Source organism: Syngnathus typhle, linkage group LG18 (assembly GCF_033458585.1).
Source record: "Syngnathus typhle isolate RoL2023-S1 ecotype Sweden linkage group LG18, RoL_Styp_1.0, whole genome shotgun sequence".
In the NCBI taxonomy this organism is placed as follows: Eukaryota; Metazoa; Chordata; class Actinopteri; order Syngnathiformes; family Syngnathidae; genus Syngnathus; species Syngnathus typhle.
Window position 1 is genome coordinate 6612691 of NC_083755.1, and position 538874 is coordinate 7151564.

Below are 538874 nucleotides of genomic sequence, written 5' to 3' on the forward strand. Positions count from 1 at the left end.
GCCACTTTGGCTAAATTGTCCAGCTCTCAACTTGAATAAATCGCACGAGCTCGTTTCACAGACTTGACACGACGTCTACGTAACCGTAATACCAACACCTGCCACACGAGGGCCTTCATCTTCTCCAACAGCCGATTGCTAATCACGCCGCCGATTTTTGCCAAAGCAGCGACACTGGGGTCATGTTGTTTTTACTAATTTATCCCAAATAGTTGGCGCCTCCTCCAACTGGCCCGTACCGCCAGAGCATCTGTTCGGAGATTCGGGGAGGACGCTCGTCGACATTGGCGCGGTGGAGTCAGCGGACATCCTACGTGACAGAATCAACAACTGGTCCAGTGCTGCCGACGCAACGCGGCTGCTGAGTTATCAAACCCGTTTGGTGGCATATTGGACGGCTCAATGCAATCTCTCCTCTTCTAAAAGTTTTCCCCATCTCTGGTTATTTGGCACTCTCTTCCGTTTTTCCACGCCGCTAAACTCTTTAGCCCATCGCGTGTAATCGGAGACGGCCATTATTGCACTCGCCTGTGCGTCCCGCAGATCGTTCCTGATGCAATTTTGCACTCTCCGTGTTTCCCAAGCGTTTGGCTTAATAATAAAAGCGTCCATCCTGCCTGTTTTTGTTGTTGTCGTTGTTTTTTTTCTTGACTTCCATTTCATTTGAGCCAGGAAAATGCATCTGTCGCCCATCAGCGTGATTCATGGACGCCGCCAAGGCGGAGCAGCTGTTGGCCTTTGCGACGGGGGCCGTCTATGAAATGTCATGCATGTGGCAAACCTTGTAATCACTTTGCGCCATTAGAATGGAAATTGATCTTTTTTTTTGGGGGGTCACAAATGCATTTCAAATAAGTGCCGATTCGCTTAGCGACCTACAACCGGCAAAACGTGATACGTCAATATCGTTCGGGCATAAAGTTGACTGAGTGAAAGTTTCCTGAAAACTAGCAAAGCGGTACATGTGGGGGTGAAACGTGATCTCCCGAGACTTCCAGTGACAAACTTGTGGAAGTCAACTTTGCAGGGGGGGAAAACAAAAAACAAAAAAAACATACTTCTCACTTCTGCGCGAAACTTTGAGGTTATGTAACGAACCGTGCGTTGTGTAAGCGTGAGAGGAGAAAAGGGACGAAAAATATTTGTTTTTTTCCCCATCAAATGAAACGTCTCCGAGGCGTCAGCGGAGAAGCGTCCCGAGCGATGATAAACTTATCCTCTAATGAGCTGCTGTGACTTTCAAGGTTTATCGCTGTCACGATCAAAACAAATATGAGGTGCCTCGTGGCCGCCAGACGAGATTGCGAAAAGACTTGGTGACAATGAGCCACATGCTGCTTTACCCAGACTTTATTTTTACCCAATCAAGCTGTAATGGCCGTTTTCCATTCAGATCAATGGAAGCTTAAGTCATAATTATTTGTCAAACTGACTTCCTGCCAAGCTCATTGATGCTCTCCCCATTTCCCCAAGAAAACTTTTACTGGAACTTCCCTCGCACTCCAACCTGTGGACGAATGTCCATGTGGATTTCGGCTGCATTGGAAGCGACGGACGGGGAGAAGCATCGTCGACCGCTAGTTAATTAGCCCGCCGTCCGTGTGGCCGGCAAACGGCGAGATAAGATTCCCGCTGCGACGTGTGGGATTCCGTTATCTGGCTTCCAGGTGTTCCAGCACCAGGAATCTCAGCAGCAGACTCTAACTAAAGTAGCAATAAGCTCTTAAAAGCAATTTACACAAAGTGGACCAACACGCGACACTTTGTGGATTATTTCAGTGATGCGATTTATTCCGCGCTCGTTGGGGGGGAAAATAGAATCGAGTTGGTGAACCGATTTCCATCGCTTGGGTATTATGAAAGGGCTGCAATTGTTTTTGAGGAATGGAACTCTCCGTAGTCCTGAATGACAAACGATCAGAAGCCCGGATGGCTCGTTCGTCACTGTCGGCAGAGGCCTGTTAGCCGCCCGTCCCTGCAGTCCGCCGAGCATTTCGGCTAACCTAATCACTTCCTACTCGATGGGGATCGTTTTGTACACAATAAGATTCAAATAAAGTAGTGAAATAGAAGTATTGGGAGTTTTCAAAACGACAAGGAGTTTAAACCACTGGAAGTTTCCCAGTAGAGGAGACGATCTATAATGAGCTCCCCACCATCCAAATATTTTGCATTTTACTCCACCATAATGGCATTGAACCATCGCGGGTGACAAACATGGCGCCAATATTTGGCCAAATAATCTCCCTCATCGCCTCTCTGCCCGGCCGCCTCTCTACCTGAGCGCTAATAGCATCGAGTGCTCCTTATCTACAGTGCAAGTGTCGACACGCGTCTGCCGCGAGACGAGTGGAGAGTTCTGTGTGCTTGAGTGCATCCGTGCTCGGCCTCCTCCACCACCTTAAAGGCCGCTGTTACGTGTGTGTGTGTGTGTGTGTGAGTATAGAATGGCAAAAGCATAAAAGAGAGAAGGAAAAAGCAGAATTAAATCTTGAACCGAACCTAAGCCACAGCTTGTGCTGGCCGAGCTACAAATTGGTCCCACCGCCAAACGCCATTTGTTATTTGTTCCCGTTACCCGCCGTATGCTCGCTTCCTGCCAAAACGCACATCACGAGCCACGAGTCGGTCGGCCGCCGCTCGCCGGAGTTACACTAGATGTTTTCTGCTCTGAGATATCGCCAAGAAGTTTTACTGGGTGAGTCGCGGGAGATGAAAGACGGGACGGCGGCAGGAGGCGCTCCGGGGATGCAGATAGAAGCCAAACACGGGGGAGTGGATTCCGGATGTTTGCGTGCGGCGCGTTATCGTCTTCCATCGCACTTCCTTCACTCCCAAGCTCCAATTCCAAGGTTGTGACATTGCCACGCGGCGCTCTGGCTCATCCGCGCGGCCATTAGTCACAGCTGCTTCCTCTCGCCATCTGGCCGAGTGATGCTGGCGAGTCGACACCACCCCACAACGGCGCAGACTCGCACAAACGCAACCTGCCCGCTAGACAATTTAGACATTAATGATAAACATTGAGGCAAGAACTCAAAGGAACTGTCAACACTTCTCCGCTGCTCGTTTCCAACAATGGGAATCGTGGCCAGGCGACGGCGCACATGACACATTAAGGACGGGAATAACACAGAATGTCATTTTTATCCATTTGTGGAAGGATAGCCTCGTTTTAAACGGGGATGCTCTCGGAGCAAGCTGCCAATCAAGACTCCATTTTCAACTCTTAGAAAGTTAGATGTTAATCTATATGATGAATCTACGGAGAAACGATACCTCATTTTTACTTGTTTAGTATTTCTGAAATTTCCTCGTGTTCAGTGGTTTTGCTCACAAATTGTTTCCAAATGTTTTCGTCTTTCTATTTATGATTTGTCTCTTAAATGTCAGATTTTGTTATTTAGCATTCTTTATTTTTTATTCTTTTTATTCTCATGTGTTTTCCTTGTTTTTTTCAGCTTACATGTTTTTGTTTTTTTCCCCAAAAGTTTTGCATTGTATTTTTTGCTGATTGTCTTGTATTTACTATTTTACATATTTACATTTTTTGAGATTGTCATCTTTATATTTAGGTTTTTTTTTTTACTAAAAGCTTTCTGTTGATCTTTTGTATAACATTCATTTATTTATTTATTTATTTATTTATTTATCTATTTATCTATTTATCTATTTATCTATTTATCTATTTATCTATTTATCTATTTATCTATTTATTTATTTATATGAAGTGATCTAATTTTCCTTAAGAATGTGCGATTCAACTTCTAATGGATTCTTTTCTGCACGTTTGGATGAAAGGTCCGATCCCCAATAACATTTTATTTGATCACCTGTTACCGACGCAGCGATAAAGCACTAACCATTCCCAAAACAGTGCCTAAACGTCCTTCACAATAGCAAAAGTACTTTCCTTGAATGCAAATCAAGACGACTAATCGAATGCGCTGCTCCTTCTGCACACGCTAATAAAGCTTTTTAATTAGCGCTTGCTTCAAGCGGCTGCTTAACACACTCCCTTTTTACGCCTCACTTTAGCATCAGATAATAAATCCGGTTTTCTTTTACCGCCGACACTCTATTGGAGGAGTCGGATTGTTGAATAATTGGGGGCCCGACTGTACTTTAGGGCCCCAAAAAGATCTCATCAACACAGAACACCCTCCTCCCGTCCTTCCCGTCTCCGGAAGAAAAACGTAATTGTGTGATTGACAGGCGGCGGGCGGCACACTTAGATTTGTCATCTCCATCCGTCAGTCTTCATTCGCTCGAGCTCATTCGCTCGGCCGCACCGCCTCGTCGTATCATTACTGCCGCAGTGCAGGGCCTGACACCTTTTAATATCCTGGTGGAGTTCGGAAAGGTGGCGGAGGAGGAGGACGGGGTTGGGTTCGAGGTGAGGGACGGGGAGGGGGCTGCCCATGGAGAAAATTCATTAGTCAGACCCCTGAGCCGGCCCTGCACATTCCATCTCGCCGCTTGTGAAATAAGAGCCTCGGCCCGGTGTGCACATCTACTGTGACCCCATTATGCCACCTCATACACAAGCCGGAGCCTTTCTAAAGACAAATAAAATCACATTACTGTAGCGCACACACACATTTACACGGCACCTTTACCGGCACCGGATGAGATTCCAGAGCTGCATTTGTTCGACTCGAGTGAGTTCACAGGCCAGACCCGCGTGTGCTTTAAATGACAGGGGGCCCCCCGCTTGTAGCGTGTTAGTGCACAAGCGGAAGCACCCGCAGCATCAGGACCACGCGTGACGGAATGCCGAGGGTGCGCTTTAAATTTAAATCCAGAGCGTGACCGGCTTAAGTTTAATTGGGCTCTCGGGGCGCAAATGAGCACGCCGGCGTGAATTCTGACTTGAGAGAGGAATTGTTGACAAGAAGACTAAATCAACAGGTGGTCATTTTTTTATCGATCAGTTGACGTGGAATCAAACAGCTTCTTTTTTTTATTTTTTTATATCTTCTGCTTTCTTTTCATCGTGTGACTCAGAGGGCTTTGGGATGACCTGTTATTTTTCTCAGTTTCAATTGCCTACAGGAGCTCGGTCACAGATTGAATAAATTGTTCCTGTTTTTCTCTCTTTTTTGGGGGGGGGGGGGGGGGGTTTGATGGTAATGCGGAGGCAGCGACACCCGAGCAACCGCGCGTGTTTAGCGCGTCCTCACAGGAATACTAAGCAGCACTTTGGAGCTCTCCGGGCTTAATCTATGAAGCTGTCACGGGCCTGGGGAGGGAACTGCAAAGTGGCCCAAAAGAGGAACGCTTTATTTATGTAACCTTTACACCCACCCACTGCACACACACACACACTGCACCTGTCTGCAACATCATGCGCTACATTGACACCTGTGAGGAGGAAGAGGAAGAAGAAGCGAGGGCATTGGCAGAGATTGTTTTCCCAAGCACTTTTAAGATGCGCCGCAGAAATTTGCGAGTCAATGTGATGTCCTCTACAATGAAATGATCTATATGCATCCGCACTGCATCGCCAATGTCACTCCAAATCCTATCAGCCGCTCGACGGCCTCGAGGGGTTTATGATCGCGCCCCGGGTGCGCGGTCCACGTCGGCAATGCAAATTACTGTGCTCTTATATTCATTCCGGTGACGACAACAGACGTCTGTTTCCTGGCAACCGCTGCAACAACACGTTAAGGGTCTTTTTGCGGTACAAAAAAATCTGTAAAAAAATAAAATTCATTATTAATAATTTAACGTCTTGTCTTGAGTTCTGTACTACCCGTCGGTTGTACCTGAAAAAGTGTCCTTTAGGTGTACGGAAAAAGCGACGACACGACAAATATTGCAGATAAACAGCACTCTTGGCATCCCATAATTATCACGAGCGGTGACGGGAGAGATGCCCTCGGTATAACCCAAATTCAATCCCGCATATTTTCCAATCAACTTCCTCCTTTAAAGATGTGACGAGATTTCACGTCGCGCAATTTTGGGAGATGGGAGATTGTCGCCGGCGGAAGGTGCGGCGGCCCGCCGGGCAATTTCGAGGGCGGTAATTGAAACCGGCGTACGGGCGAGGGAGATGACGTTAATCCTAAAACTGACTCAGGCTAAAAGGCCACATTGTGTTTTATGTGACAGGCATTTTAATCAGGGTGAAAATATACATTAGCATAATTATTGAAGTCAGCAACATCAAATTTTAGCCCGCTATCAAAGTGCCACTTGCAACGCTGCACATTTATCATTCTGCTGTTTTTATTTATTTTTTTAAAAGAAAAAAAGCATTTTTCATATCTGATCGCCACAAACCTCCGTAACATATCTCAAGATGAGTCAATTCAAATTGCTGAAGGCATAGACTATCTCGTCTTGCCTTCATTTAAGCAACGTGCTTTGGAAAGTGTTTGATAGTTTAGCCCTCAGGCTCCATTCAAAGTGCGGGATTTTGATTGGGGGCTTCGGTCAGCTCGCTTTACGCGGACTTTCGATAGTTTGTATACGACAGTTTGGAAAGATAGCCGCTGGACAGAGCTTAACAATTTAAGAGAGTGAGGAGAGACGAATATTATTTTAAATTTGCTTATTAAAGAACTATGTTGAGCAGTTATTTAACCATAAAAGATCTCCTGGGAATTTTCAGCCGACTTTTTGTTAAGTTCACTGAAAAGAAATCCAATTAACTAAATCACTTGCCTGTGAAGCATTTGAGCTTTGGCACCATTAAAGACGATTAACATACTTTATTTACTTTGGTTGCATCCTTATTGTGTCAACTCTGACGAGACAAAAATGGCAGCCAAACTACGTTTACTTTTATTTTTCTTCCACAAGCTAGTTAAGCTTATGGTAGCTACCTACATGGAAACAGCTTGGAATGAATAAGCCTGAAAACAAAATACAGGGGGGGGAAAAAAGAATTAAGATGGCAAAAATGAGAATATTTCTATTTTTTTATCATCTTCAGAGCAAGTGACAGGAAGTGTGAGCGCATGAGTCATCTTGCCGCCGCTGCCGTAACGAGAGCGCCTGTGATTTGTCACGCTGTGATATTTGCGCAAAGTCTTTCACTTCAGGTCGACTCTCGGAACACGGCTCGTCTAATTTCCCCCTCTGACTGCTTCTATCTCCCTCGCCGGCTGAACGCTGGAAGTCTTAAAGGGTCTCTCGTGAACGGAAGACCAAATTTAATAGTTGGTTGTTTTTAGGCCGTGAAAAAAAATTATTTTAATGTAAGCAACAACTGGCTCGAATAGTCAACCCCTTCGCCATTAAATCAAGGTTGCGCAATACAGATGTACACAAATTTTTGTGCTTTGATTAGAGTGTTTAAAGAAATGGGAGCAAATGTCGTCCAATCCTGAAATGACCTTTAGTCAGCGTCATTGGCGTTCGCTAGCTTCGATTAGACATGCTGGGCGTCTTAATGGAGAGCAGCTAGGTAAAGCCCCGCGCTTGCGGCGAGCGTCGTCCCGAGTGCTCGGCAGGTGTTCAGTTGCGCTACGGTGGCATGTAAAACAGACGACGGGTCGTTTACAGGGAATGGGACATTAGGCGTCACAGTCTGTTTAGTGGAGTGATTCGTGTGCTGCGTCGGCGGGACTTTGCTAAGCGAAAACGTCTGCGACGGCCTCGAGGCAATCGGTAGCAATCTGGTCCAGGGCACTTTAGAACCACTGTCGGAATTTTATTTTTTTTAAAACGGAGCCAAGGCTGAGAGAACATACTGTGTCCCGACGAGCTTCTCTAGACGATAATTTAATTGGTTTTTACATTTAGAATTCGAACCAAATGAGGGTAGCATATACAGGCTGAACGGAAGGGGTCAAAGTAGTGACCCTTGAGGAACGCCACAAGAACCTTTCAGTGTTCAACCTCATATCATTTCATATGTTTGAGTTTTATACGAAACATTTTAAATAATGACTTTTGGAGAAATACATTCATGTCATGTCTCCAGCTTGATTAGCATGCTAACTATTCCCCCTCGCTATCCATACATTCAACAGGTGTCCAAAACACTGGAACAATGCCGCATGTGTAATTAGCTTCTCCGCTTCTGTCCCCGTCGTTGATTTACACGGTGAGCCCTTTAATTATGCAATTCATCACACACACGCACACCCCCTTACTCGACGTGAAAAACGCCGCTAAATGCTTGCTAATTAAAGCGCGTCCAAAGGTTTGCCGCGGTAACTCAGCCTGGTAAATCGCGCCGTTGCGGCCTCTGCCCGTGTATGTACTTATTTCCCCGCCCACGTACGCCATCAATTCTGCTTTAATCCTCGACCCGACACGATGAAGGCTCGCCCTCTTCTGTGGCAGGTGCTTGGGATTAATCTTAATGCATTTTGTTTGCCGCCGCGGCACGCTAATAGGGAGAATTCGAGCGGCGCTAACAAATCGGCATAATTGACGAGCGGGTAAAGTTTGCAGGTGATAGAAAGTAACGGATGCGCAGGCTAGTCGTGTTGCGCGAGAGCGCCTCGTTAACATCGGCGCTGTACGGAAAAAGGTCATTGCTGATTTGTCGCGCCTCCACATTTGAATTTCTCCGACTGAGTTCTGAAAGACTCTCGGGAGTCGTCCTTTGCCTTGGTTTTGTATCGAGTCGCTCCCTGGAGGAAAACGAACGGTCGCGTGTTGCCAGTCGGTCTTAGCGAATTCATTTTGGAGCATTTTTGTAATTCGTGAGTGATTCTCCTTTTGTTTGTTTTTCATTAAAGTCAATCGAATCAAGTGTCGAGGGACTGTTTTTCCTCCAACTAAGCAAACGGCCTCGGATGTTTGCCCACCCCATCTTTTCGAACGCATTATTTTGAATGAGTGTCTGCAATATCGTACGTACATCATTTCCTGATTCGGTCCGCAGCAGGAGCGAAGCTGACATTGAGAGGCAGGAAACGTGTTGGCGAATGAAATTGCCGTCTTTGTTTTCTGCGGCGCGGACCGTTTGGTTATGTATGAGGCGAGGCTGAATGTTTTGTTTAATGTAGGTGCGAGGTCTCGGCTCTCGACGTGAAAAGCTGTAGAAAATGTCAATTGAGGAAAACAGCAGCCGGCGGCGCTTTCTTGCCAAAGTGGATATTCATTTGCGGCTAATTCCCTCGTTGTAATTGTGCCGTTCATATCTCAAGGCAACTCATCAGCGAATTGATTTGCGGCGACTTGCAAAATATTTGGCATCGGTCGGAGAACTGGGGGCTTTTTAAATGTCACCTTCTCTATATTCCGGGGATGCCGAGGCGTTTTAAATGGCAGCGCATTAATGATCCGCGATTAAATTCCGGGCTATCAAACGGCGGCTGCTGCAATTACACTCGTGCTGTTGTGTGGCCTTCGTCGGCGCGAAAAGACGACCGCGCCGCCGTCTGATTTTTCTCCCGAGACGATAGCTTGCCATTTTGCCAGCGAGCTCCCTCGCCGCTACAAAGACTCCCATTGTGTGTGTCATCGCTTGCGATACTGCCGTCATTGTGACCAAATTAAAAATCTTATCCTACCGAGTGACCCGCGACTATCTGGGGAGGCGAGATAGCGGCGACAATGACACCGCTTGCGGCTTTTGATTGGCGCTGGAAACAGATTAATTCTGCCGCAAATGAACTGCTAATTCTTCTCTTATCTTTGAGTCTGATTCGCCGGGCTCTGACAAGCGTCGGCGTACGATCAGACGTGTTCCGGATGCCCGGGTTTCATTTTGGAAACGATGTCGGTTTCTGCGCTAACATTGACGCTAATGTACTTTTGGATGGTTATCAATCAAGCGTCACTCGACGCCAAGTTCAAGGAGTACTGAATATTGATCATGTTGACTTCCGACCCCTGGTCACGATCACTACATCGGGGACGCGCTTTCTTTCCCCAGCCGAGTCCACCGAATGATTCAAGTGACCTTTGGAAAAAGGTCGGCAGCCTCAGGCAGAGGGCGGAGGACGACTCCCCGGTGAGATATTTAGGAGGCGGCCTCGGGGTAGACCTAAGATTGACGATCCCGGGGAGCTCTGCTATGCTTTGCTATCTTGGTGATTGACGTTTAGACTAACCGATAATATTTCATTGTCTTCTGAAAATAGGTATTAGCGTTAGAGATACAAGCTAGCATGAGGTGTTAGCTTAATATCACGGGACTACTCGGGTTCGGACTTTGACGGAAAGGGTTAAAGGTGACTTTTTGATTGTTCTCATCTGCGGTTTGTGTGGACGACGTTGCCGAAGAAAATGACCCGGCATGGGGTCTGGGACACTGATGCTTCTATAAATAGCGTGACGCCAGGCAAGGTGAGACGTTGCGGCAGGCCGGCGGCGGCGGGATTGACGGGGGCATTTAACTTGGCTTGGCAGCTCCTTTAGCCTCTCTCGCACCTCCATTAATAAGGCAAACTTATTATTCGCTCAGAGTCCCGTTTCATATTGAGATAATGTGTCACATCGGGTTTCTTAAGAAGTCATTTTTCATGAGCGATAAGACGTCTTGAAAGGGTCGCTCGGGTGCTCCGGGAGCAAGGGTCAACGAGACGCTGTCGGGGCTGGCAAGGGGACTGGACAAATGAGCCTGCTAATGATGACTGACGTTTACTTTAAAGGAGAAAGAGGGAACGCTCGCTAGCAATTATCCTTAACGTCAATGCGAATTAACGCACGCTTGTAAGAGACGTTAGCAACTCCATTTGAAACATCCACGTTGGTCTTCAAGTACCTGGAACTCTTACCAGAGGACAAATCCCCTACGTGTTTTGAAATTGAGATTTTCATATGTAAGACTCCGCAGATTGCCTGTTTTGCTTTGAAGCAGCCATTTTGAAGGTATAAAGTTAAAAGTAGTTAACCAGGTTGGCTCCAACAGGAATAGCCTTGCATTGCATTATTGACGGCTAATTAAACAAATGATTGTACATCGCAATCCTTGACATTCCTTGTTGATGCGGCGACCAGACAGACTCACAATACGATGAACAAGTCGATGCAATAGAAGGCCTTTACTAAATATTGTAAACAAATCTTTATACTAAACAAGGTCCATTAAGCTAATGACCTACTTCCAACCTTGAACGTATTGTAGAAATACATTTTTACGTGCTCACACGGGAAACAAATCGGAAGTCATAATGGCGAAGGGCAAGCCTCTGAATGAATGAAAAAAATGAATTCATGTTTTGACTCTTTATGATTTCCTCGACAAGGATATGCCCAAGAAAATAACGAGATTGAAACATCTCATTGGTTGTTGTAATTGTTAGGCGGATATTATCGAGTTGTGTGTCTTTTCTTCACGCCGTCGCATAGCAAAGAGGGAAACGGACGATCGTTTGTCACGATCACATTTGCAGGTAATGCGCATGCATTTATGCATCGCGTATGACAACGTGCAAAGAGGTCATCGCTCAGCCACTCGACAGTAATGATTGGCTTTCGCGCCGTTGAATCAATCAATCGCCACATAGATGCGCTCTGGCTCTTTAATTCCGAATGAGCGGCTTGGTTTGCTAGCCAGGTCAGATGGCGGGTAATTAGTGGTGGATAATAATAGCGATTAGCTTATTTCTACACTTGTAATGCAAAGAGGACAGAAAGGAGAGATGTCAAATAACAGCGATGACTTTGAGTGCGTCCGGAAAACAAAGCGTCTCGTCGCATTTATTATGTACAGATACAAAAGCGTGCATGCAAGCTAACGCCAGCGCTACCAATTTAAAGGCAGCGGAAACGTCGGCAGATGTGGCGGCCTTGTAAAAAATTCAACGAGGCTCCGAGGGCGGAGTGCGAGCGGCGAGGAATCTCGAGCAGTAATGAATCCCTGAAGGTATCAAAACGTGATTGAAAAACACATGGCGCCGAGCAAATTGTCTTGGAAACGATGGAGTGTGTCACCGCGGCCAGAAAAAGATTTTTAATAATTCACACGCTTGACCTTTGTTGTAGCTTGCACGAGAGCACTTTCAGCTTAAACTCACTTACCGCAGCAAAACTAAGTTAAGGTGCTAAGTTGGTTAGCTAGCTAGCTTACTAACTTACAATTTTACATCAGGATTCTAAAGTGCACACACACGCCGATTGGTATATGTAATTATGGTGATAATTATCAGCTTTTTTGTGCGTCACTGGAATAAACGTCACCTTTGACATCAACTTCAAGCACGTCCTTGACAAATTGGATAGTCTGCAGACTCCGTCATAACAACAAACTTGACTTCTTTTAGTTATTTATTTTCTTTCCATGCGTTATAATGTCAAGGCCAATGTTAATATGTATCCCTGAAAGACCTTGGCGCTGGAACGGCCGTTAATAAGACATCCACTTCGCTCACAGCACATGAAGTGCTGCATCTCAACTAAAAGCAGATCAATATGTCAAGGATCCGACGTCAGGGCCGCCGACGCGCATCCACGGCCAATTTTCATAGTTTGAGAAACTGTTTAATGCTCTCTTAAGTTTTTCATTTCATAAGATTGGGTAAATCTCGTCAAGTGACCACCAGCAAAAACAAAAAAAAATAATTCTTCACCTGGGATTAAAGGCTAGCTTCATTTTGCTTTGTTGCCGCGTCAATGCGGACGGCATTTAATAGCGGCGAGGCGCATCAAATCAAAATGCGGGTCGCTAATGAAATATACATACGCTCCTATTCAACACCTGTGCCTCCCGGGCGCGTCTCGCATAAAAAAAAATCAAAAAAAAAATTCATATTCACCTCTGCAGATTAGCAGAGGTCAGTGGACGGCAAGAATGGAAATCAGCTCTTAAAAATTCACACTGTTTATTCCTGATGTGATTTCGCCGCTATCACACGAGAATGCATATATGATAAGATCGACTGGTTTTATTTTTCTCGTCTTGCCCCTCCGCAAAAAAAGCAGAAAAAAAAAAAAATTTCAAATCTCAGCGCGACCTTTACGCTTTAATAAATCCCTCTTGGCTTTGGCGATTAATTATGCAGCTGTCTGATGATCCAAGTTTCGACGCCAGCTGAGAGTTTGGAAAGAAGTTCCTTTTTCGGTTGGAGAAAACGGGTCACGCGGGTGTGCGTTTTGTTGTTGTCAGTTGGAGCTGGGTAATTAGACCATGTGGACTCGCTCGGAGACAATGGGATTTCTTTGGTTTCACAAAAGCAACACTGACTCGGATTCCGTTTATTTTTTTTTCTCAGTGCAGATGATGTAAGAAAGGACATATCGCCTTTTTTACTGTTTATTGCTGCCGTTTGACGGCAGCGTGAACATTTGAGTAAGTCCAGATTTGCCGGTTAATTTATCTTATCCCGAATCTGTCATTTGGTCTTTTAGCTTGTCTTTTTTTAATTGGATTTGTTAGTTACACGAAACCCACACTGGCTGTGATTTTTTTTTTTCTTTCCTTTTAGGAATTGCCTTTCCATTTCTTTACATGGAAAATACGATGAGACCAATTTTGGGATTTTGAAAGCAAACAAGCCAATCGTGTATTTTGCGCATGACATTCCCTTGCCTGGTTTATGGCGTCTTTTCCACGCCGTCACTGTTGACACACGTGCGACGGCTCACTTCAGCTGTAGACGAGCGTGATACAGATATCTGCGGCGGACCCCGTTGCACACATCCTGTGAGTTTGTCATTCCGCACATACACACACACACCATCTTGGGTTTGATAAGCTATGTGATCTGTTCACCATCAGGCCTGTCATCTTAATTTGGGGCTGTGCACATCGCAAAAATGCCCGCGGCCCCCGTCACGGAGTACAATAAAGACTGCAGCATCTTCTTTCGAGGTGGAAAATAGATGTGACTCCGACCATGAGACTACCTTCCCCGCCTTCAAAATGGAGCAAAGTTCTTCCGTGAAGCCCTGGCAACACTGCTTTGATCTCACTTTTGCGAATGCTAATTTGATCAAGTTGGCCCTGGTGAAATATATCCCTTTTAGTCGGGCCTCCCAGCCCCGGGGGTGCACAAGGCCGCCAAGCCTCTTATTGAAATTGCCATCTTATCCGACGCAATATCGAGAAGACATCACTTCACCAAAGCGCCGGTAATAAGTCTCGGTCAAGTGAGGTGCTTTCATACGTCAGCCCCCACGGCGTGCAATTGAGTCCTTTTTCTATTACTCGGATATTTGGGAGATAAAAATGGCGTCTGGCGGACGCCGCGGGGGGAACAACTGCCAGGGAATCGTCTGGAGCGCTAACGCGCGGCGGCGTGCCTCATGCGAATATCTATGCTTTTTATTCTCATGGAGAAATTAGTCTCAGCGGGGCATCGGTATCCGCGCAAAGAGGAAACGAGTTGTCCTGCCGATGGAACGATTTCAAGGACGGCTGGGGGACAGAGCGGCGCTGTAGCCTAGCTTACGAGCGCCTGTATCGGAATAGTCCAAAATTCTGTGACTTGAGTTCATCTGGCCTGACTCCTCCGATTGCCTCCCAGTAAGCGCTCTGCGGGGATTCCTCAGATTGATCTACTGGATCACAATGGCGCCACAGAGAAGGACTCCCCTATCTCGCTCGCCCACTCTATGATCTCTTCCACACTCCAGCAGCACCACGGTGCCTCCACAGTGGGCCGGGTTAATGCCGCCTGAGGATCACGAGCCGTTTCGCCACCGCGCCGTAGCGACTATTTCAATTCTACCATCTCACTGTCTCTAATCCGATTGGACCTTGGAAATATGTGCGGTCACGGGCAAGGCAAAGCAGCGCCGCTCCGGGGCGAGTATCTTGAGAAAAGCTGCCTTACCTGTAAATACGAGCTTTAGTCGACTTACAAAGTGGTGATCGTTTAGAAGTTGAGCTCGGTTGAAAATAAGAGCGCTAGCGGCTCGGGGATTTAGCGTTTGTGCTCCAAACAGTTCTAGCATCAAACATGATCGATCGGGTTGAGCTTGCCTTTAAAAGCGGCCGCTGAGCTGATCGTCGGATTTGAAATGCGCCACCCAGGGACGGATATTGACAAAAATTGTCCCCCCACCAAAACAATTAAAATTCAACTAGCGACTTAGCGCGCGGAGCACGCAACACGCGTGTGTATCTTTCCTTTGTCGCCGCTAATGCAATTACAGGCACGGCGTTAATGGGAGTGAAGATAGCGAGCGCCGACGTGCAATAAGAAGAGGAGATAATGAATACTATGTGGGATTCAGACGATAAGGCGGTGGCCGTTCTAATTGTCGTGAGAGTTTTGTCATTGCGGCTTTCGATAACGTCACTGCTGAATACGTGCAAGAAATCTCGGGGCGTTTTTGGAATAGAATTCAAAGACGGCGGAGTGAGCTGCTTGGACTCCACCTTCAAAGTCCAGAGCGAGCCAGTGAGAAGGATGTGGAATATCAAAAGTCAAAGTTATGAATTACTAATTGGCCCAGATGAGACCCTTAGAAGAAATAAATAAAGGAGACAGAGAGAAGAAGCTCAGCCTCGGGGCTTTGAGAGATTTCTGAAACACAACGCTGCCAATTGCCCTGTGAGTTCAAGCAATTAGCTTTAAGCTAACCACTAACACTTGGGGATGAGTTTACTGTCGAGCTGCACTAAATTCATCATCATCTTGTATTTGATCTTTTTAACTTGTCTTGGCTTTATTCGCCCCCCCTGTGCTTCTAACTACCGAGAAGTCCCGCCTCCGGTGTGTTTATTACAAACATGTCGCGAAATATGGCATAACAGCGGCGTGACCGCGCGAAAGATTCCGTTGCGCCACGACGGCGTTGCACGTTTTGGCGGGCGGCCTCATATTGTCAAACAGCGGGAGGCAATTTCCAAAGATAATGGAGCTCGGAGTGAAAGATGGAAGCAAATAAGGCGTGAATGGAAATAGATTAGAACAGAAGCAGAGATGCTGGTCAATGTAGAGTACGAATACACATTAGAGAAATCACATCAACGCAATAAGCGTCACGGCTCAAAGATTTTTTTTTTCTTCCCCGCCTTGCGCTCTTGTGTTATGATTCCGTTGAACTTACGAGTTTGTCGTTACGTTCCCTGCCAGGTGATACAAATGAAATCTTGGGGAATTATAGTGATTTAGGAGGAGGGGATTTTTTGGGGGCGCACAAGCAATTTGATATAATTCCTTCCTGAGTCATTTCTTTCGCCTCTCCTGGACGCTAACTGGGTTTCTGATGACTGCTTGGTGAATTACCTGCCAGAATCATTCGGCTAATGGCTTTTTAATCACCTTCCGAGCCTGCACGTTCAACCACGACAACACCGTGTAACCAAAACTTCCCCTTTGAGCATCGCTGATCATTGCGTAGCATTCTGTTAGCATAGCTTGACTGTAACAGTTTCCCTCCATGTGTTGTTAAACTTTGCAGATCTTTTTTTTTTTCTATTTGTAGAATGGCATACATATTTAGGAGCAAGGTCAATTTTTTTTAAATGACTCGTGGGTTCATTTCGATGTTTGTCGCCCGATGCATTCTCGCCGCGGTTTTTCAAATTTGAAGACTACGACCTTGGCAGCAAACTAACAAAGGACAGCGCGCTGTCACTTGAATTTGTATGGAATGAAGGATGTCACACGGATGAAGGCTACCGGGCCCTTCGCTGCATTTCGGACCACCGTTTGCCCCACGGGGGTGTTCCATAATTCATGGAGAAGCCATGCACCTGTCACAGCAGCTCTGAGGAGAGACTTAGATCGGGTGGGACAGCGCTCGGTTGAGGGGCAATTATAATGCCCGTCCGACATCCCAGGCTACTTCAGCCTCTCGACTCTTTAGTCGCATCTCGCTGGGGGGGGGGGGGGGGGGGGGTCACGGCAATTGACACCATACAAAACGTCCATTTTGCCATGTCAGTGACAAAAGTAGGTCAGGTTTTCCCCACGCTAAAACGGCATATCCTTACGCTATGCTAACTAATTAGCTACAGTAAAAGTAAATTGTTACAGTACTCAAATCGATTTTTAGGTACTATTTGTACGTGAAAAAAGGGGGCTCAAATTTTCCGCAGCTTTTTCACACTTGGTATGTCCAAGCAGTTTCGATATGTCGCTGTTTTCGTTTCACTTGGATCCTTAACCCCCCTCCCCCCTTTAATACCCGCGTACCTTCAAGCTTCTCTTGGTCGCTGGTAATTAGGCAACGATGAAAAAAGATGTTAATATGAATTCTTAGGGCAACGGGTGATATCACAGAGAGAGATAAGTTCTCTAAGTACCCTGATTAAGTGCCAACGTGGCTGCGGGGCCCATTGGAGAAATGAGACGGAGAATCTATTTTCAACCTCGCTTATGGAGTTTATCGTTTTATTTCCCTCTTCTCGTCACGCCTTAAGTTTGTATGGAAAACATGCTGACTGCGATCTTGCCAGCTCGCCAAAAATCAGACGCTTGTTTGCTTTGTGCTCTTCAATGCGGGGTGCTTCAAATATTGACAAAATGAGAGGAAATCACAAGTAAGCTTCATTTCCCTTGACGGGCACATATGAGTGTTTGTTTACTTTTTATCCAAATGGAGTATTAGGACTCACTGGCCGTACATTTTGATCTGCATTAACAAAATTGGAAGCAAAATGTCTGCTGAAGAATATCAAGTGAACTTCGTGATTGGTGTCCCCGTGCGGGGGAAGTAACGGTCATAATTATTTTTTTTCATGTTTGGCTGCAGCAGGCTGACTCATTTACTCAGCAAATGTTTGTTCAAAAATAACACTCAAAACAGGCATGGCTTCCAAAATTCCCAAAATGAAGCCACAGCTCCCCCAAATGATTTCTACAAGGACTTTTTTCCATTTTAAGTTTCTATACAGACTATAGCATGTCTGTTCTGAAAAATTGAATTGAACTTCACACATGATGTCTAAAATTATCTCATTTGCATTTTTTAGCTAAGTTCCTGATTATTTTCATTTTTTATGACATCAAAACGTTAACACTTTTGCCTCATTTGAGCTGGGGAAAAAAAATGCATTTCAATACTGCCCTCTCGTGTCAAGAGGCATAATTGCAACCTTTTAGAAAACACACCAGGGTATCTTTGAGACTTTCAAAGATGCTCTGTGGTAGAACCAGCATGTGGCTAATGGGCAAGGCCTGGAAAATCAGGGTGTGCCTGGTTTAATTTTATTTGTATATGTATTTATTCAGTTTTTATTTCTGCTGTCCTGACATTGTATATTGAAATAACTTGACAAACTGACTAAAATTAAATACAGCTCTTTTGTTAGACAAAAAATACTGACTTACCATTACAGAAGTCTTTTCGGTTTGTGTTCAAGACTTTGATGATGTCATCATCATAATCATCATCAGAGCTGTCAATCATTTCTCAAGCATCAAATTATTGATGCATCTGTTCTGCATGGATTATCGCAGGTGGCAATGGCTCCTGTTTGTCGCAGAGAAAAGTCTCTCGACGCTGCGAGAGGTCAAAGGTTCGTGTTATAATGAGCCTCAACAGAGACTGTTGATATTTGGTAAAATGGCTGGTCAAGTGTTTACATCGATGTGGGAAAGTTGGCACGGTTCGTTGTCCTTCTGATGTGCTGAGTCAGCTCAGTATATTCAGCATCAGTTATCTCAATGTCATATGAGACAGATGCATCGTTATTTTTTCATCAATTCTTCAGTCTGTCAAGAACTTTTCAGTCATCATCTGAATCATTCTGGAAGGTCATCTTGGGTCGCTTTAAGCATTTTTATGCAATCTGTTATACGGGGTGAAGGCTCTTTGTGGCAAAATTACAATTTTCAAATAATTAGCAACCAACCAACTCTCATTTTTGACAGTTCTTTGTCCTCATCTGTAAGTATTGCAATATATTGTACTTGCAGCTTTTACCTTACAATGCAAGACGGATGCTGAAGCCTCAAGTAGCTCCTACTGGATCAGGTGGCCTCAGCAATGTGGCATTTCCTTCAGACGGGATTTGATTTCCGGTGAATATTTTGACACAAAATTGAAAAAAGTTACCGTCTTCAGTCTCAAAGTGGCCTCACAGTGGGATTTCAAGCTCGGCACACAGCATAGCGACGTCCAGGACAACCTTAAAGGGCACCTTTGGTCAACCTGTGTAACGCAGGCACTAATTTAGTATAAAGTAAATGTGCAATATCAAAAAAGAAAATAACACAACACCTCTTAGGGACAAGAGATGTATAGCCTGAAACGTTGACTTTTGACAGGCACTTTTGCTGCCTGGGGAAGAAATATGGTGCCCCGGATATGACGTCACAAAGTTGATTTTGGGGTGCCCCAATTAGGACTATATACTACCCTTTATAAGAAATCAATTATGTTGAAATTTAAGGGTAATGTGAGTAATTATTATTATTCCGTCGAAAGTATTTTCGTAAATCGTGTAAATCCGTTGAGAAAATTATTTTTTTTATATATGGGGGGGAGCGGCCGGCTAGCTGGCCGGGCAACGTTAGCCTCGGCTACTCTCGAGGGCATTCCCCCGCCCGCCGCGACAGTTTTTAATAAACTTCAGGGATTTGATGAAGCCATATTCGTAGAATATATATTTTCTTTAATATGGCTAATGACCCCTTAAAGTGTTTCCGGTGACCAGAATGACCGCGGTTTACAAACCTTTGACAGAACCCGGGAATCTTGTCAGTGACCAACGGCTGCAGCTGTACTCGAATTTTCTGTATGTAGTTTTGCAAAAAAAAAAAAAAGAAGAAAAAAAAAAGGGAGCTCATATACAATTGTTTTGCCATTGCTTAACGCCAGCTGCGACACTACCATTACTACCGCCTAATTTGAGTATCGCGAGACAAATCAGAAGCGAGATTACCGTTTTGTTTGTTTTTGTTTTGGTGTCGTAGGCTCCACCCCTTATCGAGATCATTTACATTTCCATTTTTCCAAAAAAATTTAACATTTTTTAGTATGCTTTTCTACTGAAGAGGATTAAGGCCAGTGAAGAAGAAAAAAGGGAGGTGACAGGATTTTTACTTTTTTTCTCAGAAATTGACGAAAAGGATTCTGATTTAAAAATGAGAATTCTCACTTTAAAGTCAGAATTCTGGGGAAAGAAAGTCAGAACTCTGACTTGAAGTGAGAATTCCAACTTTCTGACTTTAGAGTTCTGACTTTATTCTCAGAATTCTGACTTTAAAGTGGGAATCCTCACTTTAAAGTCAGAATTCTGAGAATAATTTTGATTTTAAAGTCAGAAAGTGGGAATCCTCGAGAATACACAGACAAACAGGGATTACTAAAGCAATGGCAATGGAGACTAAATGGGGTTTTTGCTCATGTCTATGCACAACTCCCAATATTTGTGTTGTGGAAATGTAAATTGAATATTTTTCAATTAGATAACATTGCTACAATAATATTAATTGCAGCTATTATAAGTGAAAAGGGAAAACAACTTTGTATTTATCGCCATTACCTTCATAAAGTATTTTTGACCCTCTGCGCTCGCCTTACTACGCTATTAAAACTGCGCTATACCGGAAGTACCGCCTCTTTTTCATCTTCTCTTTGCTAATACGGGTGAGAGCAACGTTCTAACTCAAACATCCATTTACAATCTTCATCCATCCCTTTATACCAAAACACACGACATCCCCACGCTTATATCGTATAAAAACACCTTTTCTTAGCTACATTTTGACCCATCCATTTCTTCCATAAATCGTTTGTGTGCTATGTTGTAGCCGATTGTCTGACTCCGTGTCCTTTCTGTTCTTCCCCCAGCGTGCAGTCCGCTGACACGGCGCCATGGTAAGGAACCCAAAATGTCATTTTTAAACTAGTATCAGCTAAGAGTGTGGTGCATGAACGGGTATGTCATTTCGGTTTTAGGCAAGACTTTCAGCGTTTTGTCCAGCGGCAATAAACCGAAGCTAACACTCAAGCTAAGCCTTGGCGAGTTGTGTGTTGTATGACGTCATGTTAACGCGACAGCACAGGCTGGTCATAACCTGCAAAACATTGTTACTTTCCTATTAGCTCTCACATTTTAAAAATCAACGATAGTTATGTTTCTATAAAATAAAATGTTCTAAATTACTGCCATCAATCTAATCAGGAGCAAGGTGTCCAAACATCTCAGGCTGCTGTGTGCCCGTGATGCATTTTCATACTTGCCAGAGTAATAACGGACCAAGTGCTGACTTTCGGACTATCACAGAAAGCTCAGTTCCACCGGTCCACTGACATCCATAACATTATGTTCTGTGGGAAATCAAATGTCACAGATGTCCCCTTAATCCAATGTATTTTAATTGCAGCCTCGCAAGATTGAAGAAATCAAAGATTTCCTGCTCACAGCCAGGAGGAAGGATGCTAAGTGTATGTAGAGAACACAATGTTTAGAAGCCACAATCACAGGTGCTGCTTCTTTAAAGCCTGTTTGAGATTATAAACCTTTTTGTGTGTGCCCACAGCCGTAAAGATCAAGAAGAACAAAGACAATGTCAAGTTCAAGGTGCGCTGCAGCAGATATCTGTACACGCTGGTCATCACTGACAAGGAGAAGGCCGAGAAGCTCAAGCAGTCACTTCCTCCCGGTTAGTGTTAATGAGCACAAAATGACTTTGTTCCATCTCATTGGTTGAGCTCACCTTTTTTTTTTAATCTTTGCAGGTCTGGCTGTCAAGGAGCTGAAGTAAATTTGTTATGTACAGAAAATTGTAATAAACATTGGAAAACTCAAGATATTTATGTGGTTTTGTTTATTCTGTCTGTGCTGATGTTATTTTATGTTGGTGTAATAAAATAGAATTATTAGTTTCACACTGAGGTGATTTGCAGTCGGCAACTATACTGGATACAGAAAAAATTAAATTGGCCTGCAAGAGAATATATTTGTATTTCCACTTCTATGGTGCTAAATATAAAACCACGAGTTCAGAAAGTGAATTAATTTGTAAATCAACGCCTCGCGGGAATGTTTTTAAATTGACTGTCATGTCCTCTTTTGTCCGCCGGAGGGCACCAAAGAAGCAAGCCATACTGCCTTTTTTGAACGGTGACAATTTTCGTAGTTGGCCGCTAGACGGCAGCAAAGTAACACATTTCTTACAATTTACCCAAATGAAGCACCTCGTCTGTAGTCTGTGAAACTCCCCTATCGCGTCACGTGTTTCGCCTCAAAGCGTGTTACAATGCGCGCTCCTGCTGGTTGGTGGACGCGCATCGTGGATCCAAACACGAGATACAAAAGCTCATCGCTGCTCGTTATTTCCGAACAAGTGTGGGATTCAGCCGAATCAGAACATTCTCCTGTGTGTTTTGGACTCCCGTGGAGGAGAAGTGCGTGTCTTCACCACCACCACGCACAAAGCATGTTTACATCCCCGCCTTTGTCTCACCCGAGACAAGACTGACAAGGCGCTTTGAACTTTTTGGCGTGCTGCTTTATTATATTGCATCGCTCAGGGATGTCTTCTGCACGCGTGGATTACATCGCGCCGTGGTGGACTTACTGGCTGCACAATTTCCCGCACGTCAACCTGAGGTTGCAGCCCGTGGACAACAGCTTCAAGCCCGACGATCAGAACTACCAGCAGGTCAGTGCCGGGGTACCAGTAGAATATCCACACACCGGACACTACATTAGGTACACCTGTGCACGTACTAACGCTATTTTTTCCCCAGTTCAAAATATAATCATGTGATTTCCAACTTGCCATAAATTTAACATGTTCAATGCCTGAATGTAAACTACTGGTTTGAAATATGATCGTTACTCTCTGTAAAGAATCATATTTTGAGGGTATAAACATGAACAAAAACTCACCAAACTCTAATTTGAAACCTTATCCCAATAAACACAAAACAAGCTGGTGTCCCTAATATTGTGTCTCGACTGGTATAATGCACATTGTATTGTATAATAGACAAGGCAGTGCGCCATGTGACGTTATTGTTTTTTGTTTTACTTAATAAGAGCCCTCAATTCAATTTAAGAGCAGAGGATCACATGACTGCAGGGTTGCCTACCCATTGGTGCTAAAGTTGCTGGTCTACAAAAAGAAGTGTTAGGTGGACAGGTTGGAAGTCATTTGACTTCCCATTCAGTCAAGTTCCCAAAAATATTTTATTTACTTTTTTATTAATGCAGCTTAGCTCACAGCTAACGAGCAAGGCATGATCCCACTACTACAGTGATCCCTCGCTCCTTTGCGTTTCGTTTATCGCGGCTTCACTACATCGCAAATTGTTTTTGCCCGAATTAAGTCCATAAAATGTTGTGGTTTCTGATGTGATTTTAATTTGTTTTGGCAAGCAACACTTTGAAGTCACAATTGAATACACTTTTTAAATTCTTGATGCCTTGTGATTCCGGTTGGAAGGCCCTCGAGGAATAGGAACTAGGAATAAAATTGAAAATGACATTTAATTGTAAACTTTATTTGAAGGCCAACCACGAGCCTTAGCATCTTTGTCTGTGGTGGCTACGAGGAGCAAAACAACACACAGCCCTTCGACCTCCTGAGGCAAAAACGTCCACTCCATTGATGGGGGCTGGGTTGTATCTTTGCCTGTTCTTTTGTTATCGAATCCCCCCCCCCCCCCCCCCCCAAGGTCACAGTGTGTGGGTCGCGGGAGATTTGTCAACGTTCCTAGAAAGAATCTCCTTCCAAAAAATCTAAATTGTTAACAAATTGTGAGTGGCGCATTGAAGCTAACATTTCCTTCCTTTCCACTTCCTTCCTCCCCCTACTCGAGCACGCTTGCTCCACCGGGACTTAATGGCATCCCGGCCGAGCGCACTGTGCCGGAAAAAAAAGACCCTCGTACCGTCCCTCCTCCCCCGAGGCATCGAGCGGAGCGTCGCAGAGGATGACGAGAGCTGCGACTGATGATTGGAGGAAGGGCAGGGCCAGTTTTCCTTGTAATGATGGCAGTTAGAGTGCATTTGTAGGGGGAGCTTTACATCTCTTGATGATGTCATACTGCACGTTAAGAGACAAACTTACAAATGACTAAAATGTGAGCAGATTTTACCATCTAGCACTTTACTGATGGCTACTACTGCCGAGGAAAGCAATGTTTTTCCTGCCATAGTATCGGTGGCTGGTATCAGGGGTCTCCACGAGTACCCGATATTGCATGACATTTTTAGGACAGCCAGCTCCCCACTTTTATAATTAGGTGAAATTGAATTTCTGGACTTTCCCGTGACTAAAAAAAATAGCAGAGGGGAATTCCGCAGCCGTGCTTTTTCTATGACCCGCTCGCCACCCGTTTAGCTCCTGTCATAAAGAGGGAATGTCACTGTCCATACTTGCTGCTCTTCTCGTCACAGATTTAGCACTGGTCTTATTCCACTTGCAGGCGACTAGCAGATGGCGTGCTTATGTATTGATGATCGATTTCACTAGCTAGCTGATTAAAGGTGTGATACTAAAATACGTATGGTGTTGTGAAAGTTAACGGAAGGTCAGAATGCTTGCGAAGTAAGTGCTGCATGCAGGATGGCGTCTGGTCCGTGTAGGTCTCTGCACTCTGCTTGCACATCCTTTCCTGCTACATAATTTACAAGCCATTACAAGCTGGAGAAAAGAACCGTTGCTAACATCAACGACTTGGGAATTGTCCTGCGAAAATAGTTTTTTTTTTTTCTTATTCTCCCGAACAACAACAAAGAGGATGTCAACTATTCTTTTGACAGCTGAGATCAGCTCCAAAAAGAGTTCCATCCCTTCCATCCCATCACATTCCGTTCTTTCTCCGCATCCCCTTGGCTGCGGGGAATCACAAGACGGCCATTGAAGCGGGCCCGTCACATGCTGCTCCATTTAAATAGACATTTCTGGTTCCCCTTTTCACTCGGCGAGCTGCGCGTTACCATGGCGATGCACTCAGTGTTTAACCCAAAGTTCTCCTTCCACACTAAATGCTTTTTTTTAACCATCTTACATTCTCGTTGGGCTGCCCTCGTGTTTGTTTTATGGGTCTATGTGACCCGTTGCATGTTTGCGTTGGGCAAAGAGAAGCGGCGGTTAGACAGGCTAAAGTCCAGATGTCAAGGCGAGAGACTCATTTTAAAACTAAAAATAAAATTGAGATTTGATTATTTCCATTGAGGTGCGTGCTGTCATATTTGTTTAACGGGTCAATGTGACCCTCTGCGTTGTTATGCAAATTGCAAATGCATTTTAATACATATATATTTATATATTCTCCGCCTCACAGTTAGGAGGGTGCGGGTTCGATTCCACCTTCCCTGTGTGGAGTTTGCATGTTCTCCCCGTGCCCGTGTGAGTTTTCTCCGGGGACTCCGATTTCCTCCCACATCCCAAAAACATGCTGGTTAGGCCGATGGAGGACTCTAAGTTGTTCGTCTCTGTGCGCCTTGCGGATAGACTGGCAACCAGTTCAGGGTTTCCCCCGATGACTGCTGGGATAGCCTCCAGCACGCCCATGACCCCCGTGGGGACAAGAAATCGGATGCATGGATATTTATATATTCGGCACAAGGTTTTTATGGGTCAATTAGACCCACAATATAACACAAAGGGCGTTTAATTCCCTCTCATTTGCAAGACTGATTTATGTTGAAAGTCGACGGGGTCGACACCATAGCCGTGAAATGAGACAGATGGAGCAGAAACGAGCTTCCGCGGTTCCATCTTCTGCTCTCAAATCTCCTTGTCTTTTCTTTCTCACTTTCGGGCCGGCGTAATCCAGCGGATTCTCGCAATTTGGGGGTTTTAATCCCGCTCGGCTCGTATACAGGATGCATGACACTCACCACGGGAACATATGGCTCGGCAAGCAAATAATGTTAGACGCACGAGAAAGGAAATGGAAGAAGGGCGGGGTGGGGGGGGGTGCTCAACCCATCTGCTCGCATTGGACGATCTATTTTCGTCCCGTCTTTCACAGAAGGTGGGACGAAGAGGAAGAGGAGGGTGTGGACGGGGGGATTTGTAGGAAGAGCAGAGCTGCTGAAGAGCAGCGACTGCTCGCCAGCTGGAGGCGAAGATGCTGGCAGGGAAGATGAGAGCCCCCCCGAGTAAGCACTTGGCCTTGTTTCTGGGAGCCCCCTCAGATGTGGAGATGATCACGGCTGGCTGTCTTCCTCACTGATCATTACTGTGACTCACACAAAGAAATCCCGATGGATCTTTTACTGCCGCTGTATTCTTCCAACAAAGTCAAAAAAAAAAAAACCCACCCTTGATGACTTAATTAAAAAAACTGAATGATGAACCAGGTTGGGTTTTTGGTCTCGTTCAGTCTCTGCTGTTTCTTGGCTGCGTGGCGGCGACGGCGCTGGGCGTCAACCTGCTGTGTTTGGCCGTCTACCTGAGCTGCCTGTGCTGCCGCCGCAAGGATGACGACGGCGGCGACGAGGATACCAAGAAGCCGACATCGTGCTGCGTCACCTGGTCGGCCGTTGCCGCGGGCCTCCTCACTTGGTACTTGATTCTACATCCTACTCTGCAAATACTTTCTTTCCGCGCTTCTCTCTGGCCCCTCTGGGTCATCGCAATAAACAGCCCGCGTCTCCTCGGTCTGATTAAAACTGCGTTGAAACATACTGGACGCTTCATTAGGTACACCTCCGCAATCAACAATGGCAGCTGTGAGCTCACACCGGAGAATGAAAATCTGTTTTGTTTTCACACAAAAGATGAGCGGCTCCATCGCACCGCTCGTTCTTTCTCGCTCTCTCTCTTTTGTCCAAAGTAGCTAATTGAAAGTTGTGCGGCGGAGGCCCGGCTTGAAATCATGTGACGGTCATGTTGTTTGGTTCGTGCTTGGCGTTCTCAATTTCGTCGTTTACCGCCGCCCTTCTCCGTTTCTCTGTGACCTTTAAAGATGTAAAAGCAGTTTTTAAAAAATGAACGGTAATAAAAAATGCTAGCAAAATCTCTATCTTTAAAAGCAATTTTAGTATTGACACATGAAGTCGATGCACAATTTGTCTTCACGGGCCACGTAGAATGACGCGGGGGGCCGTAGCTGGCCCCCGGGCCTTGTGTTTGACACATATGTTTTAAAGAGGCTCTTTATTTTGTGTCCAACTTGTAAATAAAACCAGGACAGCGCAGTAGCAGTTACGCGACTCGTCAGTTGGGCTGCCAGTTTGGGTCAAAACTTAAATATTTCATAAAGCCTCCCGAGTCGATTCGTGTTAGCCTGTACCGGGTTTTTCCCGAAACTCTTTCTCTGCATTGTCATCCCTCGGCGTGACAGTTGTGCACTGTCTGTGATGTTCTTTCTCTTTGGCTTAGACTCCGGCTAGGAAAGCACACACGAGGCAAAAAAAGTGGCGGATTAAAAAAAAATCTTGAATAATGGCTTTTGCCTGGAGTTAAGCCTGAGCATTTTTAGGAGGTGCATAAAAGCAGATGAACAAAAGGGGAAGCAATTCTTTATGACTTTCATTCTCGACTCCAAAAATATTCGCAAGTGCAAAAGTATTTGTACATAGGTACAAATATAGTCATAATTAAAGGCAATAACAGAACTAAAACCAGATCATTGTGTTTCTCTCGCAGCGTGGCCGTGGGCGTGGGTTTCTACGGCAACAGCGAAACCAACGACGGCATCTACCAGCTGACGTACTCGCTGTACAACGCCAACAACACGCTGGGCGGCGTGGACAACTTGGTAGGTGCAGCGTAGCGCTCAAGTGTTAGCGGTAGCTATTTTTCTCTAAATGAGAACTTGAAAGAACCAAAACCCACCGACCCCCCCTTTTCCTTTTTTTTCATCAATGGAGCAAAAGCACAAAACAGCTTGTGTGAACTTCACCCGCCGCATAATTGGATGTGACGTTCTTTATTTGGGAATCCCATGCTCGGTGCTTCCCTGAAGGGACGGCATCGCACGCACGCGGTCCATAGACTGTTAAGAAGTTCTTCCCGAGCGAGACAAAGAGCCCAGTGTGCCGCGGTTCCCCCCAGGAAACAAGAGGGGGACCGAGGCCGGACTTCTTTGTAGACCTGCTATGAAGGAGGCAAGACCTTGATTGGCCACAGTCTAGAAGATATGCTGATGATGTGTTGATGAAGTAAAAGTGGGAGGGGAGCATCCTTGGAAAATTAGAAAAAAAATCAGCCCAGTTTCATCGATTGACTTGACGTTTCGACTTTCTTTATCTTCTTTGTTTGTTTACGGCTTCTAGAGATAAAAATCACTCGCCCTAAATTGCTTTGCGCCCGGACCCGACACGCTGACAATTATTCAGATGAAATCCACTGGGAAACTTGGATCCATCTGCGAGAATAGGGTTGTTGCTCTCCCTGTTTGTCAAACACCTTTGTAATGATTTGCAATCGGACCGGCAACTATGACTGATTTGTGTGCTTCGTTTCTTTTCGGGGCGGCGGAGCTATTATGGACCAGGCCAGTATAAATATAAATATAAATACAAAAGAATTATATTTATATTTACGTTTAAGCATGTGCTTCACACTTTCACCACAAGAGGGCGACAACGCAATTCAAAACATCAGCCCACGATTATGTTTGCCCCCCAGCATGGCTCTTAATCAAGTGAGCGCTGAGAAGAACGACCATTTGTGTTCATTTATATTTACATATATATTTTTTATAATTACACGATGAGAATAGCAAGAAATACCTCACACAACAATACGAGCGGCCTTTCCATTAGGCGCTCTGAAGGGGAGCGTTAAGTGGCCTTTTTAATTATCGCGTCTTGCCGTTTCCTCGTAAACAAGCGCTCCCTCCGAGCAAAGTCAGGCGTAATAATTAAAGTCCGGAAAGCGCTTGGGTCGAGTAAATTTGGTAATTTGCCGTCCTCCTTGAAAGGGTCATTGGCCGCCGGCACACACCGGTAAACATCATATCAATCTAACCGCTGCTACATGTGTTTGGTGAAGCAGCATGTGGCTCCAGGCGTGGACCATCCATCTTATCGTGGTTTTTTTTTTTACGTCGTGAGCTGCAGGTGAGCACCACCATGAGCAACATGAAGAGCGGGCTACAACAGCACCTGGCCCGGCTGGACGAGATCTTCGCCACGCGCGGCGACTACGTGCAGACGCTGCAGTTCATGCAGCAGATGGCCGACAACGTCATCAAGCAGCTGGTGGGCCTGCCGGATTGGACCCAGGCCGACATGGACCTGGCGTCCGTGGCCAAACTGTCAGCCAGCGTTGAGTACTACAGGTGGCTGGCCTACCTGCTGCTCCTCATCCTTGACCTCATCATCTGCCTGCTAGCTTGTCTGGGACTCGCCAAGCAGTCTCGCTGGCTGCTCACCACGTGAGTCCAACACTAGCCTAGAACTCGGATGGGCGAGTACCAGTATTGGGTACTTCTAAAAACCGCCGATACTACTTTTGTTGTTTATAGTCTCCATCACTGTAGACAGAGGCAGCTAGCTTACACTCTTCACTTAGCCTCTAGTTAGCAGCGTGCGTAGCCGAGTCGCCGATGCGCAGCGCTCGCTTCCTTTGGGGAGAGAGTTCACAAGGGCGTGAAATCCACCAGAACGTCCGTCCGTCCGTCCATCCAGCCACGCATCCCCCTGTCGCCCTCAATCGCTCAGCTACGCACGGCCTACTAACCACAACGCAAACCGGCGCCACCCCACGTTTATCTCCAAGCCCCTTCGTCAAGGGATGACCTCGATGGACTTGGGCTTCCTGTTTTAATGGCTCTTTCACTTACAATGAGCTCATCGTTTGTCCTTGACGTGCAGAGAACAGCTATATATGTGTTTGAATGTCCCATCAGGATGATGCTGTCCGGGGTGCTGACGTTGATACTCAGCTGGGCCTCGCTCGGAGCCGAATTGGCCGCCGCCGTGGTGAGTTTGCCCCGCATGCCATCTGTTTAAATTTTATTTTTTATTTTTTTTAAAAAATGCAAACGGTTTGACTGCTACTGTTAACTGGTGCCTGCGGGCAAATGCGGGATCCACGCGTAACCACGGAAACGAGGCGCAAGGTCTCGTCAGTTGTAGCGTGCACGTTTGGCGCAGCCGGCCACGTCGCCATGGGAGCGTGCTTATCTAGTCGACGCGCTAATTATCGCTTTGCATTCTAGGCATGTCGCATCGTAAGTAAATGTCAATCTGAATACATTTTTGAAAACATGCAAAGTTGAATAGAGAAGTCAGGCTTTCAGTTTTGAGCGCATTTGACATTATTTTTAGGGCACCAGCGACTTTTGCGTGGCGCCCGACAAGTTCATCATGAGTCAAATCAAAGGCGTCGTCGGCACAGGTACGGATAAAAATAACGGCGAGACACAACCTCAACTCGATAATGCTGACTCGTCATTTTGTTGCAGAAATCGTTCATTACTACATTTACTGCAACCAGACGCTGACCAACCCTTACCAGCAGGTACGCATCATCATCGTTCATATATGATTATTATTTTTAAACAAATACTCTGTCTCGTTTGCAGCCTCTGACACTTTTCCAGAGATCTCTGACCACCATGCAGATCCAGATCCAGGGTTTACTGCAGTTTGCCGTGCCGCTCTTCCCCACAGCGGAGGTAACACACACACACAGAGGAACACACACGCGTGCACATTTGGCATCAGCAGTGATGTTTTCCACCGCAGAGAGACCTCGTGGGCATCCAGCGTGTTCTCAACTCGTCCGAGGCCAGCCTGCACCAGCTGACAGCGTTGTTGGACTGCAGGGGGCTCAACAAGGTGCAACCATGCGAAAAACAAGGAGAGAGGGTAGCGCGGCAAACGTAACGGCACGATGTGTTTGCAGGACTACCTAGACGCCATGGTGGGCGTGTGTTATGATGGCGTGGAGGGCGTGCTCTACCTCGGCCTCTTCTCCGTGCTGACGGCTTGTGCCTTCACCATCATGCTCTGCGCCATCCCCAGAGCGTGGAGACAGATTGCAAATAGGTCAGCGTGATGTCCAAAGGTCAACGAGGTCAACATAGCAATAACGGCTGTAGAAATAATCCGCCCCCGTCGCCCTCAGCGAGCAGGACTACGACGACATGGACGAGGAGGACCCCTTCAACCCGCGGCGTAACCGAATGGGCTCGCAGAACCGGAACCACACCACCGTGCACAGCTTCTGCAGCTATAGCAGCAGCATGGGCAGCCAGAACAGCCTGCAGCCCCCTGCCCCCCCGCTGTCCGGAACCCCCATGGGCGACTACATGTGAGCACGTCCAAAGCGTTGATGATGTTGATGTTCTTTGACTCGGTGTTTTCCCCCCTCAGGAACCAAACGGCTCTGTTCGGTGGGAATCCTCGCTTTGAGAACGTTCCTCTGATTGGACGAGGCTCGCCGCCACCCTCGGTAAGTCGGGTTGCAGATGGAGCGGAGGGGAAGTAACGTGGTTAAAATTTCATGGCAAGGTGAACATCGTTTAGCGCCAAACTATCCTGGGAGACGACCGCAATGTTTTTTTTTTACTCAAACAGATATAGCAACATCGGTTCCGTTTTCGTATCCAGTCACGAAAAAAAAAGTAAACATTCTTTTAATCTATCTCTTCGCAATCTGCTCTCTCTTCGCCATGCATTTTGCTTTGCGTCTCCAAACGATGCTTCTTTGTGCTTGTTGCTTTTTGGCTAACAGCTTCTTTTGCTTCTTTTTTTTTTTTTTTTTTTTTCTGCTTGTTCGTCCGTCATTTCTCTTCTTCTTCATTTTTTTCAATCAACTTTTGAAGATATACTCTCAGCCATGTAGAGTCAGAGTAAGTCTTGTTTACATTCTACTCTTTCATCCCTTTCCCAATACCTTCCTTCTCCCGCCCCCCCCCCTTGCATGGCCACCAGGGGTCGCTGTACTATGCATGACGATCACACTTATTGCTATTTTGTTATTATATGAATAATATAATTTCTAGAATGATTAATTTAAGTGGTTTGTCTATGCATTATGATTGATCGTGGCTTGACCTTCTATCGTGAGGCGCACTACATGCTTTGCAATACAAATGTCGCCGCCTGGTGGACGAATATACGAACGTGAAGCGCAAATTGGAATTATTATCAAATAATTGTGTTTATTTGTATTATCTTCAGCAGGTTCATCAAAGACAAGCTTATTTTTTAAGCTTTCACGACTAATAATAATATGTTTTAATTTTTTTTTAAAGTTCAGTTTGTACTTATATATTATAGCAAGTATAGCCACTCATGATGTCATTTTGTGTCCTGGTAGTATTCCCCCAGCATGAGGGCCACCTATCTGTCCATGACCGAGGAGCAACGTCGGCATTTTGGCAACGACTTCCAAATGTGAAGTTGTAGACTTTTTCTTCAGGGAAGTGCCACCTTTGTGTTGTGAGCATGAAACTAAGGTGGGAACACAATTCATGGACGTTGAAACGTGAGGAAAGACACAAATGTGCACATTTTTGTCACCCCCACCCCCCCCCCAAAAAAATAAAAGGCCAATCATGAACGGAAGAGCTCCACATTTTTAATAACAAGCAAGGTGCATAAAAAAAAAGTCACATTTTGACATGCTTTTTCTTCTCAGTTGTTAGAATATGTGTCTTTTAATTCTCTACACTCATCATGTGTGCAACCTGCCGGACGCGACGTGTAGACGCTTGTAAATGATTTGTACAACTTATTTTTTTAATGATTATCCTTGTGCCATTTTTAAATATCATTTGATTTGTTTTTACTACTCACTGAAGGGCCATTAATGTCTATTTTTTCTTTGCATATCAACTAACTGCCCTTTTGTATGACATCAGAAGCTGTTGTGCTGCTGCTTCTAACCACCACGTTCAGGTAAACGGCTTCTTGTAAGCTTTGGCTAATAAGAATTAACATGAGTAATAATAATAATTAATGCAGTTTTGTTTCAGCATGTCACACTGTGTTCAGGCACGATGCCTAATTCTGTGTGGGGCCAAAAAGATTTTGAGTCCATTTGTGTGTTAAATAAATATGTTTTTAGATACTGTGTGTGTGTGCGCGCGTGTGTGTGTGTGCATGTACTCAAATGTCAGTTTGCCTTCTCAAAATTCTTAATAATTAAAGGCATAATAAACCCGCAAAAATGCTGCAATATGTCTGCCACTAGGTGTCACTGTTGCTTATAATGTCCATGTCTCCAATGGCGACGTGCGCCTTCACCGAGACGCGCTCACGTGCATGCGCACGCACAGTCAGTAGTCAACACCAGTCAAGCAAAAGCAGGCAGGAGGCGAAGGTGAGCTCAACACCTGATGCCGGGTCAACCAGCGGAGAGTCCATTGGCCGATCATTGGTTGCAGCAGAGGGGCCAGCGCGGGACGGACGCAAAGGAAGAAAGCTGAGTTCAAGCCAAAAGGAGGTCCGGGTGGGGCGCTGCAGGTGGAGGAGGAGGAGGGGGGTTGCATGGTGGTCGGGAATCGGGAGTGATGCACTCGAAGCTGGGCTGTGAGTGACGCGAAGTGAGCATGAAGGACACCGGAGAGTCGAAGGAGCACCAACTCACGGTGAGTGCCCAACTTCATTAAGTTGATTTGTTTTGCCCTAAATCACAAGTATTACCAACTATTGTAAGATGATTTTTAAGCATTTTATAACAAATGAATTATAAACAATACAATTAAATTGAGAAAAATGATTAGGGAAATAATAACTAAAAATGAAACATCTGATCTGGACCTTCTGTTCATTTTAAGAAATTAATATGACGCAAAAATGTGATCAGTCTTGAGCTAATCAGAATACAACCGAATGTATTCATTTCATAATTTTGTCACATAGTGTACAAGATTTTATATACTTTCCTACATAGCCTTACAAAAATACAACAATAAAAATACTGCACTTTGCTTAAATACCAAAAATGCCTGTTGTCCCGGCACTTAAAAACGCACCCAAAAACCACAACGCAAATAATTTGGAGCATGATTAATGGTAGGCGCAGCGGGCCGTGGCACCGCTGTGAATTATTGAAGCGCTTGTGTTAGCCGTAACTGAGCCTCTCTTGTCCCAACACACTTTCTACTGACCACAAGTGGAATGACGCCACATACGTATACAAACACACCGTGAATAAATAAATAGCCGTTTAATTCTAACTAACGTCAATCTAGCTCACATTATTGATTATTTGTGTGTGTTTAGGTGGCCTTGAGGATTCGGCCGCTCAGCGATGGCGAGCAGGAGGAGACTGCCACCATCGTGGCGCACAAGCTCGATGAACAGGTGAGAGCATTGAGTTTTGATCGATTGTGTGTGTGTGTGGAGGTCAGGAGGGTTTCTGCATGACGAAGGAGGAGTGGAGGTCATCTTACGTCAGGGCGCAAGGATAAGATGTCAGCCAAGACCTCAAATGTCACATTTGGTGACAAGTGAAAAATCATGTCTTTAAAGTCTTTAAAGCAAAATGGCCGACTTCCTGTGACTTTTTGGTTATGGCTTTTTCAGACTTTTTTGTGGGTCAATTTATAAAAAAAACAATGCAGTTCCTGAGTTGTCTCTTTCTAGAACTCAGGCGATGTCACAATTGGTGCCGAGTGAAAAATCATGAGTCTTTAAAGCAAAATGGCCGACTTCCTGTGACTTTTTGGTTATAGCTTTTTAAGACTTTTTTTGTGGGTCGACTTGTAAAAAAAAAAGAAAAATGCAGTTCCTGAGTTTTCTGCTACACTGTCATCACACAAGACCGGGATGCTGCTGAAGCTGGCGTGTTGTGAATTTCACACTATCCCCTGGTGGCCCTCGTTCAGGGTGCGAGCGTGATGACTGCAGATGATGTGGCGGCAGTGCTAATAAGCATCGTGACTGGCACGAGTAGCGTAATGGCGCTGGCCGGGCATGGCAACAGTTGACATGGTGATATCATCATCAGGGGCGTTTCCATACCACCTAGGGGCTTTCGGCAAAAAAACAAATTTGCTAGAAGCGGGCCGATTGGTAAGATTCCTAAACTGATGTAAATCAGCTGTCCCTCGGCGCCCCCTTCAGTTTAGGCCCTGAAGCTTTTGTGGAGTCTTGGATAACATCATCATCTTGTGGCCTGGAGAGCACTTCCAAAAAGGGATAATCTCACCTCCTTCCAGGATCAGGCCTGTTTGCTTGTCTACATCCTGGATTGTAATTCAATTAGAGTCAGGCCCCCGGACAACATAAGCACCATGACATCATCATCTGTACCATCAACAAAAACAACGACACGGGGGGATAAGAGAGCCCCCCCCCCGTTGGTGCTGACTCGGCTCTCGTGTGCATATTCGCTTACGCCCTCATTAAAACCGCAAGATTTGCTTCTACAAGAAGAGGCTACTTATGATAGTAAGTGGTGCGGATTAGGGGAATCCGTCGGTGGGCTTGGTATGAATGTAGAGGGGAGGGTCACAACAACAACATTCGAGATCTATTGTGAAATGACTAAAATTGCAACGTTCAGTCGTGAAGCTCTTCTTCGTCTCTGGTGGGATTATACTGCCACCAAGTGGCCGATGTGTGCCCACAAGAAGGAGGAGCACAACGTGTAGTGAATTGATGCCAAAAAAAGGCAATGGCGCGGGAAGTTTACCCATCGTTTACGATCACGAGGCGGCTCAAGGTTGTGGACTTCGGACTAAATAAAACCCGACACCTCAGGTTTGTTTACAAAGTCCACGATGACCATATGGCGTGCAGGTAGCGCTCAGACAGATTAGGGTGGGGTGTGTGAAGGGGGGTGGGGGTCGCCACTAGATCTTGCCGTCTTGGCAGAGAGCACAACAATGAGATGAGCTGATTGGAACGTCTTGCGGCTCAGGTTAATTAAGCTTCCTTGCCAGCTGCTCTCACCAAATCGACGCTGGCTGAGCAACAGTTGAGCTCGTGAAGATGTAGTAGTCGCAAGGATTTATGAATGCGGTCCTACAAAATGTATTTGCGGTGTTGAAACGTGCACAATTGTATGTTTGCGATGACAAACCACATGCTGCTTCACCAAAGACGAGATGAACTGATCACATATGTGTTTGTAATGTTTTGGAAAGCTTGTCAAACTGGTCTTCAGGCTTTGACACAGGCACGGTGGGGGGAGGCTTTATGGCCCGGGCCTTGTCGCCATGGAGACGGCCAGACAAGGTCAGGGCCATTGTTTGTGGGGGGGTTTCTTCTCCCTGTCTCTCTGCATGCCTCCTCACGTGAGAAAAATAGGGAGATGATGGTATTATTATTTCTTATTGTTATTTTTTATTTGCATCATTTTTGCATTTTTTATCAATTATTTTTATTTATGTTACTTGTTATTGTTATTTATTACACTTTTTTTTATTTACCCCCTCTCCCAATACTGCTGATTTGATCTTTCATTCTATTTCTTGTATTCTCATATTTTTTTTAAATAACAAGAAAGAGGAAGATGATGATGCTGTTATTATTTATTAGTTATTTTATATTTGCGTCATTTTTGCATTTATTATCAATTATTTTTAGTTATGTTACTTGTTTTTGTTATTCATTACATTTATATATTTTTGTATAGTTTTTTATTTACCCCCTCTCCCAATACTGCTCATTTGATCTTTTATTCTATTTCTTGTATGATCATATTCTTTTTTAAAATAACAAAATTTGCTTGGAATGGAACAGCCATTATGGCTGATGATCCGTCATTATCTTTTCAAAGTGCGAAGTTCATCTTGGTGGATAATGGACACTCTCAACAACTTGACTCTTGGTGACCTAGTTAAAAAAATTCCCATTAATGGTGAGAAAAGAAAACTTGTTCTGGCTTTTTTTCATTTTTTTATTAAATGAGATGATGTGGTTGCACAAGTGTGCACACCCTCTCATGACAGAATGGATTGAAAACCTCGCCCGCAAGTTTCAAGAGTATTTGATATGGTTCAACCAGCGAGAGTGGGAGGGTGAACGAGGGGGGAGCCGAGTGGGACCCTGAAGGGGGCTCAGGAGTGTAGTGGCACTCTCATCAAACACAAACTTCGGCCCTCATCGTGACGGATGAGGAGCATGGCAATTATCACGATGAGTTCTTGCTCTTTTATGAAAAAAATTCACAATGTCACCTTGGTCTCGTCGTGATCCATGAGCCGTGCGTAGTGTGTGCCAAGGCAGACAGACTTCTTGTATAACAGCGGCCAGACGACACTTCACCTGTAAGAAGATCCAGGCTGGCATTGGCGGGGGCACACCGAGGGCAGCTGGCAGATAAGCGCTAACTTTCCGACGCTTTGGTTGCATTTCGGAAAAAGGTCGAATGTCGTGCTTTCTCCCTTTTGTTTTTGCAAATAAGCGCGGATTATCTTTATAAATAAAAAAAAAGCTTCTCCTAATCATCTTATGGGTATCGCTGGAGTTCTAACACGATTGTCTTGAAATTCCATTTTTACCTTTCACAGAAAACACGCCGTCTCCACGGTGACAAATGGACGTGGCGTCCAGATGGATACGCGTGCGCAGAACCATACAAAAGCGCTTGTCTTAATCTTGCCGGCACACGCTGGAAAAAGCCGACGACCCCGTGACCTCGGAGGCCTGTGTCATAAAGAGGACACACAAATGAGAGCAATCAATTTGATGACGTCCAGTGATTTTGTGCGTGCGTGAAAGAGCGTTATATTGATTGTTGACGTAAGGGTTCTTACCAAATAGCTGGTGTTAGGTGGGCGGAGCCTCTGCAGCTTCTGTAACTCAATAAACGGCAGATGGGAGGAGACGTGTTATCACCCCGACACCCCACTCGTCCACACAAGGAGCCTGGGAGTTAAATTTGGAAGCATTGCATCATCACTCCTCTTGGTGTGTGCGTGTGTGTGTGTGTGTGTGTGTGTGTGTGTGTGTGTGTGTGTGCGTGTGTGTGCGTGACCAAAACAACCGCGTTACGTCCTCTTGTAAAGCAAAACGGTCTATAGGAGCCATGCCTGAAGTCAGCCATTTTGTTTAAAATCATTTTGGGATCTATTGCAAGTAAACCCACACAAAAAAAAAAAGAATAGGTCCAAAATATGTTTTTTTTAATTGTTATTATATTAATATATATGAATATAAGTATCATATATTGTTTTATTAATACATTTATTAAAATTTGTTTTAGCCACCCATTTCATTTCTCAAGTCAGCCATTTTGTTTAGAAGCATTTTGTTGTCCGTTGCGAGTCAAGTTTAAAAATGTGCGGCTCGTTTTATTTCTCCATTTACTCCTCAAATTAGATGGTAATCCTGATGGACCCCATGGAGGATCCCGATGATGTCCTGCGGGCCAACCGTTCCAGGGAAAAGACATACGTTTTCGATGTTGCTTTTGATTACTCGACCAGTCAAGTGAGTCCAAAAAATAACCAAAAAGAAAAGTTTTTGCTGCATTGGAACATTTGCTCTTCGTGCAGGAGGAGGTGTACCGCGCCACCACTAAGGGTCTGATCGAGGGCCTCATTTCAGGCTACAACGCCACCGTGTTCGCCTACGGACCCACAGGTTAGTGCTACTGTGCAAGAAAGAGGATGGATTCTTGGATAGAAAAATATGATTTCATCCAGTACCATCCAAAACTTTTTTTGCGGGTGTTGTCCAGGTTGCGGGAAAACGTACACAATGCTGGGTACCGACAAGGAGCCCGGCATCTACGTCCGAACCCTCAACGACCTCTTCCGGGCCATTGAGGAAACCAGCGACGACATGATGTACAGCGTCTCCATGTCTTATCTGGAGGTGGGATTAATGTCACTTTTAATCCACACAAATTGATAAAGCGGCACGTCCCAATACTTTTGTTAGGGTTAGGCTGTGTGTCATTTTTCCACGAACAGATGATTACTCCCATCCAGCGGAGTCTTCTCGGCATCTGACGTTTCTTTTTTTTGTGCGGCTGTCATTAGGCGCCCGTTATTGAAGCTGCCGTGCGGCAAAGTGGGTTATTAAAAAAAAAAAAATAAAACTCGGCTGGCGGATGATTCTAGATCTGCTGTTTCTAGGCAGTAAAGAGCTTGAAAGCTTTTTTACAGCCTCCACACATAAATGCAGATAATAATATGTATCTATAGTCACACCATTTTCATATAAGAGTTGGAAAAAAAAAAGAAAAATATGAACTACATATGATTGTAGATCTACAACGAGATGATAAGAGACCTGCTCAACCCATCTTCAGGCTTCCTGGACCTCAGAGAGGATTCCAAAGGCGAGATTCAGGTGGCGGGCATCACCGAAGTGTCCACCATTAACGCTCAGGAGGTCGTTCCTGTTCTTTTCAATAGCCACACTGCACAATTTGTGCAATTTCACAAGTGTGTGTGTGTTTGTGTCACAGATTATGGAGCTCCTGATGAAGGGGAATAAGCAGCGTACGCAGGAGCCCACGGCGGCCAACCAGACGTCGTCGCGCTCTCACGCCGTGCTGCAGGTGGCCGTCAAGCAGCAGAGTCGCTCCCGGGACGTTCTGCAGGAGGTCCGCTTTGCTCGACTCTTCATGATCGACCTGGCCGGCTCTGAGCGAGCAGCGCAGGTGTGTGGATGGTGTATGTGCGTGTGTTTGTTATTGTTTTTTTTCCTGCGCTGACTCACATCCGCCTGTCAATCAGACCCAGAATCGAGGTCAGAGGTTAAAAGAGGGCGCCCACATCAACCGCTCCCTCTTGGCGTTGGGCAACTGCATCAACGCGCTGAGCGACAAGAACGGCAACAAGTACGTCAACTATCGAGACAGCAAGCTGACCAGACTGCTTAAGGTATTGATTATGATGGATCAATGGTGGAGGCATCTTGGAGGGATGGGGGGTGGGCTTCTGTTGATTGATGATGTCTTTGATTGACAGGACTCGTTGGGGGGCAATAGCCGAACCGTCATGATTGCCCACATCAGTCCCGCCTCGGTAGCTTTTGAGGAGTCCCGCAACACGCTGACATATGCTGACCGAGCCAAAAGTATTCGCACGCGGGTGAGTTGACAAAATGGAAATATAGTATTTAAAATTTTAGCATTAGCGCCCTCTATTGGTCTGCTTTGAAAAACAAGTTGATTGCACTGCTGTAAATGAAATGAAATGAAATGAAATAAAATTCAATTCAATTCAATTCAATTCAATTCAAATCTTATGGTTTTGTGTGCCCCAGGTGAAGAAGAACCTGATCAATGTGTCCTACCACATTGCTCAGTACACCAACATCATCTCGGATCTTCGTTGCGAGATCGAGAGACTCAAAAAGAAGATGGCCGACCAGGCGAGCCGCCAGCTCACCTCCGAGAGGACCGACATCCGTAACGTGCAAGGTGAAGCTGCTCAATCTCCTCTTATCAGAAAACAAGTTTGGATTTAATGTTCCAGTTATCGTCGTCTCACAGCCGAGGTCCAGGCCCACGCCTGCCAGAAGAGTCGGGCAGAAATGGACCAGCTGAGGGAGCGGCTCCTGGAGGCCTTCCGCCAGCAGATGGATATCCGCAGAAACCTAATGGAGCTGGAGACCAGCAACACGGAGATCCAGATGGACACCTCTAAGCAGCTGCTCACCATTGCAGAGTAAGATTTTCCTGAACTAAAAAAAAACGCTACAGAGAATTCCTGTCATGTCTTGTCTTCAGCTGGGAGCATGAACGCAGCAGGCGACGACGGAAGTGGAGAGCGGAAAAGCGAAAGGAAAGCGTCAGCAAGGACGACAGCGAGAAGGAGTCCGACTCACCGGAGTCTCCGCCGGATGTCACTGAGACAGAGGAGGTGGCCATAGCCAAAGAGAACCTGGTGGCCCTCATGACGGAGCAGAAGAAGCTCCACAAACAAAAGGTCTTCAAAACTTGTTTTTTCTTGCATTCAAATCAATTATTTATTTATTTTGTGGCTTTTTGTTTTTTTTGTCGAAAGGCGCAACTGGAGCGCCGCTTCCTGGAGCTCCGCGACCAGGCCCGGCAACTGGAAGAACTGCTACCCCGGCGGGTGAGCTCGGACGAGCAGCGCGAGGTGCTTGGCCTCCTGTGCAAGGTCCACGAGCTGGAGATCGAGAACGCCGAGTTACAATCGCACGCTCTGCTGAAGGACAATGTGATCCGGCAGAAGAATTTCGTGGTCCGTCGCTTTGAGATGCACCGGCACCTTTGCGACGAGCTCATCCAACAGCAGCGGCAGTTCATTGACGGTTAGTACCAACCGCTATCTCGACTGGTTGAGGTCTACTGACTGACCCGCGTTGTCTCTCTAGAGCACAGTCTGCTATTGCCGCCCCACCTACAGGAGCTCTATGATATGTATGCCAGAGAACGAGATGAGAGGAAACTGGACCGTGCTGCGGCTCTTGAGAACGTCACCACGAGCCACACCGTTAAGGTACATCCAAAAACTGAAGGTCCTGACGCAAGAGTCACTATAATAATTTGAAGGATACCCCACGTCTCCAGGGGGGCTCCCTACCCAAGATCGGCCTGGCTCCTCAGGCTCGTGACACCGTTCAAGACGTGGACTCAGACCAGGATTGCGTACACCCCGACGAAAGACACGTCAAACTTCGTCGCCACACGTTGCCCCCCATTCTGCCTGAAACTGAACAGTGAGGACTTGTCGACAATGGTAACAACAAGTTATCGGGATTTTGACCTTTTTTTTCTTTTCTGGTGTCAGGGACAGCGAGAGAGTTTTCAAAAACATCGCTCACGCACGACACATGAAAATATCCGCCGTGATGACCCCTCCTCCCATACACATCAACGGGAAGGGCAACAGAGAGGTGAGTGAGAGGCGATGGGGAACAAATCTGTTGTTGTTGTTTGAACCCGACGACGCCATCTGTCCGCGCAGTTGCAGCCGCTGGTGCCGGTCAGCTCGCTGAGCTACTCTCACCTCAGCCACAGCGTTAGCAGCCAGCTGGATTCATCTCCGGAGAGCAGCGAGGCGGGTGTTGACGCCCCGCTTTCACGAAATGGTAAGTCATCTGTTGCCAGGTGAAGTTTCAAAAACAATCCCAGCAAACCTTTCTGGTTCCTTTTAAAAGAGAGGCAGCAGATCCTCAAAGGTGTCCAGAACATTTCGGTGAAGGCGGCACGGCGGCGCTGCAAAGCTCGCGAGGTGGAGGCCTTGCGCTTGCCGCCCGCCCCCTCCCCCATGGAGCGCGCCACGCAGAAGAGCAGCCTCTTTGGCGGCGACACGGCCCCCAGGGGTCTGCCGGTGCGGCGTGGCAGACAGCCCAGCCCTGAGCTCCGGCACGCCACCTCCGACGACAACCTCTCCAGCAGCACCGGCGAGGGGCCCGGCCTCCAGGCCACCTGGACACGGCACCACAAGCTCACCGGCAAAAACCAAACACCGCGAGACTCCGACTTTGAGGCGCGCCGTAAGAAGAGGCGCTCACGCTCTTTTGAGGTCACTGGACAAGCAGTGAGTGACTGCAGCACAAACATACAAATATAAATATATGACCATAAACATGATCCTTTTCTCACATTCAGGTGCCTCAATCCAAAACAAACACAGCTGCAAGATTCCGCCCCTTGGACAGCACGTCAGATGCTCACCTCCACGTCAGTGGTCAGTCACAGGTTCCCGTGCTCCGCCCCCAGTTCAGAGTCCCGCCTCTTGCCAAAGTCAGGGTACCAAATGGGAGCCAGCAAGCAGGTACGTCTACGGTGACCATGACGTTAAAAGAGTTTTTTAAGAACGTCCTTCCTGTGCAGGCCCAAATTCGGAGATCGCCGCAGTCCAGACAAATAACCTGAAGCGCATCCCCTTTCTGCGGCAACCCCAGCCGCCCCTCTACATCACCACCACCACCACCGCAATAGGGAGCCAGCAGCGACCACGCCGACACTGAGCGTTATTTTCACTAGAACAATGCGAGATGCACAAACCAGGAAGTCTGGATGGTGACAGAGAGAACGCATCATCCTGCCTACAGACACCAAAGATCATTACGTGTCCATTTTGTGTCTTGTTGTCTTCATGTGTTCAAAAAAGAAAAAGATTGCTATGTGCAAGTTTTTGCAAAGTGGGCTCTCTGGGAGAGGCGTTAATTACTATTCGATTGTGCTGCCTCAGTTATTGTGTTTTCGTTTTCATTTATTTATTCATTTTATTTTCATTCTTTAACAGTTGCCTTGCTGGTTTTATTTCATTTCCATTTTCTGTGCTTTCTTTTGTACATTTTTTAATGACTACCAAAATAAATTGGGGAGGAAAAAAACATTTAACATTCTACTTTGTTTTATTCTTCTTTATTTAGCCTTAAGTGACAAAAGAGAAAATGTGTGACATTATAAAACAAATACTGGGTGCTGCTCGCAAAATAAGGATATGATCTTCTAATAATAATAATCTATTTGGAAAAAAATCAGCTGGTGATTGTTGTTTTTTAAATATCTTCATAATAAAAAGATGTTATCTTTTCATATTCCAGGTACGTACTCCTAAAAATGTTTTTCACACACGCACACAATGGATATTCATTATGTTCACATTTTTCTATGACTGTGTAGGTAATTCTCTTTTTCAAAGAAGTTAGAAAGTTCAAAATAAAGACATTGACATTAAATCATTTTTGTGTGGTCCAAGATATAATATCTAATATCATAGAAGTGAATTACTCGCTGCCAAAATGGCATTAAAAACTCATTGGGTCATATGCATCTAAAGGTTAATTAGACATTATTTTATTATAATTATTTATATATAAAAATGTATATATAATTATTTTCTATTGTTTATATTTCTTTGAGCCAATCACAAGCCACTTTGTAAATGACTGACGTGTCATTCAGCCAATGAGCGTCCGGATTAAGCGTATCCGGGAGTGGAGCAAGTCGAGCTGATTTGCAACCCGCCGACGAGGCAGCAAAGAAGAAAGCAAAATGTCGCTTGACTCGACCAGGACCGTTCTAGGATCAGTGGGTTCTTAAGCGAGAAAGTCGGTGAGTGGAACTACCGTCACTGACTGGTAGAGCGATGGTGCACGTCCCGTTTTTCAGACGTTCACGTTCAGAACCACCAAACGCTGATCAGGAGAGATTCTGTCCGTACCATAGTACCAAACAAAACAACGCGCCGGTGGCAGCCATTTTGAAATGTTTCGAAAGTGGAAATGATAAAAAGCCAGGTTTCTGTTATTCTCCTGACATCATTCACTTTTAAAGGGATGACGTGTGGCCATGTACACACATGCATGAGAGAAAGTGTGAAATAAAGTACGTTTGAGCAGCAGTAATACGATCTTGTAACATTTGCAGGACAATTACCTGCAGAAAGTTCAGAGGGCATATCAGTTTCTGCTGTTAATACTGTTTCCCGATGATGTCATGCACAACCATGGTGGAGGTCGATGTTTTGTTTTGCAAAAGAACTTCTGTTGAATGTGTGATCACCCGGGGTTGTATAATGTTTACAATATGCACTTTACCTTCCAGGAAGCATCGCTCATACCCAAATTGACGATGAACCTCCTCCAAATATAACAACAAAGTAAACAGTTAAACTGCAAGCTACTTACTACCTGATCCACCAATTCAGTGACAAGATGGAGCAATCTACAAGGGTGGTGGGCCTGGATGCTCAGGGCAACATGCTTTTCACCATGGTGAAGCCAGTCATGGGAATATTTCAAGTGTCCTCAGACCAAATGATGACCCAGGGGGGGATGGGTCTGCAGAGTTTACCTGAAAATACGCTGGTCCTGCCTCCTCCACAAGATCAGGTCCCATTGGAGACCACCCAGGTGGAGATGCATGCCATCCAGCCTCATCTCCAGACTCAGATGCAGGTGTCTGACACATTACAGACTGAGGAAGCCATCCACAGTCAGCCACAGAACTCCAGTACCACTTCAGAGTTCTCCACACAGATGCCCTTTGCGGAGGTGTCATCACTCCTGGATCCCAACATGAAAGGATCCAAGGCTAGTAAGTGGCTCCTCAGAAAATTTTCCGATTAAAATGACCCCTTACTCACGGTCCTCTGATTTCAGGGAAACATCTCATCTCCTACGATGAGATCAAGCGCCGTCTCCAGGCTCCGGAGAAGATGTCCCTGCGCTCGTTGGCCGCCTACACGCGAGTGAGCCGAGGTCCAGCTAGCAAGAAGAAGCTGCTGGAGTCCCTGAGCGTCCTTGGCCTCACACCTAGCTCGACGACCTCTGTTTCCTCATCCTTCTCCAAACTCACAGAAGGTGAAAAGATAAGCTAGATGAAATTAGTTTGGTCCATGACGTGGAGGAAACGCGCCTTGTTTGTGACTCAATGTGTATTTGTCGTCAGGTGACACCGGAGCATTGTGCGACGACATGAAGGACTTCTCCCACGACTACATTGACTACGGCAACATGGCCAAACAGCTCGTCCCTGAAACAAACACAGTCCAACACTGGTCCAAAATCATCGAGACCAAGTAATTATTTGCAGGCGCTGATATTTTGAAACGGAATAGGAAAGTAGCAGAAGTATCTTGTCTCCATGCAGGAATCACCTGGAGGACATGCGCAAGTGTTTCAAGGACCCGGTCAACAGCGGCGCCTTCGACAGCGCGACGCACGGCCTCGGTCTGGGAATGCTGGACGTTGCCCTGGACATGATCATCACGGCAATCAAACATCAGATCCTGTCCCTCTCCGGTGCCGCCGCCGCCGCCGAGCCTCCGGAGTCTGCCGCGCCGACTCACCGCATCCGCCGGCGACAACGCCGGTGTCACAAGGCGAGCCTCGCCGTCAAGGAGCAAGGGAAGGTCATCTCAAAAAGCAAAGGACGAAGCAGAGGAAAGAAGAAGGTCCAGCAGGAAAATATAGCAGAGGTGGAGCCCTGCAAGATGGAAGGCATGCAAGGCAACGTGCTAACTTTGGTGTCTGTGGGCTATGAGACTGTTTCCACCGGTCTTGGTGGCTCCACATCGGCTTGACATGTCATCGTGTTTACATTTATCAGATTGTGCTCAGGAAGGACCAAAAAGATTCAAAGAATATCTGTAGTATTTGTATTTACTGTATGTTCAAATCCAGGTGTCTCTCTGGTTATTAAGAATTGGTAGCAAACCATAAAATATTCTTGTAATATATATTTTTTTAAATTCATTTGCATGACATGTTTCCTCTCACGTTGCCCGGAAGCGTCCAAAGCTACATGGGGAGGTTTTAGGCCTGTCGAAATACCAGCAGCCAAGCTGCTAATACCTCAACTATACACGCACGTCGTGCACAGATGGTAAAAGAGGAGCTTTGAGTGGGGCGGGGATTTGCATTAAAGCCAACAGGACTGAGCGAGCCTTCGTGGAACGCCAAACGCTTTTCAACCTTGACCAGGGCTGGAAACGTTAAGAGGGAGATTGTTGGAATAACAAAAGGCCACGATGGGACATTCCACCATGCCGCTCACATTTACATACCAGTGTGCCAACAGGGATCAACACAAAAGCGCTCGTCTACAACCCTCCACGCCAAACGGTGAGTGTGGTCCTTAATGTTTGACACAATTTGTCTCTCAGTGGGCAAATGAATAGATGGAGGACTCCAAAGAGGTCATCATTTCTCAACCAAGCCCCTTTTTTCCTCCCCTGCCACAGAGAACCTGAACAACGCATTGGGTGCCATCAGGGTGCTGGGTTTCGAGCGGATCGAAGCTGAGCTGAAGCCTCACTTGCGCACAGTGCTGGTGAACATCCAGGAGAGGAGTGAGTCTTGACACAAATGTTTGAATTTAAAAGATCCCTTCAGCCAAGTTCATTCAGCAACGTTAGCAACAATCAAAAAGATTTAACACGGTGACGTTATCGGTCCAGACAAAGGCGCCGCCGAGCAAGTTGTGATCAGCGGGATTCTTCCGGTTTTGGCGCTGTTGCTGAGGGAAAGAGGGCCCCTGGCGCTGCTAACCGCGCAACTGCTAGCTGAACTTGCCAAGGAATGTAAGTGTCTATTCACGAGACTAGCACCATAATGACCAATTTATCCAGTAAATGTATTATTTTAACAACAAACTCCGCATAGAGTGAATTGCATCCATGCTTGCGACAATAAAATATACATGACATTTTCTTTATGTCAAGCGGTGATACGGAAAGGTTTTGGAGATGCCGGTCTGGTTACGGCTCTGCTGTCTGTGCTGACCAATCCGGACCAGGATCTGCTGAGGCATGCGGTCCAGGCCATCACTCGCATGTCTTTTGACAGCTGTGAGTATGGAAAGTAAAGAGTACATTGAGAGGATAAATAAAAAAAAAATAGTCAGCAAAATTTTTATTCTGTATCTCATCAGGTAAGCATCAGAAACTGTTACTGAGCAAAGGGGCGGTACCTCGTCTGGTCGCTGTCCTCCTGCGATTCCCCGGCAACGAGGCCTTAGAGGAGGTATGCCTCCGGGCCCTGTGCAACCTCAGCGGCATGAGCATAGCAGAGGAGGCCAGTGTTGTGTGGGAGAGAAGCACACCAGCCCAGCCACAGGAATGCATCTTTCGTGGCGTGGCACCACCACACAAGTGCGGCTTCGTGACCTCGGTGACCGTGGTGCGTGTGTGTCAATGGGCGCCGGGGCAGTACGCCATCGGCGTGGAGCTGGTGCAACGTTGTTCCGCCTCCTTCTTGAACGTTCACAAAAACAAGAAGCCCACTCGATGGCTCCCTTTCTTCATCTTCGGGAGATGTTCCAAAATGGCAAACAGGAACAGTCTGAGACGGTCCAGTCTGAAGACACTAGTCTTCCACACCTTCCTCTAGATTTGAACTTTGAGGTATTTTTTTTGCTCAGATTGGGTTGATGCGGAAACAAAATGGACTTTTACAACAGTTTACAATCATGTAAAGGCAGCTTATACTAAGTAGTAGCCCACATTGTTTTTATAGGTTTCAAAAAATTAAGAATCCCTTTATTATACGAATAGTTCTTTTTTTTTTTTTAAAGTGCATGTGTCAAAGGTAGGAAATGTGGATTATTTTATTCAGAAAATCTTCATATCAGAAAAGCCTTAAGATTTATGGATGGAATGAAAGAAGAGGATTCACAGGATAGGGGGAGATGGAAACTGTGGCCGAAAGGAAAAGAAGAAGAAGAATATAACTGTACATAAACTACAATAATAATTTGAAGAACCAAATATGTAAGAACTGAGTGTCATCCTAGCTGTAGGCTCAGAGATTTTCTAAGACAAGTTTATATTTTACAAATTTGTTGTAGAATTAGAATTTATTAAGGTGCATGTCACGATTCTTAGTTAAATGTAGTTATTTTATTGCGAAAAGTCGAATCAAGACAATTTCACATGCAGTGCAATATTTAACCCGAGGAGGGCGCCAAAACAACGTTTTTTGCCCAAAAGGCATTATATCGTCTTTCCTGGTGATGCGCTAAAGTCGGATGAAAACAGTCAAATGCTGTCAAGGAAAGAGGAAGGCAGTCAACTTTGTTTGCTTTTCTGCCGTTTCCTCCTCGTCATGTCCCAGTTCGACCATTACTGCTTTTGGCTAGACTTGCAGTCAGTCAGCATCATGATGCAAGCGGACTCTTTTTTCACAAATCTATTGATGTAACAACGTATTCTTAAAGTCTTTTATTGAATAAAAAAAAAAAAAATCGAATACAATAATATGGCAAATTTGCTTCATGTGAACCCAAAGCAAAAAAAGGAAAAAACAAGGTTGCAAGTGATTCACTGTAGTCTTCAAATCAAAACATTATACATTGTCCTAACTTGTGAGGAACTGAAAGCTCAGATGTATGCCCAGGGCTCCGGGTGTCTCATAACATCGCATGCCAGCAGAACACAGTCGACCTTTGGCCTTGGGCTATCTGGCCTGAATTAGTACAGGGGGTGGTGCTAATCTGGAACATGATCCTGTTGAGGATGAAAGCCGCTCAGCTGTCGTTCATATTTTTTGGGGTTGTTTACTTTATTTTTGGCCCCTGGCACAGTTGTACGAGGCCTCCCATTGTTTGCTCAGATCAAGTGTGAACTTGAAACTTGAAGCCATGAACACTTTACTTAAGGGGACATATGGACAAACAGTGGATCAATCAAAAATGTGATTCATTCTGGAAAATATTCTCAAATGTATTAATGTTTGTGTAGTTAGTCGATATAAGCGTCATCGTGCACTCACAGTAGTTTACAAGCAGATTTGTCACATCCAACATGGCGTTTACACTGACGTAGGGACATAACGGGTCAATGCGGAGCCTTCCGCTTGAGCCAAACCAACCAATCACAGACTAGAGCGAGGCAGATGGGCGGAACCTTAGCGGCTGAACTCTGACCGCGGCGCGGGGGCGATTAGAGATGACGTCAGGCCGCTAAACAGCGCGGTGTTGTCAGCTGTGCTGGGGAAAAACGACGGAAAAGAAACAGTCTTGTGTGTTCTTGGCTCTAAACGTTTTCAAACACTTCGCTCTGGTCACCGAAAAGATGCAAGCGGTCGTTCCGTAAACCAGAGCCTCGCCGAAACCGACGCCGGGATAACGGAACCTGCTCAGGTTGGGGTCGGAGCCATTTTTGTCTGCGTTGTGAAAAGCTAAGGAGCCGTGTAGCCATTTTAGCTAGCTGCCGACAAGTTAAGCTCTATTGTTTACTTTTTAGTTGTATATGATACTTGAGTATCATTTTGTCAACCACCTTAAACGCTGCCTTCTGCTTGGCTAATTACTAGTTTGGGTTTAGGGACACGCCCACCACAATAGTCATAATAGTCATAACTACAAAGGATGGTGTATAAATAACCCACTCGGACACTATTTGTTTAGTATATTTTTGAAATGTTGAGTCATATGTTTTAGATGAGTGCTCAGCATGACCGCCTTGAAGTTCTGATGTTCTCAGCTCTTGGCCTTTGGTGTTTTGTACATTTGACTGAAGAGTAGTTTCAGTTCCGGCACTTTTCCCTGTAGGTGGCAGCAGGTGACGGCACCATGAACGTGGGTACGGCACACAGCGAGGTGAACCCCAACACGCGCGTGATGAACAGCCGCGGCATGTGGCTGTCGTACATCCTGGGCATCGGCCTGTTGCACGTCATCCTGCTCAGCATCCCTTTCGCCAGCGTGCCCGTGGTGTGGACCCTCACCAATCTGATTCACAACCTGGTAGGCCTACCTTGTTTTTCTTCAACACCAAACATTTCATACATGTTCCCAGGCAGCAAATACCCAATGTTTTTGTGAAAAACTGCAGTGCATGTACCTACTCCTGCACACCGTCAAAGGGACGCCCTTCGAGACCCCCGACCAGGGCAAGGCCCGCCTGCTCACGCACTGGGAGCAGATGGACTACGGCGTGCAGTTCACCGCCTCGCGCAAGTTCCTCACCATCACCCCCATCGTCCTGTAAGCGGAAAAAAAATAATCTTTACATCTTCTTTATGTCACCACTCATGTTTTCATATAGCACAGCAATGTGGAGTTCAATTTTTCTGATTAAAATACACATTATGATAATACTGGTGCCCAGCCCAAACAGTGTTGGCTGCAACACTTTTATACAATTTCCAACTCACACATGCACCAGTAAATGTGTCTCAAATTTTAGGGACAAAATGACCATTTACATCTGTCTGTCTTATACTGCCCCCAGGTGGCCAAGGGCGGACAGCAGCGCAATGGCCAGTCTGTTGATGCAAACTGTGATCACATCTTTTTCATTCCCTTCCATGACATCATCACTCCATGTTTTTGTAACTTTAAATATCATAGTGTTATATTATCTGACAATGACACCTCCGAGTTCCGTACGCCCGGTCACTAGATAATTGATTGGTCTTTGCTGTTGTGTTTGGCGCAGGTACATCCTCACCAGCTTTTACACCAAATACGACCGCGTGCACTTTGTGGTCAACACGGTGTCGCTGCTCACCGTGCTCATTCCCAAGCTGCCGCAACTGCACGGCGTCCGCCTCTTCGGGATCAATAAGTACTGATCGGGTTGGGGCCACAGAAGAGACGCCTCCACAGTGGACAACGCGTGGCTATGTTTTTTGACTTTAAGACTGAAAAGCGTTCAGATGGGATTAGATGCTAGTTAGTGTTCGGGGGGGGGGGTTCCACGTCTCAGCATGATCAGTGTGTGGGTCCGCAGCCACGGCCGCTTTTGTAGCATTTCATGTTGATACTTCATATTTATTATTCTTGTTCTTGTTTATTCCGGCGTATCCGCTGTCGCCATTTAAAGGGCTGAAATGGTTTGATTTTAAGGGAAGTTGTTAACTAGTTGTCTTGTGATCTTGTATATATAAACAAATATATATATCTACAGTATTTTTCAAACTCACTCTTGTCGAGTGTCGTATTTGTGCTCATGGGGGTCACGGATGACTCGTGGTAAGAGGTGGAGCACACCCGCGACTGGTCGCCAGCTAATCAGGTACAATTTTGAGCAATTCCGATGTTTGAATTTGCAGAAGCTTCTTGATTTGTTTTAATCCATGAATTCTAATTTAGGGATTAAATGCGGATCACATCCTGGACAGGTCCCCATCCAGATTTGTCCTCGTGCACTGTTTTCAGGTAATCCTTCTCATGACAATTGCTTCCTGTTGTGGTAATGTATGATAACAGCAAAATAATATTGAACACTGTGGAAAAAAATATGAGACTTCCCAGGATGTCATACAAACTACGTATGGGGCGTTCGGGGGGGGGGGGGGGGCACCAGAGAGCAGCAAATATTAGTATGTGGCCATCTTTACTACCAGGCAGACGTCAAGGTTCTAATCTTTTCAGTCATTGAGTTTCTTATTATAATGTTTTTTTTTTTCTTCCCTCTCGCATTTCACAAAGAAAAGCGCACTAATGTGCAAACATCCCGTTCGTTACGCTTTTACATGATTCATAGTCAATTGTAACGCCTCCTTTCCATGTTTTTGTAACCATGGCAACCAAACAGCGATGTGACTGAATGTAAATATTGTCTGTGTGTGCACCCTTGTAGTCAACACTGAAGATTAAAAAAAACAAAACAGGGATCTTCATTTGTGGCCAAGTAATGATGCGGAAAATCATTTAAAAATTAAGATGACATTATTTTAACAGTCAAAACCGAAACAAATCAAGGCACCTTTGAATCAGACCTCGTAAATGTCAAAAAGCTTTTCAATCTGACTTGGCGCCGCTTCCATCTATCCAAAGGCAACGCATCCATCTCGGGAGAAAAGAAAATCCTGCTGACATTTTTGGCTCGAGGGCACCCACAGACAAAAAAAACCGACCTTTTCAACAGCTCGGTGCATTCCACGGAGCAGAAAGAACTTCCAGGAAGGTTTTGTTCATTTTCATGATGAAACGTCGTGGATTAAACTCGTGTTGCTGGATGGAATGCAACAAATGATCGATAGGCAACAAATTAATTTTTCCTTTTTTACTTTCACGTATTATCCTCTCCCTGGCCTCCTCTTAATGGATCATGTCGTCGTTTGAATTATTCATTGACGACGACATGTCAATGATGTAAGCCAACGTGCACGGGTCATAAATAATCAGTGTGCCGAGGATTCCCAGGACACCAAACCTGACCTGACCCCCCCCCCCCCCCCCCCCCCCCCCGAAGGCTCGCCGGGAGTTCCGCTAACACCCCAGGCTAAATTTAGCTCCTCCCTGATTTTGATGCCTCAATGGGGATGAATCCTCTCCCCTCGTACTTCCTTGACACCAATTACGAGATAGGCCTCTGGCTCGCCTGACCTTTGACGAAGGTCACGTGTCCTCAAAAGTTCCATCCACAAGCTGACGCTCTCGGTCTCTCCCAAATGGATCGATGTGACAAGATGGAGCGTCAGCGGTCCCGGCGGGCCTCGCCTCAGCACTTTGCCCGAGGGCGAGGAGTCACTCCGATGAGCTCCTTATCGATCAGTGCGAGAGGAAGCTATTTGGTCGGCCGAAGAAGGAAAAAAAATAGATGCAGGAAAACCGCAGGTTGCCAACTCGGACGCAACGCAAAGTCACGCTCCGAGAGAACCGTGTTGAGGAACATGTTTCTAAAAATAGGCGGCGCCTTTCATCAGATTTTGCATGGAGGCTCAAGAAGAGGCAGGAGACTCTTTGATGGGGTTTGCATTTTTTAACACCGTCGCAGCATGCAGAATGCATGCCAAAGCTTTTAGCATGCTGCTGTTTAAATTTACTTTTATGTCACCGAGGCAGCAGGCTGCATACATAAAGTATGTGGGCATAAGTATTAGGACACCGCTCTGAATCAAAAGTCAACCCAAAGAGGCCGAGTCAATAAGGCAGGAAGAAAAAATTTAGCAAGGCAGAGGAATGTAAACTGAGGATGATTAACACTGACAACAACACATTTGGAACTTTTTTTTTTCTTCTTCTCATTGATGTTGTGCCCAGCTATCAAAACAGTCACATTTAATTTAGACTTCCGGCGGTTGACATTCTCGACACAAAGTGGTCACCAAACGCGATCATTCGCGCGTCTCCCGGCAATTCACATCTCAAATCTTCTAATCTGTCGGGCTGCAACGGAAATGTCAGCTTTTGTGTTTTCTTGCGTTTGGAGAGGAGATTGGCTCAAGTTTCTTCCGACTGACTTGGAGACTTTGATAAAGCTTACTGCCTCATATCTCTTCCAGCAACCGGACAACCTTTATCACTCTTTACCTTTAAATGAATGTTCAGGGAACATTAAAGTTGATATTTTTCCCCCGCCTCCAGATAGCCTCTGTAGGAGAAAAAAAAAAACTGTAGCACAGACTTGGCTGATCAAACCTAGTTTCAAAATTCCCTGGAGTAATTTAACTACAAAGCTAAAGCTACAAGAGTATGTCCACACGCAAAAGGCCTTTGGGAACTCCAGCGGGCATCGTTGCGGCTTTTCATTTGGCTCGGCTACAGAAAGAAATATAACTCCAGAACCAGAAGGCGTTTTTATGCAAAACCCTCCCTGGGTGTTGTGTTTAAAAAATGGCCATCTGCTGAGTAAAATCCTTGCTCTTTTTTTTTTTTACGCATTTAATGCTAAAGCCTGGACAGGCGTTATTACAAGTGCCAAATTAGTCCCTATAAATTAAAAACGTGTTCACATATCTTTATTCTCGACAGGGCAATATGTAAAAAAAAAAAAAGCCAACCTGTGGGTTAAATGGTCACTAAATTATTATAGCAGTAATTTGTTGATTAATTTCACATTTAAATATAAATGACTCATCAGAAAACGCTTCAACAAAGTTTCTCACAAGCAATTTGATTTCTCTCATTTGTAGTTAATAATTTTTTATTTTTTTGAAGATATGGATGTTTGATGTTCATCTGTTTTTTCCAGGGGAAGCTGGAGAAGTTATTGAGAAGCCAGTACAGATCGCCAGTCTCGTCATATTTGGAACGTTGTCGCTCACATTCACACAACTGACTCAACTCAGGTGAGAAAATATAAAAAATGTTGAATTTATTGTCAAACCATAAACAGTTTTACTGAAGTAGTTTACTATGAGTATAAAATTAATTTGTCATTTTACCCCTGCTTTCAACATTCTTAAAAAAACCCAGACTTGATTTAAATTTTCTTTTTAATTAAGCAAAGGCAATTTAAAAAAAAGACCAATTAAAAATCAGAATTTATTTTAAGGCCTTTGCCTAGCCGTACTTTTAATTATTCATGAAGAAACTTTATTAAATGTATTATCATGTGTGCTAAATCAAAAATGTTGCCAGAAGAGAAAAGAAATAGACAAAAATAATCCAACCCTCCGGAATAAAGCGAGTGAGTGCCAGCGCGCCTTGCCTTTCCAGCCAATCACATCAGATTTGCGCACCGACGAAGGCTCGTTACAACACGCCGCACGCTCGCAAAGTGAATTCCCTTTGAAGGGCCTTTCATGTGCTTCGCCTCGGCGATGAAAGCTGACGGAAGGCGCAGTCATACATGAGCGACGTGTCTCGCTCAAGCTTGTTAGTCCGTCCGAGCCTTTCAGTTGATCTAGGATCGCCAAGGTGCTTTGAAAATTCACACAAAGGTTTCAATTTGCCCGCGCAAAAAATGTCGTCGACTTTAAACGGCCTTTGCCGTTAGCCGCTAGCGGGCTAATGATACACACAGCAGTGTTAGTCCCACCTGCCGATAAATAATAAATGAGCCCTGCCGTGGCTCAATGAAGGCACACTTAACCCTTGGTGTCGTGTAAGCGGGCGGAGAAATGTATTCATCCAAGTGACGCGTGTAAATGTTCGCCAAAGATTTGCTCGTCGCACGGCAGCGCTTTCCCAAAGTCTGATGTAGTTTTACTTCTGATTTCTCTCTCGACGTTTGCGTGTGGGACTCGTCCAACATTCATATCGGTCTACGCTTACTCCTCATATTGGAATAAGCGCTGGGATTAGCAAAGTGTCATTAAAGCAATCGCGAAGCCGCCTCGTTGTCTGGTCGCCGTCGTGCAAAGCCATGCATCACTGTAGTCATTAGCCGCCGGCTGTAATTGATGAATAACAAGCGGCTCGACCGGCCTTAACGAGCGTGCGGATTTTAATTAAGTGCAAACCCAGCGCCCGCCTGCCCGCCCACGTTGCATTTGTCTCAATAACATCTTGGACTCACAAGTATCGTGTGTGGAGTCAACTCAATTCAAGCAGCAGTGAGCAAAGCTTCTTCCCCCCCCATTGCCGCTTGTCCGAGTCGTCCATAGCCAAAAAGAGAATTTGAGGAGAAGATTTTCCAGGATTATTTGCTCAAGTCGTCATCATTTGGAGCAACAATGGATTGTGACAGCTCGCTAATCTAGACGACTTGTTTGGGTCCGATTTGTTTATTCAAACCCCTTCCCCATCTTTTTCTGAGCTTTATCGTGTTTACCCACGCCGATGCAAAACGAGCGTAGCGCCTGCCAAAGTCCCACAATTCATCGAGCCGTCTGCGCGCTTGTTGACACGCCAAGAAATCATTTCCTGATATTTTTCTTTCTCTCCCTCCCAGAAGATTGCGGCCCAGCTCTGCGTTTCTGTGGCAACGTGTTTGTGTCTGACACAAAGACCGTTTTTTCTTTCGTCTTTTTTTTTTCTTCACTCTTAATGCATGCACATTTGCACATTTACCTGTCGTCGCCATCCCTCATTCATGGAAAGAAGAAACTTGTGATCACATTTTTCTCTATTTTCCCGTTCTTTACTAATCATCACTAAAACTCGTGTCCGAATATGGTCCAGCATTTACATATGCTAATGAGGAGCAGCTGCCACCTGCTCTCAACATGGGCGTAGGTAGAAAACTCAAACTGTCTTGCATGAATACATGGCGCGCTCAACTTTTAAGAGTCGCTGACGGAAATGAAATGAAGTATTCATGTTGGGGCTTCCAGTCACCCGCCCGCCTCTTTGGACCTCCGACCCCTCGCGCCCCTCTAATTCGTCCGCAAAAGTACTTTGACTACGCTCGTGAATAATGAACGAGCAAGGGGGACGAGGGGGTCAGGCGGGTTGCTGCAAAGCCGCTCGGCTTCTTCCCGACCGAGTTGCAGAGGCGAGCATTTTTTTTCCAAAATAATGCCCGCTTGAGCGTAAAAGTCACAATAGAAACATGGTCTTTGTCATCGGCGAAGAACCTCGTTCCAATTTTTCAACTGGCCCTTTCTTGGCAGGGAACCCCGTCACCATGGTTACGTGTTTTCGGCGTGAGGGGGGGGGTTCGGCGTGACGAGCCAGAACGCAGCCGAGCTGTTTTTGCGTGTCCGAGCACGACGACTCAAGGGAGGCGTTTCTTCCTGCCGAGCTGACCTTCTCCCGCTGTGTTCGGATCCCGCCGACGCGGCTGAGGTCCTGTCGCAAAAGTGTCGCCTTCACTCAAGACAAACGGGCGGCTTTTACACATTTATCCCAACGAGGGCCAAATTGCTCGGATCGTTGCCGAATGCGAAGGCGAGAGCCCGAGTGTTGATAATGACGCGTCGCGCTTGCCGCCATTAACCAGAGACTTCAGACTTTGCGTATCCATCAGCGGAGATTTGCAGGCCTCATCATCCCCCCCCCCCCGCCGCCTTTTCCAAAGCAGGGCAAATCAGTCCGCGGGCCCGCCGAGCAGCGCCTGTAATAAGATTGGAGACGTCTAAGTGTCTCTCCTTTTGACGAGGGGAAATGGATCTGATGGAAATGAGCCCCTAAATGCAAATGTCCTGCTGCGATGATGAGCATGGGCACAATAAGACGCCAGCGTGACAGAGACATGAGCCCTTCGCAATCAGTCTCATCGTTCTCAAAAGTCATCACCCGGGTCTTTATTCGCTCCAAGTCCGAATCGCTGGGATTTCTGCAAAGGGCAAAATTGTTGAAAAAAAAAATTCACCGTGATTCTAATTCACTTTTTTCGCTGTTACCTAGGGCTTCTGCAGCTTTGCTGAAGCCATGACGTAATATCCACCCCTGGAAAAGAATCCAAACAAGATGCCCAGATATTGTTTGCCAACAACTGGGCACGAGAATTGCAAAGACAAGCAACGCAAAGTAATCTCAGGAGGAATCGGGAATAAAATCCAAACTTTTCTGCTCAACAGGTACGTCAAAAAATGTGTCATTTATTGTGCATTCCCCCAAAACTTCTTTGTCTTAGAAGCATTCCATTATCAATCAACCAAAGCTAACGTCGTTTGGTTTGAAATGCTAAAGCTAGCTTGAAAATTGCAAGCGCTGCTATTTTGTTCAACCTGATTGTTTCGTCATCACAATGGAGTCTCACACTGCCTGAAAGTGAATGTCGTACTTTGTTCAATGATGTTATGTCGTATAAGAGCAAAAATCCTTCCACTAGATGACAAAAGATCAAATTCACCTTCTGCCGTATATACAACCGAATAATAGCTTTGTGTGAAACGAAACCTCTCGGTGTACGTATGTACTTCATATTATTAGTTTTGTCCATGTGCCTTCGACATGTTAGCTTCGACTTAATCACGGCGAGATTGGGAAGCGGCGAGATCCATTATGCAGAACCCCGGCCTCTCCGATATCAGCCATTTGTCAGATTAGCTCTGCCTCGTTTGGGACAAAAAGCCCGGGTCGCGCTGCAAACAAACTCTGAGCTAATTGGAAGCATTATCTGCGGCTGCTGCGTTCATATTCACATTTTGGGTCGTGCGGCCAGATTTCTTTTTTGTTGTTCTTTTTTGCGCAACGGCACAATGGGAGGAGGAGCGGGGGCCATGAGTGGTCAACCTTGCTGCATTTCAGGAAAAAAAATTGACAAAATGAAAAAACAAAACATCACTCAATACTTTTGAAAGCAGCTAACATGTGCCGTCGGGGTTGTGCAAGCCTTTTAGCGATTGATAAAGGGAAACATATGTCAGGATATTTAGACCGATGGGGAGAAAAAAATTCAAGATGGCCGGTCTACAAAATGCGGAGGTGTGCGAATGTAAGCGCCGTCCACACGTCCATTATTCAACGCGTGTGTGAAACGTGTTCTGTACAAAGTGCTGTAAAATGGAACATTAGAGACGCTGCACGCTTAACCTGCTTTGTATGGTGCGTTTCATTGTGCTCCGCCATGAACCCAGACCGCTTTTAAATTATACACACATTCCACAAACTATCTATTTTTAAAAGCCACCATAGAGGGGGGGCGGGGATCATCACTGAAGAGAGCACCAAGTGAACATCTGTGATTTGAAAGAGTGCAAAACCTGCCGCATGACTCAAATGAAACTTTTTGGAGGATTGTTTTTGTGCCATTTCGCTCCTATTTCTCCGTAGGATAGCAAAATTTACATAGCGTAGTTATTATCCATCTGGCCGTCCCGGCGACTCATCAGACCGTCCTCCAGGCCAGATGTCCTGTCTCCCTTCGTTCACTCCCAAAAGCTGCAAAACCCGTTTAATCCCCATTAAAGTTTTATTTTTCCGGACACTGCGTCCGATCGGGAAGCGAGAGCGAATCAGGTGGCCAATTAGCAGCGGGCTCCCCGCCGCGCATCTGCCGGGTTATCGATGCACACGCTGGGGTCACGCTGAGTGCGGGCCGGAGGCTGACGGCCCCTTACGCGGATCATTGAGGCTCGCACCCGATCTCACGGCGCACCGATGTGCGGCGACGCAGTAGATGGGAACCACTCATCCGCTTTTGAGTTTGGTCCATAAATATTTATGGCCTGCCAGAAATAGTGTCACTCGGTAGGGGGAGGAGCTCTACAAAGGCAAAACATTTCTGCGTCGACTAAAATTGCAATTAACTTTATAGTGGAGGTTTTTGGTTTTAAATTATTCTCTGGCTTTCCTGTTATAGTTTGCGTGCATTGTCATTGTGCTTTTGTGGGTTTTCCACCCACATTCCAAACATGCATCTGAGTTTAATTTAAGACCGCCTCAGCTAAGATGAAATAAACAGCCTGGAGGGCATTTTTTGGATCGAAAATTCGATCAAGTTGTTCCAATTTGTTCCGGGGGTATTGCTTGGCTTTCTTGTTTGGACGTTTGTGAAGTCAGTCTGTGTACTGTACTTTTTCTAGTTGGGACGTGAAGATCCTGTAGAGGGCGCTCGATAGTTTTAGCCGCTACACGCACATGCAGGAGGGCGGAGCCAGCCAGCGCGTACACGAACACCTCCGTGTCTTCGTGTGCCCCTCACTGGCGTTGCAGGCAAGCCAGCGAGCAAAGCGGGCGACAAGCCGGAAAAGCAGCAAAGTCCAGTGGCCCGCGTAGGAGCTCGTGTTTTTGTTTTTTTTCCCCTCCCCTCCCCTCCCCAAACCGCGTCTACGCGAGGACGCGGACCGGACAGCGCCGAGCCAGGGGAGGGCGGGCGCGCGCACGCAGCCTAACCTACACTTGGACGTGGCCGCGCCGAGTCGTGCCGTGCAGTGCAGTAGCCCCGCAAGCACCCGCGACGACTTGGCCCCCAACTCATTGTCCGCCGGAGGGAGCGGAGGTGCAGCCCACCCCCGCGTCCCCCCCGGCCTGCGTCCATGCACCACGCGGGTAAGTGGCGGCGTGCGCGTGGGTGTGCGTGAACGTGCGGCTTTGACAGATGAGCGGATCTTATCCCTCCTCCCCCGCCCCCTAATGACGCGCGTGCACATTACAGACGCTTTTTGCGCACGCACGCGCGCAGAGATCGATGCGGATCACTTTGGCGTAATGAAGCGACGATGTCCCTCGTTCGGCGTGATGAAATGCAACACTCTCATTTGGTTTCCGCGCGGGGGGGCCTGCTCCCAATCGACTCGCGTGTCACTGATCGCCACCGCGCGATAGTTCGCGCGCACTCGAGCTATCTTTGTCCGCCATGCAGCCTCCATTAGCGGCTCATCATCTGGCCACATGTTGGCCGCTTCAGTATTCCTCCGCTGAAGCAGCCATCAGGGTGGTCAGCTTCACTCCAGAGCCACACGGAGCACATCAGGAAAAACCCAGTGTGGGGCCTGCACGGCGCATGCGCCAACACCACACACCCCTTTTCGGAGCTCATCTGCATGCTCTTGAAGCGGGGAAGAAATGTTTGCATGTTGCCAGCAGACAAGCACAAGGATAAATGTTTCAGCATGTGCTGCAAATGTTCGACGAGCCAATCGTGAGCCACAAGTTAAGCGGTCTTGCATAGAGTTACGTATAAGCCCAGCGTAAATCCTTCAAACTTGTTTGTTTCTCATGTGTACGTTTAGGAACCCCGCATGACCCCAGCCCGTGTCCTCTTTCCTCCCGTCCGGGCCTCCTTCAGGGGCCCCGCCTGACCTTCTTAGTTTCCCAAGAGGCAGCACCCCAACAGGTCCTCTCACTTTCCTCTATGTGCCTTTCTTCCTGGCTTCCCCCCCTTCTTCTTTCACCACCCCTCGCCTTCCATCCCCCCCAGGTCCCCCTTGCCGCTCCAGCACCGCTCCAACGTTCCGAAACACGGAGCGCTCTCTTATATAACCTCGACTTTCCGCTTTGGTCGGCTGCGTAATGATGTCAAAGGTGTCTCGCCGAAGCTACGCGGCATGCTGGGAAAGTGGGACGCGACCTCCCGACTCCCTTCCACCTGCCAGACTCGGCGGATTACCGTACAGCCCGTTCGGAACTCGCCGAGCTCAGTCTCGGCATACGTGAGATCTCGCGTCCGTCGAATTATGCAAGATGGGTTTTTAGATTTGCTTGTCGGCATGCCCAAACGTCCGAGCGGGCTTTTTTAAAGTCAGCGTGACCTGACTTGACTGCTGCTGGTCCCAGAGGAGGCGGGCAGCCTTTTCCCACATTGTGTGTGTTTTCCTCCGCCTAATTAGATTATAGCACCCATGTGCTTGCTGGCTTTCAGGCGGCTTTATGGGATCCATTCAGTGCGGGAGAATGAGGCCAACAATGAAATGTCATCTGATCGTCACGGGTGGGCTGGCCGCATCCGGGTTAATAGATCGGCCGGGCCTGTATCGGCGTCTTTGACATCAAGTCAATTTTTCGGGGTATCTGTACTTGACTTGATTATATAAAGATATTTGAAAATTTTTTTGCGACCAACGTGGTTAAGATCTTCTGGTCTGAGGGAGGGAAGTAAGGGACCAAAGTGATTATTCTTTCACTTCCTATCCTTACCTTTCTTCTCTGCGCGTTACTTCACAATGTTAGCAAACGTTTGTTTTGATAGCGTAACAGTCCAGCTAGCTCCAAAAAAAACAGCAGACGTAAGATGTTTTTTTTTTTTTCTTCTCAGTCCGAGCACTACTTAATTTAACAAGAAGGAAACTATTTTTGGGTTTGGGGGGAATGTTTTTTGGGGGCGGCATTGCATATTTTGTACTTGAGCACATTTGTGTACTTGAATCCGGACTTGCATGACGTTTTGCATGTGAGCGAGCCAAAGCGCCCAGAGAGTATTGGCCTCTAAGTATCGGCCCTTTCATCCTCGCTAGCATATTTCATTTGCGTGCGCCCTGTCGGCAGCCGCAGCTCGATCTCGTTGATCGACCAATGTCATCGTTTGCCGCATCCGAGCTTTGCGACCGCACTTTTTTGACAATTCAACCCCGGCGGCTGTTTTTACTTAGCGACATGAAATAGTCTCGCACGTCTCGCACGAGTCCGACCACCAAAGAGTCTCAACAAGGAAGTCTTCCAATTTCCTTTGAAGCAGCAATTATAGGCTTCTTCTTTTTTAATTTTCAGCAGTCATTTGGATGTTTTTTCTTTTTTTTTTTTTAATTGCCTCCTAAATTCAATTCAAGCCTAATTTGACCCAACGTATTCGATCGTGGTGGAGAAATGAGGTCAGGTTGCAGCTCGGAGTTGCTGTGGTTGCATTCGGCGGGCCGACGGCTGATAAGCACGGCCTCACGCAGCCCGAGACAAGAGCTTATCAGTCCGAGAGTCCCGCTGGCCCCGGGCGATGCTCATTTGTTGTTTTAACTGTGGCGTTGACACGCAGATGTTTGCCGCCGCTCCTCCGCCGACACGCGAGCGGCGGCGTGGCCGAGAAGGGGCCCGTGGCGGGCGAAGCTCTCGAAGAGATGCTTACCACGGGGGAGAGGCGCTCCGGCCGGTTCCCAGGATCGTAAATTTGTCACATGTCATAAACACTGGGCGTCGTGGCCAAGCAAAGAATTCTCTTCATGTGGGCGGAGATTCAAGTGGGAATAACAATTTGAGGCTCTGCGGAGCCCCCCCGCCGCCACCGCAAAGCCCGCTCGCCCATTACGAAGCCTAACATAATGACATTTGAATTAATAGTTGTCATAAATGACCTTTTTTATGGCACTCCTTTAGCCACTCCCCCCTCGCAGAGCTCCTTTCCCCCTACTTTCAGTCGATATTTAAAATTCAGCCACTCGGGCGTGAAGGAGGCAACTTTAACGTTCAATTATCTTCTAACCGCCACAATTGAGATCCTCCACTATGAAATTGTCTGAAATGCGATTTTCCGATATGACAACAAAAAAAAAACGACACTTAATCGTTCAATCGGCTGTTGAGAGCAATGCTCTCCGATTTGTCGATTGGTCCAACCAGCAGACAGGACAGTTACAGTTTCCCTTTGTTAAATTACGTTAACAGATGCAGTCGCGCTAAAAATCCGAAACTTGCGTCCAGGGGATCCCATGACAAGCCGTAACGTGAATTTTTGATTTCCGATTTGCCTTCCTTAAACCTGCTGTTGCTTTGTCGACTGGAGATTTACTCAACAGTCAGTCCTGTTGAACAAAATGCGACGCTAACTTTCACTGGTGATTGTGAAAAGTGACTAACAAAGTCGCTTCTTTGAACGCTCGTCGCCTTTTATGGCTAAAATAATTTGTTGCCGCCGCAATTACGCGACGCCATCAAGCTAGATAAGCGAGGTAATAACGCAGATTGCTTTTTCATTCCAGTCATCCGTTAATAAGAAAAGCCAAAGCGCTTTTGCGGCGTCACGCTCCATTGTCGGCTGAAAAGGGGAATTTGTTTCACTGGAGGCGCGAAACAAGCAAATAATACAAATAAAGACGACACGCCTTGCTGCCCACCCAAGAGACGGGGAAAAAAAACAACAATAATAATCAAATCCCGATTTTGGTGCACAGAGACGCCCGGCGGCTCGCAATCATTCGTTTGCTAATCAAGCCTTCCAAAGCCTGAAATTGTACTTTGCACGTAAACACGGAGGATTTTGACAATAATTAACACTCCAGATCGTGAGCTTGCCGCCATTTTTTAATTACCACCGGGTAGCGCGGTGGACGTAACACCGCTCGTGCCGAGAGATTTGTCGATCTGTTTATTGTTGTCATAGCGCCGTCAAGGTGCTGTGCAAACTGAACGCTTAATCAAACGTGCCTTTGCTGTACTGTGGACCTTGTGTGTGTGTGTCTGTGTGTGTGTGTCTGTATGTGTAGCATGACTCATGTTTCCTCTCCACACACACCGTGAAACTTGATATCACTGTCAAGCTGCACACTTTAGTCCCCCAACTTGCTTTTCCTTTGCATTATCTGCCACGATTTTCCCCAAATACTTTTCTAGCTGCTTTAATTTCAAAGGTGTTCTTTCACAAAATGCAAATTCGAAGAGAAGGAAAGCGGGAGAATGACTCCGAAGCTCACCAACTTAATTTGCTCTCAGTTTCTTACGAAGCGAGTCAATTTCCCCGATTAAATAGAAATAGAATTAGAGGAACCCCTGCTGCTATTCGCGGAGGCCTTTCGCGCATGCTAAATTTAGCTAGCTTTTCGTAAGCGTCCCGTTTTCACGCTTGCTAATATTGAGCCGCTCGCCCAGGGGTGTCAAACTCCTTTTTTTCGCGGGCCGCATTGTCGTCATAGCTTCTTTCGGAGGGCCATTATGACTGTCAACCCAAATAAATGTATGAGCACCTCAGATTGTATACAGTAAAAGCTACAAAAGAAACTGACAAATAACTATACGAGTAAAAACCGGTTAAATATGAACAAAAAAAAGATATTATCTCCTCCCTCGCATGTACTGTACATTTAAGAATATACGCAAGCTTGTGTGATTTGTGTCTGCTGTAGGCGTGCACATTCTTTATCTGGCACAGGGAGTCGAGTTGACCAGAGTCGACCCCCCCCCCCCCCCCTCTTCCCCTTAACCTCCCCTGCTGCCATCCTGTGCGCCGCGCATTAGCTGCTCGGAATAACTTTGCCTTCCCTTATCTTACATTTGCCACATGCGTCCCTCGCCTCCCTTATTGATATAGTTTGAGTTTAGCAGGATTTTTTTTGGGGGGGGGGGGTTCTCCATTTACAAGATAGCTGCAAACATACAGGGGCTAGTTTACAAACGCTAAAGCAGTTTATAAAATAATCGGTCGCTATGTTTGGCAACTTTTTCCCGACCCTTCCAGTATTTTTTTCACCCCAAAAAAGAGATTTTTTTTATTAATTCCTGCAAGGAATTATTTTCATAGTTTGTGAAAAAGGAATGCATTGTAGGTTTGTTGCTCATCGTAGTTTGTTGCTAGCATTTTTTCCCCCCATGGTTTCAGCTCAAACTAATTTTTTTTTTTTTTTTTTTTACACAGCAGATGTTTGACATGGGATTCATTTAAGCAAATAAACAAAAAAGATGGGGGAGAGAAACTAAAACGCTCTGTTTCTGCTTGTGTTTCTGTCCCTCAAATATAATATTTGAAGTGAATTATGTTAAACGTTGCTGGAGAATGAAGTCACTCGGTGGCCGAATATGTTTCAAATGTAAGTTGGCCGAGGAAAACCGAGTCGGTCGTGACCCAAACGTACCGAAGATGTTAATAGAACTGCGAGCGCGGGTGGTGGCTCGGGTTTTTCATTGAAAAATAAACAGTTGTATTTTTTGGATGATTCGCTTGGCCTAGTCAGCAGAAAGTGGGTCAGTCACGGTTTAGATGGCAGTCGCGTCCGTGCGGGCCAGTGCAAAAAAAAAAAAAAGTGAGGCACGGCGAGAGTTGTTATGCTTGGCGAGCCCACGGAGGAAAAGCCTCGGCATGGACACGGCCCAGCTGATCAATCTCCACGCTGGCTCGCTTACAACGCCGAGCGAGCGAGTCCGCGAGCGTGACTTTTCAACTATGCAAACAAGCAGATTGCTGCAAGGCGGCAACTTGTACCCGCCGGATTATTTTTGTACTCCAACCAGATTTTCTTTCCAAGTTTGCAAGGTGAAAAGCAAATCCCGCCGCTTTGAACCCGCAACGTGTCGGGCTTCTGCACTGCTAATGAACGCGTCGATTCTTCGGGAAGGCTTGAAACCAAACGCAGATGTGTCACATGCCTAACGGCTGATTCAAGTGTGGACAAGATGAGCGCCTCGATGCCTTTCTCTTGTGTATAAAATAGAAATTGTCACGCACTGTTGCCCCCGCCGTCGACGTTTCCAGCAGCCTGGATCATGCATCTCTTGCTCACCCAGGTGGTGTGTTGCCGTTTAACTCGCCCGCCAAGTTCTGTCAACGCAAAGCGGCAAGTGCTCGGAACTTGAAACCGTTGAAGTCAAGTACTCTAGCCGCAAATTTTTTTTTTTTTCTTTTTTGGGTCGATTTCAGAATTCGCTCAAAGGCCGCTTTGTCGAGCGCTTTCACAGTCAGTAGCTGTCACACGAAATCAAATATATATTTTTTAAAAAAGCAAAAGATCCTTTCCACAGTGTAAACCTGGCAAATGAAAGGCGGACGGGATGGCGTAAAGCGTCTCGCTGGTTTTTGCCGCTTGTGGTTTTGGAGCTGCTTCAAGAGCACGGCGTGCGTGCTAGCGCTTGGCAAGGGCCCAACCACACAAAAAAAATAGTCGCAGTCTGTAGTTCAATAGATGTACGCATACTTGTGTCACAATAAAAGACTCGAGTAGAAGTAGTGATTCAACGCCGTCGTCTAAAGTCCCCGCAAAGGGGAAAATAACTGTCGAGGGGCGTCGGAAGCAACAGATCATCTTTTAACTTCATTCCGGCTCTTTGCGCTGTCAAACCTTCGCTTGTTCGGAGCCAGCCAAGCGCCGCGCAAGCTAGTCCGTCCCGCCGTGGAAGACGTTTGGGGCGCTCAATGCTTCCTTTGTGTCATTTAGAGGCCGCTCTGAGCAGATGGCCACCATGTTGCGCCCGTGACACGTCTGACGCCTGTCAGGTTGCGCGTCGCCGTGCCCGGCGTGCTCATTTTTGTTGTCATTGAGTGTCTCACTGCCGTCAACCTTATTCGGAATGTCAAAGAATCTTCCACTAATGCCTGGGATAAAGTTTAGCTCCTAGCCAACATACAAAGGCGGAGATTTATGATTTCAACATATTTCAGTTGTTATTTTCCGATTAGCCGAGCCTTTGTTGCCATCTTGTTTTGGGGGGGGGGGGACCAAAAAAACACCAATGAGTGAGTTGTGCGTGAATAATGAACAATGGGCAGTCACGTCATTTGCAATTTTTCCCATCTTCATATATGAATCCTGCCTAATTGATCAAATTTCTGTCTCAGATCTTAAAATTGATTTCAATCTAAATATGATTGACGGACGCTTTTATTTGATTTTAGTTGTTCTTAACCAGTCATCTTGAAATCGTTTTTTTTATGACCCATTAAATATGAGTTTCATGTCGCTTCTGACAAATTTCAACCAATCTTCAGCCTTGACAGATTTCTGTTCCGTGGCTCTGGTTGTTTTTTTTTGTTTTTGCCTGATATCTGATTAAAAATGTATCAAGTGGGATGTGTCATGTGCTGCTGCCCATCATCTGCTTTAAAGAGTCTCACTGCAGCCGAGTTCCAGTAAAACAGAGCTTCGCTAAATTCAATTGGTCGGCTTTGCTGTACGCTTATTGAATGTGACGTTCAGGGAATGTTTATGCGCTCGTAAAAAAATCCTTGTTGGATCCGCCTGGTGCGGCGGTTTGCATGGAACCGACATGACTTGTTTGACATTTATGTACGCTATCGTTTGACAGCTGCGGCCTGACGACCGACCGGCGTAGCTCGTGAATATGTCGGCGCCGCTCGTATACGTCTCCATCTTTGCCGAACAGATGCGAGATATGTACGGTTATTAAGATCCTCTGTGATTTCGGCGGCCAGCCTCCGCCTCAGGTCGGACACTTCATTTGGCTAACGGATTAGCCTGTTGAGCCTTTTAACGCTAAGCCGGTCTCAGGGATAATAGAGCATTGCTTTGCGTTGACGAGACAACCATGCGCCGAGAACATCCCCCCCCCCTATCATCATGGATTTTCCACATGGTAGCGTTCCCTCCCGCTGGGAGTCAGCTAACTGCCATCACTATCGCTATCTAAGACCCCCTTACGCTCGCGTCGGCTCTCGTGATCCGAAAACCTTCCTTTCGCCGAGAGCCTCCCCCTCCCTCTCGTGGGAAGCGACCCAAGTCCGTCTGTGTCGTAATTGCGGCGGAGAAGGACGGCGAGTCTTATGAATGGTGGAGAGACAGTCATGCTCCTGACTCATCAAAATTTGTGCGTAATTTCTCTCCCGGCATACTACTTAATAAAAAATGTCCTTATCTGATTTATATCATTTGGCCATTTGTCGTTTTGCCGCATCCTTTGTCAACACCGTCACGGCCGAGTATGTGGACAAGCAAGTTTTTCATGCGTGCACATTCACTGCGTGCATGATGTGGCCGTATATATTTATTTCCTACTGCCAACGCCCGGCGATATTCCCGTTAAAAAGTACATGCTGTTTCAATGATTATAGATACGCTCTACTTTTTGTGGCGGCAAATCGACGTCGGAACAGCGCAAAGCGCTCGACGGTGTTGCCGCGTGTAAACACGCTTCACTTGACTGCTAATACTCTCGGAGCAAAAAAACACGTCAGAGCGTGCTGACGAATGCAGAGCCATTAGTATAATGATGATGGCCGTGTTTAGGAGCAATGGAAAGCATCTTATGGATCCCATTTTAGACCGCAAAATGTCTGCCTTTTGGCCTTTGACCCAGACAATGTTGTTTTGCTTCCTTAGAGCCAAATAGGTTCTGATTGTCGTTCTCCGTTAGTTGGCGTGCCGTGATTCGTCCCGCTCCGTTTAGGTCCTTTCTGACCAAATCTGATGACTCGCCCGCTTGACATAAACAAGTCTGCTTGCAACTTGAAACGTCTGAGGCGAGCGAGTGTGCGCCGAGGTGCTGCGGCAGCCGCTGGCCACGCCCACAAATCCTCCTGCGTGTTTAGGCAGCGGTTAAACATTTCTCTGAATTTGCACGCTTTTATCGGAGAGTCACTGTACGTTTCAGCCTTGACCTCTGACCCCTGGCGATTTGCACGCTTGTCTTCAGGTGATCGATCGGGGAGAGCGTTGCTCAGAATAAAACAAAATGCTGACTGTGTTTATAGAGCAGCCCAAGCATAAGGCCTCCCTGCCTGCCTGCCTGCCTGCCGGCCAGGGTACGTAATCAGAAGAAGCCTGTGTTGTGCGGAACATACTGTACTCGACTCGGGCTGCTGCAGTGGAGCGGCTATAAATAGTTGGCGCTGATAATCAGGGAAAGCAAGAAGAACAGCGAGAAGAAGCAGCAAGCCCGTGAAGAAACCAAAAGTCAACAAACACTGAGGAGATGAGAGGGCAAAAGGAGATAAACTAGCAAGCTCGGCGTAGATATCGCCGCACGTCAACATGTTTGCCGTCCAGCTGGCATGACGACAAACGAGAGGCTCAAATCCAATTCGACGGCACCGCGCCAAAGCCTTGCTGTGCCGCCGGACACCTTGGGCATCTTTTTTTTTTTCACCTCCTCAAATTCACCTGCCGGCTGTCAAACTTGGCCTGGATTCGGTTCGCCTTGCACACACACACACACACGTTTGTGCAGTCCCAATGTTCCCATTTGGAATTCTACCAAGCCCCCCCGCCCGCCACACACACACTTCACCATAGCAACCGAGTATGCGTTCTTACACGCACACACACAGAGTCATTCCACATTTGCCACATTCTCTCTCTTTTCTCTCTCTGCGCATCCCACTCGCGGCTCCTCCTCTTACAGCGTTCCTCCAGGAATGTTGGCGGCTGTCCAAAAGTCCTAAATCAACTCCAGGCGGCGAGGCGGGTCGGACCGGGTCGGCCCCCCTCGCTGCATGTCGGTCGCCCCCGCGCGCCGACCCTCCCGAAAAAAACATTAACATCCTGACGTCACGCTGGATTTCTTCTCAACATCAGCACTTTGCTATTAAACACGTTCCCGCCGACTGAAACGGCCTATTCGGAATCTGCGCTATTGACACGGGGGGAGGATTTAGTGGAGCCGTTTCTCCTGCTGCTTGTCAGCTCGCCAAGGTCTCGCTTGCCATGAGTCTGTGGTTTGCTTGTGAGCGAGGAAGGAAGGAAGGGAGAACGAAAGAGAGGAAGGGAGTAGGACGAACTTGGCCCTGATCAGCTGGGAATATTTGGCTTCATGAGATCGTGGGTGACTCGCAGCTTTTGTTTACTACCGTGTCACATTTAGCCGTATTTGGCCGTCTTCAAACTTGGTCATATTTTGCTTTTCGGTTTTGTTGACTACAATCTCAATTCAAAATGGCCGCCGTAGCAAAGCGCCATCATTAGCGGCAAACGAGAGTGACCTAGCGGCGTCCTATCTGATGGGTCTCCCGCGATTTATGAGCCCGCTTTGACCTCGGTCCCGGGAGGGAAGAGATGTCACCTTCGGTTGCCTCTCGCGACTATTTATTTGATTCCCACTCCAAAGCAGACTATTAACGGAATAATCTTCCCTTTGTGCTCTGTATGGCAAGAATTGAGTCGAGTGGAAAGCAGCCAGGGTTGCGTGCAACGTTGCCAAAGACAGTGTGTTCCATCATATGTTGTCCACATTGGAAACTTTGGAGAAAAGGGGCACGAGAGCTGGTCCGAGTGCGACCTTGAAAAATTAATATTGCAACCCTGTTGGCTCATTTCCACACAGTGGCCAGAAAATCACGACTCCAGAAGTGTCCGTGTTGTTCTTGGCTCTCCGATGCTGTTTGTCGATAAGCGTTTTGATAAGAAGAGCAAATAAGTCCTTTTTATAGCCTAAACCGCGCATGGCGCTTTTCAAGGTAGAACCTGTAACGTAAAACACGTTTCAACTTCTGCTTCGTCTCTTGACGACGACTAATTGGAAACATGTCAAGGCTTCTGAGAAAAAGAGCTTCAGAGAAGGTTCTGTTCCGCGGTCGCTAATGTTTACCTCATGTCGGTAATGGCGGGCGTCGTGAGGCTAATGCCTACGGTTCCGTATGAGGCAAATAATCTCACTGGAAGGAGTCGTCATGCCGTCGGTGTTTGGAAACGCTGCTAAGCGACACGGGTATGTCATGTGAATTTGGACGCCGTCCGTCTATCCACCCGTGCCTTTTCCAAAGCGCATCGCCTCACGGGCAATCAAACAGGAGCCGGAACGTACGTGCATGGAAAATAAAGCAGAAGGCGAAATTAAATTTGATTTCCCGCGGCACGAAACGACGCTCGGCCGACGATTGACACGAGGGCGTACAGAAGAAGCGGCGGCGCTCGGAAGGAATGGAGATTCCACGCAAGAACATTTCCAGGCACGCTGGAACCAGTTCTGAAACCGGTTTTTGTTTTGCCTGCTGCAAAATGATGAATGTAGTGCCAGCACATTGCTCCCAGATGCGGTGTCACAATTTTGTCCCCATATGTGAGCACGGCGTCACCGTCACTACGTTTGGCTGATCTTTCAGTCCGCTTAGACTTGACACCATCTGACTTGAAGACTCTTTGAGTGTGATTGATAAGATTTGACATCATCACCTATGAAAAACTAAATCAAGGTTTGATTGGTCAATCCGACGACGACAAGTAGCACAACGCTAATGTAGTACGAGTGAGGCTCACTTACACTCGCGGGTGGCTTCCTCTTGAGTTTCCTCTTGAGTTTCCTGTTGCGAAGCACTTAGAAGCTTTTAGTGGCGTCCTCTCTCTTCATCCCTCGCTTTCTTAAATGAGCATATTTCAACACTCTCCATCCATTTATCTTTCTTACGTTGTCTCGCGTGTGATTCACGGCCGTTCCGCGCACCGGGAGCGGAGCTCAAAATCGCCTGTTTGTGCACAAAACGGCTTAACGGAGTCGTTTGTCATCATATCTGAATTATTTAATATGGTTGGGCGTTAGAGAGCTTTCGCTGGCCATTCTAAGCCCGGCAAACAACATTCTCGGTTCATCAGTGCGGCATTAATATTTGTCGTTCAGTGCAGAGCATGAATGACGCGACTGCCTATTGTTATTTTGTCTGTCTACATGTTGCGGCACCATTTGTGTCTTGGCCTTGTTGGTTTGCTTTACACTATATGACACCCCCCCCCCCACCCCGCCCTCGCACCAGCACTTCTTGGGCCCCTTTGTAACACCCACCCATACTCACAATGCTCTTTTCCTGGCCCGCAGGGTAGAGACGAGGCGGACTGTGCCAAGCAGGAGGCTGGAGAAAATAATTAGCCGTGCATGCAGACACACGCCTAACCTGACTGGTAGGTCGACCGACAAAGACGTCTCGCTTTAATATAAACCAATAGAAGATAAAAGACAAAACATAATTTTGATGATTATTTTTAGTTTAATGGGTGTGTGGGGGAGCAATATACTGCACAAAATGAATTAATGTTCATTCCAGCCTGTCTGGTGTTTCCTAGCATGCGTCAGCTTTAAGCTAGCGGTCACTCGTATCTTGCGCTCTCAAATTATCAGATTTTTTGGACCGCTTCAGGTGTCATTACTATCCGTGTGTGTTGCTTTGCCAGAGTTAAAAAGGCCAAAGCCGTGTAAAAGAGGGGTCACTAGGTCACCAAATAAACAAAACACAAGCATTTTGTTCTTTTGCATCCCAGACTTTGTTCTCGCCAATGTTTGCCCTGGGAGGCCGGCACAGGACTTCTAAGCTCGCGTTGGAGCGCGGCCGGGATGGCGCTGGCAGAAGGGGTAAAAAAAAAAAAAAAAAAAATCCTCCTTTGGCTCTTGATGGCTCGCCAGCTGCCATTACATAATGTCGCTCGTACACTTGTGGGAATAACGTGTGGTCAGGGTGAATCATGAATGGGGATTTTGGTGCTTTCCGCAGAACAGGGGAGCGAGCCAATTTCATGATGTCATCGTCTGTTGTTAGGAATAGAATCAAGATGCTCGGGTCCCCCTCTACTCTACCTTTCAAAAGTTTTGGGCCACACTGGTAACTTTGTGTTTTCCCCCCCAAAAAGGCACCATTTGCCTAGACGCAACTGTATGCAAACGCGCTTCGACCGCAGCCAATCGCAACTCGGAGCCGTCGGGATTGGTTTTTCCTCCGGCAAAAACGTCGCGGTCAGCTCATCTGGCCGCACATCTGGAGGGCATAATTGTGCTTTAATCCCGCTTTAAGCGACACGCCGGTAGCAGCTATCGACCGGGGAGATGTTGAGGGACTCGCTGTGCTTGATTCTTGTGGAAAAAATAAAACATGTCAATGTGGAGATTCACATTCTACAGTAGTTTTTTTTTTTTTTTTTATCTGATTAGTGTTTGGCTACTTTATTAGTTCCTTTAAATAGATGAGCCAATTCCGCTTAACATAAAAATGACTTCACAGTTAGCATGAGTGTGTGTGCGTGCCGATGTCAGCCGTGCTCCTGCAGCCCCAGGTGAGATTTACGAGGTGTTAAGAGAGCTCGCCTACGAGGGCGGGGGTCCGGGGGGTTCCGTGAGGTCGGCACTCATGAGCACGCTGCGCCCCTTCAAAGGCGCCTCAACCCCCAAAACCTTCAAGTGTGCCCCATAACCCCCCCCCCCCCCCCCCTTCCAATCGCACCTTCTAAAGTGTCCGCCCGCCTGCCTCACCATCAGCCACCATTTTGTTTACCCGCTTGGCAGCATTAAAGCCGTCTTCCACCTGAAGTCTCTCCACTCAACAAGATATTGGCCCCAGGCTCCAAAAAAAAAAGGAAACGAGTGCAAAGTCTCGGTAATTGCTCTTGGTGCGCCTCATGTTGTTGTGAAACCAGCAGAACGTTTATGAGTTGTAACAGGACGTTCTGTACTCGCATGCGGGTCCAGCGCTATGCATAACACTCTGGCACATCTGACGCTGTTCCTCAAACACAAGCTTGTTATTGTTATTCGATAAAGGAAATCAGGGTACAATAGGTGGGACTCGAAATCAACTTTATAAGTCCCATAGAAGGAAAAGATCATGTCATGGAAAACTTCTAATTGCACACGTCAACCAAAAATGACAGGGGGATGTTTGCAAAAAAAAAAAAGAAGACTCCTGCAGAGTTTCACAACAACATTCCCATGTAAGAGTCTCTACAGCAAAATATTTATTTGTTTATTTCCCCTCAGCTGCCCACTTTAGGATACTTGTTGATTTGAGTGGCGGCCAACCCGCCGGTGATCCTGCTAAAAGCTTGCTGCCGCGTTTTGAAGTCAATATTGACATTCTTGTCCCGATTTCAAATGCAAATATCTGCTAGGGCTGTCCTAAAGTACACCCGGCCGCTCCAGAGCGCGCGTCGATTTCAAGTTAGTGTTTGTAGTATTTTTAGTTTGGCGACTCGGGTGAATTGCTTTTGCCTTAACATAACAAGGAGGAAGAGTGAAGCTAGCAGTCGTTTTCTGACCTCTCTGTTTTGTTTTTTTTAAAAGCCACTAGCGACTTCAAGTCAAAAGTCAAGTCATGTGCTAGCAGACACAATCAAATGTTTGAAAAATTCCCAATATATAAGATTTCATAAATGGTGGCCATTAGCGTTTTTGCTAGTATGATGTCGCACGAAAAGGCCTTGTTAGCGACATCCGCGATGCCTCAACGGGCACAACCCCCCGCTGGGGATCTGGCCTGAGCGATATCATTCCGGCTAACAAGCAGCCGCCCCGCTGTCCGCAGCTCATTGATCACCGCCGACTCGGCGGCCATTTGCTCGCCGAGTTGGGATTGAACGTATCATGGGCCGGAAAATGCGGCGTGACTTTTGACCGTTGCAGCTGTTGATCAGCGCTCGTGGGTATTTGCAGCTGTCGAGTCCAAGGAAGCCTCCGATGGACCACTTGGATTGTCCTGTGGTATTTCCGCTTCTGCTTCCTCTGAGTTTCTTGAGGCTCCTTGAGGCGAGCACTGCTTGGGAACTTCATTGAAATCTCCGCTAATTTCTGTTAGCATATCGATGGCGTTTACCCTTATATGTTAGCATTGGGGTCAAGCGGACGCTCGCCTGCGCTTTCTCCCGTCCGTCAGCTCGTAAATGTCACGGCGGGGACGGATGAAACGCCCCGAGAGGACTTTTATCCGGCCCCGCGGGATTTCGGGACTTGCGCCGCCGGTCTGCTTTCTTTCAGCAGTACAAGTGCTGGATTGATTGATTGCGAGATAGCGAGCACAAAGTTTTATTAGAAAAGAGTCCAAATGTAATGATGTGGATTATGAGAGCCCACCCACAGCATCTGCCTGCCCGCCTGCCACTGTATTTGTTTGAAGAGTTAATTACGCGCGCGCAGACATAAGCAGTACCCCGCAAAATCGTTTATGAGGCGAGCCGCGGGGCTTCTACTTCCTGCGTTTACCGCCTCAACCCCCCCCTCACCCGTTTCCTCACTATCAACGACATTTTATCTTTTTTTCAAAACTGGCCATTCCTGCCAGGGATACACTTTGCACGACTCAGCAGAAACGACGTAAAATCGGCAAAAATGACTCACTTTTCACGGCACATGTCACGGGCCAAAAACGAAATGTCTTGTTTTCTTTCTGATCATGCATTCTTAGCAACATTGTCCATAAATAGACACAACAAAAAACAGCTTAAGGCCTTTGACTAACGTGACTAAATGTAACGTGATGGCTTTTAATGTAGGCTAATGCGCTACGCTAGCCAGCCAGCCTCTGCTTTTAGCCTTCGACCGCTCTTGAACGGCATCTTTTATTCCTTGAGCTCTTCTATAGCACAAAAGTCTGCGACGTGAATTCCGTGCGCCTTTCTTTGCTCTTTTATTGTGAAATATAACTCGTCCCCTCTTTAATCAGCCGCTAGCGTTCGCTTGTCTGATGAGGTTCTCGCTTCTTGTGTCACATCATTTCTTCTTCTTTTTCTTCTTCTTTGGCAGTTCTCGATTGCTTTTGTTGAACGCGGATGGAAGGGCCATCCAAGACTCTCGATTGTCCACGCGTGGGATTGGTTGCGTGACGTATAGATTTTTCAAAATGCAGTCTAAACTTTCATCTAAGCTCACCTAAAAAGGCCTTTTTCATTACCAAATCAATCCTGGGAAAAAAAAGAAGTCTATTCCGCTTCTCCCTCGGTTCCAATTTCCCAGCGCCGCCGCGAGCCCATTGGCCGATGCCGGCACATACCCCCGACACACCCACTCCACCCCAAAAAAAGGCTTGCTGGCACGCGTTGCGAGCTGGCCCGTGTGACTGGGCAATTAGTGGCTTGGATGTCTGTTGTGAGAGCGTCATGCCCGTCCACACACACACACACACACACATTAGACATCAGCAGCGAGCGTGCGTTGCCAGGCGCAAGCAGCCGTGTTGACATGACCTGAAAGATGAAAGGAGATCAGAGTGTCGAAATTTCTCAATTGTAGTGATCAAAATGATGGCAGTTGTCAGCATGGTTGTGTTTGGCACAGCGCTATGTGCACTGATTGGCTATGTGAGTTGACAAAAATGTCATTTGGTGGCTCAGGATGAACAAATAGAATCCAACAAAGCTGCGGCTATTCGTTATTCCACCAGTTCGGATTGCTTTCTGAGGCGCTTATTGTAACGTATTGGCGGAAAAGTATCATTCTGCTTTGTGTGCACTCCCCGTAATTCTCAAGAAAATATTCCAATTTCGCCCCAAATTTCTGTTCTTAATTTCCCTTGTCAGCAGAAATTGTGCATCCCGAGTGGCCTTTCCCGTTTGCTTCAGGAACCGCAGATGGGAAGATGCCCTGCCTCAATCCGGCCTTTGGCTTTGACTCATGGGGCGACTAACGGGATAGCCGCCACACAATACGATTAGCAAGGGTCGCGCAGGGGACGCGTGCCTGCTCGCTTTAGTAGCGGGAGGCGGGACGACTCGGGTCCTTTCTCCGCAGTTGCCTTCGGGGTGACGCTAATGTCTCCCGTCTTGATGCGGGCCCTCCACGTCTGCTCACGTTAGAGGCCCCTCCGTCTACCCCCTGAAGAAGGCACGCTGGCTGCTAGCCAGGTTCGCGATTTAGAGCTCGTGCGGCGGCACTGAAGGCCCGCAGTGCCACCGGAGTGAGTCACGGAGCTGATGATGCTAACGTGCTAATGCGTCGATTGCCCGCTTTCAGTGCATTCAATCATGGGGTTATATTACAGGTGTCAAACTCAAGGCCAGCGGGCCACATCTGACCCTTACGTCATTTTGTAACAAAGCTTGCCACATGGTTTCCATTGACGTCTGTTCAGAACTAGCAAATGGTGGGAAGTAAATTCTAGACAATTCAATGCCTTTCTGTATGTGATGCGATTCAAAAACACATATTTTCCACATACATCGATCGGCCAATGATGATCGGTCACCGATCAATCGGAATTTCCCTACAGGCGCTGTGTAGTGTGTGAAGGTGTGTGTGTGTGCTTGCATGCCTCTGCAGATTGGATGACCCAGAATGTCTTGCTCTCATGTTCTGTCTGACACACACACACACACACACACCCTGGTGTTTACCGTCTGGGAGAGGCAGCCCATATAGAAATGTGGCTATATACCTCCTCTCGCCTGTTATCTTTCTCCTCCTCCGCCAACGTCCATCTTTCTCGTTTATCTCTGCTGCCCGATTGGACAATTGTACTGGCGGCCTGCGATTGGATGAAATCCACCCTCTGTGGTTTTATGGCCTGAACTCACTTTTCACTCAACTGATAAATCTAAAAAGAAAAATCCCGCAAGGGAAGGTGGGAATTTGTAAATTATTTACGAGTTTTCTTTTGCGCTTGTCTTGAAATATGTGTTTGGATAGTATCATTGGAGCGTGGATCCTGTCGACCCGCATGCCGCCGCACTTGTCGTTAACCATTGATGCCATCCGGTGATGATTAATGACACCCGTTTGAACCTGATGATCACTGCCATGAGTAAGCACGGGCGTGTCAACCGTCTCCGATGTCACGCTCCCCGATGTCGCGCCGCCTTTGTCTCCAGGCGTCTCAAGTTGCTCAACTAGCTGTGACAAAAGCGCATGCTAAGCGTCAAGGAAGAACATTTGGATATCTTCACATGTCTGCGTCCTAAAAAAATCTGGGGTGATCCTGCACTTAAATGTGGTGTCCCTCAAGGATCAGCGATCAGTACGCTTACTTTCTGAAACTGCCAAGACTTTTTCGTTTTTTTTTCCATCAGTAGCGATGTCAGCTTGATCCTACATGAATTTGTCATGCTAATGGAAGTTTTTTTAAGCCGCTGATTTTTTTTAGCCTCGGCGTGACCCTCTGGCGAAGTCGGAACGACGAAAATGGACTGCAAGGTTGCTGTCAAAGTATGGGCCCCACAAGAGCAGCACAGATGGTGTTATGAATGCCAAGTGGTGTTCTCTCTATCCCGCTTTTGTACACGTATGCGTGCATACGTGGTGTAGAGTGCACATGTAATGCGCCGGGGTCAAAGTCGTGGATAAATATTTAGCATTCCTCGGGTCCGGCGGAACCTTGCGTGGCCTCGGAGAGCCGGCGGTGCAGCCCGCCCCCACCCTGCACTCATCCGCGCATCAGTGCCCGTGCGCCGAGTTCACGCCTGTGCACTTGACTCGACGCTTGCGCTGATCTGAGCCTAAAAGGCACCGCCAGTTTATTTATACAGCAGCGTTTGTACGCAAGGCGAATGGGCCACGCTAACCGCACAATGCTCCCGTTGAGGGCTGAAGGGGATGAATGTGGGAAGGTTAACCTCTTCCCTGAATCGTCACCCTGATCCTTCCTTCCTCTTCTTCTGCTGTTTCTTATCAGCCTTGCTCTTCGTCTCCAGTCCTGAGAAGTCCTTGATGTGTTCTGACACTAAAGGGTCTCAGGGGGCCGCCAACTTGGACATGCACGTGTAAGGCACATGTACACGTGTGTGTGCATATACAGTATGTGAGTGTGTGGCTGAGATGAAAACTAATCAGATCCAGGACCACACACATGCTCGCAAGGATCCGGCGGGGGGCACCGGGGCCCCTGGCCCTCGGGTACCCCGGCCCGAGTCTCTGCCAAGAAAATCACCTTGCAGTCCATTGCCTCCACCCTTCTGAACGCCTACACACATACACACACCTCTCCCTCCCACGCCACTTTCTCATCTTTCATAGATTTTTCTGGATACGCTCAGGGAAAAAAAAATTGCGCAGGGCCTCACGAGGCTTTCCCGTGACCCCCCCCCCCCCCCCCCCCCTTCATGTGTCATGACCATGCTGGTGTGTCCGCGGTGTGTTTGTGGTTTCTTTACAATATTTATAGCTCATTACAGAGGTGGCGGAGATGTGGTGATGAATGGAAACACTTGGAGGGGGTACCGAGAGGTGACGTTAACTGTGTGTGTGCGTGCGTACCGTCATCTTGACACGCGGATCTCCAGAGCAGTGCTCCTCAAAAAGTTTGTGTGTGTGTGGCGGTGACGCCAAGGAACATGTTAATTAGGATACAATGTTTTACAGAGGTGTACTTATTACAATTGCATCGATAAAATATAATATGTTATTTTACGCAGACACTGGTGTGGTTTGGACCATAGTTTTGAGACATGTAAAAAAAAAAAAAAAAGATTATTAATTGAGAAATGTTGCCACTTTTTCTCCTTGTCACCCCAAATTAAACGTTTGACACTTTCAGCAGCAGCCAGTGTGACTTATTACAAAGTCCCTTGACAGCCATTAGGCTTTAGAGACATGAAACTTGATCTTTGAGCTTTTAACTAGAGGGGGCCCCCTGGGGTCTGATGAGTGGTATAAATCTAGGGCCACGTGTAAAAAAAAAAAAAAATCCTTTTTGATTTCTTGTGTTTTTCAAACTCACTTGTTGCCATGAGAAATGATTAGAGGAGTTGCTAAAAATAGCCACTAAATGGCTGAGTTGGCAAGTGTATTTGTAACTCGCCCCGCTGTCCGTCCTCAACACTTCGAAAACGTCTAGAAACATCCGTTTAGAAATAAAAAATCATCCTGCCAAATGAAATCCAAAGAATCGTACGAACCTCCTCCACCGCCCCGGATTTGAAACAAAAAGCCAAGCTGTCAAGTCGTAAAGTGTCAAAGTTGCTTCTCGTAATTAGCTCGCTTGCTCGTGCTAACTTTGAAGTATTTGGAGAATGTGTGTCAGCGTGCGCAATTAAATGCTCAAGCCTACTGCGGGGAGAATGCCTTGTTTTGTTTTTTCCGTAGGCCCAATTCACCGAAAAACGTCAAGGGGAGAAGCCCCTGCGGCGTGTGGGAAAGTGAATGAAATTCCATTTGGATGCATCCCAACACACTCGCAGTGTTTCCACTTTTATTTAGTTCATTCTTTATTTCGGTCAAACGCTAGCATATGATTAATTTGCGTCACAATTAGCCTGTCACTGCGTTGTATTATAATATTAGAAACAGATGTGGTCGAAACATTTATCTTCATTAAACGTGACGCCATGTGCTCCGTGCAAATCCATAGCACACTTTCAAATGGAGATGAGCACAAAAACATCTGCGTGTTTTCAAATCTCTCTCGGTTTTGCCTTCATCCTCGGAGTTCTCCTTTCATGCCCTCACCCGCAAGGAGTTTTTATCTTCATTTCACCTCGGCACGTGTGAGCGTTCGCCTCTTCGTCCGTTATCTCGAGGCCAAACGCTTGTCTCGTTTGACCTTGCAGCGGACGAGTATGAATGGTGACTTCAGGGAATGACGTTCAAGGACTCCCTACTTGCGCTGGAAAGGAAAAGTTCCTCCAGAAATGAGCAGGGGGAGGTTTTCCACAAAAATAGACAACCATTTTTTTTTATCCAGTTGACGTAATAATAAATCTGAGTGGACAAAAAAAAAAAAAAAGGCTCCATGCATCCAAGAAAATCGCAATGACGTAACGACCAAATGAATTTCAATTTAATTGGAACAAATTTAGCTTGTAAATGGAGGTCAGTGCTACTGTCTGTTTCATTCCATTGAGAGTGACGCTAGCATGCTACTAGCTACCGTCGTAAATTATTTATGGATATCCAAAATCCATTCCATTCAAATATAGATTTTCTTTGAAAAAAATGCCCGCAATGCCATTTGCCCTCACCGCCTGCCTTTTTGTTCGCCATGACCAAACGAGAACATTAGCTCATCTATTCTGCAAGAATTTCTTTCACTCACGCAAGAACAAAGACGCCTGTCCGCCGTCCCCCCGCTCTCCCGTGGCGATAAGTGACCAATTGTTGCGGCGCAAATAAACACGAGCGCGTCGCGGCGCTTTGTGCCACGCGAGACGCTCTTCAGTATGGAGCTTCTCTCGTTATATCCAACTTATCATAATAACATATTTCAATAGCGTGTGGAGAATGAAAGAGTTTGTGTGTCATGTGACTCCTTTTGGTATGTGCCACTTGGCCGGCGGGCAGCAGTATCGTACCCTCGGTCATAATACCGTTGATTGTGATTTGGACGATGACCCCGATTGATGTCAAGTTGCGTCACACTAGTGTGTCATTAAACGAGTTGAACAAAAGGTTGGTACAAATTGAAACCGACTCAGGCGACATCTGTACACTCGTTGTCAGCATGTGGGCCGAGAGTCAGCTTCAATATACCGACGGCAGTTAAACATGGTGTTCCTCAGGGATCAATCATTGGTCCACTTATTTTTGCATACATGGGTTATGTCGTGGCGGATTTAACAAACCATTACTGACAACACACCTCATTCGTTCTAATTGGTCGATGTTTCTTGTTCTTTTTCTTCTTTGCTTCTTTCTGTTTTTTTCCCATTTTTCCTGTTTTCATGCTACTGTGCTGTTTTGCATTTAGTGAATTTACATTTTTCTTTGAATCCTGTCTGGTGACGGCCAAAATAATATTCATTACGATTAATATGAACGTGTTCTGTCGTCTTGTAGGCTGGATCGCCCTTCCCCCTCCGCGACTTTGAGGTCGACCTTCAACACTAACAACAACCTGCGAGGTCATTCATCAAGGCCCGAGGTCGTTCGTACCGCGCGCCACGAGGGGTCTGTTCCCTCAGGGGACCACCGCCACCCCCTCCCCTTTCCCCCTCCCCACCCCCTAACTTGAAACCCCAGAGCCCGGACCCTGCGATCTTCCGGCGATCGACCCGTCCCGAGTGTCGAATGACAAGCGTGCATCCGAGGGCGGGGCTTGCCTCAGTCTCTCGTGATTGGCTGCTGGATGGAATTGAGGTGAATGGAACACATGCCCAAGGAGCAAGAGCCTAACCCACTCGAGGGCGAAGAGAAACGGTGAGTTCTCCACCGGTATATCCGGTCGGACCAGTCCAAACGCAAAGAGACACATTATTATTTCGAGATTAATAAGAAACCAGACTGTGCATGATTAAATTTAAATATGAACTTTCGTACTGTAGACAAAAGGTGCCAACTACACCTTTTGAAAGGCTGCCAAGGACATTTTGTTTTTTACAATTTGATTTTGTCATTGAACAAAATGACACGTGCTTTTTAGATGTGTTGATTTGATTGAAGAGTTTGTCCTTAAGTTAGCTGACTTTATGTTTTTTAATCGGTGGAATGACTTTTAAGCAACTTTGATGAAGTGAGATCACTTCACTTGTGCACCTCTGTGTTTTCGTTCTCGTGCAAGTCGCACAAGTGTAAACAAGCTCGAGGTTTTCCTTCCCGCGAGGATGTCCTGTCACGACGCGCTAATAAGCATTGTTATGCGTCGCCTTCGCTGCGGATTGTGTGACTGATTACATCATGGCCGCTTTGTGCGCCAACGGGGCTTGAATATCCAGTCGGGCCGTGAGCGGCGTTCGCTCCAGCCGAGCGACTGTCAGCCGTGAATAAATGCGCCGTAATTAAACGGGAAAGAGGATCTGGACATGGTCCCTGGGTGAAAATCATTCTCCTCAGTGTGATGTGATAGCAATTACCTGGTCAAAGAAGCAATTTTGACCTCCGCTGCCAGTGGCCATTTTCTTTATCGACTCACTTAAAGCAATTTCGGAGTAAATATTCCGCTTTGGGAAAATGAAATGAAGACTTTGAGCAAATCGGGAGAAGATTTGTCCTTACGTGGGTATTGAAACTGTGCTGTTGCGTAACATCTGTGCCATAGAAAATGCGTACACTAATTGGTTGACAAGGGCGGCATTATACTTTGAATGTCACGCACCCCTCCCAGCATCAGTCACATGTCTCGGGTCATGATCGTGTTGATTTCTTTTACTTAGCCGGCTTTTCAAAACATCCACAAAATTGCATGATCGATCGCTCTCAGGCATTTTTTAAATAATCAAGACTCTGTTCCTCTCTTGTACTTTTCCCCCCTAATCACATAAAAGCTATAAATCTATATATGGTCTGCATATTTTGCAAATTTCCACCTATTATAGCTAGATCTGGAAAGTTCCCTCTCATCGAAGGTAGTCGCTCCTCGGGTCAGGTGGAAAAGGTCGAGCGCAAGCCAATCAGGAGCCGGCGGTGGCGGAGCTTAGTAGGAAGCTGCGCAGGGGTCCGTTTTGATGAGCAAGTTAAACTTAGACCAGACAGCGCTAAGGTTGCACGGCGGAAATAATCCGGCGCTCCACTCAGACATCTGATGGATTTGTTTATTTTGGTTTTTGGATATTTTGGACATGCACATTTTATCACCTTGCTGTGTCACCAAGTGAGAACTTCAATATTGTTCTTTCTTTTCTGCACATCTGCTGCGTGTGTGCGTGTGCGGGTTTAGCTCAGGTTACTTGGAGCAATATCACGCATCGTCCAGTGCCGTGTTGCAACTGCACCCCGTGACATTTGGTGTTTTGCAAAGCGCCGCCGTGACTCGACTTGCGACCACGACGCACATTCCGCTGGCAACGCTTTTGCTAGTGCGGGCCCGTTCATGTTAGTCTTCAACAAGAATTTGCTATGCCCCAAACAAAAACAGCGTCGTGAGTTTCAAACAGATGCTGCACAGACAAAAAAAAAGCACATGGCAAACAAAACAAACCCCCCCCCGCCGCTGTTGTCGGGTCACATGACCTTCAGTTGCTTAAGGACACTCCCGGGGTTCCAGTCGCCTTCCGTCATCGCTCCCCGGCTTGATTTTTAAGCTCATGCCATTCCAATTTGAGTGCCAAGAGGGTGGAAAACTTCACAAATCAGGTGGCCAAGTAACAGCGAATGGCTCCTTTTAATAATCTTCCATTTTTTGATGTCAACAAAAGCAGCCATGTTGAAGCAGAGACTTGTTTTAAAATGTGCCGTCCACGTGGAAGCTGAGGCTTGTTTTGAAGTGTGCCTGCCTGTTGGCTGCGGCAGCGAAGCTAAGTTCATGTTTGGCTAGCGGGCCGTGTTTATATTTCCATCGTGGCTATTTTGGGCTTAGGTGCTCTCCAAGGCTTTACGTCCTCGTAAAAACACACTTCGGGTTATCCTGCTATGTGGGGAAGTTTGGCCGTTAGATGGCGCTTTGCATATGACTCGGATTCACCTTTACTTTTTGAGTTGCCTTTTGACACTCGAGACATTCGAAATGTCTTCAGTGTCACGTTGCCGTCACTCTGGGAGTCGGCGATGAATCGAATAGTTGTTGGAAGCTTTTGCCAGTTCCGAGCGCTCGGGCATTAGTCCGATGATGCTAAATGCCAATTCAAATATCCTTAAAAGGAAAGGCAAAGTGAGACATCATTTGATGGCTTGAATCCAAGCGGCAACTTTTAAAAAAACAGTTTTGAAGCCAAACAGAAGCCATCTAGAAATGTCACGGACATTTATGGCTCGCGATAAGACGCCGTGCAAAGCGTTTCTCTCCGAGTGGCGTCAGAAACTGGGACTCTCTTTCCCCTCCACCGAGCCGCCGTTAAACGACCTCGATGTGACGGCAAGACGACGGATTCCGAGAGCCGAGCGACTCCGGGGATTGAGAATCACTTCCATCTCTGACGCATGCTGATCCTCCTCTGAGGCTTTTGTCACAAACCCTTTTTTCCCGCCGTCCTCCTCCATCTGCGCTGGCTTTGCTTCCCTGCCAGAATTTACCTCAGAATTTGACTTGGCGTCTTGTGCACGCCGGCAACCCGGAGCTCGGAATTCCCGCTACGTCCCCGCCTTGTGCTGCTAATGGGTTTATTTGTTTTGACAGTGAGGTGATTCCAAAACAAAAGAGCCGAGAAGACTCGGCTAGCTTGCTAGCTATGCAATCGTGTGCCCGCCTTGGCCACTAGAGAGCAATGTAAACAAGACGTACAAATTTATTGTCATTGATTGGTTTTCTCTCACTCACCCAGGTGGCTCAATGGCCCGAAGAGGAAGAGGAAGAACAGTCAATGTTCGGTTAAGAGTATGACGGGTGAGTAAGCTGCGTTTTTGTTTGAGTATCAAGACTCACTTAATCCTACCTGGCAAATGGCCATCTGGATGACCTTTATTGTATATAAAAAAAAAAAAAAAAACTTCCACTGTAGTCTTGGAGAGCATAATGAAGGTGCCTCAAGGCATGCAGGGAAATGTTCTAACCTTGATTTACCCCAGATGGAAGCCGCTTCATCTCTGTCAAGGATGCACTCGCTGCAAGTTTTCCGAACGCACACACTGGCGCCCTGATCTGCACCCTGTTTTTCTTTTTTTTTTTTCCCCCTGCCGCGATGATGATTATCTGAGGTCTTTGTTGACTTTACTCCCGATTCGTTCTCGTCCGCTTCTCCTCGGCTTTATTTATGATTATTATTATTTTCTCTTCCGGTGTAATTGTCTCTATTTTTGTACCTGCAACGCTTTCCCAATCCGTCGTCTCATATGTACCTCGCTTTTGCACTATGGCTTATTTGTGTTCCGCCAGGGTACATCCCCAGCTACCTGGAGAAGGATGAGCCATGCGTGGTGTGCGGCGACAAAGCCACAGGCTACCACTACCGCTGCATTACCTGCGAGGGCTGCAAGGTAGGCCCGTACGCCACAACGTCCCTCCCGGGCTGAGAATATAACACCTCGCGCTCCCCTTGCAGGGTTTCTTCCGCAGAACCATCCAGAAGAACTTGCACCCCGCCTACTCGTGCAAGTATGAAGGCTGCTGCATCATCGACAAGATCACGCGCAACCAGTGTCAGCTGTGTCGCTTCAAGAAGTGCATCGCTGTGGGCATGGCCATGGACCGTCAGTCTTCATCGTCGTCTTGTGGATTCGCGGTACCTTGACCCGTGTAAATGCGTGGTCGTCTTCTCGCAGTGGTGCTGGACGACTCCAAGAGGGTGGCCAAGCGGCGTCTGATCGAGGAAAACCGGGTGCGCCGCAAGAAGGAGGAGATGGTCAAGACGCTGCAGAACCGGCCCGAGCCCAGCGGCTCCGAGTGGGAGCTGATCCACATGGTGACCGAGGCCCACCGCCACACCAACGCTCAGGGCGCCCAGTGGAAGCAGAAGCGCAAATTCCTGGTAGGAAAGCCTTGTCACGATACTTTGGTCCACGTGTCTGTAAAAGTGGGCCGAGAGGGGGGAGGGGATTGCCGTCAGTGAATTAATCTCGCCGCTTCCCTGGAATGTGAAGCCCTCAGAGATGAGCCCGCAAGCTGTTCTTCGCTCGGCGGGATAAACAAAGGGCAAGAACAAAAAAAGAGCGAGCTGGCGTCCCATCTTGACTTCATCTCCTCCTCGCGGTCTTTCTTCACGCTGATCCTCCTGGGCTACTAATTCCTCTCACTTTTCCTCCTTTAATCGCTTCCCACTCTCCTCTCTTTCCCAAAGCGACGTTCCCGTTTGCTTATCCTCCTCGCGCAGGACTGGGCAAATTCTCCTTTGCTCGGGTGTCTCTGACATCACGCCACTTTGGCGAGCCCAATCTGACATTTCACCCACTGGGGGGACCGGCGGGAGGCGTTAGCTGGCCTTGGGTTGGCAGCTGTTGCTAGGCAACAAGAAGGAAGGAGATGTGCGTTATTCCACTTTGAAGCGTCCCGCTGACGTGGTTTGTTTACGCTTGCTCCCCCCCAGCCGGACAAAATCGGCCAGTCGCCGGTGGCGCCCACGTCGGACGGCGACAAGGTGGACCTGGAGGCCTTCAGCGAGTTCACCAAGATCATCACCCCCGCCATCACGCGAGTGGTGGACTTTGCCAAAAAACTGCACATGTTCTCCGAGGTGAGCCCTTCCCGCCCGCCCGCACGTAAACCGAATCGCCGCCACCTTGCCAACATTCTCCGTCGCCAGCTGCCCTGCGAGGACCAGATCATCCTGCTGAAGGGCTGCTGCATGGAGATCATGTCGCTGCGGGCGGCCATGCGCTACGACCCCGAGAGCGAGACGCTGACGCTGAGCGGCGAGATGGCGGTCAAGCGCGAGCAGCTCAAGAACGGCGGGCTGGGCGTGGTGTCGGACGCCATCTTCGACCTGGGCAAGAGTCTGGCGCAGTTCAACCTGGACGACAGCGAGGTGGCGCTGCTGCAGGCCGTCCTGCTCATGAGCTCAGGTTAGAGGCGCTTTGTGAATGTTGTGTTTTGGTCACACGGCAAAGCGAGTGACCGCCGCTCGCGTCTCCTCCGCTCCCGTCAGACCGCTCGGGCCTGACGTGCGTGGACAAGATCGACAAGTGCCAGGAGACCTACCTGCTGGCCTTCGAGCACTACATCAACTACCGCAAGCACAACATTCCTCACTTCTGGCCAAAGCTGCTGATGAAGGTGACCGACCTGCGCATGATCGGCGCCTGCCACGCCAGCCGCTTCCTGCACATGAAGGTGGAGTGTCCCAACGAGCTCTTCCCGCCGCTTTTCCTGGAGGTCTTTGAGGACCAGGAGGTGTGACGGAAACGTTGAGCCCCAGGGGGGAGAAAAAAAAAAAAGCTTTCTGAACTGGAAAAAGCAAGTGGAGCAAAAGAGGAAATCCAGCGGTGGCGCTGGCCCTTCTGTCTGAGCATGCTGTCTGGATTGACGCCAACACACAAACACACCACCCGCGGGAACGCCGGCCGTGGCTCCTCACAGTATTACGCTCATGGTTCTCCGTTGTGTCCTCACCGGACGCCAAGTCCTCAATTCCTCCAGTCAATCTGAGCCGTTACAGTCCATCCCAAGCGACACGGGTGCTAACCTTCTTCAGACTACTCCCTTTTTTTGTTGTTGTTGTGTGTTGATCATGGCTCCATATCGAACTTTTTGTTTTTTTTGTAATCGGACCGGCGCCTGTGACACACGCAAACACACGCGTAGCCTCACCTCAGAGTAACGTGAATGCCTCATTGGCTGCCTTGCAAGGTGGCTGTTTTTGATTTAATTTTTTTCCTTCTTCAGTTGGGGCCCTCACCTGCGGGGCCTTTACTAAGTCCTCCTCTAGACTTCCATACACATTTGCCTTTGTTTCTTTTTTTTCTTTCTTTCTTCATAAACACAAACGTTAAGCGCAGGCAAAACACGCCAAGAACATGGCGAGCATTTACCTCAGAAGTGGACTCATACCCCCACTGGTTCTGGGCACTACCTCACCTCAATATACATACACACACCTCAGTGATATCTGTTGCAAAGAAATGCCACTGAAGAAGACGAGAGGGCCCACCATCTTGCTGGAAGACGGAGACCTTAACATCGCATTTTGATTTTTTTTTCTTTTCTACAACCCCCGGAGAAAATGCGGGACCAAGAGTTGTCTCTCTGAGATTTTGAAAACGCCCAACTTGTGACTCGGACGCTGGGAAACGAACAGGAGCGCCGCCAACCCAAGTACCCCCCATCACCACAGACTCCATACCCCCCCCCACCTACCCCACTCAGGCTGTTGAGTTGTTGTTTTTGCACTACTCACAACTGGTGCAAGTAAAAAAAAAAAAAAAGAGCGGCCTCTGTGCGACGGAGGCGGCGGGCTCAGCCCAAGACTCGCAACTGTCAGTATTAGCGACCAGGTCCATCCACCGAACGAGGGTGAGGAGGGGGCGCCACGCCACCTTTTGTGGAGGTGGGAAGGAGGGACCCTGAGACAAGGCAGTTATGAGGGTCCGTTCCGACGCCCTCAATGTTGGGATTTGAAGAAAGAAAAAAAAAAAAAAACCAATGCAAGTTTGGAATTCCACAAGAAGAGGGGAGAAGATTGAGTGTGTGTGTTTGTGTCTGCGCGCAAAAATGGCAAAGTTGCTTTAGCGCAAAGGTTCTCAATCTTGTTGGGTCCAAAGGAGAAACGTTGCCCCCCCCCCCCCCCCCTCATAATCAGAATGCCAATTCAACAGAACTACCATGTCAGACAAATTAAATGGTTGCTCAAAGTGAGGGTGGTCAAATTCTGACCGAAAAAAAATACAGAATTCTGTGAATGTTGTTTTTTTTTTTTTTTTTACTTTCAAGGAAAACTGTCATAGTTTTGTCCTCAAATGTAGTAACTTATTTTTTCAAAAGGATACGCCTTAATGATTTATTGCAAATTATTTTGCGAGGTCCCGTAGTCGGTCCCTTGGGGATCCGAGGACCCCAGTTTGAGAACCACTGCTGAAGCAGGTTTGACAAAGGCAAATATAAATGTTTCTAAATCCTTCAGAGAAAGATGAGATGACTTTTCAAAGGACTGCTGAACAAAAACAGATTTATTTTTGCTTTTCCTGGTTTTCTTTTTTTTGCGGGCTGGGAGGGGAAAACTAGGAGCTATCGTCACTTTCGGACCACGCATGCAGTGTAACCGCCATCCTGTCAGTGAGTGTGAGTGTGTGTGTGTGTGTGTGTGTATGTGTATGTGCGCGTGTGTGTGCGCGCAAATGTTGTCCATCCTGTCCCCCCACTCAGAATCCCGCTTTTATCAGGAGTAACTTTCAACCAACAAAAGAGGAAAACCTTTTTATTATTATTATTGTTTTAATTGTTGGTGGGTTTTTTTTATGATGGAATATGTCTTTGGAAAAAAGCAAAAAAAAAAAAGTTGAGAAAAAAAATAACGGAACTGAAACACAATCTCGTCATACCTCACAAGTGAAAAGGAGCGTGGGAGGCGGGAATCGACCGTTTTGTGAACGCTTGGAAAACAGACAGCAGTGTGCTAACGAGAGTTGTGCGCTTTTTGTGCGTACAAGTTACAAATCCACACAGCCCCCCCCCCCCCCTCACTCTAGTGGCGTGCTTGTGCGGAGCCTGGGGGCGTCCACGGTGGTCTTGAGTTTTGTCATGGCAGAGTGTTTCTGGTATTGAATGTAGCTGATAGGAATGGAGGGGGGGTGGGCTGCACCCAAACACCTCCCCCCTCCTTCCCTCCCCACTTCCACACACCAGCAGAGAGGACAGCACAACACACACACCTGCGCTGTTGTTTGTGTGTGTTTGACAAATGTTGTCTGGTCAACACAACCAAACCGTCCAACACATGATCTGACGTCACCTGAACCCCCCCCCCCCCCCCGCCCTTCCTTGACCACCCACCCCTCACCCGTTATCATGCAGGCTTGTGTGTGTGTGTCTGTGTTTTGTCCACATGCTTCAATGTTGATTATGCAATTTCTCTCCAAAGTGAAACTCAGTTTTTGTGGTTACTCAATCTGGATGCACAACTAAATTTACTGGTTAAAAAAAACTAAAACAAATCGGCACCCAAATCCAGTTTCAATTAAATACAAAATTTGTCTATTGTGGTTGGACCCACGTTGTCCAACAAAAATGGAACCATGTATATCAAAAAATGTGTCAATTTTGTTGCCTTTTGGGTAACCACACTCCCCAAGTTGACCTTTAGCCTTTAGCTGCTAAACAGGATTTTGTTAAGTCTGCGTGTGTGTCTCAGTGTACTTGATGCTCTCATCACTCAGTGGGCGGGGCCACCAAAAAAGAGTCTTAGATATATTCCCCCACCTCTTTGAGATATATGGGAAGCTTTAAAGTTTTCAACCCAGCGACCAAGTTAATTTAAAGGAGCGCTAACGGCTAAGTAGTATTTCGCGGCACGCTACCAATCCCCAACGAAGGCACTTAACTCACAAGCACTTTGGACGAGAGTCTCGGCCAAGACAAAGAAAAAAAAACTGTGTGACGAGGCAAATGTGATTTGCGTCTTTTGGGATTTTGACTTTGAAATCAAACTTTGAAACGAGTGCAATAGCAAAGCAAATTGAGTTGAAAGAAGCACTTGAATAATTGGGACCCGCTCACCTGAGAGCAGCGAGGCCACGCCCACACACGCCCAAACAAATACACGCACACACACAAACCACTTTTGTGACTTGGGAACGAAAGCTGTTGAAGGATTCTCTCAGGTATAAGAACTTTTTTTTTTAAATAAATGATGAAACTTAGATGGATGCCAACGTTTATTCTGTTTGTCTTCATTCATCCTCATCGCTCCCTCCACCCGTCTCCTCGTGTCAAACATGGCCGCCGAGTCGATTGTTATTGTTGCGTGTGTGCCGTTCAATGTTATTTTTCCCATCCCGCTCAATTCTAGTGTGCATCTGGAAAGTGTTGACAGCACTTGACTTTTTTTTTATATTTGATGTTAGCCTTATTCCAAAATTGGCAAATTGTCTTGGCTCAAAATTGCAAAACACTTCATTCCGTTACGAAATAGGGTTTCAAATGTGTGGGAAAGGGCTGTTAATGCGTTCCTGAAGCACTTGGTTCATTTTTATGATTGATATTAATTGTCCGTTCTAATCATCAGATGATATTATTCCAATAAGTAATGAATCATTGATTCCCCCCCCCCCCCCCCCCCCCCCCCATTAATGTTACGCCAGCCTGCTTTTCTGCATGTGTGTGAGTGACATACCGGTTGTGTGACGTCAGCCCCCCCCCCCAACAACCCCCCCTCCCAACTCAAAGCCACTTTTGAGGCCCGTCTAAAGTGTGCCACACTTTGGGGGAATGTACCTAATCACGTGTCCGCCGTGATTCAAGCCAGGCGAGCGAAGTGAGTCGGTCGGTGGTGTCGATATCGAAAGCACGGGTCATATTTCATCGTCAAGATTGTTGCTGAGGAGATTAAAAACACGCAGGAGATTTAGTGATGTCTGCATGACGTCGTCAGGTGCCCAATAATAAGAACTTAGATTTATATGCCGTCTTTCAGGGGACTCAAGGACACTCAGACTGTTGAGTATATCAGCCGGAGCCAAATTTCATATCGTGGCGTAAATGACGAATTGGACCGTATAATCTTGTTTCCATCAGATTCAATCAAGCCAGACCTGATTTTTGATAATTGCTGAATTTTTGATCCCGCTGACGACGGCAAAAGCCAACAAAGAGCACTTTAAGGAGGACCTGGGAATGATCATGCCTAGGCAGCAAAGAATGTACACAAATGACGGGATGAACCGGAGATGCTTTATAAGTCCGCTTTACATATGCAAATGTTTGGAAAAAAAAAAAGATTTCACGACTGCTCAGGTTAGAAAAGACGGGCCTCCAAGAGGGTTTAAGGCCGCCCCCTCCCCTCCCTCCCCTCCTCTCGTATCTGGTTTGTGCCCCGCCTCACGACAACACCCTCACACGACTTGTCCTCGGTTGTACAAAGCCAGCAACCCAAACGAAAGGATGACAAAAAGCAAACAGACACTGTGTAGCAGGTCCGAGCCGCCTCACACGACACCAGCAAAGTCCAAACACCTGTCCAGACCTCACGTCCTCCCGCAATGTCGTCTTCTTTTCCTTCTTGTTGGCTTTCTCACGCCGTTCGCCGCGCGGGGAAAACACGTCATCGATGTTTGTGTGTTGCACTAAAGTTGTACAAAAAAAATGAATAATGTGTGTCCGCTGTTTGCATCTGAGAAAACGGCACCGTCTGCTCTACGTGAACGCTGCTGTGTCGCAACGCGCTGAATTCCTTAGTCGTAGATGTCGAAGCTCTTCTTTGGGAAGTTTTCGCTCCTTTGAAAAAAAGTCTCACAAATCACCTCGCAGATATGCTCTTCAGGTCGTCCCAAAGGCCTCAATGTGACCACGGCCTGGCCCTGCACGCACTCAGGGAGGTTACATGGAAGGTGCCAAAGACCGTGAGGTGTGTCAGGATGACCGAAATCAGATTACAAAAATAAATGGAAATAACTGAAAAGGATTCTAGGAAGATAAAAAAAACATTTCACACAGAACCCAGCAAAAGGAAGATATTGCCATGTCTACGTGAAAGTTTGTCTGCCATGTGTGCAAAAAAAAATCCATAGGAGGAATCCTTCAAATTGGCCAATCAAGTCACAAAAATAGAAGAGGAACAAAAATAATTTGATAGGCAGTGTGAAAGGGGGCCAGCGGTCCACCGGGGACCTTTCTCACCTTGACAATGTAAGACCCAGATGGCAAGGGTGCGCCGAGTCCACTATTTGTCTTTCAGGAACCGACAGAAACCTCTCTGCCACTTTGGACTTTTCTTTTATGCCCAAGCCAGTCGGGTGCCATCATGCAAAAAAAAAAGGCATTCAGGAAGGCCAAAGCACAGGAGCAAAGAAATAACAAAAACAAAATGCGCAAGAAAATGGCCGCCAATCTACTGTGATGTCTTCTCATGTAACACCCAAAAACACGCTGGACTACCACCCATCTACACCTGACCACCACACACACACACACATGGTCAGGTCAGGTGTGTGTGTGGTGGTCCGCGTGTGACAATCAGCGTGTTTGTGTGCAAAATGTCCATGTGTGTGTGTGTTTTTTTTTTAAAGCTTTTTTTTGTGGGTCAGGCTTTTGAAAGGAAGATATTTTTATGGTAATTGTCGCTGGTCTATTTTAATGATATATTTATGTAATAAATATGTGACTCAAGTGACTTCTCAGCGCCTCTCTAGTCTGTTAGGTTTTTTTGTTTTCAAAGATGCACTAATAAATTGAACCTCATACATCACGACTTTGTATATTTGTTTCTGTAGACTTAAACCCAATAGATCATTTATTGTTCCTATTAAAGAGGAGCTTCACTTATACTATCCTACTGAAAGACTCACTTGTATTTCAGAGCTCTCTCAGTGCCAGTTTGTCTTCCGAGGACAAGCGATAGAAGAAAAAGCAGTGTGTAACTTGTGAGCATGATATTGTCGAGCCAAGTGGGCCATGAGGGATATGGAGGGGGGTGCAAATGTGGGAAGGATGGGTGGGGGCTGTCGTGGGGGACATGAGCTCATTCGGCAGCTTTCTTCTCAGCCAATCCCTGTGTGGCTGCTCTGGTCGGTGCTGGCCCCGCCCTCTGCATACGCCCTTCTGTGTACCCCCCCCAACACACACACACATTTCATGCTCCCTGCTCGGTCATTGCAGGAATTTTCCACTTGGTTGAGAGGGAAGGCCGCGACCAGCTGCGCTTCCATTCTTGTTGTGTTATTATCATTGATTATCATTTGATTATCATTATTATCCCCTTTGTCTTTGCATAAGTGTTCGCAACGATGTGCTCACGTGATCGGCCAAACATCTTCAGTACTCCTCTCCCAGTTTGACTTTTTCCGCTGTCTCGACTGCGGCGTCCAATAACGCATGAGCACACCGAATACTGCTGGACCATGTGCATGTGGCACGTGAGCCCCTTATGTAATCACCGCCCCCTCCCTCTTGTCCCGGTGCACATACGTGGGCCTGCAAGCAAATCAGGTCAGGTGAGGATGACGGGGCCAGACAGCTGAAGCGCTGCCTACCCCGCCTTACGTTTGTGTACAGTAAGCCTACAAAGTGTTTTGCAATAAGTATCGGTGGCTGGTAACGCCAAGCTCTACGACTACCCGATAAAATAATGCCCGTATTGGCATGATACCGAATCCAGGCATCACCACACCCTTGATATAAACCATTGACACACACACACAGCATAACAATAAGAACGATGCCAGAACGACCTTCAGACAGCCTGCTGGGTTTTAGTAAATCACTAAGATTTAAGTGCAACCAGTTTGTGTACATAAACCAAATTGGATTCACTCCTTTGTCTGTGCATTATTCATGGGGGGGATTTTATTGATACAGAGACAACATTGTTTCCAGTACTGCTTAGTAAATAATCATAGGAGCGTCTCCTCTGGGGAAAAAAAAGTGTGTTTGTTGACAGGCTTTCAGCTATAAAGCACAACTTATGCTCAGGGTACATCAGTTCATTTCATGTACGATGTATGGTGGATGAAGGTGTGTTTGAAGAGCGTATATGTGTGACTTGGAATGAGGAATGAAAATATCTGCGCTAAAAGCTTTTTTTTTGCATCATAGCGGCAAGCTGTGACATTCTGCAGATACAGAGTGAGATCACGTCAAGGAACCAAAGATTTCACGGGCCTGGTTTCATCACAGCCAGACTTGGATTGTTTGAGTGTTTGATTGTTTCCTCCCATTTCCTCCACTGGCAACACAATGGAGGGACATAATTCAAGTTTTTACAGCCTTTGCATGACAACAAACTACTAATATGCAGCCATATTGTTTACACAGGCCTGAATGAAGAGCACTAAATTTCTCAAAATCTTTTAACTTTTTTTTAATAGATACTTTACGCACAATAGTTTTATGTTTATTTGTTTTTTTCTGGCGATTAATTGTTAATTTAAATGTTTCGCGTGGTGCAAAAAATACAATTCGTACCCATAAAAAAAAAATTCCAAGGTTCTTTGGAGATAAACATGGTGCTGTTTTGTGGGTGTAATTAGTCCGCTTGTCCACAAGACGGCGATCTTGCGCATCTCAGCACAAACCAGAAGCGGAAGTAACAGACACTTACGCTGTGACGTGCTAGCATGGATTGTTAGCTTCTATTACGTCTCAGACAGTGAACAAATCCCGATCAAGAATGGCAGACGTTGATGTCGACGAGCTTTCCCAGCTCGAATTTTTATCTTTGGTGTCCAAAGTGTGCACGGAGCTCGACAACCATCTTGGAATCAGCGACAAAGATTTAGGTTGGACCACCGCGTCGAATAATTACGCTAGCTAAAGCTAACGTAGCTCCATCTTTTGTTTACTAGTGTTGTATCATGCTGTTAAAGATATAATTTAGCCTTATTGTGTGCGACTTGCTTATGATGGTGTTTATGTTTGCTTTCTTGTATTTTAGCTGAATTCGTCATTAGCCTCGCGGAAAAAGAACCCACCTTTGACGGGTTTAAAGGTCTTCTGCTAAAAAATGGAGCTGAATTCACAGTAAGTGCGCCTCATCGAATAATCTGTTAGTGTTGACCTCATCATGGTGTTATTTTCTTGATAGGACTCTCTCATTGGCAACTTGCTCAGGCTCATTCAGACCATGAGACCCCCATCAAAGTCGTCCACAAGTAAAGGTGATTGATCATTTATTACCAGCGCTGTCTAGACATTCATTATATTGCTGTCTGAGATGACACTTATGAGGACAACCTGAAAAATGAATTTGTTTATGTCATTATAGCAGCTTCTGAAGTTCAAAAGCCATTGTCGGAGAAGGACAAGCTGAAGGAGCTTTTCCCTGCGCTTTGCAGAGCAAATGAAGCTCCACCGGTATGAGCATGACAGCAGCCGCTCAGCCACTAGAGCACTGAATGTTTTGTCTTCTTCAGAAAATCATGGACGAAGAGGACGTGAAGGTCGCGGCCGACGCCATGAAAGCACTGGAGATGTTCATGCCCAGCGTGAGCAGCACCGATTCCAAAAGCGAGCGTAGCCGCGTGGAAAAGAGCAGACGACGCAGTCGGAGCAGAAGCCGGGACCGACACAGACATCGGGACAGGGACCGCAGGAGGCGCCACCACTCACGCTCCAGGTCCAGATCTCGCTCCAGAGACCGCGATCGCCACAGAGATAGCGAACGCTCAAGACGGCGAGAGCGATCATCCCGCTGGAGCGAGCGCTCGCCAAGCCCCCGAAGAGACCAAGACCGAGACTGGAAGGACAAGCATGTGGACCGTCCGCCCCCGGAAGAACCCTCTGTGGGCGACATCTACAATGGAAAGGTCACCAGCATTATGCAGTTTGGATGCTTTGTCCAACTGGAGGGCCTCAGGTGTGTCCTGCAATAATATTTCTTGGATGAAAACGAGATTGTTAATCAAGTGTCTGTTCTCTTTCCGCAGGAAACGATGGGAAGGTTTGGTGCACATTTCTGAGCTGCGCCGAGAAGGCCGAGTGGCCAACGTGGCCGACGTGGTCAGCAAAGGGCAAAGAGTCAAGATCAAAGTCTTGTCCTTCACTGGCTCCAAGACCAGCCTCAGCATGAAAGTGAGCAATGGAACATCGCCATTCCGTCGTCCGGCAAGAAGCCGTCGGCATGTCAACATTCCTCGTCACTTTGGCCCTGTCTTTTTAGGATGTGGATCAGGAGACGGGCGAGGACCTGAACCCCAACAGGAGGAGGAACGTGGGGCCCGACGGCAGCGAGGAGGTGAACATGAGAAACCCCGACGGGCCCAGCAACCTCAACCTTGGCCCCGCTCGCGAAGTGGAGCAGGATGACACGCTGGAGAGGAAGAGGCTCACCAAGATATCGGATCCAGAAAAATGGGAGATCAAGCAGGTTGGTTGAAAGCTATGGAATGCAATAGAGCTGTAATGCCACCTAGTGGCAGAAAAAAAACTAAAAACCGTGAGCTTGTTTTTATTTTCCAGTTACAGTTACGGCTCCTAACCAAGGCTTTTTATTTCCCCAGATGATTGCCGCCAACGTTTTATCCAAGGAAGAATTCCCCGATTTCGATGACGAGACGGGGATCCTTCCCAAAGTTGACGACGAAGAAGGTAAGCAAGAGGTTGCAAACCGCCGAAGGACATAACGCTCAGCGGGTCTTGCGCGGTGCTTTCCCAGATGAAGACTTGGAAATCGAGCTGGTGGAAGAGGAGCCGCCGTTCCTGAGAGGGCACACCAAGCAGAGCATGGACATTACCCCCGTCAAGATTGTCAAGGTGCAGCCCGTCGCAACGCAGCACCGACTCGCTGTTGCACAAACGCGCTGACGTATGCTAACGTGCTTGCGCAGAATCCCGACGGCTCGCTGTCCCAGGCGGCCATGATGCAGAGCGCCCTGGCCAAAGAGCGACGGGAGCTGAAGCAAGCGGCGCGCGAAGCGGAGATGGACTCCATCCCCATGGGCCTCAACAAACACTGGGTGGACCCGCTTCCCGACAGTAAGTGCTGCCGCTCTCTTCCCGACTTGCATACGTATGTATAATATATGAGAGCTGCTTCCCGCGAGGCGCTGTGGTGGAAATATCAGGACATGAGAAGCCGAAAGCAGGGTTCAAATGAGAACTTTTTTTTTTTAATTCATCTAAAATCGATGAAGTTGTTTTATTTTACACTTCTCTTGAGAATGTTTACTTTTTGTCAATTTTAAATCGGAACAAATGCGCGTTGCCTTGCAGCCGACGGCCGGCAGATCGCGGCCAACATGCGCGGCATCGGCATGATGCCCAACGACATCCCCGAATGGAAGAAGCACGCTTTTGGCGGCAACAAGGCGTCCTACGGCAAGAAGACGCAGCTCTCCATCCTGGAGCAGAGGGAGAGTTTGCCCATCTACAAGTTGAAGGAGCAACTCGTTCAGGTTCCCTTTCGTCAGCTTCACCTTCCACCCTCGCTTTGTCCGGCTCGCCGAGCTCCCGCTTTGTCTCGCCGCAGGCCGTCCACGACAACCAGATCCTGATTGTGATCGGAGAGACCGGTTCAGGGAAGACCACGCAGATTACGCAGTACCTGGCGGAGGCGGGCTACACCACCCGGGGGAAGATCGGCTGCACGCAGCCCCGCCGTGTGGCCGCCATGTCTGTCGCCAAGAGGGTCTCCGAGGAGTACGGCTGCTGTCTCGGACAGGAGGTGCGCCTCGCAGAAGCGCCGCTTGCGCTTTTGGTCTCCTCGCTCAAATCGGTGCCGTCGCTCTCCTTAGGTGGGCTACACCATCCGCTTTGAGGACTGCACCAGCCCCGAGACTGTGATCAAGTACATGACGGACGGCATGCTGCTGAGGGAATGTCTGATCGACTCGGAGCTCGGTCAGTACGCCATCATCATGCTGGACGAAGCCCACGAGAGAACCATCCACACCGACGTCCTCTTTGGTCTGCTCAAGAAGGTTTGCGCCACTTTTTTCTGACGTCCATATTGTCATTATTACCCAGCGGGGATGTTTTGAACTTTGATTTGACTCTTTGAAAAATCCGACTTTGTGGCCAGACGGTGCAGAAGCGCACGGACATGAAGCTGATCGTGACGTCGGCCACGCTGGACGCCGTCAAATTCTCCCAATACTTCTATGAGGCGCCCATCTTCACCATCCCGGGGAGGACGTACCCGGTGGAAGTGCTCTACACCAAAGAGCCCGAGACCGACTACCTGGACGCCAGCCTCATCACCGTCATGCAGATCCACCTAACCGAACCTCCCGGTACGTAAGGCTCCATCAACTCTGCCGTCCTCCAAGCCACAACGTCAGATCCTGACCTCCTCCTCCTTCAGGTGACATCCTGGTCTTTCTGACCGGACAAGAAGAGATCGACACGGCCTGCGAGATCCTCTACGAGCGCATGAAGTCACTTGGCCCTGACGTTCCCGAACTCATCATTCTGCCCGTTTATTCCGCCCTGCCGAGCGAGATGCAGACCAGGATCTTCGATCCGGCGCCGCCTGGAAGCAGAAAAGTACGTTTAGGAACTTCAACGCACGCGTGGCTCGAGTAACCCAAAATTTGACTCGTTAGGGTACTGTTACTTGACAATAAATTACTTCAAAAAGTAAAATATAGTCATCCAAATAATTGCTTGAGCATGAAGGTCAAAATTTGAGCTCTTGTTTCCGCCAGGTCGTCATAGCCACCAACATCGCCGAGACGTCGCTGACCATCGACGGCATCTACTACGTGGTGGACCCCGGCTTCGTCAAGCAGAAAGTCTATAACTCTAAGACTGGCATCGACCAGCTGGTGGTGACGCCCATCTCACAGGTTGCTTGCCGCCGCCACCGCCGTACTTCTTTTTGTCAGCCGAGCTTGCCAATAAAATATCTTGGATATCTCGCAGGCTCAAGCGAAACAGAGAGCGGGCCGCGCCGGGAGGACGGGCCCCGGAAAGTGTTACCGCCTGTACACGGAGCGAGCCTACAGGGACGAGATGTTGACCACTAACGTGCCGGAGATCCAGAGGACCAATCTCGCTAGCACAGTGCTCTCGCTCAAGGTACACGCACGGCACACGCCGACGAGTCATGGATGTTGCGTCGATCTAACGCATTTGAGTCCTTGTCCACCAGGCCATGGGCATCAACGACCTGCTCTCCTTCGACTTCATGGACGCTCCCCCCATGGAGACGCTGATCACGGCCATGGAGCAGCTGTACACTTTGGGCGCGCTGGATGACGAGGGGCTGCTCACGCGACTGGGAAGGAGGGTGAGGATCATGGGCAGGAAGTTGCTTCTGTGATTAGATTTTTTTGGAGGTTCCTGATGTGCGCCGCCTTCCCATCCAGATGGCGGAATTTCCTCTGGAGCCCATGTTGTGCAAGATGCTGATCATGTCTGTGCACCTGGGCTGCAGCGAGGAGATGCTCACCATCGTGTCCATGTTGTCCGTGCAGAACGTTTTCTACAGGCCCAAGGTGAGACACCATCAGACCTCCTCGTTTCGTTTGTTATTTGGGCTCGTTGTGAATGTTTTTTTGCGTGTGACACAGGACAAGCAGGCCTTGGCGGACCAGAAGAAGGCCAAGTTCCATCAGCCCGAGGGCGACCATCTCACCTTGCTGGCTGTCTACAACTCGTGGAAGAACAACAAGTTCTCCAACCCTTGGTGCTACGAGAACTTTATCCAGGCTCGCTCGCTGAGGAGAGCGCAGGACATTCGCAAGCAGATGTTGGGCATCATGGACCGGTACATTGATGACATTTGATTTGAAAAAATCCATTCAACGGAATCCCGTCTCATAAGCGCTAACCGTTGCTTCACAGACACAAGTTGGATGTGGTGTCTTGCGGTAAGGCCACTGTGCGAGTCCAGAAGGCAATCTGCAGCGGTTTCTTCCGCAACACCGCCAAGAAGGACCCTCAGGAGGGCTACAGGACCCTCATAGACCCGCAAGTGGTCTACATCCACCCTTCCAGCGCTTTGTTCAACCGCCAGCCTGAATGGTAAGGGGGGGGGGGGGGTTGAATTGTTTTTTTTTTCTCCTTCAAAATATTTGTAAGATGTTTAACTGATTAAGATTGTATTATTCAGTTAAGTTCAAAATAAGAAATAAGTGGTGTAGGTTTTCTAAGTATTTTTTCCCCCCCAAGGCTAGCCCTATTTACTTGTTTTAAGATGCCTTGCCGAATAAAACTTTCATGTTCCAGCATGACAGCTTTTCCTTTCCGTCTTCAGGGTAGTCTACCACGAGCTGGTGCTGACCACCAAGGAGTACATGCGTGAGGTGACCACCATCGACCCGCGCTGGTTGGTGGAGTTTGCGCCCGCCTTCTTCAAGGTCTCCGACCCGACGCGCCTCAGCAAGCAGAAGAAGCAGCAGCGCCTGGAGCCTCTCTATAACCGTTACGAGGAGCCTAACGCTTGGAGGATCTCCAGAGCCTTCAGGAGACGCTGATAACTTTTTGTCAACGTGGTCGCTTGGCTGAGTTCACTTTTAGACTTGGCATTATTACTTGTATAAAAACAAAAAAAACATTACATTAAAAACATCTTTTTTTTTTTAATAATTCTTCTCTTTACGAAAAAATGGAAACTGTTGCAAAAATAGTGATTTTTTTTTGTGTGCATAGAAGTTTGTTATAAAGTACTTGCCCGTCAGTGTATAAAATCATTTAATTTACAGTTTTACAAAATTGATTGATTTTTGGGGGATACTCTGGACTGTAGTAATTTAGTTAATGTTTGATAAGCCATAAAATCACAAAACTCTGGAGCATATCAAAGACAACAAAAACTAACAAGTTAAACTTTCAAGTGTCCAATCAGGTAAGTATACTCTGTTATAGAGGAAAGATAAGCACAAAATTATTAATACACTGAAATTTGTTTTTTTCTGAATAACATTACGTCTGTTGTCCTACAGCTGGACGTTAGAGGGCGATGTTTAGTGCGGCCGCTTGGTTTTAGTGCAGCGCAGAAGAAGAGTCACTTCCGTAGTGACGGTAGGTGGCGGGAATTCCCCGTTAGGTGGCGGGAATGCCCCGTTAGGTGGCTAACCTCCGGACATTCCAAAAAGAAGAAGACTAGTCCCTTCCGTGTCAACACAGACTAGCACAACCAACATGGCGACGCTAGATAGTCTCAAACGTTTGGAGTATTTATCTTTGGTATCCAAAGTGTGCACCGAGTTGGAAAACCACCTTGGAATAAGCGAAAAGGATCTTGGTATACCCCAATGTCTTTTGGCTAAAAGCTATACCATTTTGTATTTATGCCAAATGTTTTGCTAACATTTTCTTGTTCAATAGCGGAATTCATTATCAGCCTCGCAGAAAGTCACCCAACATTTGGGGAGTTTAAAGCTGCCTTGACACAAAATGGAGCCAAGTTTACTGTAGGTATCCTTCAAAATGGATTATTTTATTATTTTCAATGGCAACTGACCAGTCAGTTCGTTATTGTCTTTCAGGAAACACTCACGAAAAACCTATTTAGAATTATCAAAACCATGCAAGCGAGTCAAGGTAGACATTTTCTTCGTCCTGTGTGTGGTGTTTTAAAACATGAACATTGTCTTGAATGTATTGTTTGTATCCTTCTGGCTCACAACAGCACATCAGCAAAAACCCATGAGTGAGCAAGACAAGCTGAAAGAAAAATATCCCGCTTTATGTAAACCAGATGATCCCGTGTGGAGGGTAGGCTATGGAACTTCACTTAGAAAAAATACTATTTGTGTTCTTAAATGACTTAACACTTGTAAATGGTGTGGGGGGGGAAATGTAGAAAATGTTTTTCTGACGTTGTTTACATAATTGTGACTTTCTGTCCATAAAATTACATCACGTCAGCTCAGTGAAAATGATGAGCAGATTGCTGCAGCAGCCATGAAGGAGCTGGAGATGCTCATGCCTTCCTCTGCATCTGGGTGAGTTCATTACATTAACAATGAAAACACTTTACAAAAATACAATAAAGTCTGTTTTATTCATTCAGTAGGTAACATTCATCAAGTTTATGTACCTTTAGAGAGGAGAGCAGCCGGAAACGTCATTGGTCCGGGTCGAGAGAGTGCGAAGGCGATACGACCGGCAAGCGGCAACGGAAACGACCGTCCCGCTGGAGCGACCGACCGCCGAGCCCGCCACGAGTCGCCCCAAGTGAGGAGGCGGTCCCGGAACCGAAGCCCGTCGAGCGGCCTCTGTCCGATGTTCCCGTGGTGGGCGACATCTACTGTGGCAAAGTGTCCAGTGTGATGCAGTTTGGATGCTTTGTGCAGCTGGAAGGACTTCGGTACGCCAAATGTTTGCGGAAAATATTTGAATTATCAATCAATCAATCAGCATTGACAAAAGAGTGAAGTTCTCCAATAATAGACTAAAATGCATGCAGGAGGCGCTGGGAAGGCCTGGTGCACGTGTCGGAGTTGCGCAAGGAAGGCCGAATAGCAGACGTGTCGTATGTGGTCAGCAGGGGACAAAAGGTCAAAGTCAAAGTGCTGTCCATGACCGGAACAAAGGCCAGCCTCAGCATGAAGGTCAGTCGTAGGAGGAGGAAAAGAAACAAACAAACTCGTGACAGAGCTGCGAACATCATTACAGGACGTCGATCAGGAAACCGGAGAGGACCTGAACCCCAACCGCAAGAGGAACTTTGAAACCGGTACGGGGGACAACGCCCTGAGAAATCCCGACTTTCCTGTGGAAGTTTGCGTGGTGGAGAGCGAGGAGAACCCAAGTGAGCAAAAGAGGATGGCCCGGATCACAGACCTGGAAAAGTGGGAGGTCAAACAGGTCAGCAGTTATCTAAAACAAATAAATTTGATTCCTCGGAAACATTCCCACTGGAACTGTCTTGCTTTCCTCATCCAGATGATTGCCGCCAATGTTCTCCCGAAGGAGGAGTACCCGGAGTTTGATGAGGAGACAGGAATCCTTCCCAACTTCGACGACGAGGAAGGTAAGCGTGTTGGTGGCTTTTTTATTTTGTGGTTACATGCCCATGTTGACCTCGTGACGATCATGTGACCAGATATGGACATTGAGATCGACCTGGTCGATGAGGAGCCGCCCTTCCTGCAGGGTCAGACGCGGTGGAGCAACGACAGGAGTCCCGTCAAGATCGTCAAGGTATATTATCATCATTATTATAATTATTATTACAAAGTGAAGTTTCTCTCTATGACAGAAAAAAAATGGACAGTCATATGTAGTGTCAACAGTTTACCACTAGAGGGCACTAAGTGACTGTAAGAAGGGGTTCTGGACTTGCATTGGCTTAAATAGCATATCACATTCAACAAAGATAAAAAAAATAATAATAATAATCACTCATTGGTGATTTATATTTACTTCAGATTGTTTTCTGCTTGCTAGGTCATCGGTATTCTGTGCAAACATTTTTTTTTGTTCATATTTATGGGTCTCTGGAATGGTTTAATTGGATAACCATTATTTTCTATGGAGTATTTGTTATGCACCTCATGAGCGCGTGTACCTAACAAAGTGGACAACAATGTCTATTTTCTCTCTTTTTAGAATCCCGACGGCTCGCTATCGCAGGCGGCCATGATGCAGAGCGCCCTGGCCAAAGAGCGTCGCGAGCTCAAGCAGGCGGCTCGCAACGAAGAGATGGACCGCATCCCGACCGGTCTCCACAAGAACTGGATCGACCCCATGCCGGACTGTAAGCGTTCAAAGTTTTCAGCACTGGAAGTGACAGCGATTTTGACTCACTTTCTGTTCTCCCATCGCAGACGAGGGTCGGCAGATCGCCGCCAACATGCGCGGCATCGGCGCCCTGCCCATCAACGTTCCAGAGTGGAAGCGGTACGCCTTCGGGGGGAACCAGGTGTCGTACGGCAAGAAGACGGAGCTGTCTATCCTGCAGCAGCGGGAGAGTCTTCCCATCTTTAAGCTCAAGGAGCAGCTGGTTCAGGTTCAAAGTGTCTCTTGCACAATCATTAACTCCAATCCTGCCCTGCTGATTTTTTCGCCTTCACTTTCCACAGGCTGTCCACGACAACCAGATCCTGATCGTGGTGGGCGAAACCGGCTCGGGGAAGACCACGCAGATCACGCAGTACCTGGCGGATGCGGGATACACGGCCCGGGGGAAGATCGGCTGCACGCAGCCCCGCCGCGTGGCCGCCATGTCGGTCGCCAAGAGGGTCTCCGAGGAGTACGGATGTCGGCTGGGTCAGGAGGTGAGGGAGAAGCCTCCTGACATGTGAGCAGTGTCCAGGAGGTGGCAGCAATCCATAAAACCATACTGTGATTTGGGGAGAAGTCCTCTATCTCACTTCCTGTTTTTTTTAGGTGGGCTACACAATTCGTTTCGAGGACTGCACCAGCATGGAGACCCTGATCAAGTACATGACTCACGGAATGCTGCAGCGGGAATGTCTGATCGACCCCGACATGAGCCAGTATTCCCTCATCATGTTGGATGAGGCCCACGAGAGGACCATCCACACCGACGTCCTCTTCGGACTACTCAAGAAGGTAACCTAGCATGAGATCTTGGCGGCGTGAAGGATTCGGACTTGAATGGAGAGCGCCTTCTCTCTTGCAGACTCTGCAAAAGCGCAAGGACCTGAAGCTGATCGTGTCGTCGGCCACGTTGGACGCCGTCAAGTTTTCGCAGTACTTCTTCGAGGCACCCATCTTCACCATCCCAGGGAGGACGTTCCCTGTGGAGATCCTCTACGCCAGGGAGCCCGAGACTGACTATCTGGATGCCAGTCTCATCACAGTCATGCAGATCCACCTGACCGAACCTCCCGGTATGTAAGGCTCCATCAACCATGTCCTCCAAGCCACAACATCAGATCCTGACCTCCTCCTCCTCCTTCAGGTGACGTCCTGGTCTTTCTGACTGGGCAGGAGGAGATCGACACGGCCTGCGAGATCCTCTTTGAGCGCATGAGGATGCTTGGTCCTGACGTTCCCCAGCTCATCATCCTTCCCGTTTACTCAGCACTGCCCAGCGAGATGCAGACCAGGATCTTTGACCCGGCACCACTTGGCAGCAGGAAGGTAAACACCCGTACCGTGATGTAGCGTGTGATTACTGGAAAGAGAAAAAAAATGTTTTGGTTGTGATGCCAGGTGATCATCGCCACAAACATTGCCGAGACGTCGCTGACCATCGACGGCATCTACTACGTGGTGGACCCCGGTTTTGTCAAACAGATTGTTTACAACTCCAGGTCAGGCATCGACCAGCTGGTGGTGACTCCCATTTCGCAGGTTTGAACATTAAGATCATTATGACGTTAGCCGACTTTACCGTATGCAAATAGCTAACATCATGCCAAATAGCGATACGTGAGCTTATGGACAAGATTGCGATGCAAATGATGTGTCATTCAGGCACAGGCCAAGCAGCGCTCGGGCCGAGCCGGCAGGACAGGTCCCGGCAAGTGTTACCGCCTGTACACGGAGCGAGCATACAGGGACGAGATGATGACCACCAACGTGCCGGAGATCCAGAGGACCAATCTGGCCAGCACAGTGCTCTCGCTCAAGGTACACGCACAGCACACGCTGACGAGTCATGGATGTTGCGTCGATCTAACGCATTTGAGTCCTTGTCCACCAGGCCATGGGCATCAACGACCTGCTGGCCTTCGACTTCATGGACGCTCCCCCCATGGAAACACTGATCACAGCCATGGAGCAGCTGTACGCTCTGGGTGCGCTGGACGACGAGGGGCTGCTCACGCGACTGGGAAGGAGGGTGAGGATCATGGGCAGGAAGTTGCTTCTGTGATTAGATTTTTTTGGAGGTTCCTGATGTGCGCCGCCTTCCCATCCAGATGGCGGAATTTCCTCTGGAGCCCATGTTGTGCAAGATGCTGATCATGTCCGTGCACCTGGGCTGCAGCGACGAGATGCTCACCATCGTGTCCATGTTGTCCGTGCAGAACGTCTTCTACAGGCCCAAGGTACGTGCTTAACACACGGTCTGATTAAGTGAATACGGCAGAAGATGATGAGCTGACACGCAAGCGTGCGTGACTCCCATTGGCAGGACAAGCAGATCCAGGCAGACCAGAGGAAGGCCAAGTTCTCCCAGCCGGAAGGCGACCATCTGACCCTGCTGGCCGTTTTCAACTCGTGGAAGAACAACAAGTTCTCCAACCCTTGGTGCTTTGAGAACTTCATTCAGGGCCGCTCGCTCAAAAGAGCCCAGGACATCCGCAAGCAGATGTTGAGCATCATGGACAGGTGAGTGCGGCCATCTCCTTCCAGGTCGAGGATGGAGAAAATGTTCAATGTCGGTTGCACAGACACAAGCTGGACGTGGTGTCTTGCGGCAAGTCGACCATGCGCGTGCAGAAAGCCATCTGCAGCGGTTTCTTCCGCAACGCTGCCAGGAAGGACCCTAAGGAGGGCTACCGGACCCTCATCGACCAGCAGGTGGTCTACCTCCACCCGTCCAGCACGCTCTTCAACCGCCAGCCCGAGTGGTGAGCTTTCATTGGGGTTACCGTAGGTTTCCATTTGTCATCAAACTTTCATTTTGATGTTTGGGTTTTTAGAGTCAGTTCATTTATTTATTTGGATTTTAAATGTTATTCAGTTCCAGTTTGAGTTGTTAGTGGTTGGGACTTGTGACGCCCCAGTCTGGTGAACGCTGACAGCGGTGTCGTTCCGCAGGCTGGTCTACCACGAGCTGGTGCTGACCACCAAGGAGTACATGCGTGAAGTGACCACTATCGACCCACGCTGGTTGGTGGAGTTGGCGCCCGCCTTTTTCAAGGTGTCCGACCCGACACGCCTCAGCAGGCAGAAGAAGCAGCAGCGCCTGGAGCCTCTCTATAACCGCTACGAGGAGCCTAACGCTTGGAGGATCTCCAGAGCCTTCAGGAGACGCTGACAACTTTGACGGTGACATTGGTAAAGTGTGATGATTGGTGAAGTCTGGTGCTATGTCCTTTATTTTAGGACAAGATGAATGGTCTGACACATTTTTCATACCTGTTTTTAGTAAGAGATGTAAGTCAACCTTTGTAGATTAACTTTAGCTATTATAGGTCACACTTAAAAGCAAGTCAAAATGAAAATAAGACAATGTGCTAGAAGAGAATTTTGAAATCGGCATAAAAAAACGACGAGTCACGCGCAAAGCCATTTCTGCCTATATTGTCAAGATAGCGTCAGCCATAGTAAGTTTGAATGACATGTATTTAATGTGGTGTACTAAAAAGAAATGTATAGGTATACAACGGTCTAAGTGTGTCATCAAAAATATACAATGTATATAAATATGTATATAAAGAAAACGCGTGTGCCTGTGGAGGCCAAGAAGGAGTCAGGACGTGCAGTCGTGTATAATTTGAAGTATTTATTAAGCAATCTCTTGATCCACAATCGTATTTCGAGGCCTCGGCGGTGACAGGAAGCCTCGGGAAACTCAACTCCCTCGTGAGATTAATTTAGAACAGAAACACCGTAGCTGTATATACAAGTGGCGGCGGGGGAAGGGGTGCATGGAGGCGTGTATAAAGATGCTTTGGGGGTACAGCAAGGGATTCGGGGGGGGGGGGCTCGGAGGGATGCGGCTTTAGTACATATAGGCTTTGGAGTAGGGCTGGGCGGCGTGGGCGGGGTGCTCGGTAGCGTTGTAGGGCGGCCCTCCCTCGTCCAGGTGAGACAGCGGCACCGTGTCCTCCTCGTTGACGTAGCGCTCAAACTCGGCCTTCAGGCTAGGCCGCTGATTGTCGGGGAAGGCCAGCGAGATCAGCGCCTCGGGCTCGCACACAAACTTGTACACGTAGCGCTCGCCCGCCACCTGAGAACGGCACGCACGCTTAGCCAAAAAGACCAAAATGGACCAGCTGACCCAGATATATATATTTTTTTTACCTTCTGCATGATTCCCTTCTCATAGTAGTAGCGCAGAGAGCGGCTCAGCTTGTCGTAGTTCATGGCGGGACGATTCTTTTGCATCCCCCACAGACGGGCCACCTGAGGAGCAGGTTGCTGTACATTATTACTTGGGATGGCAGACAATGCTATGTGCAGTACTTTTTTTTTTCTTCCCCAAAATGGCATGAGCACTGAATGTATTTGCGCATGATGCAAGCAGGCATCATGTTGGGCTGATCCCTGAGTGCTCTCAGCCACTAATTGCGCTCGTACATTTTTAATGCCTTGTGAAGCCATAATAGAACCGTGCAGCAGTGTTTGGACGCTCCCCAAATGGACACGCGCCCCACTCATAACGGCAACGCTAATTGGACACTTAAAACTAGATCGCACTTCACCTTTTGGTCGTGGTGTTCTTTTATTTTTTTTAATAAACCATTTGCTTTGAAAGGCTGTGAATGGATTCACTGTGTTGCTTTTCCTTAAGACTAGCCAAGTTGTAAGTCTTTGGCTAGCATGTGGTGGTTATTAATATAGTTTGTGCAGTTTGATATTTGTCCTTCATATCTTTTATGTATTCCTAGTTCAAAGCATACATATATAATGCAACTTGTTGAAATTGTGCCTAGTGAACCAAAAGTATGCAATGGATTACTTAACTTCCTTGACACAAACTAGTACTATTTTCAAATTAGCCAGGACTTTGGTGCCGTGTTGTGGAAAGTGCACAGGTACCTCTTCGGGCTCAATGAGCTTGAACTCCATCCCGCGGCCGGTCCAGGCGATGAAGTGCGCGTTGCCGGGGTCATCCAGGAGGGCCACTAAGAATTGCCACAGTTGCAGCGAGCCTCGCCGCTGGTAAGGCGTTCCTTCGCGGAACACGCCGCCGCCGCCATTGCCGCTTGTTTCCTGCTTTACCTCACCTGCAAAGGAGAGAGAACAGTCAGCCGGACATTGTCAGGGTAAATTGGACAACGTTTGCAGCTTGACTGGCTTAGCGCTCAAGAATTTATTTTCTACTTTAACAGCTCTACATAACACTGCTACTAGCAAAAAAGGAATGAGTTTGTCTCCAAATGATAAGCATATCTGGTGAGTAGGATGTATTGTGTGTGTTGTTTTTTTTTTTATTAATGTTCATGTTAGGAGGTAAAGATTGTGCACGGTTATATTGTAGTGATTCTTCCACATGTAGCTCCCACATTTGTTGCTCCACGACAGACCCCGGGAATAAAGTGGATACATCATGTCATCACTATATACATGATGTTAGTCTACAACAATCTTTATCCTCATCTTTGGTGAGTAAAGATCTCATGTTCCATATGACGTACGTTGGATGAATTTCATAATTGTGATATGATAATTAGCGGGGGTTAAAAGGTGGATTCAGTCAGGTACAATTCGAAATGCAATGGGTTTAGGTTGAAGACGTACCGAAGGATGTTGACATGCATGAAATAATATCGGTAGACGCCTCGAGGGGGGTTGATCGTACGGCGTAAACAAGCATGGAAATGCAAGACGTGACAAACGAGAAGGGGCACACGTCAGCGCCCTGAGGCGCTCCGCAGCTTCAGCTACAAGTTCTCACGCCGAAACTAAAACCGCTAAACGTCAACTCGGGTGTCTCGCGTTTCCTTCCGAGAGAAAACTCACCTTCAAACTTCTCTGGGACCACGCGGGAGTCATTCTCAAACCCGTAACCTAGGCAACAGGCACAACATGTTTTTATTACACTTTATGTTGAGAAGCAAAAACTTCACGTGGCCACAGTTGATAAACATTAACAACATCCCCTGATCTTAACAAATAATTGTCAATGTTGAACTGTTTACCTTCGGGGGCTGGCTGAGGGGTGGGATAGGCTTCGCTGTGGTGGTACATGGAAGAACATCCTGACACATCTACCGAGCAAAAGAAAGAAATGTCAAATGAGCTTGCAGACTGACAGTTTTGTATTGTAAGCAAAATCATCACCACCACGCTGCTAAACGGATAGTCAATGAAATCATTGTAGGGGTGTCTCTGTGTGAGTCTCCGGAACAAAAACAAGCAAGCAGAAGTACAAAAGGTGCAGTAGTGAGTCACGGAGGCGGAATGCAACCCTTCCGATAAGATTCCATTCAAAGCGTTCTGGGTGCAAGCCATGCCAGTGTCTTTTTTGTCTTTCAACAATTTACTAGTTTGACATTCCGATTGCCAGTGTATGTAAAAAAACGGGTTCGTGCAAGTCTAACAGTTTTTTGTAACTGTGAGCTGGTTTTCCATAGAAGAGCTGATTTGGGCCTGCAGCTTGTTGTTCAAAACGCCCTCATACCACCACCCCCTCCCTCCCCCAAACTCGCGAGAGGTTCGAGTTACTGCGGCCACGCTCATTTTTCCATTCTGAGTTGATGGGGCTGCAGCAAAAGGAAGCCACCGCTGCAACGTGAAACCCCGCGGCCTCCGCCAGGGACTCTAGTCTTTCCTCTGCCCTCCATTTTCTCAATGAAATTCCTCCACCGCATCCAGGGAGGGAGGGGGGAGTATGGCGAGGAGGGAGGGAAGGAAAAGGTGTGAATGCGCCAGAAAAGAACGTTTCTTTCCCCCCCCCTCACTTTTTTTTCCTTGTATGTCCGAGGAGGGGAGGAGGAGTCCACTAGTTCAGGGAGAAAAAGTTTGCTTCTTTACGGACATTCTGTTCCACAGCTGGCTGAGATGTGGGGGGGGGGGGACTTGCAAGTTTTACCTCACTAGGATTTATTTTACTTAGCCAATTGAACTTTGGATTGTTTTTCCCCTAAAACACTTGAGTGCAAAGAACTCAAGATGTTCATTTTTGTTTTTAAAAAAAATAAAAATCAGCCCTAACTCTCCTTGTTAGTATTTGCATGTAATTTGTTATATATGACCTCTGTAGGCTACTGTCCTTGTGTCACTGCTTCTCACCTGTGTTGTAGTCCGTGGGCTCCTGCTTGACCATCATATGTGCCGGCGGAAACCTGTGCGAGTGCGGGTGCTGGCTTGCGTGGGGCGGCATCCCGTGCCCGCGGCCATGCCCCGGCCCTGTGCCGTGCGCCCCCACGTGACCCGCCCGCTCGTAGAGGGGATCCATATATTCTTGTTTGAAGCTCTGCTGCAGGTAGGGCATGCAGGGGTCCGAGTGCTGCCGGTGGTAGCATCCGGCCGGACCGCCCCCGCTGCCGTGTCCCGCCGGGGCGGAGGGCATTCGCTGGAAGGCCTGCGATGGTGCGGGGAATTGGGGGCACATGGGGTCTCCTGAGGGGCCCTGATATCTGTAAGTGAGCAGAAACTTGAAATACACGCCAGCCCTCGAGTTTCCGGGCCAGGCCATCGTGAGCGGCTAATGGAGGCTCACCTGGCATCGTGGGGGTACGCGTTGCTGGGCAGGGGCTGCGAAGTGGCGGCCGGGTTCATGTAGCCGGCGTCGGGCCGGCCGGCCGCCGCGGGTTTGACCGAGTAATGCTGTTGCATGGGTGACATGGGGGTGCCCGGGCAAGACCGCTTGGCGCCCCCTGCACCAGCCCTTTTCTGCTCATAGGCACTGCAGAAAACAAACCGATACAATTTGATAGAATTATCAACAGAGTTTGAGCGGTCAAGGGTAATGTCTTGATGCTTACCTGGCGTAAAGGCACTGCTCCCCACTGGCGGCGAAGCCAAAGTTGGGCTTGTGGCTGCACGACTGGCTTGGGTCCGAACCCGGACTCTGTGGCTCTTTCTTGATGGTGACGGGCGGGCTGTGAAAGGCCACTGCTGTCAACGCACCGAAAAGACAAAAGACTCACAATTAGCACTAAAAGAAGTTTTCTGGAGAAAGCAGCTGAGGCGTTCAAGTATTTTGAACATCTCGCATGTAACACAGTGCTTGCGTGTCTGTGTGTGTGTGTACATAGCGAACACCAGGTCACATTCCAGGCCCCAAGTCTCTTCACTCGCTTTGAGGCTTGCAGACACAACAGTTAACTTCCTCGGTCAAACAAGTCTGCCACGAAAGCAAACGTCACACCAGCGTGCCAGCTATGCACACACAAAAGGCGATGTCGCCACGATAGGGAAGCTTCCCATTTGCGCCCTCAAACCAAGCTGTCAATCAAAAGGGAAAGTTTTAGTGGGATGAGAGGGGGGGGTGTTCCTGGTGTAACTTTCTAACGCACCCCCCGCCCTTAAAGTAAAACATCCAAAGCGAAGCTTCAAGCTGTGCCGAGGGCTGCTGTTTATTATGTGAGGGGAGGCTTTCGGCCCGAGACGTGTACAGGATGTTTTTCTGGTCACGGTAGGGTAAACAGCAGCAGCTGTGCACTTCCACGTGGGGGAGGGGTGCGTTCATTCATGTGTGTGTCTGGAATCTCTGTGGGCGTGTACCTGCGCCTGCGCGTGCGTGCGTGCGGGGTTGGCACGGAAAATTGCACCCTGCGCTTCATTCACAAAAGAAAAAAAACGGACGACCATGTGTGGCCCGAAAGTGAAAGGGCTTGATGACTTGACTTAGTTCCACTTGGAGAAGTCGCAACCCTCGGCGTGTACACAAGTCGGCTTACAATTGAGGACAGGCTGGGGTGGGGGGCGTACTTTTACATATGTAAATGTCTACTGCGGGAGAAAGGTGATGGTCATGGCTGAGTGCTTTAGGAAGTGAAGGGATCATTACATCATAGAGGGGCGGGGGGGCTCCCCATTCAACACACACACACCCTTTAACCCCAGCCGAGCCACCCGGTACACAATGGCCCTCTCAGCTGAGGCACACTAGTGGGAATATATGTCCAGTGGATTCCTATGGGATTCCTAAAACACACACGCACACACAGATGAGAGCGACTCACTCAAGATAAGCTTCCGTGAAAGACAGCGGGCCGCAGGGACATGATGGAATCACACTTTTCATTTGGACTTGTTTTGTAATAATAGATGATGATAAATTCGAGTCATAACTCTTTGACTCCCGGCAATTCCAAGAAAATACTTCGTAATGGTGAAACGTAATCTTAGCAATGTTGACTGTTAGTCGCTAAAGTTAAACTGTTCCTTCTATGGCCCACTTGTAAAAAGTGGAGACAGAACTTGCTCTGGACAGGCTTAAACGGGATGTTTATGCAAAACTTTGCCAAGTCCGCAACTCGCGGCGTCCTCGCCGGCAGTAACTCAACAGACGTCGGGCCGGGTGTCAAACCTTGCGACTTAACTCCTTCTCGGGCGTTATCCGCTTCTTTGCAAACATTTACCCCCTCCTCTCGCTCGACCAAATGCCTTCGATCAATAAAGCCACTGAAGACGATTCCAGCGTGCTGCCTTTGAAAGGTTAAAAAGGAAGCTATCGATTGACAAGAACGGCTAATGACATTTGCAGCGCAACAACCCAATCATTCAATATTTCATTGGAAGAAGTTTTTGACACCGTCAAACAGAGACAGAATTATACCACCAAAAAAGAATCCAACACACCAAATCAATTAAAATGTAATCAATCTATTTCAGCTCCCAGGCTTTGTAAATCACAGCGAGACAGTGAGGAGGAAGCGAGGCAACAAAACGCCATCCGGGCCTTCGCTCGAGCGTGCGCGAACATGTGCGCGACATATGCGCTCTTCTCGGGTCGCCGCGTAATCAAAAAGCCGCTTGCGCTCGTCCTCGTCGTCATCCCGCCGGCGAATCCATTAGTGCTTTCCAATCCCATGTATGAATTTTTAATGGTATTGACGGGAAACGGGCCACTCGCACGGACGTCGCGCCTCGTTAAATGCAAAATGACGTATTATTAGGAGAAACACCTTGATGACATTTATTTACAATTTACCAGTCAGGGTCATTTTTTTCAACCTTACGAAATCAGCATTGTCAAGAATTGGAAAAACTGAGTCCTTGATGCCGAGGGCAAAATGGTTGGCTAACAGGATGTGACAGACGGCCGTCACAGGTTGCTGTGTTTTTCTGCAAATGTCACACTTTCACTTCCTTCTGTATGATAACCGCACTTCTTGTCTGCCAGGGTGAGAACCGACTTGTCCCGGAGTGTCGCCGGCGGCCCACATCAGTCAGCATGACAGCGAGTGGTGGGAGGTAGTTACTGTACTTAAAGTTTTTTTTTTATATTGTGTGCGTCTCTTTATCATCTCTACTTTTGCAAGCTCTGATTGGACTCCGTTATAAATTCTTATTTATTTAGTAGAAAAGGAGAAGACGGTCTTGCACTAAAGACAGCCATAAACCCCGCGAGCGCCAAAGAGCCTTGTCAACATTCTGACATGTTCTCCCCGCTGTCCACTTTACGGCCAAATGTGCCGCGTCTGCGCTTCTGACAAATGGTCATCGAGCCGCTTTAAATCTGCCGCTCACGTCGTAGGACGATACATCCTCGTCCCGGGACGCTCGGCGAGAGTGACATCCCGCTATAAGCGAGGGCGGGATGTAATTAATCTGACACCATATTGACTCTTCACTCCCAATCCTCCACCTTCTCAATTTAGCTTAATGTTTAATGTCGCTATCGATATCGTCACACGTTACCGAGACGATAGCGTGAACTCCCGCTGCTTAGTTTCATAAATATCGCACTGTAGCCTTAACGTAAGCTAACTAACCAGCTGATGTTGGTTCATTATTTCATTGAGAAGACAAAGTAATCATCGGGTTTGGGCCTATCCACAAATGATGTCACAATTCTTGCTCATCCTCTTCACAACGCCCCGCCCCCTCTCAATATCACGATGGACATTTGTAAATGCTTCACGACACGTTTGACCCGCACGTGTCTTAACTGTTTTTCTTGGAGCTGATTTATCTGCACTTTATCTCCATCAAGTCATCTATCAGTTGCTCTGCTGGGCGGGTGAGGATCGATACGCAACACTCTGCTACACCCCCCCCCCCTCCTCATTTCGAACCCCCACCAGCACGCCTATGGGCTTGTGTCAGCAAGAAGTTCCCCGGATAAAAAAATCAACAGCAGGCAAATTTTCAAGAGAACATGACAAAAAAAAAAGCCGTTATGCCGTTTTAGAATAGAAAAATGGGCACAAAAACAAGCTAAGGTGTCGTAGATGAGGACTCGCTAACCTCAACTGGCTTTTCACAAGCAGCCCATTCATAAAACCGCTGCTCCGTGTGACTTTGTGCCTGCGACTTGAGAGAACTCAAGCGTGCCAGAGGGAGGCGTCGCTCCTTTCTGGCAGGCACCTGACTGTTTTTGCTGTTGCGTAGCACCGCCTATTTTTGAGAGGAAAAAAAAAACAGTGCTCCAAAATTCCTGGTTCTGAAAAGGAGCGCAAGGGGCTGCTTCCGCTGGCCTTCCTCGCCATTCACTCCGGCGGCTCCTCGCTCGCTCTTGCGTCTTCTCCCTGAAAAGAAGCGCAAGCGGCGCTCGATGGCCGCAACTTCCTACGTAATTACTGCAAGGCACAAAACCAAACAATCGTCCCATACAGCTCAGAAATCACTGGATTAGTTCACATCTTGGAACACTCAAACTCTTGTGTGTGTGTGTGTGCGCGCGCATGTACTGTATGTGTGTGTGAAGGAGCAGAGACTTGAGCACACACAGGAAGGGAGGGAGGGTTTTGGAGTATCCACTTGGAAAGAAGTAGAAGGGCTGGAAAAGGGGGGGGGTGGCTAGAGGTTTTTTTTTTATGAATGGAGAGCGAAGGAGCAAGCTGCCGAGAGGCACACTTCCTCTTACGCAGGCGGGGGGGGGGAGAAAATTTATGAATGGCTCTCATCGAGTGTAAACAAAAAAAGAAGGAGCTCTCGCCGTCTCAGTCGAATGCTGACTTGTGACCTCGGCACGCAACAATATTGACCACATGAGACTTTTTACTGCAGGAAAATATGACTGTGATTGTTTTGCCATATTTATGGACTTTGTGACAATTAGCCCCAAGTGTTATAACTGTCAAATATTTTTTCCGTATAATAATCACACCTTTGTTTGCGGCCACAGGGAAACAAGGTGCGGCGACATTTGGAACCGCTGTTAATGCGCAAGATTCGAGACACCATTGACATTTCCCCTGTTTGGTCTTGCGGAGCAGTTGAGAACTCCAAAATGGGATGGTATACACACACACACACACACGGCAGCCCGCGGATAACATGCGCTTGTTTGCTAGGTCACAGCGAGATAAATTCAACAGATGTGCAGGTATTGCGCAATTCCTCAGCGTGACATTCCGTTGTGTTAAGTGTTTTTTTTTTCCAAACCATGTCGGAGGCCACACCCGTGCAGGTAACAAGCCAGACGCAGTAAACCTGCTCGCCGGGGCGCCGTGTTGGTCCGCAGGCTTAATTATATACCCCAGCCAGACAGGATTAGAGTCTGGCTTGATGCTTTTATACGCAAATGTATGCTAGTTTCAATAACAGGTGAGTCACCTGCACAGGTGTCTCTCAATTTCAACACTGGTTGAACTTTTAACTCCTGGCAGCGTATCAAGACTGATCCCATTCGAAGCATTCAACATCGTAAGGCAACAATAGTAACAAAACCATCGGCCTTTTGTACTGACTGAAAAAAAGTTGCTTTCGGTGCCAAAATTCCAACCTGTCAAGTCGTCAAAAACACGAGGACAAAACTCTGCGTTCGCGTCGCTATAGTTTGCCGGTCAAAGTTGAAGAGTCGGAGTGACTATGAGCAGCAGGGACGCTATCTGTCAACACAAAGCGACCCTTCGCCCTTAAATGAAGCGTCCGTCAATGCACAGCTCCCCCCCCCCCTGACCCCAAAATCACGGCGGGGTCAGCCGTTAGCATCGGGTCCGCACACGATTGGCCGACCGGGTCGGAAGGGGTTAAGTAGACATGACCCCTGCGCGCCCTCGGGTTCATCTGCACTTCCTCTTGCGCTTTGTGGCCTAATGGACGGCGACAATGTTGCGGGCGGGCATCTGTCATGCGGAGATCGTGACACATGCGGCTTGTGATGGCGCCGTGTTTACACACAAAAGACGGCGGGCAGGATGTCCTCGTGACCTCCCCGTCAAAGGCTGTCACTTCTTTCAAATTCCCATCAAGCTAAAGGTGGAAGTTGGTCACATCAAATTAAAAAAAAATTATTGTCTCAAGCATTAACTTTGCGGTTTGAAGCAAATGCCCCAAAAATTTGAGGAAGTTGAGTCAAATCATCACGTTGGTAAATTACGCAAGTCGTGAGTCGTCAAATCTTGCGTCGCCACTTACCACTTGAGTTAGCTAGCTTAGTTCCATAAAGACGCAGCATCCACATGAATGGATGTTTGCAGCCCACCTGGATCCCGAGCGCCATTGTTAATCAAAGGGAAGCGCATTCAAATAGTTCGCTTTCCCTTTTTTTTACATCTTCCCGGTTTCCTGCGACGGAACCTCTAGGCTTTTCAAAAGCATGCAAATGGCGGCCGACGCGGCACAATACCGAGGCCCTTTGGTGTCATGGCTTTTGTCCACCCGAGAGATTACAGTAAACCGCAGCTCACCCCGGACGATACGTTCCAGAGCCACTTGTGACAGGGAGAAAAATCCACAATGTCGAGACACCGTATAATTTCTTCTTTTTTTCCATCATATTTATTTTAGTCACCGAGCCCCCGTTGACACCTCGGCCGGCCCACGTTTGACCCCGCCGTCCCGACAGCGGGCCAGAAACAACACGAGCATGTCTAGCGACATCAGATCATACGAGATAAACAATCAAACCTGCGGGGCTACGAAACCCGAAAACAATCTGATGGATAAAACCAGCTCCGAGAGGACAAAGAGAGTCAAAGCACTCACAGTTCTCCGAGTGGAAATCCGGAACAAACTGCTCGTCGCTGTCCGGAACCTGAGCTGGAAGTAGAAGAGAGGAAAGTAGCGTGTCAAACTTAAAAGAGGCATTGTCAGAGAAACAGACTTTTACGTGGACTTATTTCACAAAGACTTTAAATTAAAACCACGACCCAGGCTTGAAAGCTTATTTTAAAAAGCCCCCCCCCCTTAGCTCGTTGGTTCGAGAGCAGCAAACAACAGGCCCAGCGGGATGGTTGTGACCTCGGCAGCCCCCACCCCCCCCCCCCCCCCGCAGCGGCGCACTGTTGCTCTTTCCCAACCTGCATGTGCACGCGTCCAGCCAGCACAATGGTGAATGGACGGGGATCCCTAACGCCAGCCCACGGCACAATAGCGCCTGTCTGAGGCCGCTTGCACCTGGGCCGCCGCCTCTGACTGGACTCATTCACGTCCACCCGGGATGAATTTCATTCACTAATCGGCCGCTTTTGAAAAGGCCAACGGCGGCGTCACGTAAGATGTGACCCCGTGCAAAAGCACAATTCTAAACTTTCCAAATTTCAACAGAAACCGAAGAATTAAGCTCTGATTTTTTTTTTTTTATTCAGGCCCCAGTTCTAAAAACCTCTCCCTTACATTTTATCCTTCATCCAGCGCCGATGCGGACACAGTCCAGACCACCGCCACTTGCGTTAAACAAAGTCAACGCGACAGTGACAAGTGGCATCCGAGTCGATGCTTTGTCACAGCGCCTGGCACGTTTCCTCGCTCATTGAGACAGAACAGATTTCTGCAGGGAACATAAACGGCTTCTCGTGAGCACATTTGTACAGCGCCGATATTTTGTCCCTATTTTGGCTTATCAACAGTAGCGACCCAATGTCAACCCTCATGTGAGGATTGTAGAAATCGCAAGTCTAATTTCATTTCATGGAAACTGATAACCTCACTCAAGCCTGGTTTGGGGTTTCAAAATATTGACTTGTGTCGTCTCAGTCACATTAAATCCACAGTGCGAGCGCAAGACGGACAGCAGGCAGAAAAAGAGGAAATCGGATATTTAATCGAATTATTCACTTTTTCTTCGTTCTCATCGTACTTCCCTTTACTGTAGTACACGGAAAACCGGATGACACATTTTTTGCGGCGAGTTCCGACACACATCATTGATTTCTAATGTTATGTAGCATCCCGCGGCCTCCTGCGACCTAATAATTACAACATTAGTCGCTGAGTTGCTACTGTTTTGCTTTAGGGTTGCTTTGGATTGCGTTTTTTCGCGTGTATGTGCGTATCTGGTGGCGAAGAAGTGCTCCTTCTGTTGCGCCTCATGGCCACCAGGTGGCAGCATAATAGACATTGAGAAACGCAAAACGAAAAGTTTCACCACTAAATTTTCCTGTGAGTATTGTCATGTTACTCAACTTTATTTATAGATCACATTTGAAAATATCCGTTAAGGCGTATGTTGAGTTTAATTGTTAGGCCGTCTACTCGTCAAGAAAGCCATTAGACACCAGCCAAGGTTTTAGATTTAGGTGGATACTTTAAAAACACTTGCAGGAAGTTTAAGATGCAAGTCAGCACAAGAAAGAAAGTGTTTTTTTTTTTTAAATCAACACAGGCCAACAAATCTCCCCCGACCCCTCCCTCCTTGGTGGGAGTTTCTGGGTTTATAAACCCGAGGGCCAATATGACAAGACGCAACAAGCTTCCCCGCCGCTCGCCATCCGCCGCTTCCGCTTTCCTCCTCATCACGGCCAAAAGGAAGAGCCAGAAATTATTTGAAAATCCCCCACCCAGCACTTGCCTTCGTGGTGTTTACAATCGGGGCACAGTCCTGACAAGTGCAATCGCAGCAGATCAAGTCTTTAATTAATGCGACAGGAAAAAGGGAAGGCTCAAGTCGCTATTTCAAGTTAAATAACATCTTTGCTGTGCTTCCGCTGGGATGTGACCACAAAAATAAGTCCATATGTCACATGTTCGGCCAGAAAATTAACTTTATTGTACATATTGACCTTGCGTTTCTATTTTTGACAAATGTAAAACTAAATTAAGTGATTTGCTGGCCTTTTATTGTTTGTAACAAGGAAATAATCAAACATTACGAATTCCAACGTTAAAACCAAAGCGTAAAATTAACAGTGCGTTTCCCTCAGACCGTCTCGGCCACTTTTTTTTTTTTTTTTACGGCCTGACAATGACGTACCCGCGCCGCTGTGCGGCCTTTTCACATGCGGCGTCAAAAGCGACAAGTTCACTTCACACCGGCGTCCCGACACACACAAAAACAAAAGCACTGAGGCAATAAAAGTGCTACAATAGGTGGCTCGGCTTTGTAGTTGAAGGTCCTAGTTGCCGTCACACTTAAGCAGAGGAAAATAAGTCACCGCTCAAGAATTGAACATTTCTCATTCAGATTGAAAATTCATGACTCACTTGATTGTAGACAAATTTAAGTAGGCGTATGTACAGTAGAATTGAGATTTGGTTTGGGCTATATTTTTTAAAGTTGGTCTACCATTTATAGCAACAAATATTTGATCACAAAAGGTGCAGCAACACACGTAGACAGGCGATATTAGATGATAATAATATTATCTGTGAACAAGCCACATTAGAGCAGTTTACTGAGTCACTTAGAGCAATGGTGAAACTCCTGTTTGCTGTGTCTGCATGACTTGGCTTTGGCTTGACTTTTCATGATTTTTAAATGTATTTTCATTGCTTTGCTAACTCTGTGAACTACCTAAAAAATAGATAACTGTACCAAAAGAAAATCCCATACATAAGGATTTCCTGGAAGCGATGTAGTATTTGTGTTTGGTTACTCGGTGCCACATGCGACGCAAGAAAGGCCAATCAATGTATTCCCACCACGGGGCAACACGCTGCTTTTATTTGTGGGCCCAAAGTGGAATAATGACTCCATTAGCGCTCACGTCATCAGGAGCAGCAGCGCCTCATGCCGGCTCTCCATGTTTGCTGGCATGAGCGAAACATGCCAGCAGGACCACAATCAATAAGCCAAAATGGCTCCTACCTTCCATTCTCATCCGTATATTTTCTTTAATGGTGGCAGAAAAAAAAAAGGCAATGTGCATACCTTTTGTTTAGCAAAACGTATAGCCTGCCCGTCGTCCATTTTAGCATTAAAGGAGCGCGTCTGTCTGATGAAATCAGAGCAACAGAAAAGTCCCTCAATGAGCATGCAAGGGTCTCTGGTGGCCAGCCAATCATAATAAAAATAATAATCGACATACGTATGGACCATTTCCACTTTTCAATGTCGGAAACCCAGTAGAAACAAGTAACAAAGACTTATTAAACCACCATCCAAAGCGCGTACGACTAAAGAGCACAAGCAAAGTTAAATTACGGCACCAAACGACAATTAAACGGCCTAAAGGACAAATAATAAACAAGAGTGACTCCTATGAGTCTGTTCCATGCTCATTATGTGTCCTTGGCCAAAAACTGCCACTTTTTCTGTCTCAAAGAAAACGCAGACAACTCCAATCTCGTAAATGATCATTTCACAGCTTCTCGAAAACAGATGTGACGAAAATCTTACCTTCTGTCAGCCACGTCTCTTGCAGTTGGCTTAAATCCTGGAAGAGGTCTGCACAGAAGCAAGACACACACGTAAGGAAGTAAAACAATGACGTGCGTGTTCATTACTTTCAAATCAAGTGGACTTTACCTTCAGATTCTTGAGGGGGCAATTCTGTGTCCATGTATTTCCTTTTGGCGGCCATCAACAGTCTATTTGGGGGCCCATTTCCTTGAGGCTTCTGCACAGCAACGCATTTGACAGATGAATAGTCGGACACATGCAAGTCAAAATTATTTCGTTTGTAACTTTAGTGAGTCGAGAGGTGCGCGAAGTGAGCACGCGTTTTTTCTTTTTAGGGGGGGGGGGGGGGGTTAAAAAAAAAAAAAGAGGAAGAGAAGTGACCATTTGGCGCACGGCGCCAACACTATGAAATCTTTGACGAGCTGCTGTTGTAAGTTGAACAAAATTAATTAAAAATAAAATAAGGACGCGTGTAAGCTTGCGAGCCCGAACTCGTCGTCGTGCACGCGCGTAAGAGACCAACAACAACCCCGCAATCGGCTCCGAAAGTCTGCGGTCGAGAAAAAAAGAAAAAAAAAAAGAAGTGCACGCGGAAGCATACGTACGTTTGCTAAAGTGAAAGGCACTTGCTGGTCCAAGTATGCATCCATGTTACGGTCCATCCGTCAGCCGTCTGCGCTCATTTGGGCCCGAGCAGAGCGGACGGCCGCGCAGCCTGCAAAAGCCTGACGAGGGAGGGCGAGAGGGAGGAAGAAGGGTGAGGAGGAGGGAGGGTGTGGGGGTGAATGGGGGATGCATGCATAATGAGCTCCATTCACAAAAAAAAAAAATAGGGGGGGGGGCGCCGCAGGGGAAGTTATGGCGAGTGATTGCACAGCATGCTTATCTTGCCTTTTTGTGACAGTTTTAACACAATATTACTCTTAATCTTAATCCGTTTTTAAACGATCGTTGAAAAACAAATTTTACCTACTGTTTCTTTCTTTTTGTCCAAAGGAGCTTGCTGATTGGTGCATTTCCTCTTTCAGTGGCTCTGGTTTCAAGGCTTTTGTCAATGTTGCGACTTATGAATGAAGACGAAACCCCGCCCCTCAGCCATTCACAACGCTTCACGGGGAAAAAAAAAGAGGCGGGGCCAGACTCCCAGCAGCCAATCGGCGCCGCTGCAAAAGGACTGAAGGTTCGTGCAGGACTTTCCAGTTGTTTTTCATTCACCAAAAAGAGAGGAAAAAAAAATCCCATTCACAAAAAAACCTGCCTTGGCTTGTTTTTCTTCTCGCTGTTTACCTCATCGCACTCCTCCGAGAGCTGGAAAAGTGGCGCTGAATGTGACGTCAATCAGCTTGGAGCTGCGCATTTTTGTGGTTTGAAAGTCCACAAGCGCACGGCCAGGACAAAGATCTTAGCCAGTTAGCACAACTTGAGTGGAAAAACACAAAGGTGAGAGTAGTCTCTAAAGCACTTTTTACACAGAGTGACGGAAACTCATCTTTTTCAAATCAATTACATCACATCCATATGAAGGTGTGCAGACCGCTATTGACTTGTTTTGCTTGTCAAAGTTGGCTTTGACAAGAGTTCCTCTAACACATGCCATTAAAGAATTCAAGTTGTACCCCCACCCAAAAAAAAACCCCAAAAACCTTTCTAATGTGTTGCTAATAATTAATGTATGCAAACAGTTTTTCCTTTTTTTGCTTCAGTTCCATGAACATGGTGCTGTTCCTTCCTCTGTGTGCACCTTGACCACCTGGGGGCAGTATAATGAAAACATATGGACATGGTCCCAGCGCTGCAATAAACTGCAGTAATAGGAGTTGTTCTTCACACTAGATGAAAATATATGCCGGTGAGTATTTTTTCTATAATCTTTCTACATGTGTTACTTCACCATTTGTGTTCGAATATCCATCGCTTAAGGGGTTATGACGTTGCGACATTGATGTTTTAAAATCGATTCAAATCAGAAATGTGATTTTGTCAGAAAACAGAAAAGAAATATGCAAACACGCATAAACTCTCCTGAATTCATATTTCCTGTACCAAAACCTTGTCGCGTGTTCCCATTTCTAAACGTCAGCTCTTGTTTTGGCTTACGAGAAACGACACGGTAATATTTTCGAGGCGCCATCAAATATTTACACCCAAAATGAAAGCCATCACATGTGATTACAATACATGTCCGGAGGGGGAGAGAAATAACTTTGAGTCATAGCACATGTCTTGGACGCACACGTGTTCTTCATCACATCTCCCAATTGGAAACAAATGAGGTGGAGGCGATGTCGCGCGTCCGGCTAGCTCAGCAGAGACGTTAGCGCTCATTGGACGGGCGGACGGACGGGCAGACAGACGAGAGACACTTTGTACTCAGAGTGCTTATTGATTCAAGCGGGATGGATGGAGCGCCATTATGTCTGTTGATGGAGACAAATACGCCAGGAGTGAGCGACACAAGAAAAACCCAGCAGCAACCAAAAGAGCGGAACGGTGATGGCACACGCAATTCGTGAAAATTGTACAATTGTGTAATAGGCCCAAGTGTCCAAGTACAATGTATAATTTAAAAATTCCTGGAAAGGGGCGCAAAGAATCACAAAATGAATTCGTTTGATTTTTTTTCTTTTTCTTCCTCCCCCTCCAGTTTCCCCTGTGGGTCTGCTGAAAGGATCCAGTGTATTCTTTTTGCCTGTCTGTGCGAGCAGGGGCTTATTCCGACAAACTTTTGTTCTCGAAACACATCCTAGAAAAACCACAATGTGTCCAGTACGCACCGGTTAACACGTTTTTTAAGCAAACACTCTCATGCGTTCGGGGAAGGTTTGTTTAGATGACGAGCCGCGGCGACTGGGAAATAATCTGCCGTGCAAACAGCGGCCGTGTGAACGGCCGAGTGGGACCGCGCATGCCCGCTAGTGCCCGGACGCGCACAACTTTTCGCTCAAAATAACGGGCTAACCCCGAGCGCCCGTGCCGAGGCAGAGGTGAAATGGTTCAGGTGTACCTAATATTGTGTCTGTTGCCATCGCTGTTTCACAAGTCTTACATTTAATTCCCTTCGGTCATTCCCAGAGTAGCGCCGGCGTTGCCGGGACGCCTCATTTGTGTCGAGGACAAATCAGCGCTGGCACGCTATGAGCCACCTGCGGCCCGGCCTGCTCGAACCAGCACACTGGCTCGCTTGTTCCGGGGTGCGAGTCTTCTCAATCAGGTGAGCGCAAAAGCTTCGAGCTTTTACAGGCCTGCTTTGCACCCAAGAGACGAGGCCGCCGTGCAGCTGCGTCGCTCAGCTGCCAAACGCACAAAAGCACATTGAACAATTAACTTGCTTGTTGATTTTTCGGCGGGCTGGCATGTATTTGACAGTTAGTTGCGGTTTGTGTTATGATAACAACAACAGTGGAAGGCTTCGGACCCGCCCACCTCTTTCTTGTTAATTGTGCAAGTAGTCACAGTGACACATATTTACGCCCTTTAAGTGGTTGTAAAAATAAAAAAGTCACTAAAGGCAACTGTTGTCGTGGGGGACATTGTCACTTTCAACAAGAAGGAAACAGAGAGGATCTTTGTTGATGTCTGCGTGTTATGCCATGACCCCCGCTCCCTTCAGTCCCCCCCCTCCATTGTCACCCCACATGTTCTTTTAGACCTTGTTTAACGCGTCATGCTAATTTGCGTGTGGATACAGAATAAGCATGTCAATTATAGAACCGTAGTTGGTTGTCAACCCCCCATCTTTGAGGGGTCCCGTCCTCCATCCGGGAGGCACCATCAAACCGTCCACTGTGGAGGATGACAAAGATGTCATTCACAGATCCAACACAATGGCACGCCCGGATCACGAGTTGAAAACACATAAATAGTGAGTTATTTTAGCCTTTTGGGAGCTGATCCAGGCTGGGGGGTGGAGGGATGGGGGTCACACTCCTTTTTCAAAGTCTGTCCAAACAAGAGGGGGGGCTTGGACATTTAATTGGGGACTGTACTGTATCTTGGCTTGAAGGTTACAGTTGGGATCCAATTAGTTGTAAAGGAATAAAATGCAAAACACAAAAGTTTTTTTTTTTGTTTAAACAAACTTTTACATATTAAAACAACTTGATAAACTGTTTGAAATCAAGTTTGCAATGAACGAAATATTCTTGAGAATTTGCACAGTAACAAAACAATAGTGCAACATCAACAAACTAATAATTCTCTCTTTTTGCGTTTGTTTGCACAAAATGCCAACTCTGTCTTGGCAGCGTGTGTTTGCTGCCATCTAGTGGCCACAAAGGACAGCTACAGTTTAGCGGCTGTCACCACGTTGTCCGCACTGGAATTGCAACATTTTATTTTTATACGTGCCACTAGATGGGAGCAAACCTGTTTTACTCGTTAATCACTCGATTGCATTGCCATTGTAATGTCTCCCTTCTTTTTCTGCTAATTGGAGTGAGTTGACATTTCTTAGGAGTCATCAGGGTGTTGCTAAGCGGCTTCAATGCGTTTTTGTATAATGTCACCAACACACAACAAAGCCACTTTAGTAATGGGGTGCATGCAGTGATTTGCCGGGTGCCAGGCGACCCCTGCTGCATAATTAAAATAAATGGACAAAATGAATAACAGGGGAAATGAAACTCTGCTCAAGATGCATTTTATTTCTTTACTTAACCCTTTTGTTTATTAATGACTTTAAATGTCTTCATTCTGTGAAGCATGGAAATAAGGTTGCGAATATTTGACAAAATATTATATCTTTTGTGCGTTGCAGGTGTACCTAATGAAATGTCGAGAGGATGTTGCCTCGGCGTCTGCTGGGCTTTAGTGAAAGGTAAATGCACACCTTACACGTTGTAGAAAGTTAAAACCTCAACTTCCAACACCTGAAACACTAACTCGGCTCCAAGACATTGTAACCAAGACTTGAAGCCGTAATTCTAACCACTACCTAGCTCTCGGAGCCCAACTTTCAAACTCGAATCTTTGTTTGAAAGCCTCAACTGGGTTGCATCCATCTTCCTTTTCGTTCATTCATAGCAGCATCCTCAGCGTCTCGCTCTTTGCTTCCGTCACGGGAAGACAGGAAGCGCACGTGCGCGGGTTCTCACGTGCGGCCAAGTGGCAGACAGACGCTCGCGTGCTCTAAAAATAGCATCGGAGGAGGAGGAGACCACGGCGGCGCTAAATAGAAACCGCCGAGCTATTTTTAACCCGGCGTCCCTCTGCCGCAATCTCGGACGTGATTTCCCTGTTAAAAATGTGAAAAAAAAAGTCAAGGGAAATGTGTCTTCTATTTTTGTGCGCCATCCCCCGGTATGTCAACTTTGGGCTCGCTGGCGCGTGATGCTTTCTCTTCTGATGAATGAACGCGGGCATGGAACAACAAGCCAGTCCCATCACCATAACAACCCACTTCTTGCATCTCCCACATGATTACTCGCGCTCGAACGCGTTTTGGTCTTCAGTGTGCAAAAGCCAATCGAGCTTGGAAAACCTTGAGAGAAAAAAGATTGTCATAAAACGTGTGGAACTGTCTCAACATATGACTGGCAAAACTATTTTCCAAAGTTTATTTATTTTAGCAATTAGCCAACATTGCACCGATACATTGTGAAATTAATGAAACACTGTTAGTATTTTTTTTCAGCGTTTCAAATTGTCTCTGTATGCTGCTACCAGCACAGAGTTTTCTTTTGGGTTTTTTTCCTCCTCCAATTAATTTTTCTATCAAAGAAATCTTGTCCTCCACTTGCTGACCAAGAACGATGGACGACGGAGATATGAATGCAGGCTTACTGTATAAAAAAATCTCTGTTGCATTTTATGAAGTGGGCTTCAATCAGAGCAATTTTTGTCCTGAAAGCATTTGATTCCAACTATCAGCTGCAGCAAGCGAGGTCTTTTTTTTTTTTTTTTTTTTTTTGCTTCTTTAACACCTGCAACGCAATTTTCACTCTATTCCACGTCTGCCAATTTTTCTTTTCCTTGTATTGTCATTTCAGTAATTGCTTGCTTGTCAAGACAAAGTAGAAACCTTTCAATTCCTCTGCTCTGCTTGAACATCTCAGGGAAGAAGATTTGTCCATACGTCAGTCCTCCCTCAAACTCTTCTGCCCTAATCTCATGTCCTATAGTCCATCGCCCGGTTTCCCATATGCGGGCCAGCCAAAACCTCAGCAGTGGTCTGCTCTTGTTTGTCACGAAAGGCAGTATGAATGAAATGGTTACCATGCCAACACGGCCTCAACCTGCCCGTCAGGTACAATGTTTTGTTTGCAGAGCAACGTCCATCTTTCCTTACCTTGCCTTCTGCGTCTCTTATGTTTTATTGCCCCCCCCCCACCCACTTGGCTTTTCTTATTAATCCTTATCAAAGATTACATTAGCATTAGATTTGCATTTCTCCTGTCTCGCGCTTGCATTTGATTATACACCACTTTCTCCATCTCGAAATACAACAGGAATACACCGAACGTCGCTGAGGTTGGGAAGACCCGTCGAATGTTAGATGACTCAGTGGGAATGCTTAATGTCGCCACTGGAGATTCATCTTTCGAGTAGTTGGTGATTCAAACGAAGAGCTAGAGAATCCTGCTTCGAGTCCCACTGCGGACAAAGGCAAATACTGTTTTCTGCTTTCTGGCTACTGTCAAGCAAAGCGCACTAAATACCCCCCCCCCCAATTTGAAGGATGTTTGTGCATCGCAGTCACGCCGACACCTCCTCGCACGCCTGCGTTTTGTGTGCGCACGTGGCGCGTAACCCAATACATACATAAAATGGATTTCCCCTTGAGGGATTATAATCACGCTAATAACTAAATAACAAATCCTCATGCATGCCTGCACATGTGCGATGCAGTTGTCGTTGCGCGATGCAAAACATACAGCAGAATGTGACCCAAGTTCTAATGAGCTTTGAAGAAAACTTTGAATCGGCGGTAAACATGGTCCAATTTGGGTACGTCTTTGATGGACACAACAAATCATAGGTGGGATGGAAATTCACAGATAAAAAATAAAATAAAATAAAAAAATCAATAAAATACTAAAAAATAAAATATATAATATATATAATATAAATATATATATATATATCCAAAAGTCAATTATCCCCCCCCCCCCCCCCCCAACTCTTCCCCAACAAACTAAACTTGTGAATCCGCAATCATGAACCAAAGACAATGAATGCCATCTGTGTGGAGGAGGACAGCAGGTTGGCCACACTTGCGTCCAGATAGCGAAAAAGCGCGAGAAGGCTAACGAGCGTCGAGACATGTGACACGGCGATGTGAATAGCGGCGATCCGCGGCTAAAGGGATTACCACCAGTGCAGACGAATGAATTAATGAATACTAATATGGGATTGAGCCCATGCCAATAATCCACAACATAAGCTATGCATGCACGGACAGCCAATCAAAACTTCTCATTGTCACCATGTGACAATTGAGCCCACTCCAAAGTCACGTTATTTATTTACATGCAGGACTGAAAGTCGGGGCTCACTGACATCTCACCTTGCCGTTCACAAGTGTCTTTGCTTGTTTTCACGTCTCGGTGGCCTCTCATGCGGCACAAAGCTGCAGCGGGAGAGCTTGTGAAAAATATCTTTCCACGTGACCTCCACTTGCGGACGGACCCAAGACACGAGGCGGTTATATTTAGTGTCTTGTCAGCGAACGACTTTTCGTGGAAATAAACAGAACACAAGCGTCCGATTGATCTGTAATTTCTTTATCGGCCATGTCTAATGTGTGAAGTACACGATCAGTGGCTGCATCCCACGACCGACAATGGAAAGAAGGTGAAAGTAAAAATGAGATCATTCCAATAAGTCCATTTGACAGGATTGAAAAGCAAAACAATTGGGAATTGCATCACAAGATCGCGCTGCAATCGGCCAGTCTCACATCATCTTTGAGATCTTTGTGGGCATGTCCCAATCCCCCCCCGAGAGCCGGCGGTGCCGCATTAGCGGGAAGGACGCGGCAATGCTAACATTCTGTCTTGACTGTAAAAGAAAGTGACTTGGCAGTCAGCTGAGTGGCCGCTCCGGGCTCCCGCCGCCGCTACCGCTAAGTGTACTGAATTTAATTCGCTGTGTTCACATGACACCTCCTGGAAACATTCAACCCAAAAGTAGAACGTTTTCAATCTGTTCCAGCCATCAACGATAGAAACCGCAAACAATCAATGTTTTTCAATAGTTGGGTCACAAATGAACCAATTATAGGTCACAAAGGGACCCATTGTTTTGTTCCAACTTCAATATCTTTTTTTTTTTTTTTTGCTTGGGAAAACAAACCAAAATCAAATTCCAGTATGATACGTGATGTCATTTTCGCTGCCTACCAAGAATCGTTTGCGGCCTCATCGGGCAGAATTGGAAACGGACGTTAATAAAAACGGGGGGCAATTACTCGGCCGATTAATTTATTCAGCGGGGCGGCAGAGCTTAATTGCCAAGATAATGTTGTCTCCTTGCCGTTTAACTATCTCGTAGTCCACTTTGGTTTCATGTACCGATTTGCCAGTTAGCACGCAATCGGAATGATCGTCACCGACGATACAATCAAAGGCGAGGAGTTTAAGCAGAACGGGAGACTTGCTCGTATCACAAAGATTGTTCTTGTTCCTAACCGGCGTAAGGCCCGCCATGCCTGTTGTTTTCTTGTGAGGAGTATGAGCGTTTTTCCCACAGCTCGGGAATTTGATCTCCGATCCCGACCTCCCTCTCGTGGCTTTCCAGAGGCGCGTCGACGGTCAAGCTCGGCGAGTTAGGGCGCATTACAAAGAATTAGTCGGCATTTGGTGGCATTAGCTGCGTATTATTGAAGCAAATCGAACAGTCCGTGCGCTATGTAAACGGGAAAGTGGGTTAACAGATTGCAGCCTTGGTCTTTTCTTTTTCCAGTAAAAGTGTCACCATTGCATTCATCTGTTTGCATTTGTAACTTTTCTTGCGTTTTTGCAGAAATGATGAATTATTTTGTTTATTGTGGTACTTCATTTAAAGAATAACATTGTTGTTTTTCTTTTTCTCCCATTAGGTCCAATCCCATTTTTGAAAATGGCCAGCTCGGAGAACGTGGCGTTACGTAATCGGTAGAGTGGTTAACGAGGTCAAGAGGTTAAGTTGTCGTTTGTGGATGTGAATACAGATTGATGGTGGAGGTTAGATGCGATAAACGGCAGAGCGGTGATGAAGCGCATCTGGAAGACGTTCCACGCTTCCCATCTCTCTCATCCCTCCCAGGTATTTGATACCGCCCAATTTATCTTCCTGCTGCCGGCAGCTTAAATGTCATCTTGGATCTCCTGAGCGCCAACGCTTTCCTGGCCGAGGCACATTCCCATTTAAAAAAAAACGGGAAATGTGTTATTTTCTTCTTATCTAAATCCTACATTTTTTGATTGAGTTATATCTGAGTTGCAAATGATTTGATAACTACAGCCCTGGCGGGTGTGTGCGTGAGATGTTGTGTGGCGGACATCACCGCCGAGGATGAAAACTAGAAAGCAGACCTACTGACTCACTGCCGAGAAATCTGTGAATATGTGATTACATGTCGCACGGAGGAAATAGAGAGAGCACGTGAGACGCGCAACTTCACCCCTCCCCTCGACCTCACCCACTTCCCGCCCCCAACATCAGCCCACGTAAGTCGCACTTGGACTCCACTCCCGCTCGCTCACTATGAACGCGTAGCGCTCGAGTCACCCGTCGTCTCAGCTGGCACTTTTACGCGCATGCAGTGAGCGAGCGGAGGAATGGACTCCCGGCTGCCGATCGGACCCGGCATGCCCACGCCGGACCCTCCGTGGAACGTGAGCTCCATCAGTCCGCCTCACCGGCTCATGGAGCTGGTCCCGCTCTCCACAGCCGTGAGTAGAACAATCGCGCGCTGGGTGGATGAGATCAGGGGTTTTTATTCCCCATCCATGAATGAATGACGAAATTCCTCCATCCTCCCCTGCCATCATTCACAGGCATCTTGAATAGATGCGGTGACTTGTTTCTCTTCTAGCAAAGCAAAGCAGCTGTGCTGGGTGTTGGCATGTGGCAGAAGAAAAAAAAAAAAAAAGCCCCTCAGGATTTGAGTCTGTGAGGACGCGTGTTCTCTGACCCCTCAGCGCTGCACTCAGCGTAACTCGCTTTGCCGCTGTGTCACAGAAAAGCTGACAAGAGCGTGCATTCAAGCAGCAGCAGGGCGGATGTTTTGCTTTGTGACTAAAAAGAATCACCCCCCCCCCCCCGGGCCCCCCTCCCATCACCTCCTCCTCCTCACCCTGGAGGAAAGTCCTCTTCTTTTTTTTTCTTTTTTGTCAGGGAAGCTGACTGCACTACATAATAGACTCACTTGAGTGAGAGCTGTCATGAAATTTAATTAATTCAGAGACGGTATCTCAAATTTGAAGAAGAAGTCTGCAATTTAATTCATTCAGAGAAATATTTAGTTCAGCACATGTTATCTAAAATTTAAAAAATTGTCAAATGAACCAAATATTCAGAAGCTCCTGGTTCAACAGTTTTTATTCTGTTTCATGGCATTTTTGGTCCAACAACTCGAGGATTGGTCAGCTTTTGTTGTTGGGCAGGGTGAGCGGGCTTTTGCTTCTTTTCCGCTCACCCCTACCATTCCCCGGTGGGTGGAATTGAAAACATGCATGTGTGTGTGTCTCAAAGAGACAATGTTGGAGTGCGCGTGAAGGTTTGTGGACCAAGCACTGTTGGATGATTCACATCGTGCGAGCGCAAACAAATGACGTTTGGGTCGCCGCTCAAAAAGCCTCAACGTGAGTGTGAGGGGCTTGATTAATGACGTGTGACACGTAATTAACTTGTGGGGGTCACCAATTTCTCAGAGCATTGCACACCCTTTTATTCTTGAAAAAAGAAAAAGCTTCTTAAGCAAGGAGCGGGCCAGAAATAGACATTAATCAAGCAGTTCTTTGAACGCCAACTCGATGCCCCGCTTTTGATTAATTGCTGAAGCAAAGCTAACAAGTACTTGTTAGCTTTGGCTACTATATGGCTGCATAGCCGCAATCAATATCTCATTAGTAGAAATGCACATTAGACATTTACAGATTTTCTTTAAATCTCCTTTCGTCCATCCTCAAAAGTTTTTCTAAACTTCCCTAAAAACGTGTTTGACAACAAAACTGTTGAAATCATCGTGGAAGCCAAACTGCTATTATATTTCAAAGTGGCTATCTTGCAAACAAAACGGTCAAAAGAAATAGCCAATTTTACGACGTTGCCGGTGTAACCATGCTTGTGGAAATGTATCAGAGCAAAACCCAAAAAACCTGCACCCCTAAGCAGCATGAAATTCGGTAGGCACGTCTTTTGTGAGTAAACCCACCAAAAAACAACATGATTGCGCGGATGCTCTATGCTCACCTGCAGAAACACAATAGTACAAGAGCCTTGTTATTTTTCCTGTATTGGAGACGGCTCTTGTACAGGCGCTCATCTTCTCTATTGTTGCATCAGTGGCAGAACCTTTTAATTGTCATCTGTTGAGTCGCTTTCCCATCTCCATGAACAATTGCGAGTAATTAAAGCAACCCTGCTCTTCTCCCATACGAGCGACCCACCCTGCTACGGCTCGCCCCGACCAAAATTGTGTTTTATCGACAAACTTTTCCATGTCACCCAAACGCGAGGGAGGCCTACATATGTCTTTTTGCTCAAGCAGTGTCATGGTAATAGTCTTTGCCATAGCAACAAGTCAAGTCAGACAAGGCTCTCGCTATGATTACAACTTCCTTTTTGCCTTTTGTCGTTACGCTCCATATTGCATTATTGCCGCTAATGAAATTGAGCCACTGAGTGTGCATTTTTTATACGGTAGTCCATAATAGCAAAGTGGATTCTTTTTTTTTTTTGCCATTAACATGGGCCACTTGCTGGTGTTTTAGATTTTTATGTTTTTAGTATTTCTGAAAAAAAAGTGGTTCTTTTAGTTGGAACTTTATTTTATTGATTTTACGTGATTGTATTTCTCATTAATTTTGATGTGTTTTGCCATGTTTTTTTTTTTTTTTTAATCCCTGTACAGTGAAAATAATTATGAGTATTGATACGGGTTAGGGTTAGGGTTAGGGTTAGGGGTTTTTTTTGTCATTGTGTTAAGTGAAATTTTTGGAACTCCAATACGCCATTCTCGGTCTTTGCTGGTTTTCAACAAAGCTCTTTAAACATGCACAAATTGTTTTCAAACAAATTTCTGAACTCATTTTACCGAGTCTTTAACCTTGGGGAACAGTTTGTAGTTTATTAGCAAGTGATGAAAACAGTGGCCACATGCAGTTTAATGAACCTTAATGGCTCCTGTTTGTGAGCGCAATTATGTGCCACGATGAAGATGTTTATGTCACGATTAAACAGTTGGGGCAGTTTTGCTGAGCTCCCGTATGAGCACCTTTGGATTGTAATTTGGATTGATGTCGTCGTAATGTCACTTAAGTTTTGTCGTTTGGTGTTTTTGTCGCCCAGGGCGCCGCGGCTCCGAGCCACCCGTTTCCAACGGTGGACGTCCCAGACCACGCGCACTACACCATCGGGGTGGTCATCCTCGTTGTGGGCATCACGGGCATCCTGGGAAACTTTCTGGTCATTTACGCTTTCTGCAGGTACACACACACACCTCTTGAATTCCTCAAATTTGCGAACGACAAACTGACAAAGGCCCGATTTGCTGGCAGGAGCCGTACCCTGCGCACGCCGTCCAACATCTTCATCATCAACCTGGCCATCACCGACTTCTTCATGAGCATGACGCAGGCGCCCATCTTCTTTGTCAGCAGCATGTACAAGAGGTGGATCTTCGGCAAGAGAGGTAACCTCCCGATGGACGGCACTGTACATTGAGATTCACGCCTGCGTCGTTTTGCCCGCTGTTAAAATTCCATCGGAGTCTTGCGCGCTGTCATCATCACTTACGTCTAGCAACGCGGCTGCGGGACTCCTGATTCCAGTGCGTGTGTGCGTGTTGTCTCTTGGGGTTGTGTGTGGTTTGTGTTGGTGTCGCAGCGGGAGTGCAGATAGAGAGGATCCGCTGATCAAACAGAGATAGTTGGCAGCGGCGTTTTCCTTCAGGAGTTGTCGTGACCTTCATGAAGGCGAGCCATCCCCGACACCGCCTCATCAATGTAGACTGGAGAGAGAAAAAAAAGAAACAAAAGACTTTATTCAGCAAAGTAAAGGCTTGAACAGAAAGCAATGTGAGCCAAAATGAGAAAAGAAATTGGAAAAAAAAACAACAACAACCAACATGCCGGAAAATAATGTCCATACTCTCAATTTGTTTTCTTTTCCTTTTGTCCCGTTCGTTCTGAATTGGCAGCACACGACATTCCTGTTGCGACTTGAATGAATTCAAAACGGAACTTTTTCAAATCCTCTTTACCCATTGAATGAATGGAAATGCCATGAATCCGATTCAGTAAATCTGTAATGTAAATGCATCCTATCATCCATTCTGCTCAGTGTCATTGCAAGGAATGTTTTTTTACGATGAATTTTTATCTCCTATTTATGTGCCGCTGTTGCCCACTTTACCGCCACTCTCAAAATTCTCCCCACGGCGGGTGACGCAATGGCTCGTTCTGGTTTATGTTGCTCAAATGCGGATCATAAAAGTAATGTTTGTTTCTTTGAGCGGTTTGTACAGGCCGTCAAATTGGAAACTGGCCTCCCGTTTTATACTGCTGACTGTGAAGACCATTTATCTGGACCTCATGTTGGCTCGCATCTTTCTGCACACTCACCGTTTTCCAAATTCAACCCTTGTAGTCGATTTTGCCCATCAACGGGAAGTTCCGTCACGATTAAACCCAAGAAGGGGTCAATCTGAACATTTTAAGGGCTCCTTGAACTATTCATTTCCTACACTCGCATTTAAATTTGAAGCAAGCAAACTAGACAGGTGGGTGAAGTGAAATTGTCAGCCATTTGTTTTTTCCAGCGTCGAGGCAAAGTTTGCAAATGATTGTCGAGACCCAAATCCATTCAAGTTCTGTCGTCATGACAAAACTGCCTCAGGACCGAATGGCTCGTTTCTGCACCCATATGACAGTCGCGCTACCATCCGGATGCACTTTTATACGCGCCTGACGACAGATTGTGTGTGTGTTTTTGTGCGAGTCTCTCCGAGCGACTAAGTTGTGCGTGTGAGACGTCGGATCGTTTGCTCGACTAATGACGTACATTACCTGTCCCGCGTGTTTTGTGACGGTAGATCACATTTGACAGTTCTTTTTTTGTCTCGCCGTAGGCTGCGAGTTGTACGCCTTCTGCGGCGCCCTTTTCGGCATCTGCAGCATGATGACGCTGATGGTGATCGCGGTGGATCGCTACGTGGTGATCACGCGGCCGTTGGCCTCGCTGGGTTCCATGTCTCGCAGGAAAGCGCTGAGCATCGTGGCGGTGGCCTGGCTCTACTCCATGGGCTGGAGTTTGCCGCCGTTCTTCGGCTGGAGTGAGTATCGACTTCACGCGTCTGTCTGTCTGTGTGTGCGGGCGTCGCCGACGTGCTAGCCTCATTTAACGGATGTCAACACGTCAGTCAAGTGCAAAAGCTATTAGATGATATGGCGCCCTGAGGGTTTACCCGAGTTCGCACCGCTGGTGTCTCAGGTTATTACCCCCCCGGATTGCTTAACACGACAGGCTGTCCAACGCACACACCGAGTTGGTGAAAATTGTTCTTTTTGCGCCGTCCCCATTTTCTTTGGAAATGTCACGTAAACGCAAGCACAATATAATGGATGTTTATGAATGCTCGGAAATAATTCCCATAATTGCTGGCAATCATGCAGATGGCCAGGGTTTTGAGAGATGGCGAGCAGCAAAGAAGAAAAATGTCATTTGAGCAAAGGATGCTTCTGGGTCACCAAATATTCATTTAGTCACGTGTAGTGCTGTAGAAAAATTATTATGACGAATTAAGAACAACCTCTTCAAAAAAAGTTGTGATTTGAAAAGTTGTGAAAAAGTAATGATTTTTGTATAATCCTAAAAAGTTCTAACAGAAAACAAGAGGACCAAAGACAGAGCCTTAAGGAACCAAATTTGAATCTAGTCAGACTCTGTAGGTATATTTATTGTATGTACTGTACAATCCAGGCGCTTACGTCCCAGAGGGTCTCATGACGTCCTGCTCGTGGGACTACATGACGTTCACGCCGGCCGTGCGCTCCTACACCATGCTGCTCTTCACCTTTGTCTTCTTCATCCCGCTGTTTGTCATCATCTTCTGCTACTGCTGCATCTTCAGGGCCATCCGACACACCACTCGGTCAGTAAAATTCCATCTCTGATAAACGCAAGTTGCTAAAGGTCAAATGCTAAACTCCGGGCAGGGCCTTCGAGAAGATCAACTGTGAGGGCTCCAGGGAGACTGCCAAGAGGTTCCGCAAGATGAAGAGCGAGTGGAAGATGGCCAAGATCGCGCTGATCGTTATTCTGCTCTTCATCATTTCCTGGGCGCCCTACTCCTGCACTGCGCTCACCGCTTTCGCCGGGTAGGTGTGAGTGTCACGCACAACACAGCGCATCGCTGTCTTCTGATTTTTGGATACCAGCCCAAATGTGGCCCTTGAAAAAAAAACATAACCGCCCGTGACACGGAACATCTGAATCCATCTGTGTCAACACGCGTGTAATAGTTAGATTATAGCAGATTAACACTCGAGCTCAAACACTAAGCACCCAGCTGCCTCCTGGTAACATCTGTCTGACCCTCCCTCATTTTTGGGATTTTTCCTTGTAGGTACGCAGACCTGCTGACCCCGTACATGAACTCCGTCCCGGCAGTGATCGCCAAAGCGTCGGCCATCCACAATCCCATCATCTACGCAATCACGCACCCCAAGTACAGGTACGCCAGGGAAATAATTCCCTCTAACATCCAAATTTGCTGGATTTCATCATATCTGAATGTGGCAGGTCTGCGCTCAGCCGCTACGTGCCCTACATGCGCGCGCTGCTGTGCGTGCGCGTGCCCGACCGCTTCGGCAGCAGCAGCTTCCAGTCCACCCGCCGCTCCACGCTCACCAGCCAATCGGAGAGCAACCGCCACTGCAAGCGCACCCCCTCCTCGCAGTCGGACAGCGAATCAGTGAGTGTCGCTCGTGTCTCATTATGGTATGTCGTCGTCGTAGCCCCGCCCCCTCCGCCTCCGTCCCGCCTCATCGGCCGCGGCGTTTCCCCTTCAGGCCCACCTATCCGACATCGAGGATGACGGCTCCTTCCGGGCGTCTGCCAACCCTCAGGTGTCGTGTGATGTCAAACATGGGCGCCGGTCCAGCCAGAGGTTAAAGGTAAGGGCTTCGAAGTCGCAGCCAATGAATTCCCAAGATGGACGATGATCCAAGTGAAGTATGATGCAATCCCCTGTCCTGAATCCAATTGAGCACGCTGAATTGACAAAAGAGCGGCTGACTCAAGACAGAAAGGGCTTGTCATCAAGTAGGTCACATTGCTTTGCAGCACCATCACATGTTTGAACCAGGGCTGCAAGCTTTGCAGGTCAGCTCACACTTTTGTTTTCTATGCGTCAGAGTTGATTCCATTTAACTTGATTTTTATTTCTGTTTTGATTCATTTTTTGGTTGCTTATAGTTTTAATCAGCAACCTGTCAGGGCCTCACATGTTTCTTGCAATCTGGGCCATCTGCCATATGGAGCATTTCCGTCTCTTCACGTAATCATCTTAGTTCACCCAAAGCACACACACACACACACACACTCATAGAGGGGCCAGGTTCCCCGAGGCCTCCATTACACCGGGTCCAAAAACTAATCCAGGAATCTGGGAGTTTCAGACTTAATCCAAAGGTCGGATGACGCCTTTCCACCCAGCTCGCTTATTGGTCCAAGCAAGACGGCGACGGCGACATTTAATGTTTTCTGTCTGACCTTTGACTTATTTTTCTTTGGGTCTTATATTCAACCATCTGTAATATTCGAGAGCATTCCCTAATCTCTGCTCTCAGCACATTCAATTTCATGTGATAATCCCGCCTGGCAACTCCCTTTTCTGACACTTCCCTTTTTTTTTTTTAGACTTTTTTTTTGGTTCAAAGAAGAGTAACATTCTGTTTGCCTGTGCACAGAGCGTGATGGAAGCGGAGGGCATCTCCATGTCGGACCTCGGTTTCCTGCCAAAGAGTCACCTCCCTGCCAGTGTAAGCGTCAAGTCACGCACAACTTTTCTTGCAATTTAAAAACAATCAAAAGTGTGATTTGAAGTTTGGAAATGAAAAAAAAGATAGGGTGATGTTTGCATTTGTCAAGGATTCCACTTTTAATATACTAATGTGATGTCCTGTTTTTTTTTTTACATGTACTTCAAATACTTACTGTACAGTTCATTCTAATTTCTTTTCTTCTCGTCCCCTCAAAAGGCAGACCAGTCTCAATTTCCGTGACAATATGCGTCTGGCTGATGAAATCAAAATTCAAAACTCTTAACACTCAGCGTGGGGCCCCCAGCCAAACTTTGGACCCCCTGCGGCTATTTTACTTTACACCTCGAGGCGACTTTGACCTTTGCAATGAATGAAATCACAAGCTTTTGTCCCAATACGCCAATTAAAAGCACCTTTATTCCTCATGTAGAAAGGACTTGAAAAGGTTTTTTTTTTGTTTTACATAAAAGAAGATGAAGTAAACAACATTAAAAAAAAAAAAAATGTTTTCGTATTTCGGAATACTCATGGTGTCTTTTTTGTTGCTCAGCTATGCCAAGCAGCGGACGAATTTGGCCCTCGGCTCATCCACAAGCCGACGCCCGCCGTCATTGTCACCTCCATTTCCAGCCCGTCAATACTTCACAGCCCCCCTGGTTTCCATGGCAACCACAGCAAAGGCTTCAGCCCCGTCGCTAAGGCGTCGCTGGACATCGCCCGACTGGACGCACCCTTTGCGACGGCGTGAGCATCATTGGACGGGTAGACGTGTGTGATCCTTTTTTTCCATAAGCAGTATGCCAACTGTTAGCAGTGCTAATTTAAAGCGCCAGCATGCACCGGTGTTCTAAAAATGAGCCCACATCCAGCACATTTTGGATGAGTAGATGACTTAAATGTAGTTGGCGCACAAAAGGTTTTTGCACAGACCAATTACAAGTAAGTCAGCCCCAACCCATTGGGGTGATATTAGGGCTTTTACAATCTGCAAAGATTTGCTGAGATGTTTGCCTTTTTCTCCTATACGTAACAACACAAAAGAAAAATGACATTCAAACCTCCCCCACCAAAATTATAAATGTTGAACGTATTTTTAAGCAAATCCTAAAGGACAAATGTCCTGCCTGTAAATTATTTCTTTATTGTTAAATTATTGTTTATTGTTAAATAAAAAAATTCCCAAAACAAAAAATTAGTCGTAAAAACTAAATATTTGATCTGCCTCAAAAAAATCCATGTTGGTTGGACCCTATAAATAAACCAGCAATTGGGGGAAAAAAAATCCAGAGCAAGCACAGGTGCACGCAGTGTACATGTCCTGTGATTGATGTGTGAAAAATTGCATCAGCCATACATGATGATCGCTTCTGGCACAGTTGAAAGAAACAGGACTAAAAATAATCTAGTCTTTAAAAAAAAAAAAAAAGAACTGTACAAGCACAATTAATATAATTGCTCCTCTTTCCCCTTTGTGATGCCACGGAAGCACAGTGCTCTGATTTTTTGAATTCTTTACTAATTTATTACATCTAAAATAATTTTGAAAAATGCTCTCAGTCATAATGCTGACAAAAACATCCGCTTCATAAGATATTGTCACCAAGTGGGCTTTTCGCCAGTTTTAGTGACATTTATACATTTCTGAATGTTAACAATAAATCAACCAATCATTTTATGAGATGAATAACTAAAAATTACAGAAAATTATAAATACATTCAGGGAAGAAAAAAAGAAGCGAAATTAACGTGTCTGTAAATACTCACTAGGCCTGTCATCCTTTGCCCAACTCTGCACTATATGGACAAAAATATTGGGACACGGTGGCTATTGCTTCACTACATGCATTGTTTACATCAAGAGAGCTATAGTTTTGGTGTCCCCATAGTCCTTGAGGAGGGGACTGTAAATATCGTAAAGGATCACGGAAGGCTAAGCCCCATTTTGTTTATTCTTTGTACAAAGAAAATGTCTCCGATGGTAGTTTTTATTTATTTTTCTAAATAAACTGGTTGCTTCACTGTGTGAGAAGACGTGATGCTGATGTTGTCGTGTGTGAGTGCGTCTGTGTCGAGAGCGTGCCCGCCATTGAGACAAGCGACGATGATGATGACGTCGTAGAAGACACAAAGTTGCACACAGCAAACATCTGCACATGAGACACAGGTGATCTGCTTAACCTTTCCAGTCTGCCTGTGGAACTGTGGCGCCCTCTACAGGTAAGACACCATACAAAACACCTGCATTAAAAAAAATCTTGATCAAGGGATTGATAACTATTAATATTAATAATATTTGTTTAGTTCTTATTTGCCGTTAGTACATGTTGTGTGTCTCTTTAATGCTAAAGTCCCTTAAAGAGAACAAACTCCGTCATCATCCACATGGGCTGCAATAATGCAAAGTCCAATCTCGTCACCAGCGAGCCTATTGTTATGGTTATTTTTAGCCCCACAGGTGGTCACATGGCACCCACACATCATATTGATCTTTTCATCTTCTGATGCCACTGCGTGCCAAATCTTCTTAGTGCTTTATATTCATTTTCGACTTTTATTTTCTGTACTTGCGATCATGCAGATCAAAGTTAAAGCAAGCCGTCGGCGGCTTGCATAAAATGTGTTGCAGTAAGACGGCAGGTCTATATTGGCCGCATGTGCTTGGGCACCAAAGCATTCAGGAGCTTCTGGTTACAAGCCTTTTAAGGGTCCACAGGGCCCCCCCCCACGTACCCCTTGTTGCTATTCTTAGGCTTGTTGCTTGCAGCCAGCCTAAAGGCCACCGGTGCATCCACATTGTTCATATTTAAATCCATATTATAATCGCCCCCCAAAAAAGACTCAATTGTGTTGTTTTGATGGTAAAATCAATATTAGGAGGTGAGTTTGGGGTGTGGTCTGTCTCTTCTTGTGTGTATTTGTTTGTCCTGACAGCGCCTGAACACACCCCCAGCAGCCCCCCCTCCCGCAACGCCCCACCAGCATTGCGCGTCCAGGCCCTTGACGTGAGGATCAGCGGCAGAGGTCCGAAGCGGGGGGTGCTGCACACGACACCAGCAGGATAGCAGGGCCAACGAGGAGAGCCAGGACTCCCAAAAACCAGGCAAGCGAGTGCTTCCAGAAGCCGACATGAGCACGTACACGGTGACGCTGAACGGCCCGGCGCCGTGGGGCTTCCGGCTGCAGGGCGGGAAGGACTTCAACATGCCCCTCACCATCTCCAGGGTAAGAGCGCCGTGAGAAGAATACTGATGAAAACAACATAACACGGCAGGAAGATGACAACGGAGGACTGATTTGGTGCACTTTGACCCCTTGTCTGTGCTTGTGGATGTGTTCTGTCATTTTGCAATCCACAGCTCAAAATAGTCCTTTTTTTTTTTTTTTTTTTAAATCGAATCACATAATAATGATTCCAGTCGAATCAAAAATTGGAATTAATAAACCCAGTGAATCAAATAGTGACAACAACAGAATCCACTGCTATGAAATCAAACCAATTGGAATTAGGGACCATCCCAAAAGAGTTGATCGGTTGGAGAGAAAATTAGTGACGTAAGTAAATATTACACCTCAGCTCTGTTGACATTTCTATGCTGGTGCACCCCACAGTTTATGGATAGCAAATTGTGTAAGCGCATGTGGAAGACAACCAATGTTGGTCCCACATGGTTATCATTGACAACCAAAACATTTTTATAATAAATTAAAGTAAATGAAAACAAACTAAAAACGCATTTTACTAATTATAGTAAACATGTCCTTCATTTTTGTCTTTGTGGATTAATATCATACATTCGGGATTCATTTGAAATGTTTTTATTTTAGTATTGGGGAGGTCTTTGGTCCTTGGCAGGCACTTTGGTTTATTTACAGCTTCCCCTTTAAATAGCGAGGTGGGCATGGGAGGGGGGGCACTCACCTATCCCGGGTAGGCCTTTTGGCTCCTCGATAAGTGGAAAAGTTTGCATGTAAATTCCCCGAATGACGGCACGTGTATTGTTCCCTGATCCGGTCTGGTATTTCGGGTTCCCGTCTGGATGGAGATAAAAAGAGGCGCCATTGATGCAACATTGACCGGCCTAGGCGGCTCCCGTTTCAGACCCGCTTTTGCCAACTTCTAAGAAAAGAAAGCCGAGAGCGAGAGAGAATGCCTTGTTCGCATCTTGTTAGCCAACTTGAGGCCAATGACATTTTGGCAACATTTTACAACTCGACTCAATTTTATTTATAGAACGCTTCAAAACCAACCTGTAATAGTTAGAGCCACCTCAGATTGTGTTTGTCTGTAGTGCTCAAAAGTCTTCACGCAAAAAACTAAAGAAATTGAAGTATTCTAAGAAAAAAAAAAAAAAAAGTCAATATTATTGAGCTGATCATGTAAAATGTTGACGCAAGAAGGAAGTCAGATTCCGGAACGTAAACAGAAACTTCAGACGAGTGAATGACAGTGACAGGTGTGGATGCGCGCACGTGCATGTGCGCGTGCCCGTGTGTGCCTCTGCATCGGGTCACTCGTCGGCAGGCATCAACAGCTTGGCATATTTTTAACTCTTTTAACGAGTTGACTGTAAATTTAGACCTGATGCTGTATGTAGCAGTCAGGTCTTAAGGGGCCAGCAAAAAAAAAAAAAAAAGTCAATCAAAACACAAACTCAAAGCATTCTTGACTTTGGCACACTTGTTTGACAGATAATGCCCGGCAGCAAGGCGTCGGGTGGCAGCTTGGCGCAGGGTGACATCATCTCGGCCATCGACGGCGTCAGCACTGATGGCCTGACGCACTTGGAGGCCCAGAACAAGATCAAGTTGGCCACCAGCAGACTTGTGCTCAGCATGCAGAAGTAAGCAAACACACGCCTTTATTAAAAAAAATATTAATTGTAATAAATGTATTTTTGAATGATCAGGTCGAGACGTCCTGCACCCGTCCCCATAGCCACCCCCAGAATGGACTCCCCCATGCCTGTCATCCCCCACCAGAAGGTACGGACACAGTGCTGTTATTTTTATGACTCATACAAACCAGCGTTATTCGCCTTATTGTTGCGTTTTGCTGCCCTCTTGTGGTATGTTTTTGAAGTGTGGCTGCTTGAATTTTAACAATGGGGGGGGGTAATAAAAACACATTTGGCCTCATGGATTAAGTGGTTCCATCAATTTCACAAACAATTTCTCAAAAGTCTCAGAGCTTTGAGAGATGACTAAATGACTAAAACCAGTTTTATTGGTGCGAAATAAAAAATGTGTAGGCACATAACATTGTGGCTGCCTAGTTCCCCTCTGCAATTTTAGAGAATTTCAGTTGACATTGTTTGCCAGATAGCCATGACGTATACTCGGCTTTGATTCATTCATAACTGGAAATCTGTTGCGAAAGGTCATGTGATTGCGGAAGGCCATTTTTGATTGGCTTTTTTATTTGAATTGTGGCAGACGGTCAGCCACTTCTGAAAACTATTCTGCAGTGCTAAGGTATGGCAGCGTTAGTATCAGAGGGTCAGGGTTAGGAAATGGATGATGCTTGGCATTTTGGGGTTTGCCGTTGCCACGGCAACCATCAAAAGCATCTTCAAGGTTGCTCTGCATCCTGAGCCGTCTGTCTCCTAGCCTCCGCCGATAAGTCACGTGTCACGGGCATGTGCCGGCCGGACCTGACGCCGAAGCCTCGTTGGACCGCGTCAGCTGTCCGACATGCTGGCGGAATGTTCTGAGCCCGTCGCACATTATCTGCTGCGGGTGCAGATAGGGTGTCCCGGACTGTGTGTCAGATAGGTACACTCATAACATAAGTGGATCAGGTGGTACGTGTTGGTCCAGGTATTTGAAGCTCGTCCAGGCTATTTACGGTCTTCTCTGTCCGTCTCATGTGATGGACAACCCCTTGCTCTTGTCGCTCACACTCAGGGTTGCCAGAGGGGAGGTGTCATCTGCATGTGTGTGTTGGCGACAATGATGATGATGATGGTGATGGAGGTTACAGCCATTGGAGAGTTTCCTAGCAGCGTACATTGTGCCATTGTTGTGAGTACATGATGTCACCAGTGTCTCTAATTTCTCTTCCTTTGTGTGTTTGTATGATGTAGGTCATCGCCAACACACCTGCAAAGTCAGTATCCGTTCTTGCGTAACTGCGCATGAAGTGATGCTGTAAAAAGGTGACTTGCGTAACGAGTGTCTTTTTGCGCGACAGCGTGGAGTACACTCCCAGCTTCAACCCGATCGCCCTGAAAGACTCGGCCCTGTCCACCCACAAGCCCATCGAAGTGCGCGGCCCCGGCGGCAAGGCCACCATCGTGCACGCGCAGTACAACACGCCCATCAGCATGTACTCGCAGGATGCCATCATGGATGCCATCGCTGGGCAGTCGCAGGCCAAAGGTCACGAAGGGTGAGCTCGCCAAAACCACCCCATCCCACCCCTCGCCGAAGTCTTCACTATGTGTGGTTTCGCCCACTTTGCTCTTGCTCATTTCATCCATCCATCCCTCCCTCCCTCCCTCCTCATCCTCCCCGCCGCCGCCTGGTCGTGACCTCAGTGAGGAGGCGGGATCGTCCCTGGCGTGAGTACCACCCACCCTGCATCATGATAACACTTAAAAGGGGACATTTTATAATTCCGCTTTTTTGTTTTAAATCCCGCAGACGGGTTATACATTGGGGGGGCTAATCTGTCCGGCTCCATACATTGCTGCTTGCTCCTACACCTGCTTGTCTTCAAAGTGCAAATACTTATTGTGTGTGTCTGTGTGTGTGTGTGTGTGTGTGTCAGCGGGGTGCTGCCCATGAAGGACCCAGTGGTGGACTGCGCCTCGCCCGTGTATCAGGCGGTCATCAGGCCCACTGACAACTCACTGGACTTGTCCGAGTGGGCTCGCCGCGCCGCCAACCTGCAGTCCAAAAGCTTCAAGATGCTGGCGCACATCACCGGAACCGAATACAGTCAGTCGCCACTCTTTAGGCAACTGCCCTAAAAAGAATAGAACTTGATAACTTTATTGAAACCACACGATTGCATCTGTGTAGTGTAAATGCGTGTTCATGCGCCATCTTAACGAATCCTCTTGTCTGCCCAAAAAGTGCAAGATCCAGATGAGGAAGCTCTGCAGAAGTCGAGGTAAACCCAACTTTCAGTAGTGGGCGGATTACCCACAGCCCATTTCGACCCGCCGCCACCACCTGTTTTGCAAACTCGATCGCTTACTTGTGTTGCCCCTGCTCCAACATGACCTCTGGCCACATCCCACAGAGAGAAGTTTGAGTCGGAGATGCGAGGTCCTCGTTTCGCCAAGCTGAGGAAATGGCACCACGGATTGTCTGCACAAATCCTCAACATACAGAACTGAAGTCAACATGGAGGACCCGGAAAGCAAGCAAGCAAGCAAGGAAAGAAAGAAAGACAGGGACATGGAGCAACTAAAAAACACACAAGAAATCAATGAATAAGCCAACGCTGGAGAAACGTGAGATCTTGTCGCTTGTAGACCAGTAGAATGTGCAAGTGTTTATTGTGAGAGATAGACTGAATACCGCATATACTGCAAACAGTATATATAGCTTAGGTACAGTATATGTACGTGTGCGTGTCATGAGTCTGCTGCTGAGATCTGCATATTGTGTTTCCCCTGTGCTCCAGAGAAGTGTACAAAAATAACACACATACGTTCAGTCCTCATTTGCAAACGTGACGAGATGTTTGGACATGAGCACAAAGGCAGTTATGTAAAAATGCACTCAAAGCACGCTCATGTCAATGTGAATACATAAATGGTTTCCTTAAAATGACATCTCGAATATAATTTGCAATAATATTGTGGAGTGTTGTGCTTTTTATTCCCACAGAAAAAAAGGATACTGTACATTAATTGATATCGTTATCTAAGTCAAGGTCAAAATGTGTGTGTGTTTGAAACCCTAACACAAGTTTAAAACCCTACTTTGGAAGCCTAACCATAAATTGAACCCAAATTCCAACCCCACTTAACTCCATAGGTGTCACAGTGTCCCTGAGGCAAAAGGGTCACCTGGTGGTTTTTCAATGCATTACAGCACAAACGTCTTCAGCTTGTTTGACTTCCAGAAATAGGAACTGGAATGAGTGAGTAAAAGTCCAAATGACATGCATATGACATGCGTGGAGAAGATAGTTCCTAACCATTTGATGAATGAACGGAAGAAGAAAATGATGAAAGATGTCATCAAAGTTTGAATCCATCTAAGCAGAGTGAAGAATTCTTTCTCCAAATCAGGTTGAAGTTGGTTGTCAACAAGTTGATGTCAAAGAGTGTCGCGAAAGAGTGACATGATTTTATTTGGAAAGGTCAAACTGAAAAAGGTCATTAGGATTGGCAAACGTCACATCCGACATGCATTTCTCAAGTTGATCAATGCCAAACACGAGACTGCGGGTGCCCGTCAATGCGCCCAGCCGCTCGGCCATCCATCGGTGCTTCGAAATAACTTAGTTCTATGGCTCCACTTGTCCTCAGCACTGCAAACTTGTGCAGGTCCACCATGCATATGAAGTAAATGACGGGATTTTTTTTTACCTCATCTAATATGTATCAAGCATACGAGCAGGTGTTTTTGAACAGCCTAGAAAGGTAAATAACAAAAAGGAAAAGAAAAAATAGAAAAGTAAATAACAAAAAAGAAAAAAAAAACTTGCTAAAATGTTTCTGCCATTTCGCAGGGGTGGGGAGTCGAATTCTGGATCTGTGGTGTTCGAACGCAGCGATGGAGCCGCTCGCCGAACGCCACGCGCTCGGCGGTCGCCCCGCTTTCACTTCGAGTTCCGTACTTCGTTCTGAGCGGGTTGGGTAAATAAATACAAAATAGGTTTGACTCGTGAGTGAACGATTCGTTCAAAAGTACACATTTCTTTCAGGGAACGAGAGTGAAGGAATCACTTCCCAAAGTTATTTTTTCAGTTCATGTGACTTCAACCAGTAGGCGTCGATAATGCGCATTGAAGCTGGTGCCACCTCGCTGTGAAACAAAAAGAAGAAAATGAAGTAACTTCCCGTTCACGAACGAGTCATGATTTGCATTTCCAGTTCATCGCGAGAATGGATCACTGAGGGAATGAATCCTGACTTTTCAGTTGTTGTGCTTAATTTGGTCACCCTGCCCCCTATAAATTATTTTAAATAATTAACGATCACTGTCAAACTTGATCAAAGGTACAACACAAATTTGTATGAAAGTCAAACAAAATGACAGAATATATTTTTTGACAAGGCCGGTCTTTTTAACTAGTTTTTTAGCATTTTTTTATGCGTGTTTACTATATTATCCGAACTAGTGTTGTATGCATGATGTGGGAGTGTCTTTTCTGCAGGCTGCCAAAGACGCGCTTTTCAGTGATTTGAATTGAGCTTTCTCGGCTACCGTACACTTCCGCTTCGGAGAGCAGGTAGCTCTTCAGGTTGTTACCTTTTGGGCTTTCGAGTGAGTCATGTCAACTTTTTCCCAAGCTCTTATACTTGCTGTATGTATGTAAATGCGTACATGTAAACAATGACATGAAAGGAGAATCATTGTTAGTCGTTACGTCAGTGGAACTCGCTAGCTCTCGTGAAACCAGAGGTGGAGCTTTAGCTAACACGCCCACCAGCAGCACTCACTCGACTGTCAATCAATGGGTCATCGACGAAAACGTTTGTCTTCAACGTTATTTTTCTATGTTTTTCCATGTCCAACTTGAAGACTGGAGGCTCCACGTCGGCTGCTGGTCGTCTATCTGCATATCTCGAAAGGTACCTCCTCATTTTCCATGTAGCATTATGCCTCTGGTGACTAGCAAGGTGGACCTTGTCCCGTTGATTATTTGGGCCACAGTAAAAAGAAACAAAATAATTGCTCTACGGTCGTTAAAGTTACATGTCAATGTAAGAAGTATCGTTTAGAAAAATGTACTTGCATGTTAACTTAAAAAGTATATTTTTGATCATAGTTGGTACACGTGAAAAGTGAAAGTGCACCACTTTGTTCAAATCATATGACTTGAATTAAAAAAAATATATAAATATAAATCTAAAAAAACGAAAAACAGTGTATTAGTTGGTAATGTTATGTGCTTGAGGAGCTGATGTGCGATGTCATATTGTCATGACACACCAGGGAGAAGGTGAGCACATGCAAGCAGCTGACATCTCTCACAAAACCTAAGTGCCAGGTACTGCACAATATCAACAGCATCATCACACTCGTCTGGATGTGTTTTTTGATGACATTGATGCAAACCAAGTTAGTCAGAAACATATATTTAACTGATTTGGTTTGCGTCAGTGTCATGGAAAAATGTCTCCAAAAGTGAGTGGTGGTGGTACTGTGGAGTACCTGGCCCTTAGGTTTTGTCCCAGTGAGAGATTTTTTGCATGTGCTCACCTTCCCCCTAGTGCCTGCCACGAAAAGTAAGTGACATCATACCTGAGTTTATTAAGCACTTCAGCTGCTTCCATGCATTCAGGCAGGGCCTTTCCAAACTGCTTTTCTATTCAATAAATTGTTCAAGTGGAATGCGAGTCTTTGTGATTCCTGAGCAAATTTGCTCATTTGAAGTCTTTCGTGCTTGGTGGTCACTGCATTGGTAAAGTACTGTTTGAAAACCTAAGTGTCCACCCAAGTTTTCAGCCTTGAGGTGAGTGTCATTGCAACAGACACGTCTTTGCTGCTTCGCTCTGTGTGCACATGAGTCAAAGTGATGCAATTGTACAATTGCAGTCACTTTGAGTCATGTGGAGACCGAGAGAAGCAGTCAAACACTTGGCTCTGTTCAGTGTCTGAAGGCAAACACTCAACTCCAAGCTGAAAAGAGGCTTCCAAAACCTAAGTGCCACTTTGCCCGCCTCCTAACTCTGCCCAAATTCAGCCTGGCCAATCACGGCTCGGCTCAAAATTTGCATAGCCACGCCCACTTTCTGACAGCCAATCAGAATGCAGCATTTTCACATCTGTGCACATCTGACCAATCAAATTGCTTCGTTTTTAGGAAACCACGCCCACTTTAAAGCAGCCAATCACAGAATACCTCATTTGCATATCCACGCCCACTTGTCAACCAATCACAGCCTTTTATTTTACTGGCTCCACCCAGTTTGAGCTTTCAGCCAATCATGAAACAGTATTCCAATCAGGTTCCGCCCCTTTTCTCAAATTAATTCACAAAAAAATCCGTAAAAAAAAAATCCAGGAATTCTTTAGGGGGGAAATTTTTTTAAAAATATTCTTTTGGAAAGAAAATAATTTTTAGTTTTAAAGTTTAAGTTGTGATGTTTGAAAATGAAGAGTGTAAAGTTTGTATCATTTGTAATAAGCTTTATTTCTTTTGCAGAGTAAACAATCACAACAAAGTAACAAGTTGAATGGCAGTCTGCTTGTCGGCCGGTGGGACGAGTGGTCGGCCGGTGGGACGAGTGGTCGGCCGGTGGGACGAGTGGTCGGCCGGTGGGACGAGTGGTCGGCCGGTGGGACGAGTGGTCGGCCGGTGGGACGAGTGGTCGGCCGGTGGGACGAGTGGTCGGCCGGTGGGACGAGTGGTCGGCCGGTGGGACGCGTGGTCGGCCGGTGGGACGCGTGGTCGGCCGGTGGGACGCGTGGTCGGCCGGTGGGACGCGTGGTCGGCCGGTGGGACGAGTGGTCGGCCGGTGGGACGAGTGGTCGGCCGGTGGGACGAGTGGTCGAGTGGTCGGCCGGTGGGACGAGTGGTCGGCCGGTGGGACGAGTGGTACTCCATGCCTGGACCTGAGACAAAAAGAGATTGGTAGGTAAAAAGCTAAGTCAACATTTCGTGCGGAAATCTTTTGGCATGAAACATACCAGTGCGCAAGTAGAGTTGTTTATGGCACCGCGTACTGCAAGCTGCATGACCAGGAAGCCAATTTTATTCCTTGCTGCATGACTCAGGAAGTTGATTTTGTTCTTTGCTTCCTGTCAGAAAATAGGAGAAAGAAATTATGAGTAAAGATAAGTGTGCAATGAGGAGGATTTAAAGTGCCTCACTTCTCAGGTTGCCTTAGAGCTGAGTAAGTAAGAACACCAAAGTGCTGCTGGTAAGCGGCTTTACTCTTGTCCTCAGCTTCCACTACGAGTAGATGGTGCTCCACACTGGACAAAAAAAAACAAAAAAACAGTTATTCAAATTTTGAAACAGGTTTGCTAAAATGTCATTTACTTTCTTTCCCTTACCAGCGGAGGGCTCTTCAGGCAGCACAGATCCAGGTGAACGAGCTCAGAGGCTGAAGACAAACTGGCAGGACTTTCACGTTCTGGACCTGGGTTTGCCACCTCTGCCTGGAAAGAAAAAGGAACATTGACACAACAATTCCATTTAAGCTTACTGGTTTTATATTCAACTGTAGAGTGGAAGCAGCCAGTCGCTGTTTCACAGGCAGAGTTCCTGAAATGTTGTAAAAATTCTCCAGGATGGATACCTGCACACAACACAAACCAATCAAGCTGCCATTTAGTACATTTTATTTGTGTGTCAACTCTGAAGATGGAGACAACCTGGAGGTACCTCTGCATGGCTTTGGAGGGCTTTTATCTTTGGCCAGCAGGTAGCAGATGTCCCAACTGCATCCTTACTGGAAAGTGCTCTGCAGGAAGAGGGAGGCATAAAAAAAATAAAGCGGGTAAGTGCTTTTAAACAATACCAAGTTTATAATCACCTGGACAAGAGGTTGATGATGCCACAAGATTAAAACCATGTAGAGCTTCACCATGCTACAGAAACTTGGTCCTTTGGTCCCACCTGGTGGACAAAAGGAGGAAGAACATGCTGAAATGTTTGACATGTGTCAAACGTTTGGACACGTGCGTGTTTCACCAGTGATGAATGGAGAGCAGCACCGGACGTCTCTCCAACTACAGCTCGCTGGTCTGAAAGACACGGTAACGTTACAACCATTCTGCTTTTACATTTTCAGCCTAACAAGCAAATTGAGCAAGAGTAGACCTGCAAGTGTCCCATGAAGCCATGCGAGGACTGCAAGGTGGCCATTTTGGACCCTGCAGACAAAAGAAAAAGAACAAATGTTTGCTTTAGTAAATTATAAAAGATGCCTTGCTAATAATTTTTTTTTGCCATTTTGCAGTCAACCTGTTCCCTCGGTTCCAGATGCAGGCCTGCCTGGGGACAGAAATGAGAAGACAATTAGAAGCAGTCGATTGAAAGAGTTGACTTTAAAACTCACAAAGTCAGTCGGCCATGACAGGCTCGTTTTGAGGGTTTGCACCTGCAGACAGAAAGTCGAATATTAACAGAAATCCATCGAAATACCCGTTTCAGTAATTCTCTGGTGGATTCATGCAAACGCTGCTATGTCTACTTACCTTCGGCCAAACGGCGCTGTCGTCCAGACGTCGCTAAATGTTTGTGCAAAAATAGGGTTAGTCATCTTTCCACACGGTGCGTGCCTCAGTTTTCAAAATGTGCATGTACTTACCCACCGTTGCATTCTTAAATTGTTTGGTTGCACGCCAGATAAATGCGTTTTGGTGGTCGTTGGAGATGTTAACTGCTAACGCTAGCTTCTGCAAACTTTTGAGCTTGCAAGATGGAAGCACGCCCAAAGTGCAACTAGACGCTGAAAGAGAGCAAAAGCAGTTAATTTCAAAAGGTTTAACAAAAGTTGAACACCCACCTTGTCACGTTTACACGCTGTTGTACGGCCGGCGCAGCAGGTGGACCAGAGCAACGTGGCTCTCGCTGTCAGTGGTGAGTGCAAGAATGAGCGTCGCGATCTTGACGCCTTTTATACCCTTTTTGTGATGACGTCATTAGAAGAAGAAAAAAAGAAAAAAAAAAAAACCCTTCAAACAGGCGCTAATGCGAGAGAAAATTTCGGAGGCAATGGTGTTATCCCCTCGACCATTGTCCGCTGAATGTTGACTAAAGAATTTTGTGTATTGTTCCAGATCATGAAGATATCTGCAATGAAGGTTCAGAATAACCTTCAATTACAATCACTTGAACATTGAATGTAAGATCTCGAATGGCCGAGTGGTTATAGCTTTTCCCTGGAGTTTGGGAGAGGCGGGTTCGATTCTTATATATCGCTGTATTTAATTTGCAAAAGCTGCAAAGAGCAAGTCTCGAACCCGAGGCTGCTGGACACCAAACCAAGTCATGAACCATTCAGCCATTTTGGCGTTGAAATTTTCTAAGTTTTTCTATGTATTCATAGTATACGTCTCACACAATGGATAAAATTACAAAATCACCGACCATTTGCAGAACACCACCTGGTGTAATGGTTAACGCTTTTGCCTTATGTTCGGGAGAACCGAGTTCGAGTCTCACACTGCGCAAACTTTAGCTCAAAGTCAGCTTCGTGTGGGGTTCGAACCATAGTCTCCCGAACACCGGGTAAAGTTAAAAACCATTATGCCATTTTGCCAGCGAAATCCGGCACTGTTATTTGGGAAGTGTACTGAAGAATTTCAACTTGTTCAAACTGCTAAATTACCATTGCTGCAATACTCAATGGTGTAGTAGGAAAAGCCTTTGCCTTGTGCGCGGGAGAACATGATTCGAGTCTTACGCTATGCAAACTTTAGCTGAAAGACTGTTTCGTGTGGGGCTCGAACCATGATCTCCCGAACACCGGGCAAAGTTATAAACCATTCTGCCACTTTGGAGGGGAAATCCCGCTGGGTTTGTTTTGGTAGTGTATTGTACACAGAGGACGTCTGGTCAGGAAAAAAATGGAAATTGACATGTTCATTTTACGCTGGGTTACATACAAGCGAATGGGGGCACTGCCATCTCGTGGTAAGTTGGCGTCATTACATGAACCGCTGTATTAAGGACAGTCAAAAGCCCATTATTAATTAAAATGATAATGTAATTAATATTTGATGAAAATAATATATAATACTAATAATGATTACAATAAAATCTATACAGAAATTAAATATATAAATAATAAATATATATTTATAAATGGATATATATATATATACATTCACTATAATAATTATTATTATTATATATTATTATTTTCATTAAATATTACTATATTGCAATTATTTATATAATTTAATTAATATAATATATTAATGTAATTAATATATGGTATAAATTAATATGATATATTAGTTTAATTAATATATTAAATGAGCTTTTGACTCTCGTCAATAAAGCGGTTTATGTAATGACGCCAAGCTACCGCAAGACGGCAGTGCCCCCATTCACTTGTGTGTAACCCAGCGTAAAATGAACATGTCAATTTTTCTTTTCCACCTCTTGCTTCACGAGAGCAAGCGAGTTCCACTGACGTAACGACTAACAATGATTCTCCTTTCATATCATTGTTTACATGTTTTCATTTACATACATACAGCAAGTATAAAAGCTTGGAAAAAGTTGACATGACTCATTCGAAAGTCCAAAAGGTAACAACCTGAAGAACTAGCTGCTCACTGAAGCGGAAGTGTACGGTAGCCGAGAAAGCTCAATTCAAGTCACCAAAAAGCGCGCCTTTGGCAGCCTGCAGAAAAGTGATTATACGTAGAGGACGTCTGGTCAAAAGGAAAAAAAAAGGAAATTGACATGTTCATTTTACGATGGGTTACACACAAGTGAATGGGGGCACTGCCATCTTGCGGTAGCTTGGCGTCATTACATGAACCGCTTTATTAAGGATAGTCAAAAGCCCATTATTAATTAAAATGATAATATAATAATATTTGATGAAAATAATAATATATAATACTACTAATAATTACAATAAAATCTATAAAGAAATTATATATATAAATAATAAATATATATTTATATATGGATATATATATATACATTCACTTTTATATATATATATATATTTATATATAATATAATTATTATTATTATATATCATTATTTTCATTAAATATTACTATATTGCAATTATTCATATAATTTAATTAATATAATATATTAATGTAATTAATATATGGTATAAATTAATATGATATATTAATTTAATTAATATATTAAATGGGCTTTTGACTATCGTCAATAAAGCGGTTTATGTAATGACGCCAAGCTACCGCAAGATGGCAGTGCCCCCATTCACTTGTGTGTAACCCAGCGTAAAATGAACATGTCAATGTCCATTTTTTTCCTTTTGACCATTTGAATTGAGCTTTCTCGGCTACCGTACACTTCCGCTTCAGTGAGCAGCTAGTTCTTCAGGTTGTTACCTTTTGGACTTTCGAATGAGTCATGTCAACTTTTTCCAAGCTCTCAATCTGCTGTATGTATGTAAATGCAAACATTTAAACAATGATATGAAAGGAGAATCATTGTTAGTCGTTACGTCAGTGGAACTCGCTTGCTCTCGTGAAGCAAGAGGTGGAAAAGAAAAATTGACATGTTCATTTTACGCTGGGTTACACACAAGTGAATGGGGGCACTGCCGTCTTGCGGTAGCTTGGCGTCATTACATAAACCGCTTTATTGACGAGAGTCAAAAGCTCATTTAATATATTAATTAAACTAATATATCATATTAATTTATACCATATATTAATTACATTAATATATTATATTAATTAAATTATATAAATAATTGCAATATAGTAATATTTAATGAAAATAATAATATATAATAATAATAATTATTATAGTGAATGTATATATATATATATCCATATATAAATATATATTTATTATTTATATATTTAATTTCTGTATAGATTTTATTGTAATCATTATTAGTATTATATATTATTTTCATCAAATATTAATTACATTATCATTTTAATTAATAATGGGCTTTTGACTGTCCTTAATACAGCGGTTCATGTAATGACGCCAACTTACCACGAGATGGCAGTGCCCCCATTCGCTTGTATGTAACCCAGCGTAAAATGAACATGTCAATTTCCATTTTTTTCCTGACCAGACGTCCTCTGTGTACAATACACTACCAAAACAAACCCAGCGGGATTTCCCCTCCAAAGTGGCAGAATGGTTTATAACTTTGCCCGGTGTTCGGGAGATCATGGTTCGAGCCCCACACGAAACAGTCTTTCAGCTAAAGTTTGCATAGCGTAAGACTCGAATCATGTTCTCCCGCGCACAAGGCAAAGGCTTTTCCTACTACACCATTGAGTATTGCAGCAATGGTAATTTAGCAGTTTGAACAAGTTGAAATTCTTCAGTACACTTCCCAAATAACAGTGCCGGATTTCGCTGGCAAAATGGCATAATGGTTTTTAACTTTACCCGGTGTTCGGGAGACTATGGTTCGAACCCCACACGAAGCTGACTTTGAGCTAAAGTTTGCGCAGTGTGAGACTCGAACTCGGTTCTCCCGAACATAAGGCAAAAGCGTTAACCATTACACCAGGTGGTGTTCTGCAAATGGTCGGTGATTTTGTAATTTTATCCATTGTGTGAGACGTATACTATGAATACATAGAAAAACTTAGAAAATTTCAACGCCAAAATGGCTGAATGGTTCATGACTTGGTTTGGTGTCCAGCAGCCTCGGGTTCGAGACTTGCTCTTTGCAGCTTTTGCAAATTAAATACAGCGATATATAAGAATCGAACCCGCCTCTCCCAAACTCCAGGGAAAAGCTATAACCACTCGGCCATTCGAGATCTTACATTCAATGTTCAAGTGTTTGTAATTGAAGGTTATTCTGAACCTTCATTGCAGATATCTTCATGATCTGGAACAATACACAAAATTCTTTAGTCAACATTCAGCGGACAATGGTCGAGGGGATAACACCATTGCCTCCGAACTTTGCAGTGCTGGTTCGAGGCCCGAACCCTCCAGAGAATTGTCTTTGCAGTTTTTCTCTCGCATTAGCGCCTGTTTGAAGGGTTTTTTTTTTTTTCTTTTTTTCTTCTTCTAATGACGTCATCACAAAAAGGGTATAAAAGGCGTCAAGATCGCGACGCTCATTCTTGCACTCACCACTGACAGCGAGAGCCACGTTGCTCTGGTCCACCTGCTGCGCCGGCCGTACAACAGCGTGTAAACGTGACAAGGTGGGTGTTCAACTTTTGTTAAACCTTTTGAAATTAACTGCTTTTGCTCTCTTTCAGCGTCTAGTTGCACTTTGGGCGTGCTTCCATCTTGCAAGCTCAAAAGTTTGCAGAAGCTAGCGTTAGCAGTTAACATCTCCAACGACCACCAAAACGCATTTATCTGGCGTGCAACCAAACAATTTAAGAATGCAACGGTGGGTAAGTACATGCACATTTTGAAAACTGAGGCACGCACCGTGTGGAAAGATGACTAACCCTATTTTTGCACAAACATTTAGCGACGTCTGGACGACAGCGCCGTTTGGCCGAAGGTAAGTAGACATAGCAGCGTTTGCATGAATCCACCAGAGAATTACTGAAACGGGTATTTCGATGAATTTGTGTTAATATTCGACTTTCTGTCTGCAGGTGCAAACCCTCAAAACGAGCCTGTCATGGCCGACTGACTTTGTGAGTTTTAAAGTCAACTCTTTCAATCGACTGCTTCTAATTGTCTTCTCATTTCTGTCCCCAGGCAGGCCTGCATCTGGAACCGAGGGAACAGGTTGACTGCAAAATGGCAAAAAAAAATTTATTAGCAAGGCATCTTTTATAATTTACTAAAGCAAACATTTGTTTTTCTTTTGTCTGCAGGGTCCAAAATGGCCACCTTGCAGTCCTCGCATGGCTTCATGGGACACTTGCAGGTCAACTCTTGCTCAATTTGCTTGTTAGGCTGAAAATGTAGAAGCAGAATGGTTGTAACGTTACCGTGTCTTTCAGACCAGCGAGCTGTAGTTGGAGAGACGTCCGGTGCTGCTCTCCATTCATCACTGGTGAAACACGCACGTGTCCAAACGTTTGACACATGTCAAACATTTCAGCATGTTCTTCCTCCTTTTGTCCACCAGGTGGGACCAAAGGACCAAGTTTCTGTAGCATGGTGAAGATCTACATGGTTTTAATCTTGTGGCATCATCAACCTCTTGTCCAGGTGATTATAAACTTGGTATTGTTTAAAAGCACTTACCCGCTTTATTTTTTTTATGCCTCCCTCTTGCTGCAGAGCACTTTCCAGTAAGAATGCAGTTGGGACATCTGCTACCTGCTGGCCAAAGATAAAAGCCCTCCAAAGCCATGCAGAGGTACCTCCAGGTTGTCTCCATTTTCAGAGTTGACACACAAATAAAATGTACTAAATGGCAGCTTGATTGGTTTGTGTTGTGTGCAGGTATCCATCCTGGAGAATTTTTACAACATTTCAGGAACTCTGCCTGTGAAACAGCGACTGGCTGCTTCCACTCTACAGTTGAATATAAAACCAGTAAGCTTAAATGGAATTGTTGTGTCAATGTTCCTTTTTCTTTCCAGGCAGAGGTGGCAAATCCAGGTCCAGAACGTGAAAGTCCTGCCAGTTTGTCTTCAGCCTCTGAGCTCATTCACCTGGATCTGTGCTGCCTGAAGAGCCCTCCGCTGGTAAGGGAAAGAAAGTAAATGACATTTTAGCAAACCTGTTTCAAAATTTGAATAACTGTTTTTTTGTTTTTTTTTGTCCAGTGTGGAGCACCATCTACTCGTAGTGGAAGCTGAGGACAAGAGTAAAGCCGCTTACCAGCAGCACTTTGGTGTTCTTACTTACTCAGCTCTAAGGCAACCTGAGAAGTGAGGCACTTTAAATCCTCCTCATTGCACACTTATCTTTACTCATAATTTCTTTCTCCTATTTTCTGACAGGAAGCAAAGAACAAAATCAACTTCCTGAGTCATGCAGCAAGGAATAAAATTGGCTTCCTGGTCATGCAGCTTGCAGTACGCGGTGCCATAAACAACTCTACTTGCGCACTGGTATGTTTCATGCCAAAAGATTTCCGCACGAAATGTTGACTTAGCTTTTTACCTACCAATCTCTTTTTGTCTCAGGTCCAGGCATAGAGTACCACTCGTCCCACCGGCCGACCACTCGTCCCACCGGCCGACCACTCGTCCCACCGGCCGACCACTCGTCCCACCGGCCGACCACTCGTCCCACCGGCCGACCACTCGTCCCACCGGCCGACCACTCGTCCCACCGGCCGACCACTCGTCCCACCGGCCGACCACTCGTCCCACCGGCCGACCACTCGTCCCACCGGCCGACCACTCGTCCCACCGGCCGACCACTCGTCCCACCGGCCGACCACTCGTCCCACCGGCCGACCACTCGTCCCACCGGCCGACCAGCAGACTGCCATTCAACTTGTTACTTTGTTGTGATTGTTTACTCTGCAAAAGAAATAAAGCTTATTACAAATGATACAAACTTTACACTCTTCATTTTCAAACATCACAACTTAAACTTTAAAACTAAAAATTATTTTCTTTCCAAAAGAATATTTTTAAAGAAATTTCCCCCCTAAAGAATTCCTGGATTTTTTTTTTACGGATTTTTTTGTGAATTAATTTGAGAAAAGGGGCGGAACCTGATTGGAATACTGCTTCATGATTGGCTGAAAGCTCAAACTGGGTGGAGCCAGTAAAATAAAAGGCTGTGATTGGTTGACAAGTGGGCGTGGATATGCAAATGAGGTCTTCTGTGATTGGCTGCTTTAAAGTGGGCGTGGTTTCCTAAAAACGAAGCAATTTGATTGGTCAGATGTGCACAGATGTGAAAATGCTGCATTCTGATTGGCTGTCAGAAAGTGGGCGTGGCTATGCAAATTTTGAGCCGAGCCGTGATTGGCCAGGCTGAATTTGGGCAGAGTTAGGAGGCGGGCAAAGTGGCACTTAGGTTTTGGAAGCCTCTTTTCAGCTTGGAGTTGAGTGTTTGCCTTCAGACACTGAACAGAGCCAAGTGTTTGACTGCTTCTCTCGGTCTCCACATGACTCAAAGTGACTGCAATTGCATCACTTTGACTCATGTGCACACAGAGCGAAGCAGCAAAGAAGTGTCTGTTGCAATGACACTCACCTCAAGGCTGAAAACTTGGGTGGACACTTAGGTTTTCAAACAGTACTTTGCCAATGCAGTGACCACCAAGCACGAAAGACTTCAAATGAGCAAATTTGCTCAGGAATCACAAAGACTCGCATTCCACTTGAACAATTTATTGAATAGAAAAGCAGTTTGGAAAGGCCCTGCCTGAATGCATGGAAGCAGCTGAAGTGCTTAATGAACTCAGGTATGATGTCACTTACTTTTCGTGGCAGGCACTAGGGGGAAGGTGAGCACATGCAAAAAAATCTCTCACTGGGACAAAACCTAAGGGCCAGGTACTCCACAGTACCACCACCACTCACTTTTGGAGACATTTTTCCATGACACTGACGCAAACCAAATCAGTTAAATATATGTTTCTGACTAACTTGGTTTGCATCAATGTCATCGAAAACAACATTCAGACGAGTGTGATGAAGATGTTGATATTGTGCAGTACCTGGCACTTAGGTTTTGTGAGAGATGTCAGCTGCTTGCATGTGCTCACCTTCTCCCTGGTGTGTCATGACAATATGACATCGCACATCAGCTCCTCAAGCACATAACATTACCAACTAATACACTGTTTTTTGTTTTTTTAGATTTATATTTATATATTTTTTTTAATTCAAGTCATATGATTTGAACAAAGTGGTGCACTTTCACTTTTCACGTGTGCCAACTATGATCAAAAATATACTTTTTAAGTTAACATGCAAGTACATTTTTCTAAACGATACTTCTTACATTGACATGTAACTTTAACGACTGTAGAGCAATTATTTTGTTTCTTTTTACTGTGGCCCAAATAATCAACGGGGACAAGGTCCACCTTGCTAGTCACCAGAGGCATAATGCTACATGGAAAATGAGGAGGTACCTTTCGAGATATGCAGATAGACGACCAGCAGCCGACGTGGAGCCTCCAGTCTTCAAGTTGGACATGGAAAAACATCGAAAAAGAACGTTGAAGACAAACGTTTTCGTCGATGACCCATTGATTGACAGTCGAGTGAGTGCTGCTGGTGGGCGTGTTAGCTAAAGCTCCACCTCTGGTTTCACGAGAGCTAGCGAGTTCCACTGACGTAACGACTAACAATGATTCTCCTTTCATGTCATTGTTTACATGTACGCATTTACATACATACAGCAAGTATAAGAGCTTGGGAAAAAGTTGACATGACTCACTCGAAAGCCCAAAAGGTAACAACCTGAAGAGCTACCTGCTCTCCGAAGCGGAAGTGTACGGTAGCCGAGAAAGCTCAATTCAAATCACTGAAAAGCGCGTCTTTGGCAGCCTGCAGAAAAGACACTCCCACATCATGCATACAACACTAGTTCGGATGATATAGTAAACACGCATAAAAAAATGCTCAAAAACTACTAAAAAGACCGGCCTTGTCAAAAAATAATATTCTGTCATATTGTTTGACTTTCATACAAATTTGTGTTGTACCTTTGATCAAGTTTGACAGTGATCGTAAATTATTTAAAATAATTTATATGGGGCCGGTAGCAAAGGCCACTTTGCTCATTAACTTGGTAGCCAAACGGAACCGAGGGACGCCCCTTCCTGACTACTACGGTGCAGAACTGCGCCTTCCGTGCTTGCACTACCCAGGTAAGCACAATAACTTCAATTTAAATTTTTTGAGAAACACACATTCTCTGTTTAAATGATGAATTATGGCTTTCGGTTGTCATGCGATCGTGTCAAGTTAACGAGTCCCTCACGTCGATACTGCTAGATCGAACGAGTGAAATGTGTATTTCATTTGCAGTTGATATTATTCGGAGCAGTTTTGTCAAGGAGATTTCATTTGAAGGCAAGGCTCTGGTCACCGGGGCAGGAAAAGGTAAACACAATAGCAAAAAGACTGCTATTATTATTATTATTATTATTTTTTATTATTATTATTTTGCGCTATAAACTGACTGTCCGCTGTATGCACAATTGCTCCATTACGACCATGTTGCGCTTATTTATTTATTTATTTATTTATCTATTTATTTATTCACTGCTCTTATTTATTCATTGTATGTGCCTTCTTGTTTTTACTTTTTGTATTTTTTACTTGAATGCTTTGTTTGTCCGTGGGACTTTGACTTTGATTATTTTCATTAAATAATATTATAATTTTAATTAATATTGGGCTTTTGAGTCAAAAGTTTTGACTATCCTTAATAAAGCCATTCATGTAATGACGCTAACTTACCACGAGACGGCAGTGCCCCCATTCACTTGTATGTTACCCAGCGTAAAATGAACATGTCCATTTCCATTTCATCATTGCTCTTTCTTTAATGACAATATCATTTTAGTTCAGTTACAATATGGTTATTAGAACTTAAACATATGAGTATTTAATTGTACATTTAAAATATCATCACATAAGCCGAATTAAATAAATACGTACGTCGTACGATATTAAACATACAGGCTTTTGACTTAAAAACCCCAATAATAATAAAAGTACATTTCAAGCCAGCAACACTCGCTCGAACACCTCAGACCTAGGGTTCGGCTCCCCACCCCTGCGAAATGTGCTAAGCACGAACGTTTCATCACTTGTCAATTTCGCCAAGTACAACACTATTACTACTTCATTTCACATTCGGTTTATTTTGCCTAGTACGACACATTCGAAATTTCTGGTCATATAGAACTTTGTTGCAAGATGGAATACATTGTCTTGAAACATTACTATATGCTGACGGTACGCTGCACAATTGTCCAATTGTTTGATCAGCCTGACCTGGTTGTAGAGACGAGTGGAACCCCGAGCTCAAATGAGACACTCTGGACCTGAATTGGGACATTAAAACGTAGCCTTTTGTTTGTTTGTTTGTTTTCACCTGAAGACGTGACGTCACGTCCGTCAACTTAAACCGATCTTCTTCTCCTGCTTGCCGGACGGCGCTTTGCACGCTAGCGCCGTCTGGTGACCGCCATGACGGCTTTGGTGTAACCTGGAAATTGTTGTTTCAATTTTACACTACAAAAATGAAAAGTGAATTGGAAACCATGCCATCAATGCAGAATACGGTACGTCGTTTTTAGGCACCGTGCTGTCGCCTTCTGCTGGTCACTATGTGAAATGCGGGCGGTTACAATTTAGGGAACTGGTTTTCTGTTTGTAAAGATGCGTGAAGCTGTCAAGGTGGAGAAAAACATTTGGAAGACACGTTCTAACGTTCAATTATTATTCAATTATATTATTTAGCTCAATGTTACTCAATATTCGTAGCATTTTCCAATAATGTGAAGGGATAAATAATGACAGTTTATTAATAATTTAATGGTGCATTTACTTTCTGTAATTTAAACTACTAATAACATTTTAATATTTGATACTATATGTATCAATTTAACTGTGGCACTTTTGCATGCAAACTACAGATGGGGTAAAGTCAACATCGATATACTCGTGAGATAAAATCATGACACTACACTGTGTGTGTATTGAACAGGGGCCGGCAGCTGACTGAGCAGTAGGCGGGATACACCCTGAACTGGTTGCCAGCCAATCGCAGGGCACACAGACAGACAAACAACCAGTCACACTCACAAACTTAGCTACAGAAAATTACGAGTGTCCAATGAAATGTGGGAGGAAACAGGAGGCACGTGGGCACGAGGGGATGAGGTTGGGGGGGGCATGCATACGCTGCACAAGACCAGCACCTCCCAACAGTGAGGCGGACGTGCTATCCAGTGCTCTGTCTTATGCGAGAACATTAGTAAGTTTCAGCATACAAGGTCACTTAACAAAAACTTAAATTAGTAAGTAGACTAGTAGTAACTAGATTCAAGTCCATCACTTTGAGTGAGCCTTGCACGAACTACAATGAGGTATTTGACGGTTTTCACACAAGAGGTGTGTGATGTGAGCAGTCACAAACACAACATACACCACCCCTAAAAAAGTTCCGGTTGTTTGGCTTTTGGAAATGCATTTCAGGAATCCGTTTACAAAAAGTGGTTGATCCTCAACTATCATTGACAAAAAGCAGTTGATCCGATCCACTCCGGCACCACAAACCGTTCGGCTCATTGTTTGGGAAGGAAGAGTAACCTGCACACAAAGCACTGAAAAACGGAAACGTTAGATTTCGCTCACTTGAAAAGGTTCGCTTGCCCCCCCCCCCCAAGTGTCCAATTTTTTTGGGAGTGGAGTATACATTTTATGTTTCTTGATACAGGCACTGAAGAGTCGCTGGAAAAGCGGGCCACGCTATACGGATCACTTTGGTTGTTTCTCCGTGAGGAAGGTGAAGTGACGCGCGGCGTGACTCGAGAACAACATTTAGAAGATGCGAGGAAATCACGAGTCGGAGGTACGAGCGGTACGAGTGAGAGGCGACCTTAAAGGAAGGAGCCCATGTCCAAGCCCATGAAGCCGTTAGCATCCAAGTTAAACGCTGAGGTGTCGTCGTAAGCGTGATGGTTCTGGTGCAACTTCTCGTGGTGCCTCAGGTTGGACTTGTTGGAGAAGCTTCTGGCGCACAGCGCACAGGAGAAGGGCTTCTCTTTGCTGTGGATTCTCCGGTGACAGATGAGCTGCGTGGATACGCGGAAGGCCTTGCCGCACTCCAGGCACTGGTAGCGCTTGGGTTCCGTGTGAATGCGCCGGTGGTTCTTGAGGGCCATCAGGTTGGAGAATTCCTTGTGGCAAGCGCTGCAGGTGAAGGAGCCCGTCTTGTGGCTGTTCTTGTGGTTGAGGAGAGAGCCGGCGTGGCGGTAAGTGCGGCCGCAGTGCTCGCACACATGGCTCTTCTCCGCCTGGTCGCCGGCGCTTTCGGGAGAACGGGACACAGGCTCGGTCCAGCTAAGGCCGTTAGCCTCGAGTTCACCCGAGCTGCCAACGTTGGAGCGATCCTTGGAGTGAACCTCCATGTGGCTCTGCAAGTGTGCGATGAGGCAGAAGGTCTTGCCGCATTCCGGGCAGCAATGGCGCCTCATCTGGGAGTGGATCTGGAGAGCCAGGGGGTCCGGGAAGGTCTGCAGACAAAGGCCGCAGTGGTGGAGGTTTTCAGAGTGAGTTTTCTTGTGGTTGAGGAGGGAGCCGGCGTGGCGGTACGAGCGCCCGCAAAGGTCGCACCTGCGGTGGCGGCAACAGACGGATATCACGCTCACAACCTGGTGCAGGTGACATTTGCTGGCGGGCTTGCTCATTGTAATGGAACAACTCACCTGAAGCACTTGTCCTGGCTCTCTTCTGGCTGCGTCCCGTCCTCTCCACAACCCCTTCGGCAGCGGTGCCTCTTGAGTCCGGACCTTCCCCGGAAGCTCTTGCCGCACGCCGGACAGCTGAAGCGGGCGCTGGCGCGGTTGTGGACCTTCTGATGGTTGTGGAGGATGCTGGCGAGGCGGAAGGCCTTCCCGCACGTCAGACACGCATATTTCTTCTGCTGCGTGTGGATGCGAGTGTGGTTGCGCAGCGCCATGGGGTTGCTGAAGGGCTTGGCGCAGAAGGTGCAGGAGAAGTGTCCCGTCTTGTGCGTGTTCTTGTGGTTGAGGAGGCTGCCCGCGTGCCGATAGCTACGGTGGCAAATGTTGCAGGGGAACGCACGCTCTTCCTCGTGGCTCGCCGGGGAGCCGTCGCAGGCGTGGGCTGCCAATTGGTCACGGGACGGAAACGTCTCTTTACATCGTTTGCACTTTGCAGCTCGAGACCTCGAGCTCCGCCCGCCGCCCTTCTGGGAGTCGGCGCAGATGTGAGCCGATAGCTGCCATTTTCCACGGAAGCCTTTCCCGCACTTTTGGCAAGAATGCTTCCGACTGGCAAAGTGCGTGCGCAAGTGGTTCTTGACGGCCAGTTGATTGGTGTAAGCTTTGTTGCAGATAGAGCAATAATAGTGGCCTGTCTTGTGGGACTTTTTGTGGTTGACCAGACTGCCGGCGTGGCGATATGTGCGCCCGCACTGCTCGCATGCAAAGGGTCGCCTGTCGCCCGTGCGCTCCGATGTGTCCGCGGCGGCCGCTCGCGTCGTTCGTTCCGGCGCTTCACGGGCAGCCTCGGCCTCAGAATTGTTCATCTGCATCAGGGCCTGGATCTGGTTGTTCAGCTCTTTGATCTTGGCTCGGTTCTCCTTGTGCCTCCGGAGGTGGATCAAAAGCTGCTTCTGGATTTTGAAGGCTTTGCCGCACTCGTCGCAAGTATGCCTGCGGGGGGGGGGGAAGATGAAATTAGACTCGTTTACATCTCAAAGTAAAACAAACACATTTGGTGAGCACACTGAGTATGGAACAAGCGCTGCACAATAGAACATAACTTAAACCTTGTCATAAATGATAAAAGCCCACTAAGACCACACGAACGTTAAGGTGGAGTGTCTGAGTTGCACGTGTACTTTACCGCTTAATGTCAAAGTGGGACCTCTGGTGGTTCTTAAGAGCCAACAGGTTGTAAAAGCGTTTCTGACACACGCTGCACTTGAACACTCCTGTTTTGTGAGACTTCTTGTGGTTGAGGAGGGAACCCGAGTGTCTGTACGAGCGGCCGCACTGATCGCATCTGTACTGACGGTCCTCAAATTGGTCTCTGACGTGGCGCCGGGCTTGGTGCTGCAAGTTCTTTGCTTTTACTTCCACTTCCTCGCCGCTTTCTGCCGCTGCCGATTCCTCTTCTTTCTTCTCCGCCGCGCAGTTGTGGCTTTCCAGATGATGGTCGTCGGCGCAGAAGGTTCCACAGCGACCGCAGATGACGCTTTGCGTCTCCTCCTCGCACGCTTGGCCCTCACTCGCGCCGACGCCGTCTTCGCCTCGGTGCTTGACGTGCTCGAGCTGATGGGCGAGCAAGTCCTGCCGGCTGGCGAAACTTTCGCCGCAGGAACTGCAGATCATCATCTCCTCCGGTTCCTCGTCTCTGGCCTCCTCCTGGGAGGATAAGGACGAGGGTCCCGAGCTGGCGGTGGCGCACCGGGACCGCGTGTGACCTCGGAGATGGCTCCTGAGGGCCTGCATGCTGCTGTAGCTGTTTCCGCAAATGGAACACTGAAAAAGGTCGCCATCGTCTTCTTCGGCCATGCCGCTCAGCTGCTCGCCGCTCAGATTTTCTTTGAAGCTCTGCTCAAAGTAACTCTGATGAGCGCTCTCGTTCAGTCCTTGAAACTGCGCGACGGTGCCCTCAAAGTTCCCGTCGGCGTTGTGGCCCCCGCTCGAGTGCTGCTGTTGAAGCAGGGGGCACGAGTGCGCCATGATCCCGGCGATGTCCGCAAAAGAGTCCCCGCAGTCGGCGCACATGTGCCTCTGTGTGGAAAGCTCGGCGTGAGGTGGCCGCACGCTCGCATCTGGAGCAGAGTCCTGACGATCGAGGTACGTGCCGAGTCCAAGATGAGGATCGTTGTTGTCCTCCGCATCCTGTGTTGAGAAGAAAAGCCCCTGGTCGCTGACTGGAGAAAATTGTTCAGAAGCGAGCCAGTCCCCCGCTCCGTTGGGGTTGAATGAGGATTTGTGACCCTTGTGTAGGCGGAGGTGACTCTTGAGCGCGGCCAGGTGAGGGTACTTCTTCCTGCAAACGGAGCACTGGTAAATCCCCACCTGATGTGAGCGCTTGTGGTTGATAAGGCTTCCGGAGTGGCGGTAGCTCTTGCCGCAGATCTGACACCTGAAGGGACGCTCGTCGGAATCGGCCGCGGAAGCGTCGTCCCTCCCGGACGCATTCGGAAGCGGATTGAGAATTCCGGGGTCCACGGGCGGGGGTTGTCCCTGAGAGCAGTCGGAAGACGGTGTTTGATTACTGTTTGAATACATGTGACCGCGCGGCTGATCAAAACCTTGACAATTATCGACCGATGGCAAGGGAGCGAGATCGTTAGGAGCTGCGTAAAAGCTGGATTGAGGCGAGGTAATGTTGTTGTATGGCATATGGGGGCTCTCCGCTGTGTTGTCCTCCAGGCCAAAGGTTGCCGACGATGAGTTGTGCATTTGGATGTGCTCCTGGAACTCCTCCTCACTAGGGAACACAACCTGACACAAATGGCAGAAGTTGACGGGACCGTCCGGACTCTTTGGGGAAAACTGCTCCTGTGTGGCGTTAGCGTAGAAGCCGGACGCTGAGCTACTGCCTCCGCCGCGGCCGCTTCGGATTTTGTGTGTCCTCTGGTGGCTGTAGAGCGCGGCCATGTTGTTGAAGAGTTTGAAGCAGACGGTGCACTCAAATATTCCCACCTGGTGAGTCTTCTTGTGGTTGTTCAAGCTTCGGAGGTGAATGTAAGTCTTGTCGCACAGGTCGCACTTGAACGGTCGGCCGTCGGCGTCATCGGACGAGTCACACTGCGGTCGGTTGTGATCAACGAGGCCGTTCTCCGCCTGGATCGACTGGTTGTTCCAATGATTATTTGCCATGTCTTCATACTCCTCGTCCTCAGTCTTTGATTGCGAGACACGGTGAGCCCGCTCGTGCGTAGCGAGTTGCGTAGCCAGGCGGAAAGCCTTGCCGCATCGGGAACAGGAGTACTTTTTGTGAGCCGTGTGACTCCGCATATGACTTTTCAAAGCCAAAGCGTTTGAGTTCTCTTTGCCGCACAAATGGCACTCAAACAATCCCACGTCGTGAGCCTTTTTGTGATTGGCGAGGCTGCCGGCATGTCTGTAGCCACGTCCGCATTCGTCACACTTGAACTTGCGCTCCTCGTCCTGCTCCAGGTGAGCGTCCGTGTGCTCTACAAGCGTGGCCATGTCAGGACAGAACAGCCCGCACTGTTGGCACAGGAAACCTGCCGTCCATGCGCCGTCATGCGCAGTCGTGACGATGAAGAGCGAAATAAGCGCACCAGGTTGACAGCGTATGCAGGAGGGGAATACATTTGATGCCTTTCTTGTCCATACACAATGGAGAACAGTCGTTTAGGTCAGGAGGGTGTCCAGAGTGGCCACGCAGTAGAAGATAAATCCTGCCTTTGGGGGAGGAGACAAACATATATTAACTCTTCATACAAATTTAAATGTAACAGAAGCAACCCATAAGGATTAACATAAAGTACTTTCTTTAGTCAAATACTGTACACTCAGAATAAAACAATGATTATTTTAATGTAACTATAGACTGTAAATTAATTGCATGGATTGCTATTTATCACAAAAAATATAAACAGCAAGATGAGTAAGTCAACGATTCACATCCGGTAACTCTTTGCACTGTCAGGCTAATTACATTAAACCAGGACTGTCTTCACGCCGCTATTAAACTATTGCAGAAAACGGTTGGACATAAATATACACTTTTCGGAACGTGTGGAAACAAGCATTAATTGAGTGCAGGCCAATAGGTTGCGGTAGTTAGTACCAACGTTAGCGGCGCGACAGGCTAGCAGCATCTCAGCTAGCAAAACAAACATTGCAACAAAAAGAGACAGGAAGCGGAACGTCAGTAAGGGCAATAAAGCAAATACCTCCAATATCGACTCCACGCACATTCCAGGAGACATTTGCCCACTCGTTATCTGACAAAAGAACTTATTTTGAGGTGTATAACGATCAAAAGGGACTCTCTTCTTCCAATTGTCTTATTCTTCAACACTGCTCTTGTTGCTAGGGAACAGGAAATGTGCAGCCGCAAAATACTTCCGTCACTTCATCGACCACATTTGAATAATAACGCACGTTCCATTATTTTCAACCGTGTTTAGCACTGTTTTCGTTTTTAGTAAACAATTGTGTGATAATGGGATGCAAAGGAATCACCAAATTAACTGTTTACACGTTAGACTTATTTTTAAAAACAAGTTCAGCACAGTGCATGTGCAAGTGACGTCTAAACTTCCGCATGTCAGACTTCATCAATTTGTATTAAACTTTTAAGTACAAAACATTTGCATTTAATCATTTGTTTGCTTTCACTCATTTATTTAGCAACATTTATTTTATTTTATTTTATTTTATTTTATTAATGCGCAATTCCAATCACTAATGTACAACAGCCTGCCACGCCCGCCAACATTTTAAACGCCAAAAATTCAACTCGGGTCGAGTATATTAAAAAATAAAGACAAAATTGTTATTATTCCATATTTTGCATTGTAAACACAAGTTACTCCACTTTTGGTAGTCGAAACTGTCCGTCATCGTGGTCCTAGCGCCGTCCCACTGTCACTGTCAGCCAGTCAAAACGGTCCACCGTGGTACGACAACAACTCCACTCGTTTTTTTCTTTCTTTCTTCCGATTACTGTCAACCCACAACGAATGCCCTGCTGCAGGTGAGGCTGTCATCCGTTTGTTGAGTCCAAGTAAAATAATAAAAAATGTGAAAACAAGCTGATGCCGTCGAGTGCAGGCGGTCCTAAAGCCAGCCATTTTGAGTTGAATTAAATTAGCCAGCGTGCTAACGCGGGCGAGACATGCACGTAGTATTAAGAATTTATATGCACGGTTGCATGCATTCAACACTGACACCTAACATCGCATGTTGTTGTGATCGTCAGCAGCAACAGCAAAAACAAACATAAGCGGCTTTACGTCGCCCACTTCCTGTCGTCGAGATGGTTAGCTTATTGTCCCTAAGGTCCTAATGCCAGCCATTTTGTGTATGTATTGTATGCATGGATGTATTCATCATGCACGTATGTATATGTATTAGTCTATACTTCTTCAAAAACCAACATATGTGTGTAAGTTAGTTTTTGAGGTGGTTTAGACAAGATTTTGGGCATTGCATTACTGGTATATTTCTTTCTCATGTAAAATATCTGCATTGCCTCCCTAACGGTTGGGAAATTCTCATCTAATTGATCTTCAGACAGAAAGATGGCTTCCTTGCAGGATGCGAGCCCACCACTTTCAAATCAACAAAGCCCTCCCGCCCAAGATGAGCACAGCCAACAAGAGGAGGCGGTGGCGAGGGACACGCCCGTGAAGAAACGGGGCAGAGGCCGTCCCCCGAAATCCAAACCGTCCTTCAAATGCGCGTCCTGCGCCGAGTCCTTCCGGAGCGTGTCGGCGCTGCGCGAGCACAAGCTCTCGGCGCACGGCAAAGAGCGTTCGTCTCCTCCTCTCCACGCGTGTCCGCAGTGTCAGAAGATCTTCTCCAGCAAGGCCCTTCTTTCCAAACACGAGAGCACGCACTCGGCCCAGCGGCCCTTCCAGTGTCCCGACTGCCACAAGGCGTACAAGACGCCCACCGAGCTGCGCAACCACAGTCGCTCACACACGGGCGAGAAGCCCTTCGTGTGCTCCGAGTGCGGCAAGGCCTTCATGCAGGCCATCTGCCTGCGCATCCACATGACGCAGCATAACGGCGAGCGGCCCCACTCCTGCCGCCAGTGCTCCAAGAGCTACCCCACTCTGTCCAAACTCAAGGTGCACATGCGCTCTCACACCGGGGAGAAGCCGTACTTTTGCGGCGAGTGCGGCAAGAGTTTCGCCGACCCCTCCGTGTTCCGCAAGCACCGGCGCAACCACCAGGGCCATCGGCCGTACTCCTGCAAGGACTGCGGCAAAACCTACACGGAGGTGAAGGACCTGAAGAACCACGAGCGCTCGCACACGGGCGAGAAGCCCTTCCTGTGCGCCGACTGCGGCAAAGCCTTCTCCCGCTCGTCCTCGTTGGTCTGCCACCAGCGCATCCACTCCCAGAAAAAGCCGTATCAATGCGAGCAGTGCGGGAAAAGCTTCACGCAGCTCTCCTCCTACCAGTCTCATCTTCGCACGCACTCTGGCGAGAAGCCCTACTTGTGCCCGCAGTGCGGCAAGATGTTCTCCGACCCGTCCAGTTTCCGCCGGCACCAGCGAGTCCACCTGGGTTTCAAGCCCTACCCGTGCGACAAATGCTCCAAAAGATTCCGACAGCCGGCCGATCTGGCCATGCACGAACGGGTCCACTCCGGGGAGCGACCTTACAAATGTCAGAGCTGCGACAAGGCCTTCGTGGCCTCCTGGGACCTGCGGCGGCATTTGCTGGTGCACACGGGTCTGCGGCCCTTCTCGTGCACCGAGTGCGACAAGTCTTTCGCCGAGCGCTCCAGCCTCAACAAGCACCGCCGCGTGCACTCCGGGGAGCGCCCCTTCAAGTGCGGCGAGTGCCTCAAGTCGTACGTGGTGTCCTCCAGCCTGCGCAAACACGAGAGGACTCACTTGGCTGAGCAGGCGCAACAACAGCAGCAGCAGAGGCGAGCGCAGGACGAGACGGAGGCGGCCGGCTTCGCGACCCTGCCGCAGTTTTCCTGCGCTCACTGCGACGCCACCTTCGGCACCTGGGAGGAAGTGCAGGCGCACGAGAACCTCCACGCCGCCCAGAGGGCCCCGGGCCCGACGGCGGGCTCGCACACCTGCTCCGCCTGCCCGGCGGAGTTCGCCCTGGCGGCGGAGCTGCGGGAACATGAGAAGCAGCATCCCAAGGCTAGGCCTCACGCGTGCGACAGCTGCGGCAAAGCTTTTCTCAACCGGGCAGGCCTGCGCAAGCACCAGAAGATCCACTCCAGCAATAAACCTCACAGCTGTGACCAGTGCGGGAAAGCTTTCCTGTTCCCCGCCTACCTCCGCAAGCACTTACGGACCCACGGCAGCGCCTCGCAGTCCGACCTGAACATCATCCACACCGACCCGCTGCCTTCGCCTCCCCCTACCGATCCATCTCCCGGCCCCGCGGAGTCCAGCGGCATCTCCTTGACCGTTCCTGTCAGTGTGTCCGCTGACACTTTTCACGCTTTGCCAGAATACTTGATCAAAGAAGAAGAACTTTAAATAACATAACTAGTGGCCTTAAATTGAGTTACAGTTTTTGGGACTGAATCATTTATGGTCAAAGAAAAATCTTAAATGTAAACTGAGATGTAACTGGGAATTGAGGGTTATTTAATGCAAAGGCACAATTATTTGGGTTTGTCGAAGCAGACAAGCATGCAAAAAAAGACAGCTCTTCTTGGGGATCACGCTACCTTAATTGTTCCATTTTTGGTAAATGGACAGTTGGACTGACATTGTCACCAGAATATAGGTTTTCTCACAAAACGTCATGTGCAAAAATAAAACAAATCTAAGAAGTGACCAAAACTGACAATAAAATGAATGTTTTTCAGGCAGCTCTGAGTATGTTGTGCTACCTTTTCTTTCTCTGTTACGGCTTGATTTCCTCTTTAAAATGAAGACTGTCATTTACTGGGCTAGAAAAATGCACTTTTTCCGTCAACTCACTCCTGGCAGTTGCTTGACGTCGTCGACCACACCTGACAAGGTGTCCAATGTGTCCTCATTGAGCCGTTAGCGTGCCTTTCAGTATTTGGACTGCTTTAAAAAGCGAAGGTTCTGATCATTCTTGATCATGACGGTCTTCCTATTGCTCTGCTTCATGGTGTACAGCAACGCTGCACCAGCATCTGTCAGAGACTGGTGGGAGGGGGGTGGGTTCTGAGTTAGAGAGGATACCTGCAGGAATTCAAACAGCATTGAGATGTTTTGATGTCGTTTACCTGTGAGTCAGAGACGACAGATTTGGCCTGGGAAATGAAAGAAACTTTTAGGTGATTAACAATGAATCCAAAAACAAAATCAGCGGCGGCAAAAACAGACCCTGGTGAAGTTATGGATGTTGTTGTATATGGGCTCCATGGTGCTGACCCATTCTTTGTATGTCTGTCTGTCCTCGGCGCTGCGGTTGTGCTCTCTGGAGACACACAGGATGATCAGAGATGTCACTTGAGGTAAAACAAACTCAGCTCCCCAACTCCCACACTCACATCACTTTCTCAATGAGCTTCTTCTGCTGCTCGCTTTCCCGCCGAGCGTCCAGGAAGCGCCCTCGGACGGCCAGAGCGGCGCTGGCCTGTGAGGAGTTGAGCTGAATGATGGGCAGCGAAAGAGAGGACAGCACCACCGATCTGAGGAAGAGGAAAGGACATTGGGTTGCATTTTGGAATCGTTTGAATATCGTTCCCGGATGAAGGGGGGCGGGGGGGCTCACCTTTCCGTAGTGACGCGTCGGGTCATGGTGAACACTCGCAGCATCATCTGGCCGTTCTTCTGCGTGTATCGGAGTTGCAGCTGGACGGACACGGTGGACGCTGGAACCCATATTGGGTTAAACAATTGGTCCAATACTTTTTTTTCCCCATCTGGTGTATTTTTATTTCCACTGACAACTTCCATCAACAACTTTTTTTTTTTTTTTAGCATCATAACCAGTTTTGCTACTCCAGGTATAGCACACTCTTTTGTTCTTCCCATGAGCACTTTTTAGTTTTTGTTGTTGCCTTTTTTTTTTTTAGCCTGCCGTGTTGATATTTTCGGTCTTAAGGAACCCGCATTCCAAACCAAGCGTTATTTGACATTCGTCTTCTCTTACCTTCTGTCTCACTAGCCATGAATTGGAAAGTGATCTCTTCTTCCGGGTGCACGTTCCCCACATTTCGGAGCGCTTTGTGTGCCGCCTCCTTCTCTCCTCTCATTCGCCTGTTGCACATAAATGTTAAGGGAGGAGGAAAACAACAACAAGCAAGAGGTGGCATCTTACATTGGTTTGGGCAGAATCAAGGTGACGGTGCACTTGGTGGCTATGGTGGTGTTCTCAATGATCTGCTCAAACTCGGATTGGAGCATCCTGGGATTTGTGATCACCACCTGACGGAGCGAGAAGATGAGACACCGTGGGGAACGAAAGAGAAATAATAACGGTCCAATGCGTTACTTTTCCTCCCGTGCGATCGGCGAGTCGACCCAGCTCATCCAGCCTGCACTCGGTTCCCTCTATCGAGAGCACTGACACGGTCACGCTAATCAAAGAGGCAAGGTTCGCCATTATTATCGCATTTATTGTACCCAAAGGTACCATGACTTGGGTTATTTTGAGAATGACCCCTGATTAGCTGCATCTTCCCCCAGTTCTTGGTAGAAGATGGTGGCTGAGAGGAGAGCGCGTGCATCGTTGTCGTCCACCTCCAGATTGCCTAACGTCGTATTGGCCTTCCCGTCTGTGCAGATGATCACCTTTTCACAAATGGAGTTCATATCATTTGTTGGATTGGATAGGAACATAAATTGTGGCTGATAAGCACCTTGGAGCCCGGGTGTCTGGAGGCCATTGTGATGGCGACGAGAGCCGCTGGGCCCAATGCTGTAGTGCCCACTGCAGACAACCTTTGGAGGAAAAACACAATAGGATCATCATTTTGTTTTTTTGCCAAATGACTAGCAATGATGCTTCCTTGTACCCCGTGACTTGTTGTTCCAGGAAGTTCTTGGTGTATGACAGCGGCGGCGGAGTGGTGAACAAAGACGCGGCCGCTTTTAGATGCTCGCTGTCCATCAGGTCATCCCCACTCAGGACATGTGATGGGAAATCTCCGTATCCGTGTACTGTCACCTACAGTAGATAAAATAAAAATAACCGTGTGTCTTCATTGCTTTATTTTTAACCCACCACTACCCAGTTATTCTTCGGCACACCACTAGAGAGAGCCCAAGACCGCATTTTGAGAAACATTCAACTAAAAGTTTCTGGATTTGTTTTTTATCTGTCCATCTATGAGAAAGTTGCTTTTATTTGTACCTCATAGTTGAAGGTGATGAGCCCCACGGGTGTGTCAGACTGTTGTTTGCGCAGCTTATTAACACAAAGCAAAACAGCTTCCTGGACAAACTGAAAAGAACACAATTATTCCACAAACATATGCCGTCTCTTTTTTTGTACATATGGGCCTGAAAAGATATCACAAAAATAAAAAGGCTGCAAAATCAGAATTTTACAGAATGCTCCAATGCAGCATTTTTTTAAGATAAATATAATTCCTTGATGAATATGTTTTTTAGACACATCATACCTCCAGGCGTGATCTGTGGATACACTCCTCTCCTGCCAACACCTTAACAAGACAAGAACATAATCACAATCTGTGACTGTCAGGTTTTGATATATTTTGCTGTGTACCTGGGAGGTGATGCTCATGGAGGCCGAGATGTCGATGCAGAAGATGAGCAGAGGCTGCGAGGCGCTCAGGAGTTTATCGGCCGGGTTCAGCAAGAACAGGCCGTGCTGCAAGCCGGTGCTCGGGGTGCCGCGTTGCTCAGGCGGCTTGCAGAAGTAACAACTGTTCATCTGCAGTGAAAGGTATCATTGCCATGCCATTCAAAAAGTGACAAGACTTAGAAGCACGGCCTACCACGTTGTCGTAGATGGGCTCCAGCACCGAGCCACACTGAGTGCAGGATCTGAGTTTCTCTTGGGTGTGCTCCACTGGAAAAACGACAAGCATCGTCGTTGCACGCAAATCAGACCAAAACAATGAGGATAAAAGTTGACTGACCTTTTTCCGAGAGCAGCTTTCCCAAACTGACAAGGATCACATTGGGGTTTCCCGGCAGTGAGTTGTTGTCTCCCGTGGATGCTGTGGAGCAGCGATTGAAAAGTCCTTGAGTAGAAGTAAAGATCCACTCCAATACAGTGATGGAAGTCTGTGCATTGGTTTCCTCGCGAAGCCACAAATTGCGATCTGTACCTGGAGGTGGGGTAACTGGCGGGGGGCACAGAAGCGGTTTTTCACTGGGGCAAGATTCAGGCAGAAGCACCAAATACTCCGGCATGTTCATGAAGGAAGGACGAGGTGGAAGACAAGGAGCGGAAGCTGCAGGAAATTTTTCTTAGTCATGTGCCCAACTCCTACAAAATGTCATGTTTGCTTACGTATCGCGAAGCCAGGGGAGTTTCCATCGAGTCCGGCACCTTCTGGTGCACTTGGCGAGCTGTCTGCGTACCGAGATGACTCTGAATCGTCTTCGTTGTCGTAAAGATGTCGCTCGCTGGGAGAAGGCGAGCGGCTGCCTGCCGCCGGTCTCAGGTGAGGTGGAAGTAAAGCTGCGGGAAAGCCGCAGACGGAGACAAATTGCTTTTTGGTCTGACGGCATGTGTAGGTGTCATTGTGAATGACATGCTAACGCTAACACTACATACAGTACCTGTCTTGCGGGTGGGCGTTATCTGCTTCGATTTTTCCCCAACATCAGCGTTGTCATAGAAAATGGATGTCGACACGGCCCGCTCCTTCGCTCTGCTCTTCTCCGGCTTCTTGCTGACCTTGACCTCGACGGGCGGCGGAGGGGGCGCGCTGAGAGGCCGAGTCCAGTTGACGGGAGGTAGAAGCGCTGCGAGGAACGCAAAAAAGAGAGATTAGGCCTTTGTGTTCCTTAAGGCCCGTGAAGCCCGCATGACTCACATGGAAGGATTTTCGCTTTTCTAAGAGGAAACGATGACAGAAAACTTTCTGCATGATAGCTCATGAACAAATGTGGCTATGCTACAAAGAGGAAAAAATATATTTTTTTAGACGTGCAACCCAAATGACTCAAAATTTTATCATTTCAAAGATTTTCAGAAAACGGAGATAATTTCATTCGAATTAAATCCCACCTGAGCGTTTGAAGACTTGTTGGTTGTCCTTTGGAACCACCAATGGAGGTACGTAAACATAATCACAAGCAAATTCCATCGCGATCAAGCAGGCCTGGCCAATGAAATCACAACAGTTCAGCAAAATGGGTTCACCTCGAGGCAGTCCAATGTGACAAATCTGACCACGTCAAGCCCCAAAACAAATAATGTATCATACTTACTCATGGAGGGGGGGAAGCAAGCAATGTGCTCGGAGACATAAAAGCTTCGAAGCAAGTGTTGTAGCAGCGAGTGACGTTAGCTTCTCGACGACGTGATCGTCAAGACATCTCGCCAAACCGGTCGGGCGGCCTGTCTTTCTGCAAAACTACACATGGCGCCGCGTCATCGTATTTGATCAATCACGTGATGCCTAACGCCAGTTAAATATTTGTGAATGGAAGCACAAGTGCAGAAAGGGGGGCGGAGGGGGGGAAAGGTCAAGATCAAGAAGCTGGAGTGGATGGAAAACAGGATGCTTTTATTTGACAAATGTCAGGGTTCCCAAAACACTTCAAGACCCAAACTTGGTTTCTCAACATACATAAAGTAGAATAACATGACCTGTACATCACCTAAACATCCAAAATCGAGCTGTCCTGCTGATGATTGCAAAAAAATTCACATTCATTGGCTCAATTTGGGAAATCCTGCTAGACAGTAAACATCGACGTTGTGCCACTGTCACACACTTGTATTGTATTGAATCAAAGAATTTATTCACCTGCAGTGGCTTCCAAGTTCTCTCTTCATTTGATAGTACAAGCAGAATTTAAAAGCAAACCTATTTCTTGTGTGTGCACGCGACAATGCTTCAGGACATAATCGTTTCAGGGAGAGTGACGTCACTCGACGAGTACGGCGTAATTGGCCGGGTAGAAACCTTCCTTCCCTCCGCTCAGGACCCCTCGGCACCAGCCCTGGTCGTCCTCCTCCTCCACCTTCAGGAACTCCTCACCTAGGATCACAAGCGGCATTGTATCAATAACACTCACGGGCATGAATTCTTTATCCCCCGCAAAGAACGACACTTTCTGCAGATTTCTGGAAATCTTCTTTATCCGTGTGTGTCACCTGCTTTAAAGGAGAGCTCATCCCCCTCCTCCCCCGTGTAGTCATACAGAGCTCGAACCTTCACGCCTCCGATCATCACTCTAATAATAAAGGGCCATAAGAAACGGGGAGGCATTGAGAAACCACTTTTGGGATGGCGTCGACTTACGGCTGGCCTTCTTTGCTTTTCTGCTCTCTCTTCTTTCTTTTCAGCTTCTTCACCGGTGGGACCCACTCCTGCAGAAAGACTTTTGTTAGACTTTATGTACTAGTGTGATTCGGGGCAGGGCCTCAACACCTGTCTGGGTTCTGTACCTGGATTTTTGGCCAGTTGGTGAGCATGCCAGGCCCGTGATTGTTCTTCCACCATTTGAGATCCTCTTCCTCGTTGATGGCCATCAAAGTTTGGTGGAGGTCGTTGTACACTTCCTTTATGCTGATGTAAACAAACACGTTTGTCAAAGGCGATAAATAAAACGTCCGGAAGATGGTCGTCTCTTCACTTCTCATTGTTGGTGACGTCGAGGTGTCTGTGGATGGACAGGAAGGCCTGCTTCAAGAAGCTGATGCGTTTCCTCTCTTCCTCCTGTGACTGCTCAAAGATCACCTCCATCTCCTCCATGTAACGCGGCGTGTAGCTCGTCACGTCCTCCAGGATTTTCTCGTAGTGCTCCCGAGCCTGCGGATCGGCCACAAGAAGCACAGTGTGGTCTGAGGGTTTTTTTTTTCTTTTTTAAGCAATCACCTTTTCCTTAGCGTCAGTGGCGACGTCTCTGGCCTCCGCCACCTTCTGCTTTTTCTCTGGACTGATATTTTCAACGTCGTTGACTTGTTTCTCTTTGTCCATGGCACTCTGTTCCTTCTGACAACACTTGTGGTAGGTGGCCCGGGCCTTCTCCAGCTGTTGAACGCAAACACATACATTTGCAAATAAACATGCATATGGACCCGTCAAAAATGATAATCCATCGTTCTGTGCAAAATTTAAAAAATGGACCTTGCTCAGCCTCTTGTTCCACGGTTTCTGCGCTCGTGAAAAACTAGCATTGTTGTCGTGGCTTTCCCGGAGGCCGCAAAAGAGTTTCTTGGGGAACGTATCCCTCTGCCAGGTCTTGACCCGGACGCCTTCCTCGGCCACGAGGGACTCCGAGATGGTCGTATGGAGAGCGGACAGGCGCTCGGTAGAGGTGAAGAAGCTCTGCCAGGCTGCCATCAGCGAACCGTAGAGCGGCCCTGAGGTGAAGAAATGGGGACAGTGACCAAGTAGGAGCGGCACAATGTCCACTGAATTGAAGCAAGATCTGAAGCTGCTTTATATATATATATATAAGAAAATACATATATGGTGAAAAAAAAGCTGTGCGTCTGTCTTACTCACGAGAATCCATGATGGCCTTCCACTTGGCACTCCACTGCCTGAGCTGCTGGGCATACTGCTTTTCCACCGCGGCCCTCTCGGCAAAGCAGGCCACCAGGTCGTTGCAGGCCCGGTAGGACTGCTGGGTTCTGTGCACCGTCGGTACATAATTCCCAGGCTGGAAGAACAGCATAGCGATTTGCACGGGTTGTATGCTAGCCAACACATTGCTTGAAGTTTTGTGGGTGTAGTTTTCATGGCGGATGCAAAAACGTACCATCCAGAAGCTGCGTTTGGCGAAGTCTTGAGTGGGTTCTGGGGGGAGGCTCGCCATGATGGTGGCTGTCTCGCTTTCGCTGTTGTGCGAGAGTTGCAAGGCTGTTTTTTTGTCACGCCGGTGATTATCATGCAACTGGTTGGACGCCTCGACTGTGTCATTAGTCTGTCATCAACACAGCTGATCTGAAAACTGCGTTCCGCTTTGTCGATACAAAGCTATTATTCAGTTGTGGAAATGCTCGAAGGTCAAGCCCGATTTTAAATTGAGAAAATATATTAAGGTAAACAAATGTTACCGAAACAACCAGTTACTTCGAACTTCCTGTGCTTGGATACATGTTCCAGTGCCAGACTGGAATTCAAGAGAGGAGGAGAGGGGGGGGGGCACAGTAGGAATAGAACAGCTGCTCCTGCATTCTTCCCCAAAATAAACAGCAGTGAAAGGTCATCTTTCCATTTGCTCTGATTAATACAGAAAGCCCACGTCTAGAGCGAGCCGAGCTCTTTTTAACCAAATACGGCTGTAAATGAAAGCAAATTGTGGCAAAAGCAACAGTCTTCATGCACACAGATTGTCTCATGTGTGAGTCATGCAAAAAGTGACTAACCACGCCTCAGCACCACGAGCCATGACTGCACCTATTTGTCATGCAGCCAGTCAGTCGTCACACTTGGTACTAGACGTCGGGTTTTTCCTCGCTGAGACTTACTAGCCGGCTGTATCTACACCTTGAAAATGCTTTTCGGATAGTCCATTAGTTTAGGTGCTTTAGAGCGCCTCGTTGTTGGCTACAAGTGCACATCTAAAGAGTGACGGGGGATCGAAGAGGCCGCTTGAGACGATCAAAGCCAGAAACAAAGTCAAGTTTGCGGCAGAGTAGTCAGTCACGGCCGTTGGCACTTATACGTTATCTGTGAATCACCACTGATTACACAAGACTGGTTACCCGAGGCTCTGCCTCTCAGGCCTACCCCCCCCCTCCCGGACTGCCTTACACTGACCCTATTTTCCCTCACTTAAAGTCACACACACACACACATCACACAAGTCTTACCTTTAACTTGATGTGTCCTTTCTTCTGGTTCCCCCTCACTTGAAGTCCATCCCTGGCATCACCTCACTCCTCTTTGACTATCATGTCTCCAGCCTCGAGGAATAACCCCTGAAACTCCAGACCCCCCCCCCATGCCCCTCCTCCTGTCACTCTCTATATGGTGCTAATGGGATGCCCAAGTGTCATTTTGACTTGTGTCGAGGCGCTGCGGAGGCATGTGAGCTTATTAGACAGTGGGTGGCATTCAGAGGTGGCAAAAGTATTCACATTTTGATGATTGTTGCAAAGAACAATGAGCAGAATAAAGACAGGATCATTTCCGTATTTATTTCAACACAGTTTGACTTCTATGGCATTTAAAATGTCACTTTATATATTTTGTTAAACTCTGCATACGTACACTCATACTGTATGTGGTCATATTCATGATACATTTCAACTAGACCTAAAATATTTTATAAATCATGTTGTGGTGCGTAGTGCGTCCTACACTACTCGGCTTCAAAGAATACACCAGTCGTGTTTTTGTTACTAACATCAATAAGAGGTGTCAGCTTCACTAAGGTCGTCATTGGGTGGGGGGTGGGGTTGGGGGGGGGGGGGTGGGGGTGAGCGATAGCGTCAACACAAATCTCCAAACTACACTATTTGGAAGACAAAGATTCTTCAAAATGGTTACGCTGACTTAAAATTTCAGGACGAGCTTTGGAATGATTCAGCGGTTCTCAAACTTTTGTTACCTTTTTTGGAACCCCACATATTCTAAGCAAAAAAAAAAATACCATGTGCTATATATAGTTTTTAAAAGTCATTGAATATTTATAAAAAAAAAAAGACTAATTTGGAGGCAAAAAAATGTATGATAAATTCCTATTTTGGGTGAAATGTCATAAGAATAAAGTAAGAATGAGATGCGGAGATATCCCAGAATTGACCAAAGCTGTCGTTTGTTGCGGTTGGGCCAGATTGCGCAAAACAGGATTGTCAGCAAGTAGCAGCAACGGCAAACCCTAAAACCTTTTGAACGGATAATGAGCGGATTGAAAAAGGGGTGAAAGTTCAAGAGGTGAAGCCCTAAAAAGCCCTTTGTGATCACGGCACCTGGAGATTTTCACAATGTGGCACATGAATCATTGACTTCTGTATGGCACTCATTAAAAATGGAAAAATATGAGGAAAAAAAATAATATTGCTGTGACGCAGTCAAAATATTACAAGACACAAATGACATTAGCCGCTAAAAAATATGGCAGACAACAGCTGTTGCGTTTACGTTCGTGTTGGAATTTTGGCAGCTACCCGTCAAAAGTCTTGCCTTTTTTCTCGTTGGCGTTCCGACTTATTTTCCTGGCCACCTCGCAACTTGAATTTCTTTACAATTTTCCGCCTTGCTACGAAATAAATGCAAGCGTCTTCCACAAGCGACTCCAAGTGAGCGATTTGAGTTTGCGGCTAGTACAAACCTCATCATGGCTAATAGTGAATCCTATTAAACATGAAATCTATATTTAGTGCTCGCAAGTAACACGCATACAAAGCTTATTATTAGGAAACCCTTAAAAATGGTGGATTAAAACCAACCCCAAAAATTGATTGTTTTGCACAAACCACCCAATTTTCTTTTTTTTTTGTTTTTTGCAAAACAACTCAAAGTTAGGTCAAAATTCCTGGGTCGGTCCAATTTTTAACCCAGCACTTTTAAAAGTGAGAGAATTTTGGGGGCTTATGGCAGATAGATCAAACTACTTACTATTATACTAACGACTTTCTTCATCTACAAAAAAAATTATAAATCCTCTGTTGTGCTCAGACTTTGGCCTTGTAGCGCAACAAAGTAATGTCACGATGAAGTCCTTGTGTTTCTGGCAACATTTTAGATGTGTTTACACTTTAAGCATCTTTTTCAAGTCAGACCGGCATTTACTCAGCGTTTGCAGCAGATGGTGTGAGAATCCATCTGCCCTTGCATGTGTGCGTTTTGCTGCCTATTAATAATTGCGATATACAGTGAACCCAAGCTATATCGCTTTTTTTCTTTTTTTTTTTCCACTTAATACATTTGCTTTGTTTTGGTACAAAAGAAAGCCCCAGGTAACTATTTATTTATCAGAATCAGAGATGTTCTTTTTTATACGTTCTCAGTATAGATCATGTATGTGTGTGGAACGTACCTGGTGCGATAAAGCGGGGGTTCACTGTATACTTCATTTCAGCACCGTGTTTTGAACCAGGACTCATTACGCTCACCAGACACAACCGTCGCCAGCAGCCTGACAAAGTGTGCTGAGGTCCACTGTCGTCCTCTTCCAAATCTTCTGTTCGTGTTGCTTTGCCAAGTCACACATTTTTTTTTGTCATCTTTCAATCACCCCGTCACTCTCAATCTGTGTCTCTGGGGGAAGGAGTGACATGCCTGGGGAGAGAAGGAGGGCAAATCAACAGCGAAGGGAAATTAAAAGTGGGCTGATAAAAGTCACGTGTAGCGGCCGTGGGATTGATGAACCATAACTATAAATTGTATACATGTGATGAAGAAAAGTGGCGACTCAGCTTTTCCTTCCTCTGTGACCTGCGACCCTGCCACGCTTTGGTCTTCCCTCACCTGTCAGTGAGTTTCTTCAGCGCCCTCTCGATGTTCATTCGATGCCCCACGCGCGTCACCCCGAGGTCCAAGAAGTCGTCCTTGGTAAGCGAAGGCAAATGAGATCCATCGATTTCATTATCGATAAAGCGCTCTATGTGTTCGCCCAGGTTCAGGTAAGCCAACCAGTCGGCCACGTCGTACTTGGTCCAGTAGGGCAGCGGCTTGAGGGCGAAGGGTTTGGTCGGCGGGGGCGGGGTGAGATGGGGGTAGTTGAGGCAGGACGGGCTCGGGGGCAGGCGCAACGGTGATGAGGCGCCGGAGAGGTAATGCGTGGGGGAGATGGAGTGGGAGACCAGCATCGGGTTTGGACTCGGCGCGCCCGACGGGGAGAAAAGGGGCGGGGTGGAGTAGGGGTCGCCGAGAGGGAGGCCGGGAGAGGGAGGGCTGAGGGGTCCTGGGAATTCAAAAGGGTTGCTGTAGACCGGAGTACTGGGAAAGATGGGCAGGGAGGACGGTCGGGGAGGGGTGGAGCTGGGCTGCTCGTTGTTGTAGATGAGCGGACTGGGGGCGCGGCGTCGAGAAACGGCAGATCGCATATCCTTGGACGGGCTGCACTGGAAATCGAAAGTCTGCCGCCGCATCTTGGAGCGGTGCTTGGGCGACGTCGGGTACGGGCAGTAGGTTGGCGAGTGGGGAGAGTGCGAGTGAACCGGGGAGGTGGGCATCTGCGGAGAGGGTGAACGGGTCCAGTTGCGTTGTCCTGCCACCTGCGGGGACGGGGATACGGAGGGGGAAGGCGGCAGATTGGGTTGACGGTGTTGAGGCGAGGGAGGCGGCAATGGGGAGGTGGAGCGGCCGGTGGGGGGGCTGTGAAAGACGTCGCTGAAATCTGCCGAGTACCTAAAAGACAAGATTGAAAGTTCAAATCAGTGAGTCACACCAGCCATTGAGTGCCAGACGTCAGGATAAGCCGGAAACCTTTAGCTTTCTAATATTTCCGAACAGAGTGATAATATCAAGACATCCCAAAAAAATAAAGGTTAGGAATTTCTTCTAACCTGTTCATGGTGGGTGATTTGGGGGCTTGACTCCAGTCCTCCATGCTCCTCATGCTACTCATCTGATGAAGCTTGGAACTCAGCTCATTGATGATGCTGGCCTTCACACCCGAGAGGGGCGAGTGAAGCCTGCGCGCGTCCAATGGCACGCTGGGTCTTTGGAGTTGCTCGTGCTCGCCCACCTCGTCCCAACCCGCCGAGTGAGCCTCCATGGGCCTGTCTAAGCAGGCTGCCAAGGTAGCGCTAAAGTCGTGCTCCACTTTGGGCCTATTTTGCAAAAGTTTGCTTTCATCAGGTAGGGCTCCTCCGTCCATCCGGATATTGTCTGGGATGTTTTGCCTGTGCAGTTGTAAAGGCGCAGGGTTGGTGCTGTTTTGCCTTCGTAGCGCAACAGGCAGGACCTTGCCCACTGCCTCCTTATAGTGAGTCATCTTTGGAAAGGCGGGGTTGGCCAATTTAGCGCTCTGTACCTCAAACGTTTGTCCGCCGGAGTAAGCTGAAGGTGGATCTTTTCGTCCCTCGTAGAATGAGCCATATCCTCCGATGCCGCTCCTGTCCACTCCTTTGAGAGCCGTCAATCCCAACATGTCGATATGGTGGTCGCTGCTGCTGTGACTGTCCAGCTCCTCGATCCCGGAATCCAACACGCCGTCCTGCCATTCTCCGCCCTTGGCAGGGTGATGAATATGGTCGGCATACGGTCGGCTCCCCGCGCTGAAGCCGACCTTGGTGCCTCCCGCCTTCGCGCTGTAGTCGGAGGCCGCGGAGGTCGTGGCGGCCGCGCTGGCCGCGGCGGTGGTGGCGTAGGTCACGGTGGTGGCGAGGGCGGCCGTGCCTCTGTCGTGCGCGGTGGCGTCGTTGGAGCCGCTGTAATAGGAGTGAGGGAGGGACATGGGTTGGGGTCTGTGCAGGTCGGCGGAGGGCAGGGCAGGGGACGGCAGAGACGGCGAGAGAGCCGACTGCGTCAGGGTGGCCACCTCGCTGTCGTAGGAGGTGAGGCTCGAGGTGGCGGAGTCGCCGCCCTGCGAAGACGTTTGCGGAACGCTCGGGCTCTTTGGTGACGGCAGAGGGGGCGGCGGCGGAGCGGCCCATCGTTGACTCGCGTTTTGATAGTGCTGGTAATCCTTCACTCTTTCATTCTTGCCGTTGGCAAATTGCAACGGAGGCGGCAAAGGGTCAGCAAAGACAAACTCCTCGTCGACATCTATCGAGGGCGCCGGTGGGGGCAGAACCATCATCCCCGGATTTTGCTCCTTTGTCTCGGCCGTGGCGTCGGGCGCCGAGGGGACGGTGTACTGAGGGATGTAGTTGGTGCTATCCATCTGCAGAAAGGACGGCCTGCGGGGGGCGGGCTGAGACGGGGGTGGTGGAGGCTGTGTGGGTGGAACAGCTCTGCTACCGTGGGTCTCTCGCTCTCCTTCCCCGGAGTTCGGAGGGGAATACTGACTGTTTCTCTCCTCTGAGAAACGAACTCTCAGGCCTTCTCGATGTCCTACGTCCTTGTCTCGCTCCATCTTCTCCCCTCCTCCTCCCACGCGTAAGATTCTCGGCGACTGAGGCCGGCTTTGAGATGCGGGAGAGGTGACGGTGGAGGTCAAGTGAAGGGAAACGGGTGACGTGTAAGTGGATTGTGTCTGGGTTGTGAAAATGGAAGGCGTAGGGGTCTGGGTGAGGGTGGTGAAAGCTCCCACTGTGGACAGCTGCCGACCAAAATGTCTCTCCTCTCGGCGAGTCCTGCGGTCATCCTTCAGGGCCCTTTCCCTCGCCGCCAGCGCCAGTCCAAGTGGAGAGGAGGGATCCAGAACCTTCCCGGTGAGCGGGTGGATGAAAGTCGTGGCTGGCTGCGAGCCATACATGGACGGCGCCGATTTGGGTTGTCCGTCCTGACTGAGGACGGGAGAAGAATACTCGGGCAGGCCAAAGGCCGGAGGCATGCTGCTGGAATAGTGGACATAATTGTCTCCGGAAAACATGCCCTCGTCGATGGACTTGGAGGGTCGCAGCCGAGGGCTCGGTACTTCTATCTGCGAGCTCTGCAATGGCTGGAATCTCGCGTTGAGCGCTTCCCCGCCTTCGCCCCCTCCCGCCTCCCCCTGGATGTCCTCCTCGGACGAGAGAAAGAAAGACGCGCTTTTTCTTCTCATGTCACGGAAACGTTCCCTCTCCCTACGTGCGCCTCCGCCTCCATAAGTCGTTGCGAATGTTGAGGAGTGGTCTACGTACTCCACGTTTTGCTTTAGTGAAAGGGGAGGAGCGGCAGTTGACTGAGGCAAGGTGGATGAAGGCGGCTGAGCGGACGTGGAGGTGAGAGGTGACGGAAGAGTGGAGTTGGGGCTTTCCGGGGAGGCTTGAGCAGAGGCGTGGTCCTGGGCATCCTGCGGGACTTCAGCCTCCGTGCTGCTACCCTGGCTGCTTCGACCGCTGCTGCTGGTGGAAGGCGCTTTGACGATGATGGTGGGGATGGGGATGGACGTCTTCTCTTTGGCTGCGCCGCCTTTCCCACGATGCTGCCGCAGCCCCTCCTCAACTTTGGACTGTTTAGTCAGAGCGCCGCGACCTCCCCTCCTGCCCGCGCCTCTGCCGGGCCCTCCTCCGCCTTGCTCCCTCGCGGCTCCGTGTGAATGGGGCAGGTTTGGTTGGGTTTTAGGTTTCGCGCTTGTTGGCGGTGTAGCGCTACTGTAGCCTCTTCTTAGGCCCCCCATCTTGCCGCCGGCGCCGCCGCCGCCACCACCACCACCTCGCCTGGGCACCTCTTGCTGCTCCCTGGCGCACAGTCCTTCTGATTGTCTGCGGAGAGTGGAGACCATCACCTGCTGGTTGATCCCGCCTCCTCTTTCCCAACTTGATTGATTAGGATGGCCCGGTTGGGACTGGAGCTGGATGTGAGCTGGAGATACGGGCGGTATGGGCATGGCGGGCCCCCTCCCGGGATGGGGGCCGGCGGATAACGGCGGCTCGGGTGCCGATGTGTTTGGGGGTGGGGGGATTTCTTCCGGACCTGGCACCGACAAGCTACGAGCCAACTTCATCGCCGGCGGATGAAGGTACTGCCGCTCCTCTTCAGTTATACCTGAGTACAACAACGCAGGCAGTCACAAAGAAAATGGAATTCATTTATTGCCATTTTAGATTTTTCCCTTGACATTTGGCCTTACCGATGGATTTCTGACGAATCATGACGGCATGCTGGGCTGGTTGAAAGTGGGCTTGGTTGTAGGTAAAACCAGGTCTGGCGTTTACTCCGGATTGTAGCTCATATGTTGCCTTCGGGTACATAAGAACAAAATAGAATAGTGGAGGGCCAAACAATTTCGAGACTTTAAAATACATTCAGCCAGTCTACTGCTGCACCAGGCAACAGAATGGATGAATGGACAGAGCCTGACTCAGACTTTAGCTAATGTGTGGGTGGCTCATTGTCAATCATTTTCAAGCGCCGTGAGCGCAGCGGAGCATCCCCACACAACTAAAAGACAAAGAAAGGGCGCATGATTAAATCTGAGCAGAGCAGAAACTCGCTCCGCAGGAAGAGGAAGACGCGCCAGATGCCCAATTGGAGAAAAAGCGGCAGAAAATACCTCATTGGCGACATTGGGAGCGATACTCTTGCTCCGGTCCCTCTTGCCTCCGTGACCTCTCTGGCCTTGGTTGTCAGATGTAATGGTGTGTTGGGCAGCGGCCAAGATTTCATCCAGTTTATCTTATTTGAAAAACAAAAAGCACTTCTTGATGTCAAAAGACTCCATGACCAAAGAATGTTTCTTACTCAGTGCCATCTGATAGACTGTCCTCTTCCTATCAGGACCCTGCGAGGAATCGTAATCTGCGAGAGAAAAAAAAAAAAAAAAAAGAGAAGCTAGCATCAAACGCCTCTTAATTAAGGCCCAGGGGCTGATGGAGTCAACGATAAAGCCCGATGTTCACCTGCTTTCTTTTTCCACGGAGAGGCAGCTGGAGCATACATAATCGGGGAAAATATAAATTAGGTGCAAATACATACAAGCGGCGTGTCGTTGAGTTGGTGTGGCAGATGAAGGGATGGAATACATACGCAGGAAGACACAAGATGGTGGTGATGGGGACGCTAATGACAATGAGAGCGCACGCTTTGGTGATTCTCCCACCTTTGTCCACTTTGGAGCAGCGCATTTGGTCGAGGGGGAGGAGAAAAGTGAATTAGTACGCATACAAAAAAACAAGTAAGTGTGCTTTGATTTCTTGTCACCTTTCTTCTTTACAAGGAAATTGCTGTGAACATGTAACAAAATAATCTCGCAATTACTATAATGTCGGACGTTCCTCGTGATCTTACCCATGTCCTCCAGCTCCGATGTCATTGACTTGGAGCGCAGGGCGATGGCGGGAGGGGTCAGCCTTTTCGACTGCTGCGGGGCTGCGTAGGGAGAAGAGGCCGGCCAAATACGCCAGCGCTTTGATGACGCGTGAACACGCAACAGAAATAAGGCGCTAACCTTTCTTTCGAGCCGTATCCTCCAGCTCGGGGTTTCTGGCAACCATGACAACCTTCACCATCAGACTGTTGCCGCCCTGCCGGATGGTGTTGACAACCTGCCGGTGTCCCACCTTCACCACGTTCTGGCCATTCACCTGAAATCATCAACATTGAAATAAATAAATGAAAACATTGCCCAATTCCAACTTGTGCGCACCTCGATGAGGAAATCCCCCATCCTCAGGCCGGCCCTCCACGCCACGCCCCCCTCATCGACCGATTCCAGGTACTGCAGCGCGGGGAACGCTGGCGTCGGAGTGAATTCCTCTATGGGAGTTTGAGCTGTAGAGAATTAGGCAGAAAAGAGAAGTGTGAGTAGACACGAAACGATTGAGTGATTTCTTTTTTTTTTGCGCACCTTTGGCTCCCCTAAGAACAAAACCGAATCCCTCATTGTCTTTCTTCTGCAGGAGTGCTGTCTTCTCCTTAATGATGTAGTCACTGCGAGGGACACAGAGGAGTCATTTGACTTCTGCTGCGGGAGGAAAGTAATTTTGTCAATTTGAGAGAGAGAGAGAGAAAGAGGGGGGGGGGGATAGTTGAACTGCATCACATTATGAAAGCGGAGTGCAGCAAAAGAAAGGTCGGTGGCAAAATAAACAGCGGCCGTGCACAATGAGAGCGTGAGTGACACGGGATGCCATTCCGTACTAATCCCGTCTCGGAGTTAAACGCAAGATACGAGTGCGAGCGCCGACTTCCTAATGGCCGCATTAGCTTTCGCAGCTTTTGCAAGGATGCAGCCTCGGCAACCGCTCATATATACATTCGATTCCGACTCTTTGTGCTCCAAGGGTTGCTGAAGAATAGTCACAACTTGAGCACGGAACCAAAGACGGATCGCTACTTTCCCTCACTGAGGTCCGTCCCTCGCGCACCAACGCTTCGCCGCCTTCCAGCCATCTGCTCCTCACACCTCATTCCTTTTTCTCTCACCCTGTCCTCCATCATGCGTTCCCTCTCTGAAGATCAAAGTAACATGGAGTGGGCGGACCGATGCATTGGGCTCTGCGCATACACTTGTACGAAAGGGGGGGGGGGGGACGCGGCCCGGTGACGCCGTTCCTCCAGGTGTTTCCGACGGAAACGTTTGCTCACTCGTGTGTACTTTCACCACTGGCTAATTTGGACCACAGAAAAAAAAAAAGGAAAATTTTAACTGTTCATCTGCTGAGCACGATGTACAAGTGTGGGGACAGTGTGATGTCACAAGTGACACACACACATACAGCGGATGGAGAGGTATGAAATATTCAGCCAACGCACATAGGTGTTATTGGCATAGCATCAGAAGCACCTTGAATGCAAAGGCGCATTAAATACACATATAAAATTGAATGTCATCCTTTAGCCGAGTAACACACCTCGTCAATTATACAACGGCTCTTTAAATAGCCAGCTCCCTATGAATGAGAATCGGCTTCAAGGTAATAATAACCAGTCAAAGAGAATGCGATACACCCACATTGTCTGACTGGAACGCATTAACGTGTGCTCTCTTCGCACACACACACACACACACACACACACACACACACACACACACACACACACAGACAATCACAGAGTTCCAAGACAAGGCAAATTGGCATGCGGCAGCGTCTAGTATCTATAGCCACTTTACATGACACGGAAAATGTCAGAGCCACGCACAAACGGCAAAGATGACAAGCGCGCGGGCACATCAATTTCGGTGTTGGGGAAAAAAACAAAAAAACGACACGGCCTGTCGGTAGCGTGCTCTACCTCTCCCCTCTCTCCATTGTCCTCGCCTCACATCCATAGCCAGCCAAGGAAGGAGGAAACAGCCGCTACCTGTAAATGAACCGCAAGCTCCTGTTTCCGAGGCCCACTGACGGCCACGGAGGAGAGAGAGCGAGAGAGAGCGCTCTCTCTCGCCGCATCCCCCCATTGCCATGTCCCCCCCCCCTCCCTCCCTCCCTTGCTCGTTGCACTCCCTCCTCCTCCATCCTTGCATCCAACCAACGGGAGCTCAGGCAACCAGAGCGGGGGGAGAGAAAGCGGAAGAAGACGAGTGCGCAGGTCCGCACGAGAAGCCGTTTGAGCTTTTAATAAATATCTTACTAGGGTCCACAATTGTCTGCTCTTTGCCTCTACAAGTTTCACACTCTGAGAAATTGATGAGGATGATGTCTCGTGAGAGTTCATGGGAAAAAAAAAAAAATCAAACGACTAGTAGCACTTTGCTAGCAGTCTAATGAGCTGAGTTTTGTAACAGCACGAGACAATGGAGGAGTTTGACAATCTGGGATTTCGATTCGTCTGTGTGCGGGATGGGTGACGATAACGAGACAGGATGCGCAAATGCACGCTCGCTGCCGCGGCTGAGTCACAGATTGGCGAAGATCTGATTCCCAGCCGAGGCGTAGACACGGGCGCAAACGCACCTGCCAACCTTCGCATCGCTCACAAACACTTGTCGTTGCTATGTGGAATCATATTTGACATTCTCCCAGAGAGACAAAACATGTACCGGATCACCTCGTTCCCGATGAAGCACCACTCCACCGCCGCTCTACAATAACACGAGTACAATAAAAAGCCACAGAGGAAAAAAAAATCCCAATTTGAGTTCAATTGAATCGTTCAGCCCTAAGAGGATAAAGGCCAGTGTCGGTGTGCAAGAGGTAAGCACTGGCCCGGCCGGGGATTCTCAGCCTGCACATGACTCATCACCATGATGTACATATTTACTCACAAAGACATATTCAGACGCACGACGACTCCCAAGCCAAACATGTGCGGCCTGATGTCACTAAAATGAAAATGAAGCCGAAAACAACATGGCTGCGTTCACTCGAATAAAGAAAAACAATAGAGAGAAGGCGCCGATTGGGGATGTCGCACCGACATAACAGCACAGCGGGTGAAACAAGTGGGCCTGCTCAAACACGCCGCGTTTCCTTCCTCGCCGCTAATAACCGATAGATGGCTTGCTTATCACATCCACGGACAGACGCCATGTTCCACAGAATCGTTTCCAAGTCTTCACAAGTTCCTATTTTTTAAACATTTGCTCAAAAAGTAGCTGTTACTTTTTGGGGGGGGTTAATTGGGGGGAAAAGCAGGACCAGATGCAAAAGAAATCTTACCTGGGGCCATCGTTGCCATCGTAGGCGCCGACTGTCACGTTACGGAAAAGCTTCCTCTTGGCTTTCCCGCTCTGCGTCTCTGCAAGGCACACGTGCGACCAGCGCGGAAGCTACATTTACATTTCATCACTTTGGTCACCGAAAGGATAATGCGAGCCAGAGGGAGCATCTAACCTATATTAGCAAGCAACCCGTAGCTATCCAATTATTTTTCATATAAGCAATGTGCACTGGCAAAATATGTCCATCCGCTTGCCTTCACACTTTAGGGGTTAGAAGCTTAACAATTATTTAAAAAAAAAATTCACGGCTGGACGAATCAATTACTTGGTATGGCAATCATATTCGTTGGCGCGCTATCCAATCCGACATCTTACCTGGTCGATTGTCCTTGTTGGCAGGTGCCACTTCCTCCACGCAGTCCGAGGGGAACCACCCGGTGCGACCCTTAACCGTTCCTTCCCAGTATCCTCCCTCTCCGACGCTTAACACTGCCGAGGAGCACGTACGTCGGGTACGTCACGACAGCTTCTTTAATCTCGGTTCTCACCTTTGACTTTGTCGCCTTTGTTGAGCGGCAGGAGTCTTTCCCCGCTGGCGGCGTGCGCCCGCGTGGCTACGTAGACCCGCCCTGGCACGGCGCTGTACATTCGCTTCATTTGGCCACTCCCGCCGCCTGCAGGGGTCGCTCTGCAGACAAAACGACAATCTCTGAGATGTGTGAATATTTCTAACACGACTACAATATATCGAGGTCAGAACTAGTGGATTTATTTCTACTACTTGCTAGAACGTTCACGAGCTGCTCCGTGTGACATTCTCATGGTTATAATTAGTTGGAAAATATAAGTGGGCCAACTAAAGCTCAGCGCAGTTTATAAACGGAAGCAAAAGGACCTGATTAGATGGAGAAAGCCGTGGGTCTCGGCGGGCTCCTTACCCCTGCCTGCCTCGTGGCTGCCGATGCCTCTCCTCGGTGTCACTCTGGCCTCCTCTCCCTCGTGAAGGCGAGCGCGTTCGGTTTCTGGGGCTGCTCGTGCTTCGTAAGCCGACCGAGGCCCTGCGCTGGCCCTGCGGAAGCACGTCGACAAAGACGGCGGTAGACTCGAGCGTTTTTGAGTCGTTAAGAGGAACTTTCGATACCTGAGCTGGGTTGGGAGTGGTTGCGGCCTTGTTGGGAACGACCACGGGGTCGGAGTGTGTCACGGTGCTGTCGCTGTTAGCTCGCAGTAACGGGTGGCTCTGGAGCGAGGGAAGCGGCAGTGTAAGGGCGCTTCCTTTTCTCTTGGGGACATATTGGGGCGACTCCAAAAAGGGAACTAAAAAGAAAAAGGAGAAGATGACTGTGATGGATTGAAACCGAGAAAAAAAAACCTCACCTATGTCGGAGTCTTTGTGGTTTTTGATGATTTCCCCGAGTTCAAAGTTACCGGCCATTACAGCCACCTGCAAACGGAAAGAAATGTAAAAATAAAGAACCGACCCAAGTGAGGGCAATCGGTGATTGGCAGCTTACCTGAAAAGGGGTTTGACCATGTTTGTTCTTGGCCTCCCGATTTGTTCCCCTGTACAGAAGAACCCGGACACAGCTTTCCTGGTGGAGGGACAACCTCAGCATTAGCATTTTTTTTTTTTCTTTTTAATTAAATCAAGGGATTTGTTCTACTTACTTTGTTGTACAGGGCAGAAATGTGAAGTGCAGTATTCCCTGAGGCGTTCTGAGAGGAGGTGTCTGCCCCGTAAAAGAGAAGATGCTCCAAATGTTGGGCAAAGCCGTTCTGGCAAGCCTTTCCAAGTCAAAAAAAGTGGCATATAGATACACACATACACACACAAGGTGTTAAATTCGACAAACGCCCTATGTGAGAGGAAAGAAATAACATTTAGAAAAACACCAGGCTAGAATCTCCAAAATGTGTTTTTTACAACAGGGTCAGATTAATTAAAGTGACACGGACAAAACATTCATTAGAGAGAAATGAGCTTCCAGCACACCGAGAGAGGTTTCCTCCTATTTTCCCGCAAAGACTAAAATAATCGCGCGACATGTGCAAAGTAAAGCGATGGGGAGGGGCGGAGTACGAAGCGGAGCAAACCAAAATAAAATACCATGACAACGAGCTCGCAGCACACATTCATCAGAGTGGCGCGCAGACATAATGGAAGCGAGCGATGGGGCTGCATCTAAGCGCACACGCGCACACAGATGGCTGCTACACGTTAGCTGTAATTAGCACGAGATGAGTCACGTTTCCAACAGCAAACAGGTCTTAAAACGTCCCTGTATTATGTCCAGGGTGAGCCTTGATTGGCTCCGCTCGGTAGCTGATAGCTGATGCTATGAAAGGTACCTTATGGATTTCTTCCATTCCAAACTCTTCTTCATCCCTGTGCTATTGGGAGGAAGAAGAGATTGCGGAAAGATGAGTGCGGGAGGGACAGCAGAGTAGAATGTTGAAGCACATTCGACGTCTGTACCTCTGCTTTTACAAGATTTACTCAAGTACTTAAGTACAGAGTATGTAAAAAAATATATAAGCCAAGAATCCACATGAAAATGGACACATAGGGTGGATATCAAGAGACAAGTTCCCCCCCTGAAGAGTACCTGATGGGACTCATCCCAACCGTTCTCATCTCTGGTCCCCAACTTGGCCCGGTAATAAAGCAAAGTCTCGCAGCAGGAGGTGTCGCCCCCCGTCAGGACGGTGTGGTACAGCGGGGTCAGGCCATAGCGGTCTTTGCAGTCTGGTGAGCTTCCCAGTGAGAGGAGAGCCTGCCAAGCGAGGAAAACCACAAATGAACTGGCAGGCAGACACTTTTTTGACGTCACCTCGGAGTTCTTACCAGAAGCCCGGTATGATTGTGATCCCTGACAGCTTTATGCATGGCAGTCGTGCCATCCTTGCTTCGGAAGTCCAAATGAGCTCCGCCCTGAACCAGAGCCCTGATGCCCTCCACCGGCAGGCCCGACTGCGCGGCCACAGTGAGGGGGGTCTCTAGCTCACAGAAAATAAAGATGTAAGTGTCATCTTAACAATGAGTGGCCAATGATTGATAACCTCACCTCCACTCTCCGGGTCGTGAAAATTGGGATCGAGACCTCTATCGAGGACCTTGAGCATTTTGTCCAGTGCTCCGGTCTGAACGTAATCCATGAACTTTTTCAGACTGGCCTGAGAAAATGACAAGGAACGTGAGTAGAAATAATCATTTTTCCACAAGTCACTGCCTAATTTACTAACCTTTGAGCAAAGCTTGGAAATAGCTTTTTCATCCAGATTTGTCTGCTTGTAGACTCTAGTTTTGTATCTAAGCTGAGAAGTGGAAAAAAGGTTGTTGGCATTATCTGTTTCACCAGCAGAGGGCAGTGTGAGATCATTGTGTGTACACGTCACAGTTAGTATTACCTTCTTATTATTTTCACATTTAATATTTTTGGCAGCTGCTTTTTGTTTTAATCAAAAGTAAAATCCACCTGGGAAATCAAGTCTGAATTGCCAAATCATCCAACATGAACTGGCTTAACAATGTAGACTTGTTTACTACCTCCAGGTAAGGCACGCCTTTCTCAAAGGACTGCGAGTATTCCCGCAAGGTCCTCTCTTCCTCCAAGAATTTGGCGTCGCGGCCTTCCCCGGCCGGCTGGAAGAGGCCATAGTTGTAGACGTCCCACAAGTTCTCGGTGAGGGAACCGATGATCTGCTGCTTGGCGTTCCACACCGTGCAGTCCTGGTCAAACTGGACAGACCTCTGCAAGACACGTCAAAGGTCTCTCTTATGCCGCAACAATAAATAAAATGATTAAAATACTCATTTATATTGTTAAGGTCCATCTAGGGCAAACGGCAGTGAATTAGAAGAACGCAACATTATACTGCCGAGCCAAATGAGGTCCACGTGGAATAGGAATTGCTTAACGTTCAATAATTCATTCTCTGCTACAGTAAACTCAGACAAATAAGAATCGAGGTCAAAAGTCTCCCTCACGGTGAATTTGTGCAGCAATCGAGTGGAGGAAGAGCAAATGGCATCCACCTGAGACTCACTGGCCTCGAAAAGAAAGAAAAAAAAGGTTATAACGACAAACGTGCGGAGGTGTAAACCAGCTCAAGCCGCTTGTGTCGTTGTATTTGCGGGAACGGTGAGTACAAATTGCACAGCTCAGCGCAATTCACGCTCACACCGCCAACTGACCTCTGCCACCCTCAGCCGCGAACATGATCATCCCAAGCATCTCTATTGGCATGGCAACGGCTTCATTAGAGCAGGCAGGCCCCCGTTGCCGTAGCGATACCTTCACCGCCCCAAGGGGCTCGGACACAGGACGCATACGATTATATTGTAGGATATATTATACGTTTGCGCTTGACGCACCTGTCTCTCTCTCTCGTCATGTTCCGGAGGTTTCGGTGGGTTCTGTACAGTGCATTCCATATCGGTCCCATCTCTCCCCAAACTCATTAAAATCCAATTAGATGATTAGCAATTACGGCCACATTGAGGGCAGATTAGCTGACATGTAGAACAGCCAGCGTGTAAGGGAGATAGCGGGTGGAGGAGGGGGCGAGTCGTGCTTGTCAATTCTCACCTGACACTTTGGCACAAGCGAGAAATGCTGAGTGTGAATTGGAGACAGGTTGGGGGGGGGGGGGGGGACAACAACAGCATTCATACCTGACCCTTGGGCAGATGTTTACATGTCTGCCTGCCGTCACAGGCGGATGAAGTCAAGCTCATTATTTTCTCTCCCTCCCTTCTGGGAATCAGCACTTGCCAGAACGGCAACACTGTCAAACCAGTTGTGGTTTCAACAAAGTGTGCAAATAGCTCGACCGACTCGAAATGTCTGCTTCGAGTCGGTTGGATTGGATTTGACGTCACTTATTTCGGATTGCCGTTCTGTAAAGGCATTGTTGTCAGTTTCTTTTTAACAGTGCAAATGATTACGCAATAAAAAGATTCATAAGAGTTGCTTATTGCTTTGGCTCCATCAGAGTCGTTGCAATGATTGACCTACTGTTTGCTTGATGTCAGGAATGCCGATGCGGAGCAGCATCATGGTCAAGAAGGTTTCCTCCATGGGCGCCATGGTGGTCATACTGCGCTCCATCAGGGCTCTTCTCTTGTGAGTTGCGTTGGAGCCTGCGTGATGCTGATTGGCTGTTTGATGACGAAGGGTGGCTTGATTGGCCGCGTAAGCGACCCCTTGGTTCCCCGACCTGGCGGGCCGCTTCGTCTTCTGCTTTCCGACCGCGTCGCCGAGTTTGCCTTCCCGGGATTGTCGTCCTCCCGTCATCGCCTCCTCAACCGGGTCGCCTAACCCTCCGTTGTCAGGTCCACTTTCCCGTTGCCGGGTTTCTCTGCCCTGCTCCTCCTCCTCCTCATCCTCCGGGTCGCTGTCATCCTGAGCGGGATAAAAGCGCTGGTTATTTCCCAGCATGGTCGGCGGCGCAGGGGTCACTGCGGAGAAGGCCGAGTGACATAGCTGTCGTGACGATAAAACACGGCTGGCATCATTCTTATGAAACATGCTGTGGAGGACAAGCAGAGTAATGAGTCAGTTAACAGTCATGGCAGGTCAACCTGGCAACACATGATTGAAAAATGATGGCAGGAAATTCATCACTTCTTTAAATTGCTTTCAAATAAGTGAGGCTTAATGTATGGCAGATGATCTAAGATAAGATGAAATGAATGATGAGGATAAGAAATCAGTAAACAAGGATCTGGCGAAGATAAATCAAAGCTCAAGTAGAGGCTCGTTTTTCAATCTGTATTTCATTTCAAGATGAATGATTCTTTAATCACAAGGTGCCATTAAGAGGCTTGTTAGCACTGTCAGGGTTTGGAGGAGGGGTTGATTTATGAGCAAAATCTCATCTAATATTGGATGGAGATGTTCACTCAGCGAGATAAGAGACTTAAAAAAAAAAGAGCCGAGAGATTCGGCAGGAGAGCTAATTGGCATGCCAAAGTGAACAGGAGAGCTGCGGTTTGCATAAAGCTGACTAATCCGATTTGGGTGCGGAAAGGCGAGGGAGAGGACAACAGAGTTGCGGGATGAATGAGAAGCAAAATTCATTTATTTGCCTCCTTTGTTGGACCAAAAAATATATAAAATAGCCTCTAAAGTGCATCACACCATTAGGAGATGGGCGTTAATTGAAAATGCCAACTTGGAAGTGATTCATCACGATGACAGAGATGGATGCGCTTGTTCGGAACGGTGAGAGATTTGTGACAAGAATGACGTACGGATTTTTCCGCTCCTCCGCAGGTAATATTTGGTTTGATGCGATTCACCGGAAAAGGATCTGTCGACATATTTCCTCATTTTTTCAATTTCTCTATCGGTTATGTAGGACAGCACGAGTGTATAGATATATTTTCAGTGTGTCAGTCCCCGGAAAGTAGAATTGGAGATCATCCAAGGAACAGATTGTCCCACTTTTTTTTTTTTTACGTCTCTCTAAAGTAGAGCGGCCAAGTTGTGTCCTCTATATTGCTCTCCTTCTCTGGCTTCTTGCCCTTCGGCTTCCCCTCACGCCGCCAGTGATGAGGAGCAATCAAGAGCACTCCAGCCCCGATCAATCACCGCTCGGACACGATGAGTCACTCGAGTGCCTGGAGTGGGGTCCGCTGTTTTTGTTTGATCGACGATGACGTCATAAGCGCTTGAGCCAGTGACGCCACTAGGGAACGGAAACGTGTCCATTCTTCATGTTGGTCAAATGAGAAAAGGGAGTTCTACTTATGTAACAATTAAGGAGATAAAAGCGCGTGATCACGTGTTATTTTGTCATTAATATGTATGCACCTTGGCCACCAGAGGGCGGTGTAATACACACGTAATGCTTACAAAGCTGCAGTAGCAGTGGATAAAGAATATATGCCTGTTTGTATTGTTGATATAACATTTCTAATTGTCACTACACAAGCTTTGCCTATGAGCAGGATCCCAAAAGGCATTTTTTAATTGTCTCCACCCAAAGATGGAATAATCTATGTCATATCTAACAAAACAAAGCTAATCTTGCTTCGTGGTAATTACACGGATGATTGCATTTGTTAGCCCCGGATGTACTGATGGAAATAAACACGCGTTGCCCTCCAGCTCAGTCTTCCACATCCTCACCTTGGCAAGGAGAGTTATTTTTAGGCAAAAGGCTCACCTGCCAAGTGATACTCAGCTAGTAGCCACGCGCATATGAGAGACAGGCTCATATGCATGTGTCTTGTCTTTTAAAAAAATAAATAAATAAAGGACGTGTATGGCAGGCCAGTAAGTGCAAGCTTGGCTGGCCGTCTCGTGTTGATGAAAATGGGCTGTCTTTCCCTTCAGACCGGATATAATTGGGTCAGCAGGATGGGGCGCCGAGGGCCTCGTTTGGGCTAAACTTGGCTGAATCTGCTGGGGAGACCTCGATGTGGATCACAATTGAGGGTTGAGATCCTGTTTACTATTTGTCTCACCATTTTGGTTACATTTGTGTGATCCAAATTGGAATGATGAATGGATGGGTCAAATGAGTCTCCGCCGTATCGAGCTGCCACAAGATGGCGCCGCATAAGTGTTTTTATAATTGACAGAGTTTTGGCTAAAAAGCAGTCAATTTAAACAGTCGCAAATCAAACGTCGCAGTGACAGATTCACTTACCTGGCCTGCCAACTCACAAAAACGTAAGCCTGAGTGACAACAATCAGCAAGATGCTAATACGAGCTGTTAGACACGGCCTCCAGACCGAGGACTGCGCCACAGTGACTGTCAGGCTCCATTACGGTCCGTACACCTAGCGTGTCATGTCACGTCATGAAATGCAAGGAAACGTTTATCAGCGTCATTTTACATTGGTAGCAGCGTTTGGCAAACTAAATACTTTGAATTTTCCACGCCTAAAAGTTGCCGTTAAAGCGAATCAAGAGAAGTGTGAATAAACAATGCGGTCGCTCGGCTTCTACATACGGCACCTCACATGTTGAGGAAGCAGGTTGCCATGGTAACACAGGCTGAAACTCACATGAAAGTGAGGCACTGGACTGGATGCGGGCACTAACACTTATCACAACTGTGCTAACACAGTATTATCGTTTCTTTCAATATTTGTACGACTCTGGTAGAAAATCTTTAAAGCCACATACGGTACACATGAAACTGCTATTGCCACGGCAACCCTGGATCACTTCTAAAGCTTCAAATGGAAAAAATAAAATGTTTGAGCAAATAAGATAGTGAATTTATAAAATGAAGAAATATTTGTATGTTTTTTTTTTTCCATAACTGTTTTTACCAATGTGGTTAAAAGAAAATGACACCATCTGGCAAGGAGCTGCTGCGAGCCACAGCTCGAGTAGAAATGCTCACGCGCAGGCTAACCTTATTCTTTCTATTAATTAAATTTGCTTTTCCTTTTCTGGTGTTCCAGCCTAAAATAAGAAGCCCTTTCAAAATCCCCCCCCCCCCAGTCAGGAAAAAGTAAAGCCTGTCTGCCTCAATTTAACAGTGGATGTGCAGTTTGCTGTTTTTATGGCTGACAGCGCCTAACACACCCCCCCCCCCCCACACACACACACCCCTGGGAAGTGGAGCCATACACGATGGACGAGGCAGAAACAGCAAGCGCCTCCTTTGCTCTTAATGCGCGCAACAAGGAGGCGCTTAATAGTTCATTAAAAATGATACTGGAGGATAATTCTTATGTTTAAAGCCCCAACCCTTTCTGTGTGAATGAGTGTTTTCCTCTGATAGTGCTTCTTTGTCGTTCCACCCAGCTGTAGCCCACTTTAATCCCTCAGTGAGAGCCAGTGTGGGAGCATCGCGGCGTGATTTTTCTTTTATATGTATTTTTTTATTTGCATTTCTTCTCGACGGGGCTGCAGGTTGCCACTAATAAGACCAGACTGTTCCGCAGCAGTTAGCTGTCACTGGAAATATTCGCTTGCCCGCAGCATTGCTATACCACGTAGGTGGCGCTGTCGAGATATTTTTCTTACGGGAAGACGGTACACTAAGATGTTCCTAAGAGTTTTTACTTTTTCAACCTATTCTGCGTCTAAAGCTTTTTAATCTTCTGAACAATTGTGTGACAATCTCATTGTCTTTTGGCATTAGGCACAAACGTTGCATATAATCACTCAGCTCGCATTCTCGGCCGTCCCCTTCCTTCTATTTTGATCAATTGCTGCTTGTGTTTGAGGAGGCTATTAATCTCAGTGGGCAGGCTGCACTCTAAATTGCCCCATTTGTTTGGATTTTTTTCTTCTTTTCTTTCCGACTAAATCCCCAGAGAAGCGCTTCTGTGAGGAAAAAAAATTAAATGCTTTTGAAGCCAATTATGCTTGTTGTGCATTCCAGCGTGTGGTCTTAGGAGGCTTTGCAAAGTCAATTAGATTGTGCAATACAGAAACGCAGCACTCATGTTACACTTTTCTGCCTATGCACGCATGTATGTTTATTTGTTACTAGGCCGCAGTGGGCAAAAACAAAGTATAAAGTCGTACATGGGTCATTGGAAGTTTGAAATAATACAACGATAAAGCTGGAATTTATAAGGTCACTCGGCAAAAAGCAGAACTTTTAGCTAGTTTACACAGTAGCTGAATTCGGAATCATCTATGTTTATTTTATTTTTGAATTATGCCCATGTGAAAACCGGTCAATGAAAATGTCAATGATGTCATCGATCATCAACCACAAAAATGTTTCGTTTTTCAAGCCAGCAAGAAAGACCATTCATCAGTCTTGCTGCGTACGACGCGCAATCACCAAAGACTTTTCTTTAAAGTCTCTGTCCCAATTTACTTGCGGTGCCCACCTACATAAAAAATGCGAATTGGCCCCTAGAGGACTCGTTCTCCCTCCCGCTCGGTCACATGTTCTAGCGACTTACTCTCAGCAAAAATAAATAAATACATAGAACATGAAAACACAAGTCACACTTGATCACATTTGACATCACTTCAAAACATAAATGAGACGTAAAGAAATACCTTTCACTTTGCTTGTGCCGTAGTTCAGGTCGTATCCACAAAGATCGCCTTGACAGCAAAGACAAAAAAAAAAAAAGAAATTTAAAAAAATATATATATCCACTTGATTAGTTGAGGGACAACATGAACATTTTTGAGAGCACTTATTTCACTTCTTCCTTATTTCAAGCCTTCGGTGAGTAAATGTGCATCGGCGTGAACCAAGCAGCCTGAGCTACTAGATTGTGCAGTCTGTCTCTTTTTCACTCTCCCTCACACACACTCAGATTCACACGCGCACACACACTTTCACCTCTTCATTGGCCCAGTATAGTGCTGGCTGGCGCTCTCTTTCTCTCCTCTCTGTACTGATGCCCCTCCATCATACTCATTATTTATTACACATCACTGGATCAATCAAACACAAGCATTTGGTGTGTATTCAGTCTGATCCTTTCTCCGGCTGTGTTTTCCCCATCAACTCAAGGTTTTAGTTTTTTTTCTTTAATCAATGGTTTGTTCTAATTACGGATTCCTTTGGCGAGCCCTTTGACAATGTTTACCATTACAAATTTTCAAGGGACGAAAGGAGCAAACCAGTTTTGAATAATGTTATAATTTGCTTTTTTGTCACGTAAAGTGGAAGAACAGGTTCAAATCATCCTCCGCGTGTGATTTTATTTCAAGGGCATTATCAGCCAGGCGTATTTTTAAGAAGCCGGATGAAAGCCACCCTTATGATTACTTAACGCCGGCTTTTAGAGCTTCTCAACGGTAGATGGACAGCCAAAGCGGGAAGGGGAAGCTGCAGAAAATACATTAACTGGCCCCAAAGTACACTTGTGAGAACGTGAAACCTGCAATATGTGGCCTCTTAAGGGCAGAAGAACATCTCTGTGCTGACCCTTCATAAATGCACTCGTGGCTTTTCTCTTTTAATGGACTACTTATTCTTTGGGTCTATTACACATACAATTTGTTCCCGATAAAAAGCAAAACATGCCCAATGGATGTGACGAGTATTTTTAAGGAAGATGAACATATATCACATTTTAATTAGTGTCTTTTAAAATAATGCTCTTGTATTGGTTTTATTTCAAAAGTTTGACTTAACTGCAGTCTTTCCTCTGATTTGGAACACTCCATCGTGGCACTTTCTGGTCCAATCGGCCAATCAGAGTCAAAGCCGTGAGTGGGCTGGGAATCTGGAACATACCAAGGTACCGTTAGTACGATGCTGACATCTGCTGGCCGTAAGGAGAACCTGCAATTGAGCACAGGATTTTATTTATTATTCATAAATACAGGGAATGTAAACTTCCAAAGAAATGAAAGGGATGCCATGTTAAGTCAATGTTATGATTCTGTACTTGTATTATCAGCATCAATGGTTTAACTACACTCGACAGATTAAACACCGTCAACTTCCTCCTGCCAGATGGATGTGCAGGATAATCCCATTGATTTTGCTGCCCAGAGCAAGACAGTAAGGTGAGACGCTGAGCCGCAGCGTAAGTGCCATCAAAATCCATCCCCCCCCCTCCCCGCATATCCATGTCCTTGCACTTCAGTTTGTCGATCAGTTTGCTGTCTCGGGAGCAGATAAAACCCATCCCATATTCCGGCCACACCTGAAAAGAAGCGGAAAGATGAGAAATGAGAGGGTCCCATCGGAATGCATTGCTGTGCAGGACGAGTGACTTCTAATTACATATTGCAACTTAAAGGAAAACAAATGAAGCGCAAAATGGTAAAAACTAACTTTTAATAGTTAATAGTGCACTCAGACCTACAAATCCAGAATGTCAAACAGGTTATATGATTAAATGTCGCTATATTGGCACAAGATGTCTTAAAATTGTGCACATGGAGGCAAATCAATCCCCTTTGTTATTATTCCTCGCAGCCGTTCGTTGAAACAACTTGACTTTTTTTTTTGTATTGCTTGAGGCATAGAAATAAAACACACCTCCCGTTTGTTCAGTTCGAAACGTCTACAATAGATAAACACAGGCCTCCTAAGGCCTAAGACACGATGCAACCACACGTAAACACACATCGTACATTGACTAATGTCCAGCGTGCAGTCGGCCTCAACCACGTGGAAGAGACCATTTGAAAGTTCCGCTTGCCACCAAGTGAAGAAGATGTAGTTGCTGTAAACATTACCAGCACGGTTCCTCTTTATGTCAGCTCCTCATCTCCGCCGTAAAGGTAATTGTTGCTTCCGGCCGGCTGCACATACTCCTCTGTTTTGTCCCAATCCGACACCCAGCCACCTCCAGAACCCCCGTTGGGGTCGGCCCCCTGGTCGGTGGCGCCGTAGCCGCCACTCGTACGGTACAGCTCATCGGTCTCGTTGGCCAACTCGTCCTCGTCCAGGATGCCGCACTTCTCGTCGTTCAGCTCCTCCGGCTCGGCCCAGGCTTGCTTCTCTCCGGATGCAAAGAGGCCTTGGAGACACGATAAAAACAATTCCAATGGGAAACAAAATCCTTCGAGAATCTGACCGAGGGGCAACAGAATTAAAGTGAGGATTATCAGCGCCAAAATTGAACCCCTGACTTATTTCTCAAGTATCTGTACTTTAACCTAACTATAGAATGTGACGATCGGAAGAAACGAGGTGTCGCAGGCACATACCATAAAATATAACGCCTCCGTAATGAACAAGAGAGGCGATGAGAAACACACCTTGCCACTCTTCCCGCGTCTACAAGTAAAACGAAAAGAGCTTGAGAAGAAATGTTAGTGCAAAGTCGGACAAATCCGCGGCAATTACCTTATGTTTCGTCATGGCACCGACTATGAGCGGGCAAACCATACCGGACAGCGTGCCCACCCCATTGGAGATGCCCATGAGGATGCTGGCATAGCGCGGAGCAATGTCCAAGTGGTTGACATTGAATCCTGGACCAATTAAAAAAAAGACATTGAATCAGTTGCTTTTATTTGAATAATTGGATGACTTTACCTGATATTGCAAATCCTGAAAATCCCACGGCCAGAACCAAGAAGGAGATAGCCATACCCTTTGTGTGTGAGAAGCCCACCACCAGCAGCAGCGTGGCCTCCATGCCAAAGCCTGCAAGAAAAAAAGAAACGTCTATATCATTGTTGACAATGACCTCAAGTTTCCTGCGCACTGAACTGTATGCACAATGCCAATGTTCTCCATTTCACCACACTATTGATTCCTTCCGCTGTTTAAAAATAACACATACCGAGTCACGGTGCTCTCAGCACACTTCCATAGAGCAGTATTATTTCTGTGCTCGTGGCAAAACATTCGTCCAAAAGCCCAAAACATGGTGGCCAATAAAAATCCAAAGTTTTGAAAGTTACAATAATGCTGACAAAAATACCTCAATAGTGCCCCGACGTTAATAAAAAAAAAAATTAAAAAAAAGACAAACTACAGTTGGTTTGCTTTCCTTACCGCCACAGTTCATGAGTTTTCTGACATTGGTTGTGGTCATGATGTGGTTGCAACGCAGGTAGTCGGCGAGCTGGCCTCCGATTGGCACAATAATGGTCATGACCAGGTGGGGAAGAGCTGACACTATTCCCACCTGCATTGACCACACACATACAAAGAAATCACCAAAGGCGGCCAAAGTACTCAGACTTTGTGCTAAAGTGAATCTTTTCACATCAAGAGCTCACCTTGCTAATCGCGAAGCCAAACACCTCCTCAAAGTAGGCAGGCTGGCTGATGAGGAGCAAATAGAAGGTCCAGCTCCTGCAGAAGTTTGCCACAATGATGGCGTACACGGGCATGGATGTGAAAAAGGCCCTCCAGGGTGTGTTGAATTTCTGGAGCACAGCGGAAGCGGATCATCCGTCGGCTGACAAGTACGAGGAGAAGAACGTTACGATATACTCACCGACACCGAATGTTGAGCCGACTCGCCGATGCTCTCCTCGATGTATTTCCTCTCCTCCTCCGTGATGGTGGGGTGGGCGGCGGGACTTTCGTAAGACACCATGATCCAGAAGCAGTACCACATGATACCAAAACTTCCTGGCGAGCAGAAGGTCAAAAACAACAAAGTGTGGATTTGATTGGCCTTAAAAATATATATTGACACAATGGACTGGCTTACCGTAGACATAGAAGACTGAGGACCATCCTGAGTACTGGACCAGGATTCCAGCCAATGGCATAGCAATCACGGCACCCGCATAAGAACCTTCAAATAGAACATTGGTGAATCAGTCCAAATACACGTCTTTTAACACAAATGACCACTTTCCAATTGGCCGAGGCTTGGGCGCCATCTTATCTAAACAGAACAATGAATGAGGTGTACCACAAAAGGCTGTCGTAGCCAGGCGACTTCTTTCGAGTGGAGGCGCCCATTTGGCCCAAATGCCGTGACAGGCAGGGTAGGACACCCCCTGGAGGACGACAAGGAAAGACAGATTTAGTATGAATATTGCTTGACTGCCAGTCAACAGGGAGAAAAAGAGGCCGTCACCTCCACGAGGCCTTGAAACACCCTGACAATGATGACGCAGCCAAAGTGCATGCGAGCTGCCGATGGGATGAGCATGTTGAGGAAAGAAGTGGCCACAATGGCAAATCCAAACACCCTGAAAAGGAAAGCGGGGAGGAAGGAAGAAGAAAAGCTAGCATGACAAAGTCCTTCAGAGAAATGCCGTCGCGGGGCTGACCTGTTAGCGGCAAACTTTTGACAGATGAACCCTCCGGGAATTTGCGTCACGATGTAACCCCAGAAGAAGGAACCGTGGATCATTCCGACCGTCTCCGGATCCCAATCGAACTGCGCTTTCTGTAAAGACACAGGGGTTACTTACAAGGCCGCCGCATAGTGTGAAGATGGCATCTCCTGGCTCTGCTTACCACGATGATCTCCTTGTCGTCCCTGTAGACGGTGTGGCTGTTGACCATGCTGACGATGGCCACGCCCAGGTTGCAGCGGATGCCGAAGGAGATGCAGAAGCCGATGCCGGAGAGGATGGCGATGATGTAGCGGCGGGGCAGGCCGAAGCACGTGCAGTCCACCACCGGCAGCTCCTTCTCCTCCACCAGCTCCGGCCGACCCTCGGCCGACAGCTCGATGGTCTCGCCATTCTCCTGCTTCTTCTCCAGAGCCCTGTGAACAAAAAAGTATATTTAATAAAATGTCCTTGTTGAAAGCAGTGACATGCAAAGCACAAAGCCAAGAGGTTCAAACGTGAGCTCTTTGAGTTCTTGCAAGATGTATAAATAGATTTTCTCAAGTGTGAATTATTAATATCTCTGAAAGCCTTGGACTATTTTCGTCTTTTTTTTTTTCCATCTTGACTATGTTCTTCCCCAACGTCGCTGACACACACACAGCTTTACAACATCCAGCTGTTTATTTCATATGTACAATGTGTTTTTTTTTCTCTCTCCACTATGGCGCTTTGGCTTTACCATGAATTAAAGACAATCCGCTGTAATCCTTGCAGGTTACTTTACCTGAGCTTGTTGCTCTCCTATGAGGACACGCTTTGGAGGCTTGTCACACGCTTGCAAAAAAATGACACAATACTGTATTTGCGATTTATTTAAAAATAATAATTTGACTAGTCAAGGAACTTTCTTCCCTCAGTCCTAATCATTAGATTTTTGTGTGTGTAATTCATAATGTTTCCAAGCTACTTTAAAAAAAAAAAAAAAAAAGGGGTTATTTAAGTTAATGATTCAAAACTGTGTTTAATAAAAGAGGAAGTTGAGATTCTAAACTCGTGAAAGTGTGAGTACTTTGTATAATGAGGCCTACGTTGACTTAAGACCCGGCCTGCTTCCTTCATCCGGGTGTGGCGTGCAGCTGGGAGCGCGTTACGCACGAAAGCGAGAGCGGCGGCACGTGGACCGCAGGACCAAGTGTCTACTGACCTAATCTCGAGGCCTGCTAGTGGAAGGGCTTAGGTACACCGTGACGAGTTATACCGGGGCGGAGCAAGGTGTACAGGCCCCGCGGGGGGATTTACGTGGCTCGACAGCTTGGAGAAGAGAGAGGCTATTTCTGGATAGGATTTAAGTGTTTAGACACTAGATCAAATCCCGCACAGAAAGAAAGAAAAGGGAAGTCCACCAACAACTCAGCGGAAATACTCGCTCCCGCCCGCAGTGGGTCGGACGGCCGTGTTCCAATATTGGATCAGAAGCGGAAAAAGTACTCACACTCTGCTTAAGTAGGTGGACAGATTTTTTTTGGGAAAAGCATCACAAGTTAGTCTCCGCTTGATCTCAAGCGCATCCTCCTGACAACAGCGGTACTGCTAATAATAGCGAGAGCGTCGGACTTGTTGTTGTTGGTGTCCATTGCATGAGAAGGGAGGGTTGGAGCTGTCCGAACCATTTTAAATTTGATTATTGTTCGCTCCTTAAAGCTATTGCATGACTGCTAAGTCATTAATTATTGATGGCGGTTTCCCGTGTGCTATACTTGACATTGAGCGGTCCTGCAATAGAGACTCAAGAAAACATGATCTCACTTTCCCTGTTGAAATATTGTCAATGTTTCTCTGCGGTTGTTTTATTGTTTATAATTAATATCAATGCGTGGACATTATGTGTGTGTATAAATCATTTTTTGGTACCTACCCATATATTTTGCCCAGAGTTTTGGCAGCCGCAGCCTTAAACCTGTCCGGCCGGATCTCCATCCTCACTCGTCCAGCCCGTGCGCGCTTCCCAACAGCTTAGTCCTGTGCTGGTGCGCACGCTTCTTGGATGCCACTAACACATCCGAACTTCGAAAAAATAAATTTAATTAGTTTCAAAAAAAAAAAAACCACACTTTGAATGCAGATGAAGCACCCACCTCTAGCTGCCTTGGAGTAAAATTGATTTCAAAAACATTGTCCAAGTGTTGTCCTCAGTTTTGTGAAGATACAAAATCAAAAGAAATTACGTTCTGGGGAGGTGGGATGCCCACAGGAGGCAACTTGGGACGGAAGTCATGCTGATGGCTGTCTCTCTCTCGCCTTCGTCCAGATTACCGCAGCCTAATCTCCCCGAGTGAGTGGGACCGCTAGAGTGAGTCCCAGGTATAGCTCCCCCCTCCCCCCCACAGACACACGCCATGAAGCGGCGCACCATGAATGGAAGGAGAGAAAACAAATGGGAGTGAAGCGAGGAAGCACTGGGTGGGATGGGAAGAAATATGAGAAGAATTTAAATGCAACAGCAGACATTGTGCATTGTAAATGAAAACACATTTTGCATTGCTTAAAAAACAACAACTAATACTGGGAGCAATGAATAATCAATAAAATGTGGAAATGATCATTTGCTATGGAATCTTGTTTATTCGGACTACAAATACACAAAAAAGTTCACAACATGCGTTTATGTACTGATTAAGTCAACGTGCACCCCCCCCCCCCCAGTCCCCACCTCCTGAGAGTATACTCGCTATTCAGATACAACCCTGCTGCAGGTCTTTGGCCGAGATGGTTCTGAGGGAGCGCGAAGAAGAACGGGAGTAAGAAGAGGCAAAGAGGGGGGGGAAAGGCATGGAGGAAGGAGGCGGGGACAGATAAGGGGGGACAGAGATGACAGAGGGCGTGTCTGAAAGGGAACCATACCCGGTTCCGCCCCGCACGTACGCCTCACCGGCGGCTTGGAAATACATCGAAGGCGAGCCCGTCGGATCTAGACAATTTTTTTTTTTTAATAAATGACTTTTTAAAATCTAGAGATTTGAAACATGAACTGCATTTATCAGACAATATCATTTATATTGTACCTGAGTCTTCTTCAAGTTGGGCGTGTAGGTAAGGTTGTTTGCTGTAGAATTTGCTGTAGATGCAGTACACAACAGCCATGAAGGTGCACGTTCCAGCTGCCGCCACAATGAAGATGCCCACCTTGCCGTTGCCTTGGTCTACATGGGCATCTTATCAGTGGTTTGAGGGGAGGGACAAGTACCGTATAAATACTTTTATGTACTGCGGATTTTCTGTTATTTTCCTTAGTCCTAATTTCACTCGCGACATTTGAGATGACCTAAAAAAATTTCTACTCCAAAAACCATCTGCTCATTCTGGACTCACGTGTTAATTTTGGGTTGACATGGCCGGCCTCCTGGTTCTTAAGTGCAGCCTGGATGTGAGCCGGCGGAGGGAGTGCCGCTGGGTCCTTGTGGGTGAGGAGGCTGCAGCTCACGGCAGGCAGCAGCAGTAAAAGCGAAAAAAGGTCTGCCATGAAGATCGACTAGAGGTGCACTGACACGCAAGCCCTTTTAATAATATATTTGGTCTAAAAGGAATGGTGAGGATTGTGCCTACCTGAGGTGGGAGCTGGTTTCGGTCGTCGTCCTATCTGACTTGGCGAGGCAAAGCACATCCAAGACAACCGAGCTCCCAAGACACAAGCATTTCCACATGGGACACACGCGGATGGTCTCCACCACAACAAGCACACAAACATGTAAGCAGTTTAAAAGCAGACTCCATTTTGTGTCTCCTTAAAAGAAAATGCACCTCCTAATCTCAAAATGTTCAAAACGATGCAGGTTTGGAAGAACACAAAATTGTTATAAAACAGTTCAAAGAACCACTTTAATGAGAAACATGTTTTCATAACAATGTTACATAAAAGGCATTACTCTATCTTCTGTACATCTTTGAAAATAATTCACAGGAAATGTTTAAACTGTACATGGCACTTTTGTTTCCCCTGGAAAAAGGCACTTGCCATTTGCATACTGGCATCAATAAATCACTTTTGTTCATAACTTTCTCACCTGTACACCGAACACCTTCAAAACAATGCCAAGGCAAAACAGACGTAGAAAATATCGCAAACCTACAACAATTCAACACGGCACACTATGCATTGGAATTTGTCTGCTGGTGTCCATCTGAGAAACAAACTCTTGACCTGTGGAATGAAACTGACTTGACAGATGCCTTGAAAAATAAATACGCTTCTTAACTTGGATATAAGAGCAAAAAATTCCTGAACGGTCGAAGCGGACAGGTTGATCTCGCCAACGACTGAACAGCTCACATTACTTGAGCTCAGAAATGTAGTACTGCAATATCAACCATTTCGTGTAATAACAATATAACATCCAAATGTTACCTTTGGGTCGGTCCTGTTGTCCTGATACAAAACACGATTGCGAATAAGCGAGATCAGTTTGAACCCGAATCGCGGTGCCATGGGCCGACGTCGGTCAAGTCGTTCAGGGGGGTTTCACACTTGGTGCTAACAACTCTGTACTCATTGAGTGTTACCATGCCAGAGCGAGGCTCTCTTAACTTCCTGTCCCGGTGAAGCGTGTAGAAGAAGCCGACCGGCACGGGCAGCATTGCGAAGATGATCAGCGAGGCTAAGACGGCCAGAGCCCAGCCTGGGTAGGGCACGGCAATCTCGGAAGACTGGGAAATGAAAAAAAAATAAACGGCAAAGGCTTTAACTCATATTTCGCAAGCCTCATTCTGTAACCCCAATGGCTCGGATAATTTGGAAGCTTTTGGAGAACATAGACGAGAATCCTTACCAGCCATGACTGTTTGACCTAATTAATATCAAGAGGAAATCAGTGATGCTGCGTACCGTCTCTTTATTCCACACCATGTAAGTTGGCGTTTTGATGAACATGCGAATGCATGTGGCCGCCAGCAGTGTCAACATGGCCAGCTGACAAATGTACTTCCACAGATACTTGTAGACCACAGACGGACGCCAACCCAGCATTTCCTCGATGTCGTCCAAAAACCTTTGAAGAAAGGGGGAAAAAGAAATAAGACACTGAGACGCGAAGCTGATTTTTGCCGCATTTTCCTCACCTGTCCGCTCCGTACAGCCAAGACACGCTGAAATTCTCAAACACCACCACGATGATGAGCGGCAAGGTGGCCGAGTAATCGTCAAACATCATGACAAAGTAGTTCCCGCAACGCTGAGTGAAGAGCAGGCCGATCAGGAAGCCGACGAGGCAGCTCAAAACTAAACGGGAACCGGTCAAGATGATATCAACGTGCGTTTCAGACGACGGGAGGAGGCGAAGCGCCACATCACCTGTGAGTTTGGTCTTGTTGTTTGCCAGAGTCTTGAAGCGGTCGGTGAGCGGCGCCAGGATGCCTTCCATGGTGCCGAACATGGTGCTGAGGCCCAGGTTGAGCAGCATGAGGAAGAAGAGCGCAGACCAGAAGGGGCTGCCGGGCAACAGTGACATGGCCTCTGTGAAGACGATGAAAACCAGGCCAGTCCCCTGCACCCCCTGAAAAACCACGTTGGACATTTTACGCGTGCGAGACTAAAACCAATCATGGCAATTAAGTTCAAAAACGGCACCTTCTCCATCTCCTTTTCCGGGTTACAGTCAGTTAAGTTCCCCGGGATGTGGCTTCCGTGTTGTTTGAACCAGTCGCGGTACGCGACCAGGCCCAAAGAGCCGAGGTCCGAGTGGTTGAAGCTTGGCAACATGTTTTGGTCCACGTCTCCGTTTTGGACCTGCGCCAACAGCAGCTTCAGGTTACTGAGGAAAGACAAAAATAAACAAACTGAACCGAAAATGTAAACACAGCACTTTTATGTATTTTGATTCGACTCGAACGTACCTCACGACGCACTCCGCGGTGATCTTATTGGCACGGAAGCCGAGCACGGAAAACACCACCAGGGTGGCCAGCACCGACGTGAAGAAGTTGATGAAAGACACGGTGTAGGCGTCACGGTGGCAGTTGTTGTTTCGGGGATTGTAGGAGGAGTAAGCGATAATGGAACCGAAACCCAGGCCCAGAGCGAAGAAGACCTGCGTGGCCGCCTGGCGCCACACCTGCATGTCTCCCCAGATCGCCAACTGGAAGTGCCAATTTAGGTTACAATGTTGAACAAAATAAATCTTTATAGAGATCTGCCGTTACCTTGGGGTAGAACATGTAGGAGATTCCATCCAAGGCCCCTTCAAGGAGAAGACCTCGCACCAGGAAGCAGAACAGCACCACGTAGGGAAAGATTGAGGAGAAGTACATCACCTAAGAAGTTTCAAAGCAACAACATTTAGACCAACGACATCACAAAAGCGCGTTGACGTGCAGAAAATTCCAGTGGTTTGCTGTTATGAAGTGTTAAAGGACCTTGACGGAGGTCTTGATCCCCTTGAACATTCCCAAGCAAACAATGACCCAGGCGGCCAGCAGACAGGCCACAATGTACGGGTTGAAGGAGCCCACATCATTGATGCTGTCCGTGATGTTTAGCGCTTTACGGTACCAGAAGTAGGACGTGGTGGAGTTGGCCTTACATTCACTATCTGAAAAGACAACAAAATGATGAGGATGTTTTTCCTCAATTATCATCCGACATGAGAACGGCATGTACCTGTTGTGTTGACCTCCTCTGGACACGACGTCCAAGGTAAAGGTGACTGAAAGGAGTTGCCAAGGTAGAAAAGGCTCCATGCCAGGATTACGTTATAGTAGAGCGCTACAAAGAAGCACACCTGAGAGAACACAATTGTTTATCCGTGGACAAATTTGGCATTACGTTTATCCGCAAATCAAACTTGGGGTGAACGTTCTGAACTGACCACACAGCTGGAGTAGCCAATTCCCACAAGCCTGGGCGAGATGGACTTCCATACACCGATGCTTCCCTGTCTGATGGCCTGACCGGCAGCCAGCTCCAGGAAGAACAAGGGAATACCCACAAGAAGCATCATCAGCACGTAGAGCAACAAAAAAGAACCTGTGGACATACGACGACAAAAAAATAAGTCAATATTTCTAAAATGACTTTGAAAAATGTATATATGCTCACCCCCTCCATTTTGATGGCACAAATATGGAAACCTCCAGACATTGCCAAGCCCAACGCTGAATCCTACTTGGGCCAGAAAGTACTCAATTTTACTGTTCCAGCCTGCTCGGGCGTTAGGCTCGGAAGCATCAGGGTTCACTTCTTGGAAGCTGGTCTCCACCTCAGAGAGGTGTTTCTCCATCTATGAAGACAACACAAGACTCACACTTTGAAGTTTAAAAATGCAAATTCACCATAATTATCAAAGTAAACATTTAGGTGGTAATTGCTGTCAAACGTTTGACAACAAAGCACTGATTATATGCTTCCAAGTTATTAGATAAAAGTCGGCTTTAAGCAGATTGATATTTTCCCAATTAATAATGTGACGAAGTTAAAAAATGGCGATTGCGCGACTGACGTCATTTCGCGGTATTTACTATCTAAGCATCTTACTCGCAATACAAAACAAAAACGTCAAATCCACCGCTACGGTGATAAAATGTACTAAAACTAACCTGAGCAGTCGGTAATGTAGTTTATGTATAAGTCCAGGAGTAGAAATGTGGAAAATACTGACGATAGAAATCTTGAAGAGGACGCACATGCGGCTAGTTTCGAGCTCGATAGAAGAGACACCGACGTCAGTGAAATAATATACTGAATAGACCGCTACAATAACAAAAAGATAAACATTGTTGATATGAAATATTGTACAATAATGTAAACTACATGCGTAGTACGACTACCGCATTTTTTCTATCCGCGCTCACCGCGTGTAGACCTTGCATACGTGCTGCGTTCAATGGCATTTTTGGCTGTCGGCATTCTTGTTAGAATAATAAAAAAAAAAAAGCTCGTTTACCTGAAAGTATCTGATCGTCATCCAATTTCTCTGTTTTATTATACTTACAGCAATTAGTTCGACTGTACGTTGTTGAAAGCTAACAAAGCGTTCTTGCCTATAATCCTACGCACGCTTGGGCACTGAAGGCAACACAACTCACATTAAAGTCCTCGCCCACGTGCTGCGTTCACAGATATTGGCTTGCGAACAGAAATCGTCATAAACGGTTTAAAAAAAGAAAAAAAAAAGAAACAATACAAGAAAACGTGATCTGAAAAGGCGTGATTTATTGTAGTTCCCCGTCCAAACGGCATTGACTTTTTAATTGCTACGTAAACTTAGTCGCAATTAAGTTACCTCAAACCGAAAGCTCAAATCTACGTGTTTTTGAAGACAGCACAATGCACAACATCAGAATACAATTATATTACGTAAGTGGGTAAACAAATTAATTCGTATTGGAGAGGGGATTTTTTTTTTTTAAGAACGCATGTATCAAAAGATCACAAAGTATTTCACATTGACAACATTTATTTTCTACGATTCCAAAACAATTGTTTTACTGTTATAAGTAACGTAAAGGAAAGTTCCCTTTAACATCCCTATCACTATGATCGCTACAAAATAGTTCGAAATCGGTGCACACAAATGAAGCGGAAAAAACGAACCGAATATGAACTGCGTCTGGCGGAGACATCCAAGACTTCCCCAAAGCTCCTGTTCGCTTATTTGAAGAGAAGGACCAAGGCAGGAAGCGGCATACCTCCCCTTCGTTCCCCGGGTTCTGAGGATCTCCTTCTCCAGGATGCCGAAAAAGCTGAATCACTCGGCTCACAATACGCCTCTGTGTATACCGTCGAGCCGCAGATCCTGGATTCCCATATTCCTGTTCCTGACTCAGGCTTCCACCATCTTGTATTTGAGCGAGAAAATGTTATGAAAGCACTTCTGGAGTTACGGCCGGACTCCTCTCCTGGGCCAGATGAGATGCACCCAGCTTTCCTCAGAACTATTGTCGAGCATATTGCAGAACCCGTCCGACACATACTCCAGCTTTCCTTGGAAACCGGACGTCTACCTGTCGACTGGAAAATCGGCACAGTCAAACCAATATTCAAGGGAGGAGCTCGCCATGATCCGACAAATTACAGACCCATATGTCTGACCTCGATCGTTTGTAAGGTCATGGAAAAACTACTAAAGCGGGCTCTACAAAATCACCTGAACGAGCTTGACGTGCTAACTGCTGCTCAGCATGGTTTCCAGGAAGGACGTTCCTGTGTATCGAATCTCTTAGTAGCCAGAGAGAAGTGGGTAGCTGCCGTCGACGCTGGTAAATGCCTTGATGTCATTTTCGTGGACTTTAGCAAAGCCTTTGACAGAGTACCTCACATGCGTCTCCTGCTTAAACTCCAAAGGGTTGGTGTAACTGGGAAGATCTTATCCTGGATTGCTGACTTTCTGGAAGGACGTTATATGCGAGTGAAAGTCAACGACGCATACTCAGCGCCTGTGCTTATGTCTAGTGGAGTGCCACAAGGATCGGTCCTTGGACCCGAACTCTTCAAGCTCTATGTCAACGATCTCCCGAAAGAACTGAACATTGAGTGTTTACTGTACGCGGATGATTTAAAACTTTGGGCTGAAGTTACTAGCGTCGAGGATGCTGACCGTTTCCAAGACGTGTTAGATAGGCTCCAAAGTTGGACGGAAAAATGGCTGCTTCCAATAAACCATGCCAAATGTTCAGTGCTCTCCATGGGAACTCAGAATCCACTCGGGGCGTACCATATTGGAGGATATCTCCTTAAAAACACCACAAGTGAGAAGGACCTTGGTGTCATAGTGTCGTCAGACCTAAAGACTAGTCTTGACACCACGAAGAAGGTCACCGCTGCCACCAGGATGTTTGGATCCATCAGACGGTCTTTTGCCCGTATGACTCCTGCGATTTTCAGACCCCTGTTTATCTCTCACGTGCGTCCCATTCTTGAGTACGGACTGCCTGCAGTATTCCCATTGACCAAGTACGAATCCGATATGCTGGAGCGAGTTCAACGTCGCGGTACGAAAACAGTTGCAAAACTTCACCAGCTTTCCTACGAAGATCGACTGGAACAGCTGAATCTCTTCTCTCTGGCCTACCGTCGTCACCGAGGAGATCTGATATATACCCGGCGCATTCTCCGAGGCGAACTTGGTGAAGACCTGAGGGAGTATTTCATCTTAAATAATGATACATCGACACGTGGTCACAGTTTGAAGCTATACAAACCGAGGAGGTTACGCATCCATGGTGACGCCACTCTCTCTACCCGTGTAGTTAATAGCTGGAACCGCCTACCCGAATCATGTATCACAGCCCAGTCAGAGGAAAGTTTCAAGCGAAGTATTGACGCAGTGTTTAAAGTCTGAAAGGTGATGCTTGGTAGCATCCCTTCAACGTCCGGGAAGTGAAGGAGCTGACAAGGGATTCTTCCCTCTGCTTTCTACCTCTCAATGAAGTCAATGAATCCCTGTTTTTAAAACAATCCAATGCTTTTTGTATATTACTTTTCTTAGGGGAAAATACACCAGTACGTAAACTGACGCAATAATAGGCTTTTATTACCACGTCCGATCATAGGGACTCAGAAATGCTGTTGAGATTATCCATATTAAAGAAACGTCCTAAAATCGATTTTTCTCGACATTGGCAGGCTTCTATGTGACGCAAAAGTGAATTTCACGGAGCGCACTGTCTGCATCGTCACACACGCTGCCACGTATGCCGCTTTTAAAGTCAAAACAGCGCACTAAAACATTAAGGCATTGCCAAAAACGCACGGCATGACGTACGTGAACTGTCATGAATACTTGCGAGTGTTAACAGGTCGTAAATACCGTATTCGTTGAAAGTATTTGCGGGTAAATGTCCTTAAAAACTCAAGTTGACGCTTCTTTGCTGCTACTTGAGCCAACTCCGCCTTTCTCCTTCATTGGTCCATTATGGGGGCTCGTTGTAAAAAGTGACACTTACTAAACAACAACTTGCAAAGAAAAGCGCAATACAAATCCAATGTACTATAAATTATTATTTCCCTCAAGACAGTAGTAGATGGAAGAACCGAAATGGACAGCTGAGGTCATCTAGTGCACGTCACACCATATTAAAGCAAACAAACAGAATGCAAACACGCCTCCTGAAACTTTCTGTTTTGCAATGAATTAATTTGCAAAATTATAATGCAAATGTCCCTCCGGATTGTACATTCGCTACCTCGGACGTGTTTTGCTAGTCAAATACAGGTTTTACGATGGGAAATCAATCAAAGGACAAAAAAAAGTGTGCAGTGAGGGATCATCAAGCAAATTATGGGATTTAATTTACGCTAATATGATTATTGACAGTGATATTAGAACAATTCGAGGCACATCCACTAGAGGGCAGTAGTTACAATTCACATGAGTATCTTATTAATACAGTAGTAAAAACACTGGGTTGGCTTCAAAGCATATAAACAAAGTTTAAGTTCTAGGATTAGAATAAAATAATAAAGTGAACCTATAAAGGTTTAAAGTACCTTACTGTATTTTTGATGCACCCTGAAGATCCACTTGAAAACCAAATGTGCCAAAGTTTTTATGATTTGTATTTAGATCGATAAAGTTTTGTAAAACACACTTTTCATATTCTCGTCATAGCGTCATCACTTTCCTCCCTTCTATGTCGCCCTTGGCTACAACAACCGCACGTACACATGTGTCAACACAACAACCGCACGTACACATGTGTCAACACAACACACAAGATGAGTAGACAATTTCAGTGAAGGCGGGCTGGGTAGGGTTGGAAATGTAAAAGTTGACACACCTCTCCTTCTGCTCAAAGCATTCAGAGGAGTGTCATACCTGCACTCGCAGCAGGCATATTTTTCATTGACATAACAAGGACGTTGTTTTTTAAGGTCCGGAATCATGCAATAGAAGTTTGTCAGCTTTGGTAAGTTTGAGGATATATTTTGAAATAGTCAGTTAGGCATGTTATGGTTGAGTTGAACATGTACAGTAATAACATATGGCGTGTCATTGAGCTATTTCTACCCAGAGGTGCTTTGACAGTATAGCAAAGAGAAATGGAAAAACATTCATGTCATTGTTGTCTTTGTACCTTAAGTGTTTGGCGGGTGGATTAGCTGGAATCAACCATGATGACGTCCACACCTTTAAAAGCAAAGACAAGAACGTGTTAAAATTTCAAAGCGGCAAAACAATCCGTGAGCCGATTGGAACCATCTACGGGAGCGATGATGTGTTTTTGTCTCATCCTTTTTGGTTTGGAAACACAGAAATGTGGAAGTACAGTGTGGATATTTTGGAACTTGTATTTTTAAAACAACAGCTTTAGGGGAAGCCTGCTTAGCTGAATGCTAGTAAACAATATAAAATGCTACTGACATGCTAATAGTTTAGCATAAACAATTGCAGGTTTGGAAGCAATGTGGAACACAAACGGTGGCGCAACACATGTTGAAGGATAATCTAACTTTACTCACTGACATATAGTGTTAATGCTCGGCGAAGAAGGACTATCCTACTTGCGGCTCAAAATCTGTCAGTCTGCATTACGCTGCCTCCAAGTGGCCTTTACCTTTTTTGTATCAATCAAAATGGCCTCAATTTGAACGCTGTGGACTTTAAGAAGTGGACTGGAAATTGAAACAAGTCCCCCAAAATATGAGGTGAGGGTCTTGGTAATTTCACAGCAATGTCTGTGAAAAGTGCCCGGAGAAGAAAGTGTGAGCGATACTAATGAGTGAGCAATACCAGCAATTCTAGTGCGGTGCTGATGATCACCAAAAATAGGGTGGATGGGAAAATACTGTGATGCCGTCGGACCGGTTGTGCCACTCACGGCGCGTGTGCGGTATCAGACCTGGTGACAGAATCATTAAGAGATGCGAGAGAAGCGACTGGGGGAATCCAGTTTGCAGCGTGGAAGATATGAATGAATCAATGACGTCGGTTAAAACAATCCATTTTTTTGTAGTTGTGTATTGTTATGCAAAAGCCACCAGTGCCAAATACAGACGGGATTTCCAAGTGGAACACGAGATGCTTTCAAGTTCAAATTTCCTCAGGACATTCATTTATTTTTGTCTTTATTAACTGTTCATTGTTTTGCCACCAAATGGAAAATGTATTGATGCTTCGAAAAAGTAACACTTTGACGCCGTTTTGTTGATACCGAGGAACTAGTTTTGGCTCGGAGCCCAATTAAACAGACCCTTAAATGACTCTTACGTAACAATGTTCTCATTCTTAGCCAATGACACGTGAATAGAAGGACAAAGGATGACCAACATCAAACGCTATTTTGTCAAGGTAAGTCTTATCACACAAGTCTCCATGTGAGATTGTGTACGGAATGACTCATTTGTCCTTTCTGATGTTTGTCCAGCACCTGATCACCTTCTCCCTCCAGAGAGGAGATGTGAAGACCGTGGAGGAGGCCCAGTCTCGTCTCCTCCAGCTAGCTCGGGGCAACAAGTTGTGGAGTCAACACATGCTACTGGATCTCGGCTCTGATGCCGTTTATCTCAGAGACATTCAGACTAAGGCGGGTAGATAAAACATTCGAGTTTGGCTGAGTTATCTTACGCTAGATGTGCGAAACCGTACTTAGAGAACAAAGCCCCGCAAGTTCTAAATCGATTAAACCGAGCACGGGGCTTACCTTTCCAAGCGTTGCAGGTGGAACTTTTTTTTACACAGCTTCCGAAATGGCAACGAGGCTGTAAATAACAACAACAAAAATGTCCCCTTAAGATTATTATTTTGGTATGCAGGAGGAACTGGAGAAGTATTACTTGGACTCCATCTTCCGCTGCGAGTCGGTTAACGGCGAGGAGCTCTTCCCGTCGGTCCTTCTCCTGGTGTGCCAAAGCCCCAATGAGAAGAAACCAGATGTCCTCTTCTTCGGCTGTGAGAACACGAAGGTGCGTAGCATTAAAAGGCCAGCGTGTTTTCAGCTGAGCGGCTCAGGTTTTTATTTTTAGTTTTGCATCCGCGCAGGCAGAGCAACTCTGCGACAACATCACGAAGGCCGTTTCCAAATCGGGCCAGAGTAAGACCGGTTCTGATTCAATCAGGTACAGTCAATCATCTTGTCTAAATGTCCTCACGAGTGTAATCATTCTCATTTCTTCTGGTAATGAACAGCAACAATTGGATTTAAAGGTTAATTTGACTTCCCGCAAGGTGCACGCTAGCCAAGCCTGTTTGGAAGAAGAAGAAGAAGAAGAAAAAAAAAAAACGACCGTAAAACCTATTTTTAGACCGTACCCAGTGTGATTGAGACTGTTGTGGTTACCCATTGTGCTTAGGGGTCAGTGAAGAGCGAGACAAAAAGAGCTCACCTCCTGCCGCCATTATGCTGACTCAAAGCGGCGCTACAGTTTCCGTCGGTGCGCGTGCGCCGGAGAGGGAGGGCAGTGTAAACAGCTGTAAGGGAGCAACCTGTTCTACCGGTTCGCACATAACTGGAGAAGGTGTGACAGAGACAGCTCGGCCATTGTGGAGAAAGGCGCAAGTTGCAGTGGAGAGGATGACCTCGCAGTAGTTTCAGGGTGCTTGGTTTTGGATTACCCTCTGAGATATTTTCAAAAGACAAGCAGAGGGACTCGTTAACCGGGTAAGAAAGATTGACGCGGTTACTTCCGGGTAGGGAAGTTATTCAAATGAGGGAAGTGATTTCTGGTAGTTATTTGCATCCACCCTGCACGAAGACGACCAAAGATAGAGCTAACTATTCTTTTGCCTTTTAAATGGCATGCGTACTTTTGAGTTGATAATAGTGACTCCCAATCAGTCTTGTGAGGCACTGGCCCCAATATTGTAATTGATTTACTAAAAACAAAGAGCGCCGGTTAATTAATACCAGCGGCATATCGGTACAGAGCAGAAATTCCACATAACCTGTGTATCCACCTCTTGTCATTCAGAGAACATAAAGGTCATAATGGGTTTGTACATTTGTGAGGAAACTGAGAAGACATGAGCATTATGTTAGTTAATATATATATTTATTTTTTTATGTCACCTATGTGCCTCAGCTCAGTCAAGGTTGTTGTCGGAACTCTGTGTGAATATACGCAAAAATCACGGAATGCCGAGTCAGCAGCCACCACGGTTGTCAAGTTTTAATGCTTCCCTTCTCCCCCCCCCTCCTCCTCCGAAGGTTTTCCCACGACGACGCAGACATGATCGACCCCTACGGCATTCCGAGCCATCCGATCGCGCACGCTCCCAACGCCCCGCCAATCAACCCCCCGCCTTACCCCGGACCAAGAGGTCAGAAAGGCATCTTCATTCATACTGGTTCAGGTGATACTGGAACGGTAAAATGGAAGCGAATGAATGACATCATCTGACCTCTCTCACGGCAGCCAACGGCGGCCCAGACGTGTCCTTGCTTCGAGCCGAGCGAGAAGTGGTACGCCTCCGCCTTTTTTCAGGACAGTCTCGTCTCGGGACACACTTTGAAAGAGCCACTTTGTCTCCTCCAGGACATCCTCAATCACTGCTTCGATGACATCGAGAGTTTCATGTCCAAGCTGCAGCAGACCGCCGAGGCCGCCATCGTGCTCAACCAGCGGAAGAAGAAGAAGAAAAGCAAAAAGCAGAGCGCTGAAGGTAAAATGACTCGGATTTGCTTCATCGGTCGCTATTTTAGTATTTTGGTTTGCCATTTCTGATTATCTGTTCAAGCAGAAGATCTGCTCACGGTGAAAGCCAGGCCGCCACCCGAAGAGGAGTTTGTCGATATCTTCCAGAAATTCAAATATTGCTTCAGTCTATTGGTCTGTATTCCACCAAGTCTATTTCTTCTTTTTTGCTTGCTTTTTGATCGGCGTGTTCTTCGGCGTAGGCCCGTTTGAAATCAACCATAGCCAATCCTTCCTCTGAGGACCTTGTTCATCACGTATTTAAACCTTTGGATATGGTGAGTGCATCATCCTCAAACTTGACTGTACATAACATTATAATTTATTTGGATTAGTATATATATATATATATATATATATATATATAATTAGGATCTAATTATAATACCTATAATACCTGCAAGAGAATTATCGTTTTAATTGCCGAGTATGTGCGTGAAACACACAAGCAATTTGCCTCTGGCTGTTGCTCACGTGTTAGTGCCGCAGTAGTGTATGTGCAGACTATATACTGTTCTGCAAACTACATAAGAGATGTAAGCGAACGAGATAAAGCTACGGAGATGACACATTTCATGTGCTAAGCAAAAATAACAAATTGTCGTAACCTTTGCCCGAGCGTGATTCATGCTATTATTCACTAATGCTATATATTTAGCCGCTAGTGCGTAATTGTATGAAAAGAGTGTTCGTGTGTGAACCTAGCGTGGCGCTTATCAGAGCGTGCATGTGAACAGTGGTTTGTTTGTCTTATCTGGGTGTGTCCAGATGGTGAAGACGACAGGGGGGCCGGCTCTGGCCGCCTCTGTGTCCAGCCCCGCCTTGACCGGCGCTGCCGTGTCGTTGCTGCAAGAGAACCTGAACGTGGAGGAGAGGACACTGTGGACGTCCTTGGGTCCAAATTGGACGCACGCTCGGTGGGTGCAGCCTGCCGTCCGCCGTCGGAGGCTGATGAGGGCCAAAGCAGGGAGATTATTCATTTGGAGTTTGGGGATAGAAATAAAGTGCCTTGAGATAAGAATTTTATTACCGCAAATCTTTTCCCATTGACTGGAAAGGGTCCTTCTGGTGTGCAACCCTTGGCCAGCTGGGGGCGCTATACACAGGCATGCAGATAAAATAACTATCTTTCACAAATACGACAACTAAGGTGAATTTATGATACCAATTCTCTTTGTATGGCATCAGCTCGGAGCTCAGAGGGCCCATCGCTCCATACACGCCTGTGTTCCTGGACGGCTGGAAGCCCGACAAGTTCTGGGCGGACGGGCAGGTCTGGGAGGATCCGGTGGAGTCGCAGCACGCGCATGAAGCCCTCCGTCTCAAACAAGAGGTACAGAATGCTGCGTAAGGCTTATGTGCACTGAGTTTAGAAGAGTTTGAGATGTTGTGTCCTAAATATTTTATGACCTACGTGGGCATTATAAGCCTTGTCACCACCATCCATCTTTACTTTCCACAACGTCATCTGTTTTTGACAGCAGGAGCAACAGCAGCTCAACAGCCACATCGGTGATGACGTGTAAGTCCACCAAGACGTGACTTGGCGATCTGCAAAATAATTTGCAAAAAAATCTCATGTCATCATCCCCCCCCCCCCCCCTGACAGAGACACGGGAGGCTCTCCCGAGTCTGAAAAAGTCTACAGCTGCAGTTATGACTTCATCGCCAGGAACAACACTGAGCTTTCAGTGCAACAAGGGGAGACGCTTGAGGTACTTTGAACACCGGCGCAGAGCCCACCACTCAAGTTGCTCACCATCTGGCGGTTCCGTTTTCTCTTTGACAGGTGCTGGAGTCATCCAAGCGCTGGTGGAAATGCCGCAATCGCTTCAACCAAGTGGGCTTCGTTCCCTTCAACATCCTGGAGCCAGTTACTCACGCGGAGAGTCCCGTCACTGGCAAGCCGCCCACAGTAAGGCCTTGACGTAAACACGATGTAATCGCTCCCTAGGAATTTTAGCGAATGACACTCTCATACCTGATGAGTAAGACTGTGACGTCACACCAAATATTCCTTAGATCCCCCAGGCTCCGCCCCCGCCTCCGATGGCCAAGACTTTCACCCCAGCCGCACCCGGCCAGCCCATTGCGCGCCCGAACCTCTCCGCACGTGTTCCGCAGAGTATGCCCACCTACGGCCAGCATGGTCCTGCAGCAGAGGACGATAAAGGTAGATGTCATGTTAGGGGAAACCTTCGGCGCCCACTGATGTGCATTGTCGTTTCCAGTTATGTTGGTGAATGACGAGCTGCTACTGAGGCTGACGAACGGAAAGGCCATCAACAGCAAGCCTCTGATCATCCCTCGATCGGCAGAAACCTCCCTTCCTCTCGACTACCATTCCACACCCGAGGAAGTGGCGTCTTGGCTCGCTGGGAAAGGCTTCAGTGAACCGTGAGTGATTTTTTTTATACAGTTGGTTTTGCTTTGGCGCTATCTGGTGGCCACTTAGAACCATAGCCCTGGAAAAAAAAATAAAAAAACAGGCATGGCAGCTCACCTGAATTCTTGTGCTCCCTCAGGACGGTGACGTGTTTGGGGGTCCTGACAGGCGCTCAACTCTTCTCGCTCAGCAAGGATGAGTTGCGCGAAGTTATTCCAGATGAAGGAACTCGGGTGTACAGCCAAATGGCGGTGCAGCGAGCACTGCTGGAGGTGACCTGGAATTTATTCCCTGCACATTATCTACATTGCTTCTTGGTCCTAATGGCATCCGTTGTTTCTCCCACCTCACCCGCAGGATGCTCGGAGGGCCACGGAGCTGGAGGCTGTCATGGAGAAGCAGAAAATGAAGGTGGATCTGAAATTGGAGAGTAGCACATTGTGAGCGGAGGCCTCACAGATGGACTTTATAGCATAGCATCATTATTATAATATATACAGTACATACCTGAAAATAGCGTGCTGCCAAGCTCCTGCCTGTGAAGATCACTGTGCCACATTTCTGTTTTGTATTTGACGCAAGTATATATATCGCTAACTTATATAGTTCAATGTAGATTTTACCGTTAATTGACTAATATTGAGCAAATTAAATGCAAGACTTTATTCAAATGCATTGAAAAGTACACTCTCATGACCAACACTTTGTAAGAATAACACGAGAAGCTCTTTCTCTGACACAACTGACAGATTTTACTGTCTGAACCCAATCTACTCAAATTCTAGTGTTAGGAAAGCAACCCAGCATTGTTTTGGGGCACATAAGAAATGATCAAAATGCAATAATGCCTTTAATATGATTTCATTGAGAACAGATTTTTTTTTTTTAATGAACCCCAGAGGAACCAGATGACACCTTTGTAAACCGACGCAGCCGTTACAATCTGTTTCCATGTAATTACAAAGCAGTTTATTTCTTTTAAATGGCGTGGACAACATTTCCGCTTCACTTGCCGACACCAACTCAAATGAACTTTCTATAAACGGTGAATGTTTGGATTTTTAAATCAGTTAACAAAAGACTAACTCGCAAACATTTCCAACCATTTTTTTTTTTTAACCCCCGCTCGACCACTTTTTAATTTACTCAGTAGGTACTGCCCCCCTTGAAAAGAAATTAGACTACACTGGAGGAGAAAACATGGTTGAGGTGTGAAGGGACTCAAGGGTGTTTCTAAAAATTTGAACGAAAGAACAGTAAACTAAAGCACACATTACACAGTCAGATCCTGTATCATAAAAGAAACGAATTAAAATAATATTGACAAATGTATGAGGTCTCTGACGTCACTGTTCATTGGATAAAGGAAGGCCACCAAATTACGGAGGTGTAACAAAAGGTGGCTTGACATATGAAAAATGTAATATTGAATGGAGATTTTTTGGTGAGTCAAAGTAAAGAAAAACGAGTCTAAGGGACTATAAGAACACAAACGGACAACAAGGTGGTGGGTGTTATGTGAGATGGACGTTGGCCTTCACGGGTCTTCTCTGTCATCTGCTCTGCGAGAGTCCGACCGGCCGTTGACGCCGTCCCGCCGCTCGCGGCCTTGCGACTTGTCTCTGGACGAGTGCTCGCGGTCTCTGGATGACCTGCCAGCAAAGGATTTTAATAGTTGGCCACCAACCTCAAAAAGATCATTAAAAGTTGAGATGGGTCGTACTTATGTCTGGAGCCGTGCTCGTGGCTGTGACGTTGGCCTCGGGAGCGGGACCTCTGTCGCCTCTTCCTGTCCCTGGAGCGAGAGCGCGAGCGGCGCTTGTCTCGGGACGAGGAGCGCGAGCGGCGCCTCCTCCGGTCGCGAGAACCAGACCTAAAAAAAAGACGTTTGAGAACAAGCCATTCCTGTCCAAGCGGGATTTCTTGGAGTCGCTTACCTTTTATGTTCCCTGCTGCGGGATCTCGTCCTAGAAAGAGAACACAAAGAAGTTCAAGAAGAATAAAGTCTACAAAAAGCGCAAAGCCATTGTAACATTGCCTGCCGCACACTCCCTTACCGCTTTTTCATCTTTTCCTCCTTCTCCCTTTCTTCCCGTCTCTTGAGCCGATCCTGGTTTCGCTTTTCCTGCTTGTCCACAACGGTTTTCTGATGACGAGAAAAGTTGTGACTTCATGAAAGGAGTCTTCTTGAGTAACGTGAAGAGCTTCACGGGCACACACACGCACCTTGAGCTGGTCCAGCTTCTCTCTGATCTGGATGAAGCCCAGGTGGAGCTTGCCGCCAAAGTGGTCGGCCAGACGGCGGTCATTGTCGTGGAGGCCCAGATACGCCGAGCACACCTCGCAAACGCGAAGCTTTTGCTGTTGGAAACTGGAGGCCGGCATGGAGTTTCTGTATTCCTCCTGGAAGACGACGCAAAGATGGGAACGGGGGAGCGGAAGCATAGACTCATATCAGTTGATTTATTGTAAAACATGCATTTGATTTGAAAACCGCCACGGCCTCACCTCTGCATCCTTCTTCCTACTGCGGACCTTCTCCACTTCCTGTAGCACCTTCTGGGATTCCTCCACGTTTCCCTCTGCTCCGAGTTGCTCGGCCTTTGCCAGGAGCTTTCCAATTTCCTCGTTCAACTCGTGGACCTTCTCCGCCTGAGGCACCCATTAACAGCAGCTTGAGTAAGACTGACAAAACCTGACACCGCACAACTTTTTTTTTTTTTTTTTAAACCAACCTTGGCTGCCACTTCAGCACTGATCTCCTCTTGAGTCTCGGCCAGACGTTTCTTGGCCAGTTCCGTTCTGCGGTCGCAGTCAGCGATGAAGGACTCTAAGTGATCGACGGCCTTTGGAAGGAGAAGAGCCACAGGTCGGTCATATTGTAAAACGGAACAAAAGAAACAAGACGTGCGCGGAGTTATTTTCCTTGTGGCGACACGTCACTTACATCCAGCTCAAAAAAGAGCTCTCGCTCCTTGGAGGCAATTTCATAGTCTGCTCGAAGCGCCAGGTCGTGGATCTTGGTGCACTCTCCCAGGTCCATGCGCTAAATATACAACATGCAAGCTGAAGAATAAATGTAAACTGGGCGTGACAATAAAAATCTCGACACTCACGGTTCCAGACAGGATGTCATGCGGACAGCAGTCGAGGAGGTGACTTTTGCAGACTCGCTCGTCCGAGTACTTGACCCTCTGCCGCGTCTCGTCCCCTGAAAGAGTCCAGAAGGCATCCTGTGAGAAGAACCTCATGTACTAATAAGGGCCAAGCCTCAGCTTATCTGACTTCCTCTTTTACAATGTATAGCACCCGTGTCACAATAGCTGCCTTTGCTCGGTCTGAGCCCAAAACTACCACAAGAACGTCGTCTTGGTCATTAGCGTGTCAAATGAGTAATTCATGAAGAAACTTTGCCTCTGTTGGCGTAAGTGTGAAGTTACACGAGGCAATGTGTGGCCTCATTGCGACTTACCCAGGCCTCAAAGATTCTATCACAAGAGCAGAACCTCAAGTCTCAGTTGAGCTTGTTTTAAGGCTCTGTGTCCTCATGGGCATCATTCGGTATGTTTTACGTGGCACGTCAACACACAGGTTACAAATGCAAATCACGTATTCCCGGCCGAGCCATTTACAGACATGAAACATTGACAGAAAGTAGGTTTATACACACTGCGATCTGCACCACATACTGTACCCTTCTGCATCTTCAAGCCTTCAGCTGCAGAATTTTAAACCGGCTGTGGGAAAGTAAAAAAGGGAACAGTTTTCTTGCCAAACCTGTGGTAAGAAGTTGGGAGTCATACAAGAGTCAGAGCGGAAATGACGTGTGTAAAGTGTTTGTCTCGTCTGAGTAAAAAAATAAATAAAAAAAAAAAGATGTCAACTGGTTTCTGCTGAGAAGTGGGGTTTTCTTAAGTGTTCATTCAGCGTGACCAGATAGCAGCTTAGCACTACACCAAATTTCATACCTTAAAAAAAAAAAAAACAGGCTACAATGACTTCCGATAGGCAAACATATACTGTTTGGATATTGATCATAACAGCTTTAAAAATTATGTGTGACTCACGGCTCGATGAACATGAGGCTTTTCTGCAACTCCTTTGCAGATTGATGTAGGCTGGCAAAGATACACTGAACCTTAATGAATAAAATAAAGGGGCCACAATTGTTCAGTTTGTATGCAACATAGGCATGGGAAGAATTTGCTGATAATTTCATCACACGCACACACACACACATTCATTAACACTTAGGACGACAACCCACGTGTGTGACTGTTAGGGTGAATCTCCATTTTAATAACGCAGGCCAGCAATGTGCTTTAAGCCTACTGTGAGACTCGGCGAGAAATTTCTGTGGTGATGTTTGTATCCAAATGGTGGATAAATCCATTTTTATTTCATTTCAATCTGACGCAAAATCCGATGCTACACTGGTATCCTTCATCGGCTTGATAGAAACTAACAATGTTTCTTTGTGACCAACTACCAGATGTAATGGCATCATCAAGTATCTGTAATAGCTCATCAGCAAGTACTCAAGTCAAGTGTTAGCACTTGTACTCAATTCGAAACAATTAGGTCATTCGTACATTCTACTGAAGTATCTGTGACCATCTCTTGGATGGCTTTATAGAAGAATAGACCAGACCCTGTGGGTCATGAATGCTTGGTTTCTTACTTTTGTCTAGAGGTGTGCAATATAAAGAGTGTGTAGTCTATATATTTGATAGATAGATAAATAAATAGAGAAAAGATCCAAGAAAATGTCCATTAATTTCAAGGAAAATCATCATACATAATGTTATTGGAGTATAAAATCCCTATAAGGAGTAAAATCGTGACACTTTGAATCTAATGTTAACTATTTTTTACTCCATACGTTCACATTTTTGTCAGTTTTACAAGTGTTCGGTCTTTCTCGCGCTCCAACGTAAGCCAATTGAAATTAGCCATAGCCGAAAAAAACCCATAAATATATATATATAATACGGCAGGGGGTCGTTATTGATAAGTCGGTTTTATTGAAAAAGACAAGCTCCATGGATACAAACATGAAACCGTGTGACGTACGCAGGTAGACATGAAGTTGAGCCCTTGTTTGCATTCACGCAGGCCTGCCCATCACAAGCCAACACAAGCCTGCCTCACCACTGGCTCCATCTTGGCTAGCGCGCTCAAGCTAACTGGGCTAGCCTAGCATGCAAACGGCGACTCACCATCCCTCGCCGTTCCCATCAGCTGGTCCAGCAAAGCTCGCATTTGAGCTTGGGCGGACATTGTTGCGGACTCTTTCGTCGAATACTAAAAAGCGGGTAAAAAATGGTGCTCTCCAATTAATTGTAGATGTGAAAAACAGACATTCGGTCGAGCATCGCCGTTACCAGACGTTCTCGAGTTTTTTTTTTAATAGGGGAAATCACGTCAAATCCCGTGTCCAAGTTCCGCGAGATTGTCCAATAGAAGCGTGCGAGAACAGGAATATTGTCCAATCGAACTGGAGCTTGCTGTGTGTACTTCCATCCAATCATCCATCCAATCAAAACGGCGCTTTGGAACTACTTTTATTTTTGTCCGAATTTTGCTTTCAGGCAACATCTCGAAAACAGATCTACCGATTAATTGTGTAAGGCGTTGCCCTAGAAATTTACAATTTGGCAGTTTGAATTAATATGATTGACAAATATACATTATCATGAATCTTTAAGTTTTTATAATAACCGCAATAGCACGTCCTACGCGATAGACAAATTCGGGGTTAAAATACAGAGAAGAAGTGATTTTTTTTTTCCCCCTGCTTGGGTTCGAGTGACTAGCCTGTCTTTGAGCTAAACATTCGCGAGACGACGCTTGAAGGTGGGTCAAAACATATCGATTTCAACTAGATTCTCGTTTATATGACGGAACCTTTCGTGGTTACTCGTATTGCAGCTGTCGTGCGGCAAAGAAGGCAGGGAAACCTTGGCGATTTTGCTCAACAAGTTAACCAACTGTAGAAACGACAACTTTTCCAAGCTAAAAACTCCACAAAACAAGTCTCGTTGCCGTGCAGTCAATGATTTATCACCAGAGCAGCTTTTCTACTAACTAGGTATTCCAAATGTGCAATATGAAACAATTGATCTCTTGTACCCCTGTGAGTATTATAAATACTGGTTGAGCTAGTCCTAGCTTGTTGTCCTTAGAAGCATCTGGAGTAACCGGTGGCTTGCATCAATAGGCTCACATTTACAAAGGTAGACGCATCAGAAATAGCTGGAAATGCCACCTAGGCCTTGGTTATTTTTTTAATGGCAGTGTTGATGCAATGCCACAGATTGACGAAATGAATTTTGCTTGTCTCAGATTTGTGCAGTGATGCACCAATAGGACAATGGAGACGACGGACAGTCCCACTGAGGGTGATCCCCTGAAGAGCGGAGAAGACGGCGTGGAGACGGCAGCGCCGCCAGCGACAGAACTCAAGCGAGGCTGCAAGGAAGTGCTGGGGCTTTCCAAACTCACCCACTGGCGGACGGCCATCTTCTTCCTCTCCTTGTTCCTTTGCCTCACAGTGGTCTTTGCCTTCTCCTTTATTATCCCCTGCCCTGTCAGACCGCAGTATCTTGCTTCCTGGAATAGGACATTTATTGACGCGGGTGTGTATATTCTCAATTATTGATGCTATAATAATTTGGGAGTCAATGATCTTCTCTTTTGCCGTAGAAACGTATGACGTTTTAGTGTTTGAAGATACGAGCAAAGACAAGGTGAAGGATGTCCTGCTCGTGGTCAAGAGCGCCGAAGTTAGTCTGAACAATACATGCGGGAATGCGGGTAAGATGAGCTCTTATAGTCTAAACGATTGAAATGAACAATTCAAAGATGACAAATGAGAGAACAATAATTACTTTGGGATGTTTCCGCAGGTCTGCCGTCACCATGTGTGTTCATGATGGCAGTGGATGGGACAGACGGAGAAACCCTGTGGGTGCGCCCGCTGGATCCTGACTTCCACTGGGCCCAGTGTGGCCTGGACACAAAGACGAGAGAGGAATGGGACTGTCTGCTGTTCCATTCCGACCGGCTGTCAGCGCTGGATAAATCCAAAGGTAATGGTGATCACCTTTAAATGGAGAGGTTGAGTGAAAAAACAGCGGGCACTACAGCGGCTATCAATAGTCCCGTGATGTGTGTGCGTCGTCAGGTGAGGTCAGGTGGCAGCAGCCTCAGCCTCCTGGTTTGCAAAGCAGCCTGCCCGTTCTCAGTGTTCCGGATCTGGATGGGGACAAGGTCAGCGACGTAGCCTTAGTGGCATCTGACAGCACCAAGGTAAATAATATTACACTCAATGAATGTGTGTTTGTGTTCACCAACAACAGCCAACTAACTTTTTTTTTTTTCTTATACCTGTAGACTCAGCTGGTGTTCATCTCCGGGAAGACAGGCGTCCAGATTGGATCAACGGTGGCTCTGAACACCACAGAAACATCCGCTCATCTTCTCCATAAGAGTGGGGAGGGCACTGAGTATCTGCTGCTTCAAAACGGTTTGTGAATACAGTGAACTATTATTATTATTTTTCCAACACACCAACAGAATGCAAAATGACTTACCTAAGGTTTGACTAGCTGTTTGCACGCTTCTAATATTTCGGTTGTGTATTTTCCAGACACCGGCTTGTACGGACTGGCCCTGTGGAGGATTGCCAAAGAAGCCAAAGAAGGGCTTGAGGCGGGCTTCAAGGAGAAGAAACAAATGAAGAGGGAAGCCGCGGCCGCATCTGGATCGGTACCAGTTTACGAGTAAGGTGCCGCGACCGCACTTGCATGGCACGTCAGCCGTTCTCACTCGAGCGTCTTTTTATGTAGGTCTGACTTGCTGAGGCGTGTGGTGAGAACAGACACGGCGCCGTCATCCAACTTGATGCTGGTGACGGGCAGTGATGTGGTTTTAATAGATGGAAAGACACTGCAGCCTTTGTGGAAGTTCAACACCACCTCAGTCTTCAGGTGACTATTTTGTATTCATACAATACACGTGTGCGCCCTCTGGTGGTTTGCAAAAAGAATTAACTGAATTAAATGATCACACTTCCAACATTTTTTATTCCAGTAGTTTGGTTGCATTTAACAACTGTGTTATGATTAGTTTGACTCGGGTTTGAATTTGAGATAAAAAAGTACCCCCCCTCCTTCCCTCTGTGATGTCATCAATTTAGGGAGCCTGGCTTTGGTCACTTCAATAAAGACGGTGTACTTGATATTGCGCTTGAGGAGGACATGGACGATTCCACCAAGAGGGCAAGTTAAAAAAAAATGGATGTGGAACTACTTTGTGCCCCAAAGTCTCATGACAGCTAACCTCAGAACAAATAAAATTGTACTTTACCCGTTGAAGCTTGGTCAGGAATTTAACTCCTTGTTGCTCGCAGGTGGTGATCCTAGATGGGAAGTCCGGTGACGTGCTGTGGGAAGTGGAGCTCCTGTCCGGCGCCAATTCGCCTGGACCCACCTCCGTACACACCACCAACTCCATTTCCATCTTTGTGTTCTGGGGGCTGCTGCCCACTCAGGCCAACTCCTCTGTAAGTCTCCTGTGACAAAAAAAAAATCTTCACACTGCTCACTGTTAGGAAATATTTGAACTGTACGTCTTCTTTCAGGCACCCGGCGAACGTCGTTCTTACATGCTGTATCCTCTCTACTCCAACGTGCTGCTGGAGTCTGAAAAAATGACGGACCACATCGTTGCATTCAAAGGTATTGCGTTGCGTGGTGACATGTTGTCGAATGACGGTCGTCAACAGTTGTGTGTTTTTACGGCAGCAACGTTGATGGAGAGAGGACGCCACGCCGCCTTCATCCTGCTGTCGGGTCCCGAGGCCAAGGACACGGAAGGCACGGTGGTTCTCAGTAAGTGGAAGCTGAAGAGCGACGTGCCTGGGAGCAAGGTGCTCCCTGTCGGCCGCAGCGAGGCCGCCAACACGGACGACGACGACGACATCAAACAGGCCTTTAACCGACTGCGCTTCAGCGATAACTGAATCGACCGTCTGGATTTTTTGGCGCTTTTCTGTTCATTCCTCCTGTGTCAAGTGTTTGTTTTGCAGGCTGTGAATTTGCATAGATAACACTCGGTTAGCCTGATAGTGTAATTGCCTTGGCCTCTCTTCAGGAAACAGGAAAAAGCTAATTTAACCAAGTATTTTTATTACGTTTGTAACGGCAAGTCAAAAAAATAACGTATTAGGCTAACGATTCTAGGTGGTTTGTGTCTAAACTGCTGTTTTCCCTGACAGTCATGCCGCCTGCTGAGAAATCATCACAACTCTTGCTGTATTTTAACTTCTTGCACTTTCTTTCAGCAATGCAATTGTTTCTTTTCCACATATAAAATGAAACTTGATTATTGTGCAGATATATGCAATTGTTTCACACTAGTGCTTCAAAGGTTAGTGGAGGTTAATTACTGTAATATTTAATACTAGAACAGCCTTAAACGTGAACATTTCAACCTGAACTATTCCGCCGATTTGTTACAGGTCTGCTCTGTGTGGTTTGATTTTCAACATTCACTGAGGCAGTGAGTTCTTGCAGTGTGGTTGTAGCGCCTTATCAATCAGATTTACATTATATTTGAGATTTATATTCATAGGAAAATATTTGTTTTGCTGTATATTTATATTGGAATTTGTGTTTCTTTTAAGACAAGCTGGGGTTTCTCCTAAAGTTAAAATTTGTTTACTATTAAAAGGATTTGTAAACATCTGGAACGGTCTAGTGAGTCCACCCATCCCGCACACAGCTTAAAACAAGATACAATAATACTGTAAAACAATAAAGTGAACTGCGATACAGGTTGACCTTAAAGGTTATTGCTGGGACACTGTACTTTACCGCACATGCGCAGTTGACCGCGAAACTTGTACATGTGTTTGTTGGTTTCAGTCACGTACAACTCGTCTTCATCAGTCTAATGAAACCTAGTACAGTATGGCATTAAATTACTCAGCTACTACAGTATGGCATTAAATTACTCAGAATTCCAATACTACATAAAAATGTACTCTTTTGACAAGGAAACACACCAAACTCCTAATGCGGCGTAATTATTAACTTTTGGGAGACGTTCAAAGACCTGTGCGACAATATGAAATTACAGGAACAGTGTAAAGGGGGGTAACCAATTTAAATTCCATGACCCCCTTGTGGGCTTTCACGTCGCTAACGGAGCCGGCTGCCGGTACATAGGGCTCAATGTGACCCGGTTTGTCCGCCATACCGTCAGCGTGGTGCCGCACGGTCGCTGACGTCATCGTCTGCGGGGACGCGCGTTTATCATTTCATTAGAACGATAAGGCTTCACTTCCGAGCGGACGTAAAGTCAGCAGAGACCAAAAGTCACCGACGTTTTAGGTAATTTTCATGCATTTTTTAAATATATGCTATCTAAGAGAATGTATGAGAGTATATAAGATTTATTTTTAGGCAATTATTTCCCGACGTGTCTTTTGTGTCCTAATGCTAATACCTTAATTATTATTTTGTAACTTTCGATTTATAATTCTATGGTTTGCATGCTGTATATCAGAATAGTGTCTAAAGCTGCTGAGATATTTCACAATATTGTTTTATTTTTGTACTGTTAAAAAAGCTCAGACTTTGATAAAAAGTACTTAAAAGTATCTGAACACCAGAGGGCAAATGATTGGCACTTTTAGCATGTTGATGCATTTAACAAAAATGGTGTTGTTTAAAGACAAACGTGACGATGGCTGAGGACATCAAGAAAAAACTAGAGAACTATCGCACCGCTCCATTTGATGCCAGGTTCCCCAACCAGAACCAGACCAGGAATTGCTGGTCCAACTATCTAGGTAAGGCTTCAAGGTCACAAATATATTTACAAATATTCTTGTCATGAGTCTTATTAATAGCCACGCTGTATTGTTGTTAAATGTCTATTAATAGACTTCCATCGCTGCCAGAAAGCTCTGGATGCAAAAGGTGTAGACAATGCCCCGTGCGAGTGGTACCGGAGGGTCTACGAGTCTCTCTGCCCTATGTCCTGGGTAAAGTAATTTTTTTTATAATAAAATAGAGAAAAAGACATCAATTCAAAATTGCTTCAGAAGGCTTAGACACTGTCCAGTGAAAATCAGCCATGTCCATTTTTTTTCTATCAGATAAAAATGATGCAAAATTGAGGCCAAATCAGGGATTGTGCAACTAAACTGCAAAGCAAAGAAAAAAAAGTCATATTTGAAATTGCGTCTCTTAGGTCGAGGAGTGGGACGAGCAGAGAGCAGAGGGGACATTCCCAGGAAAAATCTGAAGACCACCGTCAACATTGATCGATGAGAATGTGTTTAAAAGTAAAGTGGTTGGACCATCGGCAACTTTACTGACACAAAATGCGCATTCCTTAACAGTCAATATCCAAAAAATGTATAACAGAGCCTTAATAAATATATTCTATACCTATTTCACTTTAATCATACACTGTCTGCTACCTGGGGGGGACAAAATGACATACAGTGCACATTATATACATTTTATTGGTCTTTGAAATAAGCCTACACTTAATATACAGCGCCAAGATTAGAAAAATAGCTTTATTCCCCCCCCCAAAAACACTAAATTCCACTCATACAATAATCATCACCCCATGCTGAGTTATGACTCACGTCACACATACCGAAATGAAATACATACGAGTGCATTTTATACACAAGGAGTGATACAATTTGTGGCTCATTTACTCCAACGCGGATTTGAAATGTATATTGTATGACAAAGTACTGATGTAAAAGTGAAGCTTGTCGAAATTTGAGGTAAAAGTAGTTACTGCATATTAAAAGTTGCCGGTACTGGCGCTGATTGAAAATCCAAGCTGAGAAATATAAAGAAAGCTGACCAAATGACTTGCGGTCACTTTAAGTCGTAGAATTGGATGGCAACTTTAGTAAAGGTCGTTTGCATGTCAATTACTTCTGGACATGACGTTCAGCTCAGGCTAGCATTTGGCCAAACAACACTACAAAGCTACTTTTACCGTATTTCCTCAAATAGTGGGCCCGATTCAATTTGTTTTGAAAAATGTCCAGGTTGAGAAAAATCGAGCAACTGTAGTTTTAGACACTGCTGTTTATACATTTCTCCTCTAAAATATACATATATATATTTTCATAAAGGGACTATATTTCGTAGAATTGACATTATCCGGCATTAGCTTTGGCTTGAGACCCCTGGAAAGTGTTTCATATGAACATTTCATAACGCCTCATTTGAACTTGCCACATCCGCTGTATGAGGAAAGAGAGATTTGAAGATCCAAGCATGTGCGTTACATACTCAATACAAAGAGCCCACATGTATAAACAACTACTAGCTACCGACAAGTGTGTGCATAGCATTACGTTTGGTTAGGCAAAAAACTAGGCGTACCAGTGGATTAAAATTGGGAGTAATGAATTGGACTGGCTATTTATTATACTGACGTATTTACACTGCACAGGCAGAGTACAGGCACATTGATTATAAGGCTGGCGAAAAGCAGCCTGACGGGTTTATTTAGCCTGGCACTGAGGGAGCTGCTGACAGTTTGTAAAGAAAGAATCCAACCAGAAAGTGGAATACACTAAACGTGTGTACGTGTGTGTGTGTGTGCAGCAAACCCGTTGTGATCAGTGCAAAACGTGTCCTCTTCAATGCGGCTCATGCAGGTCACATGGAGTGGGGGGGAAAAAAGGAGACAGCCGCTTTCACCCACTCCAAGCCTTAAGTGGGTCATAAATCAGTACCTCCTCTGTCCGTGTTTCCCAATGTCGGTCATGCAGGTTTTAGGCCGAAGAGCTGAAATGAGGCGCACACATTATTAGTGAGCCAAGTTAACCTTAATGTTACCAAATTTTTTTTTTTTTTTGTGATCAGACAAACACGGTATTGCTATGGCGCTATCGAGTGGAGTCTTGATGCCAGGGAGCCAATTAAATGAGGCTTTTCATTAATTAAAAAACTGGGGATGTGTTCAAAATAATCACAACCCACCAACACACATCTCCCACCATTTAAAATGTCTCTGTTGAACCCCAAATAACGTTTTGCGCCTCAGCAACATTTGCATAGGGGTGTGTCGACTTTTCCCATCCACTGTACGGCGGGTGAAAACCGCTCACCTGGGTCTGCTGCCTGCTTTTTCTTGTTGTGATGGACAATCTGATTCTCATTAGTCATCTTCACATCCTGGTCCTCCACGTAATTACTGCGACAAAATTAGAAGATTGTGAATCTGTTGTTGAAAGCTCAGCAAATTACTGACGCCAAGTAGGAGGCATGGGGGAGAGCAGGTGAGGGAACACGGATTTGGAGCGTGGTAGGAGTGGGAGATCACCAAGTGAGGGGACATTCAAAGGCACCGGGGTACTCTTCAGTGTGATGGGGTAACCACAAGAGGGCGCTCTATAGCATTACTCACTGTTTGTGGTGCCTGCTGCCATGGGGGCTGAAGTGGAGAATTACACATTTATTCAATCAAACCGCATGGGCTAACTACCGAAGGTCTGCTAGCCTAATTCTTTACATGCGTCAATAAGTAACTCTTTTTTTTTTTTATTAAATTCAATCTGCAGGAATTCTGTGAGTAGAAAATGTGCGTGAAAGGGTAACATGCATGTTGACATGCAGCGTATACAAAATGAATTGCACTGTCCGTTCAATCGGTAAAGAGGCCAAAATATTAGGTACACCACAGACCTGATGACGGTGTTCCTTTCGCGGTGCGCGACGTACGCGTTGTCGGTGAAGAGGATGGTGTGGTAAGGCACCACCACGTCGCACGTGGGCACGATGCCGCGGCTGATGTGGCTCACGCTGTCCAAGACGCCGTTGTACACCAGGAGGTCGTCCACCAGCAGCTACACACAAACATGAAGCTCGGCGTTGTCCCGTCCGTATGATTAATAACAACAAACTTAGGAGGCTCACCCCAAATTCCTTAACTCCTCTCTGAGGGGTCTTGGAGTAGTTCCACAGTTTGATCATGGATACGGTCACCGGCTGATCAAAGATGACGTACACGCGGTTCACCTGCACGCGAACAAGAGCGACATTAGCAAAACAGTTTTTCGTGTTCTGCTAAGGACACCCTCACCAGTCCAGGGAGCACTGGAGCCAGCCACATGTGTCTCCCATCCTGCGTGCTGTTGATGCCATCTATTAATTTATCCGGAGTCCTCACGTCACCGCTCACGTTGTCGAGTACGTTAACACTGTCTGGGAAAGCGGCAATGTCTGGCGGATGTTGAGGATCAGATCATAAATTTAGCAGGGGCGAGGCCGGAATTTAATTTTGAAATTAGATTAGGAGTGGAGAGGAAAAACAATATCTCCAATTTGAAATGAAAGGATACTATTGTCACTGAGGCTGATCTTCTCATGATTCTGGTTGTAGAACTCCAGGCCGTTCAGGCCGATGTAGTAAGGGTCTCCCCAGGTGGTTAGCAGCTGCAGCTGAAAAATGACTGGCAGGTAAACAAAAACAAAATCAAGGAATACAACGTCGCACAGATTGAAGTTTTGCAGTCATGCGTGCCTTTACGACACCGCACGTTAGATAGGATACATCCGCATGGCATGATGGGAGCTTCGTAGTCCATGCTGGCTTGTTCTGTTTTCTTCCCGCCTCGCCTGAAGTGGATCAAGGTCAATTGTGTCAACTTCTCTTATCATAAGGCAAAGACACGCGGACGCTTTCGTACTTGCTGGGGTGCTCTTCGGAAATCTTGCTGTCGGCGGGTGCCTGGAGGTAGTCCACAAAGAGGATCTCCTGGGCAAAGTCAAAGTGACAATTGCCTGGGCCTTTCCTAATAAGGAAGCCCTCAACTGGGGAGATGGCCAGGTCGTCCATGATCATGTGGATCACCTTCACCTAGGTAAAAAAAATAATAATAATAATTCATGACCTTCTGGTCTTAGATGTTATGATGTCTCACCCCTCTGTACGAGTCCTCAGCCGATTTGTTGTAGTTCCAGATGCGGAGTCCAGCGATGGTCTGCGCCTGAGGGAAGGTGATGGTCACGGTGTGAGGCTCTCCATACGAAAAAGGGATCAGCCACATGTGTTGGTCATCGGTGGTGATGTTCTGGCCGTCTATAAGCCTAGGGAGCAAAAAAAAAAAGGCAAATCATACATTGGAGTTATGACGAGGTCCTCTGACATTTTTGAAAGGGTCTCCAGTTTTTACACAAAGACAGACATACTTATCGAGGTTGCGCGAGTCATGCCCGTATTCGGGCAGGTCATTGAGGTCCCTGGGTGAGGCGGTCATGATGCCGAGGTCCAAGGGTAAGCCCTCCCCGTCTTTCCCGACCACCTCCAAGCCCGTCAGGCCCATGTAGTGCGAGTCCCCCCACGTGGAAACCAGCTCCAGACGAAGGCCTGGTGGGGGTTAAAAGCGAGACGTTGTTTGGATTCGAGGAGGGCAAACGGAGAATTTGAGATGATGGAGTGAAAATGTTCAGAAGGTGCACTTACACTTTCCAGTGTACATCCCAGGAATCTGCTCCATGTTTTCCAATTCGTTCACGGTGGCGTTGAGCTGAAGCTTGATCTGGGAGAAAAGGTCAAGTAAAACTCCAAAACAAGACACTCCTGATTGGAACTTTCTGGCAACTGAGCATTATGATGAACTTACGGCAAGGTCCTCCTCTCGGAAGCCGGCCTGGGTGAAAGGTCTTTCCTCTCCCTCTCCGTCGGCAGTGCGCGGCCTGTGCAGCTCCTCCTCGTGCACCGGATTCGCCGATCCTTCGCTTTCGCCGAGGAAGGTTTCGTCAAAACGGGACATGGCCTCCAGGATGTCGTCATCGGTAGTGAACAGAATGGTGTCCCCGAATTGATCCAATCCTGAGTTCAAATTAGGTAAAAATCAGTCCACCAAGAAATAGACAGAAAGAAATTGTGACTCAATTTATATGCAATTAAATTTGACCAATGTTTTGACTTGAAACTAAAAGACAAAATTCGATACCTCCCGAAAGAGTCCCGGAAGCTTTGGCGATCTCGCCCCTGAAGATGCACCTCCCGTCGAGCATCATCTCCACCTCCTTGACACCTCGGAAAGAGTGAATGCGCGACTTGTTGTAATTCCACACGCGGATCATGGCCACCTGGTAGGTGTGTCCGAAGTCCAGGAAGACGGTGTGGCTCCGGCCGGGCGTGAACGGGGCGAGCCACAGGTGCATGTCGTCCTGCGTGCGATGGACGCCGTCCGTCAGGTTGGAGACCACGCGGGGGTCCTTGCCGTACGCGGGGAGTATGTTGATATCGGGGGGGTCGGCGCTGATGTGAGCGGGTCGGACGGGCTCGCCGCTGGAGCTGAACACTTCCAAGCCGTTCAGGCCGACGTAGTGGCGGTCCCCCCAGGTGGACAGAATGTTGATGAGCAACCTTTGGCCCTTGGGCAGCACCGGGATCTCAAATTCTTCCTCCTGCTCCAAGAAGGAATCGGCATCGGGGCTGTCGCACGGGAACCGCCGTGCGGTCGAGGAGGAAGGCGGGCTGGCGGGAGCGGCCGAGGGGTTGACGGGGACGACGGGGGAGCCTCGGCTGCGTTGCAGCTGGAAGTCGTCAAATATGTCCCCTTCGAAGCCCATGTTGGAGATGCGGCCGCGTTGGCACTGGTTGAACTTGGTGAGGGAGTCCCACGACTCCATGAGGGTGTCATCCCGGTGGCTGTGCCCGAGGGGCCTTGGCGTGCGCTGCCTCCTGCTGGCGTTGGCCGATAGCGTCGGCTCTGCAGAGGACACATACGTTCTGACATTTTTCCACATCTGTCCCAAAAAAATAAAATAAATAAATGTCCCAATGAGCGTCCTCACCTGCATTTGATTTCACGTGTTGCTCCTCTGTCTGCCGATTTCTTAAAGAACTCCTTCGGCCGCTGAAGGGCCGCTCGTGCTTTTGCTCGCCGAGCTCGTCGAGCAGGTCGCAGTTGAGGTCCAGAGATTCGGCTTTCCACGGCGCCCCATTGGCCGCTCTCTCGCCTCCCCTGCACACCCGACCGGGGTTACACGGCAGCTCCGGAAGCAACGACGCCGCTGTCGATGAGGCGGAGGCGGAGGCTGGCGATTTGGGCTCGGCGAGCGGCTGCTGAGGCACCAGCCAGCGCGGCCGCTCCCTGCCGGCCTCGCACCCCTCCGGAGCGGCTCTCTTCAGGGGCTGCAGCCACTGGGGGGTCATCCGCAAAGATGACGGCTGCATGGTGACCGTCTGTGCCGGCTCGTCAAAGGAGTTCCTTTGCGCGGAGGAGCGCCGGGCGGAGATGGGCGGAAGGGGGGCGTGCGAGCTCTCCTGAGTGTTCATCATATCCTGACTTGACGCTTCTGACGGCGGCAGAGCAGAAGCGAGGTGCTGGCGCGCGCCGCTCTCATCGTGTCGTTGGGGGCTGGCGCCCCGGAGATTGTATCCCGACGATGAAGGGCTGGAAAACAAGGACTCTGACGCTTGGAAGTCCTGGAGCTCGATGGTGTTGCCGTAGTCGAAGACCTGGTTCCCGCAGCCCCTCTCCAGCTCGCCCTCGAACACCAGCGTGCTGTTGAGGTACAGCTTTATATGACGTGCGCCGATCTCAAGTTCCTGGAAAGAAACATATAAAAGTGAGGGGGGGGGGGGCATCATTTTAGGCGATGACAGTAAGTTCTATTTATAGTGCTTTCATACACTGCAAAACTGAAATGTAACCAAGACTTTGGATCTTCTCAACACACAACACTTTATGCACTAAATGAGTGCCACAAGCTAGCACTAAGTAGCCGTCATGGATAACGCCATGGCTGACACCCAGCTTAAATCCGACTGATCCTCCTGGCAGAGAACCCGCAGGCATCCAAGAACATTCCCACCGATATCTCCTTACCAGACGTGGTCACTCGGGATCTGTTAATATTTAAGAGGAAGAAAAAAAAAAAAGCAATACCCATTGGGCGGCATCGTACGTACCCCTGAATGAACAACAATGAGGATGAGAGGACACACGACCACGTTGCCTCTTACACTAATCTTCAGGGCTAATCTCTCTGTGCTCCACATTTGGGAGCGACTGAGTGGCAGCTCAGACAGCCACTGCTTGAGAAGAACTGCAGTCTGACGTAACGGGACCGAGCGGATCATCCGCCTACGCCAATCCCAAGCCCGGCAGCGCAACGACAGGAAAGCCACAAGGTACTCACGTTAAGGCTTCTGTTGTAGTTCCAGATTTTGATGCGCGATATGCCAAAGTCTGAAGAGCGCTCCGTGTTGCGGATGATGAAGTAGAGCTGGATGGGAGGGTGGAAGGGGCACGTCCACATGTGGCGCTCCTTGGTCGTCTGGAAGCCCGCCAGAACACACCCAAATCAGTCAACGCCGTATGGTTTTCAGTTTGTGGATTTATAATTTTAAAACCTACCTATAGAACGTCATAATCAATCTCTATGCTCAAACTGTTCGCACATGAGGCTGGTAGACCGACCTTCGCCTTGCCATTGACGAGCGACGCCAGATTCCCGGGATAGTCGGCGTTCCTGATGTCGAGGTCGTGCGGCGACACATACAGCTTCTTGTTGCCGGGCCCGAAGAACTGCAGCTCGGTCAGGCCCACCAGCAACGGGTGGCCCCAGTTAGACAGGAGTTCCATCGTGACGTACACGGCGGGGAGGACGTCGGACGAGCGTCTCGGCTGCTGTGACAACACATGGTGTCAAGGACTCCCGACTCAGCGTTATTCAAAAAGGAGCTTTGGGAACTCACCGGCGGTTTGCTGCACTCTGTTTTGACACCCTGAGGTATGCTGGAGGTGGGTGCACTTTCCAGCTCCTCCAAGGCCTTGAGCAGTTTGTGCTGCTCCCTGAAACACAACATGGCAATCTGCTGCGTCCTTCTCTCTCAAATCATCGTCATCGTGCTCAGGAGGGAAAATAAAACACTTTTTGATTCACGTGGTTTCTATAAATAGCACACTTTTACGCTTTCAACCTTTTTTTTTTCCCTCGGTTTTTCAAGTGGCATGGCATTTAGGAGCTTTACGAGTTAGTATCTTAACTTAGTCTTGGGACTCTGTGGGGTTCCTTGCAAAAATGTAGCCCCCCCCGCGCTCCACCAACCTGGAGCCCATGAGTGTGATTCTCTGCATGGCCACATTGACACTGCTCTCTTCTTTGTTGCTGCTGCTACGATGCACTAAGCCGTTCATCATTTGCTGCCCTCTGCCCTGGATCAAGTGAAGCGGAATGAGACACACACACACACACACAAGCAAAGCTTTTGGGTTAGTTGCCAGCCAAATCTGTCACTGGATTAAAATCATCAACATGCCTAAAGTGACTAGTATACAGTGAGAATGAGTACAAGGTCGTGAACGGGGGTGGGGGTTGTGTTTGGGGCAATGCTGACCATGTTGCGAGAGAAAAGATCGGGACTCGTGTTTTCTCTCTGGATGGCCTCGCACACCCCACGGGCGACCTCGTCCGGGTCTTGCTCGTCGGTGAAAGCCCTCCTGGCTGTTGAGAGGGGCCGCTCAGCTTGACTTCCTGCCCCTTAAAACACATGTATATTTGGGTTTTACAGTCAAACCTTGAGATATAAATTGAATTTGGTGCGTCAACTTGACTTACTCGGACTGCCCCAGCTGTCTTTCGAAGGCGGCATGTCTAACGTTTTGCTCTTGACCAGCATCGGCTTGACGGGTATGAAGACGTCACTGTTTTCCTTCCGCTTTGCAGACAATGAACGCTCAAGTTTACGACCTGGGAAAAAAACAAAAAAAACAAGGAGAGAAAAGTATTTCAGGCTTGGCTGATTGGCTGCTGAGAGGCCGTGAGGCCCACCTGTAGGTGCCGGTCCAAAGTCGAGGACAATGAGGTTTGCCGGGTCAAAGTGGCGATGTGTGCCGCCGGGCCGAGGAGTGGAGGAAGACTTGGAGGACGACACGGCAAGTCCCAGTTCATCGAGACTCTCGGTGCTTTCGTCGCGCTCGATTTGCTCCTCCACCCACTCCTCGTCGGACTCCTCGCCCGCTGAGCCGCGGCTGCTCCGCCGCATGCTGTTCTCCAGGCTGCGCCTCAAAACCTAAATACAAGGGATTTTGTTTTTCATCAAGTATTCAAGTACAGATGGTCTACCTCAGCATATCTGTACACCACCGACCTTTACTTCCTCGAGATTGAGAAGCACTTTTTCGCCGTGCTCCTGGCTGCCTTGTCCTGCTTGGTTGTGGGTCCCGGAGGTGAAGGAGCGTGAAAGCGCACAGGTGTCCCTCGGGGAGCAGAGAGCGCGAGGCGAGCGTGGGCTGGAGCTCTGCGTGAGTGCCGTGGATTGGATTTGAAAAGTGAGGGGGGGTAGTGGGGGACAACAGAGATGGAGAGCCGCTAAATCGTACAGACAGCTGCAGCTGACACATTGCCCCTCCCCGTAAAAAAAAAAAAAAATGGTGGACATCATACCTCCATATCTACACTTTCATAAGTCTCAAAATCATCAGGGTAAGATTTTGCTGAGCATATCTTCAAGCTCGGTCCGTTCTCTGTCCGTATTATGATTGTCTCCTCCTGCGTGGACATTAAAAAAAAAAAAATCGGGGTTGGATTTCAAAACATAAGGCTCAATAGTGCAGATAAATGTCAGGCGTGTACCTGTGTCCATTCTTTCCTCTGGACTTTTCCGGGGGCGGTGTGGCTTCTCTTCTTGTGACCGGGCTCCAAATCTTCACTTAGCTGGTGGGCGCTTCGACAGACATCTGCTGATGAGTCACAGCACGAGAAAGGGAACATGAAGAGCGTGCGGCGCAGATGGAACTCTGCAATTACGCATGCAGATGGTCCGCTGCACATACGAGGGGGCATGGAAAAGCTGCTGCCGGCTATAACTGTCACTATCATTTATTCAGTGTACGCCGGGCACGTGATTGCGCCACGCTAACTGGATGGGAAATGTCATAAAGACTATTAATGATGATTACATAATATGATAACCTAATCTAAATAATTACTTAAAAACTAACGGTTGGAAAAAAAAACTGAAATGGAACTGTCTGTGCCTAACATGTACTGTATTAAATTTTTAAAAATTGCAGAATTTGAACATTTAATTTGGCCATTGTGTTGAGTACCACTAGAGGGAGCCCATGTACCACTCGTGCTCATACTGCACGTTAATTATTAATTACTTTAACTCATTAAAACATTTTATAGAGTCTGTGAACATGCACGTGCCTCTAAAGGGCCAGGTGGAATGGCGTGAGTGTCTACTTTTGAGCTGTGGCTGACAGCAGCTTCAGCATTAGTGTGTTTACTGCTCTCCCGGTGCTACTAATGGCTGTAAAGTGCTTTGGCGACTGAGGTTCTCCTTTCCCACATGTGAGGGCATCACAGAAATCAGTCACGCCTGTTTTCATATGTTTTTGTTTGAGCAGAAACTGCAAACCTGCTGTACATGGAGTCCTCCAAACAGGCGTGGAGGCGCCGGGCTTGTGGTTGGGGTTTTTGTGCTGCTTTTTGCAGGACTCGGCATTGGCTCCGTTGAAGTAAATAGAAAAGCCTTGCTCTAGTCTTTCCAGTTCAATCTCTCTGGAGCATTTGGCTTTGAGGCGATTCAGGATCCTGTGGAACACAATAGAACTTTCCATACCACCACTATGAAATAAAATGAGGAATGATTTAAAAAAAAAAAAAAAAATACTCCTTCTGCAAACTTTCTCAAAACAAAGGGCCAATCATTGTTTTTGCAGTTTTAATCAAAAACCGAAAGTCACGGAGGAGTTAAGCATCATCACGGTGAAATTCAATGCGCGTCTCCTTGACACTTCACCTGTTTTTGTGCTGTAGCTCGATTAAATATTCATCGACGCTCTCGTCCGCAGCGGCAGTGAGCTTCCTTCCTTGGCATGCTTCAGTCTCCTTGCACACACAATGCAAACATGGCAGGAAGGCTGACGTCAGTTGTTGCACACACTTAATCGATAACATTGCATTTTTTCGCTGCCAAAAAACTATTTTAAAATGTTATTGGGAGGAGCAGCCATTTCTACTCGTGCACCACTATGCAGCATTAGAAGGAAAGAAAATCCCAAGACCCTTACTTGTGATTTACTACAGGCTACTGCATCTGTCAAAGGGCAGGGAGAAGACAAGCAAAGGAAGGAAGAGGAACATAGAACAGTGGTTAAATGCCAGCAATCCAGACAGCCAGGGAAAGTGTTGCATAAATAAATCTGTGACAGGCTGCGAATTTGCCTCGATGAGACACTGCACCGAGCGAACGTGGCCTACCTCGTTTTTATAATCCATAGTGCAGCGGCGGACAATCGAGAAGATGCTGTGTCCACATAACCTCGTGGTGCGTTTCGGCGCCGTCGGAAAAAAACAAAGCGTCCCGTCTAACCTTGGTTACACCACGAGGGGAGACCTCCACTTTCCCGAGGGTTGCATTCACCGCATGTTGACATTAATGGGAAGCTGCAGTGGGGAAACTTTTAATTCACACACATTTTTTGAAAGGTGACTTTCAGCACCATTAAAGAATTTCCGTGTTTCATTGAACACAACTACGATGTGTCATTATATAGACGCCTTTATTTATAGGCCTATGTGATGATCACAGTACGTGTTCTCTTTGTTGAAGTAAGTTTAGACTGAAAAACATTACATTTTGCTGCATGACATTTTACACTTTATAAATGCATCCTGAACAAAACCATTCGTTGTTAAAACACACGTTTTTATTGGTTTCCACGTTGCAAGAGTGGCTAAATTGTGATATTAAATGACGTTACGCTGAAACGGACACATCTGGGTAATGCGTAACTAGCAAGCTAACTGCCCCTGTCAATAAAAGCGGCACAGCCAAATTGTAAATAGAGACACACACTTAAACACACATAGGTTGACAATACGATTAATTAACCTATAAAAGAACAGGGAGTGTTAAAACCGACACACTCGGCAATGTAAATAAGTTAGCACATCGTGCTAATGATGTACTGCGATACTAGCCGCTAGCGCTCACCGAAGGAAAACCGAACGTCTTCCGGATAAAATTCCTCAACATTTCAGACAAAATGTAGTTATAGGAACAACTTACCGTCGAGGTGATAAAAAAATAAATAAAATACTAGCAGTTAGCTAAGTGCTTTTCCTCGTGCGTCCGCTATGTTGTGATGCCCGGTTACCAGGAGGCATTCGACCAATCAGGAGAGACGCATGCGTCAACGACACGCCCCCAAAAGCCATCAAATCAAAACACACGCCCAGAAGTTGAACACTGTTTATTAATTAGAAACCAATACAGTTTATATAAACGAAGGGATAGACTGAGGTCTGAAATTAAACCGTTGTGGTCGTAAACTAAACAGATCAGGTTATGGTCTCCCTCTTTCAGTACAAGCAGCTTTCCATACTCTGGTTTATTTATCCACTTTGTGAGGGTCTTTAATTGATTTATTGCGGCTGACAGACAGCATTGCAGTTTAGCGACATTACAGCAACCAGCATGCCATAGTTTTGTGCAATATTAGAACTTTGTGCACTCTTTGCGTGTTTGTGTACAGGCCATTAAACTCAAACCGCCTGGAGGTAAACAATATTCATCTTCCAAAAGCAACAGGGATCGGGCGAGCGTCCTCTTGACTGGAAACGGACGAGACTCGGGGTAACTTTAGCTCGTTTGGGATTTCAAGTAAAAGCCAGCGTCATTGTGTTTTGACACACTTGGCCGCTTTGTGAAAGGAACGTTGAGGTGCGAGGGGTCAACGTGAAGCGCCGCAAAAATCGGGTGTCGAAAAATGTGGGTCTCTTACCATGGAAGCTGGATTTGCAGTGAGTGAAAACGTCAAAGGAATTCCGTCCGTATAGAAAATGCCCTTGGAAAATAATTGTGTGTTTGTTTGCCAAAAGTGGCCAAGGCAAGGCAAGTGCAACTAATCTGCCGTCACAGCACTGCAAGATAGAAGCAAATAAAACCCACATTTCCAAACATTATTTGACGTTTCCCTTTTTTTTTCAAACACAAAACACGTCAGTTATCACCAGATTCAAATGACGGTGCCTTGAGATACAAATTAAAAGCAATTCTGCGACCATGCTTGGAAATCAAAATATTAGTCAATCTTTGCAGAGGATTAATTCAAATTTGGGTCAGTAAACACCGCTCAAAGTTTTTGCTCACGTGCAAGCTAAAAAATAATAATAATCCGAACGTCGGCCCGTGTCTCAAGGCACCACTGTAATTTCTAAAACAGGAATGAGGGATAAATGTTATAGCTCTTTGCTTTTTTTTGTTTCTGAACAAAGCCTTCAACAGACACGGTGCAAGTAAAAAGGTCACTTTAAAAAAATGCAAGGGGAAGAAGAGCAATAACTTAAATAGAAGTGCTTGAAATGTCAGTTCACAGAGCCCTTTCCAAAACCTAAAAAAAACCAACAACAGCAAAACTGGAATCCCATCCCAAGAAAACTGCTCAGCTGTATGATGATACCAACATCCATCCGATGGTTGACTTCCAAGCCCAAGTTTCTCTCGGGTCAGCGGCCCCCCCACGTCTGTGATCCGCGGCCACCGCCCGTTTCAAGCCTGTCCGCGCTGAGCGGGCACTCGTCCTCGGTGAAGGCGCCCTCTTCGCCCGGCGCCGCCGCCCGTTCCTCCTCTCGTTTCCTGCGCTCCAACTCCCACTCAACAAAAGTGTCAAAGAGGCTGGGCCAGGCCTCGTCCTCGCTGTAGTTGCTCAGGTCGGGCCCGATGGCCTGCGTAAAGTTGAGGAACATGTTCCACGTGTCCCGGGAGATGCCCCGGATGCCCGAGGGGTTCTCGGACAGGAAGTCCAACCAGTGCTCCAAGATGGAGGGCATGTGCTGGGTGAAAACCAGGCGCCACAGCGCGATGGCGATGTCACGCTGCAGTGAGCGCTGGCCCTCGTCGGCGTCCAGGCCGAACTGGAAGGTGAAGCGGTACAGGTCCTTGAAGTTCTCCTCGCCCTGAGCATCCAGCAGCATGCAGGGGAAGCGGGAGCAGATGCCTTCGAGGGTGTCAGCCTGGATGGCCTTGCAGCCCTCCACAAACTCTTTCCTGGTCACACCAGACACGGGACAATAACTCAAGTTAGTCAACACAAGGAACGCAACTAAATGCTTTTTCTACTGAAACAAACAGAGGAAGTGTTTGGAATCTACAAGTCTACACCCCCCCCCCCCCCCCCCCGTTTAAGTGGTAGCTCATGATGTGAGCAAAAGCATTTGAAGCATTACAGTCTGCTGACTGCCTTTTACGAAATGTCTCTGGCGTGAGAATTAAAACTCAAAGGGTAATACATACAGCCTTGCTGTCCGTTTCCTAGAAATTGTGAAATGCACTTCCTTTTGAGCGGTCACTTGAGAAACAGACATTCTAGTCAGCGATTCATTTTAATGAGATTTCTTCTTCTTGCTTTTACTGTCAAATGTGAATGACTGCATTTGTGAAATCACTCTTTGTGCAATTCAAAGAAAACGGACATATTAACTTGCATAAGTATCAGTAAACATGTTGATGTGTGTGTTATCTTGAGGATTTGGTTACGCAAGAGTCAAGCTTCAAATCATGACTCAAGCGGAAGGCTATTCTATTCAGATGAAGCCCACACCGACATTGGCAGGATACATTTCCTGAGTTACGGTAAAACAAAACGCCACGAGCTCGACCCCCCCAAACCACAAAGCGCCATCTCACCTTGTAAACTTGCACATAGTGGCCGCTTGGAACTTCCAAGCGAGAACCAGCACGCGAAACTCGGCCGGGTCCACGCACAGGTCGTTGCAGAAGCGCTCCATGCCTTCCTCCAAGATGACGTCCTCTTCCTCGTCCTTGTAGCAGGAGAAGAGCTCCTCAATGTGCTTGATGGACAGCCCGTCCCCATCTAGACTGTCCTCCTTGCGCGGTTCTCCCATCAAGGCCGAGATAATGGGCGTCTCCACGGAAACCTCCGGGGCCTTGGTGCCATTGGGGAGCTCGCCTCCGGGTTTGCCGCCAGCCTCCTCCTTGTTGGCTCCGGCGCTACCCATGCAGCTGCTTTTCTTGTGCGACTTGGAGCCGCTCTCCTTGTCGCCACTCTTGCTGCCGAGCGAGGACGTCGGGTTCTTGCACTTGGTGATGCACTGGCCCATGTCTTTCTGCCGGCTCGCCCGTCTCTCGATCCTCCTCAGTCCCCGTCCGAACCGCCTAGACACCTCTGCTCTGGCCCATCCGGATGTCTCAACATGCCCTCAAACCTTCAACGATATTAAAATGTATTTCACGCCAATATTTTCTACCTCGATATTTTAACTCGAGTACATCAATCCCTCTCGTGACAGCCCTATTAGCAATACCTGTGCCGAATATACCACGATCCAGTTCTCGTACTGCCAGTTGTCAAACCCAGCTCAGTGGCCTAGTGGAAGAGTGTCCGCCCTGAGACTGGAAGGTTGTGGGTTCAAACCCCGGCCGGGTCATACCAAAGACTATAAAAATGGGACCCATTACCTCCCTGCTTGGCACTCAGCATTAAGGGTTGGAATTGGGGGGTTAGATCACCAACTGATTCCCGAGCGCGGCACCGCTGCTGCTCACTGCTCCCCTCTCCCCCAGGGGATGGATTAAAATCACACGGGGATGGGTTAAATGCAGAGGACAAATTTCACCACACCCAGGTGTGTGTGTGACGATCATTGGGACTTTAATCTTAATCTTTAATCTTTAATCTGAAAGACAGAAACAGCATGTTCATTACATCAGTGTGAAAGAAAACATACAAATGAACACAACGGTTTGATCGTAGCTTACTTACAGACAATCCATCACACTGCATTGGCCACAAATCACAGTCGCTCTCTATGCTTCCCCATCATTGTGACCTTGATGTCCATGTCAAAAAGACAACCTAATGCCATAAACAAAAACATAAGAACCCATATAGACTTTCCAGCTACTCAAAAATCCCATGCGCATTTGAACAAGATTATACTAAGCTAATATTACACAGAGTTTGGTTTTGGGAGCTACACAGATACACTTGCATTGCTCTGGGCATGTACAGACATCTCCCCCTGAGTGCACTGATCACAACGCCACACAACACGTTTTTTGCCATAAAAAAACACTAGGATGTATTTATTATGATTTAATAATCACCCTGTAAATCAAAGTTCAGCATAATGCAACAGAAAAATAAGTTACAAGGTCATTTTCTATTCTCACTGCAAGTTGTTTTTCCTCAGGCGGTTTTTTTTTTGTAAAATCAGGAACAAAAATAACTTTTGCACTATACTGCTTGTAGATATAAATGTGCATTTATTTAAGAAATCGTGTTTTTTTTTTTTGTGCAGAAATTACCTAGCAACAAAGCGATACGGTTTCAGTTTGCCAGACACCGCGTAGCATTTTGAACAGTTTGTGTTTGTAAACAAGCAGTTTGCAAATAATATCAAGTAAAGACCAATTGGGGCCCGAACGATTTTGCCTAGGTAGACTAAAAGTTAGCTACCGGCTAAGCTAAGTCTGTCGATTAACACAGTGTCACCAACTTACCTTTTCTGAAGTTCCAATAGTGTGGAATCGGATAAACATCCCACCCGTTAGATACCCGTGATAATAAAAACGATAACAAATTGGCCGATACGACCAGAAAAGAATTGGAAGTCGTGACAAACTCGTCGCGTTAACTCAACATTAGCTCGCCTAGCTAGCAAGCAGCTAAAAAAGAACTTGTAAAATGTAGCCCGCTCGTGAAAAACAGAGCGAAGTTAAACGTTTAACGTTTAAGACGTGTCTTTCTATTTGCACGAAAAGTACAGTTGGGACATCGAAGGGAGTTGAGAGACTCCGGCGAAATTTACGCTAGACAATTTCTTTGTGCTTCCCCCTTTTGGAGGAGCTTCTTTACGGGCATTTCAATGCATCACTTCCTCCCTGATCCAAGTGGCTGAAACAGCTGATCTTCACCCCAGCGCCAATGACGATTATCCTTTAATTCTGTGAAACGACAACGATCGTAAATATGGAATTACACCCGTAATAAAATAATAAATAAAACACGACTGAATGACATGTTCTGTCGATGGAACATTCAAGAGCGCTTTAAGAGATTATGTTGTGCCGTGGAATCTATCAAACATTATTTTACGCTTCGAATCATTGATAAAGCGACAAATATTTACTCTTATTTCCCCAAAATGTTCAGAAGCAATTAATTTACGTAAACGGCTTCGTTAGTGCCCTCAACAGTTTTTTGATATGTTTGATAATTGAGGGACGACCATGACGTCATTACTACGCGACAGCAATTTGAGCCACTCAAACCAGGCAGCTTCACCTTACAAGGAGCACTCAAGATCACTTTTCAAAGGTAATCCTATCATTTATCGGGATTTAATTGTATTCTAAATTCTATTAAATTTAACTGTGAGTGCATCAGAAAAAAAGTGTTAGCGTGTTCTGCTGTATGTTTCTGCGACATCAACAGCGAATTACTCGCTAGTGCATAATAAACCAAATTGAAACGTAATTTACAGAAAATAAGCAAAATGTAACATTTCCAAGATTCTATATCAAAAGTAATATACAATAACATGTTTCACAATAACAATGTTTCACAACTCCCATCCACATATGCGCCTGATGTTATTAGTAGTCTTGTAGCGACATCTAGTGTAGATTATCGGAACTGCAGGGTGTTAAAACGTTTTAGTAAATAAAGTGATATCAGAGTTGTTACTCTCTGTAAAATTGGAACGTTTGAAAAGAAAAGAATGATAAAGAATTACAGTCACATATTTTACACCAAAGAAAAATGCCATAAAAAACTTTTCGACTGAAATATTGATGTGTGGTGGTAGTGGACAAACTTGTTCTGCCTGGCATAGATAGAGGGACAAAAATGATTTTTAAGACACATGTCAATAACTTTTTATGCAGGTCCGTGTGACATTTCGTCCCAGTTTGAGTCCAGATGACAGCCTCCACTCAGAGGACAGTGTTGTCGCTCTACATACGGGTGTTTCGCATTGCACGAACATGGCAAGCCCAAAGCGGAGTGGCAAGTGACACGCTAGCTGAGAGAAATTATATCCTTCAGGAGGCACGCACGTTATTCAGACAGAACCAGCAGGTGAGAGCGTCCTGTGCGGCGTATGCATTGGAGTAGTCGTTGGGACAAATCGCTGATTGTTGTGTTTTGCACCTTTGCAGATGACCGATCAAGAAGCAATAAAGAAATGTATCAATGAATGTGAAGCGAGGATAGAAATCGGTAAAAGGCCTATTCACAGTTTGCACATTTTAGCTTCAATCAGTACTAAAGTGTATCTAATCCACAGTGCTTTGTTTTATCTCACAGGCCTACATTACAGAATCCCATATCCAAGAGCTGTAAGTAAAGTTTTTTTTTTTTCCGTCTTCCTGCACTGATGCACAAAACTGAACTTGTGATGGATTGTGTTTTCTTTCCACCTCGCAGACGTACCTGCCCCAAATGGGACTGGCCACTCAGAGGGGGAGGAAGCTGCGAGCACAGCAGCGCCTAAGAAAGCAGGCCAAGCCGATTTATTTAGAGTCACAGGAGGAGACCTGATGCTCTACCCGAGCTACCGGAGAACCAAACTCTCGAGGGCGGCGTCACGAGCCCATCTCATGAGATCCATGTCTTACTGGCACCCATGGACCCTGGATTAGTCATGATTAAGACACTTCCAGTCTTTTTGTTATTTCCTTCACTTGCTGTATTCACAGTGAATTTATTATTCTGTGTTTTTCAAAAGAGGACATTTGCAAATGTGTTATGTGTTATTTTATTACTTTTAATAAAGTTCATGTGAGGAACTAAATGTTGAATGACAGCAACTGTCAAGAACTGTTTTTATAAATATAAATATACACATACACGTAAAATTATTATATTATCTATATTATATTAATTATATTGTTATTTTATATTAAGCAATATTTATATATGTTTATTTTATATATTTTTTATTTTTATTTTATTAGACTTTATTATATTGTATTATTTTATAATGGTTTAAGCATGTGCTTCATACTATAACCACGAGAGGGCGACAGCGCAATTCAAAATATCAATTCATATAATTTCTTCACCTTCATGAAAATACAACCTACCCAAAATGCTTCTAATGTCATACGATAAATACTGATACAGTCTCAAAGGTGACAAAGGCTAAAGAATCATGCAGGAACTATACAGCGAATATGATAAGGTAATTAGAGACTTTTAAATAGCTAATCCGTCTCCTCCTCATCTTTCTCGGTCAACTTCCCTTAAGGATTTCCATGCAGATCACATTCTTAGTTGGCCCGACTACACTTGAAGTCATCGTTAAATGAATATCAGGTTTGCTTTCACTTTAGTGGCGACATATTGTGCTGTCCCAAATACACTTTTTATTTCCACTGCATATCCCAAATATTTCAATACAATAAGGGGTCAATAATCCGGAAGGTGTGTCTATTATTTTGCATGGTGTCTGTTAGCAGAGGCCTCTAATTAGCTCCTTCCTTAATTACTTTCAGTTTTGTGAGGTCAAAGACGACAACACTTCAACACACGAAAATATTAGCCAGAGTCTTGTGCAAGAGTTATCGGACAAGGAGTGCATAATACGCACCAACCTGGGTGTTGGGTCGCTGTAGGCGTCTCCTCTGTAACTTGAAGAAGCCATGAAATATTGAGTAATCCTCCTTTTTGTAAACAAACATATTTGCCGTGTGAGTAAGAAGCAATTTGTCGTCAGGAACGATTAGAGAATGTCGTTTAAAGGAAGAATTGACAAAAATGTAGGTTATTTGCTATCTTGTACGCGTCAGTATATGTTGCTGGAATTGAAAGATAAAAACAATTCACAAAGCAACTCACTCCGTCTATTATTAAGTTCTGTATTTTTTTACAGCTTGACACACAGGGAAGGATTCAGACAGAGGCATTAGTACAAAAGTGCGATTCAATTAAAGTGATCAAGCACAATCATTTCTTTTATTGCGCGGGATGCATGCGAGTTGGATGGAAAACTCATTAAAGCGGGCAGATGAATAATGGAGCAGGGCGTGTTGGGCTTAGCTTCGTTTACATTTCGATCGGGGCCGGGTTCGGTCGGGTCCGCGAGGGGCGGAGAGGAGGGCGAGCAGAACTGCCCGTGTGTGTCAGCAGCACCACGATGTGAAAGTGAGGAGCCTGACTGAAAAGCCTCATTAGGCCAAAATGGAAAAAAGGTTCGGGGGCCAGATAGCGAACGTCTGGCAGGCGCATAATGAAAGATGACCTTTCTCATTGAAACAGAATCACGGTGATGTAAAATTGACTGTAAATGCAAGCTTGTTTTGTGACACCAGTATCGAGTAATCGCCGAGGCCGCTGATGTTAGACAACCGATACTACAGCGTCGAGTGAGTCCTCCTCGACAGTAGATGGCGCTATACTCGTACTGGTATCGGTATTGATTATCCCACAAGTCTCATACACACACGCAATGTTGGAATGTCACAATTTTATTTCTTTATTATTATTTATTTTCTGTAGCCACAAAGCAGCTCATCGCAAGCCACACACACACACACACACACAGGGGCACATTTCGACTCATGCGGCCATGCATCTTCCTCCGAGGTGGCAGGGAGGTGTAAATTAATAATCGCGGGTCGGAAAAGTGTGATCATCTCCACATCCTTTAAATGTGCCTTGTTACAAGAGACAAGGCTATAATGTGCCGGTCTAATTTTAGCCACCGGGTCCAAAAAGATGTTGGGAATTCACTCGGCCCATTAGCATTTCTATGGCGAGGTCGCGGGGCTTTAATTGCTCGGCCTGTCGAAAAGAGTCTCCTCACCTGTGGAGTGGAATGACGCCAAGCTTATTTCTTCGCTTTTGGTTTACGTTTGCCCGAGTCAACCTTAATAGCTGCGAGCTGTCACGTCAAATCAGTCTGAAGAGCCGTCTGACTGCAGTCCGCCCCTCTCAATGAAGGTCACTCTCAGCGGACACAACATTAGGTACACCTGTGATCTTTTTGAGTCGCCATGCATAGTCGGCTCGTGCGGTATAGCCAAACAAATTGGTAAGCCCGCAGAGGTCACGGGGATACCGGCCTGAGCTCAAGACTAAAAATAACCTCCAGTCGCTGCTAATTAGCAAAGTAATATGATTAGATAGCTTGATTGGAAGGAAATGGACAGCAAGAGTCATGCGAGAAACGGACAGGAGGATTCAGGAGCATACAGCAAGATTTTTTTTTTTCCAGCTAGTATTATATTAATTTTCATGCTAATTATGAATTAAGAGACGCCGAGTCAAGGTTAGCATAAATAATGGCCGCCAAGTCGAACTGTTCGTTCGACCCACGGGAGCCATCTTTGTTTCACCGCCGCAAACGAGGAAGTCCCTCCCGCTGCACTTGGGGACTCTCACTTCCTTCACAGCACAGTGGTCAGCTCAATAAAAGCACTTTGTCCGTCCTCGGGGAGGACGCTTGAGCGAACGCAAAAGTGACGCCTTCGTTTTGCACCAAAAAAAAGAAGCTAAGCGGGGTAGAAACGACATTCGTCTGACACAGTTAAGTGAAATTGGTCGATTGTCTCAGTCTGGGGGGGGGGGGGGACTTGGTTGATGCTTGATTGCTCCGAAATGAATCCAAAAGTTCCTCAGAGGCCTCAACCGCCAAACTCATTCCAGCTCAAACGATCAATCGATCACTATCCCGATTAGATAAAACGCTCGCCGACTTCTTCATTAGATCCACTTGCACAATGGAGAAACCGCTGACGTGGCAAAACTGACATCAAATTCTCCAGTGTCCAATGAAAGAGAGGCAGATGGAGTTACAGGTGAGGACAAAACCTCCGAGGGTGTTCTCAAGTCCTCCGCTTACTGACGAGCGTATTGTCACGTTAATAACATTTAGTGTAACGGAGAAGACGGACTGGGCGGGGACGCTGTCAATTTGTGAGGTCGGCGCTGACGCGAGCGCTCAACGAGGAGGCTCTTTGGCCTAATGAAAGCCTTCATCTCCCCTGGCGGATAATGTTGAGACTGCAGAGATGAGATGAACTCGGGCAACAGGAGACGATATCACTAGAAACACGACAAGTCGCGTTTAAAGCTCAAGTGTTTAGTCGGCTTCTACGAGCGCTCGGCGTTCCCACGATGAAAACGACGTTTCACACAAGTACTTCTCACTTCTTTGTCCACAACGCCCACAGCCAGAGCTGTTAAAGAGGGACGGCGAGCATAACAAAAAAAAAAAAAAAAGCTCCACGAAATCTTACAGGGTCACTACTAAACAACGTAAACACATCGTCCCCATCCCTTATCGGCCATTTTGTTTTTCCGTAGTCTTATGAATGGCTTCTTAACTGCTGCCTCCAAAAAAGCCTGGAGCTGAAGGCGAAAGTGGCATTCGACCATATGCTTGGAGAAAAAGCGCCATATGCGCCACTAGTTAATTCATGTCGTTATTGTTATGATTATTTTCGTAAGCATCTCAACATACCAGAGACATGCTCCAATGTTTTTTTTCTATTTTTCTATTCTATTACTATTCCCCAATCTGACAGATGAATGCGTGTTATTGTCGGAATCAAAGAGAAACACTCTTTATTATATTTATATATATATATATGTATAAATAATGAGCGCTGCCGTCGGGGGTAATAAAAGGTCCACTGCCGGGAAATTTCGGATAAAATTAGCGCTTTGCTGTGCCGAGCCGAGTGGGACGGACAGATGGAAGACGGGCACCCCGGGAGTGGAAACCTGCTACAAATAGTCGCTCGTGCACACGTTCGGCCATGAAAAGTTTCAACGCCCACGCGGACAGAAAGTATCCTGACTCCGTCCCCGGATTGGGTGGAAGATTTCATCTACAAGCAGCTCAAGAACAAGAGGCCCGCTTCACAAGTTTCTCCGCCAGTGTGAGCGCAACCATATCACATTCCTAATCCCTGCTGACAAGATGTCGTGCAAAAAAAAAATACAATAAAAATGTCGGGATTGGTGATCGCCAGCCCCTCCTCTCTCGCCATTGGTCTGAAAATAGTCAGAATGTGTTATACCTGTAGCCATGGCAGCGACAGTGATTCCCACTTAGCCACCTCCGTGGGAGGCAAAACCTTCTCATTGAGACGCTAGCTTACATAAGCAGGTCCGGACTAGGGGGATGTGAGGACCTTGTGATCTCCCGTTCTCCTCATTCCGGCCGGCCTGACAATACCTGTTGCCGACACAAAGCTTTCAAGGGTCGCTTTGAGCTCCCATTAGTTGATGTCCTCAGCCCAAAACACAATGGGCGGGTGATGATCACACGCGGGCTATTGCTAAAATCAGTGGTGGAGAGGAGAAGAGGGGGCTGGGGGGGGGCTAGGCTGATGAATCATTAGTGATAAAACTGAGGCTGAGCCACCATGGCTGGATTTAGAAAGCTCACACTCATTGTCACACTCACTATTTGACTGATGACTTGCCCTCTGAAGCTCCAAGGATGTCACACTTTGGTGGGTGTGCCATACACGAGGGAATAGGGGATTTTTTTCTTTTTTTGGTCTCGAAATATTACAAATGGTGACCTGAAGCGAGAAGGTGGCGAATAAGCTCTTTTCAAGAAAGGCGAGATAACGAGAGCAGAGCAGATGGGCTTAGGAAAATCTGTCCTCTTCATTTTATGTGGGAAGTCTTTGTTGAAGAAAAAAAAAAAAGGGACAGGCTTCTATTTACTTTCAGATTCACGTGTGATCGGACACAACGGAGGGATTGTCAGCCTCCGTTTTCTGAGGGATGCTTCAAGTTGATGTCAACTGGTGGTGCCATGATGGAGGGAGGGGCGGAGGGGAGAGATAGAGAGAAGGAGAAGAGAGAGGTAGGCTGCAAATGGCAGCTCCTGTGACACTTGTGGGGAGGGAGCGAGGGAGGGGGAGAGAAAGGAGAGAGAGGCAGTCCAACGAGATCAGATCGCAAAGATTGATAGAGAGAGATGTTCACTTCGTAAGCGGTCGGGAACTCTCAGACAATTTCACGGCTTGTCTCGGCATCACAGAAGTTGACGTGAACACGTGAAGGATTGGACGGATATAAAAGTCAGTCTTTTTTTTTTTTCACGCAACTCGTTTTCTTTCGACAGAGTGGATTTTCCCGATCCGATTCTCCGCCTTTTTTCCGACCAAGCGAGGATGAAGAACCGCAAAGGGAGCCCAAGCCTACTGATGCTCAGGATGATGGAGCGCTTGATTCGGGAAGTGGACTAAAATAAAAGATGCTTTCATTTCGTTCTGCATGCGGCCTGGCAGACGACTGGTAAAGAGAAAGGTAAGAAATGAAAATGAAGCGTGTTCAATCAGTTGCCATGCAGCAAATAATTCATCCAGCATTTTAGGCACTCATCTCCCAAGTGGACCATTTCGAGTGATTCAATGCAACAAACTTGTATAACACCTGAGAGCTGAGTGTTTTTGCATATTCTTCTCGAACGGCATAAACAAAGCGAATGAAGAGCCAAATGCATCACGGCCAGATACCCTCATGACCTCATCCCGCTTTTCATCTCTGCCCACTTTTAGTGGCCGAGGTGGGTTGACATCCTTTGATGGATGTCATTAAAAAAAATAAAAAAGGACCCAACTTTATTTAAACGAGTATAGTCTGTAAAAAATATTATTTCAAATGTAGAGGGGTCTTGCGTCATCCCAGATGTATAAATAAAGACCTTTGGAATAAAATATAAATAAAATAAAATAAATAAAGAGCTCAGGAATGATCATTGAAAGGAGAGTCAGGTGTTGAATCGGCAGAGCGGCGACAGGTGCATCTTGCAAAAAAAACAAAAATAATAATCCCTCATGCCCGACAACATACAATCCAACAGCTGCTGCAATGACACGAGGTGACTCAGTTCTCTAATAAGCACTTCTCACCAGAACCTCTCTTAGGGGCCACCTGTGACGAGACCCCGGCGCGGAGGGGCGGAGTCAGACTGAATCTCGATTCATGCAAAATCGTGAGCCACATATATGTGACGACATGTTCAAGCGCTGTGGCTTTTAATAGGAAAATACCTGCGGGTCACTTGAGAAGACCCAGGAAAATCCACCTGACCCGAGCCCGCCTGGGGCTCTTCCTTCAACAATGGCCTCGTGGTAGCGGCTCATCTCAGTTTCCTCGCTCGTTGAAGTGCCCTCTCCCACTCCACTTCATTATCCTCCCAATCGCCGCCATTGTTGTGCACAGCCAATTATGCGTTCTGTTCATCCTAATCAGCGGTTTCGGCTCCCCTCGCGGAAGCTGCTCTCAAAGCCCCTGAGAACAGTCTAGGAAGACTCGACGAGCAAATAATTCGACTTGCACATTATATAATTTATTTTTACATTCCAGCTCAGGTTGGAAAACACTGAATTTGATTTTAAAGAGCATAGCAAATTGCAGGGGTGCAGGTAATCAGTAGAGATGACACACGTCATTTATCTAATGATCCCAAAGACTCCCAGAGGGGTTTTACTTTCATTCAGGCAATAGAGTGGACACCCGACACTGCTATGATGGACAGAGTGGGGAGGGCTGCTCACATCTAAGGCCAAGTTCAGTCATCATCCAGCATCTTCATCTGGGGGGCGCAACCGTACCTGATCCGAATAGAAGCCCCCCCTCCCCCTTTGGGAAACCGCAGATCCGGATTTGGGCAACTTTGGCCCAAGGCCAGGCGGCTGGCCATGTGGGATTTGGGAGTGCACATGAGTGATCCCTTCAGGGCCCAAATCAGGCAGACACAGGCGGTAAAAGCTGTTTGTGCCCATGGGGGGGCGGAGTTTGGTCTCTCGTGGGTAGGAGCCCCTTGACCTGAGGTTCAAAATCCAGCATGACATCATTCCAACACTTTAGTAATTACATCATTCAGGTCATGAAGCAATGCAAGGGGAGGCTGATATAAATGTTACGCATCCTCCCAAAATGATAAATACGCCAAGTTGTACACAATGGGGTCAAGTAGAGTCCCCCCCAGCCCCGCCCCGCCCCCTCCCTCCATCCCAGCATGCGGCATCTGCTACTGCGTGTCCACGGAATAAGTGGCACACACAGCGGCCCGTTGGGAGTTCACGTAAGCGTGCACAGTTGCACAGCATCCTCCACTCAAAAGTAGTCTGCTGCAAAGGACAATAAGCGATTGGGGACGGCAAAAAAAAACCCAAAAAGAACAGAGGATTTGGATTTGTCACATCTGCACGGCATGCAGCTGATGCACGTAAAAAAAGAAGTTTGGCAAAACAAATGATGAAACAACCTTTTCCTTCTAGGGACCGGATTCCAGCGCGAGCATCCCTCCCAGCTTCCCGGCCGAGTAAAATGCGACGTTCCGAGTGATCGAGCCGCGAGGGGCCTCGATCGCACGCCGGGACTCCATGGCCGGCCGCTTTGCTCCCATCCCGCAGCCGGACGTGGCGGGAGTATGAGCGTGGGAAGGATCAACCGCTACAGCATCGTGTCCTCGGAGGAGGAGGGCCTGCGTCTCACGACCATGCACGGCATGAACGGTTTTGGCAACGGCAAGATCCACACGCGCCGCAAGTGCCGCAGCCGCTTCGTCAAAAAGAACGGCCAGTGCAATGTGCAGTTTGCCAACATGGAAGACAAGTCGCAGCGCTACCTGGCGGACATCTTCACCACCTGCGTGGACATTCGCTGGCGGTGGATGCTGCTGGTCTTCACTCTGGTCTTCGTCTTATCTTGGCTGGCTTTCGGCTTGGCCTTCTGGGTTATCGCTTTGCTGCACGGGGATCTGGATAACCCGGCCGGAGACGACAACTTCACCCCGTGCGTCCTGCAAGTCAACGGATTCGTGGCCGCCTTCCTCTTCTCCATCGAAACGCAGTCCACTATCGGCTACGGCTACCGCTGCGTCACCGAGGAGTGCCCGGTGGCCGTCTTCATGGTGGTGTTCCAGTCCATAGTGGGTTGCATCATCGACTGCTTCATGATCGGCGCCATCATGGCCAAGATGGCCAGGCCCAAGAAGCGAGCGCAGACGCTCTTGTTCAGCCACAACGCCGTCATTGCCATGCGGGATGGAAAACTGTGTCTCATGTGGCGGGTGGGGAACCTCCGCAAGAGCCACATTGTGGAGGCCCACGTCAGGGCGCAGCTCATCAAGCCTCGCATCACCGACGAAGGAGAGTACATCCCCCTGGACCAGATCGACATCGACGTGGGCTTCGACAAAGGCCTGGACAGGATCTTCTTGGTTTCGCCCATCACCATCCTCCACGAGATCGACGAGACCAGCCCCCTTTTTGGGATCAGCAAACAAGACCTGGAGACGTCTGACTTTGAGGTTGTGGTGATCCTGGAGGGCATGGTGGAAGCCACGGCCATGACCGCTCAAGCGCGCAGTTCCTACGTAGCCTCCGAGATCCTTTGGGGACACAGGTTTGAGCCCGTCTTGTTTGAAGAGAAGAACCTCTACAAGGTGGATTACGCTCACTTCCACAAAACCTACGAGGTGCCGTCCACCCCCCGATGCAGTGCCAAGGAAATGCTGGAGAACAAATTTCTCGTTCCCACTTCCAACTCCTTCTGCTATGAAAACGAGCTGGCTTTTCTCAACCGGGAAGAGGAGGAAGAGGAGGAGGAGGATCTCGGCGGCGGTAACATGGCCCTGGCAAACCTCAGTCCGGACCGGAACAGCCGGCACGAGTTTGAACGCTTACAAGCCGCCAGAACTCTGGATCAAAGGTCTTATCGGAGAGAATCGGAAATATGACGGATGCAGAACGATGCAACGTGCCATAGGAAACTCTTGAGAGAGAGAAATGGACGTATTATAAAAAGTAAGCAGCTTAAGAAATGGCGGCGAGGAATGAGCACAATCAAGGAAACGTCTTCTTCCTTTGTGGAAACTTGAATCTTGACACGGTCACTTTGAGTGTGTAAACAAAACTAATGAGCTATATAACCAATTGTTGAATTGAAGGTGTAAATACATTTCTTAGTTATGGTCTAGTCTGTGTGCTGTCTCAAAGTTAGGAAAGTAGAATGCATTCCATCAACTTTTTTTCTTCTATTCGTATTGCTTGCATCATTTGCTAGATATATCAAATTGAAGATGCAGCGAGCCGTTGGAGGAAAAAAAAAATACCTGTCTGCAAGCCGCTGACGTCACGAGTTGTGATCCGAAGAAAGCGACATTTCAAAATAAGCACCTTAATGTGTCATTTTTCACTTTCAGACTTTTCCCCTTATTTCCTATTTTTTATTTGATTCTAGAAGTTTTAAAATAACTAAAACTACAACCCCACCCCCCTACTTTTTTTTTTCAGGATGTATTTCCTCAAAAATTAATCTATGCATATTTTTCATAATATCAGGAGGAAAAATAAAACCCTATTAAATAATTGATTATATTAAAAAAGTTGAATTTTATTGGACCAAATCTTGGGGAGAAGCAATAAACACAGAAGCACACCTTTGATTTTGTTTCCTCGCGGCTTTTTTAAAAATAAATAGTGCACAGTTTCCAGAGCCAGTATGCTGCTATATTTTCACGATAAATAAAAACAGTTGTAGTGTCCCGTTTAGGCCACAAGACGGCAGTACAAGACTAGATTACTGTACATTCCTTTTCTTTGACATACGTACTTCCAACAGCGAAATAATGCTCGAACACAATGCAAAGAAAAGAAAATATATCTGACATTAGATTAGAAAGTAGATTTACTTTTGAGTGTCGGGCAATAATATGAAAAGTCTTTTTATAAGAATATATTTGATATATCTAAGGAACTGAAAGCTCAGGAAAGGACCATGAAAAATTGGTCACGTCGGTTTAGAATGTTTTTATTTCTTGTCAGCCCTTCCATTGATTTAGGCTCGTGACATTTATTGATCATGTGATCTTTGTAAAATGTAAAATTATGACACCATTTTTTTTTCTGAGAACAAGCACACATTGCCTTCTGGGAAGGATTTAAATGCTTTGTCTCGACACCTTATCAACAAAGAATGGCCGAAATGTGGATTTGATATATTTTGTCATTTTTCTTTGATAGTTGAATTTAAATATCACACATTTTCAAATGATATATTTCTCTTAAAGGGATGATTGGAAAATAACTTTGACCTCTGTAGAAGTCTTCCTATGCCCTGTAAATTGCATACCGGGCTTTTGATTTTCATTCAGTCACATAAATCATTCCAATAAAATAAAGTGGGGGGGGGAAATGGGTTTGCTGTTTGCGTGTTTATTCTTTTGCAACTAATTCAACGGCCAATGTGGTTGCTAAGGTGATACATCTCCATGAAGGGTGCTTTAAGATTGATGTCACCACAGCCAAATAATTCCATGGTCTCAGGGCAATTATTCAAGAAGGCTCATCAATTAATCACGATGACACACAAGCAACCCCGCTAGGCAAAGCTGAACTCAACAAGAGGAGTCGACAGATCAATGGGTCGTCGTATCCATTTAAAAAAAAATTTTTTTTGCGGAGGCCACGTTAAAGCCCTCTACCAAGTTTCATTATGTAACACTTCAGGACAACGACGAGTGAAGCTTCTGTCCGGATTAATGGTGTTAATGAGCACAATAGATTCTCAGATCACTGTTGAGTAGAACGAGATGACTTTTAATAGCCGCTGTGTGATATGAAAGCGGTGTAGCTTTCACAATAATTAGACGCACAGAGAGGTTCCGGACAATCAAGGGCATGTTGAGATAAACTACCCAGAAATTGAGATACAGATGGATAACAGAAAATGCTATTTCTTCTTCTACTGGGGCTTTTGCAGTGTGGAAAAAAAATGCAAATTAAGGCAAATCATGAGCCACTGGTTTGGATTACCTTCCATAAAGATTATTCTCATCTGGGCCAAATATAAAAGATGGATTCTAACAATTGAGTCTCTCCTTCAGAGTTTCTTTATTTGTTTGCTGAACGTTTGCTTGCTTTAAAGGTAGCAGTGCATCTTATACTGTAGGGCTCAAAACACCACTAAATTTGCAAGCAAATGCAAAATATGAAGTTTTTAGAATTACAGATTGCTGCTGCAGCAGCACATATTAGCCATAAATCCCCCCCCCCCCCCTTCATTTAGTCAAAGCAATAAAGAATCTATTTGAGTTCATATCATACCAACAATTACTGTATTTGTGCTGACGCAAGCTTCAATCAACAAAAGTGCATCAGTCCAAAGCGTGAGAATGGACACGGAGATGGCACAACAGGTTCTCCTGTCAACACCCCTCTCAATTTCATCTCCCAGTGGAAGGAAAAGAGATAAGACATCTCTAAACAGTGCATCAGATTGCCATGGCCTACCTGCCTTCACTGTGCCAGGACACAGGGGTCCATCTCCTGCCAGCAGGACGTCTCCTGTGTCAGGCAGAATAGACGCCTTTGTTGCCTCCATGGGATATCCAAGTTCTTTAAAAAGTGTCTCTGGTTTGAATAGGGTACAATGCCTCTTTAGAAACAATGATGCAGAGCTCAGAGAAGGTGACTGTTTCTTCCAAAACAACTTTTTCAAATACTACTTGTAGAAGTAGACACAACTGACACAAATATTGTAATTGCATTAGGAGCTTCTTTGAGTAAAAAAAAAAAAAAAAAAGTCGAAATATGACCAAGTTTCCTCAATGCTTTGTTACCCGTATTTCTGCCAAATTCCCAATTTTGTGGTAAAGGGCGACACTCAGCGGTCAAATATATGAACTGTTTTGTTACTATTGTCTTCAATTTAGCCAATCAGCGTAGAGGATATTGTTGTCCTCTTCGACCAATGAGCGCTTGCATGACTGAAAGCAAAATGGCGTCGCTCGTGCTCGATTTCTGAATATTATTGACGCCGAGAGTTAAAAACAGATAAATGTAACGAATTTAAAAACATATCACTCAAGGTAAGGAACAAATTAACGGCCAATAATTCGAATGGGTAATCTCGTATTATATTTATCACGAAATTAATGAATGCAGCGAGCGATGCGCAAGCGTCCATTCAGGCATAAAATTGGATCCTATTATTGTGGTTGTTGTCTCCAACTTGTTTTAGCCTTTTTCTCCTCGCCAGAATGAAGGTGGTCAACCTGAAGCAAGCCATTTTACAGGCTTGGAAGGAACGCTGGAGTGACTACCAATGGGCTATAAATATCAAGAAGAACTTTCCAAAGGGAGCAACATGGGAGTATCTCAACCTCGCAGGTTGGAACAATCATTGATTGCTATTTACGACTGCCATTAAACATTGTGAGCATTGTATTCCTCTTTGTGTATCTTCCAGAGACATTAATGGAGCAGGCGTTGATTGGTCCATCTCCTAACCCACTTATTTTGTCCTACCTCAAATACGCCATAAGTTCACAGGTAGCCGATAAACTCGAACGCTTGAAAAAGTGATTGTAAATTTGCAATCTTCTGATTGTCTTCTCTCTGTCTTTAGATGGTGTCTTACTCAAGTGTGCTCATGGCCATTAGCAAGGTAAGAACCACAACAGCCATTGTCAAGTTCGTTTAAAAAAATCAAATGTGTCTCTCTTCTCATAGTTTGATGATTTTTCTCGGGATCTGTGCGTCAAGTCTCTCCTGGAGATCATGGACATGTTCTGCAATCGCCTCACGTGAGTCGCTGTGACCTGAGAAGAGATGTTAGAAGAAAAATCGGCGTTCACTTGGTTCCCCTGTGTGCTACTCTGAAGCTGTCACGGGAAGGGGGAGGAATGCATCGGGCTGTGTCGCGCCCTCCTCGGGGTGGCGGTGTGGCTGCTGCGGGGCTGCGCCTACTATTGCGAGAAGCTGAGGGAGCCGGGTCCGTTGAGCGCCCCCGAGGCCTGTCTGCCCGAGTGCCGTGAGAGGCTGCACAAACTCATGAGCAGCACCAAGAACCGAGCCCTGGTGCACATCGCCCGTCTGGAAGACCAAGGTGTCCCCATTTCGGGAGACTCTTAACCGATTTGTCACCTTGCTGATGTTTTGCTGTTCTGATTTCTCGGCAAGGTTCCTGGAGTAATGTCGAGCAAGGCATTCTTAAAGTGAGCGACGGGCTCAGCTGTATATCGAACCCAACGCTGCGGACGCAATTGGAGGAAAGCTTGTCGCTGGTGAAAGGGTACGCCTCGCTTCCTTTTTTCCTCCTGATGTAAATGTCAACACAAAGCTCCCCGAGCTTCTCTTGACGGACGACTTTACCTTCAGCATCCCGCAGATGCTGTCCGTGCAGTGCGACCCGCTGCTGCACGCCTCCTTCCCGTCCATCCACGCCTTCATCATGCTGGAAGGGACCATGAATTTAACGGGGGAGACGCAGCCCATGGTTGAGCAATTGATGATGATCAAGAGAATGCAGGTAAGAACATTTTTCAGCTGGAGAAAAAAAAACAACTATTTCACAACAACTTTGATCAAATCGGTCCTCGGCAGAAAATCCCGAGTCCGTTCTTTGTGTTGGAGATCTGGAAGGCTTGTTTCACCGGCCTTATCGAGTCACCAGAGGGCACGGAGGAGCTCAAATGGACCGCTTTCACCTTCCTCAAGGTGAACGCTCGACTCATTTGATGGCAAGACGAGGTCCTCTAAATAAGTGACGGTCTCTTCTTTCTCCATCTCTAGATTCCACAAGTTCTGCTTCGGCTGAAGAAATACCCTCAGGGTGACAAAGGACAGGTGAAACCACGTTTGGACGCTCTCCTTTTTAGAGGCTGTAAGATCTGACGTTTATTTTGGCAGGACTTTACGGAGGATGTGAACGTGGCCTTTCAGTACCTACTCAAACTGACGCCACTGTTGGACAAAGCGGATCAACGATGCAAGTGAGCGTGCCGCCTTCCCGTCCCGACGATGGAAAGAAGTTGTGATCCTAAACACCAAATCATTTTCCTCTTAGCTGCGACTGCTTGGGCATGTTGCTCCAAGAGTGCAACAAGCTCGGCCTCCTGTCCGACGCCAACACGGAAGTTCTCACAGCCAAACGGTACACTGTCCTCTTGTCCTAACCTTGATCTTTATATTCCAAAGTATTAATGTGCTATCACCCCCCCCCCCCCCTCTTGTTTTCCTTTCCTACCTCGAACCTGTCGCCCAATCCGCCGCCCACACTCCTCTGCACCTTTGATTCAGGACCGAGGACAGGAAGTTCTGCCCAAAACTGAAAACGGCAGAGAATGCAAATATCCAACCCAACCCGGGCCTCATCCTCCGAGCTGAGCCCACCGTGACCAATATTCTCAAGGTAAAGCGGGTTTTTCTATTTTTTTTATTATTATGAATAGTGTACATGCTGCACATCATTAGTGTGCGTTGCTATTTTGTGTTACTTCCGTTTGGCCCATTAGACGGTGGACGCCGACCACTCCAAATCTCCCGAGGGCCTTCTGGGTGTCCTCGGCCACATGTTGTCGGGCAAGAGCTTGGATCTGCTCCTGGCCGCCGCAGCAGCCACGGGGAAACTCAAGTCCTTCGCACGGAAATTTATCAAGTGAGTAACGCGTGCCGGACCCTTGATTAGGTACACCGTGTTGCTTGTAAATTGTGCAGAAAAGCGACATTGTTTCTGGTGACAGGCTGAATGAGTTTCCCAAGCACATCAGTGGCGAAGGATGTGAGTACAATTACGACTCGATGCGTTAACTTTTTTTTCGCGTTGGGTCCTAAAAACATTTTCCTATCCTTCCGCAGCCAAGTCGGCATCCGTTCGGGCCCTGCTCTTCGACATCTCCTTCCTGATGCTTTGCCACGTGGTGCAGACATACGGCTCTGAGGTCAGCACTTGTACATAGGTTTTCAGAGCACAGCCACAAGATGGCGCCACAGGCGTTTTATTTAACAAAGCTAGATCTGCTTTTGCGTTGTCTCCTTCCAACAGGTGGTCCTGTCCGACCCCAGTCCCTCAGGGGAGACGCCGTTTTTTGAGACATGGCTGCAAACGTGTATGCCCGAAGAAGGGAAGATTCTGAACCCGGACCACCCGTGCTTCAGGCCCGAGCCGGGCAAAGTAGAGAGTCTGGTGACCCTGCTCAACAACTCCTCTGAGATGAAGCTTGTGTGGGTTGCAAAACTAATTTCCGGGTTAGATCGATTGCATGACAGCGAAGTCCCATTTTTAACTCGGGTGCACGGTTGCCGAGGAAACATTGTACCGTTTTTTTCCGTGTATAGTGCGCAAAATTTTACTAATTTATTGTCCTAAAATCCGGGGTGCGCATTATACATGGGTACAAAAAAAAAAAAAAAAAAAAAATTTTTTTTTTTTTAATTTTTTTTTTTTTTTTTTTAAAGTCCCAATGATCGTCACACACGCAGGGAGGCAATGGGTCCCATTTTTATAGTCTTTGGTATGGTCTTAACTAGGCTGGATGTAATTTTTTTTGTTGGCGTTGATTTCTCCGACTGCCCGTAAACGCACCACCGCGCTTCGTGCGCGCACGGGACAGCAAACGAGCAGGTGATCGAGCAAGCGTCTGATACGAGAGCATTGCGGTCGCATGGAGCGTGTTTGAAGTGAACAGCAGAGAAGAAAGGCAAAGTGTTGTGAAATAAAATGCACAGAACGGATGCGCAAGACACGTCAGCTATATAAAGAGCGAGAGTTGTTTTCTTCCTATTAGTTTCAATTCACAGTTTAATTAGCAGTTTCAATCAGCAAATAACAAAATGCGTATTACAGGTAATATTTTATTTCACAACACTTTGCCTTGTTCCTTTGGTCTCTGCTGTTCATCCTAAAACACAAAGGCGCTCTTTAAGCAATGCGACAGTGAGCGCCCGGCGCGCTGCACCAAATTAAGCTCCCTGCGCAGTGCGCACTGAGGTCCACTTAAATTTTAGAAAGTACATCAGGACTTTAAAAATATCTTCTAAATTTCAGCGACGGCTCTGTCACAATAATCGACCAGCCCGGTGCAGTTGGGCGGTCGGCGGCGCGCTACGGTTGAGCGTTCTCTCGCGCGCTCTCTCTCTCGCTCTATCTCGCTCTCGCACACACGCAAACCGGATATCATACGGAGGCCGCCATTACAGATGCGCAGAACGGATGAGCAAGACACGTCAGCTATATAAAGAGCGAGAGTTCAGTTCTCTACCTAAATCCGTATTACAGGTAATATTTTATTTCACAACACTTTGCCTTGTTCCTTTCTTCTCTGCTGTTCACTTCAAACACGCTCCATGCGCACGGAGCGCGGTGGTGCGTTTACGGGCAGTCGGAGAAATCAACGCCAACAAAAAGAATTACATCCAGCCTAGTTAAGACTATACCAAAGACTATAAAAATGGGACCCATTGCCTCCCTGCGTGTGTGACGATCATTGGGACTTAAAAAAAAAAAAGAAAAAGTAATTTTTTTTTAAAAAAAAATTCATAAAAATTGGGTGCGTATTATACATGGGTACAAGCTTTTTTCCAGCATTAGCATGCCATTTTTAGGGGTGCGTACTATACATGGGGGCGCACTATACACGGAAAAAAACGGTACTTTTTTTATCACTTCTATTTCACGTGGCTCACCCTTCTAAATTTCTTTGCCTACAGTCAAGTCAAATGGCACGAAATCTGCCTCAGCACCCCGGCGGCCATTTTGGAAGTTTTGAACGCCTGGGAGAACGGCGTGCTGTCGGTGGAGGCCGTGCAGGTTTGTCCCGACTTTTTCTCACGCAAGTAAGCACGATGTTCTTCGGAAAGTGAGTAGTGACTGCGTGGTAAGCATGACATCACCCAGGGTTGTCTAATTAGTGTCTCCGTTTCCTTCTTCCATTGAAGTTTTGCTATGACTCAGAGCGGATGCGCACTCTCTTCCATTCACTTGCACCTTCCTCTTTTTGACACCGCCGCCACCACCTCCTTTGATTGCAGAAGATCACTGACAACATTAAGGGCAAAGTTTGCAGCATGGCGATCTGTGCCGTGGCGTGGCTGGTGGCCCACGTCAGGATGCTGGGGCGGGACGAAAGGGAAAAGCCTCAGACCATGATACGGCAGCTCGTCACTCCGCTCTATGGCGAGAACACGTTGCAGTTTTACAGCGAACGGTAGAAACGCATTCAATTGACTCCACCAGTATTAAAAACACAAGTGTAATTGATTTCTTAAATCATATTTCGCAATTGAAATGAATGGAAGGGCCATTGTGTTCCAGCTTCCCAGAAATACCCAAATAAAATGTTTGTAGTGAATTTTTAATGGCATAATACACTGTACTCCCCCAAAAGATTTTTGACCCTCTCCCGTTGTGCTTCCCCCCCCCAGCGTGATAATAATGAGCTCCATCATGGAGCACATGTGTGCCGACGTCTTCCAGCAAACGGCGGCCATGCTGCGGCCCCCCATGGAGGGCCAGGAGCCCATACCCTACCGCAACCTGCTGCCGGCCAAGGAGCCCATCCGGGCCGCCCTCACCAAGCAGTTCCAGGCGGTGCTGCGCAAAGGCTGGGTGGACAGTCGAGCGCTGCACCTGTTCCAGAGTCTGCTCAACATGGGCGGTGTCTTTTGGTTCACCAATAATTTGGTCAAGGTAGGTGAGCCAATCCAGAAAGCTTACTAAACTTTCTCCATGCCTGTGTGGAGATAAATATAGGCAGTGGTCATAATGATACGTGTCATCTAATTTTAGGAGCTGCTCAAGGAAACCCGCCAGGAGTGGGCCCATCGAGTGGTGGAGTTGCTTTACAGCATCTTCTGTCTGGACAGTCAGCAAATCACCCTGACCTTGCTGGGCACCATCGTGCCCAACCTGCTCACCGACTCTGCCCACTGGCACAGCCTGGTGGACCCGCCTGGCAAAGCTCTGGCCAAGTAAGAGAACCATTGGTCGTTTTTCTTTTTCTGGTGTTGAAGCCCAGTCCCGATGCTTCCTCAGGTTGTCCGTGTGGTGCGCGCTCAGCTCCTACTCGTCCAACCATAAAGGTTCCTCCTCGGCTCATCAACGTAGAAGACAGCGGGAAGATATCGAGGTGAAGCGGGCAGCGGATGAGTCACGCCTTGTTACCGTCACGTATGTTGTGTGTCAATTACGGGGATTTCTGGGCCTCGCAGGATTACAGCAACCTCTTTCCTTTGGACGACACGCAACCCTCCAAGCTCATGCGTCTTCTCAGCTCCAACGAGGACGAGCCTGCCGCACTTTCCAGTCCAGGTCAGTAGCCAGCCATCTTGTGTAGTTCTTTCCATTTCGTGTAATTCGAGTAATTTGCACGAAACAAAAACTATCCAAAACCGAGTCACTCTTAGTGCTATTTTTCTCAATGAGAAACCGAAACGTGTCTCATGAGGTTATTTTAGGAATTTCAGTCTCCAGCGGAAGTCTTGCGTAACGATGACATTCATTGTGGTACTTCCTGGCCTCGAGCTTTACCTTTTTGGACCTATTTTGTGCGCAGGAGATCGATCTATGAGCAGCTCCCTCTCTGCAGCCCAGCTCCACACGGTCAACATGAGAGAGCCGCTCAACCGCGTGCTGGGTGAGAAGATAGCGTGTCAAAAATATAAACGCAGACACAATGATGTAACTTCATCCCTGAGAATTTATGAGCTCCGTTTCCCTTTCCTCAGCCAACCTTTTCCTCCTCATTTCCTCCATCCTGGGCTCCAAAATGGCCGGGCCTCACACCCAGTTTGTGCATAGTTTCATGGAGGAGTGCGTGGAGTGTCTGGAGCAGGGAAATCGTGGAAGCATCCTGCAGTTCATGCCCTTTACAATGGTGAGTCAGGACAGACGAGTAGTAGACGGGGAGGGAGTAGCAGGGCGGGACAAACCTTACTGGAAAATAGCTGAATTAATTTTTGAAAAATGAGGTTGACTCGACAGATGTTGGGAATTCCTTTGGGGTTTGTTGCATGAGTTCATTTCTCTCTTTCCCACCCCGCCCCTTTTTTTCTGTGCCTGCAGGTCTCTGAGCTAGTGAAGCTTCCCGCTCTGGCCAAACCCAAAGTGGTCCTGGCTGTCACCGACTTGAGTCTGCCGCTCGGGAGGAGAGTGGCGGCCAAAGCCATCGCTGCCTTGTGACAGTAAAATGACAAAACCACCATTTTGGGTTCATCCTGAAGTTGTACTCAAAAGCAGGCCGATTAATCAAGTATTTAGAATTTCGCCCATTTTTGTGTTTTTAAATGTTTGCTACTCTTTACGAACTTGTCAAGACATTAAAAAAAAAAAAGATCCTCCTCTCTTTCCTGTCCATTATTTAACGTTTGCATCATCCCGCAGTCAGGTGCAGGGTCACATGTTTAGCGGGGTCATCACATGACTCTGAGGGAGCCTTTTCATCATCCCACGAGTGACGCTCGCGGTCAACACCAGTCATCTAAACGCTTACAACACTTCCTGTCGGAAAGCCGCAAGAGCCGTAAGGCACGAACATCCTTCCCGTTGCTCCCGCGAATTCACTCAATTTACCATCTTGTTGTCCAACATTCCTTTTCAAAACAATAGAGTCACTGGACAAAGAGGCCGAAATTAAGAAAAGGGTTTATTGAAGGACAGGTTATAAATATTATAAGCATTCATACAAAAATATTCCATAAATAATGTATAAATAATAGATAAATAATATATTCAGTATTGAATTGTTTTAGCAAATAAAAAAATAAATGCCTCAACACTTTAATAAATACTATTATAAATAATAACAATAAAGATTATTTCAGATTTGTCAGCAGATCGCTGTCCGTTTCCTCCTGCTGGCTCTTGTCCAGGCCCCTGAGGAAGCGATGGACATCCTGGCCCAGCGACTGGAGCTGCACCAACGTCAGGTGGGCGGCCACCTGCACCTCAAAGTCACCGTGCAGGCGCAAGGCCACGGGGCTCGGCGTTGTCTGCAGGACGTAATCTGTCTGGAGACCTTGCAACATCTGCAGCGAGACACGTTGTTCATCATCAAAGATGGCAAACGGAAAATTTGTCAATGGCAGGATCTCAAAGTGAGGCCTCCATGTGAATGTTTTACCTTGCTAATTTGAACGGCGAGATCCCGGACCGTATTCATGAGGTCGGTCGCTCTCTGCTTGTTTTCTAGGTGAGGTGAGATGGAGCTCAGCAAGGCCTGGTGCTGCTGCAGGCCCTCGTGCGTAAGGATCAGACTGCTCTCCTGAATCAGGCAAATGGAATGATGTTCAATTCTAATACATTTTTGTAATAAGCACAATGATATAGAACACCATCAAGGGGGGAAAAAAAGTGCTCTCCTACCAAGGGAACTTTTTCCGAAGTAATTTTGATCACAGGAGCAGTTGGGAAATTGATGTTGGACGCCATTGTGCCCAGCCTGACGTTTTCGGAAGAATTCAACTTCAGAGTCTGAGGTGAGGAAACAAGTACAGACATGTTACGACATGATTTTACTCCCATTCAGTGGCCATTTTTATTTTTGAAGTTTTTTTTAAATGAAGTTTCATTGAAAAAAGGTTCTGATATATTAATTTACTATATCTTAGAATACAATTTTCTAAACTATTGGTTGCCTCTATCAGTCTATTTATTTATTTATTTATTTATTTATTTATTTATTTATTTATTTATTTATTTATTTATTTATTGATTTATTGATTTATTGATTTATTTATTTATTTATTTATTGATTTATGTTTTATCCTCTGACTCATATTTTTAAAAGTTCCGTTATTTCAATCCTTCAATTCAAGACGTGAAATTCAAATATAGACGGTAAAAATACTTGAGGAGTTAAATTCTTAGGAAACACGGACAACAAGGAGCAATATTAAAAAATACTCAATATTTTATCTTTTGAGGCAATGACCGCGGTGAACCCGACGACTGACCAGAGTTCGATTATTAATGCCTAGTCGCGTTACAGTTTTGCGTGTGCGTCAATCCAATTAGATCCGCAACCTGCTAACATTCTCATAATAAAGATAGCAGCGAGGAAAAGACGAAGAGTTTCTCACCTCGTCGTGGATGCTCGATCTGTACGTGTCAGGAATGGCAAGCAGGATCTTTTCGGTTAAAGTGCGGCTCCTCCGGACGAGCGCTTGGAATTGCGCCCCGTCAACAAGTGCGCACATGTCTGCGCAAACCTCCGGTAGAGGCGCGGCGCCGGCAATCCTGGCCATGTGGAAGAGAGCGAAAACTGCAGGGAGAGAACCAAAATGTTGAGATTAACAAGGTGGAAGTCAAAATGCGTGCAGCGAAAGGCTGGAGCTGCCTTTTTCTCTGCTGCCTTCCTCCAGGCCAGAGTAGCTGCCAACTCCGAGATCGCGTAAGGGACATCTCATGTTAAATAAAAAAAAAAAAAAAAAAAGAAATCAAACCACACCTATATCAAACATAACTCCTTAAAAAAAAAAAAAAAGTCATGACGGAAAATTAAAAATATTAAAACACTTTGTGACCAGAAAGGGATGGCAGCGTTTCAGCCACCTGACGTCATTACTCACCAATCAGGATGTCCATGGCGTCAACTGGGGGAATGTTTTTGGAGAAGTGACCTCAAGTCTACACGCTTGATTGATTGAGCATACTCAATGTCATTCGTAACGTGTATATATATGAGTGGCAAGCAGTGGAGATTTCCTGGGCTTTCCCAATACTCGCCTCGGAGCAGCGTGTCATTGTCAGTGATTGCAAAGTTCCTTTTAAATTTGTAGGAAAAGGCCAATTTTGGAAACTGATGAGCAATATTGATATTCGGGTCAAAGGGTAATTGTTCATTGTGTTCACTAAATTACCAACATCAGCGGTGAGAAATAAAGTACTTTTTACCGAAGTTTTTTCCCCCCTCCAGGTATCACTTGAGTATTTATTTTTTCAGCAACTTTTGACTTCAACTCCTTATATATGAAATCATTCCTTTCTACTCCTTAGTGAAAATAGCCTTGTCATGATGTCAATATAGAGATTGAGATTTAGGACAGTATGGTCAATTTCATCCATTAGTGCTATTTATTAGGTTGTGCTGGAGCCAATCCCAGCTCATTGTAGGTGAAAAAAATAAAAAATAATAGAATGTCATGGGGTAGTGGGCTGCTTTTGGGGGGTAGTTAGATAACTAGATGTGTAGTGGGCCACCCAAGTCAAAGCCTGCATTAAAATAAAAAACGAATAGACCTGACCAGTGCGAGAGCGCTCTCTAGTGGAGAGATCTATACTGCAGGCTAAACCTTAGCTGTTCTGCAAATGTCTTTAATGTTGTATGACAGCTTTTCACATCACTGTAAAAGAGGAATAATCCATAGTTTTAAGTTTCAATGACGTGAAACTGGATCATGTCCTGCCTCTTTGCACACAGGGTGGTAAATTTAGACATCAGCCTGAATGAATCCTCTCATGTCACAAAGGTGGCTAGAAGCAATTTCCCCCTGCAACCCAATCCCCAAAGAGGGTGGCGCTCCCCCACTATTTGACGTGTCACCTTATCACCGCCACTCGTGTGCACGCCATCACCCCCCAGGTGGAACACTCACGCCGCTGCGCTAAGCTAGCATGCAACTCGAGCCCAAGGGGCAAATTTTAAATGAACCTCTACCCGGTGCCATTTACGTCAGGTCTTACGACAATACTCTCATTGGGCTCTAGCTCACCTTTGACCCTGTTAGAGTAAAACCAAACATTTTGTTACATTCTTCCAGACATTGTGATCAAAAGTTATTATGTATTCTGTGCACAGATGAGCCTGGCTGCAGACGACAGCGTCTGAAAACAATTCCATTCCGGAATGTGGGCAAAACAAGGTAAGATGAAGAATTGCTGCATAATTCCTCCTTTTGCGCAAATATAGTTAAGGCCCGGGCTGTCAATCAATATTAGCATTTCTATTATGTTAAGCAGGTAGAGTGCGTCTCTCCTGTTTGTTTTGACAGCTGGCAATCATGCACTCCTTCGCAAACACAACTACAAAACACTTCCAGGCATCTTTTTAATGACAATATGCGGATGAATATCGTAAAAGGGTTTGACCCAAACAAAACATGCCCCCCCTACCCGTGAAGCATCCGAGCGCTTAAAGTACTAAAGGGTCGCCGAGAGATGAATAATTCATGTGGGGTGCTTTGCCTCCGCTTGATTTTTCATGCAAAGAAATGTATTAGCGACAACTAGCGCAGCTAGCGCGGCTTATTAAACTTGAAAGTAAAGGCGGCTCCATCTTGATGGGCGTGCTACCCGGAGGCACATCTTTTGGAATCTTGAGTACAGAGCAGTGATGAAATTCTCATTAAAGTCTCATCATGCGTAAGTGATGTTTTATTTTCCCTCCGTGCGAGTTTTCTGTTTGTCTTTGTCATCACCGAATCGTCGCCATGTTAGAAAATAGATCTGGCGAAAAAGTCGGGAAACATGTCGGAGAGGCTAAACGACAGTACTGATGGTGGAAGACTCCTCCGACTTTGCTTGCCTGCTTGGCAGCGACTTGAGATACTCCAAATGTCTGCGGGCGTCCTCCTGGTTGGCCCTGACGTAGTAGACCAGATAAGAGATGACCATGGTGAACCAGCCAAACATGACCACCAGCATGGCCACGTCTGTAGTCCTCTTCATCACCACACACAAGTCAACGTCCGGCTCCAGGAGGAAGGCCAGGCCCTGCACGCTCATTTCCTCCGGGTCCGAGGTCTGGCACACGATGCCGGTGAGCGACACGGGCTCCAGGTCCACGCGGGGCATGGCCATCTGGAGGTTGCAGTCGCAATGCCAGGGGTTGTTGGTTAAATTCGCCCGAGCCCGCAGGCCTTCAAAGGAGTCAGCGTCGAAATGGACTAACTTGTTAGCGGAAAGGTCAAGGAACTGCAAGGAGGAGCTCAAGCCTCGGAAGGCGCCCGGCTGCAGCTGGCTAATGTCATTATGCGAGAGGTCCAGTTCCGCCAGGTGGGACAACCCGGCGAAGGCGTTGGCCGGGATTGAGGTCAAGAGGTTAAAGTCCAGGTAGACTCGTCGCGTGTCGTTGGGGATGTCCCGCGGGATGTCGGTCAGCCGCTGATTGCTGCAGCGTACCGTCTTGCCGCCGCCGCCGTCGCTCTCGGAGCAGTAGCAGTGTTTGGAGCAGCTGGTGGCGGCGTGGTGGAAGCAGAAGGTCATGAGTACCAGGCTGTGCAGCAGCAAGCACATGACCATGTAGTCGGCCGCCATGGGCGGGCGTCTTGTCGCATCAATCGCCCCTGTCGCCGCTGAGCCTAAAGGCGGGCGCCGAACAAAACAACACGTCAGCAGTGGCGCCTGAGTTGAAGTGATTGAGAGCAAAACGGCCTTCTCCGCTACTGTACTTTGGATTTGTGAAGTGTCAGTTGAAAAGAAGAAGAAAAGATGTCATTCGAGTCGCTCATTGAAAAGTACCGCAGAGTGGAGAGATGTGTTCTATTTGATTGTTTTCACGGAAAATATCGCTAATATGATTTCGCTAATTCGAAACCCAAGACTGTCTGGCTTCCTAAAACTAGGTCAATCCGAGTCGACAAAGGGACGTCGTGCATCTCAATTGATGCACACTCGTCGCAGAGGCGACCCGTATTGCTTTTCCTGGAAAGTCGACGGATCAAACGGTCCTTTCTACGCCCTTTTCCATTTGACATTCCCACAGCGCACGTCTATTTCGGTAACGCACTTGAAATGTCAGTTCTTGCAGAGCGATAGACAATATATGCCTGTTAGATTGTCTGTCTATACGTGTTGCTTCGCCGTTTGTGTTCAAATATGCACGTGGTTAGCATTAAACAGTAAACAGAATCATCTGAAGTTATGTGATTGACATGTCTTTCTTTTTCAGATTGGTCTTTTTGTTCAGCTCGATGAGCGTCGCAGAAAACCCAACCAACCCGCCTCAGGTAAACCAAGACAATGTGCAACGCCACAGCTCACCCGGTGGGTCTTTAATCGCTTCGAAATGTACGGTCAATGAGCACAATCCACTTAGAAAGATTAAAAAAAATGTAATCGATCGCTCAGCGAGTATCAAATAACGATTAGCTAGGTGGGGTGGAAGATACGGGTGCGCTGGCAACGATGCGATACAGTGTCCCGCTTGAGCAACACAAAGGCAAACTAGTCACAATTCAATTCTGCACTCTTTTTATCTGTTGATACATAGTAATTAAATATTAATTGTACCTTCTGCCCTCTAGTGGCCAAACCTTGAATTGTCCAGCCTGTCACTATACAGCATATTTTCAGGTGATAAATACAATTTGAGCGACACGGACAAATATTGTTTTTAATGAATTGCGCCTTACTTCCGTGACGTCATTTAATTTGCATACCAAATATTTGCATCCAAAAGTTGCCTCATAAGGAGAAGAAAGCCCGATTCCCGGTGCACGGCAATTTCCAATCGGCCAGGCGGATTCGGGAATGATGAATCAACCGCGCTGTTGTTTATCAATGAGGAGGGGGCACGAGCCAGCCTTGACATCATCGGGTTTTATGAAGCCACGCTGTAATCTTATTTTAAAGCTCTCAGCTTCCATCCGCTCACAAAGCTCCTCAGTGGAGCTTCAATTTTCCAGTGATTTGAAGCAAGGATGCATGGCAATATTTTCACGGTGTCCCGTGCAATCACACGCAAGTGTTGGACTAGTCTGATCAATAATAGCTGGGGATGATTGATTATCCTGCTCATCCCTCATCATGTGTCTACTTCAGTCAGTCCACATCAAGTGGGCACAATTCATTCAAACTCACTGCACCCATAATGCAGCACTAATGGGAAATTAGTTGAAATAGCCTAATTGAACCAAACGAGCTCTGTATGTTTCAAATAAAATACAATGCATGACGAATTGGTCACGCATGAAGCAGCTATGATTTAAAAAAAATATATATATGTGCAACATACTCACGTTTGTGGCGCTCTTCCTCTCCTTGTCATGATCCACTGCATCTTCGGATTTTTCCTACACCATTAAGCTGATTAAACTTGCTGTCGGTTGCTTTCCGCCGGAGAAGCTTCCACAGCAGTTCAAGGCTCGCCCGTTTAGTTTCCACGCAACCAGAGGAGGCAACATATTAGCTGGTGCCTGTGCGCTCCGGCGGGGAGGCGCCCCGGCGTCCAACATGGGTGCGAAAGGCGGGCGATGCAAATGAGTCAGCGTGCACGCGCGCAGCATGATCCTTCCATCCTGGCAGCCAAATGCTTCTCGAGGGCTTTCCCCCATTTCACGGCGTTTCTTTCCGGGAGTTTCTGTCAGTATTTCGGCGTTTCGGTCAGTATTGCACGCAGCAGGTGGCTGTAAAGGCCACGCCCCCTTGTGGAACCCAACGCTATTTAACGCGCGCTAAATAGCGTAATGTTAACCCTATGTTTAGCTCACGTGTCAAGTGCCATTGTTATTGTTCTTTTCCTTCAAAGTAGACGAACAAGATTCCTGCTCACGTCCTGGATCCCAAAATACAAGTGTCCAAAAAGGCTTGTTTAACTACAAAGTTGAATTGTGGTCTTGTCTTAAGATTCTCCGGGACATCTCCACATCCTTTATGAGGAAAAACAATCGATTGTACTAAAACAGCTGTGCTGACCCTGCAGGAGTCTGCCAGGCGGCCGGCCACTCATGAGGTCTTGGTGGAATTACAATCGATACTCCGTGTTTCCAGAATGTGTGACTTGGGATGATTAACTTTTACTTTGTGTACAATTATAAATTGCATTTGTCCTAATGGTGAAGATAGTTTGCAAGGTGTGCTAAAACAAAAGTTGAAAGCGTTTGGATTTGATGTCAGTTTGTTAGACTCGCTTTTAATCGAATCACTGTTGGCTATTTTAATCAGGCTTAATAGTCAAGAGGACATTAAAAAACATATTAAGGATCAGGTTGGACTCGCGTAAAGAGAAATACGGTGAAGCTATTCCACGCTCAAACAAATGGCCGTTCCATTTTCTATTCATTAATTGACTAGTGAATAAAAACGCTGTTTTGCTTCAGATACGAGCGACCAGATGAGCCGCGGTGGTTTATTGCTGACAACATAATTTATAATCTTCCCACTTTGGAAGATGAATCCATAGAGAATATGGATTCATTTGACAGTATAGAAACATTCCCTTGACTCTTCACACAACCTCCAGGGGGTCCTTGTCAGCCTTAGAGACCATCACGACAACATCAGCAGGAACCTTCCCGACGAGGTTCTCTCGGAACACGGACAGATAGCCGCGCTCGCTGTTGCTGTGATCACTGAGGATGACGCTGGTTCCCGTGGCAACTGCATCCAGCACCTCATGGTGGGACATTTCACCTAAAGTCATAGGATGCATAATTAAAATTGCTCACTTTTCTTTCCAGAGAAGGGAAGTCCACCCACCGGTGACGTAAAGGTCTGCTCGGACGCCATTCAGCACCGAGGCTCCCGATCCCGCACACGCAGCCACAGTGTGCACAAAGGATTCTGGGAATCAATCCAAAAGTAAGCAAAACTTTTATTGTGATGCCTGGCTCGCGTGCCGCCTCACCTTGCGTGCATCCCAGTCCGAGGGCCAAACGGACATGCCGCAAACCCAAGTGGGACTTCATTTTCTTCACAGCAGTTGCCACGGTTACCGGCTCATCCAAAACACTGAGTCGCCCCTGACCGTGGCCTGTTCGAGGGGGCTAGAGGAAGTCAAAAAGACTAGATTGGAGGCTCCAATGTTATTTGCAAAATATTCAACAAACGTACTACTCACCTTTTCTGCTTTAAGAATGCGGAGGGACTTGTCGACAGCGACAATGTATTGTGTGATTCTGTCAACAACTGAAGGCAGAACTGAACCGCTGCAGTATAGGCTGACTTGAGTCTTGGTGGCATCACATCTGTTGCAAAGTCAAATAAAAAGTACTAAACGTGTTTGCCCAATGGTTTTATGCGTTAGGATGGGTACGGAACCTGAGAGGATCTTGTACTAATACTCCACCCGAAGCGTTCAGTTCCGCCAGGAGAACATCCAATGTGTCATTTCTGCATTGGAATTCCACAATGTGACTGTAAGGCATGTCCACATAGGCCTGATTGAGCACAGACACCTGACCGCTACCTGAAACGAGAGAACCATAAGGCGGACTCAAAAGTCTCACTATAACTGATGTTTACTCTGTTTGTTTTCCAAACCTTTGCAACTTTAGCTGCATTTTCCACCGACTCACCAAGTCCTCTGACCAGCCAGTCGTTAACTCCTCCACTAACGCTGTCCCAGGACGTGTGAGGCGAGAAGACCGCAATGCCGGCCTCCAAAGCTCGGATAGCTAATCGCTGCTTCCAGTCCTTCTGGACCAGACGTTTGATTGGTCGAAAGAGCGGGGGGTGGTAGGAGATGATGAGATCGCATTCTTCGGCCCGCGCTTCCTCCATGACTGCCTCGGTGAGGTCGTTGGTCAGCAGGATGGTTTTGATGGGCCGCGGCTCGCTTGGCTCCACCAACAGGCCTACGTTGTCCCACGGCTCGGCCAGCGAGAGGGGCGCGAGATCCTCCAAAACCTTTACAACATCCTTGAGCTCCATCGTGCTGGGGCGGAGAGCGTAATGATAGCGGGGGAGGATGGAGCGGAAACCAAAGGATGCGGGTTGAGGGATGGACCTGGTCCAAATGCGTCTGGAGCTTTGCGATAGAAATATGTTTGGAAGGGTCTTACATCCCGTCAATAGAAAGCGAGACCTGTGAGGACAGAAATGCACTTGTACCTCAAGCAGCAATTACTCAATTCATCACCAAATGTATAGTCTGTCTGTGATTGTTATTACAGTGTAATACTATAGAGTGCATTTTTTTCCCTATATATTACAAAACATTGTACATTTTCTTGCAACCTTACTAGCTGTGGCAAATTTGATTTGCTAGCTATAAGGTGAAGCAATGAGTCATTCGTCTTGCTTATCTGTAATCACACGTATAGTCATAATCTAAATAGATATTTTAAAATACTTTAACGACGGTGGTAAGCAGACAGGGACATGCATGCACATATTTACTTACATGGGAAGTGGGTAGTGACACTTCCGGTTTCCGGTGACGCCACGGCAAGCTTGCGTTTGATTGGTCAGTTTAATAGTTGCTGCGACACTTGATTGCTGAGATGAGACGAAAATATTTAAAAATATTTTGAACATTTTGGCAAAATCAGTGGCACTTTAAATGGTGATAGATATTTGTTTAACCCAATTTAACTTAACGTATATGTGATTGGTTAAGACTGCTCACAGGCGGGTCATTTCGCTGATTGGTCCTTGAAAAAAAGTACTAGGTTCCTAGCTTGTTATTGGAGGAGCTTGTCACATGAACCTTCTCATTGGCTATTAGAAACTGGCGCCGAAAACATCGGTTTTCTTAAACATTCGCCTCCATTCTTTTTCGGTAGTCATCCTTGTGTTTTCTTGTCCTGGTTTTTATTTCACTCTAAATTAAACGCCTCATTTTTCTACAGTCGACGCCGAACGGATATCGCTAGCGAAAATGGATGTACCACTGAAGGTAACTGAGATTTAGCGGTCGAACTCGGACGTTAATTTGCAAGCTGAAGTTGCCGAGCCAGATTACGTTAACATTTACGTTTAAAAAAAACAAAAAAAAAACACACACACAAAACAAAAACCCCCATTTACGGCTTGTGACGTCTAAGACGAATGATAAACAAACGTAATGCTAATGTAAGGACGTTTTGTAAAAACTTGAAAATGTACTAATTTTTTTACGGTCCAACTACTAGTTTACGATGTTTGGCCAACTTATGGACAAAATGGCGCCTCCCATGTATCAAATTATAATTGTACCACAGTAAGTGTTATGGGAAAAGATGAAAATGAACCCCATTATGGATATTATCGCAGTTACTGTAAAAAAACAACAAAACAAAATGACAAAAGTCACAAGAGAAGAAGAGCAGGTAAAGTGGTAGATGAATCAGTATTTGTGGTTTTCACATCTAGTTTAATTACTGTGTACGTATGTGTTAATACAAGTACTAAAAATGAGCTAAATGTGTGTCTTCAACAGACAAACCTCTTAGCGAACCAACCAGTGGAAAAGGCCAAGAAGGATTCCAAAAACACATCAGTAGAAAGGATCTACCAGAAGAAGACACAGTTGGAACATATATTACTCCGACCTGATTCATACATCGGCTCAGTCGAGCCCGTCACCCAGGTAAGACTTGATTCAAGTCCCAAGATGGATCTGATGGATGCATGCACACCCACTTGCTTCGGTTTTTTTCCTCAGCAAATGTGGGTTTATGATGACGACATTGGAATGAACTGCCGGGATGTGACATTCGTACCGGGGCTTTACAAGATTTTTGATGAGATTCTTGGTAAGCAAACAGCTGAAATGGTCTTAAAGGAAAATGTCATTTGCCTTCTCATGCAAGTAAGCCTTTTTGTCCTAACAGTAAATGCTGCGGACAACAAGCAGAGAGATGAGCGCATGTCCTGCATCAAAATTAACATTGACGTGTGAGTATGATCCTATGACAGTTCACCGTGGAACACCCCAGCAGTCGCCCACCAATATTTTTGAAGAATGCATTGTGTTCATAGTTTTTTCCTCCTTTCAGCGAAAACGACACCATCAGCATCTGGAATAACGGCAAGGGAATCCCGGTGGTGGAGCACAAGGTGGAGAAAATGTTTGTGCCTGCACTCATCTTCGGGCAGCTCCTCACCTCTAGTAACTATGACGACGAGGAAAAAAAAGTGACAGGTAGGTCATGCGATGCTCTTTGTTTCACGACAAACATGGGGATTGACGCATGATTTGCTTCAGTGGGGCCATGAAATGATTCCAGGAATCGTCACTTGACTTTGACTCTATAGGTGGACGTAATGGATACGGTGCCAAGCTGTGCAACATCTTCAGCACAAAGTTCACAGTTGAGACGGCCTGTCGAGAATCGAAGAAGACATTTCGACAGGTGCCCAACAAATATGACAGGCTCTTAATCTTTTCTTCAAAAGTCACTTCACGCAAATTCTCATCTTTGCACAGACATGGTACGACAACATGAGCAAGGCCGGGGATGCTACCATCAAATCGTTTGACGGAGATGATTTTACTTGCATCACCTTTCGGCCCGATCTGCCCAAGTTCAAGATGAGTGTCCTGGATAAAGACACAGTGGCCCTGATGACCAGGAGGGCCTACGACATCGCTGGTAGTGCCAAGGGTGTCCGTGTGTTCTTCAACAGCAAGAGGCTACCTGTAAGGGAGCATCATGTCTTTTTAGTTGCTCTCAATGTCACATTTTACACAACTTTTTCTTGTTTACCTTGCATCGCAGGTCACTGACTTCCGCAGTTACGTGAACTTGTACGTGAAGGACAAAGTGAACGAGGTGGGCAAAGAGCTGACGGTGGTTCATGAGATCGTGAACAGGCGCTGGGAGGTCTGCCTCACTGTGAGCGAGAAGGGATTCCAGCAAGTCAGTTTTGTCAACAGCATTGCCACGACCAAGGTACGCGCCAGATCAGGTTTCTTGTCGGTCCACGTATTTGGATACATTGCACTGGTCATTCCAACGACTCGCTTGGCGTCGTCTGCCAACTCGGTTCTAACGTTTGTCCTTGAACCTCAGGGCGGGAGGCACACCGATTACGTGGCCGATCAGGTGGTGAGCAAGCTCATTGATGTTGTGAACAAGAAGAACAACAAAGGTGGTGTGACGGTCAAACCTTTCCAGGTAAAAGTTTGTGTGCTCTGCATTGGTATTGGAAGGCATCGTTGATGTCGACAAGTGACCCTGATTTGTTTCCATCCCCATTTAGGTGAAAAACCACATGTGGCTGTTCGTCAACTGCCTAATCGAGAATCCCACGTTTGACTCTCAGACCAAAGAGAACATGACTCTGCAGCATAAGAGCTTTGGCTCCACTTGCGTACTCGGCGACAAGTTCATTAAACAGGTAAAGCACGGCTCACTTTGTCCTCGCAGAGCTTCTTTCACGTTTGCTAATTCGCCTCCCTCCGTAACAGGCCACCAGCTGTGGAATTGTGGAAAATATTATGAACTGGGTGAAGTTCAAAGCTCAGCTGCAGCTCAACAAGAAGTGCTCGGCAGTCAAACAGACCAAAATCAAAGGCGTGCCCAAGCTGGACGACGCCAACGACGCAGGTACCGTTTTGTCCGTCCGCCACGACTCGGCACCGCGGCCCGCTCCAACGTCCCCCGATGGCTTCGTCTTGCGGCAGGCGGCAGGAACTCTCTCGGCTGCACGCTCATCCTCACCGAGGGAGACTCGGCCAAGACTCTGGCTGTGTCTGGCTTGGGCGTGATTGGCAGAGACCGATATGGCGTTTTCCCTCTGAGAGGAAAAATTCTCAACGTACGAGAAGCTTCACACAAGCAGGTCAGGCTTCGGCGCAGTTGGGATTAAAATGAATTTGCGGCCTTTCACACATACTATTGCATCTTCTAAATTTCCACTTGTGAAAATGCATCTTCTCTGGCAGATTATGGAGAACGCCGAGATCAACAGCCTCATCAAGATCCTCGGACTGCAGTACAAAAAGAACTACAGTGACCCAGAGTCCCTCAAGACGTTGCGTTATGGCAAAGTCATGATCATGACGGATCAGGTCTGGTTTCTTCTCACGCCCCCACCACCAAATCCGCCGCTAATGTCGACTCTCGTAATGTTTGCGACAGGATCAAGACGGCTCCCACATTAAAGGTTTGTTGATCAACTTCATCCACTACAACTGGCCTTCGTTGCTGCACCACAACTTTTTGGAAGAGTTCATCACTCCCATCATCAAAGTATGTCAACACTGCCCCCTGCTGTCTAAAACGTAGAACCCCCAATTTGTTTTTTAATAAACATTGAAATGTCTTTTACAACACTTTGAGCAACGTTACTGCTTGCTCCCCAATCAAAAATGGCACAAAAAGTAAACGCGCTCGAATCAATGTTTGTAAAAAGTAAAAACAATTCTTTCATTTCCACCTTCAGGCAACACACAAGAAAACGCAGCTGTCATTCTACAGTATCCCGGAGTTCAACGAGTGGAAGGAGAGCCAGTCCAACTACAAATCTTGGAAAATCAAATACTACAAAGGTTTGTCACAAAGCCCTGTGTGGTAGTACACCAGACAAGTAAGCTTTTTTTTTTTTTTAATGGCGCGGGCTCTGCCGCTCTTTCTAATCTGGTGTCTGTCCAATCAGGTTTGGGAACGAGCACATCGCAGGAGGCCAAGGAATATTTTACTGACATGCAGAGACACCGTATTCCATTTAGATACGCGGGGCCTGAAGACGATGAAGCCATCACCCTTGTAAGTCGCAGCATGATTAATTTGGCCGAAAACAAAAAGAAATTCCCCGCAAACTAATAAACTCTTGTTTGTGCTAGGCCTTTAGCAAGAAAAAAGTGGAGGAACGCAAAGACTGGCTCACCAACTTCATGATCAATAGACGCCAGCGGAAGGAGCTGAACCTGCCGGAGGTTGACCACTAACTTTCTTTTCCTGATTTTACCAACAAGTTTGCAAGCGCTTTGAAATGACCCCTTTGCTCCGTGTCCACAGGAGTATCTCTACGGCAAGTCTACCACGTCTCTCACCTACGGCGATTTTGTCAACAAGGAGCTGGTACTCTTCTCCAACGCTGACAACGAGAGGTCCATTCCCTGCCTGGCGGACGGTCGGTTCATGTCGCCACCCTTTCGTAAACATCCTGAAGTTTGGAAACGCCGCTGATCGTTTGGTCTTTTTTGGGGGGGTTTGTCTCAGGGCTGAAGCCAGGTCAGAGGAAAGTGCTGTTTTGCTGCTTCAAACGAAACGACAAACGGGAAGTGAAGGTGGCCCAGTTGGCTGGTTCCGTGGCTGAGATGTCAGCGTATCATCACGGCGAGGTGACTGGCACGAGCTGAATTTGGCCACGTGTGGAAATATGCTTTTGCATTTATGATCATTTTGAATGGACTGAACAGAGACTCTGTTTCTCTCGCTGGCTTCCAGACTTCTCTGATGATGACCATCGTCGGATTGGCTCAGAACTACGTGGGGAGCAACAACTTGAACTTGTTGCAGCCTCTTGGCCAATTTGGGACCAGGCTGCACGGCGGCAAGGACTCGGCCAGCCCCCGTTACATTTTCACCATGCTCAGGTCAGCAGTCGACGGTTACTTTTGGAAAAGTTGCAAAATGGAGCAGTGCTAGATAAATGTCTCCCAACTCTTCAGCCCTCTGGCCCGCCTTCTTTTCCCGCCGGTGGACGACAATCTGCTGAATAACAACTATGACGACAACCAGCGCGTGGAGCCCGAGTGGTACATCCCTATCATTCCCACCGTGCTGGTCAACGGCTCGGACGGGATCGGCACAGGCTGGGCCAGCAAAATCCCCAACTTCGACGTCCGGGAGATTGTCGCCAACGTTAGGCGCATGCTCAACGGAGAGGGCTTGCTACCCATGGTGAGGCACTTGTTTTCCGATCTTTGTAAGGTGCCCTCGGCCGGTGCTTATTGTTATTGTCTTCTCCCAGCTCCCAAACTACAAAGGCTTTACAGGGACCATTGATCAGCTGATGGAAAACCAGTACATGGTCTGTGGAGAGCTGTCCGTCCTTGACTCCACCACCATTGAGATCTCAGAGTTGCCTGTCAAAACCTGGACGCAGGTCCGTCGCCGTCAAATCTTGCCAGCATGATTGCAAATCACCTGGCACAACAATCATCAAGTGCCCCATGAAAAAAAAAAATGATTGTCTCTGTTCCAGACCTACAAGGAGAGTGTTCTGGAACCCATGTTGAACGGCACGGAGAAGAATCCCCCTATTATCACAGACTACAAGGAATACCACACCGACGTCACTGTCCGATTTGTGATCAAGATGACCGAAGAGAGGCTGCTGGAGATGGAGGCTGCGGGCCTCCATAAAGTCTTCAAGCTGCAAAATCCTCTCACCTGCAAGTCCATGGTACATTCGGCAACTGCGAGAGTATCTCTGCGGGTGGAGCCGCTTTATTCATGCGTTTGCCTTTTCAGGTTCTGTTTGACCACGCGGGCAGCCTGAAGAAGTACGACTCCGTGCTGGAAATCCTCAAGGACTTCTTCAAGTTGAGATTGTCCTACTACGACCTGAGAAAGCAATGGCTGGCGGGCATGTTGGGGGCAGAGAGCGCCAAGTTCACCAACCAGGCTCGTTTCATCCTGGAGAAAATCCAGGGCACCTTGGTCATTGGTATGTGGCTGCTACCGTGTGTGCGGATGAGTTTGGATTTGCTCACATGACGTGTCTTCATGTAGAGAACAAACCAAAGAAAGAACTGATTCGCATGCTGCAGCAGATGGGTTACGACTCGGACCCAGTCAAAACTTGGAAACAGGGTAGCGGCAAGGTAAAGCCCCAGGAAGAAAGTTCTTTCGGTCTTATTTACACTTCCGTGCTATAAATAGCCTGTGGCATCATTTAGAATGAGGAGCAAGCAGAGGAGGATCAGGAGGAAGCTCCAGAGGAGGACACCAGCGGTCCCGACTACAATTACCTGCTAAGCATGCCCATGTGGTACTTGACCAAGGAGAAGAAGGAGGAGCTGTGCAGGCAGAGAGATGCCAAGGTGAGCCTCTCGCCTGCACACCGAATGTCATCTTTTGGCGCTTTTGCTGACTTTTCGTCCTGCCGCTACTACGCTGCAGATGACAGAGTTGAACGTGCTGAGCAACAAGACTCCGGCGCGCCTGTGGGAGGACGACCTGACTGCGTTTATGGAAGAACTCGATGTAATCACGCTTTGAATTCCAAAACAACAACAAAAAATTGTTAAAGTTCAAAGAAATCATACTTTAGAAACCGCGCCTTCATTTTGTGACTTAATTCTAACGTTGCTTTTTCACCTCAGCGCGTTGAAGCCAAGGAGAAGGAGGATGCCAAGATGCCCGTGGCAAAGAATTCCAAAGGCAAAGCGGCAAAGACGAAGGCCAAAGTGGTCACCCTGCCCACGCCGCAGGGTCGCCGCATCATCCCGCGCATCACCAGTGCCATGAAAGCCGAGGCGAGCAAGAAGGCCGACCTCAAGAGAAGCCGAAAAGACAAGGTCCGAGTCTTTTGGCAAGGGAGTCCCAATTTTCCAGGGCCAGGAACAGATTTCTAAATTGTGCATTTGCAGACCGAAGACGTGAACACAAAGATAGATTTTGGGGATGGTGACCAAGAAGATGACCTGTCTCCTCCCCTGGCAAAGAAAATAAAAACAAGCTCACAGGGCAAAGGTGGGAACGGCTGCTCCACTACAGAAAAGAAATCCTCGAAATTGGGTTCCATTCCATACTTACTGTGCTATGCGTCGTTTTTATTGCAGGGTCAAAGACGGGCAAGCAGACCACCCTTCAGTTCAAGCCGGTTGCCAAGAAGGCCAAGAAGAGTCTGACATCGGATGAGGAGAGTGAGAGCTGCTCTGAGAATGAAATGGAGGTTGAGGATGTTGTTGCACCAAGAGAGAAAATTCAACGCAAGACCAAAGGTATATATTTAGTGGTTGTTGTTGTTTTGGTTTTTTTACTTGGTAGGAGAAAGGAAAAGGTCTCAAAATGGCTGACACCAAAAAAAAAGATAGAAAATGACATTACAAATGATCCCGCTCGTCAAAACGTACTCTCTTATGCTACTTTTTATTTTCAGTCGCCAAGAAGTACATGTCTGATAGCGAGGATGAGTTTGATGACTGCGTGAAGAGTAAAGCTAAAAAACGGATTGGCGCCATCAGCGACAGCGACGACGACGATAGCTTTGCTCCAAACCTCGACGGCTCGAATGAAAGTGACCTGGACTCCCCCAAAGCGCCAGAGCCACCGTAAGTAGAAGACAATAAAGAGTGGCGGTTTGATAGCTTTTGCTGCCAATGTATTATTTTGTCCTCCACAGGAAGAAAGTGACAAAGGCTAAATCAACAGCCAAGAAACAACTTGGAAGCAAATCGATCGGTAAGTATCGTCTCCGGTTTTCTAATGCTTGACTATCTGGACGTTCTAATGGATGGATCGTTGACAGCTCAGTCAGACAAGCAAGAGGCTGCGCCAAAGGCTCCAATTCAGCGCAAGACCAAAGCGGCTGCTCCCAAGAAAGCTGCAGGTTCGAAGACAGTCCACGATTGAAAATTTGCTTTCAAATGACATGATGTATTTCAATCTTTTTTTTCCTCTTTCTCTCTCTCTCTGTCTTTCAGATGTTAAGCAGCCGTCCATCATGGATGCTCTGTCTAAACAAAAACCAACAGCGTCCAAGAGTATTCCCTCGTTTGACTCCAGCGACTCGGAGCCTAAAGTGCAGAAGGCCAAGTCGGCCCCCAAACGTAAACAAATCCAAAGTGACTCTGACAGTGATGTGGCGGACCTCAAGTCCCGCCTTAAGGCCAAATCAACCGCAGTAGCAAAGGTTTGTGTCTGAATGGGGGGGGGGGGGTCGGGGTCGCCTATCATCGACACGATCGTCCACGCTAACGCTTTCTCTCCCTTGATAGAAAAAAGCAAGCAAGTTGAGCGATGAGGAAAATGCTGCTCCAGCGCCACCTCGCAACATGCTCAGCAGAGCTAAGAAGCCCGTTTGTTACGGCTTTGACTCCGATTCCGAGTCCGACTAAAACAGTGTTCATTTACTCTCATTTTGTATTTTGTATCTTACTGTTCAACATGATTTTATGTTGAGTTTTGAAATGTTAATGTTTAAATGTTTTTACTTGTTCTAACTTTGTAGTTGCTTGACTGTTTCCAAAATAAAGTAGAAAACATTGCTTTTTTTGAAATGCTTTCAGAATAAATTACAGAATGTCTTCTGCATGTCCCATAGCTATAAATATTTTTAGATTGCCTTGCTGTGTTCTCAAACAGGCTTTTCCTGCCTGGAGGAATTCTTTCTTTGCACCGCCAGACTGTGTCATGTGTGACCAGTGCCGATTAGGCCCAAACAGGAATTGAGCAAAGTGCCTCCGCCCGCTCAATTACAAGTGGTTGCACCCTCCAGTCAGCGGCTTTTCCTGTCAAGATTGGAAAGTGGACATTGTCAATTAGGCAAGAATTTTCAGGGGAAGAAGACAACTCTGGCCAAAAAGAGGAGTTCCGAGTCTGGCGAGGACGTGAAAGGTAGGCTGACTTGTCAACAATCTCAGACAAAGCTTTCTTTCTGTTTTCTTTTTAAACCGAAAGCAAGCTGGCGTCATCTTTGACAGCGCTCGTCCACATATGACATCCCTTTATTGTTTTATTCCTCGTGTGTTTCGTTTGTAGACCTTTGGAATATGAACCGCTGTAAAGGCTAGATGAGGGATGATTCTCAGCCTGTGTAAAAAGGCGTTTGGGTTCTTCGCAATCGCCGGCGGAGACCAGATTGAGACAGGTGGACTCGTTGGACCTAAAATTACACAGTCATGGGGGAATGGAGTTTTCTCAGCGGACTCTTCGACCACCTCCAGGCCCACTCGCCCATGCTGGGTCGGTTCTGGCTCTTTCTCATGTTGATCTTTAGGATCTTGATCCTGGGCACGGTGGCCAGTGACATGTTCGAGGACGAGCAGGAGGAGTTTGCCTGCAACACGCTCCAGCCGGGTTGCAAGCAGGTGTGCTACGACCAGGCCTTCCCTATCTCCCAGTACCGCTTTTGGGTCTTTCACATCGTGCTCATCGCCACGCCGTCGCTGCTCTTTCTCACGTACGCCATGCATCACCACAACAAGAAACCCGGCGGCTCCGAGGGGACTCGAAGCTACCGAGAAAACCGCAAATTCCAGAGGCTCTACATCGTTCACGTGGCCTTTCGCTTGTTCGCCGAGGTCGGCTTTCTGGTGGGCCAGTGGTGGCTTTACGGCTTCAAGGTGGAGGCCCAATATCCCTGCGACCGCTTCCCTTGTCCCTACACCGTGGACTGCTTCACCTCGCGCCCGGCCGAGAAAACAGTCTTCCTCATTTTCTACTTTACCATCGGGGTCCTGTCCGCCTTCTCCAGCTGTTTGGAACTTCTCTACAGCTCCGTCAAGTGGTTCTGTTGCAGGCGGAAGCATTTCAGCGTCCGCAGCTACAAACCCGTGGCACCGGCAGTGTCGGAAAGCACGCTTGGCAACGGGAGACCAAGGATGAAGGTCCGCAAGAAGAGGAATGGAGCAGCTTCCAATTACAGAAATGACAAAAACATAAGCAGTAAGACTTTTGTGGTGTGATTATGAGTCATAAAAATGTTGTTGGCACGCCAGGCGAAGACAAGGAAACATTTATGGCTTTCACTGTTGACTAGTTTGAGTTTCACCCTTCCTGAAAATCGTTGAGAATATCATTTTGGGCCGTGGCGTCGCTTATCTCAAATGTTATGTTTTGACTTCCGGTGTAACAGCGGCATCAGAGAAAAACATCAACTTCCTAATTCTTAAGAAAATAAAAATCTCACAAGATGATTATCATCCCGAGTCAAGTTGTACTGATTTTTTTTTTCTTTCTCAATTGCTGTCAAAAAAACTAAATGTACAGTTGTAGCACATCATTTGACTTCCTCTCTTGAATATTGTTTTTAAATTGCATTTTACAGGTTACCAGAAAAGGTTTTGTTCATCCATCCATCATTCATTCATGCATTCCTGCTCAGAGGCTCAGTCAAAGCAGAGGAGAGGCTTAATTTAAATTTCGGTGGGCTTAGCGGGAAAAATAAAAACATGTTGAGTAGCAGCTATTGCATTGCTGAATTTTGCTGCATTACATAACACCATTTTGTAAGTAAAGTATTACGGAAAAATTCTTTCAAGTAACAAAAGATCAGAGGACAGCCGGTTCTGAGGACTATTCGGATTATCTGAACACATGCGATGGTTGCAACAAAACAAAGGGGAAAGGTCGTGGATGTTTCCAGTTGACCTCTGCAAGGGCTTGGACTGAAAGTCCCGTCAGATGCGCGCTGGCCAGAGTAGCCGCATCATCTCCATCTGAGAGGTTGCTGGGGATTAAAAAGCTTGATGCTGCGTGTTGGATGGATTAGGGAAGGGGATCAGGCAAAAGTTACGTCACGGGGTGTTTGTTTATCACTAATCACTCGCTCCTGCCAAATGGAATGCACACTAAAACTCTGTTTTTGGGAGAAGTGTCAATTCTCAATACAAGTTGAGTTACTAAAAGTATTTTATTGCATCCACCACATGCCAGGTCAAGGATTTGTAACATATTAGCACACAGCCATCACATTAATCAGCATAGAGAAGATGATAGATGTGCTCCAAATTAAATGGCTCCATTTGGATTCATCTGTGTCGGAAGGTCAGCCTGTCCGCCACGGGTTATTCCACCTTGCGTGCTTCCTACACGCCATCGTGACACTCGGATTCCATTTTCTCTCCCGAAAAGCAATTGTGAAAGGAAGCGTGACGTCAGGTGACTTTTAGAGGACTCTTATCAAACGGCCGGCCTTCTCCAATCTCTTTATCCTGACGCTCCTCCAAATCCAAGGCAGATGTGCTTCCTTAATCCAAAACCTTTCATCTGCCATAATGCATTTTTTTTTTCCGCAAAATCACATCAGCGGAACATCCATAGATCATCGCACTGCTTCTGTTATACAACCAATATTATGCAATTTTTTTTCTCGGGATGGCGGCATGTTATAAAATTGACATGACTGATACTCTAAAACTACTTCATATATGAGATATAATTGTACCGTAGTTACCACCGACACGCTCTGTTTAGCCCTTTTAAATACAGTACGCACAAAATAAACAGTAGCGTGAAGAGTTTGAACGGGATTGGACAAAATGATTCGCAGAGGTGAGTCGTCCGTTGACCTCCAAAGTCACTGATGCGACATCATCTGGACAAACTCTGTGGAAGACAGCCAAAATGAAATCAGATCAAAACGGATTACACACGTTTCAATTCATTTCAATGGGGATCTGATATTTGGTTAAATGGAAGCAAACAGAATGTTTGTTGTACCTTCGAAGTCTACTGTGCCATCTCCGTTGTCATCGGCTTCTTTGACGATGGCGTCGATCTCTCGCCGACTCATGTGCTCCCCCATTAACTTTATCATGGCTGACCGCAGCTCTTCCGTGGTGATCTCCCCGTCGCCGTCTGTGTCGAACTAGAAAAAGAGACGAGCAGGTCAGGGTGCAATTTAGATGAAGGTGGTTTTCTTTTACAATGAAATTCGAGGTGTGACCTCTTTAAAGGCGTTTTTCAACTCCTTCACGCCAATCATGCCGGCTGTTTCCGCCAGAAGTTTGGGTGCCATCAGATCCACAAAATCATCAAAGTCCACTCGACCACCAACTGCAGGATGAAAAGAAATCATCAACTTTTTCTGATGACACTATATTGACCATGATGGACAACTTTTTGTTGTCGTTAATTAATCGACGCTATGGAACTCACGGTTCATGTTGATGTTTTGGCTCAGCTCGATGAGCTCCATCTCGGTGGGCATGTAGCCCATGGTCCTCATTAGGTTTCCCAGGTCCTTACAGCTGATCAAGCCATCCTTGTCCTTGTCAAATTCGTTGAACGCATCACGCAGCTCTGCACAAAAGAACACCAAATCCCTCAGCCGGCCGCACGGCCACTGAACCGGAAAACCGCCGCTGAGAAAGTATGTTGATGCGGCTTACCTTCTATCTCATCGTCGTCCAGGTCCCTTGACTGCACAGGCGGAAGAAAAATGGCAAAATGTGAACAAGCATATATGGAGAGGGACAGCTTTACAAATATACTCACAATATTTTTCCCGCCTCGCAAAAAAATGCACGCTTGTCCCAAACTCATATCTGTCAAAGAAACCAATCGAGATGTTTATCAGTAGGCATACTAAATAATAAATAACTTCTCTGACTGAAGAGACAGTGAACTAACACTCACTTTCGGCTTGTGCTGTCAGCCAATCACATCATCTGCAACCTCAACTGTTAAAATCCCTTTAGGACGTCCGTCACTCCGTCTGGATGCTGCGATGATGAAGATGATGATGATGCAATGAAGGGTTGCTGATGCTGCGGCCCAGTCTTGGTCATGTGCTGGGAGGAGTCAGCAGAGTGACTGCAGGACAGCTGGGCGGGCTTAAGCGAGGCGGATCAAATACTCTCTGTACTCAAGTACAAATACTTTTGTGAAGTCAACATTATTTATATAGCTTCATCACAGAAACGTCTCAAAGGGCTTCTCATGCCCGAATTTGACAGATACTCAAATTTACTTATTTTTGATTCTCTTTGAAAAAAAAGAACTCAACGAATGAATAATTTCAGGTTTTTTTTTTTTAAATTATCCACTTAACCTCCATCAGTGCGGATCCACATGTTAGTCTTGATTAACTGGCTAAGCTTTGTGTTTTCCCATCTGTGACCTTTCCACCTCTGCCTGCTTTCCTCTTATGTAAAAAAAGAGAATAATCTGTTGCATAAACGACATAATCCACTGGGCTATGCAATGAGTTTGCGATTTATTTATTTTTTAGCCCCCACTTGGACCAAACACACTTGGACATCCGAGAGGTCGTTCCAGGTCTCATGGGCAGTGGAAAATAAAGATATCCGTAGTTGAATAAGAGGCGTTTTGATGCCAATAAGCGTTTTAACCCTAAAATAGGGGTTAGCTCTCCCCATAATAATCTATATATGAATTCAATATTTTTTCCCCAAATAAAAAATAAGTATTTTATGTTTCTGTCACGTTTATTTTAATTCTTACATGAGTGCCAAACCGCAAACATACGGGGCCCATTGTATTGCTATTCATAGTTCAACCACACGAGGGCAGTGTTTTCCCTAACACGGCTCAGGCTGCTTACGGGGAAGAAGACAACTTCCGCTTTCTTTTCCTCTCCCACCCGCTCCTCCGCCATCACGGAGTACTGAACAAAAACCAATGTCGAGCAAAATGGGGAGAAGGCGAACAGCGGAAGAAAGCCATTAACCCCCATGACAGCACCCAGCGGAACATGGAGCAACCTCGCGGGGATTTATGACATCATTCCACGATGCGGACTTCCCAATTGGCTCCTAATGTCGCTAGAATCGACACCGCTAATTAGCGTGCGATTGTGATAGCGGCCGCTCTTGTCACCGCTAGCTCCGTTAGCTTGACAACCAGCCAACTAGCTGTCACCAGCGCACTCCATGGGCCGCTTTCCTTCATGTCGCCTGCAATATTCTGTCCGATTTCCCCCGGCAGTGTCAGGATGGCGACAAGTTTGAGTATCGGTGTCTGCAGGCAAAATGCAGTTTGCTCGCGCTGAGTAGGCGCACTGGGGGTGGGAAGGGGGAACCATAAAGGGGGAGTGAGACCTACATTTTTCCATCCAGGCCAGTTAGCTAGCTTTGGCTAGCTACAGTGGATATCAAAAGCCACGGTAAGAAAAGCATTGCAATCATTAAATAAATGAAGACATTAAAACCTTTTGTGTCTTCTGACGTGTTGCAGCAACATTGAACTAGAAGTGTTTAATTGATGTCTGTTCATCTCATGTCCTTCGATGAGCATCAGTATAAATGTAGCATATACTTTTGGATCTTTATAAACATTACTGTGTAAATCCCGACCACCCAGGCGGTGGTCATGCCTTCGAGTGTGCGGGCCGGGAGCCTGAAGGACCCGGAGGTGGCTGAGCTCTTCTGCAGGGAGGATCCTGAGAAGCTCTTCACCGACCTGAGGGAGATTGGACATGGGAGTTTTGGAGCTGTGTACTTTGTGAGTTGTGTCATCCCCCCACCCCCCATTTGCCACTCATCATCTGTTTGGCTATTAGGCCCACGACATCCGCACCAATGAAGTGGTGGCCATCAAGAAGATGTCCTACAGCGGCAAACAGTCCAATGAGGTAACAGTGGTGCTCACCAATACATGCAAGCGTATGTCATGCTGGCTCAATCGGCACTTGTGTTTGCGTTTTAGAAATGGCAGGATATCATCAAGGAAGTCAAGTTCCTCCAGAAACTGCGACACCCCAACACGGTGGAGTACCACGGCTGCTACTTGAGGGAGCACACGGCATGGGTAAGCCGATGCTTGCACACTCTCTCGCTGTTTTTTTGAAATTGTTTTACGTGTCAAGCTGGAAACGCTCCACCGGGTCAACCGTGAATGTTGTTATTGTCGCTCTGGATGAGCCAAAAATAGCTCACATAGACACCTCTCTCTCTCTTTCTGTCAGCTGGTGATGGAGTACTGCTTGGGCTCGGCTTCCGACCTTCTGGAAGGTAAGAGCGGAGCGACCCGTTGCTCACGATTCCTCGCCGGCGTACTCGAAGCTTAACATCTTGTGACTTCTCTTCACTTAGTCCACAAGAAGCCCCTCCAGGAAGTGGAAATAGCCGCCATTACCCACGGTGCACTGCAGGGTCTGGTCTATCTTCACTCGCACAACATGATTCATCGGTACGCCGCTTTGTCAATTTGCGACAATTCGTTTGCTCACGTTTTAGTGCGACCTTTGTCTTCATTATGCTGAGCTGTGGTTTTCTCTCAGGGATGTGAAAGCAGGAAACATTTTGCTCACGGAGCCTGGTCAGGTCAAACTGGGCGACTTTGGCTCCGCCTCCATCGTCGCCCCGGCCAACTCTTTTGTAGGAACACCTTACTGGTAGGAGCTTTCATATCACGCGCCGCCTCTCGTGATCCGTCGAGGGGAAAAGTGGCAAGTGGTTCAATATTTGTCTTGTCTCCTCCGTGCAGGATGGCACCCGAGGTGATCCTGGCCATGGACGAGGGTCAGTACGACGGAAAGGTGGATGTGTGGTCACTTGGCATTACCTGCATTGAGCTGGGTAAGATTGATTTCTTGTTTGCCTTTTGCGTCCCTCATCTCACTGTTCCGCTTTGTCCTCGTCTAGCCGAAAGGAAGCCTCCTCTGTTCAACATGAATGCTATGAGTGCCTTATACCACATCGCGCAGAATGAAAGCCCCGTGTTGCAGTCCAATCACTGGTAAGTAGTGTGTGTATGTGTGTGTGTGTGTGTGTGTGTGTGTGTGTCGCCAAACATTTTTATTGGCTCCTTCAAACACCAGCGTTGTCTTTCAGGTCGGATTATTTCCGCAATTTTGTGGACTCGTGCTTGCAGAAGATTGCCCAGGACAGACCTACCTCCGACGTGCTGCTCAAGGTGAACGTCGTCACAAAGCTCATTTATCGTAAGCCCTCCATTTTGTTCAACCCATTTCTCCCTTCCAGCACCATTTCCTATGCAGAGAGCGTCCTATGACCAGCGTGATGGACCTCATTGCGCGCACCAAGGACGCTGTCCGCGAGCTGGACAACCTTCAGTACAGGAAGATGAAGAAAATCCTTTTCCACGAGGCACACAATGGGCCGGCGCCAGAAGGGGCTGACGAAGAAGAGGTAGGGAGAAAAAGAAAAAAAAAAAAAAGAGATCAGTTTTTCACAGCCAAACACATCATGTTTTTCATCATCGACCCTTTTCAGGACGTGGAGCAGTACATGCTGCGCACCGGCACAGTCAACAGCATGGAAAGCTCCCACTCGTTGCCGTCCATGTCCATCAGCGCCAGCTCCCAAAGCAGTTCGGTCAACAGCCTGGCGGACGGCTCGGACGACAGCGGCGAGATGGCCATGATGCAGGAGGGCGAGCACACCGTCACCTCCAACAGCTCCGTCCTGCACAAGCCCCTGGTCAGTCCAAACGTACACTTTGGAGGCTCGCAGCTCAACTCAACCCGTCCGCTATTGTCATTTCCCGCAGAGCCACGACAACATCTACGACGACCCCTACCAGCCGGAGGTGGACTTGCAGCGAGATGCCTCTTCCGCCGGTGGAAGTGGGGCAGGAGGCGGAGGAGCAGGAGGGGGAGGAGGAGGGGGGAGGCGCCGTCGAGGCCGTGACCATTTCGCCACCATCCGGACCGCCTCGCTCGTCACCCGCCAGATCCAAGAGCACGAGCAGGGGTCGGCCCTTCGAGAGCAGATGTCCGGGTAAAGCGGTGATATGCGAAAACAGCACCAAAACCCAATGAGCTAAATTACAATACAGCTCCTTGCAGGTACAAACGTATGCGGCGGCAGCACCAGAAACAGTTGATGGGTCTTGAAAACAAGCTCAAAGCAGAGATGGATGAACACCAGCTGAGGCTGGACAAGGAACTGGAGAACCAGAGGAACAGCTTCTCTATGGAGGGTGAAAAGTTGTGCAAGAAGCACTCGGCTATCATGGACAAGGAGGTGACTTGTTGTATTCGACGATGGTGTTGCTGAGAAATGCTCCGGAAGTGAGAGGATGAGAGCGAGACTTTTTTTTCTATTTGCTCCACAGACCAAAGCGGTCCTGACTGAGGAGAAGAAGTTCCAGCAACACATACTCGGCCAGCAAAAGAAAGAGTTGACCAGTCTGCTGGAGTCGCAGAAACGACAGTATCGGCAACGCAAAGAGCAACTCAAAGAGGTATCTTGGCAGCTTTTATATTTACATCCGCTTTCAACACATTGAAATGGATCCATCCGTCGCTCAAGGAGCTGAACGAGAACCAGTCGACGCCGAAGCGGGAGAAGCAGGAGTGGCTGGTGCACCAGAAGGAGTGTCTGCAGCAGCTCCAGGCGGAGGAGGAGTCGGGGCTGCTGAGGAGGCAGAGGCAGTATTATGAGCTCCAGAGTCGCCAGTACAAGAGGAAGATGCTGCTGGCACGCCACAACCTGGAGCAGGATCTCCTCCGAGAGGTAACCCGGAGAGTGAGCTCGAGGACGATTTGCATCGGTGATGCCGTTGTCCACCAGGAGCTGAACAAGAAGCAGACGCTGAAGGACCTGGAGTGCGCCATGCTGCTGCGCCACCACGAGTCCACGCAGGAGCTGGAGTTCCGCCAGCTGAGTCTGGTGCAGCGTACCCGGGCCGAGCTCATCCGCACCCAGCACCAGACGGAGCTCACCAACCAGATGGAGTACAACAAGCGGCGTGAGCAAGAGCTGCGTCAGAAGCACGCCGTGGAGGTCCGACAGCAGCCCAAGAGCCTCAAAGTGAGTGACAACCAGAGCCAGAGCTCAGATGGCGCCTTGGCAGAGGAGACACAGATAGAAAAGCTAGAGGAAGACGAGCAAGGCTCCGAATCTGTACACCATGATGACGTCGAGCCAAAGAGAAGCGAGTGCTGGCAAGTTGAAGCGAGTCAGACAACAGAGAACCACGGTGGGGAGTTAGAAAAGCGACACGTGACCAAAGAGAAAGTAGCAGAGGGCAGCGAATGTTTACACGATGATGCGATGAAGGCAAGAGAAGGCTGGGAAGAGTTGAGGGAGGTGGAAGGGCTTCAGCGGCAAAATGGCGCCCAATTTAGAGAGGGGGAGGAAGTTGTTTTTGATGACCACGAGAAGCCGGCACCATTTAGAGATGGTGACCTTCCCACCCATTACGCTGACCCCGAGCGTGACGTCAGGTCAAAGCGCAGAGGCTCCGATGAGCTCCAGAGCTGGGAAGATGCCAGGGAGGTGCAAGGGCAGCAGTGGGGGGACGAGGAAGAAGAAGAGGAGGAGGAGGAAGGCAGAGGCGTGGCCGACGGCTGCCCCTCTGAGCAACTCATTAACACGTTGTCTCTGGAAATGAGACGCGCCCGCGAGCAGGAGCTGGACGACCTGTCCGAGTTCTACTTCCCAGAGGTCCCCGAGGAGCTGGAGCCCGCCGCAAACGCCCCCCTCCCTCCTCCTCCTCCGCCCTCATCCTTCCCGTGGCTCTTCTCTCACTCGCTGTGTCTCCTGCTGTCGCTTTGGGCCGCCGCCCGGCCCTGCGGCCTCACCTTGCTCCTCTTGTGCGTTTTCCTCTTGTCTCTGCGCCGCTCGCCTCCTCCGCCCTCGCTCGGGTCGCTCATCCTGTCTGCCGAGCTGGCCCTCCTGGCCCATTTCTTCTCTTACCTCCTTCTGCGCTCCTTCTTTTCCCTTTCCTTTTCCTCCTATCTGTCGCTCAGCCTGTGGGCCAGCGGCCTCATGAGTTTGGGGCTCTCCTTCAGCTTGGGGATGTACTACGTGCCCATGATTTTAGTGTCGGCTTCCTTCCTGAGCTCGCCCTCTCTCTTCCTCTCGCTCTACCTGCTGGTGGTGCTGGTGGTGCGGCCGGCCCGCCGCTTCCTCCAGCGCGGCCCCCGCAAAGTCAACCGGCTGTGCATGCGTGTGCTTTTCCGCCTGCCGCGCCCGCTCTTCGCCGTGTGCCAGTCGCTTCTCGGCGGCGTGGCCGAGCGCAGCCTGTACGAGATGTTCCCCAAAGCGGGGCGCAACTGGGGGGTGCGGCGCTCCAAAATCCCCGTCCCCCTCAAGAGCCTCCCTTTAAATCAGCAAGCTCGCCGCAGGCGGCCTTCCTACCTGGCGCAGGCCACCCGCTGGGTGAAGCGGTTTGTCCGGCGCCCGCTCGGGGTCCTCGCCGACCTGACCAATTCGCTCGTGCTCAATCTCGCCGGCAAGCTGATCCAGAAGCTTCCGGTCGGCATCGATCGCCGGTTGAGGCGAGCCGGGCTTTTGAAGACGAGGCGGCCCAGCAGGCTGCCCCGACTTCTGCCCCGCGAGGTGAGGGAAGCCAGGCTGAGGGAAAGAGTGAGGCGCGAGATGGAGAGGCGGCGTAGAGCGGAGAGGGAGAGGATACTCCGCGACGACACCCGGTGGGAGTGCGCTCTGCGGAGAACGTCCTCGGGAAGGTTTGTCAGGGGGAAGGTTCGGCCGTGGAGATGAGAGCAGAGAGAAAGGGGCACGCGGGCACTCGCATGTGTTATAGTTCACGCAGGCATACTCCCAAAATCGGGCTTTAACATTTTATTATTTTGCTTTTTGTAAAAGTTCCTTACACTTATGTTTTGTTCTTCATTTGTAAGACAATTGGAAGGTGGGTTTTTTTTTTGGATCGTGTTTGTGCAATTTTGTTTCTATTTCATTTTGGTGTTCTTACTTTATACTTGGAACAAATATGACGGAGTTAAGTGCGGACACCGTTTCGCCCGAGACCAAACACTAGTCAGTCACAGCGTGCGATAAATGTCACGACCAAATCTAGTGTGCGACAAGAAGAAGAAAAAAAAAACCAGATATCAGCAACTATTTGAGTCCAATTTCAATTTTTTATTGCTGTTTATGCGATAATCTTGTTAGGTTTTACCATGTAAACTTTGAGTTTTGATTTAGTCACGTAGAGCCGTTGAGTGCCTTTGAAATAAATATTTGCACAAATGCTTTAAAAAAAACAATTTACGGGAAGACTGAAATGAATAGTGGATATTTGAAGTCTAATATTTGATGTGTTTTTATTATATGAAGCCATATAGACAATCGTTTCCTGAATGTGAAGTTAGATGTAATCTGAAGTGCTGGTTGGTTTTTCCCCAAAGAGGGCTAGAAAACGTTTATTAGGTTGGACCAGAAAAGAAAAAAAAAGATATATTTATTTTCACTTAACAGGATCTTTAAAAGGGCTGTAGTATATCGTAATTACCTATAGATGCCACAAGATGGCGACAACAGTCCAAAGATGCTACCAGATAGACCAAAGTAATGCTATTGGGGTTTTTTTTTTTCTTCCCCAAAAATTCTAAATAGGCAAAAATCATAAATTCCGTGGGAAGGCGTAAATTTTTTTTTGCGACAGGGTACATTTCAAAATAAGCTCAAATGCGTCATGCATATTGGCGAGGACATCTCAGCTGTATGTGATGTAGAAGTTGTTAAAAAAAAAAAAAAAGCAAAACTCCCTCAGGGGAAACAGTTTGAGCTTTGCTTTTGGGTTTTTTATTTTCATTTGAAATATTTCACGTCATATTTAATTTGTTAAGTTATTTGCCATTGATTTCCATTTGTGTGTTGAGTGTTCCCCTGTTCCTTTGTGTACGTTTACATGTTCGTATTGTGTTGTTTTATACCAAATTGAAGCAGTATTTCTTTCAAGAGCAGAAGTGCGATGTTTGGCAGCCTTTTTTTTTTTTTAATTCACATTTGGCTGTGTTCCTCACATGCTTAAAAAAAAAGCTGTCCTATTTTTCTTTACAGTAAAATAAATGCAGCTTTATTTAACTCATTGTCTTGTTTGTTTTTATGATTTCAGTTTCCTTTGTTGTCATTTGTGACTTTCTCCCTAACATCAGCCTTTTTGTCATCGTGGTCACTTTTTTTTTATTTTGAGTTTTAAAACATTTGAGAATTCATATAAAAGAAGTATTAAAAAAAAAATTCAAGTAAAAACAAATAAATTAAACAGGCTCACATATCAACATTTTTAGTTTCATGTAATTGGTTGATTGGAAAATTGTTATAAAATAAATTGATTATTCCAAGATCCCCATGTTCAATGATGCATGCTAGACCTGGATCTCTCCACCCCCCACCCCTCCTTCTCTCTCTCCATCCTGCAGTCCAAAGAGCTGCAGATCAAGCGGCAGTTCCAGGACACGTGCAAGATCCAAACCCGCCAGTACAAAGCCCTGCGGAACCACCTTCTGGAGAACACCCCCAAATCGGACCACAAGGCCGTGCTGAAGCGCCTGAAGGATGAACAGACCCGGAAGCTGGCCATCCTGGCCGAGCAGTACGACCACTCCATCAATGATATGTTGTCCACGCAGGCTGTGAGTAAAGAAAGCATATTCCTTTTATATCCTTCTTAAATAACTCCCCCTCCCCTTTTTTTTTTTGTAGCTGCGATTGGACGAGACGCAGGAGGCCGAGTACAAGGTGCTGCGTATGCAACTGCAGCAGGAACTGGAGCTGCTCAACGCCTACCAGAGCAAGATCAAGATCCATACAGACACCCAGCACGAGAGGGAGGTCAAAGACCTGGAGCAGAGGGTCTCCATCCGACGGGCGCTGCTGGAGCAGAGGGTCAGAACTTTTCAGCACGATGTCACTTTTCACCCGTGCCAGTATCTTGGATTTTATAGTGCATGCCCCTTTTACTCTGTCTTGCATCACTCACGGCTCCACCCGCTTGAAGTTCATCATTTTCTTCCCTCAGATCGAGGAGGAGATGTTGTCCCTTCAGAACGAGCGTTCCGAGCGCATCCGCACTCTCCTGGAACGTCAGGCTAGCGAAATCGAGTCCTTTGACTCTGAGAGTTTACGTCTGGGCTTCACCGGCCTGACCCTCACGGGCCTCCCGGGCGACGCCTACTCCAAACAGGGTTACCCTAACGCGCCGCCGCCGGCCCCCCGCTCCACCAGCCACTGGAGCCACGGGGTGCACCCCATGGCCGCAGCCATGCCGCAACCGTCGCGACGCAGCCACAACAGCAGCGGCGGAGGAGAGCGAGGGGAGCGACGGAGCGACTCCTCCTCCTCGCACTTGGCAATGGCGCTGGCGATGGGGAGGGACGGGGGGAGGGAGCCGCATCACTCGCCCCATTCCTCCTCTTCGTCGTCCTCCTCGTCTTCCTCCCACCACCAGCGCCACCATCTCCCCCAGCACTACCACCACCAGAGCACACCGCAGTTGTACCGCGAACGGGAGCGGGATCACGACCGGGAACGGGAGAAGGAGAGGGACTGGCCCGGAGCGCGGGGTCCCGGCGGAGATCTGGTCCATCCCCTCCCCTTGCCCTTTTCCCATCACCTGCCCTCGCGCTCCTCCTCTCAGTCCCTCGCCATGCTACCTCCGCCACCCCCGGCCCCTCCGTCCATCTCCGGCCCCTCCTCCTCCTCGTCTTCCTCCTCGTCCTCGCAGGGGGGGGTCTACGGAGGTATTCGGGCCGCCCCCAGTCTGATGGCGCTGAGAAACAGCCCCCAGCCTCTGAGGAGGACGGCGTCCGGCGGGGGACCCGGGGCACCCGCCGGGCCTGACGCCGTCCTGAGCCGGAGCACCTCGGTCACCTCGCACATCTCCAACGGCTCGCACCTCTCCTACTCCTAATCTCGGAGTCCTCGAAACCTTTTGGCTTCAGGAACACTTTTCCGAGAGAAGTTTCCCCAACTTTCCCCACTTATATTAGAGAATACTGTTAATCACTAAACAATTGGAGGCCCCAAAAATCTGTGATTCTGAATGTGACACGAGTACCGCTAGTAGTACGCAGGCTCCCTCTAGTGGTACACGAAAGAATCACTACCTAAATTAATTGGATTATATTCATATTCTAAGAACTGTTATTCTAATTATGAGTAACTTAGGGCACCATTTTGAACAGTAGCTTCATTCCAATCTCAGTTGGCCTGCCTTAGGCCACGAGGACATCGGTGGACACGTGAGACAAAGCCAGGCCCCATTTTGAGCTTCATCCTGCTCCCTTTATCCACTCAGGGTGGGAGAGAGGAGAGAGGAATGTAACACAAGTCGTATAGTCCTTTTTTTTTTTTTTTAAATACTTTTTAGGACTTTTTGTCTCTCTCTCTTCCCTATCAGAGCTGCAGATTGGGCAGCTGCGTCTTCTATGATGTTCTGTGTCGGAATGGAGGAACTGAGAAGACAGCTGGGGAAGAACTTTGTTGTTGTTTTTGGTGTACACACTGTACTTGTATGTAGTGTCCAGATATATAAGCACTGTTAATTTAACCAAGAAGAAAACAAAAGAGTGGCTAAAATGAGTCTACTTGAGGCTAATTTAAAAAAAAAAATAATAATTATTCATTTTTTTTGTGTAGGGTTTAAAAAGACAAATGTTGCTTGGAACGTCACCAATGCCTTTAGGGATGTCATGTCATCAAAATGTGTCTTTGATGACCACAAGTGAATGTTTGTAAAAAGAGAAAAGGAGTGTAACAAAGAAGGAAGATATTAATCATTCAGGCATCCATGACGTATAGAGTATCTTAATAGACGTCACTTCAATGCATGAGCTCGATGTGCAAGAGACATTCGTAAGCGTCACCAAAACATATTTGAAAAGTAATGTAACCGTTTCACCGCACCACATTTTTTTTTTATCTATATTGTACATATTTATGTGGAATATTATAAGCCGGTTTTATAGAGTTGCGCAGATGCCGACGAGTCATTTTGATATACGCTATCAGTGTTGAATTCCGAGATTTCAGAGCAAACGATTCCAAAATGCATTTTCTAGACTTGTCAATATGACCGTAGGCAATCCTTATTGATTGTAGCTGTCGTCGTATCATCGCACTATTTCAACCTGCGGTTAAAAAGCTGTAAGAAAAAAAAAAAAATCATATATATACTGTCGGGTTCGTGTGTGAGGTATTAATGATTATTAATAGGCGGTTATTGATAATTGTTAATGATTTATGTATGTGTGTAGACCAGTGAAGTCAAGTCATGATGACACTTTTTGAATGATAATAATCAAAAGACACGACAGCAACCTGTTGAATATACATTCATGCGTTTTCTATTTCATTTCAGGAGTCATCCGGACAAGCGTGAGGCCATCGGCATTGATCATTTTAGCTTCTGAGCATCCTCGAATCGGTACAGGTGAAAGTTGATCACACTTCAAAACTTTCAGAGGGGGCCAAGGCCCCTGTCGCCCCCCCATTCGAACTCCACCAGAGCTAGCTTTCCAGGTGGCAATTTGTAACAGTGATGGCTTTTTGACAAGCGTACAAAAACTGCCAATGGCCTCAGGTTTGCCTGAATGATAAACAAAATTTGAATTTCTATCGGTTTTATATTAGCGGTGCTCCGTTCAATCAGCCACCGGCCGATTTTGCTGTATGTGAAATTTCAGGATGACATTAAATGCACCACAGTCTCTCTGTTGCGATCTGCTGATTACACTCTTTGAAACTATAAACTGATTGGTAAGGTCAAAAGGTCAAATAAGATTAACCTTTAAAGCTAATATTCTGTGTTCATCTTGAAATTTCACTCTAAAACAGATGATCCCTAATTTTTTAGTGAGTCGCATGTACAGCACATACAGAAGAGGAAAGTGGACTCACGTGAACTCTGACCTCCATTTTTTTTTTTTACAATTGGCCACTGGAATGTAAAGGCTGTTTACAGTTTTTAATTTAAGTGTTCTTTTTTTTAACTTTGATTCAGGACTACACAGAAAGCACAGGAGGACAATGAAAATGAGAACACATGAACAGGGCCAGGCCTCGACCGAGCCGCCGGCTGGGTCATTTCAGAGCCGGCGGCAGTGACGCTGCTGAGGTCCAAATGGTCCTTTCCCGGAGGTCTGAACGAACTGAATCGGAAAGGAAAACCTAACAGACGTCATTGTTTGTTTTAACACCAGAACTTCAGTGCATGCATGCGTTAAGACTCCTCAATGAAACAAAAGCTGTCAACATGCTGGGTTGTGTCCGGCGTGGACGACTTGTCAAGTGTGAATCTCTGCAGAAGCAGAAGGAAGTGGCAAGACGTGCAAGGTATTGTTTTGAACATTTTAATCAAGTATTCCGGGTGTCGGAAACAAAATGGGGTGCTTTAGACTACAGTTAATAAATTGATATGAACACATTTGCCCCTTAAGGTCATGTGCTTTCTCAGTCACGGAACAAAAGAGAGAACAGAATACACAACAGACGACGGCCTGGTATTTAACAAATCTTCGAAAAGATTGTTAGCCGTGTGTGCAACAGGCCAGAACACAAATAAGGAAACATTTTGAACGCGCTAATACTCTTCGCCTTCCTCGTCATCCGCCAGGCTGTCGGTGCCCACCTCCTCGTAATCTTTTTCCAGGGCGGCCATGTCTTCCCTGGCCTCGGAGAACTCCCCCTCCTCCATGCCCTCGCCCACGTACCAGTGTACGAAGGCGCGCTTGGCGTACATCAGGTCGAACTTGTGGTCAAGCCGGGCCCAGGCCTCGGCGATGGCGGTGGTGTTGCTCAGCATGCAGACGGCCCGCTGCACCTTGGCCAGGTCTCCGCCGGGAACCACGGTGGGAGGTTGGTAGTTGATGCCAACCTTGAAGCCGGTGGGGCACCAGTCCACAAACTGGATGGAGCGCTTGGTTTTGATGTGGCTGATGGCCGAGTTGACGTCCTTGGGCACCACGTCTCCTCGGTACAGCAGGCAGCAGGCCATGTACTTGCCGTGGCGGGGGTCGCACTTGACCATTTGGTTGGCCGGCTCGAAGCAGGAGTTGGTGATGTCGGCCACCGTCAGCTGCTCGTGGTAGGCCTTCTCGGCAGAGATGACGGGTGCATAGGTGACCAGGGGGAAGTGGATGCGCGGGTAGGGCACCAGGTTGGTCTGGAACTCAGTCAGGTCCACGTTGAGGGCGCCGTCGAAGCGCAGCGAGGCGGTGATGGATGACACGATCTGCCCGATCAACCGGTTGAGGTTGGTGTAGGAGGGCCGCTCGATGTCCAGGTTCCGGCGGCAGATGTCGTAGATGGCCTCGTTGTCCACCATGAAGGCGCAGTCCGAGTGCTCCAGTGTCGTGTGGGTGGTCAGGATGGAGTTGTAGGGCTCCACCACCGCCGTCGACACCTGGGGGGCGGGGTACACGGCAAACTCCAGCTTGGACTTCTTGCCGTAGTCCACCGACAGGCGCTCCATCAGCAGGGAGGTGAAGCCCGAGCCCGTTCCGCCGCCGAAGGAGTGGAAGATGAGAAATCCTTGTAGGCCTGTGCACTGATCAGCCTGGGGGAAAGGAGGAAGATGAAAATAAGAAATGTTTTTTTTTTTTAATCAAATAAGTATTGTTTGGCCAAAACTTTTTCCACCAGAGATTCTTACCAGTTTGCGAGTTCTATCAAGGACCAGATCGATGATCTCTTTTCCGACAGTGTAGTGACCGCGAGCGTAGTTGTTGGCCGCGTCCTCCTTCCCGGTGATCAACTGCTCGGGATGAAAGAGCTGGCGGTACGTCCCTGAGCGGATTTCATCTGCAGACCGCAAGGAAAATTGATTTCAGACCACAGGCCTCCCATGACACAAGCACTGACATATTATTATGTTGCTGTTTCACGTCAGGTGGAGTGAAACGTTCTTCATACCGATGACGGTCGGCTCCAAATCTACAAAGATCGCTCTGGGGACATGCTTGCCGGCGCCGGTCTCGCTGAAAAAGGTGTTATAGGAGTCGTCGCCGCCTCCGATGGTCTTGGCGCTGGGCATCTGGCCATCGGGCTGGATGCCGTGCTCCAGGCAGTACAGTTCCCAGCAGGCATTGCCCATCTGGACACCTGCCTGGCCAACGTGCATGGAAATACACTCTCTCTGTAAGGGAAGAGTAGATGAGACAAAATCAATTTTTGACATTTTATAACTTCGTCACATATCAACATGCCAAGTTTGCTTAAGTAACTTGTAGAATAATTAAATATCGTATTAATGTATTTAATTTTGGTCTATTAAAAAGACTGCTGTCATCCATGGAAGTTTCATCCAATCCAATGGAACCCGTAGTCCATTCCACCAATCCAGATGAGCCAGGCCAGTCACGTGATGGCACTGACCGATTTTAAAATATACAACTCACAAGTGAGTCAGCAGTTACTTCATTTTTGGGTAGTTTGATTTCACCCGATACGTATTCAAATAATCGAGGGCTGTACATTTTTTGTTATTATCTTAAAGTATTTAAGTAATAAAGTACATTTTGCCTCCTCTGCCATTGTTACGTTCAAGGACATGCGGCCATCCGATGGCGCACTTTGCACGAGGCGGAAGATTAACTTGTGGCTTCACCGCCTGGTAAGAGGAAGGCTTAAATACGTAACAAGTTTATCAATCGCTCAAGACGCATTAAACACATTTAAAGACAACAAGAGGGGTAATCGTTGGGTTATCACAACCCTTTTCTCCCAGTCAGTTTGAACCACGAAGGCGTTTTTTTGGCCTGGGCGTTCACTCGCCAGACAAAAATGACGCACTATTTTTTATTTTTAAAGAATTGCGCAGAATTGACTCATTTGAACCACACAGTGATAAGTTTAAATCAACAGTATTGTAAATAACATTAAACACGACGAAGTTGCTAGTTCTTTTTTTTTTTTTTTTTTACTGCGACACTCACCTGTCATTTTGACATTATTCCTCTTAATATTACTGGCAATAGCATCACTATTATTAGTTCCTCGGTTTTCACTAACCATGTTTGAAGTTTTTCTTCGCTGACGTTAGGTTGTCTGTTGAAGAAATGAACTGCAGTGCTCTGCGGAGGGAAAGAGGCACCAGTACTTATAGTTGAGCCAGGGGCGGGGCTAAGTTTGAACGTTTGAATTTCTCGCGAGCGGTCCGTTGGTCCTGCTGCATTCACGTGTTCCTCGTAAACATGTAAACCCGATTAAGGCCTCGTGTGACTTAAGTGAAATTATAGCTTGGACGTTTCTTTAATGATTAATAGACTGTTCGAGTCTTATAGTCGAGCTGGATAATTAGTGCCAGGAAATAATATTTATGTAAAACACTGTAGATTTAATTTGGCTCAGATTTTAACCCTGCAGTGAAGTAACCATAGTAGCAACTACATAGTTGTGCTCGATTCGTTTTTTTTATTTATAAATACATTGCCAAAAAATACACGTACTACACACATAATTTTGACTGACAACTGATGCCTGTTGCAAGACACATGTTTCCAAAATGTAGCTTGTGCAAAAAAAAAAAAAAAAAAAAAAAGAGAAATGATGTTTTACCGGACCTGACTAACAACTACATTTCATTTCATTATCAGATAGCTAACAAATCGCTGGTTGTAATGTAGACGATCCAAATACGACACAGTGCCTGCGCCTTTTCTCCATTGTGCTATATGCGACTCTGACATCATTATTGCGGGCCGACGGGGAGGATCGCTGCGCACCGCCCTTTAAGACGGGTCCGAGGCTCGGTCGTTGATGAAAAAAACAAAACAACAACCAAAAAAGTCGTGGCGGCGGTGCTGGTTCCGAGACGCGGGGGGAAACCGTCTTATTTCGACGTACGGTTCCATCCAGCTGGTTTGGAGGACAACAACAAACCGTGAGTGCATTTTGTGTGAGCCGACACGCCCGGGCAAAGAAGGAAGGAAGGGTGGGGGAGGAGGACCGCGAGGACGGGGAGGACCGACCGGACTCGAAGCCGCGGGAGACGGAAGTGAGAGAGGGGGTTGCTCCGAAGAGGAAGCCCTATCCCTTTAAAGAACGAGTGGGCCATAGCGGTGCGAGAAAAGGAGAGGAGGGGGAGAAGAACGAGGAATTAAAAAAGAAAAGGAAGAAAGACACAGGGAGGGCGGAGGGAGAGCGGGCGATAAAAAAAGAAAGATGACATCCTCGCGGCTGAGCGGCCGAGGTGGGGCGACGGGCCGCGGCCCGGCGAGAGCGCCGCTCGCTCGGGCCACGGCTTGACTCCGATAGCGAGGCTTCGACAAACACCCGAGTGGCCTAACGGACGAGCTGGGAAAACAGAGATTGACTCATTAAAACAAAGCATGTCTTGACGGGCTGACAGATACGTGTCTTATAACCCCGTGTTGCACCCAAAAAAATAATTTTATTTCACGCAGGATGGCTTGGACGTGTAGTCTTGTGAAATTTCGACGTGGGCTTATAAGGGAAGTCGAGCTAATGTGATTTTATTTTTTTTTAGCGGTGGCCTGATTCTCGTTGAATTAATCCAAGTCAAATATCCGAATCTGCAGGGCGAAAGGCATCTCGGTGCTACCCGGCCTACGTGCGTCCACTGTTGCGCCCATTTGGTTTCACCGCATCATGCCGCCCCCTTGACATCACCACTTTTCTCTTCACCGTTTTTTGCTTGAACCCCACCGTTGCTTTATTCTGTTTTTCAACCTTGGGTGTGGTCGTTTCTATTTCGAGGGCCGACCCCAAAACAATGCGAAAGCGGCCCTCCTCGATCTCAACCAGGAGCTGATTTTATAATCTCCATCTCAGTGGTGCAAAATGGATGCTGCATGGAGCAATTTCCTCTTCCAGGTAGGCTTGGTGAGAACCTCTCTTTTGTTGTTGTTATTCTTAATTGGGCTCAGTGGCAGCAACTATCAGCAATGCTGCAGTGGCGAGTAGTGTGCACTTTTGGTGATGATGGCTTCTTGTCTCTCCAGAATGCTCCCACCCAAAACCAAGTGGAGGGGGGCCTCCAATCGGAGCTCATGTCGGTCCACACGAGCTCTCCCCAAACCCCACCCACCGAGCACATAGCTCAGCCTCCCTCCACCGTGGACACCACCGCGCTCAAAGAGGAGCCCATGCCCATCGAGGTCCATGGAGCTGATCCACACCCTGCTGCCACTTCATTAGGTACACCAATGACTTGATCACTTCACATAAACGACCACCGTCATGATGACTACTATCGTAAAATCTTGTGAATAGCACATATTATTATGCCCCCCCCCCCTCCGCCCCTAAAAAAAAATTGAATATATATTTTTTCCTCTGCACCTGTGTCTCCAATAATATGAATAAATCAATTGAAAACATACCAATACATTAGTTTTACTAACTAGTGGTTTTAGTAAACCGGGGTCTTTTATTGGAGAAGTTATTGACAGTCTTATTTATTTATTTTTTCTTTTCCCTCGGCGCAGTGAAGCCCATGTCCCGGCCAGGCCGCGTGCCGCACATCTGCGCCATCTGCAACAAGCAGTTCAAGAACAACTACAACCTTCGGCGGCACCAATCGGTCCACACAGGGGTACGCATGAAGGACAGGGCCAGGGAGCAGGCGCAGGGGGTGCAGGAGGGAGCCGCTGGCCAGGTGCTCACGGTGGTCCCGTCGGTGATGGCGGTGGGGGCTGGAGGGAGGGCGGAGAGGACCCCCGGAGTGCCCCTCACCCTGCTGCACCTCTCCGCCCTCCCCCTTCTCGCCCCTGCCGGCGTGCTGACGGGTGCCCAGCAGCCGCATCTGGGTAGTCAGGATGGTGAAGGGGTTGCCATGCCCGACGTAATGGCTAGTGTTAACCCCCATGCTCCGCCTCCTGCTGCTGTCGTCATGGCCACAGGGGCGACAGTACAGGTGGGTCAGGCCAGGATGGCTGTTGTTGACCCCGAACCTTCAAGCATGTTGTTTCTTGAACCGCGAGCCACGGGGATGGTCGACTTGGGCCCTCGCGTTGTCACCTGAAAACCTCCCCCCCGTGTGTTGCGGTTGACGGCGGTGGATTGCAAAAGCCTGCACACCCCTTGCGCAAATGGCAGCTTTAAAACGGGAAGCGAAATCTTTGCAAAGCCTTTTCCACCGTGAGTATGAGGTAGAACTTTTTCAAACCCAATAAGGGGAAGAAATTCTAGTGCCACCACATTTATTTTTTCTTCCCCTTGCTAAAGTATTTTCTTATTTTTTTTCCTATTTAGTAGTAGTCACATATGTGAACAGGGGTGTGTAGACTTTTTGGATCCACTTTACAAGTCATCGTGAAGGAACGAGGGACCATAAAGCCACTCCATCCCCGTAGCCAAGTTTAAGAAACGTGCCAGCAGTCACCACCACGCTCCCCTGCATGTTCTCCGCAAACAAAAAAGAAGCACTCTTAACGTTCGGACCAAATATTCATGCGACGAGGAACTGTTAATATGAATTTAAGTCGTGCAGGTTTTGGAAATGCGCAAAAGTTGATCGGCGGCAACTTGGACTCTTTTGAAGACGTTTCATTCAAAACGCTACTTCAGTTCTAAATTTTGAAACCAATCTGGTTTTGAAAATGGATTTGAAGGAATTTAAAATTGAAGAAGCGTTTTGGATGAAAGATGTTCAACAGTTGCCTCCATTCCACATTTGCCTGTTTTGTTAATCCAAACTAAACTTGGGTGTTTTTGCATGATTTCAACATTCTGACTTGTTTTATTGTTTTGCCTCTGAACTCTTGATGGCATGTTTTTACGCGCCTTTCCCTCCAGCGGCCGGCCAATCAGAACCCCACGCCGGTGAGGAAGAACCACGCGTGCGAGACGTGCGGCAAAGCCTTCCGCGACGTTTACCACCTCAACCGCCACCGCCTGTCCCACTCGGACGAGAAGCCCTTCTCCTGTCCCATCTGCCAGCAGCGCTTCAAGAGGAAGGACCGCATGAGTCACCACGTGCGCTCGCACCAGGGCGGCGTGGAGAAGCCTTACATCTGCCCCCACTGCAGCAAAGCCTTCTCCAGGTGAGGAACATGGCCGCCGTCCGAGAGAGATCAAAATGGATGCGATCCAAGTGTTTTCCTCCTTTCTTTTCATCTCAAGACCTGACCATCTCAACAGTCATGTGCGACAGGTGCACTCCTCAGAGCGGCCCTTCAAATGCCCGGTATGTTCTCTAGGATCCAGATCTACCAGGGATTGGTGGGAATCCACAATATTACAGTACTCAGCTGTAAACTGAAAGTCATAAAGCATCGCCACATCATAAAGATGAAAATACCGGAGACAAAATCTGTGCTCAAGGTCGAAATCGCCGAATATTCTGCTTTGATAATTTCGTTGATATTTCTTTAGTCGAATAATTCTGATTTTTGAAATAATTGGTCGCATTATTGACATTACACGTTCCGTTTCTTGGTCCGACCCAGACGTGCGAGTCCAGCTTTGCCACCAAGGACCGCTTACGCGCGCACATGATTCGGCACGAGGAAAAGGTCCCGTGCCACATCTGCGGCAAGCTCCTGTCGGCCGCTTACATCACGGATCACATGAGGGTGCACAACCAGTCGCAGCACCACGTCTGCCATCTGTGCAACCGCAGTAAGTCCACACTGAGCAAGACTTTGTTGCGTCGGATGTCATTCGGCACTCTTTTCCTCTCAGGCTTCACCACGCTGACCTACCTGCGCGTCCACGCTCAAAAGCACCACGGCCAGGAATGGAAGGACAGCCCCGGAGGGTTCGGCGGAGCGGGGTCCGGCGGCGTGCTGGTCTGCCAGCTATGCGGCGTCCACTGCAAGACGCCCACCCAGCTCCAGGGCCACATGGGCACCCACAGCAGCAGCCAGAGCGCCCAGAGCCCCGCCACCTCCAACGTGGCCACCAGCAGCTCCATTTCCCTCAGCAACATGGTGACGGCGCCCACCGTCTACGTCACGGGCGGCACGGTGGTGGACCTGCTGGTCACGGACTGCTCCAGCATTGCGGCGCCGCAGTCGCAGAGTTAGCGACGGCGGCAATTACTTCAAGTCCTTGAAATCAAAAGAGGGCAAGGTAAGAGAAGTGATGCGCCCACGCTAATCCGTTTACAGTAATCGGTCAAAGTTGGAGCATCAGAAACACGTTGCATTTCGACGCACTTGCATTTCAGACGAGCTTGGATGTCTAATAATAAGTTTAAGCAGTGGCAGGTTGTTTGAAATAAAAAAATAGTTACACGGGCCAGCATCTTTGATCCTCGCATCCAGCTCGACTGATGACAACTTTGCTCTCCTGCGCGTCCGTCGCTGTAATTACAAGAACTTCTCCTCTCTCGCCCTCACCTTTAGCGTTGGCTGCTCTGTTTAACTCACACCAGCGCAGATCTTACCTCTTTTTTTTTTTTTCTTTAGATTTTTGTTTCAGCTCACTGACTCAAAATATTTAGCGCTTGTGTTAAGAATGAGAATTGGCACACTGAGGAAAAAAAAAATAAAACCTAGAAGGGAAGTTGTGTGTTTGTGTGGACGAGGCAGGGCTTCTTTAGCATGTTAGCTTGTTTGTTCAGAGTTTTAACAACAAATCTTTATACTAAAGTGGTTACATTAGTTTAGTAATTAGCGGTATGGCATTGTAGGCGGTATACTTCTCGGTACAGAGTACAGAGGGCGCCATAGAGCAACGCGCAGGCCCTTTCGCACTGCACTTAGGAGTAACTGGAAACGGCATGCAGAAAATGGAGGGGAAAAAATATTTTTGCTACTTCCTGGTGTGTTGCTTTGGGCAAGTTTGCAGAACGCCGCGGCAACCAAGTGCAGTTTTCTAAGCGCCTACAGTGAAACCTCCAAAGGTTGATCCAACCTGACGTGGGATGAGTTGTGATGTTCAATGAAAAACGAGATGCGGTTCCTGTGAGGAAATTATGTTTGGACTCGTATTTCGAAAACGACTTTGGAGGTCTCACTGTCGTCGTTTGGTTTGTGAGGATGATAATGGGGTTTCTTGCGCTTAAGTCTTCCTCTCCGGGTCGCGCCAAGAAAAAACAAAACAGAAAAAAAGATGACTTTGAATCAACACTTCAGCTTTTGATACTGCGACTCTTGCACCTGTAAGAAAAGAAAAAAGAAAAACTTTTGCATGAAAGCAATCTGAATCGGCTTAACGGCGCAAAATGAACTTTGAGTGCTTTCACTAAGGTTGTAAACAATAATATTTACATGTTGATTTTGTTTTAAAAAATGAACCTTGTTGGCCATCTGTTTGATTGTAACTGTTATTGCCATAGTCTTTTTTTTTTTCTTCTTCCTGTTGTTATTTTGTCTACCTGCCAATCCAACGAGTAAATGTTAGCCATTAGATTTAGTGTGTATAGCACCTAACATAAACTTGTATCATTTGACGTGAATCTCGCCGGTGTCGCGGAGAAAGGGCTTTAAGTCAAGTCAAGAAGCGCCACAGCAAGTTGACAAACAACAATTTCTGCTTTTGTACTTTTTCAGTTATGAGTGAATGTTCCCGTTGATTGCTTTTGCGTTGTGTTTAAACTGTGTTCTTCCTTCCTATTGAGGAAAGTTGTCATGTACTAAACAATAATTTTACATTTACACTAAGAGAAAAAAAAATACCTCTAGAAATCTGTACGGCTCTTGTGATAAATCTTAATGCCTTATCATACTCAACTGCATTTTATGATGATCAGATTATAGTCATGGGATTCATTAAGAATATTAATGGGATGTATTTATATTTATATTTTTATATTTCTCAACGGTATGCATGTCCAAAAGGTTAGTGCAAAAACAGAGGGGGGAGAAAAGATGCTTATTAAAGTCATACAATTTCGGTTATTTTGTAGATGAGGTAGAGATCAAGTTCTTGTTTTGTAATTTGGACAATTTCAAGTAAAATGGGTAAACATGCACTGTGTTGTTTTCATCTGTTCGCTAGCCAAAAAGAAAGGAGTCGGTAAATGTAAGCATTTGTGTTTAATATGCTTTAATCCAGGAATTTTCTTTACCAGCATCACTGCTCGTAATCTTGCCTTAATCTCGGTTTTAATCTCCGTGCGAGGGGAATAAAAATACAATATTTTGCAATGAGTTAGGATTGGGGAACAACATTTGGACCGCTGATTAAATCTTGAATCTGATAAGTACTTTTGACACCCGTGCAAACAACATCCACGGAGCAGAATCGAGTGTGGCTCCATGCAAGGTTGGGATTCGGGAGTTGTGGCGGTGCTGCTACTGTGGATGCATGGGGAGAAAATGAAATGCAGTAGGGGAGACAGCGAGTGTTGCAAAACCTCGTCATGACTCGATGCTGCTGTTAGCAAGTAGCTGGCGCAGCAGTCCGCTGACTGTTGAGTCAACAGCAGCAAGAGAGCGAGACACACACACCGACACACACACACACACAACAGATGCAATGACACGGGCACCGGACCGCTCCTTCGACGACTGACAATCGCCTCCCAAAGATTTCTTTTTTATACGTTTGCTTAGACGTTTATATAAATTGATCGCTGAATGCGTCCATACTTGTGCGAGCGAGTAAGCTTGCTGCTGATTTTGATCGAACTTGCTGCAAGCTAGCTGTTAGCTGGCTGGCTGGCTAGCTGCTAACCCTGCAGGCATCCAAGTGGCCGCACAAAACATGTGGATCGTCGCGGCGGAGACCCCCGGGACCACTCTAGCTTTACTCCGCGGGACGCGAGTTTCAAGCGGCCGCTGACTGGACGCCACCAAAGCCTCTGTGTAAATATCCGTCTTATTTTGACCTGTTTCCTCCCTCCCCGCTCGAGACATGTGCACTGAACTCCTGCCTGCTAGCGGCGACGGGTTAGCTCGGCGGCGGCTAGTGCTAACTGCTACAAACAAATAACAAAGTGTCGCCACCGTGTGTAACAAAACATATTTTCCACAATTTTAACATGTTAACAGCCTCGTCTCTGGTGCAGCCTCGTTTTTATTCCTCGTGAAAAAAATCCCACTTGCAAAGTAAGAAGCATGTTTAGCCGGCGGGGACTCGTTGGTTGACATTGGCTAATGTTAGCCCGGCGGGTTTAGCGTCATTGTTAACACAAATGACCTGCACTGTTGCATTGTTTCCAAATTTAGGCACTTACTTGACACTTTGGATGGAAAAAAATCAAACGACAGAATCCCAAACAAAAATGCAAATATAAAGTGTATGCACAGATAAGTTATAGAGCTTCTACCATCAAATGGTAGATAATTTAATTGTTCTTTGTATGTAGCTTGCAGAGTTAGGTGAAGGTAAATACATCATTTTAAAATAGATCATTTCCACACCAATTACATGCACATTGTTCATATAGGGTTAAGTCATACTTCACTTATCTTACTGATACCTACAGTAAACATAAAATACTGATATAATGCTGTCAAATTTGAATAATCAACCTTTGCCGTGACAAGTCTCGGATCCATAGTCCAAGATGATGCTGCCGGGAATTTTCAGCACAATTTCTGTGATGCAATGTGCATGTGGCTAATGGATGTCAACTTTTTAATGAGTCAGCTGTCCAGTGGAAGCGAAACCACTTGGAACCCGACTCAATAAACGGGACAGCAGGTCTTACTGTCATCAGAATGCGGCGATGCTGATGACATCACTTCACCGATTGACTTTCAGTTTGTCTTTGAGTTGATTGTAGGAATTTGATCATGAGCTTTTTAATCATGCCCATCATAACGCGTAAATTGTTTTCAACACTTCTCTTGAGTTCTTCCGTCTGTTGGACTCGGTACGATCGATACAGGCTGATTGTTGTCGCTCTTTGACCTCTTGCAGGGAGGAGAAAGAGCAACAAATCTCCAGGACCAGATTGCCCTCCCAACTTTTTGCCTCTCAGACAGACGGCGTGGGACCATGCTGACCATCCTCGCTGCTGGCTCCGTCTTCTTTCCGGGCCTCTTCCTCCTGTCCAAGCAGTGTCTCAAGTCCATCCCGGCGCTGCGATGGAGCGAAGGCGACGCCGTCATCGTGTCGGCAAGGTTGGGAAACATTGACGTTTTTCCCTGGGTCAGCATTTGTTTTCACGCCGGTTGTCTCCGTTGTAGGTTGGTGTCGTCGATTCAGGCGGTCATGGCTTCTTCAGCCGGCTACATAATCGCTTCTTCCTGCGATGACATCATCGAGGATCAGTGAGTCCGTTTGTTGTATGGCAATATTGTTTGGTGCAGGTCACAAGCCAAACTGTTTCTTGCACCCCTCAGGCACTGGCTGACCAGCAGTTACATCTTGTTTGCCGTCCCCTACTTCGTGTACGACATCTACGCCATGTTCATGTGCTACTGGTACAAGCTGAGGGTCAAAGGGCACGAGGAGGCCTCGGCCGCCCCCCTGCACGTGGCGTCGGCGCTGACTAGCTACCTGCGCCGCGAGTTCCTCATGGTGTTACACCACGTCGTCATGGTTACCGTCTGCTTCCCCGTTTCTGTGGTAACCGCCCTTTCTCCTCCGTGCGTTAGATGCTAAATTGAACGCTCCGTGGTGCGTTTATATTGTTTACATGCTGAGAATTGTATTGAGATTTTCACATGGAAAATTCTGCAGCAGCTAAGCCGCCATAAATCTTTGTCAGCTGGTGACTCCTGCCAAAGGCCTATTTACAGTGCCGCATAATTATAAGCGGTGCGAAGTGCGAGGTGTAATTGCTTTCTGGCCCGCTGACAACTTTCTGTCCGTCTCTCCCCCCTCTAGTTTGTGCGTCAAGGAAAGGGAGATTATTTCCAGGGCATCATGTTCATGGCCGAGCTCAGCACTCCGTCGGTCTGCTTAGGAAAAATTCTCATCCAGGTAGGTGGACGCTGGCCAAGCCCCTGCAATGGTGCTGTGCAAAAAGGACGCACGTGGCGCCAGAGAGCCACGTTTCCACCACCAAGGACGCTACGTGAAGGGCATAGATGCCTTTTCATTCAATTCCAATTGGGAAGCGATGGCGACGGATCATTTTCACATGATGCGACCCTTCCTGTTCGCCTTTTCCGACCCATACCAAGGAGAACAGGATTTGGTGGAAACGTGTCTTTCTTGTTAAACATCCTCTGCTTTTGCCAATGTCGTTGCCCGCCTTCTCTTTATCCCATCCGGGCGGCGCCCGTCCCTGCTTATCCTCAGCATGCAACCCGCATATGTTAACTGCCCCTTAACACGAGCGGCCCTTCCAAACCTCACTAGGTAACGCCCTTTGCTTGAGTAAACATTGCACACGCCACCCTAACCCCGCACCCGCCCAACCCCTTTGCGTTTGTTCGGGCTGTCAGCTGTCTCTGCGCTAGTTTGATAAGCTCAAAAAGCCGTGACGTTAGTGGCTATAGGCCCTCTCGCTCGATGCAGGGGGAAGGGGGGTATGGGTGGGGGGAGGCCAAGCTAAAGTCCACTCATGGCAAACTGCTGGCTTCTCTTTGTCTCTTTCTTTGTCTCTCCGCCCTCTCTTTTTTCCCCTCTCTCAGTACAAACAGCAACACACACTCCTGCACAAAGTGAACGGGGCTCTTATGCTGATCACTTTTTTCATCTGTCGAGTCCTCCTCTTCCCTTACCTCTACTACGTCTATGGAAGGTACGTCTTTTCTTCCTCCCGCCTCTCTTCTCTTAACGCTCAGCTTGGGAGTCTCTCATGTGCGGCGGAAAAAGGGGAGGGGAAGGGTGGGGATTCCGTTTGCGTTTAATCAACCCGTCCCTTGGTGTCTTTCCTTTTGTCGGGGTGCAGGTACGCCTCCATTCCGTTCCACTTGGTCCCCCTGTCGGTGCCCTGGCACACTAACCTCGGGGCCGCCCTGCTCATGGCGCCGCAGCTCTATTGGTTCTGTCTCATTTGTCGGGGCGCCCTGCGACTCTTCATGGGCACCTCCCGCTCCCAGAGACGGCGCGCGGCCACCACGGACGGCGGCGCGGCGGCCCAGCCAGCCAACGGCTTCCGAGTGCCCTCCGCCGAGCCCGACTTGGCCACCCACTGAGAGGAGTCGGGGGCGGGCGTGGCAGGAGGGAAGGGGGGGGGGTAGAGAGGCGAATGTACCAGTGTCACGGGGTGGGGAGACAAGTAGCAAAGCGGCGAAGGTTAAAAGGCTACAGACGATGTCCTCAAATAGCGCTGGAGTCTTTGCAGGCCGCTCGCGGCAACCGCCGGGAAAGTCGGCTTTGCTGGCCTTCAAGCACTTCAGCCTCTCACTTTGTAGGCGTAAACAAAAGAGTGCCGTCGCTCTCTGATGATGTCATCGGGGCACTGTGACAGGAAGGAACGCGCACTGACCTGAGAGGATTTAGCCTGGATGTATAGCAAAGCATAGGCCACCTTTTTTCTTCACGTAGATCAAATCGTGACCTCGCGGGAAGAGCAGGTCCGTAGGAATGTATTATAGTGTATGTTAGAAACATTTGCTGTAGACGGACGGGAGTTATAGCAACCGAGACGACAAAAAAAAAAAAAAAAAAAAAATCCCGGCTGAAGCAAATTCCGGCTTCTTAGTGTTTCTCTGTATCCTCTATGTAGTCACTGTCACTCTAACATGTACGAGCAACCCACAGACTTGGAGATCATCTCGTAGGACTGCATTCTGCTGCCTTATCCCCCTTTTCCCACAATTATTTTGCTCTTTGTTTGATTTTCTTCCTCAGGGGAGACGGGGACAAATGTGACGGGTGTGTACATTGCGCCGATTTCCATGTCAGTGTTAGGGCAGTGTTCCGTTTTTTGAAGAAAAAAAATAATGTTTTCATTTAGTGTTGATCAAGGACGCCTCACCTCCGTCGGTTTAGACAAACGAGCCCCGATTCCCTGGCGCAGCTACGTGTAGATACGACGTCATTCCGATGATCGCAAACGCAACAGGGCACACTTTGAAAGGATGGGCGCTGGAGTTGCTGAGCTCAAACAAAATATTTGTTCAGTTGGCCAAAATATCTCGCGCATGGTCATTTCTAATATTGTCCAAAGGCATTATTAAGGGACCCCCGCCATGTTGCGCTTTGAAGGGGAAACAGTATTGTGGGGAAACATTCCCTCGTAATTTACACGCAGCCCGGAGTCACAAAAACAAACTTTTATCCAGTTCAGTGTTTTTAATTTATGTATTTATTTTGCGACTTTTTACATTGTGCAAGTTGCACCGCAGGTTCTATGAACTTTTTTTTTTTTTAAACAGACCGGCTGGCTTAGTCACTTTAATGTGTTGGTTTTAAAGCTGCAGCTGCACTCCCTTGGAAATGGGTCATGGCTAAAAAAAAATCTATATATAATAATATATAAAAGGAGAGAAATGCGTGCCAAAACATCTGGAATACTAACCGGGCATGTCGAACACATTACCCACCCCTCCCAGCTCAACCCGAACGTACCGTATATTCCACCAAATGCTTGTTATTTATTTGTAAGTATGTATTTATTTATTTATTTGGTTTGTGGTTCTGAATGCATATTTATGCATCCGTATTATACTCGATGCTTCGGAGCCTGATGTGAAGGCCGTAATGTTACTCAAACTTAATCGGAAATATACTTCTCTGTCCTGATTGTCTCACGTGTTGTATTTATTTGTTTCTCTTGATTGTCCGCACACCCCTGCCGAAAGAATATAGGCCTGTGAGTATTTGTGTCTACATGTTGCGCCACCATTTGTGATTGCTGCAGTGCTTTAAATACTTACATTTTTTTTGCTGTTTATTGATTATCCACATGATTAACTTCTAATGTCTGCAACGTTACTACTTGGTCAACAACACACCCAACTGTAAGTCATCGGTCGTCTCAGGTTAGCATGTTTATTGCCATCATACAAAAACATAGAAAACATAGAAAGCTTGTAACATTAATAAGAAAAGATCAAATGAAAAAGCGCCTCGGAAAATGTACAGGAACAATCGTGTTCAGTATCTCCTCTGCCTAGGTGAGAAGATGGTATTGGGGTTGCTGTCTCGCTCCCGTTCCTTGTCTCGCTCCTTCTGGCTGTTGGGCGACAACGCCGCCTCCAGCTTCTTGTCGTTCTTGAAGAGATCTCGGCCCGTGCGCATGATGTGCTCCTCGATTTTGCGGTGGCGCTTCATGTCCGACAGCACTTTGTCCATCCTGGCCTCCCTTTTCACGGACGAGCGAGCTGATGACCCTGCGCGGGGCCAAGGTTCAAAGTTAACCAACAATGCAACCCAAAGGAGAACTTCAGCTTTCCGTGTAGTCCTTCCAGCATTGAAGCTTCATGGAAAACTTTTTCAATATTCTACTCCAATCGCTTTCCATAGATAATAAATTTTGGGTGGAGTGCTCACCTGGTGTCCTACGTCTATTAATGAAAGAACTTTTCGGGGTGGCTTGCAATTGATGCTCCTCATTAAAGTCAAACTCAGTTGGACTTGGTGGCCTGAGGGAAAAAACAAAACAAAAACACGGTCAATCCATAATCCCTGAAAACTAAAATAGCCCTGAATGATACTAACTTGAGATCCCTCTCTTTCTTCGCTCTCTCCTCAGCCTCGTCCTCCTCCTCCTCCCTTTTGGGCGAAAGGGGGCGTTCGGGCGTGGGCGGTCTCCGGGGAAGGGGCTCGAAGTTGAGCTCCAGCATCTCGCCCTTGGCCAGGAGCTCATAGAGTCTCTTGATCTCAGAAGGAGGCGGCATCCAGTTCTTGGGGTCCTCCATTTCCTCATCGCTGTACACCAGTTCCCATTCGCCGTCCTTCGCTGCCACCTGCGTTCCCTCTTCGTCCTCCACCGCTGCCACCGACTGAGGTGCGTTTGTGTGTTCGTCTCCTTCCAGCTTGTCTGTGTCTTGGTCTGGGGAAGTGAAATTAACGTAATACACATTTGTTAGCAATTTTCAATGTTGTATGGGTATTGTTCGAAATGCAATTTTGTCGCAGGAACTATCGTACCATTTGCTTCACTTTCTTGACCTTTGTCGTCCATGGTGGCAGCGTCCTCCACCGATGCAGCGATCATCTCGCCATCCTGTTGTTTCGTGCCTTCCTCCTGTTTGCACGCTTCGTTTTTACTCTCTGCCTCTTGGACACAGAGAGCCTGGATGCCCTCGCGTAGGGCCACACCTGGGGCCTCAGCCTGCATTCTTCAATAAGGTAAATTCTAAGCAATAGGCAAAAAAAAGTAAGGAGTAAGCTACAGGTGTTTTGTGCATCTACGCAGCTTCGTAGGACGTAGGGACATTAAAAACAGAAAAACACGTAAGGGTTGGCCTCCATCCAGCCCACTACTTTTTAATTTGTTGATCTGGATGTGGGGTGAGTAAAACGACAGTTTAGAAGACTATTCAATTCGATCTGAAATAGATGTCAGTGAATGAATGTAATGACCTTTGCAGGAACATTTGGTAAAGGCGTATGCAGAACAGTGAGACAGAATAGGGAAAGGTTCGGGAAGAACCTCGTGCATTTAACATATACACAAGCGGAAAGCGACTACATAAGCAAATTGCATTGACACAAAGAAACTTCCAGGCAAATACCACGTTTTGAATGGACAGTGATGCAGAACAAACGTTAGCGCGCTGGCTCGTCATTACCGAAAGCTAGGGGATGCCGTTGCTGCAAGCTTAGATGAAGTTATCTCCGACGACGAATGACATTGGCAAAAATCATTATTGTAACTACACCACAGTACACATACGTAAACAAAGCGCCATTTTGGACAGAATAACCCGCTGACTTTTACACGAGCGCAGACTTGACAATCATGTGGATTACCCGGCGCTGTGGCGAAAGTGCGGCGGGGGTTCGTTTTTACTGAATCCTATGCACAACCACTTTTTTTTTTAAATTTAATATCCACAAATTAGAAATTGCCTATAAAATATAAATAAATAGGTGTCTTTTTCCAGACAGTGGTGTGACTAAATCTGGTGTGGGACGGACATTTCGTGTGGCAGTTTATTTCCAAAGTGCGCCCCGTTCGGCGTTTGTAAATCTATATCCGGCGCCACTTCCTGCATGGTGAACCTTGGCCAGAATATATTTTGCCCACAAATAATTTGGATGTAAATGAATGTGAAGCAGTATATTTTACTTTTTTATTATTTATCATTCTTTTGAGCTCATTTTGTCTTTATCGAGGCGAGTATTTAGCGGCCTCTGATTGGCCTCTTGTCGTAGCTCCTTTGGCCAGCGTTTCGATTGGCTGATTATCGTTTCCCCCTGATTTGAAAATATTTCCGTTAGCTTGTTTGGGTTTCCTGTTCGCCATTGTTAAAGCGTGGCACATACAATATTGCTGAAGTTGACTTCAGGACGCCCTTTAAGACATTAATAAAGGCTTCCTTTCTTGGATTCTGTAGAGAACATCGGTAAGAGATTGATACGTTTTCAGATATCAACTTTGGAGTCAACCCATACTATGTGGCTTTCGTCTCGTGGGTTAGCCGTTAGACGCTAGGTAAAAGCCGAGCATCTTCTTAAAAATAAAGCTGTAGCACGACGTTTTTATTATTTCGTTACCTCTTATAACTAATTTGCCGTCTTTGCACTTATCATCCTGAAGTCAAAACATGGCCCAGCGCGTGTCTGTCTCCGACCGTGGACGCAAGAAAACCACCCAAGTGAAGGTTGCGGTTCGTCTACGACCATTTATGGACAAACAAGACGAGCGAGACACGGGACCTTGTGTAAGAGGCCTGGACTCTCAGAACCTAGAGATTGTAAACTGGAGGAATGCAACAGAAACTCTAAAGTACCAGTAAGTATCCATCTGTCATTGATCAAAACCTTATGTTAAACCCAAATCAGCTAGTAGGGGTCTCTGAACTATGTTGCGCTTTGTCTTGAAGTTTTGATGTGTTCCATGGCGAGAAATCGACACAAGAGGAGGTCTTCCTGTCATCCGTAAAGCCAATTCTGCCCTACATTACCAAGGGCCAAAATGTTAGTGTCTTTGCCTACGGGCCAACAGGAGCCGGTATGTTCCCTTACCCATTCTAAGGGCTGTGTTACGGTTAGAGATTGTGAACTGTTTTTTTTCTTCTCCTCCAAAGGCAAGACCCACACCATGTTGGGCAGTTCAGCTCAGCCTGGCATGATTCCTCGTGCTGTTGGGGAAGTCTACAACCTGGTCAGCGCTCAGGATGAGGACGAGGGTTGGGACTACTCCATTGGAATGTCGTATTTAGAAATTTACAATGAGAAGGTATGGTTGGAGTTCCACAGTTTCACTCCTTTGTATATTACAGTGAACCTCATATTTCCAGATCCATTCAAAAATGTCGCTGCCTTCTGTCTCCACTATTCAGGTGCTGGATCTTATGTCGCCAAACTCCCAGGACTTGCCCATCCGGGAGGACAAAGACAAGAACATCCTCATACCGGGCCTCACGCACACAATAATCCCGTCCTTCGCGGACTTTGAACGGCATTTTGTGCCGGCCAACCTCAAGCGTACCACGGCCTCCACCAAAGTCAACGAGCGCTCCAGTCGCAGCCACGCTGTCCTCCTCATAAAGGTTTGAGTGGAACCACTTGGCTAGTTTGCCATCATCATCTATTAGAATTTTATCAATGTAGTCCTTGGAAGAAAACCTATGCGAAACTTGAAAAAGCACTTAAGCAGGTTGTGGCCTTTGTGCAGTAGGCCAGGATTTGGTAGCTGGTGCTAAAATCAACCCTCTCTTATGATGCTCTCATTAGCAACTGCTGGGCTTTCTGGGACTTTCTGGGAGAGGTACAAGCGGGTGTCTGCTATGTGTGTGCATTAGTTGTCCTTGTTCCTTTACTTGCCTTCCTGTTTGGCCAATCTCATCTATTTTTGTTCATTAAGGTGGTGCGCACCGAGCACTGCCTCCCCCGCCGCCAACAAACGGGCAAACTCTACCTGGTGGACCTGGCTGGCTCAGAGGACAACCGGCGCACGGGCAACCGGGGCATCCGCCTCAAAGAAAGCGGCGCCATCAACCTGTCGCTCTTCACTCTTAGCAAAGTGGTGGACTCGCTCAAGTCGGGCGCCTCGGTGCGCGTGCCCTACAGGGACAGCAAATTGACCCGCCTGCTCCAGGACTCCCTGGGCGGCTCGGCGCACTCGCTCATGATCGTCAACATCGCCCCCGAGTACGAGCATTGCTTCGATACGGTCAGCGCTCTCAACTTTGCGGCCAAGTCCAAGCTCATCGTCAACAGGCCCTTCACCCAAGAAAGTATGCATGGGTTTTGTTTATTTGTTTTTTTTACACTTTACTGGTCTGAAAAGTATCTCATTCGCTTCCATGTCTCAATTTGACTTCAGTCAGAAATGAATGCTTGACTTCCGGCACTGCAATGCGGCCTGAAATCATGCTGTGGCATCTATCCAGACAAATGGTGTCGCTCTTGTTTTGTGCCCTGCATACTAAAATGCTCCCCCCCCACCTTTTTTGGGCTGTCTTTCTCTCCAGCGAAACAGACCAGAGAGGATCTCTGTGCCGGGCGGCCTGGCACAGAGCCTCAGAAAAAGAAGCCAAGGGTTGAGAAGAAAACTGAGCAGCAGGCCTCCACCTCGCCTTCGACTCAACTTTGCAGGTGCGAGAACGCTCGCACCCGCTGAGCACTGGCTTGTCAATTCGTTTGTGTGTTGTTGAGCTCTGGGTAGCGAAAAAGCAATCATCTGTCAGTCAACCTACGTGTTGGTGTCTTCTGCTTGTGCACACTCAGTCTGTCAGAACCGTCACTCGTAGAAAGGCTGCTTGCTCTGGAGAAGCGGGTGATGTGCTACGAGAACCAAGACAGGGTCAGTATGTTTGAAGGATGTGGCTCGCAAACCCATGTAACTCGCCTTCATCCTGAAACAGGAGCAGAGAGACTCTGAGACAAAGGGCGTGCTCCTCGCTCAGCTGGCTAAGGCAAAGTCAGGTTCCCGTCAGGAGCCCATCTTCAGGAGCAGCACGGTGCCTCTGCAAGAAAAACAGGCCAACGTCATGAAAGGCAACTTGCAGCGAGCCGTGGTCCGACCGCTGCAGGATCACCGTAAGCCGTCGCGATGGAAGCGCTGGGTGGGGGAGAAAATGTGCTCCAATTGAGCAAGTGGACCTCACGCTGTTACTCACTTCTCTGAGCAGTCACCGCTAAAATAGAATCCATTTGGATTATTCATGGCGGTGCGGCCGCCAGGTAACCTTCATTTGCGATTTTCCACTTTTGCAGTGTGCCAGCCGCTTACCGTCAGGAGAAAAGTGGCCGTCACGCTTCCGCCTCACGCTGAGGTCAGCGTCCCGCCTGGAAAAATGTCGTTTCCGATGAATTATTGATCAGCACCCTGTTTTAATTTCTGATAGTTGTGGACACGGTGGGAGCCATTAGACCGAGTGTTGCATTTGTGTGTTTTGTCTCAGCTTCCGGGCGCCAAAGAGAATGCAATGGTGAATAGCTGGGAGTTCCAGCTGGACAAATCGGTCGTGGAGCAGGCCAGGCACAAGATCCTCCAGATCCTCAACACGGGCTCCCTTAAGGAGCTGAAAGGTCTGCAGCAGATCGGCGACAAGAAGGCCAAACTCATCCTGGGCTGGAGGGAGCTCCACGGCGTTTTCTCCAAGGTACGTACGAGACGTGAAGCCTCCATTGCTTTGTTGTCCGTCCTACTCGTAATGTCGGGCCGTCTTCACGCAGTTGGAAGAGCTCTCTCAAGTTGAGGGGATGACAGAAAAAAGATTTTCCACCTTCTTGAAGGCAAGTAAACAACTTTAGTCTGCTTTTCTGACCTGTTGACGTGAGCTCGGGTTCATATTTTGCTCTTTCTATTTTCAGGCAAACCTTTTGAGTGAGATGGGAAAGTAATCGCCTTCATTTTTTTTAGGAGGAGGTTGGATTGTAATATCCATGTATTGAAATGTGACTCTGTAAATATTGCTTTGAAACAACTTGTATTGCACCTGGAAGGCTTTTACCGCACATCCTTTTTTGAACATATTGCCTGCAGCCTTATTTGAAAATGAAATTTTTGCCTTTTTTCCCCCCGCTCCCATCTCAGTTTGCCCCAACAAGAAATGTCATGTTTTTTTGGGTGACGTTTTTGTAAATGTAAATATTAAAAAACAAACAAACTAAAATCTCTGTTTGGAAGTATTTGTAACCTTTGTCGTGAAGTTTAGAATTATTTTAAATTATCCCTTTTTTTTCTTGCTGTTTGTGTAGCTTCTTGACAATCTTGTAGTGATGGTAAATTTCGGGCGCGCTCGGAAACATTCACCGGGCGCGCACTGTTTCTCTGGCTGTTTGTGGAACGCACTCCTTTTTTTTTTTTTTTTTTTTTTATATACGCATCCACTCTTGGAGTAAACTTCCAAACGCGCCTTCAGTGGATTGGAATGCCCTACCACAGCTGACCCAACTCGTCGGAGGGCAAACAAAGCATGAAGTCAAGGAAATTGTTTCAATTAAAATATTATTTGTATTTTGAAGTTATCTCCCGGAATCCAGTAGCTTAATCCTTTTCGACCAAGAGGGAAGCAAGAAAAAAGTCAGCAATGCGACTAAGCTGAAATGAGACAAAATTTATTGGACTGCCTTAATAGCCCAAAGGTAAGTCTTATGTGTTTCAATCGTTTCTGCCATATTTAAAGATGCCAAACTAACACAATACTTTTAATTATGACAAAAAAAAGACATAAAAACCAAACAAGCGATTTGTTCTTGACGAGTAGGTGATGCAGCTAATACCAAATGTTATGCAGAAATGCTATCTCCGCTTTTCTTTTCTTTTTTTTTTAGCAACATTTCAGTAATTAGATAAAACATTAACACGAAAAACGACTTTCATTTAAAATAAGTTTTTTATAGCAATAGTTTGAAAATGTGGCTTTCAGGTGACCAAGTCCGTGTAAATAAAATGCAATTAATATTTGAACTGGATAAACTTAACGTGGTCTATTTTATTTTTCTGCTTTCCTTTTTCTCAAGCACAACAAACGTATATGATATTGGCGCCTAAGTTATCCCCCCGACTATGGAATGACTGCTAAATAATGGAATTGCCATTACGTAACAATTTAAAAGCTTTATTTGTTGACGTACAAGTGCTGCTGATGTAGTTACCCTTTTACCCCACAAGACGGCGCACTAAGGTATTTCTTTTTTAAATCCCAGCACGTCCTATGTTGTTTTTGTATTCTTGACGTGAAGTAAATGGGATGCATCCTTACACAACTGCTTCAAATGTGACAACGACCTTCCTTGTGATGTATTTTTGTATAAGTAGTTGGTTGCTTGTTTTTCTAGCCTAGAAACTGTTTCCTCCTTTTTTTTATTGTTCATTCATTTTGTCGTATAAACTTGAGTTATGTCTCATATGTTAAATAGACTGGGTGTCTAAGCTGAAATACGAAATGATTGTGGTTTATATTTTTCAGCGTGAGCTGATTTACTAACTGCATAGTTCTTTTGGATGAGTGTCTCCTTTTTTTTTTTTTATCTTTGCTCCCCTTTTCTCTATTTTTCTCTTGCTTTCTTTCTCTCTTTCCATCTGTCTTCTCGTGATCCTTTTCTCTCTTTTGTAACATAATGCTTGGACAGGTGGATGGGGAAATCCAACGTATCCTCCCTAGCAACGTCAAGATGGAAGACACTATTGCCGGCGAATCACATTTGACACTATCCTCCCCAAAAATGATTAAAATGGTCCGATCCCCGCGTTTGTCTGACACGGATCGATAGGCACAATGAATGTTATCGATAAACAACAGCACATTGTCTGCTTTCACTTGTGCAAACCCCCCCTCCTCATCCAGCTCTTTAGCCTGCCCCTGCATGCTGGAGTCCCTCCCTCCCTCCCTCCCTCATCCAAGCCCAACAAGCAAGCATCCTCCTCCTCCTCCCTGTCTTCATCCTCACACACGGATGCCCTCTGCTCAAATGAGCAAACACATAAACGTCAACATTTCTCTTAATTTCATTCTTGGATAAATAACGTGCGATGCCAATATCCGTCTCCCCGCTATCGTGTTGACAACAAAACGACGGAATACCAAAAAAGGTCAGTTTCTTGTTTTTCCCTGACTAGGCACATTTTGTGTATATTGAGACGGGTGAGGATGACGATGCGGGGAACCCCCCCTTTTTTTTTCTCCTTATTTTTTTTCTGTGGTAGTGTATTAAGAGCAGCGCGCTAATTAGTGAGGATTGGTCCATTGTCCCGCTCCCCTCTCCCAGCCCCCATCACGGCTTTGTCCTTTATTATGCTGTTAGTGTGTGTGCGTGTGTGTACACATATGTTGTTGTGTGCACACCTGCGTGGCTGCTTTTATCACATGCACTCAGTTGTGTATATACAGTGCGTGTGCTTGTTTGTATCTCACCATTTGTCGTCATGGCAATATTGTTATTTTTAATTTGCGCGTAATCATCTGCTTCAACCTCTTCAGCAAAGCATTGTGGAGAAAATGTGTGAATTCTTGATGGGAAAAAAAGGAAAAAGTCAGGCCCTAGACATAAATAAACCAGACCCTGGTCATTGCAAATTTATCTAATCACAGATTTTTTGCTGGTTTCCACCTCTGTTCTGTTCTCTTAGGTACGCCATCTGCCGCTTGTTTTTTTTATTTATTTTTTTATAAATCCTCACAGCTGTCAACATGATGCCCGCGTCGTCTTCTTCCGCCTGGCCGGGAGAGGAGCGACCGTCCCTGCTGGACCAGGAGGAGCCCGAGCTGAGCCAAGTGTCTGTGGCCATGCCCTGCCCCTCCCTCGGCGTGGGCGAGGAGCTCCCGTGCGGCGGCGACGTCGGCTGCAGCAACAGCAGTCCGGCCGGCGCCGGACCCCCACGCAGCAAGTCCAAAGGCGAGCTGGTCATCGTCATTAACGACAAACTCAGGAGCAGTGAGTGGTGATGGGAATGGGGCAAATTTGAATGCAGATTTTCAAACCTTTGTGTGTGTTGTGTAGTCAATGCAAAGGCAATTTTTTTTTTCTTTTGTCCCTCAGGTAACGGGGCCCTCGCCGGCGACGGCGCCTCCCCTGTGGTCTCGTCACCTCCTCGACGCCAGCACTCCATCTCGTACCCGCACCACGCCAAGACCCGGAAAGGCAGCCGGGCGGGCTCCATCGCCTACACGGCCTTCTCACCCAGGCCCTCGCTGTCTCGTCACTCCAGCATCGCCACCAACCCCCCCTTGGACCGCACCAAGGTGAAGGACTACCTCCTGCTCTCCGTGCTGGCCTGCTTCTGCCCCGTGTGGCCCATCAACATCGTGGGCTTTGTCTACTCCATCATGGTGAGACTTTGTCCTTTTATTTAGCACCCAATCAAAGCATATGAACATGAGCCACCTTATCCATTATAATTTGGCAACCGGTGGAGGAAAAGTGGTCTCCATTGGCAGATGACTAACCCGCTGTCTCCTCCCTCCCAGTCCAAGAACAGCCTGGAGCAAGGGAACCTGGACGGCGCCGTGCGTCTGGGCCGCGTGGCCAAGATGCTGTCCATGGTGTCGCTAGTGGGAGGGACGCTCATTATCATCGCCTGCATTGTCAACCTCGCCAGTGAGTGTCCCAAATCCGACCTTTAACCTTTCCATCTCTTCTCCCTTCCACTGTTTTTTTAACTTCTTTGTGCCAATCCACCAACCTTTTCACATGAGAACCAAAAAATATATTTAGAAGGGGAAAAAATGTTAACCCCCACCTGACTCAAATGGTTTATTCCACAGCGATCCACTCTAACAAATGAGCAAAAAATGAGCTGGATTGCCGCATTATCCACTCAGTGTGATGCAATCTTTGTCTTGTTTCCATCCTTTTTTTGTTGACATAGTCCTTCCTCATTTCTTAATCCGTGTTAATAGTTCCATGTCATAACTGTGTATGATTATTGACCCGGTCACTTGGCATTGAAGACCCTGCAAGCCATTTCCTTGCAATGGCCTTTTTATATGCCGCATGCCCGTTCCAAAGAAGGTACTTACCTTCCCCGAACACAGATTGTCGTGATAAATAGCCCCAATTAAGAAGGCACTTAACTGGCTTGATCCACATTTTAATGGCACCACTATCGCATCAACTACAGAAGCGATCCGTATTACACAAAAGACAGAAAAAAAAGTACGTAGCTGACCCAATATTACTCTAATAATTTGACCAAAATATTTATATATTATGTAAATATATATATATATATATATAAAATATATAAGAATGATATCAAGGGGGCCTTCGGAGCTAGCGTAGCCGCTTTCTAGTGCCTCATTATGGGCTGAGTGTGCGCATGTCAATTGTTTGCAATTAATTTTTCAACGTTTAGACAACATATTTACGCACATTCTCACCAAAAAATAAACAATTTGCACAGAGCCTGAATCTCCATTCACTGTATTCCGTTTTAAGAACTTTCATCTTATTGATATATTATCTTTACTTCCCGTTTCCATCACTGTTTAATTCCGTCGTTGTCTTCATTTGATATCTTTTTCTACCTCCTGCAACCAAACGACTGCATGCTTCCGAGGTGTGTGTGTGTCTGTGTGTGTGTGTGTAGTGTAGTCGGCGGTTCATTCCTTACCTGTTATCCCCCTTGTACCACCCGACCTATGATGTATGTTCTTGTATCTGGCTAATAAAGGGATTCTCATAACACATTTGTGAATCCGCCGTTCATTCAATGAATCGGGACTGGAGACGCGCGTATTTGCATCCAAATTAAAATTAGATTTTTTTTTTTTGTACAAGGGGTCTGAATCACAGAGCAACCCTTTGGTGGTGGTGCCTGGAGATTAATTAACTCCATACCCAAGCCACTTCAACTTTGGGGGGGGGAAATGTTTGAATGCGATGTTTGTGTAATGTTGTAAACTTTGTCGTAAGTGACCTTGTCCCCCCAAATATTTTTTTCTTTAAGTGTTTTTTAAATAGTTGGCTGATTAAGCCGTTATCGGATTCTTCTTCTGCCAAATATCCAAATTGGCCAAAAAAATCCATATGAGAGCGATAGCCCAGTGACCCTCGTCATGTGTCATAACCGCCAGTCAGTTGCGCAACAGCTGGCCAACTAACCCACTTCCTTTTCCTTCTTTTAGTCAATGTGAAAACCTGAGTTTCATCCCGCGATGAAACGGGATAAGGCAGCCGCATCCCGACCGGCCCGCACCTGCACCGCCTGTTTTTTACCATCTAGTTGTTACCTGGATGTGCAACTAAAACCAAACTCAGCCACTTATTTTCTAGCCCCTCTGATCTTAGAGAAGTCTGTTTTGCTCATGGAAGACAAGATGCAAAAAAAAAAAAAAAAGGGAGGTGGGAGGGATTGGGAACGTCCGCCAGTTTATTGTTGGAGGATGGAGACAAACTGATTGGTCCCCGAAGTCGCAGTCGATTGGACATCTCGGCTGCGGCGATCCCAGGACGCGCTCGCAAGCATGTCAAATCCCCTCTGATACACGGAGACACTCCACTCGCCCCCCCCCCCCCCCCCCCCCCCCGTCACCATCTCAACCCTGGAGGACAAAGCGTCTCCATCACCCTGATCTGAGACTGCCACGATACCACGGAGGGATGGATGATGCGAGTCTTGTCTTGCAAAGAGAGAACATAAGTGCCAAAAAAAAAAAAAATCTCAATTGTTATCACAGGGCCAAAACATTCCGTAATCTTCTTAACGCTGCCACCTTTTGAAGCACTGTGAGTCCCACCATTGAAACTGTAGCAACGGACACGCTCGGGACACAACATTAGGAACACCTGCGATATTCCAAGGACATTCCGTATGAGCAAAGATTCAATCCTTTTTTTTTTTTGTCAAAACTGCTTGAGCGCAAAAAAACAACTCAATTTGATTCAAAAATTGACAACTATAGTTTAACCACTACTAGTTAATTAATTAATGGGTTGGTATCTGTGGCTTGCTAGTAACATGTATTGAATGTCCTGAGTTGATCCAGGTGTCCCTAACAAAGTGGCCAGTGAGCGCGCTTTAACATTCAAATTGTGTCGGTCACAGGTTATCTTTTGGTAATATTTATACACGATCTCGTGTGTGTGTGGGTGTGTGTGTGTGTGGGTGCGTGTGTACTTTGTAAACAAAGGAGTGGCGGGTGATTGGCATCCACGTCGTGAGCGTAGCTTGCGTGCGCTGCTGCTCGGTCACAAGGTAGCTTTTTAAAGAACGACGGATTTACATTGCAAACGCCCATGAAATTATTTTTCAGCTATACGCAGTCGTGTAGACGTTCAGCTTGGGTGAAATCGGTCTGTGCATGTTTTGCCGAGCTGTGATTGCGTATTTCTATCTTCTACTCGTGAGGCCTGCACTCACTCTGTTGTGTATTCCTTCCTCCTTTACCTGCCATTGTCACTGTGATGCAAACCAACTGGCTTCTTACCGACCTTACACAATCGACTCCTGCCTCCTGTCAAGGCCAACAGCCCCCCCCCCCCCCATGTATATTTGATCTAGTAATCTTGAGTTGTAGCGGTATATTCTGCTGATATAATCCTCAATGATCGTGATATGACTAATAGTTGACCCAGCCGTCCTATTAGCAGCTGGCTTCTGTTCTGATTATCTTTGTAGTGACTGGCATGCCGTGGGATTTTTTCGGATTCATGTATGAACCACGAGTTGTCACTTTGGAATATTATACTTATGCAGTATATTTATAATAAAGACACAATGCATGCAGGTGGATGCTACTTGTTTTTCACAATCTGCATTATAGAGCCCAAATATTTTAGGACTTGTGCATTTCTCCAAAGAGGCACAGCGTACTTGCGACAGCTAAAGTGGACAAATCACCCAAATGAAAATTTTATATTTAAATACCAAAATTTTCAACAAAAGTCTACTAGCTTAATGCTAACATATTATTCATGTTTGTATATGTTGAAGAAAAAATAAAAAAATGATTTGAGTGGCAAAAAAGAGATCTTCCAGGGAACAGAAAAAAAAAAAAAAATTCCCCCTGGGCTGTGTTTCCATGTTGACAGGCAAAGATCCTGTGAGTCAGCTAATTTGACAGGCACTACTTACTGTACTGCAGCCGCTCCCATTTGTCCACATAAAGCACTAAGTGGGTCAGTGGGATTAAATCCAGTTGGCTCATATCAGCGGCCGCTCGCTGGCCGCCGGCATCTTTTGCCCGGCAAGAAATTAGCACACAAATACAAAACCGTTTTCAATGATATCTTAAAATAATTAGTAATATAATAACTTTTGCACTTTTGAACTGATTTCACATCAGAGCAGGGTGTGTTCCTCCAATCTGCACGAGAAATGGCCTTCTAATTGAATGTTTGTGATTTACACACAATTATGGGATGTCAAATGAGCTGCCGGCTCCCATTCCGAGTGGAAACATTTTTTTTTTTTAAACGGATTTTGTCTCACTACTGTCTCATTAAATATTTAGCTGATCTTATTAACCCCGCCCCATGTGGACTCGGCTCCAGCTGGTTGCACAAACATGTCAGATTGAATCTTGTAGTTATAGTGATGCTGCTTATTTGTGCTTTTATGACATCCTGTTCATATCAGTGTGTGCATCTGTGTTGACACAATATTACACACACCAGTCAACTAGGTCAAACTCTCAACAAGACAGTCAACATCAGCGTTTGCATGTTTTTTTTTGTTGGGGGGGTGCAGTTGCATTTCCTGTCCTCTGAGGGGCAGTATTGGATTTACTGTCAGTATGGAAATAGAGGGAGGCACAAAGCAAATCCATAAGAACCATTTATGAAATAAATAAACCATGCTCACTTCAACTCCCAGAAGACAAACAACCCCAAAAAGTAATATATATGATATATACTTACAAATTTTTTTTTTTGCATGCCTCACAAACGGTACAGCTTGCCTTCCACAAATAAGAGCAGCTGCTTTGGACAAAGTTGTGTGCTTTGTTGAATAAATGTGAATTACAGAAATCGTTTCCTTTAGACAAAGCTATGGCCAAGTTCATAACTTTGGAATATTTGCATTGACACATTTTACAACTCGAAGCACATTACAAAAAAAATAAGATGAACACAATCTTGCGATCAAAAGAGTGCAACTGGCAACGACAAGCATGTCATCCTGCAGCTCGTATATATTTTTTTGGGTCGATGACACGGAACATGCAAACGATTGACAAGAAGTTGTTAAGGTGGAAGAACCGATTCTCCTTTTCCATCTTATTAGGCCTTCAGCAGCGCGTGCCGCCACCAGCCCATCAAAACACAGTCCAATAATTGCAAAATGTCGACTTAAAGCTCCTCGGAAGCGTTCTGGCACTGCGAGCGAGATGTTCATGCGCTATTATTTGATCAACATAAATGGTCCCACTTAATAGGAGGCACAAAGCTTCCATTTGGCACAATGTTCTCATAGCTGTTAGAGCAGTCATTCCCAAGCGCTGTGACTTTTCAGATAATCAGGTGTGGCGTGGAAAATGACTGATGCCTTTTACTTTTCATGAAGTCCTTTGTGGACACTCATGCAGAAAAGTCTCCTTTCATTCTTTGCTTTCCGTTGCCATGTGTTGTGTTGGCTTGCAGAGTCCTGAGCGACGCGGCGGACCTCATTCCTGCGAAGTGGAGCCGGGCAGCTCGTTGGTCAGCGTGTGCCAGCGCTCCACCTTCTTGCCCTTGTTCTTCAGACAGTCTATCCAGTGCTGCAGGGTGTCCCCCTGCGAGTGGCAGCCTAAGGACACGCCACCTGACCATCACAGAAACACAGCAGACATTTTCTCACAGGTGTTTGAATTTTATTATTATTTTTTTTAAATGTATTATCTGAGTAATTTAGCAAAACACAATGTCAAGCCTTGTGTTAGGGTTTGTTTACAAGCGCTGCCAGAGGAGAAGGGAGGGACGTCAATCGTGCACAATTTGGAACTCACCAATGAAGTCATTTGACTTGCCAAGGTCGTAGTCCCACACGGTGACCTCTAACGTCTTGGCGGCGAGTTCCGAGAAGGAGATTTCGTAGAAGAACTCCTGACAAGACGGAGCAAAAGGTTATTTGCCAAAACCTGTCCGCCGTGTCCGTAATGAAGTGGCATGATGATCTCGTGCAAACAGTAATTGGCCCTCGACGCGGCTGAGCGTGTCTGAGGATTATCGGCGGCAAAAATGAGCCTATCCGTGCGTTAAGCATATGAACGTACCTCATTAAACTCCGGGTTGAGAGTCTTTTTTATCACCGCCGTTTTGTGCTTGGACTTCTTCTGAACGTCTGGCTTGAGGTACCTGAGAGAGTGAGAGAATGTGACAGCATCATCGTCCTCTGCGACTTGTCCACCTGCTGCAAGGAATAGCAATGATTTTCCTGAACTGATTGCATATGGAAAGCCTAAGCGCGTTATCCCTGGATTTCCTGAGGTGGGATCAGTTCTTGTAGTTTTAGCCCACTGCCAACACCAGCAGCTACTCCAAAATACTTGAGCAGTATTATTGTTGAAAAGGCACAAATTACTATTAGTGTGTATTTATTTGCGAGCTCTTGTGTGTGTGTTTTTGTTTTTTGCCAATCGTTCCAGGAACAAGCCGGAAGCCCCATGGAGAAACAGAAAGTGTGGCATCCAGAAGATTTCCGTGCTCATTTGTCTCCTCGCTGTCAGAGTGCATCAGTCAAGCGGAAGAGCTTCGCTGACCTCGCTGACACGTGCGGTATTGCTTTCCCTTCATCACCGAGTAATCAAACCATTGGGGAGGGGAGGGGCGGTCGTGGCACTAACAACCCCGTCGTCTGCTCCGTGGTGTGACCCCGACTGCGGAGTCCATCACTCCTTTTTTGAGGAGTGACATTCCACACAAGAACCCCGTTGTTAACTTGACGAATGATGGTGATGGCGCCCACTTGTGGGAAAGCAGCCGTCATCTCTCGTCGTTATCTTGACGGATCGGCGATCCATTTGTGACAGAATAGTGATACTCTAAGTCATTTGTGGCTGTCCCTGCTTTGGCCACCCCAGGGCCTTCCCGAGTAAAACGTGTGTAGCCCCCGGGGAATAATTTGACCCTTGAACCCACCAAAGGGCCCCTCGTAGAAAGCAGGCTTACGTTTTAACGTAGGGGTCGGAGAAGCCGTTGACGTCCATGGCGGCCAGGTGGGCGCAGCGCTTGACGCCCACGCACAGCCCACCGCGGGCCCTCTCGCCGGCCCCCTCGCCGTCGTCGGCAGGGGGGACGTACTGCAGGCACAGCAGCAAACGGCCTCGCTCCTCCAGACTTCTCTGCTGCTCCGTCTCCCACTGAGAGCGGCGAGGAGATGAGAAGAGGAGCAGAAGGTTGAGCCGCGGGAGTCCCGCATGTAATCAAATGTAATGCAGTCGTGCAACACGGGCGCCCACTGTAATTCATATTTCAGATTTTCCCGACGCATTGTGAAGATAAGATGGGGCTCTTGTCGTCTCGCCACGTCAAACTCGAGTTAATAGAGTTATAAAACACGACTGGATTTCTTTTCTTTTTTTGGTCAAAGCAGCTCCTCTTCAACGATTCGGAAAGTATCGATTCTAAATTATAAGAATTTTTGTTTTGTTTCGGAATGATACGTTTCCCCGACACAAGTGCGCCTTTACATTAGAGCGCCTCGTTGTCCGTTTTTTTTCATTTACAGTATATATTTTAATTTATTTTTATATATTTATTTTATTCACGTTTGTCAGGGTTGTTTACATGCTTCTCTGCTACGTGTCAACCTTGAAGATGTATTTATATCTTCCCAGGGACTTGAAAATGTCACCGAGGGTGACATTTAGCCGAGGTGCCGCCTCACATCTCCACTAAAAATCCAGTCTGGAGAGGTAAGGAGCCGTCTGCTTCCCAGCTCAGCGTGATTTTATTGCTGTTTATGACTCTGGGCTCCACTACTTTACATGGATGACTGCAAACGGAAGCTTTTGACACATAAGCCAGGCGACAGATACGATCCAAAGTGACAGGTGGAGGAAAATGGCCGAAGTGGGAGAGAGTGGCGTGACTCACCCGCTTGGCCAGAAGCACGCACACGCGTAAAGTATGTTATCTGTGGGTATGATTATATATGGGAGCTCCCATTGCAGTTCCCCCAACGTGCAGAATGTGTATTTTCAGCCTCTCACTTGCTCGGTATCGCTCCATCTCTCATTAAGTCTTATCTCCAGGCGAGAGCAGGACACACAGTAAAGTGATCAATATGCCGCGCGGCTCACATTCATCCTCCTTTCGCTAATTGTCTCTCCGCCTTCCATTCTCTCAATTCCATCCTCCAGAAGTTCCCATATTTTGCAGAGGCTGGGTTGTTGGTCTGACTGATGGGCTTGACAATTAGAGATGCTAATTTGCAGCGCGCGCGTGCTAATAATGCAGCTCGGACTTTCACAGGTCGATAGCGAGGGACTCATTAGAGGCAAATAGGCATCATTGGCCGCCGCAGCAATGGGAATGATTTCTTTTTGTGAGGGGGAGCGGATGAGCGTCACGACAAACAATCACCGGAATCAATGAAGCAGCTTGGTGACAAACATCGAGGCGACTAAATTATCCACGCTAAGTCAGATCAGTGTTTGGTAAATGCTTTACACGGAGAAAAAGAACACCAACATTAACACAGTGGGATGGTAGTCACTGGTGGAGCTAGGGGGGGCCGGCAGGGGCACTGGGCTCCCTTGAAATAGGCTCGGTCCTCCCAAGCCCCAGGCCTTGTTTCGATTTTGTTTTGTTTTGTTTGTTCCCTGCAAGGAACATATAATCAATGTTTATAAAGTGTTTTCTAAAGAATGTTGTAAAAATCCAATTTTTGTCTTGCAGACCTCTCGACATCCAGCCACCCCTTGCTACTCGTTCATCGAATTGCTAGCGGGTGTGACACGAGATCAGTCAGCCGGGAAACGCTTCACGAACTTCTTTGAGATACTAAACATGGTGAGTGGTAGAAAGTGGATCATCACCTCTCTCAGGTAGCAGGAGATGCCTCTGAGTGCTGTGCTCATGGCCGTGGGCGAGGGCAGCTGCAGGGTGGAAAAAAAAAAAAAGAGTCAGGTCTGAGGAATGGCTGGCTTGAAAAACGACGAGGCGGCCGTCGGTGTCTCACAAGATGCTTGATGGGCCGCTCTAACTCAGCCTCCCAACATGCTTTGACACTTTTGCTCCATCACGTTTTGTTAAGTCATGCTAGCAAGACAGCATTTAGCATGGTAGAAAATGTTTTCAAGGTCAAGTTTAGGCTATTTTTTTGACAGAACCCGTCCCGCTCAGCGTGTCTTTTCTTCTCACAGGAGGTGGGTGCTCCAGACAGATGTTGAAGTGTTTGGTCTGGTCGGGCTTCACGCGGCGCAGAGCCACCCGCGACTCCCCGATGAACTCGTTGTGAGTCAGCTTGTCTTCGTCGCAGACGGACACCCTGGAAAGGACAGACGTAGGAATTCATTCCAATCTAACAGTTCTGAAGTGCTGGGGAGCAGCTCGGCTCAAATGGGATTCCGCCTTTTGAGAATACCAACGAGACGAGCTGCTTTGTATCCAAGCGAAAGATTAATGGCGGCTAAAAGCGCTGCAGCATTTCTGTCCGCCGTAATGTTCGAGAGATGTTATTACGTAAATGGGCCTGGATGTTGCTCCGGGACACAGGTGACAAAGCTCGCAGGTAATATCAAGTCATGTATCTTCGCTTTGCAGTCACTTTGAAAAGGGCAATGGAACGAGACGTGATGGATGGCGCTGATATATACTATCTATAACGGGGAAAAAAAATCATCCAAGTGGACATGACGATTCCCAGCTTTTCGCACCTTTGGCGGCAATGGAAAGAGGAGGCGAGGGGGTGGCGGTCTAGGAAATAAAAACACCCCGTGGTGCTTAAGCGTGACCCCAATCTGTCACGGCGAGACAAAGAGAGCGGGAACCAGGGGAGATCTTTACTGATACCGCCGGGCAGCGGCGGGGAACGAACGCAAGACATAAAAGGCCTCAGAGGACGGCCGGCATCAAAATAAAGCTTACCGCAGCGTTTTGCGATACATGTCCTCCTCGGTGATGCCGCAGTACGTCAGCGTCTCGTTCCACACCGGGTTCAAAGTGTTACGGACAGTCTTGGTTTTCAGTTTGTTGGCCTACAGGATGCCCAAGAAAAATTGTCAACAGCAATAGTGCGATTTATTGAAAGAATTTCGAAAAATCAATTGAGTCACTGTTCTCTATTTGGTCTAAATTATTTATGACAAGAAAATCCAAATGATATGATTAAGGCAGCAAATGAATAGAGTGGTGCACTCCGTTTTGATACTAATCAATTCCATTCTAAGTCGCTGGAGCGTAGCCTAATCAGACAGGATAGCGAGAGCCGGAACGTTGCCGTAAGCTTGCGTGTAATATTCTTTAATATCGCCGCCTCCTTTTGAATTAGAGAAAAACACGGCACGTACAATCGCATAATAAGATTCTGACCTTGCAGGCTCCCGGCAAAAGGTGCAGCTTGACGTAGGGATCGGCCAGCCCGTTGAAATCCATCGGTTTCAGACCCTTGCCCAGACAGAGAGAGGTGGACATTTTTATTCTATTTTTTTAGAAATTTTGTTTCTTAATGATTCATTTTATTTTGCATTATTTTTTTTCGTTATTTTGTAACTTATTTTTATTGATTTATTTGATTTTCCATTATTTTTTATGATTGTTTTTTGTTAATTGTCAGACATTATGGACATTTGTTCCCTTTACTGTACTCAAAAATTGCCCTTCTAATTAGAGTTGACACTCCAACCGGCGCCAAAACGCAACCTTTCAACGCATCTATTCCAAACGTTGCCAACAATCTGCCGAGCTTTCATCTGCCGGTATCGACATTTTACAGCCGCGCCAACGGCTCCGCGAGGGCGTCCCACATCAAAGTGGCGGCGAAACAAATGCAATGCTTGTAATGTGTTCAAATGACATGCAAGCAGGCCCAAAACCCAGAATAAGGAGAAGCGCCTTTGATCCTGATTGGATTTTTATGTTCCTTTTTATTTGGATGCTGAGTACCCGAAGGCACGATTAGCTCGTACCGTTCGCTACGACTAGCAAATCGTTTTTCCCAAATGCATTGCAATGGCGCTAATTTGTTCCGATGGGGAAGCTTTTTTTTTTTGCTTACCTTTGCTTTCAGGACAGTGCAGTGCAAGGAGCTGGTGGCTCGATCATACAGCAGGTCAAACTCCAACGTGCCCAAAGATGCTGTTCAAAAATGACAATTGATTTGACGGAATTGATCTGTTTGGAATCGATTGCGAATACGATTCATGTACTTTCACTTCTTACACCTACTCGTGCGCCTTTCAAAAGGATTACAGGACCGATCTTTTTTTATTTTATTTTAGGCGATGACGCACATCGCCTGTGTCGACTCCCCTGAGGGTTGAACGCGATCGAGTCTTTATATTCCAAAATAGTAGCATGCAGGAAAAAGCGTGATGTTCTTCTTTGGAGCCTCATGTGTGACAAATGTATCATGTCGGCGGCCGTGACATTCGTAAGACCCATTTAGCGGCTTTTTGCAGAGAAGGAATGGATGAGGGAGATGTTTTTTGTCCTTTTGTTGTACAGTACACTTTTTTTTCTCACTTCTTTTTTGTACTTGCAGGTGACTCACTGTTATCGTCGCTGTCGCAGCTGTCCACCTCGATGGAGGTGTCGACGCTGCTCATGGCGGACAGCAAGCCACCGCCGCCTCCCGCCGCCAACAAAGGCGACAGCAGCCCGCCGCCGCTCACGTCTCCCGTGCGGCCCGGGCTGAGCGCCCCGGCTCCAGTGGCGGCGACGCCGGCCGCTCCCGTCTGATTGGGCGAGAGCGGCTCAGAGAAGGACGAAGTTGGCGAGAGACGGGGGAAGTAGGCGGAGATTTGCCGGATGGGCCGGATCGGTCCCGGGCAGACGTCGATGGCCATGTGCTCCTGGATGGTGACGGCTAAAGTTTTTCCTTTCCGCACCGTCATTGGGATGAAGGTCGAAAGACTGAAAGGAAAAAAAAAAGAGTCATCAACTCAATTCATACCATTTTCTCCACCAAACCAAATTCAATGACCATTATTTCAAGTCAAGCACAAGGTCACCACGAGGTCCAAATATATGATTAGAGCCTGATTAACTGATTTTTATACTTGATCTTCTTTTCAGGACGGTGTCTGAGGCACTTTGGGCCACACGTGGGAGCGCTCGGATCCATATCGCATTCAAAGCGATAAGTATGACCAATTATCCTCCACCCAGCAGATATAACATTCCCACGGATGTTATTAGCGAGGTCTTAAATGACCGCCATGCAGCAGAACACGAGAGTTACGTCGTAATCGTGTTGCTCTGGCAACTCCCCGTAATTCCCAATTGGGGGGGGGGGATTTCTTCCGGATGCGTTTTTTTATTTGTTCGGAGGTTTTTCTCACGTGAGTTACTTGTCGGAAACAGCAGATGCTTTGCCCTCATTTCCATTTACGAGCAAATCACTTCAGGCTTTGTGATGAAAGAGGAAGAATTATGCTTCGCAAATCTTCTGCCTGAAGCCTACGTCCTCCGCCGTCAAATTACAGCGTGTCGTCGAAATCCTCCGTAGACAATCGGGTGATTATGGAATGGAATCTACTGGATATGGCTTTGCTATAATGTCGTGACGGTTACATGAAGTCGTGCTGGCAGAGAGCTGAGTTGACCACGAGCGGGCCCGCTGCGTCTGTGCTGGTCCTTAAATAAACAAGAGGGGGCCGGGTAGAAAAAACATCTGAAGGCTTTTGTTTTGTAAAAACAGATCGCAGCTGGCCCCCCGGTGGAGGCGTTGTGTCCTCCGCGCTCGATGAATCCCCCTCTGGACCACCTGCGGCATCCATCGATTGCAAGCGAGATGCTCGGGGTGTTATATCTCGGGAGTTTAGTGTGAGAGAAGAAAAAAGAGAAAAAAAAACTGGTAGACTCGAAGCAGATGAGGTGAGTCACAGACTTTCTCCCAGTTTGGTTTTGGCAGGCCTGTGCATTAAATAATGGACGCAATCCAAAGAGCCACAACACAACACTCGGGCCACAAAAACAAAAGTGATTGCAAGTGTTTTTGCCTACAGATGATAACAAGCTAGCAAACCTCTGTTTGAGCCAGCTATCTGTCCAAAAAAGTTTGAAGTCATAATGTGTGAAACCCATTTGGAGGCCTTTGCAGTTTGTTGACCTTCCACAGGGTCGGCGGGGTCATTTGTCACGGAGGCGAGCGGCCTCGGCGCTGCGAGCGGCGAGCCGCGCGTGTCACAGCTCATCCAGCCGGCGTCTCCTTGGCTGAGGATGAAACAATCATCGGGGAAACGCACGGCAACGTGCCAGCTGCCAGCCCCCAAAGCTTCTTTGACTCTTTTGACTGAGAGCGTGTTGACAAGGACGCTGGCTCTTCATTTGTGCAGATGGCTGTTGATTGGTTAGCTAACGTACGTGTTGTCTCTCGTTTGCAGATTTGCATCCGGGAGCGGCAAAGTGTGCAACATGTGCCAAAAAAAAAGCTCCGACATGCACGTCGAGGTAAAGTGATGACTTTTAAGTTCTAACAGTCCAGGTATGGATGTCAGATGTATTTACTCTAATGAGAAGATAAGTGGAACTTAAGGTGCACCAAAAAGCCAGGCAACACGAAGATTGCATCAGTTCATTAATTCGCATGCACGTTCAGACAATGCGACTGTGTGTGTGCGCTGATGTGATGTGCTCAGTCAGTGGCACATGTGGCTGTGAGCACACACTTAGCCGCAGGGCCTGATGCTTCCCGGGAGGAGGGGGGTGGGGGGGGGACAAAAAAAAAAATAGAATCTCCCAGCAAGATGCCGATTGATCGCTCGCGTGACGCCGGCTTTCATCCTTTCTTTTCATCGTCACATAGGGAAAAGTCTTCACTCAGCCTTGGACTCAAAATGGCTTCGATCATCTGGACGGCGGCGTTAAGATGATGTTCTATTCTTTGACAAAGGCGCATTAATGAAGCAGATTTGGCAGCGGTGCTTCAAACCATTCTGGAAGGAAGAGTATCCCGAATATCTTCATTGGCCTTTGAGGACGCCATTAAATCTGCTGCTCCCAAGCACAAACCAGTTATCAGTCAGTACCAAACAAGTTATGTATAGTCCGTGTAAGATTACATCGATTTTGCATTGTCTATTTTCCTCCTGTGCAAACAGGCCATGATGTTGGCTGACCCTTTAGTTCTTTGCATTATTTCTATATGCGCAAGTTGTGCAGAGCAGCAGCAGCAGCAGCTGCTGCAGCAGAAGCAGCAGAAGAAGCATCAGCCCTGTGTCTCTATCGTTACACAATCGCTAATGTATAGATGGTGAGGTCATAGGTTGGAGAAGAATATTTGTGCGCTGCATCGCCTCCTCCTCCTCCTCTTCTTCTTTTAGCGCCTTCACTTTCGATCAGACTCACACAGCAAGCATGGACCCCCCCCACACCATGTCCTCTTTTTAAATCCATACCTCTCATTAACTCTAAAGTCAGTCATGTTGGTGCACCTGCAGCGCACACATTCAACCACCCCCCTTCCGCTGTAGTTTCCCCCACGCAGGCATCCAGCTTAAAAAAAAAACAAAACACTGGCAGCCACATGCCACAAGTTGAGGATCAGGCGGTGCTCCAGCCAGCTCTTGTCAATTAGAGCCAAGGATGAGTAAACTGTGTGCAAAGTGTGTGTGGAGGGTTAGGGTAAAGCGTACCAACGCAACTGCCACATGTTGCGGGCTCAAACAAGAGCGTCCGCCAGCCTCTCTCTTGACTCCCTCGCCTCTTTTTGTTGCAGATCATGTATGCAAAGACGACAACAAATGCAAGGCAGCGGCGACTTACCTCCGAAACTCCTCATACAAGACAAGAAGAAGATGAAGAGGAGGAGGGGATTCCAGCACAGTGCAGCGAGGGAGACGGATGGACTAACAGGTGGCGGTGAGAGTAGCGCAGAGTCGATGGAGGAGGAGAGGAAGAGGAGGAGGAGGAGGGAGCGGCGGCGGCGGCTCACGCTTTACAGTGAAATATTCAAAGCGCTTATAGTTCAAGTTGTGATGAGCATGAGGAGCAGGTGAGGGAGGGGCGGGGCATGAGCAACATGCTGGAGAAGGGTGGAGGGGCTGAAGTGTGGGGGGGGGGGGGGGGGAGAGAGGACAAGCGACACGGCGGGGGGAGTCGGTCCTCGAGAGTGCCACACGCAGGTTGCATTTAATTAGACTTAAATGCCGTCTAAAAAAAAATAAGGCACCTCATTAATTATCCAATTGCCCTTTTAATTTATTCAAGTCTTGTACATTCTTCAGGCATCAATCCAAGTTGGACCACAGAAATTAGAATGCAACAAAAGAAGGGGTCAATTATGATTTTCTTTTTATCAAAATGTAGTCATTTGCAGGCTTGGTTTGGCAGCAAATGATTCCTTAATGACACAATTTGTTTTTCCTTCTCTTAATTGTCGCTAATGACGCAACTGTCGCTGGCCACTTTTGGAGTTTATGTCTTATATGGCTGCTTTTACTTTCAAATATGAACCTAGTGCGATAATATGACCAAACTCACAGGCATATAATCTTTATCCTCTGTGTAAAACGACATTACTGTAGCTTACAGTTGTTGTGAAAGTCGTCTTTCTTTGTGTTTTCATGATGGTATTATACTTCCCCCTGGTGGCCAAGGAGTCACAATCATGATGCACAGTCCAGTATTATAGAGTACCAGTATTTCCCTCATTAAAAAAAAAGAAGTATTATAGTGGGGAAATATGATTTAAGTTCCAATCGTTTGTCTCCTCTTTGCTATTTTTAAGCAAAACTCGGCATATTCTCGCTTTGGCTCTCTGCAGACGAATACAGTTCCTCCATATAATTAGGCTTCAGTGTTCTTGAGTCAGTGTCAGTGATAGACAAGTGGAAACGTGCTATTTGTCCCCGCGTACACCAATTAGTGTCTTTGTGGACTCATTTGGGCCTTTTAATAGCATTGTTTGGTTTAAAACATTTCCAAAACAGTGAATATGCTTTTTTTACTCCCCCCCTCCCCCCAGACTTATTTATGTTTCCGTTTAATAGTGTTCCCCTATGTGTGAGTCTTTGCTTCACCAGCTTCTCCATCCTCTTCGTCCTTCCTCTGCAGATTCACGCAAGTCAAGCATGACACACACACACACGGTCACACACCAGTCATGTATGATTTGCTTGCATTAAATTGATGCCATGGCACGGCCATGCATGACTGCATTAACATGGCGGTGTAAGGCACAAGACCCTCCAGAGCAACGTGACGCGCGCACACACACATTTTTATCCACATGTTCAGACTGGCTCATATTTATAGGGTTCGCTGCTTTTCCAGCATTGCATCACACTGTATTTGCATGTTGATGACAAGCTCATTACAGATGCACATATGATGTATGATTTATTGTATATATTTTTTCAGGTGAGGCTGAACAGGATGAACGGCATTCCTAATTATTTCCATCGGGAGAAATGACTTGAGATACAAGTGTTACAGAACAAGTTGGACTGAATGGTAAGTATGAAACCGAGTGACAAGCATATATTTGTTCAAAGCGATGTCCTTGGGTGAATCATGTGAATGTGGCGAGTTTGAAAAAGTAAACACTCAGTTTTTGTATTTGTTACACTCAAGGCTGACCTTTAAAAAGTAATTGCGACGCAATAGTCAAAACACATCCCACACATTGACGTCCATCTACACAAGAAAGCTTGTCAACTTTGCGCGCTTTTAATTACGCTGTCACCGCTTGAGTGTCGGGCGTGATCAAAAAGCAATAAAAACGTATTCCCGTGGCAATTAACCGCAAACTTGTGTTTCAGCCGCAATAGCAAAAATGTGACAATGGTTATTTTCCGCCTGAGGGACTGCGCGATCAAACAGGGACAATGCTTTTATTGTGAGGAAACAAATTGGCAATAATGGGAGCAGTACATGAGTATCATTTCAGTAATGGCGCGAACAAATTCATATGATGATACTTCATGTTTTGATGTCAGCTGGCTAATTTCAGCTCAACGTAGCAAAATAATTTCTTCACTGTTCTATTTCGCATCGCTGTATTAGCAACGGGGACTGTTTTCAAATTGACCTTAGAGGCCCAAGGGTATTTATTAGAAAGCTTCTTTTATTTAGACAAAAAAAACCCAAAAGATCATCAGATGAACCAAAGAAACTTTGACCTCATGTAAACCAGCGGCAGTTCAACGCGTCCTACCGTGGCAAATCCTAAAAGGTTTGTTTGTGTTGCGGCAGCTCAGATGACAACACTGAATCATTTTTAAAAAGACAAACGGCGGCAATTAGTCTGGTGGAATATTCTGCCGAGTGTGCAGCTTTTTCCCCGTTTACGATTCAAAGTACAAAGATGGATTGGGATGAGCGTACGCTACAAATGGTGATTATCTTACTTGACAACTTGCATGCAAATAGTGAGGTCTCACCCGTATAGTATTACTGACCATTAAAATAGGTATCAATCATACATTTATCACGACAATAACCGCTGTGGCTAAGAAAAAAATCCCCGACTGTGCAATTATACACTGAGAAGAACTCTTTTCGAACCGATTTGAAGGCCATTCAGAGAAAAGGTTTATTGTGAAGATTTCCCATTGCAGCGCTCTAAATGGCAATTTGCAGGTCAGGGTTCGTTAACGAATGCAGACAGAGGTTTAAATTGCTAAAATGTTCTTTTCCAAACGAGAACGCGGCGGTGTCGTAAAAGGGCAAACGCGCAGCCTCGGGTGACGCGCACGTGGCCAGCCGCCATTCGTATGCAAAAACACTCCAAAGGGCATTTCAACAACAAATGTTTTCAGTCTGCCGTCTTTCTGATGTTATTACACAGATGGTGCACTTACAATATAAAAAACTAAACAACAACTTTTAATTAAGTCTGTATGGAAAATGGCTCCCGCCCAGGGCTGGGGAACATGTTCAGCATATATGTATGTGAACCCCCCACTCCCTCCCTCCCTCCTAAATAAATGTATCTTCCTGCCCATTATACAAATATTTTCTTTCTGTGGATACATTGGATTCACAATAGTCTCGTAATTTTGCGGCTTTTATTTTGTGCGCCTGTGTGACAGATTTATATTTGAAGCTCAGCCAGCAAATGTTTGTTTGGTGTCAATTATGTGTGTATTTTGTTTTCTTTTCAGTCCTCCTTGAATACTGGTGGTCCGCTCTATTGATTAATGGACGCATTATAATGACGGATAAAATAAAAAGACAAATTCATCATTTTAGTGTTTGTGAAATGTGATAAGCACTCTAAAAGCCTGTCAGGGTAAACAAGCGGCACTTGTTGAAATTGGCCCGACGTCTTTGTTTAATATGAGGACAACGTTCGAATGAAAAACGGTCTCATTTCTGAGCCAGGAAAACAAAACAAAAAAGAGCACTATTAGCTCGGTGGCGCACGGAACATTAATAACAACAAAGTAATATTGCATTTATCGTGGGAATGCTGCTCTGACTTAAAGGGTCAGAAAGGTCACGGGTGGCAGCCTCACTCCCGTTGGATGATGACACGCGCAGCCGCTTTATTAGGTACGCCCACGCTACTTAACCACATCAAGCACAAGAGGAAGATTCAAATACGGTTTTAACTCGGGTGAAGATTTGAAAGTATTAATAGCGTGTCAACTTAGTTGCTTTTAGCACTGTGATTTTGGATGCTAATATGATAGCATAAAGACCGAAAGTTTTGTTTCTTCATTTTAAAACAAAGAGGAAAAATCCTTTTGACTTTTCCTTGACTTTTGGGCCCAAACTCATTTGGGTCTCCTGCTGCTGCTCAATGAACATGCACATTTTGTTTTTCACGTGTGAGTATTATATGCCTGATTATGATTCTCCTCCTCGTGCGCTCAAATAATCCCGCTCACTGTTAAATCCCTAACTTGAAGGCCTTGATTGTTTTCCACCTTCCAGTTGCTAGGCAACACCCGAACTGGCGCCCTCGCTAGGCTGGCGCGGGCCACGTCGAACGAGGATGCGGATGAGGCGGCGAGGTCGTTTCCAGGCTCTGGGCTGATGTGCGTCACGCGTCTGGCCGAGCATCGTGGGAGCCGACAGTCAACAGTGGAATGAAAGGATTTATGGTGGTTCTAAAAAGTTTGCACACACCTATTCTTAAACCGGGTTTGCAGTGGCGGAGCTAGAGGGGGGGGGGGGGTCGGAGGGGTCATGAGGGCACCCTCTTAAATATGCTTGCATGCCAAACCAAATAAATGAAATTGATTTCTCCTGATATTTCAGCTCCAAACAGCCTTTGATGGTTGCTAAAAGTGGACGCTTCACCTGTGGGAATCAGTCTGGCATCGTTTTTCCAACAGATGTCCGTCTCCATCATTGACGCTGTTGGTGAGCCAGTGTGGGTTAGTGGGGGAGCTCAGGAGCCTTTTGAAGAGCTGCTCAGGAGCCAAACGCTGATTTCAAATGTCACAACAGTCAAAGTTCAGCAAAGTTTGACTTTCAAGTATGAGTACATACTTTCAAGTACAATAGTGTTGACTCGTGAGTGAACGATTCGTTCAAAAGTACAAATTTCTTTCAGGGAACGAGAGTGAAGGAATCACTTCCTAAAGTTATTTTTTCAGTTCATATGACTTCAACCAGTAGGTGTCGGTAATGCGCATTGAAGCTGGTGCCACCTCGCCGTGAAACAAAAAGAAGAAAATGAAGTAACTTCCCGTTCACGAACGAGTCATGATTTGCATTTCCAGTTCATCGCGAGAACGGATCAGTGAGGGAATGAATCCTGACTTTCCAGTTGTTGTGCTTGATTTGGTCACCCTGCCCCAAATAAATTATTTTAAATAATTTACGATCACTGTCAAACTTGATCAAAGGTACAACACAAAATGTATGAAAGTCAAACAATATGACAGAATATTATTTTTTGACAAGGCCGGTCTTTTTACTAGTTTTTGAGCATTTCTTGATGCGTGTTTACGGTATCATCCGAACTAGTGTTGTATGCATGATGTGGGAGTGTCTTTTCTGCAGGCTGCCAAAACGCGCTTTTCGGTGATTTGGATTGAGCTTTCTCGGCTACCGTACACTTCCGCTTCAGTGAGCAGCTAGCTCTTCAGGTTGCTACCTTTTGGGCTTTCGAGTGAGTCATGTCAACTTTTTCCAAGCTCTTATACTTGCTGTATGTATGTAAATGCGTACATGTAAACAAGACATGAAAGGAGAATCATTGTTAGTCGTTACGTCAGTGGAACTCACTAGCTCTCGTGAAACAAGAGGTGGAGCTTTAGCTAGCACGCCCACAAGCAGCACTCACTCGGCTGTCAATCAAAGGGTCATCAACGAAAACGTTTGACTTCAACGTTGTTTTTCTATGTTTTTCCATGTCCAACTTGAAGACTGGAGGCTCCACGTCGGCTGCTGGTCGTCTATCTACATATTTCGAAAGGTACCTCCCCATTTTCCATGTAGCATTATGCCTCTGGCGACTAGCAAGGTGGACCTTGTCCCGTTGATTATTTGGGCCACAGTAAAAAGAAACAAAATAATTGCTCTACAGTCGTTAAAGTTACATGTCAATGTAAGAAGTATCGTTTTAAAAAATGCACGTGCATTGTAACTTATAAAGTATGTTTTTGATCAAAGTTGGCACACGTGAAAAGTGAAAGTGTACCACTTTGTTCAAATCATATGACCTGAATTTAAAAATATATACATATATAAATCTAAAAAATAATAAAAATAACTGTGTATTAGTTGGTAATGTTATGTGCTTGAGGAGCTGATGTGCGATGTCATATTGTCATGACACACCAGGGAGAAGGTGAGCACATGCAAGCAGCTGACATCTCTCATAAAACCTAAGTGCCAGGTACTGCACAATATCATCATCACACTCGTCTGGATGTGTTTTTTGATGACATTGATGCAAACCAAGTTAGTCAGAAACATATATTTAACTGATTTGGTTTGCGTCAGTGTCATGGAAAAATGTCTCCAAAAGTGAGTGGTGGTGGTACTGTGGAGTACCTGGCACTTAGGTTTTGTCCCAGTGAGAGATTTTTTGCATGTGCTCACCTTCCCCCTAGTGCCTGCCACGAAAAGTAAGTGACATCATACCTGAATTCATCAAGCACTTCAGCTGCTTCCATGCATTCAGGCAGGGCCTTTTCAAACTGCTTTTCTATTCAATAAATTGTTCAAGTGGAATGCGAGTCTTTGTGATTCATGAGCAAATTTGCTCATTTGAAGTTTTAAGTGCTTGGTGGTCACTGCATTGGCAAAGTACTGTTTGAAAACCTAAGTGTCCACCCAAGTTTTCAGCCTTGAGGTGAGTGTCACTGCAACAGACACGTCTTTGCTGCTTTGCTCTGTGTGCACATGAGTCAAAGTGATGCAATTGTACAATTGCAGTCACTTTGAGTCATGTGAAGACAGAGAGAAGCAGTCAAACACTTGGCTCTGTTCAGTGGCTGAAGGCAAACACTCAACTCCAAGCTGAAAAGAGGCTTCCAAAACCTAAGTGCCACTTTGCCCGCCTCCTAACCCTGCCCAAATTCAGCCTGGCCAATCACGGCTCGGCTCAAAATTTGCATAGCCACGCCCACTTTCTGACAGCCAATCAGAATGCAGCATTTTCACATCTGTGCACATCTGACCAATCAAATTGCTTCGTTTTTAGGAAACCACGCCCACTTTAAAGCAACCAATCACAGAGGACCTCATTTGCATATCCACGCCCACTCGTCGACCAATCAAAGCCTTTTATTCTCCTGACTCCGCCCAGTTTTAGAGCTCTCAGCCAATCATAAAGCGGTATTCCAGTCGTAGTCCCACCCCTTTTCTCAAAAAATTTCACTAGAAAAAAAAAAATCCGTAAAAAAAAAAAAAAATAATCCAGAAAATGTTTAGGGGGGAAATTATTTTTAAAAATATTGTATTGGAAGAAATTAATTTTTAGTTTTAAAGTTTAAGTTGTGATGTTTGAAAATGAAGAGTGTAAAGTTTGTATCATTTGTAATAAGCTTTATTTCTTTTGCAGAGTAAACAATCACAACAAAGTAACAAGTTGAATGGCAGTCTGCTTGTCGGCCAGTGGGACGAGTGGTCGGCCGGTGCGACGAGTGGTCGGCCGGTGCGACGAGTGGTCGGCCGGTGCGACGAGTGGTCGGCCGGTGCGACGAGTGGTCGGCCGGTGCGACGAGTGGTCGGCCGGTGCGACGAGTGGTCGGCCGGTGCGACGAGTGGTCAGCCGGTGGGACGAGTGGTCGGCCGGTGGGACGAGTGGTCGGCCGGTGGGACGAGTGGTCGGCCGGTGGGACGAGTGGTCGGCCGGTGGGACGAGTGGTCGGCCGGTGGGACGAGTGGCACTCCATGCCTGGACCTGAGACAAAAAGAGATTGGTAGGTAAAAAGCTAAGTCAACATTTCGTGCAGAAATCTTTTGGCATGAAACATACCAGTGCGCAAGTTGAGTTGTTTATGGCACCGCGTACTGCATGACCAGGTAGCCAATTTTGTTCCTTGCTGCATGACTCAGGAAGTTGATTTTGTTCTTTGCTTCCTGTCAGAAAATAGGAGAAAGGAATTATTGGAATAAAGATAAGTGTGCAATGAGGAGGATATAAAGTGCCTCACTTCTCAGGTTGCCTTAGAGCTGAGCAAATAAGTGCTGCTGATATGCGGCTTTGCTCTTGTCCTCAGCTTCCGCTACGAGCGGCTGGTGATCCACACTGGACAAAAAAAAAAAAAAAAAAAAAAAAAGTTATTCAAATTCTGAAACAGGTTCGCTAAAATGTCATTTACTTTCTTTCCCTTACCAGCGGAGGGCTCTTCAGGCAGCACAGATCCAGATGAACGAGCTCAGAGGCTGAAGACAAATTGTGGCAGGCTTTTCACTTTCTGGACCTGGATTTGCCACCTCTGCCTGGAAAGAAAAAGGAAATTGTCACAATGACTCCATTTAGGTTTACTGCTTTTGTTTTTTACTGTAGAGTGGAAGCAGCTAGTTGCTGTTTCACAGGCAGAGTTCCTGAAATGTTGTAAAAATTCTCCAGGATGGATACCTGCACACAACACAAACCAATCAAGCTGCCATTTAGTACGTTTTATTTGTGTGTCAACTCTGAGAATGGAGACAACCTGAAAGTACCTCTGCATGGCTTTGGAGGGGTTTTATCTTTGGCCAGCAGGTAGTGGATGTTCCAACTGCATCTTTACTGGAAAGTGCTCTGCAGGAAGAGGGAGGCATAAAAAATAAAGCGGGTAAGTGCTTTTAAACAATACCAAGTTTATAATCACCTGGACAAGAGGTTGATGATGACACAAGATTAAAACCATGTAGATCTTCACCATGCTACAGAAACTTGGTCCTTTGGTCCCACCTGGTGGACAAAAGGAGGAAGAACATGCTGAAATGTTTGACATGTGTCAAACGTTTGGACACGTGCGTGTTTCACCAGTGATGAATGGAGAGCAGCACCGGACGTCTCTCCAACTACAGCTCGCTGGTCTGAAAGACACGGTAACGTTACAACCATTCTGCTTTTACATTTTCAGCCTAACAAGCAAATTGAGCAAGAGTAGACCTGCAAGTGTCCCATGAAGCCATGCGAGGACTGCAAGGTGGCCATTTTGGACCCTGCAGACAAAAGAAAAAGAACAAATGTTTGCTTTAGTAAATTATAAAAGATGCCTTGCTAATAAATTTTTTTTTGCCATTTTGCAGTCAACCTGTTCCCTCGGTTCCAGATGCAGGCCTGCCTGGGGACAGAAATGAGAAGACAATTAGAAGCAGTCGATTGAAAGAGTTGACTTTAAAACTCACAAAGTCAGTCGGCCATGACAGGCTCGTTTTGACGGTTTGCACCTGCAGACAGAAAGTCGAATATTAACAGAAATTCATCGAAATACCCGTTTCAGTAATTCTCTGGTGGATTCATGCAAATGCTGCTATGTCTACTTACCTTCGGCCAAACGGCGCTGTCGTCCAGACGTCGCTAAATGTTTGTGCAAAAATAGGGTTAGTCATCTTTCCACACGGTGCGTGCCTCAGTTTTCAAAATGTGCATGTACTTACCCACCGTTGCATTCTTAAATTGTTTGGTTGCACGCCAGATAAATGCGTTTTGGTGGTCGTTGGAGATGTTAACTGCTAACGCTAGCTTCTGCAAACTTTTGAGCTTGCAAGATGGAAGCACGCCCAAAGTGCAACTAGACGCTGAAAGAAAGCAAAAGCAGTTAGTTTCAAAAGGTTTAGCAAAAGTTGAACACCCACCTTGTCACGTTTACACGTTGTTGTACGGCCGGCGCAGCAGGTGGACCAGAGCAACGTGGCTCTCGCTGTCAGTGGTGAGTGCAAGAATGAGCGTCGCGATCTTGACGCCTTTTATACTCTTTTTGTGATGACGTCATTAGAAGAAGAAAAAAAGAAAAAAAAACATTCAAACAGGCGCTAATGCGAGAGAAAAACTGCAAAGACAATTCTCTGGAGGGTTCGGGCCTCGAACCAGCACTGCAAAGTTTGGAGGCAATGGTGTTATCCCCTCGACCATTGTCCGCTGAATGTTGACTAAAGAATTTTGTCTATTGTTCCAGATCATGAAGATATCTGCAATGAAGGTTCAGAATAACCTTCAATTACAATCACTTGAACATTGAATGTAAGATCTCGAATGGCCGAGTGGTTATAGCTTTTCCCTGGAGTTTGGGAGAGGCGGGTTCGATTCTTATATATCGCTGTATTTAATTTGCAAAAGCTGCAAAGAGCAAGTCTCGAACCCGAGGCTGCTGGACACCAAACCAAGTCATGAACCATTCAGCCATTTTGGCGTTGAAATTTTCTAAGTTTTTTTATGTATTCATAGTATACGTCTCACACAATGGATAAAATGACAAAATCACCGACCATTTGCAGAACACCACCTGGTGTAATGGTTAACGCTTTTGCCTTATGTTCGGGAGAACCGAGTTCGAGTCTCACACTGCGCAAACTTTAGCTCAAAGTCAGCTTCGTGTGGGGTTCGAACCATAGTCTCCCGAACACCGGGTAAAGTTAAAAACCATTATGCCATTTTGCCAGCGAAACCCGCCACCTTTTTTGGAAAGTGTACTGAAGAATTTCAACTTGTTCAAACTGCTAAATTACCATTGCTGCAATACTCAATGGTGTAGTAGGAAAAGCCTTTGCCTTGTGCGCGGGAGAACATGATTCGAGTCTTACGCTATGCAAACTTTAGCTGAAAGACTGTTTCGTGTGGGGCTCGAAACATGATCTCCCGAACACCGGGCAAAGTTATAAACCATTCTGCCACTTTGGAGGGGAAATCCCGCTGGGTTTGTTTTGGTAGTGTATTGTACACAGAGGACGTCTGGTCAGGAAAAAAATGGAAATTGACATGTTCATTTTACGCTGGGTTACATACAAGCGAATGGGGGCACTGCCATCTCGTGGTAAGTTGGCGTCATTACATGAACCGCTGTATTAAGGACAGTCAAAAGCCCATTATTAATTAAAATGATAATGTAATAATATTTGATGAAAATAATATATAATACTAATAATGATTACAATAAAATCTATACAGAAATTAAATATATAAATAATAAATATATATTTATATATGGATATATATATATATACATTCACTATAATAATTATTATTATTATATATTATTATTTTCATTAAATATTACTATATTGCAATTATTTATATAATTTAATTAATATAATATATTAATGTAATTAATATATGGTATAAATTAATATGATATATTAGTTTAATTAATATATTAAATGAGCTTTTGACTCTCGTCAATAAAGCGGTTTATGTAATGACGCCAAGCTACCGCAAGACGGCAGTGCCCCCATTCACTTGTGTGTAACCCAGCGTAAAATGAACATGTCAATTTTTCTTTTCCACCTCTTGCTTCACGAGAGCAAGCGAGTTCCACTGACGTAACGACTAACAATGATTCTCCTTTCATATCATTGTTTACATGTTTGCATTTACATACATACAGCAGATTGAGAGCTTGGAAAAAGTTGACATGACTCATTCGAAAGTCCAAAAGGTAACAACCTGAAGAACTAGCTGCTCACTGAAGCGGAAGTGTACGGTAGCCGAGAAAGCTCAATTCAAGTCACCAAAAAGCGCGTCTTTGGCAGCCTGCAGAAAAGTGATTATACGTAGAGGACGTCTGGTCAAAAGGAATAAAAAAGGAAATTGACATGTTCATTTTACGCTGGGTTACACACAAGTGAATGGGGGCACTGCCATCTTGCGGTAGCTTGGCGTCATTACATGAACCGCTTTATTAAGGATAGTCAAAAGCCCATTATTAATTGAAATGATAATATAATAATATTTGATGAAAATAATAATATATAATACTACTAATAATTACAATAAAATCTATAAAGAAATTATATATATAAATAATAAATATATATTTATATATGGATATATATATATACATTCACTTGTATATATATATATATATTTATATATAATATAATTATTATTATTATATATTATTATTTTCATTAAATATTACTATATTGCAATTATTCATATAATTTAATTAATATAATATATTAATGTAATTAATATATGGTATAAATTAATATATATTAATTTAATTAATATATTAAATGGGCTTTTGACTATCGTCAATAAAGCGGTTTATGTAATGACGCCAAGCTACCGCAAGATGGCAGTGCCCCCATTCACTTGTATGTAACCCAGCGTAAAATGAACATGTCCATTTCCATTTCAGCATTGCTCCTTCTTTAATGAAAATATCATTCCACTTCAGTTACAATATGGTTATTAGAACTTGAACATATGATTAGTTTACTGTACATTTGTTTAGTTTAAAATATCAACACATAAGCAGAATTAAATACGTACGTCGTATGATATGAAACATACAGGCTTTTGACTCGTTTATGAAGCGGTTCATGTAATGACGCCAAGCTACCGCAAGATGGCAGTGCCCCCATTCACTTGTGTGTAACCCAGCGTAAAATGAACATGTCAATGTCCATTTTTTTCCTTTTGACCATTTGAATTGAGCTTTCTCGGCTACCGTACACTTCCGCTTCAGTGAGCAGCTAGTTCTTCAGGTTGTTACCTTTTGGACTTTCGAATGAGTCATGTCAACTTTTTCCAAGCTCTCAATCTGCTGTATGTATGTAAATGCAAACATGTAAACAATGATATGAAAGGAGAATCATTGTTAGTCGTTACGTCAGTGGAACTCGCTTGCTCTCGTGAAGCAAGAGGTGGAAAAGAAAAATTGACATGTTCATTTTACGCTGGGTTACACACAAGTGAATGGGGGCACTGCCGTCTTGCGGTAGCTTGGCGTCATTACATAAACCGCTTTATTGACGAGAGTCAAAAGCTCATTTAATATATTAATTAAACTAATATATCATATTAATTTATACCATATATTAATTACATTAATATATTATATTAATTAAATTATATTAATGATTGCAATGTAGTAATATTTAATGAAAATAATAATATATAATAATAATTATTATATTATATATATATACAAGTGAATGTATATATATATATATCCATATGTAAATATATATTTATTATTTATATATATAATTTCTGTATAGATATTATTATTATTAGTATTATATATTATTATTTTCATCAAATATTATATTATCATTTTAATTAATAATGGGCTTTTGACTATCCTTAATAAAGCGGTTCATGTAATGACGCTAACTTACCACGAGATGGCAGTGCCCCCATTCACTTGTATGTAACCCAGCGTAAAATGAACATGTCAATTTCCATTTTTTTCCTTTTGACCAGACGTCCTCTGTGTATAATAGACTACCAAAAAAAACCCAGCGGGATTTCCCCGTCAAAGTGGCAGAATGGTTTATAACTTTGCCCGGTGTTCGGGAGATCATGGTTCGAGCCCCACACGAAACAGTCTTTCAGCTAAAGTTTGCATAGCATAAGACTCGAATCATGTTCTCCCGCGCACAAGGCAAAGGCTTTTCCTACTACACCATTGAGTATTGCAGCAATGGTAATTTAGCATTTTGAACAAGTTAAAATTCTTCAGTACACTTCTCAAAAAAAGGTGCCGGGTTTCGCTGGCAAAATGGCATAATGGTTTTTAACTTTACCCGGTGTTCGGGAGACTATGGTTCGAGCCCCACACGAAGCTGACTTTGAGTTAAAGTTTGCGCAGTGTGAGACTCGAACTCGGTTCTCCCGAACATGAGGCAAAAGCCTTAACCATTACACCAGTTAGTGTGCGGTGATCTGGTAATTTTATCCATTGTGTGAGACGTATGCTATGAATACATAAAAAAACTTAGAAAATTTCAGCGCTAAAATGGCTGAATGGTTCACAACTTGGGTTGGTGTCCAGCAGCCTCGGGTTCGAGACTAGCTCTTTGCAGCTTTTGCAAATTAAATAGAGCGACATATAAGAATCGAACCCGCCTCTCCCAAACTCCAGGGAAAAGCTATAACCACTCGGCTATTCGAGATCTTAAATTCGACGGTCAGGTGGTTGTAATTGAAGGTTATTCTGAACCTTTAATGGAGATATCTTCATGATTTGGAACAATAGACAAAATTCTTTTGTCTACATTCAGCGGACAATGGTCGAGGGGATAACACCATTGCCTCCGAACTTTGCAGTGCTGGTTCGAGGCCCGAACCCTCCAGAGATTTGTCTTTGCAGTTTTTCTCTCGCATTAGCGCCTGTTTGAATGTTTTTTTTTCTTTTTTTCTTCTTCTAATGACGTCATCACAAAAAGAGTATAAAAGGCGTCAAGATCGCGACGCTCATTCTTGCACTCACCACTGACAGCGAGAGCCACGTTGCTCTGGTCCACCTGCTGCGCCGGCCGTACAACAACGTGTAAACGTGACAAGGTGGGTGTTCAACTTTTGCTAAACCTTTTGAAACTAACTGCTTTTGCTTTCTTTCAGCGTCTAGTTGCACTTTGGGCGTGCTTCCATCTTGCAAGCTCAAAGGTTTGCAGAAGCTAGCGTTAGCAGTTAACATCTCCAACGACCACCAAAACGCATTTATCTGGCGTGCAACCAAACAATTTAAGAATGCAACGGTGGGTAAGTACATGCACATTTTGCAAACTGAGGCACGCACCGTGTGGAAAGATGACTAACCCTATTTTTGCACAAACATTTAGCAACGTCTGGACGACAGCGCCGTTTGGCCGAAGGTAAGTAGACATAGCAGCATTTGCATGAATCCACCAGAGAATTACTGAAACAGGTATTTCGATGAATTTGTATTAATATTCGACTTTCTGTCTGCAGGTGCAAACCCTCAAAACGAGCCTGTCATGGCCGACTGACTTTGTGAGTTTTAAAGTCAACTCTTTCAATCGACTGCTTCTAATTGTCTTCTCATTTCTGTCCCCAGGCAGGCCTGCATCTGGAACCGAGGGAACAGGGTGACTGCAAAATGGCAAAAATATGTTTATTAGCAAGGCATCTTGTCAAATTGACTAAAGCAAACATTTGTTCTTTTTGTTTTGTTTGCAGGGTCCAAAATGGCCACCTTGCAGTCCTCGCATGGCTTCATGGGACACTTGCAGGTCTACTCTTGCTCAATTTGCTTGTTAGGCTGAAAATGTAAAAGCAGAATGGTTGTAACGTTACCGTGTCTTTCAGACCAGCGAGCTGCAGTTGGAGAGACGTCCGGTGCTGCCCTCCATTCATCACTGGTGAAACACGCACGTGTCCAAACGTTTGACACATGTCAAACACTTCAGCATGTTCTTCCTCCTTTTGTCCACCAGGTGGGACCAAAGGACCTAGTTTCTGTAGCATGGTGAAGATCTAAATGGTTTTAATCTTGTGTCATCATCAACCTCTTGTCCAGGGGATTATAAACTTGGTATTGTTTAAAAGCACTTACCCGCTTTATTTTTTATGCCTCCCTCTTCCTGCAGAGCACTTTCCAGTAAAGATGCAGTTGGAACATCCGCTACCTGCTGGCCAAAGATAAAACCCCTCCAAAGCCATGCAGAGGTACTTTCAGGTTGTCTCCATTCTCAGAGTTGACACACAAATAAAACGTACTAAATGGCAGCTTGATTGGTTTGTGTTGTGTGCAGGTATCCATCCTGGAGAATTTTTACAACATTTCAGGAACTCTGCCTGTGAAACAGCAACTAGCTGCTTCCACTCTACAGTAAAAAACAAAAGCAGTAAACATAAATGGAGTCATTGTGACAATTTCCTTTTTCTTTCCAGGCAGAGGTGGCAAATCCAGGTCCAGAAAGTGAAAAGCCTGCCACAATTTGTCTTCAGCTTCTGAGCTCGTTCATCTGGATCTGTGCTGCCTGAAGAGCCCTCCGCTGGTAAGGGAAAGAAAGTAAATGACATTTTAGCAAACCTGTTTCAAAATTTGAATAACTTTTTTTTTTTTTTGTCCAGTGTGGATCACCAGCCGCTCGTAGCGGAAGCTGAGGACAAGAGCAAAGCCGCATACCAGCAGTACTTTCTTATTTGCTCAGCTCTAAGGCAACCTGAGAAGTGAGGCACTTTATATCCTCCTCATTGCACACTTATCTTTATTCCAATAATTTCTTTCTCCTATTTTCTGACAGGAAGCAAAGAACAAAATCAACTTCCTGAGTCATGCAGCAAGGAACAAAATTGGCTACCTGGTCATGCAGCTTGCAGTACGCGGTGCCATAAACAACTCAACTTGCGCACTGGTATGTATCATGCCAAAACATTTCCGCACGAAATGTTGACTTAGCTTTTTACCTACCAATCTCTTTTTCTCTCAGGTCCAGGCATGGAGTACCACTCGTCGCACCGGCGTACCACTCGTCGCACCGGCGTACCACTCGTCGCACCGGCGTACCACTCGTCGCACCGGCGTACCACTCGTCGCACCGGCGTACCACTCGTCGCACCGGCGTACCACTCGTCGCACCGGCCGACCACTCGTCGCACCGGCCGACCACTCGTCGCACCGGCCGACCACTCGTCGCACCGGCCGACCACTCGTCGCACCGGCCGACCACTCGTCGCACCGGCCGACAAGCAGACTGCCATTCAACTTGTTACTTTGTTGTGATTGTTTACTCTGCAAAAGAAATAAAGCTTATTACAAATTATACAAACTTTACACTCTTCATTTTCAAACATCACAACTTAAACTTTAAAACTAAAAATTAATTTCTTCCAATACAATATTTTTAAAAATAATTTCCCCCCTAAATATTTTCTGGATTATTTTTTTTTTTACGGATTTTTTTTTTTTCTAGTGAAATTTTTTGAGAAAAGGGGTGGGACTACGACTGGAATACCGCTTTATGATTGGCTGAGAGCTCTAAAACTGGGCGGAGTCAGGAGAATAAAAGGCTTTGATTGGTCGACGAGTGGGCGTGGATATGCAAATGAGGTCCTCTGTGATTGGCTGCTTTAAAGTGGGCGTGGTTTCCTAAAAACGAAGCAATTTGATTGGTCAGATGTGCACAGATGTGAAAATGCTGCATTCTGATTGGCTGTCAGAAAGTGGGCGTGGCTATGCAAATTTTGAGCCGAGCCGTGATTGGCCAGGCTGAATTTGGGCAGGGTTAGGAGGCGGGCAAAGTGGCACTTAGGTTTTGGAAGCCTCTTTTCAGCTTGGAGTTGAGTGTTTGCCTTCAGCCACTGAACAGAGCCAAGTGTTTGACTGCTTCTCTCTGTCTTCACATGACTCAAAGTGACTGCAATTGTACAATTGCATCACTTTGACTCATGTGCACACAGAGCAAAGCAGCAAAGACGTGTCTGTTGCAGTGACACTCACCTCAAGGCTGAAAACTTGGGTGGACACTTAGGTTTTCAAACAGTACTTCGCCAATGCAGTGACCACCAAGCACGAAAAAACTTCAAATGAGCAGATTTGCTCATGAATCACAAAGACTCGCATTCCACTTGAACAATTTATTGAATAGAAAAGCAGTTTGAAAAGGCCCTGCCTAAATGCATGGAAGCAGCTGAAGTGCTTGATGAACTCAGGTATGATGTCACTTACTTTTCGTGGCAGGCACTAGGGGGAAGGTGAGCACATGCAAAAAATCTCTCACTGGGACAAAACCTAAGTGCCAGGTACTCCACAGTACAACCACTCACTTTTGGAGACATTTTTCCATGACACTGACGCAAACCAAATCAGTTAAATATATGTTTCTGACTAACTTGGTTTGCATCAATGTCATCAAAAAACACATCCAGACGAGTGTGATGATGATATTGTGCAGTACCTGGCACTTAGGTTTTATGAGAGATGTCAGCTGCTTGCATGTGCTCACCTTCTCCCTGGTGTGTCATGACAATATGACATCGCACATCAGCTCCTCAAGCACATAACATTACCAACTAATACACAGTTATTTTTATTATTTTTTAGATTTATATATGTATATATTTTTAAATTCAGGTCATATGATTTGAACAAAGTGGTACACTTTCACTTTTCACGTGTGCCAACTATGATCAAAAACATACTTTATAAGTTAAAATGCACGTGCATTTTTTAAAACGATACTTCTTACATTGACATGTAACTTTAACGACTGTAGAGCAATTATTTTGTTTCTTTTTACTGTGGCCCAAATAATCAACGGGACAAGGTCCACCTTGCTAGTCGCCAGAGGCATAATGCTACATGGAAAATGGGGAGGTACCTTTCGAAATATGTAGATAGACGACCAGCAGCCGACGTGGAGCCTCCAGTCTTCAAGTTGGACATGGAAAAACATAGAAAAACAACGTTGAAGTCAAACGTTTTCGTTGTTGACCCTTTGATTGACAGCCGAGTGAGTGGTGCTTGTGGGCGTGCTAGCTAAAGCTCCACCTCTTGTTTCACGAGAACAAGCGAGTTTCCAATGACGTAACGACTAACAATGATTCTCCTTTCATGTCATTGTTTACATGTATGCATATACATACATACAGCAAATCGAGAGCTTCGAAAAAGTTGACATGACTCATTCGAAAGCCCAAAAGGTAACAACCTGAAGAGCTACCTGCTCAATGAAACGGAAGTGTACGGTAGCCGAGAAAGCTCAATTCAAATCACCGAAAAGCGCGTCTTTGGCAGCCTGCAGAAAAGACACTCCCACATCATGCATACAACACTAGTTCGGATGATATCGTAAACACGCATCAAGAAATGCTCAAAAACTAGTAAAAAGACCGGCCTTGTCAAAAAATAATATTCTGTCATATTGTTTGACTTTCATACAAATTTGTGTTGTACCTTTGATCAAGTTTGACAGTGATCGTAAATTATTTAAAATAATTTATATGGGGCCGGTAGCAAGGGCCACTTTGCTCATTAACTTGGTAGCCAAAGGAACTGAGGGACGCCCCTTCCTGACTACTACGGTGCAGGACTGCGCCTTCCGTGCTTGCACTACCCAGGTAAGCACAATAACTTCAATTTTCATTTTTGGAGAAACACACATTCTCTGTTTAAATGATGAATTATGGCTTTCGGTTGTCATGCGATCGTGTCAAGTTAACGAGTCCCTCACATCGATACTGCTAGATCGAACGAGTAAAATGTGTTTCTCATTTGCAGTTGATATATTTCGGAGCAGTTTTGTCATGGAGATTTCATTTGAAGGCAAGGCTCTGGTCACCGGGGCAGGAAAAGGTAAACACAATAGCAAAAAGACTGCTATTATTATTATTATTATTATCATTATTATCATTATTATTATTTTGCACTATATACTGACTGTCCGCTGTATGCACAATTGCTCCATTTCGACCATGTTGCGCTTATTTATTTATTTATTTATTTATTTACTCACTGCTCTTATCTATTCATTGTACGTGTCTTCTTGTTTTTACTTTTTGTATTGTTTACTTGATTGTTTTGTTTGTCCGTGGACATATATATTACGTTATTACGTATACACGCCCTCACCCCCACTTTGTGATTGGCTGGTTGGTCTGTGACGTCACACGGACTCTCCACTAGGTACAGGTGACAGTGACAGTTGCTGCTATGCCAGTGTGTCGTTATGCCGACATTGATGTTTTAATTTTGTATTTGTTGGATTGCAGTTGATGGTGTTATTATACCGAATGTGTTTAAATAAAAGGTTGGGAAAAAAATCCGTTATGCTGACATATGTTATTTTGGGGGACACCAACTCATAACAACGTAAAACACATTGTCATATAAAGCAGTTAACCAAATGTTTGATTTTTGTGATTTAATTGGAGAATATAAAATCGCTATGACGCTAAGGCACTGACTCACAAGTCAGATTTACATGCATACATGGTTGTTATCCCATTCTTGATTAAATGTAATAACATTTTAAACACAGCACTGCAGTATTATTACCTTTACTTGTAAATGAAGTCCATTCTTCTGTCCTTCTGGACGAAGATCTCGATGACAGGGAAAGCAATAAAGTCGATTTTTGGCAGCACAACCACAAAGCCAGTCTTTTTTAGAGTACCAATCCTTTTGAAACGAACGTCCCGGGAGGCCCGTAGTTTGAATTAATCCTCGCAAATCAGGCGTTGGTCTTCCCTTACTTATGGTTTCTTGCTTTGACTGAAAGTCAAGTTTTGAATAATTTCTTATTTTCGAGATTATATCCTCCATTGTCAGGGAAAACAAAGCCAAATAGCACACCCGTCTCCAGGTCACCTGAAGATATGACGTCACATCCGTCAATTAAAATCTTCTTCGCCTGCTCGTCCAACGGCGCTTTGCACACTAGCGCCACCAGGTGACCTGTCATGGTAACTACTGCTGACTAGACTATAAAAATGGGACCCATTGCCTCCCTGCTTGGCACTCAGCATTAAGGGTTGGAATTGGGGGGTTAGATCACCAAATGATTCCCGGGCGCGGCACCGCTGCTGCTCACTGCTCCCTTCGGGGATGGGTTAAATGCAGAGACAAATTTCACCACACCCAGATGTGTGTGTGTGTGTGTGAGACAATCATTGGGTCTTTACCTTGGAAGCAGATATAACACATGGTGAAATGCATGGTTGTTTTACTTTTAAAATAGAAACACTAACATTGTTGTACAGCTTCAGTTTCTTATTTGTTGTCTGGAATGAATAAGGAAAAGTCTGCTAACAGATTGATTTTCAATTTATATTTCCACAATGCTCGGATGTCAATTAACAATTCCTTCTATCGTGATGAGGGCTAAATGCTGTTGCATTTCTTTCCTCTTCTTTGAAGACCTTTTGGAAGAGAGTGACAGATCACAGGGGAAAACTATTGGAATTTTCCAAACATTTATTTCATATATATATATATATATATATATATATATATATATATATATATATCTCAAAAGCATTTTCAATACTATACAGTGTGTTTCAATAGCTGCACGTTTCTGTTTATTTAAATATGTATTGGGATTCATTACGAGTGGTTTGTGTTTTTCCACTGGGTTGAGGCACAATTAGAATGCAAACGAGAGGTCAGGGGTCGGGCCAAGTGCTTCTGGGAATTGCAGGTCACAGTAACAGTGAAACAGTAGGACTTGCAAAGCAGAGCTTATGTAACGAGAGTTACGCACTTAAGTGTCAAAATAGGAAGTTGAGGCCGCGTGCTCAATATAATCATGCCAAACATGTATTGTCACACAAATTTAAATACAGACGACTCCCAGATTGAAGCGTCAGCCAATCGCCATGTTCAACCTTTCCCTACCCCATCACACAGACAATTTATTGGATAAAAAAAAAATACAAAACCTTATATAAGCATCACAAAAATTCCACAAACTCAAATAGATATTACAGCAGATGCCTCAGTCAACAGAACAAACCACACGCTTACATACTGAATCTCAAGTAGTTAAGTACACCAAACACATTAAAATCATTCCGATATAGAAATTGTAACAATAAGAATAAATTACAGCAGACAAATTATTAATGTCAGGAAATATATACTGTATATATTATTTCGGGGTGTAATTTATTTTGGCATATGGGAAGGGGGGTTAAAAATGCTGCCATGTATCGCTCACAGCTTATTTTGCACTTCCCCAACTTAAATGACCGTTTTTCTTTTCTTTTTTCACTATGAGACTTGTTTGTTCAGTCCAGTAAGACTGTTTAGTTGAACATGCAAAATTTTGCCTTTTAGGAAATCAGAGGCTTTTTGTCTTGAAAGCAGACCTTTCACTCTCACCTGTCCTAAATTGAGCTCATGGCAAAAAAAAAAGGATATTATAAAAACAAGTGCCGGTGAAGCGAGGAGAAGCTTCGGGGTTGTGGTATTCAGATGTTTTTGGAATCTTTTGCCTCAAACAGCTTCATGCGCTCTTGCACGCTCAGTCCCTCTTTCAGGCTCTGCCAAAGACAACACAGGACCATGACAATTTGGGAGGACAACGGCGAGCGAGCGGCGGCGGAAAGACGATGGCGAAAAGGATGCGCACGGAGGACGACAAATGGGGCGGGCATCCACAGCATAGTATTTTACAAACATTCATTCGTAGTTTGACAAATAATTTAAAAAAATGAACAGTTTGTGCATGATATGTCAATGGTTACTGTATTGGTTCTTCTGATATGCATGTCTTGGCCACTAGGGGGCAGTAGAAAAGCCAACTCAGGAAAAAGGCCAGAGTGCAATGTTATGCATTGCTTTTTTTTTTGTTTTAAAATACCATGTAGCTTTTCAACCTTTACCTCGGTTTGGAATGAATTGAACTCGAAAGTCAAGGCACTGCTGGGTGATATATTTTAAGATTGTGGCCTGAACATCCTTGAGGTCGTGATAAAAGTCTTCAGCTCGTTAATATTGTGAAATGTGGTCAAATGAGAGCCTCACGCTTTTCATATTTCTGCAATTAGTTGTCCGGGAGGTGAGTGCATCATATAAGCAGAAAGGAGGTCAGGTCAATGTCATGCAAAGGATGCTTTTGTTCCACAACATGCTTATTTGGTGATATACATACGGTGTCTCACGGGCGAGTTTTGGGGGAGGGCTTAAGACCCGCATGAGGAGTGTCAGCTATCCCACGACACCTGTCCAGTGACAGACTGGCGGACAAAACACACGCATGACAAGCCACGCACCATTTGACAAGTGAATGGATTTCACCGCACAGACAAAAAAAATAAAATAAAATAAGGTGACACTTGCCTTTGACCTGACACCCCTGGATGGCTTGGAGTTTGTCGTTTGTTCTTTTTTCGTGAAGTCAGGGTTACTTTTGGATTTCATGATGTCTGCAAAGACAACCAGCACGACATGACACTTTTGGTTGAATGGTGGCAGTCAAAGATTGTTCTCGTTGCACTTAGCGATGAGTCACCGTATCCTGAAGTAACGGTCCCGTCCACGCTCCTCTCGCCTAACGCTTCGGTGGCAATGAGCAGCTTCTCCTTCAGTTTTCCGATATCGCAGTCGGCCTTTGCTTTGACAATGCTCAGCTCCGTATAGATGTCTTTATATTTGTCCGTGGTGTACTTCTTGTCCTGTTGGCAGAATGCATGAATGACATCATCTCGTGTAATTTACTCTGCCCAAAAAAATAATAATAAAAACTCCACTAAACCATGACCATGTACTGACCCGGAGCGCCGACTGCAGCTCATCCTTCAAAGAGTGGATTTCCTGTTTCAGATACTGAATCTCGGACTCCTTGATCCGAAGCAGCACCTTCGGGACGACCGACAAAGTTAACGACGTTTTAAATGCCAAGCGCGAGGCTTCAACACACCTCCAGTTCGTAGACGTCTTTGCCTTGCGTGGTGGGCGACAGCGCCGTCTCGCCGCTGAAAGACGAGCGCATCCGCGTGATCTCGGCGCTCAGACGATTATTCAATTCCTGCCGGACCGGCACGGAGTTAAGGGAGCGGAGACCTCGAGCGGGCGCGCACGCACGGACACGTTCCAACCTGGTTGTGAGCGTTGAGCTCCTGGTTCTCTCGCTGGCACTGCCTGAGGGCCTGCCGCTCGGCCTCCAGGGCCTGAGCCAAGTGGGCGTTCTCCAGACATTTCTGAGAATACTGCTCGGACAAAACCTCCAGCTCCCTCTGGATGGACTGCAGCTCCTCCCTGGACAGTCATGTACAACTCGAGTTCATATCAATTTGCAAAAAAAAAAAGGAAAATTCAAAGATGACTATGCTATTAGGCTAGCTATGTTGTTTGATTTTACTTCCACAACTAAAAAAATCATACTCGTATTGTAATCGAAGTTCATCAATATCAGAGTTGAGGCCGCTGAGCTGGGAGCGCTGGTTCTTCTCCAGTTCCTCCTTGTGTGCATTCTTCATAGCTTCAATAGCTAGCGAGGGGAGGTAAAAAGGAGACATTGCGCACAATTACACTTGGAGGATAAAAGTCAGTTAGCTGAATGCAAACCTATAATGAGAAAGGCCATTCACACGCTAAAGAAATTAGCATCGCGCTCGGCCGGCGGGGATGTACCAGCAATGGTAGCAGCAGTCTCCTCAGCCAGGAGCCTCTCTCGTTCCTCCATCAGTTTGGAGATCTCTCTCTGATGCTGCCTTTGGAGGTCTTCAACCACCTTGTGGTGGGTCTCCTCCATCGCTGCAAAGCCGCGCTCGCACGTGGCCTGACGGAAAGAGGCAAGCAAGTTTACTTACCAAAAAATAAAAAATGCTGAAGTCTAATGTTGATCTAATCGTGTGCACATTCATCGTCTCCATGCGGTCATGCAAGCAAAACACCTCAAGCTGAGCTATGCGAGTTGAAGAAGGTTAAAATTAGGTTGAAGCAAGTCAGCGCAGGCGGAAATGGATCTACTACGCCGTTCAGAATCATCACTAAATTCTACTTACGAGATTGCTAGAGTAAAAGTGGAACGACAAAAACCTTCAGACTTTCAAGGTCTCGCTGGTATTTCGCCCTCAGGCTGGCCACATCTCCTTCCAGGTGCTTGCTCTCCAGTTCGTCCCTCATGGTGTTCATCTGAGTCTCCAGTTCCTGGATCCTGTCCCTCAGAAGAACCACGGTCTGCCCCTCGGACTTGGCCGCCCCGCCTTCTTCCTCCTCTTCCATCGGAGACCGCACGGTGACAATCTGGTCTTCGTAGATCCGCCGAAGCCCGGCGATTCTCTGCTCAAAGTCGGCCTGGATCGTTTTGACGTGACTCTGGTGCCGCTCCTTCATGACGTCCATGTCGGCCAGCAGGTCCTTCAGCTGTTGCCGGCTGTCCACTGCCGCCTCCGAGAGAGCCAGCTCTGTCGCGGTGTGGTCTTTCTCAGCTCGGCGTAGCTCTTCCCGGTGTTTGTGCTCCAGCTCTTCCACTTGGATGTGAAAATGTTCCCCCAGTTGGGCCAGCTGCTCTTGCTGTTTTGACAGTTGTGTCGAACGTTGGCCCACTTCCTCCTTGAGGGTGGCGTTCTCCTTCTGGAGCTGCTCCAGGGCCTGCTCTAAGTGGTGGCGCTCCCGCTGGAGAGATGTTTGGTATTTCTCTTGAATGGCCCTGACGCTGCGGGCGTGCTGCTGCACCAGAGCGTCCATGCTCTGCTGCGTCCGCTCGCAGCGGGCCACGTTTCGTCGGTGAGCCCATCGCAGCCTGCACGCCACGTAGGCCACCTGAGCCTGGATGAGAGCTTCGCGCATGCAAAGTGACGTGCTCGTGAAAAGGTGGGATGTCCCGGGCCCGAAAAGCGCAGAGAGCATTTTGGCCAGCTCGGGGTGCTTCCCGGTGTTTTGTATTTCTTGAGCGTACTCGTGGAGCTTTTCCGCTTGTTGTCGAAGCTCGGCGGCCAAGCCGCGATGGGCGCTTTGAAGAGACTCGGCCGAGTCGACGCCGTCCAGATGGCGCTCGAGGATTTTTTCGGCCAGGTCGCGGGCTTCCTGCGATTGGATCTGCTCGGCGTACGGCGCCAGTTCGGGCGGGCAGATGTCGGCTAACTTTTGTTTGCCCGAGCCAAAGTTGCTCTTGACTTCTTTGATCACGCTTTTTAAATCGGACCTCTTGGATGCGTCGATGATGGCTTTCAAGGCCGTTTCCCTTTCACGGAGTTTGCGGTGGGCTTCGGCCAGCTGCCCTTGAAGTAGCCGGACTTTCTCTTCGTAGCCGAGCTTCAGGTTTCGAATGGAGTAGGACACTTCTGCTTTGATGACGCTATTAAAGACGGCTGTGGCATTGACGTCCGGCTCAGCCGTAACGTCTTGCGATTTGGCGCCGTCCCGGGGTGTCGCCTCCCTCTCCGGCTCTTTCCGCAATTCGGCCTCTAACGTCAACTTTCTGCTCAAGACGTCGGCGTAAACGATTGCTAAACAATCGGCGCTTTGAATGTCCTCCGCGTCTTCCCAAACGGCGCTTAGCGTTTGGAGAAGGTCCGACTCGGACGTCTGGAGAAGCGAGGCCATTTTATTCAGAACGAGCGCTTCGAAAGACAGCGTTTTGGCAAAGAGGTGAATTGCTTCTTGATCCAAAGCTTCCGCGGTCTGCATTTGAGGGCCGTACAGCGACACTTCCTCCAAGGTCTTCTGGCCGTGGCGGATGTACGCCGATGCGCTGAGAAGTTCTTTCTCCACTTGTGACAAGGAGTGAAGCTGTGACTCAGAGTTATCGTGAGAGCCCGACAAAAAGGCCTTGACTTTCTGCCGACTCGTTTCCACGCAAAGGAGGGCCTTGGCGTAAGGATCCGTTATCTGAGAGCCGCCGCTGTGGTCGCAACCTAAAGGATCCTTTTGGACCGTCTTCTGATCTTCGGCGTGTGTGGAACGACGCTCCTGGAGATTTCGAGTGAGATTTTTGAGCTTTTCCTCCGTGGCAAGCAGTTTAGTTTCCAGGGCACGTACGATGGAGATAAACTTCTCGGAATCACTGGGATGCGGGAAGGCTGTATCGGGGGAGCAAAGTGCTGGAGTGGAATCAAAGTCTGTCTGGTTAACATCATCGTTATGGCAATCGTCCGGGTAGTTATACTTTTGGCACTGAATATTGGAAAAACGGATTCTCGGTTTCTTGGCTCGGGACTCCTCGTCTGCGTCCTCTGTTTTGGACTGCGGGCTCTCCTCATCTGGAATCAAACTTCCCCGCGGGCTCTGTTCTTGGACGTGTTTCCTCCTGAGTTGGAGATCGGCGTAGCCGAGCTGCAGCGCGTCGAGGTGCCGCTCCAGTTCGGCGATGCGATTCTCCGCGAGCGCCAGCTTGGCTTTTAGATTTTGCTCAGCGCCGTCGGGCTCGACCGGTTGCGTCATGCGACAGAGAAGATCCTCCTTAGCTTGGAGCTTCTGTTCCGTTTCTTCCAAGCTGTTGCCCAGCGCGGTCATTTTAACCAGAGCCTCTTTCAAGTCCTCCTCTTTGCGCTTCATCAGCCGTTCGTACGTTTCCTTAGTCTGACGGATCTCCTCCTCTTTTTCCCGGAGGAATTGGCTGATCCTCTGAAACTCCCGGGTGGCCCTCTCGTACGAGTTTTCCAGAGAGCAATAATCCGCCTCTTCGCCTCGGAGGCGCTCGCGGAGTTTGTTGACCTCCCGGTCCGCCTCGGCAATCTGGTTGAGGAGCTCCTGACAACGGCGCGTGAGCAGAGCTCTCTCTTCTTCCAGTCGACGGACGCTCTCTCTCAGGGCCTCCGACGTATTGCTCTTTTGGGTGAGCTCTTCCTGCAACTTGAGCAATTCCTCATTGCGCTCGATTGCCGCCGAGCCCCGCCGGCCCCTTAACAGGGCCTCCACCTGCTGTTGGGCCTCCCCTAGTCTGACCTCCATTTCCTTCTGCGTGCTCTCCGCTTCAGCTAACCTCCTGCACAGATTCTGTCTTTCCCTCTCGTGGCATTCTTGAAGGCCAAGCTGCTCCTTTCTCAGGCGCTCGTCCTTCAACGCCTGCCCTTCTTCTGTGGCGGCCAGTCGTGCGGTCACCTCTTGCAGTTTATCCTGTAACCTCTGGATTTCTCTCAGGTGGTCTCGCTGCAGGGCCTGCTGGTGCTCCAGCTCCCGGAGGGCCTGGTTCCTCTCTAAAAGGCTGGCCTCCACCTCACGGAGTCTGCTTTCGCTGTCTTTGAGCTGGGCTCGCAAGGTGGCTTCGCTGCGTCCGTATTCCTCTTCTTGCTCCTTGGATCGCTCTTGCTCCAGCTTGAGCTCATTGCGCATACGAGCCACGGCTTGTTCGCTGGCTGAGATTTCAGCCAAGGCGGACGCCAGCTTGGACTGCAGGGCTTGAATATCCGCCTCGTGGCGGTCGGCGGCGCTCTGGGCTTGGGTGTAGCTCCGTTTGAGTGTTTTGATCTGCTGGTGAGCGAGGTCTTGCTTGCGCTTTTGGGACTCTAACTCGCCCTGCAAGTCTTGGTTCAGCTTGTGCAAGTGTTGCCATGGCGAGAAGGTGGGGGGTGTGGCACTCTTTAAAGAGATCGATCAAACAAGCTCGATTAGTTGCGTCGCCTCGCGTTCCCTGTTCTGATACGGAGAACCACATCTCGAGTTTCTTGACACCAATTTTTTTTTTCTCTCCCTCCATTGCTGTGCTTTTTCAGGGGTGATGTGACAAAAAACAATCGAGAAATGTGGGGGGCGGGTTGATGAATGGAGTGAACCAAAACTGTAAACAAATGTGACACTCTTTTCTGATGTGATGGGGAAAACAAAACAAAACTGTTTAGCATGCATGGTCAAAATGCAATTAATTCCAAAAGAGCCATCAGGTCAAAAATTCACAAAATCCATCCACGGTTAGTTTCATTTCTTAGGGTAAAAAAAACAAAAAAAACAGGCCAAGAAACGACACACATACACACAAAGCACAGATGAAACAAAGGAAAAAGCACAGCGCAAGGCCCTCTCGTCAAATTCCAGTTAGTTACGTTCCCAGGAGATGTGAAACTCCGTAACAAAGCATGGATAAACCACATGCTAAAGATCACAATCATGCATTTCAGATTCAGATTAGAAACCGCACCCGGTTAGTTCGATTCCATCCAGGTTACATTGACGCAATACCGTTGATATTTTCTGCCATTTTCCCTTACCTGCAGGACGTAGCCATCTCGAGCACTTTGCTCTCTTCCCAGCGCGTCTTCCAGCTGCTCCTTTAACAAATTGTTCTGTCTCTGAAGTTGGTCCAGCTCTTTTTGCTTCTGTCCCAACTGAAAAGCAAAATGGAGTCAAATTCAAACACAGACTTTGAGGATTTTTGTTTTTTTAAAGTCCCACCTCTTTGTCCAGCAGTGCAGCCAACTCGTGCGCGGGCAGTCTGTCAGCGTCGGAATTGTGTGTCGTGGTGCTGATGGGCACTTGCTTCTCCTCTCTTAGCGGTGTGGTCTCCACCTGGTGCCACCGCTGCTCGATCTCCTCCTTCACGCCCGACCCATCTTCGTTGCGGTCCACCTCCATCCGCCCTAGCTCTTGTCGATCAGGTAAGGACGGTTGCGCGGGAGAGACGGTGTTCAAGGTGGAAGTGACCAGAACGGGATTCGGCAAGTGGCTCGCGTTGTTATCTTCTGTCGTGGAGGCGGGGCAGGCGTCCGATACACGGCGGGTTTGCAGGGCCGAGGTAGCGACTGGGGAGGAGGAAACGGAGCAGCGGGATGCGGTGGCGGAAAGTGACGAGCCGTGGTCGACAGTGTCCGCTCGCTCGTTGGCCGGCTTGTCTTTCTTTTCGGTTTTGAACTCGGACCAGTCAAATGTCTTGGAGCGGCCTTCCCGTCTGCGCTCGCGAACTCTGCTTTTCCGCGCTTCCGAGGGAGGCGTGGCGGCCCCGTTGTCCGTGGGCTGCCTGGGGCCGTCGGGATCGGGGGGCCCGCCGGGACAGGGGCTCGGCTCGGGCTTGACCTGTTGACACGGCTCCAGCAGCACCTGCGTTTGTATTTTCTCCTCGGAGACAGATCTGAATGGGGAGGAAAAACAAAACAAAAACACACATCAGGCCTTTCCCATGTATTTACAAATCTTTGGGAACATTCAGTGGAGCCACATTGAACTGCGTGCTTAAAAAAAACAGACACACAGTTAGACACACGAAAATCCAAGCGCACGACGCACCGGTCTGAAAGCAGCTTTAGTGTTGCCCGCCTTCTCTTAATGCCATTTATACACCGGCTCAGCGTGAAGAATGTATTTGCGGTAAACTGGATGGATTGCCGTGTTTGAAATTGACAGGCAGGGCGGTTTTTAAAAAGTGACACAATGGAGCCAGATGATTCCGTCAGGACGGGTCGCTAACTGGTGAGAAGGCGCTAACTGCAGAAATGCCAAAAATACCACACCTCCGGCCTACGAGACACACTAGTAGGTTGAGATTGTCTTTACGACCGTCAGAGAATGTATATCGGCATGTCACCCGAGCTAATACCGGCATGCCTGACATGACGACGCACATCTTCATTCCGACAAGTCGGTCGAGCGGGGGTTATCCGAGGATGTCGAGCGAGCCGGCTGACAAGGAGACACGACTCAACGTCACATGACATCGGGCAGGACAATGACATCACTTTTTCGAGGAAGAAGGCAAGTTGGGCGGGGTTAGGTGACATTCAACGCACAAGCTTTCCAACCTGGGCTTCAGAACCGACAGTTTCAGTGAGATGTTTTTCCTGGAAGCAGGTTGTAAACACCGGTTTGGGAGGAGGGAGAGGAGGAAACAGAGGGTGGGTTTCAAGTAGGTGAGAAAAGCGGCGCTGGCATCCGTGTTGCATCTCTCCGGGTATTACCGAGTGACGTCGGGGGCGACGGTGGGTCGAGCGTTCTTCATAATGGCCTGGATCCAGTTGCGGCGGATTCCGGAGGTCATGGCTGAGAGGGTGCACGCGCCTTCTGCACACTGACAACACGATGGGCAAGGGTTAGAAAGGAGTGACTGCATTTATGGGAGCCTCTCTGTCGTGAGAGCAAATTGCGGATATAAATACTGGAGTTATTCATTTCTTGACATCAACGCCGCCAAAGACACGACGATCCCCTCGGCGACTCTATTTCTGACATCCGCCAAAAAATAGCCGCGGAAGATCATTCGAGTAAATTTAAACAAAAGATAACCACTTTAAAGCTACTGCTCTTGTGAAATCCACATTTCTTGACATTGTTTCAAATGTTTACAAAGCCATTATGCAAGCGAGGCTGGTAACCGATGCGTCAGATTTAGACGCTGATGTCACGGTGACATGACAAGTCAAGCGACAGACAAAGAATCACTTCAAAAAGCAAAACCCGATACCTTAAGTTGCACCGCATGGTGTCTAAACGCCGTTTATAGACTGGCAACGGGCAGCCCGCCTAAACGAGTTGACGACGCGTCCTTTTCAATCCCGACTGGTGATAAATGACGCAGCGCGATGGATGACACGCACTAACCAGGATTTGGAAGCCATAATTCCTCTGGACAGGGAATTCCTTGACATCGTAACATGTGGAAAGATCAATCTCGCCGTCCACTTCGGAAGCCTGGGAAGAGCGGAGCAGGTTGTCAACACGTGGAACAAGAATTGTCTCTTGGACACACTTCTTCACCTCTTCAGCTATGGAGTCCTTGTAGTAGCGCAGACTCTGATCTGTGAGGACAAACCAGTGTTTCTTCCACTGAGGAGGGGAAGGGGGGGGGGGGGGATGAGTTATAGACTCGGGCAGTGTACAAAGTAGCAGATGCCATAAAGATGATTACCATTCCATCTTCATAGAGCTTGGTCATCCATCCTTTTTTGAAGTTCAGCAGATCGGGCTGTAGTGAGGACAAAGAAGGAGTTCGATTTGCACTGGCCATGAGTTGTTTGTGCGACACCGGCAAATTGACTTAAGATGAACCGCTTTGTGATTTTCAGCTCACCACCTCCGCCGAGTCAGCGCAAGTGCCAAAAGGTGACGACAGCGAGGTCAAACGCAAACGTCCGAACGGGGCCCGCGCGCACTCTACCTTGTTTTTGTTTAGCTTCATCAGGCGCGGCGGAGTCACCGTCTGGCAGAGAGTCATCGCGACGCCTATCTGCCTTCACTTCATGTGTTGACAATCCACTCTGCTGTCGCTCTACCCCGAGAGGAGGGGGGGGCACGACTCTCAGCACGCTCGACTGTAACTGCCACCGTCGGCTATTTATAAAACGGCAGTAGCGGCGGTGGCGCTGTCAGTGTGTGGGAGCAAGTGGGTGGGCGGGGCCGTTGGCAGCTGCGGCTAAATTGCAGGGAGCCACCGTGGCGATTACCGCAAGTCTCTGAGCAGGTCTGGGGTCACCTTTGCGCCCTTAAGCAGCTTGCCGGCCAGCGATTTAATCCCGCGTGGAGGAACTAAGGATACTTTTACACGTATTCATAGTGTGGAAGGAGTAAACACTTCCAATCACCCTTGGCACATTCCCGGGTATTCAACTAAATATGTCATGTACGATTTATTTTTTTAAGCTCATCTGACACTCTGGACTCCATTATTCTGTTTGGCTGGCTGGTGCAAGTCCTGTACAATTTTCTTTATTTACACGATTGGAGGAACTCACAGTCATGGAGGACTCGGTGACTCTGCGGTCAAGCGATTTGGCTCTTCTTAAGTTTGCAAAAGTGGAGACGGACACGTCCGGGACCGAGCGCTCATTCCCGGCTTCCGATGACGACGTGTCCTGCGACAACACCAGAGAACGAGCTCTCAGTAATGGAAGTAAGTCAAGCGGACTTCAGAGCTCCACGTACGGGTTTGAAGGCCAGATAGCGTCTCTCGCTGCGGCCTTGTCGCTGCACGCGGGTGACGTCTGATGACGGTTCGCTGGAGCCGCTCGTGTCCATCCGCTCCTCCTTGAATCGGCCGATGACTTGCGAACGTCTGTGAACGACAGAAGATCACCTTGCTGTTCAATAAATAAAAATTAAAAATCTCCCCGTGAGATGAACTTGACAACACATCAGAGAGTAAATTGTGAAATGATACGCGGCAGTTCAATTAAAAGAGATTTGGAAGATGGCCGCTTTGCAGGGGAAGCAGCCATAACAAATATCGGTTAAGGTGGTGTCAGAAAAAGAGAGGAAACCAATGTACTGTACCAGCAAACGTGAGTAACGTGAGTGTGTGTGTGTGTGTGTGTGTGTGTGTGTGTGTGTGTGTAAACGATAGCATGTGAGCGTTTGTGTGTGTGCGCTCCCAGGCGGAGAAGAGATGAAATGAGAGAAAGCAGGAACCGACGGTGACCGGCAGGGAACAGCTTTGGGATAGAGTCGGAGGGGTTGCTGTTCAGAAGCCCCTGGAAAAGATCAAAACGACAAAAGGAGCTAGCAAAAAGTGGAAAGGAGCCACAGCAAAGAAAGTAAAGCTTGCACCCCGAAATAGAATCGACGTCTTGGTCAAGACGATGCCATGCAAGACTGGGATCCATTTCCTCTCACCTGCGCTCCTCCCCAAACAGCCGGGCCACCTCTTCTCGTCCGGGACTCCGCGTGCGTGCTCTTAGCTCTTGTTGCTTCTTTTCCGCACGGAAGGCTTCGCGGTAGGTCACCCTGCGCGCTCGCGGCACGTCCGAAAGCGCCGCGTACTGCCTGCCCGCGCGACCCCCTCTGCTATTGGCGCAAGCGTCGCTCCCTCCGCCGCGGACCTCCCAGGCGGCGGTGGCGCCGCTGGGTTCCGAGTCCAGGGAGCTCTGGGAGGAACTGACGGTGGAGTAGCTAGGGGACGCGAGGGCTCCTGGGGAGGGGGGACAGGGGGGAATTTGGCCTTCGGGTTCAGAGTTGTACCTGTGACCGGGAGCTCCTAAGGAACAGGAGGAGGTGGACGAGGACAGGGGGAGTTGCTGGGGTGGCTGCGCTGGTTGGGAATTCTGTGCGGATTTTGGAGAAGGCTCCGACTTGGTCTTTTCCAGGGAAAAGTAACCGCTCTCCACCCGTACTTTGCGTCCGCTGCTCATCATTCCACCATCTGTAATTCATACAAGTTGTTGATTTTTTCTTTTATTTTTACTAAGCAAATGATTGTCCTAACCATCTTGAGTAGTGACGGTGGAGTCGGGCTGGCTCTGGCCCAGCTGGCTAAGACAGGAGGCGCTGCGGCTACAGGGGATGGTGGCCCGACTCCAGCGGTTCTCCTCCTGCCACAAAGTGGCCCGGCTCATCGGGACGCGCTCGGCGCCGGCGATGCCGCTGGGCAGGCTGCCTCCGCCGCCACTGGTCACCGTCACCTTGGCCGGACCCGGTTCCTGGACGGGGGTTTGGGATGGAAGGAGGGGGAGGGAGGAGGAGAGGTCAAATTGAGACTAGGGGAAAAATGAGAATAGAAGCGCAAAATGCATTTCATTTTAGTACACAAAAAGAAGAAATAATCTGTGATTTGATTGATGAAAGAAATAAAAATAAAAGCACTCAACTGAAATTTGTTATGTTGATCCCATATTTGCCTTTAGGAAACTTGTGTATTGATTTTTTTTTTTTTTTCCCAACACCTGATTGTGTCAGCCCCCAATGTGGTCAATCACCGCCAACATGCAATTCCAATCAAGCCTTTCCATGTTAGAAGAAAAGTGTTAAATAGACAATCTGCTTCTGCATTTTTGGAGCTGACTCACTGGATGTCCATTCATGTCCTTGGTGGATAAACACTGCCCCCTCTGCTGATCACACAAAGCTTTTTTATTTCACATACTTTCAAAGTTACCATTATACTACAAAGTTTTCTGCATCATTTTTAGAAAGAGGCAGACTTTATTGAGCGTAGGCCACTCTGAGTTATGTAACGTCCGTCAACTCGGCCTCATTTATGCCAGCGTCATTAGGGGGACCAAACAATGGACCTCAGAGGAAACTTTGCGGGCACACACAACATTGCGGGTGAAGTGGCAAGCAATGCGTTACCTGCTGAGTGGGCGGATCCACCTTGCGCTTCTTCTTCTGATTCTGCTTGTTCGTTCTGGGGTACACGGTCAGAACTTCCTGCCATCTGTAGAGTGAGAGAACATCTCGTGAACAAACATGATATTTCATTCGGCCCAAAAATGCATTTTAGGGCTCGGCACACTTGATTGAATACCAACAATGTGCGTTTGAGTCACCAAGGACAAGTATTCCAAAGAAGCCAGCAGAGGGCAGAGTCGCTCCGATAGCGAAACCAATCGCGTTCTCGTCTTTTAAACTCAGCCCGTAACTCTGAGCTCACCTGACCCAGTTCTTCCAGAAGCCCGCTTACCCGTTAATGATTTCTTTACACTCGGCTCGAATGAAGTGCTCCTTGTCAGGGGTTAGGATGCACAAGGAGTTCTTCTGACCCGTCCTGGACTCTCCGTCGATGACATCGGAGCACTGGTTCATATTGATGGTGCCCTGGGGAAGAGTGCTGGGCTGGAAGACACAACAGAAGGACATGCAGGAAGTGCGACAGAAGGGCGGCGGCGTGATGTTCTCGCATAATCCGCCCAGACGTCAACACGGTGCCAGAATTTGCACAGCAGACATCAACAGTCGGCGCTTCGACTCCAAATGTGCTTTAAGAAGACAATAAAGGAGGCATTGTGACATTTTGGTTTTCTTGTCCACTTTTGAAATATGTTCTATAGTCATTGAAAAGAGTCACGCGAGTCATGCGGAGCGGAACGAGCATTCTTTGAACAACGTTTGCGTTCCGCCGTCACATACGGGAAACATTACAGCACGCGACCGCTGCGGTGTCTCGGTGTCTATAAGTACCAGCCACAAATAATAAATTACAGCCCTCTGTGCGTCGGGACGAGATTAAAAGGCATCGCACTCGACTTGGCCGCTGAGCCAATAAATCACATTCAGGAAAACCTATTTGTGCAGCATTAACCGTGCCATGACTCTTACCAGAGCAATTAAATCGGGCGCATGGCCTCTGATGTGGATGGAGAAGTCAATACTTGATGGTAATCCCACCCCGAGGGCGGTCGACTAGCTGCGTGTCCCCGTGACTTTAACCGCTGACCTCTTTTGAATTCTGAACCGGCTCCAAATGCTGATGTGGTGACACTTAATCATTCGCGACATCACCAAATCATGACTCGGTGTGCCACAGTGGTAGCCACTTGCCCGTGGATTAAAACCAATGAAGGGCCCTCCATTGGGTGAGAGGTCGGCACGACAGCTGTGCTTGACAGCGAGACGGACAAACAGACTCTGGGACAGCTGGGCGAGGGCCTGGTGGGCCTGCTTCAGATGGCAAAAAGGGGAGACTGGCGTCAGCTTGACCTGAGAGCCCTGTCACTCTCAGACTTGGCCCGGAGGAGCCAGGAAGGAAAAGTGGCGGGGCGGATTAGGGATCTCCAACTGGTCGGTGGGCAATAAATGCTTTTAGTGGGCTGCCCATCGGTCTGCGTAAACAAAATTGAGAGGACGCCCCTGCTTGTGCAAGTCTTGTCCTGGACTTGGGAGTGAAAACAGAAATTTGTGATTCTGGGAACAGTTCCACAAGTTCTTAAGCAGTAAAATGTTAAATGACATGGCAATCAGAGAAAAGAGGAAAAGCAGCACGAGTCTCCGCTCACACGTGTGGACCCTCCCAGCAATGGCCACACACTATTTGGGTCCGCTGTTGCCCCCAGACCGGGCCCCCCTTGAACCCACACCGCTGTCACCTATCTCAGACCCCGTCCCCTCTCTCCGGGCCATGTCCGAGCACAATGGGGCCTTTGTGCGGCGGCGCAAGATCACACAATGTGGGATTGTCAGCTACAGGGGAACTGTACGAGCGCTCTTTCTCAAATCAGAACTTCAGCGAGGGATATTGCTCAGCTACAAAAACCTGTAAGAAGTTGGTAAACATCTGTCTGGCGTTAGGTGTCACTCGTCTGCCGGGATTGACAAATTCAAACGCCTCGACGTGCAACAACAGGAACCCTCAAACAGGTTCCAAAGCCGGCGCCCACGGTCGCTCGCTCGCCTTTTGTGCGGAGGAACGACGATGAGCTGGCACTGAATCACCCTGACTCACAAGTTGGGTCTCCGACATCCTGCTCATTACCGATAACAGAAAACTTTCCCTAGCAACTCGGGACAATAGAGGTAAACACGAGTGTAAGCCGCAAGGAGGAAATGGCCTCGGGAATAACCTCCAAAGTCCATCCACATCCAAACTCGACCAGCTGCGAACGCGCTTCACACTTTTGCCAGCAGGTATTTGGGAGAGCGTGGGCAGCCGCGGCGTTTGGTCCTCGCTGCAAATAGCGAGAGCAGCGTGGGCGGTTTCGCGCGGCCTGTTCGGAGGCCGGCATCGTCATGGATGCGGAGGAGGAAGAGGAGGGAAGTGTCAGAGGATGAAGAGAAGGTTCACCGTCACTATTTCCAAATTGGTTGTTGTATTAAGAAAGATGATGCCAAACACACGCACGCGCTTTTTAACGTGCAAGCGTTACGTAATGTCTCCGAACGATCGTGGACTTGCGAGAAATAATATGAGATGGTGACAGATATGCTGGGAAAAGAGAGCTAAACAGGTGCTCCGCTCAACTTTTGTCATGTGGCCTGTTGCTCACACTCGCCCCGTCTTACCAGAATTAGCCCGAGTGGGTGTGCTCTTTCCCAGACTGATAACATTTCTTTGACGAATACAACAATCGTGTCTTTCTTAGATGTCGACACGCCTTCCTTCAGCCCGCTACAAACGGGTGCTTCTCAGAGGTCTGACATCTTTGAATTCCAGTAAACACAGGAAACGAATCGAAAAGGACTAAAAAAAAAAAAAAAGGAAAAACAAAATGAGCACATCATGTTCTTGTGGAGAATAATGAGGGGGATGCGGTCGACACACTTAACAGTCCGTTTTGATTTAAGTCACTTTTGTATTAGGACTCGAAAAATAACAACAACATTTTTTATAGCCGACCACCCATGTGAAAATGATTAATCGATGTCATCACTGATATATACGTATATTTTTACAACAATTCCAAATGAAACTTGTACAATGTTTGAGCGTGAGCTAACAGCAGTACCGCCTCCCACAAGCTATTTTTGGCGAGCTGGACAAAAGTGCATTAAGCCGCCACCTACTAATGGTTAGATGAGCAATGTCGAGCGGTTATTTGAACGTGGGTGTTGGTCATTATCACTCATCCACGTGCCGGTGGAGGGTTCTTAACGGCCATCTGACAAGTCCTGAGCACCACGCGACGCACCGATGCGCGCGTCTGCTTTTTGTGTACCTGGACGGACGGGCTCGAACGACTTCAACTATGGTAACGACGCTGAAGTTTCCGCGGGCAGCACATGTTCCTGACGCAGTCAAGCGCCCTTGACCACACACAAGAACACTTGCAAGTCAGCAAAAAAAAAAAAAAAAAGCCACTTCTCCATTTTTTATATATTATATATTTGAGCTCGGCCGACGCACTTGTTCTGATCGGGCTCACCCGAGCGACTTGCTCACTTTTGCAAAGAGGAGAAGAAGAGAAGCTAACTCTGTCCATTGTTCTACAGTACACGTCTTAGGCATTTGTTGCAGCAATAAATGACAGAACATGTTGCCCTTGGCAACAAAGTCCCCCCTCTGAAATAACTGTGCCGGTTGCCCCGGGAAACCGGCTTTTAGAGTCGAGTACAGGAGACTTGAATAGTCCTCGGTTATTCGCTGAAAGCGAATCGATGTTCTTGCCATAGACGTACGTGCTGGAACAACAAAATGACCTTTTCCAAGTATATCGAGCGACCCTCCGACATTCAGTAAGGAGATGAACAGAGGATGATTGACATCCGGCCGACAATGCACAGAGGACGCACGGGCCAGCTTTTTCTTCACGCTCTTGTGCCAGAACATGCCACAAAAGCTGAAATAAAGGATGTGCTGATGCTTGACCAGAATACGAGCGCCGCTTCTGGTTCAATCGCATGACACGCTGCAGCCAGAACAGGTGACTTACAAAAACATCGGCGAGTTGATACAATACAGAACTGTAAAAACCATCTCATCCACATTTCGTTTGGGAAGCCGACGCTATCACGAGGGCCTTGCACAATATTTGAACAGGCCACAAAGCAAACAGAGAGCATGACGCCGCATAAACACCGTGTGTGGTGGAACTTCATTCCTCCGGACACGGCCACGCTACTTTGGACCATGAGTTTCAAAGGAGAGATCTCGGGAGAGGGGGGGGGCGGTCACTTCAATCCTGGTGTCTAATACAGTGAGGGTTTTCATTACCGCCCGGTATAAAGAAAGAATCGGCCGAGGAGAAACCGATACGTTCGATGAGACAAAATTAATGAAGAAGATTTGAGGGAGAAGATATGCAATGTTATAGTGAAAAGTACTTAAGGTGGTAAATTCTACAAAAAGTGGGGATAAAAATGTCTTACCATTTCGTCCAGAGCGTAGCGGAGTAAGCCGTGCTCGTAAAGGATGAAAAACCTCCTTTGCCATTTCTGCATCCAAAGACAAAGATGTCCATTATAAACAATGACAGGTAAATAACGTTGGAAAACTTTGAATGCGCTGGAGGTTTCAAATTTTATGAACCGAAGTCAAGGAATTTGTGCTGCCAGACTAGAAAAGCTTCTGGCACACAACTGTTCAAAGTGTCAAAATGTTTTATTTTATATTTGTCACTCCCCGCCCTTTGAGCCACATTTGGCTCCCAACGACGTGGTTTTCTCACACGGTGGAGGAATGCGAGGCGCAGAAAATGAGAAAAGAAAAATGTTGCTGAACATTTTCTACATGTCAGAAATTGTGGGCGTGATCACTAGCAGGCGCTATGGAGTCGAACCCCCGACTTTAACTGCAGGGCACGTGCTAACCGCTACGCTACCATGCCGCCCTGCAATCACATTCCAAGTTTTAAAGGAGGGGGGAGGAATGGATCAATGCACTCTAGTGCACCTACATGCAAAGAGCAAATATACAAGCCAACCTTTGAAACATTTACCACGTGATGTTGGAAAGTGTATTCTATTTTAGCACGGAACAAATCAGTTTTGAAGATTGATTTTTTTTTTTTTTGATTTCCCCACAATTTTTTTTTGCGAAGTCAATCGGAGGAGGTCGACCAAATCAGTGTCGTCAATGTAAACAGCAGGCTATTGACAAACGTAGGGGTGAACGACCCCCCCCTTGAAAAACAAAACATGTGGAATCCATCAGAGCGGCTGTGAGAACTGGGACTTTTCCATCACCTCCCCCACATTCTCCCAGCTCCGCTTTTGGGATGCATCGCCACGGTTTTATCTGGGGGTTGATAAAGAAGGAGGCTCGACGGAGGCAGGCTCGCGTTTCACCGTGCCAAAGCGGAATCATGTCAATATCGGGATCGTTATTGCTTGTGAACCATTTGTCGCTCTGGAGGGAAAAAAAAAACCAAACGCTCCCACAGGAAGCTAAAGCCAAGTTTTTCCCAAAGAGTGTAAGTAAAGATAGCAAAATGAAAACAGCCATTGGCATCTTTTGATGAGACGTAAAAGTCGAAGTGAATTAAAAAATTAATTGGCCGTTTAATCTCTTGAAATATAAATCATGACGCCAGCTAGCAAACAAGACTTCTTTAATCCATTTCATAATGAATTGAAGCCACTTACCCGAGATCTGTGTAAGGGATTGTCAAAATTGGTCCCCTCTGGCGCGAGCAGCAACCATCCTCCATAAATAGGCTTCGCCTGTTGATAAGAAGATGCGATTATAAACATCAACTGTTTGCGAGGGGAAAAGGGAAAGTTATAAATTTGCAATTTCAACTCAACAAAGGCGGGCTGGCCTGGCCTGGCCTGGCATGCTTTCTTAAATAGTTGTGCCACATACTTGAACTCCTGCCACTTGAGTAGTCAGCAGTTATTTCGAGTCAAACAAGCCCGGCCTAACCACAGCTGGCTGGCTTGATGTGTGCATGGTGAGAAATGCCGCGAGGAATTTTGCCAGACGTTGCCGCTCAGATGATAGGATGTAAAATAATAAATTAAATGAATAATCTACAGAACAGTGGGCTAGAAATTAAGCTCTGACATTTACGGCCAGCCGGCCGGCTCCTCCGTCGGGGGGTTTTGATTACAGTCATAACTTCATCCCACGCAAAGCCACATCTAATCCACCTTAAAATCCGCTTTTGTTTTGATTGCAAAAGGTACGGCGGGACAGAGCTCAGCTACGGTCGCTCTGTAAACAAAATGAAAGAACCGCAATTTTCCAATCTGAACTTTGCGGCCAGGCTATCTGATAACGGGCCCGCCTGCAGGAAGGAATTGCGCTGATAGCCTGTAAAAATATGCCCGAAACCCAAAAGGAGCTGTCGTCTTTCCTCACGTGACCTGACAGCAGGCCCCGTTTGAAAAATACACTCTGATCATTTCAGGTCAAGCTTTCCTCTTCATCGCTTTGGTGGTTAAACGGCGCGTGTCGCCACAGCCCCCGACCTCCTCGTTCCACGAATTAGAACGTGGCCTAATGTCAGTTCCAATTGTTTCTTATGGCAAAAAAAAAAAAAAAGATTTCTAAAACGTTAACCGGCTGGGCTAGAGACATGAACCGAATGACACCGGCGCGCCTCCAAGTGCGCCGCTTTCGGAAAACTTTACAACTAAGACACAACTGGCTGGGTTGGAGGTTGACAGCCGGTGTTCCGCAGGGAAAGACGAGCTATTTTCCATCATATTTGAAGGAAAGTGCGCTGTTACGTTTCCAGAGACATCACTCTCTGACCAGCTGGGAAATACTGTTGGAATATGACCATTTGTAAACAATCAACCAAATGGAACATACAGTCATGCGATTTGCGGGGAGCATATCCACGTAAGTGTTTGGACAGTGTGACAAATAGATGATGAAGCTGGTGATTGTTTGAGTCGAAAGCTTTGGGAGTTCAGCGTGACATTAAGGTCAATAAGCATCCCTGGGTTGATGACTAATTGAATTCAGAGAAACAAACCTTTGCACTTTTAGCCTATGTTGACACATGAAGCAAAAACACACCTAAGCGCAAGGCCATTCATTTTCATGGTGAGATTTGTTTACTCTTAAGTTGAATCAAAACTTCAGTATCTCTAATTCTACTTGGGGTAAAGAGCACTTTGACTTTTTTGCACAGAAACACTGCAGTGACCAAATACTCACCTGGTTGAGGTCTTCGTCGTTGAGCAGGTGAGATTCTCGAGGCTTAAAACAATTTTGACATTTGCTCTTATTAAAAATGTTGGCTTGGAATTTCCTACAGGGGTTCTCTTTGACTGACATGGTGGGTCGAGGATAGGACGGGATGCGTGTTCTCTTTCAAATTTAAAAAAACAAATTACTTTGGGAACAAATGATACGAAATGTCTCTTTAGGTCACGTCTATGCTGGTCATCGTGCTCCAGGGGGGCTAACGTTCACCCGTTAGAACTTCTCGCTGTCTCTGGAGCCCACCAAGAAGTTCTGGATGATGTCGACTAATGGAGACAGGAGTGCGCAATGTTTGGGTCGAACATGCGTTGCTCAACCAAGCGTCGACGAGCGGTGGACGACACTGCGGTGGTCCTGGCGGGTCCCGTCAGCAGCCTCCATCGCGGGGGGAACGACGCCAACTTACCGAAGGGAGTCCAATCCGCCTCCTCCACCTCCGGACTGCTATTTAACGAGCGTTCATACGCGATTGGGTTCCAGTCCGGACATAATTCACGTTGAAAAACACGCCATGGACGCTGCTCAATTCGTGCAGCTGAGTGAATGTTTTCGTCTAAATGCTGCTAGTGGCCGGACATCAACTGTCTGCAAAGAAGGGCGGGGCTAAGTTGGTGATTGACTGCAACATTGACCAATCAGGCGCCTGCCCGTGCGGACGCTCTGTAAATTGACCAATTGGACGCCGATCAAGACCCACCTTTCCTCTGTTAGGTGGGCTTTAAAGTTTTGGTCACCAACCACAGGGCCGCGGACCGGAACCGTTCCGTGGGACATTCGGTACTGGACAGAGGTAGCAAAAGTACTCCCAAGGATACAGTTGAATAAAGCCAAAGGTGTTATTTATAAAAAAAAAAAAAAAAAAAAGTGGTAATCTGTACAAGCGGTGATCAACTCAAATAACAAAATACAGACTCTGAAATGAAGATACAAATCAAATGGCAGATTTATGTGTTAAAAAATGCAACCATGATAAATCATTTGAAAACCTTTTCATCCTGTACAACTCAACTGAAAGAACAACACCATCCCCACAGATGAAACCAGTACCTTGGTCAAGGTGAAGGAAATGAAGATGCTAAAATATGACTAATATAACTAGTTTGTGTCACAAAAAGACTTAGGAACACTGTTTTAAATAATATGTGATTACAAAAAAAGTAATTTCCACATCAACCTGATACAATGTTTTTCATTCTTTCTCCTCCGTTTATTCAGCTTACTCTCGTTATCAGTCAAGGTTATTTCTTCAGCTGATAATTTGTTTAGTTGTCTGCTGTGTAAATCTCTGCAAGTTCAGAAAAACAGGACAAAGGACACACAGGAAAGATGACAGTGTGTCAAAACATTTGCAAAATGTTGGCAGCTTCGTTGCAACTCAGTCAAAACACATGACATCACGTTTGGGGATGAGACAACCAAGCCGGGGACAGAATTAAAGACGCAAACATTTTGAAGAAAAGATAGAAGGGGGGGGGGGGAAGCATCTTAAGTACAGTGAAGAAGAATACAGTAAAGAAGGCAAAAAGCAGGTTTAACTTAAGCATAGATTCAAAATTAAAAGCCATTAAGAAGACAGGATGTAAAATAGCAATACTTTTTCTACCGCTTTCTTCATAGACTGTAATTGAAATTAGCTCAAAATAATCTGCAGACAGGATAATAGCCCAAAAGATACAGAGTAGCTTTCTCAACACAATCCAGATAAGCAGATCAAGTCATCTGTCATCATAAACTGGTTCTTTGAGGTCCACATGAAAGTGGAAAATGACAACCCGGTACTTTTCATTTGAGGCATTCATGTGCAACTCTTTAGGGACGTGAGCCAAAAATAATCTTAAAATGTGCATAGAAACACACACAGGCATGAATATCCACTTTGGCTCATATTTTTACAGCGCTTGAGTAGAATGATGTGGAAAAATAGCCATATACCTTTCAATATTTGTAAGCAGATTTAAAACAATACAGTACTAATATCTGACATCATCGCCCAATCAATAACTTTTTTTTTATGGCAGGCTAATACACTTTATTTTCTCTCTTTGAATGTATGATTATGATTGCAGCAATTTTAGAAATATATACATATATATCCCCTAATAAGTCTTGTATAATTTTCTGAAGGCAAGTATAAACTGAGGCATGAGTGTCGCAATGGTAAGACGGGAAGCTTAACATTGGAAGCCCCGCGTTGAGATCTTCCAGATTGCTTTAACATAACATTCCACGCGGAGACATTCCTATGATTCAGCTTTTAGCTCAGATCATTTAGTCCACGGAATCCTTCAATATGAGAAGTTGAACAGACAGGAAGGAAAGAAAAAAATTTTTTTTTGCTGCTCTAGTGCCCCCATGAGGAAGATGGAGTCAGAGCAATCTGACAATAAATAAAAGAACATAGCGATGATTTAAAAGAGATTGGCCTGTTTCTTCATGTCGTTTCGTTTCCAAAGTGGCAGTTTGTCAAATTCCCTTATGGTCATGCCAAAGATTTCAAAGAAGGACTCTGGGGACAGATGACGCTGAAATAAAAGAATGCAAAAGCAATTTTCAAATTCCACCGGTCAGAGCAAAACTGATGCCGTTACCTTACCTCTAATCTTGTTCTGTCAACCTCTCTGGGAAGTTTCGCACGCCGCCTGTTGACAACCGTGAGCATTTCATACGGGTAGACCTTGACACAACAAAGCAGGACAAAATACAGGATATGTTTTCAATGGTCAAAGTATGGGCAAAAAAAATACATGCTTGGTTAGTTTTAATTAGCAAAGAGTAGCAACAACTTGGAAGGAAGCGCCAATACTTGCTTTTGGCTCCAGCAAATTAGGCATTGACACTCCTCTGTCCATTCGTGCAAATGGATGCAGGCAGTCATGGGGGAGCTACAGACACAAGCAAACACTTGCCGCAATGAGGTTAGTCACGGTTAAGCCGAAATGGCAAATTTAATTAATCGTGCGCGGTTTTAGATTGTGAGACTAATCAAGACGCCATTATGTTACGTGGAGGCTTGATTGAGGAGAAGAAGAAGTGTTACGGATTCAAGTCCTCTCACGTACCTTGAAATCTGAAAAGGAAAGTCCTTGCTTTAGAATGATTGACACAAAACAAGATGAGGATTTAAAGAAAAATACCTCTTAATGTGTCGCCGCTGCTTCGGAGGAATTCAGTAGATTGTGGCTGAGTAGGGGAAAAAAAAAAACTATGTATAATTTCTCGCAGCCTGAATAGAAATAAGAATAAAGTGACCTACTGGACTGAGGCCGTTGCAACTGTATCCAGGCAAAGAGGACGTTTGGGTGGAGTTTGGATCTATGTCAATGTCAAATAGCAGATACTCTCAGTCTCTTCACAATTATATTTTCAATTTCTGTATTTGTTGTGACGATTGGCCGTATGTGTACATGCTGCCGCCATGGCAACAGGCTGATACCTTGTTTTATGAAACAAACACTTCAAAGTACCTTGCTGCTTGAAAATTGGAGGTTTTCTGTACATGTTGAAACCTTGATCTGTGACAGGACAAAAGTGGCATTAACAAAAAGAAATGTTTGACAACACGTGCCATCATCCATCACATTTTTCAAAATAAGGGTAGTGCGCAGTAGCAGAGGTTGTTGTGATCTTACCTGCGCTGTCAGGAGCTAAGAGGTGACAGGAAGTTGCCAAGGTGTCGTTGGCAGAAAATAATGAGCCTATTTGTTATTCCAGAGGAAGGAAGGGAGTGGAGGATGAAAAAGTGGAAAGGCGGCCAGGTGTAGAAGCAAGAGGAAGGGGGGGGGCGCTATTGAGTTGGAGTAAAAAAAATCTCGAGAGTTTTACCGGGCCGGTGGAAGTGTTGAGGCGATCGCGTCGGCGTGTAGTTGTGACGACTGTACGACTGAACGCCGAATGATCCGTGGCTCGACGATTTGGGAATGCATTTCCTCAGCTCGTAACTTTCCTTGAAAGAAAAAAAAGGATACAAATGGATGATTGCTGATGTTATACTGATTGGACGCTGAGTATATTTACCTCGGTGGTTTCGGATGCATTTGCTGGAGACTAAAAAAAAAAATGCGCAGAATTAGCCAGAAAGACTCAACTTGGACGCACCGCTTATTTTTTGTGGTTTTAAAAACTAAAAAGAGATGAAGGTTAAATATGGCACATTTCGGCATCCGCTGAATGACGTTACCTCGGCAGAGCTTTTTCTGTCCCGTGTGCCGTCCAAAGCAGCTGAGGTGAGGTCGTCACTCTTATAGGACATCATATCGGGATGCTCTATGTCATAAATAGCCTTGACTCTGGGAATTGCTGCTAAATCTCGGTAATCAATGATCTCATCATCTACTTTGGCCTGGGTGGGGGACAGTGGGAGTGGGAGGTGGCGGCAATAGGAGAAGGGTTGGAACATTTACGGCTTGAGACTGTTTGCACGCTTGTCAATGTCGGACAGGGGACGAACAACATTTCCGCGACTTACACAAATGGAGCGACCGGGGCTTCCAGGGGTACACGAGCCGGGTCTGGAGCAGGAGCTTTCAGACGAAGTCAGAGTCGACTGAGGGAGAGAAAGACGCATTTGAATTTTTCTTTCTTCTATTTTCTTATTGCATATGCCAAAAGACAGAAGATGTGCATAAAGGTTACAATGGAAATATGACAATGATATCAAACACAGACAAAAGTCAGCAAAGAGTTAAGGAGGCATGTGTTGTGACGCAAGATGGCAGCTGCTGAATCTCAAACTACGACATAACACAAAAAACAGATCAAACTGCAAAGGCCGCTGATGAGATTAACCTTCAGTTCGCTCGGAGGGTAAAAGAAATCAAGACAAGGCGTTTTGCTTCGTCGGACCTGAGGAGAAGTAGATCCCATTGGCTAAGACTTGCATTTCATCCCTCATTTTAAGTGTTGGAATTTTACCCTGTTGTTGTCATGGTTCCTGCTCCTCTCTCTGCAGTCCGGGTGCCACACTGCTGAGCCTAGTAAACGGAGGAAGTTTCATCACTTGACAATTGATGCAAAATCCTGCGTTCACACTAACCTTGCAAATACATTTCTTCGCCCTCGGTGAACATTTTGTCACATCGGCTGCATCTCGCGCATTCCGGGTGATAATGTTTGTCCCCCGCCTTTTGAAAATCAGAAAGGATCATGACGCAGTTAAACAAAGTGGACATAGCTTATATGCTATGATTAAAAAAAAGGGCTGAGGAAACAAACAAACAAAAAAAATGGAATGACTGTAAACGACGGTACCTCAAGGACTTTCCCCGTTATAAACTTCTGACATGCGTCACACTGCACCCCAAATTGAAGCTGGTAGTCCCTCTCACAATATGGAACGCCATCCCTGCGAGGTGAACATGACACAGTAGAATGCCATGAGATTTGTCCAATGTAAAATATGCAATAATCCGTTTTGTTATTTACTTGCTGATGTATTCTCCACTCAGCAATTTTGTGCAGATGTTGCACTTGAAGCAGCCGAGGTGCCACTGGCTGCCCAGAGCGAGTAAAGCCTGCCCGTTCTTGATATCGCGTCCGCAGCCGTTGCAGTCTAGGAGGATTCAAACACAACATTATGTTTGCTAATACAAACATGGCCCAAACATTAGCAAAATGCTTTCAATTCAGCTAGCTAGCAGATGTCCTCGACATGTTGCGTTCAAGTAAATGTTCCAAAGGATGCCGCTCCGGACAAAGTAGCGACCTGAGCGCATTATAAGTGCAAAAAGTAAACACCAGCCTGTCTCATCCCTTTGTGTTGAGCACAATTGTCTTTCTAATCCCAAGACTTGGCTCCATCGCTGCTGTATGCACAGTTCCAAGTGAGGTCAAGTCAAGCTCAGGTCACTGAGTCGCCTGACGCGCTCTCAAAAGAAAACCCGAAAAGTCTACATGTATCGAAATAGGAAGAATAAAAGCCTTTAAGACACATTGTTCCCCTGAAAACGACACAAAGATGCACCTACTGTCGGAGTATCTGATACCAGTGGGCGGAGGAGTCAACGGGTTAACACACCGCTGACAGATGCACTCTTTCCCACTGAAGGTGACGCAATCACCCGCGGGAAAAGGTTGCCTGAGGAATAACAACAATTTTTTGGTCAGTTGATTCGTAGTTCAGTTATCACAAATTCACCTTTATAAACTAAGAGCACAACAGAAATGTTTTAATATTACTTGCAAATGGTGCACACAAAGCAGGTCGGGTGATAAGTCTTGCCCAAAACGGCGACCACGTCTCCCTCCACAAATCCCCCGCAGCTGTTGCAGACCGTGCCATGAAGCCTTTGGTAGTCCAGCGGACAGAGACAGTCGCCGTTCTTTATGAAGAAGCCCGACCTGGTCAAGTCGCAGCCACAAACTACACAAACACACCGGGAGAAGAAAAACATTGCACAATGAGTAACAAAACAAAATCCCTGCACACCAAATATTTTTATTTATTTAATATAATATTTAAATATTTATCTGTTTTATCAAGTGTTTAAAAATTATTTGGATAGCTGGAAGACAAATGAAAAAAAAAAAAAATCTAAAGTATTTGACTCCATCTGAGCCCCGTAACAGTTGCACCTCGAGAGAATGCACTCGAATGCCAAGGGCTGTCTATTTCTGTCTTGGGACTCGGTCATACAAGAACATTGTTGGACACAATGAAAACAAGCACCTCGTTCAGTCAATTTATTACATTTTAACTAGTCAAAGGTTTATGGATTACTGATAAAACAGTGTTGTGTCATTTGATAGCTTTCCAAAAAAATATAGCGACACCATCTGGGTTTGAATCTGAAATTTTGAATTCCTACTTGCTATTATTTTTATTTGTTTATTAATTGATACTGCACTTTGTAAACTCAGCACAAGAAAACAACGTGAGAAGCCTGTCAGGCTCAATTAGGTGAAGACAAAGGCCTGCTGGGTAAACACGAAGCCGTTACTCCGGTACGTGGTTGTCTGGCAACCACGAGAGCCCATTGAAAAGGGAATATTTTGCAATGAATCGAGTTTGAATAATTAAAGCGGCAGGCAATTTGGAACTGTGTAATTGACTTTTTTATTTATTTTTTAAATGTATCCTTGTGAAAGGCCAATAGAACAGCTTTGGCAGCATTACAGTATTTCCACCTGCTCACATTGCTTTGCGGGTGTCATTGGAACGGTACACCGACCTTTGCAGGTGAAACATTTGATGTGGAAGTGACTGGACTGGACTCGAAGCACCTCCCCTTTGCAGACCTCCCCGCATTTGACGCATCTGATGACCCGCTTGGGTGCGGGAGAGTGAGTGTGAAGCACTGCGAGGGGGAGAACACAAGGTGCTTGTCATCGGCATGACTTGACGGTAAACAGATACAGCTTGCATGAAAGAAAATATTAATCATTAAAATACAAAAGAAATGTGTTTTCCCCTCAGAGACTTGGCGGCTCGCAAACGAGTTATGTCACATGGCAGCATCTGCTTGGGGGGGGGGGGGGGGGGTGCATTTTTCTTCTATCTACACTCACTGGCAGCCAGAAAGCGAGGATGCCTGCACAATCTAATCACAGGCCACTGCAAAGGTCCCGCCTGTGATTGGCAGAGGAACAAATGTGACACATTGACAGCGTTGCTTCTCCCACTCTGCATGTGGATGGCTTTTTTTCTTTTGGTATCTCAGCTGAACTTAAAAACTAACTGCGTACCTCCGCCTCGTGAAAGCTAATAAAATTGAGACATCGGTATGCGGCCTTGCTATAGAAGAGATTTGTTGCCATGGTTACAGGCATGTATGCAGCAACAAACAAGATTACAAGAACATGCTTTCCAAAGGATGACGTTAACTGATTAAGCTATACTCAGACTGGTCATCTTTTCAACATTGTGTGCTAGCACGTTGAAAAATCATGCAAACCTTCGGCAACATAGAAAATTTCTTTTTTTTTAAAAAACATTTTCCTTCATTTTCCTTTTTTTTTATTACATGTGTAAAAATATGATTAAATAAAAATAATCACTTTAAGTGATACTCTCACACACCACTAGAGGGTGCACAATCACGGCTGTATATAATAAAATGCGTAAACACTGGAATCGATGAGGCAATCCGAACGACACCGCGCAGTTCTTAAATTCTGCCCGTGAAGCTGATCTGCTGTCAGGTATTAGCAAACGGTAGATTTAGAAAGACAGCAAATGGCGAGAAACCCGAGACGCTCACCTAATCGTGCGGCCGAGAATCTATTTAAGGTATCGCGATTTATCTTTACGTCGCAGACAGGAAGCCTTCAACAATGTTGTATTCCTTTACAGAAAACCTGGGAGGGGATTTGATTTGGCCATGAGTCACATTGGAGCAAAACGATGACCTTGTAATTGTGAGGTAAGCTGAGAGGCAGCTCATGAGATTCTTGTGGAATGTCTCAGGAGAGAACTGCTTTCCCACTTATGACTGCAAGTGAAAAACGTCTCGCCCTGACGAAGCAGATAAGTCACAAAAGAGCACTTGTGTAAGAAAAATAAAATAATAGTAGGTATGTGAAAGGAGCCTTTTCTTTCTTCAATGGTCAGGCACAATCCACATGCTGCTCTATGTTTATCTGCACCAGCTGAGCTTTCTCTTTTCCACACTTGGCAACAACAAAGTTTGGATCCCTTCATTTTGCTTCCTGACTATTTTCTCCTTCTGTCAGTTTAAACATTTCTGGAAAGACGCACTGAGGTCAAGGGTGATGCGCAAAAATAAGAAATGTCTTTTCCCTCCAGTTTCTTTTCTTCCGTAAACGTTGCAAGTCTGGGTTTCTTGAAACTTTTCTGGAAACTTTGCGGCTATAAAGATGAACTCAAAGGAGTCGCGTGTCATACATAAATACAACAGCAAATTCAAACACTTTCCAAAGTCATCATTTCAAATTGTCATATCAAATCAACATGCTACAAGTAGGAATAATGAAAATATGCTATGAACTTTTGAGCTGGGGAAAAAAAATAACTTTAAAGATGCATACACATATACACACACTACCTTTCTCTTTCATGGCGGTGACTGCGCGTCTTTCGGCGAGAACTCTTGACTGCAGTGAATCGGAGCGAGAAAGGGAACAAGCTGGACTATTGCTCCACAATGGGAGAGGGGCGGTCCCAGCAGGCCGAGCGTGCATGTGACAAAATGTGCAGGGGGAACATGTGTGTGTGTGTTCTAAATGAAAGCTAAGGGAGTAAATTTGCTTCTGAGCCATGACATCATCCACTCGATGGAAAGTATGTGTGTTTTTCCTTTAGCCTGCACGAACGTACGCACGAAAATAGATACAGTGGTTCCTTGGCTTTTTTTTTTTTTTTGAGGGGGATATATATTTTTAAATTAATCAGCCAATTAATTTCACCAATTAAGTCTGGTAGTTTGCAATTAAACAACAAAGAAACATTACATATGATGATTTAACATTTTTGGACATATTTGGTGACCAGAGGGACTAAAAGAGGATTTAAAAATGTCCCTAAAAATAACCTTTTTCAGATTATGAGGGGAAAAAAGTGGCATGTGTGTGTGTGTGTGTGTGGGTACCTGACACATCAGCAGGTATGGCCGCCAACTTCTCGCACAGGACGTAGTCATTGGGATTGAGGAACGGCAGCTGCTCCATCATGCACTGCTTGGGGATCAAGTAGAGCACCTCGGCGATCTGCCCGTCCTCGATGATGGACATGCGCCTGACCGAGTTCTTCCGCTTGACCCGGTCCAGCACCACCGTGTCATTGTTGGGTCCGATTCCGCAGATGCGACCTAGGCTGTTGAGGCTGAGGCGGCTCGACATGCTCATCTCGTCCAAACAGTCCGGGCCGCACAGACCCTCCAGCAGAGAAACCATACGAGCGAACCCTGGAACGAGATGATTCGACGAATTAGGTTGCTCTTAAGGATCAATCTGCCTTTGTGTGTGTGCGTGGTCCATCAGGCAGCACAGGTCCTGTAAGAAGATTAAGGCAGGTGTATTTTTAGTGTTTCTCTTCGCAGTGAACAGAGTCTCACAGGTTACATTCTTCCAAGTATGTCACCATAGGAGGCAACGCAGCGATAGAGATCATCAGGTGCATCATGGGAAATGATTTAGTTTGTATTTTGGTTGTTAAATTAGATTTTGAGATATAGTCCCCCTTTGTCACTTTTTTTTTTCCCTATGTAATGCATGAGCACTCACAGGGGACAACAAGGCATCAAATTTGATTTTTTTTGTTTTGTTTTTCTATCTGAGTTTGAGTCGGATTAAAAGAAACAACTGCGCCAAATAACTACTGGCCGAAAACATAACTAGTGATTGTTTTTTTTTAGTAATCCACCTTCTGTGCTATGACAAAAGGATTGATTTGTGGATGACATTAAAACAACAAAAGAGCATTTATTTAATTAAATGAATCAAATAAATAAATACAGATTTGACAAATCCATTTTAGGCGGTGTAAATGCTTGTTTGCTAGTGTCACAGCTCCACCTATAGACTATAATGTGTAAAATGTTCACACGGGAAAAAAAAAGCCTCTTCATAGAAAAACGGCAGTTGAGTCATGAAAAGAACTGTATCATTTTTAATTCATTTTTCAAGTCATATTTTAATGGTTAGGTTTGTAAAAACAACTGCGGCGATATCAATTCATCTCCTGCACATGACATTGAAGTCACATCTGTATACGTCATTGTAAAGTTTTGAAGTGTGGTCACTTTTGGTAAACCTTTTTTTATAAAATAAAAATAAAAATAAATCTTTTATGGCTTGATATAATTCCCTTCTTCAAGAATATATTAAACTCACTAGCCGTAAATTTAAAAATTCAAATAGATCAACCATATAGCTGTGGAACAAAACTGTAACAGTCAGAGGTATTATTTCAAGACAATGTGCTTTGATTAATTGTTTTGTATGGATCTGAATCTACTATTCAGAACTATTAAAATCATGCAATATATTTTGAGTTTAAAAACAAAAGCACTGCTCTTCATTGAGACAGTAAGTCACTATAAAGTCAAACAGCTCAGTAATCAAATAAGCTTAGAGAAATGCTCAAACTTGAGGACAATGGAGAAGTCAGGAGTTGATGGAGCGCGACGGCGACCGTGCATCCCTCTCGTCCTCGTCGTCCACTTCTTCTCCACGGGTGAGCGGCTCCGCGTCGGACTCCGCTTCTGCCTGTGTCGATCTTTTGCTTGACTTGTTCAGAGTCCCGCCCTAAAACAAGCACATTTTAGTCCCAAAGAGGGAGGAAGTCGTTTCAAATCGAGGAAATAGAAGCGAGACCTGTCTGCCATCGACGATGTTGAGCAGCACCGAGGTGACGATGCAAGCGATGGTGTTGGCCAACATGAAGATCATCATCCTCTGCCAGCGCCACAGCGGGATCTTTGTGTCACTGAGTGGCCAGGAAATCAAAACATTATGCACCGCAACGACGATGCACTGTGCGGGATTCCCTACCTGAACTTGGTGCCCAAAATCTGCCCGACAACCAGATTGGAAATCCCGATCCCAATCATCTGGACGGAGGTGGCGATGCCCATGGCTGTGCCGATGGTCGCTTGAGGCACCACCAGAGGAATAGATGGCCACATGCTTGCCTGAACCACAGCACAGAATCCCAATTAAATGGAATGCAATATTGACCACTGGTTTGGAGCGAGAGCCAAACTGACGGCAGCAAAGGAGTAGGTGACTCCCAGCCAGATAGTGGAGACCAGAGGAGCCACAAAGGTGAACGCCAGCAGTCCAAACACGGGCAGCGTTAGTACGGCACAGGACACGGCGAAGATGCCCCGCAGACCCACGTAATCCTAAAAGAGACAGGAACAAATTCCTCAATTCACTATCGATTCCGACATCATCTCAACTTACGATAAGAATGCCGACGCAGGCGGAGAGGACGAGGGAGCTGTCGTAAACGGCCCCGGCCACGTAGGACGCCTCCTTCTGAGTGTAGCCGTCGTACTTATCCTGAATGAACTTACTGCACAGATCATCACAATGTCAAGATTTTCCATCAAAAGCCTGGAAATGCATGCTCTCCTCTTTTCTGTTTTTCTTTTTCTCAATACCTGGCATCAGCAATGAAAGGGAAGATTCCGTTGTAAAAGAACATGATGGTCAGAACCAGCAGCCAGTACCTTAGGGACAGCTGCTTCACATCCTGAATTCTCTACAGAAGCAACACAGGAATTAGGAATTATATCTATATGATTGATTTGTACAACAGAAACCAAAGACAGGTTTTGTACCACTTTGCGAGACTCCTCTTGGATGACCCCATCAAGACCTAGCTGCCTCATTCCCACCTTGTCCAGCGAGCTCACGATGATGGCAGACATAAAGCCCAGCACGCACAAGAGTGCACCTAAAAAAGTACAGTAAGATGGCACCAGGCTTACGGTCTAATCACAGTTTGTTGTTACTTACCACCCCAGAGGGTCCACTGCATGCCAAACCTTTCTTCAAAGCGCTGCGTGAGGAAAAAGTTGAGGACTGAGCCCAGGCGCGAGAAGGCCAAGGTCAGCCCGAAGGCTAAGGCCAGTTCCTTCCCCTTGAACCAGAAGGCAGTGATGCGGTTCTGAACAACTGGAGGAGAAGAACACTTTAATTATACATCAAGTATTCGAAACGGTTCCATATCATTCCAAAGTGATTGCAGTTTTGATTCTTACTGGTCAGAGATCCATTGCCAGACCCGAAGAGGAGTCGTCCTGTGAGCATCAGGGGCAGCAGGTAGGGAGTTCCTTTAAAGTGGGAGCCCAGAGCGAACAGGGAGGAGCCCAAAACGCACAAGAAGGAGAAGACAAACACTCCAACTGTGGAGAACCAAAAACAAAACTTTTAGCAGAAGTCCCTGGCCAAAATCAATATCAAAGTGACTGAGTGCTCTATAAGTTGATCAACTGGGGATGTAATCAGGTTGACTCCATAGATAACCAATAGAAACGTTAATTTGTCAACAAAATTATTGATTTTGGTAAGTTTTTGTTACTACCACAACTTTGGTTTGAAAAATATAATAAAAACACAGAGTGATACGGTAATGGTCTTACATCGGTTGCCCAATTTGTCAATCAGGAAGCCAGCCAAGATAACCACAATTGCATTCCTGAAGATGAGAGAATCAGCCATCTTTTAAAAAGTACCTAACCCTGTGTGCATCAGATCAAATATTGCTTTTGGGTCCTTACGTCCATGCATAGATAGCGTAGAGAAGATTGTACTCCTGGGGGGTCATCCCCAAGCCCTCCACACAGTCCATTGTCCCATTGATTACAGTTGCATTGGGGCATGTCAGGTTCTTGGGGGATGGAGAGGTTATCATGTGATTAATTTGACAGAACAAGCCCCTCTAGGATGCAACTTTACATACCCCTTGAAACTGGTTTTGCAAAACGCTGGGCATATCAAAACAGAAGTAGGAGCCGAAAGTCAGTAAGCAATTGAAGAGCAGCACCACGAAGCGATAGTAACCTGGAAAAAAACGTTTTATATAAATGACAGTTTATCATTTAATTAAAGTTCTGTGCTCATTGTGACTTTTTTTTTCCCAGTGGCTTTCATAATGCAAAGATGGTTACACTAAGTTATTTGCTATTTCAGTGTGCATTCATTCAAATAGGTTTTGTTAAATTTCTATTCCTGACTTTTGACACTGCAAGCATGCTGAGTTGGCTATTTAAGTGTCCCCCCGTTAAACGACACAGGGAAAATATTGTCACGCGACTAACTAAGCAGAATTATGCGTTTATGTGAAACGTACCTTTTTCTGCCGGTTGTGCCATGCTGAGAGGATAAAGGAAGACTGAATGAAGAAAAGAAAAAGGGGGAAAGTCCAGTTTACAAGAGCTACTAGTGTTGTTTATGTGGACATTAGCAAACGACCGAACATTAAATCTCACAACAACGTGGATGCTACTCATGCACTGTTATGGCCGTAAGTCGTGTTTACAAATCAGTGGTGATGTTGCGCAAGCGCAGATGCTACTACCTTCCTCACGTGATAGTCTCAACATTGTTGAGCCATTTTACCACCCATAGCCATTAAAATGTCTTCAAATTCTTTTTATTGTTTATTAAAGCACTGATACTAACATTCTATAACACATGTTAGTGTGTTACAAACAAAAATATTAAACGCGGTTTTTAAATTTGATCACCAACGAACACCGTAAGATGCCTTTCTGAAATGACCCTCGGAGGACACCGTCACAAGCAGAATGTAAACAAAACCTCTTTTAATCGATCGTTGGGATTTGTAGCATTTTTTTATTTATTAAAATGTCTGCGATATGGAAAATTTCCGATTCAGATACTGAGGTCGATGAAGAATCAAAAGACGATTTACAACGTGACGAAAGTGCTAAAGACTCCGGAGATCGAAACTTTTCCCCGCCAGGGCACGATCGGCCGAGTCCAGCAAAAAAACGCCGTTCCAAGGAGGAAATCGAGGCGGATAGGGAGAGAGCGTTGCAACGAAGGGAGGCTCGAGAGAAGAAGCGAGCTGCGAAGGAGCGAGAGAAGCAAGAGAAGAGAAAGGAGCAGCAGGAAAGAAAAGAAGCTGCACAACATCTTAACAGTCTCAAGCCGGAGAATTATCTCAAACGCTTGACAGTCTGCATCGATTCAGGTTTGCTGCTTTTATAAAGTTGCTATTGATCACATTTAACCCTACCTCTTTCCTAAAACCATCAAAAATATTCTAATACCATTTGATTATTTTTTTTCGGCATACCTGTCCTTTGGCTGCAGCTCTCCTGCAACAGGGAGGCTGTGACATCCTGTTAGGCACCCTGTCATCTTTTGAATGGAGGTACAGCATCCAACAGCAGCGCCTTCCAAACAGCATCACATGGATCAGGGATTTACCTCAGGTGAAAGAATCCCTCTCTCTTTTTATGAACATAGCAAAGAGTGATCATCACCGTAAAATGATCTGTGACTGACAACTGTGTCCAGCTGGCTGAGGATGGCGCTGGAACGGTTGCGGAGGACCAGCTCGTGCAGGTGCTACGTCCATCTGAATTCTTAGACATGGTTACTTCTGTGAAAAAAGTAAGTGGCTGTTCCTGTGCGTCGGGTATTAATGGAGTCAAGAAAAACCTCACCTGAATTTACTTGCATGTGTAATTATTACTACAGATGATGGACAATGAGGAAGAACCAGTGGTGGACTCTGTCCTCGGTCCTTCCCTCGATCGGGATGGTGTAAAGGCGATCACTCTCTTGGTAACCGAGTCCCAGATGGATTACAGGTGACTGTCAAAAGATACACTATCATTAGTCATACCTTGTTTTTGAGTCAGGTTTGTCAACTGCAGATGCTGTGCTTCTAACCAACAGGAGACACACATTAGGGGAAACAATCCAATCCAAATACGGCGGGGGGAATTTGGACGTAGAGGAGGTTAGTCGTAGCGCATCTGCTGCCGTTGCTGAAAAGACGACATACCGAACACGTCCTTTGCATTCTGCTCAGGTTCTCGTGCATCTGCAGCTTCATAAGAACATATCCGTGGTCTTTGTGAATGGCTGGCAGGACGTCACTGACCACGTGTGCGCCGTCACCAAGTCCTTGTCCAAACGCCCTTTTAAGTACGTCGCTCCGGAGGGGTGAATTTAAATCGACAGCACAATGTGAGCGAACGCATACGAGTTACTCCCACCTCTCGTTCCGCTTCTCCGTATAGGCAGCTGACGGAGCAGTCGGAGCTGCCCTTTTGCGTGGACGGCTCGTGGGCCAGCGGGGTACGGGTGGAGAAGGACGGCTCCGGGCTCAAGCAGGTGTGGAGCAAGCAGATCCAGCAGCTCAACAGAGTCAGTCAGGCCACGGCTTCCTGCGTGACAGCCGCTTACCCGTCGCCGCAGCTACTGCTGCAGGTACGCCTTGGACCTCAGTGAGGTGTATCAAGTGTGTGTGTGACAATAATTCTCAGTTCATTACATTGCATTGCAGGCTTACAAGGCTTCAGGCTCAGAGGAGGAACGAAAGAAACTGCTGGCCGATCTGGCAGTGAAGGGCGAAGGCAAAGACAGGCGGGTGGGACCGGAGATTTCTACTCGAGTTTACCGTTGCCTCACCGCTCAAAACCCGGAACTAGTCCTGGATTGACTTGAAAATGTTTACAGTACATCTTATTACAGCATTCACTTAAAAACCTGCAGCAGAACTTTTTTTTTTGTCTTTTGGTTTTTATTTTTTAGTGTACAAGTAAGAAAGTGATATGTTACAAAAGGTTATATTCATAGTATCAAAAATTCATCCATTTCTTTCCTGATATGGATCGCTCCTATTACATTTCAACTGAGCTTTTCCCTCCACTTTTATTTTTTTAAACATTTTTTCAGGGGTGGGGGGGTCTAATCTGTTGAATATCGCTTACAAAGAGAGCAAAGCAGAAGCCAAGTCCAAGTAATGAATGCAATATTAATCTGGCTAGCACGTTTAGACTAGTGGGGGCTGCATAGTACAAAGAAAATGTTTGCCGTCATTTCTGCTTGAAGCTCTACCGCTAGAAATGATGCTTGTCGATAGTCACATTTCCGTTCAGACAAGTTGAGCGTTCAATGCATCTTAAACGGCAACCATTTAGGAACATTTGCCACAGACTTACTGATGGGAGCAGGCAGGCTTCATGTCCAGCGTCATCTTTTACTCTGATAATCTTCTGGCTCGGAACTTTCGTTGTCGCTGCTGGGCGGCGTCAGCGGGGAGCGACCACACGGTGACTCGGGACAATGTTCCGCTTCCGAACTGGGCGAGTCGCAGGCACTGAGGACGACTGGGCCCGACTCCTCGTCTTGCATAACGGAGAACACCCAGCCGAGCCTCCGGCGTAGGAGCGCGAGCAGGCCCGGAGGCAGCTCCAGGGCGCTCAGAACATCCGGGCAGGCGGGGAGGATTTGGCGAAGGCGCGTGCAGCAGAGGTACTGCAGGGATGTGGGCGTGTAACAGGCGCGGATCACCTTAATGCTGCTCTTGGCTGCTGTGGAGCACAACATGGGGTAGAGCTTCTTGTTCTGCAGCTTGGTGGCAGCAACACCTGGAGGGCAGATAATTGAGACGTTGGCCCTGGCAAGTGACCCAAAAAGTTGAGGAACACACCTACGCAGCGTCGATTCTTGTAGATGGTCAAGGTACCGTGCCAGGTGTCCAAGTGCAGTCCGATGATGGAGCCTTGACCGAACTGAGAGGAGAAGTCCACTTTCTCACCTTTATGCTGGAGGAGACCTATACAAGACATAAAAAACATTTTCAAGACAAAAACAGCAAGGCCCAAAATGCTTGTAATTTCCTGGAGAAACCACAAGGCGGCGACAAAGCAACATTTTTCCCTTTAGACAAGACTATCACTACTCCCAGTTTCAACCCCAAACCTGTGTAGGAGAGCCCCCAGCTATCTTCGTCGTGACCCAACAGACTGCCAAAGTTATACTTGAACTTCTCCAGGTTCACCTCTGCCGTTCCAATTCCAACCATCTGCAGAAAACACATACAAGCAAGTGGAAGAGAGACCTTACATATTTTATTGCGAGTATACTATTATGAGCATATACCATGTCCGTTCCGTAGACGGGTGAGGTCATCTTGACTTCCCAGAAGTGTTGACCCTCGGTGAGCTCTCTGGTTCCGCGGATGGCGGCCGTGCCGCAGCTGTAGTCCGAGTGGAAGCTCACCTTCCGGTCGTCGCAGCTGAGGAAGGCGCCGGACGACTTCATGCGTTGGTCCCATACCCAGTCAAAGTCTGAAGATAGATATGATTAGGAACAAACATTCATACAATCTCATATATATATATTTTTTTTAAATGAACATCCACTGTTGAGCACACCGTCGACGTCGTCGTCCTCCCCACAGAGGCAGTCGGCGCTGATTCCAAAGCCCGGGTTCGGCTCGTCCCCCCACACACATTGGCAGAAAGCCTCCCCGAGCACGGGTGCCAGTCTGGACGGGGACACCGCTTCCATCAGCTCAGGGCCCGTCTGGGTCACCAGGTCATCCCCCTCAGACTCCACGTCACTGATCTGCATGATACAACAGCGTATTCCAGTTTGGGAACGTGATCAATCATCAATCAATGCAAGTTTGATAGACACTGGACCTGTGTTGTTGTTGTTTGGCTTTCCCATTCTTGCCCTTCAGATGATATCGGCATCTTCGTGACGGAATCCATCCCCTGGGACATTTCGTTCCTGGCCAAATGTCAAGCCTGACTGCTCCTACCCCTTCTAATGGCAGACCTGGCCCCCTGTTCCGAGTAGGCAGCATTTTCAAGTCAACCATTGTAATTTGTAGTCCATTCTTCCCATAGGAAATACTGTCAACTCGATTCATTAGATGGCAAGTTACCTTCTTTTGGTATTGTAGCTTCCCTCAAATCAGATCAAGCTCTGAAATCAATAAAAGATACATGACTTTAATACGGTACGGTGTATTACTCTGCATTTTATTTCATTCAGGTTCCTCGCAGTTAGCATACGCAGCGTTGCGTTCTAGTTTGCCTATTTTCCACCTCTCCCATATGGCGCAATTGGTATGTGCAACGTTTAAATCCAGCCTTCTGCTGACAGTGTGCCGCCATGTCTGCTGGAGCAAGTCTCATCTATACTTGTGCACAAATTAGGTCACATACTGTATGTCGAGCATTTGACGTTCACCTTGCAGCTCATTTCCAACTCCTTTCAAAGAAGTATGCTATTTATTTCATTATAAGATATACAACAGGGCATAATGTAAATTATAGCAATAAAATATAGAATAGAAAATAGCTGAGGGAACTCTAAAAAAACAACAACAGTTTTTTAAATAATGAAAGACAAATTGTAAGTCATCTTTACCTGTTACATGAGAAATTGCAGTAGTACTGTAGATCGATTTGCCTGGCATGTGTGGGCCCGCGCCACCAGTGTTCATAGCAGCTGGTCACTGCTTTTCCAAGCAGGTGGACCAGATAATTGCCAACAATTTAGATTAGTTAGTCTGGGGCTGGGTTCGCTTTAAGTGGGTTTTGGCCTACATACTGGAAATGCATCATCTGGACTCATGAGCAGCCAGTATTGTGGTGTGAGTGAACAGCTTCAATGAGTTAGTTTGACATTCGTTTCGAATACTAATAAGCATTGCCAATGCGATTGGAATGACATCATCAAATCAAAGCCAGCAAGTGGTTGAACTGTCAGACAGCGATGTGACATCAGATAGCACATGTGCAGCCTCAGCGTGCAAAAATGAAAATTTGCCAGTCTAAGTTATATTAAAAACAAAAGGTTGGTGGTCTTACCTTATTGGAATCTTCTAGTGACTTGCCTCGCAGCAGTGGCTCATTTGACTGTCAGCGTGCCACCACACCGAGCGTGCGACAGGTGCACTCTGCTGTGGCCCACTTCTTCTCCCCCGAGATCGCCAGACGTAAACATGACCTGGCCACGCCTCCGTCTTCCCCTCATTGGATAAGACCTACAAGTGGGAGGGGTTTTACGTCCGTGCTCCTTGCAGTAATCAATATATTTTTTAAATAACATTAATTTAAAAATATATTAAACGGTTACTTCTACGACTAAGTATATCTCACCAGTATGATAAGTCAGTTACAGTTGCTGTAAATAAAAATAAAAAAAATCCGAGCAACTATGAAGGACTTGAACGCCACGCGCTCAGCGGTTGGCCACTTTAGAGTTGTAAGCGGCATTCCATTGGCTGAGATTAGTCAGGTGGCCCATTTACGGAAGTGCGTTCGCCATTCAATGTGTACCGATGCTGCGTAGTTGACCAAATAACAGTTATGGAACAGAATGGTGAGTGTTTACAATTCTTCTACACACCTGTAGGATTATAATAACAGATACGAATAAAACGTTTAAGCGTCTTTCAAATGGCTAATATAAGCAAAAAATCGGAATATCCTTGGATTCGCTTACTGCTGTATTTTGTGATTGCATTCATATTTTGAAAAACGGACAAATAGAAAGTAGTTTGATCTTAAGAATCTACAGTACCTCAGTGCAATAACGAGATGTTTGTTGTCCATTCATTCTGGTTCTTCCTTTCTAGATAGCAGCAGCCTAGCCCAGGTTCGCCATGTGATCTTGGTTCTGTCCGGAAAAGGAGGTGTGGGGAAGAGCACTATCACCACCGAGCTAGCTCTGGCACTGAGGCATGCTGGCAAAAAGGCTGGTGATCATTTATAACTCAAAGAAAAGCTCATTTTGGTCCCTGCAGTTCTATATTACTTTTACATGCTGGGCCAAAAGGAAGTCCCCGTCATAAATGTCAACATTATCACCCAACCTTTTGGCCCATCATGTACAGCACGATAACTTTTTATTCCACCAGGTTGGCATCCTGGACGTCGACCTGTGCGGCCCGAGCATCCCGCGCATGCTGAACGTGCATCATCAAGATGTCCACCAGTGCGACTCGGGCTGGGTGCCCGTGTATGCCGACGCGGAGAAAAACCTAGCTCTCATGTCCATCGGCTTCCTACTGGACAACCCGGACGAAGCTGTGGTGTGGAGGGGGCCCAAGAAAACAGGTTGCCTAGTTTCTAATCAAATGTGGAGGGAACCTTCATGACATTTTTTTTTTCTGCACCTTTTTGTCTTCCTAGCAATGATTGGTCAGTTTGTGTCAGACGTGGCATGGGGCGAGTTGGATGTCCTGCTGGTGGACACGCCGCCGGGGACATCTGACGAGCATTTGGCCATCTTGGAGAACCTCAAGAAGCACAAAGTAGTTGACGGGGCGGTTTTAGTCACCACCCCTCAGGTAAAGAACACAACAGATGACAGATGAACGTCAGCAACAAGCCCCTCGCATGGTCTTGCAGGCGGTGTCAACGGGGGATGTCAGGAGAGAGGCGACTTTCTGCAAGAAAACTGGAGTGCGGATCCTCGGGATCGTAGAAAACATGAGCGGCTTTGTTTGCCCGCACTGCTCAGTGAGTGGAATTTGGTCCCGGCTCTTTTTTTTTTTACCAAAAATATTTTGACTAATATTCTTCCCTTTCTTCTAGGAATGCAGTAATATATTTTCCAAAGGTGGTGGTGAGGAGTTGGCCAAACTTACCGGATCACCTTTCTTAGGTGAGTTAAAACAAATTTACCATATTGAGGACATGTGTTAGTTAAATTAATAATGGCTTAAGTCCAAATCATTCAGTGTCATAAGTGATGGGCATCCGTCTCTCATCCAGGTTCGGTGCCTTTGGATCCTCAGCTGAGCGCAAGTGTGGAGCAAGGCAAGGACTTCCTCAAGTCATTCCCAGACAGCGCCACCTTCAGTGCCATTAGTGGAATTACTAAGACTCTCCTTAACAGCCTTCAAACCACCTGAATGAAAAGTTTATCCCAGTGTGTTAAAACTAAAAAATAAACAAGAATTTATGAACTTGGCTTTGGCTGTACTAATTGGCACGTGAAGAAATTGACAATAAAGTAGACTTTGATGATGGGGAACGTTTGGGAGACCCAACACTGGGCACACGCACGCTCGCACCTTTAATGCAAACATCAGTACTACAGGCAAAAACATTGAGAAGGATTTTTTCGCGGTCATGATTGGAACACAGCTACACATGACAACTCCCAGCCCAACAGCCTGGGCCGTCGGAAATGAGGAAACCGACAACTACATCCTGAAGAGTTCCAGCCACTTAGCATATTCAACCTATCTATCTCTGTATAGATGTAAAGATATATCTTGGGAAGTTAGACTTGATGCATATCAACAGTTTAATGGACAATTTCTTATAAATAAAATCAGCGGAGAGGAGAAAGAAAAAAAGTCCATTTCACAAACAGATCCTCGAGATTATCCCGCAGGAGAATTTGGTCAGCTCGAGATTTCGAGAGCGCTGCTCCAGGCCCCAAATAAGTGGAGAGTGGGGGGTGCTGAGGAACTTTCATCATACAATTGTTTTGAAACACACACAAGACAGACAAATGACTATATAGCTCATTTACAAGTCGACTACCAAATTTGTACACGTTGAGATGAGACCCTATCACGGAGCCATTTTGATTCTTTTTGATACCATCTTCTCTTCTTCCACTTTGTGTTGGAGAAATTTTACAAATAGACCACCCCACCCTCACAACACACACGCACACTCACACACAATTCACACTCCTTCTCCAGCAGCGACACGTGGGCCAGATCTTGTAGCGGAGAGGTGCTGCGTGGCGGCCCGCGTTTATTTTGTGGACAGAATGAGGGCAACGATGAGCCCGTAGAGACCCAAGACCTCGGCGAAAATCAAGATGAGGATCATGCCCACAAAAAGTCGCGGCTGCTGAGCCGTGCCCCTGACGCCCGCGTCGCCCACTATCCCGATGGCGAAGCCGGCCGCCAGCCCGCTCAGGCCCACGCTTAGGCCGGCCCCCAGGTGGAGGAAGCTCCTTGAACACAGAGACAGAAAGTCTTATTCAAGTTTTATTCTTGACGTTTGCTTTGGTGTTTTATTTTTGCATTTCCTGTTAAGGTACAGGTTTTAGTTTGAAGGCATGTGAAAACTGACATTTCGAATAGTATTTGTATTTTATTCTATTTTTTGTTTTTTTAAATTCAATTAATTCAGCGTATTGTTTTCTCTTCAAAATTTGTTTCATAATAACGGGTGACAAAATTGCATGGAAGTAAACTCACTTGTAGAGGGTGACCTGCTCTGTGATGCTGTTGGCAATCAGCACGGCGACGACGAGGCCGTAGATGGCGATGATGCCCGCCATGACCACAGGGATGATGGACTTCATGATGAGCTCCGGCCTCATCACCGACATGGCGGCGATGCCCGTGCCGCTCTTGGCCGTGCCGTACGCCGCTCCCAGGGCTACGGTGTAACAGGACAAAACAAAACCAGTTAGGATTTGCACACACGAGACATCGCGTCCGAATGACGAAATGTGAAAAAGTCTCGTCACTTTCAGTTCCTCGCAAAAATCCAGCATGCTGACATGGAGGGGGGGGGGGGGGGGGAGTTTGTTTCCATTCAACTAGAGTAGAAGATAGTTCCTGTTCCAAGGTCATATCACAATTTGGATTTCAAGCCTGAACTTGACAAAAGACAGCTAGCAAATTGCTTTTTTTTTTTTCTCTTCCAATCAGACTGACACAGAAGAAGCACACATGTGCCTGCTTGAGAACATTACAAATACCCAGCTTAGAAATTAGTAATCAAATAAAGCTGGTTCCTACGTGGCTCAGTCAACACGCTGCGTTGCTGATGTGGCCTGTGCACAAAAGACATGGAGAAGTGCACGGGAGCTCTCTACAGAAGACTTAATAGCATCTAAAAGGCCTCAAGAGACATCTTGGGGATGCTCTCACTTAACTCGTTTCTCTTGGCAATGTGTTGAGAGCTGGCGTAGCCAAGATGAGCCGTGGGATAATTTAACTACTGATACTTAATTCAATACATTGAGTGCACACAATGCTTTCCATCGGAGGAAAGAGATCTTATTGCAGCTAAATGAATCGTAAAATCCAAAAAGCACACATTATGTTGACTGAAACTTGTGAAGCCAAGCAGAAACAGCAGGTAATGTCACCACGGCACCAACTTTATTAGTTCCGCTTCTCTCTTTCTCCAAGAAAGCGCAAACCCCTCACCCCACAGGATGCTAATTCCCCAGCTGTCACTTCTCGACATTGCTCCTAGTGCTCTAACTTCTGATCGTTTCGGTGTTGCAGCTACCTTGCGGTTTAGCCTAAAGACCGCAGAGTCTTGCTTCGTGTCCATAAAATAAAATACCTGACACGTTAATCAAACAGACGTCGCGTCAAGGTATGCCTCTCGAGAATCTTTCACAAGAGCAGTCAGAAGGCTCATCATGTGATTGTCATGTGACTTGGTGTCATTCCTGTGAGCTACAAGGAAGTTAGCCCTCCGAGCCCAGTTCCCAAAACGACAGTTCATGATATAATCAAGTGGCTTTGTAATATTCTCAATCCCCCAAGATTGATTCAACTCTGACAGAGACTTTAAAATATGGCCTGTCCATAAAGTCAAGTCATTGATGCCCAATTCAATAAACCACAACTAGGACTGGATTAGCTATGATACAACAAACTACACGGAAATCTTGCATAATTATCTTGTGGTGCAGACTAAAACAATCGATCAATCTGTTTGGTCTACAGGGGAAGACAGTTTACTGCAGTTCCAATGTCATAATAATTCTTCGTTCTTCTGAAGTTACACGTGGAAATTTGTGGCCAGCCTCTGTGATGTTCGTCAAACCATTTGAGGATTCTACTTTGTTGATTCTAATGCATTATTTATACGATTGTTTCCGTGTGTGAAAATTGATAATGTGAGAATTTATTTTTCAGTCTGTTCAAATTTAGGTTCATTTTGGTGGACGTCATCTGTTAGCTTTAGCACTATTAGCTTGACTGCCTGCTATGCTGTGATAAAACCATTCAGCTACGACTCGACTAAACAGACAACAAAGGCTTTTTAAATTAAATTGAACAACTGACATTAACGAGCTAGCTTGAAGACCCATTTCACGGTTGTCATATCGAGAGGAACTTGGTGGAAGCTGTTGGCGTGAAATGACAATAAAAACACACACACGTCGCCATTTTGTTGAAAACAACATGGTTATATGAAAAACAACAACATAATATTTTGACGATATTAAAGACAAGCTTGAGTGATAGTTACCGCTAAACACCATCGCCGCAGAGGCACCCATCACTGCGAAGAACGAGGCGTATTCGGGACTTTCGGCCGACATGGTTCCACAAAAAATACGTTTAAAAAAAGACAGCAAAAAAGGAATGAGGTGACGACGTCGAGTGAAAACGGGAAACCCAACCGAAGGGCTTGAGTATGCGGATGAAAAAGGCAAGACGCGTCCGACTAAACTAGCAGTCACGACTCTTGTGATAAATACCGGGTGCAGAGGCACAAAATGGCGAAGCGGAATGTATCACCTGACCAGTCTCGGGGCCATCAACGTGTCTATTTACGTTAAGCGAACATTAGCTGATAACGTATTCCACGGAAAATGTCTAAAACGGCGTTTAAATTAAAAATATATCCCAGCTCTCTTATACTTTGGACAAAATACAGATTTCTGTCGCTCATTTGTTGAAGGTCGCCCCTATGTAGGAGTCCGTTTGGTACAGTCCGCTGCAGGCGTCCTTTGGACCGTTTTCTTCATTGTTCGTTTGGAGGCAACATCAGCAGAATCCAATAATTTAACATCTTTGACAGTTATCACAAAAGATGAAGAATATTTGTGTATGAATTTTACAACACTTTCCATTATTGTAGCTTTTTGAGCCACGGATATTAGTAGTGACGTGTTTGGTTTTGTCTGTATGACTGCATTAAACTGCCCCCTGGTGGCAAAGGCGTGCACAGCAGAGGGAGCAGCACAATGAATTGATTTAGCTGAATGAGACCATGCGTTCACACATATTCCTGCATTTTGCACTGTTACGCTACAGTGCAGCGGCGGGTGCTTTGCAGTTGGCTGTGACATGGTGCAACGTGGGGCACAAGAGTGAGAGAATTTGAGGCAGCGTGCGCGTGTTGACGTGGGGGTGGCTGCTGAGAAATCCCCTCTCCTCCAGGCGGCTCAGAGAGGGGATGGGGAGCGAGTGCGTGCGTCAGAAATTGCCTCCTCTTCCTCCATCCTTCCTCCTCTGCAGCCCAGTCAGCACTACAGACCCCCGCCCCCCCCTTGTGTCACGGCAAAGCCCCATCACACGTCACAATTTCACCAGCAGCCTTTTGGTCACAATTTTAGGTTATTATACTAATCAGGTAAGGACAGAGAAGCCAACATTTGGAGCATGACTGTCCTTGTCAGAGCCTCTGTAAAGGGGAAATGTGACAAATTCTCACAAGGGCATGATGAGGTCACAGTGGTACTCTAAAAGCAACCCCCCCGCCTCCTCTCACATGACACATAACTGCTTCTTAAAGTCCTTGTTTATTTTTAAAAGGGGGGGCTAGTGGAGAGAAGAAGCCCATCTAGGGTTAAACTATAAGCATCTTATTGCAGGGGATGCTGGAAAGCATGTTCTTCATGAGATGCGCCTGACCAACACCCAAAGCAGCAGCTAAATATAGAAACGCATGCGTGATTAGCAGAAGCCTCAATGAAGAGTGGAGCCTTGGCAAGCCAGAGTCAATGGCACTTATCGTAAAGTGGGAATTACGACGCCGCTTTACCATCCCGGATATGACATCTCACAGGATGCATTACGCAGCCACACCCACTGCAAATGAATTGGCTCTTAATAACGAGTTTTAAATCAGTGTCTACTATAACAATGGGCAATGTTTCAATTGTGGTTATATTGATTTGTCAAAAAAAACAAAAAAAAAACAGGAAGACCGAAGTCCAAAATGGATACCTCAACCTCGGAACTGTGATGCAGGTGTTAATACTTTAATATTTCTTATATAAATTCTTTTAATCAGTTAATTTCAATATTGTAGCTCACAGACTCCCTCTAGTGGTGTGCAAAAGTATTGCTGATATATTTTTTTAATCTGTGCATGTTACAGTGGCTCAAATAATTGTATTAAATGTTGACTTCCTACTTTGTGTTAATGTCAAACCCAACACGTTACAGAAATTTTATTTAAATGAATGAAAAAAAGGGATTACCGACAGACTGCAAACTGTGTACATAATTTCCAGTTATCCGGTTCAGTCAGTAACTTCCCCTATATAAACAACAAAAATAGAGGTGAGTAAATTCTCTCCCTGCCCATGCACATATCTATTTCCATGGACTTAAAGTGCTATATTAACAATTTAAAAGCATCATTAAGTTCATTAAAATGGTTGCGCATAAAACAAGACTATCCCACTGAAATAAAATTGCAGTACTAACTCAGAGAATGAGTTACGAGCGAGCCACACAAGCAGATACGGATTAAAGGTTTAAATTCCAGGTCAGCTGACCTTAAAAGGCATCTGGCATACTTCAGGGAGTGAAGGAAAGAAAGAAGACCTCAAGACACTCGATTAAGTGCTGTATTATGACATGGAATTCACCTGTGACATTTTAATCGACATTTTATCCACACATATCAAAAATCAAAAAGGTTGCAGAAGTGAGACGATTTCACCAACAGGACGGAAAACCCAAACGGTAAGCGGAGGATAGTTAGCATTGCTTTCAAAACAAATAGACATTCATTAAACAAAAACAAAAAAATGGCTTGCTTAGCTGTCAGTCTCTCGGCAGCTTTGGCATAATAAACAGTGCAAAACGGCAAGTCTCATCACAAGCACATTGCTCATACTAATCCACATTACTATGACATTTGAGTCTCGTTTACCCCACATTTACAAAATACTTCATGGTTGCACATTATTTGAGAGAAAACACGACTAACACGGCCATTTTGTTTCGGGATCTGCCACAATCTTGGAAACATCACGACGCCAAACGGACATTTAGATTCACTAATTTAATTGCTTCCGCTCAAGATGCATACAAATGTAGCACGGAAAAAAAAAAAAAATCTCACATTTTGGACAAATACAATCATGGATTGATATTATGAAGGACGGCTGAAGTTGAATTTGGAAAATCTCTGGACGTACGCTTTTATGCCTTTCTCTAATCCCCCCCAGTCTCTGTTGTGGCTTTTATTTGTGAGCAGAGTAGAAGAAGTGCTTACTGTTACGGAAAAGTAGGCGTGGCATTATGTTGCCATGGTGTCCTGGAAGCCCCACGCTTCCAGCAGGCCCACCTGGAAGCTCTCGGCGCACAGCGGCGGGTTGTCGAACGTCGTGCAGCGGCCGGTACGCCCGTGGTTGAGTTCCGAGTCGATGTAGAGAGCGTTGCCTTCGCCGCCACCTGATCGGAGAACATATATCTGACTTTAAATGAATCCGGCGAAACATCTTTTTTATTTTGGACCGTGCCGTCTGCCACTCACCAACAATGATGGAGTCAAAGTTCCCAGCCATGAACATGGACGTGTTCCTTGAGTTGAGGTTGAAGTGGCGGGCGGACAGGAAAGGCGAAAGCTCGCCGAGCGCCTTCTCTGGCTGCTGCAAACTATCGCCGTCAGAGTTTTGGCTCTCGGAGGGCTCCGTGTCGTCGTGAACTTGATTCTTAACGGCGGAGGCTAACTCCGGGTGACGGATCACCACCCACTCGTAGCGCTCCATCTCTGGCTTGAGCTGGCGACAAACAATTTGGATTCAGTCAGGAATTGTCAGTGAGGATGTGTGTTGAAGAAAATTCATCCTGAGCTCAAATGAAGAATAATCAAAGCTAATTCACAAAATAAATACACCAGCACCAGCTAGAGGAGCATGAGCTTCACACGTTGACTCATGCTGGTGTCATGTGATGCCAGGATGAATAAAAAGCAGATCAGGTTACAGCTGCTCCGGATCTAGCCACGCTTGAACATGTGTGCGCTTGATGGTGTGCACAGCGCTGACACCCCAAACAATGGTGAGTAAATAATTCACACAAAGGCTAAATATGAGACATAATAGCCTTTCTATTTTTAAAGCAATAAACTCCCGAATTGCAACAGACAATTGAGTGTTATATATATATTTTTTTTTATGTCCAAAAATTGGCTCCTGAAATTGAGATTTTTCTTTTGGAGCAGCCAATGACGCCTCATGCGTCAAAAACGAATACGCAGCACCCTCTGCTGGCCATAATGCGAAACTGCACAGCCTGCACGCGATTAGCCTCAGACCTTCTAAAAAATATAACCAACTACAATTTAGACATACCACACAAATAAAATGGTGATTTGTGGCCGCAAAATACTTTTCTTTTTTTTGGAAAGTGAAGAAAACCAGTTTGTGAAAAGAAGGAAATTCAACTAACCCTAAAGACGAAGCACTCCCCTGTGCCAAAGAAGCTCAGCTTGTTGCCTCCCCTCTTGCGTTCTTCCCAGTCGGTAGACAAGAAGGCTCCGCACACCTGAGCCCAAAGACACGACATCATGATTCACTTCATCATGTTTAACATTTGTTCGGAAACTGCCTTACATCGCCGTCTGTGGTTCGGATAAGGAGCAGCGTGGGTTCGTAGCCTTCGCAATGCTCGTAAAATCTGCGAAAAGAAGTGACGGGTTAAACTCTGCTTAACCGTACAAAAAAAAAAACTTAGCGTACCTCTTAAGGCTGCAGCCGTGGGTGGAGGTGGTGAAAAGGAGCTGCGGTTGGCACAAGGCGAAGCGCTCGGGGATCCACGACCAGATGTCACGCATCTCCTTAGCGCTGACGATCTCCGAGGAGAAGGTGTCCGGGTTAAGCGCCAGCTGCACGTTCCTCCTGGCGATGCCGAGGGAAGCAAAACAAAGGAAGCGACGCTTGGTCATCTACTTGCGGTCCTCGTGAGGGCTTTATAAGTTAGCAACATATTACGAAAGGAAATGAATGCATGGAGATGGGAGACGACAGGTGAGAACCCACCTCAATCTGAACCAGAAGTGGCGGTGAGATGGGAAATGTATAGAACAAGGCAAAGAACAATTAAGGAGGAAACAAGGACAGAATGCAAAACAAATAAACAGCTTGAAGCAAGCACACTTGACCCCTTCGTTTTACCTCTTCTGCTTGACAGTGATGCCTTTTTGCTGCAGGGACTTCTCATTGGTGAGCTGCAGCAAGGTGATCTCCTTGCGGCTCAGCAGCCGGATGGAGAAGGCCTTCTCCAGCAGCTTATCGGGCGTAACCACCGAAGCGATTCCTTGGACAAAGGCCTGAATGTCCGACCTGACTTTGCCGGAATCCTGCTGGTCTGCCGGCCCCGCGGCGGCTCCCGCTTTGTGTTTCCGGTAGAACTTGAGTACCGCTATGGCCACGCGGTAGAGAATCTTGTAGCCCTCCACCAGGTAGACGTCCAGGATGCGAACTATGTGGCTGAAGGGCAAGTCGCCCAGCACCCATCGCTGCCAGTCCGAGTAAACCTCCATAACATCCCGGGCCGTGGCTACGATCAGTTTATGCGCCGGCGCGCAGTACTTGTTGGCCAGGTCCCCGAAAGTCATGCAGCCCGACTCGTAGGCCAGGAAGGTCTGGTCCAGGAGCCGCTTACCCGGCTCGTTGCAAGCCAGTATGCGGCTCACGTGCTCGAAACACTGAGCCTCGTCGGCGCTAAAGTGCAGAAGCAAAGAAGTGACGGCCGGCAGGGAGGGGCAGTGGGAAATGTCAGGAAACTGACCGGCCAGACAGTTGATGATGCGGTGGGCGGAGCCGACGGCGTCTGCTTTCAGGCAGTAACGCGGCACGGGGTTCTCGTCCACAAAGTCCGGCAGGGGGATATTGGCGGACGGCTTCTTGGCGCCCGCGCTTCCCACGAGGTCTCGATAGACTTCCGCGTCCGGTGTCACCGTGCGGCAGGGGATGCTTTTGATCAGCTGCTGGTACACCTGCGCCCGAAGTTTGTGATTCTTGGCCCAGTAACCCTGGCGAGCCATCTGCTTAAACTCTCTCAGGTCCTTGCAGTCCACCTTGGTGGGCCCGCTGCTTTTCTCCAGATCCCCCATTTGGGTGAAGTCCACAAAGGTGCCATAGTCCTCTTCGGCCATGTTGGGAAACCGAGTGGGGTTCACGGAGGCTATGACTAAACGCCTCCTCCGCACAGCTGATCACCGGCCTATTCTAGTGAGAGCCCCATGACTGTCGCTGCAAAGAAAATGGGGTGGGGAAAAGAGAATTTGAGAGCCAGCCTAATCCAATCGGGTTGCACAAAAATATCTGGGAAAATTAGATCAAGTGAATCTGTGCTGTAACTGGAATGCAGCTAAATTTGTATTCGTTTTTATTTTTTGGCCCAGAAATAAACACAAGGCCACACCAGATGTTAAAAACATTGACAAGCAGCATAAATAAATCTTGCAGTCTCCTGCAAATTAATGGAAAAAATGGTCGACCACCTGGTTGCACCAACATGAAGCTGCAAAAATGCAATTAAAACATTTTAGGCAATAAAATCCAAACGCGATCCTCATATAATTAGGTAAGGTGCAATAAAATCGAAACTGTCTCATTCATTCTAGTCAAGTTAGCCTTGTTAGCATGAGCTAGCAGCAAGCTGCTCCTGTCAAGCTGACACAAACTACCAAAATTTGAAACGCATAGCAACTTACGCCTTATGCATACACGCAAACACAAAAACCGTGCAAATATCCGCCCTGACACAAATTACTTTGTATAAATGTATCAGCTAACAGTTTAGCATCGGCTAGCAGAAATGTCACCTACAGCCACACGAATTTACAGGGCGCTTGACTTTTCCCGATGAAGAAACCGACTCGAGTGCATCTAAGCCCCGGTGTCAGGAAGCAGCAGATATGCGTCTTCGGGAGTTAGAGCGTGTTTCGGTGCAGAAAAATGCCGACATTACTCCTACCTGGATGCAGATGTCTTGAGACGTCAAGCGGAATTCATGAAGTCGCCTCGCGCATGCGCATTTGCTCCTAAAAGCTACTTTGCTCCAGGGTCCATTTGCAGTTGCGCGAGAAGCTCAAGAGCTCAAATGGACTATTTATTTTTAGATATATTTACTCAATGTTAAGACTAAAGCTCTTCCACACACCTTCCAAGACCAGATGCAGTATTTCTTATCTAAGCTACTTGTTTACCTCCAGGCTGTCTAAGTGGATGACAGTTGGACAGGAAGCGTCCTAATAAGGCAACAAAAGCTTCCTTTGTGCTCAGGTCAAAGTTACCACCAAGACTAACCAGCCACCACATGACACTTATTACTGATGATTCAATTGTGGAGAACCTCCGTGCAACTTGCAACAACTTGTGTCGCTCCATGACGTCATTCATTTTATAATACTGTACTGCAAGTCAGTGGATTGAAACATAATACATAATCCTCGTCAAACGCTAAGTTTATGATTTTTAGATATTTGCGGTGAAATATCACGATTGTGCATGCGTGACGGCGAGCGAGACAGATGGGTTCAGAGCCAGTAAGCCTTCAGGGCCTAGCTTATGGAGATTTATGCTTGTCAAATCTTTCCGCTCTCACTCATGGCATGATATCAACTAGGAGTGAACAAATACAAAACAAAAACTGCGGATGATTTAAAAGCATTGACATTTGAGTAGATTTTTTGATTTCCAGCAGTTGGTGCTTTCAGCCAATCAGAGTTCAGGATACTTACTACTGCTTAATTCTAAAAAAGGGAAGGTGTGACATATGGGCCTAGAAGTAATGGCCTTCTGTGTATTTGACCACTTTCTATTTGTGGCACCGCCCTGCAGGAAAGTTTGGGATAAATAAATAAACAGCAAACATACTTTTTGTGATTGGTGCTTGGAGCATCTTATTATCAATTTCACAGCCCAGACTTGTGTTTAGCAGTCCTGAAAGAAAACTCCGTCCCCCTATAGCGTGGGTTCCATTGTGTCCGTGAAAAGCCCCAGTGCTACAGTGGGTATTGTTTCCCTTAAAAAGGGGAGTCAGGTTACCACGGCAACCACAGGATGCCCACCCGTGGGTCGCGAGACAGAGAAAGGGCGCTGCCAGAGAAGGATGCAAAGAGAGCGTCGGCAGACAAAAAAAGGACTTTCCAGACTTCATTTATTTTGCTTGTTTTTTTTAAGTCTGTATGTTTTGCAAACAGGCCTGATGGGAGCCTGGCAGAGGGTAAGCCGATCTCAGGAGGTTTGGCGTGTGTGCATGTGGCCGGTCTATTATAACAAGTGTTGACATCTAGATCATGCTATTCACAATTTGCTGACGGCTTTTTTTTTTATGTGCCTATTGAAATTTCTGCCAAGCACACGAGGCCATATTATTGGCCAGCCATGCATTTGCATAACATGAATATATAATTCATTGAAAATTTGATATTGTCTAACTCAATGATGTTGTACAGTTCGATTCATCCTGTGTCTGGCAGTGAGGCCCGACACCGACAGCTGCGACTGCATAAAAAGGAGGTCATGCGTGTTGCACTGCGGCCACGCAGGTAAGACTGAGCATCATCAGATTAATACTCACAGTTTCCAAATGCAACAGATTTAGCTCAAATAGCTGAATGACTTTATTTGCACATTACGTTGTAGACAATTTAGTTGATACATGTAATTTAATATAATAATAATATAATTCTTTAATAAAAATAAAATAATCATAATTATTTCATTTACCCTTTAGTCACTTAAAAGTGTACTTTGGGTGAAATCTGGGCGTTTTTAAAACAAAGAGAATTAATTAATTGCTGTATTTTGGTAAAACACCGCTCTCTTGTGGACACAAAGTATATTGCAGCTTGAATGAATGATTCCCAAACATTGTTTTTTTTTGTATATATAGTACTACATTTTGTAAGACTATTTATTCCAATAAAATAAATTTAAAAAAGGCTGTTTTTTTGTATTTAAATATAATTGTATTTCCATACAAATCAATTGGTAAAATGATTTTATTGAGCTAGGCATACATATTCAAGATTCAGGATTGAAACGCTCATCTCCCCTTGTCTATTGCGTTCTCCAGTGGTTGCCTGGTGCTCTGCCTTGGAGTGTCTGCCTTCACTTTGCTGCTGCAGACATTCTGGGTGCCTCTTGAAATGTCCACAAATGACCCTGCTGGGAGGTCTCCTGCTGACGACCAGGGTCAGCGAGGTCCTCGTTTTCGTAGGCTGGCTCTTCGCTTGGAAGCTCTTGGTACTCAGGTGCAGCGGCTGAGCAGAGAGCGAGATGCTACCATGACCTCAGAGGCTCTCCAGATGCTTCTACAGAGGTAATAATAATAATAATAATAAAATAATAAAACCAATTTATTATTATTATTAGCTTTCGACAGAATCAGCAAGGCTTGGCCCGTTTGGTGGAGACGGAGCTAAAGAGGGTTTCCCAGAAACTGGACCAATTCAATCATCATCGCTTGTCTCATGCAGCCGCGACACGTGAGAACCACGCATAACACTTTTTTCAATTCTAATGGATTAAAAAAAATTGTTATCTTCCTAGAAGGGCCCAAAGAGGAATGTGCGGTGCCTGTAGATCCTGCTTATCCACTATGTGCGGAGAAAGTCGAGGTGACAAAGTGTTTTTTTCTCCAAAAAATGTGTATTTATCATTTTGATGGAATTCTCATTTATCTTCAAGTTCCTGCAGGCCAAATGGCAGTCAGACCCCTGCTACGCCTTTTATGGCGTGGATGGTACCGCCTGCTCCATACTGACTTACCTCAGTCAAATAGAAAACTTCTGCCCGCCTCAATCTGGACGGAACCACTCTTCACCTCCTTGGCATCAGAGAGCTCACAAAGACACAAAGAAGGTATCGGAATTTTAGTGAGGACTCCACTTGCTTGACATCTACACCATTTTGCTGCTTTTCACGCAGGCGATGATAAGGACGACTATGAGTTCACTCTATGAAGTCATCAATAACAGCAGCGGCCCGGCACTTGGATTCATGCGCTCCAGAGTGGAAATGATGTCGGAATGCTGGAGACAGGCTGCCCTCAAGATGATGCAGCAGAACAAGACACATGCATCCCTCATGAGGGTTTGAACATGCTTGTTGTCACTGGTAGAGACTGGGGGGGGGCGGAGCCCCAACGGGTTTCAACTTTTCGTGTTTCTATCGACCTGTAGGTGCTGCTTTACCCCGGCGCTCTCGCTGGGCCTGCAGGGCAACATTTCCAAGCCACGGTGGACACAGGGGGTCCTCTTGGAGAGCTGGTCCAGTGGGCAGACCTTAGCGCCTGTTTGACTATCCTGGGTCACAATGTGATCCTCACCACCTCGCAACATCACCTCCACAGGTCGGCAACCAAAACCTGGCAAGTAGAATTAGAACATTTGAAACAACTGAGCATGTTTGGGGATGGTCCAGACTGATCGGTGCGGCTCCGGGCCGAGGCAGCTGTCCCATCCAGAGGCCCCTGACCTTTGACCTAATCTATACCGACTATCACGGTCTTGCTCACCTACAAGGCGCCATGGGACTGGCTTTCCAGCATTACCAGTAAGTTTGTCCATTATTTGTAGGAGAGAAATTATTCTGAACATATGCTTCTAAAATTGTACTTCAGATGTCGCTTCAGGATCCTGGACTCGTTTGGCACCGAACCAGCCTTCAACTTGGCCAGTTACGCACGTGCCCATGGCTTTCAAACACTCTGGGGTAGCTGGGGCCTTCAACCTCTGCAGTACATGACTATGTTCCGTAAGTGTGTATTGCATAATTCCCTCAGATACGTTCAAGTATTCTCATGGTGAGAAATAATTGTTGAGGTGAAATCCACTGGTGGTCCAGACAGAACTTTCAACGGAACACCTCGCCTTGTCACCTTTCCTGGCCCGTTGGCAGATGGAGACAAGCTGGATGTGCCGAGATGAGTCGCTTTTCATCCCTCGGCCCCGAACGTGTTTATTTGCCCTGCCGAAAGAGGAGAGAGTGATAGATAGGTTTAAAGGCCACTTTGGACAGATGGTTTATAAAAAAAATAAATAAAAAAAAATAAAAAAAAAGGAGGTTTAACTTTCTCTGTCTCACAGCCTGCGGGGCAAAAATACACATAGGGAATATATTATATTACATTATATTATATTTTAGAATGGTTTAAGCGTGTGCTTCAGACTTTGACCACAAGAGGGCGACAGAGCAATGCAAAACATCAATTCACCGTCAATTTCGCAGTGTCAAAATTTCTGGGTTTGAATCTGTTCTGTTTCCTCCATTCAAATCAATGTGTTTGATCACGCACTGGACATTCCATTAGGTCCATCTGCACAAATCAGATTTCTTTCCTTTTTGTTTGTAGCTCATACACCTGATAACTCCTTCCTGGGCTTTGTAAGCGAGGACGCGGAGAGAGGCCCGGAGTCGGACCTCAGCAGGAAAGAGAAGATTGCCGTCATCTACGGCAAACAAGAGTACATGTGGCAGGTAATGTCAACAGCAATGTACATTTTTTTTTAAATTTTGCATGGAAAATCATGCTGTCTTGCTTTTTTGGTGAATATTTCAGGGGCTTTCAGAGTATGTAAAGGTAATCAGTGAAGAACTGGAGACTCACGCTACAGTTTACCAACCTTCTGGACACGTCTCCCCTTTGCCAAGCTATGTAAGAAATCACGGCCTGCTCTCTCAAAAGCAGTTCTTGAGTCTTCTCCGCAGAGCCAAGGTCAGCCATTTTTCACATTGCTTGCAGATTGAAGTCAACAGTTAGTGGAGAACATACTCACCCCCCCCCCCCTGACAGGTTTTTGTAGGTCTCGGTTTCCCCTACGAGGGTCCGGCGCCCATCGAGGCCATCGCTTTGGGCTGCGTCTTCCTGCAGCCGCGACTCGACCCGCCTCACTCCTCGGACAATAACGACTTCTACAAAGGCAAACCCACAAGTAGAAAGGTATGCGTTGGAATAAAATACAATCAATTAATTTGAATAAAAATAAGCAACTTTGAATCGCAGATCTCCTCCCAGCACCCGTACGCTGAAGAATTCATTGGTAGACCTCACGTGTGGACTGTGGATGTGACCAATGAGACGAGAGTACGGGAAGCGGTCCGAGAAATTCTACGCGCAGATGTAGGGCAAAATACTTTTCCATTACGTGACATGAAATTACATTGCGTTGAATTTGCAGGTGAAGCCTCTCGCTCCTCGAGAGTTCTCCTGTGAGGGAATGCTGGAACGGGTTCATCATTATATCACACAGCAGGTTACGTCTTATTCACCAAGCGGAAATGTTGACATATCATTAATCAGCCCCAATGTGATTTTCCAGAATTTCTGTACTCCATCAATCGTCACGTGGCCGCCGGAAAGCGCGCTAAGGGTGCACATGGGTCCCCTCGGGCAGTCATGCGTCAGCGTGTGCGCCCGCGCCTCGCTGGTGTGCGAACCTTCTCACTTTCACCGCCTCAACAACCCCGAAGTCTTTGCAAGGTTCAATTTGTTATGATTTTCTTGACCGACGGATTGGATTCGATCTTTCGCTTAATGCAATTTTACAGGCTTGCGATCGATTGTTCCAGCCTGGCCCGGGACGTCGATCACATCTTGCCCGCTTACACCCCGTGGGGTCGGCACTGTCGCCTGCAGCAAGAGCCGCTGTTGTTCAGCTGTGCCGGTTCGGACTCTTCTCACCGCCGCTTGTGTCCGTGCAGAACTTACCAACCTGGACAGGTTGCACTCAGTCCTTAATCTTTAGGGAAGTGTTTCAAATCCTTTACACATATTTAATTTTTTATTTTTTTTTGCTATCACTGCAGAACGTTTGCTTAGTTGTGAAACTCGTCTTTGGTTTTGTCTTTATTTCTGTGTTATACTGCCCCTGGTGGCCTTAGTGTGCAAACCAAAATAGTCTGCCTAAATCCATTAATTTGATGTAATATATATGAGTAATGAATTGATTGCTTATTTGTTAAAAATAAAATACACCAGAAGAGGATTCGCCATCTCTTAATTACAGTGAAAGCTGAACTCCACTTTTTTGGCGTTCTGGATCACGCACAATTGCAAATGAATCATACGGGTCACATTTGCATGGTTCTTTGATTCCTGGTGGGCTGTAAATGATGGGCCGGGGCCTCTTAGGAGATAGTTTGACAGCCTAAGTGATGAGGCTCATTATGGAAGTGAATCACGGATAACCTCTGGATGCCTTTGGGTGGTCACTGCCATATGAGCGTGATTATATTGTCATATGAAACGCCACTTCCCAACTGTCCTGGCTTTGTTTAACTTGCAGGCCCCGCCCCCACCACACTGTTTGTCTTTCCGACACATATTCTGTCAGTCAAGGCCGTTGGTAGATTTTAAAATTGAAATGTGGCTCTGGAGCACAAATGTGAAGATGGCTTATGAAAGAAATGATAAGGTCCAAAATCCAGGTCATAATAAACCCGTGTGATTAATTCTGGCCCGATACGTTGCAGCTGTGTTGGCCAAAGCGGCGTCAACAAATTTCGCTCTTTCAAACTGGAACCGACGGGAGACTTTTCCTGGAATTGACCTTTATTGGCCAAAGGGGGAATATATTGTCACGGCAGGATGGAGCAAAACGATGATGTCATCACTGGTCTCCAAAATGTAAACAACGGTGCTGATTACTTGTGGTCACTTTGTGAATTCGGCTTAATTGTGCAACCAAATGAGGAAATCAAGGACATTGGGATTTTTTCATTTTTTTTAACTTGTGAAACTTTATATTAGCCATCTCTGAACAACCCTGGGCCATGTTATCCAAGTGCCAGTTTCGTGCCACCTCGTCCATGTTGAAATAACCATTAGACGGTGTGAAAATAAGAGATGATTGATGGAGCGAGCCGAAAAGGAAACACCAAGTGAGGTCACGTGCTGACAGACAGCGAGGAATGTTGACACTCCAGGTTGGCTATTGGAAATTTTACATACGGGACGGGAAGTTTTGATGGAATGGATTTTGCTTTACCTTTCACAAAGTCACACTTCGCAGCCAAGAAAAATGAAGGCTCTTCGACAGGATTGCAGGAAATCTCTTGGACTGAAAAAAAAAAAATGCATTAGTTAATTCCTGTTTAATTACTTGACTCTTATTCAGAATAAAATCCCAATTTTTGTCTATATGGACTCATGGCAATGCTACAAAAAGGACAACCAGAACATGCAAAAAAAAGAAATGCTGATTCGGCCCAATCAGTGTGTTATTTCTGAAAAGGAGATAGCGAGGGAAAAGAGTATTTTAATCCCGTTCATGCTCTCGTTAAAAAAGCTCTTATCGGCGTGCCAAGATTGTAATGAACAACTAAAAAGCTCCTCGATGGAAGCCAATAAAATCTCCGATCCTTACTGCTTTCTCAAGATGGAGGCCATCATGAGGGAAAAGTGCAACTTGCCTCCCACGAAATCTTTTCGTCATCTTTCATCCCACACCTCCAAAGTGCCTTCATTTTCTGGAGCCTCATAAATCCATTCTTATTGTCCCATAAATGGCTCCTTTTGGGGTGGGATTTTTAGTGAGGATGGAGTGGCAATGGGCTGTGCGGCGGGGTGCCGCGGGGGGGCAGCGGCCCCCACCTTTTGATGTCCTCTCGCTGCAGGCACGCCTGCACATATGCGGCACGGTGCTTACGCCACACACGGCTAGCGCGTTAAAAGCTAGCAAACGGCGTTTCTGCTTTCACTCAAGAGTCACAAGATGGCGAGCAGGGTGGTTGGCATTAAAGCGCCGCCGCCGCCGCCGCCGCTGCTTCCTGTGATGTCATAAAAGCCGCCCATGCAGGGGGTCCTTTAAAAGTCTTGTTCCCCCTCCCTCACGCCTGATCCTGACCTTTTAAAAAGGCAGGAATGAGGCCTTTTTTGTGGTATTAAATTGGAATAACAAGACCTGATGTTTTCATCTGGGTGGTCATGTGTTCTTTTTTTCTTCATGTGGATTTTATTAACACGTCATGTCACTTTGGAGTTGGATGACAACTTGAAGGAAAAGTTAGTCCAAGGTGGAGATTTTTTTTTTTAGGGTAAGATTGACTTCAATCTTTTGCTCTCGCTGGGCCAATTATTATCGGAGAAGATGTGGGAGATGATAGCGACGCAGGCAGCTGGAGGCCGGTTACCACGGCGATGACAGCCTGCAGCCCAGGTGCACAGGTCCAGGAATGTTTGTGATGCTGCTATCTCTGCAGACAGATGAGGGAGCTACCACAGGTGCGTCGAGGGCGGAAGGGGAGATCTACCACGATAAGGAGGCGGTTGCCACGGCAAAACATCACGGCGGCCATCTTGATTCTTTTTTTTTTTTTTCTCCCAGGACTCCGCCCACGTTTTCTTTTCTTGCACCTGCGAGTTCGCTACAAATGCCGCCTTCTTTTCTTCCATTCTCACCTGGGAACATTCCAAGCTAAAGCTCTTCCATCTTTGAGGCGGCATCACTCACCACTCGGTGATAAGCGACACAAAGGGGGCCTTGCTGAAGCCGCGAGACCCGTAAGCGCTGCTGGGTGGAGCGAGAAGTGGAGAGTTCCTCCTCCCCCCTCCCTCCCTCTCTTCGTCCCCATTCCCAGGAGTCCTCCATCATTCCCGCTCGGCCGGATGATGACAACCCTGTCAGTGCGGATTAAGGGGGGAAAAGTGGCGGGCATCACCTGGGGGCAACGATACAAGCTCCGCTATGACCATCTTGCCTCACTTGAAGCCAATTTGGGGATTTGGAATCAAATGAGAAGATTGAATGAGCTTCCAACTTCTTGATGATCGTCTGTCATCAAGTCACAATGAGCAAACGTCTGTTTTATTACGTCGAGTGCGCCAAAGCACTTCTTTGACATGACCCCACCAGACAAAAGTGCTACAATGTGTTAAACCAAACAACCAAAAACTAGTTGAATAGAAGAAAAATATTCCAAAATTCAGAATCTGTCAAGTCTTTTTTTTATTCTTTTTTTCCAGCAGCCATCCCATCCATCATATGGAAAGCATCAAGGCTCATTCCTTCTCTGATTCTAATTTACACTGACGATTCCCGAGCTTTTCAACGACTTGGGCAAATCTGGAAAATTCCTCTTCATCCGCTAAGAATCTGGAACGTGTCATCTCGACTTTTATAACATCCCGCTTTAACGACTCGCCGTATCGCCGTCTCTCTCGATAGAAGCTCTCCCGAGTTAATCGGCGCCGATGGAAGCCTCCGAATGTCGCGCCGCCTCTTTGCTAACACGTGCTTTTCAAATTTGAGCGGCTCACGATGACATCACCGATGAGGCTCCGATGTTTGGGTCGAGGTCTGGTTGTGATTCGCAGGTCAAGGCTAAAAGCAAAAGAGCGAGGGGCCTTTTTTCCTTTCAACTTTTTTTCTTTTTCCCAGTCACTTTATATTGCTATTCGATTCATGCAGCAAACAATTTGACTTGGATTTGAGAAGATTCAGATGGAGCACTGATGAATTGTGGGAGCGAGGCAAATAAGCCTTGTGGGTAGATGAGCGGAATTGCGAGGCTGGCACGGAAATGTGTCTTGCTCTTTGGTGGGAGAAAAGGGACCTGGAATTGATTTCATGGAGGAGCGGGACACAGAAGGAAGACAAAGTGGGTGTGTTTGTTTGTGCGAGGACGAGACAGCGTCCGGTGCGGATTTAGTACGATGACGGGGGCCGGGGTCACACACAATGGATGAAAACATAGCACCAGCCAAATGGCACAAAGACCAAAATTTTCAATATCAACCTTTAAACCAAATATTACATTTCAATATATATTAAGATTCAAGTTCAGGTGTTGAGTTCCATCAAACAAAGCTAATCAATTCAATCAATTCATCAGGAGCCAAACAATGTAGTCTCCCGTGTGCCACATCAAAGTTTGGATCATTACCATACCAGACCACCATTAAACTTACTTTTGATCACACACACATGCTGGAGGGTACTTGAGCACCACCAAGGTAGTTTTGAGAATCCCAAAGTTTTCAAGCTTTTATGACATTCAAAAAGTGTCTCCGCAGTTCCTTCGCTGGCTCCTTTCCCCCCTCTTGGCATGAGCAGCCGCATGTCTTTTGCGGCGTGCGTCAAGGGAGCTGTCTGCCTTTTTCAAAGGCTTTTGTGTCCAGCTTTTCTTCTCCTTCATTCGGTTTCGCCCCAAAAAAAACTTTTCCCATAGCACGGCTGTCTCAGCACCACTAGGGGTTCTTCCGTCTCCTTCCATACAGGTATCTTCTGTCAGGAGACTGAAGATAAAATCATATTTTTTCCATTATTATTTTCAAAATAAAATTTGAAAAGTTCTGAGAAGAGATGAAAGGCAGCACGGGCAAACAACGTGCGGCGTGTGGTCCTCGGTGGGGGCCGAGTGACGCCATTTGTTCCTCGCATGTGTTGCGGCGGTGTCCTCACCTCCGGCGAGCACATGTGCTTTCAATCCACCGTGCATGGATGCACTCTTTGGCTCCATCGGCATCCACCTCTTCACCAAAAGTTTGTAACTCAAATGAACTTTCCCAAAGAGATGAATGGGGATAGCATTAATCCGATCTTCTCCATTTGGAAGATGATTACTGCGCATGATACGTTCTCGGTCCGGTATCTGTGGGACGACATTTGCTTCTCATTGACCTCCACCTTCCTCAGTCTCGGGCCTCGCCTTGCACGGCATCTCCAGATTTTCCTGGTGGCAATTTTGAACTCGCACTCTCCCGTTTCCCTCACACATATGCAATCTTGCACCTTTGGCCTTCAAGTTTTTTTTTTTTCTTCCACGTAAGAACTTAACCAAGCATCAAAGCGCTCGCAGCTGGGATCCAGAACCATGACCTGCGACCACAACTCTAAGGAGACTTCCTCTCCAGAGTCACATTAGAACCCCCGTCTAAAGCTGTGGGCTATAAATCTTCGATCTATAGAAAATGACCCTCGTAAATTTAGAATTCAATTCAAATTCATTTTCCGCAATCAATCCAACCTGATGTTAAACAACTCTGCGAAATTATCCGTTGATTTGGTTTCCAAACGAGACGGGCCGCTACTTCAAAGAGATCGATTACCTCAGCCAAGCACGCGTGAAATCACGAGACATCGTTTCGGAATTATGGCGGGCGCTGGCTTTTTTGGAAGGGGGCGACCTTTGTCGAGCGAGGCCGTGTGCACGCACAGGCAGAACCAGACTCCGCCCCCTCCCCCATTTGTGTAAGCGAAGACTCAAAGAGCAGGAATGAGGACGGAAAGAAGCGAGAACAGCGTTGCGATGGCCGCCGTGGGCTGGAAACAATTTGACAGAGGTGGGAGTGGAGGTAGGGATGAATTTAAAACAAATTCTTCCCAGCACAGCCATGTGGCCCGCTTGACCTGGACTGCCCCCCCCGGAACACCTCCACAAATTCACACCCTGGCCAATGCATATTTGTTGCTTAGCATTTGGCAATCATCATTTGGTGTGCTGCTGGCAATCCCACAATTTGGACAATGTGTGTGTGCACATTTCTAACCTGCTGTTGAGTGTTGTCATCTGTAGTCACTGCCGTTCCAGAGCTGCAGGTGTCCCCGCCGCCGTCTGTCCGTAACGGGCTTGCCTTCTTTTTCCCCTTTCAAGAAGGCTTGAATTACCACAAAGCCACATTGACATCCAAAAGATGCCAGGAATGCACATATGCATCAAAGAGGGAACATTTAGACATTTTTCCCAAGTGTAATTAAACAATAGGAAAGTGAGCGAGAGTAGAAAGGAATGCCTGCACCTGTTTGGGGACATTTGAGTCCCATGAATGAAAACAGGTGAAAATATTTTTCAAATATTGCATGCAAATCCAAAATTAACATGGACCACCACTGCTGGATTTTTTTTTTCTTGCTATGAAAGAATATGACACTGATATTTTCAGTTCAATTCTGAGGTCAGAAAGGCAATATTTCAAAAAAATACATTTGATCAATAAACTCAAAGGTGGTGCACTATGCAAAGAGATCATGGCGAGGGCGGGCGGGGGTCCCTAAAAACACTGGAGGCCAAGAAGTGAAATTGAGCCTAATTCTCAGGAATGCCGCTTCCGTCTGGACACGTCGATAAAAATAAAGCTTATTGTGATAGTGGCGCTTCAGCCCGCAGGTCGGGTAATGAAAAGAAAACTGGCAGAGCTCTCGTTGGGGAAAACAATAAGCTGCCTATCCAATAAATATGCAATGCTTGCTTACCTTTGAATATGATTTCCAACTTTTCATGAGAACACCCAATCTGTAAAATGTAAGCAAATCGCAATCAGCGTTGTGTTTAATAGAAGAAAAGTCCCAGGTCGTGTTTCAGCACCGATATTAACTTTGTATTTAAAACAATCCACCGATTATTAGCTGAAATGAAATCATGCACAGCAGATGGGATTGCAACACAAATATGCAAAGTCATTTTTAAACATCAGGTTGTATTTTTTACAGCGTGCATGACCCTATAAAGCAGCGGGGGCGGGGGGGGGGGGGGGGGGGGTCATTCGGGACTGCGTGGGAGAAAAGCTGCAAGGTGGACACGCATGAGGAGAGGTGTCAAGACAAACAAGCAAAAAAGAGCGAGCCAGAGGAATCTTCTGGCTCGGAGATGGACGTGAGAAAGCGGTTGACGGGGGATGTCCAAGGCTTTGCACGTATGTGGCAAAAAAACAGCCGTGGACCACTTTGGGGGCTGACACATCACATGCTGACTCGGGGGAACGCTCAACATCTCACCTCGGAGCACATTTGAACAGCTGTAACCTCCAGCAAATAGACAATTTTTTTTTTTTAAGTGACCCACCCCTGCACAATTTCATAACTGTCAATTATTTGAGGCTTGCGCAATAAATAAATACAAACTAAACTCCGATGAAGCATAAATGAAGCTTCATGTCGGCGACCTCGACATGACATCTTAACAGCCTCAGTCTTTTTCACTTTTTTTTTTTTTCTCGGTCCCCCCCATCTCCGTCGGTGCGTGTTTACAGAGCCCACCGAGCTGTTAACAATTGCCATTTAGAAACAACTTGTGCGCGCTTTCACTTTACGAGGACGCTGGGATTCATCAACGCCGGGCAGCAAGTATGCAAGTGAAGCAAACACCATTAATCAGACAAAAGGGCCCTTTTAGCCTTGTGACCCCTCCGTGGAATAAAATGAAACAAGGGCGGCGACTCCGAGCCACATTGCACTTGGGGTCCTAGCACAACATTCCAAACGGAACCCAAAAAACAATGCTCACTGTGTTGTTTGCGGGGAAACGACTCCGATATTTCTCACGTTGCACAACAATCAAAATATTATTATAACGGGAAAATGCTATTATTTGATGTCCAACAGGTGGAACTCCAGAAGTGTCCGTTGGGTGTCTTTTAAAAGTGAGGAAAACAAAAAGATTAACCATATGCACTTGTAAAGAAAAAAAAATAATGGGTTTCAAACAACGTCATCCGAACATTACGATGGGTATTAAATAGTCAAGGTCGTGGAGTCCAACTTCCCCAGATGTACAAAAGGTCTCAATGTTTTTTGCAGTCTGTCACTTTGGTGCAGAGGATAAAGAACATATACTTACTTTTGGTCGGTGGCGCTGAGGTCACAATTGTGCCATCCTGGCCGGTGCCGGACTTGAAGCTTTGCTGCACAGGAAGCAGAAGCAGGAAGTCAGGTTTCCGCAGATTTTATTGCCGAGGTGCCAAGATGTGACATAGCCTCTTTGGAATGTGTTATTAAAAATAAAATAAAAAAGGGCCAATCCAAAACATTTATTGCTCAGTAGCTCTGCCATGGAGAGCAAAAATTTGGCAAGGTCCAAACACACATAAAACGGCTCTATACGTAGCAGCGAGGTGTTCTACGGCGAGTGGCACCTGTCAGCCAAGCGTGCTTATTTGCTTTGATACGTGGATACGTCGGCCGTATTTTGACAGGTGCGGGGGCTGTTGTTGAAGTAAGAAGCCCGAGTCGGGTTGACACAAGGCCCCGCTTGTCCGTAACCCCGCCCCCTCTTCCCCCCCCGGAGGGAAAGTGCTCCTCGGCTTCCTGAGGAAGCGTTGGAGAAGGCTTCGTTCTTCACAATGCGGAATTTGAAAATTGGGAGTGCGTCAACAGTGTGATTATGAATTACCTCCAGAGGTTCAGGCATCATCACGTACGTTTTGTCTCCTCACACGACAGCTGCTTTCACTCAAAGCGAAGACGTGCGGCCCAAAAAGAGAGATCCAGATCAGACCTTCAGCGCTGAATATTTATGATGCAGCCCTTACAAAGATTTCTTGCCACATTTTTTGCGGTTTACAAAAGAGGGGGAGTTATACGTGTGGTTAGACACACACACACACACACACACACAATTGAGCGTATGCTGGAAAAGGCGGTCGAACTTTAAAGCCGAGTGGTAATGAGGCTCCATTTAAAAGCCAACGAAGCTGCGCTGGCAGATTATGAAAGCAAGTTCGGCGAGTGCTGGAAGAGGAATGTGGAGGAGAACGCGGCGTCTTTGGATACTTTTCCAAATCCTCAAAACAGCTTTTCCAAAAAGCAGCTCGGCAAAACCATGTGTTACAAAAAAAAAAAAAAAAAAAACAGCTGCTGGCTAACACACACAAACAATTTTGAAGCCTCCTTTGGAATACTTGGCAATTTTTCAAAGTCCGATCTGGCCAATCTCTAACAATCTGCCCCCGTCACCGACTCCCTGATCCCACCCTAAAGTGGTGTCCATTAAGTTGAAATGTTGTCCGGTAATACAAGTTGGCACAACAACTCGATGGAAGACAGGATGTCCAAGACAGATGTGTTTGATGCTGAAGGTCTACAAACATCCAGGCACAATTTAGGGGGGGGGGGGTGATAAATGGTTCCTTTCCAGCTTAGAGGAGGATTTTGTTTGGATAGAAATTGGGAATTCAGACAACGAGGACCCTGAAGGTGACAGAGTGAAATACAAGGGGATTTAAAAACCCTTCCTGACTTTGATTGGAGGCCTCACCGTTTATTTACAGAACATTTGGACTCAAAAGGGAGCATTCCCAACCTGGTCGAATGGAAATGAGAATTTCCGCAGCTCGCTATTACCGAGACACATCATCAAACACGGCACACGGCTCATTAACTAATAATTTATTTTGTATCACTCAGATGAAAAAGTCAGTGGTTCGTTGCCTCGAGGAAGACTCGGATATAGAAATGGGGACGAGACATTCATCCGACAGAAAGAGGCGGGGCTTAGCTCAAGCATCCCCGTGTCACATCTTTACGTCCCCCCCCCGAGTTATTTACAATAGGACGTTTGTCGTAGAAAACATTCTGTGATGTGCATATCACTTGTTTACTTGCGTGGACTAACACACACACACACACATGGATGTATTCTCACACACACCTGCAAGCGCAATAAAAAGTGGCGGCGAAAGCAACAAAGCACGAAAGGGGACCGGCTTCCATTGCCAAGCTTTAGGCCTCGTTAAACAACATGACGGCTTTCGCTAAAAAGGACGAGAAAACATCTGGCCAGCTCTTATCATCACGTCGTTGTTGTAAGGGGGCGGGGTAGAGTTTGACGGACATTTGACGGGAAAGGAGTACAGTGCGCCACTGAGCGTATTTGGCAATCTCCGACTGCGCCGTCACTTATCAAAGACACTCAATACATAACATGCAAAAATGGCTCCTGGGGGCTGGGGGGAGTGATGGGGGGGCTTGGCCGATACGCAGCAGAGGAGAGTCTTTTGGAAGAACGACAAGCCAAACATGCGGCCGCAGCCAAACAACTTTCAAGACGTGCCTGTCAGCAAGATGGCCGCCGCGCCAGCTCGACGCAAACTTCAGATTCTTGTTTAGCTTATAGCGAGACATTGCAATGATGTCTTTCACAGAATGAAAGGCGGAGGAAAACCTGGAGAGCGACCAGACTTTTTTTTTTTTTCCCTCCTCTCTTGACTTTCAGAGTCTCTTAATTAGGTTTAAAACTCCGACTGTGCTCATTTGGCAAAGGATGACAGGGGGAGATAACTTTTTTTTTTGGGATGCTGGCAACGGTTTGGTTCTGGAGCGGTGGGTGGGTTGGGTGGATGGGGGGGGGGGGCTTTGATGGACCAGCACAAACCACAAACATGCAAACATGACAAAACTTTGTAGGATTGAAAGGCGATAGTCTCGTGTTCTAGTACGGTATGCTCTCCACGAACGTTCCAGCCTCGTTCATTCAGACTAAATAGTCAGCTCCGCTCGCTTCTGTCTGCCAGTCACATGACACTTTAGGCATCCTTCAGAAACTGAGGGTCCAACCATGTGGCCTTCAGAAATGTCCACTTGAAAGAGTCCAGTCTGATGGCAGTTGCGGAAAATTCCAACGACTTGATTAAAAAAAAGTTCCTCCTGATGTCTGGTATCCCCAAAAAAAAAAAAAAGGTTGTGATTCCTTGGATTTCATTGTTGCAGTGGTTGGAAACGGAGCGGAAGGTTCCAACGTCGTCAGCGAGGGCGGGAACTTCGTACCCTTGGCGGTCCCTTTTTAAGGCAAACCGTTGGAGGAGAAAGATGTGACAAATAAAAAATAAAAAGGAAAATAATTATACAATATACACAAAATGCGGTCCTCGGGTACATGCAGTCTTGGTCATGTCCCGTAATGGAAAAGGGGGCGGGGTTAAGGTTCCACGGCGCCGTCCAATCAGGCTTTGCCGCACTTGCCCTTCTTCTCTTTGCGCTGGAACTTCCTCAGTCGTCTCGTCCAAACGTCCCTCCACTGGATCACCAGGCTGTTTTTATCAGCCAGCAGCCCAGCACGTTCCGGGTTGGAGGTCCCGACCCCGGGCCCCGAGCCGGTCCCGCCGTCGCTGCCGCCCATAACCAGGAAGCGCTTGCTCATTTGGATCTTGGGGCACTTGCAGGCCAAATCCTTCATGTGCACCCACAGGATGTTGTCGCCTCGTTTTAAGGGCTCGCCGCGACTCTTGTACACGGACATGACGTTGACGGAAAACTTGGCCCAGTCGCCGACCGTCTCCATGTCCAGCACGTTCACTTGCACCGCTGAGGACGACAAGTCTCGGGTGAGCGGTCTCGGTGCGTACGCCACGTCATGAATTCCAAACTCACCATAATCCTTCTTGCAGTATTTCTTCATGTTGATCTTCAAGTTACCCTTCACCGGTTTGCAGTAAGACTCACAATCTATAAAACAAACATGGCGGCTGAAACACAACAGAGGACTCAAAGTGTTAACTTTTGACATGTTTTGGAGGTTGGGGAGAGAAAAAACAGAGCGAGGTGGAAGCGAGTGTGATGCCCGAGACCACACATTGGCCAGATCCATATTAACGACTCAGTCATCCTGCTCGTAAATCCGCAATGGAAATGTGCTCTTCCCTCAGAGTTTCACATTCTGAAAGCCCCGGGAAAAAAAAAAAAAAAAGACAATAATTCAATTTTCGACGGAGAGCCCTCAGGCAAGCCGGAGAGAACGCACATGGAAATATTTGATAGTTATCAAAATTGAAATTGTGTGATGATGAAAAGAGAGAAGGGGGGGGGTCATATGAGATATTGAAAACAGATGAGCGCTATTATCAGAAAGAATGTGCAACGGTTTTGAATTTGCATATTTGTAGTTGATGGAGTGACAACATTGGAAAACATTTCCCATGTTTGAAGTCCCGACGGAGACACGGGAAGCCGAGCGTGCTGCCTGCTTGGAATGTCAAGACTACCAAACACATAGAACTGGACCTGGTCCTTGTGGTCTCGCTACTTTCGCGAGGAAAAACCAGCCAGTCATGTCGGCTACCAAAGTAAATCAATCAAAAGCGGCTGCACACGAAAAGGGCGTTGCGTTTTGGGTTTTTTTTTTTTTTGCAGTAATTGAAGGAGTTTAGGAAGGACAAGAAAGTCATAAAAACATCCAGGATGTTTGGCTGTGAATCAGCGAGCAGGAGATTTTATAAGGCTGTGTGAGGGGAAAAAAGGAAGGAAGAGGGGGGGAAAAAAGAAAAGTGTTTTAATAACTAAATTGGGGTGTTTAAAAAAAGAAATAAAAAATTCATTATTTTCTGTTATTAATTAAAAATATTTTTTTTTTCTTCTAGTCTCTGGAAGTGAAAATAAAATCCTGCCAAATGGAAATGATTTTTTTTTTTTTTTTTCTCCAGCTCATTATCATGAACTGCGACTGCATGTAGATGGCATGCGCATGGATTTCATTAAAGCGCTGCCAAATATGCTCGCATTCCTTCTCCGAGGTATTGGCGCTGAAACCTTGGCAGCGAGAAAACGGGCAAAAGCTCCTTTTCCCATGAGGAGTCACTTTTCACCTGGAAAAGCTCTCGCAAAAAAGAAAAAAAAAAAAAGAATCGCCTAGTGACCCGGAAGAGCAGCCCAGTGAAAACACTTTTCTCTCCATACGACAAGGACAAATTGCGTGCTCCGCCCCCTTCTACACAAAAAACGACATTTTGGACAGTTCAAGTTTAAGGATGGAGAGAAAGACACGGATGACGTATTTTCGAGCGCTTGAAGAGAATCGCCGGTGGAAATGTTTTCCCACGGGAGAGCCCGAATCAATTTCCTCAAGTTGCCAAAGAGTCTTTTCACGCCTCAAAACGTTTCCTTCCACTTTATCTAGCAATCACCTCGGCCTTGTCGTGATGCTTCGAGGTGGAGGAAACTTGGCCGAGGGCTTTGGGATTCCGAGACAAAAGGGGGAAAATCTCATCTGGGCCAAAGCACTTCAAAAAAGGGAGGCGCCCCATCCGCCATTAATATTTATTCCACACCTTCAAATTGGAGCCCAGAAATATGGGGGGAAAAAAAAAGAATATGTTTTTGTTCTTCTGGTGAACGGGGCGGGGTGTGAGTGAGCGTACACCAACCTGCTGGCTCTTCTGTGCTGCTCACCACAGCTGTGGGGTTCACCACGGGGATCTCTGGAACGCAAAAGTCAAACATTTAGTGCTGTGCTAAAACATAAATGCTAGATTTGAGCGGCAAACACATTTTTGAAGATCTTGGAAGGCAATTCGGACTGTTAAAAATCTGCATTAAAATTGTGCATGACAGCATAAAAAAATAAAACATCTTGTGAAGCTCAATGAAAGGATCCGTACTAATACTAATTGGCTGCTTAACAGCCTCGCCCCCCTCCCCTCCCCACGAGGCCATATTGTCACACCCAAAGTTGCCATTAAGCCTAATAGAGCTAAATTTATGCACGCGCTTAGTTCCCTTTGGTGCCTGGGATGGTTCAGCGGCAATGAAATGGTCGGGGTCGGCCATCCATGACCGTGGCTTTTTTTTGGACCATCTGCTCCGGAGCTGCAATGCGAGAGAAACAACACGGCGCCATGTGGCACCGCGTGGCGTGGCGCAGTGTGACGCTGCATCGGCAAAGGTCATTTTTGAAAGAGCTCCATTTAGCTTTGAGCTAGCTAGAGCGTCCACTCACTGATGCAAGGGGCCACGGGAGATCGGCTCTGCTGGTAGCCCTTGGCGCAGCGGTTGCAGGTGCTGCCGGTGACGCCATCTTTGCAGGGGCACTGACCTGTGGTCTGGTTGCACGTCTTACCCGCTGCTCCGACGGGGTGGCAGTCGCAGGCTGAGAAGATGGCGCAGGAACAAGAACATGAGACAAAGCAGTTTATAGTCTTTTGTCCACCGTGTTCGGTAAACAACCGGGCAAATATGAGCAGGTCGTAAGGGAAGAGGGAGGGGGGGGGGGGGGGGGTGTTGATCTCTGCCCCCTCCTTTTCTCCTCAAACTGTTTTTTTCCCCCGAGGTTTTATGAGCAAGGCGGCTTGGGCCAGTTAAGAAGCAGTAAAAAGTCCTCAGATGTTGATGACTTTTCAAGCCTGCGTGACTGCAGCTGTGACACACGTCGCCTTGGGATTTGTAGTCCTTTAAAACGGCCTTTTCTTCATCGAGCCTCTGCAAATTGTGGATGATTGCTATTTTTTTTTACACTTCACGATATTTTTCATGGGTCCATTCCCCGCCGCTCTCATGGGCGCCCATTTGCAGAGCTGATTAGGAACAGACGCTTGCCCCGCCTCCCCCCTTTTGGAAACACCTGTATTTTATTGTCTTAAGACGTGACACTCAACATACTTTCACCTCTAACACATGGAGAAATCGAAATAGCACGTACCCTTGCAAGCCCGTCGATGAGTGATTGGTCGGGCCATGTCTCGGAAGAAGCCTTCCTTGCAGTAGTGGCAATGGCGGCCGGCCGTGTTGTGGCGGCAGTTCATGCACACGCCTCCGCTCTTCCTCCCCGAAAGTTTGTACAACTCCATGTTGAAACGACAGCGCCGGGCGTGGAGGTTGCAGTTACACGCTGCGGACGGACGACACAGTTGTCAGAACATACACGGTACCTTTAAGATTTACTTTGACGCTGTGGTTTGGTAAGCGCTTACAACACGGCAGCTCCGAGCTTGGCGGCAGCTCTGCTTGCCATCCATCAAAATGATATTTGTAGCCTTCATTTCTCCCTTTTGGTGATTTATGAATCCAACTTCCTTCAGTCCATCACTTATTAATCTCCGCAGAGAGACACGTTAATCCCGCGTCAATCTCACTGATGACCTATTAAAGGAAAACCGGGCTCACATAAAGAGATTTGAGCTTCCCGATGAGGTGAGCCAGGATAGAACGGTTCAAGCTGGAGATCCGACTGGTTCACTGAGGTTGCCGAGACGATTACGAAAGCAGAGTTTGATTTAGGAGCTAAAGTAGCGCCGAGGAAGAATTGTTTTTGTTTTCTGGCAACCCGGACACTTTGTGTATTTAAGCAGTAAATCCATTGTCATAACGTCGACGTTAAAATTAACAGGCCGCATCGAAACATTGCCGCCCTAACGTGGGGGGAAACGGGTTTTGATTCACGGCTGTTATTTTCAAGGTACAACGACTACATTTTGTCGCTACTGTGGCGAGAGCTGTACGTGATCCACATCTAAAAAAGGAAGCCTGTCACCGGGCCGGGGAAATGAGGCCGTGTTTTTCTCCTGGTTCCAGATCCGGGAAAAAAAAGCGGGTGGGAGGGGTCGCGTGTGTGTGGGGGGGGGGCACATTCCCAGACTGTTTCCCAATTCCATATGGTTGCAGCCCAATTTGTTTGGAATTCAGAGGCTAATCAAATAGCATTTGAAATTTGACCAAGTTAATTCGAGTCGGTGTGGACGAGGTGATCTTCACCACAAGTGTGAAATATTCCAAGGAAATTTCCAGGGCAGGCAGGATGCTGTTTCTGCCATCAAGCATCTCAAACACGTATCCAGCTGTGAGCATGTGGGACCATTAACACCTTGCACTGGAACATGAAAGTGATGGATCACGTTTTGCATCGCGAGCGCAGCTGAAGAACCGACGGCGGATTTCTGCCATCTTGTTGATTTACGGCCGCGCGGCAACTCAAAGTACCGAGCGGCAAATCTATTGTTTTGAGCTTATGTGTGGAAAAACGGAAGAAAGGAAAAATCCCTTTGCATGTAGCCAAAAAAGTTTGCGTGTTGTCAAGGAAATGGCAAAACAAACAAGCTGCGGTTGGCAAAACACAGCCACGACAAATCATTTTTTTAGTACGTGAGACGAAAAGAACCATAAGTCATTAAGATAAAGAGCAACAAATTGGAGGTACTGCGTGACGACGGAATGACGGCTTCACGCAAGTGGGAGCCAGCGTCCTCCTCCTTCGCACATGTTTCTGACTTCCCCATCTCCAAAGACCTTTCAATAGCGACAACGTGCCAGGTGACATATCGACTCAAGAACAGCTCGGCGTTTTCCCCCACGTGACAAATCGGCCTGTTGAATGAAAACCCATTTCAACAAATAAAATGCAAATGTTCGGTATAAATCGAATTCTATTTTTCCTTCACCTCTACCAAAATTTTGGATGCCCGTGCAACTCACCCCTCCCCTCAACTAACATTGGTCCTCAAAGAGCGGAGGGCCACACTGACCGCCATCTTTCTCTTCTCGGGTCGGGCTGACGTCCAGACACCGTGTGTTACTCTCGACATGGTGTGTGTGTGTGTGAGCTGAACAGTGTCTGGCTGCTCCAGCCACCTGCTCAGGACACCGGGAGGGAACACCCGGTTAATTACCTCCTTGTCGGATCCGTGGCATGGACACAGTGTGGTGAAACCCACACAAAATAAGATTGTAATAATAAAAAGACGCAAAAAAATGTGCTAATGACACTCTCATACAATTTCATATGTACACAAGGGTTCACGAAAGAGTTCCTGCACTCATGTTCTGGCTTAACAGCCACCAACAACAGCGGCCGGCGTGTCGGCTGGAAACCGCATCGTTCCGCAGTTAGCAGAGCCCGCGGGCTTGCAATAACATTGAGGAAAAAAAAAAAAGGCAAAATTTCCAACGACAAAAAGCCAGGCTCTGATTTCAGCCGAAGGGGCTCCTTGATAGAAAAAGTCACTGGTGGGAAAGTCGGGGTTGATTGCTACCATGTGTGGGTGTGCGACTTGATAGAGCGGCGCATATTAACGCAATTAACGTGATTTCACCTCTTTATAATGACTTGATGGGAGAAGTGTCAATCAAACCCGTTCAACCTTGGGATAAGCAGCAAAAAAAAAAGAATTCAAATGATGTGACGAGCCCTCGCAAGCTAGCCTCCGGCGACGCGGGAGTTCCGGGGAGTCGATTAGCAAAAGTAGGATAATGACACGTAGGGGGCAGCGCTATCAAAGCGGCTTTTCTTTTCTAAAATTATAAATCTCATCATGGTCTTTTATCCCATGTTGCCTTCAGGCTAAAGAACACAGCTTTGAAAATTGCGCGTTCCATTTGAAGGGAATCCGACATCCTCGCGTTACGACCGATTAAAAACGACACGGACGTTTTCACTTTCATTTCTCAAATGGTGAAAGTAGAACACAGACCGACCCCGGCTTGGCCTCGGCTGGTCGAGAAGTGCAACACAAAAAATAGCAACTAAGGGATGGAAAGCCTATTTTGAAATTCTAATCAGTATAAAAAGAAAACCATCTGCTCTTTGTCAGAGGGGAGAAAAAAAAATAACGACGTGGTCCTCTAGGTTTAACAAATGAAGGAAATTTCCTTCAACTAATTTATCCGACTGATGTGATTTAAAAGGGTTAGGTTGAATGATTGACTAATAAAACACTGAGCGCCACACCCTCTACGGCGGCGCTGCCAACCATAGCTCACCTGCAATCTTGAAAAATAAACCTGCAGCTTGCAAATGAGCCGTGGCGTCGGTGCACTCTTGGATCTGGCTAAGCTAAGCTTCATTAGCGATGGATGATGCCTGCTTCTGGCCTCGGAGCATCCCCGAGCTGCACTTCCTGCTCTCCGAATGAGGAAGAGGGAAGGACTGGAAAATAATTTGCCGGTACCATAAATCATCTCGGACTGGTGTCACTTGACTCCACAAGAGGCCTCTCATCCGATACAGTCTCTTTGAGCAGACTTAATTTGAAAGTCAACAAACGGTATTTACATTCCGGCGTGGGGCACGCCAGCAAAAACAACAATACTCAATCACAAACGGCAAGCAAACACAAGCGTTGCATCTGTTTCCTCGTTCTCTCCCGCACCACTCGGCAGATAAATCGCAGCGGGGTCGCCCTCGGCGACCTCCAGGACGGAGGGGATTTTTAAAAAACCAAGATGGAGGCACCAGATGGGTCTAAAGAAGAGCCCGTACTCCACTTGGGAGGCAAAAATCAAAACCTCTCCTGACATCCAATGTCACCATCCTGCGTAAAGGTCACGACCCCACGCCCCTGCTCCCTTTCCCTGAAAAGCGCCCTCAGGCTTCGCTTTGGCTCCCAGGAAGGAAGGTAAAGCGGCCGGCGAGCTTTCATTGGCAAATCCCGGCGACATATACGTAAAGCGGGTGTAACATTTGGGAAAGAGCAAGGGGATATTTAAAAGAGGGCGTAAGCGCAGGAAAAGCGCTGAGGGATCTGCGCTGGGATATTGTTGCATAGTTGGCCTTTGGTTTTGTCACCCCTGGTCACCCTTAAGCAGATCTGGCATTTGCTAAATATGATCTCAGGCGAGCTCGCCGGGCAATTACAACACGTTAGAAAAATATACACTTTTGCCCGCCCTCCCCCCGCCGAACATTTCTGGCTTCATCAGCGAGGTGAAAACGGGGACAGCGCTTACTAATTCGCTGCCACGTTTTTCACGACGGGCCAAATTGAACTGAATTCAATCTCACTAGATGTCTGTTGATTTAAAACAGGTGCGCAAATCTAATATGACGCCAGACCGTCCGAAATGAAAATCGACGGAACTGCCTATACAATTACATTAGCAGCCGTTGGCACGTAAATAAGAATAACAATTTGACACGGCCGGTTCCCAGAGCGTAAACACGACTCGCTCGCATGACGACTCGGATGATTTAACCCCTCGCTGAGTGCCAGTGAGTTGAATAGTTGTCATCCGCTGTTTAGACATTTCCAGAAAACACGAGCGTTTCCCTGAAGAGGTGCACTTCATTTACACGCTTGATGGGAAACGCAGCCCAGTGACCGATTTGGAGTGCGGGCGGCTGGCAAAAAGATTCCAAATATCACCATTTTTATTTTCGATTGTGGCTGCCCAAAGGTGGTCATTGGATATTTGGCCAGCGGTCGTCTTTATTCGATTTTGACGGCTCCGTGTCTAAGTGCTCACTTAGGGCTCGATGGTACGGCTGACTATTTGTTTTGACTTTGGACCCAAAGAGAAGGAAAAACAAAAAGTACTCACGCAGACATTCGTTGGCCTCGCGGGCACTGGCCCTCTGCCACGGCCGGTCGTAGTGAAAGGGTTTGCAGCGGTCGCATTCGGGCCCTTCCGTGTTGTGCTTGCAGTCGCACACCAGTTTGCCTTCCTTGTCTTTCAGGCAGCGCGCCCCGTGGCCGTTGCACTTGCACCTCCCGCCCACTTGGAAGTCGCCCACCGCGTAGAAGTACGCCGGCAGCGTGGAGGGCGCCGCCGCTGCCGCCGCCGCCGCCGCCGCCGCCGCCGCCGCCGCGGGGTCTTCGTCCCGCCCGGTCGGTCCCGGCTCCCGCGGCTGCTGGGGCCGGGTGAAGACCACGCGGATATCCGTGACGGTCACCCAGTCCTGGAGGACCGGGCTGTTGTCAAAGTCTTTGCCGGACGGCCGTCCGTCCAAGGTGCTGAAGGCGATGAGGCCTCCGGAGAGCGGGTAGAGGTCCGTGTGGCCGTCGCTACACAGAGCCTCTTGTTCGTTCTGCTTGGTGATGGCGGCTCTGTTGGGCCGGTTGTACACACGCCGACATTGCGACGAGTAGAACTGGTAGGGCGTCCACGTTTTGCCGTAGTCCATGCTCTTGTAGATGGCCAGCGACTCCGGTCTGGGCGAGCAGAACTGCAAGCTGACGTAGGTGATCTCAAACTTCTTGCCCAGGGAAAGGGTTAGCGTCACATTGTGCGGCGAGGTGTTGAGGTTCTCCGACTGCCAGCAGGTCAGGTTGTGAGCCGAGTTGAGGTCGGTGAGGTAGGAAGGCGGGCGGGCGCGCCGGGGGTCGGCGGCGTCGCAGATCTGGCACGTTCGCACCGACGGCCGCTCGTCTCCGCGCTCCACCACGCTGCACGAGCGGGACGCCGGGCGCCCGCACACGCTGGACACCGCCACCTCCTTGCCAAAGGCGGCGTTGATAAACTCGGGGATGCAACGGCGGGCCGCGCCGGCGTCGTCGTAGCAAGGGTCCGCGGGGTTCTGCTGTCCGGCGAAGGGGTTGTTGGCGCCGTGCGACGCCGCCGAGCCCGCCAGGAGGCTCAAGCACAGCAAGTACGTCCAGGCTTCCCTCATTCTGCTCCGAGGGCCCGGCTCCCGACCACCGCGCGCGTCTTGCGAGGCAAACAGATGCGAGTCGAGCGGAGAAGCTGCGCCAGTAAACGCCAGAGCGAGACTGCGTGCGGACGTGTCCGACTTCTCGCTAAAAATCTCCCGAGCCGGCCTTAATTGCGGCCCGGAGGAAGGAGACTGTCGGTGCTCGGTGACCCTTGGCGCGAGGCCCTTCCTGCGGGAGACAGATACAAACACGGAGGTCAGTGTCAAACTCATTGTTACCACAAAAGGAAATCACCAAAAAGAGCCACTCAGTCAAGCGCGGACCTCTGCCAAGGCTGAGCAACCACGTCCGTCTGAAAAGTTCCGACATTAATTAACATAGAAGATTGAAATGCTTGGCTGGCTGGAATAAAAAATATACACACTTCTTGACAGACAGGCCATTTAAAGAAGTGGATGCCTCCAAAATGGCCGACTCTTTCTGTTCTGCCGCCGGTGTCAAAAGCAGCCGAGCTTTGTGGTCATGCTCGGGTAGCATGGCATCCCATAATCCCTGGTAATGGTGTGGTGCGACGGACCAGAAACGTGGTCTCTGTGTTTGAAGAAGTGAAACCGTCAAAGAGAAACTCTCATCAAAGACGATGTGACGGTAGAAATTCCGACATTCCCCGATGAGTCAATTCACCAGTGATACGGTTCCATGCTTGGTACCTGGGTGACATTGTTTCTACAATGCTCGGCTAGACAAGGAGCCTCTTGGTTCCAAACAAGGGGTTCGGGGTGAGAAAGCCATTTGATGGGGGGTGAATACGGCCTGGGGCTTTTCCTCGCCTAATCCCCCTTTTCCTTCCCTGGGTGTCAAATGGAGAGGTGCCTCATTTGAAAAGTGACAGCTGAAGGCAACCGCATCCCTCTTTGTGTGCTATTTATTAAATTACAATGAATGGCAGCCAGCCGCTCCCGCTCTGGCTCCCCTTCATACAACGCCATCCATCCCTCTTCATCTGAGAGAGAAGAACAAAAGGTGGCCTCTGTATCCACTTCAGTCAAGCGCGGCGGAAAGCAGACAGATGGGAGTTAAAGGCCAGTCGCAAAGACAAAAGTGTCCTTCTTCTTACGTGTGAAGGGCTACGGGGATTGCAAGCCTTCAAAAACGAAACCAAAAAAACTGGCAAATGGGCGCACTCATCTGCACTCCAACTATTTGGCCTCTTCTCAAGTGGTGCTAAAAGGAAACAACCCCCCCCACTTGTTTTCTAATGTTGGACAAAAATGTCAGGAAAAGTAAGACAACGTGATAAATGGAAGAAGAGCAGACCTGGAGATGAATGGAGGAAGGTGACTAGGGCATACAAATATGAGATGGATGGAGCGAGACAGATTAAGGTGGACGACTGCGACGGTGCGTGTCAGTGCCTGGAATGACTAAATATGGGAGAGCTGTGGGTGGGTGCTCCAACCGACTGGGAACGGTGACAACACACTAGAGGAGACGCCAGCTTTTTTTTTTCCCCCCTACCTCATGACTTATCATAATGAGAAACAAGTTTCATGTGAAGATGGGAGGACGACGGGGTGGTCTTGTGGTTTTCAGCTTCTCCCCCCACATCATCGGGAGATCATCCCACGTTGATTCGCTTCTCTTTCAAGCATGGGCGCCTTAGTCGGAGTTCACCGATTAGGAAAACACAAGTCGCTGAGAGGCTTTATTTGGCTTGGGTGGATAGCGGAGGGCTCCGGGTAAGGGGGGGTGTCTGGGGACAGCTGAGCCGCTTTGTATCCCAAGTGGGAGCCTTTCACGCTGGTCGGGTAGCCCCTCTCTAAGACGGGGAGCGGAGGGAGGTCTTCTATCGGGTGACAGTGAGAGGGGGCCCGATGTGGTACCCTGCTGTCCCCCTCCAGCACAGTAATCCCTGGTGGGGTTATTAGCAGCCTTCCGCAACTACTGAGGATTTTTTGTCAATATTGCTGACACATTGCCAATTCTGACGGATAAACGAGTTTATTTTGAGTCTGTTCGACAATGGGCAAAATCCAAAAATGGAACACACACACAGAGCAAATAAAGATGTCGACGTGAGTCAACATGACTGACAGGACTCAGGTAACAGAGGTCAGTGGCCCGCTCGATGACGGCCATCTTCACGGTGGTGACGACAATTCCCGTGTGTGTGTTTGGGGGGAGGGCAGGAAGGGGTCAACTTTCCCAGCTGAGGGCGTCATTAGCAGAGGGATCACCGACAAATTCTCATGTCTCGGAGAAGGTTCAAGGTGTAGAATGAGGTCAAGGTAGCTCTCAGACAAAATTGCCAATGTCGTTTTCTGCGAGGTCAATGTTTTGGTGAGAAAGGGTCATGGCAGAGGAGGGGAAGGGGGGGAAAAAAAAAAAAGGGGGGAAAAGTTTGAGGTATGACGCAAGACCCGAGGGTTAAACGGGGTTAATTGGTCACGACGATACAAAACAGTCAAGCACGGGGAAAGCCCGACACATTCCCAAAACATTCCAAACACGACCGCTGAGAAACATGCCGATATGACAAGCACACAGACCACACACACACACACCTGGAGAAAACGTTCATGCAGGCCAAGCGGGACGCGGGGGACGGGCAGGACCGAGCATGCCGATATTTGCTCCTGGACCGTCTTCCCGTTGCCAGACACATCTGGAGTGTCACGCCGACGGACAGCAGGTATTTGAATGCTTACAGGCGAGGGGAGCACACACACATACACACACGCACTTCAATGGAACTTAGAGAATGAGTGACACAATGAGCAAAATCTGCAGAGTGTTGCCTCGGATTATCTCGCACACATCATGCGACTGCAACCGCCTCTTCTGATGGCGGACCCGATGAAAATAATCACAGACGAGTCCCGATTGCGTGGAGTGACTCCGATGCTTAATGGTGAGAAGTAGGTCAAGTGGCTGACACTGTTTCAAGGGGGCAATAGGGGCATACTTTAAGGCCATTCAAGCAGTTAAGATAACAAGTGCCGGACGGGACTGTCGCTTTTAGCTCCAGACTTGTTTGAGAGCAGGCGCTTTCAAGGGGGCGGAGCTTAACATTGGAGCATGTTTGATATTCGGGGAAGTCAGCACAGAAAACACCAAACAAGCCAAAATTGGATTGGATTTGCACGAAATGGAACTAAAACAAATTTTAAAAAATGTGTCAAGGGTAGAACATCGTCGATGACATCACACAACTAAAATTGAATAGTTTTGAGTGCAATTTTGAATGACTCACGTTGATCATTTTGCACGTATATTTTGACTTCTTCTATAATATTTCATAATATTTGATGCAATCACTAATCCCAATAGAATCGAGGTGAAATGACGAAGGAATTAATTGCAGAATATCCTCCATAATAATTTTAATGACATAAGATGCCAATTTCATCAAACTTCCTTTTTTTTAGATTTGATGTCTAATGCAACGTTACAGTGTAACTTTAACTTTTCAGAAGGGGGGGGGGGGTGCACGCTGAGGAAATATTGGAAGTGACAAACGCATGTTGAAGGACGAAGGCGGCCGAGAGGCGCGCCGCTTGCTTTGGCACGCATGCATTCTTGGCTCACAATCGCCCCTTCAGCTTCCACCTCCTCTTGCACACTTATTTCTGCCCAATTCCAGAGTGGCACCTGTCTGTGAACGCGCATGCACGAGCTAACGGCAGCTTCATTTAAAAAAAAAAAAACGGGTTCACGTAACCTGTCATTGCCTAACACATGCTTGTTGAAATAATAATCATATCCAACTCACCTTATTGAATCCAAATTAGCCTTTAAATAGAGTAAAAAAAAAGCCACTAAATCCCACAAGTGAAAATTTGGACCACCTCTCTCTCATGCGTGCCTGGACCCAAGTGAGAAGCGAGCAGTCGTCCATATGTTGTAAAGCGAGCCCGGGCTGAGGCTACTCCCCGTTCAAATCAAACACACATTTTCCCAAAGTGTGTGCGGGAGAAGAGAGGGGGGGCGACGCGTGTGTGCGTGTGTGTGCAAAGAGGAGGGGAACCAAATATTCCAATTACACTCTTAATGTGTTTTCTCCTTGTTGGACTTGATTTTGCACAAATTAAAACATTGCCAAGAAACCACAAAGCAACCACAAGCCAAAACCAAAGCGACTATTTTGTTATACATTTGATTAGTGCGTGTGAAATACACACGATTGTTCCCCTTTGCCTCTAAAATCTCTCTAAGCTGATCAACATTCCTTTAGAATCTACTGTACCATTCAAAATAAAGTTAAGGGGTCAAAGTCAGGTGACCCCTGACTCTGACATGCCAATCGATATTAATTTGTTTTAATGAAATGTTCCATATGACTCGAATAATCGTTGAATGTGAATTGCGAGTGGCAGAGATAACGACAACAAACATTTGCTCCATTGAAAGAAAAAGAAAACAGACACAGCGGTTTCCCCATGGTAATCCATTCTTCAATTCACTGTGAGAAAGGTCAACATGAGCGTCACAAAAGGAACAAAAAGAAACACTTACGGCGTCCTAGGGAGTTTTTGCACGGTGTAGTTCAAGATGGGGACACTTTGCAGTGGACACAAGACAATCAATGCCAGCTTGTTTTTTTTTTTTGTGGAGGAACCTTCATTTCTGGCACATCCTGTTGGCAGAGGCAGGGAGTTACATTTCTGCCCAGCGTTTTCTTTTCTAAAATATGCTTGTCTGACATTTACGTAAGATTTGAAATAATTAAAATCAAAAGTTAGTTACCAGTTATTCTTCTTGAGGTTTTGCCCCATTGCTGAGCTTAAAACTCTCAGGAACTGATCTTCAATGGTGAATGGACGCTCTCTGGTGGCCACATGTTTATTTCCTCCCTTTTTGTTTTTTTTAACTTTATTGCAGCAAAATATACAAATTAAACAAATACAATGATCATTTGTAGAAATATATAAACATTGAATCCAGAAAATAGCCAATGTGACAATAAACAAATACAAAAAAGAATTAGAAAGGAGAAAAAAATAAAATAAACTTTTCTACTGAATCATAACAGAGAAAAAAAACAAAAAAATTCAACTTTCCTATCAGTATAAAACAGTACTTATTTGAACTTGATAGGAGTTTGAAAGATTGAGGAGCAGCAACCTGGAAAATGATCATAAAAAAACAAATTGTGCATATTCATGAGCAGCACTGCCTTGAAAATCTGATGAACCACAATAAAACAAAACACAGTCTGTGTAGATTCTCAGTCTTGGTCCCAGGACTTATCTCATGACCTTTTTGTAGCTCCGCCCACAAGCGAGTCTTCAGCGCCCCCGTCAGAAGTCTTAGCATCGCATTCCGACCGCCGACAGAAACGTTTGTTGCGTCTCGGCTCTTGATTGAGGCCGGCCTCCTCTCTCGATCTCTTCCTGGATGGTTCGGGCGAAGGCTCCGCCTCTACTTCCACTTCAGCGAAACACGAGACAAAGTCGCTCTCCTCTGAAGCCTCTTCTTCCTCAACCAAGTTTCCGATGCCGTGCGATCCCGACTTCTTGTCTCTCTTGGCTTCTTGCTTCTTCTTCTCAGGTCCCTGCGGCGGAGGGTCTTCTTCGTCGACATCGATGGCGGCGCTCTCTGAAAAGTTGTAGTCAAACTCCTGCCACCATCGGAAAGCCTCTTCGTCGATTTCCTCAACTTTGGATCTGACGTTTGGCATGGTTGGCAACGGGTGTTCGTCTACTTGCTCCAAAATCTGGTTGGCGCTAACCAGCAACTCATTTTCATTGGCCGCATCCTCCACGTGGTGATCGTCCCTGTCTTGGAGATTCCCATCGTTGACAATATCGTCGTTATCGGCGACGTGTTCTTGGGCGACGTCGTAGTCGCGAATGGTCAAATCTTCCTCCCGTAAGCCGTGGAATTCAAAGACGATTTCTTCAAAGATATTACCGCACGAAAATGGCCACACTTGCCAAATGAAGCGGATCCACGCGTACTGGTTCCGCGTATTGACAAAACGGTAAAGTTCATCGTTCTCTTCGGGGATCAGATCGACGTCGCTGTCTTCGTTTTGAGCATCGCCGATATCCTGCTCGCTGTCGCTCTCCTCACCGACGGCATCCTCGTCGTCTTCGATATTAACCTCCTCATCGATGTCCTCGAGATTGGCTTCCTCTTCGTTGTCGTCGTTCGGGGGTTGCCTCGGCGCCGCCTCGATGATGAAGGAAATTTCTTCGCTGTGCAAGGAAATGCAAAATTGGCGAAATCTTAAATTGGGTTCCCCGATTCCCAAGTCCAGTGGAATTCGGTAGCCTGCAACATGTTCAAGGCGTGTTATTGCCACGGTCACTAAGCAGTCCAAACTTTATCAGTTTTACCTAAACGGCAAAACAAATCTCAAGTACCAGAGCACCGTCCATCTCCCCGTCCTTCCATCTCGTCCAAAGGAATCCTAAGAAAAAAACAGAAATACATTCAATAAAATCCTCCGGATCATCTTTCGTGTCACCATCGACTTACGTACCTTAACGTCGGGGAACTGGTCTGTAAAATACCAGTTGGTGACCAGAAAGATGTTCTTTGCGGATTTTAGTTGGTATCATGCTGATGGAAATGTGGTCAATGTGAAATTGACGCTTCGTTTCCTGAACCACGCTTGAGTCTGTGTCATAGAACGTGAAGTAAAAAAGCACTTCATGTCATCACACAAGATGACATCATTGTCATGATGTAACCACGATGTCACGCTCGTGCAGGTGCACACAAAGGACAAAAGACAAATTTGTAAATTGTCAGATCTATTTCAGATCACAATCACAGGATGACAAAAATGGTCCCGTATTGATCAAGATGGCCGCCAAAGCGACACCAAAACTTATTGCATCAAAGATTTGTTTCGCTGCCCAAGTTCGATTTATTGTTTCTCGTCCGTGTCAAAATCCGATCGTCCATTCTCCGTCAAGGTCTCGTGAGATTGAATTGGCGGCGGGTGATCTTCAAGATCCTGCTCAGATGCTTGGGAAGTTGTTTCTTCCTGGAATTTGACGCATTTACTTTGAGAAACATGGCTGCTTAAACTTAGTAAGGCCAGGTTGTCCCGTAGACTTAGTTTTAGAGGCGGAGCTTCCAAAGCGTTGGAGTCGGTGCTGTCGGAACTTTTTTCGACTTGCGGCAACATCTCCACGGACGGTTGATCTCGTGCCTCAGCGGCAAATTCTTCAGGAACATATTTGACGCAGCGAGCTGAACCAGAACTACATTTGCGTCTTAAATCATCCTGCCACCTTAATCGTTTCGTCCCTTTGCTATCATGGGAATTCAAATCTTCGTTGGATTCGTTCCGTTCTTCTTCAGACTCATCTCCGTCGGAATTGCCATCATCCCCGAAGCGGAAACGTTTGCTGATTCTGCTTTCGGCTTGTTCTTGGTCGTCATCGCCGCAACGCTTCCTCGACGTTCCCGGCAGAGAGACTCCCTCCGGGTCTTCCCAATCCGTGCCGCTGTCCGAGCTGTTACCGCATAATTCGTGCCACCAACGCTTCTCGTTTATCATCTCCAAGTGGCTCCTGGCCTCGTTTGCGGAGATCCGGCTGGACGGTCCGGGATGCGGGTCTTCATCGGAAGACCCATCTTCTTTCTCAACGCTACAACTAGTTCTGATACCGTGAGAAAGGTCAGAGCCAGGCGTTTCAGAAAAGCCATTGAAGAGTTCTAAGGTTGACTCTTCGACATCTAAGTCACCGGCCGGAGTGTTTTCTTCAGGATAGTTTCGGTCGGAGATGTTATTGTCACATCCGTGACACCATTGGCAACACATGCCGCTTCCTCTTTCAGTTTCTGAAGTCCTGAACGGAAGTAGCACCGACTCGTGCTGAATCTCTTGTTCGTTAAAGTCTTTCAACCTCTCCTCAGCATCAGAAACTTCTCCGGCCGGATCGCTGTTGCTGACGCTTGCAGGTTTGGCGGCAAATTCCCCCGAAGGTTTTGATTCCATATCTCTGTTTTCATCTTGGGAATCCAAGCTTTGGTTCGATTCACAAAGGAGAGGATTTACTTCGTAAAAATCAAAGTCTGGGCTACTGTCAGAACTTTTCTGATGGAACTCGCGCCACCACGGGAAATGCCTGTTACGCCTCGTTCCGTTTTCATCTCCGTCGTCATCTTCGGATCTGTGCCAGGAGGGTCCCGGTCGGGGTTCTGTGTTGGCTTCATCCAAATCGGTGTCGCTATCCGAGGTGGACGCTCTCCTAGGGTTCTCGAGGCTTCTAATCTCATCGTCGTCGTCGTCGTCCTCGTTTGTAGAATGGCCCCTGGATTGCTCGGACAACCGTTCGACCGCTTCCATCCGCTGATCCATGTGAAGCTCAGCGTCACGTGCTTGATTCTCCTCCACATTCCCATGATTGATATGAATCGGATTATTATTCTGATGATTTTCTTCCAGATCCCATTGCTCGGGTCCGTTTACGAAAATGATCTCTTGATTGACAATCAAATCCAAGATGGCGATGAACTCCATGTTAGGTTCGTCGTTTGGCGGACGCAGACCTCTTGGTAGCGGCAAACGGATACCTGCAATATTAACGTTAGCGATTAGCACGATAGTTGCTATGACATGAAAAATAAAAGAACTTACTATTTGGACCATTGTGCCATCCATCTCCTTGTCCATCCATTTTGCCTGAAAGTCAGTTCGATGAAAATTCAAGGTCAGAAAAGTCAGATCGAAAAAATGGCAGCATTTGAACGATGGATGCCCGATGTGAACTGGTGAAAAAAGTAGCAGCAATAGTTGAGTCCTGCTCATGCTGACCCGAACTAAACAAGCAATACCAAACAGTCCAGAGATCGACTCCGAGTAAAGACATACACTTCAAATGTTAAAGCGGGCAGATAAAAACTGCTCCGCCGCAGTTGTGACTTTGTGTCATGACAACGCGTCTACGAATTGACGTGCTTGGACCAAAGCGCTTGATGACACGCTACGCCATTACATCATTGTGATGTCATCATCACAATGATACATCTATCGGTTGTGATGTCACTTTCAATCAGTCCAAAGAGCCAAAGACAAAGTATAGAAAACTAAACTTGTGATATACAATGAGGCACTCTAATCCCACTTTGCAATCAGCCAAAAAATGGCATTTTATTGTTTGGGTGGTGTACAAAAAAACAACAACCACGCACTGCACATGTCACTATGAGCGTCCATCACCATGATGAATTTTATTCTATTCTCAGAATCAGTTCATCACGCCGCTATTTCCTTCCTCTTTCCTCAGCAGGTCCTCCTCCAAGCCTTGCTCCCAGAAAGCGTCTCCTTCCTTGGAGACCCTCCCACCCTCGGCCAAGACGATGATGCCCGAGCCGTGCGCCAGATGGCCACTGAGGCTCATGAGGTACACGTTGGCCTGCGTTTGTAGCAGCCGAGGCGCTTCCACCTCATTGACGTCCTGCTCGGCGCTGCCGTCAGAACTGTTGCCGTCAAACTCGTCCCACCAACGGAAGCTGCCACTGGCTTCCTCCCCGTCGTCGCCATCCGCCCCGTCGTCCTTAGAGACGTTCCTGGACGATTCGAGCGGAGGGTCGTCTTCTGCGCTTCGAGTGACCCCGATCTCCACCTCGGCCCCGACGGCCGCCTCCGACTGATTATCGTCGTCGATGATAATGTCAGTGTTCTCTTCGTTTTCGCTGACGTTCATGTCGACGTCATCGTCCGGCCACGGTTCGCCCTCGTTCACGAAGACGATCTCCTGATTCACGATAAAATCGAGGATGACGATGTACTCCATGTCGGGGCCATCGTTGGGCGGGGGGTTTCCTATAAGCAACGGAATATGGTATCCTGAAATTCATTGAGACGTAGCTGCTGTTAAAATGGAAACATTAGTTTGACCCAAATTGAGGCGAAATCAACTTACTACTCGGTCCATTGTGCCATCCATCCCCTTGTCCTTCCATTTTGTCTAAAAAGAAAATCGATAAACTTGATGTTGACTCGAGTAGATTGTAAATCTATGTAATTTAATGTATGAATGTTGAAAAACTTAATATATATATATATCTCAGTGCATATCAATAAAAATCATTGCAATCATTGAAGACAAAATGAGCAAAATGAATATTTGATATCAACAAGCCCTGTCCCATGACATCACATTTGCCGACATACCTTATCCTTTGAAAATCTCTAGTTCATATGCAAGGAGAAATATTCAGGGGACTAAAAAAAAATTTGGAGGTGAGGTTTTGGAATAAAAAAAACAAAAAGAAAAAAAGAAAACAGAATAGCAAAAATAACATGCTGGACCTTTCAGTTAAAAGGAAAATAAAACATGGCACTCACTGCATGTAGTAAAACAATTGGAGGCTTTAATGCTCTGTGTCATCGTCACATCTTTGTTACCCTTCGTTCAAAGGCTTTGAACAAAGCAAGTTATGTCATCAACACGTGACCATTTACGGATGTGGATGATGTCGCTCTCGCTCTCGCTCTCGCTGCACATACCATAAAAGAAAAAAAGAAAATTTTCAATCTCAGCCACTTTCCTTAGATCAGGAAAATCTGGATTTAGATATAAATCATAATCTCCCACCAGTTCGTTTCATCATCAAAATGTGCATGTTCAAGACATGTATAATCAATGACCTATTGGGCTATTTGATTAATCGGCCGGAATAACATTTTAAAGAAAATTGACGCCGTAGCGTAAACGTAGCCCAGCTGACGTCACACTGTTCCTCTGGAACGACCGGCTCAACGGCGCCTCTGCTGGTTGCCTTCGGGCATTTTTTTGGGGGGGGGGCCTCAACTTCCTCGAGGCGCCTTCAAGTAATGGGCGGAATTCTCCACGATGGCTTTCGAGACGATCATCCCTACCGTGAATTATTTCTCACTGTCTCTCATTTCTTGCTCTCGTTTGTCTCTCGACCGGTTTGAGGCCGACGACGCAGGCCGAGAATTTTGTCGACCGTCGTCTAAGTCGCCGTCAGAGGCGTCGCTGTCAGAGGCGTCGCCCTGTCGAAAACGTTTCTGGTTTCTTCCCGCTTCGGATAAAAGTCCTCCGTCTCCTCGCCGCCTCTTCCTCGACGACTCGGGTGGGAATTCCCCGTCCGGGTCACTCGAACGGAAGTCCTCATCTTCCGATTTGGATAGAAAGCTTTTCTTACACGTTTTTTTTCCCTTTCTGTCGTTTCGGGAATCCAAATCATCGCTTGACTGTTGCTTGTTTGCGCAAGATTGGAGGTAGTCCTCTTCTTCGTGGAGGTTGTCCGATAAACTGTCCGAGTTGGAATCATCCCACCACGGGAATTGTTTGCCGCCGCTGGTTTCGTCGTCGTCCTCGACGGATCGTTCCTTGGACGGTCCCGGTAGAGGATCGTCCAACTCCGGGTAGACGACGGGAGTGGCAATGTCCCTCTCTTTGTTGACGACGTTGGCAACGATAGCGCAGCTTTCGATATTTTCGTTGTCGAGGTCTTCGAAGCCTTCGTCGTTATTACAGTCGTTGTCGCAGTCGTCGTTACTCCGGTCGTCGTTATTACAGTCGTTGTCGCGGTCGTCGTTACTCCGGTCGTCGTTACTCCGGTCGTCGTCTTCGTCGGCGATATCGTGGACGTTCTCGAAGCCGCCGTCGTCGTCCTCCTCGTCGATATTCTGCTCGTCGTCGACGTTCTCCTCGTTGGCTTCGCCGTTGTGTTCTTCGTTGTTGTCGATCTCGTCAAAGTCGTCGTTGTTGACCAAACGCAACTCGAGGAAAATGTCGTCAAACACGTCGCCGTGTTGCAGCGGCCTGACGCGGATCCGGAAGAGGAGCACGGCGTTCTCGTCGTTGAGGTGCATGTCGTTGATGTGGTTGTCGGCGTGGTATTCCGGATGCACCCCGTGGCCGTTGTCCTCCATGTCGCCGTCGTTGTCTTCCACGTCGGCATCGCCGTCGCTCTCCTCACTCTCCTCATCCTCCTCGTCTTCGATATTCTCCTGCTCGTGTTCCTCGATATTCTCCTCCTGATCGATGTCCTCGATATTCTCCGCCTCATCGATGTCCTCGATGTTCTCGCCGTCTTCGATCCGTTCCTCGTCGTCGTCGTTATCCTCGATGTTTTCCTCCTCGTCGTTGTCTTCCGTGTTGCCGTCGTTGTAGTCGTTATCGGGCGGCCTGATCATGGCGTGGATGGAAAAGATGATCTCCTGATTTAAAATGAAAACCCTCAGGCCCAGGGTTTCCATGTTGCGCGCTCCGTTCCCAATCGGCAGCGGAATGCGGTAGCCTGCAACACAGTTGACGCGATGGTGCTAACATCAGCATAGAATCAAACCGATATCGTTTCAACCCCAACGGACACAATTGGTGAAATCAAATGTGGAGTACTTACAATTTGGACCATTGTGCCGGCCGTCCCCTTGTCCTTCCATTTTGTCTAAAATAACATCAGAAAACTGTTTAGTGGATAAAAAAAAAAACATTTTTCTGCACATTAAGGCAAACAAACCGGTGCAGCAAAGAACTCGAAACTTTATTTAACATAAGGGGCGCCTGACTAAAAAGCTGACATTAGCAAAAAAAAAATGTAAGTGCACATTCTTTGGTTTAGAAAAAGACGGTAAAAAGTTTTTTACACATTTCTTCTTACAATGGACATTGTTTGTTTTCATAGCAACAATTAACGAAGGCTTTCTAAAGAATAAAACAGAATGCAAAGAAATGTTGGCCCAGCACATCCCAGACAATGACATCACCGTGCAATCGGTCATTATAGGCGTGTTTGCAATTCAACAAGTATGAGGTCACATATTGGGATTTACTAACCTTCAATTTGGGGAAACGGCGTGAAAAACTGCAGTTCAATAAGCCGTTCGGTGATAACATAGAGGCTTCTTTTGCAGCGGCATTTTAGTCCTTGTCATGCTGGTGTGGAGCCAACGGCTTGCGCGCTTCGGGATTAAGACAAAAGTCCACGCTGTCGCTTCCCATAAAGACAAACTTTGGGCATCAGTCATGGCAGGTGCTCGGGGGCGGGGAAGCCCAGCAAGGATGTGCCAATACCAGCGGGGGCTTTATTGCTCTGTGACATCATCGCATCTTGCCATCAAATTGCTTTGAACAAAACACTTCATGACATTTGCATAATTAAATGTATGAGTGTGATGTCACCACATTTAAAGTTGGGCCGGAGCACATTGGACATGTTTTCGGCATGCGTGGGTGTTTTTCTTCTGCAGACATTTTTGCTACAATTCTGGTATTGTAATAATACAAGTGGCTCCATTGAGGTTCTCTTTTAATATTATTTAATTATACAATAATTTATTCATATATATTTATTTCTATTTATTATTTGCCACTAGATGGCAGTGTTGTTTTAGTTTGCCAAGTTGGCTCCATTCAATGAGTGCAAATATGAACTGCCAGAAAAAGAAATGGCTGATTTATGGAGACTTTATTTAGCACTAAACACCTATTGGAATTGGGATTTAGTCTTCTGAAGCGGCTTCTTGTCATGAGATTCTCAATCAGAGGCTAATAATTGCTAGCGTTGGATTTGGAGTTCATTTTCTGACAGCTTCGAGAGCGGCCTTGTGTTTTCTGCCAAGTCTCGAGTATCTTGCGGGGAAAAAGCTTTTCTTTGTCATAGCGAGTGGTAATCTTTCATCATTTCCGCCTCTTTCCCTTCAATATCGTTTGCATAAGCTGCTAATTAGAATGCAACACAAAACCACTCCTCCCATGTCACTTAAGAATAAGCTTAATGAGTGTTTTTTTGCAAAATCAGCTTTTTTGGGGGGGGCTTTTATGCTTCATCTCGAAACATTCCGTTGATTTTCCCATGGGGGTCAACTGGAACCCCAATTTTTTCCGCTCCCCCCTTTTCCATTCAAGGGCTTTGCAACAAACACTTGAACATGCCCCCAAAACCTCGCAAGCCATCTCTGCGCATTCCCTAATTGGCGGTTCTTCTTTCCGAGAGCGATTAGGTGTTGCGAGGAGTGCGAGGCGCCTCGATTCAGTCCATCTCCAATGCCGGAGGGGACAAAAGAGGTACCCACTTCTCCCGTGGAAGCCAGGGGGGGAGTTGACAGCAATAAATCCCCCCCCCCCCCCCCCTATTTGCAACTTCCTCTCCCGTGTGTTGGGGTTATGTCAGGAATTTCCTGGGTCCCATTATCCCCCGGGTGCTCTGTTTTTGGTAAGCCAAAAAGCATTCTCTGGAGCTTGCACGTCCGTAACCCCGAGGCTGCGTCCCTCGGCTGACAACGAGCCTGCTAAAGTTGTTAGCATGCTTAGGCGTGTTTTGTAGCATTTGTAGCACTTGTTTTCAAAATAATGGGGACCGATATTAAGTACCGATACCACTAGTATTTTTGATACATAACATTGACATTGTTTTTAAAAAGGCCAACAGTGGTATTACACCAAATATAAACGAGTTAGACTATATTAGGGTTTACATTTTGTAAAAAAAAAAAAAAAAAAACAGCTGATTCATTGATTTTTTTTCCGATGTAACATACGGAAGGATTTTTTTTTAGGGGTTTCCCGTTCTGCACTCTCCACCCCATATAATCACCACCGTCAAGGAATGTCACAATGACAAATGTCAGGGTTCCTCTTGTCACCTTTAAAGGAATCATGTATCCATTCACTGGCAACCCTGAGTGCACTTCCACTCTCGCCCTTTGACCTTTGCTGTATTTACGGAGCCATTATTTCCAATCACACAGGCTCTGTAACGCCACATTTTGACACGACTTGGCATCATTAAAAGCGTCTCCAAATAGCACAAGCTGGGTTTGTTGCGCTGATGTATGTTGTGCGCAGAAGTCGGGACTCGCCGGGTTGTACACGTTACCAAGCGAGGCGCCATTGCGGCCTAAAAACTATTAGGCTCTGTAAATACACACTGTGGCGAAAGTAAACATTCTCAGCATGCCATCTAGACGCACAGAGGGGTACTCGGAGACAGCCACTGGACAAACTGTGAGGGGGAGGTGGCGTCGGGAAGATGGATATTGAAAATGGATGGTCCAATTAGAGGGCCAATTCCAGTATGTATATTGAAGTGGGGATGTTTAAGTGGAGTGGCCAATTAAGAAGATTAAAGACAACATCCTTATGAGGACCAAGAAGCAAATTATTAGGATTGAATGTATTTATGCTCCTCTCAAGTGTTTATGTGAACAAGACTGTGAGTTTGATGCCGATTTTCTTTTAGCTATGTAAGCGACACCGCTGCAGTTGAAAAAACAATTTTGAGTAATAGTGTAACAAATGAGTATTTACTTCTGACACATGATCTTAAAGGGAAATGTTGACAGTGACAAAACACGCCCATTGATGTGAATTTGAGCCCCTTGTTGCGTCGCCACGGCGACAGAACTAAGCATGTAGTTTTCTCTTGACGTGTTTCGCGCCAAGCCATATATTATACAAAATAATATATAAATGATTCATATATTTTTTACAGTGAGATATTTTCCCAAATATTATTTTCTTTTTTTTTATACTGCTCTTGCATTGTCAGCAATGTTGGCTTCCGGAAGTGCCCTAAATTGGCTGCATTGTGCTCTTCAGCCACTAAAGAATGTGTTGCACGCTCCAGTGAGCTGCCACACTTTGCCACATGTAATAAATGATCTCTAAACTAAGTGTCAACCAGACTCAGGGAAACCAAGACAGAGTGTCGAACGTACTCACGGCATCGCGCGCATTTCCTGCCCGCCTGCTTCATTGTCCAAAGCCCCGCTCGACCAGGGGGGGTTGGGGGGGGGGGTTGGATTTCCATCGCTTGTTATTTCCACCGCGGTCACCTGTTGTGCGGCGCGTGTTGATGTCATGCCTCCGTGTTGATGTCATGGCATGTCATGAATCCCCGTGCCCACTGAGACTGAAGTCCAGGTCAAGTCATGGATGTGATGGATGTGTTGAGATCACGCTGGGCTCCTGATCCTGGCTCGGCATCAAAGAACTGGAAGAAACACAAAGAGGAGCCTTTTAGAAGACTCACAAAAGAACCGACCAATCTCTGTTTTGATACTTGGACGCTCACCAGGGAGAGTTTAACGGCTTTGTAAGAAAACCACCAAGTGCGTCCCAATACTTTTGTCCATGATGAAATTAGGCTTCTGCTTGCTTACTGGCTCTCGTAAGTGCTCACTAATATTTGACACATACACAGCAGATGATACCCAACATTCCGTCAGACCGCAAACTCATGTGGTGTGTGTGTAGTGTGTGAGCCTCCCACCCACCAACCCCCTTCAGTGCTCCATCTAATGCCCTGTCATCATCAATAACCTCAACTCTGCTGACTCACTGCCTTTTACCACCACGGGGTTTGGGCCTTAGTTACAGCCTTGCAGCCTTGCAGCCTCGTCTCCGTCTGTCTGCGTCGCTGCGTGTTTTTTGCATGTGTGCTTTTTGAAATGGGATTCACCAATATCACTTTTTTGCAGATCGACTTGAGTACTCGCCAATACAGTATACAGATGATGAAAGTGTTGACTTTTTATCAAAAACAACAAAAAACTTTCATGTTCCACTGCTTTAATGTAGCTTGCAACACAAGGAACTCCACTTATGTAAGGCTGACCACTAGGGGGCACCATGCAAAAGGAGTACATACAATAGAGATGGACAAAACTGGAGTGTCTGGTGCCTCTTATGTTGCAAGTCCCAAGAAAGTATTTGTCATGGAGTGGTCTCGGTGTGTAGTATCGGATCATTTTTACGAGTATACTTTATATCCGCAGGCACAGTAGGCTGTGACCTTTGGCCTTGACGGTGCGGACCAAATGTCTGCTAAGCGTCCGTCATTCCACCCCGACCACGTTTCGGCGTTTATCGCGATGGGCTCTCGACGACGCATTTGCGTCGTTACTTTCCAATGAGCGTTTAAGCTTCAGTGAATGGTGTGAAGTAATAAATTAGGCCACGTCGGCATGTTTCCACCGAGTGAAGACAGGGCTCTCTTAACAGTGGCTCATTTGAGGATTGGATACGTCCTCGGCTCTGACGAATAGCATTTAACACATTTAACTGGAGGAGCTTTTCTTTCTTTTCCCCTCCTCCCAATGAGTGTTATCGTCAGTTATCGTGTGCCTAATATTTTGGTGATGGTAAAAATGTGCGACAACCACAGTAATAGATTAAGTGGTTGTGCAGGTGTAGCCAAGTTGAATCGAGTTCCTCAAGTGACACCGGATTCTCGCCGGCTCTTCTCAGACGCCCACATTGGTGCCGAGGTTGTGAAGGGACGGGTCTTCTTGTGTCTAAAAGGTGCGCACCTCCAGTTGGCTGCAGCCAGGGCGGCGTATTGCCTTTCACACGCTTCTAAAATACTCTCCGGGCAGAGGCTGAAAGGGTTACTGTTTCCCAAAGTGCTTCATTCTGCGCAGTCGAGAGGGGGCGGCTGAGTGGCGCCGTCGAGTCAGAGACGCACATTCGAAAAAACCCCGAGACATCATCAAGAAAGAAGCTGACAGTAAGGAAAGCAGCTCCCCCCTCCTCACTTTTTTTTTTTTTTTCAAACTGGCACGCTGCCGTCCCTCGTCCCAGCCTCCTCTGCTCCTCTTCCCAAATGCCTTCAATGGCTCCCTGTCACAATGACTGGGCGGCAAGTGTCAAATAGATCCGGCAAATGCGCATTTTACGCATAGGGTACCTTGAAGCTTTTCTGAGTCACGCGTCTATTTAAAGGCACCATTGCGCCGCTTACTCACACTGACTCATTTGATTGGCTTGATCGCTTTCATGTTTGAAGGGTAATAAAAATACAACCCAAAAGAAAAGTTGAGCAATGTTTCATGGGTTTTGTTTTTTCTTTTTTTTTTCCCACCCTCCTCTCCTCTCTTCTCCTCTCCCCTCCTCTCCTCTCCTCTCCTCTCCGTGCAGGGTGGTCAGACTAGAATAGGCGCCGGTCTCCAAATACCTCAGTGGAACTTGTGTGCGGCGTCCAGAGCCTGCAGACAGACACCGTTTGACGTCTGCATCATATTTGAGCCATTATGTTAACACCTCTGCAGCACGGACATAAGGGGGGGTAGCATTCACCCCCCCCCCCCCTCCCTCCGGTTGAAACAAATGCATGCCAGTTCTACTTGTGGTAGTCGAGCTATGCGCATCACGCAGTAATAAATCACAAACTTTCTGCACTCACTGTGGCCGTGGAGCGTCTGGCGGACGTCCTCCCGCCCCTCCCTTCTCCCGACATACACTATAAGCAGATGCATGATGAAAACATCGACTTTATTGCTAGAAACGTGACCATAACATGTACACTTGGATGCTGTTTTCAGTTGTTTATTTTTTTTTTTTTTGTGTGTGTGGCTTTTTTTTTTTTTTTTTTAATAATTCAAGTAGACATCTCTCATAATTTTTTTTCCGGTATATTCTGCTATTCTCTGTCCTTATGTTCTATACTCACAATCGTTAAAATAAATAAAACGTACAGATTTGTTTTCTACAATACTATGTATTCCCAAAAGAAAAAAAAAAGCTGAGTTCACGCCTTTATATATAATCTTTAACCTCAACTTCAGTTTTTTTTTTTTTTTTTTTTTTTACAACTTAATTAATATTGATATTAATATTATACAAAAAAAAAAAAAACTCTAGGCAGCATTGCAGTGAAATAACAGTCAGTTGAAAACAAAATAAGGAGAAAGTTCGCCTCTTGGAGAGGTGTAGCATATGCATCATCAATGTCTCTTAGGGGGACGAAAAAAAAAATAAAGCTCTTCCATATGAAGTGCTGCTGTCCCCGCCCCCCCTTCCAGCCAAAATGTCTCCGGGCTGACAATAAAATATGGTCCTGGTTCAATTCGAAAAAAAAAAAAAATAGCTGCATTCCTCTTGGTATTTCACTTTTAAAATGCTATATAAAAAAATAGATTTGCTATGGTGCCCACCTCCGTCGAGAGTTAACAGTGCAATAGAAAGCAGTCCACTCCGCACGCGCCCGGGATCAGCACGAACACTTGCACTCGGAGATGATGGGGTACTGCACCTGTATCCACGTGCAGTATTTCTGTCTTAAGAAGCCTTGGCAGTACCACCGCAGGAATATCTTGTTGATGGACTTGACAGGTTTGCAAGACATCCCCTCCGGGAAGGAACAGGAACGCTCCGAGAAGCAGTTGCCCTCCTTGACGTAGCGTGGCCAGAACCTCACGCCCAAATCCTTCCAGGTGTACACCACGGGACAGTGCGTGTAGGTCCACAGCCACTGCAGGAATTTCCTGCGCGCCTTCTTGCCCACCTTGACACGCTTCCCGTAGGGGGTCTCGCCCAGCTCCAGCTTCTTGATCTCGTTGGGCATGGGGCCCTGAAGCTTGACGTCGGGCGCCGAGTGGTTGCCGAGCGCCGGCGCGGCGACGGACATGAAGTTGGGGTCAAAGTGGCTGCCCAGCTTTTTCCTCAGAGTCCTCTCGGACAAGTCCTGTTCCCGGGGGTCGTAATCCGGGTCGGGGTCCTCCTTGAGGTCGGGTACGGGCAGGTGGTCGCTAGGGGATGGACGGAGGCGAAGGAAGTGCTGGCACACTCCGACGTGGACGCACAGCAGCATGTAGAGGAGCAGCGGAGGGTGAGAACTGCCCATGGTTCCTCTTGGGACTTTTGTGTTTTTTCTTTTTTTTTCTTTTCCTTCCACGCACAGCAAAATGACACCTACTTCAGAGGGGCCGCCTGACGCTTCATATATTTGACAAGTTCACCCACGGGCGACACTTTAAATAGACCACTTGACGCGTCAGCCTCAAATGAATAACAAAAAGGTGTTTGGATGCCTTCGCCCGGATTCACTTCGGGCTCCTCTGGGTTGTCATGGTTACCACCGGGACGACTTGAAGCCGCGGCGAAACAGTCACTGGATGACGGAGCTGCATGGAAACAGCTGCTTCCAAAAAGGTGCGCGGCGGTGAGGGCTGCGTTCTTACGCACCGACGTGCCCTGGCGGGACACGCTCCGCGCACTTGTCTTAGAAAAAAGAAAGAAAATTCAAAAAAAGGACAAGTTGTAGTATTCCAGCCGGAGTCTCACGTCAAAAGCCCATTTCGCTCCAAACAGCTCACTCTTATTATTCCACGTAATAAGCCGCCCCCCAAAAAAAAAAGAGTTGAGTCCCCTTTCAATGTGTTCAAAGCTCCTTCTCATGCATGGCGAGAGTTCCCAAAATGTGGAAAGGCTGCGAGCAAAATCCTGCTTCTCCTTCTGCTACGGTGGCTGCCACAGAAGCTCCCCCACTTGAGTGGCGAGTGCGCGACTATGCAGGAGAGAGAGAGCGCGCGCGAGAGCGAGAGAGAGAGCGAGCGAGCGAGAGAAAGAGAGAGAGGTAGAGAACGAGTTGGCACCCCTTCTTCTGAGCCGGAGCACGCAGCGTGCGCGGGTGAGCGTGTCTGTAAGCGAGCGGGTGCTCAGTCCCAAGTTAAATATCCCCCTCCGACGTTACAAAGTGTCAGAGGGGCCTGCCCACCCCGGGCCACTCTCACTGATTGACAGTGCCCCCTTTGGACCACCCCCACCCACCCACCCGCGCCGAGCCCTCCCCTCGCAACGTGGAAAATGTCAGCCACAATCACAGACCCGACTGGGTCCTAACCGACGCGCCGCACTTTTTCATGGGATTGATTCGAGCTCGGCTTTCAAGTCTTGCTGCGAGTGAGCGAGATGCACGCGCTAATAGTTTCAATACGCTGTCTATATGCCGCTTCAGCTCCCAATGGATGGGAAACGTTTAAGGAGAGGAGGAAGAGGGTGGAGGGGGAAAGGGGGCATCGCATTCCACCTTTGTTCATCAGGATTTGGGTCTACACAGGAATTGGCCCCGTTGAACTTAGGGGTCACAAAATAGGCACGTAATTAAGGGCTATAAATGGCCAGGGATAACCAAACGGAACTTTTCCCATGCTAAGCACTCATTGTGGCCCATGCGAGGCTAATATGAATATAAAAGAAACGCTTTGCAACTATAGTCATTTTTTGCATTTTTTGGATGGTCTGACAACCCCCCCCCCCTCCAATTAGTGAGTCCCCCCTTTTGGGTTGGTCACTAGAGGGCGTTCATCTAGCAGAGTGTGAATGGCCGGATGCTCTGTATGGGGTGCTTTCAGTACATGGGGGCTGCAACTCAATTAAATGACACTGTAAAACAACACAACTTGTATTTTTTTTTAGGGGTGGGGGGGCTAGAACTGAAATTAAATTTGTTTTTAAGCAATATTTAAGTCATAGAGGAAATTCCTGCTCACCCCTCCCTGGATGTCTCTTGGTGATCCATGACGAAGGTGGCAGCGTAGACGGCTCAGTGGGCAGCGGGGACAGTCGGGCTGAGCCGGTTACTGTAGGACGGTCGGTGTCCATTGTCTTCCCTCCACGGGCCTTAGGATGTCCGCGGAGCGAGCGAGCCCACCCTATGGGGGTCAGCGGCACTCGCCCTCCCCTCGGTAAAACTCATAGTGAGCGGAGGAGAGGTGTGCGCTGTGGAGAATCCGAGCACTGCCAAAAAAAAAAAGAATGTGTTTTTTTTCTGCCTCAAAATGAAATCGATATTGAATTTGATTTGAATATTTAAATCTTAAATCTCTCCTGCACACCTGGCGATTGACCCTCGCATACACATTAAAAAATGCCTGCTTGTTTTTCTAACCGACTCGCTGGGTGGCGTTCGATTTGGAGTAGATTGGGTTACTTTTCCCTTTCGGTTGGGGTAATTATTTTGACCCAACAGATTGGGTTTTAAATTTTTTGGGGATAGCCAGTAGAATCTGGCCTAACGTCTGGAGCTTCGGGAGAGAAGGTGACGAAAAGGAGGAGGAGGGGAGGGGCGCTGGTGCCGAATGGCAGTTTACTGTGGAATGGCTAATTAAATAAGACCATAAAAGGAGCCCGGTTCGCTTTAACGAAGCCCGCCGACCTCTGGCGAGCGGGGCCGGGCTGTCGGTAGGCAAGGGAAGGGGGGGACGGGAGGTCGGCGGGTTAGGTTCGCCGAAAATTGGGCTTGTATAACAAGAGGACTTAGCTCTTTGGTTTTGCAGTGATTGTTCACGCTCCCTTAGGTCTCAATAGGGCGCATGGTGAGGCTGCGTTGGAGGGGGCGGAGTGGAGGAGGATGGAGGGGGGGGCAGCCCTTAGGCACAGATAGGACCCCCCTTCTCCCCTTTGGCTGTGAATGCTATACACACATGACACATACACAAACACACACTAACACCCCTATGGCTCCATACAAAGGACCCTAGCCAAGGTCCAGGCAGGAGCTTATCCAGCACGGGGGCACAGCAAGGGGCAGGCCTGGCCAGACTGGCTGGCTATGCCCACTGGGGATTGGTAGAATGGCACAGGGGGGTGGGAGGGACACTGACAGCTTGAAGAAGGGACGAAAAAAAACAAAAAACGTCATCCTTTGAGGCAATGCCAGATGAGAAGATAAGTCATTTAAGTGGGAAATAGTTCAAGCGGCCTTTAAATCACGTCTGCGGCACAAGCAAATACTTTTGAGGATTTTTGGTGCTATCAAATTTGGGATGCACAAAATTTGGGTGCACAAATAAATGTCTTTCCATATCATCGCCTGTCAATATTGCTTTGGTCATGTTCTCCAGTCCTTCTCTAGTTCTTTTCTCTCTCCCCCGTTTTGGTCTCGGAGCGTTAACCCAAAGCAGATGGTTCGGGTAGCGTGTCAAAAATCTGTCTTCCGTTAACGCTACTTTTGAAGCCCTTTCTACATTTTTGTCTCTCCCTTAAAAAAAAGAAAAAAAAAAAGGATGGCTAAGTTATTTATTTTTTTGCAAAATGGCCAGTAAACAGCATCAAAGTGTTTCTCGCTTTTACGATGACAAGCGGGCGATTAAAACTCTTGTCCAAGTCAGCGAGAGACTTGCGCCAGTCTGATGTAATCGTCTCCAAAGCGTGGCATGCTTCGTTTAGTTTCCATGCTGTTGTGATGGAGAAAACGTCTAGTTGCGATTCCCAGTAACCACGTCGTGGACGCCTTGTCGATTTTTTATTTTGGATTTGAGATTTCACGCGCAATCAATCACGTTGCACGAGCCAATAAAAAAAGAAAACAACACACCCTGACTCCTCCTACTATTATTTCGACCGGCAACTCCGAACTGGTGTGACCTCATGCCATTCCATTACTCACATCTCCAAAGAAAAAAAAAACCTAAAAAACATGCCATGTTCTTTCTTTTTACTCATCATGTTCCCCAAGGAGCGATGAGGTTGGAATTAAATTGATCACCGCCTTCCGGAAAAAAATGGTGCATTCCGAAACGGCGGGAGGGCGTTCCCGCTGGTCTTGCCTATGGCAGGATGACATCATTGGCCCGTTGCCCGATTCCCATCGTTCACAATGGAGTCACTGTTGCCGTCTCCGCGGTGGCACAACAGCCGAGAGGGGACGAGCGGGCAAGATGGAGATAGAAAGCAACAAGGGGGGCAGGAGTGGAAGAAGGTTTCCACGCCAAAGATTTCTCGTTGACTCACCTTTGCGGGAACAGTCCGAGATCTCGTGAAAGTCATCAGGTGATCAGTTAACCTGAGCATAAAAAAAAAAAGAAGAGAAGCAATAAGTACAATTCATTACAATGCAGCCTGGCAAATGATGAAGGCGAGCGAGGTGAAACCCGACCACAAGGCATTCCGTGCGACCGCAAATCCATCGTGCCGCCGCCGCCGCCGCGAGCCCTCGTGTCTAAACGAAGCCGCTGACCACGACAGATGTTGCATGTGCGTTCTGTTGAGTCTGGAGCCAAGACACTTGGTAGACCGGCACTGGCTAACAAAAACAAAGCCAAGGAAAGTTGGTTCTGTTTAAACCCGGGCGGTTGCTTGAACCACTTTAAAGACCGTCCTGAAAAATCCAGAAAGTATTTGTACTTTGGCCCTCCCGACTGCGAAGTACGCAGGAGGCCGAGACGGCGACGGCTTGCCAAGGTGCCAGGCAGAACTGGGACGTCTCTGGCAAATGTCTCGCCGACATGTGAGCGCGCACCGCCGCCCGGGGGTTGCCTCGACGCTTGGGAACCAAACGGGACGGGGCGGCGGTCCGACAACGGGCCGAGTGTGCGCCGATAGATAGTTTGTCTAAGGGATGTAGCAGATGTTGACTCGTACTGGTTTGCTAATCGGGAGCCGCGAGCCCCCGGAGCCGTCAGCAAACACCAGCGTCTGCCTTTCTTCCCCCCCCCCCCCCGCCGGCCGGGGGGAAGATGCGGGATGAGGTACGCTGAAGTCATGAGCACTAAGTCAGAACTCAGGAAATGTTGAAAAAATAAATTCAAAAATATGAATAAATGAAAAAAATGGAATTAAAAACAAAGAAACTAATAAATAATGACGCCTCCCTCGGACTTCGAGCTGCTTATGTCTCAATGAAGGATGAATGCGTCTTTTTGTCTTTAATGGGAACAGCCAATTGATCAAATGCGACCTCATCAATCGCTCAAGAGGGAAAGAGCACGGAACGGGCCACAAAAGACAACCTATGTCAGCATCCACGGGGCAGCAGACAGAGGCCGTTAAAGGCATTCACACTCCAATAACTTTCACAAGTCCCGGACAGAAAGCGAGACTGAGCGCGAGAGAGAGAAGTCGATCAACAAGGAGCTATTGATAGCCGACATCGAGAAGGCAAACAGAATCACAATTGTGGTTTGTGCCAATAACCTTGTTGACCTTATTTAACCTTGGATTTGGCCGGCCGGGGAGCTCCGAGAACAAGCGTGACCATTCACAAAAGAAAATTGGGAAATCCATGTTTGTGCTAGCATGAATATAACTATTGACATCTCGTCATTTCCATAACATTCGTTCCAATGACCAACCATCAATCCAATCAAGTCAGGCCGCGGGCGGTCTGAAGGGCGCTCGGCCGTTCGGGCCGCGGACCTGCAATGAAATATTTGCCTTTTTTATTAATCAAAACCACAATCATTCCTTAAGCTGAGCCAAGTTTTTTTTTTATTTATTTACCCGAAGCACAGCCCCGCTAATCGTTTATTTTGCCTTCCTTTAAATGCGCTTTTTCAGATTTTTCCGCCGCCTTCTTGCTGCAGAAACATGTCAACATAACACTGATGTACAGTTTGCACATGTGAAATGAGCATTATGTTCCTACGGGCTTGGCAATAGTCACGTTGAACCACTGAAGTGTCTACGATAGGCAAGTATGAGCTTTCTCTACGTTTGCAAATACAAATGTATCCTTAGAATTTATTTTGCGCGACAGGTCGTTCTGCTACAATTTCAATAAATGTTTTCATATTTTTTTTAATAGCCTCTTATTCACTTAATATCAACTTAAAACACCTGAAATAAAACTAAAATAAAGATTTTAACCTGAGCCAAAAATAATAAAAATACATTTTATAACACTAGCAAAAAATAGAGGCGCTCTTACAGAGGTGTCTGAGATAACGAGGATGTTATTTATGGTGAGAAGTCCAAACGTGTGGTCAGATTGAAAGACATAAAGACACACTTGAAAAACCTCAGTCTGTCTAGTAACAGTGTGTGTGTGTGTGTGTGTGTGGTGTAATTACAGCCAGGTTCCTGGTGTGGAGCCCAGTACAAATATCGTCAGTCTGTCTGTGGCATGCGGCGGTGCTGCCGACCTTCTCCCTCTCTCCTCTCCTCCCTTCTTCATTCCTTCTCCGTTGCCTCCTGCCATAGGTTCTAATGGCGCGGCTGGCACCTTTCCAGACGATTTCTCCCGTGCGTGCATCTGCTGTTTACGAGCGACGTTAAAATGAGTCCTTCTCAATGCTCTGAGGAGATCATAACATAAAAAAAAAAAAAAACACCGTGTGTGTGTGTGTGTGTTGAAATTAGTGATCCTGCTGGCTCCAGATGCTGTTTACCTGTCTTGTTTACCGGGCCATCCCAGGGCTAAGTCTCAATGCTGTGTATGTGTTTCCACTTCATGGACACACACAAGTTGAACATTTTATAAATACAATTAAAAAAAAACAAATGCATACTCACCCTGGATAAGGAGCGATGGACGAGAAGTGTTTTGTGGGGACGTCATCAACAAAATAGAATTTGTTGTCGGGTCTGAAAATGACTGGCAGAGATGAATCTCTCTATCTGCCAGGTAAACACGCTGTGTGTGCGAGCGTATAAGCCCCCCCGCCGCCGCTTACTGCATCCAGGGGGATTTATTTGACCCCTTATTGCCAGCGGTGAGCCTGCGGTGGAGATGAAAGCATGCCTTCCCAGTGTGGCCCCAGTTTCTATAGCTATGGACACAACCTCACACTGCTCGGGGACAATGGCGGGGGCCCTGCCACTCGCCCCCCCCCCTTTTGCCAGAGTCCCCCTTGGCTCCCCCATCCCATCCGTCACCGCAATCATATTTTCAAAACAATAACACAGCCGGGGGGGGGGGGGGGGGGGGGGTAGTGTGTGTGTGTTTGAACTGGCGCTATGTGTTGTTATTTTTAGGCACGCGTTTATTTGGGGCCGGGTGTGAACATGCTTGTTTAACTTGTGTCAGGCTGGCTGTGGGCTCCTACAGTCACTTGTGAAGCAACTGTTTGCGTGCACACATTTTTTTTTTTTCCTTCTATGTGTGTGTGAGCCAGGCCTTTGATGGCGTGGCCGGAGCGTGCCTAATGTGACTGCTCGCCGGGGTGGGGTGACACGGGGCTCTGCGGCGTGGATGAAGGCGTTGAGCTTCTTGCCCTGGTACCGTCTACCCTGCCTTGGTCCAAGGCTCCCCCTGCAAACTCGAAAGGAATAAAAGGAATCCCCGCCCCCCTGACGCCAAGCCCCCCCCCCGCCCGAACATGTTTTCACAAGACATGACATCATCTCGGGTTGTGTGCAGTTTTCAAAAGCGTCCGTTGCGGAATGTGGCCTTCCTCCGTTTTGCTCCCGTTCTGCAAACCGTCCCAACTCGTTCATTGTTAGGCAAGCAAAAAAAAAAAAAAGTCTTTGAATGAACTTTGACCCTAAGCCATGGCAAACAGAAAATAACCGATGCTGCAAAATAAACCCGTCCATCTACCTGAAGGGGCGGAGCCCCACGTGATGATGCCTGGACAGAAAACGGAGGAATGAGAAGACAAAGAGAAAATGCAAAGAAAGATCACGTGACATGATTTACGCAGACATGTTGAGGATGAAACACAAACCAGATCAGGTTACACGGGAGGTCTTTGCTTTATGACACACTGGACCTGCAAGCTTTCATGCTTGTGATGCAATACCGGGTTCCAGAACAACTTTTGACTCCACGCATCTTCATGACAGCGCTGATGCTGAAGAGCAGTCAAAGTCAAGTCCACGGATATCTACACACACTTCCACACACACATATTTGTTTTTCTCGTTTAATGGGCCGTCCCCGTTTGCCAACTGTTCCTTTGAGGGGGCCAGTGCGTCGGGTTGTCGGAGCCGGGATTTGGGAGGGAGGGTCGGTGCCGCTGGATCAGACAGATGGAGGGGGTGGGGTGGGGGGTCCGGCTCCATTCAGTTAGCTCTATGAGAACAACAGAGCCCCACTTCAAACAACAAACCACGCAACCTGCTGGCCCCGTCGTCTGCGAACGCACACAAAAGGCATACGCAGACACCCACATGGCGCAACACATGCCACCGCTCATGTGCTTTCGTTACAACCTGCGTCCATTTCATTAAGGGCGTCTTAAATGTTAAAAGACCCCAGCGAGGAAGGGGAGGGGGGGGGGGGTGATTCCAACAGCGGCCGGGTTGCGGCGGCACAAAATAAACTTGTCACCGTTGTTGACGTCGCATCTGCGGCTCATCTGCTCGCTTGACGCACAGTGGGACATAAAAACGCAGGCTCCCCCCCAACCCCTCTTTCCCTGGGACCCGCACCCAAGACCCCCCCCCCCCCCCTCTTCTTGAATTCACTGGCACTTCCAGAAAGCTCAGAGGCGCCAGCGGAGCGGGGCTCATCTCTTGGGAACAATGAGGCCAGATCTTCATAAAAACTTCAAAAAGGCCTCGCCAAGTGTTTTATAGGTGCTTTAAAGGTTTATGGGCCCTGGGGAGGGAGCGAGGGAGGCTAGAGAAATGAGTGATGCCGCAGCAGTGGCAGCCTTCACTTTTCCCACCCACTGCATACACACACGCACGCCATCACTCACGTACAAATATGCCTCGCAAATCTGCCAGTAAGTACCAGGCTGGAATCAGACGGCGGTAGGCAGGATGGAGTGAGCTTAGCTTTAGGGGCGGGCTTGCATTTGGGAGCGAAACAGGTGAGCCGTCCTTCTTTGGGCCTCCAAATTCCAACGCTGGGAAATCGACGGTATTTAGCCGATCTGTGCTGGGAAACACATGGAGAACTTTGCCACTGTATAAAGTGATCATCTACCGAGGGCACTGCAGAAGAAAATCGGGAAGCTCACAGTTGGTGGGGAAATATAACCCAAATTGGGTCAAAAATGGGCTATTCATTTGTACCCTACTCCAAAACGATACTGCCTGATTTGTGATGAGTCACCGAGCTGAGCGTGCTTCCCTCCATGCATGAATGACACTATTGACTTTTTTTTTTTTTTCTTCAGGAAAGTTTGCTTTATAGCTACTCCGATAAATGCCAGCCGGTTATATTTAGCTCGGGTCCTTCGGGAGTGAGGTTTAAAATTAGGAGGTGCCAGAATTCCAGTACAATTCTTAAGTTACTGTCAATAAACAGCTAAGGGCTGCTCTTAAAGGAGCAGTGTGTTGGTGCGTGTCTGCGTGTGTGAGATAAGCTGCATCAGACAATGTTGGTCTTTGCGTTGATGCAAGACAAATGTGTAAATCTGCCTCATGCTACACATCATCAAGATGTGTGTGTGTGTTTTTGTGCACATTAGTGTCTCCAGGATCTGTTGACAGGGAAGCATGCGACATTTTATTTGCTGAGAAAACATGTGGCGCTAGCAAGGCGAGCGCTGTGATGTGAGCCTGCTGAAAGCAAGCTGGCCAGCCGAGCGGCTCCGGCTTGTCGTCGACGGCAACGCGCGTGCTGCAATCAGAAGGAACCAAAACGTTTGCAGGAACCCCGTGTCCTCATCGAGGTCATGGATGAGCTGCAGCTTAGCATGGCGGACCTTGGCCGAAAGGTGAGCGGCACCCAGGACTGGTCGCGTGTTGTCAAAAATCAACTGTCACGTGGACATCCAAAGGACTGGTCGCCGGTCAAGGTCAGGGCAAACATAGACAAAGAACAGACTGGTCGCCAAGTTCGGACACACGATGGAGTGGTCGCCAGTCGATGCGATGGCACACAAAGAAATGGAATGGTCACCGGTTCGTGACAAGTCGAGACAAATGATTGGTCGCCAGACAACGCGATGATGGCACAAAGAAATGGACTGATTGGCAGTCGAGAAATCACACGCTTCGTTTCCCAAAAGGAAGCCACAAGAAAGTGAGCGGGATTGTTGTCATCTTCATTTATTGTTCAATAAAAATAGATTTTAGCAAAAAAGTGACGTAATGTCTCCTTCATCCTTGTAAACACGAGGCGAGCAAACACATTTACGGGACGGGACGCTCCTCGGCTGCGCGCCGTCTTTCTTTTACGTACGATACATTCAACACCTGCTCGGCTGGCTCCATTTGCATTGTTTTTTTTTGCAATTGGTTCTCATTTAAAAAACAAACACAACAAAAGAAGCTAAGCGCTAACACATGAAAAGAAGCCAACGTTAAAAGCAAATCAACTATTTTTTTCCAACATACAGTAGAAGCACAAGAGCACACTTTTAGTAAACTTTGTAAACACTTTCCTCACGTGAGCGTCGTCATGGTAACCTCCTCCAGCTGCTACAATAATTTTGCGATACCGCCGAGCATGAAAAAAAGCATATTATGTCCCGAAAGATTGCTTGTAAACACGGAATGTGAAAAATGTCAAAGCCACAAAGGTTTTTTTTTTTTTTTTCTTAAACTTATTGTCGCCTCTCTAAAAAGAAAAGCACCTTTCAAATCCTTTGGTGGGGGAAGGTTGCATTGTGGGAAATATCAAAACGGCAAAACACTGAACTGGTCCACTTTTTAGCACGGCAGGACACCATTTCAAAAGATGCACGATTGTTGGAAGATGCTTTGTTGTTCGTGGAAAAAAAAAAAAAAAAAAGTATTGCTTGTTGTTTTGAAACTGCAAATCCGCTGGTTTGAGGTTTTTTCTTTTTTTTTCAAGATCCGACATTGGAGCTACAGGGTGTCGTCGTCAAACATTTTCAGTTGAGAGTTTTCCTATTTTATCATTTGAAATAAACACGTCACACGGTAGTGGCTCGGCCGTGTTTGAGTGCGAGTGGCGAGTAGGCCTTAATGCGCACGCACAACTTACCCCTCAGCCAGGGGTTCTGCAGCTCCAAAGGGCAGAAGTCATCCTGCAGCCACTTTTCTCGCTCGTCCACCACCAACACCAGGCCAAAGTGCTTCAACTGCTCGGTGCCGTAGTAGGCGTCCTTTTCCGGATTGCCGCCGCCGCCGGCGAGCATTTGCCGCGACACCAAGTTCATCTCTTGCACCACCAGTTGGACCATCTCGCCCGCCGACGTGCAAGGAGTCACGCAAAGCTGGCAAATAAATGAAGAAACAAATCAAATCAAATAAATAAATACAATAAAAAACATTACCTTGACACTGGTCTCCTTGGGAAGTCCTGTGGGGTACTGTGGGTACACTCTGAGTGTGGCGTGGGAGCCTTTCCGCTGGGCCGCCGGGCGGGGGGTGGAAAGCTGCTGGGTGCCGCTGTCCTCCGATAGCGTCCGAGCGGGCGGGCGCTGCCGCGAGCCGCGTTCGGCCGAACAACAGCGGTCCACCGACGAGGGCCTGTGCCAACGTTGCTGCGGCGAGGTGGCCGGCGAAGAAGCCTGCCGGGAGTACGAGTGGTGATTGGCAGAGGTGGCCGAGGGGAACTCCAGGCTGCTGGTGCGCACGCAGAAAGCCTGCCGCTTCTCCGTGATGTGTAACAGCTCAATTTGCCGACTTGGCAGGATGAAGTCGCTGTCAAAAAGTTCCGGCGGCCCCCGCCGCCGCTCGCCCCCGCAGCAGACTCCCCCTCCGCACCTCCCCAGCTCCCGGCCTCGCTGCTGCTCCGAGGCCTGCAGGACGTCGGGCGTGGAGTCCCTCAGGGCTCCGTTCCCTCCCCCTTGTCCGCCTCTGCTGACTCCCGAGCCGCTGCCGTCGCTGCGGAGGAAGCCGCGGGGCTCCAGGGGCGCCGAGGTGGAGAGCGGGGACGGGGGCAGAAGGTCCAGCTCCCTGGGGCTCTGAGCCCGACTGGAGTCGTAATCACTGTCTGTGGTGAGGAAGACCTCGGAGGACCCCTCCTCATCCGACAGGCCTGCAAAGTCTGAAGAGTAGAAAGTTTGAATTTTTGACTCGAGACTGGAGAAAGACGAACGTCAGACCTGAGTGCTTGCGGCAAGGTTCCGGTGAAGGCAAGGGGGAGGGCATGAAGTCGGGCTGGGAGGAGATGGAGGTGGGCTTGTCAGGCATCACTTCCTTGGAGAAATCGATTAAGCCGCTGATGGAGATGCCTCCCGCGGGATGTTTGTAGCGGGCGTACTGCAAGGCCTCCATGATCCACCTGGCGTCACGCCACACCTCCTCCATTTGCTGGCGGAATAAACCAAACATTAGCCACTTGAGTCCGAGGTAAGGAGCTCCGGTTATCTCCTGCACCTGAACGTGTTCCTGAAGCTGCTGATGCTTTTTTTTGGCAGCGGCGAGCTCTTCTTCCGAGAAAGCCTCCCTCAGGGCCTGCTGGGACATGAGCGACTCCAGCTCCAACATGGCCGACGCCCGGCAGTACTGGCCGATGAAACCGGGGTAATAGACGTTAAAGTGGACTGGGCGGGGGGAGGGGAGAAGAGGAGACAGTCAACGAAACCAGTCCATCAGATTTTTTCTTTTTTTTTTTATACGCTCACCCAATTCAAAAATCTGCAGGGGCAGCATGAGGAAGCCGGAGCGGGGCGAGTAGGGATTATTCTGACCGGGAGCTGTGCACACTTCGTCGCAAGGAGGGAGCAGAAGAAGGACGGACACCTTGTCCCCAAACTCCAACACTTCCTGGGTGTAGATCCGGAAATCTTGTGCCTGGAAACAGACCGACAACAGGTTTTTACAACCAAGTTTTGCAGATTCTAATCTGTCCAGAAACGTGTTTTGACTCTAACCTGATTGCCGGGGACGTTGATGTGGGCGACCAGATCCTTGATGGCGCTCCTCAGATCATCCAAGAGTGGCCGCGGGCCGCTTTGCACGCCGGCCTCCGTCTCCATCGGCTCCTCCAGAAAACCGAGGGCCCGCAGCCATTGCCACTCCTCTCTGAAGCAACACGCGGAGATTCTTGAACCCCCCCCGACTCCATATTGCCAATCGACGACGAACGGATCCCAACCTGGAGACGTTATTGTTGTCTCGTATCTTGGAGTGACAGAGCACGTTGGGCAGCTTCTGAGGCACCAGCACTCTGATCTGCTCCACGGAGGTGCAAAGCTTCAGATAGCCCAAGTACAAGCCAGGAGACAAAAGCTTCCTGCTCCGACGGTGATAAGCAAGCTTCTCCTGTGGACGCAATTCTTAATGTCGTCTGAAATTGTCTGGGAACCACCCACAAGCCCCAATCTACTTATGCTGGAGACTTACGTGCAACGTGATGAGGAGCATGTCCAGAGCGGTGGGTTCCTCAGGTGAGGAAATGGACTTGCGTTGAAGCTGCAGTTTGCAAAGTTGCATCCAACGCACGCCGTCCAAGTTGGGAGAAGCGTTCATGTCCTTCAGGAGCACCAGCAAGGCGTTGCCGTGCTTGTCCTTGATGGGCTCGAAATAAACTTGACCCAGATCTTGCGTTCCCAGCATGCCCTGAGAAGACACGTCAGAAAGGCGTCGTTGGTGGATTGGATTTTTTTTCGGAGCGCCCGAGGCCTACCTGGAGATGAGAGACGGCTTGGAGCATCTTGAGACGCGTCTGCAGGGTGCACGAGCAAGACGACTGTGTGGGACTGAGACCTTGCTGCAACCAGGGGATCTCCTCCCACAAGTAGGACACCTTTGACATGGGGAACATATCATCAGTGGTGAGCACCAGATGGATTTTAGGATGGTGTGTACCTTTGTGAACCAAAGGAAATCCTGCATTAGAGAGCTGGGGTAGGAATCCTCAACCTCCACGATGGGGATTTGGTCCTCGGGGGTCACTAAGACACTGTCATCTCTGTAGAAGATGGACGTGAGATAAAGTCCTCTGGAAAGAAAAATGACCAATTTTATTTGTGGACACCTTTTGTACAATCCGCCAAGCTCATTTACCTTTTGAGGCTTTTAACAAACTTGCTGTTGGGTTGAAAAAGATGACGCAGACTTTTGGAGACGGAATGTTTTCTGCCTTGCGCTGGAGCTTTGCACTGTTCTGTGAGGACGACAAGAATGAATCAACGATGTGTGTGTGTGTGTGTGCCTTTCTTTTTTTTTTTTTTTGGGGGGGCTTTTCAAAACTGCTGACAAATTGTAGCCATTACTCTGACTGGCTGCCACATCTCCTCCGGTGACAGGCTGTTACCTAATTGACAACAAACCTGACACGCTCCAAAAAAGTGGAATGTTTTTTGACATTTGCTACGCTCCGGTGGCACGGCACCATTTGACAGCCAGCGGCAGACTATGGGCCTTGAGGGAACCACTAGCTCTCAACTCCCAGAGGGACACTAACTGCATGTGTGCGCGCGCGTGTGTGTTTACCTGCGCATACTTAAGCCGCCGGGAGCCTGGCACGTCTTGAGCTACGGCCGTACGAGCGGAGCCAAGGAGCCTTCGTGGTTTGTGTGTGCGTGTCTGTGTGTCTTAACCCTTCGCCGCTCACTGACAGGGAGGTCAGTTAAGTCTGTGGGGACGTGTTTATTTTTAGTGGGCCTTCCAGGGGTTGGAGGCGAGAGAGGGAGGTGTGTGCGTGCGGGTTTGTGTGGGCGCCTGTTGGTGAGATAACGCACCTCCCAACTCATTAGACACCCGCCGCTGATTCCCTCCCCCCTCCCAGGTGATCGCCCCCCCACGGGCCACTTAGAGTCAATAAATCCCCTCATTCAGGAGAACTAATTTTCCCTTCAGGTGGACGCGACGAGGTGGAGTAACCCCCCCCCCTTCTCTCCATCGCTCCCCCGTCGATTCCCGGGCCTCGCGAGCTGGCCGCTTCGGTCGGCGCTTGACACTGAGTAAGACAGACAAGTCGGGCTGACTGCTGGGGTGCCAGTGTTAGTCAAGGCCTCTTTCACAGTTTAATTAATTGTGTTTGGACAAGGGGGCCAGGGCGGGAGCGGCTTGAATATTTCTGTCTGTTCCTGTACATGTCTATCTTTACGCGCACGTATATGTATGGACTGTACTGTAGACGGGAACGCGCCTGCTCCGGCGCGCGTGAGCCCGCTGTAATTTATGCCCGACTCCAGCCTAGCGCTCGTCTCGAACAAGAATAACAAACATGACCCGGGGACACGGCACCTCAGCTACCGTGGCTGAACTTTGGGAGCTCAATCAGCCCGTCGTCTGAAGAACGGCCCGCGCGCTCAATACCGACTATTATACCGAGTCGCGCGCCACAGTGGACAATAGTAAGTGTGTTCGGGAGAGAAAGAGAGCCGGACGAGCCCGTCAATGCTAAATGCGTAAAAGAGTCAGTGTGGACAGCTTTTGACACTTATGGGAGCAGCTTACAGCCGCCAGTGTTTGGCCGTGTAAACAGTTTGGAGTGCGCGAGAAGCCGATCTGCACTTTGTCACCGAGGGAGGTATTCGCCGAGGGGGGAGAGGAAGGGCCTGAGTCATGGAAAGGTTTTTTCTTCGAAATGGCGTTGAATTTTGTGCCTCTATCAAGGAATGAGTAAAAACACTTATTGTTGGGTGGAGGGGGGGATTGCTGATGTCACGCTGCCTCCATCGACGCTCGGGAGTCGCCTCCACGTCGCAGGTGGAGTATATTTGCAGCTCTTGTGTTTTAAGTCGCTTCTTGTTAAATCGAATGCCGTCATAAACCCCCGAGGCGGATTAGAAATCACACGCTGGTCCATAGCTGATTGGTTTAAAAGGGCTGCGGTTTCAAGTATGTAAATCACGGCGGCTATCGAGTGACTGCCGAGTCTTTTAGCAGCCAATAAATCAATCTCGAGGGTTTATTATACCGTGGCAGACGCAGCTCTGATGGGCATCTTTTATTTGGGCAAGCAGCTGGTCCAGAACCTCCTTCTGGCCTCTCTGCCGGGGAGCACGGCCGTCGACGTCCCTCCAACCTGCGGAAGGTAGAGTGGGACATCTCATCATGACTATGATTCGCCAGTGAAAGTAATCCAAACCAGCAAATCACCTTTTTTTTTTTGTCCCGGGTGAAAGAATACATTAGGCGTGTCACGTTATCGCAAACCTTTTCCATTATGATTTAACGTCTGTATACGCTTTCAAGCATGACTTACCGAGGTCTAAAGAGGACATGTCGAACACAGCGCGAGCTCTTTCAACTGTCACATGAGTTATTAAGGCCTATCGGGTGTTACATTCAGTCTTTGTCTTGTCACAAAACTTCCCAGTGCCCGAAGGACAGAACTGTCACTATGACAGATGGGCATTTTTTGTTCCAAATGCTAACATGACACTGCTTAGAACAGCCTGCAAGTGTGTGTGTGTGTGTCTATGTACTCTCTTCAATATGCTCCGAAAAGAGAGAATGTGAAGGGACAGAGCAGAAAGAATACACTCACTATCAAGTTTTCCATTTTTGGATTCCAGTCAGATTTCACGGGAAATATTCCGTGGGAAATCGGATCGTCCCGAAACGAGACGTTGCTCTGTTTGTTTGTTTATTTGCTGCCTCACATTTAGGCGTCGTATATAAAAAAAAAACAAAGCCTAAATATATATATATAGCCGTAGAACACTCGGCGCACACATGCAGATACACGCTCACTCACACGCATGCAGGCACCACGGCTGGAACATAACACAGCACACGTTCCCTCCCAAAGCAATAAAAACACAAGTAGTAAAAGGACATTTAGGAATGCATCAATGAAAAGTCTGTATGTCCCATTAAAAGAATACTGAAAATCTATTCACTATCTCGGCCTGCATTGGAAATCACACAGACGCACTCTTTCTCCCACCCCCCGCCCTCACAGAAAGTGATCCTGCATCCCTCGCTTGCTCCCTGAAGGATGTGTCAGCGATAAACCCACCTTCTCGGACCATCACGCACCACCCTCACCCCAACTCCCGCTCGCGGAGCCCCCCGGAGGGCGAGCGGGTCCGAAACACGGTGAGCTCTATTCCCGGAAAGGTGCCTGTCCAGACAGGACAAGCGGGCCCTTTAATGGGCGGCCGCGGCCCGGTATAAGGCCCCCACTGTTGGGGCCGCGCCGCGCGCTACGGCACAGACATGCAAATATTTCCAGTGGTAGGCCCAAATGGAAAACACAAACACGCTACATCGAAATTAGCTCGGAGCACGGGAGGAAGGTGGACAGTTGGGAAAAATAAAATGGAAAGCCCGCTCTCTCGGAGAAGACGACACTGCTGATGAGGACAAATGTGCCCCCCAGATGTGCCCGTAAATTGCAGATCGGGCAAAAAGCGCGCCAGCGCCGGCCGGCCGGCTACGCTGCCCTCAACACCTCAGCTGTCGCTACGCCGTTAACTTCTGGACTGAACCCGGCCGCGGGGGCTACGGTTACACTCGCTGACGTCAGCGGCGGGGGTCCCGCCGAAGGTCCAGCTGTCAGCCCGGCCGATGATGTCAAAGCCACGTAAGGCGTGACGCTGGATGGCCTGATAAGATCAGTGACTCAGCTGTTTTTAACGTGTGGGAAAGCTGTGACGCGTGTGCTCATCGGAGGTGGCGAAACTACTCATCCTACGTCTTTGAAGGGGAAAAAATGTTTTGGTGACCTCACGCTGATTAATATTGTGTTTTTCTGTCGGAGGGAGACTTACTGGACGGAGTAGCGCAGGCGGGGGTCGAAGCGAGCGCCGGCCCCCAGCCCTTCATATTGTAGGCTGACACCTGGGCGTAATATGGGGTCCCCTGGAAGGACAGAAACGGGGTAAGGTCACACAATACACAAAAAAAGAACAATTCCGTTTCAACTGGATGACGTGTATCTGTGGCCAGTGTGCCGACAGCAGGCCTCTGTCCTTCCCTTTCTCAGCCAGATCAATCACAGAGCCGCCGCCACTTCCTGACCTCGCCTTGACCCCTGTCATGTGACAGGAGCGGGCTTCTGGGGCTGGCAGCGGGGTTCTTGGGAGGAGAAAGAAGCTCTCTCTCTCTCTCTCTCCCACAAACAAACGGACGGGATTGTCCATTAGTCCACATGGGCCAGACATAAATCAGGTGGCAGTCAACCAAGCTGCTCTTTTTAGCATGTTGGTGGCACTTTGGCAACTGTTGCTTCTCAGTGGTCACAAGCCATTTGGAACACTAGCAAACTGGGCTTTGCCCAATTGTGTGTGTGTGTGTGTGTGTGTGTGTGTGTTTTGTGCCAGGTCATAAGTCTTCGGTTGGACCGGTGGCTACTTGAGTGGGCCGTTTGATGCGGGTAATAAAGAACTTCGAGGATGTTGTTTGTGTGTAAATAATGTGGGATAATAGCCCCTAAATTTCTAGCTTTGGCACCAGCAGCTGGAGGAGTGGGATCTGGCTGTTTTTTTGGGGGGGGGCCACATATTAAACTAGACTGTATTCATAGTTTGTCTGTTGACAAACAACTTGCAGTCTTTTTGATAGAATCCAAGCCTTGAGTTTTAAAACAGCAGGGGCCCTAAAATTGAACCCTGTGGAACACCATACGAGTATGCCAGAGTGGGCAAATACAAAAAGTGCCAACCCGGTCAACCGTACAGGCAATAATAATAATATCCCATTTTGATTCCTAATTGAGCATAGTACAGAATCCCATGCACAACTTACAGAGGTGAGTCCAGTGATGTTATACTGCAGCACATTGGTGTCCTCCACCAGCGCCTCTCCGAGCACAGAGCCGAAGGAAGGCGTGGAACTCCAGCTCACTGCAAACATCCACAATCAGAAACTCGGCTGTTGAATGCTACTGTATTTTGTGGTTAGGGGGCGGGGGGGGGGGGTGGGGTCGGGGTTGCATTCGTCAAACACTTGGCAGCTTCTCAGACAACACTGTGACGTCGGCTCGATCCGGCACAGCGCCTGACCTTTGTATTTGGTAACCACAGCCGAGTTGACGCATTGGGGTTCCTGGAAATCAAGCGTTAGACTGGTGTTGCTGCTGACAGACAAGCGTGCTGCGCTAGGAGCGTCCGGAGGTTCTAAGTGGAGGAACACAAAGAGATACGAAAAGAAGTTTGTCAGACGCACCGATGAGATCTTACACGTACACGTGTTTGAATGGAGCCGGTCGGCCGTGCAGCGGCGCAACGGATCGCTTTAACGGCATCATTTGCTCGCTTGCACAACGCCAAGGTCGTTCTCGTGTGAAATTGGAGCAATTGCGATGGCAATGACGCCATCAGATTAGTCTGAACAAGATCACATCAACTGGACATACGGAGAATATATCTACTTTTATTTAGATGTTAGAGAGGAAAAAAAAGAATAATCACTTTCACATCAAAGTGTAGATTGGGTTGGGTTTGGGGGCGTGTGTGCGTGTGAGTGTCTGTTTTTGCGGGGTGGGCGTCTCCCCAGCCTCTAAATGTCTCATGAAGTGCCTATAAAAATCAACACACGACGCATATGGACACACACACACACACACACACGGCATCCTAGTGTGGAAGTCATTAAGTGGGCCCAGACAAAATAGCTCACTTGCGTGCTCGAAACCCGTCTGCATGCGTCTGAAGAGCCGTAGCCGCCATTCCCAGGCCTTGAGTTGGCGTTCCCGCTCCGACCCCTCCCGCTCTCCGGGACCGACGCTGCCCACTTGGGTCTGAAGCTCGGAAACACGCTGCTCGGCCTCCTGCACCAAGGTGGCCAGATGGACCGCTCGGCCTTCCGAGCTCACAACTGCAAAAAAATAAAAAGAATAAATTGCACATCAATTCTTCTGTTTTGTAACAATGTTTTTTTCCCCATTAAGCTGACTCGGACGAAAAAAGCAAACTCGGTTAACCGCCAGAAAACCCGAAACACTCATCAATGAATGAAACAATAAAACATAACTGTGGGAAATTCTGTGAAGTCATTTTGCAGGCAGCTTTATTTTTCTTTTTTTTTCGCCCCGATAAACATTTTAACCGAGCTTTCCCTCGTCGAGGGATGACAACATCCACAGGGTTGCGAAAAGCGAGAGCGGTGGGCGACAATTTCTCTTCTCGGGGCAAAACAAAATGGTGGGAGCATACATTGAAGTTGCCGCTTTCATTTTTGTTTTTTCCAGTGGTGGAACATTTTGATCTATTTAAATCATCAACCGCAGCGCCAAAGAGCTTCCACGAGAGGAATGTTTGGTCTCCGAGGGGCTGCAGCTTGACGAAGACAATGTGAACGCTCACCGCCGTTGATTTCACCCCAAATGAACCGAAACGAAACAGCAATATAGGAGCTGTGGCACTTAACACTTTTCTTCCTCGAATGGAGTCCATTTTGATTCCATTGCAATCAACGCGGAATTACAGTATTAGTCTGAGGAAGGACAATAGCGTATTGTCCTCCTTTCGCCGGCCCCTCCCTCACTCGCCGAGTGTTTAGGACTGCTGTGAGTCTGTGTTTAGTCTGTGTGGCCTGCGTTTGTTCACAGTGGATTCCACTGTTGAGCGTTAGATTCCACTGTTGACAGTAAGTTTAAAGCTCTGTGTCAAAATGTCCATCTGGCTATTTGATTGCGCCGCCCTCTTTGGTGTCTCCTCGCTGGTCGACGGCTCGGTCGGAGCTTTGATTGCCCCAACACACACACACACACACTTCGACTCGCTAATGCAACAGCTGAGGTTGAAGGTCGAGGTTCAAGCTAGGATTTACGAAGGGGCAGGCTGCAAAAATCCTAATTTGGAAATTCGGATTGCTGGAAATAGCTGCCGATGGTGCAGAAAGTTCCGAGACGTCCGATACAAATCTAGGGAAGTGTGTGTCGTGTGTGTGTGTGTGTGTGGCTCCGTACGAGTCGAACAGGCCAATCGTGGACAAAAGAACTGAGCGGCAGATTATGCGGATGACTACGCAAACACTGCAGCGCGATTAGCGCCACGCCATCGTTTCCAATCTAGCACGACACGAAGTGTGGCAAACACAAACGCACTCAAGCGTGCAAATAGACACACGCACGACCACATATTTACAAACAAACACAACACACAGACAACCACACGAGTGACACACGAGGTGGAGTTAACGAACATGACTTCGAGCTATTTGGGAGAATGGGCGTTGTGCGTCCTCGGCGACTGCGGGAAAACAAATCAGTCGCCGCTATTTGCTGTGTCGTGACCAAAGTGTAGCACGGTTGCTATAGCGACACTCCCCCAGTCAAGGTTTGCATGGATTCAGCGCTAAGCCCCGTATATGTATGCATGTGAACTTTTCCAGCGTGTTCCTCGACTCACAGTGGGGGCTTTCTTTGGCGCCGGCGCGAAGCAACAGCTTGGCCATGGGCACGTTGTTGGTCATGATGGCGATGTCGAGGGGCAGGAGGCCTTCGCTGTTTGGCGTGTTGAGGTCCAGCTCTTCCAAGCTGTACTGGGAGAGCAGAAGCTGCACCAAGTCCAACTCCTGGTGCTCCACGGCTTCAAAAAGAGCTTCGTTGCTCTGGAACTGTGACACAGAGACAGTTTGTGGAGCGTTCAAGAGCGCTGAGTCGGCAATTCACACACCCACAGTGTTTAAAGCTGCAAAAGTCGCCGGCGTGTCATGTTAGTACCTTCTTACCAGTCTATTTTTAGACAACAAGGTTGCGGTGATTATTTTTCGACTTACGATGGCGGTTTTGCGCAGCCTCTCCTTGTCTCCTCCCCGTCCCGACGGCGCGCTGTCTTCCAAGGCAGAGGGGTTGGTGCTCACGCGGAACTTTCCAGACAAGTTGCGGTAGAGGCGGCGAGCCGCGCTTGGCGACGACAAGCTGGCTGACTTGCGGGCCGGGGTCGGCTGGTGGGCCTGGTCCCCCCTCATGGGCTGCGTCATCTCGCTTGAATCAGCCCTGCGAGGACCAAGAATTAAGTATTTGAGGATGAATGAAAAGTACTTTTATTTTGTGATTCATATTTGAGCTGACAGCCACTTCAGTGTCACCTCTCGTGCGTTTCAAACAGATAAGCATCTTCTCGTGTCTCGGCGGCGGCGATGGCGGCTATGCCGTCGACAAACGTCTGCTCAGTGGTGTCGGCACGCACTCAGCTGCTGAAGGAAATGTCAGCAGGAGCCTCCAGGCGACAGTGACACACTACGCGATAGGTCCCGCCGTCCCCAGCGGGAGGCGGCGGCGGCGGCGGCGGGGTGGGGAGATAAATGAAGCCCTCAAGTGGGAACTTTCAACAGCTTCCTCTCCTTGCCGGCCGGCCGGCTCTCATTCATCTCCCCCTCCCACCCCTGAGCAAGCGTCTCGCGTTTCACATCTTCATCGGCATTCAATTAATCTGTTCCGGTGATTGTAATAGTGTGTGTAAGTACGACGTGTCGCGCATCTTTTAAACATAGCAGAAAGAGCGCCGATTCAAAATGTAAGCAAATCCGTAGGACAAAATTATTTAGGGATTTTTTTTTTTTGATCATTTATATTCCCGCTCTGGATGTGTACGACAGCTGACAGCGGCCCGAGCCTTTGCAACAGGTCCGTTTTCACGGGGGCCGATACACCTAAAATACCCCCCCTCCCCTCCCCTCCCCGCCATCCCTTCCCGCTCTGTCCCATCCATCTCCACTCCCTCCAGTAATAGACGCCTTATTTTAGACATCCTCGTGTTCCCGGCCGAGCCGAGCCGAACCTATTCCGGTGTTCCAGATAAAGCGTGGCAGGTATTTGGAATAATTTTTCCATGGGCCTGGCCCGGAAGATAAAACGAGATATATTTGTAACGCGTGTGCCGGTATCCCATTTCAAAGAGAAAGCCGGTCGGAATCCGGCCCCGGGCTTATTGTTATTTGCCTGAGATGGAACAGATGACTTTTTTTTTTTTTGGGTCGGCGGGACGGTGCCCCATCACTCTCTGACGACAAGTTTTTCAAAATCAAAACAGTGCTCGTCAAGCCTTGCTTTTTCGCTGCAGTTTCCATCAATCATGCTTTGACATGGTGGAATTTTTAATTTTTCTCAATGCTATTAAAAATGTTGATGTTTTTCCCCCAAGTGTTTGGCGAAGGTCTCGTGAGGGTGGCTTGAACGTTGCTTAAATGTTTATATATACATTAGTAATGGCTTACTCCTCATTTTTCTGATTGAATTACATGATGGTGTTTGCTAAAATTATCCGTGGCTCCGACTTTCCACCGCCCGAGTGCGCTGCACTTATTTTCATTCCCAGTGAAGAATGGAAAGATTACAAATAAAGATTAGTCCAAACGAGCGAGCCCGAAAGGCAACGCGTTGCACTGGAAGGACGGAGTCAACTGAAAACAGGCTGGCGGGGGGGGGGGGGGGGGGGGGCGAGGGGGGAGACAGTGAGAGGACATCGTTGCAAAACACACACACACACACACATGCTGAGAGAGTACGCTGGCCGCTCTAAATGTGGCTTGTAGAAGGAAATTCTGAAATCCGAGTCTTGGCACCAGACAGACTGGAAGCAGGCAGGCTTCTGGACACAGAGCGCGCACACACACACACACACACACACACACACACACACACACACACAAATACACACACAGAGAAAGAGAGCGAGAACGAGAGAGAGAGAGAGAGAGAGAGAGCAAGAGCACGGTGGGATGGAGGCCTTCATTACTCGATTCATTTAGGCGTCCGCTCTGTTTGGCTCTTATCAGCTTCTAAGCGACGTGAGGCCAAGCTAACACGGTGACCTACGGCATCTCGTTCGCTCCGTCGGCATGGCAACACAGCAAACTTTCTTTTTTTGTTGCTGGAAATTAAAAACGCAGGCATGTGTGCGACACACACACACACACACACTTAAGCAACAGCATGTGAAGTTTCACTTAATGCGCCGGCCAGCCAAGACAATCAGAACGACTCTAACGTCTTGGGTCGCATTTATACGGACGCCGTTTTATGGAGCGATGTATCAGGTGCGTGTTTGGGTTTCAGCGTTGCGTTTCACTTCATCCCCCGAAGGTGTCTTTACGTGCGGACGACTTCCCCACATGTGACCCGGAGGTCACGTACCTGACCGGAGACATTTAAAACGAAATCACAGATACGCAGGCCTTTTTTTTGTTTGTTTTTAAATCAACTAAGAATCCAGAGCGGTAAAACTTTTCCCGCCGTTTTGGCCCGAGCGGCGCATCTGTTGCCGGTCACGGTTATTAAAAGGGTAACGCAACCTTGTAGGTATTAACTCATACATGACTCGCTTTGAAGTGTGAGCCGTGTGCATAATTGGAGAGCCGGAACAAACTGCGAAAGACGGGCGAGAGCGAAGGCCGGGCCAAAGGCCGCGTCGCGATGTTTATCTCTTTGCGCCTCTTTTTCCTATCGCTCTTTTTATCTTGTCCTCGCTCTCTCGCTCAATTTTTTTTTTTTTTCCCCGGCTCGGGGGGAGAGTAGCAGAGGGCGGTCAGTTGTATGTTTAACCTTTGAGGTGGGCCTGCTGTGCTGAGCAAGGCTTGCCACCTGTTGGCTCCATGCGTGTGTGTGCAAGCAGAGGTAAATCTCTTAATTTTGATGAGCAGAGACAGCGGAGTCGCCACGGGGATGCGGCCGTGGCTCAGCGCTGATGCGAAAAGGGGGGGGCGGGGCATGTCGCGAGTACACAAACGGCAGAGGCTCGGTGACACCGCGTCTCCCACGGGCGATTGAAGGCCCAGCCTGGGTGGCTCCAGGCCTTGTGTGTCTCTCAGTGTGAGCGTATGTATCACTCCAAAGGGGTCCCCCGCCTGGGCCGCCATATGCCACCCAGCCAGCGGCGGACGAGAAAAGGGGCGGAGGTGACCCTTGGCCGCCGACCCAAGCCGCCAGTTGGCCCGTTCTCTCAGTCACACGCCGGACGGGCGCCATGTTTAAAGTCCCACGGCTGTTTATCTGGGAGAGTGATGAAGGGTGGCGGTCGGGTGGGGCGCTTCGTTCACGTTTGCAATCTTGCAACTGTCTGTGGTGCTGAAGTGGTCAAATGCTCTGTTGAAGATTTATATCACCGTGACTATCACGCAAAATACATTCCCAGCTTCTCTGCATCCATAAAGCCGTCTTCCTTATTCTATCACTGACAATAACTTTGCCGTTATTTTTTATGACAGCCTTGACATTCCCTCAATGGCCACAGGCGGAAACGTCAACGAGCCACTAAATATATCGTCAAGCGCTTGAGCCCGCTTTACTGCCGAGGTCGGTCCGTTTTATAGATAATAAACATTTCAGTCTTTCTCGCAACATGACTAAGCATTTAAGTGCTGATCGCTCAATCGTCCCTTATTTATGATGTCACCAAAAAAAAAAAAAAAACTCTCGTTAAATCGCAATCCAAAAAAAGAAAACCACGAGGACCTCACACCGCATGTACACTCGAACGCACGTACACTTAACATCGCCACGGACCACACATAGATTCCCGACATGAACCCCGAGACCACACAGCGAGTCCCGTAAGGTGGACAAACCAAAGACCTCCTAAGACCCGACAGCGGGTCCTTACGTGACTTTTGTCTTACCAATCCACGCTGAGAGAGCGTCGCCTGTAGGAATGGGCTCGTTCCGACGCGCTCTTCTCAGTTTTGGCCGGACGTTCTTTGAGGGAGAGACGATGGGTGAACTTGGAGATCCCAGACTCCGACCTTGTAAAAGAAGAAGAAGAAAAAAAAGTCATTTTCTACTTCTTCCCAGTCAATTACAAACAAGAAAACAAAGCAATAAAAGTTCATTATTGATAACTCCTCACCACAAATTGGTGTAAAGTACTAAAACACATTGGAACGGCAAATTATTCAATCAATGTGAAATATTATTGTCTTTTTGAAATATATTTCCGCTAAAGTTACGAAATACTGCAACAAAGCCAAAGCTCCCGGAGGACACATGAGGTTGCAGGGAGAGTTGGAGACTGTGGCTTGTATTTTCCGAATCATTTATACGAGGGAGGGGGGGGTGTTCACAAATACATGTTAATCTACTCGAGATTTTTGCCAATGTTCCAGTTTGACTTTGAGCAGAAAGTAATACGGGTAAAGTAAACAAATGTTCCGTCTTGGCCATCAGGGGACAGTATAATACATCGACACGAACAAAGAAGAGTTTCACAACTACTGTAAATCGAGGATAAAGAATGCCAAAGAGCTCTTGATGTGCTTTTTTTTTTTTTTCTTTTCTCCCCCGTCCAAGATTTTAAACTCGATCCTTCTGGGAATATACTTCACACTGGCACCTGTTTGTGGATGAAGAAATTGCAAAGGGCAGCTTTCTCATTGAAATGACCTCATAGGCGGGCTTATCTGTTTGAACAACCCCTCCAGAACTCACTGCTTCCTTTCCCACTCCCACAGACCCCCCTCCCCCTCGATTGACCCTGTGCCAACGTCTCCAAAGACTTGGTCGACCTCAAAGACAAGGAGGCATATTTTCCAGCATGACTCACATAAACGAGGTGTGGGATTTTCATCAGATGGCAAAAGAACCCCTAATTGGTGGTATTAAGTCTGGACTCCTCCTTCAAGGGTTTTTTCTAAATTCAATTAGTGCCGCTGGCTTTTCCAATGCCAGCTACTGCCATCCACGCTAATGCCCCTTGACATCAACAGTGGTTTAAAAAAACACAAATTAAAAAGAAGAGCGATTAGTTCGTCTCGTCGATGGTTATCGTTAATACTCGTCTTGGCTTACAGTCGGCTCCGCGTTTGGCCGCCGACCAACGCTTGCGTTAAGAGCGCTGGGAAGACTTCAAACGTTGCGGATCAAGCACATGACAATCGGACGATGACTTCAACGGCGGCAGAATATGCAGCGGACATAAACGAGGGTGCGGGGGAATCCCTTTGAGGGAACATGTGAAGCAGGTGGGGGGGGTGGGGGGCTTCTCGGACCTGGCACCGGTCCAAGCAGCTGTCCCGGGCCAACGTCCTGACAGCAAGCTAATGATGCAATCGCCTTGGAGGAGGAGAAAGCACCGGTCCAGTACTTGGTGGCAAATTGAAAATGAGCCCGATTGTTTAAAGTGTTGGAAGGAGTGATCCGTTGAAAACATGCATGATTCAGCTAGATAGTTGCTTTTCTCAAGTATCTGAAAAGCAAAATTCTCAACAGACATTGGAGACCGCTTCCAAGGTCATCCATCCACTTCTCGGCCTCTGTGTTCTTTTGCAAAGGCAGCAATTAAAGCTGAGCTTCCTCTCCTGCCACACAAAGGACTTTGACCAAGGTTTAAACCCACTAAGCCAGTTTCCTTGAGAATGTGCGGCATTTGAGAAAAAAAATACCAATGTTGAGTTGATTCATATTATCAGGGGACACCATTATAAATTATCAAGGCAGACAAATAGCTGACCTCGTTTCAGCAATTATGGCCAGTGGCTGCGGACCTAAAACAACACGTTTGGAAAGGAGGAATAACAAAAGCTTTATTGCCAATATGTCTGGAACGGGCCAAAAAAGAATGGAGGCGCCCATCGGTAGAACTGTTAAACGCAAATGAGAGCGGCGAGCGCGCGCGCGCACGCTCGCACGCACGTACGAAAACAAAGTTCAATTCAGCAACGTGAGCCTCGATACGTTTCATTAGACCAACAAAAAAGTCTTTCAGTGGTCCAATCATAAAAGAGGCTATGAACGCCAGGACTCAAAGAAAGCCTTGTTTTCCATACGCCGTCCAAAACAAAATGGCCGATCTGCGCGTAAATTCATCCGGCGATAATAAAGCTGATAAACACAACAAATGCTCAGAAACGGTAGTTCAGAGAGTTGGAGAAGGGGAGAAAAAACTTAGCGTTCCACTCGGCTATGCTTAGGTGGCTCCAGATAATAACCTGGATGTAATTTGGAGGGAAAATGGCGGAGAGTCATAACAGTTATTACAGCGGTGAGAACCCCCTGCCGAACAAGTCTATAATATCGGCAACAATGAATACTCAGCATCCAAGATCAACTAACAATATTTCCAAGAAGCAGGCACTCGTGCCGTCACATTGTAACGACAGCCAATCGGATGGCGGGACGACCACAAACATCTCCAGCTGGGCCTCTGCTCATAAAAACTTTCACTCCCGTTTCGTGTTTAGAGTTTACGAACCTCTTGTCGCAATTTGCAACATTTTGAGGTCTTGGTGGAATTTGACGCGAGTCTCTCTGGATCCGGTATTATGATTGCGGCCTTGAAAAGAGAAACACGCGGGGCACCCCCGCGCTAGCCCCGTCCAGCCACAATTGAGGACGGCGTCAAGATTCCAATCAGAGCCGAGCCAGCAGACTGTGTTACTACGTGTTTTGCATTTCATGTGAGCTCCAAAGAACTTTGGTTGCACCTCATTTATCTTTCTCTACGCACTGCAAAACTACGGCTAGGAACATGGCTAGGTTTATGATTAAATATTATGGATGTCATAACATCGTCCTCAGATAGTCAGCCAACAGCAGAGGCCTCAGTCCTGCTGAGTTTGCGTCATTTTCTAGCCATGTTACCGCCGATTAACCCACAATGAAAAATAAAATAAAAAAAATCGATTCCATTTGCCGATACAATGACGATACCACGAATGAACGGGACTCACTTCTTGTGATGATTCTCCTTGCGATCCACCGAGCCCAGACTCTGAAAAGAAGAACAAAATAAACGTTAGAACCGGAAGATTTTGCCTCGTCTTCTCTCAAATTGCTGAATAGCGAATCGTCCACGTTCCGACTCGTGAAAATTCATGACGTCTCCCCCGACACTCTGGACTTTTATTATGGTGCTAAAATGTAAGAAGCAATTACACGGCTAATGAAGCTGTCTCCAATTTTTTTTTTTTCTCCCAAGCTTATTTTGCGCTGAAGATGTTTCAAAATCATAGGGACGGCTTGCTAGCACATAGTAACACAAACACACACCTCTGTGGAAAAAAAGCATATTTTCCCCCTGCTGTCACCATCTTGTGGAGCTTTATAGGTCTCAGATGGGACACACGCTGAGGCAGACACACACACACACACACCTACACGTTGACACACACAAGTGGCCTGAGGCTAAAGCCACTTTTGGAGCAAAATTCCTTCACTGCTTGGGATTTTCATCATGCCACAGTGCTGTGATCCATGACAAGTCCCGTCGCTGAAAGACGGAGCAGTGCAACCTTCATTTAAGCAGGAAGTGATGTAACGAAGGAGAAAGACAAATCGATTTTGCAACATTTCCACTCGAATTGTGTCACTCGAGTCTCGGCTCCATCAACTAAGTCCCGTGCTTAGTTACGGTTACTAAGGTATTTTCTCAGACGAGCAAACATTTTAAACAAAACGTAAAATTCCAATACATTCAGCATTGTTTCAAATGCGTCCATGCATGAGATTAGCACAATAGCATTTGGACTGCTAAGTGGCTTCAAATTCTTGTGACACGTGACTTGTGCAAAGCATTGTGGAGGTACTTGTCCTTCATTTGAAAGATTTTTTGTAATTTTTTTTTATGCAGAACACTGAACATCACTGTCTAAAAATCAATACGATGAGAACATGACAATTCAATCATAACATGGTGATTTGTACCCGTGGCATGTGCCGAAACACAACCACTTAGCAAGTACCGCATCTATGATTGAGCCAATTCAAACATTGAAAATCCTCGAAGAAGATGCTGAAAAAATAAAAATATTAAGGAACAATTCAATTGAATACACCGGATATCGAGATTACTATGCATAGTAGTCACTTACCTTATTAGGGCATCTCAATTAGTGATGACACAATCCTCAATTAGCCTCCCCTTAACCCCAAAGCTCAGTTACATCAATTCAAAGTGCCAATTTGGTTTCACGTGAGCAGGAAGCAAAACACAATTGTCATTGTGAAATGCGAGTGCTGCCTGGCAGCCAAATGCATGCAAAGTATGAGCTGCTTATGCAAATTCTGCCTCCCTCCGCCGCAAATAAAATCCTTAAGCGCTCACTAGGAAACCGTTGACTGAATACCTTCACGCTGCCTCCGTTATTAACGTACGTACCTGTTGAGTCTCCTCGCCTTTCAGCCCCCCTCCCTCTTCTAAAAGCGCTCTCGACGCGGTTCCGTTGCCACCTCTAATTGCCGTTCACCTGCTCACCCTCTTCAGCCCTGAGCCGACCGGTCGCATTTCCTTCTTCCGAGCGGTATTTTTTTGGGGAGGGGGGGAAAAGCTCGCTTCAATGGCGGCTGCAACCGCCACTGACTTGTTGTACTTTAATTGTGGTTGCTAGGCGATAAGCTTCTACCAATTCTGCACAGAGTGAAAACAGGGGGAGGACATGAGTGAGAGGATGGGGAGCGGAGTGAGAGAATAGGTGGTGCTGAGGGAAGGAGGGTTGGAGGACATGCTCATTATAGATACAGTTGCTGGAGGAAAAGGATGGAGGTAGGTGGGAGGGTGTGGTGTTCCGGTGGGATGAAGAAGTTGTGAAGATTCCGGGATGCGCTCTTTATTTTTAACCTGCAGCATTCAACTGGATTAACCACACAAACACGTAGGTGTTGCGCAATCGATAGATCAATACGATAAATTTGCCTTTCAAGTGGCTTATAATGACCATGACATTGAAACCCAATCGGACGAGTTTCTGACGTCACGCCCGGATCAATTCGGGATCAATTACCCAATGGTGACCTTTTTTTGCTTTGCTCGCGTACGTTTTCTATATCTGTACGTTTGACGGTCGGCGTGCTGGATGAGTCACGCGTTCTCGTGGTGGGCGCGCATATGCGGAAAAAGGAAAGAAAAACGGAGCCACCTTATTGTCCGTTGAGTGAGCGCCGGGGGATCATTAGTCATAGTTGGCGGAAATGTCAAACACGCCGGCGGGCGCTGCTGTGAAACACGACGCAGAAGAGACACCGTTTTTTTTTTTTTTTTTTTTACATTTCTTGATGCAAACTTCGCTTTGATCAACAGCGTGGTTTGGAAAGAAGATGCAAAGAAAAACAGACGTGAGTTCAAAGAGACAATGGAACTGGAAAAAGTGACAAAAAGCGGCTGTCGGCAACATTTCGCTGATCCGAACCCCCCGAAATACTTTTCGGGCATCCACGGCTTTATCGTGTCGGCTTCTACTCGGCCTTAACGTCTCCTTTGGGATGAATAAAGTGTCTGAGAAAAAAAAAGTCACTGCTGAGCTAAAATAGTCCAAAAATAACAACAAGGTGTTTGAGAGTTTACGCAAGGCTTTCATAAGGCGGAGAGGTCAAAGAATTTATGTTTTATGGAACGCAAAGCGTAGTACGCGCCGTAAACGCACAATTCAAACAAACCCCGAAGACGGCGAGGAGGTGAGACACTGACTTCTTTCTTTTGACTTCACTTCATCCATTTTTCAGCCCGGTTATTAACATTAATAGCGACGCTTTAAAAACGTCGGCAGCGTCACGGTCGAACATGGGAAATGACACGTCGATTGTTCGGATCTTAAGTTTGTGTCGGCTGACAGGTTGCTCCGTCTACCAGACCCCGAAACACGTTCCATAAATCCACAGAGCGGCGAGAGATGCATAGTCAGCTATAAATCACCGCGGCGGAGCCACCTACAATCACACTAATGGCTCTGGAAGACGTGCTGTCATCCAAGCCATGATGTCACCGAGTCTGTGGCTGTTGATGTTGGTGGTGGGCCTGGGGGAAGGGGGGGGGGGTTCCGCATACGCTATGTATGTGCCTGTGGTGTGGGGGCCCGTCTGTTTATGTGGCGTTGTAGCGGGGTGGCCGCCACGCGTGTGCGTATTCGCCGGGCCGTCGCTATACACTTTGGGCATTTACGCTGGACGTAGAAAAGTTACGACGCCAGATTTATACGCTCGCGGTCAGGCTTACAATGGGCGTGGGATTCCTTCGAAGAGATTCAAGCCGGCGGTTAGCACGAGTCTGCCACGTTTCCAACACTTGTTGATATAAATAACAGGGGACTCTGCGAAACGGGACACCCATTAATGTCTCGGCGGCTGATAATTGCCCATTAGATCTTGGAAGAGACACGGATTGAGAGATAACTCAACGCCAGCCCAAGCCGAAGGCAACTTGTAATCGTAAAAAAGTCACGACGTGAAAGGAAAAGAGGGAGGGGGGGGGGTTGCGTGTTTGGAATCCGTTAAGACGGGCTGGCGGTGCCAGCTATCATCCGCAGCCAAGTTCTTGGAATCGCAACAAAGGAAATGATGGAAGGCTCAAATCGGTGCCGAAAGTGGCAGTTTGGGTTAGGTTGTGATCCATATCAAGTGAGCTTTGCACCCAAAATCACACAGAAAGTCAGTTTCAATTTTAGGGCATGGGACAAAAAAAACGCAAATAAAACACCAATCGAACATAAAAAAATACAAAAATAAAATAAATAAATATAAAATGTTAAACTAAATGTCAACTGTCGACTAGAATTCTCACGAGGGAATTTTAAGTCTGAATCCTAGAGAGTCACTTTAAAAAAAAAAAGATCCTCAGTTAATGAGCGAGTAAGAGGTCACATTATAGTAATTAGAAAATTGAATGATATTATTATTATTATTAGCAAAGAACATGGCAAGACAGCTCATGTGGTTGCAGTTAAAGGCTCGCCGGGCGGTGACATCACTCTTCTTAATCAGTGTTTTGCTCTGATGTGCGCCAATACGCCGAGATCTCTGCACGCCGACGGCCACGGCGCTATTTATTTTCCCTCATTAGTATTAAATGGCCCATCCAAACATTAGCCGTGGCCCCTGCTTTTAATCAGGGAGAGATCAGCTCAGCGCTGCCTCTGCAAAGTCTCTTAAGCCCAGCGCCGATGTAGCGAGACGTCGATACTAAACGCCGGGTGACGACAATGTCGTTGTTTTATTTTCTTCATAGGTTTTTTTTGTATTTCTTCGTTTTTTTTATGTATTTTTAATTTGAGAGGGTTTTTTTTGTTTTGGCTTGTTTAAAAAATAAGCACTGGCTCCGGTTATAATGATAATGATGATATTGATAATAATGACAGTTTGGTCTGGCCCGCTTGCTTTTTTCAACACTCTTGAATGTTTTATGACTTTTCCGAGCCAGACGGAGCCATCCAACTGGCGTATCATTTCACACTCCATGAGTTCCACTCAAAGCTCCCAAGTTTTGTGTTATTCCAGATTTCAAGTGCAACTGCCCGCGGCGACATTGAAGGGGTCAAACATGGATCAATCTGAAATCCGATTGTCTGGACTTTGGCGGAAAAAAAACTTTTTTTTTTCCCACACAAGCCGATTCATTCAGCGAGAACACATCCCGCCTGTCACAAGTCATTGCAAGCAGGTGCCCCGTTTACTGCTTAATTACACAATGATTATTTTTAGAAAATCCCCCCCCCCCATAAAAAAAAAAAAAAAAAGAAAAAGCACATAAGCACCAAACAAGCATGGCAGCCGTGCAAACATCTGCCGCTGACGAATATGTTATGCTGCAACTTTCATTAGCTTCCATTACAATCCTCCACTCGACTTGGCATGGGCGGACAAAAAGTACTTGTGTGGCCTTTCCATAGGTTTAGATAAGTAGTGGGGGGAAAAAAAACACACGCTCAGACACACACTAAACAAAACAAACATAATCAAAAAGGTCAGGTTTTCAACCCCCCCCTCTAATAAAATGTGGCAAGGTTGAAATATTTGCGTAGGCTTCCACAAAATAAATAGCAAGTCTATACAATGTCCTCATGGGTATAGAAAAGTCAACAAGTGCGTCTAAGTGTGACCTACATGATACACTGGCTTCACAGTGACTCTAATGAGAAATGCGAGGAGAGGGGAGGGGAGGGGCTGAGGAGAATCGAATAAAATCCGATTTCAATGCAGATGACATCACCGCCGCGGCGAGGATCGGACTATTTTTTTTTTTCATTCCACGCACCAGGCCGTCGTTTAGACAACCGGGGAGAGCCGCGACCGATTCGAAAGGCCAAACGATTCATTCGGCTCGACGTCATGGCCGCATTTATTTCATAGCTGTGGGGGGAAAATATTGTCTCTGAAAGCACCTAGGAATGACGCTCTGGCTTCAAATCAGGTGTGCGGGCGGCAAGGTCACGGTGAAAGTTGCTGATACGCGTTGGGTGGTACGGCGTTGCTTGGGAATGCGTGTGCGCATGTGTGAGTGTGTGTCTTCTGTCCTCGATCCCGAGGTGATTTATTCGATTTTAATCTGCCGTGTTTGCTTTGGAGCATGATATGTATTTGGTCATGAGACATTAATAGAGTAAAAGACATGTTGAAAAATGAGCTTGAAAATGTGTGAGTCCTCGCCGTGTGCGCACGCGTGTGTGAGTGTGTGTCCTCGATGTGTGTGCGCGCTGCGAGTGTCTTGAGGCCCATGCTGTCACTCAGCCCAGCTCGCAGGGTGGTCCAAACACTGAGCCCTCTTTACTCGCTCACACACACACACACACATAGAACACACACGCGTATGCACAGACACACACACACACACACGCATGCACACGCAAACAAACAAACACTCACTAGTGTACATGTAATGACATACATAACAAAGTATACATAAATACATGACCATATATATGACCGTAATGAAGCAATCAAATAACCTCAACGCTTGCCCCTCTTCCTGTCCCAAACCAGACACCTAAATATACGTAGCGCCACAGGCTCCATCACACAGCATCAGGCGCAACACAGCCGGCCTTTCATGGCCCGGCTCTCCGAAAAACGAGAGCGTCCGTGAGCAACGTCAATTAGCAATTTTCTCCAACGGGATAAGTGGAATTAGCGTAGTGGGAATTTGAACTGGCCGACTAATAATGTTATTGGAAGCTCTAATAAAGCGGGACGGATTCGGAATGCGATTCTTTTTTTTTCTCCCCGAGATTGACTCGTTTGAAAGACGCCTCGACGTTATGACTCCACGGTGACGGCAATTTGAAAAATCTCCAGTATTAACCTCCCCTAACCCCACTTAGGACTACAAAGCACGTTGGCAGCGCTATAATTACTAACAGAAGCAGAACGCGGGGCAAGGAAAGGAAAAACCAAGGCTTGATCACGCGGCGGGGCCCCGAGCGAGCCGCGCCAGAGCGAGCCGCGCCAAAACGAGCGCCGCCGCAGGAATGCGCCGCCGAGGTCCACGGTGAGCTGTTTGTTAACATGTCAAGAGCTGACGGTTCTTGTAAGCCGTTACCGATCGGGACAAAAAGCTTTCATGTCTGCTACGCGGGCGGAGTCTTCGTGTAAGCAAAGTGCGCCAAACCATGGCTTGATTAAGCGTTTAATGTTGATCTCCAGACAACCAGCCGCAGCGTCGTTATTTATAATATGACGTATCTGGATTTTCACGCAGGGGGGGCGGGGCTAATCCTCTTCCCTACATCTCCTGCAGTTCTTCTTGTTGTCTCTTCTTCCCGCCATGAAGCTCACATTTAAAAAAGACAAATATTACGCATCAGCGCCGGCCGCAAAACGCTCGTAAAGCAAATGATAATACGAACGTCATCTGGTGAGCGAGCGTGCAAGCGTTTGGAGGTGCTAAAAAAAGCACTTTTTTTTAATTGCTTCGTTCACTCTCTCCTTGGATGTAACGTCGGAGGCGCCATTGTGTGCCTGTGGCCTGTTTATAAGGATAACTGATTCACCCACTGCGGTTTGGCTTGGGGACTGAGTAATAGCGGGAGGAGGAGAAGGGGGGGGATATGAATGAATTTACAAACCGCCTTCTAACCGTTGATTTCTCCCATCATCCTCTCTACATGTTCCTTAAACGTCTCCAGTCACACTTTTCCACTGCTGTGTGTGTATATTTGTGTAAAGCCAGAGGGGCAGCCAGCGCCGGCCGGCCGGCCGGGGGCTCGTTTTTGTGGGTCATCCAATGTGTATCCCGACAGCTCCGAGGCGTCTCGGGGGCCGGCGCTATTCCCTCACTCGAGGGTCTCTCCAAAAAGGCTTTGCAATGAGCCGTTGCTTCGTCATCTCAGCGCGCTACGAGACAGAAACCAGCGCCGGGTTTTAAGTGCGTCTGCTTATTTGGAGCCTATAGTGAAAACTGAGGGCTGGGGGGGGGGTTGGTATCCAAAACTGGAATGAACATCTAAATTGAGTTTCATGGCTGGGTAAGTGATGGGAACTCTTGGACTAAATTGTAACAGTATCTCTCCAAAAAATGTCAAGGTTAAAATTGTCCGCCCGCCTGGCTTGGCTGCGGACGGCCGTGTTCTCCAGCCTCGCTCATGCGTGCTGGCTGTGGTTGCCATGGAGACCCGCAATATTACCTCGTCCGGGAGAAGGGCTTATTATTAAAACAGTAAACTACATGGAACACGCTAACTCAAATACGGCCGAAAAAACGGTGATCTATGTTTAAATATTGGGCAAGATCGTACGACTTTTTTTTTTTTTCTTTTTTAAGATCCATGACCTCATTTTATTTATTTATTTTTCTTTCCAGGAAAGGCAGCCAAGGATTTGACTTAACGACGCTAGAGTAATGAGCTATTAAATATAGTTTTTTTGTTTTTAACTTCAGGCACGGAGAACAAAGATTCACATTTTTTGGCCGCTCGACACATTTGATCGTCGGAGGCCGTTTGAATTTTTCGCTGACATGAGAGGGAGAAAAAAATAAAAAATATTGGGAGAGAGTATGACGGTGCACGGAGACATCATCTGCTTTCAACTACGGGCAAAAGTATCCGGACGCTGACACCCAATCTCGCCGACGACCTTAGCTGACGCCTCACAGAAAACAAAAGTGCCCCCCACCCCCCTCTCATTCATATTCCCCCTTTTACCACCTCCTGGCCTCTCTGATTTACAGTGTTTGCGTGTCCACAGATATCCGTGAACTGCCGGCTATTCTGGCTATGTCCGACACGGCATCAATGCCGGGTCCCATTCGTGCACCCCCCTTGGCACCTCGCGGCGGGCTCCAATATCTCACAAAATACGGTAACGGCGCCAAGTCCGAGATTTGTCTTAGGGAAGTGATAACAGGGCCGAATTAATTGCAACCGAGCGAAATTGAGCTTTGCGTTAGATCATCACTCCCCCTCTTTCTTCCCGAAACAAAGTCTTAATGCAAGACATACGCTTTTATACTCCTAAAATCGTAAATGACTCCGAGCGGTAGTCGCGCGAGCGCCGTAAATCTTGACGCCGGCGAGCCAAAGAGAGAGAGAGAGAGAGGAAGCGCACTGAGTGAGAGAGAGTGACGGGCCTTGGAGATTGTGTGTTCCCCCATCACATGCCTTCCCTTCCAAGGCATTTGGAAGAAGAAATACCACAGCACAGTCTGTGCAGCGCTACAGCTCTTGTAAATAATCCCAGTCTGGGCGCCACCTCAGAATCCCGAGCCTGGTCTCCTGCCCGATGGGTGCCATGTCGGTTGGGAGTGGGCTGAGAAAGGAAAGACTGAAGTCAGGGAAGGGAGGGGAGGGGAAGGGGGGGTCAATGCGCTCTTGCATCATCGCTTGAGTGAGTGGAGGAAGCCGAGGATCGGCATCGAGGTTGACCTTTGGTGGGATTAAAGGGGCGCTTCCCCAAAAGTGTCTTGTCGTATTTTTTCCACGCTACGGGAAATTTGCGTGATGTTTGGAACAAGTGAAGAAACTGCCCCCGCCCCTCCCCATTACATAGGATGCGAGCGCTGTCACTTGCTCGTGTCTGGTTCATAAATTCCAAAATAGGGAATGTTTATGGGCTAGACAAGGGTCTAATTGAGTACGGCGAGGAGGTCCCGCTTACGACAGGTCTGGTGCAGTTGAGAAGCAGACAGAAAGAGCAGGCCACAGCCAAATGGTGTAAAAAAAAAAAAAAAAAGGGGAGACGCTGATCACGTCTGGCTGTGTGCAGCTACTGGAGGTCATTAGTGGGGCGGAGGGAGGCAGAGACAATATTCCTTCTTGCGTCCAGAATATCGAAAACAATGAAACATTGACGTCTTAGCTGTGCGCTGAAACTTCACGTTGCATTCTTGAGCTAAACCTTTGGCATTTGGACTTGAGTGGCATACGAAAACCGGGAACCAAAAGTCGGATGGCCGCGCTCCGATGGAAAGATCCAATGTAGGTCAACATTGCATAACCGTCGCTGCAATGCAAACGGTATTTGGTGAAAACATCCCCCCGACCCAAATGAGGACAGTCCGAAAATCTTTCCCTTTCGACCAGGGAGAAGAACTCAAACTGGCTGTGATTGTTCTCAGCAGTTTGTCAGCCTCTAGTGGCCACCTGGAAAAGGATCAAGCCCTGATTTTATGAACGATATCGTCTGGAGACGATGGATGATAATCTGTCGCCTCCCACGTTGATTCATACATGGAGCCATCCGTCTTGCTCACTCTTGCCTCCTTGTGTTTCACATTTGTGCGTCCCGGTCCCCGCTGGGTCCCCGTCCATCTGTCAGCACTATCTCGAAGGGTGACGGTGCGTACGAGACCCCCCCGGGGAGGGACATCAAACGCGGCTATTTGCGCGGCTCCATCTGTCCACGCGTGATTTCGACTCGGGCGTCGCCAAGGGACGGCCTTCCCGCCAATGACGACCTCAGAATAAACACCGGGTGAGGTAAGGCGGGCAGAAGAACCCAATCGCCGTCCGTGCGGCCGTGGCTAGCCGGCATCAGCGCAAATTGGACTTGCATACCAAAAGCATGCCGACTCATTCTCTACTCGAGCTCTCAGCACCGGCTAAAACCCGCAGCCAACACGCAGAGCCCCGGCTGATCCCGCTGCCGACTCGGGCCTCCGCGCGCATGACAGATGCCTCGGCTGCTGCGGTGCAGGCATTCGGAGCATCTCCTCCACCACCAAAGGCATATTTCGGGGGATTGGGGCCCGTCGCAGGAACCCAGAGCGTCCGCCGGCCTTAGGCGGCTCGCGGATAAAAAAGCATCCCAAATTGAATCAATAACCACCAGCCGCCGACTAATCCCGGCTCACCCTCAAGCAAACCGCAAGTTCAGCCCTACAACTTTTCATCTTTTTATATCCGCGCCCCCGCCGCGCTCAGGTGAGGCCATTTGGCCGCTTGGGTATTCAGAGCAAAGGGGAACCAAAGGGCACGGGTCCAGGTAATCCTCGCGCAGACAGCCCATCTTTGGGCCGCACGGCGACTGGCAGCCGGAAAAAAGTGAACAGCTGATGTGGGTCAAGCCCAGCCACAGCACGCCAGACGGGATGAAGAGATATAAGCCCCCAACCGCCCAATACTCCGCCTTTACCCACCTCACCGACCCGTGTCGTCCAGTCCAAAAAAAAAACAACCTTTCATCTTCGAACCCGGCGGGTGCAAAAGCAAACTTTCCACTTAGGCTCTCTCGGGGCAGGGCATGGCGGGATTTCGAGAGAGACTTCCGCGCCCCGAGAACGCTGCCGGCTTAGCGGCAAAGCAGAAGGTTGTGCAAGTTTGACATGCAGATCCTGCCCGAGGAGCACTAAACTCAAGGCCACATCTAAAAGTCAGAGCAAAGCTTGAAAGAGGAGGCTTCCACGGTGAGATAACGCAAAGTCATAACGGACTGTACGGGGCAGCCGGACAGTAAATCAAGCAGAGACTTCAAAGCTTGCCATGAGCGGCTCAGATATGAAGACGCAAGAGCATCTTCTGGCCCGAGACCAAGACAAAGGAGGGTACAGTAGTGAACCACGGCAGCCAAGGGAGACTTCATTAGTGAGGTCAGCGCCCCGGGGTACTTAGCGTAACACTGGAGGCCTATGCCGAGGTGGATATTGCATCTTTGCGATAACATCTCCCTACATAGGGGGGGGGGGGGGGCGGCATCGCGGCATAAAGACCCCTGTTTTCGGCAAGTTTGAAATAAGGCTTTGTTCCCCCCCCCCCCCCCCCAAGGCCTCTGCTCACTTGCCCCCCACCAACAGCAGCAGCAACACCAGCTCCACCTCCTCCGACTCCTTCCTCTTGGGTGGGCCGGAGACTTTCCAAAAAACTGAGCAACTTGTGTCTGAGGGGAAAGACCCCCCCCCCACCACACACACACACACTCTCTCCCCCATCTACGTCCCACACGGTTCCTTCTGCACATTTGCAGGCACGTGCGGGTTCTGTCAGTGGCATCCGCTGGCTTTTGGCCACTCCATTGTGGAGCGCTGTATAAGGGATGTGAAGCTCAATGACAGCTGGGGAGTGGAGGGGGGTGGGGGGGGGGGGTACATATCTCAGTGGGATGACTTGCCCTGGTCAAAGAGACCCCTAAAGGAGCTCCAGGCAACCACGGTACCTGAATGTAACAGTGGTTGGGTCTGTCAAGGTCTTCTGGCAGGATCGACATAAATATCCTGATGGGTTGCCAGGTAGGATAGACACGCGCGCCCCCAATTTATACCCCCATCAGCTGCTGGATTTATAGGACACTTAAAGCGGATCAATCATTTTCCATTCCCAGGTCTCGACACCTCTCGCCACGCTTTTGAACCTGCAGTCGAGGGGGGGGGGGGGGTGCACCTGTGTTGCAGAAAGTGCACATATGCTTTTAATGTGGCCTTGACACATAGCCAAAGGTGGGGAAGTCACGAAGAACTTTTATTTTCGGGACGAATCTTTACGTTAAAAAAAAAAGAACAATAGACGATAATAGACACTTTGGAGCGCCTTGTCGATCGCTGCGAGTGCACGCAATGTGCACGGCTGTTGGCGCTTAGCCGCGCGGTCAACTAGCAGCACGCGGCGCTTTTCATGTTCATTACCGCTTGTTTTATAGTGGAATATTTAAGTCTCCGGGCCTTGGCACGGCTGTGGCTATAGTTAGAGAACAAAGGGGAGTGCAAAGAGAGGGGGGGGGGGGTCGGGAGGGTGTGGCATGCCGTAAGTGTTGTGCGCGCACTTCATGGAAAGCTAGGGGGGGGGGGGGGGCAGACGGAGCTAAATTCAACTCATTCCTGTATTAATGGGAGCTTATGTGCCATTCCACCTTAGTGAAGAGGGCATTAGCTAGGGTGAGATCCACCTTAAAATATCTCCTCTCTCTGGTCTCCTCTCTTTGATTCTTGCGTTGTGTACTCGTGGCTTTGGCACGGGTCCGATTAGGCTTTGATGGGAGCCTGTTAAGTCGGCGGGTGGAAATTGCACGGCGACGCTCACGCCGTGGCTCGAGTACGATGAAGGGCTGCGGGCGAGATAACGCTAAGCCTTCGCTTCTGGAAGAAACCCAGTCCTGAAGATAAGACTGACTTTGAAGCAAGAAAAAGGTTCTAAGAAATTAACCGAGGTCATTGTAATCTTAAACTTAATAGAAGGAATGAGATTGCTTCGTTACATAAAGCGAGCAGACGGATTGACTGCGGAGACTCCACAGGAAAGAACGAGAATGAGCTAGATCCGCTTTCTGCTAAGATTAGCGGGTTTTATGGATATGTGAACACAAATGGAGAAACAACTCATGTAGACAGACAATAAAACACCAGTCATATATTCTTTATCCTCTGCAAGGAACATTGCAGCCACATATATTTAACTTGTATCAATTTTAGAGGGGACGTTCATTATTTGCAACATTTTACGATATGGGGGTTGATGGCTATTTTCCTCCCCGGATACAAACGAGCGTTGGGAAAGACATTCATTGTGCAATGTGTGTGTGTGTGTGTGTGTGTGGGCATGTATGCGTGTCAGCATGCGCGCTGTGCGGTGGAACGAGGCGAGCAGTTATTAGTTGGCAGGGATAATTGGGCTCTATGTAGGTGGCATGACCTTGCTGTCTACAACAGGAAGGCCCAGAGCTGAGCGCGACCTCCACCGCTGACCTTACAAATGCAATACAGTGACCTTTCACCCCAGCCACATTAAAGAGAGACAGTGTTGTCTTTCTGCAGTCAGTCAGCCAATTAGGGGACGGGGCCCAAAAGAATCTTGCTCCTATTCTGCTTGCTCACTCATTTGCCGTTGTATCTCATTAAATTGTGACATGAATGTGCTTTTGAGGAGGGGAAAATTCCGATTGGCTCCCTCTTGCTCCTCCACCTGTCACGTATCAACGTTTTTGTTATTGTTTAGTTGGGCGGCCGATCTGTCAATCGATTGAGTTCGTCTTGACTTGTAATGTGTTCAAAAAAAAAAAACTCATGTGGAAAAAGTGATCAGATTACGATTAATCGAGTGACTACCAAGCTCTAATGAACGCAGGTATCTGCCAAATAGTCTGATCTTCGATAAAAGCCCCGAGAAAAAAAAAAAGAAGATAAGAGTGAAAGGGAGCGAGAGTGTGGTAAGAGTGTTCTTTGATGCCAAAGTGCGTTTGATTCGGGTCGCTCGTGCGCCGGGTTTGAAAAGCAATCTAATGAGGGCACATGTGGGTGTGTGTGTTTCGCACTATGCCATGGCGTCTAAGTAATGACAGGTGTGTGTAGCCAAGCCAGTGTCCACAATGTGTACATATGTGTTTGTTGGGTCATTAGCGCTGCTTTAAAGGCTTGGAAATGTGCAATAAAGCAGAGCTATGTAAAAACTCATCAAGGGGAGGGGAGGTAGGGGGGGGGGGGGGACTGTTTGGCACCCAATCCATCATGGAGACGCCTGCAATTCCAAAGGCGGAAGAAAACAAAATATTTAGGATTTTCTTTTTCTTTTTTTTGGAGTATTTTTTATAGCCAACTTCTAATGATAGCATGGCTTTTTTTTTTTTTTCTTTTAAAGCTATGGGGCGACTACGTTCTGCCCACCCCCGGCCGGCCCAGACGGCGTAACGATGGACATTCACAAGCAGATTGCGCCGCTGTTTTCTATTTAAGCCGCTGTATGACCCTTGACAACTAAACAACCGTTGTCTCCCGAAGATCAGGAAAAGGGGGCGGGGGGGCCGAGATAAGCAGAGCGGCATAAAGGATGTTGAAAGGCAAACAAGTGGCTTCGACAAAAGACGGCAGACATCAAGAAATGGCTTGCGTGCACGCCGCGGGCACTGCCCAATTGTTTCAGCCTAATTTAATGGGATCAAACCAAGAGCGCAGGCCGCAGACGCAACCACGGCAATCTGCTGGGAAATCTCCCGTCTGATTGCCTGACGTCCCCGCAGTCAGTCGCCACGGAGACGGACGGGACACAAGGAGGGGGGGGCGCGCAGCAATGCTAAACAATGTGCGCGTCTGTTCCGGGCGCCGAGTGTCAATCCGTTAGCCCGTCGGACGGGGGACTCGAGTCACATGGGTCAGATTTAAGTCGTAAACTAGCAGTTGGGAATCAGCCAAAATATCTGAAAGTCAACAAAATCTTTGCTGTCATTTATCCTTTCGTCATTTCGGAATTCCACCTGTTGCCCAAGCAAATTCATGAATATTACTAGTCCATATATTATTCGACATGATTATTAGTCTGCAGGAATCCAGGTCATTCCAACTGTACACAGGGGCGAAGGAGCCGAACCTCTTCAGGCAGTCGCTGTTTGTTGCTAAATGAAGGCGAGCATTCTTTGGTTTCCCAGGGAGCTGGGTGCCTGCCAGTCCCCCGGCCACTGAGTGCCATTTTATTAAGAACAAAATGGAGCCCCTATGAAAGGAGCCTCGCACTGAGCCTGCACAGGTCTCACTGAACTGCGCCTCGGCATAAACAAACAGCACCTTAAAGAGACAGGCCGGGCTGAAAAACGAGGAACGCAGGAGGTGCCAGGGAGACGGACGGCGACGTCTTTCGCCGTGCCAGCCGCCATTGTTCGCCGGTGATGCTGAGCGATGCTTGGATCGACCCGAATGGGAATCGGTGGAGCGCGGACCTCCGGGTTTTGGCAGCCCATCTGCATAATCCAATTCAATTGTGTCATTATGTCGGATCGAAAGTATGTCTTTGTTGCGGAAAACACACCCGCTCTTACAATTAGTCACACTCGCGCCAGACGCAAACCCGCGGGAGCCGAGCCAACATCTGTCTTTGATATCAGCTAACCTAAGCGCTTATGGTGGGAGCCCACCAACGCCACCGACGGCGTCTCGCCTAAGTCTTCGGCGTCCAGTCAGACACTTTGGCGGGCCGCGCTCCATCTTTCCATCCGGGTCCGGCGAGCGCGTCTTGGTTTCTGAGAATGCCGGCGCATACCGCCGCGCGATGTGTGTTGACACAGACATGTGAGAACAGTGCGAGTGCGCGCGGTGGCTGCCGCGCTCCAAAGTGAAAGCCGCAGCCTCCAACCACATCAGAGGGCGGCGTGGGAGACGGAATGACAAGGCCGGGAACCAGCCGGCGTCTGCCGGCAGCCACACACGCAGTCGGGCTTACGCGTTCGCGGGGTTTCCTGCACGTTTGAATTTTCAAAATGACTTTTTTTTTCCAGGCGCTAACAAAAACAAATAGAATTACACGGCGAGTATTTAACGTCTGCTAGCGCAATGCTAACACGGAATGGGGAACGCCATAGAAAGGCTTTTTTTGGGGGGGAGGTAAATTCAAAAACCTGCATTTATCACCCTCACCCGTGCACCTACTGACACGTCGCGTCACGCCATCCCCTTCGCACACACACACATTTAACACCCGGCGTCATCGCACCGCAAGTCTTATTTGGCGGTCATCCCGTCGGCCAAGGATGCCGTCTGCAGGCTCGGGAGATGTTTGTGTTTGCGTACTTTCTCACACACCGGCGCTGACTGAGCGCGGCGGCGAAAAGCAAAAAAAAAAAAAAAGATTTGTTGAAGCTTTTCTATGTGGTGCCGCTGTCACTCAACAGCATGCGGGGGGGGAGGAATGAACGTGAAAATATTTGTGTGGATTTATTTACTTATTTACTTTGGGCAGGGTGCGGGGGGGGTAAGGATAAAAGGCGCATTACTTCATAGTTTATTCTACGACTCACTTGAGTTGATCACGGGACAAATACAGTGAGCGGCATTGTGTGTTTGATGCGCCGCTATCCGTCATCCAAACACTAAAGCCAGCGGAACGCCAATCACGGGAATTCTCACGCCGACACGCACTCGCATGCGGACGTGCCCGAGAAAGGCAGCACAAGTGTAGGTCAGCCATGGGTGAGCGAAAGCTACAAGTGCTGTTTTTACTTGTGGTGGACACACATCAATTTCAAGGAAATTGCTCGCCCCATTATTGGAAAGTGTTACCGGAATGTCAATTAAGGGGGGAAGTTTTTAACCTCGCACCGCACAAATAAACAGTCTAGCCCCCCCCCCCCCCCCGCCCTCTTATTAAAGGCAGTGTCAGCGCAGACAGAGAGTCTGGAGGGGGGCCGAGGGGAGGCCGAGCCGGGACGGAGGACGGGAGGCCCGGGAAAAGGGAGACGAGGGGACAGGAGATTTGTTGCTCTCAAAGAAATGCTTTTGGCCCTCCTTTTGTGCCTGAGGGCCCGGGACCCTGAGAACCGCTCCATCGCCAGCCAGTCGGGTTCGGGCCCACTTGAGGATAACCCCGACAGGCGAGGATCTGCTGGACAACTGCAGATTGAGTCAGGTCAACGGAGGGGAGAGAGAAGGAAATGCGTGTTACGCCGATGGTGGCTGATAGTGGAGGAGGAATTTGGGGGAGGGGAGCGCGGGGGCAAGAAGAGAAGGAGGGGGGGGGGGGGAGAAATCAATAGTGTTTGTTTTGTACTGGCTTACTTGGGAAAACACGCCAGGCGCTAAAGAAAATAAATGAGTGGGAGGAAGGCGGAGTGATTGCAATCAAACACTTATGAAATCAAAATGGAAGATCTTTGGAAAGGCAAAGCAAACACAGACTGGTTGGAACCGAATAGGTCACATCGTCAATCTCACCGCGCTTCTTCAGACTCAAAGGTGTCCGAAGATTGCGGAGTTTTCAAAACCGGTAGCCGTGAAAAGAATGTGCAGAGAGAGCGAAAAAGGGCTTCTGCAACTTGGCCACCAGGAGGCAGTGTAATCCAGACGGAAACAAAGAAGAGCTTCACAACTACTATAATTGCCTCAATTAGCCGCAGTCACTTTTTTTTCCAGAGGATAAAGAATATATGCGTTTGAATATGGCAACGTCACGTTAACGCCACCGCGTGGATGCTAATCATCAGCCAGCCTATGACATTTGACATTGTTTGCTAGCATGAGGCTAAACCGAATTTGTGAACGCACCTAAGCCTCTAAGATAGATCCTCGGCCATACTTCATCCAGAAGTGGGTGCTGAAGTTCAAACAGGTATCTTCTGCAGCCGACAGACCGAGCCTCTAAAACGAGACAGAGTGTGCTCAAGTGGCTCCGCGGGGTCTAAGTCAGCGAGCTCGTAGGCATGCCAAATGCCCTCGCATAGCCTCTGTTTGGAAAAGGGCTTGCCGAGAGCCCCCTTCATCAAAAGCCACCAACAGCTGCCGAGAGGCCGCGTGTTCCACAAAGCGTGCTGGGGCACACGTTTCACTCTTTATGGGCCGCTATTTCAGACGAGAGGAATTGAACCCAAAGTACTAATTGAGTTCTTTCGAGACTCAATTCAAGTTGCGTTTCGGTCGTTTTTGAATCGATGGATAATCGTCTTTGTGAATGGCGTTTTCGATATCAATCCTAAATATTTTTTTTTCCGTAACGGTCCAGCCCTACCGCATACACAGAAGCGTATAAGTCAAAGCAATCGGGGCGCAATCCTGCTGAGCCACCAGTTCACAACCCCGACTGTCAAACCCAAAGCTCAGCAGGGGACGAATGCTGAGCGCAGAAAAATAAAATCACTACTTTTCTTTCATTTTCTCCCCCCCCCCCCCCCCCTTGTTTTTAAGTCTCGCAAAGTGGCCAACAGTGCGGCTTCTCCCTCGCATGCTCTCGGCTTTTTTTTTTTTTTTTTTCCTCCTCGTTGCTGTGCATTCCGGTAAAAGTCAGGCAGATACTGAATGTCGGTCGGCCATCCGCGGACAAACTTTGGCTCCGATGGGGGGGGCCGTGTTAGTCACCTCAGGATGAATGAGTCACCGGAGAAAGACCATTCAGGTAACACTTTTCACACATACACACACAGGCACTCACACGGTCTCCTTTTTGATGGCATTATGCTGCCACGGTGTGGCCACTAAGAACATTGAAGCTATTCATGCCTCCTATATTCTGTCTATAGTGCTACTTAAGTCATAAATACTACTCAAATAATTTATATTTATATAATTTACTACAAATTTTTACATTATTATTATATATTTATTTTCTCTCTTTTTCAATCTAGGATGTCAAGCCTATCTTCCTTGCAGTGGATGAAGATAAGCTAAATGCAAATTTGAAAATCCGCACGACACCACGTTGGATTTGCGAACTCGATAATCGGCGAACGTTTTCTCACGCGCTTTGCCGCGCGGTATAACTAAATTGAGCTCATCAAATTTATTTGGGAGTCGATTCTCCCATGGATGCCAGCCAATATTGTTCATCATTCTATTTAGGACGTCTGAGTGCCTATTGAGTGTGTATTCGGTTTTGCCTGGCAGAATTAATGGATGCAATCAAAAGTGTGCTCTCACAATGACAGCCCACGTCGCGCTGACGTCAGCGAGGGGGGGCAATCGGGGGCCGCTGATGTTTATACATTATTAAGTAAAAAACACGCCTCCTTTTTCTGTTATCTCACAATAAAAGCAAATGATTCGCTGTGCCTTGTAGTGATGACCCAAGATCTCAAATTGCCTCCTCTGGTTGCGGTTTATATCGAAAGTGCATGAGTCATCGGCAAAAGCGGCGTCACAGCGCGCGAGGCTGCAAAACAAGCATGACGGAGGTTTTTTATTTTATTTTATTTTTTTTGCTGTGTTTACATCCGTTCAATCAACAGCCGTGACACGCGTGCGACACTGGCAAGTGTGACACACACACGGCTCAAGGGAAGGGGGGGGGGGCTAATTAACCGCCTCTCATCCGCTCCATTTTCCAATTAACCGCACCCCAGTACACAATTCTACGTTTCTACTTAATTGCGTGCCACCGCATTAGTCCTCATTGCTGATTTCGCCGAGTGTGCGTTTCAACATTAGCGCTGCTTAAGGCTGCCGGCTGTCCTCAACTGTATTTTGGTTTCCATTTTCAAGAAGGGGGAAAGTGCCATAAGGACGGCAACAGATATTCCCCTTGTGGTCACAACAGATTGATTTTTTTTTCTTTAAAAAAAAAAAAGGGGAAGCAATGAACAATAGAGAGGATATGAAGTCTCACCCCAAAACAACCGCAGCTCGTGAGATCAGCCGCCATGGCACCAAACTAATAAAATCCCGTCTGCTGATGAGCTCCTTCAATTTCTTTCCCGCCGTGGGGTCCGTCTTTAAATCGCGGTGAAGCCAAGTATTAATCTCCGATATGAACTCCGTATTAGTAATCCTTTGCATGTGAAGACGGAAACATTTTGTGGCTTATAAAGACGCCGCACCGACTTGGAGCTACGCTCGGGTCCAATTCCACCTGTGACACCGGAGAGCCAATTACAAAACTCACGCTGCTAATGGAGGTCTTGGGTTACCTGATCGGGTGACTGAAAGTCGTCAATGTTTAATGCCAATCGTGCATTTGAAGTCGAAATGTTGCGCGTATTATTATTTTTAGGGCTATTGTCGCAAGATGGGTTTCGAAATCGAAGAGGAAACTCACAAATTTGCGTTTCAGCTTGGCCTTGCCGCCGCGGGCGGGCTTGTCCTCCACCGGAGCCCCCGAGCTGTCGTCGCAGTTCATGTCCAGGTGGTTGTCGGCCGAGATGCTTTTACGGAGGTAAGCGGCGCGAGCCCGGAAGTGAGAAAAGGGCGAGCGGGAGCGAGGTCTGGCTTCCCCTCGCTCGGGCTCGTCTTCAGCTTCCATGTCATCCTCCAAGCGCCACAGTTCGCCTGTGTAAAAAAAAAAAAAAAAAAAGGAGAGTCATGCATAATTCACGGCGAGAAATGGCCCCGCTTTTTGCAATGTCGTCACTTTTGGATTTGCGGCAAAAACATTTTGTCATGAAAGATTAACAATGCCGCAATCCCCTGCTATTTTTCGGGGTAGGGAACAAAACCTGCATTGGCACACGCATTGAAACCAAAAACAACAACAACAAAAAACTTGAGTACCAACCGAAAGATAATGAGCAACGAGGGGAGACAGAAGCGCGGCAGCATGCATTATGGTCAATGACAGAGGTTGCTAGGCAACAAGGGGCCACGTTAAGTCTCTCGATTTTGATATTTGCAACGGAGCAGCAGCAGCAGGAGCAGCAAGGTAGGGGGGGGGGGGGGGGGGGAGAGAACACTGATAGCTCGGGGCCATAAAATACAAGGAGAAAATATAATAGGAATAATAATACAGGACGATGGTGTTCCACAGGGTTCAATTCTGGCACCCCTGCTCTTTTCATGGTTAAAACTTGCTCATTGCAGTTATTGCGCTTACCTTCAGGTGGCAGCGTGCAGGCTTTTGGGCTGCTGGCAGTGGGTGGGTTCTTTCTGCGGGGCGGACTTCCTCCAATGAGATCCGAGTGATGGACTCTGGACACATGCGGGGACTGGGGGATGCTGGGAAGGGTGCGGGACTTGGCCAGGATGGGTCTCTGCAACTTCCTTTCCAGCGACCTAGTTGGGGGGGGAAAAAAAAAATCGGTGTTGTTTTGAGTATAAATAACAATAAATAAATCAAAAATTGCTTCTTTCAAGTCATGCACCCGACGTCGAGTCCAGAGTGGCTCGGTTGTTTTTCCAACAGAATGATTAGCAAGCATGTTGGAAAACTCAACACACACAAACGAGTTTACTGTTAAGGAGCAACAAGAGAGCAGTTGTACAGATCAATCGTGAAATTACTTCCACTTCAGCATAATCAAGTCGGAGGCCATTTAGGAAAACAAGCAGCAGAAATTGCTTTTCTTTTATGGCAGTTGACGTCACAAACTCCCCCGATGGGACGCCAATCAATAAGCACCAGCGCACCAACGCAAAGTGCTTTTCACGCTACGACACAGTCGAATAATCTCAATATGACGTTGGCATGTGTGTAAAATACGTCATTTGGTGTTTTGAAAAATATTCACTACTAGTCCAAATAATGCAGATTAAATTCAAGTCTACTGTGGCAGCCCGATAGGAGGCGACGTCGTCGTAATACTACCCCGACTTCACTCCTCCTCGGCTTGGAAGCCAATCTCACATATTCCTCTAAGGAAAAAAAAAAAAAGTCAACAGACTAGCAGGAAGAAAGACTTAAGTGAATTAATAGAGAATGAAATGCTTGAGTGTGCCTTGAGAGGAAACGTGAATGAGTCTGCAAGAGTAGCGCCGTGTCTCTCGAGGTCAAGTCTCAGATATCGACTGGAACATTCCAGCCCGCTCAATTCTCTCGGACGTTTAGCTCAAGATGCATTTTACATTGTCCCTCTTCGGCGCTATCGGCTGAACTGACGTCAGCGTCTCCATGCTTAAATGGTGACATGTGCCTAATGTCAGTAGTGTACACACACACGGTAACACACACACACACACATAAAGCCATGGCGTTGTAAACACCCCAAACGACACATCATGATGGTCCCGCCTGCAGGCAATTTGGATTCTCGCTCATGCAACAAACCTGTTGCTAAGCGACAAAACAAGGGGAACAGAAAGGGAAGGCGGGGGGGGGGCTCTTAAGTTGTCAGTATATAAAGTCTCGTCATCTCATTTTATAGGGCAATTTTTGTTAAGAGCTTCTCAATTGCGTTTTACAAAACTTCAGCTGGCACAACTTTGTTATTGTTGATGACGACCTTTAGCTAGCTGTGTTTAGCATTAGCATTACACTAACGGTTGTTTGAAATACACAAGAGGGATTTTTAGCTTTACTTTGACAGTAGATGTCAAGAAAGAGCTTGAAGGCTCTTCAGCACTTTTGCTTTTTGAAGCCGTGTTTTTTTGCCGAGGCCACTTTCTTGTGCTTTTCTTCTCTCTGGGTTTTATCTCGCTTGGCACTTGGCTAACAGCGAAGAGGCTTTCAAAGACTTTGCTTCGAATGGCCTCTCACGCAGCCAGCTCCGATGTGCTTTTGCTCGCGTTTCCGCGTGATGAGGTTTAAGTAGCGGCGCGAGTTGAAAATCTGGAAGAAATAGCTGCCGTCTGAGCTTTGAACCGTATCAGTGAGTATGAGCAAGCTAGACTCGCCGCTGTCCATGGTGCTGAATTTAGCTTCCACTAAAAATATACATAGCCTGGCCAAATGGAGTTACTTCTGGCTGGAAATGACACGGCGTGATAGTCTGAGTGCTGTCTTACAGCAAGACTTGCCCTTTCTTCGTGGAGCGAGCCGCTCAAGGTTGGCCGACGCTGACATTATTCTAAAAATAGCAACGAGAGCCTTACAAAACGGATCATTTCCTGTTTTGACAGTTTCCAAATTGGAAATTAAAGAGCTGCTTTGAGCAGACGAGCGAGAGTAAAACGTGCCCTTTTGATTAAACATCGCTTATGATTCATTATGCGTTCAACAACTTGTCTGTATTTATTACGGGGAGCACTTAGTGCTTTTATACTGCCAAGGCCACAAGTATTTTCCTTTTTAAGGTGCAAATGAGCTCGTCCGCCTCTTTTGTTCATTCAACTATGTTGATAAGACACTAAAAATAACCCTGAAGGTGTTCTGAAAAGACATCATTAACAACCAAGAGCTCCTTCAAAGAGAATAAAAAATGAGAGCGCTAGCTTCAATTCGGAACGGCTCCTCAGCCTGGATGGGGTTTTTTTTATCATTGACAGAAAAGGCCAATTTGAACAGCGGGGAGAAGATACAGTCGGTGCGTGGGACAACATGTGTGACAGCTTGGAGCGAATGTACGCGGAAAGGCTCCTCTATTTTTATCGAGATACAAAAAAAAAAAAAAAAACATCCGTGGGAAGAATCCATAGTAGTCGGTCGGCAGCAGCCGGCGGCGGCGCGGATGACAGCACACATCCAACGCACCTCCACATTTACATAACACAAAGCTCGCTTTCACGCGTGAACACACACAGGTGTGGACCTCGCAAACCTTTTCGAACCACAAAGTCAGAGTTACATCTCGCCACTTATAATAGCATGACACAGCAATTACGCAATACAAGGTGCACCAAGATGAATTTAGTCGCTCTATGACCGGCCATTACTCATAATTTGTTTGTTTTTTATTTATGGTTTGCACTTAAATGAAAGAAAATACGTTTTATGGTCATTGGAGAGCATGCATCATTTATTAGCACAAAAGAAATTTTATGAGTAATGAGTCCATTTTTTGGGAGACGCTGTATATTGGGGAAAAAAAATTAATTACAACCCAGAGACATATCGAATCGGAGGGATGGACACTCCTAATATTTTTTCGCCCCCTTCTAGGTACTAAAAAAAACTTTGCATTGATAGTTGACTATAAAAACATCAACGTCAATCGTGATAAGAGATTTTGCATGATGGTTAGCAAATGTGCCTCGCAGTACTGAGGTTCAGGGTTTGAATCCAGTCTTAGATCATAAAGAATGCATGGAAAGCTTGACGGGTTACCTGGCCTCTGCCACCGTGCAGCAGTAGCTGCCACTCCGCCGCGAGCTCCTGCCGACCCGCAGCTCCTCTCGAGATTTGCGCCGATTAAAGTATTCAGTGAGTTTCCCGAAAGTCGCCATGGTTCCTTTCTAACGCTTGGGAGGGGGGGGGTTTAGGGGGGGGGGGTTCTGGTCCTGTTCGGCCCAGCTGCTTCACCAACCTGTGGCGTCTGGACTCACTCGGACCCGGATGCTGCGGCACGGCTCGGCACGGGCTGCGAGTTTGAGTCTCCCCCTTGCGCCATCGGCCTCTTATGCGAAGCGCTCAACGTGCAGAAAAATGAGGGAAAAAAAAAAATAAAAAGAGCAAACCTCCCTCCCTCTCTCCCGCTCACGTTTGCAACTGCGCACACAGCCAGTCTCTCAAAATAGTAACGCTTGTAAGTGCCTTCCAATCGACATGGCAGGAGCCGTCGGCGCCCCCCCTGCCCCCCCCCCCACCCCACCCCTGAGGAGAGAAATCCAGACAGGAGGGAGGTGACGGATCAGCGGCGGAATAAAGCCGAGCTGCTTCGCCGCTTGTCCGCAAGCCCCGTCTAACCCTCCCCGCCCCACCTCGCTCCCTCTCTTGTTTTTCTTGTCTGAGATTCTTTCACAGCGCGCTCTTGATGAGCACACGCGCAGCCTCAACCAATCAGCAAAGCATAAGCGCCGTCTCACGCGACAGATTCTGCACCACGCCGCCGGTGAACCTCCCACCCCAAATCCATATGCATGGCCTAGGGAAATTAATTAAGTGCGCCTTGTAGTCCAAAAAAAAAAACATAGCTTTGTACATGTGTGATGACGCCAAAGCACTAAGTGACGAGCGGAACGGGGGGAGCAGGGCTCCGACTAATTAGTGTCCCTGCGTCACTTTGAGTCGGGGGACACAAGTCTCATTGTTGTCCTTCACAATGTCATTATACTGCCGTCTCATTTTTTTCACCTCGACACACCTCCAATTTTCTTCTCACGGCATCAGAGCGCCTTTGAAATTATCCAATTTAGAGGCTTCAATCAAAATATAAAGTTCATTGAGAAAAAAAAAATGGTCTCATTTGCCCAACCTTGATTCAGCCCTATCGGAGTTTTCTGCAAGAGTCGATCTTATCGATTCTCTTCTCCCTCCGCAGATTCATTACCTGCGTCTCTTGACGTGATTTGCTCCAGCTCACCCCCATCAGGCCATCCGTCTTGGAGGTAAAGCTGCCTGATTATATAGCCAGCATTGTGGAAGAAAGATGGACGAGGGACTTTGAGATTAAAAGGAAGATTCAGTCCCATTATTGCGCTGAGGGCGATTCGAAGGTAAAGGCCCAATTAAAACGTTTGGGCCGTGCATCAGGTGGATTTTTTTCAATCTTTCGCGGGAATCCATTATGGTGATTTATCGTAATGAATGAGATTGCTGAAAGGAGCCATTGGCCATTCATAATCGTCTCTTTTTTTTTTTTTTGGGTCTGGACTGCATTTGTCTCTCTAAAATGATTGGGGATGATGAATTAATCATGCGAGACTATTTGCCATCATGGAGTCCAAAACCTAAGCTTAAGAGTGTCTTAATTCATGTGAGTTCCGCCACCTAAACTTAGAACGAGCGTATTTGGATAAACACGGGCAACGCCTCGCGCTGACAAAAAACGTGACAGCGATATCGTAAATAACGACGAGCGCTTCTTCACTGCGCAAAGTGATCGAACCCCGAGGCGCTTGCTGACATGGCACCAACGCTCGGCCGCTCCCTCGACTTGACGCACTGGAGGGAAAACCGTGATGGATGTCAATACCCGGCCGTCTGGGAAATCTCGGTAACGTCACGTTGACAGAATTTGTTGTTGTCGCCTTTTACGGGAGGCAATAACAACATGCCGGCTGCATTTAGCCCACGGCCGCGCTTGCATTCCGCCTCGGGCGGATTGTGATCAAACCGCAAACACGAGCTCATTCATAATGTAGCGGCGGTCCGGCCGAGATGCGGCTTGCGTATTTGTTTGGTTTATCGGTGCTGACGGCAGACAAGCGGGCTTGCGCTTCCTCCGCCGCGTTTCTTTGACTTGTAGCGCAGCTCGACCCCCTTGAGACGCACGTTTATGTTTGGTTCCCGCGAAGGTTGCGGGCGCCGTCAATTTATTGTATTGTTTATTGATTTATTTACTGTATTTTATTTCTGTACAATGTGTGAAAACATTGAATGACATCATGAGAGCATTTGGGTGTTGCCAGTTAGCTTGAAAAAAGTCAGTTACTGACTAATTGATTTTAGAAGTATTGTAACTCAATTAGAATACTTTAGTGATGTACTTTTAGCAGATACCTTGCTTAATAAAGCAACTTTTTTTGATTTCTATAGTAACATAGAATCCTTCTTTTGGTTTTTTTTTGCTTTTGGTTGACAAATTAAAAATCGTGACATTTACAGCTTGAAAATCCTCATCTTTGCTTATGTGCCCAGCGGCGAGGATTAATTAGGAAGGAACAAAACGTCACGTCAAGTAAATCAACCACATGACGGCGATCAGCTGGACGTTTGCAAAACAGAAGCAGTGGTGGGCTTCCATCAAATGAGTGCGTGGGAGGGAGACAAATCTCCTCCTCGACTAGGTCATTCAGTCACCAATAGATGGAAATGAATTGGCGTGTCGCCCTCTAGCGGATTTATGTTGCCAATCCACCGAAAACTCCACACAGCAATACGTGATGCCTGACCTCATCCAATTAACAGAACGGCCGGTTTGAAGTGTGACATGATTGTTAGGATTGGAAACTATCGTGATTAAATCATTTTTGAAAATGTGTTTCCTCTTTAAAACGACACAAACTGAGAGTGGGGCACACAGATAGCAGAAAGTAAATTGCTCCGATGAAGCGAAGGCAAGTGCGCACCTGTCTTGTGTGTGCATGCCTGGGTATATGTGAATGTACATGCATGGGTGAGGGGGGGTTATTGACCCCCCCCAGCCCCACCCCCTGGTTCTTTTCTCCAATTTTGGTGACTCATCGATGAATCAGCGCTTGCGCAAGTCAAGAACCGAGCTGTCACTTCATTGTTCGGCCCAACGAGGCCACAGGTTGGAGGCGTGATGTCACCGTAAAAAGAAAGAGAACCTTGGGGAGTGTTGACATAATTAGACAATGTGTCACACTCAGTATGACGTCAGGTGGGGGCGAGCTGGAGTCCAAATACTTTAAATGACGTGTATTGCTGTGAGTACTGTAGGAACTAATATAATAAAATATTAGCTATAATATGAGCTATGCCTTTAATACAGTTTTCTTCCTTTTTTTACCATGTTGGAACTTCTGGGTAAGAAGCTTCTTATCCCGATACACGAAAGCTGGACTGCAGTACCGGTTTGTCACCAGCAGAGGGTGCTAAAACACTTGAAAACCTGTCTTTTGGAGTTTAAACGCCTTTTATAGTTGGATGCAGACTAAAAATGTTTTTCCATATAGCACCAGCGTAATATTCATGAACACAAAGAAACAAATCTGCTTTTTGAGGGTTATATTTAAGGTGAGTATAATATTTGAGTGTGTTATTTATTTATCTTTTTTAAATGACAATACGATTCATGATATTGGCTTGTAGCTCACCAATGCGCTTATTTTTTACAATTTATATCATAGTCCTGAGCCAACGCTGTTAAATCTAAGTCCAGTCATTCCCAATGGCATTGGCTTGACTGCCACTGAACCACTCTATTTCAATAAAAATTATTCTCCTGTCCCGGTGCCATTTGGGAGCTAAAGAATGGGCAACAACAGGTCCAGGAAACCCCAAAATAGAGTCAGGAAGTGCATTTAGTAAAGCGCAATGAAGACATGGTCAAACTATACTTGCAAGCAAATAAAGACATACTACTTACTCAATGAGTTGCTCCATTGCAGCAACTCGGGGCGACGGTGGCTCCCCAGGTTTGTGATGGTATCTTTTCCAGTTTGAAATTCGGGATCGTCACCTAAGAAAAGTAAAAAGAACTCATTAGCGCTTTTTGTAAAAGAATGCTATTTACCCTCCAATGAGAGACAAAATGGAAATGTTACACTCCCAGAGTCGTGCAAGAAAAAGTGATGAGTGAACACAACGTGTTTCACAGTGAAAGTTTGTGTTGGCAACAGGAGAGGATGCTGATGAAAAGCATGGCAACGCTCCACCGAGCTGTCATCTCCGAGCGTGCGTACTTGTGAAAACTTCCCTTGCACAAGAGTACAAACCAGTTCCATAACAATGAGTCACCCACTTCTAATGAATCACATGCATAGCAGATGATTGATATGCTGCATACGTGATTGTGGGCAGCAAAATTCTCAGATTTTTTTTTTTTTTCGGCCTATTTAATTTAATTTCAGTAACTCTTTGTTCCGTCCCACAAGTGGACAATAGTGTGGCTCACTCTCCATTGTGGAAGTCATGTCATTTCCACATGAGTGCCTGCTATAAAACAGCAAAGGGCCGACTGAAAGCATCCCTTTCCTGGACATGGCTGGGTCACAAAGTGTCTCATATAAACACAGGACACACCTTAGTCAGACACATTGCACATATCCCACACATTGACGACCCCCCCCCCCCCCCCCCCTTGTACTGCAGTCATTCTTTTTACTCCTTTTTCCGTTGCAGGGAAAAACTGGATCGTAACGTTCTGTGCACGTTTTTGCAATTCGAAAGCAGGTTTGGAAAAGTTGTTTAAGTGGAAGGAGAGATGTTGGAAGGCAGAAGTTGGCGTCTTTTGTGTACCCCCAACGTGCTCGGTTTCCCTTAGCATTGTCATGACAACAGTGTGTACGTAAGCGCACAAAAGTTTGCCGATTTGAGGTTAGTTTAAAAGCAAGTCTGCAGCTTTGTTGGGAGAAGTATTGACTTCGCGACAAAATAAAAACAAAGCGCTCTAACGCCCCCCACCCCCCCAAAAAAGGTGTATTGACAATCGTACCTTATTTCATGCTGGGGCGGAGTTTCATTCGCTTTTAACAGCTGCGTTAAAATAAGAACTGGTCCAGTTTTCAGGTGTTTTGGAGAAATTGATGCAAGTTTTCTTCACCGGCGTGGTAAAGACGCCGAGAGCCGTAAACATACGCAACATGTGGGGTCGTCCGGTGAGATTCTCCGCCCAAAATTGTGCTCGTTTCTAAGGGAGGATGCTTTGCCCCGCCCGCTTCACTTGAACCTAGGACGTAAATCACGCCAACCCCAGCGGGTGCATGATTTGCGTCTGCTGATTGATGGCCATTTAATTATACCAGGGTGCAAAACTATTTCTAAAACTAGTGTTCTTCTACATAGAAGACAAAATATGCACAACTCCGAGTCATTTATGAAGAGTGATCGCAGAATGGACAATTATCCTAATGAGACGTTTAAGGTCCTCCAAGGGATCATTAGGGAATTTACTAATCCTTTGAACTGCATGGTTCAAACAACACGGGTAACACCAGTATTAAGAGATAATCCACATTTACAGAATAGTTCACATGCTAAATTACTCTTTATCCCAATTACATCCAAATGTTACCAGGGAGGGTTAAAAATAAAAAGATAGACTCTGGGAAATCAAATTGTTTTGTGACATAACGATTACAAAAGCTATTTAATATATTTTACTCTACACTGATTGATTTAATGAATAATGAAATGCCTTGGAGCAGTGATTCCGAAAGAGGGCCAGGTGTACCACTCGCAGCAAGAGTCCAGTGCTGATGTTCGAATAGTGGCTCTCAAAAACAAAAACAAAAATACTAATAATAATACTCTTCTGTCAAACATGCTCACCAAGGTACTGTATTATAATGTGGTGAATTTTTATTTTTATTTTATTTCATTTGACTTTATTTTATTTTATTTTATTTTATTTTATTTTATTTTATTTTATTTTATTTTATTTTATTTTATTTTATTTTATTTTATTTTATTTTATTTTATTTTATTTTATTTTATTTTATTTTATTTTATTTTATTTTATTTTATTTTATTTTATTTTATTTTATTTTATTTTATTTTATTTTATTTACATTTTTTTAAGCATGTGCTTCAAAAATATACCACGAGAGGGCGACAACGCAATTCAAAACATCCGCCCACTGTCAATTCACAGGGTTAAGCAGTCCATTGCATTAAGTATTTTTGCCCCGCAGACTGGGCTGCCCAAGACGAGTCCTCAAGTGCCCCTCATCCAGTCTGTTTTAAGATCTGCTGACGACCGGACACGACAGCCCTGCTTTAAATCGTACCCGGATATTGTAGTGCATTGAACTCGGGAAATGTAGTTCTCTTTTTTTGTATTCTTGATACGAGTTTACGTACGTTCACTTCAGCTTCGTATATTAACTGTCCTGTGCTACGCATTTTCTGTACACTCATCTTGTCTATATTGCGTAGTGATTCCGCTACCTTCTGATGCTGCTGGAGGTAAACCTACGCTTCTCATCACTTCCCTCTGCTACCTGTCGGGCTGTAAACATCGTCCGTATTTGTCCCAAATGTCTTCGGCGTGTTCGGGGAGCAGAGAACGTACAGCTCACGCAGGAAAAGTTCCTTTTTTCTGCAGCACAACTTAACCTCTCGATGGATGTGAAAAGTTAGCGCCGCGACGACAAAGACGAAGGACTCATCTGCCCTTCGCTTGGACTTGAGGTGAGCATTGCAAACGTTTGAATGGACTCATGGTGGTCAACTTCATTCTGATCTTCTGTACGGCTTCGATGCAAACGTACCGTCTTTGTTTACAAGGTCCTCCAGTAGTCAGCTGGCTACGCTGTCAAGCTAATGTTGGTGTCACTCTTCCACGATTCCTGGGTTACCACTTTGTCCACGATTAAGCGATTATGTGATTTTAATTCCAAATGCATTTTAAATCGTGCACTTTCTAAGAAGGTTGTGTTAAAAAAGACTTGCAGCCATGCTTTTTATGACTCGTATGCAGATTGCATGACAGGGGCAAAGGTCACACCATATCTGTGTTTGTTTCCATCGTACCTGAGCTCGTTTACTTTAATGCAATACTCAACGTTAACGTAAATATGTTGCATTAGTGTTTTTGTGTCATTTGGTCTTTTGGGAGCCCAAGGCAAACCAAGTCAAGTTTTACGTTCACTTCCACACATGGTAGGTGGAGAAAAATCTCAAGCAGCTCCAGTTGCTACTAAAATCCATCTTGAGTAATAGTTAGAGCTTCTTAATTAATTAAACAGTTAATCAAATTTGATAAAAATTGCAATGCTGCTTCATTTTTATGGGGACCACCGATACCAGCACCCGATACTCCTTGCCAGTAGTTGGCGCTATAGGGTGGTTTGACCAAATTGACCTTTTGTCTAGTCTTGCAACACCGAATATTTTGGCTCATGAGAATCTTTCACCGGCTGCATCTGAGCCTGAGAAAAGTTCTCCAACAGGTGCTCTTTGTCTCCTTTTTCCAAGCGGCAGCCTAAAATGTGGCGTGAAATCAGCCTCCATCCTCTCCATGCCTGAGGAATACAAAATGAAATCCAACCTCTCTGTCTCCGCCCGTGAAAGCCGGGCAGCTGGCGTATCCACGGTGACAAGTGGCCCTCGGACAGGTGCAACGCGGACAAAGAGTTACAGTTAACAGTTTTTATTACATTAGCTCTCTCGCTGAGTTGTGCCCGACGGAATTAAACGCATGATTAGGGAAGTATGAGAGAAAGCCACAAAGAGCTTTTAGAAGTTCCATTTTGACCTCAACTTTTTTTACATCAAGTAATTCCAAACAAATTAACTTCATTGTGTGGCACTTTCTCATTTTGCATTCTGCACAATATGAGGATCTGAATTGTTTTACGTGTCAAAGCAGCCAGGAGCGGATTTACCAGATTTACCAGTTTGAGTGCAAACAAGTCATTTAATGACGGAGCAGACTATGACCAACACGCCCTTTTTTTCTTTTCCCCACCACTGAAACCAAGCCAGAGTTCCCGTCAAACGATTGCGAATCAACAGTTCATTTCTTAACTGAACTATATGAGGATGTGCCGGCAAATATGTGAGTCATGCTAACTTCTCGTTTTATAATCTGTGTGTGTTTTTCAACTGCGGTCTCTTCCGGGTGAACAATGAATCCAGTGAAGGAACCGAAGATTTGGAATGAGGTCAACAAAGTGATATGAAGTGGAAGAGGGAAAGTTTGAAGGCTTATCTCAGTAATGTGAGGGGACAGCTGGGTGCTGATGAGCGCTTTGGTTGCCACCATCTTCTTCTTAACCCTTTGCTAGTCTTGGGGAAATACTCGGGTGGTTCTTCTCGATTGACAGTCGGCATTTTAGGGCTTTCTCAAACACCAGTTGAGGTTTTATGGCACATTGTGGACCTGGAGACAGTTTCTCAGAGTGGTATGTTTCTACTTGTCCTTTTTTTTTTTGTATTATTTAAGTGCTTATCCCCCCCTTAACAATGACTCAAAGCTCACAGTTGAGGTTTATCTCAATCTCTCTGCCTGCTTGCTTCGCTCTGTGCCGGTGGGGAGAGTGCGCATGCGCACTGCTGACTCTCCAGTAATCCGCTGTTTTGGAGGCGATCGCATCTGCGTCCCCTGCGCTCTCTGGGAATTCAATCATGCGCTGCGATTTATTGAAGCGGACGACGACGACGCGGGATTCTTAACGGGACCCACCCCAATGGAACCTTTTGAAACACGCGTGGGGTGAAAGGGGGGCGCTCGTGTTGCGTTCAAGGATAGGACAGGAAAACCGAGCGAGCGAGGATGTCTGCTGGTGAAAAGACATCAGCGTTCGCATGTGCAGCCAGTAAAAGCCTCTACTGGGAAATAAGATCCTGTGGGAGATATTTGAATATTTGACTGCTCGCGGGTGCGTTCTGGACGTTTTCTCCGGGATGCGTGTCGGCGCGATGCCTGGGGATGCGTTTTTTTTTTAAAAATGAGACGATCACTAATTGGTTAATTCTGAAAAGTGTGTGTCTGTGTGTTTATAGGGACTAATGCTCACGTAACAGCCAGCAGCAAACTGATCAGCTGACGTGATCTGGCATTTGCATTCTGTTTCTGACTCGTTTTATAATCGTCCACATCTTTTGCTTGTGTTCTTAAATGCACTTTTGCCCCTTAATCGGCACAGAAAACATCCGAGCCTGGAATTGATATTGTTGAAATAGTTTTGCAAGAATCTCTTTGAGTTTTCTAATCTTTGGTTCCACTTGGGTGGAGGTCCGAAAGACCTTCAGCGTGGGAAAGCATTTCCCATTAGGATTAAGCCTGCACCTTTGGTCCAGCTGTTAAGCCAGAACGCATATCTGAAAGATGAGATTCTGGAAAATCTGCATGCTTGTAGTTTTGCCCTCCCCAGAAAATGCAGCACATTGATTCGTCTCTTACTGGATGTTACTCAAGATCCTCGCCGTTATTGATCGTTTACAACCGTCTGCAATGTCGACGGCCCGGATGAACCCGGCGAAAATTCCGAGAGGCGCTGACTGTGAAAGCGGCATATTTCTCTAAGACCGGGACCAAGCATGAACCTGCACGGACTGGTGAGGCATGTCCGATGGTATGCGGGAGGAATGAAGAAGCGGCGCTGTGGAGGGAAGCCAAAAATCAAAGACAATTACAAGGCAGCGCTCTGGCAAAGTCTCCGACGGACTCATCCAGGTGTCTAAGAACTTCCGCAAAGCCTCGCGACCGATACCGGAAACTTCTCAAAGTGCTTCCGAGCAGCCCTTCTTCTCCGACCCGCCGTGACTATCGCCGCCGTGATGGGCAGCTCGGCCTCGTCGCTCACCGCAGAGACGGAGTCGGATCACGGTTTCCGCGGCAACCCCTACCCGTCGTTGCCCCCTGTGGGCTGGCTCAGGACTAGTCACAGCAGCCCACTATGGGGCACCACCTTCATCACACGCCAGCAGCAGCAAGCGTCTCCACGGCCTCACCGAGAACGCAGGTAAGGGCCGTGGAACGTTTGGACCCACTAGACACCAGGAGGTTCCAGGAGAACCGATCGGGAGGTGTCCCAGCTTCTTCTTCGGTCCCGAGAATTAGGTGACCTGGATCGACTCAGATCAGGGGCTGTGTTCTCATGTTATTTTTTTCTATCTTGGCCTGCAAATCTGGCTGATCTGGATTTGTAAACCAAAATCCCCCCCCAAGCCTAACACCATGGCCTCCACGAGCACAGCTTGCACTATGGACTGTTTTGGCAGCGTCCCACAAAAAAAAGTCACCCTAGGGAAATTGATAGTCAGTAGTTTGATGTTAAGCACTTTTTGACTGGTTTTTAAGCTTAAAATGACTTTTGAACCCCCCCCCCCCCTTTAGGAATATGTTGGAGTATTTCCAATTGAGCTTGATCTTTTCTAGGTCGCATCAAATAGAGCGAGAACATATCGAGCGAGTTGTTGCCGAGTCACTCGGAGCATCACATCCCCTTTGCCGGTTATTGATATTCCCAGAACCCGATCACCAACAATGGATTCCATGATTTATTCAGCATGGGTCGCCTGGTTGGGCTTTCATCATTCTTAAGTTCCTCTCCATTTAACGCTGACTGCCGTGCAAAATGATTTTGCTTCTGATAAAGAATATTTATGCAGCAGCATCATTTCAGTCGCCATGATTGCTAATGACTTAGGGAACAAAAGTCACTCTTTTTCCTCTTCATATCGCCGATTCCGGTGACAGTTGTTTTTCGGCGTGATGGATGATTGCGTTTATCGCCCCTCGACTCCACGGGCTTTCCTTTCCCTTTTAATTGGATTAAAACTGTCCAGAGCTGGTCTGGAGCACCGAGGCTGCTAGTCGTCCCCACGTCTGAATTAATTTGGTATCCCCCTCCCTTGTTGGAAGCCGATGGGTTCAGATCCTAAAGCTCCACATGGTGATATGTTGTTTTTTTTTGCCACTGTGCACTAAAAGCAACTCACAGTTTCCCCCTCTTTGTGAATATTCAAATATCCCAAGCTGTCTCCACGGCTGCTTTGCAAAAAAAAAAAATGTGCATGAGTCATGAAATATTCACTGAGGGCAGTGCTAGAGGTCGGGGACTTCTTTCCGTTTGCCCCTTCTCTGAGCGAGATTTCAGATACACTCCTTGCGGGCCGGACAGATAAAATCCTGTTAATAGTTAATCGTAAGACCTTGCGCATAAAATATTTCCGCTCGTAGCCCAGCATATCAAACATGTGACGGTAAATCGAATTGATAGCGCGCATCGGTTAATCGGTGAACATTAATTGAAATCGATTGATCGTAGCAATGCAGGTCGGACATGATAAATAGCTCCAAGTGCCGTATTGATTCCGTTACGCAATTAACACGCGGGGAGACTTGAGCAAGACACAAAAGCATTCAAAATCGTGCCACTTACAAGTTGGACTGTCAATGTGACTCACCTAACGGCAGGCTGTGGGTTGCGTAACATCTCCCAAAGTGCTGACTCGTGAGATAAAACTGAAGTCCAATTCCCAGAATGTTAGATTTCAATGAAGACTTCAAAACACAATCCCACATCTTTATCATTTCATTTTGGTGGCGTTAACTCATTCACTGCCAACCCAGTTCATACCAATGTGTGCTTTCCAAACATCAATTTTCACCATGCTGCTCCATTTTGTGTTGGATTAATAAAGTAGAAAGCTTCTTTGAGGAGCAGGCCAGGCCTCCCCCCCCCCCCACCAGGCTCTCGGGCTCAGAGCCAAGTTTGGAAAGGCAGTGCTAATGACTATCGCACAAAGGCCAAATGTCTCGCGGAGAAGCCGGCGAGACTCGGCTCACTTGATCTCGCTTCAGTATGCAGAGTGAATCCAAGTAGCGAGCGACCACCATTGTCTTCTATTTGTAGTCTGGACTGAGCTGTGATCTTCCAGGGGGTCATCTATGATTTATTCCGACTGGAAAACCTCATCGCAAAAAAAAAAAAGATCATTATTCTGAAGGTGGAGTTGTGTGCCTCTTTCTCATTTTTTTTTTTTTTTTTGCTCCACTGTAAGATGTTGGCCGTCTGCCCAGGCGGATCTGCGACACTGAGGAGCTGAAGTGGGCACTTTTAGAGCAGCTTGACTGAACAGGGCCAAGGAGAAAAGGTGCGAGCGCGGGGGGTCCCGATGTTCGCACACTTAGAGTGCTCAATGCAGAAAGTCTTTTTAAAGTACTGTCTTGGGACCCCAAGCAATATTGTGACATTTTATTAAGTTAGGTGTCCCCTAGAATGAGGTAATTAAATGTGAAAAATCCTCCGGAGAATGATTTTGAAAGTCCTGCAGACAGAGTGATAATAAATTTTCCATCCCTTAGCTCCAATGCCATGCAAAGCAATTGATTTGACAAAGTTGCCATGTGGCTGACAACACGACTTTGCTTTCTGGTCGCGGATGAAAGAGCCTGACAGTTGCGGAGATGGCCCACGGCGGGGGAGATGAGCTGTCATCGAAACATGAGGCGCTGACGTGTGGTTCCTTGCAGACAGACAGACAGACAGGATGGAATTCAAAACCACGTCAACATACGATTACCATAAAAAATGTCCAAAAGTTAAAGCAACGTAAACAGCCCAAGTCGTATTCTCTCTTTGCTTGTTTATTTACGATCAATGAAAGACGGGCTTTTTTTTTTCTCCTCTTTCCCCCAGGCGAACCGCTTTAGGTTGGAGTGCTGACATCAGCCTCGGAGAATAAATACTCTGTTAATGGCTCCTGACATAATGTACTGGAACTACTTGGACCAGACTTTGATTGTCCTCGGGCAAAAAAAAAAAAGGCTGAGGATGCACTCCAACCTCAGCACAAAAAAAAAAAGCATGTGACTGTCTGCAAATAGATTCCAATTCTTCTTTTAGAGTTGAAAATGACTCATGCATTTATCCCTGGAGCGCGGTATTAGAATAATCTGATGGAGAGTTGTCCGATATTTTTTTTTTACCTCGACTGTTTCTCTCCTCCATCTTGAGCTGCATTGCTTGACTCTAATCATGCGGCCATTGTGTCTGGATTTACTGTCCTCGCTGCTCTCTGGAAAGCGATTTAATTTTTGCTCCCCTGAACGAGGCAATCTTTCCCTCTCGCACTCCATTTCCTGTCCTCATGTAGTCTCAAGTGTTTCTTTTTTTTTTTTGTCTTTTGCAGCCACTCTCACTCTCCTGGCTCCATGGCAGCCGCAGTGCGAGGCAGCGAGTGGTCATGCGGACGCTGCACCTTCTTAAATGTGGGCGGAGCACCTCGCTGTTCCATCTGTGAGGCGCCTCGCCAGAAACCTGACCTGAATCAGATCCTTCGCCTGAGCAGTAGCGAGGAGCAGCAGCGTTGGGCTTGCCCTCGCTGTACCCTCAACAACCCTCAGGGATCCAAAGCCTGCTCCGTCTGCGGCTTCGGACCGTCGGCCACCACGCCGGCGCCGGCCCTCACCACCGTCGCCACCACCTCAAACGGTCTCCCCCCTGCTCCTACCACCGAACCCCCGCCTATTGTCACGCCCGCGGTGCTTGCGGAGCCCCAGGTCCCGCTGAAGGAGGACATGCGACGCTCGGAGAGCAACGGGGAAGTGGGCGGGGGCGTGGAGAAGCAGCACAAGTCGGGCTGGGCTTGCCCTCGCTGCACGCTTCACAACACGCCGGTTGCGCTGTCCTGCTCGGCCTGCGGCGGACCCAGGAAACTGTCCTTACCCAAAATCCCCCCCGAGGCTTTGGTGGTACCAGAGGTTCGCACTCCCGTACTGGGTTTTCCCGTGGCCTCGGCGGGGCCCGCCCCTCTGCTCATCGATCTAACTGATGACTCTCCTCCGGCTCCCCCCTGCGAACCTCAAGAACCTCCCCACATCCCGTCGTCCGCATTCACGGCTTTCACCTCCCTCCAGAACAACCCGGTGCCGCGAAGTAGACGAGAGGTGCCTCCGACGGGGCGACCGCCAAACCAAGGCACCAACACTCCCAGTCCCACCTCTCCCCCAAGTGCGAGCGTGCCCCCCCAGTCCGGCCCCCAGAGACCCGCCAAACCCAAACACGCCCAACCCCAGGAGCCCTCATATCCCTGTAAGCGCCTCAGTATTTTAGAAGAAGAAGACCCCCAAAAGAATCACCAGGTCGGAGCTCCTACCTGGAAGTGCCCGGGCTGCTCCTTAGCGAACCCGGGCGGCTCGTCCAAATGTGAAACCTGCCGATCGTCGCGGGCCGGCGCCGACCTAATCGATTTAGGTTGCGAGACGGTACGCTTCACCCCGGCTAGCCCGTCCAGTCCGGACTTTAGCACTTGGGCCTGCTCCAAGTGCACCCTGCGTAACCCCACGGGTGCTCCAAAGTGCTCCGCCTGTGGCTCGTCCAAGCTGCACGGCTTTCAGGAGCAGCAGACGGCTCTTCTTCGCTGCTGCGCGCAGTGCGGCCAGGTCCCGTCCGGACCCGGCACGACGTGCTCCTGCACGCCCAACCCTCCTTCGTCCTCCGCGGCTCATAAAACCCGCAAACACGGCCGAGGTTATCCTTCCTCGTCGGGCCTTCACGAGAGGCCCGGCCAGTGGAGCTGCCCAGCGTGTACGCTGCTCAACGACCTTAAGTCCAAGAACTGCGCGGCGTGCCACACGCCCCAACAGTACCTCACCCTTCGCAAGGTGATCAAGCCTCTGAAAAGGAGAGAGAGCATGCACGTCGAGGCCCGTCGGCGAAACGACGAAGGCGAAGCCAAGGAGCTGTGGGAGAACATTGTCAGCTTCTGCCGAGAGGTAAGAAAATATATCCAACACCTAAGTGTGATGTTGCGAAATCTGCCTCCGTGCGTGATTCCGAAAAAAAATAAAAAAACAGATTGTCAACACCACCTCTGATATTTGGCTGCAGGCTAACCAGTCTGCCGGTTTGGCGTCTGCAGTGGAGGTTTTCGTAAATAATCATCGGCACCTCCATCCATAAAACGTCAAAGCTCATTGGAGGGGTTATGCATAAAGCGCCGATTGACTCACTGCGTGCTACGTGGCGACCTTGGACGATGATGACGCCGGTGACTCTTGTCTGCTCACTAATGCCGGCATCAAGGCAACTGAATTGAATTATGAGCCGAGGCTGGAGAGCAATCCATTTTCTTTACCGGGAAACCAGAGTGGTGTGTGTCGCCGGACAAAAGGGTTTTAGATGAACAGATAGTGTGTCGGATTAGGTATCGTGTTCTGTGGAGCGAGACTGTGAGCGGAGATCGTAAGTAAAAAAAAAAAAGTTGAGCCTTTGAGCTATTGTGACTGCTTTAGAGTGCCTCGTCGTCCAAGATGGGTAAAAAAAAAAAAAGAAAAGCCTCTGACTTTATCCTTCCCCCGTGTCCTTTCTCCCAATTAGAACACGGTGAACTTTGTGGACGACAGTTTCCCACCGGGACCTCGATCGGTCGGCTTCCCCGAGGGCGACAGCGTCCAGCAGCGAATCAAAAAGTGGCTCCGCCCCCACGAGATCAAATGCAGCAACACGAAAGACCGAGGCGTCAAGTGGTCCGTTTTCCGCACGCCGCGACCTTCCGACATCCTGCAAGGGCTGCTGGGAAACTGCTGGTAAGCTGTCAGAACGCATCACGAGCAAGTTAGGACGTTCCTCGGGCTTCGTCATTTCACTTTGAGGTCAAGATTGCTGCCGCTTTAAAATAAGTGACGCTTCATCACAGTAGAAAAAAAAAAAGTCTTGGCGTGATTAAAAAAAAAAAAAGGGAAATAAATAATAAAATCAACCACACCCTTATTAAATGAAATAAATTATTTTTGAAAAAAATAAAATCAAAATAGTAGTAATGAAATAAAAAGATCAAATCAATCACGCCCTTATTCCCCTTCCGAGCAGCATTCCGGAGGGGGGGGGGGGCATCATCCATTTTGCTCTGTTAAATAAAGCGTAAAAGACAAAAGAGACTGGAGTCGATCGCCTTGTTTTTCTTTCGCAAGACATTTCACCAGCACTGAAATTCAGCCTTGAAGATAAAGCGGAGAGCGATGGCAACTAACACAAAGAGGCGATGAAACCATAACAAAGGAAAATATGCTGTCAGAAAGAGAAGGGGAAAAAAAATAAAAGAGATACCCGTGGAAAGACGTACAAATGTACCTGGCGGGAAGATAATTCACCAAAGTCTGGACATGTGCTTTATCTTCCTGTCCTTGTTTTGCGCCCTCTGGAGGCGCACACACATTTTTCACAAAGTCAAGTCCCTGGCAAAGTTGCACACAGCTTATCAAAAATAACCCTCCCTGGAGCCACATTTTTCTCCCTCTCAACCGGATATAACCCAAATTTGTTATCCACACACACACACAACCTAATAAACCAGCCAACAAAAGTGGAGCAGAGATGTGCGGTTCTTTCTCCAGGTTCCTCAGCGCTCTGGCCGTGTTGGCCGAGCGTCCCGAGTTGGTGGAGAGGGTGATGATCACCAGGACAATTTGCACGGAGGGCGCCTACCAAGTCCGCCTGTGCAAAGACGGCACGTGGACGACAGTGCTGGTGGACGACATGTTGCCCTGTGACGAATACGGGTACCTCCTCTTCTCCCAGGTTCGTCGACGTGACACATCCGGGATTGTCCAAAAAAATGGCGCGTAACGATTCTGCGGGTGCTTTTAGGCCCAGAGGAAGCAGCTGTGGGTGGCGCTGATCGAGAAGGCGCTGGCCAAACTCCACGGCTCCTACTTCGCCTTGCAGGCGGGGCGCGCTATCGAGGGCTTGGCCACGTTGACCGGGGCTCCGTGCGATTCTCTCATGCTGCAGGTCAGCTCCACCAACCCGCGGGAGGAGCCCATCGATACCGACCTGATCTGGGCCAAGATGCTCAGCTCCAAGGAAGCAGGGTAAAATGAGACTACTGCCGCTTTGATTTGCGTGCTTTCAAAGCAACAGCAGACAAATAAGTGGAGCCCCAAAGTGGCTCTGTGATCTGAAGCCAGCCTGGCGCCCATCTGTCGAACAAGCTGCGGTACGTTTTAATAAATCAAAGCCGACCAGCCGGGTCTGTCACGAGAGTTGGCCCGACCGACCGACCGGGGTTCATCAACAAAATGGCGTATTTCTTTTTCGTGCTTCATTGAGCTTTTTCTGTCACCTAGGTTTCTCATGGGCGCCTCGTGCGGAGGAGGCAACATGAAGGTCGACGACGCCGTCTACGAGTCTCTGGGTCTGCGGCCTCGCCACGCCTACTCCATCTTAGATGTCCGAGATGTGCAAGGATACAGGTAGGCTCCTTCAAGTCCAAATGCATTTTTGAAAAGAATCATCTAGTAGTTTTTGAAGATTAAAAGTCTGCAATATGGACTTGACCTACATTTGACGTGTGGATTATTTATCATGACATCTTTGAATTGTGTTCAAACGGATCTTTTTGTGAATGGGCGCTTCACAAGTCGAGGGAAGGGATGGCTGGATGGAAATGGAGAGCAGGTGCACCTTTTACTGCAGCAGTGGGGTCCTTTTGATCAGCTGATGGATGAGTGGGGGCGGGGGGGTGTTGAGTAATGAAACACAATGCCGGCCGGCTTTTGCGACCTGTGAGAGTAAGTGGAGAGTAGCATAAAAAAAAAAAAAAGGAGTCTCAGATGTTATTTGCTCATTCGCAGGTTGCTACGACTCCGCAACCCGTGGGGTCGCTTCTCGTGGAACGGCAGCTGGTCGGACGAGTGGACGGACTGGCCGCAGCATCTCCGTCACGAGTTGATGGCGCACGGGAGCAGCGAGGGCGTCTTCTGGATGGAGTACAGCGATTTCATCAAGTAAGAGCTCGACTCTGCAAATGTCATCACACCGTGATGGATGCGTGTGTCATGTGACCTCTGTGGCTTTTACTCACCATCTGCTTTTGGCGCCAGATTGTTGTTGTTAACATGCACGAAATGGCCTCATTCCAGATGTGCGCTACAAGGATGTTTTTTAATCAACACTCGGCTTTCGCTAATGTTTCCAACAAGGTCATAAAAAAAAGAAAAATATCCGCGCACTGCACTGCGTCATACTGAAGCCGCGTTTGTTATTCATGGAGCTCCTGTCTCGAAAAATACAAGTCGCAATAAGTCCAGGAGGAACCGAGGCAGCTGTCCTGTTTGAACAACTCCACCTGAAAAATGTGTTTGGCCCAGAGGACCCCATCTGTCTTTTCGCCTGATTTCCCTCTGACACGTAATCTCTCCGCTTTCCACCCGAACCAGCAGCCTGCCTGGGCTGAAACAATAAGGGGAGGGGGGCGAGTGACGAAAGACAACTCAATCACTCTTGATGCCTCCATATGGACTTTAAAGAACAATGTCATCTCGCCCTGCAGGTACTTTGACTCGGTGGATATTTGTAAGATCCACTCGGACTGGCAGGAAGTGCGGCTTCAGGGATGCTTCCCCAGCAAGGCCAGCGGGCCCGTGAGCGTCATGGCACTCACTGTGCTGGAAAGGACGGCGCTGGAGTTTGCTCTCTTCCAGGAGGGAAGCAGGTAAACATGCAGTGGATGAAAATGAAAAAATATTACAGGCTGTTCTTGAGGACCCTTTTGTCGTCAGGCGCTCGGACACGGCCGACAGCCACCTGCTGGATTTGTGCATCATGGTGTTCCGGGCCTCCTTCGGGAGCAGCAACAAGCTGACCCTGGGTCGCCTGCTGGCCCACAGCAAGCGAGCGGTGAAAAAGTTTGTCGGCTGCGACGTGATGCTGGAGCCCGGGGAGTACGCCGTGGTCTGCTGCGCCTTTAACCACTGGCAGATGAACGCGAGCGGGTCGGGAGGACCGCCCACGCCCGGTAAGTCCCACAAACAATCGGCCGCCATGGACGCAACCTGACGTCCGTCCCTCGACATCAGTGTCCAGTCCGACCAGCGGAGACCAGCGTCGGCCCAATCAGGACTTCCCCGGCTACATCCTGGCCATCTACAGCTCCAGACAAGTGATGGTGGAGCAGGTGGAGGCGGCCGCCACCACGCTAGCCGACGCCATCATCCTCCTGACGGAAAACAAAGGCGAAAGACACGAGGTGCTCGTCGTCTACGTCCACGTTCAATGTCAGGACGTGCGCAGGAAGAGGAACGCTTTTGTCTTTTCAGGGCCGCGAGGGCATGACGTGCTACTATTTAACGCACGGCTGGGCGGGGCTTATCGTGGTGGTGGAAAACCGTCACCCCAAGTACTACCTCCACGTCTCCTGCGACTGCACGGATAGCTTCAACGTGGTGTCCACGCGCGGCAGCCTCAAGACCATCGACAGCGTGCCGCCTTTACACCGGTATGTGCTTTTTATATTTGGACTTTTTTTCGGGGGGGCACACTTGGAAAAGCTTTCTCCGTCTCCCCCTGCAGGCAAGTTCTGGTAGTGCTCTCCCAGCTGGAAGGAAACGCCGGCTTCTCCATCACGCACCGGCTGGCTCACCGCAAAGCCGCCCAGGCCTCGCTGGGCGACTGGACGCCCACCAAAGCCACCCACAGCCCCCAGCTCACCCCGGACATCGACGGCCTGCACCGACCCAGGCCGCTATGACCACCGTCCCCCACTTGGCGGACTTCTCCGAGCGACGGTCAGACCACTGGAACGCTGGGGGAAAAAAAGACTCCCGCGCGTCTGAATGTATTGGTCAACACTGAAGTTTTCTTCTGGCCCCTCAGGATGAACGAGGGCGGAGTCGCTCGGCTCTCAAGCCTGGCGGGCCGCTTTCAAGTGTCAAATATGTGTGCGGTACAAGCGCTGTATGCCGATGTAACTACTGAGCCATTTGCAGGACTTCTTCCCTCCATTTTCCGCCCAAAATAACCAGATGGGGGGCGGGGGGGGGGGCGTAGCTAGGGGACATTTACTGTATCTCATCCCACTGACAATATGGTACCAATTGAGCCAAATTTCTTTTTTTTGTCTTTCAACCATCCAGGTACATTTTATCCGTATAGTTTTATGCTGCATGTTTTAGAAACGTTCACGCTCTGTGTCTCTCTAACTCAGGACCAAACGTGTGTCATGTTGGTGACCCCGCCCCCTCCCATCCCCATCTTAATTGATTCACTTTTTGAGTGTTTGTTTGTTTTTGCCATTTTCCTTCCAGCCATCGTTTTATCTTTTAAAACACCTTGTAAATGTTTCTGTGATGTAAAGCGGCTGTAAATATGTCTCCCCCCCCCCCCCCAAAGAAACATTCATATTTGCACTGAGCAGCCGTGCAATTTAATTTATTCGACTCAATTTATCGAACGGGTTGGAATGTGATGGAGCGAGGCCGCAGTGAATCATTTTAGATTTTTTTTTTTTTCTGTCTCATTGTCACTTGGGCTCTTGCTGGTGCCCCCCAACCCCCTCCACCTACCCTTTTTTAATCCATGTTTCAGTAGCGCCTCCTGCTGGTAGTTGCAAGAAGCTACAGCTACAGACAACACCCCCGTTCCTTTTTAAAAACTGTACAGGTGCAACCCACAAGATGTGTTGTGTTAAAAATAATAATCAACTAAATACATTTTAAATAAGTAGTAAAACCAACAAACAGGAACTTAACGCTGGCAAAGGTCATAGAATATTTTATCAATAATTTTCGAGGGTCGGCTGTGAATATGTGTATAAATATGTATGTTTTAATATTTCAATCTCAGGTTCCAGTGGACCAAATAAAAGTTCTTTTTTTAAATTACGCACCGGACTTTTTGTTGGTTAGATGGATGAAACGAGATTTGATATAAAGACTTTTATGTGCATGACCCCCCCACCCTGCCTCACTTTGTCCTACCCTTTCAAAAAAAAAAAAAAAGCTCCCTCCCACCTTGCACAATCTCCCTCCCCCCATCATCTGCACTCCCACTTTAGACCCCCACATGTAATGATGACGCCCCACACGAGGAGCTGTCAATCACCACAATCCTGAACTAAAGAGAAAGCAAGACCTTGGGACGGAATCGTCTGCAACCGAGAGATATTTTTTCAATCATGGCATCCCAGATCCCGGCGCTCCCCCAGTCGTACTCGCCAAGCACCGACAGCGTCTTCTCGGACCAGTCCGGGTTCTACTCTCTGGACTCCAACGTGACGGGTCTCTCCAAGGTGATCCTAAACAAGCTCAACATGAACGACTACGGACAATACAGGTAGATTTTGACCTCCCCTCTTTTTTTTCTGGATTCAATCAATTTCATTGGAATTTTAGGGCTGCCTTGGAAGGTAAAAGCAAAGGAATAGCATTCCGTAACT

General features: G+C 46.9%; 56 protein-coding genes and 6 long non-coding RNA genes across 145 annotated transcripts in view; 33 read left to right on the forward strand and 29 right to left on the reverse strand.

Moving 5' to 3' along the window:
- The first annotated feature begins 20338 nt into the window (after nucleotides 1-20338).
- On the forward strand, nucleotides 20339-21572 carry rpl38 (ribosomal protein L38). The gene is made up of 5 exons (XM_061264198.1): nucleotides 20339-20403; nucleotides 20608-20634; nucleotides 21144-21204; nucleotides 21300-21422; nucleotides 21499-21572. The coding sequence occupies exons 2-5, from the start codon at nucleotides 20632-20634 to the stop codon at nucleotides 21522-21524; spliced, it is 213 nt and encodes a 70-aa protein (XP_061120182.1). The 5' UTR covers nucleotides 20339-20403; nucleotides 20608-20631; the 3' UTR covers nucleotides 21525-21572.
- Nucleotides 21573-22025: 453 nt separating this feature from the next.
- LOC133143136 (protein tweety homolog 2-like) lies at nucleotides 22026-43056 on the forward strand. 4 transcript variants are annotated; one of them, XM_061264913.1, is made up of 21 exons: nucleotides 31255-31302; nucleotides 32001-33273; nucleotides 33911-33991; nucleotides 37958-38068; nucleotides 38134-38221; nucleotides 38319-38455; nucleotides 38852-38977; nucleotides 39054-39248; nucleotides 39325-39471; nucleotides 39559-39681; nucleotides 39857-40013; nucleotides 40086-40260; nucleotides 40323-40521; nucleotides 40600-40870; nucleotides 40934-41058; nucleotides 41130-41278; nucleotides 41350-41455; nucleotides 41527-41650; nucleotides 41720-42102; nucleotides 42174-42339; nucleotides 42399-43056. In XM_061264913.1, the coding sequence occupies exons 2-21, from the start codon at nucleotides 33235-33237 to the stop codon at nucleotides 42533-42535; spliced, it is 3039 nt and encodes a 1012-aa protein (XP_061120897.1). In that variant the 5' UTR covers nucleotides 31255-31302; nucleotides 32001-33234; the 3' UTR covers nucleotides 42536-43056. The 4 variants fall into 4 exon arrangements, with proteins under 4 accessions (XP_061120900.1, XP_061120898.1, XP_061120899.1 ...); XM_061264916.1 differs by lacking the exons at nucleotides 33911-33991; nucleotides 37958-38068; nucleotides 38134-38221; ... (14 more) ...; nucleotides 42174-42339; nucleotides 42399-43056 and adding exons at nucleotides 22026-22424; nucleotides 26104-26285; nucleotides 27372-27483; ... (7 more) ...; nucleotides 30804-30989; nucleotides 31052-31130 and having other exon boundaries at nucleotides 31256-31302; nucleotides 32001-32756; XM_061264914.1 differs by lacking the exons at nucleotides 31255-31302; nucleotides 33911-33991; nucleotides 37958-38068; ... (15 more) ...; nucleotides 42174-42339; nucleotides 42399-43056 and adding exons at nucleotides 22026-22424; nucleotides 26104-26285; nucleotides 27372-27483; ... (7 more) ...; nucleotides 30804-30989; nucleotides 31052-31130 and having other exon boundaries at nucleotides 32001-32756.
- Nucleotides 43057-43505: 449 nt separating this feature from the next.
- si:ch73-127m5.2 (uncharacterized protein LOC561202 homolog) lies at nucleotides 43506-45756 on the forward strand. Its single transcript, XM_061265070.1, has 5 exons — nucleotides 43506-43628; nucleotides 44121-44612; nucleotides 44678-44878; nucleotides 44967-45096; nucleotides 45168-45756. Exons 2-5 carry the CDS (start codon nucleotides 44231-44233, stop codon nucleotides 45598-45600), a joined length of 1146 nt encoding a protein of 381 aa, XP_061121054.1. The 5' UTR covers nucleotides 43506-43628; nucleotides 44121-44230; the 3' UTR covers nucleotides 45601-45756.
- Nucleotides 45757-45831: 75 nt separating this feature from the next.
- On the forward strand, nucleotides 45832-48212 carry si:dkey-21e13.3 (uncharacterized protein LOC100150043 homolog). Its single transcript, XM_061265072.1, has 5 exons — nucleotides 45832-46141; nucleotides 46261-46368; nucleotides 46477-46599; nucleotides 46741-46866; nucleotides 46950-48212. The coding sequence occupies exons 1-5, from the start codon at nucleotides 46048-46050 to the stop codon at nucleotides 47405-47407; spliced, it is 909 nt and encodes a 302-aa protein (XP_061121056.1). The 5' UTR covers nucleotides 45832-46047; the 3' UTR covers nucleotides 47408-48212.
- Nucleotides 48213-48936: 724 nt separating this feature from the next.
- On the forward strand, nucleotides 48937-50943 carry LOC133171299 (ORM1-like protein 3). 2 transcript variants are annotated; one of them, XM_061304541.1, is made up of 5 exons: nucleotides 48937-49157; nucleotides 49569-49763; nucleotides 49852-50003; nucleotides 50251-50350; nucleotides 50458-50943. In XM_061304541.1, exons 2-5 carry the CDS (start codon nucleotides 49590-49592, stop codon nucleotides 50584-50586), a joined length of 555 nt encoding a protein of 184 aa, XP_061160525.1. In that variant the 5' UTR covers nucleotides 48937-49157; nucleotides 49569-49589; the 3' UTR covers nucleotides 50587-50943. The 2 variants fall into 2 exon arrangements, with proteins under 2 accessions (XP_061160525.1, XP_061160526.1); XM_061304542.1 differs by lacking the exon at nucleotides 50251-50350.
- An 18-nt stretch (nucleotides 50944-50961) lies between these two features.
- thrab (thyroid hormone receptor alpha b) lies at nucleotides 50962-90371 on the forward strand. 8 transcript variants are annotated; one of them, XM_061304532.1, is made up of 13 exons: nucleotides 50962-51036; nucleotides 51114-51179; nucleotides 53941-54037; nucleotides 56982-57154; nucleotides 71412-71494; nucleotides 81054-81413; nucleotides 84410-84471; nucleotides 84961-85061; nucleotides 85127-85274; nucleotides 85347-85552; nucleotides 86108-86254; nucleotides 86324-86582; nucleotides 86666-90371. In XM_061304532.1, the coding sequence occupies exons 6-13, from the start codon at nucleotides 81358-81360 to the stop codon at nucleotides 86914-86916; spliced, it is 1230 nt and encodes a 409-aa protein (XP_061160516.1). In that variant the 5' UTR covers nucleotides 50962-51036; nucleotides 51114-51179; nucleotides 53941-54037; nucleotides 56982-57154; nucleotides 71412-71494; nucleotides 81054-81357; the 3' UTR covers nucleotides 86917-90371. The 8 variants fall into 8 exon arrangements, with proteins under 8 accessions (XP_061160516.1, XP_061160518.1, XP_061160519.1 ...); XM_061304534.1 differs by lacking the exons at nucleotides 50962-51036; nucleotides 71412-71494 and having other exon boundaries at nucleotides 51040-51179; XM_061304535.1 differs by lacking the exons at nucleotides 50962-51036; nucleotides 51114-51179; nucleotides 53941-54037; nucleotides 56982-57154 and adding exons at nucleotides 59185-59570; nucleotides 60254-60357.
- Nucleotides 90372-94738: 4367 nt separating this feature from the next.
- On the forward strand, nucleotides 94739-100807 carry dhx8 (DEAH (Asp-Glu-Ala-His) box polypeptide 8). 2 transcript variants are annotated; one of them, XM_061264758.1, is made up of 22 exons: nucleotides 94739-94943; nucleotides 95099-95184; nucleotides 95249-95321; nucleotides 95429-95517; nucleotides 95577-96019; nucleotides 96090-96234; nucleotides 96323-96529; nucleotides 96663-96750; nucleotides 96818-96915; nucleotides 96990-97137; nucleotides 97375-97556; nucleotides 97631-97825; nucleotides 97896-98081; nucleotides 98183-98393; nucleotides 98465-98646; nucleotides 98808-98948; nucleotides 99025-99180; nucleotides 99254-99391; nucleotides 99471-99599; nucleotides 99675-99871; nucleotides 99949-100128; nucleotides 100361-100807. In XM_061264758.1, exons 1-22 carry the CDS (start codon nucleotides 94835-94837, stop codon nucleotides 100578-100580), a joined length of 3603 nt encoding a protein of 1200 aa, XP_061120742.1. In that variant the 5' UTR covers nucleotides 94739-94834; the 3' UTR covers nucleotides 100581-100807. The 2 variants fall into 2 exon arrangements, with proteins under 2 accessions (XP_061120742.1, XP_061120743.1); XM_061264759.1 differs by having other exon boundaries at nucleotides 95432-95517.
- Nucleotides 100808-101132: 325 nt separating this feature from the next.
- Nucleotides 101133-107442, forward strand: LOC133143031 (ATP-dependent RNA helicase DHX8). 3 transcript variants are annotated; one of them, XM_061264760.1, is made up of 23 exons: nucleotides 101133-101350; nucleotides 101434-101519; nucleotides 101595-101649; nucleotides 101738-101823; nucleotides 101977-102053; nucleotides 102140-102418; nucleotides 102518-102662; nucleotides 102727-102918; nucleotides 102997-103084; nucleotides 103157-103254; nucleotides 103663-103810; nucleotides 103881-104062; nucleotides 104136-104330; nucleotides 104443-104628; nucleotides 104699-104909; nucleotides 104981-105162; nucleotides 105235-105375; nucleotides 105499-105654; nucleotides 105728-105865; nucleotides 105945-106073; nucleotides 106160-106356; nucleotides 106419-106598; nucleotides 106789-107442. In XM_061264760.1, the coding sequence occupies exons 1-23, from the start codon at nucleotides 101248-101250 to the stop codon at nucleotides 107006-107008; spliced, it is 3474 nt and encodes a 1157-aa protein (XP_061120744.1). In that variant the 5' UTR covers nucleotides 101133-101247; the 3' UTR covers nucleotides 107009-107442. The 3 variants fall into 3 exon arrangements, with proteins under 3 accessions (XP_061120744.1, XP_061120745.1, XP_061120746.1); XM_061264761.1 differs by having other exon boundaries at nucleotides 101134-101350; nucleotides 102155-102418; XM_061264762.1 differs by lacking the exons at nucleotides 101133-101350; nucleotides 101434-101519; nucleotides 101595-101649; ... (7 more) ...; nucleotides 103663-103810; nucleotides 103881-104062 and having other exon boundaries at nucleotides 104260-104371.
- A 19-nt stretch (nucleotides 107443-107461) lies between these two features.
- Nucleotides 107462-122435, reverse strand: etv4 (ETS variant transcription factor 4). 3 transcript variants are annotated; one of them, XM_061264767.1, is made up of 13 exons: nucleotides 122292-122435; nucleotides 121924-122043; nucleotides 121445-121535; nucleotides 121316-121363; nucleotides 117745-117798; nucleotides 111627-111756; nucleotides 111362-111547; nucleotides 110932-111278; nucleotides 109839-109907; nucleotides 109660-109707; nucleotides 108736-108923; nucleotides 107998-108099; nucleotides 107462-107923 (listed from the first exon to the last, which is right to left on the reverse strand). In XM_061264767.1, the coding sequence occupies exons 2-13, from the start codon at nucleotides 121978-121980 to the stop codon at nucleotides 107696-107698; spliced, it is 1548 nt and encodes a 515-aa protein (XP_061120751.1). In that variant the 5' UTR covers nucleotides 121981-122043; nucleotides 122292-122435; the 3' UTR covers nucleotides 107462-107695. The 3 variants fall into 3 exon arrangements, with proteins under 3 accessions (XP_061120751.1, XP_061120749.1, XP_061120750.1); XM_061264765.1 differs by having other exon boundaries at nucleotides 111627-111759; nucleotides 122292-122434; XM_061264766.1 differs by having other exon boundaries at nucleotides 111627-111759; nucleotides 122288-122390.
- Nucleotides 122436-122458: 23 nt separating this feature from the next.
- On the forward strand, nucleotides 122459-140530 carry LOC133143032 (melanopsin-A-like). Of its 2 annotated transcripts, none has more exons than XR_009710350.1 (18): nucleotides 122459-122758; nucleotides 123022-123167; nucleotides 124391-124529; nucleotides 126075-126134; nucleotides 127372-127562; nucleotides 130356-130561; nucleotides 130885-130965; nucleotides 131039-131190; nucleotides 133811-133947; nucleotides 134020-134153; nucleotides 135591-135794; nucleotides 136442-136613; nucleotides 136678-136839; nucleotides 137088-137195; nucleotides 137264-137461; nucleotides 137533-137637; nucleotides 138433-138504; nucleotides 139058-139147. XR_009710350.1 is itself a non-coding variant. In XM_061264763.1 (18 exons), the coding sequence occupies exons 8-18, from the start codon at nucleotides 131077-131079 to the stop codon at nucleotides 139253-139255; spliced, it is 1578 nt and encodes a 525-aa protein (XP_061120747.1). In that variant the 5' UTR covers nucleotides 122459-122758; nucleotides 123022-123167; nucleotides 124391-124529; nucleotides 126075-126134; nucleotides 127372-127562; nucleotides 130356-130561; nucleotides 130885-130965; nucleotides 131039-131076; the 3' UTR covers nucleotides 139256-140530. The 2 variants fall into 2 exon arrangements, 1 of the variants encoding a protein (XP_061120747.1); XM_061264763.1 differs by having other exon boundaries at nucleotides 137264-137435; nucleotides 139058-140530.
- A 944-nt stretch (nucleotides 140531-141474) lies between these two features.
- Nucleotides 141475-146315, forward strand: ldb3b (LIM domain binding 3b). 2 transcript variants are annotated; one of them, XM_061264768.1, is made up of 9 exons: nucleotides 141477-141729; nucleotides 143197-143348; nucleotides 143415-143490; nucleotides 144591-144613; nucleotides 144698-144895; nucleotides 145044-145067; nucleotides 145277-145446; nucleotides 145585-145621; nucleotides 145754-146315. In XM_061264768.1, the coding sequence occupies exons 1-9, from the start codon at nucleotides 141634-141636 to the stop codon at nucleotides 145848-145850; spliced, it is 873 nt and encodes a 290-aa protein (XP_061120752.1). In that variant the 5' UTR covers nucleotides 141477-141633; the 3' UTR covers nucleotides 145851-146315. The 2 variants fall into 2 exon arrangements, with proteins under 2 accessions (XP_061120753.1, XP_061120752.1); XM_061264769.1 differs by lacking the exon at nucleotides 145044-145067 and having other exon boundaries at nucleotides 141475-141729.
- Nucleotides 146316-162698: 16383 nt separating this feature from the next.
- znf646 (zinc finger protein 646) lies at nucleotides 162699-169610 on the reverse strand. Of its 9 annotated transcripts, XM_061265137.1 has the most exons (6): nucleotides 168824-169446; nucleotides 167601-168329; nucleotides 167038-167138; nucleotides 165787-166941; nucleotides 164622-165593; nucleotides 162699-164529 (listed from the first exon to the last, which is right to left on the reverse strand). In XM_061265137.1, exons 2-6 carry the CDS (start codon nucleotides 168108-168110, stop codon nucleotides 163794-163796), a joined length of 3474 nt encoding a protein of 1157 aa, XP_061121121.1. In that variant the 5' UTR covers nucleotides 168111-168329; nucleotides 168824-169446; the 3' UTR covers nucleotides 162699-163793. The 9 variants fall into 9 exon arrangements, with proteins under 9 accessions (XP_061121121.1, XP_061121115.1, XP_061121120.1 ...); XM_061265131.1 differs by adding an exon at nucleotides 169471-169610 and having other exon boundaries at nucleotides 165787-168329; nucleotides 168824-168962; XM_061265136.1 differs by having other exon boundaries at nucleotides 165787-167138; nucleotides 168824-169445.
- Nucleotides 169611-170176: 566 nt separating this feature from the next.
- Nucleotides 170177-172449, forward strand: znf668 (zinc finger protein 668). The gene has a single exon (XM_061265144.1). The coding sequence runs from the start codon at nucleotides 170177-170179 to the stop codon at nucleotides 172109-172111; it is 1935 nt and encodes a 644-aa protein (XP_061121128.1). The 3' UTR covers nucleotides 172112-172449.
- si:dkey-9k7.3 (circularly permutated Ras protein 1) lies at nucleotides 172206-177117 on the reverse strand. Of its 4 annotated transcripts, none has more exons than XM_061265142.1 (21): nucleotides 176969-177117; nucleotides 176766-176859; nucleotides 176315-176500; nucleotides 176043-176213; nucleotides 175858-175872; nucleotides 175666-175770; nucleotides 175522-175595; nucleotides 175290-175457; nucleotides 175183-175224; nucleotides 174912-175001; nucleotides 174574-174725; nucleotides 174418-174499; nucleotides 174219-174349; nucleotides 174051-174135; nucleotides 173877-173983; nucleotides 173709-173815; nucleotides 173328-173427; nucleotides 173104-173244; nucleotides 172937-173030; nucleotides 172837-172863; nucleotides 172206-172753 (listed from the first exon to the last, which is right to left on the reverse strand). In XM_061265142.1, the coding sequence occupies exons 2-21, from the start codon at nucleotides 176842-176844 to the stop codon at nucleotides 172640-172642; spliced, it is 2070 nt and encodes a 689-aa protein (XP_061121126.1). In that variant the 5' UTR covers nucleotides 176845-176859; nucleotides 176969-177117; the 3' UTR covers nucleotides 172206-172639. The 4 variants fall into 4 exon arrangements, with proteins under 4 accessions (XP_061121126.1, XP_061121127.1, XP_061121124.1 ...); XM_061265143.1 differs by having other exon boundaries at nucleotides 175666-175746; nucleotides 176969-177116; XM_061265140.1 differs by having other exon boundaries at nucleotides 175666-175746; nucleotides 175858-175983; nucleotides 176969-177116.
- A 129-nt stretch (nucleotides 177118-177246) lies between these two features.
- Nucleotides 177247-180692, reverse strand: LOC133143267 (protein kinase C and casein kinase substrate in neurons protein 3-like). Of its 5 annotated transcripts, none has more exons than XM_061265146.1 (10): nucleotides 180531-180692; nucleotides 179474-179552; nucleotides 179218-179374; nucleotides 178837-179072; nucleotides 178585-178740; nucleotides 178343-178518; nucleotides 178155-178275; nucleotides 178009-178076; nucleotides 177861-177940; nucleotides 177247-177744 (listed from the first exon to the last, which is right to left on the reverse strand). In XM_061265146.1, exons 2-10 carry the CDS (start codon nucleotides 179528-179530, stop codon nucleotides 177632-177634), a joined length of 1164 nt encoding a protein of 387 aa, XP_061121130.1. In that variant the 5' UTR covers nucleotides 179531-179552; nucleotides 180531-180692; the 3' UTR covers nucleotides 177247-177631. The 5 variants fall into 5 exon arrangements, with proteins under 5 accessions (XP_061121130.1, XP_061121131.1, XP_061121129.1 ...); XM_061265147.1 differs by having other exon boundaries at nucleotides 179474-179638; nucleotides 180531-180677; XM_061265145.1 differs by lacking the exon at nucleotides 180531-180692 and adding an exon at nucleotides 180084-180434.
- Nucleotides 180693-182099: 1407 nt separating this feature from the next.
- On the reverse strand, nucleotides 182100-197323 carry LOC133143268 (SH3 and multiple ankyrin repeat domains protein 1-like). The gene is made up of 26 exons (XM_061265151.1): nucleotides 196819-197323; nucleotides 195348-195551; nucleotides 195044-195115; nucleotides 194866-194974; nucleotides 194646-194797; nucleotides 194407-194574; nucleotides 194150-194191; nucleotides 193469-193585; nucleotides 193315-193392; nucleotides 193178-193244; nucleotides 192942-193117; nucleotides 192739-192869; nucleotides 192349-192488; nucleotides 192176-192289; nucleotides 191799-191877; nucleotides 189044-189126; nucleotides 188843-188967; nucleotides 188645-188780; nucleotides 188485-188565; nucleotides 188297-188305; nucleotides 188097-188123; nucleotides 187939-187995; nucleotides 187751-187872; nucleotides 187328-187436; nucleotides 184173-187242; nucleotides 182100-184014 (listed from the first exon to the last, which is right to left on the reverse strand). Exons 1-26 carry the CDS (start codon nucleotides 197239-197241, stop codon nucleotides 183129-183131), a joined length of 6777 nt encoding a protein of 2258 aa, XP_061121135.1. The 5' UTR covers nucleotides 197242-197323; the 3' UTR covers nucleotides 182100-183128.
- Nucleotides 197324-203223: 5900 nt separating this feature from the next.
- LOC133142801 (vesicular glutamate transporter 1-like) lies at nucleotides 203224-208947 on the reverse strand. Its single transcript, XM_061264362.1, has 14 exons — nucleotides 208591-208947; nucleotides 208371-208519; nucleotides 206637-206889; nucleotides 206447-206565; nucleotides 206251-206365; nucleotides 206083-206170; nucleotides 205876-205962; nucleotides 205657-205793; nucleotides 205436-205585; nucleotides 205209-205341; nucleotides 204744-204854; nucleotides 204552-204679; nucleotides 204413-204482; nucleotides 203224-204222 (listed from the first exon to the last, which is right to left on the reverse strand). Exons 2-14 carry the CDS (start codon nucleotides 208430-208432, stop codon nucleotides 203954-203956), a joined length of 1722 nt encoding a protein of 573 aa, XP_061120346.1. The 5' UTR covers nucleotides 208433-208519; nucleotides 208591-208947; the 3' UTR covers nucleotides 203224-203953.
- Nucleotides 208948-210303: 1356 nt separating this feature from the next.
- LOC133142643 (sodium-dependent neutral amino acid transporter B(0)AT2-like) lies at nucleotides 210304-214540 on the reverse strand. The gene is made up of 12 exons (XM_061264027.1): nucleotides 214387-214540; nucleotides 213543-213723; nucleotides 213313-213470; nucleotides 213105-213225; nucleotides 212861-213036; nucleotides 212648-212758; nucleotides 212342-212583; nucleotides 212076-212259; nucleotides 211800-212001; nucleotides 211568-211727; nucleotides 211335-211497; nucleotides 210304-211156 (listed from the first exon to the last, which is right to left on the reverse strand). Exons 1-12 carry the CDS (start codon nucleotides 214405-214407, stop codon nucleotides 210911-210913), a joined length of 1965 nt encoding a protein of 654 aa, XP_061120011.1. The 5' UTR covers nucleotides 214408-214540; the 3' UTR covers nucleotides 210304-210910.
- A 3658-nt stretch (nucleotides 214541-218198) lies between these two features.
- Nucleotides 218199-225792, forward strand: LOC133142642 (epidermal growth factor receptor kinase substrate 8-like protein 1). 6 transcript variants are annotated; one of them, XM_061264021.1, is made up of 20 exons: nucleotides 218199-218350; nucleotides 219674-219732; nucleotides 219809-219967; nucleotides 220197-220346; nucleotides 220423-220499; nucleotides 221588-221733; nucleotides 221796-221842; nucleotides 221916-222042; nucleotides 222121-222209; nucleotides 222278-222352; nucleotides 222843-222991; nucleotides 223133-223180; nucleotides 223263-223407; nucleotides 223556-223596; nucleotides 223684-223789; nucleotides 223864-223989; nucleotides 224097-224247; nucleotides 224306-224471; nucleotides 224600-224732; nucleotides 224818-225792. In XM_061264021.1, the coding sequence occupies exons 2-20, from the start codon at nucleotides 219703-219705 to the stop codon at nucleotides 224902-224904; spliced, it is 2052 nt and encodes a 683-aa protein (XP_061120005.1). In that variant the 5' UTR covers nucleotides 218199-218350; nucleotides 219674-219702; the 3' UTR covers nucleotides 224905-225792. The 6 variants fall into 6 exon arrangements, with proteins under 6 accessions (XP_061120005.1, XP_061120006.1, XP_061120007.1 ...); XM_061264022.1 differs by having other exon boundaries at nucleotides 223559-223596; XM_061264023.1 differs by having other exon boundaries at nucleotides 221588-221700.
- On the reverse strand, nucleotides 220218-223379 carry LOC133142650 (uncharacterized). Its single transcript, XR_009710229.1, has 4 exons — nucleotides 223240-223379; nucleotides 223105-223170; nucleotides 221782-223022; nucleotides 220218-220330 (listed from the first exon to the last, which is right to left on the reverse strand). It is a non-coding gene; the product is annotated as an uncharacterized LOC133142650 (long non-coding RNA).
- Nucleotides 225292-229885, reverse strand: luc7l (LUC7-like (S. cerevisiae)). Of its 6 annotated transcripts, none has more exons than XM_061264037.1 (11): nucleotides 229680-229839; nucleotides 228528-228598; nucleotides 227577-227671; nucleotides 227408-227506; nucleotides 227196-227306; nucleotides 226969-227112; nucleotides 226687-226863; nucleotides 226518-226606; nucleotides 226398-226427; nucleotides 226184-226333; nucleotides 225292-226112 (listed from the first exon to the last, which is right to left on the reverse strand). In XM_061264037.1, exons 4-11 carry the CDS (start codon nucleotides 227501-227503, stop codon nucleotides 225998-226000), a joined length of 912 nt encoding a protein of 303 aa, XP_061120021.1. In that variant the 5' UTR covers nucleotides 227504-227506; nucleotides 227577-227671; nucleotides 228528-228598; nucleotides 229680-229839; the 3' UTR covers nucleotides 225292-225997. The 6 variants fall into 6 exon arrangements, with proteins under 6 accessions (XP_061120021.1, XP_061120019.1, XP_061120020.1 ...); XM_061264035.1 differs by having other exon boundaries at nucleotides 227577-228197; nucleotides 229680-229716; XM_061264036.1 differs by lacking the exon at nucleotides 229680-229839 and adding an exon at nucleotides 228155-228197.
- Nucleotides 229886-230057: 172 nt separating this feature from the next.
- On the forward strand, nucleotides 230058-234214 carry fam234a (family with sequence similarity 234 member A). Of its 2 annotated transcripts, XM_061264029.1 has the most exons (13): nucleotides 230058-230316; nucleotides 230392-230551; nucleotides 230806-231098; nucleotides 231166-231276; nucleotides 231369-231551; nucleotides 231647-231771; nucleotides 231856-231988; nucleotides 232112-232244; nucleotides 232311-232451; nucleotides 232661-232742; nucleotides 232874-233026; nucleotides 233105-233201; nucleotides 233268-234214. In XM_061264029.1, exons 3-13 carry the CDS (start codon nucleotides 230834-230836, stop codon nucleotides 233483-233485), a joined length of 1641 nt encoding a protein of 546 aa, XP_061120013.1. In that variant the 5' UTR covers nucleotides 230058-230316; nucleotides 230392-230551; nucleotides 230806-230833; the 3' UTR covers nucleotides 233486-234214. The 2 variants fall into 2 exon arrangements, with proteins under 2 accessions (XP_061120013.1, XP_061120012.1); XM_061264028.1 differs by lacking the exon at nucleotides 230392-230551 and having other exon boundaries at nucleotides 230059-230316.
- A 482-nt stretch (nucleotides 234215-234696) lies between these two features.
- LOC133142649 (cytochrome c oxidase subunit 6B1) lies at nucleotides 234697-235936 on the forward strand. Its single transcript, XM_061264039.1, has 4 exons — nucleotides 234697-234857; nucleotides 235201-235318; nucleotides 235413-235513; nucleotides 235723-235936. The coding sequence occupies exons 2-4, from the start codon at nucleotides 235213-235215 to the stop codon at nucleotides 235774-235776; spliced, it is 261 nt and encodes an 86-aa protein (XP_061120023.1). The 5' UTR covers nucleotides 234697-234857; nucleotides 235201-235212; the 3' UTR covers nucleotides 235777-235936.
- Nucleotides 235937-237237: 1301 nt separating this feature from the next.
- On the reverse strand, nucleotides 237238-242789 carry LOC133143163 (katanin-interacting protein). The gene is made up of 15 exons (XM_061264955.1): nucleotides 242670-242789; nucleotides 241320-242076; nucleotides 240470-241234; nucleotides 240137-240345; nucleotides 239977-240052; nucleotides 239703-239880; nucleotides 239435-239600; nucleotides 239201-239370; nucleotides 239065-239129; nucleotides 238853-238963; nucleotides 238594-238733; nucleotides 238428-238529; nucleotides 238197-238357; nucleotides 237620-237705; nucleotides 237238-237296 (listed from the first exon to the last, which is right to left on the reverse strand). The coding sequence occupies exons 1-15, from the start codon at nucleotides 242787-242789 to the stop codon at nucleotides 237238-237240; spliced, it is 3165 nt and encodes a 1054-aa protein (XP_061120939.1).
- Nucleotides 242670-247673, reverse strand: LOC133142646 (protein KATNIP homolog). The gene is made up of 14 exons (XM_061264030.1): nucleotides 247555-247673; nucleotides 246744-246929; nucleotides 246283-246371; nucleotides 245899-246074; nucleotides 245109-245215; nucleotides 244920-245024; nucleotides 244624-244773; nucleotides 244305-244545; nucleotides 244092-244223; nucleotides 243871-244013; nucleotides 243582-243688; nucleotides 243229-243325; nucleotides 242888-243160; nucleotides 242670-242807 (listed from the first exon to the last, which is right to left on the reverse strand). The coding sequence occupies exons 2-13, from the start codon at nucleotides 246759-246761 to the stop codon at nucleotides 242888-242890; spliced, it is 1638 nt and encodes a 545-aa protein (XP_061120014.1). The 5' UTR covers nucleotides 246762-246929; nucleotides 247555-247673; the 3' UTR covers nucleotides 242670-242807.
- Nucleotides 247674-247723: 50 nt separating this feature from the next.
- On the reverse strand, nucleotides 247724-250862 carry dcun1d3 (defective in cullin neddylation 1 domain containing 3). The gene is made up of 3 exons (XM_061264038.1): nucleotides 250812-250862; nucleotides 250174-250712; nucleotides 247724-249534 (listed from the first exon to the last, which is right to left on the reverse strand). Exons 2-3 carry the CDS (start codon nucleotides 250605-250607, stop codon nucleotides 248994-248996), a joined length of 975 nt encoding a protein of 324 aa, XP_061120022.1. The 5' UTR covers nucleotides 250608-250712; nucleotides 250812-250862; the 3' UTR covers nucleotides 247724-248993.
- A 1823-nt stretch (nucleotides 250863-252685) lies between these two features.
- On the forward strand, nucleotides 252686-254315 carry lyrm1 (LYR motif containing 1). The gene is made up of 5 exons (XM_061264041.1): nucleotides 252686-252826; nucleotides 253396-253588; nucleotides 253669-253729; nucleotides 253817-253848; nucleotides 253937-254315. Exons 2-5 carry the CDS (start codon nucleotides 253430-253432, stop codon nucleotides 254048-254050), a joined length of 366 nt encoding a protein of 121 aa, XP_061120025.1. The 5' UTR covers nucleotides 252686-252826; nucleotides 253396-253429; the 3' UTR covers nucleotides 254051-254315.
- Nucleotides 254316-261914: 7599 nt separating this feature from the next.
- On the forward strand, nucleotides 261915-264582 carry kcnj12a (potassium inwardly rectifying channel subfamily J member 12a). Its single transcript, XM_061264452.1, has one exon. It carries the CDS (start codon nucleotides 261915-261917, stop codon nucleotides 263223-263225), a length of 1311 nt encoding a protein of 436 aa, XP_061120436.1. The 3' UTR covers nucleotides 263226-264582.
- A 1657-nt stretch (nucleotides 264583-266239) lies between these two features.
- On the forward strand, nucleotides 266240-273606 carry med24 (mediator complex subunit 24). The gene is made up of 26 exons (XM_061264833.1): nucleotides 266240-266357; nucleotides 266510-266658; nucleotides 266738-266820; nucleotides 266897-266935; nucleotides 267001-267074; nucleotides 267153-267376; nucleotides 267451-267562; nucleotides 267649-267799; nucleotides 267874-267987; nucleotides 268063-268116; nucleotides 268180-268262; nucleotides 268337-268423; nucleotides 268570-268681; nucleotides 268785-268927; nucleotides 269013-269050; nucleotides 269128-269210; nucleotides 269315-269493; nucleotides 270979-271078; nucleotides 271300-271475; nucleotides 271693-271957; nucleotides 272057-272238; nucleotides 272303-272396; nucleotides 272479-272578; nucleotides 272823-272903; nucleotides 272995-273143; nucleotides 273332-273606. Exons 2-26 carry the CDS (start codon nucleotides 266529-266531, stop codon nucleotides 273446-273448), a joined length of 2970 nt encoding a protein of 989 aa, XP_061120817.1. The 5' UTR covers nucleotides 266240-266357; nucleotides 266510-266528; the 3' UTR covers nucleotides 273449-273606.
- Nucleotides 273607-273892: 286 nt separating this feature from the next.
- Nucleotides 273893-275946, reverse strand: LOC133142856 (uncharacterized). 2 transcript variants are annotated; one of them, XM_061264457.1, is made up of 5 exons: nucleotides 275836-275946; nucleotides 275347-275528; nucleotides 274631-274738; nucleotides 274389-274529; nucleotides 273893-274293 (listed from the first exon to the last, which is right to left on the reverse strand). In XM_061264457.1, exons 1-5 carry the CDS (start codon nucleotides 275849-275851, stop codon nucleotides 274081-274083), a joined length of 660 nt encoding a protein of 219 aa, XP_061120441.1. In that variant the 5' UTR covers nucleotides 275852-275946; the 3' UTR covers nucleotides 273893-274080. The 2 variants fall into 2 exon arrangements, with proteins under 2 accessions (XP_061120441.1, XP_061120440.1); XM_061264456.1 differs by lacking the exon at nucleotides 275836-275946 and adding an exon at nucleotides 275604-275688.
- On the forward strand, nucleotides 274524-279358 carry LOC133142858 (uncharacterized). Its single transcript, XR_009710288.1, has 3 exons — nucleotides 274524-274743; nucleotides 277065-277128; nucleotides 279156-279358. It is a non-coding gene; the product is annotated as an uncharacterized LOC133142858 (long non-coding RNA).
- On the reverse strand, nucleotides 277002-280746 carry lrrc3ca (leucine rich repeat containing 3Ca). The gene is made up of 2 exons (XM_061264455.1): nucleotides 280225-280746; nucleotides 277002-278565 (listed from the first exon to the last, which is right to left on the reverse strand). Exon 2 carries the CDS (start codon nucleotides 278519-278521, stop codon nucleotides 277745-277747), a length of 777 nt encoding a protein of 258 aa, XP_061120439.1. The 5' UTR covers nucleotides 278522-278565; nucleotides 280225-280746; the 3' UTR covers nucleotides 277002-277744.
- Nucleotides 280747-281293: 547 nt separating this feature from the next.
- Nucleotides 281294-283368, reverse strand: nif3l1 (NIF3 NGG1 interacting factor 3-like 1 (S. cerevisiae)). Its single transcript, XM_061264454.1, has 7 exons — nucleotides 283329-283368; nucleotides 282502-283010; nucleotides 282245-282392; nucleotides 282045-282171; nucleotides 281832-281970; nucleotides 281684-281767; nucleotides 281294-281617 (listed from the first exon to the last, which is right to left on the reverse strand). Coding segments are annotated over exons 1-7 (1194 nt in total). The 5' UTR covers nucleotides 283331-283368; the 3' UTR covers nucleotides 281294-281432.
- Nucleotides 283369-283648: 280 nt separating this feature from the next.
- top2a (DNA topoisomerase II alpha) lies at nucleotides 283649-292073 on the forward strand. The gene is made up of 35 exons (XM_061264453.1): nucleotides 283649-283823; nucleotides 284346-284495; nucleotides 284571-284661; nucleotides 284740-284803; nucleotides 284905-285050; nucleotides 285164-285261; nucleotides 285336-285548; nucleotides 285628-285801; nucleotides 285922-286026; nucleotides 286112-286249; nucleotides 286320-286458; nucleotides 286536-286693; nucleotides 286797-286922; nucleotides 286993-287103; nucleotides 287297-287402; nucleotides 287510-287619; nucleotides 287697-287789; nucleotides 287872-287986; nucleotides 288076-288197; nucleotides 288304-288452; nucleotides 288528-288759; nucleotides 288830-288964; nucleotides 289064-289264; nucleotides 289333-289528; nucleotides 289594-289685; nucleotides 289761-289904; nucleotides 289984-290067; nucleotides 290187-290381; nucleotides 290454-290556; nucleotides 290646-290807; nucleotides 290966-291137; nucleotides 291209-291267; nucleotides 291335-291415; nucleotides 291510-291718; nucleotides 291804-292073. The coding sequence occupies exons 1-35, from the start codon at nucleotides 283806-283808 to the stop codon at nucleotides 291921-291923; spliced, it is 4611 nt and encodes a 1536-aa protein (XP_061120437.1). The 5' UTR covers nucleotides 283649-283805; the 3' UTR covers nucleotides 291924-292073.
- A 124-nt stretch (nucleotides 292074-292197) lies between these two features.
- On the forward strand, nucleotides 292198-293735 carry LOC133143079 (gap junction delta-3 protein-like). The gene is made up of 2 exons (XM_061264836.1): nucleotides 292198-292422; nucleotides 292567-293735. Exon 2 carries the CDS (start codon nucleotides 292707-292709, stop codon nucleotides 293490-293492), a length of 786 nt encoding a protein of 261 aa, XP_061120820.1. The 5' UTR covers nucleotides 292198-292422; nucleotides 292567-292706; the 3' UTR covers nucleotides 293493-293735.
- Nucleotides 293736-294148: 413 nt separating this feature from the next.
- On the reverse strand, nucleotides 294149-296338 carry cabp5a (calcium binding protein 5a). The gene is made up of 7 exons (XM_061264837.1): nucleotides 296167-296338; nucleotides 296026-296075; nucleotides 295920-295950; nucleotides 295687-295830; nucleotides 295475-295584; nucleotides 295249-295396; nucleotides 294149-295134 (listed from the first exon to the last, which is right to left on the reverse strand). Exons 2-7 carry the CDS (start codon nucleotides 296071-296073, stop codon nucleotides 295106-295108), a joined length of 510 nt encoding a protein of 169 aa, XP_061120821.1. The 5' UTR covers nucleotides 296074-296075; nucleotides 296167-296338; the 3' UTR covers nucleotides 294149-295105.
- A 769-nt stretch (nucleotides 296339-297107) lies between these two features.
- On the forward strand, nucleotides 297108-308634 carry taok2b (TAO kinase 2b). 3 transcript variants are annotated; one of them, XM_061264170.1, is made up of 21 exons: nucleotides 297108-297655; nucleotides 297853-297993; nucleotides 298052-298123; nucleotides 298198-298299; nucleotides 298457-298502; nucleotides 298584-298680; nucleotides 298772-298885; nucleotides 298978-299069; nucleotides 299136-299229; nucleotides 299325-299406; nucleotides 299475-299642; nucleotides 299727-299933; nucleotides 300004-300233; nucleotides 300302-300479; nucleotides 300571-300699; nucleotides 300768-300971; nucleotides 301029-301268; nucleotides 304631-304843; nucleotides 304914-305096; nucleotides 305230-307641; nucleotides 308212-308634. In XM_061264170.1, exons 2-20 carry the CDS (start codon nucleotides 297862-297864, stop codon nucleotides 306118-306120), a joined length of 3474 nt encoding a protein of 1157 aa, XP_061120154.1. In that variant the 5' UTR covers nucleotides 297108-297655; nucleotides 297853-297861; the 3' UTR covers nucleotides 306121-307641; nucleotides 308212-308634. The 3 variants fall into 3 exon arrangements, with proteins under 3 accessions (XP_061120154.1, XP_061120152.1, XP_061120153.1); XM_061264169.1 differs by lacking the exons at nucleotides 304631-304843; nucleotides 304914-305096; nucleotides 305230-307641; nucleotides 308212-308634 and having other exon boundaries at nucleotides 297109-297655; nucleotides 301029-304292; XM_061264168.1 differs by lacking the exons at nucleotides 304631-304843; nucleotides 304914-305096; nucleotides 305230-307641; nucleotides 308212-308634 and having other exon boundaries at nucleotides 300768-304292.
- On the reverse strand, nucleotides 308547-311374 carry LOC133142715 (tubulin alpha chain-like). 2 transcript variants are annotated; one of them, XM_061264176.1, is made up of 4 exons: nucleotides 311220-311374; nucleotides 310122-310344; nucleotides 309862-310010; nucleotides 308547-309765 (listed from the first exon to the last, which is right to left on the reverse strand). In XM_061264176.1, the coding sequence occupies exons 1-4, from the start codon at nucleotides 311220-311222 to the stop codon at nucleotides 308791-308793; spliced, it is 1350 nt and encodes a 449-aa protein (XP_061120160.1). In that variant the 5' UTR covers nucleotides 311223-311374; the 3' UTR covers nucleotides 308547-308790. The 2 variants fall into 2 exon arrangements, with proteins under 2 accessions (XP_061120160.1, XP_061120161.1); XM_061264177.1 differs by having other exon boundaries at nucleotides 311144-311272.
- A 533-nt stretch (nucleotides 311375-311907) lies between these two features.
- Nucleotides 311908-318088, forward strand: mazb (MYC-associated zinc finger protein b (purine-binding transcription factor)). Of its 2 annotated transcripts, none has more exons than XM_061264178.1 (8): nucleotides 311908-312090; nucleotides 312927-313052; nucleotides 313172-313367; nucleotides 313658-313764; nucleotides 314967-315214; nucleotides 315294-315357; nucleotides 315620-315791; nucleotides 315855-318088. In XM_061264178.1, exons 2-8 carry the CDS (start codon nucleotides 313011-313013, stop codon nucleotides 316196-316198), a joined length of 1173 nt encoding a protein of 390 aa, XP_061120162.1. In that variant the 5' UTR covers nucleotides 311908-312090; nucleotides 312927-313010; the 3' UTR covers nucleotides 316199-318088. The 2 variants fall into 2 exon arrangements, with proteins under 2 accessions (XP_061120162.1, XP_061120163.1); XM_061264179.1 differs by having other exon boundaries at nucleotides 311909-312090; nucleotides 312927-313043.
- Nucleotides 318089-318460: 372 nt separating this feature from the next.
- LOC133142719 (ceramide synthase-like) lies at nucleotides 318461-324457 on the forward strand. Its single transcript, XM_061264181.1, has 7 exons — nucleotides 318461-318925; nucleotides 319986-320188; nucleotides 320255-320338; nucleotides 320411-320636; nucleotides 320898-320993; nucleotides 321650-321759; nucleotides 321910-324457. The coding sequence occupies exons 2-7, from the start codon at nucleotides 320064-320066 to the stop codon at nucleotides 322154-322156; spliced, it is 888 nt and encodes a 295-aa protein (XP_061120165.1). The 5' UTR covers nucleotides 318461-318925; nucleotides 319986-320063; the 3' UTR covers nucleotides 322157-324457.
- On the reverse strand, nucleotides 323939-325872 carry pagr1 (PAXIP1 associated glutamate-rich protein 1). Its single transcript, XM_061264182.1, has 5 exons — nucleotides 325703-325872; nucleotides 325059-325249; nucleotides 324627-324960; nucleotides 324459-324550; nucleotides 323939-324298 (listed from the first exon to the last, which is right to left on the reverse strand). Exons 2-5 carry the CDS (start codon nucleotides 325246-325248, stop codon nucleotides 324063-324065), a joined length of 852 nt encoding a protein of 283 aa, XP_061120166.1. The 5' UTR covers nucleotide 325249; nucleotides 325703-325872; the 3' UTR covers nucleotides 323939-324062.
- On the forward strand, nucleotides 325119-330199 carry kif22 (kinesin family member 22). 4 transcript variants are annotated; one of them, XM_061264174.1, is made up of 13 exons: nucleotides 325119-325259; nucleotides 326674-326868; nucleotides 326960-327087; nucleotides 327164-327315; nucleotides 327419-327628; nucleotides 327943-328315; nucleotides 328553-328676; nucleotides 328809-328884; nucleotides 328946-329120; nucleotides 329298-329356; nucleotides 329486-329686; nucleotides 329760-329819; nucleotides 329898-330199. In XM_061264174.1, exons 2-13 carry the CDS (start codon nucleotides 326681-326683, stop codon nucleotides 329925-329927), a joined length of 1776 nt encoding a protein of 591 aa, XP_061120158.1. In that variant the 5' UTR covers nucleotides 325119-325259; nucleotides 326674-326680; the 3' UTR covers nucleotides 329928-330199. The 4 variants fall into 4 exon arrangements, with proteins under 4 accessions (XP_061120158.1, XP_061120159.1, XP_061120156.1 ...); XM_061264172.1 differs by lacking the exon at nucleotides 325119-325259 and adding an exon at nucleotides 326131-326568; XM_061264173.1 differs by lacking the exon at nucleotides 325119-325259 and adding an exon at nucleotides 326132-326479.
- Nucleotides 330200-330258: 59 nt separating this feature from the next.
- Nucleotides 330259-356947, forward strand: prrt2 (proline-rich transmembrane protein 2). 5 transcript variants are annotated; one of them, XM_061264189.1, is made up of 20 exons: nucleotides 331948-332121; nucleotides 332712-332963; nucleotides 333069-333358; nucleotides 333497-333626; nucleotides 338613-338810; nucleotides 339596-339725; nucleotides 340787-340864; nucleotides 341850-341963; nucleotides 342317-342456; nucleotides 344656-345989; nucleotides 346499-346565; nucleotides 346921-347135; nucleotides 347833-347975; nucleotides 349476-349568; nucleotides 351996-352165; nucleotides 352323-353487; nucleotides 355081-355441; nucleotides 355861-356302; nucleotides 356382-356561; nucleotides 356766-356947. In XM_061264189.1, the coding sequence occupies exons 2-5, from the start codon at nucleotides 332720-332722 to the stop codon at nucleotides 338618-338620; spliced, it is 672 nt and encodes a 223-aa protein (XP_061120173.1). In that variant the 5' UTR covers nucleotides 331948-332121; nucleotides 332712-332719; the 3' UTR covers nucleotides 338621-338810; nucleotides 339596-339725; nucleotides 340787-340864; nucleotides 341850-341963; nucleotides 342317-342456; nucleotides 344656-345989; nucleotides 346499-346565; nucleotides 346921-347135; nucleotides 347833-347975; nucleotides 349476-349568; nucleotides 351996-352165; nucleotides 352323-353487; nucleotides 355081-355441; nucleotides 355861-356302; nucleotides 356382-356561; nucleotides 356766-356947. The 5 variants fall into 5 exon arrangements, with proteins under 5 accessions (XP_061120171.1, XP_061120173.1, XP_061120172.1 ...); XM_061264188.1 differs by lacking the exons at nucleotides 338613-338810; nucleotides 339596-339725; nucleotides 340787-340864; ... (11 more) ...; nucleotides 356382-356561; nucleotides 356766-356947 and adding an exon at nucleotides 335156-335734; XM_061264187.1 differs by lacking the exons at nucleotides 331948-332121; nucleotides 338613-338810; nucleotides 339596-339725; ... (12 more) ...; nucleotides 356382-356561; nucleotides 356766-356947 and adding an exon at nucleotides 330259-330671 and having other exon boundaries at nucleotides 333497-335149.
- Nucleotides 338636-345007, reverse strand: LOC133142717 (double C2-like domain-containing protein alpha). The gene is made up of 11 exons (XM_061264180.1): nucleotides 344880-345007; nucleotides 344665-344804; nucleotides 344170-344249; nucleotides 343485-343559; nucleotides 343041-343150; nucleotides 342315-342441; nucleotides 341990-342049; nucleotides 340119-340303; nucleotides 339224-339305; nucleotides 338957-339053; nucleotides 338636-338772 (listed from the first exon to the last, which is right to left on the reverse strand). The coding sequence occupies exons 1-11, from the start codon at nucleotides 345005-345007 to the stop codon at nucleotides 338636-338638; spliced, it is 1221 nt and encodes a 406-aa protein (XP_061120164.1).
- Nucleotides 356948-361644: 4697 nt separating the features above from the next.
- LOC133142979 (uncharacterized) lies at nucleotides 361645-363998 on the forward strand. Of its 2 annotated transcripts, none has more exons than XR_009710331.1 (7): nucleotides 361645-361968; nucleotides 362026-362162; nucleotides 362247-362279; nucleotides 362377-363425; nucleotides 363502-363600; nucleotides 363675-363785; nucleotides 363861-363998. It is a non-coding gene; the product is annotated as an uncharacterized LOC133142979 (long non-coding RNA). The 2 variants fall into 2 exon arrangements; XR_009710330.1 differs by having other exon boundaries at nucleotides 361647-361968; nucleotides 362026-362166.
- On the reverse strand, nucleotides 362336-389639 carry si:ch73-103b11.2 (protein outspread). Of its 14 annotated transcripts, XM_061264676.1 has the most exons (32): nucleotides 388995-389639; nucleotides 387470-387547; nucleotides 386255-386320; nucleotides 382137-382288; nucleotides 381806-381890; nucleotides 381520-381564; nucleotides 380940-381153; nucleotides 380351-380876; nucleotides 379664-379793; nucleotides 379474-379593; nucleotides 378651-378707; nucleotides 378500-378568; nucleotides 378344-378433; nucleotides 377704-377813; nucleotides 377548-377586; nucleotides 376208-376880; nucleotides 376024-376140; nucleotides 371915-375397; nucleotides 371507-371654; nucleotides 371258-371363; nucleotides 370972-371131; nucleotides 370794-370901; nucleotides 370646-370732; nucleotides 370386-370548; nucleotides 370214-370299; nucleotides 367427-369414; nucleotides 365751-365800; nucleotides 363842-364162; nucleotides 362981-363422; nucleotides 362800-362901; nucleotides 362621-362686; nucleotides 362336-362517 (listed from the first exon to the last, which is right to left on the reverse strand). In XM_061264676.1, exons 1-26 carry the CDS (start codon nucleotides 389112-389114, stop codon nucleotides 369343-369345), a joined length of 7104 nt encoding a protein of 2367 aa, XP_061120660.1. In that variant the 5' UTR covers nucleotides 389115-389639; the 3' UTR covers nucleotides 362336-362517; nucleotides 362621-362686; nucleotides 362800-362901; nucleotides 362981-363422; nucleotides 363842-364162; nucleotides 365751-365800; nucleotides 367427-369342. The 14 variants fall into 14 exon arrangements, with proteins under 14 accessions (XP_061120660.1, XP_061120655.1, XP_061120662.1 ...); XM_061264671.1 differs by having other exon boundaries at nucleotides 362336-362901; nucleotides 388995-389308; nucleotides 389449-389639; XM_061264678.1 differs by lacking the exon at nucleotides 362800-362901.
- LOC133142980 (uncharacterized) lies at nucleotides 379503-381326 on the forward strand. The gene is made up of 2 exons (XR_009710332.1): nucleotides 379503-379631; nucleotides 380082-381326. It is a non-coding gene; the product is annotated as an uncharacterized LOC133142980 (long non-coding RNA).
- Nucleotides 387031-389922, forward strand: LOC133142981 (uncharacterized). The gene is made up of 2 exons (XR_009710333.1): nucleotides 387031-388880; nucleotides 388969-389922. It is a non-coding gene; the product is annotated as an uncharacterized LOC133142981 (long non-coding RNA).
- A 298-nt stretch (nucleotides 389923-390220) lies between these two features.
- On the reverse strand, nucleotides 390221-399464 carry LOC133142973 (actin-binding LIM protein 1-like). Of its 6 annotated transcripts, XM_061264685.1 has the most exons (20): nucleotides 398585-399464; nucleotides 396209-396334; nucleotides 395217-395400; nucleotides 395006-395115; nucleotides 394464-394590; nucleotides 394290-394383; nucleotides 394075-394162; nucleotides 393954-394012; nucleotides 393508-393585; nucleotides 393220-393381; nucleotides 393057-393086; nucleotides 392865-392985; nucleotides 392672-392737; nucleotides 392507-392554; nucleotides 392296-392354; nucleotides 392177-392222; nucleotides 392102-392109; nucleotides 391850-391924; nucleotides 391636-391716; nucleotides 390221-391564 (listed from the first exon to the last, which is right to left on the reverse strand). In XM_061264685.1, exons 1-20 carry the CDS (start codon nucleotides 398886-398888, stop codon nucleotides 391451-391453), a joined length of 1980 nt encoding a protein of 659 aa, XP_061120669.1. In that variant the 5' UTR covers nucleotides 398889-399464; the 3' UTR covers nucleotides 390221-391450. The 6 variants fall into 6 exon arrangements, 1 of the variants encoding a protein (XP_061120669.1); XR_009710325.1 differs by adding an exon at nucleotides 393828-393884 and having other exon boundaries at nucleotides 391495-391564; nucleotides 391636-392109; XR_009710328.1 differs by lacking the exon at nucleotides 398585-399464 and adding exons at nucleotides 393828-393884; nucleotides 398042-398195 and having other exon boundaries at nucleotides 391495-391564; nucleotides 391636-392109.
- A 123-nt stretch (nucleotides 399465-399587) lies between these two features.
- mfsd1l (major facilitator superfamily domain containing 1-like) lies at nucleotides 399588-402998 on the reverse strand. Its single transcript, XM_061264686.1, has 13 exons — nucleotides 402796-402998; nucleotides 402406-402506; nucleotides 402224-402333; nucleotides 402086-402141; nucleotides 401705-401848; nucleotides 401460-401618; nucleotides 401282-401397; nucleotides 401102-401202; nucleotides 400902-401013; nucleotides 400703-400840; nucleotides 400488-400627; nucleotides 400311-400422; nucleotides 399588-400241 (listed from the first exon to the last, which is right to left on the reverse strand). The coding sequence occupies exons 1-13, from the start codon at nucleotides 402953-402955 to the stop codon at nucleotides 400101-400103; spliced, it is 1590 nt and encodes a 529-aa protein (XP_061120670.1). The 5' UTR covers nucleotides 402956-402998; the 3' UTR covers nucleotides 399588-400100.
- A 114-nt stretch (nucleotides 402999-403112) lies between these two features.
- Nucleotides 403113-405206, forward strand: LOC133142975 (probable crossover junction endonuclease EME2). Its single transcript, XM_061264687.1, has 8 exons — nucleotides 403113-403662; nucleotides 403785-403906; nucleotides 403992-404087; nucleotides 404175-404287; nucleotides 404376-404439; nucleotides 404512-404627; nucleotides 404723-404912; nucleotides 404989-405206. Exons 1-8 carry the CDS (start codon nucleotides 403314-403316, stop codon nucleotides 405142-405144), a joined length of 1206 nt encoding a protein of 401 aa, XP_061120671.1. The 5' UTR covers nucleotides 403113-403313; the 3' UTR covers nucleotides 405145-405206.
- On the reverse strand, nucleotides 405201-408480 carry spsb3b (splA/ryanodine receptor domain and SOCS box containing 3b). The gene is made up of 8 exons (XM_061264688.1): nucleotides 408314-408480; nucleotides 407383-407423; nucleotides 407135-407281; nucleotides 406865-407057; nucleotides 406590-406777; nucleotides 406410-406512; nucleotides 406138-406263; nucleotides 405201-406075 (listed from the first exon to the last, which is right to left on the reverse strand). Exons 3-8 carry the CDS (start codon nucleotides 407216-407218, stop codon nucleotides 405678-405680), a joined length of 1092 nt encoding a protein of 363 aa, XP_061120672.1. The 5' UTR covers nucleotides 407219-407281; nucleotides 407383-407423; nucleotides 408314-408480; the 3' UTR covers nucleotides 405201-405677.
- Nucleotides 408481-408727: 247 nt separating this feature from the next.
- Nucleotides 408728-410418, forward strand: nubp2 (nucleotide binding protein 2 (MinD homolog, E. coli)). Its single transcript, XM_061264689.1, has 7 exons — nucleotides 408728-408827; nucleotides 409084-409202; nucleotides 409366-409564; nucleotides 409640-409797; nucleotides 409859-409969; nucleotides 410045-410114; nucleotides 410225-410418. Exons 1-7 carry the CDS (start codon nucleotides 408815-408817, stop codon nucleotides 410362-410364), a joined length of 810 nt encoding a protein of 269 aa, XP_061120673.1. The 5' UTR covers nucleotides 408728-408814; the 3' UTR covers nucleotides 410365-410418.
- Nucleotides 410419-410466: 48 nt separating this feature from the next.
- atp6v0cb (ATPase H+ transporting V0 subunit cb) lies at nucleotides 410467-413941 on the reverse strand. The gene is made up of 3 exons (XM_061264691.1): nucleotides 413699-413941; nucleotides 411676-411859; nucleotides 410467-411428 (listed from the first exon to the last, which is right to left on the reverse strand). The coding sequence occupies exons 1-3, from the start codon at nucleotides 413769-413771 to the stop codon at nucleotides 411224-411226; spliced, it is 462 nt and encodes a 153-aa protein (XP_061120675.1). The 5' UTR covers nucleotides 413772-413941; the 3' UTR covers nucleotides 410467-411223.
- Nucleotides 413942-416019: 2078 nt separating this feature from the next.
- On the reverse strand, nucleotides 416020-420597 carry tbc1d24 (TBC1 domain family, member 24). Of its 2 annotated transcripts, none has more exons than XM_061264899.1 (7): nucleotides 420397-420597; nucleotides 418590-419669; nucleotides 418155-418313; nucleotides 418029-418092; nucleotides 417865-417960; nucleotides 416948-417194; nucleotides 416020-416865 (listed from the first exon to the last, which is right to left on the reverse strand). In XM_061264899.1, exons 2-7 carry the CDS (start codon nucleotides 419570-419572, stop codon nucleotides 416711-416713), a joined length of 1704 nt encoding a protein of 567 aa, XP_061120883.1. In that variant the 5' UTR covers nucleotides 419573-419669; nucleotides 420397-420597; the 3' UTR covers nucleotides 416020-416710. The 2 variants fall into 2 exon arrangements, with proteins under 2 accessions (XP_061120883.1, XP_061120884.1); XM_061264900.1 differs by lacking the exon at nucleotides 420397-420597 and adding an exon at nucleotides 420249-420389.
- Nucleotides 420598-421484: 887 nt separating this feature from the next.
- On the forward strand, nucleotides 421485-426279 carry LOC133143165 (alpha-1,6-mannosylglycoprotein 6-beta-N-acetylglucosaminyltransferase B-like). The gene is given in 17 exon segments (XM_061264957.1): nucleotides 421485-421546; nucleotides 421625-421647; nucleotides 421880-421943; nucleotides 422503-422748; nucleotides 422802-422933; nucleotides 422977-423046; nucleotides 423117-423290; nucleotides 423357-423521; nucleotides 423611-423780; nucleotides 423852-423983; nucleotides 424051-424184; nucleotides 424783-424907; nucleotides 424990-425145; nucleotides 425224-425370; nucleotides 425434-425550; nucleotides 425609-425910; nucleotides 425979-426279. Coding segments are annotated over 17 exon segments (2409 nt in total). The 3' UTR covers nucleotides 426169-426279.
- Nucleotides 426280-435517: 9238 nt separating this feature from the next.
- On the reverse strand, nucleotides 435518-450204 carry ntn2 (netrin 2). 2 transcript variants are annotated; one of them, XM_061264291.1, is made up of 8 exons: nucleotides 449987-450204; nucleotides 448779-448917; nucleotides 445163-446442; nucleotides 440553-440741; nucleotides 439854-440003; nucleotides 439282-439335; nucleotides 437513-437587; nucleotides 435518-437446 (listed from the first exon to the last, which is right to left on the reverse strand). In XM_061264291.1, the coding sequence occupies exons 2-8, from the start codon at nucleotides 448877-448879 to the stop codon at nucleotides 437085-437087; spliced, it is 2211 nt and encodes a 736-aa protein (XP_061120275.1). In that variant the 5' UTR covers nucleotides 448880-448917; nucleotides 449987-450204; the 3' UTR covers nucleotides 435518-437084. The 2 variants fall into 2 exon arrangements, with proteins under 2 accessions (XP_061120275.1, XP_061120276.1); XM_061264292.1 differs by lacking the exon at nucleotides 448779-448917 and having other exon boundaries at nucleotides 449987-450201.
- An 11782-nt stretch (nucleotides 450205-461986) lies between these two features.
- LOC133143184 (uncharacterized) lies at nucleotides 461987-472436 on the reverse strand. Its single transcript, XR_009710371.1, has 3 exons — nucleotides 469668-472436; nucleotides 467426-467672; nucleotides 461987-462147 (listed from the first exon to the last, which is right to left on the reverse strand). It is a non-coding gene; the product is annotated as an uncharacterized LOC133143184 (long non-coding RNA).
- nog2 (noggin 2) lies at nucleotides 464425-466631 on the reverse strand. The gene has a single exon (XM_061264974.1). The coding sequence runs from the start codon at nucleotides 465775-465777 to the stop codon at nucleotides 465145-465147; it is 633 nt and encodes a 210-aa protein (XP_061120958.1). The 5' UTR covers nucleotides 465778-466631; the 3' UTR covers nucleotides 464425-465144.
- Nucleotides 472437-476265: 3829 nt separating the features above from the next.
- LOC133143225 (ankyrin repeat and fibronectin type-III domain-containing protein 1) lies at nucleotides 476266-522884 on the reverse strand. Its single transcript, XM_061265065.1, has 24 exons — nucleotides 522700-522884; nucleotides 521632-521724; nucleotides 514641-514819; nucleotides 513870-514099; nucleotides 493971-494011; nucleotides 490926-491048; nucleotides 487086-487305; nucleotides 486716-486923; nucleotides 484983-485180; nucleotides 484367-484480; nucleotides 484110-484207; nucleotides 483134-483224; nucleotides 481333-481440; nucleotides 479472-479571; nucleotides 479274-479406; nucleotides 479092-479211; nucleotides 478809-479024; nucleotides 478561-478727; nucleotides 478337-478487; nucleotides 478088-478256; nucleotides 477840-478006; nucleotides 477566-477773; nucleotides 476792-477507; nucleotides 476266-476731 (listed from the first exon to the last, which is right to left on the reverse strand). The coding sequence occupies exons 2-24, from the start codon at nucleotides 521646-521648 to the stop codon at nucleotides 476429-476431; spliced, it is 4077 nt and encodes a 1358-aa protein (XP_061121049.1). The 5' UTR covers nucleotides 521649-521724; nucleotides 522700-522884; the 3' UTR covers nucleotides 476266-476428.
- Nucleotides 522885-524135: 1251 nt separating this feature from the next.
- On the forward strand, nucleotides 524136-538320 carry capn15 (calpain 15). Of its 7 annotated transcripts, none has more exons than XM_061304639.1 (13): nucleotides 524136-524396; nucleotides 525183-525322; nucleotides 530850-532434; nucleotides 533039-533247; nucleotides 534055-534238; nucleotides 534308-534531; nucleotides 534787-534912; nucleotides 535294-535446; nucleotides 535992-536153; nucleotides 536221-536456; nucleotides 536518-536687; nucleotides 536758-536936; nucleotides 537011-538320. In XM_061304639.1, the coding sequence occupies exons 3-13, from the start codon at nucleotides 530872-530874 to the stop codon at nucleotides 537186-537188; spliced, it is 3384 nt and encodes a 1127-aa protein (XP_061160623.1). In that variant the 5' UTR covers nucleotides 524136-524396; nucleotides 525183-525322; nucleotides 530850-530871; the 3' UTR covers nucleotides 537189-538320. The 7 variants fall into 7 exon arrangements, with proteins under 7 accessions (XP_061160623.1, XP_061160622.1, XP_061160621.1 ...); XM_061304635.1 differs by lacking the exons at nucleotides 524136-524396; nucleotides 525183-525322 and adding an exon at nucleotides 526132-527674 and having other exon boundaries at nucleotides 537011-537225; nucleotides 537314-538320; XM_061304638.1 differs by lacking the exon at nucleotides 525183-525322.
- A 156-nt stretch (nucleotides 538321-538476) lies between these two features.
- Nucleotides 538477-538874, forward strand: part of LOC133171346 (putative protein MSS51 homolog, mitochondrial) — a 3384-nt gene continuing 2986 nt past the window's right edge. The window contains exons 1-2 of the mRNA XM_061304642.1: nucleotides 538477-538771; nucleotides 538831-538874. The exon at nucleotides 538831-538874 is cut by the window's right edge and continues 106 nt beyond it. Coding sequence (XP_061160626.1) covers nucleotides 538614-538771; nucleotides 538831-538874 — 202 coding nt within the window. The 5' untranslated portion in view covers nucleotides 538477-538613. The remainder of the gene's footprint in view (nucleotides 538772-538830) is intronic.

Excerpts from the sequence above, each read along its gene's own strand:
- znf668 (XM_061265144.1), top strand. The coding sequence starts at position 170,177 with ATGGCTTCCTTGCAGGATGCGAGCCCACCACTTTCAAATCAACAAAGC.
- LOC133142646 (XM_061264030.1), bottom strand. Across the intron at positions 245,025-245,108 it reads AGAGGAAAGAATGGACACAG|GAGGAGACAATCATAATACG; the intron begins GTACACGCCTGA and ends ATGTCCACGCAG. Across the intron at positions 244,774-244,919 it reads ATGAAAGTGTAGATATGGAG|AGCTCCAGCCCACGCTCGCC; the intron begins GTATGATGTCCA and ends GCACTCACGCAG.
- nog2 (XM_061264974.1), bottom strand. The coding sequence starts at position 465,777 with ATGGGCAGTTCTCACCCTCCGCTGCTCCTCTACATGCTGCTGTGCGTC.
- atp6v0cb (XM_061264691.1), bottom strand. The coding sequence starts at position 413,771 with ATGTCGGCCGAAAGTCCCGAATACGCCTCGTTCTTCGCAGTGATGGGT. Across the intron at positions 411,860-413,698 it reads TGCGGCGATGGTGTTTAGCG|CCCTGGGAGCGGCGTACGGC; the intron begins GTAACTATCACT and ends GTTACACCGTAG. Across the intron at positions 411,429-411,675 it reads GAGCAGGTCACCCTCTACAA|GAGCTTCCTCCACCTGGGGG; the intron begins GTGAGTTTACTT and ends TCTGTGTTCAAG.
- taok2b (XM_061264168.1), top strand. The coding sequence starts at position 297,862 with ATGCCTTCGAGTGTGCGGGCCGGGAGCCTGAAGGACCCGGAGGTGGCT. Across the intron at positions 298,124-298,197 it reads GCGGCAAACAGTCCAATGAG|AAATGGCAGGATATCATCAA; the intron begins GTAACAGTGGTG and ends TTTGCGTTTTAG. Across the intron at positions 300,480-300,570 it reads CGGCTATCATGGACAAGGAG|ACCAAAGCGGTCCTGACTGA; the intron begins GTGACTTGTTGT and ends TTTGCTCCACAG.
- spsb3b (XM_061264688.1), bottom strand. The coding sequence starts at position 407,218 with ATGTCCCAGGGGATGGATTCCGTCACGAAGATGCCGATATCATCTGAA. Across the intron at positions 407,058-407,134 it reads GCCAAACAACAACAACACAG|ATCAGTGACGTGGAGTCTGA; the intron begins GTCCAGTGTCTA and ends TGTATCATGCAG. Across the intron at positions 406,076-406,137 it reads CAAGAATCGACGCTGCGTAG|GTGTTGCTGCCACCAAGCTG; the intron begins GTGTGTTCCTCA and ends TCTGCCCTCCAG.
- si:ch73-103b11.2 (XM_061264671.1), bottom strand. The coding sequence starts at position 389,114 with ATGTCAGTCAAAGAGAACCCCTGTAGGAAATTCCAAGCCAACATTTTT. Across the intron at positions 379,594-379,663 it reads GCTATCTGGCCTTCAAACCC|GACACGTCGTCATCGGAAGC; the intron begins GTACGTGGAGCT and ends GTGTTGTCGCAG. Across the intron at positions 376,141-376,207 it reads CTGCACTGCTGGACAAAGAG|TTGGGACAGAAGCAAAAAGA; the intron begins GTGGGACTTTAA and ends TTTGCTTTTCAG.
- lyrm1 (XM_061264041.1), top strand. The coding sequence starts at position 253,430 with ATGACAGCCTCCACTCAGAGGACAGTGTTGTCGCTCTACATACGGGTG. Across the intron at positions 253,589-253,668 it reads TATTCAGACAGAACCAGCAG|ATGACCGATCAAGAAGCAAT; the intron begins GTGAGAGCGTCC and ends GCACCTTTGCAG. Across the intron at positions 253,730-253,816 it reads TGAAGCGAGGATAGAAATCG|GCCTACATTACAGAATCCCA; the intron begins GTAAAAGGCCTA and ends TTTATCTCACAG.
- etv4 (XM_061264765.1), bottom strand. The coding sequence starts at position 121,980 with ATGGACCGTAACATGGATGCATACTTGGACCAGCAAGTGCCTTTCACT. Across the intron at positions 108,924-109,659 it reads GGTCCCAGAGAAGTTTGAAG|GTGAGGTAAAGCAGGAAACA; the intron begins GTGAGTTTTCTC and ends TCTCCTTTGCAG. Across the intron at positions 108,100-108,735 it reads AGCTCATTGAGCCCGAAGAG|GTGGCCCGTCTGTGGGGGAT; the intron begins GTACCTGTGCAC and ends CCTGCTCCTCAG.
- ntn2 (XM_061264291.1), bottom strand. The coding sequence starts at position 448,879 with ATGTGTCTGGCAACGGGAAGACGGTCCAGGAGCAAATATCGGCATGCT. Across the intron at positions 437,588-439,281 it reads CAGCACAGAAGAGCCAGCAG|ATTGTGAGTCTTACTGCAAA; the intron begins GTTGGTGTACGC and ends TTTGTTTTATAG. Across the intron at positions 437,447-437,512 it reads ATACTGCAAGAAGGATTATG|CGGTGCAAGTGAACGTGCTG; the intron begins GTGAGTTTGGAA and ends TGTCGTCCTCAG.
- ldb3b (XM_061264768.1), top strand. The coding sequence starts at position 141,634 with ATGAGCACGTACACGGTGACGCTGAACGGCCCGGCGCCGTGGGGCTTC. Across the intron at positions 145,447-145,584 it reads CATCACCGGAACCGAATACA|TGCAAGATCCAGATGAGGAA; the intron begins GTCAGTCGCCAC and ends CTGCCCAAAAAG. Across the intron at positions 145,622-145,753 it reads GAAGCTCTGCAGAAGTCGAG|AGAGAAGTTTGAGTCGGAGA; the intron begins GTAAACCCAACT and ends CACATCCCACAG.
- LOC133142801 (XM_061264362.1), bottom strand. The coding sequence starts at position 208,432 with ATGGAGATCCGGCCGGACAGGTTTAAGGCTGCGGCTGCCAAAACTCTG. Across the intron at positions 206,566-206,636 it reads ACGACAAGGAGATCATCGTG|AAAGCGCAGTTCGATTGGGA; the intron begins GTAAGCAGAGCC and ends GTGTCTTTACAG. Across the intron at positions 205,342-205,435 it reads TTGGCTTCGCGATTAGCAAG|GTGGGAATAGTGTCAGCTCT; the intron begins GTGAGCTCTTGA and ends TGGTCAATGCAG.
- LOC133142649 (XM_061264039.1), top strand. The coding sequence starts at position 235,213 with ATGGCTGAGGACATCAAGAAAAAACTAGAGAACTATCGCACCGCTCCA. Across the intron at positions 235,319-235,412 it reads TTGCTGGTCCAACTATCTAG|ACTTCCATCGCTGCCAGAAA; the intron begins GTAAGGCTTCAA and ends GTCTATTAATAG. Across the intron at positions 235,514-235,722 it reads CTCTCTGCCCTATGTCCTGG|GTCGAGGAGTGGGACGAGCA; the intron begins GTAAAGTAATTT and ends TGCGTCTCTTAG.
- kif22 (XM_061264174.1), top strand. The coding sequence starts at position 326,681 with ATGGCCCAGCGCGTGTCTGTCTCCGACCGTGGACGCAAGAAAACCACC. Across the intron at positions 329,357-329,485 it reads CGCTTCCGCCTCACGCTGAG|CTTCCGGGCGCCAAAGAGAA; the intron begins GTCAGCGTCCCG and ends GTTTTGTCTCAG. Across the intron at positions 329,687-329,759 it reads TCCACGGCGTTTTCTCCAAG|TTGGAAGAGCTCTCTCAAGT; the intron begins GTACGTACGAGA and ends GTCTTCACGCAG.
- LOC133142719 (XM_061264181.1), top strand. The coding sequence starts at position 320,064 with ATGCTGACCATCCTCGCTGCTGGCTCCGTCTTCTTTCCGGGCCTCTTC. Across the intron at positions 320,189-320,254 it reads GCCGTCATCGTGTCGGCAAG|GTTGGTGTCGTCGATTCAGG; the intron begins GTTGGGAAACAT and ends TCTCCGTTGTAG. Across the intron at positions 321,760-321,909 it reads CTCTACTACGTCTATGGAAG|GTACGCCTCCATTCCGTTCC; the intron begins GTACGTCTTTTC and ends GTCGGGGTGCAG.
- kcnj12a (XM_061264452.1), top strand. The coding sequence starts at position 261,915 with ATGAGCGTGGGAAGGATCAACCGCTACAGCATCGTGTCCTCGGAGGAG.
- dcun1d3 (XM_061264038.1), bottom strand. The coding sequence starts at position 250,607 with ATGGGCCAGTGCATCACCAAGTGCAAGAACCCGACGTCCTCGCTCGGC. Across the intron at positions 249,535-250,173 it reads ACTATGTGCAAGTTTACAAG|GAAAGAGTTTGTGGAGGGCT; the intron begins GTGAGATGGCGC and ends TGGTGTGACCAG.
- LOC133142975 (XM_061264687.1), top strand. The coding sequence starts at position 403,314 with ATGTCTGCGATATGGAAAATTTCCGATTCAGATACTGAGGTCGATGAA. Across the intron at positions 404,288-404,375 it reads GAGTCCCAGATGGATTACAG|GAGACACACATTAGGGGAAA; the intron begins GTGACTGTCAAA and ends TCTAACCAACAG. Across the intron at positions 404,913-404,988 it reads CGCCGCAGCTACTGCTGCAG|GCTTACAAGGCTTCAGGCTC; the intron begins GTACGCCTTGGA and ends ATTGCATTGCAG.
- LOC133143079 (XM_061264836.1), top strand. The coding sequence starts at position 292,707 with ATGGGGGAATGGAGTTTTCTCAGCGGACTCTTCGACCACCTCCAGGCC.
- mazb (XM_061264178.1), top strand. The coding sequence starts at position 313,011 with ATGGATGCTGCATGGAGCAATTTCCTCTTCCAGGTAGGCTTG. Across the intron at positions 313,053-313,171 it reads TCCTCTTCCAGGTAGGCTTG|AATGCTCCCACCCAAAACCA; the intron begins GTGAGAACCTCT and ends TTGTCTCTCCAG. Across the intron at positions 313,368-313,657 it reads CCCTGCTGCCACTTCATTAG|TGAAGCCCATGTCCCGGCCA; the intron begins GTACACCAATGA and ends CCCTCGGCGCAG.
- LOC133142715 (XM_061264176.1), bottom strand. Across the intron at positions 310,011-310,121 it reads TTTGGAGCCGACCGTCATCG|ATGAAATCCGCTCAGGGACG; the intron begins GTATGAAGAACG and ends TGCGGTCTGCAG. Across the intron at positions 309,766-309,861 it reads TTGATAGAACTCGCAAACTG|GCTGATCAGTGCACAGGCCT; the intron begins GTAAGAATCTCT and ends CCTTTCCCCCAG.
- mfsd1l (XM_061264686.1), bottom strand. The coding sequence starts at position 402,955 with ATGAGTAGCATCCACGTTGTTGTGAGATTTAATGTTCGGTCGTTTGCT. Across the intron at positions 401,014-401,101 it reads CCTTTCATTGCTGATGCCAG|TAAGTTCATTCAGGATAAGT; the intron begins GTATTGAGAAAA and ends TGATCTGTGCAG. Across the intron at positions 400,841-400,901 it reads CCTGCGTCGGCATTCTTATC|GATTACGTGGGTCTGCGGGG; the intron begins GTAAGTTGAGAT and ends TGTCTCTTTTAG.
- LOC133142717 (XM_061264180.1), bottom strand. The coding sequence starts at position 345,007 with ATGACGGTGCGGAAAGGAAAAACTTTAGCCGTCACCATCCAGGAGCAC. Across the intron at positions 343,151-343,484 it reads TTTTGCCGGGAGCCTGCAAG|GCCAACAAACTGAAAACCAA; the intron begins GTCAGAATCTTA and ends GGCATCCTGTAG. Across the intron at positions 339,306-340,118 it reads TCCGACCCCTACGTTAAAAC|GTACCTCAAGCCAGACGTTC; the intron begins GTAAGCCTGCTT and ends TCACTCTCTCAG.
- LOC133143136 (XM_061264913.1), top strand. The coding sequence starts at position 33,235 with ATGAAGGACACCGGAGAGTCGAAGGAGCACCAACTCACG. Across the intron at positions 40,261-40,322 it reads CAGCTGCTCACCATTGCAGA|CTGGGAGCATGAACGCAGCA; the intron begins GTAAGATTTTCC and ends TCTTGTCTTCAG. Across the intron at positions 41,059-41,129 it reads CCACGAGCCACACCGTTAAG|GGGGGCTCCCTACCCAAGAT; the intron begins GTACATCCAAAA and ends CCACGTCTCCAG.
- LOC133143225 (XM_061265065.1), bottom strand. Across the intron at positions 484,481-484,982 it reads GACGGGTTTCGAGCACGCAA|AACCTCCGGACGCTCCTAGC; the intron begins GTGAGCTATTTT and ends TCCTCCACTTAG. Across the intron at positions 479,407-479,471 it reads TTTGTTAAAAGCCTCAAAAG|AGGACTTTATCTCACGTCCA; the intron begins GTAAATGAGCTT and ends TTTTCTTTCCAG.
- rpl38 (XM_061264198.1), top strand. Across the intron at positions 21,205-21,299 it reads CAGGAGGAAGGATGCTAAGT|CCGTAAAGATCAAGAAGAAC; the intron begins GTATGTAGAGAA and ends GTGTGCCCACAG. Across the intron at positions 21,423-21,498 it reads CAAGCAGTCACTTCCTCCCG|GTCTGGCTGTCAAGGAGCTG; the intron begins GTTAGTGTTAAT and ends TAATCTTTGCAG.
- top2a (XM_061264453.1), top strand. Across the intron at positions 284,662-284,739 it reads GATTTTTGATGAGATTCTTG|TAAATGCTGCGGACAACAAG; the intron begins GTAAGCAAACAG and ends TTGTCCTAACAG. Across the intron at positions 286,459-286,535 it reads GGACGACGCCAACGACGCAG|GCGGCAGGAACTCTCTCGGC; the intron begins GTACCGTTTTGT and ends GTCTTGCGGCAG.
- LOC133142973 (XM_061264685.1), bottom strand. The coding sequence starts at position 398,888 with ATGGTTTCTCTGCTGGAGGGTCTGTGCGGCCCGGACTGTTTGGACGAG. Across the intron at positions 394,591-395,005 it reads TGGTATCAGATACTCCGACA|ACTGCAACGGCTGCGGACGC; the intron begins GTAGGTGCATCT and ends GAATCCTCCTAG. Across the intron at positions 393,087-393,219 it reads ACAGAAAAAGCTCTGCCGAG|TCTCCAGCAAATGCATCCGA; the intron begins GTAACGTCATTC and ends TTTTTTTTTTAG.
- LOC133142643 (XM_061264027.1), bottom strand. The coding sequence starts at position 214,407 with ATGACGATCAGATACTTTCAG. Across the intron at positions 212,759-212,860 it reads GGATCAAGACCTCCGTCAAG|GTGATGTACTTCTCCTCAAT; the intron begins GTCCTTTAACAC and ends GAAACTTCTTAG. Across the intron at positions 211,728-211,799 it reads CAACAAGACCAAACTCACAG|TTTTGAGCTGCCTCGTCGGC; the intron begins GTGATGTGGCGC and ends GTTCCCGTTTAG.
- luc7l (XM_061264031.1), bottom strand. The coding sequence starts at position 229,740 with ATGTCCGCCCAAGCTCAAATGCGAGCTTTGCTGGACCAGCTGATGGGA. Across the intron at positions 227,672-229,679 it reads GATGGGAACGGCGAGGGATG|GGGACGAGACGCGGCAGAGG; the intron begins GTGAGTCGCCGT and ends GGACTCTTTCAG. Across the intron at positions 227,307-227,407 it reads AGCTCTTTTTTGAGCTGGAT|GCCGTCGATCACTTAGAGTC; the intron begins GTAAGTGACGTG and ends CTCCTTCCAAAG.
- LOC133143267 (XM_061265145.1), bottom strand. The coding sequence starts at position 180,106 with ATGGCTCGTGGTGCTGAGGCGTG. Across the intron at positions 178,741-178,836 it reads GGAACAAGAGGCTGAGCAAG|CTGGAGAAGGCCCGGGCCAC; the intron begins GTCCATTTTTTA and ends TGCGTTCAACAG. Across the intron at positions 177,941-178,008 it reads AAAAGCAAAGAAGGCCAGCC|AGTGATGATCGGAGGCGTGA; the intron begins GTAAGTCGACGC and ends CTTTATTATTAG.
- LOC133143031 (XM_061264760.1), top strand. The coding sequence starts at position 101,248 with ATGGCGACGCTAGATAGTCTCAAACGTTTGGAGTATTTATCTTTGGTA. Across the intron at positions 102,054-102,139 it reads ATGCCTTCCTCTGCATCTGG|TTTATGTACCTTTAGAGAGG; the intron begins GTGAGTTCATTA and ends ACATTCATCAAG. Across the intron at positions 106,074-106,159 it reads ACGTCTTCTACAGGCCCAAG|GACAAGCAGATCCAGGCAGA; the intron begins GTACGTGCTTAA and ends TCCCATTGGCAG.
- LOC133143163 (XM_061264955.1), bottom strand. The coding sequence starts at position 242,789 with ATGTGGACGTGCCCCTTCCACCCTCCCATCCAGCTCTACTTCATCATC. Across the intron at positions 238,734-238,852 it reads GATCAGCCTCAGTGACAATA|ACATTGCCGCTTTCCCAGAC; the intron begins GTATCCTTTCAT and ends AACATCCGCCAG. Across the intron at positions 237,297-237,619 it reads AAAGCAGGCAGCAGACCCAG|CTCTTCGGCCTAAAACCTGC; the intron begins GTGAGCGGTTTT and ends GCCTCATTTCAG.
- thrab (XM_061304532.1), top strand. The coding sequence starts at position 81,358 with ATGGAACACATGCCCAAGGAGCAAGAGCCTAACCCACTCGAGGGCGAA. Across the intron at positions 85,062-85,126 it reads TTACCTGCGAGGGCTGCAAG|GGTTTCTTCCGCAGAACCAT; the intron begins GTAGGCCCGTAC and ends CTCCCCTTGCAG. Across the intron at positions 86,583-86,665 it reads CGTCCTGCTCATGAGCTCAG|ACCGCTCGGGCCTGACGTGC; the intron begins GTTAGAGGCGCT and ends CGCTCCCGTCAG.
- LOC133142856 (XM_061264456.1), bottom strand. The coding sequence starts at position 275,673 with ATGAGATGTCCCTTACGCGATCTCGGAGTTGGCAGCTACTCTGGCCTG. Across the intron at positions 275,529-275,603 it reads GGAAGGCAGCAGAGAAAAAG|TTTTCGCTCTCTTCCACATG; the intron begins GCAGCTCCAGCC and ends CTCTCCCTGCAG. Across the intron at positions 274,739-275,346 it reads GATCGAGCATCCACGACGAG|ACTCTGAAGTTGAATTCTTC; the intron begins GTGAGAAACTCT and ends TCCTCACCTCAG.
- tbc1d24 (XM_061264899.1), bottom strand. The coding sequence starts at position 419,572 with ATGGCCGAAGAGGACTATGGCACCTTTGTGGACTTCACCCAAATGGGG. Across the intron at positions 417,961-418,028 it reads TCCGAACCACAGACGGCGAT|GTGTGCGGAGCCTTCTTGTC; the intron begins GTAAGGCAGTTT and ends CTTTGGGCTCAG. Across the intron at positions 417,195-417,864 it reads GGGAGTGCTTCGTCTTTAGG|CTCAAGCCAGAGATGGAGCG; the intron begins GTTAGTTGAATT and ends GTTTGTCGCCAG.
- fam234a (XM_061264029.1), top strand. The coding sequence starts at position 230,834 with ATGGAGACGACGGACAGTCCCACTGAGGGTGATCCCCTGAAGAGCGGA. Across the intron at positions 231,099-231,165 it reads TAGGACATTTATTGACGCGG|AAACGTATGACGTTTTAGTG; the intron begins GTGTGTATATTC and ends CTTTTGCCGTAG. Across the intron at positions 232,245-232,310 it reads GGATCGGTACCAGTTTACGA|GTCTGACTTGCTGAGGCGTG; the intron begins GTAAGGTGCCGC and ends CTTTTTATGTAG.
- capn15 (XM_061304634.1), top strand. The coding sequence starts at position 527,490 with ATGGGCAGCTCGGCCTCGTCGCTCACCGCAGAGACGGAGTCGGATCAC. Across the intron at positions 535,447-535,991 it reads GAGTACAGCGATTTCATCAA|GTACTTTGACTCGGTGGATA; the intron begins GTAAGAGCTCGA and ends CTCGCCCTGCAG. Across the intron at positions 536,154-536,220 it reads CTCTTCCAGGAGGGAAGCAG|GCGCTCGGACACGGCCGACA; the intron begins GTAAACATGCAG and ends TTTTGTCGTCAG.
- LOC133143032 (XM_061264763.1), top strand. The coding sequence starts at position 131,077 with ATGGACTCCCGGCTGCCGATCGGACCCGGCATGCCCACGCCGGACCCT. Across the intron at positions 131,191-133,810 it reads TGGTCCCGCTCTCCACAGCC|GGCGCCGCGGCTCCGAGCCA; the intron begins GTGAGTAGAACA and ends TTTGTCGCCCAG. Across the intron at positions 138,505-139,057 it reads AGAGTCACCTCCCTGCCAGT|CTATGCCAAGCAGCGGACGA; the intron begins GTAAGCGTCAAG and ends TTTGTTGCTCAG.
- LOC133142642 (XM_061264021.1), top strand. The coding sequence starts at position 219,703 with ATGACCAACATCAAACGCTATTTTGTCAAG. Across the intron at positions 219,733-219,808 it reads TCAAACGCTATTTTGTCAAG|CACCTGATCACCTTCTCCCT; the intron begins GTAAGTCTTATC and ends ATGTTTGTCCAG. Across the intron at positions 223,597-223,683 it reads AGCCACATCGGTGATGACGT|AGACACGGGAGGCTCTCCCG; the intron begins GTAAGTCCACCA and ends CCCCCCTGACAG.
- pagr1 (XM_061264182.1), bottom strand. The coding sequence starts at position 325,248 with ATGCAGGCTGAGGCCCCAGGTGTGGCCCTACGCGAGGGCATCCAGGCT. Across the intron at positions 324,551-324,626 it reads AAGAAAGAGAGGGATCTCAA|GCCACCAAGTCCAACTGAGT; the intron begins GTTAGTATCATT and ends TTTTTCCCTCAG. Across the intron at positions 324,299-324,458 it reads TAATAGACGTAGGACACCAG|GGTCATCAGCTCGCTCGTCC; the intron begins GTGAGCACTCCA and ends GGCCCCGCGCAG.
- znf646 (XM_061265132.1), bottom strand. The coding sequence starts at position 168,110 with ATGGCCACGCTTGTAGAGCACACGGACGCTCACCTGGAGCAGGACGAG. Across the intron at positions 165,594-165,786 it reads TCCCACTTTGACATTAAGCG|GCATACTTGCGACGAGTGCG; the intron begins GTAAAGTACACG and ends CCCCCCCCGCAG. Across the intron at positions 164,530-164,621 it reads AGCCAGGACAAGTGCTTCAG|GTGCGACCTTTGCGGGCGCT; the intron begins GTGAGTTGTTCC and ends CCGCCACCGCAG.
- nif3l1 (XM_061264454.1), bottom strand. Across the intron at positions 282,393-282,501 it reads CTGGCTGGTCAGAGGACTTG|GTAGCGGTCAGGTGTCTGTG; the intron begins GTGAGTCGGTGG and ends CTCTCGTTTCAG. Across the intron at positions 282,172-282,244 it reads TTAGTACAAGATCCTCTCAG|ATGTGATGCCACCAAGACTC; the intron begins GTTCCGTACCCA and ends ACTTTGCAACAG.
- cabp5a (XM_061264837.1), bottom strand. The coding sequence starts at position 296,073 with ATGAGTTTGGGACAAGCGTGCATTTTTTTGCGAGGCGGGAAAAATATT. Across the intron at positions 295,831-295,919 it reads GGACGACGATGAGATAGAAG|AGCTGCGTGATGCGTTCAAC; the intron begins GTAAGCCGCATC and ends TCTTTTGTGCAG. Across the intron at positions 295,397-295,474 it reads TGAAAAACGCCTTTAAAGAG|TTCGACACAGACGGCGACGG; the intron begins GTCACACCTCGA and ends CTCTTTTTCTAG.
- lrrc3ca (XM_061264455.1), bottom strand. The coding sequence starts at position 278,521 with ATGGCGGCCGACTACATGGTCATGTGCTTGCTGCTGCACAGCCTGGTA.
- LOC133143268 (XM_061265151.1), bottom strand. The coding sequence starts at position 197,241 with ATGCTGGGAAATAACCAGCGCTTTTATCCCGCTCAGGATGACAGCGAC. Across the intron at positions 194,975-195,043 it reads TTTCCAAGCTTTGCTCAAAG|GCCAGTCTGAAAAAGTTCAT; the intron begins GTTAGTAAATTA and ends TCATTTTCTCAG. Across the intron at positions 192,489-192,738 it reads CAGCCACGAGGCAGGCAGGG|AGCGACCCCTGCAGGCGGCG; the intron begins GTAAGGAGCCCG and ends TTTTGTCTGCAG.
- prrt2 (XM_061264187.1), top strand. The coding sequence starts at position 332,720 with ATGATGCCCGCGTCGTCTTCTTCCGCCTGGCCGGGAGAGGAGCGACCG. Across the intron at positions 332,964-333,068 it reads TAACGACAAACTCAGGAGCA|GTAACGGGGCCCTCGCCGGC; the intron begins GTGAGTGGTGAT and ends TTTGTCCCTCAG. Across the intron at positions 333,359-333,496 it reads GCTTTGTCTACTCCATCATG|TCCAAGAACAGCCTGGAGCA; the intron begins GTGAGACTTTGT and ends CCTCCCTCCCAG.
- med24 (XM_061264833.1), top strand. The coding sequence starts at position 266,529 with ATGAAGGTGGTCAACCTGAAGCAAGCCATTTTACAGGCTTGGAAGGAA. Across the intron at positions 266,821-266,896 it reads AATACGCCATAAGTTCACAG|ATGGTGTCTTACTCAAGTGT; the intron begins GTAGCCGATAAA and ends CTCTGTCTTTAG. Across the intron at positions 272,397-272,478 it reads GACAGCGGGAAGATATCGAG|GATTACAGCAACCTCTTTCC; the intron begins GTGAAGCGGGCA and ends TGGGCCTCGCAG.
- si:ch73-127m5.2 (XM_061265070.1), top strand. The coding sequence starts at position 44,231 with ATGGAGCAATCTACAAGGGTGGTGGGCCTGGATGCTCAGGGCAACATG. Across the intron at positions 44,613-44,677 it reads CATGAAAGGATCCAAGGCTA|GGAAACATCTCATCTCCTAC; the intron begins GTAAGTGGCTCC and ends CTCTGATTTCAG. Across the intron at positions 44,879-44,966 it reads CTTCTCCAAACTCACAGAAG|GTGACACCGGAGCATTGTGC; the intron begins GTGAAAAGATAA and ends ATTTGTCGTCAG.
- si:dkey-21e13.3 (XM_061265072.1), top strand. The coding sequence starts at position 46,048 with ATGGGACATTCCACCATGCCGCTCACATTTACATACCAGTGTGCCAAC. Across the intron at positions 46,600-46,740 it reads AGCTGAACTTGCCAAGGAAT|CGGTGATACGGAAAGGTTTT; the intron begins GTAAGTGTCTAT and ends CTTTATGTCAAG. Across the intron at positions 46,867-46,949 it reads TCGCATGTCTTTTGACAGCT|GTAAGCATCAGAAACTGTTA; the intron begins GTGAGTATGGAA and ends GTATCTCATCAG.
- si:dkey-9k7.3 (XM_061265139.1), bottom strand. The coding sequence starts at position 176,844 with ATGGAATTTGCTTGTGATTATGTTTACGTACCTCCATTGGTGGTTCCA. Across the intron at positions 174,500-174,573 it reads CTGGAACAACAAGTCACGGG|GTTGTCTGCAGTGGGCACTA; the intron begins GTACAAGGAAGC and ends TTTCCTCCAAAG. Across the intron at positions 174,350-174,417 it reads CCAGACACCCGGGCTCCAAG|GTGATCATCTGCACAGACGG; the intron begins GTGCTTATCAGC and ends ATTTGTGAAAAG.
- dhx8 (XM_061264758.1), top strand. The coding sequence starts at position 94,835 with ATGGCAGACGTTGATGTCGACGAGCTTTCCCAGCTCGAATTTTTATCT. Across the intron at positions 98,082-98,182 it reads TCTTTGGTCTGCTCAAGAAG|ACGGTGCAGAAGCGCACGGA; the intron begins GTTTGCGCCACT and ends CTTTGTGGCCAG. Across the intron at positions 100,129-100,360 it reads TTCAACCGCCAGCCTGAATG|GGTAGTCTACCACGAGCTGG; the intron begins GTAAGGGGGGGG and ends TTCCGTCTTCAG.
- nubp2 (XM_061264689.1), top strand. Across the intron at positions 409,565-409,639 it reads GAGGGGGCCCAAGAAAACAG|CAATGATTGGTCAGTTTGTG; the intron begins GTTGCCTAGTTT and ends TTGTCTTCCTAG. Across the intron at positions 409,798-409,858 it reads TTTTAGTCACCACCCCTCAG|GCGGTGTCAACGGGGGATGT; the intron begins GTAAAGAACACA and ends ATGGTCTTGCAG.
- LOC133171299 (XM_061304541.1), top strand. The coding sequence starts at position 49,590 with ATGAACGTGGGTACGGCACACAGCGAGGTGAACCCCAACACGCGCGTG. Across the intron at positions 49,764-49,851 it reads CCAATCTGATTCACAACCTG|TGCATGTACCTACTCCTGCA; the intron begins GTAGGCCTACCT and ends GAAAAACTGCAG. Across the intron at positions 50,351-50,457 it reads CATCATCACTCCATGTTTTT|GTACATCCTCACCAGCTTTT; the intron begins GTAACTTTAAAT and ends TGTTTGGCGCAG.